A 554,270-nucleotide genomic window follows, 5' to 3' on the forward strand; every position below is an offset into this window, starting at 1 on the left:
CTATCATATGCCAGTTATTATTATTAGAATGGTTGGAGTTTGGCATAATCTCGAGTTTCCTCACTGTCCATACAATAATACAGTAGAACTTTATCTCTGGTCTCTTTGTCTTCTCAAACTATAACTCCACAGTGTCCCAGACAATTCCCAGCACCTTTCCAAAAATTAGATGTGTGCAAAAGTCTCATTCTTGTTCCATTCCAGCTGTACTGCCAGTTTTCAGAAAGCGACATCCTGGTTCCACAGAGACCTGTGCTATCCATATCGTCCTTTCTGAGAGGGAATTGGGTGGCTTAGCATGATCTGGGCCTGGTAATAGAAAAGGCTGCTGAAGTTTCCAGCCCATGGCCTGTGCATCTATCTGGATTTTAAGACCATTTACCATCTGACTACCTGTCTCCTTTTGGATCACCCCAGATGATGTATCTTCAGTTTTGGTTTTTTTTTTTTGGTTTTTTTTTTTTAATTTTATTTTTTATTTTTTTATTTTGTGTTTTAATAATGGAGTATAAAATCTTGAAGTGAGCAGCAGAAACATCCTATGGTAGAACTAAGGAAAGATGAAGTGTAAGCACTTGGGAAAAAATCCCTTACTGTGCTCACTGAAGATTTCTAGTCTAGTTTTCCAGAGTTTGCCTCTTTTAAGCATGAGCAAAACAGCAAACAACCTCTTTCTCCCATTTTGTCAGGTTATAACTACACTTCTTAAAAAGTAAAGGTTTCTTAGAGTCTTGCATTGTTGATGTGGACCTTGTAAGAATTTCAGGGTTTTTTTTAAACAAAAGAAATGATTTTTAGGGAAGTTTCTCCCCTTTCTCTGGAGAAATCTAGGGTACTTTCATTTGCTTTAAATTATGCAAAAGTGGTACTCCCAATTAGATAATTTCTCAACTAAGAAAAAAGTAGCTACCCAAATACTAACCAACTACTACCTACCAAGATTTCAATAGCAATTTAGCTTGTGATGATGATGATTTGATCCATAACTACACAGACAAATTAGTGTTACTGAAAACCTTCCCTGTTGTGGTGTTTTGTGAGTTACTTTTAGCTTTCTGTAATTTCTTTCAGATATATTTTTTCTATTATTGATTTAGTGGTCAGCAATTCAAGGATGTGTGGAAGGTCAGATCGTCTTCTACGCTAAGGTAATCCATACAAATACTTTCTTAATGCGAAAAGGGACTCTAAGTAAATAGGTGATTGTCTTGGGTTGAGCTGGCAAAATGCCAACTGCCGAATACAGAGTCAAAGTTTCCCTCCCCACCCCGGCCGAGAAAAGGGAGGAAAGGAAAAAAACTCCTCAAACTAGGTTTATGCTTAAACTAACTATATATATTTATACAGAAAAGAGAAAATTAAGATAAAATTACAATATAACACATACTTACACAAGTTAGATATAACAACAATTTTCTACCTCCCACCAAAAACAGATTCTGTCACTCTGGATGTATTAGCACCCTAAAAGACACCCAGCAAGAAACAGAAAGTATAACAACAAAATATTTCTACTTCCCTGAATTTAAACAAAATGCAAGTAGCAGCAGCAGCAGCAGCAGGGCCCACTCCAGCAAGACAGCAGCTGCATGTCTTGCCTTTACTTCAGCCATGATGGAACTGACTGAACACCTTCCACTTCTGCACTCATATCTCAGGTTTGCGTCATCTGGTATGAAATATCTCCCTGGTTACTTAGTCAGGCAATATGTGTCTCTCCTAATCCACACAGACTCCTTGAGTCTGCTAAATTGAGGCCTAGCTAAAACTACTACAGTGATGAACAAAAGCACACAGACACAAACCTGCTGAAGAAGGAATAATGGAGACAATGCAAAAGACCAAAAGCCTTCAGTAAATAATAGATGGCCCGTTAAGAAACTCCACACACAGCTTTGGATACCTGGAAGCCCACATGGACTTTATATGTGATAAGGGGGAAACAAGAGGAACTTGAGGACTTGGGATACCAGCAGCAGGACTGTGGGACTAAGAAAAAGTTATGAAGGAATGTATAAGGGAAGGGGGTTGGGGAGGAAACAAGAAGGGGAAAGCCAAGAGGAGCCAGTTGGGTATAACCAGGGGGTGGCCAGTACACTTGTCTGACCAAGCCATGCATCTAAACCCACAGTACCATCTTATTCTTAAATATTTTTTAACTATCTCTTTGTGTAATCGTACTCTCTGCTTGTGTGCAAGAGCTGTAAGGATCGTGTGTCAGCAGTTGGGGGAAGTGGGAGAAGATAGAACTAGCAACCGGAGTCAGACTGGGGGGTTTGGTGCCTCAAGGCATATGGTGCCAGCAACTGCAGTAAAAGAGGGTCTCAGTGCCTGTAGTCAGAGGGGTCACAGCTCCGAGGTGCATCTTTCTCTACAGCATTTGGACACATCAGTGTTTGCCTCTTCTCTGGGTCTGGGGGACACCAGTCTGTGCGTATGTAATTTCTTTGCAATTTTCAGATGGAGTAACTGAAGAGTAGAAAAGCCAGAGATAGCTCAGAGGCAGAGGGTCTGTGCTGATATTAGAGGGACCCAGCAGTGTGCAGGGTCTTTGAGATCAGTGTGTGAGTGCATGCATTTGTTTGCTAGTGAGGATTTAGCTGGACTAGTCAGCAAATAGGAAACCTGTACAGCACATAAAAGGCCCCAAGCACATAAAACCCATAGACCACACAAAAGCACACAGACAGGGGCACCAGATGGACAGAGGCCATACTGATACATGAGGGATCTCCAAATGTGCATCTACTTGTGAGTATAGACATCAGGGACATACATTCTTTCTCTACTGAACTTGAGTTCACCTCAAGAGGAGGAAGGGGACTTGACTGTAGTCCTGTCAGTGTCACATGTGGGTGCTGCAGAAGGTGTCATACATCCTATGTGGGTGCTGTGTCTGTGGTAGTCCATGTGGCCAGCCATGTCTGTTTCCTCGGTGTGTATGCACATGTCTCCAGAAGACATGCCCAGCCTACTGAAGTGTTGAGGGGTTTCTTTCAGAAAATGGGCATATGAGCAATCCAGTCTGCATCAACTCCAAGAGACTAGAGCAGATATCAGCTAAGAAGCAGCAAGGACACACCTGCTATTGATCATTAAGAGACAAATCACTACCTTGGAGTTCTCAACAACTCCCCAGAAGTTTCTCATGAGAATGCTTCGACTTTTACAGAATACTCCGGAGATGCACCTGAAAACATCTAGAATGAGTTCATATAAACACTGGACTTGTGAGATATGGATTTTAACCAATTAAAAGTTGTAGCCTGATGGTGTGAGGTTCAATTTAGCCAATAGAATGTAGCTTTAACCATATATAAACCGTGTGCTGTGTGTAATAAAATGTCTTCACCGTAAACCTCACAGGCTTGTCGAGTGAAGTCCTTTCTCTTCGCAGAAGATGGTTTGCTTTATTGAAACACCTGCAAATGGGAAAGAAGCAGCCATGTCCATCAGCTTGGGATAGGGACCCCTGTGTCTCTAGGCTTGGATCCACTGGCCAGGCAGAAGAATCCCTGGAGCTGGTGGAGGTGGTGTCTCTTTGTAATATCCATTAACAAGAGGCAGGTGTGAAGAGATATTTTTGTGTTGCTTTCTTTTGTGATGATTGCCTCTCATACAACATGCAGGATCTGAATGAAAATCTAAAAGCTAAACAAGTTTTGCTGCATTGAAGCTTAAGACCTTACCTTCTAAAGCTCACTAGTGCAACATGCAGAACCTCTCAGTCAGACATGGGCACATAATAAATACTTAATCACGAGTGATATTTCACATACACTTTCAGTTGTGTTAACTAGTGTGCTATTTATCTAGAACTTATGGATGCTTTCCTCCAACCTGGAATTATTTGGATTGTGCAAGCTAAAAGTCATTAAAGACATGGATGATGTGGCCTGCTTTAAGCAGCTACCAGAGAAATGCAAGAGGAAATACCAGATAAAAAAGAAACATAGAGTGGAACTACACAGCCTCGAGAAGCAGGTGGCGGAAAGCTAAGGAGGATGATTTAATTTACTCTTTATCTGATGTGATTTGGTTTTGAGGTATACCTTCATTATATCTCATTTAGTGTAAGCGGTACATATAAAGTCTGCTGATTCTAAATTTAAATTTCAGTGACATCTGCAGAGCAAACTGATTTTGAAGAAAATAAAGGTTAGTCAATAAATTCTAGTGTACATTGAGGTTAGTGGCTCATACAAATAGAAACTCTTCTTTTAGGCCAAAAGGACCCCCTAAGAAATCATAAGACTTGAGAATGTTCTTAATGCCACACCTCATCTAGGCTGCTTTATTAAGTAGCTTGAAGACTGTCAGTTCAGAATAGTTTTTAATAGTTTGGTAGTATTCTAACCAATTCTTCCTTTTACAAACATAAATTTATGGACTATTCCCAAGCTCCACGTCTACTGAAAGTTATGTAAAATTTAATTCTTGGCAGGTATTTGACACTGTTTTCCAGTCAGTGTTTTTGCTACCTAAATCTGAAGACAGGCTTTTAAAGTATAATACAATTTAATACAAATAAAATTACTTATACCATTTTTACTGATGAATATTACCTTTATTCAGGAACAAATATTTAAAGAAATGAGAGATACTTGGGACTGTATACAAAGCAATATGACAGATTTGTTTCAGTTGGACAGATCAGCACAATGGGAGAGAATAACAGCTACTGTGTCACTCATATTAATTCACTGAATATCTAGTAGTATATTTAAACACCATTTACAAAGCACAAAAAGAAAGTATAAAAAGAAGGCTGTAGGTAGAGTCTTGCAAATTTTTCTGATGATACATTTATTAGGCAAGCAGGGGATTTCCACTGCTGCAAAATGTGCAAAGTTGTGTTTCAACAGCTGTGTTGTTATCCATGTGCTCAGATTACAGATTGGAGTGCAATTCTGTCTTGGGGTAACTTTATTTCTATGTGGATTTTTTAGAATAGGTTGTTGCACCTAAATTTTGCTAGTGATAATAAAAGGAGGAGAAAGACAGACCAAATTCGACTGTTATGTGAATGTTGAAGTTTACATCCACAGTATAAACTTAATGGAAAGGCCATGTGCATTGATCAGCCTAAGTTCAGCTCTTAAATGCACTTCTCTCTGATTAGTGGTTGCCTAAATTACAGGTTGCACATGACCAGTGGTGGAAGATCCAGCAAAAAGAAGTGAACATTTCTTTGTACTAGGAATGTTTATCTCGCAAAGCAGGCACACAAGACTAAGTTGTTTAATCAAAGTAATTGTTACTGTATCAATTAGCATTATTATATTAAATAACATCAGATTACTGTCACTATCATAGCTAAGGACAAAGACTGAAAGCAGTCCTACAAAGGCTGAAAACATATTAAGCAGTATAACTGTACAACTTCTGTGATTCACTTATACAGTTAGGCAAAATGTTTTCACCAAATTACAAAATCATGTACAGAGTAGTATTCTGTTATATGCTTGGCTGTATCTGTCCATACTGGTTTCATTTTATCTTGCACGTTCAGTTGCTCTAGAATTCAGCTGTATTGTGATAGTGCAAAAGAATTCTAGTCATAGGTGAGGGTAGTGTTCAAACACAAAACGAAAATGTTACAAATTTAAATACAGACAACCAGGTTAGTCAGAATAGTTTGGGTTAGAAAAAGAGAGCTTATCTTATCACATCTGCTCTCTAACACTTATCAAGGCATTACTGACAGGATTCTAAAAGAAAAGACTTTACTGTAGAATGACAAGTTTCTTGGACTTTCCAAACGCTCTTCTGAAAGCCAAATTGTGTGATCTGAGTGATGACATCATCAATTGACTGAAGACAGGAATCAATATCCCTGTTCCACATACATTTTGAAGCAAGCTAACTTGGTATCTTAAAGCTCTCTCCAAAGTGAAATATTCTTTGACTGATTTCATGGTTGAGTCACTTCACATACAGTGAATGAAAGAACTGAATAAAATTCATGTTAATAAATTCCCCAGTCTATATGTAAGAGTGAGTATCACAGGTACCATGTGTATATTGTTACCACAACATATATGAACAGATTTTAATGCATGTGGTGTCACTCAAAGACTTACAATCATTGGAAAAGTTGGCCCACCCAAGTGTTAGAATGTGCTCTGAGTCTGTTGTTAGTAGATCCAAGTACTTATAACCTAGGTAACATAATTACATAATTGCAATGGATAATACTGCTTTATCTTTAAGAGCTTCCTGGACAAAGTGCTCCCAGCTAACAAACATCCCCACCCACACGGCAAGGTCTGGTCCAGCATGGCACTGTTATGTATCCCATTGTCTTATTTTAAAGCTTTTTCTAGGTGAGGTAGTTGTACAAAATTAGAATAATACATGACTTTCAGGTTTTTTTCCTCTCATATAAGAGGTTCCAGATAAACCTGCTTGTGATTCCAAGAAACTCCTACTAGATAGCTTTTTGTGAATGGAGTGTCAGCAAAAAGATTATGATCAGGAAGTGGCATTTAGTGGTTGCTATCAGGACCAGTGCAATTGCACAGCAGACAGCAATCAAATACTGCTTATATGCTTCAGATTCTGTTGAAAAATGAAGAAGACTAAAGCAGATGGCACAAAGATCTGAGGCCCAATATTAGCATCTGTAAGATCTGCATAGGACTTGCAGGGGGTGGGAGATGGCTGATTTCAAGAGCACATCTTACTCTGTTATCAAGCTGTGAAAACTCCATAAAAATTTTCATAAATAATGTGACCTAAAAAGAGTTATTCTGAATCATAGTCTGAATGCTAACAGGGTTTTCCACGTATTCACTGAACACTAAGCTTACACTGGAGAGATCTGTCTAAGTTATTTTTTCCAGGGCAGGCAGTCAATGGAGAAAGAAACGTTCCTTCAGTAAACTAATTCAAGGCACACGAAGTAGGCTCTGAACTGCCCTTCAAAAGAATCATTTGTCAATAGAGCCTTGAGAGAAAGGCCTGTGTTAGCTAAAATTAGCCTTTAAGACTACATTCCTTAATGCAATAAGGAAATTCTTCACAACAAAACACTAAGGAAAAAAGTGGTGCTAAATCTATCAAAGGTATCAAAAGAAAAGAACTTTTCTCACACTGGTTATACATACTTGATACCTTTTAAAACCTTCTGTGATAAGTTAATCCCATTTGTTTTCCATGTCTCTGTGCTTCTCAAGATGGCCATTTAAAGCTTTATCACATCCTGTGGATCCCAGTCTTTGCTCTACAGCTTCTCTTATTCCATATGTGTCTTTACACAAACACACTGACTTGCAAATTCCATAGCTATGTACTGAATCTATGGAGATGATCTAATGGTTCATACAACACATGTCACCTCAGACCCATACTAGCTTTTACACTAGTATGCCATAATCAAATTTAAAATAGCTTGCCTATACTTGACTTGCAGTTTTTAACTTTAAAATTAACCTACATATGTAAAATAACATGAAGCCCTAATTGTGTCAGGGATTACAGAAACATAACAGAGTGTATCTGCTTGCAATATCAGACAATTGAAACAGGTGAAACAGCAACAAGAAAATTTGCTGCAGCAAGTCCTTAAAAGAACCCAAGTGTAAACGTCTTGCCAGCTGTCTTCTGGACGACACAACTCCTGAAATTTGAGACAAATGAGGAGGCAAAACATCACCAGCTCCATTATTTTTATTAAACTGATTTATAGAGAAGTTTAAGTGAATGTGTAAAGAGGTTTCTGAATAATAAAATGAATTATTTTCAATACTCAATGAAGATGCAAGATCTTAATAAAAACATTATACCTCCTCTTAGCATATGATAAATATATCACCTTTGAATATTGTTATTCTGATAAATCATTAGTATGACTGTATTTCTTCCAAAAGAAATCAATGTTATCGATGCCACTACAATTAAAAAGACAGAAAAAAAAATCTTCGCCCAGAAGGGAAGGACTTTACATGTTACTTGCATGTATAAACTTAATTGTGTAATTTCATTGTATTTCACAGTTACCTTAGGAATATTTTCTTCTTTACAGTAAATATCATTCTTTGGGTGTTATCAATATTTAATAGAGGTGTTGTGTTTGTTTCTCTGTTTTCTCTCATGGGAAATAAAAATATTATATGTAGTAGGTCATTCTACATGACTAACATTTTTATGGTAGACACAAAAATGTTAATACACATTTTTGTTACATAAGAGAGAAGTCTCTGCATGTGAAATATTGCTTTATTCCTGTGTAAAGGCATGGGATCCTATGTAAACAATAAGGTCTTGTACTGAGACTATTCTCCACTTGCTCTTATTTCCAGATGGCATCTTAAAAATTTTCCTCCCCTTCCCATAGTACAGAAAGTCAGAAAGACTAAGATGGAAAATTGGAAATCTACACAGTTTTACCTTGAAGAATTTTATAGAAAGAGGGAAGAAGCATAGGAGGTGAATTGATTTTCCCAAGTGTCACAACCTGAGGGGTTACCTGGCTTTCTGAGGTGTAGGGTCCCAATCATGGGTTCATAGACTCCTGTGACACACAAGAATAGGAAGGTTTTATCCTCCAAATGTCTCTACTTCATTACCGATTACCACAAATACCACAAACTGCCACTAGCAAATAACATACACAATTAATAAATATGAATACATATATGTACACCAAGCTATTACAAATTACTGTCAGCAACTGATAATATATTATCAATCAATAGTATGTTATCAATAAATAACAGCATCAATCAGTATTGCAGTAACAGCAACAATTGAATAGTTACATACTACTACAGATTACTACAGCTTATCATTAGTGGAGCTAACATACAAGCAATATAACACCAGATATACTTAACAAAAGGTTACTTATATGAAGTATAAGTAAGAAGCAAGTTAGACAGATTTCAGCAGGGGGACACACTGTCCAAAAAGAGGGAGGAGGGATCCCAGGAGGATCTGGCCACCAGAAAAAGAGGGGAGGACAGACTGAATCAAAGAAGTCTCCCTTCAGAACTGATCCACATCATAAAGTCTGGAGTCAGACAGGTGTTCCCACTGAGAGGCCGAGAGCTGACAGATAGTTCACGTGGAATTCAACTGTGAAGTTCTCAGAGACCAAGAGTCTCCATTTTGAATAAAGATTGAGTTCTTCTTATAAAACACCTGAGATGGTGTAGGATATCCTACTCTGAGCAACCAATAGACATTGGTAATTTTGATTTTTTCCCTGTAACAGCCAATAGATGATGCTGTTTTCTGTTCTTTCAGAGAGCTGTTTTACCAGGTGTTTTCCCCTAGTCAGATTACAAATTGCCATTAAGGTCCCTTGTTTTTCTGTTTATCCATGGTATCTCTGGTTTCTAGGTACCTGGCTGCACTTGAAAGTGACCAGCTGCCCTTTTCAAAGATGTCAGTATTTTTCAGCAGACAACTTCCTTTGTTGAGTTTTTTATGCCTTCTTACCAGCCACCTTTATGGCTACTCACATGACCACAGCAATTCAAAGAGGAGTGCCAGACCCAAAAGGGAAATTCAAAAGTTGTTTTAAGTGTCCAATAGCCTTTCTCACAGAGTATCGTACTTTGTAATAATCAGCTCCTGCTTCCCACCTTAAAAAATGAAAATACTATCTGCACTTGGCTGATATGAGCACCATCTATTCTTTTGTGGTGAAAAATTACACTAATGCAAGGCAGAACGACCAGAGCATAAGTCAAATGTTACCAAGTGAACAGATGGTATAAAATACTGATTATACTGATTTGGGCAAGTGTAAAAACTGTCAGCACAACACAAATGGCCTTTAGACACTGCAGCTAAAACTGTCATGTTCCCTCTTCTTTGAATGCTTTGGTCTTTGTACATCCTGCCTGGACTTAACCTTCAGGTCTTGCTGCATGATACAGTTACTGCTTTGCTTTGTCTCCCTCTTAATATTGATTAATATCAATCATTTACAAGAGCTGACTATGATTCACTGACTATAAGGGCTCACAAAAGTGGCCAAGGTTCCTTTATTTGATACCTGTTACTCTGTGGAGCTGAAAATCAAAGGAAAAAAATCCAGAAAATAACAATTCACTTAACATATAAAAAGCAAGATATTAACATTAGAAATACTTACTAATTTTCAAAAATTGAAAATAATTGACTTCAAGGACTACTTCCTTTCACTCACTGCTTTTGCATCTGGCATTTTGTGACAGTGCTTCATGATGGATAAGTCTAATTTATCTCTAGGTTTTGTGGTAACGATTTTGGTTGTCTTTCCCACATAGTGAAAGAATATGGACAGAGCTAAGGTCCAACAAATAAGCCAAAGAGTTCTATGTAAGTAGAGCTGAAAACTTAAGTAATGCTAGCTATATGTTGCCTGAATTTGGTATCTGATTTGTGTTCTCAGTAAGCAAACCCTGGTTATCCTCAAATTATGCGAATGGTCAAAGATACACAAACTGGCATGGCCAAAAGAAAGTTGTTTATAGTGTTCATTTGAGCATCTTTTGGACATAGGACATTCATCATGTCCGGTATACACATCCATACTTTCTGAATCACTACAGCATAATACACTAAAAGTAACAAAACCATGTGGATTTTTAAGTATGCCTAGATTACAATAGATATGTATATATTTCTTTGCTTACTTATAATTGAAGAATAATTTTCTCATTGGCCTTTTATGTATGCAAAATAAAATAGGACACTGAAGGTCCCTTACCACATACAAAAGTGATAGATGGAGTCAAAGAGGGAGGCAACATCCCCAAAATAGTGGTAAGCACATGAACTAAGCCATGCTTCTCTGACATTCTCTTTTGCCTCAGTGGATGACATGATGAGGAATAATGCAGGAAGGCCTCTCATTCCAAGCAACATTCTATGAACCCCCTTTTAGGATCTTGGTTCATTCATCCAAAATCATTTTAGGTGTTTATCCTTGTTGTAACACTTCTTTTCCATCCATAAAATACATAACAGTCTAATTGTCTCAGTATTATAAACCTTGTACATGATCTTAAATATGATATAATTCAGTGAGAAATTATGACAGGATTCTACAGACAAAAGACCAGAAAGAGCATTTCTTTAGAATTTTAAAAAATATTTTTAATTAATTTTTTGGTTTGGATTTGTGACCAAAACAGTGTTGATAACTCAGGGATGTTTTTGCTACTGCAGAGTCAAGGGCTTTTCTTCTCCACCAGTGAACAGTCAGAAGGGGTGCACAAGGGGTGATGAGGGGACACAGCTGGGACAGCCGATCCCAACTGATCCAAGGGATATCCAATACCATATAACATCATGCTCAGCATATAAAGCTGGGGGAAAGAAGAAGGAAGAGGGGGGACATTTAAAGTGATGTCATTTGTCTTCTCAAATCACTGTTGTGCATGATGGAGCCCTGCTTTCCTGGGTATGGCTGAACACCTACCTGCCCATGAGATGTGATGAATTAATTCTTTGTTTTGCTTTGCTTGCACACAGAGCTTTTACTTTCCCTGCTAAGACTGGCTTTATCTCAACCCATGAGTTTTTTCACTTTCATCCTACTGATTTTCTTTCACCATTCCACTGGCAGGGTCTGAGCAAGTGACTGTGTGGGGCTTAGTAGCCAGTCAGGGTTAAAACAGAGCAATTGGCAATAGATTATACTAACATCCCCAAGTTGAGTCTGTTTTGTCCCTGATCATAATTACTGAGTGATCTTCCTGTCCTTATCTTGACTCCTCAGTCTTTTGTTCTACTTTCTCTCTCCTGTCTACTTGGGGAGGAGGAATGACAGAATGGCTTTGGTGGGACCCTGGCATCTAGTCAGGGTGAGCCCACCACAAACAGGAATGTCTAACTCCTGACTGCTGGAAATATTCACAAATGAGGGGATTAACTAGGGAAAGTGGAAGTCAGAACTAAATTGGATCTGTGACCTGACATCAGGATGGTCGGTGAGCTAAATTAAGAGCTAAACTGATCCTGTGCCTGCCAGAAACAGGATTGTAATGAACTCACAAAGCTTTGAATCAGACTTTATATTGGAAAATTAAACCTAAGGTATTCTCTAAAATACAGAGCTGCCAATGGATTCCTCTGAATATTCAGTGTTCTTTACCAAATGGAGATAGATTTTTCTAGGGTATAAAAGCATCATTCTTGTGAGATCCCCACCTTGAGTACTGCATCCAGCTCTGGGGTCCCCCTGGACATCGACCTGTTGGAGCAAGTCCACAGGAGGTCACCCAGATGTTTAGAGGGATAGAGCATCTCTCCTATGAGGAAAGACTGAGAGAATTTGGATTGCTCAGTCCAGAAAAAAGAAGGTTTTGAGGTGACCTAATTGAGGCCTTCAGTACCTAAAGGGATCCTACCAGAAAGATGGAGAATATTTACATGAGTAGGTAGTGACAGGACAAGAGGGAATGTCTTCAGACTCACAGTAGGTTTACATTAGACAACAGGAAGAAATTCTTTACTGTGAGGGTGGTGCAACAGGTTTTGCAGAGAAGTTGTGAATGCCCCATCCCTGGAAGTGTTCAAGGCCAGATTGTATTGTGCTCTGAGCAACCTGGTCTAGTGGAAGGTGTCCCTGCCCACTGTAGGAGATGTTGGAACTGGATAAAGGTCCCTTCCAACCCAGCCCCTTCTATGATTCTATGATTTAAATGGTATGCTGTGAAGTGCCTTGTGTTCCCTGTATGTGAGGCAGTAGGATATACGGTCAGATGAAAGTCATGCTCTTATGCTTTAGGACTTGTGGGTAGTAGGGCATGCAGCATTAGGCTGCAACAAAAGTGCATGTGTGTTAATGAAGACCTCTCTAAATTTGGGGTCCTAGTAGGAAAAGTCTCCTTGGTTTGTTCCAGTGTTGTAAGGAGCTGTAGCCTCTGATGTAACACATAAACCAACATCTAAGGTACAGTCATATAAAATATGCACTGAACAGCTGCTACTGGCACATGGCATCAGAGACATGAAGAAGAGAGCAGAACTTCAGTGCAGACGCATGAAATATGGCCTTGACTGTGGGGGAACGTGAGGATGGAATCACCTGTGAAAGCTGTGCAAGCGCTGTAAATCTGCAACCACCCACACTGTCAGTTCCATGCATTAAAAATTACCATTTGGATTTCCAAAAACTCCTTAAAGATGTCACATGCTTCTGACTTTTTAAATCTTTCCTCACACTGCCCAGCTTTGGCAGACCAGACCTCCGTTCCAGTGCTGTTGGAGTTTCTTACACACAGTAAGGAGGTGCCAGGGCCAGGAATGGCTGTGCCCCTACCCCACAGGAGGGGTTGCTGGCCAGCTGCCCTGCCTGCTCCTGTGCCTTGCCTGCTCCTGTGCCCTGTCAGCTCCTGTGCCCTGCCTGCTGCTCCTGGGCCCTGCCAGCTCCTGGGCCCTGTCTGCTCCTGTGCCCTGCCTGCTCCTGTGCCCTGTCAGCTCCTGTGCCCTGTCAGCTCCTGTGCCCTGCCAGCTCCTGTGCCCTGCCTGCTCCTGTGCCCTGCCTGCTCCTGCGCCCTGCCTGCTGCTCCTGGGCCCTGCCAGCTCCTGGGCCCTGTCTGCTCCTGTGCCCTGCCTGCTGCTCCTGGGCCCTGCCTGCTGCTCCTGGGCCCTGCCTGCTGCTCCTGGGCCCTGCAGCCTCTTTCCATGCCTCCGGCCTCCCTCACCCTCCACTCCAGAGCCATTCCGAGAGGGAGCAGAGTCTGGAGCTGAGATGTGAGTTTGGCATCTGCTTCTCACAGCCCTGCTCTGCTTTCTGCTGTGGATCTGCCCGAGGTGCAGCGGAGCACAAGGTGAGTTTACTGTTCAGCTGGGAAGGACGGGGAGCTGCAGGGAGAGATGCTTCCTACCAGAACGGTTCTCCCTTACTCTTACTAGCTCTGGGCTCTTTCTGTACAAACTCCAGCTCCTTCTTTCGCTGCCTGCTGACAGTGTCACAGCAGAGCCGCGGGTGGCAGCGGCCCTGTCCCGCTGCTGCCAGGCAGAGGGCACAGCGCTCGCCTGTGTTGCGGGACAAGCCCTGCATGGGAGCGGGCAGGCTGCTCAGTGCGCTGTGCGAACGGGGTTCTACATAACGCGGGATCGCCGGTTTGCTGCTGCTCCGGTGCCGCTGGAAGGTTCGGCTCTCGGAGCCGCCGGCCCTTTAAGGGAGGGCGCGGCCCTCGGCCCGGGCGGCGGGAGGAGAGAGGGCGAGGGAGCTCGAGGAGCGAGCTGGGTATTTTTCCACGGTGTTTTCAAACGTTTGAAGACTCGGGGAACGGAGAGAAGTAAAGGTGTGGGAGGATTTGTGGAGTCTGTAAAAAAGTGAGATAAACTCATAGCGGTCTAAGAGAAGTTCAGGCGGAAGGCGAGAGACCCTCCGAGTCGCTGTGACGGTGTTGCCTTAAACTCACAGAATTGCGAGGAGGGAAGGGCAGTACCTCGGGCAAAACCAGCATTTTGAGATTTTCACACTCAAAGACATAGTCTTTACTTAGAAGCAGCGTGGTTAATAGTCAACCTTTTGGTTGACTGTAGGATCCCAAAGATGGTCTTGAGAGATTTCTGTCAGCCGCCTTAATTTTGTTGCCTTTTATAAGTGAACCTGCTCTGAGAGGGGTGACCCCAAAGCCTGCTTAGTCTGGGGAAGCTGAATGTGAGGAGAAATCTATCTGGAGGTTTTAAGAGATTTAATTGTTAAAATGCTAATGGTTGTGGGGTTTTATGAGTTGTATAATTAAAGGTGCAGGGTGCTAAGAACAAGGCAACCCGGAAAGCATGTGGGGTGACAAGCCTTGTTGCCGACGGGCTGGTGGCTGGGAATAGGGACAGGCCAGACTGGGAAATGGATCAAACAGGAGATACTGTGCATGAAAATTGTCTAAATAACACCAATCAAGAGCTAGCAGAACCACCAATAAGAAACCAAGGAGCCATGTAGGGAAAAGAGAGGCTGAAGGGAAGGAGTTTGTGGCTTATAAAAGAAAGATCCCTCCCCGTGCTGGGTGTGCTCTGGTCTTGTCTGCAGGTAGAGGCAACCCAACACATGTTGTGTTAAAATTCTTTATTTCACTATAACGTAATTCTGTCTATTGAAATTGATTATAATCAGACATTTGTCTCACAGAAGGGCTGTGTTTACATGGGACTGTCTTGGAGTGGGATAAATTATTATTTTTCTTGGTCTGTCAAAGTGGCTAAAATCATACAAGAAACCTGAGCTTCTGATACAGGAAAGAGAGCAGGCAGGCAGCAGTTAGCAGAATGAGACTGAAGGAGACTGCATTCCTGTGATCAGTGAAGTAAGTTCATGGGCAAGTGCTCATCTGTCATTCTAAGGCATCATCTGCCTGTTCGTCCTTTTCCTTGGTGTCTTCACGTGGGGCAGTTGGTAGCACACAACCTATGAAGCCATTCTGTATGGCTTTTCAAACTGATTTAGATATTTTGTTCCTTAAGTTTTGCCTTTTCACAGGGTTTGAATAGGACTTCAAAACCTCATTATTTGTTCAGCTCCATCAGTGCAGTTAGCTTTTGAAAGTAATCATACTTGCTTTTTGGCCCCTTTAATTCAATTCCTGGTGGGCTGCTTTGGGATTCTTTGTTTTCTTTCTCTTTTTGTCAGGACAGGTGATTGTCTTCAGCTGCTGACTGACGTTTTCAACCCTCTTAGCCAGTGTATCTCAGGACTCTAAACATCAGGGGAACCCTGCTCATGCACAGGTCAGTTTCAACAGAGTTGGCTGGCTGGGACTCTCGGCTGGGAAAACGTGTTGGCAGCTCCTGGCCTGCTCCCACAGGCTCACAGGTTTCTCTTGTGCATGTAGGTAAGGAACACAGGGGTCTGTTTCTGCAGAGTCTTAGTAACTAACATTGCTTGGAGTTACATACATGATCATGGTCTTTTTCTTCTGCAAACTTCCAGCGGTGCTTGCCTTTAGATGGGAAAAGAAAAGAAAGAAATATGTTAGAGATTCTCATTTCTACAGAAACCCCAAAAGAAACCTAGTTCCTTACATCGAGAATCTTTTTTTCATTCTAGCTGAAAGTGGTAATGACTGGAAAAAAAGACAGTGCTTTAGTTCTTCTGCACACATGTGAGTATCCTAGAAGCAGTGATAATTATCCTCACAGCTATTATTCCTTAAGTACTCAGAAACCATAAGCTTAAAAGAAAACAAAAAAATTCCCACAGTGATTTAAGAGTTTTTTTATACTTAACTTTCTTTTATTTTCTCTCTCCCAGTTCCTAAAAACTTAACCTTCTAGTGAGCTGTAATGGCATTGCTGTTTTCCTTAATAGTCATGAGTTAAGGGAGGGGGAGTAAGTAAGGGATGGAGGACAGTTTCAGTGGGAGTTTTTTGGAAAGGCTTTCAAGAGCCCTTTAGGATGCAGTGAACTGCATGCAGAACTGGTGCTAGAGATTCTGATGCTCAACGACTGTATGAAAAAGAATTATTTTCAAAGTATTTCAATGGAAGATGAGTTTCTTCAAGCACATGAGACTTTTATTGTCTACTGCATCTAGCTTTTAAAGTATCAAGTATTGTGAGATTTTCAGTGTGATTAAAGCTGGAAAAACACATCACTGTTCTAGTTAACATAAGTGCATAAGCTACCTATACCAGTAGAATTGAACTCTACATTTAAAAGAAATGCATCTTGGCTTTTACTACAGTAGAACTCACATGTTCTCTTCTAAAGTTAAAATACTTTTTTTCACAGTTCCACTCCTTACCTTGGAATAAATTTTTAAAAGGCTGGAATAAAAAAAAAAAAGTTGATATTGTCAACTAAGAGATTCCACACACAAATTAAAATACACCTTAAACTATTTCCATAGAAAGACATTAAATTTGCTTTCAAAATGAGGATATAAAGAAGAAAACCCTACTGTTCTCAAATATGGATTTAATGTGCAATGCAGTTTATTTAAAAAAACTGCTTCTGATTTTAGTCCATATGAGTAAGTCGAAAGGGAGAGTGCCAAGTGCTGTATTTCATACCACAGTCTCTCCCTTTCAAGGGCATAGTATCGCATGCAGCTGGAACTGGCTGCTTTGGTGAGCCCAAAGGACATCGTGTAGAAAAAGGGAAGGCTCCACCTTGAAGGATGTGTCTTGTGGCTTCACTGATGCCTCTGTCTGCCACCTAATCTGCTGCAATGGTGCCTCAATATTGCATGACTGAAATATGTGTTTTTCCAAGCAAATCAGAAGAAAGCTGAATCCCACTAAAAAGTTACAGTATATTAAACTCCTATTAAGACACACAAAGCTGGAATTAGCATTCTTGTGGAAAATGTCAATTTTGCCTGCATTTGCAAAATATATCTGTAAACACATGGAACTTGTGAGAAGATAAATTTGCTTGTGGAAAATACAGCTATATTTGTGAAATGTATAGCTCTCACAAAGATGCGTTGGTTAAAATGTATGTATGTATATACGGCCAGAATTCACGAACAAAGATTTGGGCAGGGCTCTCCCCATGTGGGTGTGCCCTTCCAGCCTGTGCAGTGGATTTTTTAGGTGAGGCTCAGCCTGTGCAGAACTGGCCCCACCGTTTAAGTCCCAAGGTCCATTTGCCATGGCTGAGCGAGCTTGGACAGTGACAGTGAAGTCCTCAGGACTGTCACAGCACCCGGTACTAACTGGGGCTGACCCTGCTGAGCATCCGAGATGGGATGGGATGGCAGGGAGGCATTGAACTGCCAGGGGACGGTCCCCACTGAGACTGGAACTCAGGTTCTTGGGATTCAGAGTCCAGAGTGCTCTCCATTACACCACGGGACCCATATGTTGGTTAAAATACAACATACTTAAAGGGCTTAACAGGTGTTCATTGCATAGTCTTATTCCAAGATGACTACTGTCTTGTATGCTTCTATTGAAAATAAGTGTGTTCTGATAGGTTCAATCCATTCCAAAGTACTTCTGCAGAGTAAGAGAAAAATATTTCTGAGGTACCTCAGGCATAGGTTTGGCACCAAGGCTCTCCTCTGCAGTCATATCTGACATTTAAAAAACCCAAAAACTTTTTAAGCATGCTATTGGAGGGAAAGGGGTAATCTTTTGCACTCCCTCATTTCCCATATGTAAAGAATGTCCATGTTTGGCCTCTGTCAAAGTGCTACAATCACAGATAATATGGGTAAGACTTGCAACTCTCATGCTTGCTTCCTCCTTAAATGAAAACTACCACATGGCTGAATTTGTTATATAGCATACAAGCAAGTGTGTGAATGGGCAGAGTCAGAGACCAACTGGAAGGAAAGGAGCTGCTAGACTCTTACTCAGTGTGTGATACCAGTGAAGATCTCACTCTTGCATGCAGTACCCCTATTCAAGTATCTTACTGTTTTAAAAATAGGATCTTGTGGTTGGACCATTTCTGCATATTTATATTCCACAAATGAAGACATAATTTTTTAGTTTGAGACCAAACCAATACAGAAATGCATGTCTTTTATTTGCAGATTCATAATTAATTTGATACATCATATTCACCTTCTCTGTATGTCATTTACATTTCTTTTATGTGCCTCTCTTTTATTGGAATATGTTTTAAGTCCCTGACCTGCTCCTCTTTTGCATGCATATATAAAACAAAGGCAATGTATCTTTTAATTCAGGATTTATGTATAGAAAGATTTTCAGTGACATTCAGCAGTCAGTAAAGGTCTCGTAAAACATGAACTCTGCAACCTTACATTTGACAACATTTGAAGAAACCCCTACCAGGGAAACGGAGCACAGTAAACACATTCTGTGAGAAAATTCCAGTGGCTAGGAAGAATATTTCCCCTGTAGAGAAATTATTTTGTAAAAGACATGGCCTAAAATGACAAACATATCTCTGCTTAGTGTTGTAGCTATTTTGTAAAAAAGAACTGCTCCCAGTAAGGGTATTTCTAAGCAGCAAGTTCCAAACTGCAGTTAGAAGTGTTAAGCACAGTCCTGCAGATGATTAACACTATGTAGAGAAAGAATCCTGCTCCCATCATAAATCACGGAACACTTGAGATTGGAAGTAACCTCTCGAGGGCATCTGGTCCAACCACCCTGCTGAATCAGGGTCAGCTAGTGCCAGTTGCCCGGGACCCTGCCCAGATGGCTTTTGAGTATCTTCTAGGGAGGGAACTCTACAACCTCTTTGGGCAACCTCTCCCACTGCTGGATTACCCTGACAGTAAAGAAGTGTGTCTTGATGTTCACAGAGAGGCTCCCATGTGTCAGTTTGTTCCTCTCCTGATCCCATCACTGGGCACCACTGGGACGAATCTGGCTCTGTCCTCTTTTCACTTCAGGTATTTACATAGATTAATGAGATCCCCATGAGCCTTCTCTTCTTGAGGCTGACCACTCCCATCTTTCTTATCCGTTCCTCCTAGAAGAGGTGTTTCCACACCTTCATCATTGTTGCCCTTTGCTTCATCCTATCCAGTATGTCTATGTCCTCCTTGCACTGAGGAGTCCAGAACTGGACCTGGCACTCCAGGGGTAGCCTCACCAGTGCTGAGTAGAGGGGAAGGATTACAGGCTTCCACCTTGCTACCTGGAATACCATCTGCCTCCTTTGCCCCAACAGCACATTGCTGTCTCGTGTTCAACTTGGTGTTCTCCAGGAGCAGCCCCAATCCTTTGGTGTTTTCTGGGGTTTGTGTTTGTTTGTTTGTTTGTTTTTTAAGGTGAAAGCTGGCTTTTAAAAGTGCTAAGTTATGACCTGAGGATGAAGGATATTGTAAATGTAAACATACAGCCAAACCAGTCAGTTTCGTTTATTTATCCTCATTTTGAAAGTACACATGTATTTTCTGTCCTCCTTAGGGATAATGAAACAGGTGCAGCCATCCAAACGGCAGTTCATGCTTTTTGGTGAAACTGTTTCAGGAATTGACTTGGAATCTTTTCATTATTAGTGTTAGGAAACACAGAGAATAATAGAAATACTGGAGTATGAAGCCTGTCTGTTACACAACACTGACATAACCATTTTCTGATGATGCTTCCATGTAAGTTGTGCATTCCTGCTATGTGGTTAGATCCATATTTTCTAGTCTAAAATACCAAGATTATTCAGTTGTTAAGCATGGCGTGTTTTTACGTAGTGTTTTGCATGTGGAATCTAACCATCCAAATGTCTATTTTCTTGCCATATTGATTCACAAGATACCTAACCTTGTGACAGCCTCATGTCAGATTTTCATCTCACTGTTGATTTGGGAGCACGCTAAATTGGGAATCTTGGCTGTGAAGGCAAAACAAATGGGAAAATACGTTTTTTAAGGTTTCTAATAACATTATTCTTTCCACTTTTTTAAAATGTGAGGTAGTAGAATGAATTGCAAAGTTTTAACATCTTACTGTGAAATACCATGCCATTGCTGATAGCTCAGGACTACTAACCTCATGAGCAATGTAAATGCTGAACACACAACATGTTATTGGCTCAGTTGGTTAAAACCTGGTTGTAATAATGCCAAGGTCGTGGGTTCAATCCCCTGTATGGGCCAGTGACTTCAGAGTTGGACTCGGTGATTGTTGTGGCTCCCTTCCAAATCAGAATAGTCTGTGATTCTGTGAAAGCTGTGGGAAGGCACATCCACAGAAGGAAAGGAACTAGAAGGAAAAACAATATATGAGAGAAACTGGATGTGGGACTGAGTTGTGGAGATGAGATTTTTCTTATTCTGATGGGACTCTTTGAGTTGGTAGCTACTCTGGTACTGTTCTGCCTATCTCCACCCTTAAAGTAGGTATACACAAAAAGGACTTTAAAACCTATTTCTTATTCCGATGAAAACTTATTTTTAGAACAATGTAAGTAAAATACAGAGAAATTCATCAGCTGGGTGAAACAGAACACAGCACATCTTCCTCTCACCAACTGTGTCTTCACAGGTCAGTCTTTCAGTCTTGGGCTTTTCTCAGCAACTTTTAGAGGCTCCCTGGGTTGCAGCAAATTATAGATGATCCTGTCTGATCCCTGGGAAAGTATTTTCATCAGCTGTAAAGCCTGATTGGTTTTGTGCATCTGTTGTGGACACACTGGTCCTTGCCCCAGCTCTGCCAGAAGCTTATTTGTAAATAGTTTTTGTTTAGTAAACAGGTTTTGTTGGGGAAGGAGGTGTCCCTCATTCACTCAGACCATTCCATCTTCCAGGACAAAGTAAACATCTGTTTTTTTACTAAACTTCCCAGTTGCTGTCTTGGAGAGGAGCACATATATTCAGGATACTGCTAGCAGCCAAATGAAAGCAAGTATTTTCTTTTACAGCCCTACAATTGTCTGAGATATATGTAGGTAAATATTATATTGCATATCCTACTTCATGGCCCACATTAATGTCTTCCCAAAAAGTTTTTAAGAAATTATTTTCTACCCCATTCTCAGTTCTACTTCTTGAACTGGATTATATAGCACCTACCTAAATTATGTTAAAATGTAATTTTTGCCTTTATCTGTGCAAGACAGTAACTCATACAGTATGAAAGGATGTAGGACTTGAAATGCTGTAGGTCATTGTGAAAGAGAAACGAGCAACAGTAGAGTTAAAATGTGAGAGATTGAGATGGGAAGTGAGGAAGTATCATCAGGCCTGTGTGACAGGGTGTATTTTGGTCACTGATACTGCATGTGTGTTTTTACAGTTCTGCCACAAAACCGCCTGAATTTGTTCATGAAAATCATTTACACTGGCCAAGTTATAAATTGGATTGTGGTGTAATTATTTTGAGTTGGGATATTTCAGATGTTTATACAGTAGCAAATCAATCTGGGATGAGAATTATGTTTATGTTTTGTGCCCATTCCTCCAATTCTCCAAAGACAGTCTTTTGTAATATTGTTCTCTTTCTTTGTTTGTGTCCTCATTCAGATTGTACCCTGTACTGTCTATATTTGACTGAAATGAGGTTTCTTCTCTTTGTAAGAGACTTTGACTTGTCCTTCACTTCCACTCTTATCCCCAAATGAGCATTTAGTCATTGTAAAGAAGGAAAAATAGAAATAACAGAGAAAAATGAGTCAAAAGTTTTCTCTTTGAATATGCTGTTAGACTTCTGGACCCAATCTAGAAAAAGTAAGGAAAAGAAGGAGGGAATAAAGGTTCTGCAGCAAACTGCAGGAGAAAAAGGACTTTTGTTTTATACTGCTTTTCCCACTTGCCTTTGTTTTCCTCCCAGCCCCCTGTGAAATCACCCTACTTCACTGCTGTCATTTTTAATATAAACTATGTACATGAGAAAAGTTGCACTTTTATATTTGATTTCTGGTTTTCTTAAAAGAAAAAGGAGATACTACTTTAAATGGGTGAGGGGACTCTATATAGTTCATCACAGTCAACTGATTCTTGTGAATGAAATACTGACACAGACTTCAGGATAGCAGCAACGTGCTCATAGTTAAAAGGTTTTGTGTGTCTAGAACTTGGTGAGCTTTAAGAAACACCTGGACATTAATGGGAAAAGGAAAAGAGAAAAATGCCAGCAGCTAGAAAATGGAGGAGAAAATGAGAATAGCAGTTTCTATGAAGAAGCAAATACTGTGAGCTCTGAAGCACTGGAGGAAAGAGGGAAGAGCCATCGGGGGGTATGTGAGGAGGGCAGAGGAAAAGACGGAAAATTTAGAAGGGAATTTGAAAGGAGAAAAGTAGATGGGTAGTGGTTTTTTTCTGTGTCTTCTGTCATGGTGTTTTTTCTATGGTTTATTGTTTCTTCTGGTTTTTTTTCTATAGAGGGCTAGCTAGCATAAATTTTGTTTGTTTTCAGAACTGATTGTATACAAACTATTACTTGTATAGGCAATGAAGACCCTGTCTATGAATAGCTACTTAGTAAAAACCAGGAAAATTGAACACTGATCTTAAAGTACGTTCTCTGTAACAACAATGCCAACAATATAGTTAACAAAGCTAACAAAACAGTTTGGATTCTTTCATAGAATCATGGAATATTCTGAGTTGGAAGGGATCCACCGGGATCATCAAAGTCCATCTCCTTGTCCTGCACAGGACAGCCCCAAGAGTCACACCGTGTGCCTGGGAACATTTCCGGATGCTTCTTGAACCCTGGCAGGCTTGGTGCTGTGCCTGCTTCCCTGGGGAGCCTGTTCCTATGCCCACCCTCAGGGTGAAGAACCTTTTTCTAATATCTGACCTAAACCTCCACTGAGGCAACTTCAGGCCATTACCTCAGGTCCTGTCACCAGTCACTTTACGGCTATTTTATTTGTCTGCATTCTACTTGACCAATCAATTAGTTTTGTAATAGGTCTCTTAGGAAAAGAACAGTCTCATCCCATCCTGCTTCACATCCTTCTTATTTTCCTTGTGGCTGACTTCCCTCCCAATAACACTTCACCTTCTGTAACAATGAGAGATTTAATTCCTGTCAATAATTTTATTTTAGGCTGTGTCAGAGTTCAAGTGCCTGGAGTTACAAATAAGTTTTTTTATGTCAGACATTGCAACACATATTTCAAATACTGATTTACATTAGGATGATGTGTTTTAAATAGAAACCTCTTTCCTGATCTGTGTTTTCTCAGTATTAGGTATGCCATGCTTTAAAAACAGGCAGATTTCCAGGCTGTTTACTTTTGTTTTCCTCATGGATTGTTCTATATTGGATAAGTTGTATTTCACTTGGCTCTAAGATTTATTTTTTTTTAACTTGAATTTACTTAGTAGGGACTGTGGAAACTCAAGACTGAGTTATAGCAATTCCCCAAATATAATAAAATTTTTAAACTTTTCCTAACAAAAGCTCCAATCACCTTGCTATTGTCTACACATTTTTTTATGTCCAAGGCAAATGAACCACAAAACACATTATATCAATGGGATAAAGTATAGTATTTTTATACCTGGTTTGACTCTGTACTAAATAGGAAGTGACTTGGAGCTGCTGAGTAGTTCTTTGTTGACTGACATGTTTTCAATGTGCAGTGGGGTTGGCTCAGAGTGTGGCTGTGCAGAAGCCAATGGACAGTGCATATCATAGAATCATAGAATGGATTGGGTTGGAAAAGACCTCCGAGATCATCCAGTCCAACCCTTGGTCCAACTCCAGTACGTGTACCAGATCATGGCACTCAGTGCCACGTCCAATCTCAGTTTAAAAACCTCCAGGGATGGTGAATCTACCACCTCTCTGGGCAGACCATTCCAATGCCTGATTACTCTCTGTGTAAAGGAATTTTTTTTCTGATCTCTAACTGAAATTTCCCCTGGCAGGGCTTGAGCCCGTGCCCCCTTGTCCTATTGCTGAGTGCCTGGGAGATGAGAGCAACCCCCACCTGGCTAGAACTTCCCTTCAGGTGGTTATATATCTCTTATATATCTGTTCTTCCCTAACTAGGACACTGCCAAAACTAATAGGGGTGTGTATCTAATACCCATGAGCCTGACTGGTGTGTTCCCACCTGCGCGGTCAGCTGGAGACAAGATATGTAGAATACACTGAAGGTAAAAAAGAAATACAGGCTGGGTTTAACCATGAAAAAAAAATGAAATGTTTAGATGGAACAGCCTTGCTGCCACCCCACCCCCAGAAAGACAATGTCAGCTTAGTTGGAAGAGCTGTATATTTTTCCCTCCGTGTACTATTTTGTAAAAGTTATTTCTGTAAAGTGGATTTTCAAGAAAACAATAGAAATTATTTTGACTTTTTAAATATTATAATACTATTAATTTTCCAGAACTGAGACAACCAGCAAATGTTTGCTTGAATAGTTTGTACTTTGTCAGTCTAGTTCTGAAGTTTTATACCAGAACAGAAAATAACATAACATTGGAAATAGAACATCTCAACTACTTTAAAACTCCTTATGCATTTTAAAATGGTAACATTAAATTGCACTTGGAAGTTACTAAAAGAGAGAATCTGGAGTCTATGCATGATACTTTCTGTTCTAGAAATGTCTTTAAAGGGAGTTCTGGTTGAGAGTTTGCTTCAAAGTTTATTGTAGTTGTGTCTTTCTAACTCTACACTTTTAATTTGAACAGCATTTTTCTTGATGCTTCTGTGAAATTGCCATTGAATTGAAAAGAACTACTTCTTTAATATGAAACTATGTAAGTCTGTTTCCAAAACATGTATATTTTAAAACCAGATAAATAAACTCAGTTCACTCTGTAAATTCTCTTACAGCTTTAGCAAGTAATTTAATTTGCTGGTTTTTTATTTTCATGCTTTTTGTAAACACATGTATGATGCACAGGTGTTGGACAGGAGGTACCCAGAAAACAAAAGGCAGTTAAAAGCGAGGTAGAAGTATGATAATCTCTCCAGTGCTTTTGAAAAGTCATTCCTACTCCTGCAAGTGAGCTGAGAAAATGCTGAATTGTCATCTTGATTCATGGTGGGATTTCTGCTGATATGATTGCTTCTAATCATTGTATAACCTTTCTTTAGCAGAGAAATGAGAGCTCTTGTACAGATGGACTTTGCTAAAGATCAAGTGATAAGGAACATGAGAGGGGTTTTATTTCTAACTTGTTAGTGCATCTTCTGTTTGGGTTCCCTCTGAGTCCAGCTCTTTTATCTGTTTTTCAGTTAATTCAGAAAAGACTCCTTAATTAAAATATTCCTGTTTTGTTTAAGAAAAATCCTATTGACACTTGTAATTTCTTTCAAAGAATGCGTGCTGGTTTCAAGGTAAACCAGCAGGGGAAATGAACTCACCATAAGAGAGATTATAAGTCAGAGCTAAAGTTTAATAATAATATTACAATAAATACACTGCCACAAAGGGAAATTGCTTTCAACTCACAAAACCCAGCAGTATAACCCAATGTTCTGGGGCACAAACCCAAAGGGGTTTGTTGGCCCTTGTGCTGAGACCCGCATGGTTCCCCCAAGTCCAAAGCAAAAGGAAGTGAAAAACCTGTTGGTGCAGGTGATGGCTGTAGTCTGGCCGAGAGTGGCGGTTGTAGTCTAGTCAAGAGCGGTGCTCTCCTCCTGTCGAAGTCCTGCTGCTCCTCTGGATCTGACAAGAGGTTTTGAAGGTCTTCTTACCCGCCACTTATGTACCCTCAGGGAGCACCCAGTCCCTCCCCCTGTGCGGGGACTCACACAATGGGTGATTAACTCTGGGAGCCAGGGGGTATTGTTGAACCGTTGATGGCCCATTAGCAGCCACGCCCCTCCCCCCCCCCCCCAGGCTGGGTGTGAAGGTGCTAATGGCTCCCTGGGCAGCTGCTGCTAATGGTCCATTGTCCTTGGGGAATGAATAGAGGGGGTAGAATACACAGCTTTGATCACCCCCACACAGTGATAACTGGTTCCACCTGCTGAACTAGGACAGAATGTAATCTTCCTAATATATATGAGTAGGAGAGTAATAATTTTAGCATATTCTTCATTTTAATGAACAGATCTTTCTTTTCTATTAATGCACAGAACTTTAGTATGCTCGTGCATCCATCCCCTTTCCATGAGTTGTGTGTCCTTTCATTTCATGCTCCTCTTGTATCTGACCAACTTTCATCCATTTTCCTTTCTCCCTGTGCTCAGCAACATACATATGGAAGCTTTCCTTTCAGCCCAGTTGTGAGCCACATGCCGTGCACCTGGCTCAGAGAGAATGTGCCTCCTGAGCCTGTTTTGCTCAAGACAGGTGCGGGAATAGTAACCAATATATTTATATAATAAAAGGAATGCAATTTAACTATAAGGACATTACACAAGATACTCATATAGTAATATGTTTGCTTGACCTTATCCATTGCTGAACAAACACATCCACAGTAAACTCAAAATGGTATTTGTGACGTTAAGCTGCTTCTGCTTTTGTTCATCTGCATCTTCAGCTTCTTACAAACTTCTGACCTGGTGACAGTCTAGATTTTACTGGCTTCAAAGAAAACATGCCCTATTTTGAGCTGCAAATAACTGATAAATCTTTCCCTTAAGGATTCAAAAACATTAAGGAATTCAGAAATCCAGTTTGGATGTTAATTCATTTCTGTGTACTCCCAAAATCAAGAAGGGGGTATACCATGGTTTTCCTTTTGCAGTGGCAGTACAGTGGTAGATTGAGAACAGCTGTGACAACAAAAAGCACCATTTTTCTTAGCACCTCTGCCACTATTAATACTTGTTAGTTATCTGTGTCAACGATACTAGTAAAGAATTTTTATGTACCATTTTACAGATAGTCAATAATAAAGCAGAGCTTGGAAGTAACTCCTTATTCACAGGAATAAAAAGTTCTGGAAAGAGAGTTATAACCTGATCTGTTCACTTTAAATTTTTACCTAGTTCAAACCTGTACTTTAGAAAATTATGCTTGTCTTTCATTGGAAAATTTGCTATTTTAAATTTTTTTAGGGTTTTTGTTTCCCTACCTGTTCAACAAGTTACTGAAACTAAACCATTGTAGTTCCATTACACCACCTGAAAAATGGTGTAAACCTCTATTTATTATTTTTACCTTAATTTCTTTGAAGTGGGGAACAGTGCAGTGTGAAATAAGTTTAATTGCTTCAGCTTTGCCAAAAACACTCAAGTATTCTTCTGGTACGTCAAATTCATGATCAAATTAATGTGGGTTTTGTTTAATATATAATTATATAGCTATGCTTGATACTTGAGTTAATTACAGAAAATACATAAATTAAGAAATTGATGAAAATTGCAAATAGTGAAAATACTTCAGAAGCATAAGAAGGAGAAGAAGTGACAACGACTTGGTACAGATCATTTGCACAGCCTTAGGGTACAACTTAAGTAACAAATCTTTTTCCCAGAGCTGATAAAGTTAGTACTGCACTGACAGTCCAGCCAAGAACAGGACAGGAAAAGCTTTTACTCTTGGGCAAGAAAAGGAGAGACTTCTAATGTACAGAAGAACAAAGTTCAGTGAGTGGAGGAAGGAGTACAAAGCAGAAAGTGTGTCTTCTGAGCCTCTTTGTGGCATCATATTTTTAAAACCTCTGTAAAATAAGGCAAGATCTTCTGTTGGCACATATTGCCATAATTGTTGTAATTTAGAATATCTGCACTATTTTCACTTAAACTGGGGATTTAGCACATTTTGACAGTCTCAGTGACAGAATATGTTATATTTGCTTGACAGAATTTGTACAATTTAGAGTTGCCGTGCTTGATTAATTCTTTGTGCTTGTGCCTGCCCCCTCCACCGACCATGCTGAGGGCTCCTCCTGTAGCTTGGTTCAGAGCTGAGCAGTGTCTGCAGGAGGCTGGACAGCACATGTCCTGGGGCCAAACAAGTGCTCTTGAGCAGGATGTGCTCTGCAAAGCCAGAGGTGCTCAGGGAACTACGGAGAGTCGCATTAGTGACATAACACTGAGTGCCTGAGCCATGTTATGTAAATGCTCATTGTGATGAAGTGTGTGGTGGCTTTTCTCATCTGGCTGTGCTGTTGTATGTGTACAGTAGTTTCCCTGCTGTTCTCAATACACAATTTGCAGCTAATGCTATTGACAGTGTTATTGATGAAGTTTAAAAACCTGTTTGATGGCTGCTATTCTCTAGCCATCTTTTTCCTTTTTGGGGCAACTTTCCTAATATTCTCAATGCCACTGGAAAGGAGAATAGACAGAGCTGTTGGAGGTATACAGAATTAAGGGATGGGCAGGCATCCAGGGAATCTCAGAGGGAAATGTGGGCCCTGTGCCATGCACTGAACTTGCTACATATGCGCACATCTGATCTAGCACACGCACACTACGCAGATGGTTAGCTATTGCTATGCCACAAGGCATGTCCAGATTCCACTTATCCAGGGTGTCTGGAAATCCTGGTCATGTGGCCAGACTGTGATTTCTCTTCTCTTTCTTCTTCCCAATCCTGAAATTGTGTGTTGAGAGGGAGGAGGAGGAGACAGAGAAGAGGACACGCCGAGAAAGGAAGACAGACCAGATTCATGTTAACGTTGAACATGTTGAAAATGGTGAGGTTACCATGAAGTAACGAGCTTCAGGACCTCAGATGAGCCATAATCTACTGTGTGTGTATTTTTAGTTTGCTGTAGCAGTGCATTCACTTCATTTAAGCTATGTCTTAATAACTTACTGTGAATATTGAAATAAAATGCTAATTAGATACAGTTGGAAGAGAGCACATGGCAAATAACTGTAATATTGCTGATGGCTGGTAACTCATTTGCCTACAGTGACATGATCAGTTTTGATCAAATGCTCTTCCCTCTTAATGTACCTGCTCTTTAATAATGGGCTTTCTCTAACTGAAACCTGCAGCAGTTTAAAGTACAGTTAATCTAACTTTTGTAAGTTAGAATGTTTTTCTTAACCAATTAAACCATAATTAACTGCAATTAAAAGTAGAATATTTCTTAAATCTTTAAGGCCTCTTCATTAAATCAGAGAAAATTCTTCACAAAACTCTGGCTAATCTTAATTTCTCAAAATGAAAATACAGTTCATATTCACAAACAACTTCTGCCTAAATAATCTACTTGATACTGTTTTAAAGTATTGATCTAATTTTGGTAGGTAGGTATTGGTAGGTAGAATTTTATCTAATATTTTTCATTGAAAATTGTGATGGATCAAATCAGGACTTTGAACTGTGTGAATGCAATGATGTCACATGTATACATCACAAGATAAATTTAGGGGGTTTGTTGGGAGTTTTTTTGTGTGTGATGTATTTAAGAATTGATCTTTTTCCGTGATCTTAGGATTTCTGCAACAAGTTCAGTCTCACTGATACCTGTGACAATCTCGTCTTTTTGACAGTACAGGTTTATTAAGAGTTCTATCTGTGAATTATTTATGCACGTCATAATCCCAGGGTATTATGTACCCAGCTGTGATTGACTACCGAAATTCTCAGGCTCTACCTGTATAAACGGCAATCTACATGTTTAACTTCATTTCTGTAAAAAGTAAGACTTTTTTTAGCCACTGAAAGTTTTGATTTTATGAGTCCTAAAATACAACCAGAGCAACCAATTCTCTTATGGTGCTGTCAGTCTCTGTTAAATTATCATTCATACTTTTCAGAAAATAGAATGATAACATCCACAGGACAGAAACCAGTCTGATCCTCTGCACTGCACATTTGCCATTTATTTTATTAGAATCCTATTACTTTTTTTAGCCATTGGTCTTTGAACTAATTACCTAAAAGTCACCTATAGGTGTCTTTGTAGAATTTCTTTAGTCCCTTTTTGAGAAAGTTTGAAAAATAGTGAAAAATTATGTTTAGATGAGAGAAAAGCAGCTATTCCTCCTGGAATTGGGGCTTCCTGTACATAAGGGAAAATAACATCAGACTTGGCTTTCTCCCATAATATTATATTGCCAATAGAATATACTAAATTAATTCAAGAATTAGTGTATGAACATTCAGGGGCTTAGATCTTTCCTCCATTATGCTCTGTTTCTATTTAATTTCAGTGGTAAACCAGAGTTCATTGACATCATCACTACTCATGTTTGGGTCTAAATTGAATTTGTGTGTTGCGTAGATGTAACTGAAAAAAAAAATCACTTTCAGAGTTTGGAGCAAACAGCTGTTTTCTTCTCTCTTGTTTTTGCAAGGGAGTCAGTGAGGAATAAATGACCCTCCCATAGTGAAAGTGGGTTAAAAGAGGGAGTTCAGCCAGTAGAATTAATAATGCCTTACAGAAATGTGATACCCAATGTCATTTGCTTCAGTTTTTCAAATGCTGCCATTTCAACAACAGAAACAGTTTGAAAATATTTATCACTTTACCTAAAAGCTTATAGATTTGGATTGCTGCTTGTATCAGGATCCTTATCCCTACCCCAGAGCACAATGTTCATTATTTCTTCATAAATATTACCAATTTGTTTCACATTTGTCTTCTCACTTCCTTTAGGCTTCTCTTTTACTTTTGATGCTGCAGATCTCCTTTTACTTTAAAGTTCATGGATTTTATCCCTGATTCATTTCAGAGAATGTGCTTTCCTTTACAGATTTATGTTGCCTATGTCTTGATTACAAAAATTACTTTTCATTGTGTTTAATAATGTCATAATTTATAAATTGCATAAGCTATATATTCTCGTGCTAATTCAGTTTTTGTTAATGCATTATTATTTGGTGCAGACATGTAAGTTCAGATAGATGGTATAGAGTGGGGGTACATGTGTAAGGTTACAGCAGGCCCATGTCTCCTGTTTTCTGACTATGCTCAATATGCTTAGTTTGGGTGTGTGCAGTCAATGCTGCCTTTTTTTAATGTCTTATATGTTATTACTACTAGCTTGTAATCTAGCAAGTGCCTCATAGTGAAAAATGGTTGTACATCTTTCTGAAGCTTAACAGGAAGACTTTCTAATTGGAAATTGAACTTTAACTTTGGGAATGCCCTGGTACTTTAATTTTAAGTAAGTGATTAGAATCACCGAACAATTTAGGTTGGAAGGGATCTCAGGAGGCTCTCCAGTACCAGTCTCAGCTTAAAGTTGTCCCAGCTTCACAGAGTGCAGCACATGCTCAGGGTTTGCCCAGTCAAGTTTTGAGTACCATTCTGGAAACCTTTCGAGGACTGACTGATCTCATGAGGAAGAATGTTTTGTTTAGGAACTTCCCTTGTAGTAACTTTTGACTATTGCTTCTCATGCTGTTTTTCCATCTCTGAGAAGGATTTGTTTCAGTCTTCTGTATAACCACCTGTAATGCTGTTGAATACACCAGCTTCTGAAGGCAGCCTTCCCTCCTCTGGTCTGAACAGACACACACTTCTCTTAGCCTCTGCTCATATGGCATGTGCTCCAGCTCCGTAAGTTGGTGGCCCTACCTGAGACCTGCTCCAGTTTATTTATGTATTTCTTGCAGAGTGGAATGGTCTAGATCCAGTCTCAGACATTCCAATTAGAAGTGAATAGTAATTTCCCTCATCCTGCTGCTTATATTCTACCTCGTACAGCCCTGTGTACAGACAGCCCTTGTTGCCTGAAGGGCCTGCTGCTGACTCCTACTCACTTGCTGTCCACCAAGATCACAAATACTCTTCTGCTCAACTTCCGTCAGCTCCCAGTCTGTCCCGATGCATGGAGCTGTCCATTCTCAGGTGCAGGACCTTGCATTCATCTTCATTTGAGAGGTGTGGGAGAGTGGGAGGAAAGGAAGTTACAGTCAGCCAGCTACCCGCGTTTAGCAGAATGGCTGACAAAGTGATACCAAAGGAAGGAGCAGGAGCTGGGAACTGGTAAAGATGTGGATTAGAAAGTGTATCAAGTAACAGATTGATCACTGATGCCACCTGTATGCCTGCTTTCTATTTCAACCTCTTCATAATGCTTCTTGTGAAGTTAATAACTTATTTCAGGTTTGAAGTTTCTTTTTTTCATAGAATTAATTTAGAAACAATTAATTGCCTTTTTCCTGTTCTATAAGTTCCTTTGCAACACTTTTGCTATGACATCAGTTTTATGCCACATCCTACTTTAGTCTGCTATTGCTCCCTTATTTTTTTACATCCTGTTAGAAGACACACTTATTGCAGGAGGTCTGTTTTCCTAAGTCCTGTCATGGAAAAAAGTTAATACAAACATTTGTGGAAAGTATAGTAGAAACAATGAAATTCTAATCTCAGTGTTGAATCTATAAATTCTGTCACAGGCCTTTCTTTAGCTTTTATTTAATTGGTCATCTTCTTTAAAGTGTTTAAAACTTCAGATCACAATTTTTTGCCTGTGTGTCCATCAGGTCTTTGATTAAGCTCTGAACTGCTGCAGTAATGCAAATAAATAAAATATATATGAGTAGGCAGCAGGACTTCATATCAGTATATAATTATCCTTTAATAAAATATTGGTAGCAATTTAGGTCCAAATTCCGCAAAGAATTTAAGCATGTTTCTATGCTCAGGGCATCACTGGGAAAAGCAAAGCATGCAGGTCTGACAAGATTTTCAAATCAAAACTGCATGACTGTTTTGTAGTTGCTGTAGAATAGTCTCCCCTGTATGTAACACATGCCTTGGACTGTAGCCCTTTCAAGAACCATGAAAACCTTAAATGTATTAATTTTATAATGTAATAAAACTACTTTCTGCCAAGTTTATGTATTCACTTCTAAGTTGAAAGAAATAAACATTCTCTAAGAGGCTTTCTTCATATAATTTTTTCTCCATTTGTCATTTTTAATTCCCCTTATGGATTCTTATTTAGTCAAAAGTGTTTACAGTGGGGTTTATCACTTAAATAAGGATAGCAATAATAACTAGAAGTCATGAAAACTAGAAGCTGAAAACACCTCTTACATTGTTAAACCCCTCCCCTGACATTTTATGATTGTTCACTGTAGCTTAATTTCTAGTGCTTTGTTTGGTCCAGTTTTACTTCCTTACAGTGTGCTTCTAAGAATAAGAACACTGTCACAATATTCAATCCCTCCTTGTCATTCCCAGCCCTGAAATTCAACTATAGCAACTTTAACTTACCCTGACTTCTCATGTATATATATATATATGAGGTATCCCTTTTTTTATTTAACTTTCCTTTTTTTTTTTTTTGCAGTTTTGGACCTTCCATCATCCTTGAGGTGTCTGCTCTTCTTTCAGTTTGTGTTTGCATTCTATGAGTTTAACTTTCAATCTTTTCCCATAAGCTGTTCCCTCCATTTCCCTAATTATTTTAATTTTTTTTTTACTAAAATCTCTAGTTTTTTAATACCTCTGTGGACCTGCTCCTCCTTGCTGAAGTCAGTGGGAAAAATGAAGGCATGTTACTGTTCAGAACTCTTTCCTGCAATTTTTGTCCTATGTCCGTAGTAAGTTTTTCCTTCAGCTGACTCAAATGATTGAGTTTCTGTGTCCAATGGGACTAGGACTATGTCTATCCTGAGAGAACATAATCATCACTGAGCTCAAATGATGCTTCTACCTGGCAGACCTTTTATTAACTTGACTGTGTGACTGACTTCCAGACTAGCCAGTTTGCATTCTGCCAGCTGGAAGCATGAGCAGAATTTGCTTGCAACTTGACATGCCTTCATGGAAAGACTTTGAGGACATGATCAGTAATTCTGAGCATCTGAGGCCAGCGACACTGATGAAAATCCTACTTAGTCAGAGTCCTTTGCTAAATATCAGAAGTACTGCCTACATATACATGTGAAAGCTGCAGTGTGAATGTTCTGAAGTGTCATCCTTGAGATACCTGCTACTTCAGGTACTTTCCAAAATAATGCTAAGTGTTTGCATCACTCTAGACAGTAAAATGTGTTCCTTATGTATGGCTCCAAGTGAAGAATGCTCAGACAAAGTGTTTATATGGAGCCACCAACATTTCATATGGGACTCGGCATTTGATCCCTATGATTTCTGTAGCCATTTGTGATGCTTTTGACATTTTGGACCATGTATTTGAGGAAAAGAGGAGGCTAAAAGCAAGCAATTACTCAAAATTCTGTGGGATTCCTGTACATCATGCAGATACAGTCATATACATGTTTGGTATTTTTTTCACTTAGTGGTTCATGGGAACATAGACTAGACAATTTCAATATAAAATCTTTATAGGTGTAAGCACAAAGTAGTGCACACCCACTTTACATACTAAAGAATATTTATGCCCCACTTGGCTGTAAATTACTAGTTTGGGTACAGTGTGAGCAATATGTTGTGTAGAACCTCATAGCTAAGACAAGGTCTGCTTGAAATAAAATAATTTATTTTCCTCTGAGTCTTCCCTGTATTTGTTTTGTCTGCGTGAAGCCCACTTATGAGGTGTTGAGCAGTATTTGCAAGATACTCTGCTGAGTCTCATCAAAGTGATCTTTACACCTTACTGAAAGGGTTGTAGTCAGTGTCACAGGGTCTAGTTGGAGGCCTGCCACTAATGGTGTCCCTCAGAGTTTAATACTGGGCATAGTATTATGTGACTTACTAATCAATTACTTGGATGAAGGGGCAAAGCCTCCTCAGCAAGTTCACTGATGACACCAGGCTGGGAGAAATGGCTGATAGCCCTGAGTGCTGTGGAGCCCTTTAGAAGGACTTCAGCAGGTTGGCGAGATAGACAAGAACATTTGTCTGAAATTCAGCAAGGTCAAATGCAGAGTCCTGCATTTGGGAAGGAATAACCTCAGGCACCAGTACAGGCTGGGGGCTGACCTTCTGGAAAGCAGCTCTGCTGACCTGTGTGTCCTGGTGGACAACAAGCTGTCCATGAGACAGCTGTGTGCCCCTGAGGTATCCTAAGAAGGCCAGTGGTATCCTTGGGCGCTTTAGGAAGAGCACTGCCAGCAGGTTGAGGGAGGTGATCCTGCCCCTCTACTCAGCCCTAGTGAGGCCACATCTGGAGCTGTGTCCAGTTCTGGGCTCCCCAGTACAAGAGAGACATGGAACTCCTGAAGCAGGTCCAGTGGAGGGCTACAAAGGTGATTAAGGGACTGCAGCATCTCTTCTGAGGAAAAGCTGAGGGAGCTGGGCCTGTTCAACCTTGAGAAGAGACAATGGAACCTCATCAATGTGTACAAAGTATCTGAAGGGAGGGTGTCAAGAGGATGGATGGAGCCAGGCTCTTCTCAGTGGTACCAAGGAATAGGACAAGAGGCAACAGGCAGAAACTTGATACACAGAAAGTTCCACCTGAATATGAGGAAGAACTTTTTCTGTGCAGGTGACTGTGCACTGAAACAGACTGGCCAGAGAGGTTGTGGAGTCTCCCTCGCTGGAGATTTTCAAGAACTGTCTGGACACAATCCTGTGCAATGTGCTCAGGGATGACCCTGCCTGAGCAGGGAGGCTGGACCAGATTACCCACTGTGGTCCCTTCCAGCCTGACTCAGTCTATGACTCTGTGAATACTGACCTTCTGCTTTAGTGAGAGTCACTAAATTTGGAAAATATCAGAAATTTTCAGTAGATTAACAAGACCTTTACAGACTGGGAAGGAGTTTTTTTTCAGATACTCTCATGGACTTGCAGGTGAGGATTGAGCTACTGGAATAGCCAGTGTCTGCTTAACACTTGTTAGCACCAGCTTTCCTGGTTAATCCTTGGAAGGAACCTAGTTAGCTAACTATATGCCCCTTTCCAACTGGAGATTTTGCAGGAGCCAGACTTTAATTACCGGAGTGTTGCTCAACTAAAGATCGAAAAGTAGTTACCCAATGCACAGATACTCAGTAACTGCTCAGGCTTAGTGTCTAGCTTAATGGACTGGGCTGGTGTTTCTGAACATGGTAAATGCCAGTGTTAGGAGAAGATAGGAAAGCTTAAGGAATGTAAGGATTAGTGGCACTGAAAGAGCTTTCTATCTCTTGGCAGATGCCACTGTTCATTTTCACTGATGTTAATAAATACAGCATAAGCTAAGATGTAGTAGCCTAATAGCTTCATTATGTGGAAAACTGCTTTTTTTTCCCCTTAATTTCATATTCCAGGACAATAGTTAAATCTGTATGCTTTAACTTTTGCCTATGATGCTGTATTTATCAGCCTGGTAAACAGTGTGCTGCTAGGCTGGGCAAGATACCTGGTAGCTCTTGAAAGCATAGACATTTTAATGGACAGCAATTATACCACTTGCTCAGCTTGAGCTTTCTGTCCAGTATAAAAGGGGTTAAAACTTAATAAGTACTGGGCAGGACGAGGAAAAAACTCTCGGCAGAATGTCTCCACATGGAGAAACTGAGAACTGTTAATTTGTGCTCCAAACTGCCAAGGACAGCAGAAAAAAGCAACTAGTATAAATAATTAAAGCAGAGATTAGATAAATATTTGGGGAGGGGGTACTGTGGTTGTGTAATTGCTAATGTTGAGGAGAGGTGGACTTCTGTGCTTCCTGGCCTCTTTTGTTCCAAGGTCTCCTACCACCCATTACTTAGTAGCTTGCCACGTGCCAGCATTTTTACGGTTTAAACCACATTTTTTTAAAATCTTGCATAGGAAAGAACTGTGGAACACAGGCTGGGATGTGACTTTGTTGTGCAATGTGGCCTTATGATTCATTTATTTTCCCAGACTTTGTTTCTCCAGAGCAGGTCCTGAGTTGGCATCCTGAGCCCTGCAAAAGATCCACAGGGCTGAGTGGAAGGAATACAAATGCTTCACTGGAGCCAGACTCCGGCTGGGGCAGTTGCTGTCAATACACTGAAGTTGAAATACATTGACAGGGTGGTGGGGGAGGTGTTCTGCAGTGCTGCAGATCCCAGGAACACCTTATTTTGGAAGTAGAGAATTAGGATTTTCTAATATGTTCACCACCACAATTGTTTCTTATTTCAAAGATAAACAGCTACAATATCAGGAAACCAAAAGAGCCTAGGTTTTGTTTTTTAAAAGGGGAAAAACTCAAATATGTTTTAGCAACAAGGAGGAGCTTCACACACAAATATATCTACATATATATATATATAAAACCACTTGAAGACCATAAAAAATTAAATGATGCTAATATTCAACAAATTAAATATTTTTCTATTGAAGGGAGGGGAAGCAAGCAAACAACTTACATCAACATATTAAGTATTCAGTGAATAATTTCTAACAAAGCCCTTAAAAATAAAAATTTCATTAAAATTCTCTTCAGAGCTCAGAAATTCTTGCAAACACATCAAAGGGCACAGGAGCTCTATTAATCTTATCAATTAAACTGCTTTGATTTTTGTGTCTGTTTTTCTATGTTTGTATTCTTATCTTTCACAATGTGTGTGGGATGGGTAACCATAGAAGAACATCCTGTCTGTGTTGTGGGATTCTGTGGCCCTCTGTGGCAGTCTGGGGGTGTCCCCTGGCACCCTGCACGTACCCCGAGTGGAGCTCTCACTCACACTCTGCAGCCAGAGCCTGCGCGGCGAGCCCAGCCTAGTGCTCTTGGAGACAGAGAGATGCAAGGTACCATTTTTTTATTTTAGCAGACTGTAAATGATTCCTATTCTTTGCTCCACAGAACATCCGATGTGGTGCCCAATCGGCTGAGAAAGCTGCACAGACGTCAGTGTCTCTGTGTGTGTGTGGTGTTGTGTGTGTGTGTCTGCACAGCCAACTGCAGCTGGAACCTCCATTAGAGGAGCCCTATTGATTTCTGGTTCACACTGCAGTAACAGGGCTAGAGTGCAGGGCAGGGGGAGAAAAAGGCGGGGGGGGGGGGGGGGGGAGAATAATCCCAGCGGCTTAAAAACAGGACTTAACTGAAGGCACATCGGGGTGTATGTGCATATGTACAGCACATTCTCGCCAGTTTCCAGAGATACACCGCTGAGCTGTTTGCTTAAAAAAACCACCAGCAAAAATCCCCGGACAGACTAATTCCCACATCTCATGAAATGAGTCTGCCCAGGTTTCAGCTCCCGCGCCGGCATGGACTGATGTTTGATACGTTGTCGATGCTGGCTTTGCACACTGAAGCTGGCTACAAAATGTTTCCGTTTCGTTGAATGACTACAGGAGATGCACATTTTAAATGGCTCTTTATGCACACGCTTATTTGCTTGGGGATGGTGGGGGGGTTAGAAATACAGCTCGAGTGTGTCAAACACAGGGCACAGAGAGCTCCAGGAAGCTGCTCTGCATTACTGGCAGTCATTTTCTCGTGATGCATAATGCACAAGGTGCCATTGCAAGCTGAGGTGTAAAAAACTGGGTGGAAAAAATGGTGTTTCTGGTAGTGACTGAGCTTTCGTCTTAGTCTGAGGTTTTTCCAGCTAATATCTGGGAATAATTTATAGCTGCATGTTAATATATTGCCTTGGTATTTCAGCACATCTGTGAAGAAAATCCCTGCAAAGCAAGTGTGTCTTTTCACAATCACCGCATGTCAGTCTGGCAAACTCTAGCTGTGAGCAGTATACAGCAAAGGGGGGGGAAAGCCCCCAGCACCGTTATCTGTGTAGGGGATGGGGGAAGGGGCGACGGTAATACCTTTAAAAACCCGAACGGCGGTAAGCCATTATTAGCAAAAGCTATATTGAGCATGCTTGCCAGACAGGCAGCACAGCGCAGCTCAGCTCTAGTTCCGCCCAGACATGTGCCTTGCCATTTTCATTTTAATCAGTCTGCTCAGGATGGCTGCTGATTCATTTTGCAGGATGGCCCCCAGGGAGCCAAGGTGAAAGCCTGAGGCGAGCTGCTATTGCATCAATGCAGCACTCCACATCAGACACAGGGAGGGGAAGCAAGGCTTCGGCAGCAGATCGAGTTCAAAATACCAGCCTTGCTATTAAAAAACAAACCAGCACCCTCTCCAACAAATAAAACCTCTGTGGAAATTAAAAAAAAAAAGAAGAAAAAAGTAGAGTTTAAATCAAACAACCACCCTTCCCGAGTCATTAAATAAAACACAATTGCCGGAGAAAAATCTCCTCTGCTCCTTCCTTCCCCTTGTACCCTGGAAGCACTGGAGCTACCATTTCTTTTCACAGCGCCTTATTTAAAAAGAAAAAGGATGCTCTCTATTTCCCTATTTACCTGATGACTACTGGGGGGTGGGATACCTGATTTAGCTGGAGACTTTGATTTGTGGGATTGACAACCTTATTATGCAGTGAGCTTATTATTGATATTATTCTGCTCTTGGTTGCCATGACCACCTTGTGAGAGACATTCAATTTTCTCTCTTCCATCATCATTATCTATGAGGCCATCTGTTGTGGAAAATGAATTCAGCCTCATTTGCATGACTGATAAGCAAATTTTTTTTTATCTATTTAACAGAAGGTCATATGCCGGGGATTTGGAGCTGGTGAAAAAAAAAAAGTGGAGGAAAAAAAAGGCATCTCGAGAGGATGAGTGGGAGTGCGTGCATTAGAGGATGTATGTGGAAGTAAAACAGATCCCTCAGGCCTGCTAGCCTATCCTACTGCATTTGTCATTCCTGCCAGGGCGACATTTTTTTCCCCCTAAGCTTCTGCACACTAAAGAGAGTGAGAGCTTTTTCCCTGCAGTCTTCTTGAAGCCCCCCTGGTTTTTTTACTCAGTGTTGGTGGGTGTATTTTAATATATATTTTTTTAAATTCCCTGGAATATGGGGTATCTTTTCAGTGTTCAGTGAAGAAAAAAGCAGCCTTTTCTGGGTCTCTGTGGTATGCTTCTTACTCCTCATCCTTTCAAAGTTGTAGTAAGCCAGGGTGTTTCTTAGCCATGCTGAAATGTCTTGCTTATGTTTAACTTGTAAATGGTTAACAGTGCAGGTGTGGGCTGTGTTTTGTGCAGGGTGGGGGTGGATTCTTGTAGCTAACTGGAAAGATTATTGTGATTTTTGCAGTCGTTCTGTAGCTTGTACTTAAATGTCCATTGTTTGCTCTTTTCAAGTTCTTCTGGCAATACTGCTGTGCAGCTGAAATTGTTTTGGGCTGTAGAATAGCTCATAAAAATCCTAAAGTGTGTGTTTACTATATGAACGCATAATGTTGCATGCATTAAGCATGTTGTTGTTTATATAAACTTGCTGCATGTGGACAGTGCTTGTTTGATATGGAGAATCCAAGACAGAAACTTCACAGACTGGAATGCTCAATGACAACCAAATGCAGTTAAATAAAAGATTATAAGATACTATGTTTTACACTAAAATTACTTTTTAAAATAGTGGATTTGTACTTTAAAGGGGAACACTTGCATAAGGGTAGCATTTTTGAAAAAAACACTGTCTTAAATGTTTTATATCTATAATATCTTAAAGAGGAAAAGCTTTGTAAATAAGGGATTCAGTTAACTCTCTGAAAACATAGTATATGCTTCAATTTTAAAACAGTTCTGATAAGTATGACAGTAGTCCATGTTCATTTAGTGCATATTTCTTAATCCTATTAATTTAGTACTCAAAAGTAGCCAGAGTAGAAAAGAAAACTATTTCTATTAGTAAAAAAGAAACTACCTAGTGTCTTATAGAAGAGGCATTACACAGGTTTGCTTCTTTTATTTGTCACTAACAAAGATTAAACTCAATGGAACAGAGGCATGCCATTTTCTTCTGACTTCTGAACAACTGCATAGCCTTATCTAGACAGAGGAGGTTTTTTTAAACCTTTATTTGATCTCTGCAGAAGTGCATAAAAGTAGCCTTTTTACATGGTAAATGCTTTGCATGGTTGATGATACTCCTTTGAAAGATAGAAAAGGAGAAATGCAGTACTCTCTTTCTTGCAGTTAAATACCTTTGGATTTTATTTATAATTTATGGGGAAATCTCTTTTTATATTTTGCACTTGCAACAGAGAAATGGTCATGGGTGCTGGATTTCAGGTGAAGAGAAGTTTCACTTTTATTGAGGTCAGCTGGAGACCAGATCTCTGACTTGTCTACATTAAGTAGCTTATTCTAAATTACTTGATTAAAATTCCCCCTTTTTTTAAATGTTGTTTTGTTTTGTTTTGGTTCATTTTTTTTTTCAGTTTAGAAAACACTCTGCAACAGATGTAGCAGTAACTTGTAATGATAAGCTATTGCTGATAGTTGTTTAAAGGGTACTCTTTTCTCCTACCCCTCTGATTTCAGAAAGAATATCTTTCTTGCAGATTTTTAAAAAGGAGTAAGATCTAATGCTTCTTTGGCATCCGCCATTTTTATCCTGCCTTTTGGAATCTGCAGTGGAAGTTAGCTCACAGAACTAGTTTCACACTCTGAGCTCAGCACGGTGCAGCTCTGGTGGCTGTGGGGGGGGGGGGGGGTGTGTGTCTGAAACAGTGCTAGTTTCCTCAATGGACTTCAGCTGCAAGTAATGGGATACTGTGCATTAGCAGGCTGTCTTCTAGCACGCAAAGGTTGAGGTCTCCGTCTTATCCCCTCCTCCCCCCTCCACTTGAATTGTCAGCATCTTCCAAAGGCTGGTGAACAAAACCTGCTAAACTTCGGGAAAAGCCTAACAGATAATGCAGTCGATTCCCTTCCCCTGCCCCCCAAAAGTTAATTACCGAGCTTGGTTGGATTCCTCCCTGCCACTCTGACATTTGACTGCTGCTAATTCACTGATTAATCTCATTAATGTGATTATAGCAGGATTTGGAGTTGGCTGCCATTGTTCTGCAGACAGCGCTATTCAGCCCCAGCCCTCGCCGCCCCCCTTGGCGCGGCGGTGCGGTTCCTTCAGTACCGGGAGCTGTCCGCAGCTCATCAGGAGCTGTCCGGCTCCTCGGGAGCTGTCCCCGGCTCACTGGGAGCTGTCCGGCACCTCGTCAGCTGTCCGCTCTGGGAGCTGTCCGGCTCCTCGGGAGCTGTCCCCAGCTCATTGGGAGCTGTCCGGCTCCTCGGGAGCTGTCCCCAGCTCATTGGGAGCTGTCCCGGCTTATCGGGAGCAGTCTGTGCGCTCACCGGCCCCGCGCCCAGCCACTGCCCCCGGAGGTAAAGGCAGGAGAGGCTTCATGCCTTCTAATCAGCTGGCGGGAAAATGGCTGTGGTAAAACCCCAATCTGTTCTTTAAATGCATTTAAATTCTTCCTCCAAAACTTGTCTTCACCTGCGTTCTGTTTTCTGGGATCAATCTGTGGGGCAGTGTAGTTTAAACAGCACTTCCTTGCAGAAGTGCAGTTTAACTCTCAGCAGGTGAGGGACATTACAGGTGTTGCCATACTTAGCAAAACTTCTTCATCCTAGCAAAGAGTGCTTTGTTGAGCTGAATGCTTTCATTGACCTGTTTGGTTCTTTTTTCCTTTTTTCTTTTTTTTTTTTTTTTGTGCAAAACCCCAAATAATCGAGCTCACCACCTCAAAAATTATATTTCCCCTTACCAGTACTATTGTGCCTAGGGGTCTTTCCTGCATCTGCACTGCAAATCCCCATTTTCTGGAGTTTGACAATAGGAAGCATTTTATTGACTGAAAATTGATCTGAAAGATCTTTAAAAGGTGCTATTAGACATAAATTACTTCTGCAGTCTTCAGTTGCAACAGTATTTTATATTCATGTTTGTAGGTTAGGTAGTTTTAAATGAGACTAGGAGTAACTTCTTTAAAGTAAGGCAGTTTACACAGCACTAGGGACTCTGCCCAATTTGATATTTCGACTTGATTATCTAGAAGTTACAGTGTTATTTAATATCAGCCAATTGCCAATTGCACATGCGCAGTATTTTTTTTTAACTGTCTTCTCTTTCGTTTGTATTCCTTATGACCATGACCCTGTACTGGAAACTGAAGCCACACATTAAACTCTAGTGTGTGAAGGATTTGCCAGGAAGACCAGTGAGCTTCTGCAAATCATGGAATTCAAAATACTTTAAAAGACAAAGTGTTCTGCTGAGGAAAATGTAGAATCTGTTAAAGAACACAGTACATTTTAAAGGATTTGAGTACAGTAAATGTCAGTGAAACCTCTGCAACCATTGTAATATATGCATAAATAATAATTTACATTAAGAACTGACAAAGTGCAGTAAACCTAAAATAGTCTGTTGCTTTTTTTTGCCACGACTCTCCCATAGTTTCTTAGTCACTGATATCATATTCTTAATAGGGTTTCCTATTTTCTTTTTATTTCCTTTTCTTCTCCTTTCTACCCAAAATCAAAAGTCCAGTGAGTGAAGTATTGTCTTCTTAACTGCTTTAGAGAACTATATGTTTAAAGGATGTATAAAATAGGATTGTATAGGAACAGGTTTTAACAGTGACAGCCACAATATGCAAGCCAATTAAGGCTGCTCGTTAGCGGGTATATTCTTGTAATACTCCTGTCAAGCTGAAATTGTACTCCCTTACTGACAGTTGTGGGTTCATCTGATGCTTGAGTTCTGCTTTCTGTGTTTGTCTAATGTTTCAAGTCTTGTTAGAAACTGCTACCAGCCAGAAAGTAAAAGCAGTGGAAGGTTTTCAATCATACTTTACCTGAAATTTGCTAACCTGGCTTACTTAACCTGCAGGAAAAACACTGTGCTCTCATTAACGCTGCTTAAACATGACCTGCATCTCCTTTTCCCCATGGATAATGCGCATTGACGAGACACGGGCAGGGGGAGGGAGATTCCAACCCACAACATTAAACCCATACCCTTACATCTTATGGAGGATAATTAGGCCAATGAATTACCAGTCTCCCAAATTTTTTTCCACACTGGTCTTTTGTAAATGCTTCTAATTTATGCAGTTCTCCCCCCCCCCCCCATCCCCGCCCCCGGCCCCCGGCCCTTAACACTCACCAGTACCAAATTTATATACATTCTAACCCAATTAAAGCAAGTATTGTTTTTATCTTCAGCAGGAGAAGTACCAGGCCATTTCTTTGTGTCATTCCGAAGGCTGGACAAGATGAGCTTTTTTCTTTTCCCAGCTAAATTTCCTTCAAAAATTTGACAATACGTGTCTTCACTAACATACTGAGGATCTAACATAAGGAAGCTAGCTAGCTCTAGCAGAGGGAGAATTCAAGCCTTGAGTTTTCAAACGTGAATGCAGTTATCCAAAGGTTCTGCATGTAAACCTGACATTAGAAAACGCTGAGATTCATCTGTAGGGGTGTAGATACCCCTTCACACTTACAAGGGGGGCCCTTTCATCACCAGGTGTGCGTGTGTGCTTCTCAGGCTACGTTGAATTGTGTGGAAAAAACCCAAACAGACATGCCCTCGCTACGACACAAACACGGTAGCTCTCCTCCCCGCTCCGAGGAGGGTTTTCTCCCCGCGGAGCGCTCCCCCCGCCGCCCCCGCGCTCCCCGCCCGCACCTGCGGCCCCGCCGCTCCCGAGGGCTCCGCACCCTGGCCCGGGGGAGCCCCGCCAGTGCGGGAGATGTAATCAGAGCTGACAGAGAAAAATTAAGGGGGAAAAAAAATTTGCAAACAAAAACCCCAAACCATGAGCGAGGTGGGGGCGGGGGAAGACACGTAAGTCCTTTTTTTTTTTTTTTTTTTTTTTTTTTTCTGAGGGAAACACTGCGTTTTCCACCCAAAGTGTGGATGTCGTGAGGGCTGTGCTATTGTTAGTCTCTTCCCCAGCAGACTGGCTCTCCTCTGAAGCCCTGTGACAAACTTGCCTCCAAAAGCTCCTCTCCAGCCATCAGAGTGCGGCTGTGGAGCTGCTCTGACGGCTCGGGATGCGAAGGGCTGGTACGGGGAGAGTCGCCTTCCCTTCAGACCGCAGTGTGTTGCCTGGCAAGGCTGGGTGGGGAAGGAATGGTAACCTCTACAGGAACCGACATGTCTGGTCTCCACACGTCAGGCAGCGGGCTCGGGAGGGATTACCTTCCAGGGCTGGAGGAGGGTGTTCCTTGTGATTGTTGGGTCAGTCTCCCCCGCTTCTGTCGCGGCCAGCAGGGTCTGCCCGCGGGTGCCCAGCCGGCCGCGGGGGTGCCCGCACCAAGCAGCGCCGCGCAGGGCGAGCCGCGGCGGGGAGGGAGGGAGGGAGGGAGAGGAGGAGGGAGAGAAGCAGGGAGGGAGGGAAGGAGGGGTGCGGGGAGGAGGGGGCTGCTGCAGCATCACAATGGCAACGAGGAGGGCAACGAGAGCGGCAGGCGCGCGTGTGTGCAGGGACGGCGTGCAGGCTGTGCGTGCGCTGGCCAGGGTCCCTCCCGAGCCTCGGAGCAGCCTGCCCGCGGGCAGGGACGCGCAGGGCGGGCGGGACCCGGCGCTGCCCCGGGCAGGGGCCAGGGCACGGCAGGGCTGAGCCCGCGGGGGCGTGCGGAGCCGTGCCAAGGCAGGGGAGTGCCGCCGCCTCCGCGTAAAGATCACAGCCTGTCACGCTGCTGCCGAAATGACATTTCGGGGACGGGTTTAAACGAAGCGACTCCCCGCTGTGAAGCCGCTCCCGTCGCAGGGACATCCGGCAGCCGGGGGCGAGCCCCAAGGGGAGGGAGGCTGCCCGCGGGCAGGCGAGCGCCGCAGGGAAGGGAAGCCTCTGCACAGCCGTACGAGGCGCTGAGGTGCCTCTTCCCTGGCATTGTCTGAGTGACATGTTCAGTAACGCGGGCCCTGGCTAAGCGCAGGCAGCGAGAGCCACAAAATCCCCGTCATATTGCTGGGGAAACGCTGCTGAGGGTTTGCACATGCAAATCTGGCCCTTTCTCCGTGCGAGCGCTGGTCTCTGTTTGGGCTGTTGATCACATAAAGTTGAGCCGCGCAAGTTGCTAATGGTGTAAGGCTGCAAACCTTTCCCTCTGTAAATAGGTAATTTCTTTTGTTTCAAAGGGGAGAAGATGGTGTGAACAGGTAACATAAGCGGGGCTTCAGCAATCCAGCTGAATTAACTCTATAAACCCTGGAGTGGTGCCGCAACGGCAAAAAAGTGATGGTTTTCCATCATTATTTTCTTTTAAAGATTCATTTAAAGGCCTAATTTTTGCGGGGTTTTCTTTTTCTTTCTTTCCTTTTTTATTTCTTTTTTTTGTGTGTGTGTGTGTGTGGTGTTCTCTGTCGGAGACACCATTTTACGCCAGCACAGCGGCAGGGGAGTATTTTTAGCGGTGTGCCCTCCCGGGCGGCTGCGGCGCTTGGCGTTCCCCTCCGCTTGGGCGGAACACGGCGCCGGCGCGGCGCCCCCCGCCGCCGGGGAGCCCGGCCGGGAGCGCGGCCCCAGCCCTGTCCCAGTCCTACCCTGCCCAGCTCTGCCCCAGCCCATCCCAGCCCTGCGCCTGCCCTGCCTCAGCCCCAGCCCAGCCCAGCCCTGCCCCTGCCCAGCCCTGCCCCTGCCCTGCCCCAGCCCAGCCCAGCCCAGCCCTGCCCTGCCCCTGCCCTGCCCCGCCCCTGCCCTGCCCTGCCCCAGCTCTGCCTGGCCCCAGCCCCAGCCCTGCCCTGCCCCATCCCTGCCTGGCCCCAGCCCCAGCCCTGCCCTGCCCTGCCCCAGCTCTGCCTGGCCCCAGCCCCAGCCCTGCCCTGCCCCATCCCTGCCTGGCCCCAGCCCCAGCCCTCCCCAGCCCTGCCCCAGCCCAGCCCAGCCCTGCCCCAGCCCTGCCCTGCCCCAGCCCCAGCCCTCCCCAGCCCTGCCCGCCTCCCGCCGCGCCGCGGGGGCCGGGCCTGCGCGGCCGCGCCGGGCACTGCACCGCGCCGCGGGGCCGGCGGGATGGATGCGCGCCGCGCTGCTTAAAGGATGCGGGCTGAGGCGGGGTAAGTCAGAAATCTGCTACGGATGCTGTTCTGCTGCAGTAATGTGGTCTCTAGGGGAGCTCGGGCTTGATGCATGCTACGCTGCCTAAGCTTCCTCCAGCCCGTCGCCTCTGCTGCTCTTAAATGGAGGTTACAGCTGATCCATCAGCCACAGAGCTGCACGCATGCCCATCTTCTCAGCCTTCAGTGGTGGAAACTTACTAATTTCTGCCGTCGACTTCAGGCCCGTTGGCTTCCTGTCTGAAAGCATTATTACTTTTGTCCATGTGGCCAAATAATTAGCATACAGATAAGAAGGGATCCTGCCTCTGAGCCTCAGTCGCAGGAGAAGATGTGCGGTGGAAAGTTGATTGGATGAATGGAGAACAAATGGTGGGCGTTCAAAAGCATTAGGAGAGTTTTGTTGTCGTGGAGCAGGTTTGTCAGTTTTCTGGGTGAATCTCGTAAAATGGAAGGCAGGGTGGCTGGTGCCGAGACGACTGCTTGACAGACTGTGGCCTACTTGAAGGTGCACGTTTGGACTGCAGGCATAGATAATTCCTTTGGACTACTTTGTTTTGCACTTCTGCGGCTTTCCCTTTGCTATTCCCTCAAGGTAAATATGTCCTTTTATCACCGTTGTTGTTTGCAGGGCACTTTGCTATTGTTGACAAAGTGATGGAAAGTTCAACTCTTTGGGCAGTTAACAAAGGAATAGCTGGGGTTTGTTCTTCTCCCACCCCGGCTCCTCAACACATACTGCTGTGCACAGAGCTGGAGGAGGGTGAGCAGCTCAGGGGCCGATCCTGCTCTCCCTGAAGTCAGCGGGGAGTTTGACATTGCTTCCAGTGAGACCAGGATCGAGCTCTCAGTGATTGTTTTAATAACGACTGCTGGAAATGTCAGATTTCTGCTTCCTATTTTCTAGAACAATGTGGGCAGATCTGTAAAATTAGTGACTACTGTTTCAATGAAAGCCCAGCTGTGATTAGCTTTGATTGGTGTGGCATGCATTTTCTTGGCTGAAAGGAAAAAAATGCTTATTTAACACAAACTCATCAGTAATGCTAAAACCTAAGTTGTTGATTGACAAATTACTAGTGATTCTCTCAGCTCCAAATATCTCTGTTATATATGTGTCCTTACAAAGGATGCTTTTTCGAGAGGAGAAAACAAAAGAAAATAAACAAGCTATCTGTGAATTACATATTTTTTTACCAGATAATAACACTGAGTCAGACTGGAATCCCACTTCTTGAACAGAGCATCCATTGATAGGCATTTCTTATTATATAATTCTGATGCTCTGTATAAAATATGGAGGTCTTTAACAGTTACATTTTCTTGTTTTTGTGTAGTCATTTAGGAATATTTTATCCAATTTTAATGATTTCTATTCTCCTTAAAATGGTGATTTTCATTTTAACTGACCTAATTTTGAAACTGCAGTTAAGGTTGGGTTTAAGTAGAAATTGTTATTGGTTAATTGCCTTTACATAGTTCTTGTGACCATTGTAGAACAGTTTAATAAATTATTTCCTTTCATTTGAGTGGTGTGGGGGTTTTGTTGCCCTTAATTTTGTTGGTTTGTAGAACAACAACTCCAGTTCCAAATGATGTTTAGTTTTTACCTTTCTCTGCTTTGTTTTTTTAATTGCCATTTCAGTTTTCTGTGATAGTTTATTCTCAAGAATTGGCAAACAAATAAAAGTCTTTGTTATGTCACTCTGCAAACAAAAAAAATATTGGAAGAAACTGTTAACCCTTAGTGGGCAGTTAGCTAGTACTCCTGATGATTTATTAAGGTTGATCAAGTTTGGAATGATAAGGTTAAACTTGGTTGCTGTAGTGTTGACTAGTGAATATGTTTGCTATATGACACAGTTAAAAACAATTGAGATTGTAAGATAACACTTTGAACCTTAGAAATATAGAGTGATGCAAGACTGTATTTAATGAAACAGGATTTTTCACGAGGGGAAAAAAGTAATGATTATGTTTTTCTAAAAGCTACATCGATTTATCAAACGAAACAAAGAGAAGAGTAAATGATTACAATGAGTAAATGTAGAATTAGGTGCATTTTAAACTCATCTACGGTGGATTCAATTTTATATGTATTTTACAGCTTGAACTTTCTGGATAGTGAATGTTCTCCACCCCCTCTGCCCCCTTTATTTTCACTAACAAGGGCATTAGTTAAGTGCTAAACATTTGCAGTCATTTCTTAGTTTGAGATTCAAATACCCATATTTTCAAAAAGGGCATCAGTTTTATTGTAGTAGTTCTCAGTTCATAGTATGACTTTGTTGTTTTACTCTGTAGTCTTGGATCTTACATATTATAGAATTGAGCAACTGTGTGTTTGGAGACAAAGACAATTAAGAAAGAAGAGGAGCTACTTCGGTGTAATCAGAGGTGTATTATTTTTCCAGATTTGTTAAGGGCTATTTTGAGAGTCTCTTCTTTAACTGTTCTTTTCTATTTCGATGAATTTTTGTGTTGAGGAGATGAATAAGCTGTGCAAAGGAGTATTTTGGTGACATGCACATACATGCCTGCACATATGCGGCAGTTTATTAACTAGGCTTAGAAACTTTGCTGTATGAATGGCAGAAAAGGTACTGTTTTGAAAACTGTTCTGTGCTGGTCAGGCTTTAATGTGGACTCCAAAACAATGAAAATGTAATTCTCATCCATCAGCATTTCCATGGGAAATCATCATGGGCATTTCTTTCTAAGTGCATCACAGGAGCACATTTATGAAACAAAGTTGTCTGTGATAGAATTTATTTCTTGATCAACTGTGAGAACAGTCATTGTTTTGTGGAGAAATTCAATGGTGGAAAAGTACTAGATATTAAATAGTTATAAAGATTGAATATCCTCATGGAAATAGAGAATTTAATACCACTTTGTCTGAGCTTGATAAATGTTTGCCTCACGTTTATCAACTTTCAATAAAGATGTGAAGTTCTTGATACTATAGTACCAGAAAACTTTATGGCTGTGCATTACTTGCTGACCTTTTCTTTCTCATAATAGAAGTGATGAGAAATGCTAATAAGATTATTATAAGATGTTTTAAAAAGAAATGCAGCCACATTTCTGTTGAATGAAAATGGGTGCAAACCAAATAGCAACATCTTCTCCCCATATCATAGATGAAAAAGTCACAAGGAGAGCAAATCAAAGCTTTTGTAGGTTGTTGACAAAGATTGCCTCTTTAGACTCCTGCATTATATTTTGCTTTGATTAGAACTACTCTGCCTATTTTAGCCATAGAGGAAAAAGCAACAAAACATAATGAAACTGAAATGAAGGGGAAACATCCTGTGTTAGGAGGGGGCTAGGATGTGGAGACAGACAGACAGAAGTCACAATGGGATTTTGATTCCTTAAAAGGGATTATACCTCTGGTCATGAAAACAGTAAACATTATTATTAATCGGATTTAAAATCTGATCTCGGATCAGATTTGCAGTGTGTATATACTAGTTCAATATGTTTGCACTGAAGCTGCAGACATGGAACACAGTCACCAAGTGAGGAAACTGGCCAACTTGCTTGTGGAAATAACCAGGGCTGCAGGGAGCTCCGTAGACATCCATCAAATCAGGTCGGTATAGAACTGTCTGGGAGGTTGTAAACAATAAGAAATCAATGTTGTGTCTGCCAGCAGACCCTTTGGTTTGTTGAAACACCCACCTGCCTAATGCATCTGGGCAGTTGGTTTCAGAAAACAGTTTCCTTGAGGATAAATTTTACATTTCTAAAGGGTCTGTCATAACCAAACTGGTTACAGCTCTGCACCGGGCAAACTCATAACCATCTGTAAGGGCACAGATTTCCAAACAAACCAGCACTGGGATCTATTATTTTGTGAAGTATTAAAGGTCTGCATTGCTCATACCTTATGTCAGCATGGCATTTTTCATCATGAAGTTGATTAAAAAGGTCATGGTATACTACAGATAGATGTTCATTTGGCATGACTCCAGCTGGTTCAGTCTGAATCTGGCAAGTGCTGGCCATCGCTTGGTGCAGTGGTGAAGGGAATCAGTGCAAAGCAGCAATTAAAAAAAAATCATTTTCATGATAGGCTTTAAGAAGGCTGCTGTTTTGTTCCTACTCTGTGTGAGCCTGCTCCTGACTCCAAAGGAAGGAGAGCAAAGAGAGGAAAAAGAGCTTTGGAACAGGCTTGTAATACCATTTTATAAAGTGACAGGCCAAATATATCTCTCATGCAGCACCAGTAAAACCAAGAGAAAACATCTCACTCTCATGTTTTTGTAATTAATAAGATTGTTTACAGGCAGAATGTAATGGAGAGTATAGTAACCACAGCCTTTCAACTGCTCACTGAATGGCTAATTTTTTCCAGGCTCTCTGGTGTTGTCTCCCCCATGTCCTGTCCCCCCCTGATAGAAACAGTGGTACTTGGAAGATGCAATACTGCAATATTTATATTACATACCAGTAGTTTGCTTTATTTTTCCAAGGGAAATCCCCTTTTCTCCTCCTGTCTCCAGCCAATACTGGAGGATATTACCAAGGGAATAAAATTTTATGCCTAATTTTAGTGTTCCTCTGCCTAATGTAGTGTGAATAAGTACCATGTTACAGCATTTAACCTAGTCTGTCTTTGTCACATTCTGAACAGTTCCTTGGTTCAAATAAAATAGTCAAAATGCAGAAAGACAAGATCTCCAGGGTTTGTTGTGAGGACAAACTGTAGGGAGTAGAAGTTCTGGCATTCCTTCCATTGCTGCAGTAGGGCATTCTCTCACCTAAGGAATACCCTGGAAAGGGGTTTCCCAGGCCTCTTGTGATATTATGAATAGGTGGCTCATCCTTTTATTTCTTACCTGCTTTCCCAAAATTAGTTGTTAAATCCAGTGTATTGGTTTTCAGCCCTGGTGTTTTGTTTTAGTAACGCTTTTAGAGATTAGGAAAAGGACAATGTTTAAATATGAAACTGTGTTTATAACAACTTTGCATACCTTGTGGCTGTCATGTCCCATTCATAAATACTCATTATTGCTTTTTGGGTATGTGCATGTTTGTGAAGAAATAATACTGTTATGTCATAGAAAATGATAAGGTTGAGTGCAGGACTTTTTATTTTCTGTGTGTCTTTATAATGCTTTTGGTATGTCTGAGAAAAGGTGTTACGAATTCAGAATGATATTTCTGCAGTGTTTCGGTTATGCAGCATAGTTTGATTTAAAAATCCACAAAAACAAATTCCTTGGGCTTAGAGTTGACACTAAAAAGTACTGCTTGTGTTTTTTCAGCCCGTGCAAGCTCCTTGCTAGGAAACACCCAGAGTGTACGCAGGTCAAGTTAAGCTTCCTCACACACAGGAAAAGCTGTCTGTCTGTTCCAGCAGTGCTAAGATGTCTGCACAGCTGGTGTCTTACTTATTTAGTAAGAGAAACAAATTCACTGAGTTCGTCAAGGATTTTCCAATCCTCTCATCCTTTGGCTGTGAACAACCTGCACCCAATCTCAAACTCCAGTTTTCATCAAACTGCAGATCTCATCACTTCCAGTGATGAATAAACATTTTCCTCAACCTTTTAAAACACGCTGCGTGTTTGGATCTACTTGGCCTTAAGGGCTTTACTCTGTGTGGAGTTATCGGACCTCCATATTCCAGGAAAATAGCAAGCTTCAGTCCTCAGGGATAGTGGGCACAGGTCAGGCTGCAGCATTCTCACAAAACTGAGGTGATTTTTGGACATTGCAAGTATAAGATGGAGAGGTTGTGATGAGAGGAATGAGTAACAATGCCACAGCAGGGAAAAAGAATCAAACTTTCAGTTAAAAGGAAGCTGCTAGTGGCAAAACTGAGGTTCTGTTAACTGATATACAGAATTTGGATGCAAAGGAAAATTAGAACTCCATGACAATTGGACATAGGACCTCAGAATAGAGAAGAAGAACCTCAGAAGTGGATATGGACAACAAACTTGTTGAGAAGGATTACACAGAGGTGTCAGGAGGTCTGCTTGGATGGAAGTCAGGAGTACTTCATGAACACAAAGACCAGCTGGAAAAGCAAAGAAAGCTCAGGTAGGCTTATTTTTGTATACTACTTCTGATAGTTTTTTTTTATTTTTTCCAAACTTTGTTTCACAGGTCTAAGAATTCATTCTTTCTCTTCACTTTTCCCATCCCTCTCTTAGAATAGCTTCTAATTATAAGAGGAAAGGAAACAAAGAAAATGCTTTTCAAATAGCCAGTTTATTTTTGCACTTCTATATGCACTGTCAATTATAAGTAAAACCCCCAAAAGATAGAATAGGCCACACCCAGTATTCATAAATGTGTTTTAAATGTACATAAATGTATGTCAGCATGTGGAATTTCTGTCACTAAATATTCTTTGTGTGCAGGGGCAAAACCAATGGAAATGAAGCAGACACCTTAGTATGCCATTAAACCAGATGGGAAGCTGTTAAAAGCAGTCTTGTAACTGGTTGCTGAAACTGTGTTTTCTGTGAATAAAATGGAGACATGTTGTAGAACCTTCATACATACAGTCCTTTGCTTTCTGAGAGTAAACCAAATTCAAGACATTTTTTATTGTTCTTCAGGGAAACACATTTTGATGTTGGTTCAGAGAAGCTACTCACTGAATTAAACAATAGCAACTATCCATTTCCATTCATGGATTTTCAGGTTGTCTTTGCATGAACATCCCCCCTTTTGTATTCAGGACACTGTCAGCATTTTTCAGCAAGTATTCTTTAAAAGTTGAAAGTGAGGAAGGCCTCTTCTGATTTTGCAGTGTGTTACTGCCTCTCCTTTATCAGCCCTGGAGAAGTGCTCATTGTGGAAAGGCTGATAACATGTCTGGGTGAACTCCAGCTGCTCTGAAGAACTTTATCAGGGGTCTCTGCACTTTATGAACACATCCCTGGCCGTTCAGTCAGAGTTGCTGCCGTGTTTCTACAGTTGGTGTGTCTGATACTCTACACTCTCTGTGTGTCTGCTCCTGAAAACGTGCTAGACTTAAAGTAGCCATCATTGACAGACTTTCTGAACTGCACACTATGAGGCTGACTCATTTCATATTTTATGAGAAAAATACATGTGGGAAAAGGATGGAGATTTTTATCTATGACCTGTCCAATCTAACAGTGCCTTTTTTGTTTTGTTGTTGCTTATCAGTGACCTTGGCTGAGAAGAAGCAGATGATGATTAGAAGAAGGAAAAGAAAGAAAAGGGTAGATCTTTTCTATAGGTCTGTTTGACCTTTGTGACACGGCATACTGGAGAGAAGGCACACTTGAATAGTTGACTTTGAAGACTGAGCATCCTGATTTAGCAAATGCAGGCACTGCAAAGCAGTGTGGGACCAAACACCCAGTCATTTCACTGCAGCAGTCACTGTGCTTCATGGACAGCTCTGCAGTTGTTCTCATCCCATGTACCTTCTTTCTTTACCTCCTGCCTGCCCAAGAACCAGCATAGATTGCCACAGTGTTGGTTCCAGCCAACTCCAGTGGAAAAGAAGGGCATATGATAAGAGTGCACGTGTTAATGACTCATGCATGCTGCACATTTTATTTGTCATTTTATACGTTGTTTGTTGCATTAATAAATTTTTATTTTGTAAAAACTGTGATGTGTTTGTTCTGTTTGAAAAACTGACATGAAACATCCTTTTCCTGTACCTGTGTTTCTTGCCAAATTTAGTAAAATGTGGTTAACTTGAAATTCATTTTTTTAGCAATCATAAGTACAGCTTACTGAAAGAGCAGAACAAGCAGATTCAAAGCAGTCCTGCCAATAACACATATCAGAGTATGCTTCTGAGGCTTCCAGAAATTGTATTCAGATTGACTCCTATAATTGCTCTTTTGTATTCAGAATTACAAGTCTTTCTGCTCTCAGTGAAAGTATCTTCATTTTTGGTTTTAAAAGTGTTTTTAATTTACCAAATACACATCAGAAGCCACCGAGCAATACATGTAATCTTTGTTTCCAGGTGCCAGGTGAATCACTTCAGGAACTAGGATAGAGCAGCTTTTTGAAAACTGCAGTTAATGAAGTAGATATCTTTATAAATACTGTGGTCTAGAAAACTGTCTTTGCATAACTGTATTGCAGAATGATTCCTGAGAATGTGAGCTCTGCATGCATTTCATAGTTTCACAGAATTTAGGGAGTCACCCTCACTTCATGTAAATGCTCAAAAGTCTCGCTTGTATTTATGTACTGGGAAGTTAAGACCTTGCTAACTAACTTGTTTACTTTCCTATACTTCACAAGAGTTACAATTACACCTTTATAATAACATATATATGACATATATAGATAGATAGATAGATAGATATATGAGATATATGTATACTTCTACACCTTTTTATAATACATAAAATTTGTCAACACAAGTTGCTAACTGCTGCTTAATAACCACAGTTTATGGGTTGCCAGAACCAGTATGCCACTAATTCTCAGTGTCTAAATGCTTTGATTGAGAGGCATTTCCATGGAAAAGTTGATGTAAACTCAGCCCACAGTTAAGAACTGGAATTGCAATGTCCTGTGTCTAAAAGTTTTGCTTTTGTTTAAACCACTTTTGGAATGGTTCTACTTCATGGCAAGTTTTATTTTCTGCCTTCATCTTCTGCTTTTCCTCAGTTTTATTAATTTCTTGAAAAATCTCATGATAAAATTGAAACTCTGAATGTTCAGGAAAAGCAGGTATTAGAATATGGAAGAGACAGAAGAACTCCACTAATTTGTTCCATATATGTTTCTAGTGGTATTATAGACTGAGTATGAAAACATGGAAGTATTAAAAAGAGAAAATGAAGGAAGAAGCAGGGGCTCTCAAAAAAACCCTGCAGAGAAAACAGGAATTGGGGGAAAGATGAACTTTAACTCTTACAAGTCCTTAAACAGTTCTGGAGTTCCACAGTTCATTTCCAAGCATTTCCCCCCCAACTGTCTGCAAATTCCATAAACTATCCTGACTTCCAAAATGCTTCTGTCTAATAAGGCATTTATGGAGAAAACTTTATTTGTATGGACCTTCTTAAGTGCCTGTATGGAGTTCAAGGAACATATGGGTGACACTCTTAGGCCTGTGATTTAGTTCTAAGTGTAGTCCTGCAAGTAGCAGGGATTTGGACTCCATCCTTACGAGTTCCTCCCAACTTGAGATAATCGATGACTATGATTCAAGATTACATGATTCCTAGACAAATTGCATTCCCAAGAGTTGTTAAGTGGCACAACTGCTTGCTGGGAAAGGTTTCTACTGTAAACTGAACTTTAAAATTATTTGTTGTAGGAGAAATGTAGTATTTTGAAACAAAGATGCAAGTAAGTCAGGAGATTCCATCTGTTCCTCATTTTTACCAACTAAGGGATGAAGAGAAAACAAAAATTTAGGACTAGAAACTGAAAAAACAAAATTAGTAGCTTTCCTGACAGATGTTTTGTTGATAAATATTCTGAATTTTCATATATGAGAATTACAGATTTCAGATAATAGCTTAATGTTTTTAAAGAAGAAATTTTGACTTCACTGTTAACTGTAACCCTAAAATGGCTAAAAAATGTCTCAGTGTTCACTCATACCGTTATTTTTCTGCTGAAACATCAAAATGTTAGAGCCATGGTAACAGCAAAAGGAGTTTGCCAGACAGCTGTATTAGTACAAGGAGACAATACATTTGCATGGCTACATTTACAGAGCCAGTGGCCTAATCCTGTTTGACTGACATAATTGAGAATTTCTTCAGGGGAAGAAAGCATTTTATGTTAGTTTCTAGGTTTTTCAGCTCTTAACTTACTTTTCCAGTATGCCTTTCAAGGCAATTCCATTTAAGATATAATTATTAACCCACGCTTTATCAATTGAGTTCTTGATTGCTTTATCATTTTGCCCAAAGCCCGAATAGTAGATTTGAGTTTGGCTTCTCAGTGCTGCAGGTGGTTTCTTGATCAACCAGTACCTTAGCTGTGGTAAACTTAAAAACAACATTCCCCAAGAGGTATCACACTCATGACATAAGCCACGAAGTACTTTGCCACCCTCTCTGGAGACAGGTTGCTGCCCCTGTGTACCAGTAACCTGCAACACTAATGATCAAAACAGTATCAAATTGAAAGACACAGGATATCAGTACTAATCAGCCTTTCTCTTTGCTGAGCAGTGTCCAAGTGATGCATCCATAATCATTTGTGGTAAGATCCTGACTGCTTCTGAAAAATAATATTTTGAATACAACCTCTTAAATACAAAGCCTCCTTTCCTTCATCTTTCTTGTAACTGTTTTTCTCACCTTAAACTGTGCACAGAGATTTTACTCACATAATTAAACAAATATGAATGCAAATGAAGAACATACAATTTGCTTTAACTACATAAACTTTTCTATGCATCATAGAAGACAATAGGTAAGTTTGAATGCATTGCTGCAAATCTTGAGAACCAGATATCTGCCAGAATGACTGGGAGGAATCTTATGCTTTAGAAAGCAAAGTAACTGTTTATAGGCAGAGCACAGCAGAATAACATCCTGATTCTTGTGTGATTACCCGGCCTGGGTGATCATATTTCATGGGTGTATTTGTCTGTTGCTCATAACTTAAACATTTACAGAATTAAGGCCCAGGCGTTTGAAGTTCTGAGGCAAAATAAACTGCATATTCACTAAAACCAGCAAACTTTTTGAAGTTCTTACTATGAAGAACTGCAAGTAGGACAATAATGGAAAAACATCCTGATATGTCTCCTACCAAATGAAATAGTATGATTTTCCATTAGAAATGGCTCTTACAGTACTTACCTAATTTATGTTGCAAAATAAACCACAATTAAATTAAAAAGTCTGTTGTTTAAATCAAGTTATCTGGTTAAACTCATAGTATTGATCTGCCAAAGATCTCATTTTAAATTAATGATAATTAATAACTTAGTCTCATATGACAGTGATTTTCTAGACCTGAAATTGGAAAGACTTAACTTGGTACAGTCTCTGTTAAGTTTACTTAGTTCAGTGGTGCTGGGATCTGTGAATCCCTAAATCATGCCTAACAAGCAGGTAAGTGTTTTAACAAGCACTCAGGCAGTGCTTGAAAACTTCCTATCTGTGGCTAGAAGACATGAGAAGAAAGGGATTCTTTGGACATTAGACGTGCAGTTAGGCCTGCATGGTTAAAAAATTATTTTCAAAAAAATAGCTGTAATCACTTGAGGATCATTTGTGTATATATGTGTGGCCAAACTTCGTGAACGAAGATTTGCGAAGGGCTCTCCCCACGTGGGTGGGCCCTTCCAGCCTGTGCAGTGGATTTTTTAGGTGAGGCACAGCGTGTGCAGAACTGGCCCCACCATTTCAGTCCTGAGGTCCATCTGCCTCAGCTGATTGAGCGTGGACAGTGACAGTGAAGTCCTCAGTACTGTCATAGCACCCGGTACTAACCGGGGCTGACCCTGCTGAGCATCTGGGATCGGATGGCAGGGAGGCATTGAACTACCAGGGAATGGTCTCCACTGAGACTCAAACTCATGATCCAGAGTCCGGATTGCTCACCATTACACCATGGGACCTCCCCTCAGGGGATCATTTACAGTTGTAGAGATTCCTCCTTTGTCACTGTATGGCAGAGATACAGAAAATAGATTTTGATACACCTCATTGCTTGTGTAACATTGTGCAGCTTCTTCTGTCTTGTGATGTGCTTATCTGAACTGCAGTTAGCTTTGCATATAAACTGGCTGTACACTGCTTTGCAATACACTGGTATCCTGTGCTTGTGCCCTCTTTACCCATTTTTAGACATTCAGAGGATCATAAGAGTGTTTCAGGTTGGAAGGGACCTCAAAGACCATTTAGTTCCAACCTCCTTGCCGTGGTTAGACCAGGTTGCTCAAAGCCCCATCTGACCTGACCTTGAACACTTCCAGTGATGGGGCATCCACAACATCTTTGGGAAACCTGTTGCAGTTCCTCAGCACTCTCACTATAAAGAATTTCTTTATAGTATCTAACCTAAAACTGCTCTCAAGTTGAAGCCATTCCCCCTTGTCTTGTCATAACATGATCTTGTGCAGAGTCCCTCACTAGCTCCCTTGGGCTCCCTTCAGGTACTGGAAGGTGCTCTAAGGTCTCCCTAGAACCACCTTTTCTTGAGGCTGAATAACCCCAACTGTCTCAGCCCTTCATAAGAGGAGAACTGCTCTTACCCTCCAGTCATCTTCAAGACCCTCCTCTGGACTTGCTCCAACCATCCATGTTCATCCTATGTTGAGGGCCCCAGAGCTGGATGCAGAACTCCAGGTGGGGTCTCCTCAGAAGGACAGAATCATCTCCTTTGACCTGCTGGTCATGCTGCTTTTGATGTAGCCCAGGATGTGGTTGGTTTTCTGGGCTGCCACCATACACATTGCTGGGTCATGTCCTCAGGGCTGCTCTCAATTAATTTTCTGCCCAGCCTGTATTTGTGCTCAGGGTAGCCCCAACCCAGGTGCAGGACCTTGTACTTGGCCTTGCTGAACTTCGCTGGCCCACCTCAAGCCTGTCAAGGTCCCTTGGGATAACATCCCTTCCCTCCAGCATGTCAACAGCACTGCTCAGCTTGCTGTCATTGGGAAACTTACTGAGAGTGCACTCGATCCAAGTGTTTTTGTCACTGACAAAGAGGTTTGTTGATACCAATACCAAACCCCTGATGAACAACACTCATCCCTGGTCTCCACTTGGATATTGAGCTGTTCACCACAACTCTTGTGTATGACCATCCAGCCAGTTCCTTATCGCTGAGTGGTCCATCCAATCCAATTCATGTCTCTCCAGTTTAGAGACGTGGATGTTGTTGGGCAGGAGAGTTTCACAGGCTTTGCATGAGTCCAGGTAGATGACATGAGTCACTCTTGCCTCATCTACCTACGCTGTAACCCCATCATAGAAGGTCACCAAATTTTTCAGGCAGGATTTGCCTTTAGTGAAGCAGTGTTGTCTGTCACCAATCACCTCTGTATTTTTCATGTGCCTTGGCATAGTTTCCAGGAGGATCTTAGTGTTACTTGTCATTGCATCTCTTCTAATACAAAAGATACTTGCAAATTGACAGTGTGTATTGAGAACATCTGGAAGTGTTATCACTAGCATTTCTAACTTAGGCTACTCACTAATTTTAGGGACTTTTTAAAACAAAACATTTCTATGGGTCAACAAGGAAGAGAAAGTAAGGAGGGAAAATAAGAACAGGGTCTCCTTGATGGTGGTAAATAGTATTTAATGTTATTTTTCAAATCTGTGACAGACACTACTGCTTGAAGAGATTTCCATTTGATGGTACCACCCCAGAAGTAATCTGAAAAGTAATAAAAGGAGGAAATTATTAGATGAGTCTTTACTAGCCTTTGCATGTTGAGCTGCGTGGAGGGGTGTGGCTCCTTTCTTATTCCACTTAAGAGAGTTTTCTCTCTTTTCTGCCATCTCCTTATTTGCCACTAAGCCAGTAAAAGTATGTCCCCATCAAAATGGTCAATATGGGTGCAGGGTGTGCAAATATACCTGAGCTGGCTTTAGTCACTGACTTTGTGCTGGAATAACTGTAGAACGTGCAAGGTGGTTGAGATGGTCCTCAGCTAGTGTTGATTTTTTTTCTTAAAAAAACTGATAAATAGTCTGGATTGTGAAATTTTACAAGGCTGATAGACTTAACAAGATGAGCAGTCCTGTTGGTTGAATAAGCAGAATTCATGTTTCCCTCCTGTTGTGTGTTCTGCAAGTAAGCTTGAGAGCAGGTTGATTATTAAATGCCTGAGATAGCATGTTGTGATCAAGTGACATAAAACATTTGTATCTGATATGCCTTAATGAAATAATAAAACTGTGTATGCTTACCTAAGAATTAAAGAAGTGTAGAGGCAAGAGTGGTTTATTTGATGACAAAAATGAAATTATATTTGTGACAGCTAGGCCTTGTAGTTAATGCTCATCCAAGAGCTAATTTTGACCTAGAGACCATATTGTAGGTAATTTACAGATTTGTAGAAAAATGGGATTGAAAAGGATATCTGGAGATTCAGTCCAGTCTTCTTCTCAAAGGCATTCAAATCAGGATATAGCCATAATAAAGTCCAAAGTTCAGTTTACACAACAGCATGCAAGTATTGTGAGAGGCTGTGGGAAAAAAGTGTATTTAAAGTCAGATTCTTTAACTGTTTAAATGGGATGATAGAGTATGCTGCTGTAGCTATACTGACTTCACCTCATATTGCCATGTACAGGTAATTTTATTTCTGGCATCTCCACATGTCACTGGGAATAGAGACATCCCTAGAGTCAGGAGCTGAGTCTTCTGTTGGATCAAGCAGCAAAAAGGAACCACAGCATCTGCACAGGTCAGAAGGAAGGGAGGAGAATGCAAGCTGAAGGCCAGTGCATCTGAAAAAAATCTTAAAAAATCCTCTACCTACTTTCTCTGTTCTGAAAAACCATTTGGGAAAGGAAATTCTATTTTTAATTACAGAAATATTTTTGTTGCAAGTTAGAAAAAATACAGTAGGGATCAGTTCAATACCAATGGAGAGATACCATGATTGGCCAAATAGGCCCTTCCCATTTGAAGTTCTTTTACAGAATAACATAAATTAAACAGAAAATTGTGTAAAAATTACTTAAGAGGAGCGGGACAAAACAGATAGCCGTGCACTTCATTACACACAGCTCAGAAACAAAATGGGAGTAAGGCAGTTCAGATTATTAGCTTAAGAAATGTCTATTTTTTAATTAAGAAACACATTGCCTTTAACATGAGTGTTGACATGGCGGTAAAATGAAAGATAGTAATTTTTGTGTTGCCACAGCAAAACGTCATGCTGCTCTGTCTCTGGCCTGGCTTTATGTTAGTGTTGATCCTAAGCATTCCTGGATTTGTGGATCAGAGAACACTGAGCTACCTGATAACATAAAATGGAAAGCGTGCTGTGTGTAGGACACAGGTAGGTTCATTTCACTTTAGAAAGGCAAAAATCACTACTTGCTATGACATTAAGAGGCAAACTCTTCTCTTTGTAGCACTAATGTAGGTATAGTATGTCCAGTGATTTTAATGGCTCTTTTGAAAGTATCCAACTTCTGCTGCAAGAATAGCTTGAATAACTTGGAAAGGGCTGGACATGTAGTAGAATCTCAAGTGTGAACACAGACTAGAGCTACGCACTGCGATTAAAAATAAAACCCCCATAATTTATAGTTTAAATTAAAAATCAAAATTTGGGTGGTTCTTTTAAAGAGTCCAAGCTTCTTAAACTAAAAGCTCTACTTCTTAAGCAGGCCTTTAAGCACATTTTTAACTTCAGAATACTCTGAGGTTTGACGTGATTTGGCAGTTTATAGAATCTTCACTCACCTTTAAGGTTTTGATGTTTTTCTCATGATACCACACATGCTGTGTCATCTGTTTTGCATTCATAGTAAAAATGAGATTGTTCTCAACAATTTCAAGTAGACATAAACATGGAGTCATAGGGCATAGTTAAATGTAGAATCACTTGGTGTTTTCAGGCTTCATGACTGGCGAAGCAGATGTGTTTTTTTGTAGGGACCACCTTTTTCTTCAGTGTCTTTACAACACTTGGCACAAGGTGTTCAGTTACATGACTTGGGCTGCTGGCAAGGATAACATGTGTGTGTTAGACATCCTGTACAGACAAGACTGCTGTTTTACTGGGAGACAGGTCAGCTGTGGGTGAAGAACATGGTGTCCATTAACTTGGCTAACTTGTGGGAAAATCTACTTAAACCATCTCTCACCGTGGATTTGAGAGTGAAACAATTATGGGGCCATATTTTAAAAGAGCAAACAAAATACTTAAAGAGTTATTATGTTGTTGAAGAGTAGGAGTAATCTTGATATCAGTAACTACAAAGCCAAAACCAGCAGAGGTTGGTTTGTAGATAGTTTTGGATATTGTATAGTTGTCTTGTTTGTTGATGTTGGTGCCATCTCGCTGAACTCTCCATCATCAATTGTGGTTTATGTCAGTGTGTACAAGAGAAGGTCCAGCCCTCCTGCTGGTAAGGCAAAACACACTATTATAATTGTAGGTAATGCAAAATTCCTGTTTGCCTCAAATGCAGGTATATAAGTGATCCTTACAGGGGATTGCTCAAGATAAGCTATTCCAGGACATCTTTTTGATGCATACTGAAGACTCAGTGTACTTTCATCATTCTAGACAATTCCAGTGGTGATCATCTCTGATGTTTGTAATGTATGAGTGTGGATCTCTGTGGTAAGCTGAAAATTCAGCAGAAGTGTTAGTTAATTATAAAATTCCTGAATATATGATTTTTCTAAAAATATTTTTGAAAGGGAAGTGTAGCAATATCTCAGTCTCTAGTTACAAGCCATGGTTGTTATTCATTCTTGTTATGAGTGACACTTTGTTTCTTGTATCCTAGGAAGGACTATGTGGTTACTCAGTTTTGTAGATCAGTGTCAGGGGGAAAAAAGGTTTTATTTATAAAGCAGAAAAAATACTTCTAGTAATGAAGTAATACAATCTGACATATTGGTCTTATTTTGGGGTGAGCTGGGTGACCTTTTGAGGTCCTGTTTCCTGTGACTGGGTAGCTGCAAAAGAAAACCTGAGAAATAAAAAAAGAAAAATCAATCCAAGGAAGTGAAACTAAAGCATTTGGCTATTGAATGAGGCTGATCCTGCCTTTCTGTAGATGTGGAGCAGGTGGAGACTAGCTGGCTGTTGCAGATACTGGTAATGATCTAGTCACAGCCGTGACTTTGTGGCAAAGAATTTATCAAGTTGCAAAGTAAACAAAGCCTAAGGTCCTATTAATTTAAACTTTTGACTTGGGACAGTCCCTTAGGAAAGCAAACACTTTATAACAAAACTAAGGAGGTTTTGTAGGGCCAAATAATATTGTGAAGCTGCAAATCATACAAATTTGTACACATTTGGCAGGATTAGTTGCATCATAGTAGCTGTGATAGTCCAGGACTATCAGACAATTTTGTGGAGAAGGAGAACTACCCTTCATTATTTGGTTACTCTAGCTATTGTATTTGGAATAATAGATAGATCTTTGAAGCAGATGCTCTTATTCAGAATTGAAACATTCTCTTCTTTTGCAAATTAAAGGAAGCAGCTCTGTTAGGAGAGCATGAGAATTGTAAGCATGATGCAATGGTGCTTCTGAGTCCATCTCCACATAGTACTGGAGTTAATTGCAGTCACTAGGATCTATTGGTGGTTTAATATTTGCATTTTGGTAGGCAGCAGCCAATTTAGTGTTTAGGGGGAGATTCCTCAAATGTGGTGTGTGTCCTCTTTCCTGGTTTGCACTCAAGGGATGTGGCTGGAACTGTGAATCTTTGGGGACTGATCTTTAAGGCAGGTGAGTTCTTTCAGTTGCAGCAACAGATGACAACTTTATTATATCAAGTATCTGGAATGGGAATTTAGATATTCAGAAGGGAAACATTTCCCAGCACCCAGTCATGTTTGCATGAGTGGCATAGCTGGTTTCCTGTTAGCCTGTTTTGACTGATGATTGGGTCTCTGCTGTACATGTCCAAAGAGACTGGCAAACTCTACACATGATTGTCAGTATCTAAAGACTGATCCTTTAGTCAAATAGAGAAGGCAAGTAATTTCAGGTGGTGAGGGGAGACAGAAGAGAAGATGGTAGTTGACCCTGTTGAATATGTGAAAGAAAGAAGGATTTCTGCAGCAGGCAGAAAGAGCTTTAGAAAAGTGAAGTAATTGTTGCCTGAAGTAATGGATCCCATGCCCAAACTCTCATAGCAGATAAATGTGCCTGTTTGCATTGGTGATTTAGCAGAGCAGGCTGTTAGTGACAAGAACTTTCATGCACAGGGTTGTTGTGCTCTCTGTAAGCAACTCTGTGCCACAATTAGGCCAAAACTGAGTTGCTTCAGACAATCAAATTGCTGTCATCTGCATATGTAAATACCGTGTTAGTTTTTCTCCCTGGTTGTGCAATTTTTTGCATTTTGATTGGTTTCAGGAGGCTGCTTGTCTTTTTAAGATTGCAGCTGTTGCTGAGGAACAATGTGGGAATAGGAAATCCTTGCATTTTTATCCCAATCAGAATAACAGGTATTTACATGTTCATATTTAAAAATGCAGGCAATTTAATTAGAAATAAAGAAATCTGTGTATCTTACTGGTTGTTACAGACACTCTCCAGTGTGGTTCCCTTATTCAGACATCCAAAGCTGTGCCACCCACAAAGCTCACCTCTGCTTCTGATGCTCTTCAACTGCTTCTGGCTTCAGAAATGTGGAAGGCATGACCGAGGCATGTACTCTGGGTGAAACTGTGAAGTCACAGGGTATGGCCTTTAATTCCACCAGGATCTCATCACCAGAGTCCAGCATGTTTTAAACATTTTGCTGCTGCTCATTATTCTGGGAAGGTCATTCCTACCAGTTCACATTAGGTTCACCAGGCAAGTTCAGCTTCTGCAGCATCAGAATCAGACACAAAGAGTGTTGAACACAGTGGAAAGACTTCCACTGCCATCTGTAAATTTTGGTAAATAAAATATAGAGGCCTCCCAAAATCCTTAGGATTTAGAATGATACTTATTTAAAGGGCCTGAAATTCTTACAGAACTAAGTTAATTTTTCAACACTTTAATTAATGCTTGGAGAGAAAGAACAAAATTATTTGATAAAGCAGACAAAGTTGTAGACTTTGTTAGACATTACTCTTTGCGTATGTTCTGTTTCTTTCACATGCTTTCATATCCTCCCTTTCTCATATTTTCCTCTTGCTTTCTTTTTCTGATGGCATTGAATTTTTCCTTTGTATAGAGTATCTTAAAAATGCCTGTAATCCCATTTTTAGTTCTTTATGCCTGATCCTGTGGCCATTGGCTATTGAAAGACTTCTGAGACCTATAGATCAGGTCTTTCACTTGGAAATACATTATTATTTTCCATGTATCTATTTGCCTTTCTCAGAAGAGCTACTATTTGCAAAAATCAGTTCTGTTTCTGTTACACAATGATGTTTGTTGAAAAATGAAAAGATCTGAAGAAAAGACCACATGAAGCTATTAAAAAAATAGGCCTTCTTTCTGCCCTGTGTAGTGCAATAGCTGTTGCTGAGCTGACACAAGGATAGCGGGGCAAAATCTGGCCCTTCACACTTCTGTGACTGCCTTCCCATCAGCACTTTCTGCAGTGTGGGAGACAGACTGATCAGCAGGACAAGGGCTTCATCTTCTGAGCTGCACATTGTCCTTGAACCTCCTGGGGCTGGAATAGATTCCAGGACAGCAGTCAGGTCATACTGAGGCTGAGTGTGATGATCACTCTGTCCCAGCCCACGCAAAGAGTGTTTTGGCATCTGGTTCTGATGATGCCCTTCACCTTCTCCCCTGCTGTGAGCAGAGGTGTTGCTGTGACAGATGCCTGAGGTCAAGGGGCACATAAAATGTGAGAGAAAGGGCTTCAAGAGAGAAACCAGCTTTAAGCAGTGGATGACTTGTTTGACTTCCATGGGAAAAAAACCAAACATACAAGCAAGCCCAATGCTTTAGCACAACAATAAGGATAACAACTGTAATTGGAACAAATGTCTGCACTTTCATGATTAATTAATCATTAATTGCAGTGAACACTTTATAGGTCGCAAATTGTTTAAAGTTAAATCTCCCATTATGTGAAACAGGTATATCCAAGTCGCATATCCTATCAGTTTGCTGTATTGATTTTAACCATTAGTCAGTATTTTGAGAGGAAATGCACATTAGTAGATGTGTCTTGGAAATGATTAGTGTTGACTAGAACTAAGTATAGTGCAGGTGGGAGTGTGCAATCTCCCAACCAGTACTGCTCATGCGCTGTAGTTCTGGCAAGGCAGTTCCCCTAATATGCCACTGTTGAATATCAGCTATAATTTTGCTGCAAGATGAGTATTGCTCCTGTGACAGAGATAGAGCCAGGGACTATATATAACATCTTTACATGCAGCTAAGCCTTTTATTCTAAACTGGACAGGGACCAAATGCTTAAAGGTGGAATACCAATTCACTAAAACACTGCACCACTTAGTTTTCAGAGCCTGCAAGAACATGCTCTTGCACCTCAATGTAAAGTTTGCTGTCCTCAGACATGCTGAACTAAAGTTTGATGACAAAGAAGTGCTGAGGAGGGTGGTAACAGTCAGCTCCAGTAGCAAAGGGCAGCACTGAATGCAAAGCAATTTTGTATCAGAAAGCAGTGATGCTAGCAGGACCACTTTGGGAAGTCCAGATTGTAAAACTTTGTACAGACCTTTATTCAAACCAGAAATCTTCCTGTAAGTCTCAGATAGGGTGGTAGGAACACAGTCCAGAGAAGCCTTCTTGAATCGAGGGGGATTCTGGTTCTTGTGTGTTTTCCACCAAGGGCCCAGCAAAGGGTATTAGACTTGGAAGGAGGCCACAGTAGTCTCAATGAATATTTTATTCAGTAGAATCCTGCATTGAGTAGAATTTGGCAGTCTTGTAGTGAGAGGCTTCTGGCCTCAGTTGTCTCACAAAGTCTCTTCCTGTCTCAGTGGTTCCCTTCTTTCACTGTATGTAAAAGCTGTGTTTTTGTACTGTGTGATGGTGACGGAATTCCCATAATTATCTCCAAGACTGTCAGCCAAAGAGATTAATTCTTCATTTTTGTGGGATGCCTTGTTCACTGTTGCCCCCAGCAATGTCCATCTGATACAATAACTCTTAAAACAAATTTCCCCATTTTCAAGGGGAAGAGGAAGGCTTATGACTGATTTTCCAAAGGAGATGCTGACTCTGACCTTTGTTTCCAAAAGTGCTCAATTCAAAGTGCAGATCTCCACCTACATTCTTTACATGTGAAATAGCAATTAGCTGCATGTCTTCCACCATTTCCTGTGGTTAAGGGATTTTAAGGCAAGAAAGGGACTGTGAGGTCATAAGTCTGGGAGATCCTCACTTAATATTTTATGCTTTGAGCCTAGGAAGTTCCAGCTGTGTACTTTTAACTGGCTTTCCTGAGTTGTCATGTTATACTGAAGATTCAAGACACTATGAGGTTGATATTTAATGGGTATCTAATGGATAGCCACTGGATAAATAGTTTACTTTAATAACTCAGAATTCACAGAATCACAGAACCAATCAGGTTTGAAAATACCTCTTGAGTTTATGGAGCCCAGCCTGTGCCTGAACAACACCATGGCAACCAGACCATGGCACTAAGTACCACGTCTGTTCTTTCCTTAAACACCTCCAGCAACTCCATCACCTTCAAGGGCAGCCCATTTCAATATCTAATCACCCCTTCTCTGAAGAATGTCTTCCTAGTGTCCAATCTGGTGCAGTTTGAGGCTTTGTCCTCTTGTCCTGTTGTGAGTTGCCTGGGAGAAGAGACCAATCCGCACCTGACTACAGGCTCCTTTCAGGCAGCTGTAGAGCATGATATGGTCCCCTGAGGCTCTTTTCCCTCTGAACAAACACCTGCAGCTCCCTCAGCCGATCCTCACAGGACTTACTCTCTAGACCCTTCACCAGCTTCATTGCTCTGTTCTGGAACTGCTCCAGCACCAAAATGTTCTTCCTGATTTGAGAGCCCCAGAATTGACACAGGACTCGAACTGTTACCTCATCAGTGCCAAGTGCAGAGGGACAAGCACTTCCCTAGTCCTGCTGGCCACACTATTTCTGATACCATTGCAATTGGCCGGGATGCCATTGGCCTTCTTGGCCACCTGGGCACCCTGCTGGCTCACATTCAGCTGCTGTTGACCAGCACCCCCAGGTCCTTTTCCACTGGGCCACTTTCAGTTTGGGTTGTGCTTATTCTCTCACATGACTTATTCGTAGGTCCTGGAGCAGAATACCAGTCTCTATTTGCAGTGATTTTGTCACTTTGAGTGCTGTAGTGAGTGTTGTGAGTTTCTGTGGCCTCTTGTCAGTTGGGCACTGATCTTCTTCAGAGGGATCTGGGGCAATTTACCATTCTCAACTACCCAGCTGAACAGATCAAACTGTTTGTCTTCTTGGAAGAGGTGAAGATGCATTAGTAGTATGAGATAGCAACTACTGTATTACTCAAATATTAAGGTCTTTCAAGCTCTTTTTTTCCATATTTTTAAGTGATATTCTTTTTAAGTGAGTATGAATGGTAGTGCAATGCTATTGTATATGAGCAGGTGAGTGATGTTACCGTTTAGCTTGCATTGCATTACATGAGCAGGAGCACGTGCAGAACTCCAGAAAGTAGTGATTGGGAAATTACAGGCCACTTATTTCCCTGGTCTGTCCTTGTCCATTGGGTAAATCTGGACCTGGACCTGATAATATTAACACCAAAATAACTTTGCACTGGAAACAATATGCTACTTCTCTTCCACATTACTCAGTGTTTTCAAAGAAAGAGGCGTCCATTGAAGTGTCAATGAAGGAGCCATCAAAGGAAATTTTCAGTATTCTTTTCATAAAAAACGCACATTATTCATATGTTCTTAACTCCTCTGGCAATTATGAGGTTAATTGAGGTACCTTAGCTGCTTCACTGAGGACTCATCCTGTTCATAGGTAATGAATTATCTTAATTTACAATTGCCATAAAATAAAAATTCACATTCGTGCAATTGCAGTGGATCAACTTAACCTCTTATTTCAAAGCAACTTGTTCATGCATGTGCCTATTTAGATTTTAAATCCATAATGTTTCTCAATGTTATAATAGTTACCAAAGACTTTTTCAAGCCTCTTCTATAATCTTTGTGTATCTAAGACCTACACTAAAGATGGAGGTTTTTAGGTATAGTACTGATACAATTATCAGTTGATATCTGCCTACAGAAAGAAACAATATGTTTTTATGACAGGCAATTTGGAGGTCAATTTCTGGACATGACAGAAATTCTCAACGGTGTTTTTTAAATATTAGCAGATACTTTATATTAGATACCCTATAGCCAAAATGGTGCACCTCAGCCTTGGATCTCATTTAAGATACACTGGTCTGAAATTAGTAACTTTCTAAGTATTTCTGGTCAAGACCTGGTTACATTTCTTTCTTACATACTAAATGCAGCACCTAGAATGAAACTACAGAAAGGAAGAGAAGGCAAGTGATACATGCTTAATCTGGTATGTTTTAGTGTTTGTGCCACCTTCTTACATGGCTATAAATAACCATTATTATATGTAACCCATTTTCTTGATAGAAAGTTCAAAGCAGTTTATTAATTAGCGCAGAGTATGTGTTACTACTGTGAAAAAAACCAGAATCACCTGGTCTCATAGTGACCACAGAGCAAAATTAACTTGGACCTCTTCAAACGCATGTTAACACATCTGTACGAGCAGCTGAAAGAAGACTTTAGGTGATCATTCCAGAGTAGGTTCTCTGGCTTGTGTATATATACACACATATATACCATGACTTATGCAAAAGATAATAATGCACTAGTGTGTAGAATGGGGAACCTAAATGTTTTTGTTTGTGTTCTTGAATCAGACCTGGATGTCAGCATTATATCTGGCATGTTCAAGTTACTGTGACTGTGCAAGATTATGCCTCAGGACTCAATGCAGTTAGCCAGCCCTTCGTATGGACAGCACCCTCATGCCCATGGAGGGATTTTTGGGGTTTTGCTGTGCAGGGCCAGGAATTGAACTTTAGCAATCCTTGTGTGTCCTGCCTACTCCCAATCTGTGATTCTGTGATTTTGTTTTGTGTTTTTTGTAATTTGTTAACATAACCATTTTCTGAAATACCCCTCAGATATCCATGACTGGGTATGGTTAAACACAAGATGCTGAACAGGACAGAGCAATGTTCTAAAGCAAAACACAATTTTTCCTTTCTGAGAGCCCAGGCCATTGTATCTTACTCAAAGTGGAACCAATTATCAAGTAAGTGATCAGTGAGAAGTTTTCCCAATGTCGTTGAGAGAGTCTTCTGTGCTGGAAGTTTGGAGGATTTTTCTGGAGTGCGAGGCTTATTGCACTTGTGGAATCATCTTGGTGTGTTCTGGCTGAACCGTTTCTTTCCTTTTCTGAAGGCATTGCTTGTTTGTGGCAAAGGTGTACCCTTTGTGTTTTCCTGTGACACAAAGAAGGTCAGGAGGTGATAATTCCATTTTATATCTGATACCACAGTGATAAGCTTGAGGTTAGACTACATGATACAGTAGTTGTTTTGGGTTATAATATTATTGAAACCTTTTGGCAGCTTGAATGCTAATAATGAACAATGTCTTGCTTGGCCCAGTATTTTTGTTTTGGTTCATTGAGACTATTGGAAAGACCTTGTAATTAGCTCTTCTTTTCACAAAAACATTGAACTTCACATTCACACATACACATGCAGTCAATATAGGCCAAAATACCCCTGTAAATGTTGAAGAAGTTGCCTTTGATGAACAGAAAATTTGCTACTTATATTTCATAGTACTGTTATAATCAAGATTGCCATAAATAAAAGAGTTTATGTTGAATTTACTGAAGATCAGCAGTATTGATAGAAAACAGGAATCTGCTGTGACTGTAAACCTTTACATGCATTTGGCTGTCTGGCAGCTCTGGGATGATTGCCTCATGTTGGAGCCCACAGCGAGTACCAAGTCCTGAGGCACTGGGAGGAAGGAATAGTCTTGGAGTGTTTGTAGAGTACACCGAGGGAAAAGTATTTGACCTTTTGATACAGATGATAGGGCAGGCAGACAGTGGCCTCTAGAGGACATTTTTGGGTACAGACGGTCGTTCTCACTGGTCCTGAGAGGCCAGAGAGAGACTCCTGTGCTTTCATACCTTCTTATAAGTGACCTAGTTAGATTTGTCAGAGCAGCTGAGGATGACGAGAAAGTTTATAGACTGGCACACAGACAGTGGGTGACAAGGGAGCAGTGATTCTTTGGGAAGATAAGTGATCCGTACTCCTTGGTAGCCTGCAAAGAGAACAGTAACTAACTATGACTTTGGGGTTGGGCTGGTCTAGACCAGCAATGAGCTAATCTGCACTGTGTCAAATAACAAAGATGCCATTAAGTTAATTTTTATGACATCTACTCAAAGTTTAACTTGACAGCTGAAGTCTTCACAAGCATCTACATACACAGCATATCTACTATGTATGGAAATTAGATTTGTCAAGTAAGTACAAGAAGAAAAAAAAATCTTTACATATTGTTTGAAAGATAAGCTTGTTTGAAGGGCCAGATTTTTCCCTGTATTTACTGTGATTTTCTTTGTTAATTTGGGATTCAGCCTTTATATGTGTTTATTACTGCTTTTCTGTTTATCTTTTTTGACATTTGAAACATTTAACAATGTAGTTGCCAAAGAAACAAACATCCAATGTCCTGATATAGGATTTTAGCATGTCCTTAATCTGAAAAATATTAATAGTCCCATTGAACAGAGAGAGGGTATTAATGGTCTACCAAGCTGAGTATTTTGGTCTTTGAAAGATTTAACACTCACTGTCTTTTCCTTAATAGACTTAGACTGCCTGTCCAATAAATTCCATCATGTGCTCCAACTACGAAATCTGAAAAAAAAGTGAAAGAAATATTTTATTAGGGTTTTTTAAATAGTCACAGTAATTTTATGAGCTTCTTGTAATATCATGGTTATAGCATTTTCAAACAGAAATGTAATCTTTAAGCTGTTGGTACCCATTTAATGTGCAAAATGCTTATTCCTTCCTCTCGTAAGAAACTGAGCAACTAAGATTTAGTAGGTGATTTCTTTTCTCCTCCAGCCCTGTGCTGTTAATCCCAGGCAATGGTATTTGCTTCTGTTTCACCAAGGGCTATTTGATGCATTCTGTGGTGGTCCACAGGGCTCGTTTACCAGTTACACATGCACTTTGGTCTGCATGCTTGTGCCCTAACATGATTTTAACAATAAAGCTGGCTGGCCATGAAAAGAAGAGCAAGATTGGAACTGGTGAAACCAAATTATGTGTAAATGTCACTTCAAATTGAAAGCATTTGCTAATCATGTGTCCAGAATTAGCGAAGCCCTGTATTCTGGCTCTTGTCTTTGCAGCAATTCCAATCCCAGCAAGGTGAACAGCCTGCATGATCTGTCTTTGCTGACTTCTGTCCCTTGCTGCTCTCCTTGCAGACCCCCCTGCACTGTTGTTGTTTCTCCCCTTTGTAAAACATAAGCGTATCAGAACCGTATCAATACTAGGAAGAACTCGAGAGAAGGCTCTGTGCTTCTTTTAACATGTGTTACAGTGAGTTCATGTGAAGTTTGAACAGTACACCTGTTGGTTGGTCAGTAGTACTGCTTACTCCATGGACCAATGTCTCCAAGTGGAATTAATCCAATCCCGTCAGTTCTCGGAAGCTAAGCAGGGTCAGCCCCGGATTAGTACTTGGATGGGAGACCTCCTGGGAAATGCCGGGTGCTGTAGGTTCTAGTCCTGAGGACTTCACTGGCACTGTCCAGGCTCGCTCGGCCGTGGCAGATGAACCTCAGGACTGAAACGGTGGGGCCAGTTCTGCGCACGCTGAGCCTCACCTAAAATCCACTGCGCAGGCTGGAAGGGCACACCCATGTGGGGAGAGCCCTTCCCAAATCTTCGTTCGCGAAGTTTGGCCATACATATCCAACATAACTAGAATTTTCTTACCAAAATCTAAAGGGTGCCAGAGTGTCATTTTTGTAAGTATTCCTGCTCTCACCTTAGATTTACCCTGTGAGTGTGCACGTCGGTGCATATTTGCCTTCCCACATGTGATCTGTTTGTATTTGGTGTAGTCCCATTACTATGGTTCCCGTGGATTTGGCAGTCTTTAATGTGTTTGTCTTCATGACAGCCTTTCCAGACAGACATGTATTTTTATCTTGTGTTAGAGAGGAACCTATCTGCCTTTTTCCAAAGTCGTACAGGAAGACCGTGTGGCAGAGTTGGCATAGGTATTGACATGGCACTCATTTGCTTATCCTTCTTCCTTTTAGCAGCAATATTGTATGGATACCTTTGGTTTCTATGCCTTTGAATTTCAAATCCCTGTATCTGTCTGCAGAGGAAGGAGCCATTTTACTGGCGCTTGTGGCAATGTCACACACTAGAGGAGAAGAATTCTCTGAGCTTTTATTCTATGTTTAACAGTTCTGTGATTTCATTCCAAACTATCTCAAAGTAAAAAAGGACAACTAAAGTGTCAGTGGAAGAATGAGTTTTTCAGATGGAGGTGTGACCGTGCTTATAAGAAAACATGGCATGATAAAGTAAGGGATGACATTGGGTAAACCTGGCAAGAGGGTAGGAGTGCAAGGGAGATTTAAATGAGATAAGTAAGATAATGAGGACAGCTGGGATATCTATGCATAGCAAACAATTTGCTTGGCAAATTTGTCCTTGTTCCCTCTTTGTGAATTGTGTATGAACAGATTTTTCTCGATTTTTTAGCTATTCAAAACTGTTTGACAAATGTATCTTGTGAACAGATTTAACATATGCATTACTGGTGCACTTTCTTTGTACCATGTTCTCATTACTCCTGGCAGATGGCTGATGGCCATGGCTGTATAGTATTGGTTCTGTGCCTTCTCTAGTCAGGGCACTGAGCTGCTGCTGTGTGACCTGTGTGACCACTCTCAGCTGCTAATTCCTCACAGTGTACATTCCAAGAACAATCCAGGGATAAAATTGTTTTTAAGAATCTCTCTGATAAGATACAGGAATACTGAATACTGGCAGTAAGGTCAAGGTCAGTTTACATGGCAGAAAAAAAGGGCTATTTTTCCACACAGAGTATATTTGCAATGAATAACTTAGCCAACTGTAGACACTGTAAATCCACTCTGGCAGATGGTTAAGTCTATGCTGTGACCCTCTTTTCCACCCTAGGGATTTTTTTCTGAGTGTGGCCTCATCTGGGTTGGCATTTTAATCTGAGAATATTTGTTAGGATGTTACAAAGCTGTCTAGATGAAGTTACAAATTTCAGTGAATAAGAAATGTCATGATTACTGGAAACTTAACATAAACATCACTTATTTTAATTTTTCATACCTCTCCCAACTTGCATAACAGTGAGTATCATAGTAGTAAACACTGTCTATGTAGGGAACCTTAAATGTTTTGTAGGGAACTTAATAGTTTTATGTGATTATCCATCTAATCTATGGTTAAAAGACTAAGAAACAAGTGTGTGAACTAACAAATTCAACACATCTGTCTAATTCCAATAAAATGTTAAGTAAGAGTAAATTTTTTGGCAGAAATGTAGATCACTTCACATGTCACAGCAAGCTTGGGTTTTGTTATTTAAGAAATGCAAACAATGTGGTAGAAGCTTTTCTGAAGTACTACAAGCTTTGGAGATTCTAGCATTCTTTTTTTTGCTTACAGATTGTATTTTGTTAAGAAGGCCGGAATACAATGTTTAATCTTTCTTGCTCTTAGCTCACAGATGCTCCTGTAGGAGTACTGCAGAGGCTGACGTAGTTTTTAGCAGTTATGTTGGTGTAACTTTGTATAAAAGACATGGTGAGGAAGATCTGTTAAAAGACAACAAATAAGGAGAAAAGTACTGTATAGATTTCATCAGCTTTATTGTTAGCGAGGTCTTTGATATCAAGAAAGAAATAATTCTTTTAAGACCATAATGTTAATCAGCTAGGTTTTCCTGTGTTGGTGGTAGAGACTCCACCAAGTCTCACCAACTATGCCAAGTGTAAGTATGACAAGTCTTTCTTTCTAAACTGAAGGTAAGGCTTCATGGTGCAGTCATTGCCCAGTATCTCTCCCTTAAGCCTGTAAAGGAAAATCAATATCTTTAGCAACATGTATTTGGTGTAGGTGACCAGGTGTTGGGGGAAGCTGCAGAGGTGGCCTCTGTGAATGGTGTTCAGGGTCTGCTGTGCCATTTCCAGGTGGCTCCACCGCAGGACACAGCTGAGCCCATCAGCCAAGATAGTGGAATCTCTGTGATAACATAAGAAAGGGCAAAGTGCTTTCCAAAGGCAGAGGGGATTGAGGGGAAAAAGGTGTGAGAAACAACCTTGCAAACACTATGGGCAGAGAAAAAGGAGAGGGAGAAAATGCTTTCAAGCACCATGGCAGATACTCCTGTGCAGCCTGTGGAGGAGTTGAGGGTGGAGCAGGTGTTTTCCTGCAGCCCCGTGGAGATGACCATGGTGAAGCAGATATCAATCCTGAAGCCTGTGAAGGATCCCATGCCAGAGCTGGTGCCCATGGAGAAGCAGGTTTATCATGAAGAACTTCAGTCCCTGGAAGGACCTCCACTAGGACACGGGAAAAGCATGAGGAGGAGTGACAGAGAGGAGCTGTTACGGACTGACCTCATCCCTGCTTCCCAATCCTCCTGTGCTGCTTGGGATGGGGGAAGCAGGAGGTGGAGTAGGAAATGAAGAACTGAAGTTCAGCTTGGGAGGAATTGGGAGGTGAAGAGATTTTAGTTTTTGTTTCTTACCATCCAACTTAATTGGCAATAAATGTAATTAATTTTCCCAAAATTATGTCTGTTTTGCCCTTGATGGCAATTGTTAAGGGTTCTCAATGTCCTTATCTCAACTCCTGATCCTTTTGGTCTCATTCCCCCATTGTTTTGAGGAGGGGCAGTGTAAAAGCATCTGGATGGGTCTTGTCAAGCTACTAGATAAGTGTATTACCAAAGGTTGCCATTTCAGATTTCTAAAGTAATGTATCAGAAGGAGTGGATCCCTTATTTGTGCTGAAGAGCATTATTAACAGTATATACTTGTTAACAAACTAAAACTGGCATTGTGGGATGGTTGTAATGTTGCTGCAGGCAATTGGAAATGCAAGTTGAGTTTTCAGAGTTTGCACTCTGAAATGTTCAAGGATATATTCTGTGCTTTAACTTACACAATAATGTTCCCTTTGAGTTGAGAGAGGGTGAGGAAGAAGTGAGCTTTACTACAGAGACTTTGTAACAGCAAAGGAAAAGAAGCACAGCACAGAAAATATGATTAAAATGAGTTTTGTTTGTGGGTTAGTTTTGTCCTCATTCAGTTTGACACTATTGCAGTCTAGTTCTTACAGGTTGAATGAGGTTAAGAACTAACAGGTTCGGGTAACTGCTGTTAATTAGAGAAGCAACCTGTTTAACCCATAAATCAGTTTAGAGACCAACTGTTGAAACACAGTCACAAACATCTTAGACTTTTCTGAGGCTGGCTTCATAGACAGACAGACAGACAGACAGGCAGACAGATGGATGTTGCCCAGAGAAGTTGTAGATGCCCCATCTCTGTGAGCGTTCAAGGCCAGGTCAGACAGAGCACTGAACAATTTGATAGTGGGTGGGATCAACTAGATGATCTTTAAGGTTCCTTCAGACCTAAACTGTTCTGTGATTCTGTGACAGTCAGACAGACAGACATGCATGTCTATAAAAAAATATTTTTAAAAGTTCTATTTCCCTGCATTCATTTTTTAAAAAAAGAAATCAAATCTGAACACACATGTAAATGCACAGGGACTGCTTTCTCCTTGGTTCATCTCTTCCATCTACCTGAGGAAAAAAAAATTTGCATTGTGCAGTCTCTGGCATAATTTTGCTGACCAAGAGGCTTGACTATTTCATTCTCATGGAAAACTTCTATTTAAACCCATGAGGATAAGATTAATATCATGTTACAGGTACTGCTTAAAAATACATGATTGGTACAGGTTTATGTATTTTCTGTAACCTTTTATAACCATGGGGTTTTATTAGTGCATTTGACAAAACTGGGGCAGTCCCGTGGTGTAATGGTGAGCACTCTGGACTCTGGATCACAAGGTCATGAGTTCGAGTCTCAGTGAGGACCATCCCCTGACAGTTCAATGCCTCCCTGCCATCCCATCCCGTCACATCTCGGATGCTCAGCAGGGTCAGCCCCAGTTAGTACCCGGTGCTGTGACAGTCCTGAGGATTTCACTGTCACTGTCCAAGCTCGCTCGGCCGTGGCAGATGGACCTTAGGACTTAAACAGTGGGGCCAGTTCTGCACACTCTGTGACTCACCTAAAAAAAAATCCACTGCGCAGGCTCAAAGGGCACACCCACATGGGGAGAGCCCTGCCCAAATCTGCGTTCACGAAGTTTGGCCAAATAATAATAATGACAAAACTATGCTATGCAGCATTTCTTAGAGAACTCTTTTAAATCTTTGATTCTTTTAAGTAGAGGCAGGTATCTTGGTTAAATAATAACATTTCATAGGCTGAGACCAATCCACTGACCTTCTGAAGACGTCTGTCCATGCCCAAACCCAAGCCAGGCTTTTTCTGTATGAGTGCCACTAAGAGTTACCATTTGACAGCTGTTCCATGTTTTTTGTAAAACGAGTGGATGATGTCAGTCCAGTTTCTAGTAAAGGGTTCCATATTACAAAATCCACTACCTTAATTAGTGCTAATTGGCCTCCTTGTTGGAAGTATCAGTAGAAAGGCCAAGGACTGAATAAGCACGAAGAACAAATTAGTCTCCTGCTCCTGGGGGTGCACCCTCCAAAACACACATGAGGCACTCAGGCTTAATACAATGTGGGCTGAATATTGAGTTGAAAGTGCTGCCAGTCTTTTACTTTTCAAGGAAAGTACATTTATTTATGAAAACAAAATTATTGGAAGGATTCTAAAAAGATAACTGAAAACCTACAGTGTTTATCAGATTAACAAAATACTACTGTAATTCTTAAAAAAAATTAGAAAATAACATGAAAGTTTAATGTCCATGAAAGAACAGGAAAATGAAATAAAACTGTAGGATTAATGTGAATGAGTGAAACATGTCTACAAATAGCCACATGGATGAAGGACTTGTTTTTAAAAAAAGGATGATCAATGCCTATGCAGTTGTACACACATACCAAAAAAGGTGTGAAAACAAGTCAAAGTGTATTTTTTATATCTAAACTTTTTTCCTTATTACTTTTGCCGTTCATTCTATTAAAGGACCCTGTCAGGTTGTGTTACGGCACCAGTGTATGATAAAACATAGTAGTGGATATACCCTAAAGTGATGGGTATTGAGAAGATAAAATAAATCCACCAGCAATATATGCAGGAAGGTCAGTGCTGTGATTCCTGATACTGCACTACCCTCCAATATGTGTAAGACCTTCATGAGTTTATTATGTTTCAGACTTTTCGAGCTCTAAAGTTTCAAAAGCTTGGATTTGATCTTTTGTTGTTGCCAAGTTCAGTGGCCATGCTGGCTTTGAGGGAACTCACTGCTGTTTAGAAGATCCTTGAAAAATGAGATAACTGCATACATTGCAAAGTGGGTGAAAATACATTTCTTCTAACAACAGCTGACTTTAAAGTGTTGCCAAATGAACATTTGGGGGATTGCAGCTTTCTTGTGCATTTGATGGACTACATAATAATCCCCCTCATGAGATGTGTTCCATTCCTATAGTTGACTGAGTCTCATTAGAAAGGTTTATTTCTTGTTTTTAATTAAGAAACCTCCTTCCAGAGCTATGACTATGTAAATAGTGGCAGTAGAATGCCATTACAAATTGGAGGGAAAGTCTGCCTAGATCCTTCTTGAAATTTGGATCTCTCTCTCAATCTCCCATTCGTTCTTCCTTCACCCAAGAGAAAGTCAGGAGTAATAAAAGCATTTTGTGGTATGACTTAGAGGCTAATGAACTAAACTAGCAAAGCCATTCTAAATTAATGCCACCACCTCGTTCCAAGTGCCCTGCCTCCTACTATCTTATGTTGTGTATCAGAGAAACTGCTAACTTCAGTGTATCAGCTCCGAGGGAACAGATCCGCTTTCAGACATGGTCTCAGTAGGCTTGGTTTCTCACAAGCTCACTAGGCCCCTTACTGACAGGTTGAACTGGAAGAAAAATAATTGTCATGGTTCTGACATCCCTGTCTGGACCCTGCAAAGACCCATTTGCACGGCAGTTTCTGGGACCTGGCAGTGCACTTGCTTCAGTGAGTACAGGGGAATGTAGAGGCAAATGCGGCAGGGAGAAGAGCTATTTAAGCGAAAGGGCAGTACTAGCACAAGAATTAACTGGAAGTGAGATGAGAATTTCAGACCAGCAGATCTTTAAGTGACTGGATCAGCTTCCCAGAAGGAGTTTTATGGGCTACTTGTGGGTTAATTTGTATTTATAAGCTGTCTTCACAATAGGGAAGGCCTCTGATTTATATCTGCCATTAAAAGTAGCCAAAAAGGAGGAGTGCTGTTTCCCTGGGCCACAAGAACCTCACACTGAAGGAGAGCTAAAAGTTTCTACATTGAGCTCTGAGACAATGTATATCTTTTGATTACTTCTATCTGATTAAAAGCTTCATTATTAATTCAGCTGCCTACTTGAACACTGTCTAGGTTTTCAGACTGTTGTGGCAGGACTATTGTCTTGTTCCAGGAGACAGGACCGTATACCACATCCTGTCACCTTCACTGTCTGTTTCACCTGATCTCTCCCAAATCCAGCTCTGCCTCTGTTCTTTTTGAGCCTGTCTCTGTGTTTTCTGTTCTTCTCTGACCTTCTCTCCATCTTTTTTCCTGACAGGTTACTTGAGCCTTTTTTTGCTCTGGGGTATTGTCCCTGTCCTCTTCTAATGACAACTAGGGATAAGTCACAGGTGCTGTCTGTTTTATGCCTAAATATTTTCCCGGCTTCAGTTACACGTCTAATTTCTACATTAAACCTTCCCATTTATCACTTTACGTTGTGATGAACTTTAAAAGTTCTTCATTTAACTTCATCACTGGAGCTGTCTTGATCTCCCACAGTGAGTGCTCTACTGCTTTCTTATTTCAGCTTTTTTTTTCCTCCTAAGTCTTGCTACTATATTTTTACAATATATTTTTTAGCCTTCTAGGGTTATTAAATGTTTTTAACTATCTCTAAACGATTTGCCTTTTTTACCTTGTTTGAAGGAGCCTGCATAAGGCGCATGTGCACAAGAATTACATGTTTTATCATTCTTTGTGGAGATTAGAGAAACAGAAATTGGTATATGCAGCCATATACCTACACTTGGTCAACTGAAGTTTGGGGATGATTAATAATCTCGTTCATATTTGGACCCACATAAATGCTAATAGCATTAAATAAAATAATAAATATGGGAATTGCATAAGCAGCCTAATTTTTGTTCTTCAAATGAGGAAGTAGTCTGATTAAGGACTTGGTTACAGGAAGAAATAAGAACTGTTTCATGTTTATATCAGGAGATTTGGAAATGGTGCAGAGATTATGTAGTAGTTAAGCAGTAAGGAGGATGAAGTTTTGAGGCTTTGAGGAACAGCACAAATGCAGGTGCTCTCAGCATCTCTTCATAAGTCCTGATGCAGTTTTCTGTTCAATGCTCACACTGAGTCAGTTCCTGAGTGAGCAGCCTTAGACACAATAAGGAGTTGTGCACTCATAACTACACTGGCTTCAGATTAGTTGTTCCTCATTTCTGCTTTTGCTTGGAACAAACAGGAAATCTCATGTCACACAGATGTGTACAGAGAAATGGCAAGGAATGTGTATATGTAAGTATTTTTCATCCTGTTCACTTAAATGTGTGTTTGGTATCCAGGTGATACCACTATGAGTTGTTTCCTCACTCAGAGTTCTTAAGAACTACAGTTCAAACAGAGAGCTAAACCCAAAAGTCTGGGCACTCTCAGGCCTGTAAGCAGAGATTCCTGTTAGCCATTTTCTGTTCTCCCTCCCAGAAGATGAATTGCTCCCCGAAGGACACTGGAGCAATGTCTGACCTGTTTAGTTTAATGGGTTTTGTTCACAACTGCAATGGTCTGTTCTGAAGGGACTGTATAAGTGTAGTAATGAGGAAGGAAGACGTGGGGCATAGACACAACTCAGATGGCCATGCTCAGTTATCCCAATGTCTGCATTCAAATAACAAAACATTGTTTTGAAAACTGGAATATTTGAGTTCCTAATATATCACATGCAATTCTTTTTGTGGTTTAAGCTACTATGTATTGTATAAAAGCTTTTCATAAAAGCCACATATCATTGGTATAAAATGGTCATCAGTCACATTTGAATATTGTTTGGATCAGAAGTCCTACTGAGTTTTGAACTGAGAAAGAATTGTAATAAAGACAGGAGAGGAGAAAGAGTGCTGATCCTCATATGAAAACAGAGTAACTGGTTAATATTTAAATGATAAATAGAAGTAAGATGAAAAAACCAAGTTGAGAGAAGGAATTATTTAGCAGAGAGTAATTAAAACAGGAAAAATAAGAAAATTGCTGGTGGGTTGCAGTAGTTAACACCTTTTTCTACCCATTTTTTCCTCTAAGAAATTCCTCGTGTCTTTCCTACTAAGCTTTTATTTTCTCTAACGCCTGCCTTTTTTCTACCTGCATTGGAAAGAAAACAATTAATAGTTTCCCAGTTAATGCAATATAGAAAAGAAAACAACTTTCTGGAAGTACAGACTGATGTATTTGCTTGGGCACTATTAGGTCTGCTGGCTGTTACGACTGAAGTCAACCCAGAGAATAAAAATCTTGTTACATTCCCTAGCACCTTCATTCAAATCAAAGAGAAGTTATCTTGGCTAGAACTGATATAGGATGTATTACAATTACAGGACTGAAAGCAGTAACAATTTTATTCTTGGAAATTAATTTCCTAAACAGACATCTAAAGTTCCATAAGCCTGTCTTTAATAAAACTTTCAGAAAGATTCCTTTGGTCAAATGGCAATATATTTAACCCACATAATATACAGGAAAAATACTGTGTGCTCTAATCAAAAATAAAATACACAAAAAGAATGCAAAATGTTGGTTTGAACATTTGTATTGGCATTTAAAGGTGTAAAATTAGTTAGAATCAGAATGTTGCTTATATGTAGAAAACAGTTATTTGATAACTGAGTGCAGCTCAGTCTTTGTCTTTAATCTTTCAGGATTTATGTTCATAACTCCTTTGTACAGCTTTAAAAAGATGCCCTGTGTGCCACTGCAGTTTTAGTTTGGAGATCCTGCCACCTTTGCCTCAGCATAATCTCTCTGAAGAGCAGCACCTTTTATCTGGAACAACAGACTCTGCAAACTGGCTGTGAGACAGAGGCTAGAAATCACACCATAGCATGAGCAGGGTTTATGTGTTAATATGCTGATCCACTGTGTCAGACACCAGCTCAGAACTGAACCTTGCCAAAAAGCACAGGTGAAATGTGCTTGGTGAGCCGAGCACTGGCCTGGGTGGATGGAAATTCAGAGCTCAAAACCAGTTAATGCCAGCTGGGAAGAATAAGCAGGAGCAAATTTGGGTTGTAGAGGGGAAACACAGGAGCAAAAAAATTGTTACTTTTGCTTATGAAGAGTGCTGTGAGAACCTCACGTAGGCATGGAATTACGTAAGAGAGTTTGCTTTCATCTACCCACACAAAATTTTGCCTGTGGGTGCACATGAGGATTTAAGGCTCTCTGAAGTGTTCAGAACTCTTTACCTCTCCAAATTAAATGTTATACAAGTTTTGAACCAGGTCTCTGTAATGCTATAGCTCCATTTGAGAAACAGGACACAGTCTTAAGTCAGAGGCTTGTCTTTTTACTCTTCAGTTTCTGGTTCCATTTAAAAGCAAACCTTACATATGCATGTGAGAAAGAGTCAGTACAGGGACAAAGGGCTTGGAGTACCTAGCTGGATTCTTTGGAAGTTCAGATAATTCAGATGATTACTCACATAATGAGTAATTTGTTAGTTGATAACTAGATTTCATCTGTATTTTGATTGTGTTGAGGTTATTTTACAGATTCATTTGCATACAGCTTATGTCTGGTGAGGCTGGTCTGTATAAGGTACAGCTGTATTTGTATTTTCATATGTACGTATATATATATAATAATAGTCATTAAAGTTGCATAAGACCTCTATGATCACCAAGTCCGTCCATTAACCTCACACTCTCAGGTCCATCACTAAATCCTGTCCCTAAGCACCACATGTACAAGTTTTTTGAGCACTTTCAGTGGCAGTGATTCTACCAATTCCCTGGGCAGAGCCTGTTCCAATGCTTGATAACCCTTTCAAGTGAAGAAGGTTTTCCTAATAGCCTATCTAAACCTCCCCTACAACAACGTGAGGCCTTTTTCTCTTGCCTGGTTGCATGTTGGAGTAGAGACCTGACCCCACCTGGCTACAACCTCCTTTCAGGCAGTTGTAGGGAGTAATAAAGTCCCCCCTGAGCCTCCTCTTCTCCAGGCTGAACAACCCCAGCTCCCTCAGCCGCTCCTTGTAGGACTTGGGCTCCAGACCCTTCACCTGCTTCATTACCCTTCTTTGGACATATTCCAGCACCTCAATGTCTTTCCTATAGTGAGGGGCCCAAGCTGTGAGTACCTTGTGGTGTCCTGCTGAGGAAAGGACTGGCCTACGTGTTAACACGTCATAGCAATGACAATAATAAGCCTTGGATTCTCACCCTGTACCCCTGCTGCCCAAACTTGCTCATTAAGGCTACGTCCTGGCAGACAGGCAAGCTAGAAGGATAAAAACAGCATGACCATCTTGATTCTGCAAAGGAGGCCCCTCCTTGGCCTTCCAGGAGACGCTGCCCTGGCAGGTGGGAAGGTGCACCAAAAACCTCTGCTGATGTTCTAGGGTCAGGCACTGCCTGACAAGAGTGAGGAGAAATACCTCCCACTGCAGTGCCTGCATCTGCACAACTTCCTGCCACTGCCATTTCATTGCCAAGCCTGTCTCCAAGATCTTTGTTTTTCACTCAGGACCTACTCCAGGTCATTAACACTGCTCAGCACAATATGCTACTAGATGCATATCTTGTTATCCAGACACTTCTGTGGGTGAGATTTGGGTGGAGAGACCTGCCTTACCCCCCCCTTTCCCCTCACCTCTGGTGCCAGGGCTTCCAAAGATCACCTCTCATTGCATCCTAGGCATAGCTCTGAGCCTGGAGGCTTCTGTTCACCTTTCCACTGTACAGTGTGAGAAAACTCTGTATTTGTATATGTGTGTATGTACATACATTTTCTTCAACGTGCTATACCTGTTTAAGGTCTGAGCAACCCGTACAGTAGGAAGGTTCTGTAGGTGACTTTGCTGCTTGTTTTCCTTCCCCCTTGAAGGCACTCCAGCCCTGGTTTTGAAAGCTGATGACGTGTGCTGACAGACAGAAACTCTGACTAGATTAGGAACCCCTGAATTCACATGACTGGAAACATACTTCCCAAAGGCTTAGATTCCATATTACAGTGATTTCAATATATAGATACTGAATATTGAGACTGATAACTGAATTAAATTTTGGGGTTGTTTTTACTGCCACTTTTTTGTATAGCCATTTCTCAGATGTTAACTATGTTGCATGGTATCTTGATTGAATTATGAAATGGTAATAAAATTTTTGCTATTTCCTGCCATAAATTGATATTTTTTAATATTCATTTATTGAAAATTTGTTACTTATCTTGAAGCAGGATTGCTTAACTTCAAACAATTCTGAAATTTCTAATGAGGTTAACTTTAGAAAACTTGAATTCTGCTAAGAGTAACCCTGCAGGAAGTTTGACAGAGATGGAGTATAAGCCTGATGGAGTGGTTTTAAGGGAGGTGCCAGAGTAATAAGATTCCTGATGAGGTTTTGATGACAGTCTGGTGGTAGCTTTGTAATAGATATTTTAAACTAAACATGTGGGATTTTTTTAATGAAGTCTTTTTATGTCTATAGCTATTGGTATGTCTTAACTACGAGATCACAGCCACAATGTACATGATAGTAACAACATAATTTTTTTTAAAATAGCGTAAAATATTGTCGAACCAAGCAACAAAGTCGTGTAACCCAGACGTGTGTGTGCGGTTGGGAAGCATAAAATGGTGTATGGAAAGCTCACGTAACAGAAAACCTTATTAGTATGTGTGCGTGCACACTCAGTGTACACATCTCTCAAACTGGGAGAATTAAGCCCTGCATATTAGTTATTCAAACACTTTTTGCAAACCATTGGAGCTGTTCCACATTTCATGATTGCAATTGTTTCATGCACTTGTGGAATAAACAATGTGCCTTCTCAGGAGCACAGACAATAGGGGCTTCTGCCTACTCATGGTTTTACATCGCTTTAAGCTAACTCAGAGAGCTGGATATCTCGTATTGGGGGATTCTATAGATTTGTGACAATGGAGAATCTGTTAAAAGTGGATAGATTATGAACTCTTTATTTTTTACCTTTTTCCTTTTTTTCAAAATTCAATGCAGTATTAGAATGAATTAGATTGAGGTGATTCAAAGTGAGTTATCAATATAAGTTGCAGTTATTAGTCACTTCATATAACTGTCATGGAATATGCTTCTAGAGACCAAAATTGAACAAGAGCAACTTATTTGTGCCAGAGAATAATTTACACTAAATACTTTATCCAGTGAATTATTTCTTACTATGTTTGCGATCTGTCTGTGGGCCAGCTGATGGTTTGCCTTCAAAATTTTGTTGTTTGATGTTGGCAAACATTTCTTGGCCAGTAGCACTTCTGCAAGTAAGATTCATTGAATATCTGACTGCCTGTGGGTTTTTTCAGTATTAGCAGCTATGAACTGTTTATAAAATGAGTCTAAGAAAGATGAAATACATCCTGTGTTTGGGGAGTCCCTTGTAGAGGCATAATTCGCAGAGCGTGTATCTCTTAACAGAAGCAGCAAAGTATAGTTGTCCTAACTGGAATCACTCACATTTATTAATTCAGTGCAGTTTGTGTACTGACCTGTATTCATGGTAAGAAAGGTGTACTTGTGCACTCTGTTATAAGTTCTTGTGATAGACATGCCCAAAAGGAAAATGAACACATAAACAGAAAATAGATTCAGAAGTAGCAATGAAAAAGAGCATTCTTTTCCTATTTGATCCGCATTGTTGCTGAATAAAATCTGTGAGAGGAGTAAAATGTTACAATATTGGAAAATGACTGGTCATGTTGCCTTTTGAATTGTCTACTGAAGCATCATGCTTCCGAAGTAATCCATTTGCAGTATGAGTTCAATTTCATTCAGAATCAAAGCACACCCTAAAAATGTACTAAACTAGGATGCAAAGTTTAAAGTACATTGTGTTGCTCAGCCATGAGCAGTTTGTGGTGAGCAGAGTTCACAATTGCATGAGAAGAAATTATTTCAGTTTGAAGAGACTTTTGTGAAAGAATGTGGAACCTGCAGTGGCAGTCGCTGATTTCTTTCTTGTAAAGCAGTAATTTTAGTATATCATGCCAGGGGGAAAGAAAAGGTTGTGTATCTTTTGTCTGCCAGGCAAAATACAGAACACAGGTCAGATTTTTGAGTTTTTCAGTGCTTTTGTGAGACTTAGGAAATGCCTGTGATCACAAGAAAACACTTAGGGTCATATATCATGTCTGAATGGGATATCACAATGATCTTGTGTGATTTAGGGTGAGGAAAGGTGTTTCTGCATATAACTTTATGGACTACAGGCAGAGGAAGCCAAATAAAATCTGTACCATGACCCAGAGTTGTGCAAATTGCCAGATATTACTGCTCTCATCCTCTGTACCAACACATCCAGTTGCCATTTTCAGTGCTCCGTTTTCATGAATTGGTAGAAGTGCCTCTAAAGGCCCATTTTCCTCTGTATCAGGAGAAGTATGTCATTTACTGAGAATGTAAGGTGAACACTATTCTCTCAATCCCAGCAAATTCAAAAGCTTTCATGGGCTGTACCACATAGAATGTGTTGCTCTTTCATTATACCCAGTCATGACTGATAATGAGTTAAAGTGCTTCACAGATTGTATCAGGAAGGACTTGATCACAATAACTAAGATGAAATTATGTGCCCAGGAGTAAGTTAAATGCTAAATTAGGTAGGGTTAGAGATGCCAAAACACACAACTGTTTGTAATGACTGCTATACAATCAGAAAAACAAAACTCTTATTCCCCTAACTAAGTTTTTGTGTTAAGATATTTAGTAGAAGCCCAAGAACTGGGATTAGGTGTTCACCTCATCTAATAGACTATTAGCCTATTAACTGTATGTGTGTGTAAATGGCATTTAGGCACCTTTTCTCTCTCCCCTGCCCTCTGATTTTCTGTCCTCCCACCATTTTCCTACCTGGCTTACTTTTGAATTGAAGTCTGGTATCCCTCTCTTCTTCACTGACCTTTCCTTTCTCTTCTCTCCCAAGCAAATGTATAATTTAGAAGTTTTTTCTTCTCTACACCAGGTCTCATAGACCCACAATAACACCACAAAAGAAGAGAATTATTGGAAACAGCTTTGTCATTGTATTTAGGTAAATGTGCAGTGCCAGGATTTGGAGAAAATTGCTGCCAGCATGCCTTTTTGGGGTTGAGAAGTGTGAGGAGGCTGGAGAAGAGGTTTTTTTGCACTCTTGTCTTTAGAAGATTGTTGTGAACATACTACTGGGACAGAAAATTGGGGAAAACATCTGTAATCCTAGTTTTTGCTTTCTTCAGCCTTATGAAATTGCAAGTGAAGTGTGGATCCTTTTGTAAATTCCGGGAGGAACTCTGGTACCCTGATCCTTTTCCTTAACCTGCCCTATTTGGAACAGTGGTGTCAACCTTGTTTTCTTAGGAGAGCTAAGGGCTCCTCCCATTTGACACTACTAGCCCTATGTGTCTCTAAGTGTTACACAGTACAAAAAGTAGAAAAAAACGTTGAGTCTGGGAAAAAATCATCCAAACAAACCCGTGTTCTACCTTCATCATAATGCAGTTGCAATGTTGCCTTTGAATTTGAAGTGAACATAGAGGTAATTCCCTTTGTGTATTGACACTGGTTTTGTATAAGGACTGTGATTTTAAAGCTGTACGTAAGGAAATGTTGATTACAGTTTCTGCTTTCTAACATCCTTGGGGTCAAATTCTGCCCTAATTTAACCATCGCTTAACCCTTCTAATTCTCCTGGTATAACCCAGACTGAAAATGAGAGCAGAGTGTCTGTTCCCATTTCACTGCCTGCCCTACTTACCAAGTACCAACCATTTATTCAGTGTTATTCTCTGTCTTACACATATCAACAACTTCAGAAGATGCTGACATTCTGACAGAAATGACATGAACCACCACTTGGTTACTGTTCACATAAACACATTTGCTTTGTTTATAGCTTTGTTTTCCTTGTTGAATGAAAAAGTAGGGACATTGTTATGGGTAGAACAAACCAGAGTGGGAGAGATCAGCTGAATCTAAGAATCCAGCACATTGGATATATTGAATTTTTGTTGGCCAATAATTTATTTAGTTCTTATGGAGGAAAGTCAGGTTTGTCCATACTTGTTATATGACTCACAAGTAGCTGAATTCAGTTCTGACTACAGACTTTTCAGGAACACTAAAGGTCCAGTAAGAATTTCCTAAATCACTTATATCTGCCACTCATGCTGATTCTCTGAAGCACATCATTCATTCTGAACATTAAAGGTGAAATCTGTACTGAGAAGACAGAAAAATGTTCTTTTTCCTCTTTTTTTTTTTTAAAGATATCTTCAGTTTTCACAGTTTTATTTGTGAATGCTTTGCAAGTTTGGAAATTGAAAACTTCGGTGATCAAATAAAGTCTTGGGTATAAAAACTTAATTATTAGTTAGAAAACATGAATCATGCAGTATTGAATAGAAGTAATAAGGAGATAGGGATCTGTATCCCTAAGGTACTGAAACTGAGCATTTGCCTCCTTGCTTTTTCTCTAGAATTATTTCACCTTACTTACAAATACAGCTTCAACATAAAGGAGCAATGATATTTTGAAAACCTGGTATTTCAGTGAGAATGAGGTGGATTCTTTACTCCCCCTGTTTGAGAGGCATCATAGCTTTACACTTCAGCAAGAAAATGTAGAATCACACAGGTCCTGAATTTTACACATTGTTTACTTAAGTAATTCCTCTCAATGTTTTCAGCCTGTGCACAGTAGTAGGGTGTAATAGAAGCATTATGTATATCCTTCTGTTGTTGAAAAAGCTCATTGCTGTGAAAGCCTTGGGGGAATTTCATGGCAGCATGAGGCAGTTCTTGCTCTGCACTTGGCATATATGGCTTACTGTTCCACTGGGTTTCTCCAGGAATTTTTTGGCGCTGGTGTGATGTGGCATGGCACATATCACTGGCTGCAGAATGGAACAGTGCTCTATGGGAGTGAACAGTTAATTGCATTTACTGCCTTGTAAATAGAACCTTGTGTAAAAAGTGTGAAATAAGGCAAATTCTGTCTGTACTTTTTTGTACATTTATTTCCTGGCCTTAAATATTGTCCTTAGCAATGTTTATTCCGTTTGGACCATTGTTTTCTCCCCAGTGCTGCAACATACTGGAAGTGAAACTTACTTAAGCTGCATAATTACAATATCATACCAAATAATATTAATTTCCATAATCAGAACAGTGTTTAGTAATGAATTCAAGCCTTAGTTCAGGAAAAATCTATAACTGAGTAGCTCTCTGAAGGCCTTCATGAAAGAAAGTCTGTCCAAATGGGTAGAAACAAAAATGCTGTTTAATGCAGAGAAGTATTGAAGCACCACCACTCATTCATACAGAATGATAAATAAAATGACTTTTTTAGGATCCAAAACCCAACCTTTTTCTAGATTCAAGTGTCAAAGGAGAGGAGATGCTGGAGAAAAGGAAAGGTATGTGGACACATGCACACATACACACACCCACACACACACTTGTGCTCTAGAGAGGGGACAAGGAATTGTGTCTTTGTTACAAGAAAGTATCTGATCCAGTGATCTTTTCTGAACTGGAATAGTCTTTTGTTAGTTTAGTCAATATCACAATTTATCATCTGTGTAGAAAGAAATCTTCAATATACAAATGCCAGGGTGCAAGATTTATCTTTGAGCTCCCCTGTGAATCACCAGCCACCACATACCAGTTGAGGGAAATACCCTCAGAGCAGATCAACCAAAATGTCGACAAGGTTAAAGGTAGACTGGGAGATGCAGACAGAGATACATCTGGGCTATATGTGTACTGCAGTCACAGTGATGAAACACACGGTAGGGAAATATAGAGGTGTTTTCTCTTTAAAATATAGTTAGACTAGTTCAGGTACTGATAGAAATGAGCGGGATGTGGGTGCATGCCATGTTCCCCTGAAGTGTTCTGAACATACATTGGGTGACAGGCAAGCACACAGTATCAGCATCTATTTTTATTTATGTATTATTGCTTCCTTAGAAGCAACCCTGTGCAGGAAATTGCAAGAAAGTTTCAGTACAATACAGTAAATTAGAAAGGAGTCGGGTCCTGAGAATCATCATGTGGCAATGACCAACAGATACTAATAAAGGGATGTGTGTGTGTGTTTGAACTTGTGTGCGTACAGATTCATCCCACATTGCCTTTGTAGTGAAGCTGTATTATCATTTTATTCCCTAAGAAAATACAGATGATATGTAAAATATCTTAGATAAATTACATAATTAAAGACAAAAAGTGAAGTATTCAATGATGACCATCTTTTTGCATGTGCACATATATGGCTCTCAGATGTTTAGAAAAGCCTGGCTTTTGTTTTCCTAGAAGCATTAGCTGTAATCAAGTATCAGCTAAAACTAACCTATTGTGTTAAAGCTGAAAGTCTCTGTGCTCCTGTTGGTGAACTGTGCCTTTGGGTCATTATAGTTCTTCCCCAAGCAGGATCCTGAAGCCCTTAGGGCTATCTATACTGCAGATGTCTCTTCTCTTTGGTCCTTGTCTTAATGAGTCTCTCTGGACTTCATTTCCCCATTATTCAATCCCTATTCTTAAATGGGGGCCTGCCAGAACAGCATCTTACCCAGTCTATTTCCTAAGTCTTCCTTCATTGGACTTTTGCTTCTTTCATCTCCATCAGAATGGAGGCTCCCCATGGAAGCCTCTTATATGGTCTTTCTCTCCCAAATTTGAATTTGAAAATGACTCTTTTTAACTGTGTTACACTGCTTCTTCCTTGTACTTAATTCAATATTTTCCTCTAAGAAATGGAAATAAGAAGATTCAGATGAGCATCAAAACTTTCTCTGACCACTGCAGTTTCAGTTAATAGTCACCTGCCTTTTAGCTTTTGTCCTCTAGCCTCTTCTGTGCCACATCAACATGCCTCACTCTGCTTTCAAAGCCTTTCATAAGACACACTCTTCTCTGTCATCTCATGTTTATTAGTGAGCTGATTCTTTCCTCCAAACCCACTGTAGGTCTGCCTACATGGAAGCATATAGGCACTTTCTTCTGTGCTTTCTCTTCATTTTGAAAGGACTATCCTAATATTACCTTAGTTTTCTCTACTATTCCCCTTCAAATCCCTCTTTAAAACTCTCCTTTGCTGTGACACCTGCAGAATCTTCTCCCGTTTCAGCCTTCTGAGCTAGAGGAATGCTGTTCACTTTTTGTTTTCTTTGCTAGAGTACTTCAAAATCAATCTTAAGGTATTTCTGGAGAGCTTCTGATTCTTGTTTGGAAACTTGACATATCTTATAATTAAGTGTTTTATGCACTGAGGTGAAAATCAACCCCACACAGAGAGCAGGCTAAATGTGGATCATTTAGATCCAAGAAATACATTTGAATAGACTGAATGACCAGTGCTAGAACAAAAGTAAAAATTCCCTTGTTTTAAATGCATGTATGTGTAATAGGCTGCTTTGGCTACTGACCCAGGAGATTTTGGCTATGGACAGTTCATTTCAGAATTGTAGGAGAATTTTAGGAAACTCTCAGGTTTAGTTACTTTTAAATTATCAGCCCCTGTGAATACAAAAGCAATAATAGTTAGAAGATTCAAATTTGTTTTTAAGAATCTCTTCGTATCATGGATTTACATCCAATTGAGGTGCAGAGACCAAGAATTCATTCCACACTAAAGCAGCAGAAAGCTTCCTGGATGCAGTGAATGATACCTGGGCCCCACTCCTGGAGTTTCATAAACCATTGCTGTTATAAATCATAGAATCATAGAGTGGTTTGGGTTCAAAAGAGCCTTAAAGAGCATCCAGTTCCAACCCCCCTTCCATGGGCAGGGATACCTCCCACTAGACAGGTTGCTCAATGCCCCAGTGCCCTGGCCTTGAACACTTCAGGGTTGGGGCATCCATGATTTCTCTGGGAAACCTGTTCCAGTGCGTCACCACCCTCTATGGTAACAAATATGTAAGTACATGATAAAGGGGTTATTAATTGAGTTGTAAAAAAGCACTTCCATATTCTAGAAAAGTAGCAAATAGCCTCCAACTGCAAAACTCAGATGTACTGAAGCCGAACAGTTTGGTTTGAACCTACTCTTAAAAAGAATGGTTTTGAATTTTAAAAGAGATAAAACTTTGCTGGTGTAGTAGCTTACAGAGGCTGCATGTGTGAGCAAGACATTGGATTTTATTTACCTGGTAATTTCTTCTTTAAGGGTTTGATGTAACTTTTCTAGATACTAGCAGGCACAGCTTTATAAAGGTCTCATTTATTCAGTCACCAGGTTGCAGACTCTAAAATGGATCCCAGCCAAACTGGCAAGGTACAAAGCAGTGAATGCCCAGATTTCAAAAGTAAGATTGAGACCCAAGCTTGTAAAATAAACCACAAACATACACCCAAGCAGAAACAGAAAAAAAAGAGACACATTTTGCCTACCGTTGGCACTGTCAGGATTTGTGGCAGTTTGAAGATGAAGCTGGAAGATACAAGATAAAAAAATGTTCATATTTTAAATTGGCCATTTAAGTTTTCACAGCATCATCAAGGTTGGAAAAGAGCTTCAAGATGATTCAGTCCAACTGTCAACACAGCACCATCATAACCCCCTCAAACCATATTCCCAGGTGCCACATCCAGACACTTCTTGAACATTTCCAGAGACAGGGACTTCACCTCCTCCCTGGAAAACTTACTCCAATTCCTAACCCCTCTTTCAGTGAAAACTTTTTTTCCAATATCTAATCTGAACCTTCTGGGCTCAGCTTAAGGCCATTTCCTCGTATCCTGCCACTTGAGACATGACAGAAGAGACCAACACCCACTTCACTACAATTTCCTTTCAGGGAGTTGTAGAGAGCGGTAAGGTGTCCTTTGAGCTTTCTTTTCTCCAGGCTGAACAACCTGAGCTCCCTCAGACATTTCTCATAAGACTGTAGTTACAGACCCTTCACTGGATTCATTATCCATAGATTTGTAAGCCAAGGCAAAACACTTCACTTTTCAGGTTGCTCTGAAGAGAGAAAAAAAAATAAAATGTTTGGCCCTGTATATTTCAGAACAATGTGTTGTTTACAGACCAGTTATGAGAATTATCAAAGAAGTACTTTTAGAGGACAAGTCTAAATATATACACTGATGAAAATGTTCTGTCACTGGCTTTGATTTCCCACACAATGTGCACATATTCAGTGTGACTTGATTTCTACTAAACTAGCCATAACTTAAGTGACTTTTCTGTGCAGTGTGGCACTGTGCCTTTAGTCTTATTATGTGAATTGGCTCAAAGTGATGTTTTTTAGAAAGAATCTTATTTTGTAACTCTCAGGCTTTCACCTAATGTTAATTGTCTAAAGTTTTAGATCTGTGTTGTAATATAGCCCCATAATGGCAAGTATCTTTCTCCAGTCACTGTAAAGAAAACTTTTAGATGACTCCCCATGCTGAGTTCACCAGAGAGCTGACTTTGTGACATACATGGTCTGAGGATGCAGATAAGCCAAGCTTAGTATGAAGAGCTGTCTTCTGTTAGGCCAGATCTGTATAGGAATATTCAAGCCCTTCCATGCATCTGAAGTGTAGATACCAATCTATGTTATGCTTAAAGTACTTTAACCTGGATATTTGACTTTTATGCATCCATTACTTCATTAGGGATCATGAATAAGGGCTGCAAAGTCTATACTGAAAATGGCAAAGAAAAGAAATACTATCCTGGGAATTAAAATGTGTTAAGTGTCCCTGAAAACACGAAAAATCTTGAGCAGATTTAATCCAAGTGTATATTAGATTGGCTGGGGATAGGGTTTAATCTCTTGTTGTAGTTTTATTGAGTAGAAAATTAAATAGCTGCTGGATGCTGCAGACAGGTGTTTGCAGAGAGTCTGCTCTTGCACATTTTCACATACCAATTAATAGTCAGATGTGGTAGCACTTTCCACCCTCTCCATACTTCCTGGGTTTTAAGTGATCCCCTCATAATTCAGTTATGCAAGCAGGATGTGCCCTGCTCGGCCTGTTTAGAGGCATAGGTTGAAAGAAGTTGAAGGAGGTGACTGTATATAAGAAGACACTCCACAGACTGAATTAAAATGCAAGCAGGGTGGCCCCGATAAAAGAAAACGTTTGTGCAGAATAGAAATTCAGCCGCAGTTTAAGACACTTCTGGAACTATTTCTTTATGTCACCTTCTCACCTAGTCAGGAAAATATGTAGGAAAACCTGAGAGGTGTATTTTACATTTGGCAGAAGGGATAGGTAGTCTTGGTGGAAGAACAAAAAGGCCATTTATGCACAGAGGTATTTTCTGATGTAAGTCTGAACAGACTGGCTGCTCTTTTAAATTTCAGTCAACTCAAGTGAAATTAGGCTTCCTGTTGTTTTTGTTTGTCTTCTTTGAGCAGAATCCAGGACTAAAAATGAAATCCCTGCAAACAAATATGGGCAGACCCCAGGGTCAAGCTCCTGTCTTTTTCATTTATTAAAAATGAGTGTTTGTAGGATCTTGCAATAATAGTGTTTAGGGATTAGAGTTAATATTTAAATTTTAATTAATTGATCCTGAATATATTAATCAGCAACCAGGTTAATTAGTAAATATGGAAGAGTATAGGAATATAGATCTACATCTTCCAAAGCTCAGCATCCATATGTCCTGAATTTCTTTGCAGTTCACATTAGTGCATCTTCCTTTTGCCGTTTCCTTTGCCTTGCAATCTAACTTTGTGTGCAATGTATTTGAAAGCCTGTGGTCTTCAGGTTTGTAGCAGGTAGGTGTTTTGTATGTATACTTGTACTCCCAGTGCTTCTGTTTTCATTGCAATGCCTTTTCCCCTGGAGTGCTCTGTTGCCGGCAGCAGGATCAGCTGGTGATGCTGGGCAGTGCTGTTATGGCAGAGCTCTTGCCTGTGTAACTCCTGCACTGAGTCTCTGGTGCTGCCTGACAGACAGAATTTTTAAAGCTATATTAATACCTCCCCAAGTTCTACAAAGGCATTTGTAGAAGATGTGTGGGGTTGTATCTATGGCAAAGCTGACTAGTGAAGGAGGGAATCCAGCAGTTTTTTCTCGAAGGAGGCCTTGCATACAGCCTTTGTGATGGTGTGCTGCCAGACAGTGCTGTTTGCACCTGCTCTGTGTCCTTTGTGCAGAGCACCTCAGAGTGTTTCACAAGCATCCCTTAAAACTGAAGACAACAAATGTTTTTAGGAAGGGAGTTGACTCAGGGAGATAAGGGGGAAGAAAGGAATTACTGCTACAGAGAGCAGCAGAAAGGAAAGGGCAACTTCTAACTGCAAGGGAGGTTTTCATCTTTAGAGGGCCAGGGGAGGTCCCTGCTCAAGAGTACTACATAAATGGCTTTTAGGAATAGGGATTTACAGATGTCAAGGACTCTTACACCCTGCTGCTCATGTGCCATAACGTTTTGTACAGAGTATAGACACAAGTGCATGTTTCTGTTTATAAATATAATATAGAGTCATGTGTACAAAAACACAAGGCTCATAGTCATTAGACATCAGAAAACATAAAAAATGCCAATTTGTGAATTTATTTACTTAGAAAATAAGTCAGTCTCCTCTGACATCACCAGTCCATACATGCATCTCTCTTATCTTGAGCTTTCTGACAGTTACTGGCTACAACAAAAAAATGTCTAACGAATGGGGGTATGTGAAATAAGATCTCCCTAGCATGTTTATAGTAGCACTTTAGGATATGAAATGTATCTTCATATTTTGGCTTCTGCCTTCTGTGTAAATATGTGGAAGATGTTTCTCCTTCATGAGGACAGAAAAGCATTGAAAGATGAGAGTATGCATGCACACACAACGGCTTCCCAAAGATTCTAATCCATCATTGTTGCTGCTTTTCCTGTGCTCCTCTGGGGTGATAAGAGTTACCACATATCTTTCGTCATGCTAGCTCAGTGCATTCAGACACTCAAATGCATCATTCTTTTGTAAAATATTAGTAAGTAGAAGTACATCTCAGGTAATAGCACTGGAAACAGGGGTAGGAATTCTTCGCCTCCAATGCAGATTTGTTCCTGCATGCTGTGCTGTGTCTTTGGTGACAGTGAAATGTATTCCACTGTTTCATCATGCAAGGTTCTGAGCTTGCTTTTTACCTTTCTGTCTTTATCAAGTCTGTCTCTTCATCATACAGATCACACATAATTGTGGTTCTCTCCACCTCTGTCTGTGGCATCTTGGCAAATGTTGCCTTCTCTCTCTTGTAAATTCATTTTGGGGTTCTTTTGTAAATTAGAGATCACATGTGAATAAAAGCGAGACTGAAAAATAAGATAATTGATTTAATTAAATAATTGTCAATGTTTTGAGTAGTGTAAACGCATAAAGGAAAGGTAGTATTTTTAAACTATAGTATCTTTAAACTATCTGTGTTACAATCCTTAAGAAACCCACCAGTTTCAGAAGAAATTGCCAAGTGTCAGAACCTCCCACAACCAGAAGGGAAATACTTTAAGAATAAATACCTTTGTTAACCTTCTTGAAAATGTTGTTTTCAAGTGTCATCACTTCTGTGAAAGTTCCTGTATTGGCAGAGGCATAAATGAATGTTCTTTTGTTGTTATTTGGACAAATGCAAGAAAATAAACATTGTGAGCTAAGGGGGGAAGTTGTTTAGTTGTTTTCATTTTGTATGTCCAAACCCACCTGAATCTACAAAGAGTGCTACTTGACCAGGTTCGTAAATACCAGTATGTTTGTTCAATGTAAATAAAAGTAGAAGATGGCTTAGTGTAAATGTTCCTCTTGCAATGGTTAACGTGGAAAAGCAACCAGAGATCAGTAGTAGGTCTCCAAGATAAATGCTTCAGGTTCCTTCGCTTCACCATCCTAAAAGGGGTAGATCTTTCAAGGATGTGTGTGGAGTCGCTGTGTAACTTTGCAGAGATTATTCTGACTGCTGCAAAATCTTCCTGTGGTTCCCTGTGAACTGGAGCATCTGCATACAGTTGGCAACATAGAGTTACACTTAAAATATCAGCAAATCTGTGCACGTTTCTAGACTTGGTAGAAGAAATGCTAGGTTCTTTAGGTTCAATATTCAACCACAGCTGGGAGTTGTGTACTCTGGTTCCACACAGATCAAATATTTCCGTCATGTATTTTGAATGCAAGACACAGTTCAACTCTGGTGTCAGTTAGGACTTCAGTGAAATGGTGACCACTTCGGTCAGAATTTGATTTTATGGAGATGAAAATATTGTCAACCAAGAAGCTGGAATTTCTTTAAGAAATTGGGATACTGTTGTTGTGTATGGTGAATTTAGAGCTAACAGAAATGTTAATAAGGTTTCTTTGTGATGGAGGTTTTTAGCCATGTATGCGGCAGAAACCATTGAGTTATTTGCCTCTTTAGAAGCCCTTGAGTGTGCTGTTAGCATCAAATGCAAGCAACGTTTAGTCATTAGTGACCTGCTTGAATTGGTGACCTGAAGGAGGGAGACTCATTACCAATCCACTGAAATAGTGTCCTCACTTATCTTCAGCTCTGATGCATTAAGAAAAATCACTGCTTTATGACCATCAGACTCATCCTTCTGCTTATGTGATGGGCTGTGATTGTGTGTCTCAGCTTGCCAGATGAACTGTGGGTAAGCTCCCACCAGCTACGGAAAATTCATCAGCCTGCCTTGCCTGTTTGCGTAGGGGCACAGGCATCGGTGCCTGCCGCGAGACAGACCTGCTCAGATCTTAACCAATTCTGTCATTGCCTCACCCTCTAGTGGCTTGTCTGGGAAACAAGATGTAAATGATGGTTAAATTTGAGTGTTGGTACTTATATTCTGCAGTGCCTTTCCCTGTATTTTCAGCTGACAACCATGTGTGGATGTACTTGCAAACTACAGTGCAGTGACTAATTTCAGTCTGCCTAAAACTGAGATGCTGCCCACGACACTGAAGAGCTTGATTACAGGGGATGTCAGATAGAACAGGGTTTTCCGCTGTTTTCACCTCACCATTTATATAAGCTGGCCAGAGCAGTGTGGATGGCAGTCTGAAAGGGTGTTGCTTTCATACTATTCATACCGAATATAAAATCATTTTTAGTACATGCCAGAGACCCGTGTTGTTGCAATTAGGCCGTGAATCGTGTTCTCAGAGCAGCCTGCACGTTATGTGGGTAAGTGGCAGAGTGTCAGTGTGAAGCAGCGTGCTTAGTTTGTTAGACGCTTGCATAGAGTCTTTCTTTATTCTTAGCTCTGCCTCTTCATGCTAGTAGAAAAATACTCTCCTTACTTGCTTTTAAGGTCCTGTGTATTTAAGACCTATGTGGATATCTAAATAGTGATATCTGAACAAAAGAATTAATGAAAGCATGTGAGTAGGCAGGGTATTGACTCTTCACTTCTGTGGACTCTTTTGACATTCAAATTTATATGCCAGAGACTTTTGTACCTACAATGGATGGAGATGCAACTTTTAATGCCTGCTGACAGGTGAAAATCAAGTTGTTGATGGAGTTACAAAGGTTTGGAAGTATGGATTTATTTTATGCTGATTTTTGTTCACCGCAAATGTAGGTTGTGTTGTTGACAACTTTGCTGAACGTGTGGTGACCATGGCGCAAGCAAAATTGAGGTTAGTACAGTATAGTAATTAATTTATGATATATTACTTGTTTCAGCTTTATTCTAGTACTGCCCTTGGATTTTCTCTTTAGATAGAGTACACACATAGATCTCCAGGTTCAGAGACAAAATATGGCAAGGTTTAAAGCTGGGAACTCTTGCCAGGTAAAAATCACAAGTATTTCTGGCTTCTGTAATCTTTCCTCAACTTTCTTTCTCCTTTTAGATAATACTGAGATAGTTTTTGCACTAATCAGCATTTACAAACAGGTGTTTTAACTTTCTGCAGTTAACGGTTTGTGAAAGTCAGGGGGTTGTTCCTCTCATGCTGGGAATTACTGCAAGGAAGCAAAGAAGAAACAATAAAATGAGCAACTACCTGTAGCAACATAAAGCATAGGCAGGAGTTGCTTGTGTTGCAGGAGTGGTGTTTGCATTTGGCATTCAACACTTCTCTGTCCTGCTGTGTCAAAGGCCTGAGCCTTAGTTGTAAGGAGATCTAAAGCATATGAAGCAGCCAGTGTGGAATTATTTGCTGGATTTGTTCATTTGACTCAGAGGTCTCTCTTCTGAAAGGATTTTGTGTAGAACTAGCACTAATTAGGTTGTGAAATGAGTTGCCACGTGTTCTCTTGTTGCAGATCTTGGTAGTTATATATGAGATATGAATTTTCAAAACCAGTAAAGGATGCTAGAAGAGAAACAGGAGAGGAAATGGCTTCATCTGAGAGGGTTGCTCTGTAACAAAGAGTAACTGGCTTCTGCCTCTATCATGAGTTTATGAGTGCCCTGAACATGAGATACGTGTTGTTTGTTTATTTCTTAATAATAGGTGTATAGTAACCAGAGCTTCCCTGAGTGATTCAGGTGCTTTCCCAGGCTCTGATGATATACTGCGTCTATTTGCATCACAAATTCAAATGTAGTACAAATAGAGTAATTATTCTGTCTCTAAAGAACTTGATTAATCTTCCTGTATGCACATGGCAGGAGAACTGTTCCAGTTCATCTTTGTTCATATTACACCAGAAGATATGTACTGTATTTGGGCACAGGGAAGTTCCCATTATGGAAAATGTACAAGTCACTGGAATTGGTGGGCCATGAATTTTGGACGGAAATTTGTTATTCACAGGTAGAGCTCCTTGGAAAGTATGTGTTTTTTAGAGCAGGTTTTGGATAAGGATGTGTGAAAGGACTGACAGATTTCATTAGTTCCAGCCAGTCTGACTGGATCAGACAGGCAGGAGGAAAAGGAGAAAAAACCAACAAAGTAGCAAGTTGCCAGTAAGGGAAACTTGCTGTGGGAAGCAAAACTGCGGTGACAAAGCTGGTCCAGAGGTGACGTGAGAATTTGCAGGGATGGAGGAGCAAGAGAGAGTTTAAAAATCAGCTACAGCTACAGAGAAGAAGAAAGAATACATTTTGTCACCAGATTGGGAAAAAGGTTATTGCAGGGTAAAGAGAGAGGTCAAAAGGCACTTCATTTCATGATAGTAGATTTGATAGATTTATTTGAGATTTTATTCAAAGTTTGTTGACTTGAAAACACTGAAAAAACCATCATATACTTGCAAAACTTCTCAAGTATTTTTTATGATTGGCTTTTTAGCACTGATTTCAATGCTGTACCTTCAGACCCTGACACTTTGTGGTGAGAAGTTCTATTACATGATAAAGCTGTGGAATCTGTTGTATTTTGTATTTTTTTTCTCACTTATGTAAATTTTTATAGCTATAACTTGCTGTTCCCTAATCTTTAAGTGTAATAGTCTCATCATTGAGATGATGCCATGTTTTCTCTAGTGACACAAAAGAAGTAATAACACAAAAATAAGGCCAGGTTTCCAGAAAGGTTTATGTCTCAATGACTGTTATGCTCTTTTGAACATTTAGCAATGTATGCAAAATCAAACCTTAAGTCATTAGAAGCTGGAATCCTGTTCTCCTTAGTTTTCCAAGAAGAGCAGAGAAAATTTGCGTTGCTTAAAGGTGATTATAACCATCTTTTTAAACTTCATTCTAGTTTTGGAAGATGAGAAGTGCCACATCCTTGGGTAGCACCATTGTATTAGATTTTGTTACTGTTAATCTGAAGAGTTTCCAAAGAAGCTACTAAATTAATGAGACTGATTCAGTATTCAGGGAAATGAATTGCTGGTGAAAATGCTAATATATGCAGACACAAGAGCTTTACTTACCAAGCCAGATTCTGCTAAGACTTACAGGGGCCGCTGTAGCTTACAGCCTTTTTCTGCTTGATTTTTTTTATTTTTACACTAAAGGTTTGATTTTTGAAAGAGGCTCAGCAGTCTCCACAGTTCAGCATGTAACCTGTATTTACTTGCTTGCAAAGCTGGATTGGGATGCTACTAATGTAGTAAACTCAAAGTTTGGAATTTAACTTCAACCACATAGAAAATTCTGTTTGGAGTACTTAATACCACAAAATGAACACAAACATGACATGGCATCATCAATTGATATCACTTATTCTACTGATCCAAGCTTGTTCACATAATTTTGAATAGCTGCCTTTGTCCAAAGTAGACTTTTTGCTGAATCAGATTATTCTCACCTAAATTTGATCAGATTACATTCATTTCTCTGCAGCTGCTGGAAACTCAGAAAAACAAAACAGTCCATGAAGCCAATGCAAACAAAGTACCATGTGAGTTAATTAAACCGAAATGCAATTGCAATTTCATGTCTTACTTGGAAGCATTATATTGCTAAGAGATCCAGTATTAAGGCATGAATTTTGTTTTCTGAGCTAAACAGAGATGGATTATAAAATGAAATGTCACTTCTGAAAATTGCACTTGATATTTAACATGTGTTAGGAGTTGTAAAGTTTTAAGTTGTAAAGATACAGGAAGAGACTTTTACTCTCTTTACTAAGGGTGCCTATTTTACAGTAAAGTCTTGTGTAATAAACTTCATGAAACTTAAATACCGTGAGTGGTTGGGGGCGGGGTTAAACTTTTTTCCCCTAGCCTCAGTGCCATGTAGAAGTAGCATTCTGTTTGGCTGTGGGACACCAGAGAAAAAACAAAGAATGTTTACAGATTGCTGAACTTTCATGTGTGTTTGAAAAAACACAACACTAAACTATGCACAAAATTTTCAGTCACAGAAGTTTCAGCTGCAGTAAATGAAAATTTTCAGTTACACCTTATAACATGTAGTTAATGCAATCCTGAAGTGATTTTGCCAGGCACGGAGCAATTGTTGACTTAAGTATATTGGAGAAACCGAAGCAGGTTTGTCATTCTATAAAATGACTCCCAAATCATAATAAAATAAAAAGCCTCTCCAAAGATCTGACCCAATTTTTTTATTCTGGACAATTAATATTTAGTCCAAATAAGGAGGCAAGTCAATCACTGTTATGCCATGTCCCACACTGTGTGTAAAAGCATGAATTTTTACTATGAATGTGTGACCTTGCAGCATCCCCACCAAACTATTAAAATAGGCAAAGCTTATAGGGGCTCCAGGAACAACTGGCTCCTGCTTCCTTTGGATCAGACTCATGGGGTAGAAGATCTACAGCAGTGTCTGCAAATGCTGCAGTAGGTGTTAAATCCAGGTTTTGGCAGCTTGTATACAGTGAACTCTGCAATTCCCAGTCTGTATTCTGTCTTCCAGTAGAAATCTGTTTATTTACATACACAACAGGATTTATTCTGACACAAGTGAAGTTTATCATTATCTCTGTGGGGCTGGATACAGTGAATCACCCCAACATTTGCCTTGGAGTCATTAGAAGGGAAGCACTTTGTGGTTTGCAATTAGCCATCACCTTAGTTAGAGTTACGTTGTTTAGTTTTGTTAGGTCTGTCCTGGGGCCAACTTCAGTGCTGCTGAATAGGAGAATCTAGTGAAGTTCTCATTCTGAACCTGTTCTAGAGTTTATAATGGATCCTGTAATATTTTATAGAGCACAACGGTTCAGAAATCAAGACTAGAGTGCCCTGCTGGACTAGAGTGCCCTGTTACAGGGTCTTCAGGAGGGACAGGCAGGGCAGAAGAGGCAGAGGGGTAGCGCTGTGTGTAATAGGAGGGTTAAATGTATGGAGGTCACAGTTGGCAGTGGAACAGTTGAGAACCTCTGGGTAAGAATCAAGGGGCAAACAAATAACACAGGTGTTATCATGGGAGTCTAATAGACCTCCTGGCCAGGACGATGATGTTGGTCAATTATTCTGCGAGGAACTAGGGGACACTTCCAAATCAACTGCCCTTGTTCTTGTGGGGAACTTCAACTTGCCAGAAATTAAGTGGTAGTATCACACAACTGGTACAACACTGGACCAGATGATTCCTAAAAAATCCAAAAGACAGCTTTATGGAACAGATTCTAAGGGCCTCAGCTCAAAAAGATGCCCTGCTTGATCTGCTGCTTGTCAGCAGAGTGAGCAGTGTGGACATTGGTGGCCGTCTTGGCTCCAGTGACCATGAAGTGATCGGGTTTAAAATCTCGGTTGACAGGAGGAAGAGTGCCAGCAAAACCTCAACCCTTCACTTCAGATGCTCAGGGAATTAGTAAGTAAGGTCCCATAGGAAAATGTTTTTGTGGATGCTGGAATCCATCAGTGCTAGTGACTTTTCAAACAACACCTCCTAAGAGCACAGGACCAGGCAATTCCCAAATGTCCGAAGTGAAACAGGCAAGGCAGATGGATGCCTTGGATCAGCAGGGATCTTCTCTTGGAAATAAGGCCAAACAGGATGGTGTATGCCCAGTGGAAGCAAGGTCAAGTGGTGGAGGAAGAATTCAGAGATGCTGCTTGCTGCTGTAGGGAGAAAATTTGTGTGGCCAAAGCTCAGCTGGAGTTGAAGGTGGCCAGAAGTGTGTGGAACAATAAAAAGAGTATTCTCAAATACATTAATGGCAATAGACAATATAGAAATATCATTGGCCCATTACAGAATGAGGATGGTCACCTCACAAACAGGAACAGACACAAAGCAGTGGTGTTTGACACTTTCTTTGCCTCTGCCTTCAATGTGGATGACAAGCCAAGGGGGTCTCAGTGTCCTGAGCTCGAGGACCATGACTGTGAGAGTGATCAACTCCCTGTCAACCCTGAAATTGTGCAGGACCTGCTGCCCCAGCTGGACCCCTGCAAGTCTATGCAGGCTGGTGGGAATCCTCAAAGAGCTGGCTGATGTTATTGCAAAACCTCTCTCGGTGATTCTTGCATGGCCTTGGGAAATCAGAGGTCCCAACTGAGTGGAAGCTGTTGAACATTGCCCTGATTCAGGAGGGCAAGAAGGAGTACCCTGGAAACTGTGGGCCTGTCAGTCTCACTTCAGTGCCTGGTAAAGTGATGGGGAAGATTATTCTGGGAGGCATTGAAAAACACTTGAAAGACAATGCAAGTCATTGGTCACAGCCAGCACAGCTTCACAAGGGGAAAGACCTGCTTATCAAACATGATCTCTTTTTTTATGATGAGGTAACCCATCTAGTTGTTCAGGGGAAGACAGTTGATGTAACTTTTGGATTTCAGTAAAGCATTCCATACTGTCTCTCACAGGATCCTTCTGGACAAAGTGTCCAGCACAGCTGGACAAACACATCATGTGGTGGGTGACCAATTTGCTCACAGGTCGAGCACAGAGGACAATAGTGGATGGGGTGACATTAGACTGGTGACCTGTCACTAGTTGGGTTCTGCAGAGCTCCATCTTAGGCCTTGTGTTCTTCAACATCTTCATTAATGACTTGGATACAGGACTGGAAGGGATACTTAGTAAGTTTGCAGACAACAGAAAACTTGGAGGAGGTGTTGACTTGCTTAAAAACAGGGAAGGCCCCGCAGAGAGACCTCAACAAATTAGAGGGCTGGGCAATCACCAACCATATGAAGTTCAAGAAGGGGAAGTGCCAGATTCTGTACCTGTGTGCTGGTTTGAAGGTAAATTGATGGGAGAAATGAACCTAACTTGAGAGATTACACGTCAGAGTTAGAATTGACTGAAAGGATTGCAATAAATACAATGATCCAGACTAAAAATTGGTTTAAACCCAGAAAATCCAGATGTATAACCCAGCACCCTGGGTCACAAACGAAATGGTGTTTGTCAGCCCCTTTGCTGAGCCACATGTGGTCCCCCTGAGTTCAAAGGAAAAGGAAAGGAAGACATGTTGGCGAGGATGATGGTCACAGTCTGGTCAAGAGTGGCAGTCGCAGTCCCACTGAGGTTCTGGTCCTCCTCTGGATCTGATGAGTGGTACCAGACGTTCCCAAACCTCAAGATTATATACCCGCTGGTTCAGGTGGGAATGGCCAGTACCTACCCCAGGACAAAGAGTTCTATGGTGAGTGATCTAACTTTGTGAGTCATGGGATGTTTTTGGAATCTTTGATGGTCTGGGTCATTGCAGCTGCCTATTGTGCCAGTTGCATTAACAGACATGACCCCTCAGGCTTCGTTTGAAGGTGCTGATGCCTCCCTGGGGAGGGAGTTATCACAGCTGACTCATGGTGTGAAGACAGAGCCATTGCCATGCCTTGCAGGGTTCTCTAACACCCAGCTTGTAGCCTGAGGGATCAGGTGTGGCCTGAGAAGCTGCTGCAAACAATCCTTTATTAACAGTTCATGAGAAATTATGTAGAGGGTGTAGAATACACAGTTTTTGTTACACCCACACAGTAATAAACTGGTCCTGAGTTCTGTAACTAGGACAATCTGGTATGGAGCAACTCTGGATGTTTGTACAGACTGGGGAATGAGATGGTGGAAAGCAGTGCTGTGGAAAGGGACCTGCGGGTCCTGGTTGATGGCAAGTTGAATATGAGTCAGCAGTGCCCTGGCAGCCAGGAGGGCCAACCCTGTCCAGGGGGGCATCAGGCAAAGCATTGCCAGCTGGTCAAGGGAGGGGATTGTCCTGCTCCGCTCTGCACTGGGATGGCCTCACCTTGAATATTGTGTGCAGGTTTGGGCACTGCAATATAAGAAAGCTATTAAGTTCTCAGAGAATGTCCAAAGAAAGGCAATGAAGATGGTGAAAGGCCTTGAGGGGAAGCCATATGAGGAGTGGCTGAGGGCTCTTGGTCTGTTCAGCTTGAAAAAGAGGAGGCTGAGGGGAGACATCATTGCAGTTACAACTTCCTTGTGAGGGGAAGAGGAGAGGCAGGCACTGATCTCTGCTCTGTGGTGACCAGTGACAGGACTGAGGGAATGGCCTGAAGTTGTATCAGAGGATGTTTAAGTTGGGTATTAGAAAAAGGGTTCTTCCCCCAGAGGGTGGTCGGGCACTGCAACAGGCTCCCCAGGAAAGTGGTCACAGCACCAAGGCTGACAGAGTTCAAGAAGTATTTGGGTGATCCTCTCAGGAACATGGTGTGAGTCTTGGGGATGGTCCTGTGCAGGACCAGGAGCTGGACTCGATGATCCTTGTGGGTCCCTTCCAGCTTGTCATATTGTGTGATTCTGTGATTTTTTTTTTCAGAGTAATTTTCTGAGTGAGCTTTTGTGTTACATCTTCTGGCATTAAAAAATGAAAGGAAACTTCATAGTAAAAATGAATATAGAGCCTGATAACATTTGGAACTTTCAAGTAGGCATATTTAGGGATGAAGCAGAGGGTCACTGCTTTGTTGTCAAGAAATGCATTATAGTAGAAAAGACTTAGAGACAAGAAACTTTCAGGAAATAAAGTAGGGAGTCTCGAAACTACAAATATTGTTTTTCTTAAAGGTAGTAGAAGCTGCCCCCTACCTAGCAATGAATGCTTTATGGAGACTACATGAATTCTTAAGTGCTTGGCTTGTCAATCAATGCCCCTTGAACTTGATTCATCATCATTTGGTCTCTTCTATTTTTCCCCCAGTGTCTGTTCCTGCTGTGCTGGTTAGTTTGCAGCCCTTCTCATCCCCTCTTTCCAGCCTCCCAGAGTGCCACATCTCTGCCTGCTTGGGCTTTGGCTGTGCTGTAGACCTTTGCTAATGGATATGGTAATCAGGGCAGAAAGGAGTAAAGGCAGCCTTCTTAGGAGACAAACACATGAACACATTAATGTGGAGCTTGAAAGGTACCTGCAGTCCTACCATGTGTCATTTATAGGGCTGCTGTTGGATCTGTTGTGATTTCTCAGAGTATCGCACAGCTGTTTGTACTAACCCTGGGATGTGTTATATAAGAGGTAAGAGAGGTTATCTTGTGACAACATCACAAGTCATGCACATCAGGACTCTCTCCATGAGCTATCACCTCTTACTTTAAGACTGCAGAATCACAGAGGGCTCATAAGAGATTTCCAGAGGAACTTTTTCTTAGGCACATAATGATATGCAAATATCTCAGGATCAAAGGTAAGTCAAAGAAAAATGGCACTGAGTAGAATAAGGCAGCTCAGCTATCAGCCTAACTACATGACAGACCCACAGGCAACTGCAGAGCTGTCAGCTTCACTGCCTGTGGAGTCCACCCAGGGGCCAGATGCTGCTGCTGGATGCCTGTTTTCAGCAGCTTGGCATCTGGGCTCCGTGATGGCCTCTATGTCAGGTTGGAGTGGGAGCTCTCCCCGTGCTACAGGGGATGGACACAAAGGAAAACAGATTTTCTGAGGTTAATGGTAATTAAAAATAAATTGTTGTGGCTGGTTTTAAGCCAAGTTCTGCCTGCCAATTATTAAAGAGCCCATCCACCTCAAAAAAGAAACCTGAAGCTTTGCTTTATTTAAAAGCATACATTTAAAATAGGCAGAATTGCTGTTTATTTCTATATTCTGAGCAAAAGTAGGAAGCATATCCATATAGCTGTATACACATGTGAAAAGTGGCTTACCTGAAACTGAAGAGATACTTAAAAAGAAAGCAAAAAGTATTTGACTTACTTTGTTGGGCTTGAAGGTAAAAAAACAGGTAGCTTTCTCCTTTTTTATACTTTTTTTGACACAACACATCAGCTGTTGGAGTCAATTAAGAACAAACGAACCCCGTGTTTGTCTTGGGAGAGCTCTTGCCATCTGTGTTCCAGTGTGTCTTCCACAGAAGTTACTACAGTCCACAGTGCAGGGAAAGATGCCGAATTTTTATCCTTTATGAGTATGATCAGCTGCAGGTACAGGTAAGACCTGCACTGAGTGAGTGGGGTTTGCTTAGGGTTGAGGAAGTTTCTTATTTAGCAGTCAGTGGCACTGCTTTGACTGAACGGATGTTCCACAACTGGATAAGTTCAGCCTTGAGAAGGGGACTAACACATGAACAGTAAATCATTTGGATCCTGTTTAACTCTAAAAGTGGCACATGCACATGCCACTTGGATAAAAAAGTCTGTAATTTGGGCAAGAGAATTTGCTACCTGCAGTTGCAAATTACTATGTTGAGGTGTTTCCTCAAGCATAAGGGTCTTAATTTTCAATTTGATTCATCTAATCCATTTTTTTCTTTTTACCAAATCTGGCTTCATATTTTTTTTGCCTATGAAAATGAGAGAGAGTTATTTTGGTTGACTCATGAATGGTTTGAGAAGCACTTCACAACTTTTCAGAATGCATTCAGAAGCTACTTGAGATGCAGAAAAATCAAATGCTTATAAAAGCCTTTAAATTTGGGCCAGCTGTTTGCTGTAATCCTCCTCTCCAACCCAACAGCCCTGTGTGCCAGTGAATTAAAGCACATTCTAGACAGGAGATGTAATGGCCAAATCAGGAGTATAATGAATTTCCAGAATCTTTATGACTCCTCCACAGAAACCACTTTATATTTTCATACACATTAGTTTTTCTGGATTTACTAACAGCAGCTGAAAACTTAAACCTACCTGAGTTTTACCCATGGAGGGATTGTCTAGGGAAAAAAAGACATAAAAGCACACTAAAACATTTGATAGGGATTGAGGGGGAGTTAGTGCATTTGTTACAGTTATTTAGCAGACAATAAAAGAAACTAGCCAGAAAAAAATATTTTTTGGGAAATGCTGCTGTGATGGACTTCATTCAGTTTGCTGTCTGGAGTGAGGTATTTGTCCTACCTTAGTGTCTGCTGTAGTTTCTGAGTTGTCTTTCATGATACCTTTTCATTGGCTGTAAAAGAATCAGATTAATGAGTGGACCCTTTTATCATTTCTGAATCAATGATTCCATTGATAAATATATAACTGTCTTGGTTTGAGCTGGCAAAATGCGAACCCTCCAAGTACGGGGTCAGAGCCTCCCCCCTCAACACTGAGGGAGGAAAAGAGAGGGTAAGGAAAAAAAACTTCAAACCATGTTTATACTAAAACTACATATATTTTACAGACAGAAAGATACAACTAGGAGAAAGTACAAATACACAAATTAAGAGCAACAAGGAACAGTTCCTTACTTCCTAGTACACACACAAAGTCCACTATTCTAACCCCAAAGTATCTTAAAAGACTCAGTCCCCAGAAAACCAGACCTGAGCAGAGAGAGAAGAACCCACATCAAACATTTTACTTCCCAAAACAACTGCTGGGCCGGTGCTGGGCCTGGTCCTCCCCATCTCTCCTGGGACTGCACCGTGTGTGTGTCATCTCAGCAGGAATGCTGTGGGGTGACTGACCAAACCACTCCCACACCCTGATTCTACTTCCCTGGAAAATAATGTCATAATATGGTATGGACTAAAACACTATTGGCTAGGAGGAGCCAGCTGTCAGCTTAGCCCAGCCCAGATCAGCTGACAGCCCCAGGCCTAGGCTGAACTTCAAAAAACTCAAATTTAGGCCCACCTAGGTGAACCTATGACAATAATAGGATAGCTTTAACCCATTTTGATAGTGCAGGGAATAAAATAATATTGCACCCTGTCAGGACACGTTTTAGTATTCTAATAGTAATATTAATCAGGTAATTAGACCCAGTTCAGTGTTTTTCCAGTCCTAGTGTATGCTTTCCTTCTGTTAAATTAAGTCATAAGTAAACAAAAAAGTGTAATAAAAACTGGCATAAATAGGTTAGTTCATTCCCTTACTCTGGAATTTAGTGTTTACTGGTCCCAGAAGTTCCAGTTACATGTATTTCTCAGAATATCAGGGAATCAAAGAAAAGACCTCTCCCTACAAACAGAGGTAATATACAGTGACACTCGTATATCACAACTATGTTGTCTCTGTATTATCATGAAACTTTGATTTGGATAGAAAATTAGTGCTTCATATAATTTCTTAGGTATTAAAGAAACCCCAAACCTGAACATGAGTTGGTGAATCTGGTGCATGTCTCAGCTTTGTGTGTGCAGAATGTTAGAATAATGCAAGGGGAAAATCAGCACTTGTAGGGTTTGCCTGTACATGCTTTAGATGTTCATCCTTGAAAGTTTTCAACACTCAGCTGACAGAAATCCCTGAGCAACCTGGTCTAGATTCAATATTGACCCTGCATGGAGCAGGGAAGTCCCTTTCAGCTTGAATGGTGGATTTTCTGATTCTCTAAAAATGCAGACTTGTGAAACGAAGTAAATATTACAGGAAATGTTGGGATTAGAGAATTTCATAAAGATTAAATGACAGCCTAGCTTTGCTTAAAAATGAAAAAAAAATATTCCCTGTGCCCTGCAGGGAGTCACAGAGGGTTTGGAATTGTTCTGAGAGGTTTCACATTTTGAAGTTCCTGTAGGGAATATATTAGAATATTGAAGATGACTCTGACACATCATTCCCAGCAGGTAACCCCGTCCAAGGTTAGTAATGTGCTGAATGATGTCATATCACAGTAGGCAAAGAAGTACTAAGTTGTTACCTCTGATTTATACAAACTCTGAATTGATGAAATTATTGAATAGGTACTTTGGAAAGAATTAAGTGACCAAACACATTTTTTTTAACACAGTTTTTGTGTACAGCTGTGTTGACTGTGTAAACTCCTGACATAAGCTAAAATGCCTGGTGCATGGGTGATGTTTCTAGCTAAAACACCAACTGTTGTCATTTCAGAGGGTTCAAAACTGATTCAGTTTTCCTTGTTTTATTTTTAATCTCTACTGGTATCCTAGAAGACTTCCTGGACTAGTCCAAAAGGATTCATTTATCTCATTTTTGCATTGATGCTACTTAGTATCACCAAAATGGCTTACAAGTAGAACTTCTCTGGATATTTCTAAGGTTTATGATAGAAAAAAATACCATTTATGTTGACCAAGTCAAGTAAAAGTGATTTGTTAAATCATGCTTTCCTAGATTTGGTCAGAGGCTCATCTGCCTCAGCTAGCAAGCTATTCCATAGGCAGTTGTAGTTCAATAGTTTATGTCTTTGCTTTCCATCATATACCAGACTCCTATAACAGTCTTCTTGGCAAGAAAATGTGGTTTTGTATTTGGTGGCATCTCATCTGGCACAAGCTATCAGAATGCCTCCAGTTGTAGGAGACTTTCTCATTCGTTTGTCAGTTCTGATAGCAAGAGGTCAGCAATTGGATGAGAACAACAAATTTAAATGTACCATGATAAAGAGAGAATTCCCTTGTGCAGACAGATCTACTCATAATTCCTGTGTACTGAAGGCACTTGCTTCTTTTCCCTTAAAACAATCTAGCTGTATTCTATTTCCACAAAGTTTTGTTCTGTAAGTAACGAAAATGTGTTTCTCTGCTTCCTGCTAGTTAGAGAACATTCATCCTTTCACCATTTCTTTTTAGATAGGAATTAGAATTGTGTCTGTCATCCCAATAGTGGATTACCAAAATTTTCTGTCTTTGAGGATTACAGTGTGATAATTGAAGGACTGTACTGTAGGCAGGGAGCAGCCCCGTGCTGGTGAGGCCTGCTGGGCACACTTCAGGTGCCCCATTGCCTTCTGCTCTGTGACAGTCCACTCGTGCTGCCAGTTCCTGACTGTACTGCTGATGTGCAGTTTGATCTGGGTGTCGTCTCTCGTCTCCGGTCACATGCTGTCAAAACTGTCATTGTTTTGGAACAGTGCAACTTGACAAAGCCAGGGATCAAAAAGGAAGATCAAGAAAAAAGAAGCTTTCAAATATGAGGGGACCAGAAATTCCTGAGTCCATTGGATTTATCCCAAGTTTGAATCTTTTAAAAATAGACTGTGGGATTTTCCTATTCAAGAAAATAATGCCGTAATCATAATGATGTCAAAACCAACTATCTTTTTATTACTTTTTCCATGCAGATATTTTTGTACCTTGTAGAGGATGAAGAATAAAAGATGGACTCTGTTGTAAGAGGTAGCTTACACTGAAAATGCTTTTACAATTAGCAGCATGTCACTTTCTGTAGGAAAAAAAAATGGATGGGTATTCCTGAAATGAAACAATGGCAAAGGAATTTACCATTTTTCCAGAAGTACACACAGGTGAAAATGCAAATGGGTAGCTGGAGTTAATATGAAATTATGTGCATTGGATTAACATAACAGTGATTCTACCTCCAAATTGGAAGTCTGAGAATGACATTTGCTTCAGAAACAAAGCCTGAAACTTACCCATGTGTTGTTATTTGATAGTGTACGTAAATGTGCACCTCTGTGTTGCACTTTACGTGAACTCACATCCTTTTTGTTTCTGTGCAACTCTGTTTATGCAGATCTCTGAGTCAAGAGAATGATTTAATAAAGAAAGATATATGCAATGTCAGTAGATGATAGTAAAGTGTGAAGTAGCAGATTTGGAAAACTGGGAAGTTGGCCAATATTGATTTCAGACAACACGAGGGAAAATGCTTACTTTATGGCCGTATAAAGTTATGGATGAGTATTCAATTTGCATTATCTTGCACTGTTAAAGGTCACAAATAATGATCTTTGAGATTTTTTCAGCCTTTGCGGGTTTTCAGATTCTTGTTGTCTAGCTGAAAAATATGAAATAAGAGATGTCATGAGATGAGCGAAAAGACTGCAAGCAAAAGAGCTTGTGGATCTACATTCATATCTGGGTGTGTTCTCTGGGACTTTAGTTTTACTTAGTCCCACTGAACCTTTCAAAGTTTATCTAGTGCCTCCTGCTCAGAAGGAATATCACCATTGCTTATCTTGGTCTGTGGTTATTGTGTATTATTATTAGTTTTGAAATAACTGAGTATGTTAAATTACTGCACACTGTGTTGTGATACTCGAATCAGAGATAGACCTAAAATGCTGTCTTATTTTAAGATGTACTGGGTTATCCATCTTGAATTTGCACCATTTAAGAGCAGGAGTAGAGGAAAAGGTGCAGATGTATTTTGCTTTACCTATCATGCTTTTTATAAAGAGAAATCCAAGTCTTGTATGTACTGAAGCAAGTGTTAAAGCTACATCAGCTACTGCAAAATAAGAAATTGGTCAAGAAAAAAATGGGAAAAAATAACCTTGACAGTTCAAGACTTTCATACAAACCTCTGTATGATAGAGACCTTTCTGATCCATGCAATAATTACACAATGAAATTATGACCTTTGGAATCAGAACTCCTTTTGAGTTCTATCATGCAAAGATGTCATTTGGCCATAAAATCCTTATAAAAATGTATGAAAGAAATTTGAATAAATGAGTCTGGTGGATAATGTAGGAATTTGAGTACCTCAGTCACTTTGCTGAGTTTATACCTCAGCATTTCTCTGAAGTGAGAGCCCCATCTTTGTGATGCCTCTTAGTGAAGTGATGGCGTCAGGCTTTTTTCTAGAGGATGAATTTTTGCTGTTGCTTTGTTTAACAACAAGAGGGTACAAAATGACCAAGGGTTCCAAAGTGTTAGGTAATCTTTGCTGTCCACCATAAGAAATCATAAAAGGATCTGTCTTTTAAGTGGTAGCAGCCCATGGTCACGTCAGGAACTCAATAACATCCATGTCTGAATATGCGAAACAGGCACTCAGTCACAAGCTGGGTATAATAGTGACAAGCTTTTAGAATTACATCTGCGTTAAGGCCTTCAAACAACTGAAAGTAACACATTTATAGCTTTTTCCATTTTCTCCTTTCTTCAGGAGTCTATCTTTGTGAACTCCAAATACCTTGTAGACTCTTGAAAACTTTAGGAAACAAAAGTAAGTGTTAATCCTTTTTTGCGCGTGACTTTCTGTGTAAATTTAACAACTAAAAAATTTTCCTGTATTCTACATGTTAGATGACAAAACTCAAGTTTAGAATGTCAGTAGCTCAGTCGAGTTTATGCAGCCGTTCACTCATGAGAGATGTTGCCTTGCAGTTCCTCTGTGTTCAGTGTGATTTCCTGGCGCCTGCCAAGTGAGTACTGGTGCAGTCCTAGTGTAGGAATACACTGTTGCAATAATTATAAACAACACTTTCACGAACATTATTTTTAGAACAGCAACTTGTCCTTTTCAATGTAAACAAGGTTTTTTTTCCTGCCATCATGGCAATTTTTATGTGGGCAAGCAATAATCCATTTGATTTTTTGTAGGTGGTATCCTCAAATTACACATAGAAGATTTCCCTTTCTCTTCCCACCCCAAGTATGCCTGTTTGCTTCCAAGTTTAAAAATAAGTTGATTCATATGAAAGGTACTGCATTTTTTAAATAAGATTGGGTTTGTTTTGTTTGTTGTTTTTTCACTGTACTATGTATCTGGAGTACTGCTTCTGTTCATATACTTTCAAAGGCTGTTTTTACCAGGTAGTATGTAGGTAACGCTATTTGAAAGAATGTCTCGTATGTTGGGTGTCAGAGATCATAGAGTCATACAATGGATTGGGTTGGAAAAGACCTCCGAGATCATCGAGTCCAACCCTTGGTCCAACTCCAGTCCATTTACCAGATCATGGCACTCAGTGCCACGTCCAACCTCAGTTACGCGATTACAATAATTTTTTATGTTGGTCCTTTGTTTTCTTACTGTCCTCTCCTATTCAAAATGGGAATGTTTCTGAAATCACAGCAATTCAGTGCAAGGATGCATTCTACCCTGCTCATTGTAAGACCTTAACTTCATTTAAAGAAAACAAACTATGCTTCTAAATCATTTGTCTACATGTGAAAATTTTAGTTCCCTTTCTTAAAGGATTTACTTCAGAAAAATATTAACTTATTCTTGTAATTAATTGTATTATTAGAAGAATTGTTTGCTTTGAAAGGACTATGAGGGATGGGTTTCAAAGAAGGTGGCTGTGTCACCAATATCTGGTTTATTTTTCATTTTATTGTTAGAACCTGTTCAATTCTGTGGTAAGGTATCCGGATGTCTGAGTTTACAGAGCATATGATACAGCTCCCTTTCCAACAAATGCTGTTAATATCTTTTTGCCCTTACAAAACCAAGGATTCAAGTTCCTGCAGTTTAACCACATCAAGAACATCAAACTATGTCAGTAAACTTCTGATAAGCCATTACTACCAGTTCCATTTGTCTGTAGGCATTTCAGTGTTCTCCACATACCTACCAGTACTTCCTCTAACAATTGCCTGAATATTTTTCACTTGAGGTAAAGCAGCAGTGTTCTGATGTGAGGTTTTTTATCATTATGTTTGAATGAAATTTTTCAGCAATCTTTCTATTTATGTACATTTCATAATGTTTTCAGCATATTGTCTTATATACACAATCCGTGATCCTTCAGCTGTTCTCTGTGTTCAGGTTCACTCAACAACAATATAAAGGTTTCTTTTTTAATTGTTTTTTACACTGAGGAGCTAAAGCATTCTTCTGACAGCTGTTTCTAAGTAAGAGAAGACTTGTATGCACATTTGTGCTACTGTGATGTCTCTTATGTCTTAGAACCCTGCCTTGAGCTACAAAGAGGCAGAGACCTCTTCCTAAATGAAAGGGATGGTGCTTGATTGAAATGTCAGGTGGACTTTTAAAATTCCTTGGAAGAAAGGGGTTGCATAAGTAAAAATAATAAAACTAGTACTGAGCAAAGTTGAGAATAACACAGATTATAAGAGTTTTCTACACTGTCCCTATATGTAGAGCATTTTGAAGGCAAAATGGGAGTTACCTATTTAGTAATTTCTCTTTCAATAGAAAGGGGGAAAAAAGTTAAAAAATAGTTAGATGTCTAAACATGCAGAAGTAGATACAGTACAATTGTCTGAACTCTGATGAAACTACCTGAATATGTTTCAAATACATGTCTTGGAAGCCTGACTATTTTTTTCCTTCTTTAAACTAGAAATCTCCATCAGTTTTTAATCTGGATTTTTTTTTTTATTACTACTATTTCTTTCCCCCAGCCCTCATAAAATCTGTTGTACATTTTTCAATAGGTCTGTCTTTCTGTTATCTCCTAACATTTGAGTATTTAATTTTGTATCTGTTGTATATAATATCTATATATCTATATATCCCATGGAAATAAATCCAACTTCTAACTAATGAGAGTGAATGACAAAATAGAGATGTGTCTGTAACTGTCCTGTCCTCTCATCTTTTTCTATGCTAATGTTTACTTTCTCATGCCATTGATTTAAAATTCTTTAATATCCAGCTGAAGCATAAGACAGTGAAATTTTCAGGGTGTGAAATGCTGCAAGAGGAAAAATGTGTTTGTGTTGTGTGTCTACTGGATGGAACAATGGGTAAAGAAAAAGCTACAAACTGTCACCATTTTTGGTAAAATGCTTAAAATTGATGGTAAAATGTTCACTGACCTACATGGTTTTCTATCTGCTGTACGTGTGCCTATTCATCTTAAATACCTAAAAGGCAGACCAATGAGCACAAATTTCTCCAGTCACAAAAGAAAGACACACAGAGGCTAAGTCAGAATACGGGTTTGAAAAATGAGAAGGCAAAACAAGGTTTAACACTTACCATAACAGTAATATTGTCCCAACAGCCAGGTCCAAATCCAGGCCTTGTTCTAACAGTTCGTTCATTATTTGTCATGCTTAAAAGTCTTATTTAGGAAATGGTAAAAGAGAGGACATTTGACTGTAGTTATAATGTGGTACTTACTGATAATTCAATTGAATCAGCATAAATAAATCCTGTTGCTTACTAAATGATGAGTTCTCATCTGCTATTCAATGTGAAGACAACTAATCTAATGTGAGTGGATAATTGTTGAGCAAGGGCTTCGGAGTACATGTGAAATTCACTTAATATCTCTGTGTTCAGGGTAAAGACATGCAATTAGATATCAGAGGACAATGAGAACACTCACAGACACAGTCTGAAAAACAGAATGCATGACCTAAAGAGAGACTTTTTGCAGTGTCTTCTGTGGACACTACAATGGTCTCAACTAAAGAAGGTGTTCTTGGAATTATCAGACCACCCAGATTTGCTATCGGGATAGGAAATATGTTTACAGAAAGGTTTTAGGGGTGCTGCTCACTAATTCTTTTACTATCTAAAAATGTATTTTTAAATGTCCTTGTTTCTCCCTGTCAATCACATAATCAGTTATTCCCCATTTCTTTTCTTGTGGGGCTAAGCTGGCTTCCTCATTTTTGCAGTTCATCAATACAAAACTGATTTGAAGCTGAGCTGTATAATAATAAGCCTTTCAGCAGCCAGGCTTGACACTTGCCTTGTAATTAAGGCCTTGATGGTTGTGTTGATGGCAAATGAAAGAAAATGGCTTTGTTCTCAATTCCAGAGGCTTGATTGCTGGTTCTCGTTCTCACCTGAATTCGACCCATTCTGCATTGTGCACATGATTGCTGGAGTGTGAGTAATTGCAGTGCTGGCAGATGACATTTTCATGAAGCACACTCTGCACTGCTCCAGAGGGAATTTACAGAATTTATAGCTGGAGAAGCTCATCAAACATGGATTTAGGAAATGCCTATGTGAAAAGTGGGAGCCCACAACCAAATATCAGAGCTTTTCTTTTGACATTTGCTTTTACGTAAAGGACTGTCTGCAACCTGTCTTACCTTATGGTAGCAGCCTATTCATGACTAGATTTTCTGATTAAGTGCAGTCACTGAAGTTCATTAATGCAGTTTTTTCACGTTTTCCTGTAATTTTTTTGTTTGCTTGGGGAAGCAAATGGAAAAATTTTCTCATTTCCATTAATATTTTTACAATTCCCTAACCTTTAGCTATTTAAAAATTGTCAGCTGTTTCATACATTTATTGACAACAAGGTATGCTTGTTTTTTATTTAAAACCTCTTACTTTCTCAACTTCTTTGCATTACAGCGTATTTTGTTTATTTTAAATGAAAATGAATGTACATTTTGAACAGTGACAAAGGTTTCTACAATGATAATGTACTCCAGCATTTATAAATCGGTTCTTTAGGAAGAAAATACTAATGATTTTTATATTGGCAAGTTCACAGATTTCAATGCAGGGTGTTTTGTGTGCTGTAAATAAGAATTGCATACTGAAATCTTTCATTATAGGTAATATATGCCTATATATACCTATGGCATATAGGTAACAAATACATAATCTTTTCTCCCCTCTGCCTTAGAACTTCTGCTTTTTCCTCTCCATCTGACAGTCTTTGTGCCTGTGTCATACCCACCACGTTCGTGTCTGAGCCCCTGGTGCTTCTCCTCACACTGGGTCAAGTACCTGTAGGTTGCTGCTGTGCTTGTATCTTTTCCAGCACCTGAACCAACAGAAACAGTTACGGAATTCTGCTGATCTTTTTCGATCACAACTGCTTGGGCTGCTGCTGACTGTGCACGTGATGATTTGTAGCTGCTGTGACTCAGACATGCTGCTATACTCCTGTCTGTGGCAAACCAAACTATCTGCACTTGGGGTTTAATATTTCCTGAAGCTTCTCAATCATGGCAATAGAGAGCCTTCCCTCTGTGCCTCTGGTTTTACAGAAAGCCCTGAGCAAGTGAATGATTGAAGGTTGCAGGCTTTTTTAATTAGGCTTATTGATTAACCCCTAGGAAAAGTTAGGTGAGAAGTCCTTTGAGTTTCTGAAATAAATGTTTGATCCAGAGTGGTGCTGATTATTTAAAATGTACAGAAAAAGATCTGAGGTCTAAGCTGATGATGTTAAGCTGCCCATTGTTTTAGGGTCTAACTTATCCTCATTTCAGTAACAGAACTCTGTATTGGTACTAATAAATGGTAACAAGGAGAATCAATCTAATCTGCTGACAGTTGTTCCAATTTATTCTATAGTTCTCAAATAATTGGGTAGCACTTTCTAAGTGTCTTACCTCAACTCATGGCTGTTATGGTGCTGTCATTTACAAAAATCAGGTTTTTTGTAGCCTTGAGTTGGAACAAGATGGAATCTGTTTTAAATACATCTTGATTTTAGTCGTACCTAATAGAGCTCCTAATATACTTTGACTACCAGTGTTAAATTCTGCTCCTAATCTTAAGTGTTCCTTGGGGACTCACCACACTCAGGTTCAAAATCTCAAAAGTTCTTTGGCATTTAAATCTTAGGAGAATTTGGGTCTCAGAGAGTCACTTTTTCTTGTTGAAGCCATGAAAATAATCTCACTCAAGGTGTAAGGCTCTAGAATTGGAGACAGAGATCTGTGGTTCCTCATTGCACCTCATACAGTTATTACTGGAAAGCTGAGGTGCAGCTTCCCTGAGCGCTGGCTGATCCTCTGTTTTTCAGGAGCACTGGGGACCTGTGTCCAGCACTGCAGCCTTCGGAGGTGCAGTCCTGCTCTTGGTGTGTTCCTCTTGTAACAGTCCCTCTCTTACACTGTGATTTGAGCTGCAGCTCAGCCCCAAGAGGGGAACCTGTTACCTTTCACAATGCCTTCAACAAACCAACTCATACATGTCTGTGACTTTTAGTAGAAAAAGGGCAGGTTGTCAACTTTTGTGTCCTTAGTCAAAACCTGGACTTACAAAATCATTTTGTTTGTGGGAATCAGTCTTGGGTCAAAGAAGAACATGGTGAGAAAATCCTGAAGATTTTTAACTATTTTTCAAATCTGTCACAAAACGATAAACTATAAGGAAAGAAATGAAAACAATAGCAAGTGGACTAGAACAGTGAACTGTGGCAGTAAACAGAAGCTTTTGAAACTTGCTGAGATGACGAGAAAAAGCTGCCTGATATAATTACCTTAATTATGGTGATGGTTTGAGACACGCTGGGCATGGTGACAAAATATTACGTTATGCAGGCTGGTTTTGAACAGTACTAGCATCTAACACAGCAACTGTAATGTTAAGAATCACCTTATTGCTTTATTGTGGAAGTTAAAATATTGCAAGCCATGGAAGATGTTCAACTGATACTCCTATGACCTTCTTGCCACTACTTCTGGTACTTGGTTGAAAGCTTCAGCTGACTTTAATAATTCTAGTCTTACCCTATTTGTAACCTTTGCCTTTCACACACATATCTCATTATCTTTGTCAACCAGAATGTTAATAAGAGCTGCTTTAATTTTTCTCCAACACTCATTTGCACTTGCTTTTCTGCCTATTTTCCTCAAACTTCACCCTTTTGCCTCAGTGACCCAACCCTGAGACATCTTGTTCTCTCTCCCTCATCTCTCCTCTGTCTTGTGTCTCAGCTTTGCTCTATGTCTTTTGCTTGACAGTACAAATGTGGTCTTCAACATCTTAGCACTGGCTCTTCATTTCTCCTGTCTCTTATATTTTCTTCTGTCCTTCGCACATAGGGGAGAGAGGGTGCCTGTCTCGTCCTGTATTTTCAGATTCATCGTGAGATGACCTTTGGACGTGTGGCAGAGAGCTGACTGCGGCTCAGCCATGCCACAGACTATTGCATGAGACCACGGAGTATTTTAAAATATTTTTCTTTCTCACTCTCTCTTTTTTAAGTCTTTAACAATTTTACGGTAAAGGGAGGAGTTTCTTACCTGCCTCTGCCTCTTCTCTGCCTGTTAAAGACCTTTGCTTTCTCTGGCACCACACAGTATATTATGTTATCCTCTCATGTTTTATGATATTCCAGCCAGTGCAGTCATCAACAATTGCTTGTTTCCATGGAGAAGCCTGAAGTTCTTGGACAATACTATGAGTGTGAGAAGTTCTATAATTCAAGGGCAGAAGCTTCATTCTTCCATTTATAAATGTTAGCATTCCCGTGGTTTTTGTTATAGTTTCTTTTAAGGCAGCACCTCTATTTGTTATTGCTTTATAAATCTTTTTGAATTTAAGTAGAACTTACACTTGTCGCACGTTGCAGTATCTGTTAATCCATAAGTTATTTATTCAACACCTGGTCTACCTGCTAGTCAAGCATTTTTGCTTTATATTTTGGTACAAATTAAGCAAACCAGGAGTGAAACACGCTGTAGTGTATTAGATAATGGATTCTAAACATATCTCATCTCATTAATGATGTAGTTTTTGTACCTTTGGAGACAAGTTGTACACCTGTTGATGTATCTGCATCTGCAGATTATTCTTCCATTCATAAATGTTCTCCATTTTCTCTAGCAATATTCCAGTACAGCTGCTGGATATGCAGTTCCCACTGTAGCTGATGTATCAGCCCACCTTTGTTTTGCGTTCAACACTATCAGAAATCACTCTATTGTAGGAACTTGCTCTACAAATATCCCGGGACACATTTGAGGTCTCATACCAGCATCAGAGGACACCAAGGCTTTGTCCTCTTAGTGCCTACGTTCAGAGGCATATTTTGGTCTCCTCTCTATTTGCTGTTGGGGATTTTGTGTTGTGTTTGTGTTCTGTAACTGTTGTCTTATCCAACAGTTAGCTCCAAGTGAGCTGTGGGATAGCCCAGCTTGGCATCTGAGGCACTGCTTTAAGTATTATTGTTCTCTTAGCTGACAGTACTAGTGAAATACAAGGGAGAAAGACGAGTGAGTTTCTGAGATAATGTCACCTGAGAGATGGTCTAAAACCATTAATTGCTTTAACATAAGAGAGTAATAGCCATGGCTACATTTTTACTGTGAATGTGATTTGGGATTTAGTGCTCTAATCTGTTCACAAATAATTTTCAAAGAAATGTGATCAGTAGGACCATACTCATTTTTCTCAAGTATTTTCAATTGTTCATGCTGACAAATGTCAGCCTTGGAGGAGAGTTGCCCTCTCTGCTTACACTTACACAGTTATTCTTAGTGTGTAAATGATCATGTATTGTTTTAGATTTTGATTTGTCAGGCTTTTTAACAACAAAATAATTGAAGGGCAATGAATAACTAGTGTTAAATATTAATTTGAGTACTCTTAGTTTTCCTTCAAGGACCCATTTTCCTATAAATATAATCCAAAATACAGTTAAGTTTGTAAACATTATTTAGACTTTTTTGTTAAATACCGCTAAAAGATCAATTATTTGTATTTCAAATAAATATTTGTGAGTACTGTCCAAAGCAACAGTAAGTTTTGTTCACAGCAATACTTCCTGTTATGTAAATCATCACAAGTGAGTATATGTTGTGGTAATTTTCAGGTCCAGAGTAGTATTTTGCATTAGCTTGGATGATGTATGATAAACATAGTGAAAAGAACATTTCTTATAAATTTGCTACTAATACCAATGTTGCACTAACATAGACTTTAATTTGCATTTAATTCAGTTACAATTCAGTTTATCTATTAGTTCTGAGAATCTTAATGTTAAGTATCTTTATATAAATTACTGTCTTATAGAGGAATCAATTTTGGGATATATCAATTTGAATTGGTCAAAGCCCATAACAACTTGCAGCTTCCGAGAGGCAGCTCTTGGGGTGACAGGATATGACAATGAAAAGATCTCCCCATACATATCACTCTTCTGTTCTGACAGGAGTAAAGTAGATTTCAGCAATATATGAAAATATCACTGTTGCATCAAGCTTGTTTGGATATGGCAGAATAATAACGAGTCTTCTGTGTGCCCTTACTCCTTGCCTATTTGTAAGTAATTAGGTGGATAAAAGATAAAGATCAGTAGCTATATACCTGTCTGTCTCTCTCTAATACATCTGCATCTTTGCTCTCTAGGCTTTAAAAATGCTCCAAACTTTTTAAAACATGCTTCAGGTACAACATAGAACCTTTTAGGTCACCATCAAACTGAGACACGGAAAATGGATCTGATGGGCAAATACAGTGTGTTGCCTGGACTAGGCTCTGTGGCTTTTATTTTGGTGTACTGAAAAAGCTACTTCTATGCTTCCTTAAGTTACAGTATGCTAGGTACTGCACTTCTGCTTTCATTTTGTTCAGAAGATGGCCTTGCTGTTAAAACAATTTCAGTTAAGGATTAAAGGAGAGAGAAGAAAAATTTAATTTGTGACAACAGATGGCCAAACTGGGCCTTAGTCCACAGAGGAGTCAGTAGGGGCTCGGCACTCTTACCTGTAGTTGTTAGGTAGATCCAACCTTGGTGCACAGGGGACTGTGCAAACAGCCCTGCCCAAAATCTGGCATTGTAGGCCCATCAGTAACACATGATGCTTTCGCTACATTCACTTATAATAGAAGTCTTCTCCAATGTTGGAGGGTAAAACTAAATCTGCTAATAACTGTTACTGTGTATAGTTCATAGTCTGCAGTGTATAGGTCTGTAATCTCTAGGTTCATCATCACCATCATCATGGCTCGGCTTCACGAAGATTTGGGAAGGGCTCTCCCCACGTGGGTGTGCCCTTCAAGCCTGCGCAGTGGATTTTAGGTGAGGCTCAGCAGTGGCCCCACCGTTTAAGTCCTGAGGTTCATCTGCCATGGCTGAGCGAGCTTGGACAGTGACAGTGAAGTCCTCAGGACCAGAATGTACAGCCCCCGGTATTCCCAGGAGGATTCCCATCCAAGTACTAACCAGGGTTGACCTTGCATCCGATGTCAGGGTGGCATTTACCTGCCCAATCTGTAGGTTAATATTATTTATTTTACACTTCCTTTTTTCTACATGTTTGTGGTTTGTTTTTTTTCCTTAAGATGCCATCACTGCATCCAGTTTGCTTCAGAAAACAGCAGAAAAGATAGAGAAAGGAAAACAAGTTCTCTACCCTGCACTTAGTTTAGTCATTGGCAAGTTGCTTTGATTACTTGCCTACTGATTTGCTTCTGCTCTGGCTCTCTGGGTAACAATGTGTTGAGGAGATGAATCTGAGCACCAAATGGCATTTGCTGACCAAAAGGTATTTGTAATGCCTCCAGATCAACAGCTTTTAATGTAATGGCCTTTCTCCTAACATAATTTGCTGTGTAGTAGGGTTTTAAGATGCACAATAAAGGAAAAGATTTTTACTCATCCAGGGCTGTTGGAGTGCCATCCTCACTTGAGGCAGTTTTCAGGTTCCATACTGTTCTGGCAGTGGACACACTGCTCACTTTGGAAGAGCCAGCAGCCCTGCAAACACTGTGCCCTCTGTGGTCAGGAAAACCCCACAGTTTTTCCCTCACATGTCAGTGCACTGTTTCCCACTCTCTCCAGTGTGCCCCACAGTCAGGAGATAACTGTTTATCTGCTGTGTTAGGGATGCACGCAGCCTTTCCAAAAACTCCCCTGAGTGCCAGTTGTGTATTTTCCTCATTAGTTTTAAGCCCTCATTTGGCAGCAGCTGATTCTTTGAACCATTAATCCTACCTAAGCTACGCCTGACATAGGGAAACATGACACCCAGTATTATCAGCGATGCTCATACTCTGTCTGCTTTAAATGCTGATATTCATAAATTTTTGGAGAGCACTAAATGTCAACTTTGGATATCTTCTTCCTCTCATGAAGCGCATTAACTCTTCTATTTTTTATTATTTTGGGTCACTTTTTGTCAATCATCCTTTTTTATTTATACATAATAGAGTTTTATAAACATTTCAAAGCAAGGTTGGCACTAAGACTCTATTGTTGGATTTACATAAAAGTTAATGTAAATGCTCACTTAGTCTTAAATGTGTTGGTGATGAAAGAGGGTAATACACCAAACATAGGGAAAATATTTTTTCACTTTATTTCAAGTTCCTTGTTTTCACAGATGATTCAGAACTTCGTATTCTGAGTGAAAAAAATATTATTTGCTATTCACCTAATGTTTTAAACTTGACTTTTTGTCTTGATAATTTTTGAACTTTGACTTAATGTTTGTTCTACAGGTTGAGTTTATGGTATTTTTTCCAATGAAAAGTGTGACAGATATTTGCCTAGTGTCAGTAGAAGTGCAAGTAGTCTCTGTGTATGTTTGTTTATGCATTATTGTGAATAATCAGAAGCATGACTTTAGTGTCTGTAAATTTGTATAAACTTTCATCTGCCAAAATCTTTCCAGAATTGCAAATAATCTTCTAAATACTGATATGAGATCAAATATTTTAATGAAAATCCTATGAAAATATTGGAAATTGTAATTATTTCATCCTTCCTGGAAAAAAACCAAACCCCCAAACAGTCAATGATTGAAGTGCTACCAGAAACAACTCAAGTGGCCACTACTGTTGAAATACATTAGAGGAAATACACAACCTCTTGGAGGCAGGCAGCGTTTGCATGAGACTGAGCTAGACCTGGACATTTCCTTTTGCTTTTATTTTAGTGGTTCAGGTTTTGTTCCATACCTTTAGGGATAGTAAGAACTGGGGGCTCCTAATGACCTTTGAGGGAATTGCTGGTTCTCAACATCAGTCAGAATGTAACCTTTTGTGGGAATTTTCGTGTCTGCTACTACAATATCCACTGCTTACAAGGATAAAGTATACATTCCAGGTGATTTTGCCATTCTCCTGAGAAGTGCATCGCTTAGGGCATGTCAGAGACCATGACATTTAATCTGTCTTTTAAATGTGCTTTTCTTAGGTGCTAAGCAGTAGTGAGAGCCTGCTCTTTAGCCTCTTACAAGTGCCTTATATTTCTGCTTCTGCAAGGGTAACTGAATTTTTGTGTGCGTTCATGAAACAAAGCATTTTTATCATCAGTGGAATTTGGATGGAAAACTGGGGGACTTCATTTTTCTTCATTCTCTGTGGCAAGCAAGTTGCCTGTGGGTGCATGTGATCTGCCAAGCATTCGATATTGAGGCAGGTCTATGAATAGGTACTCCTGCACATGTGGAAATTTATATGTACAGAACAGTATTGCCCAAAAACTGTGGCTGTCCGATTTTTGAATTTGAAACGGAGGGTCAAGAGTGCATAGTAAAAGCCAGCATTGTCAGTCCCTTAACTCTGTCTTTACATGTTTCAACTACCAACTCATTTTCAGATGTGTTAATTCTTGTTTCTAATAATTAAAAGATGTAAGTCTACGTCAACACATTGGCATTGGGAGAAAAGTGGGGGGAAAAAAAGACCTACCAAAATTATTTTAATTTTTAAACATCCCTTAAACTGAGCTGCGAATTAGGCTCTGGAGAGCAGGTGTGTGTATTGTGGCTCCCTGTCCGTGGTGCTGCAGCCCAGCCCCGGTGCCGGGCCCTGCGCGGGGCATCGCCAAGCACTGGCCCAAAAGGTCTGGGGGAACAGGCTGCGAAGCCTTTCACAGTTTTGTTGGTATCTTTCTTCTTAGTAAACAATTTCTTACCTGCAGCCGTTTTTATAATTGAAGTTATGCAGTTGTGGGCGTTTTCTCCTGAACAATAAATCCATGTCCTTATGTAGGAAAAGTTTTGTTCTAAGATCAGAGGTGCTCTAAAAGGTCACTAAAAACATGCATGCAGAACCGTATAAGAGAGATTTCTTTTTAGGAGGTAAATTATTTTGTTTATGCATAATTTTATTTTAGCCAGTTGAACTGTGTATGTGAGAAACTATTACTGAAACCTGATCTATAAATTATAAAAAATTTTATGAAAGAAATGATGATAGTTTTGTTTAAAGGCTTTGTTCCTATGTACAACTTGAGAAATTTTCACATAAGTTCACACATTATTTTGAAGATTAAAAGACCTTCTCTTTGTTTGTTTATATAAAATTGGGAAAAAGTAACAGTAATTGCATGTAGATGCTTCTTTAATAGAAAATAGGTTTTAGTTTTATTTTTGTTTTCATTTTCTAATCTCACAGAATATTTCCTTGCCTGAAAAGTAGCAAATAAGGAATTGAGCACAGTATCTTTTAGAGGATTTATGGTAATGCTGCTGAATTTAGCTGAGCATAAACAGCATGGTGAGCCCCTCAGGGTCTCTTCATTTTCCTGACACACTCCACTGCTGCCCCATTAACACTTCGTCTGTTATTGCCATCTACTCAGTTTAATGAGTATCTTTGAATTTGAAGTTCTTCACAAAAAACAATAGCTAAAATATCTGATGCACCTACTTTAGCTTTCAGTATTGTATCTTATTCCCTTTGTAAGTTTTTAAAATAAAAACTGAGTGTGTGTTCTTCATCAGAGCAGTTGCATTGTGACATTTTCTTTAATTACGGTTGATGCTGATCACAAGCACTGAGTTAATGACTACAGATAGATACGATGCTGTGTCTGTCTGTGTTCAAGGTAAATGCATAGCTGCTAAAGGAGGCTTTTCCTTACTTTAAAATTCATCTGGTTAATACTGACTCTTTAGTGTGAAGTAGGAGTAGTTCTGCGGAAGACTTTGTGCCATCAAAGCAGAATATTCTATTTCTTCTAAGAAATCGTAAGGCAAAGGACTAGGTGCTCTTTTCTGATACCTGTATTAATCCAGCTAACTGATGTAAAGGGTCAACATGTGTCTCGTTAAATTGGATTCCTAAATCTGAATCAAATTCCTCTGAATACATGAATGAACCATTTTAAACAATTAGCTGTATTGTCATTTGAGGACTCAACCCTGAATAAAAGCCAGAATAATGTTGCAGTGGGACACATCATAGGATTTTTGAACAGTTCTGATTTTGCATTGGCTATTAACTGGTCAGCAAAAGGACTCTAAATCACCTTAGATATTTAACAGATCTGGCAAGTCTTTGCCAGGCCAAATAGCAAAATAATAAAATAAAAATAATAAATAATTGAACAAATTCCTATAATGGAAAACCGAGGCAGTCAGTTACACATTGGAATGAATATTTGTACTAAATGCATTCATTGAAGGGATATTTTTAAAAGGTAAAATAACATGTGAGTGATTTTCTGTGTTCCTGGTAAGCTTGCTATCCTCCATTAAACTTTTTTCTTTTTTTCTTTTTAGAAAATGAGTCTGGAAGAAAATTGGTGAATCCAATCCAGTGGACCTACAAGCACTCTGACAGGCTCAGAGAGCAGAGTCTGTACCAAAGAGCAATTACCCCACCAAACGATTTCAGGTACACTTGACCTAAATATAGCACTCTCTGGAGATTATTGACAAGAGTTCATTTCCTGTAGTGCTTTTCCCATTTGCTACCCCTGGTAACCACTGTGATCTTATCTTCCTGGTGCTGCATGACTTCTGGGATGCAGTTAAGAGTTCTGTTGTGCATTATCTTTAAACAGACAATTCATGCTAAAAGAGTCATTTGCAGTTAAATTAGAGGATGCATATATTATTCTTGCTGCTGAAGTTCGAAAGATCAGGAATAACTGCCTGAATAGTTTTGGACCTGGATGCACTGGAATTCTTTTTACTGTGAAGTCAGAAAGGTAGTACTAGTTAGATGTAAATAAATAGGAAATTTTATTTCATTAAACAGTAACAGTAGAGTCAGATGGATAGTTTGGAAAATGCTAATTATTTAATTGTATATATATTTATTCATAAAGTGTGGCTTCCCCTTGTGCCATCCTACTACCTCCAGGCAACCCCAGCAGTTATGATATGCTGGCATCAAAAGGAAATTAGTGTATAAATTGAGTGTGTAAGTGTACAAAATGTGGCTGAAGTGAATTCAGGGGCTGATATTGATAAAATCTGTTTGAGGTTTGAGGAGTGCATTGTTTTTCAGCATTGATGGCAAACTTATGCAAAATACTGGATACATTTGTGTTCCATGTGTGTGGAATATAGGGAAAATAGGTGGTGTTCCCTTGATGTTCATCACACAAATTTTTTCTTGCATCATTTTACTGAATTCTTTTTGGGAAAATCTATGTGTTGCCCCGAAATTCAGAAGGCTGGTATCAGATTCCATGCTGAGCAGCTGTTGGGGAGCCATTTTCCACAGACCTTTATTAGCCAATATCAAAGGACACAGTTGTGCTGTGATTTTCCTATATATCCCCTTTGTTTTCCCCAAAGAACATCAGAATACTTTTATTTTGTTCAGGGAGTAAACTCTGCTAATAATCACAGGGCCCACTCCTCAAAGGAAATTCAGGAAGTTCAATTGAAAGCTGAATAATTTATAAGATAGAGACACATATACAATATATTGGTCTGCCGACTGCATTCCTTTGATGATGATGGACAGCAGTTATAAATATTGTTAAACTCAGAAATTCTATACTAAAAAAGGATGAAACATGAATCAGTTAATTACAATAGACATTAATTAATTTATTATAGGGAAACTTTGGATTAAGTATAGGATAAAACTTACCTCTGATTTATTTTTTGCCTATCTGCTATAATGAGTTGAAACACAGCATATCACAGTGGAAAGCAATAGTAATTTGAAATGCAAGTGTAATAAGAAGAAAGCAGTAAAATAATACATGAAAGTGGAATGAGAATATACAAGGCATGATTAAATGGATTCTCAGCTGGATAGGCTGAGCTCGTAGAACTTCTTGTGCTGTGGTTTAGGATGATGACAAATTGTCTAGTCCTTTCTGGTGGGCTGCTAAAGAAAATAATTTTGCAATTTGAGATGTGAAGACATGTACATGAGGAAATTAAATAGGTTCATGGGAGGATCTTTCTGTTGCAGATGCTTCTATAGGACAACACAATTAAGGAACGTGGGTTTAGGAGTGAAAAAAAATCAATCCTTCCCCAAAACAAAGAGGGAAAGAAGACTTTTAAGAAGTTACCAGCAGATCCAGAGTCTAAATTGAAATGTTTACATTCTTTACATTTGATATTTTATAAACAGAACTTCTCATACTGACTCTTGCAGTGCTGCAAGGGCTTAACCTTGACCTGTGCTGTTGTGATTTTTCCCATTTTCTTTTTGCCTGCATAAAATGTATCTAAAGCTGGATTTTTTTGCCTGCAGATACACACATTTTGTTAATCATTATTGTTGCATTCCAGTACCTGATATGGCTGACATACAAACAGTTGCACATGCTATCGATGAGTAAATCAGTTTGAAACTTAGGAACTAACCCCAGTAAATCTCATGTAAACTCACTTGTCTGTGTGAATGGTCTTTATGAGAATTGCTCACTTCAGCTGGTAAAAGGCAGAAACATCATTCTGGGCCATATATTAAGCTTCATCTTGTAATATATTATGGAACCAGTGAAAGGTACAGCATCTTAAGCATTTTTATTATAGTTATTTTACATCTTTAAGGGATGTTCTGGTCCTTTCCAGGATGTAGACCCATAGAGGACAATATCACAGATTAGAGATGTTCTATTTGCTGCTGTATTCAGTTTGCCCTGCCATCGTAGTGAAAAGGCATAGTAAAGCAACCCTAATTAGGCAGTGTAGGAACCCCTGGTATGCAATATTTTTCTTAGCCAGCTTTGTATTATTTCTGCTTGTCCTACGGTGCCTCAGGGGATGAGAAAAGTCTGACCCATTAATTAGAGAATTAGCTTAGAGTTGGGAAAGATGAGTTCAGGTTTTGTCTATGCCACAAATTTCCTGCAAGACACTTAGCTAAGTATTGACCAAAATTCAGCAGACATAAGGACAAGGGAATTATGGCAATACTTCCTCTGCTTTTGAAGCAGAATCATGTGTCCTTCCATGTTTCTGGTATCTTAATTACCCCTCTTAAAATACTTGAGTAGTCAGAAATCCTCACTCCCCTCATTAGCTGAAAAGAATTCTGTATACTTCTCTGTCACACTGTTCTTCTGTAAGGATATTGATGGAATGGCAGGGATGCACAAAGCAAAGTAATGCCTTGTGTTAGTTCAGATAGGGTATTACAAAGATACTGTCATGGTGACAAGCTCGTGTTTGCTCTTGGCAGTGTAAGTTTTCCTAATACGACCTTCTGAAAAAGCAAAGTTCATCAATCAAAATGTCACATGTTGCTAAATTTGCAGTTTATAAATTGTCACTATAAATGTAAGTAGTAGAAATCATCACATAAAATTGTACTTCTTTTTCTTTGTCTCTCTCCAGACTTAAATGGTTTAAAAAATGAGGCAGTAGGCTCTAAATTGCAGTTTCCAGGCAGCATCCCTGCTCCTGAGAGCAGGCATGGCTGTTTATGTTGCATGGGCCAGCCAGCTGTGATTGATCACAGGATGCTGCTGTTGTTAGCACACTAAAGAGAACAGTTATGTTAAAGCTAAAAATGCCAGGGCTGGGGAATATCACCAGTAAGAATTAGGAAAAAAAAATTTCTTGTGTTTTATTGGCTGTATAGCTCAGCCTGCCAGAATATCTAATCCCTAAATCATTGTGAAAATTGTTTGGGTTATAAAATCAAATTAAACCTGCTGTGAAAGGTCATGGTCTCTCTTCAGTGCGCTACCAGCTATGTGTATAAATCTCAATCCCTGATCAAGAGGAATGTACCACATAAGTAAAAATGCTTTTTAAGAGAAATCTGCTAATAATAGAGCTGATCATTTTTGTAGCAATCATTTAGGAAGTGTTGGAGTAATTGGATTAGAAGAGGTAAAATAATTTTGCTAGATCAGTGTAGCTTCTCAATGCTTAATCCCTCCTTTTTCTCCTGCTCTAACATTTTCTGAAGAAGGGTTATCATGTTGCTTTATTTTGATCAGTTTCTGGTTTCTAGCTTTTTATGTGATCTTAAATTATTCTTTTGTCTTTATGAATATTGGGTACTAAATTTTGGTGGGCAGAAAGAAATCGTAGCACACATGGTCCCATTTCACCTTTTTCACTCCAGATGAATGACTGTGTATTGCTGTAACTTGAAGTATTCCTTCTGAAGCCAAGGAAGACACAGAAGACTAATTTGAAAGCCAAATGCAGTTCGGAGAAACACGTCATTGATGAAATAGGGTTTGGGTCAGAGTTGAGTTAGGTCAGAACAGTGCTTCTCATACTGTAGAAATAAAGCTTTTATTAACAAGTCTACATTAAAAAAACCGCTTTCATACACTGAGACAGAAGAGGTGCAGAAGTACATTTGTACAGCACTACATCCATCTTCAGTGCACTGAAGAATGCCAAGGAAAGGAATATGTTTGATGAAAACAATAAAGACTCTTATCCAGTAAGTAGATAAAGTCAGCAGAAGGTACATTTTTTCTAGTCAATCAAAACTAGAAAGAAATTGCTTTAAAAAGTGTTTTTAGAAGCACGGTGGGCAGACAAAGCTATGTGTAAATTCTTACAAGCTCAGCAGTCCTTTCTGTGTACAAATATAGATATAGTTTATGACTCTGTAGTATGTCCTTATTAATGTTATTGCAAACAAAATTTAAAGAACAAAGTGTAGTCTAAAAGTTTCCTTTCTGCTTCCAGATACATTTTTGGGAAGGTGCGGAGGGAGTAGACACTGCCATTTCATGGCCACCTTGCACATTTCACTAGGAGGCTGCTCCTCTGCTGTTTGGGACAGACCAGTCCACACTGCTCAGCAGCTCTCAGTAGTATTGTCCCCAAATGACCCTGTGGATTGATTTCTATTTCACAATCATACAGAAGTTAAATATTATTGAAAATAGGATTCACTCTTGTTTTGCTCCCTTTCATGGCTTCCAGGGTGAAATTTATCTGCCCTAATGTAATGTCTTTTATATCGAAATTGTCTTTGGCTAGGCTGCTGTATAATCAATGGAGAGAAACAGACACTTCTAGGGCATGATTCATCTCCTCGGAAGGTAGACATCTAAGTAGGTCAGATGAATCAGACAGTGGAATAGCACATTCCTTACTAGAGAGAATAAAGAAAACCTAGGGATCAGCTCAGCTGTTGATGCATATATTGCAGGTATCTAAAATTAAGTGAAATGAACTTTATAGGAACTAAGTCAGAGTTCAGAGTCAGAAGAAAATATCCTACTCTTCAGGAAGCACCTTTTTCTTCAGAGCTCCTGGTTTCACTGCACTGGGGTGCACGTTCATAGTCATAGTTATGAGGTGATAAATTAAAAAAAAGTATTATACTCCCTCCTTCTCCTACTTAAGGTGTGCCTATTGAGTAGACTGAGTTGAATATGTAGATAATTGGTATACATTTCTCATCAGTTATTCCACTGGTTCCACAGTGGCATCATTTGTTTACTAGTCTCTGGTAATAACCTGCAGGTACATGATCTCATCTGGGTTTGGTTAGTCCTTGTGAACCGTTTCACAACCAGGTACTTTTTTCTCAATTTGAAACCTCTACAAGGAGAAAGAGAGGTGAAGATACGCATTTAATTTAGGATAGTAGACTAATTTGAATTGTGTCTCCATCATAATCATTACTGTTAGTGCCAGAGTTTCACTAAATGCCCCAGTAGATGGGGTGGTTAGTACAAATATACCTGAAAGTCTCCACAATGTATATTTTCAAGCCTAAAAAATTAATGTTGCAAAAAGGATCTCTGCTTTATCTAGTTTTCATTTGCTTGAACTATCAACCATAATCAAAAAAATGGAACATCCAAGATTGAAAAATGGCATTTATTATATATTTGAAATACAAAATCAACAAATAAATACTCGCCTAAAACACCTGAACACCAATTCAGCTTTTTCATATGCTGCTCTTCTCCCATTGTTTGCAAAACTCCAGATCCCAGCAACCCTGCAAGACTTTTGTCAGATGCATACCCAGGAGTAGCACAAGGATAACAGCCTGGAGTAAGCAGATTGGTAGTGAGGCTAGCAGGTGCCAAAACATGCTGTTTCATGACCCAGTGTAAAGATGCCAAAAATAATCTCAAATGTACTTCAGTAAATAAATGCAAAAACCCCTCAGGCTTCAGAAATACAATATGTAGAACTGTCTGAGATTAAGCAAGAAACTTAAAAGTTAGAAGACCAGTGTTCTAATTTCTACTCTGCAACAGATTAGCTGTGTTCAGATAGTAATGTATTTTGCCACTTAAATGTATGGCATGGTTTTCAGAAGGAACTGGGAGCAGAACTACAATGGATTCCACAGTCAAAAACATGAAATTAAGTTGCATCACATTCAAATGTTGACTACATATCTCTATCTCATTTCCCCTGTCTTTCAGAGTCACAGTATGTAGCTGTCCACATTTATGGTAATTTCAAATGTGTAAACAGCAATAAAAATTGATTTGCAAGTGCAAGTGTTTTAAAATCACTCTCTCTTCAAGTGTTGTAAAATTGCTTTATGTAAAATCCCTTTATCACTTAACAGGTTGTCCAGAGAAGTTGTGGATGCTCCATCTCTGGGAGTGTTCAAGACCAGGTTGGATGGTGGCCCTGAGTAACCTGGTGTAGTGGGTGGCAAACCTGCCCAGGCCAGGGGGATTGGAAATGATCTTTGAGGTCCCTTCCAACCTAAGCCTTTCTATGATTCTATGACTTTATTATTAAAGGTAAAAGAAGACGCCTGTCTATGGAACGTTTGTTTGATTAGCCCGAAAACTGCTTGCTGTAGATGAAGTCATGTCCAAATGGCCAAGGTTAAGCAACTGCATTTAACTTAAAAGACAGCAAGGGCATGACTATGCTGAGTGAACTTGAACTTGAAAAATACACAGTGAAATTGTGAGAATCATTGAAACATTTGGTGCTATGTAAAATAAGACCAATGCAATAAAATGTATGCCTGATATTGAAATACAGATGCAGGGATGAAAAGGAGGTAAAAAAGGAGGTGAAAAATTTTATTTGGATTTTGAATATTGTATTTAAATTTGAAATCGTTCTGCTACTGTGGGCCTTTCTGTATCTGCTGCTGATTCTATACTGTGTAGTATATCTAAAAGTATTTAGCAAAATAAGGGATAGTAATTGTCATAGAATCATAAAATATCCTGATTTGAAAGGGACCCACAAGGATCATCAAAGTCTAACTTGGAGCCCTGCACAGGAGAGCTCCAAAGAATCACACCATGTGCCTGAGGGCATTGTCCAAACACTTCCTGAACTCTGCCAGGCTTGGTGCTGTGACCACTTCCCTGGGCAGCCTGTTCCAGTGCCCAACCACCCTCTGGGGGACAAACCTTTTGTGCATGTGTAACCTCAACCTTCCCAGACACAGCTCCCTATCATTCCCTTGGGTCCTGCCACTGGTCACCAGAGGGAAGAGATTGGTGCCTGCCCCTTCTCTTCCCCTTGGGACGAAGCAATGAGGTTTACACCCGAGACAGAGGAACTATGCTTGCTCTAGTCTGACAGTTATGACAGCAGAATGATGACTGCTGTAGTTTGTAGTCACCTAAAGAAGGGCCCATGTGCTAAAATTTTCAGGGTGAAAAAGTATTTCCTGGTAACAAGCGCTTTATCTTCTATGAATTACGAATGCAAAGCCAAGAAATCCCAAGTTTAAAAGGTAAGGTATAGTAAATGATGCAGAAGTGACAGAAACTTAACCTTCCGAAGTTTATGAACGTGTGGATACAGTGTATGTTCTGAAGTACCCAGTGATCTGTCTCTGTGTTCTTTAGTTAAGAGGTTAGAACAGCAAAATCTTCTACACAGTCTGTCTATTCATCAGCAAGGCATGTAATTGGTGCCTGGTAAGCCAGGCAGTGCGCACGGAAACAAAACCAGAAAGCAAAAAACCCCAGACAACTGAAGTTCTACCTTAAATATATAGTCATTTATTACAAGTGTGATGATTCACATCTTGGAGTGCAAGAGAAAGTAAGGAATGAACCCATACAACAAAATATAATCTCTTATTAAATATGCTGGTGTAAGAGACATAGTCATTCTTAAAGGACAGAATATTTCAAATGGAAGCCACTTACTTTATCAGATATACAGATACGTGCATCTGCACACAAATAGCCCATGATTTTCACTAACAGAAAGGCACATCTATATGAAAAAGAGGAGGCAAAAGTTTTATTTGGCTTAGTTTTGTATGTCTTTGAGCAGGACTGATAAAAATAGCTGTGCTTTGTCTCTACACCTCTTGAATTTAATGGAACTCGAATATACTCTTTACTTGTGAGAATCAATCTTAGATTTCTTCTTGAACTCATGTACTTTAATTACTTCAGGTGACAATGGTGGGCAGCAGGAACTACTGTGATGTAGCACATTACACAGAAGATGGTCTCTGTACTTCAACTTGCTTCTGTTTATGATGCTAAAGGAAATTTTTGCCTAAAATTCATACTTTCTGTAGAAAATAAGAATAATTGGTAATGAAATAGCCATTCCATATTCCAGTTGTTATAACTCATTACAGTAGTGCATTTCCAATAGTCAAAAGTAAATTCTGCTTTTAACTGGATGAATAAAATACAGATTCTTAATATATGTCCTTTAATCAGATCTCAGGAGGATCTTCAGTTATTTCATATTATGTGTGGAAAATCTACATTAGAGTCCAAACACTCTAAAGCTAATACGTGCCAGAATTAACTTTGTTAAGGCAAATTAATTTAATCTCCCCCATGCATATGCATTGTGAAGACTTCTTTAATTACGTGATAACATGTTGTTTTTCCTTACAAGATCTTTTCCTCACTCAGTTCACAGGATATATAATAGTCACTTAATGAACAGCTGTTTCTTATTTTGTTTTCATGACATTGTTTAGTGTGTGCCCCCATACCTTGTTTACTACAGAATATTTAAGCCCTACTCTGAAGACACAGTTATTAATTATTACTAATTTCCTTTTGGGATTTTCCTAGTGATCATCACTGTAGTGCCTAAGTGATGAAAAAACATTAAATTAGCTTACTGCAGGCCTCTGAGGTTGGAGGACAGTATGATTTCCATTTTATGGCTGGGGAACCATGATCCAGAAGACCGTGTCGAAAAGGTGCCACTAATCTACAGGACCATCCCGAGGTGCTGAGGTCCAAAAGCCATGACTCATTACTGTCACAGGAAGTTTTCCGAGTCGGGTGTTCCCATCTCCAGCTATGTCTCTGAACATTCATCACTTCTGCAAATGCAAATGCTTTGTCTCAGTGAGTTACATAGGAAATTGAGAATATACTTTTAGTGACCAGCTGCAAAAAAGCTGGTTTGAATTACTGCAATGGAAAGGATATGTCAAGAAAAGATAGAATCCTGCTTTATAGGCCATCATCCAATTAACTTGACCATTATTGCTCCTCTTGCAATTGTGTCCCATTTTTAGTACATTTCTTCAAAATTCTTCACCAAGTAAAACTTCAGTACTCAGTTCTGATTCATCCTTACAGCAAAGCCTTTCTTTTGCATTGTGTGAGGCAGGTGTGTTCTGGGAACAATGGTATATGAGTCATGCCTTAGTCTCCATCATGATACCCATTCACAAGATGGGGGAAAATTTGGTTATACAGGCAACTTGGCACTTTAGACATCTTTGTCCCTGATTTGGTCACATGAAAAAAGTTACTTTGAAAATGGGTCTGTGTGAGAAAGAGAGATAGAAATAGAGGGAAAGATAAAGAGTACACACTTAAAATTTTAAAAATAAAAACTCATATCTTAACCCCCATGTGAATCATGAGACACTTGGCACCTTGCAATCCCCCCCACCACGTTGTACCATTCTTGTATTGTAAAGAAGTTGCATAGTATAATATTCTGTGAAAAATAGTGCTGGAGAAATAAGATACAAGATAACTATTTTCATTACCAGCAGACTTCACCGATATTTACTGATGGTACAGGAATCATGAGAAACTGAAATTTAGTTCCCAGGAGTCCCCAAAGAGTTTTTTAGTCATTACTGATTCTCTGCTTAATTCTCAGTGACCTTTCCTACCTCTGTGCACTCTGTTAGAACTCTGAGTGTACCCCAGTCCTGTGTCCTTAGCAGAACAGTTCTATTTCTCAGTGCTCCACTGGCTTCTCGTCCTGTGTTCTTTTTTTTTTACCACAAGCGTATTCCAAGTTCTTTGCCTCCTGTCTTCAGTGCCTTCCTACAGGCAGTGTCTGCATGTCTTCATCCCTCATTCCTCCAGGGTGGGATCCCGGCTTCCCAGCCAGAACTTCATTGTCAAGCTCTCTTTTCAGTTCCTCTGCCTCCAATTATCCATTGCTTGTCTCTTTGCACTCCTGTTCCAAATACTGCCATGAATTGTTGGTTCTTCCTCTGTCTTTCCTGTCTGCTGCTTCTTTTTCCTTTGGACAGTAGGGAACTGATAGAACTCTATTCATGTAAATATCATTGTAAATTTGAGAGCAAAGCCTCTATTTACTCTCGGACAACATTGCATGAGTTTAATTTCTTTCCTCAAAATTTGGACTTTAATCTAAATATCGGAGACAGAAGAGATTGCACCCATGACATATACTCAATACCTGACCCTAGTCCAGGAAAACCTTTCTATTCCTGCTGGATACATACCACATCTGCTTCCACTTAGGCATTTCTGCTTTTTCTCTCCATTGCTGGTCACCCCTTATCTGATAGTCAGTCTTGAATCCAGATAGTTTCTGCTAGATGGAAGCAGACTTCTGGAATGTTGCATGAATACAACCCCAGAATTCAGCACTGACATGAAACCTACTGGTTACTTGAGTTACAGATGCACCTGACATTCCAGTAACAGCTGGGCAGGTTAATATCTTCACCACTGGACAGATCCTGTGTCGAAAAGTGCTGCAATATCAATCTATGGAAATTTTACAATGCCAGATACTGTTCGGTTTAAGTATTGCACACTCATATATGATTTGAATCTAGAAGGGATGACTGGTTTATTTGATATCATACCTTGCTTAACACAGGCTAGATAAATTTATCGGTGTACTCTTGAATTGTTCTATGACTGAAGAAAGCCTGCTCATTATTTGATCTTGAATTTACAATATCAGATAGTGGTGGATTTACTTCTGTCCTCCATAAGTTGTCAAGCTTTGCTGAACTTCTGAAATGCTTCTAGAAATTGTAGCCAGCTCAAAGAAGGACTGAGCTAATACCTTCTTGTGAAAATTATATTCTATGTGAAAGACAGGTAGGTAGCACTCTCAAATACTCACTTTACATTGACTAATTATTGTATTTAATTTCCATACTTTCAAAATGCACAGTGTCTTGAAAGCTTCACAATACTGCCTTCTTCTTCTTCCACGGATTCTGTCTCTTTCATTGCATTGCACTTTGCTTTGTCATCTTTGTCAGCCTTATTCTTTTCCTGGCAAGAAACTTGGAAGAGCACATGATCAGTAAAAGAGTTGACGAAAAAAAAATATCAGAGCAGCATAAACTTTATAGTGGAGTCTGTGGAAATATTTAAATGAGAGCACGGACATTGGATTTGGGGCAAGACAATAATGATGGTTAGATTTGTTAGAATAAGTATGGGAGATTTGTTCTCAGTTCCCTGCTTTGTTCACATCTCTTCACTCTTGTCTCTCTGTGTCACAGTTCTTTATCAATAAAATAGGAGTAACACTGTCTCACAGATATTAAAATTGTTGCTTCACAGATACCATAGAAAGAAGGAAAAATAATTATATTCAACCTAGTGTAGTATTGCATCTTTTATGAGTCCTACAATATATGAGTACTCTAATACTGATGGTATGTCTCATATGAGCATTATGATTAATGGATTGGGAAGTTTTAAACCTAGGACAGCCGAATTTTCCAAACCTTCCCTTATTTCCACAGTTCTGAGCATTGTTTTATTATTTCCCCCCACCCTCTAGTGGTGCTCATACTTTCATGGTTTGCATTACTTTTTAGCTTCTCATAGCTACTCACTTCTGCTTGTATTTCAACATTGCTCCTGTTCCTCCAGAATTCCCTCTGCCATGTCCTTTTACTTTAAATTTGCCTGTTAAGAACAGCAAATCCTTCTCCTTTGAACTGTATGCCCCAAGTCAGTGTAAAGGGAGTTTTGGGGTTCATGAAGGTAGTGAGGTGTTGAGAGTGCTTATACCAATTAGAAGATGAATAGAAATAACAGTCAAATATAGTACAAATATATAACTACTCTCTGGAGAAGAAAGCACATAGATCTGTTTGCACAGCAGGAGTCGCTGAGTTGGGTGAAGCAGCTCTTGATCTGAATGACATTTTCTTAACTCAGGAGGAATTATTTGTGGAGTTAGTAAGAGCTTAGTTGTAACAGGGAGGAACTGAGCTGTGCACTGACCATGCTGTACTCACTGTGCTTTGCACTGTCCTCTTTGTTTTCATAGTTGGAGTAGCCCAAGGTAAATGTGAGCTCTCTTGAACTGAATCACTGCTTTGATGCTCAGGTCTGTGTATTTAGGGACATATTCTATAGTCTGTGCTGAGATGTACTAAAATTATTTCCAAGTTAATTCTATTATGGGAAGACCTGTCTGTCTTCTGTGGACAAATTGTTCAAACAGCAGAATTCAACCACTGTGGAAGTGCATTGAGTTTCTTTTCTTGCTGCAGCAAGAAAAGCATGGCCACAACCCAACTCACACATAGGATGATGATGCAGGTTTATGTGCTGTCAAAGTTCACTGATTTTCCTATGGAGAGTTAAGACTAGAAGTGTGTAAAGCCCAGATCAGTTAGAGCCTTGTCAGCCACCACCACCTCACTCAGCCTTGAGCATAAAGAACAGTTCCCAGTTCACACTGGTCTTAAATACTGGCTAGCATGGCATGATGAATAGCTCAGACCATTTTGTAGAGCTAAGGGTCTGTCCATTCTAGGTCACAGTGGACAACAAGGAAAAAGCAGCACTGATCCCTTCCTTCTCCAGGAAGTTGGAATTTTGTAGATCTCAGCTGCTGTGAGCTGGTGGTCAAGAAAGTGAGTCCTCAGAAAACTAGAAGCAAAGACTAAACTCTTTTCTCCAAACAAATTAGATAGAACACATACAAATTCATATACAGTTTGTGAAGATGGGAGAAAGTCTCATGCTGGCTGTATTTCTTGCCGAATAATTGCTTAAAGTGTAGATGTGGACCAGGAATATGATCAGTGTAGAAATGTAATGAATTTTACTGGAGCTAGTAAATGTTGTCCTCCCACTAGATTACTAAAAACCTGCATGTTAAATGCAGACAAAAAGGGATCTTTATTGATTGCTGGATTTCACACATGACACAATGATGACATTCTTGAAATAGAGTCTAATTACTAAGGGAGAAGGATTTTATTGTATTTGAATTGAAATACTCTTTTACAGAACCTTTTTTGTCCTGACAAACGTATTCTAGTTCATACTTCTACATTTTTAATAAAAAAAACAGGCCAAATTTTCTTCTCATCTGGTCTTAATCTGGAAAGTGATTCTTTTAAATTAAGAATGATAAGTCTTATTCTACAACCTTAGTTATGTGAATAGTTCCTCAGTGACTATTCTGTTTATCAGTGCCAAGGATATCTAAGATCAGAAAGTGCTTTCCTTTCATTTCCTGAAAACTAAAAGAAATCTGTTTCCAGTTCTCAGAGAAGCTTTAGGATGCTTGGGGCTTTGTCCGCCGTAACAGTTTACACTCCCTAATGATGTGCAACATTCTTACCTGTTTTCTTTCTGAGTGCTGCATAATGAGTACTTGAACACAAACCAAGCTAAAATTGAGGAGGGTAAAATGTAATAACACATTGATACAAATAGAGTATTATCCTCAGTCAGAAGACTTGTGTTCCACTGAAAGCATTTTCATGCTCTACATGCCTTTCTCCTTTCCCTTAACTGGCTGCCCGGAGAAGTGGTCGAGTCACCACTCCTGGAGGTATTTAGAAGACCTGTAGATGAGGGATTTATGGATATGGTTTAGTGGTGGATTTGGCGTGCTGTGCTAATGCTGGACTCAATGATCTTAAAGGTGTTTTCTAACCTAAATGATTCTATGTACTTAGGTAAACCCTTCAAAAGCAAATGTCCTTTTTTTAGCATAGTTTGATGAGGAGTTCCTTGTACAACTGGAGTTATGCACTGACTCTTGAGCTGTTAAAGGCAGAAGATGGTAACATCAAGAAATCAGCCTTTTTGTTACCTAAATAAGCAATTTTGATTGTGTTTTGATGCAGAATGTCTAAGAGAGCATTTTGCTACACCTAATGCTTGCCAGTTTGATTAAGATCATGTGCTACTTAGTTTTCAGGTGTTATTATTACTTAGAGATCTTTCCATTTTATAAGATGCCTCTGAGAAATACGTGGTTTTGAATATTCAGTAGTAAAACTTGCTGTAAACTTTCAGTAAAATTCTGCTAGTGGTTCTTCAAGATTATAAATGGAGCTTTATTTATTGTTTTAGAGTTTTGAAAGAACAAGAGCACATTATATTCCAACCAGATATGTTTTGTAATGCACTCCTACATTTAGTGGTGTTAATTATTGGTAGGGAATATACTCATTGTATGACCAAGAAGGGATAGTCCTGTGTCAGCTCTGAACAGCTGGGAAAGATCAGAGCTAGAAAAGATTAGAGCCCCTAAACTGCTCTGAAAATTGCTGTAGGAAAGGTCCTACACTGAAGTTGTGATCTTTGCTCTCTTCTTCTGTATAGTTAGGAATCTGGGCCTCTGATTTTTACTTTTAGCATTTACACTGAAACTTCACATGTATTTTGGTTGGCAGCACAGATAGGTAAGGTATAATTTACCAACAAAAGTGCCTTTAGAAATTCAGGTCTTCTCCTGCATCTGTTCTTTCCTTGGAAGAAGACTAGTGTTAACTAACCTAGAAATCTAACATTCTGTTACAACACACTTCTGGCACTGCTGTCATGCTTCCTTTTTCATAATCTTTCAAAATCCTGGTAGTGTCTGGGATTTTGATCTACCCAAATGGCCCATTATAAATCTCTCTGATGTCAAATATTAAGTGAATCTAATTTTGATGAAAGATTTGCCCAGATCCCATATTGTTACCTATTTGCTCTTTTTCAGAGAGGCAAAAGGCTCTGAAATTTTGGTCAGGTCATTAACATGAGAATGTTTTATGTTCATAAAAAGAGGCTATTACACTTGAAAGATGAGAAACTTACAGAAATCCTTTGCTTTCAACTGTGGTAAAAGGATTCCGACATATTCATACTTATTGACCATTAAAGCATGAATAGAGAGAATTTTAATAGGAAATATGGCTATCAAATTTTTATTTATGTCTAGTTTTCCCTTCAGTTGCCTTTAGTTTCCAGTTTGGATCAATTTATCTTGTTATCAGATTTCAAAGATGATTCACATTCTTTAATACATGTATAGTATTGACTGGGCTTTTATAAAGGGCCAGACTTCTAAGCTGCTTATTGCCTCAGCTGCTGAGGCTTTTATATAACACCAGATACTTCACACACTTCCGGATGTGAATGTGCCTTCTAAGGGCCCATATTATGCATCAGGCTGACGAGCCGCTGACCAGGGGAAATAATGACCCAGCACACCCCGCACCGGATGAAACAAAGGCACCAAAGTGAATATTTATTAAGGAATAACATGGATATTTATGGGGTTCTTAGGAAAGGTTCTGGAGCTTGGACAGGATTGGGTAAGGGTAGTGACAGAGTGAGTAACTGGGCAACCGGATAGCCAGTGGGGAACAACTCCTCAAATGACGGGAGAACTAACCAACAGGAAACCAGGGGTTAGGGCAGAGGTGGAAAAGGATAGGGCAGGGAGATAACAAATAAAACTTTCCAAACCAAGAACCGTACAGTAAATTGCATAACTTTTAAACTTCAACAACAAAAGTGTCCCATGTATGTAGCTGGGCTGGGCTGGGCTGCTCCTCAGTGTTGGCCGCCTTGGAGGTCCATTTTAGCATTCTCCCACATCAAACTATGTTGAAATTGTGATGATTTCTTCACACACATCCAAACTGTTAAACTGGGAAATGATTATTCCATCTCTTCATTCTATCTCCCCCTCTTTTGTCCTTCTTACACAGAATTGCAGTAATTCATGTAGGAACAGATCTCTTACAGTCAACTAGTCCTCCCTCTTTCTCATAGCAAAGCCAGCTTCAAAGATAGATCAGGTTTCTTGGAGCTTTGCACTGCTTTCAGTGTCTCCAAGTATGGAGGTTCCAGATTCCACAAACTCTTTCTGTACCCTGTCCCACCAGCACTGTGATTTTTTGGTGTTGTTTTTATACAGGAATCTAGATATGCTACTATTCTACTGTTCTTTGGATGCAAATGTAGATGTTCTTCAAATCTTCTCTTTTTCCACAGTGATCCCTATTTACCCTGTTTCCTGACTGACCTCCTTTATACTTGCCATCATTGTCTTTTGTTTTTCTCTTGACCATGTCTCTATAGCTTCTTCCTTTCATAATTCAAGAGTATATTAGTGTTTATTATTCCAAATCCTTAGAAAACCACCCTGTTTGCCTCTCTGTTGCTTCCCACTGTTGCTCCAAGACGTGTTATTTGTGCATTCACATTGTGTTGTGTTCAAAGCATCTGATCTCCAGTGCTGTTGTAAACACCTTCTAATTGTCTTCTGACCTTGTTAGCTGAAACCACTCACCAAATTGTGTAATGATTCTCTCTTAGCCAGTTTCTCCTCCTCTCACACTGTCATTTTTGATCTCTTTAAATCTCATCGTAGTTTTTATCCTTGGCTTCATTCTTTGCTTGTTTTCCTCCTAATCCTTAATCATTCATTTCACTCATCTTTGGAACTTCCTGATCCGACTTCTGCCAAAATCCTAAGGATTTTTAGTTTTGATCCATCTCTCCTTTCCTTTTACACATCGCTTTTCCAGTCCTTTGACATGTCTGTGCTGCTGACACAGATTTATATCTGTACTCCAGATATTATAGTAAGAGCTCAAGACAGTCATGCTTCAAAAAACGGCTTCCGTCTTACTCCGTCTTACTCCCCCCTTACTGCTTGTTTTCTCAGTCCCCATCTTTTATGTCAGGCCCCTAATACAGGCCTTACTTTTGACTCAGGCCTCTTCAGATTCTCCTGTCAAGGTTATGTATAAATATTTCCGTTTCCTTTCGTCATAACACATTTAAGCTGTGGTTCTTAATCTCATGTCAGTAAATCTATTGAAGTTCTCTTATGATGTATCTACACCATGTATTGCAATATACCTTCTAAGGACTTGGCATAGTATCCATGCAGTTTTTATCTAGAAATCTTTGGGAGTATAACAATAAAACTAATTCATATATGTAAGTAACTGATAAGAGTGAGTCAATTGTGCATTGTTAAAGTATGCTTGAATATGGGGCCGTTTGTATGAGATTGAGGTGAAAGGGGGAAATGTTGCAGTAGGGAAACCCATCTCAGGAAATCTGCTTCATAAATTTCACCACCGAGTTTTATCTTTACTTCATCCTTGCCTTTCTGCTGCACTCAGAATGTAAAAATGTGTGTTAGTTTATCTCTGAATTTAGCTTGATGTTACTATACATAAATGCACAAAAGTGGAAAGTAGGGACGGATCCTTTGCTTTGCGTTGTTGTATTTTGACAATTACTCATCAGTGCTGTAAATTTGGATTCATTTTGTCATATTAAATCCTCACTAAAAATTCACTCTGCATAAGGCAAACAGGATCCTGAAAATGCACATACTGCTCACCTGGTGTGCTTGCTCTTTATCACAAGATTAAATATGCTTCTGAGGCTGAAAAATGATCTTACCGAAGTCAACATTTATGCCAGTAATGTGGTAGAAAAGGCAAAAAGTGTCCAAGCTCAGAAGTCAGTGAAGCTGCTGAAATACAAGCTCTCAGAACACATTTGTGTCATGGTGTAAGCATGTTGTATTGATTCCTGGGACAGACAGCTGGGTCTTGGAAAGACAGATGAGAGTAAGGGTAAACAGGAGGGCCTGAAGTCAGTCTACAAACTGTTTTTATTTTGAAAAGCTTTTAATTTCAAAAAGCATTTGAGAACTAAGATGAGAACACACTAAGAAGACAGAGTTTAATTCCCCTAATATAATGTTGAAGTCTTTTACTTTTTTTTTCTTAAAAATGCCCCAAAACATACAAATAATGAGAAGGGCACTATGACTTGAGTGATAAAACTATCACACAGCAAACCAATAGTGTTAAATAAATGGAAATTTATTTTGCTTTAAGTTTTACAAGCCTCCATATTCCTTTTTTTTTTTTTTTAATTTTTGTATTTGACTTTTATCCACTGACTTCTATGAGAACTCAACACAGGTATTTTATGGGACTTTCTCTTTTAGCTGTACTGTATGTGATCTTTAGTAGCCTTTTTTCTTTAAAAATGTTTCCTGAGTCTTCCTCTAATTTGAGTGTTGTTCCCTCATTTGACATTGAGGCTTTACAGCTGTTCTGTTTCAGAGGAAAGGTGATCAGATGTGGCTGTGCTGTTCTGCAGGTTGTCTGGTGTGGTACTGCAAAGCAGTAGAACTGAAATTCCATTGCAGTCTTAACAGAGACAGGAGTTGAAGCGTTCAATTAACAAGGTCTATTTTCGAGACCTTACATAGTCTTGAGAAAATATTTCAGATCTATGGTAGAATTTGTTATAATAATACCAGTGATATAAGGAAATGCCCTGGTTGTGTGTATATGCTTTTAAAATCACTTGCAGATACATTCAGTCCAAGCATAAAGTAGTCTGATGAAACTGTAGTGCTTGGAAGAGTGGTATGCTGAAAAGCCTTCCTTCAGTGTAGCATGGCGGTGGCACAGGATTGCAATTAAGTACAATCCATAGAGTTGATTTTGCCCTTCTGTCCTTTCTCATAAGCATGCTACCTATCTTTTTGAACAGGGAGTCACCTCTTTTCCCGTGCTCATAGCTCATACTGATTGCAGTCAAGGTCCACTGGTGCTATTGCAGTATAAATCAGTGGTAATAAATGTAAATGCCCTTAAAGCTTACAGTATTTACTGCTTGCATTGAAGGTAGACTAAGGTGCTATTCCCAGGGCTTTTTTTTTCCCCCTTTTTGTTGAAGTCTAAAGGGTCACCCTAAAAGACAGGACAAAGAGCTGTGATTTGACTGCCATTCCACAGGGTATGGGTAATAATCATTGCATTCATTTCTCGTGGGCCACTGAAAAGCTCTCAGACCTCAACAGCTTCAAACTGTTACTTCAGCTGGGTTGGATTTGAAGCAGTAACATAAAGGTGAACCACCCTATGGACCATTATCAGTCCCGAGTCACATAGACCTCTTTTGCCTGTCATCTTGAATTTGTGCTTCCTCAGCAAATGTGATTCTGGCACAAGGCATCCAGAACTTTTGATATGGACTGCACAGACATTGTAAAGCATCTGGGGACACAAAGGGAGTTTCTCTTAATAATTCAGCCTGGCTTTAATGCACCACATGAACTAGATTTTTTATATACTTAGTGCTTAAAAGTTCCATTAGTTCCCCTCTTTTTCTCCTACCTCTTTCTTTACTTTCCAGTAATATTTTTGTGCTGATGTAAAATTTTATGAGATCTGTAGAATTTTTCTGCTAATTAGTTTCACTATTGTTTTCCTAACAAAGAATAATAGGGTGAAAAACAATGGGAAGGAAAATGAAATTATATCCACTGTGCTTTAGTCATTCACATCCTCTCTGCTTGTGTATGCTTGTGTGTGCATGTCCACATCCTTATTTTCTCTTTCTGGGATACCTTTCTGGGGTGTATTACAAACTCCATAAGGCAGCACTGAAAGGAAGGACCAACCTAGCAGTAGTGTTATTTTTAGGTAACAAGTAGGACCACATACATTACTCAATATGTAGTTACTGATAGAGTTCTGTGTAGCCACACTGGTACTGTAATGTTGTAACTGTCAGAAAACCCAAATGACATCTTGTGAAATCTGCATATTACTTGCTAAGTGCTTATTTGATACAAATTGTGGAAAGCTAGTTAGTTATTTGTATCTTTCAAAGGACCAGAGAGTATTTGCTATTCAAAATCTCTGCAACAAAGAACACCCCAATGCAACCAACCAACCAATGAAAAAAACTGCCAATAAAAAAAAATCAAAATTATAAGTATTATTACTAAGAAGGTTTCAAGCTTACAGATCAATATCTATTTCTATTTCTTAGCTGAGAGGGTGTATTCTTTCCACATTTTGAGCACATTTAAGTGTTTAATCCAATTAAAGGACAGTTTGTACCTCTGCAGCATGGAAAGCCATGTAAAACCTTGGAAGCTGCGAAAATTGGCTCCACACCCGGTTAGCTCATGCCGCAAAGAATTAGCTGAAATGGGAGGGCAATTAGGAGCACAACTTTTGTGCAGCACTAAGCTGTAGATACTGAGCTAGCCAACCAGGAGCTGTGCAGGCTACACAAATGAATTCTTTCTCTACTGACACACAAGGAAACCTTGTAAATCTGTCTGCTGTTCCCACCTTACTACTTAGAAGTCCCATCTAACAGCCTCTTGCTGTCTCTGTACCTCTCCATAAGGATAAGAAAATGGGCCTGGAGTTCAAGTGGTTATGAGTCATTAGACTGTGGTGATCTATTGGCTGATTATTAACAAATACCCACCCTCAGAGCAGTATTCACATGTTGGATTCTAGGTTAGATCTGTCACTGTTGGCACTGGGTTTTCTTTTAACACCGCAGTTCTGTTTTTGAAATCTACATAATGAGTCTATCATTTCTACATAGTACTTAGATGGCGAGTCCATCTTGCACATCAAGCTCAAGTACCAGCCTGTGTGGTGAAGCTCTCTCAGCTTGCTGTCCAGACTGAGTGGATGTCAGCCAGGTCTGGCCCACCTATCTTAGGGCTTTTTTAGCCTGAGCTAATTAATCCCTCACCAAATCTTCTTTGTGTTTGGCCAGGTCCAAGCACGGGCAGAAGAGCTGGGGTCTGTTACAGTCCTGGATGCGCACAGACAAGCCCAGAAGGAGGGCTGGGTGGCCAAACAAATAATTTTTGTAAAAAGAGGTTGGCAGCTCTTATTCCATAGATGCAAAATTGCGTGAACTCCCACAGCTTCTGTTTTACTGACAGGGGTTTCTGTTTTCCACCTCATTGTGCAGGGTCTCATGCTGAGCGCCTCACTCCGCAGATTAATGCCCTCTTCAGTCTCTGTGTTAGATGTTCAGCTGGGGAGGGTCTCTAACTACTGCAGAGAGACTAGGATGTATCCCAAAAGGTTTATAACACCCTTTTGAATTCCTCAGATGAAATGTAGAATATGCGTGCAAGGTGTTGTTATTTCAGGGTTATTCAGGGGAAATATTGAGTGCCTGCAGGAGAATGAATTTAAGCTGCAATCCTGTTCATTGGATTCTGGCTCAACAGAATCAGGGTGCAGGATCTGGACCATAATCAGAATCTATATTTGAACAGGGAGTTTAAAATCAGCTTTTTAAGAGATCTGAAAATGTGTTTTTTCACTCCCCTGATCTGAATTTGGCAACAGCGTAATCCCTGGGGCTGCCATTTCAGTGATAGTTCCAGCAGAGGACTTGGCCTAATGACCTGTATCAAAGCAAGAAGAACAGTGCTGCAGCCAGACACACAAAAAGCTGCTGCTGCTAGGAGACACTGACAGCTGGGGATGGTTTCTAAAGCCACTCAGATGTGGGATTTGCCATCAGCTCCCAGTTTTATTCTGAGCAGGAGGTTTGTGTTATTTAAATACAGAAAGCAATGAAAAAAGCACAATGAAAGTTCTAGAACTTGCAGAGAGTTGTGAATAGTCTAGTGCTTCTTTATGTCTTTTGGCTGCAGCTTTTCTTTCCTTGATCTATCTTTTGATTTTCAGATTGCACATTGAAGCATGTTAGTTGTAGGTAATTTAAAAATAAATAGTTGTCAGAGACCTAGCCTTTGGTTGTTAAAAAATAAAGTGAGTTTCCTTTCTAAAGTAGAAGGGCAATATTTTCAATATCTCTCTAGGCTCTAAGTCATTTTGGATTTTCCTCTAAAAGTGCTTTCCTGGATGGCCAATGACATACATTTCTCTTAGCTGTAAGCCGTAGAGGAGAAAGGCAAATTCCTGTTACTTATACTAGTCTTGAATGAGATCAGAAGTAGAGAGGTCACTTAGGGAATTCCCTGTCTGTGACAGTCTGAGTTACACGTATCTGTTGTGCTAACCTGGAGTACATTTTCACTTAACGTGCTATACATAGTTCATAGTCTGATATGTCACCAGTTCTCTAATTGCTTTGATTATTCCCAAGCAAGGCATAGATGGCTATGGCCCTGTGATTACAACAGTGGTGAAGAGGAGGTGTTTATACCATTGTAATTTTTGTTAGAACATGTAATGTCTGTTGTTAAATGTCTTGTTATTTTTATAGAACATTTTTCATACCTATGTTACAGTGGATTCAGAAAGAGCAGAAACTTTTTTAGCTTTTTAGTTTCCTAAATACCGTTGTTGTAGTATATTACATTGTCTTGTACAACACAAATCTGGCAGATAATGTTATAACTTTATTCCAAATTACCAATAAGAATTGCCGCATAGCATTTAAACTATTTAAACACAAGTTTTTTCAGTAGTTTTCTTCATGCTTTGGTAGCTTGTCAGGTGTTTGTAGACAAACAAAAATTAATCTTTTTTAATTTCTTTAAATGCTGATAGCTGGTATACATGGAGAAACTGTACCAAACTTACAGAAAAATATGTTGTTTCCATTATTTCATTACTGGTTTGAGAACAGCTTGCAATCTGCAGTGCTGTAAGATGTGGACTGGAGCAGGTATCTGGAGCACACTGTGCTCTTCATGCAAAGGACTACTGCTAGGTTTTGCCCCAGTTCCCTCACAGCAATGTCTACAGGACAAAATCACAGCCTTTCATCCCTCCATGGGACGTGACATTCCAGGTGTGGTCCTGCTGCATAGCTCGTGCACACAGATCACTGCTATGTATTAGGAATTAAGTTTTCATGCTGTGGTCTAAAGGAAGAGATTCATCCAGTAGGCCAAGCAGTGTGTCATTTAATATTGATCAGGTTATTCTTAGTATTGTATTTCACTTTTCTTTCTTTAAGATTATGAGCCCCTTCCTTGGCTGTGGTTAAAAGCAGTAGAAATTGCTTAGTTGTCAGTTTGCTTCTGCATGCTTGTCTTCCCTGGTTCTAAATGCCTCCATCAGATCCACAGGATGGATTTCAGATAAGCAGCTTAAATGATGTATTGGCTGTGATGTGACAGAGGATGTTGCCAGGATTCCTTCCCACTACACTGTTTGCCACATGACCTAAGCCACTTAGCACAAAGGCTAATGGGTGTTCATAACTGGACTTGTAGCCATAGAGGGGCAGGTTGGTAACTGTTAGTTGAAAACCCTTTTATTGCTTTTTGCTCAGATTACTTCACTCCTCTGTTATATACAGATAAATGAAAGTACACCAGTGAAGAGAAAGGGGAATCACCAGCTGGGCTTGTTTGCTGTTTCACTGTTCAAATTACTTGCAATTTAAGTAGGCCTGTCTGCTGAGACTACTGTGAAGGAAACCAAAGTATCTTTCTTTGTGCTGGTGACTTAATATACTACCTGCAGGAACTCAGGATATTAGAGTTATTGAATGCAAATTCCCTTACTCTATGCATAAGCGGTTTGCTTAGAGTCTAATACTCTGATGAAAAAATTGTATTTTACTATATGCAGTGATCAAAGTACAGGAGGTGTACAGGAGGAAGACAAACAGAAAAGAACATTTAATTCCTCATATTGGAAGATGGAGATGGTATAGACTAAATCAAGCACTACCTTTAACATGTGCCAGGCACAGGGGTGGGCTTTGCTGGTTCTCTGGTCATTTGTAAAACTTTGACTTGCAAAACAACCAACTTACAGGGGTCATAAATGCCCAAATGAATGTGGAAACCACTCTAGCAACCACTCTTGGACACTGGCCTCTTACCAATCCTCTTTGGGAATAATGCATTTACATGCCTTAAAAAAGGCTGTATTTTTTTTTAGTGAATCAAAATATCTTCTTCACACTTTTGTCGTGCAATATTTTTACATTCTTTAAAAATAACACAGAGATAACTGTGGTAGTTACTATCACTTGACATTTTTCATTCTCACATTAAACTATAGTCCCTTTTGCCTCTAAATATCCGTTTGTCTCACTGCAGTAACCTGCAGGGGTTAACTGGTGGAGTTAAACCCTGTATAGGCTTTGCATGCAAAGTGGAAGGCAGAGATTGTTGTTGCGCGGTGTCACCTCTGTCCTGGCATTGCCTGTGTCCAGCAGCCTGCCCATGAGGCCATGTTACTGTGGGCTTACTTGGACCCAGCTGGTGCTCCCAAAACCAATGCTCTCCCTAAACTAGCCGTGGGGAGGGCTGAGAAGAGACAGCAGCAGAAGCAGCTGCTAAACAGCCAGAGCAGTGACCTTCATGTAGCTATTGCTGAGCATTCACTGCCTGGAGCTGAACAACTCGTGTGCCCATTCCTTCCTTCCCTCTTGCACAGACTCTTTGCATCAGCTTTGCTCCATGCCTGTGCTTGCTTATTTCTCTCTTCCATGCTCCTCCTTTTATCTCTTTCAGTGTCTGATCTTGCTACCCTTTTTCCTGTTTAGTTCATCTGTCCGTACCCAGCCACCCATAAATGGACCCAGATGGTAATCACACTTAGTCTGTGTGTGTGCTCACCCCCTCAGCTGCCTTTTGTCTGCTCTCCCTCTCCAGACTCTCAGCTTTTCTGGCAAGTGCTGTCTGATGCTCCCCACTTGTGCAGTGCGTGCACAATAATGCCACCATCCGGACTGCTCCACTGGTCTGTGCTAATTAATGAGACAATTAAGGGTGTATTATTTTCAAAGTTTCTATTAATTCATTGTGAAACTATTTCAATATTATGGAAAATACTCTTGTCCTTGAAGTGAGTGTGAAGATATACAAATGTTTTTTAATTTATTGCCATTATTCACTACTTTTAATAATGTACCAGTCACAGTCTGTCATTTCCATCTCCTTTCTGAATGAATGCACCTATTACTCCCACAGTCTAATAGGAATATTAACAGGCTTCTCATAATATATTGCCCTTTCTGGGGCTATACATTTCTTCACTGTACTATTCTTGAAATAAGAAGGGCAAAATTAAGCACACTGTTCAAGTATGCAGTCTTGATCAATTAGCATTGCATATTTGCAGTGTATTTTTATGTTGTTCAATATCCTGTTTGATTTTTTCTTTGCTTTACTGTGCAGAGGGCAGGTGTTTCTCTAAGAATATATCATTCTCATGATTTCCACTTAAGCTGGGGCAGGATGAATGTTTGAGCCTATAACTCATAAAATATGAAAGGAATTTGTAAAATACACCTGAGTACTGGGAAGGAGCACAGGAAACAGGGGAGAATCTAAAAAAGACTAACGAATTCTTAGCAGATTCTTGCCTGCAAGTGGGAATAGACAAGTTGGCTTAAGAAAGTAAGCAAATACTGCAGAATATGTAGAGAAGCATCTTTATGTCTAAAGAAAGAGAATACTGGGATGCATGCTGAAAATAAAATGACAGAATCAAGAGAAACCAGAAAACTCAGGTGCACTTGTCCTACTAGCCTTTTCTTCTCAGTAGAATTTCTAATGCTCTTATGTTCACAACTTCTGCAATTCCCATTGTCACAGCAACTCTGCTTCCAGGGAGGCTGGTCATCCCACAGCTTTAATGAGCACTGTACTGGGAGTGAAGGGCAGTCCTGTGGTGTAAAGGAGACCACTCTGGACTCTCAACCCAAGGACCTGAGTTCGAGTCTCAGTAGGGACTGTCCCGTGGCAGTTAAAGCCTCCCTGCCATCCAATCCCGTCAGATCTCGGATGCTCAGCAGGGTCAGCCCCAGTTAGTACCGGGTGCTGTGACAGTCCCAAGGACTTCACTGACACTGTCCAAGCTCGCTCGGCCGTGGCAAATGGACCTTAGGACTTAAATGGTGGGGCCAGTTCTGTGCAGGCTGAGCCTCACCTAAAAAATCCACTGTGCAAGCTGGAAGGGCACACCCACATGCGGGATAGCCTTTCCCAAATCTGCGTTCATGAAGTCTGGCCATACATATACTGGGGGTGACAGACAGTGCTGCAGCCAGCAAGCAAACCCTTGTTCCCTTTGCCCCTAAGACTGTGGGCCTGACTTCCATCATACACCTGGGTCCAGAGTTGCAAGACTGCCAATATCAACATGGTTGTTACAATGGCCTTTAAAATGTGTGACTGTCCAAGAAACTGAATGGAATAGGAAAGAAGAACGAATTGCAGAAGAGATGTTAGGCTGAGTGTTTTCTGGGTCTGAAGCTTATAAAAAATATACTCACTGCCTACCTCGCCTTTTCCATGCCATTTATTTATCATCATTATTAGAGAAATGGTGTGTGTGAAGCGGAAGTAAATCTATATCTGAAAAATATTTCTTTTATGCACCAAATACTTTCTTTATTCAATGTGCCAAACATTCCTTTTCTTCCTTAATTCTATTTTGCCTGACAGCCCTTTGAAGGCATTTTTTCCAAGGTATGTGTCTTTTTTTCCCCAAACATCTTATTTTCTCAGATTTTTAGTAGTTTGATACCCATTTATTTGGTTTTATACCTATGACCAAATGAATATTGCTGTAATTCTCACGTGATTTGCTTTTTCTTGGTTTCAGTTGACTGCATTTGTCAAACCTGTGAATGTTGAGTTCTTTGGAGCAGGTATTTTCTCACTGAATATATGACATATGCTTAAGAGTTATAGTAATCCATAGCATCATATGTGCTTAGAGCAGTGGGATTCTCATCCCTAATGAAATTTGTAGGAGTTGCAAGAACAGCAGCAATATAATAAATAAAACCCACAAATGGTAGTATTCAGTTCTTTGTTTTTCCTGTTCACAAAATACGGATGTGAAATCTGACAAACTTTGTCAGAGAATTCTCTCTTCTGAACTAAATGGCGTCTGGTTTCCTAGGGCAGGTCTTTGTATAGTTGCAGCAGTGAGAACATGCCTAACACATGCTGATTTTAGCTTTAATGATGTATTATTCTGTAATACTTACTTGGCATTAGCATGAGATATGATTGTCAGGAAGCAGTGTTTTCATTAGTTTGCAACCTAAACACCTGGAGTAAGGCTCACCCTTAGTGAAGAGGGAGTTTGGGAGCCCCTGCTGGACATACGTAAGTCCATGGGGCCTGGTGGGATGCACCCATGGGTGCTCAGGGAGGCAGCTGATGGCAGTTGGGAGCCACTCTCCATGCCTGGGTTGCAGTGACTCATGAAGACTGGTGGAAGGCCAGTGCCACTCCTAAGTACAAGAAAGGCAAGAGAGAAGATCCAGGCCACTGCAGTTCCTCCAGTTTTAAATGTCTTATTCGTTCATCTTTGTTTCTTGCTGCTCTAACACCTAAGCTTTTGCAGTAGCTAGGCAAGGTAAAATGTGGCATTAACTGCCTACCTGATGGAAAGGTGAGGCACAGAAGAGAAAGATTTAATTGCTTTTGGCTCATTAGTTTATAAACACAGATTTTTCACAGCACTTAGAACTGATTATGTCCAAAACATTGTTTCTGTTGCCATTAGTAGGAGTGTCTGATCCTGTTGTTTCTGCCAGTCACACTGTGTGGTGCCAGGCTTGGAACCAGAGGTGAGGAACACAGCTGGCATCATCTACTCGGTGTCTGGTTGCAGTGACCCGACTGCCATGACACGAGGGCTCTGTGGCAGAGACAGAGGCAGCTGCAGTGTCTTCAGGCAGGGTTCAGCTGCCTTAACCTTTCTGTTGTGCCTCATTCTGCTCTAGTTCTGATATACCTAGAGGATGATAACCTACTGTTGCCATCAGTTGCTTCATATGCTTGCCTGGTAGTAATTAGTGCAGTGGAACAAATGATTCCAGCTTGGCAGATAACCAGTCTTGGCAATGTGAGGCCATATGATCAAATTCTAGGGATTTTTGTTTGCTCAGAAAACCAGAAAATATTTTACTACAAAAAAAGCCTTTTAGAAGAATGATCTTAGCTCTGTCATTTTCCAGTCTTTGTGGATTTGAAATTTTAAACTTAATGAAAACTTGATTTTTCCATTCTGGACATGGAAAAATCAAACCTACTTCTTAAGAAAGTAGTAACAGTAATCAAAAAAATCTCAATTCTTTAGAAATAGTAACTTTTTTTTTCTTTTCATAGTCTTTGTAAACCTTATGTTAGTAGATTTGTACTTAGTACATTAGTGTATTACATTTACTTACATAGTACGTTAGAATTAAAGCATGCCAGCGTTGTCCCTATTCCTTTTTTAATAATTCCTCTTCATGCAAATGTGAGTTTCATCTATAATAAAACTTAGTTTTGTGATAAGTTATGACATATGGAGAAGGTCTCAAAATGACATACAAAAGCCAACTTGAAATCACAAATTGCCAGTAGGTTTCCCCTGGAAACTTATTTATATCAAAGAAATATCAGACCTTGTTCAAACCTTTTTTTCCTGAGATGAGAAAGTTTTACCATGTTTGTTATCAACTGCTTATGACTTAGTCTAATGCCCTTATACAGTCTTATACCATCGAAATTCTTCAGAGTTTTATATGTTGGTCATATTACTGACCAGAGTAAACCAATTGTGCAGAATTACAAAAGCAGATAAGTTACAGAGTATTTTGACTTCTGTTTGTTTAAGCAATACACTTCAAGCAGTGCTATGTCTAGATGTATATATATAACTCTCAGAAAGTAGGGAAAATTGTTTGGTGTGAATTGGTGCATTTTAGTTCTAAAGTCTGTTACTACTTTTTTTTTCTCTTTCCATGTCTGTCTCTTTCTCCTGACTATTTATTTAGCCAGTGTAAATGACTAGAAAGAAGCAAAGAGTGAATAGTACCCTTCTGTGAAAGGACTGGAGAAGAGGAGGCTCAGAGGTGACCTCATCACTGTCTATAACTACCTGAAAGGAAGTTCTAGCCAGGTAGGGGTTGATCTCTTCTCCCAGGCACTCAGCAATAGAACAAGGGGGCACGGGCTTAAGCTCTGCCAGGGGAAATTTCAGTTGGAGATCAGAAAAAACTTCTTTCCAGAGAGAGTAATCAGGCATTGGAATGGCCTGCCCAGAGAGGTGGTGGATTCACCATCCCTGGAGGTTTTTAAACTGAGATTGGACATGGCACTGAGTGGCATGATCTGGTCAATGGACTGGAGTTGGGCCAGGAGTTGGACTTGATGATCTTGGAGGTCTTTTCCAACTCAATTGATGCTGTGATTCTGTGATTCTATTCTATGATTCTATGACTGTCAAGTCTATCTGGGGAACAGAGAAGTGATGAAATAGGTGAGGTGGGTGGGAGCTTCTTCAGCCTTTAAGTACCTGCTGGGTTGAGAGCAGCACAGTGGACATGGTGACTCAAGATGGGATAGTCCTAGAGAGTCAGTGTAGCGCTCTATGAAGCCACGCTGTGCTCATGTGGGTTGTGGTGGGAAAAGCCAAGGCAGGCAGAGAGAGGGAGTGGTTAACCCCAGAGATTTCATATATATTTGTGTGTGTGTGTGTGTGTGTGTGTGTGTGTGTGTGTGTGTGTGTGTGTGTTTTAACAAAGGGACCCTTGTGAACACGTGGGGTCTGTGGAGTAGCACTGGAAGAAGGAAACACAAAGCACCCCAAAACACTGGATACTTGCTGGAATCAGCAAAGAGAAGCTTATAAGACAGAAGAATCTCTTTATGCTAGGAGAGACAAATAATTTAGTTTGCTGAGTTTATGTAAGAAGCCTTAATTGTGTGTAGTTGTGTGTATGTGCCTCTGAAAGGTCATTTTGGGGTGGGGTTTTGTATGATGAATAGAGTATGTAATTCACAGCTCTGTTATGTTTAGTGTATATTGTAAATTTGCTGTATCATGTTGGCAGCAGAGCTTCTGAATCTGAGAAGGAGCCAGGTAGTTCAAACAACAGGAATGGAAAGCCAAACAAACCATCATAGCACAAAAATGTACAAATCAGGCTGATAGCTTCACAGCTACATACCAATAACAACCAGAAGAAAATCTCAGGAAGCCTGAAAGAGCAACATGTAACTTGTGCATGTAAACAGAGGGTGAGATCCTTTACATTGAAAGTATTTTTTTAATGTGTCAATAACAATAAATGACAATATGTGACACACTAGCAACAGTAGAGCTGTAAGACTAATTCTCATTCCACTCTATCCCTTCAGTTTTGATTTTGTGTTAACATTACAGAAATTTATTTAAATTTTGATTTTTATTTTTCTTATCTTAGAGTGTAATTTGGATAACCAATGGAGCTACTCCTATGAGTTAGTATAATGCAGTGGGGAATTGTCCCTTGTGCTACAGGTTTTTTTCCAGAAAAGAAACATCAAAGATAGTCAAAAGTTCAGGTTCAGTGTAAGGCTACCAACTGTGCATCCTGGGGCTATGAGGTATTTGCTTTCTGATGTATTTGTGGGAATGCCAAACAAAGAGGAGCTGCTCTCTCTTACATGATTTGAGCAGACTATATGACAAGCAGCAAGTAAGGCAAGCAGGCTACTGGGTGCACATTCATCCATGAGAAGACTGTAATGCTGGATTGCACCATGCTTTTAATGACCAAAGCTAGTCTATATGAATGACATTCGTAGAAAAACAGATTTAAAAAGGAAGAGACAAAAAATCAGAATACAGCAAGCGCTGTTATTAGTGGACAAATGTGAAACAGGTCTAATTCCATTTGAAGTTACTTTTAAAGTAAGATGATTGTCACATCTTCCATATGCTTCCTCACTCCCCAAAATGCACACACAACAGGTAGGGTGATTTTCTAATTTATACACATTTGCTATAAATGTCTGGCTTCAGTAAAGTGAGTCATAGTGACGTCAGAAGAAAATTGTTTTTTTTTTAATGTCTATGTCTTTACAAAGTCAAATAAAAAGCATCCTGGCTCCCTGTCTGCCCCGAGGGCAAATGACAGAGCATGGCTTACATCCATGTGGCTAAAGTTTCTCTTCACTGAAACATGTCAGTGTTGCCTGTATTGCATATTGGAAATCATCCCAGGCTTGCCTTACCCTCCTAACTGTGCCCAGGTGTTGCCTGAAAGAATCCTAGTTCCCTGACACAAATCAGTGCCGAGGTGTGCACCAGCAATTAAGTACTGTGGACAGCTGCATGCCGTGGTGCCCTGGCCCTGTTTACCAGGCCATGTCTGCAAAGGAAGCTTCTGGCACAATTAAACTGTTAAACTGCTTGGATACCAATTGGCTGGATCTTTATAGGACTAACTGTACAGTGAAGGGAATTGAGGGTAATCCTTTCAGTCTGGATGTCATAATAATAATAGTAGTGTTCTGGAATAAATAAATACCTCAAAGACTGTAATGTTCAGCCATGCCATATCTCCATACTCTATTAGAAAAGTGCATATTCAGTGGCAGTTTCATGTCTTAATTATTTTCATTTCCTCACTTCCTGTGCCCAGTTCTCTTCCATAGAATTGCAACTATTGTTTATTAGCCAGCATTTCCTATAGATGTATGAAGTAAGTTTAACCAGTTTCTCTATAAAAAAAGCAGTGACTGCTACTTTTAATTTTTTTAGTCTTTTCTTGCTTCCAAGATAGACATCTCTGGGCTTACATTGCAAACATACATAAGAAGGACTTTTCAACTGCTTTCCTCCTTCTTCCAGGGGTAGGAGACACTTGGCAGCCCCAGCTAAGTCAAAACTTTCCTCTGCAGCAGTCTGTTCAATGTAAGAATGACCAAGTGGTTCAATAAATTCTTCATCAGAAAAAGAAGACAGTTGGACTATGGAACCTTATGGTACAGAAGAAAATTTCCCAGCCTGAATATTCAATAACTTTACTTTGCCCCTGAGAATGCATATATTTTAGCACAGCAAGGCATACTTATGTTCAGCCTACACTGCTGCAACAATCACACGTAGAGGATTTGCAGGTAAAAGATTAAATCAGCCTGTGGAACACCTGTATTGCTGTCAAACCTTATGCCAGGAACAAAGGTATGTCCAAGGCAGAACCTGGAATGCATGCTTTTTTGTTCTGATTTTCCTTTTGGAAGCTAAATGGAAATTACATTGAGATGTATTGAGATAGGAGAGGATGCAGTGTGATTGTTACATCTTCTCTTTTAGACTCTTAATAAGCAAGCTAATTACTTACTCTGATTCCACACACACTGTGGTGGGGGCAAATCTATTTGGATGCTGATGCCAATGAACATGTATTTGTGTGTTGTGGATCACAGTCACAGCCATGCTGAATTGAAGGCTTATCTGCCACTAGTGCTAAGACGGAGGCTTTATGTAGCACACAGGGCTTTTGCAAGCTACCTGGGAAGCTGAACACATAGTTTTAGACTTTGGGAAGAAAAAGATAATCTTTGGATATGATTTGTTAGAGTCTCTTGCCACTAATAGAAAGCTTATGGGAAAACTTAAAAGCAGGAGACTGACACCCCATAGATACAGAGTAAGAAAATTGAGTGTTAATATTCTTTTCACTATATATTTTATAATAATTAATCTTTGAAAATAATTTTTCTGTAAAAGAGTCATCCTGTAGGTTCTTAACTTGACTTGTGTGGAATCAAATCTCTATGACTCAGTAAGAGACAAATAAGATGAATTGCTTGTCCTAAATAATAAACAAAAGATCTTTAGGGCCTTCTCTTCCCTGTGGGTATCTATTCTGAGCATTCTTAGTAGAAATTAGTGACATTAGTGATTAATAACTGACAATGTACTTAGAACAATGCTTTAAAACCTGCCACATTAGTTTCAGATTTGAAATCCTTAAAATAGCAAGATTTCTGAAGTAATGGGTTCTCAGATCAAACACCTGCCTTTCATAGGACAAAAGGAGCTTTGCTGAATGTTGAAAGATGCAAGAAGGACTCGTAATCAATTATATAATATTTTTTGAGATAGTGAAAATCGTCCCTGAACATCTTTATAAGAGGAATAAGAAATAACTGGATAATTTTTTTAAAATAACTTTTATTAATGACAGTAGTGGATGTCTTTAATAAACTCTGTTTTAGTTCAAAATGCATTTTTGCTAATGTTTGTTTAGTATTACCTACAAAAGGGGTTTGTGCTGTTCTTCCTCTCCCTGAGAAAGTTACTTTAAATGGAAGTAATTGCACTGTTCATGTTTAGGTTTAATTTAAAAATCTGTTGTGTATTTGGCCATTTGAATGACTCCTTCAAGAAATTAGAGACTGGTCTTTGAGATTGCATTCACTGTATGAGGTGAGATCCATATTTTGTATAGAAAACAGGTAAGTTACCTTGATTATTAGTTGCCATACTTACAGCTTGCTAGCTTTATTGTGGTCTTCAGGCAGATTAGCTCCCTGTAAAAGCTGTGAGCTTTTTATTTGCATGGCCCAAAGATACTAAAACATTAAAAGCAAAGGAAAATTATTCTTTGAAACTTCCCACTGTCTGTCAGTCAAGATTTTTAAAGTTCCTCATTTTTAAGTGACAAGCAGAATGTATTTACCATTAAAACTATAAATCAGGTGTTTCCCAAGGTTGGATTATTCTTAATTTTTGCTGATCCTGTGATATGGTTACCGAGTGATCTGGAGGGAGTGAAGGAAACAAACGCTTTCATTACTGCTGCTTCCCAAGATGATGGGGAGATGCAGAATTCTTGCATGGAAGCACACCCTCTTAAGACATATCTGCCTGTGTGACTATTCATCAAAATATTTTAAAAATACCTTCTTTATCATATTTGATGGCAGAAGATGAGTGGGAAAGAGAGAGGCCACAAAATCTTACTTTTAAATAAGAAATGCAGATGAAAATGAGTGGAGAAAGATACTGCTTAACTCTCTTTTTTTAGTCCTTTCTTTTTCTGTACATTTTGATTAATTGCCTTTCTTTTTTCATAATTTCTTCTAGCTTTTTGTTGCTTATGATAGCCATTACCCTCTCTTGCTCTCCTAGTAGCAACTTACAGTAAGAACATACAATATATCATTTCCTTGGGTGTAGCCAGGAATACACCTGAATTGAGCAGCTGGAAAGCTCAACAGCAAACAATTATCATGGCCACTTTAAAAGTCTCTGCAATCCATTGTAACTTCAAGTCAGATGGAGAGAATTTATCCCCGTGGGAAAAAAAAAAACCCAACATTTTCCCCAGGCTCTTTCTCAGAAATTTTGGCCCATTTTTTACAAGACCTGAATTGCTGCAATGGTCATCATCTCAGATTGATGTATAAAAACCCAACAGCTGTAGCTGATAGCTTTGGAACTCTTCATTTACTTAGTAGATGGGAGTTAAGTTCTTTTGAAAATATGGCATCAAGATTATAACAACATTTTATAAAAAAATAGATCTGAGTTGCAATTGTGTAAGGATCTCTAGTTTCTGACTAGTTGTTAGTGTTTGTGACAGATCTGTGTTGGAGAACAGAAAGCTGGGAATGATTTTATATGAAGAGGAATCGCTGCTGAATAAATCAAAACTAATATCAATTGCTTTTCCAGTCACAAGAACACCATTTCCTCAAAAAGGCTTTTCTTTTAAACAGGACTTCACTTTACTGTTTCCCCACACCACAAGAAACATTTGAAATGTTTCCAGAAAAAGCAGGTGTACACTAAAGGCTTCGTACCATCAGCTTTCAGCATGTAAACTGTGTTCTCTCAGTAAAACTAATCACATGATACCAAGCATAATAGTGATACTGGGACCTACTTGGGCTGGCAAAACTGAATAGAAATCAGACTGATCACTTGTTTGGGACCTGTTCCAATTTTATTTGGATGAAAATCAGCTTTCTGAAAACCATTCCTCTTTGCTCTCTATCTATTCCCTCCAACCCTGTTCCCTCAAAAAAAAAAAAGATATTAAAATCACTTATTTAATCATGTATTTAGGCATTCAAAAGAGATTGTTTGTAACCTACTTTTTTTCTTTTTCTTTTGGACTGCCTCAGTGGAGGTACTTGTAATAGAAATGCTGCTTCATCTCTCTGTGGGACCGGTGTCTTTCATCTGCTTTTACAAATGAGACTAAGCTTGTAGGCTTTAGGACTTCCAATATCTTAAAATTAAGATATTCTGGTCTGTGTGAACTCAAGGATACTATGGTGATGGCTTGAGCCTTGGGGCTGTCCATACTGTCCTAAGCCCTAAAGGTCGTGTCTGGTCTGCTGTTGCCAACTTTATGCCTTCCACAGAGATGGCTGCAACTGGTTGTTTTGGTATCCCTGTAATTGGAGGAATTCAGCAATCTAGCAGCATGAAAGCCTCAATATAAATGTAATGATTGTCAATTACTGTAAATTGTTATTATTATTCAGCTTATTAGCCCAATATTAAAATACAGGATGTTGCATTTGCAAAATACAATATGGGAGAGAGACTTAAAAAATCTATTTGCAGTCCATGTAATTCATTAATGAGATTGTATGTTTTGACCTAATAGACAACTTTAGCAATTGCCTTAAAATATTGGTGCATGTGGGAAATATAAAATATGGGATAAAAGTGAGTTAGAGATACAAAGCCTAGAAAGCTTGGAAAAGAGGTGCCCATTGACTTACCTTCCCACCCCCAAACCCAGATCCTGCTTCTTTGACATGTCTTGAAAACAGTACAAGAATAAGAGCACAACGAAGGTTGAAAGAGGCTGATAACCCAAACCTACAGCAAAATCTGCAGTGGGAAACAGAGGTGCAAACTTTATCTGTTTGTATGACAAAGCTGTGGGCATCAAGGAGCAAAAGAGCAAAACACTTATTCTTGTGACAGCCTGAAGATGTTATTCATGGCAATTCTTGGATGCCATAATCCTGGTAACAGCAGTTTATGATGTGGAAAATACTTCCTCATCTTCATGCTTTCTGACTTCTCTGTAATAAATTGCTATTACCAGGTCCTAAATAGGGAGTAAACAAATTCAGCTGTCAACTAATACGGCTCTGATTGCCAGTGTCTTTGGGAGTTTCTGACCATTTGGAATTATCAGAGGAAAAGAAACTGCTTTATGAGCTGATAAAAACCTGTTTGACAAACCTTAGTCTTTGATGAAGGGTACTGTGAAGCTCTTGTGCAGGCCCTGAGTGCCCCAACAACCCTGGCAGCCCTGCCTGGTCTACCCCCAGCCTTCCTCACCTGCCATGGGCCCCGCACTGTGGAGCCTGACCTGGGCAGGGTAGTGCCTTGCTCCCATGGGGGTGCTATGGCACCTGCCCTTGCCGCAACCCCAGAACTTGTCCCAGGAGTCTTCAACTCCAAGTCCTGCAGGACACTACAGCCAACCCACAGAGCAGGGGTCATAGCCCTGCAAGCTTCTCTAACACACCTGTGCCCACAACCAACTCTGCACCCTGAACCCTTGAGGGGTGACTGAGTGGGGTATGGGAAGCTTTTAGTCAGATGTCCCTACCCTTTTCAGCTCTCAGTTCACGGTGCTAAACTGTGGACTGGTCACCCTGAAACAGGTGACCCTGGCCTCCTGAACATTGTCAGCACTGTGTTGAAGCATGGACTGTATCAGGACTAGAATCTAAGAAATTCTTAAATGAAGTAAAAAATTGCAAGTGGGAAACAGACATCATTCAGAAGCACTGCTGCAGGAATGGTGGCTGTACATACTGGCTTGTAACAACAATACGCTGATGGTGTGTTTAATTCACCAGACAGTCCGAGTCTGCTGAGAGTCAAGGATGAATGACAGAAAACTGTGTTCCAAGAAGATGCAAAGCCTCAAGAATAACTTGTGTCTTGTTGCACACCTCCATGCCTTAGCACTTTATGGTATTGGAGTTCCCATTCTAGGATTAAGAGGTGTGCATCATGTGTGAGGGGAACAGCCTCACTGTTGTTCATGAACTTCAACCTCTCATGGATATGGAGTGATAATGAACATGTTGCACTGTTCTGTTCAGGGTGTTCTGTGCAGATCCAGACGTGTAGCTAAGCCTGAATGTTGTTTAGCATGTCACAGAAGAAAGCATGCTTGATGGGGACTGATTCCCCACCCTTATCTGGTAACTGGTGTAGGAAGGATAAAACAATAGAATCAGAGAATCAATTGGGTTTGAAAAGACCTCCAAGATCATCAAGTCCAACCCTTGGTCCAACTCCAGTCCAGTGACCAGATCATGGCACTCAGTGCCATGTCCAATCTCACTTTAAAAGCCTCCAGGGATGGTGAATCCACCACCTCTCTGGGCAGCCCATTCCAATGCCTGATTACTTTCTCTGGAAACAATTTTTTTCTGATCTCCAACTTAAATTTCCCCTGGCAGACCTTATGCCCGTGCCCCCTTGTTCTATTGCTGAGTGCCTGGGAGAAGAGACAAACCCCTACCTGAGTAGAACTTCCCTTCAGGTAGTTATAGATAGTGTTGAGGTCACCTCTAAGCCTCCTCTTCTCCAGGCTAAACAACCCCATAACATGGGGTTGTTATAACCCCATAACCCATGGGGTTGTATAACCCCATAAGACAGTGAAGGGCCTTGAGGGGAAGCCATATGGGGAATGACTGAGGGCACTTGGTCTGTTCATCCTGGAGGAGACTCAAGGGAGACGTCATTGCAGTTACAACTTCCTTGTGAGGGAAAGAAGACAGATAGGCAGTGACTCTTCTCTGTGATGCCCAATGACAGAACCTGAGGGAATGCCCTGAAGTTGTGTCAGGGAAGGTTTTGGTTGGATATTAGAAAGAGGTTATTCCCCCAGCGGGTGGCTGGGCACTGGAACAGGCTCCTCAGGGAAGTGGTCACAGCACCAAGCCTGACAGAGTTCAGGAAGTGTTTGGATACTCTCAGATATATGGTGTGATTCTTGGGAATGGTCCTGTGCAGGGCTAAGGGTTGGACTTGATGATCCTTGTGGATCACTTCTAACTCGGCGTATTCTGTGATTCAGTGATTCTGTAATTGCCGGCTTCTCACTGTTCATGTAGGAGGGAAGAGGTGTCTTCTCTGTGTATGGTTGGGTTTACATGGGCAAATCAGTGTGTCCCACAGTAGGAAGACCCAAACTGGCCTGGAACTGCCAGGACCATGAGTCAACGTGTAAGCTTGTTTGAGCATGAGCAAGTACTAGATGTAGAAATTACGTGATTGGCACAACACTCCAGTGAGTAAGTCTTGCTAAATGGCCATCCCAGCACAACGATAAAGGTTCACCACCACTGCTGATATAGTTGGATGGTGCTGCACACCGTTTACTTACCAGTTTTAGGCAATGCTAGCAGAGTGTGTGCCAAGTTTGATGTACAAGGGAGTACCAAAAGGCATGCTGTACTGGTTTTGGCTGGAATGGGTTTAATTTTCTTCATAGCTACTTGTATGGAGCTATATATTGGATTGGTGACCGAAACAGTGCTGTTAACACACTGGTGTCTTATCTGTAGCTGAACTGTGCTTGCACAGCATCATATCTTCTCTGTTTGTCATGCTGCTTCACCAGAGAGTAGGCTGGGGGTGGACAAGGAGTTGGGATGGGACACAGCCAGTACTGCTAATTAAAAGGGTATCCCAGACCATATGGTGTCATGCTCAGCAATGAAATTTAGGAGGGAAGTTTGCCAGGGCTGCTGTTGCTTTGGGGACTGGCTGATCATTGCTCTGGTGGTGAGCAATTGGGTTTCTTTGCATCACCTGTTTTTCTTGGGTTTGTTTATATTTCTTTCTTTTTAATGTGTTTATTATACTCTCTTTATTTCAACCTACAAGTTCTCTAACTTTTGCACTTTCAGTTCTTCCCCCGTACCTCTGGGAGAAGTGAGCAAGGGCTGTTTGGCGCTTAGCTGCCTACCAGGGTTAACCCACAACAGATGCCCAGTGTAGTCTGTACAGCATTATATATTTAAACATCAAGAGATTACTACAGAAATTTCTAAAACATGTTTCTATATGTACTCTTCGTAAGAAGGAAAACTAATCTCTAAGGAGATAGCTAATGTTTACATATGTAACTGCAAACACTGTGCACTCAAAATACTGGGAGCTAAAGGGTCACTGTAGCCATGTATATTAATCTGTAATTAATCCATGCTGCCATGCTGTTAATTTTTCATGGCTGAGAAGAGACTTTTCTGAGCAGTATAGATTTATATTTGTGGACATTTGAATTTTGTCTTCCCTTATACCTCTTCCTTTTTCCTGTCACGGAAAGAAGAGGTAATAGTTCCCATCTGGTGAGAAAAATTTTTGTGCAATAGTAGTATTGTTTTTTTTAAAGAGTATAATAAGAACAGGTAGTAAGATAGAAATACAGCTATAACCACTTATAACTTTGTTGTGTGATTTCCTTTGAATCCTTTAGGAGCATAAGCACTTGTATTTCTCAGAATTAGGTGGAGGATTTCAGAATTTTAATTTCAGCTCATTACAAAAAAAAAAAATTAAACCTTGACTTTCTGTATTTACCTATGTACTCTGAAAACTCTGTTAGTAACTCTGAAGTGCTCCTGTGTTACAAAGGAACAAGCCTGATTTTTGGAATTAGAGACTGCAAAGTATCAGCTGATAGAAACCCAGTCAGGCCATCCAGCACATTCCTGAAGCTGCCAGGACAGGGAAAGGAAGGCTGAAGTTATGCTGCAGTTGATCAGGGGCTGCAACCAGCCTGATACAGTTTTGAATAGCTTTGAGGCTGTTTCAAGTGGCGTCTGAGACCAAACTATGATCCTATGTCAGAGAGACATGAATAACTTCCTGCTTTCTCAGCTGAATATTGAGGATTTTTATTAAAGGAAAGGGAAAAACTACAGCTTGATGGGAAAAGAAGTATAATTAGTACTCTTTAAAATATCAAGAATATGTGTTCAGCTCTGTTAGATGTACAGTATTAACTGATATTGGTGTCCTGTTTTTTTACATATGGCCACAGAGCTGAAAAATACCACCTGTATAAATATATTGCTATCTGAAGAAACAAGATAGGAGGAAAACCAGTATAAAGGAGGTATTATTACTCCCTTGCTACAAAGAAGATGAAACAAGGAGTCTGGTGACATGCTGAATGTTTGCATACAGCCTGGGCCTGGCACATGGTGTCACAGGTCTGCCTGCTGGGCACAGCACCACACAGCTCTGCCTCTACTGGGGGACAAGGAGTGGGGAATCCTGCTTCCCCCTGCTGTTACTCTTTCTTGGCACACCAGGCATGCCCTGTCACTTCACAGACATAGCAGTTTTGAACAGATGAAACACATGGTCATCAGTAGGAAAGAGTAAGGTTTTCTATGTCTCTCTTATATTGTATATATTTCTAGTACACTTATTACTGTAGCCTGGTGATCTGTGTTGAGCAGTAAAATTATTTTACGTTTTTGTTGTTCAATATGGTTAACTTTTCCTGGAGTGTGAGGTTGTTAAATGAAGATTGAGCTGGTGAGACAAGCACTGTGTATTTCCATCTATAAGATCCAACCATGGATGGCAGAAACTAAATTTTCTTTTCCAGAAGTGCTTACACAGCTAACTCTCAACTATTAACCAGGTGTGACTGAAGTAGCACTGACTGAATTTTGGGGAGCTTCCAACAGTAGTGCAGTAGGTGGATTCCATTGTATTCAGCTCTGTTCAAATAAGCATAATTTATATTTTAGTAGTATTAGCTATTTCAGAGCTAACTAATGTTCATCTGAAAAATGTGCCATGCTGTGAAGATCATGACAATCTGCTGTGAGAGACATTTACCTGTAAGGTCCAAGGAGGCAAGTTGTATCTAGTCCAAGAGCATTGTCAGAAGTTGGAGTGACATGGAGGAGGAGCCTGATGGTGCTGGACAGGGAAAACATGAATATCATTTAAGTATCTGCATAATTTTCTATGAATTTCACTCTTGTTGCCCCAAGATAGCCTTTTCTATGTCCCTGAGTGCACCCAATGTGTGGAGATAGTTGTATCCTCTCTACCCTCATTTTATATCAATGTATTTTGCATTAAAATATTAATCTACTGCATATCACAGTTACTGAAGAAACAGCACATTAATCACAAGCCAAGCAAGGGCTGCAGGGAATGGCTGCCTGTTTGGCACTGCCTGCCCTCAGCGTGCCAGCCCTCTGTTCCACTTAAGCCTGACAGCCCAATGTCAACCACATGTCCAAGTGGTGATCGGGGGACACATCCAAATCCACCAGAGCCATCTTGTGGTATTTTGAATAGAAACTGAGCTTACAGATGGAGTTGAGGTGTTCTGCTGCTCCTCTCTAAAATGATGTGTGTTCTATGATGTTTTTAGAAATGTAATTTTGAGACCTTCCTCCTCACTTTTTAAATGTTTTTATTATGCTTGGTGTTTTGTTTGTTTGTTTGTTTGTTTGTTTGTTTCTAGAAAACCAGTTCAGGTCCGGATCAGGTTTGGTCTTTTTTTTTTTTTTGGATAAGGAACTAAGAGACCACATATGCATCTCACATAATTTCTGTATTTGACTTCCCAAATATTGTTTTGCCTTTAACAGTGATCAAGGTATGTTGAAGCCGAATTACTTTCTCAAATCAATAGGACATTCTTCAAGAACTTAGGGCATTACTGACATAATTTTGGAAATACTTTGTTACATTGCCTGTGGAAATCTTTCTGAGCAAACCTGGATTCATTCTCTAGTGCTGTCACTCAATGCCTCAAAACCCATGTGTCCAAGGTAAGAGCTGGAAAACCTTTTTATTGCCATTTGTGTAAAAACAGATTTTACATTGATGTAAGAAGGTGACTAAGAACCTTCTGAGTTTGAGTCTGAAGATCATTTTGCCAAGGTGAAGGCACAAAGTACTGGAAACAAAATTGAATGGCAGATTTGTGTTGGTTCTGTACCAACAGTAATTTTGGCCATGGTAAGCAATCATTTGAACCAAAGGAATCCTGTCACTAGCAAAATGCCGAAGGCATAGGAACAGAACCAATTCATTGGTGTCCTTAGAACTTAGCCTTTGGCGTTGTATTAACGGGCCACATCTTAGCAGCAAACGGCTTCCTTCGTGGTGCTCACTTGTGCACTACTTGTCCAGCTGTACACGTAACTATTTCCAAGAAAATTTTAATGTGTCTGCAATATGTTCAGATCTGCTGGGATGTAAGATAAACCCCTGCATTTGTGATGTAAGAGCTCAATATAATAACACACCAAGTCAGTATGACCTACTGCAGTGTAAATGCTTCATTTTCTGTGTTCTATGGGGAAATAGAATGTACTCCGACTGAAGATTTTTTAAAATCAAAGCTATGTCAGCGGCATTTCTTGCCATGAGCTTGGTGTTCTGTATTACAGATACCTTCACTTAGTTGGTGAATTGTAGCAGTCTGCAAAAACTGAGAGGTGTAATATTTGGTGTAGTCGGTTGTTGAACGCTTGGCTTTATGTGTCAGCAATAGTTTATAAAACATTCTCTTCAACATTTTTAAAGGTACTGCTACATTTTTTTACTTAGAGGAACCATTTTTATGGAACATCAGTGGTTATAATGAACAGAGCTTTTGTCAATACCAGGAAGAAGAGAATTGAAAGCAGTGGCAATATAATTTAGAGGTTATGTGATTCAATGTTATATGAGAAAACATGTTTTTATATGGTCTGTGTTTCATCTGTGATGTGAACAGAGACCAGTGAATTGGTTACTTGCTACTTTAACATTTGTATGTATATTTGCACTCATTAAAAGGCTAAAAATCACAGCCATCTTTATTTCAGTGCTCTAATTACACAGATGCAGGTGTCCACACTACTGTCTCTCATGCACACACATAAATGTATAAGGAGTAGCTTTAATTACAACATGACAAAGAAAAGCTTTTTCTGGTGGCATGTCTAGTTCAATTAAAAAGCAAAAGCTTCTGCTTCTAATTGTTTCTATTAAGATCTGTTCATTTTTCTCATTTAGGGCACCAAGAAGAACTTGGGGATTGAAACGTGCCTTTTAAATAGTTTGTAAACTGCTTGTTCTTAAATTGACTTCTAACACTATTAGTTTATGAGGAAATGGGATTTAGTTTTTTTGATTGTTTTGGTTCTCAATGAACATTTAAAACTTGGATAGCATTTCTATAGTAACCAAATTATATTTTATGCCATGTAAACAAAGTTGTAAAGAGTCATACATTACACATGGCTCTGGTGGTAGCAACATAAAGCTAATATCAGTAAATGAGAGAATGGGAAACCAGTTGCCTACTTTTTCTAGTGTGCAATCAGTGAAAGCGTCTCTGTGATGGGCAATTACCTTAACTGCCTGCCTAAAGCAGCAGCGAGTTGCATGATCAGTCCAATGCACAAGATTATACCCTCCCCACTACTTGATAAAGAAATTCAGTCTGCACTGATCGCTATCATGTAATTCCAGTGTACTGCTTTTAAATTTGTTAAGAAGCAAAAAGAGAACTAACATAACCCGGTTAGAAAGCAATGGAAAAAAATAATATTTCAATCATCACAGACCAGCACAGGCTAGAAGGGACCTTTAAAAGATCATCCAGTCCAACCTTTAGAGGGAAAGGCAACCTCAATGAGATTATCTAGTGCCCTGTCGAATTGCATTTTGAAAACTAGTATCAAGAACTCAAACACAGAATTCCTGTTGCAGGTAGTGTACCACAGAGTGATATGGTGATTGCTTAGAATCAGACTGTAAAATCTTTCTCTTTCTGCTGAAAAATCTCAGATATTTTCATTCATTTGCAATAATTTTATTTAACTGATTTGACTTTGTTCCAGTTGCAATAGATAAAAATAAAGTGTCCTACTTAAAATAATTTATAATACAGGATATCTCCTTGTAGTTGTGTTATTTCTAGCAAAATGAATCAAGAGCATTCCTAATTCTTTGTTTCAGCCTGTGCTGTTTAGTAATCTGTGAGGGAAGAAAGCCAAATAAACAGCTGGCATGTTTTAGCGGTTACTACGAGCTTCTCTCTTGGCTGTCTCTGTCAAGTATGAGGGATTGCCTGGTGAATTTAAAGGCAGGGCTGAGTGCCACACATTCTCATCTTACACTTTGACTCTGCTGTTACACTGAACAGTTCTGGCACAAAGGAGCTCTGCAAGCAGCGTGACTGCTCGTTGGTGGGAGTGAACCGTCTCCAGGGCCAAACACACACATCTCATAAAGACTGTCACAAACCTTTGCCATTGTAGGACCTCTTTCTCTGGCCGAAGTCACTGAAGGAAATACATGTATTCATAAGAAGAAGAGAAGTAACATCCCTTTATACTTCAAAAAGGCAAAGGCATTGTGCACTTTTTGGGTGATGGTGAAGCAGGTGTAAAATGGGTATCAGTCATAATAAAGAACAACTGGTGGTGGGGGTGCGGTATGAGGTGTTGCAGTGAAGAAGTTTGTTTCATTACCAAGAATGACTTTTCCAACAAAATAAAAATTAGACTTAATTAATATTCATGAATTAGCATGCATTGTAATTGCAGACAATGGAACATTTACACAGTGTAGCAATCAATATGCAGAATGTTATTGATTATTTTCATTCTATCTTCCATAATTTCTATTTTAATGTTTTCAGTTTCAGTCTCTAGTAACTGAGAAGATCAATATTACTTTATTGCCTGAGTGTGGTTTTAAAAAACATCACCAATATTGAATTAATTAACACCAATGAATTGCACCGATTCACTTTCATAATCCTATTCCTATCTGAAAGTATTTTATCTCCCTTTATCCCTCTTCTTCTGTCATAGTATCTCAACTGGTTGCCTCTTCACTTCACTTGAGGAACTAGTCTTGAGTTGCACAATGCTGTGAAGTCAACTCTGCCATTTGAGAAGTGAGGCACTACTCTGAATTTGTAATGATTTATATTTTTTAGTGAATACAAATTTACACAAATTGCTTAATTGAATACAGTAAAAATTAGATTTATTCAGTGGTTGTTTAGAGGGTTGTATCATGGTTAGCATGAGGTGGTTCCGCATCTCCCTGTGGTGTGTAGTTGTTATTTGTAATCCTCATATTAAGCTATGAGGTTTAACAAAGCCTAAGTGTTACCTTTGGAGTACTGTTTGGCTGTGTGTCTTTTCATTTTTGTGGCAGATCTTTTCACACAGCATTTCATAGCTCTAGAAATTTCTGTTTAATTTAAGTTGCTGGTTGTAATGCAGTGCACAATATCCAGATCCCAGATCTCAACTTTGTTCTTCCTGGTCCTTATGTCATTAATGATCTCCTCTCTTTAGATAACTCTGTGCTTTTTGTAACGGTTTTATAGATCAACATAATAACTCAAGTCTTATGTCCAGCAGCTGTAAATTTTCAGCTCAGGCTTCCTGTCTTTACAATTTAAATTACATTTAAATGTGGGGGTTTCTGTGCTTCTTTGTCAGATTCTGAGTCTGGTGTAAATGTCCATACCTTTATATAGACCTTGTCTTCAGTTTGTGCTGAGTGAATCCTAGTTCAGGAAACTTGATAGTACATCAACTTAATTGCAGTTACACTTCAGAACATTATAAAGCAATGCATACATATAGTTGCATACAATACCTTCCTACATAAAGACTTTAAAGACACAGGTAATAATTTTTGAATGTGATAATTTAGTTATCTAAAACCTCTCAATTCTAAGTGTTATATTCTTATTCACATGTCTATGTACACAATCTTAATCTAAAAAGTTATAGATTCATTTAGACATGAAGTGTAAAAATAGTGGCAGCACTGCAGCCAGTGCTCAGAGTGTGGCTTATTTCAGAACTGCCTGCTCTTTGTACCCTAATCCACGCTGTTCTAAAGTCTTTTACCTGTAAATCTCCTTTTAGCCATCCCTCAGCCCCTAATGAACTCTGGTAAGTGTGATTAGTCATCTGCCTTTTATACTGTTGGTAATAAATTTATTTCCCAACTTAATTAAAATGTACATATACAATATCTTTCTGAGTGCTGGGATACAGGGCATCTAATACTAGAATTGTACATTTCTTTTTACCGTCTGATTCCTTTTTACTTATTCTGGTGTCACTCTTCATTTCATTAATTTTTCATTTTCTGCCTCCAGGAAAGTTCTCTCTGATTCTGGCATGTTTCCCTCTTTCTCCCTAGTGAGCATACTTGAGACAAAGAAATCTTTTAGCTTTGCAGCACTCTGTGCCTCATCTGTCAGCAACTCGCCTGCATCCATCACAGAAAGAGACTACAGTCTCCCTCAAAATCTCCTGATCCTTATCTATTTGTAAAACCTCTTGTCTGTCCTTCTACCATTGAGTAGAATTGTTTTAAAAAATCTGTTTTATTGTGGTGCTTTTTTTTTACTCTTTTAACAGATGTCTCAATTATAGCAAGAGTAGTATTTGACTACTACTTGGAAGCACAATCATGGGAGGAAAAAGAAAACATATAGTTAACAGCTGCAAAAGTCTTCAGGACTATATCCTCCTGTAGATTTTACACAAAACATTCTTTGACTTTTCTGCAGCAGCAGAAGGCTTGCCTTTTATTAAACAAAAAAGCTGAAGTACACATAGTGCACAGTTTACTGTAATGGCAGCTCAGCCCCTCTGAATTGCCTCAGATACACTGAAGATCACTGAAGAATGGTGTAAACAGCTTCTACTGGTTTGCATCAGGTGAGCTTATCATTTGCCACAATCTTTCATGCAACCAGTGAAACCAAAAATGTGTTAGTTGGCCAAAGAGTTGAGTGAGGCTTAGAATCCCAATTGTGAATGTTAGCTACTAATGATGACAAAGGGAAGAGATGGACTGAATGTACCCTGGCTGTGAACAGTGGCCAGTTATGTTAAATTGTCTGCCTCTGCAAGAGTGTGAACATGAACAATTTTTAGATTTCAGATGAAGAGACAAGATGCACCAATGGATTTCAGGCTTGTTCAAAAAATTCTTTCCTATCAGCAAGCTCAGTTTTGCTAGTGCAGTCTGAAGTAGTGTACCAAGCAGTGTTTGGGCAAGTGCTCATGTATTTTGCATAATGGATGAACAATTCAGGATTAATATGTAAATTGTCAGTATGAAACTAAAAAGAATAGCCTTTATTTTCAAAAGGTTCTCATGAGTCACATGAATGGACTTCAGCAGAGCCCTTATAAGAGTTGTCATTGTCTTCTCTGTAAAAAATTCCTGAGCGGAGCAGACCTAGAGGAGACAACCTTTAAGTGATATTAAATTAGTTACATTTGACTCTTTAATAAATATTGTCATTTTTGTTAGTTTTTCTGTCAAAGGCATTTGGTCTTATCTTGTGGACAAAGGTGTCAGTGCCTAGTGTAAGCTAGGGTAGACAAATACAGATAGGAATGCAGTCCTGGCTGTAAGGAACTAGGAGTGCAGGTACTGTATAGCAGGTAAAAGGCACATGAATGGGGAAGTGCAAGCAAGCTGGGAGACATTTAAGGTCAGTGTTGCAAGCAGTGATCACACAGATCACATATAGGGCTGCTTTTTAATATTTGTCAAGGTTTTGCTCGAGCATCACCACAAACGGAAGACTCAAGGATCAATCAGACATGCAATTATACAGCTTTGCAAATGTTAACAGGAAACAATAACGTACAAAAGACAACCCAGAGGAAATGTCAGTGTGTTAGAAAACTGAGCTGTTGCATGGTGGAGACTCACATTTTTACTTCAGAACTCTTTTTTCCAGGCAAGAAAAGCCTATGTGGCACTAGCCACAATTTCTTGTTGTCTCCTAGATCTTACATATCTAAATACTCATTATCACTGTTACATAATATGGTTTTGATTAACTGATGTCATCATCTTAGACTTGAATTTTCCAATTCTAATCTAAGATTTTTGCTCAGATCTCTTAGCTACCAACCCAGTTATATTCTCAGATAATGCAGTCTTTTATTTAAGAATATACTGAGGTACATTGGAATATATTTCTATTATATACCATTGCATGTTCTAATGAATAAGTATAATAAGTATAGTTAATCTTCACCCTCAAACCGTCCTGACAATTTCTAAGCCTAAAATCATGTTCAGAACATATCTAGTGTCTCCAAAGTGGACATTTTCCTAAAGACTTTCTATTTCCAGATTTTGAATTACAGAATCACAGGATAGTTATGTCTGGAAGGGACTTCTGGGGGTATGCTCCCATCTACCTCATCCGAGCAGGGTAAGCTCGAACAGGTTTCTCAGGGTTGACAAACAAACCTATGGCCCAGGTTTCTCCAGGTTCTCAAGGTTGTGTTTGGCTGGACTTTCAATGTCTCCATAGATGGAGACTCTACAACTCTCTTTCTATATTCTGCCCATTTATTTTCTTTTATGTGGTACTGGATATGACTGAAAAGAGTCTGTCTCTCTCTTCATTGCATGTCCCCATTAGGCACTTACACACACACTGATAACATGCCCCTGTGTTCTCTGTTTCCCAGGCTAAACAATCCCAGCTCTCAGCCTCTCCTTGTACAACAGATGCTCCCCTCTATTCATTGTCTTTGTGGGCTTCTGCAGGACTTTATGTCCACATCTTTCTTGTACTGAGGAGCCCAGAACTGGATACAGCACTCCAGGACTGGCCTCACCAGTGCTTTGTAGAGGAGAAGGATCACTTCCAACAAACTCCTGGCAATATTCTTTGCCTTTTTCCCCCCAAGTGTGCATTGCTGACTCCTGGTCAACTTGTCCAGCAGGAGCCTTGGATCTTTCTCTGCAAAGCAGGTTTCCACGCAGTCAGCTCCTTGGCTTTTCTAATGCCTGGCTGTAGGAATTTGCATTTCCCAGGTGATCAAGTCCTGCTTGGTCTCTTACTAGCCTCATTTCTGTAAAATCTCGTGCTTTCTTTTCCCGAGATTCCTGTTTCACATAGAACATTTCAAGTTCGTGATTTTAATTATGTACTTCATGAAGATTTGTCATGTGTGAATCGTATTCAGTGATGAGCTAACCCTAATTCTAGGAGTATTATGATACAGATTTGGTTTCTTACCTCAAATTATTTTGGTTTTGGATTGTATAATTAAACAATGGCAAAATTTTTTTCTGATTTATAGTTCCAGCCAAAGATTTTGCAACCCTTGCCCATATCTGTGTTTACAGAAGACTAAGGACAGAATAGAGTTGCATATAACCCTTCCTGACAGAGCATTCTTCAGTTCCTCACTGTCTAGCTATTTGTGTTTTCTGCTTACACTTTCTGACTGTATTATTCATTTTTCATAAAATATTGGGCACCAACTCTTCTGTACCCTTCTTTACCTTTCAATGGATGTAATTTAAAAGCCCTTCGAGGTTCCCAGCACAGGACCACTTGGCGTGACATGCATTACCATGTGATCATATGATTCTTGATGTTTTCATGCACAGTATCCTTCTTCAAAAATCCCATTGTCTGGCCAGAAAAAATCATGCATGTCCTTTACAGTAATGTCCTGGGTTTCCATCACCCACTTCCACTGTGGTCAGACCAGACACCAGACCACCTGCCCCTCCCAACCTGAGACCACCATCACTCATAGACACCCACCAGATCACAGCTAGGTTTTCAGCTGAACTTTTTCTCCAGCTGCCCTGGATGATATGAGTAAAGACACAGACTTCCTAGTATTTACTCCAAGGGCCTACTCCAGCACTACTGGGAAAGACTTATAGACAGTGATAAGCAGCGCAGCTTGGGCAATGAGAAGCAGCAGAACATTGCTAAGTCTTTTTGCATCTTTTCAGTTTCAGAAGCTTGGGGGCAAGGCTATACCAGGAAAAGAAATAAACAGAATACAGGTTTTAGGTGTTGATTGCACAAGACAAAATTGGGACAAAGATGGGATATACTCTCACAAGTAAGCCTTTCTGAAACTTCATTGTTGAAATTACCCAAGAGCCCTTTGATAAGAAATTGTATAAATTATGTGTTTTAAAATATTACTCCTTGTTAACAGTATCACTCTTTGTATCTTGAAGTAAGTAATGTTTGTTTTCTTAAAAACATTTTAAAAAAACCCCAGGAGGGCTATTTTCTCAGTGTAATGCCATTTTAACTTTAAATTTATCCTTTCCTTCTCTCAGCCCAGAAGACAAATGCCATCATAGTATACCCTTATTCTGGATCAAGCTCTTAGCTTCTGGTATGTAAAACAGCATCCTCAGATGACACTGAAAGAGTGATTGGACCAAGAGTATGTTTGCAAGATAAAGGAGAGGCATCTGGCATCAGAGCCACCAGGGAGCATGTGGAGGGAGAAGAAATGCTGGAGTGTGGCTGGGTGACATCCTCCAGTGAGGCACTCAGAGTTGGCGGGTTCTGGGGGCTACTGTCTCTTGCTCCATGCTAGGTGGTGAGCACAGCAGTGGTGCCTACTCAACTGCTTTCACAGGTTCAGAGCCATACTTTTAGCATGATACTGGAGGAAGGCCAAACCGGAACAGATGGGTAGGGAAAGATGTGTGTGAATATAGATGGTGGAGATGGCTCAAACTTCATGCAGAGGAGCCTGGGGTAAAGTTAAATTGTGTTTTATAAAACTTACATTTTTGGTTGCATGGGCTGAGAATCTGTCCATTTCCACTGTAAAATGTGTCCTAACCCTTGCAGACAGATAGGAGAGAGTACAGGAGCGGAGAACAGATTTAAGTGTTCAATGTTGCATCTTATTAATTTATGAGGAGGGAAATTCAGCATGGGTTGGATGATCTTGTCCTGCCTTTTGCGGTACAACCTAGAAGAGTTTAAATAGGCTTGAAGGACAGTTAGTGGGAAAAAGTGGGATATAATTGTTGGGAGAAGAGGAGGAAAGATTTAGAAGGAATGGTGAGAAAGATTTTCAGCTTTTAAGTAGGTAAGTTAACAGTCATGATACCAGCTGTGGATGTAAAGGAACATAGACCTCCCCAATGTACCTAGAGTTCTGGATTTTCATCCCTTTCGTTTCTGAGACTGTGCCCATCTAAGTTGTACTAAAATTTGTCAATAAATAGGTTAGTGCCTTTCAAAGACTACAGTGAGGCCAAGGGTAAGTGCACACATGGATTGTCAATTGCCCAGTAGGCCACTGTGAATTGGATGATTTCTGGTATTTAGAATCACAGAATCAGTTAGGATGAAAAACACTCTAAGATCATCAAGTTCAACCTGTGTCCCAACACCACCATGGCAACTAGACCGTGGCACTAGGTGCCGCATCCAGTCTTTCCTGAAACTCCTCCAGGGGCAGTGAGTCCACCATATCCCTGGTCAACCCATTCCAATATCTAATCACCCTTTATGTGAAGAATTTCCTCCTAATGTCAATCTGAACCTCCCCTGGTGCATCTTGACGTGTTTTCCTCTTGTTCTGCTGCTTGTTGCCTGTGAGAAGACACCAATCCCCACCTGGCCACCATCTTCTTTCAGGTAGTTATAGGGAGAAATAAGGTTCCCCTGAGCCTCCTCTTCTCCAGGCTGAACAGCCCCAGCTCCCTCAGCCACTCCTCATAGGACTTGCTCTTCAGACCCTTCACCAGCTCTGTTGCCCTTCTCTGGACTTACTCCAGCATGTCAATCTCCTTCCTAAATTGAGGGGCCCAGAAGTGGACACAGCACTCGAGGTGTGGCCTCACCAGTGCCAGGTACAGGGAAACAGTCACTTCCCTGGTCCTGCTGGCCACACATTTCCGATACAGGCTGGGATGCCATTGGCCTTCCTGGCCACCTGGTCACACAACTGGCTCACGTTCAGTTGCTGTCAACCAGCACCCCCAGGTCCTTTTCCACTGTGCCACTTTCCAGCCACTCTGCCCCCAGCCTGTAGTGCTGCACTGGGTTGTGACCAAAGTGCAGGACCTGGCACTTTGCCTTACTGAACCTCATACAATTGGCCTTGGCCCATCTATCCAGCCTGTCCAGGTCCCTCTGCAGAGCCCTCCTACCCTCCAGGAGATCAACACTCTGACTTAACTTGATGTTGCCCATGAACTTCCTAATGGTAGACTCAATCCCTTCATCCACATCATCAGTAAAGATAATAAACAGGACTGGTCCCAGCAATGATGCCTGAGGGACACCACTAGTGACTGGACACCAAGTGGATGCAGCACAGCTCCCCAGCACTCTCTGGGCCTGGCCATCCAGCCCTTATTAACCCAGCAGGGCATGCAGCTCTCCAAGCTGTGGGCTGCAACTTCTCCAAGTAGATGCTGTGGGAGACTGGCATTGAGGCAGTCTTGTGGGGAATGCTGACAGGCCTTGTCCTGTCACCACCACTGGGTTTCAGCCATCCAGTGCATTGGCTCCAAGTGCTCTGTGATGAGTGTGGTGATGGGTTTGTCAGTCTCCAGCTGCTTTGCCACAGACTGTCTTTGGGAGTTAAGACTCAATCCCTGCTGGGATGGGGTCTAGAGGAAGGTATGCCATTTCTTTAGTGTCACTGCTAAATTTGGTGTAGAGCCAGGATGTTGCTCTTTCATATTCTTGTTAGTGACTAATTTAAAGGACATTGTGAACTTGTAATGTTTATAGTGGATGACCAGTGCTGTTCAGCTACAGTGACCTAACTTTGGTGGTGGTAAGTCTGTGCCTGCCTAGGCTTCAGAGGGGCCTCTGCCTCTTCCCTTCACATAAAAAATAGCCAGTTGTCACACAGAAAAAGTCACAGGCAGCTGGAGGAGAGGAGCAGACAGGCCTCTGTGTAGAGTTCAGTAGGGATTCAGGGCTTTGGGACTGCAAAATCCGAAGAGGACATGCCCCAAGTGCTACAAAGGCCTTTCTAAAGGATACAAGAGAGCTTAGAGCATAGATACCACTGCTGGTTTTGCCTCATTGCTAGTCCTCAGGTGCCCTAAAAAACATGAAACACAGACACGTGGAATATTCCCATCTGGGAAGTTGTCTTCATGCGGGTGTAGCCAGGGAGGTCTCCCAGCTGAATATGAGTCAGAAACAAGAAAAGTTCTTTGTAAGGCAAAGTTATAAAAAAACTTTGTACCATGACAGAACTCTTAACTTTTAGATCTCAACTGAAACTTATAAAAAACTGTTCTACTATGAAAAAGAAAGCGTCGCCAAAACACCTAGTGCAAAAGGTAACTATCTAGTCTGCCTCCACACAAGCATTTCCGATTGCTCAAAGCTGAGTGAGAAGGGAAGCCAAAGAGTTGTAAAGCAGCAGGTGCATTCTTCACATGTGCTGATATACCCGGGCATCTCTTGTACCAGATCAGTTTTGCACACCAGTTAGGATGTTTGAGGAACACACATTGCTTTTTTTATTAGAAGCTTTAAAAGTTTCTGTGTAAAAGACCAATTTGTTTTTCACAGTAAAACTTGAGAGTTGAGATCTGCTTTTCTGTGAAGTACATTGATAAGTGCTATAAAATATCGTGGTTAACCAGCATTTTAAAGCTGCTCCTTGATGTATAGTAATGTTGAGAGGTTTTGTAATAGAGAAAAGTAAGAAAACACCCTTGGCCTGAACCTGGGATTAATTATATGTGGGTGTACTTTACTTCAGCATGAAAGCCCACTTACATACCTCTGTGTGATTCGAGATAAGATGGGGGCAGTCTGTATTGTTGCCTAAATTAAGATTTCTTTTTAAATTTAGCTTCATAGTTGTGTAACAATACATATGTTTGTTTCTGCAGACAGAACAAAGGAATGTGTTTTCGCAGTGACACCAAAACAATGTAGTAAGGGCAGTAACGCCTTCTGTTCTGCCGTGTGTGTCTCTGTGACACGTTGCTGCTTAAAACCTTAAGGAAGGACACTTATTCTTCAAAGCAAACAGAAAATATCAGCATCTTACTTTCACAAGGAAAACCTTAGATATATTTTCATTATTGCACTTAGCGTTAGTGGGCTACTAAAAATACACTGCAGGTATTTTGGTTCTTTTTCACTAAATGGTAATTGAAAGCTTTTCCTAAAATAAATGTGGAGCCTAGCAGCTTACTTAATTTCACATATTTTCTTCTTTTTTTGGTGCTGATCATCAGTGAAAGTTTGTGTAATTCATGTATTTATAACTGAAAGCACATGATAGGTTATGTGCAGTAAACTGGTCCACCGGGTAAAACTGCGCTAACTTTTGTCTTAGGGACACAATTTGCATCATCCTTCAGAACTATTGACAGATACACTGGGCTATTTGTATTTTTGTTTAGCACTCAATTTGTTATCGGCACCTTGGCAGTATTTAATAACAACAATACATATTGTGACACAGTTCACATTAATATTGCAAACAGCAAAAATGCAGGCTGTGGTTTTATTAGCAATAGTAATAAAGGAAATGGTGCACATGAAATGAGTACAAAGACCCCATATAATTTATTATACTGAACCAATTAAACAACCCTCATCTCCCTCAAAAAAAAAAAAACATCAGACACAGAGAGGCAGAACAAGAGCATTAGAATTTAACACTGTGATGGTCAGAGGTTTGCTCCCTGCAGAAGATGATTAGACTTTCAGAACACACCAAATTAAGCTCTGGAGTGATGCCAGTACTGCAGAGTCCTTAAGAGAGTTCAAAGATGTAGCCAAGCACCCTTTACCTTTGCTGTGCTGTGTCTCCTCTTTAGATCTTGCTCTGGTGTTGTTCATTGCTTATTTACCAGATGAAACACTGAGATCTAACCCACCCCCAATTTATGAAGCATATTATCTATCTGATATAGATTATTGATTTTACTGAATAGAACAGTTTCATCCTCTATCCTTGAATGCCATCTCTCTGTTCAAAATAATTTCGAAAAGTTCTGGTGTTAGCTTTAAAATAATTTGCCTCTGTACCTGGACCTGAGAGATGCTGGTCTCCTTAAGATACAAACAATTTTGTTAAAGAAGGGAAGTGGAATAAAATGAGAAAAAATAACAAACTGTTTTACAGTCATTCATACTTGAATGAATGTTTTCTACACACTGTTGTTTATTTATAAGAGATACTGAGCATCTGTGGCCGAAGTTATATGCCTGTTAATGTAAGCACACTATGCTAAAAAGTCATTGAAGCACATAATTTTAGGACAAGTTATAATGACAGATAATTTCTCCCACCCTGATCCTCCAAGGTTATTATGAGCAACTGATTTTTAAATGGAAAGTGGTACCAATTACCTCAGTACATACTGTATGCATCTCTTAGGCTTGAAATACTCATACACTTGTCTATTATGCTATTGGAAACTTGTGACTCTCTGTGTAGATTTTATCTTAGAGATCAGTTTTATGGCTACTTGGGATGTTTATCATTTGAAAGATCAGGTTAGAATGATTAATATTAGTTATGCACATCTCCTGCAAAATTATGCAAGTCTTGACCTATAATAGGGTTAGAGATGACAGGGGGATTGAGGAGATTAAGTTTCCTGGCAAGGACAGATATTCATGCAGAGCTGAATTCAGATACTCAGCAGCAAAGGTCTCATGGTCCAATGCTGGAACAGCTTGGCATGGCTAACTTCCACTGAAATCAGTAGGATTAATAGACACTCAATAAGGGCTATTGTCTTGTAATTGGTACAAGACTTGAAAACAGAAATATAAATCTTTGCAGATCAATTCCTTTTATTGTGTTTTGACCGTTATTACTATTTTTTTTCAAGTTTTGGCAAATGTGAATGTGGTTAATTTACAACCATAAGCATTTCCCTTTAGCAGTCACATTAAAGTTGATTTGTAGGTAATTGCAAATTGGAGCCTCACAGTGTATTTCATCTGTGTAAAATAGTCACAGGATTGAGTCCAGCATATTGTTGTACAAATTATCATGATAATTGCCATTTCTGGTACATGTCACAAGTAATGGATTAAATTTATGACATTTTCTTATCGTTGTCCTATTTTTTGTTACTGAAAACGGAGTGTATTATTAGAGACCAACAGAGATGCCAGCCATTAAAAAGTGGATGTCATTCCTTTTTTGTCACAAAATTTTATAAGACAAAACCCTGGCATATGGATAACCCCAATTATGGAATAAAATAATTAATTATTGCCTCAAAATAATTATGATTACTAAAAATACAATCACCCCCATTCATTTTTTGGTAACACACATTCTAATATTGCTCTATAATATGTTAAGGTAAATTGATGCCTTTTAAAAATATGTATTTGTAAACAATAAACATAGTGGTATTTTGGAATACATTTGGTATATGTGTGAGATAAAGTTTTGGGTTTTTTTTATTTATGTAAACTGTGTAACATTGCAGCTGGTAGGAAATTAGGCTCATTTTAAATTTAGTTTGCCTTTTATTGTTAGTCACATTTTTTAAAAAATGCTGTCTAATGATAGGCATTTTTATTGCCACCAGGGATTGAATTAGAGATTTAAAAAACCCGAAAACCGAGAGCATTTAGAATTTGAAACAGGACAAGGTATGACTGCAATCTAGCACCCTTTAAACATCAGTAGAAATGTTCCATCTGACTTTGGTGAGAACTGGATCAAGAGAGCAAGCTGGCATAGGCTGTGGCAAACTCATTGTTTTGGAGCAGCCACAAAGCATGAGGCAGCTCTGTGGTGCAATGGGGACTCCAGAAGTAATTACTAAATGGAAATTAGTGGTTAATCAGGTAAAGGAAGGAGAAATGTGAAGGCTTAGAAGAACAAGAAGTGTGCTTTTAAGGAAGCAAAGATGTACTGAGAAGGAAGAAGGAAAAGGAGTTAAAAGCTTACTGAGAGAAAACCTTGAATACAGAATGCAAAAGGGTAGGAGTGAAAGGGATGGTAACACGTGCTGTGCAGGATAAAGGAGGATACTGGGAAGGGGTAAAACAAGGCTCTGTAGCAAGTGGAAAGCCATCAATGGTGGTGTTCTTCCTGCCAGTAGCAGCAGCTCAGGAGCTTTGCTTTCCAGAACAGATGAGTGAAATCACGAGCTCTGGCAAGGGGTATACAAATCACCTCATGAAAGGTAGGAGAGGAAATCTGGGACATGTTGACTTGTGGGGTTAGGTAGGGAATTGAAAAGAGGATTTCATACCGTAAAAAAGACTGTTGCTGTTATGTTTAAATGTGAGAAATTTTAAGTGTTTTTTTTCTGACAAACCAGCAAAAATCATATACTCATTTGGAATCTCCACTAAGTTTGTTAAAAAACAAGAGAGAACATGGACCAGAAGCACTCTGTAGGCTAAATTCCCAAACTTCAACCTTATTTGTAACTCCACTAGCTCTTCCAGGCATTATATGTGACATCTCTGTGTACTTATGAACCAAAATGCAAACTGCCACTGACACAAATGCCAGAATTTATCCTTGGTGTGTCTACAATGAGTACTACCAGAGACGAATTTCCCCCTGCATTCTTAACTCAGGCATTCAGTGTGAAATTCAATTTTTCCTGACATTATTAGCTCTGCTGTTCTGCTAGAACTGGCTGATACTACAGACCCATAGGTCATATTCACAATTTATTTTATGACCATTGAAGTCTGTGTCAAGACTTGTGGATGAGGATTAGATCTAAACTTTCCAGTGCCTTATTTCAAGTTTCGTAACTAAAGAAATGTTAAAAAAAATAGGAAGGATTTTGGTAATCTCAATTAAGAGCAACTGGGAGATAAGACCACCCCCGCCCTCACACACTGGTAGAAATTAGTAGTGAATTAGGTAGTAAGAGTTCTGCTGGGCACTTACTCTTAGTTTTATCTCTGCTTGGGTCTGTCCCTCTTGAGTCATTTGTGGCCAGAGTGGTGGAATTTGTGTTCGGGTTTGGTGGGAAGTGAGCAGTTATTGTTTGTTTTTTCACCTTTGTATATATGTGTTATGTTGCATTCTGCTTTTAATTTTCCCTCTTCTGTGTAAATATATAAACCAATTCTGTTTTAAGTTTAAATTTCAGGGTTTTTTCCTTTTCCCTTGGGCCTGCATTGCTGTGGTGAATACTTGACATTTTCCCAAGGTTTCAAACCACAACACTAACCTATATTTGACATTGCCTGAGGGTCACAAGTCTCCTCCTGGCAACCTCAGGAAGTAAATTCGGGAGTTGGCAGACCCTCGTATTAATGTGGTTATTCTTTCTGCCTATATAAGTTGCTGCCCTTTTTGCAGTCTGTACACAGAGGTGCATTGTTGTGCTTCAGATGGGTATACAAAAATACACAGCTGGAAGAACCTGTTCAGACATTAGTTTCATATACTGCATCGAAATATGAATGAATGAAAACTTAATAATAAATGGATATAAACATATGCAGTGATGTTTATATATGTTAAGTGCACCTAAGAAGTAACAAATGTAAAGGGGATTTTCACTCCTCACACAAGGAGGAATCCTAGCACCTCAGCATGTAATTCTATCATCAGTATTTTCTTGTGTACAAGCAATTTTCTTCACCTCAAAAAAGAGGTAGCATTTTCAAATGCAAACATATGAAATGGAAAATATAATCAAATACAGTAAGATAGAATCTACTTAACATGTCTAACTGATGAGGCTCATGAAGGACTAAAGTGTCACTGTGAGATGAATTTGTGTAGTGAATTTAAGTCAAATATCCAGACTGTAGCAAAGATTGTATATGGAGACAGTGTTAGTGGTAAAAATACATTTGCTGAAGACCTAGATGTACTGTATTATAATAAATCATTATGTTTTTGTAGAGTATGGCTAAATGTTGGTTGGAAACTGTATTGCAAATTCTAAGAAATAAGATCTTACTATTTTCTGTTGATCTAGAATTTGTCCCAGAGGTTTGAAAACAGATAAGCACTCTCTTGCTCTTGAGGGCAGCAGACCAAGCCTAAATCTTGTTTTACTCTCTGCTCTGCTGTATTATACCCATGCTTTCATGGAACATAGGGCTCAATTCTACTGCACGTGGTTTGCCACTAAAACCACTGGAAAACCTTGATTGCTTCTGAGATGATGAAACATTTATAATGAAAATGTACCTCAATGGGATCCATTCCTATTCGGGACATTCCAAAAACTTACTGGAAACTATCTGTAGCATGTAGCATAGGGAGCCTCCTATTTCATGTCCCTCTGTTCAGAGTATCAGTAATGACTGCTTATACTAATTATGTTTTCTTGCCCTTATCCTGGACCTGTCAGTTCCGAGACCCATGCAGACCCTTCCTCAGAGGGATGGGATGGAGAAAGCATGCTCCCAGCTGTGCTTTGGATTGGACACTTCACAGCTCTGCTGGGTGCTTACAAAGGGCATGGAGGGAACAGCTGATGTCCTTGGTTCATAGTCAGAAACTCCAGACTGTAATTATACACCTCAGCAAGATAGATGAACTTGGCAGCAGGAACTACTGTTTGCCTTTTCACTAGGGCTAAGTAGTCTGGAAGAAACTGATGCAATTTTTCCCTCGATCTGTCTTACTATGATGTGACCTCTTTCCACAGTGGGGATGGTGGGAGAGCAACAGTGCAGCTGTGACAGGTCACTTTGGATAGTATTCACTGGGCCATCATGGTATTGTCAGGCCATCTCAAACGTATCTTCCTGGGAAGTACTGTTTACTTCCAGTAAGGCAAGTTCTGTTTGGTGAAAGAATGAAAGCTTTGGGCTTTTATTATAGTGAAGATGGATGTAAACTTGAACTTACAAAACAGGGAATTCATTCATCACTTCCCATGGGCACGGAGGTGTTCAGCCATCTCCAGGGAAGCAGGACTCCATCCATGCATAACTGGTACTTGGGAAGACAGACTCCATAACTCTGAATGTTCCCTCTTCCTCCATCTTCCACTTAGCTTTTATTGCTGAGAATGACATCCAGTGGTGTGGGATATCCCTTAGGTCAGCTGGAATCAGCTGTCCGGGCTGTGCTGTCTCAGCCTTTGCACACCCCCAGCGTCCTCACTGTCAGAAGCAGGAAAGGCTGTGATGCTGTGCACGCACTGCTCAGCAGTAACTAAATCATTCCTGTGTTACCAACTCTGTCTTGTTCACAAATCCACATCACAACCCCATAGGAACTGCTATGAAGAAAATTAATGTAATCTCAGCCAAAACCAGTAAAGCCAAGAAAACAGAGGTATAGATAGTACTTCTGTTTAGGTACTGATTCTTCTTCTTTCCTTTTCTGAATTAAAATATGTTTCTAGCTATTATTTTGAAACAACACGTGTCTAACTCTAATATAATGAAAACATAAAATACTTACTAATGGTCGTTTATACCTTTCTCAGATGACAAGTACAAGAGGACAGCCAGTGCATTTGAAAACTGATAATCCTAATTGACACACACATACACACACACGCACACACACACATGAAGGAACAGCAAAAAGCAAGAATAGAATTAATTTTCTTAAAACCTCTCCTTGGCAAGTCAGATATTCTGCTGGCAGATAGCAATTGGACTTTCCTCATCTGACCCCATTTTCCCTTATTGAAAAAAATAAAGTTGCTACCTCAGTTTGCAGTGCTGTTTGAATTGTTACAATGTGCCCTGCTTATACACAGACTTGATCTTACTGAAACAGATTTCAAGTTTGGGACTAAAACAGTTAAATTATCTGTATTGATCCTAATGGATCCAGTGGTCAAATTACGTCCTGCTTACCAACTCTTTGGTAGCTGGCTGACCCAAGTGAGCTGTATTTCATGCTGCATTTCTGAACCAACTTTGTCAAATAAGGAGGAAGAGTGGAGGAGAAGACAGAAATTAGAGGTTATACAGCCCAGGTAGCTGGCGTGTCATGCAGTTTAAGTAGGATGCAGTGTTCAACTCACCCTCTTCCCTGTCTCTGTTTAGCTCTTTGTTTCCAGAATTTAATATTTTAAGCTGGTTTCATAAGGAAATGAGGCCTATGAAATCTCACTTTTTCTTTCACTACCCTCCACAGCAATAACTCTCTTGAGACTTCACATCCATTAAACAGTAAAATAGAAGCCTTCAACTTAGAAACTAGTCAAACAAACTGTTCATGAAAACTGGTTAGTCGGTGAAGGAAAGAGACTCATTTAGGCAAAGCCATGCAGAACTCAGATCTTGTGTAGTCTGGCAGGCCAAAATTACACACATGCTTATTGGCCCATCAGTGTCCCAAAGAAGTAATAGATTTGGAAAGCTGGACTGCACCAACTTAGTTCCTGCTGTAATTCAGAGTGACTTTAGCAAAGCTACATTAGAGGAGAATTTTTCTCAGACTCGTTGGAAAGGTTTCAGTAGCTCTTTGAAGTAGTTGCAGTGGTAATAAGTGTAGTTTTGGGCTTGACAGTAGCAGGGGATTCCCAATGAGTAGCCAAATGGAACTAACAGGTCATGTCTCAACAGCAATAAACCTATCTGCAAAAGACAGGGAGTGAGCAATGAGACAGGCTGTGTCTAGAAAGGCACAGCAATGAACACAATAGACAAACAATCAGTTGCTGCACAAAGGTAACAGAGAAATAGAACTTGAAGCTAATGAAATTAGGACAGAAGGTAAACTATAGAAGTGGAATTTTATTTCAAATACCTTCTGGTAGCTAACACTGAAAACACAACCAAGACTGTGCAGACATCATCTGTAGAAACTGGGAAATACCCATCTAGGCAGATGTAAGGCTCCACAGCAATTTACTTGGATACTTTTGTTCCACATTATGTGGAGGGTTTTTTAATAATTAAACTTAGTCTTCTTTGAAGCTATTAGGTTAAGCTACAGAAAACAAACAAAACCCTGTCAAAAACCAGAATACCTATACTTGGCCATTTCCTTAGTTGTTATGGCTGAACCCCATTGGACAGATAAATACCACACCACGTGCTTACTCAGTTTTCCGCTGCTGCTCTCCAGTGGGATAGGGAAAGAGGGAGGAAGGAACAGAAGCCAGGAAACTTGGGATCAGGATGAAATAAAAAATTTTTAATAAGCAGAGGAGAAGTGAGAGAGAAAGGAAGCAAAAGTGATGCAAAGGCAGTCACTCACCACTCGCAAAGGCAAGCTGATGCCCAGCCAGTTCACAAGCAGAAGATTTTTAACTTCCCTGTATGATTTCTTTTCCCTGTTATTGCTAAGCATGATGTGATATGCTGTGGAATGTGTCTTTGGTTAGTTTGAGTCATCTGCCTGGTGGTGTCCCCTCCCAGTCTGCTGTGCCCTCCACAATCTATTCACTGCAGGGCACACTGAGAAAGCAAGGCAGTTTTGATTCTGTACAAACACTGTTCAGGGAGCAGTGTGTTATCAGTGTCATTTTGGTCAGAAATGTAAAACAAAGCACCCCACATGAACTACTATGAAGAAAATTAATTCTGTCCTATCCAGGCCCAGGAGACTTACATAGATCATTCTTAATACCAAGTAGGTGTGCTTTTAAATGTATACTCAGACTTTTCTCGATAAAGTGTTCTTTTAAAAGATACCTTATTGCCATTCTTAAAAAAAATAACTTTAAGGATTCTGTTAAAACTTTGGTGGATACAGAGACCTCAGATTCTTGTGGAAGGAAGGCTGGGATCTGTCAGTTCAAATACATATTTTAAGATAGCTTACATTTTGTTCCATCACTAAGTGCTCTTTCCTTCTTTCCCTACTGTTTTCCTACCAATACATCCATGCATGGGTACTGCTCATTTCTCAATTCTGACGCTGTCACTTTTCTTTCTAACCAGCCTTCTGTGCTGGTGGCTGCTGCTATAGCACTTCTGCTTTAGCTGGGCAGGCAAAGTGAATCCTGGTGGAGCAACTCCCACCAGAAATTTTAACATCAGCACCTGTGATTGATGAAGCCAGTCTTCCAATCAGTGTATGAAGGATTTTAACACATAATTTTCACAGTGTTAAAGTGAACTTTTTATGTAAATCCCCAACACAGTATATCTATGTGGAGAGCCTGGGTGAAAGAAAAGCTAGTGCATAATGCATATTTTATTTCCCATCTTTCAGGGTTTCTTTCCTTTGTCACTGCCCTGTCCTACACATATGTAATTTGCTGCCCTAATTTGGTCACAGATCTTCCTATTTCATATATACCCATGCACATTTACGTACATGTCAGTGTAATACATGCCTAAGCCATCTGGTATCTTTCCTTGCAAATGTTCACACAGAAAATTGACTGTGAGTAAGGTTCTGAACCTGCCTGTCCAAATGGTCCATATTTGTTTGATTTTTCTAGCAAATGCATAGATCCTATTAGTGAGACTGATCCAACATATTTCCATGTGTCAGCTGTACCTGCTGCAAGTGTCATTCTGTTCGGTGATAACAGGACTTGCATCCTAAAATAGAGAGAAAACAAGAACATCAGGTCCTTTTGAGGATCTGAATTGCTTTTTCTACCATCTGCTGACCAATGCTTTGAAAGAAAGAAAGTCTGTGTCTGGATTGACACCTTTCTTCTTTTTAAGCCAATAAAAGATTGGCCTGTGAAAGAGCCCAGACATGCCATGTTTTCAAGAGAAGCTTATTAGAACGTAAAATGTCAGTGGTATCGTATGTTTGCCACTCCTAACACTAAACAGGAGCTGACACAGGTATTACTTTAGTGTATTTGTTATATTTAATTATTCTTTGAAACAGCTTAATTTAACTGTGCAATAAAACTATTTTATTGTTACTCTACATATTGTGATACAGAAATTGCAAAACAAGCTACACAAATGTGAAACAGATGTGAAGAAAAGTGATGTTTGAATCCCTTGTTTTATTGTTATGTACACTTTGGAAAGATCTTTTAGATATTCCTGTATAAATAATCTTTTCATTTGTAGGTAAACAGCCAAAGTTACAAATTTTAGGAGTCAAAAGTGACAGTGCAGGATAATTTGATCATTATTAACAGGCATGGTTGCATGGTTGGAAGGACTGTTTGGGGCAAAGGAGTTCCTCTCTCTGAAGTATCTGATATTAGTTAAAGAATAGTACTATTTTAGATTATTATTATTATTATTATAGAATTATCTATTCTAGCACTGTGTAAAAAATAAGGAAAGTAAAGTTTCCCTGAGACTCAAATTTGGATATTCTGTATTTCAGATATGTAGCTATACATTGCCACTCCATCGTTTTTTCATGCAAAATTCATTTTATGTGAAATCAACCATTATTAAATTCCATTTTATATTATCCAGTAAGGCACAGTCAATCACCCAGGGAAAGGTAATCTTCTGTTTTAGTCCAATAATATATCTTTCTTGCATAACACATTAATTTTAATTGTAAACATTTATTAAAGCAATATTTACTCAGTGGTAATTCTCCCATATTCAGTATAACACTAACACAATGAGCTCCTTTCTTCTTGATTTCAAACTAGTGTGTAACTGCATGAGAATTCTGGTATATTCTAACCTTAAATACATTCAGCTGTATTGAATTACTGTGGAATTCTGCCTGGAGCCTGTAGTCATTGTAACCCTAACCTTGCAGACAAAGGTCTAGTGCTGAACCAGCTCACCTGTGGGTTCACAGTCCCAGTACACACTTGATACTGGGACATGCTGTGGCTCTTTTTCACTTCTGTTCGCTTACGAGACACTCCATTGCTTTGACTTGATCACAACCACAGCACTGTTGCTGTGTAAAATTTTGCCGTTCCTGTCGTACAGTCCAATTTTGGAGGCAGTTACACTGACACCACTGAAAATTCTCCTTCAAGGACTTTGTGGGCCCCTTACTGCCTAGACAGGTTGGAGCTCCAGCAGAAACTGTTTCACTGATACTCCGAGTGGCCACAGTAAGAGGGGAGCTAAGCAGCTGGCTCTGCCTCTGCAGTCTATGCCCTACATGTTTTCTTTGCCATTTGTCACACAAAATCCCTGATACTCAGAGTGCAAAAGGCAATCTTAGCTGCGCCACTATGTATTATCAATCACCAGGGGCAACTGTAGGAAAATCAGTGGAAGAGACTTGTCCTTATATCTCTTGTTGATAGGCTACTTGAATCCACTTCTGTTTCTTCTCTTATACCTTGGATATCTTCTGCACAGTATCTGCAGTTTAACTGTATTGTACACTAGAAAGAAATAGTCATGTGCATTTGCTGTTCTTGTAGGACAAACACTAGACCTGATGTGATGTGCCTGTGTGGCATAATGCTGTAATGCTGTGCAGTCTCATGACCCAGAAAAATCATAACTGAGCAAAGGCTAATTATCCCTTCCTTTGATTACTGTAAGTAGTATGACTGCCCTACAGAGCCTGCTATTAGTGTGCTGCCTTTGGTGCCAGAACTAGCTCATCTGGTGTTATCTAGGAGGAGAGAGCTGGGGGCTTCTTGCAGCAAGGTACTGCACAGTGTAGGCATATGCTTGAAGTCTTCACACACATTTTATTCTCTTGCACTAGCGGCAAAAATATCCCTAAAAATGTTTCAAACAGTTTTCCATAGTAATTCTTATTTCTAAGCTGTATCTATCTCCGTTTATCTGTCAGCCTCCTGTACTAGTGCTACTGTTGTTATCTGCCCAAGAGGCATTTCATCCCTGTTCTGTTTATACCTTCTTGCCAAATTTCTGAGCTGGTGCTTATGGCTTCTGGTATTGCCCCCCCTTCTCCAGCTGCAGCATTGGCTGTGCCTGGCTCTGCTTGTATGCCTCTGGAGCAAGGGGCCTCTAAGTATTTTAAGAGTCCATGTCTGTTATTTCCTGTCATATATCCATCAGCTTTACCCTCTCATCTGGATTACGTTTAATTTCTTTTGCTAAAAGCACAAAAGGAAGAGTGATAAGCAGTGGGGACATGAGGAGCAGAGTCACATAGCACTGACCTCCCACCTGTTCTACTGCCATGGGAGAGGTGAAAATGAAGAGAGAAATAAGTTTGGCATGATGGGCAACAAAAGCAGGTGACGCCAGCTGCACAACAAGGGAGACAGAGAGCAGGTCAGAAAGCCAGATCCTAAAGGTAAATGCTACAGTTTAGGCAGGCCTGCGTTCCAGTGAAACCTTCTTACATGGACACATCAAAACCCCAATCAAATTAACATAAAATGTGTATATCTTTTCATGCAATAAGAATCTTCTGCTGTGTAATTCCCCTCTGTGCAATAAGCCCTCTGCAGTTCCTCCATCCTTCCTGACCCCCAGTCTATTCTCACATGCCTCTTGCACCTTAAAGCTTTTCATCTGCAGTTTTACTGGCCTGTGTACTCTATGAGTACTTCCATTCTGTTCAGAAACTCACAGGAAATTAACTCAAAATTACTGTGTGACAGCAGAAGGAAATGTGACTTTTTAGCAAATTATAATAAAACCACTTAAAAGTAACAAGTATTGGAATGTGTGGACAACTATTCATTTAGCATATTCTGACTACAGGAAGTGATTTTTAATGTAGATTCTATAAAGAAATCTATAAAAGATGTTGAAGACAGTAATTAATATTTTAGACACTAATGTCCAAGTAATGTGTCATGATTGCTGTTGTCGTTGCCATTTGCTGTTTTTTATTGTCACCATTTATTGCATAGAAAGGTTATGGGCACATGACTGGTGAAGGCAGATACAGAAACTTATTAGTAATCATATTTTAAAAAATGGGAAAAACAAGGCATGTTTAGCTTTTCATGAAAACACAACTAGAACTGAAAGCATGTTTTGAGTATTTAAGGGAATTTTCAGAAGTATGTTTCCCAGGAAGCTGAAGATGCAATGAAAATAGTCTGCCTTCTGCATGGCTTATTGCTTTTTCTCCCAGAGAGATTCCACAGGTGCATCTTACAGCGAATAAATTTTGTCTGCTACTGCACTAAGGACAAATAGCAGAGACGCAGAAGACCAGAATAGTGACAGCAGTGATGTCACCTGCTACCACCAGAGAAATAGGGCATCACCCCTTCCACTCCTTCTACTTCCATCTCAGCTTGGAAGTGACTAAGTCTTATGCTACTTGTTTTAACTGCAGATGAAGTTAGTTTTCTTTTCTCTTATGTCCCTGTCTTTTTTATAAGCCCCCTTTAGGGACTGGAAGACCTCCCTAGAGCCTTCTCTTCTTCAGGCTGAACCACTGACTCACTCAGGCTGTCTTCATAGGAGAAAAATTCCTACCCTCTAATCAGCTTGAGAGAGGGTCAGACCATGCTTAGACCTTGATCCAGGTAATTAAGAGTGCTGAAGAGCTCTCAGTCTTGGGGAGTGGTTATGAATAAAGGAGCTCCAGAAAATGTGACAGAACAGCCAGTAGTACTTCTAGTGAACCTTAGGTGGGAATTGCAGATGGCCTTTTTTAGCATATAGCTACAATATTTTGTAGGTATTTTATAGGGCATCTACATGTCTGAGGGCTGAGACACTTCCTCAGGTTCATTTTGTCCTTTCCCAATGGCAACTTAGAGGTGAACCAGTTCTAATTCAGGAACTTTTTGTGTCAGCCTAAATGTATGGAAACAAATGTTCCCCACTTTTGAGTATACTTGTGCCTCTCAGGCTGTGATATGACCTTTTTTCAGCACTGAAGTAATTTTAGGGAATATCTGTCCATAGCTCTTTCTGGCTACTTATTTCTGCCCCGGTGCTCCAGGTTGCCTTAGTTATGGTAACACAGTTAAGGTGGGGCTTATCTGAAAACCAAAATCATCCACCAAAGGAGGGATAATTTCAATGATTGGGTTTACAGCCTAGCAACACAAATAGTTATTTGTCAAAATGCCTTAGAGGTGTAGAAAAGAGGGGTTAGATCAGAAATTGAGCATCTTACATCTGTTTCACTGCTAATTTACCTCATTCAGGAAAAGGTTCTGTCCTTCCTGTCCTGGTGTTCTCTCTCCTGTAGTTTCAGGGATGCTGTTTCCTAAGCTTGATCATACTCAATTGTCACATGCCCCAAAGGTAAATGAAGCTCAGCAGGGCTAAGGGCTGGATGAAGGGCTTGGCCAAGCCAACAGTGAATCATCCATCCAGGCAAAATGATACTAAGGTGCCACTCCTTGATCAGAAAATGCTCAAAGGTAAGTATGAGGTTCCTGACACACTGAATAATGTATTTCATACGAATGTGCAAATTGGTAACCACATTCCATACAGGCACAACTGAGATAACTTGTTACCTCTTGTTTCTTGCTAGAGAGAGGCTTAGCAGTAACTGAATCACTTTGAGAAGATAATATGGGATGATAATGTGAAGATAATATGCCTGTTGATTAAGTTTTTAGGAGTTACTGTTGACAATGGTTACTTGGAAATGTTCTTCCTCATATATTTTTCCTATGGTATGAGGTGAAAATGTACACCTGGGTGAAGGATGACTGCAAATGCAGTGATGATACTGAGAGACACTTCTGCTTTGTTCACCTGGGGAAGCTGCACCTCAAAATGCTTGGTGAGCCAGCTTACAGCTTGGGCTGTGGTTTGTTCATCTTTCAATAGAGAAGTCAGGTACTTGCCCAGGCCCTGAGGCCAATCACTATTGGCTTCCAATACTTCTGTGTTATACTCTTCCGCACAGAGAATGTCATGGAAGTGGCTTGTCCTTCTAACTGGCAATTCCGTAGTCAGTGTCTCTTTCTCTTCTCTGTCTGAAGGATCTTGTTTGCCTCATAATAAACTATTTCACTTGGTAGGGACCTACTCATGATTTGCTGTTTCCTGCCATGTGGCTGAAAAACAAAATAAGGAGCAGGAGATACCACTACAAGGTCTAGCAGGGTCTCCCTGCTGGGCTTAGCAGATTGTTCTGTAGGGTCCAAGACTCCCCACCAAAAAGCAGTCCAAATACGTTGAAAACACCTCAAACATTGTGCATATCTGATGAGAAAAAAGCAGAGTTCTAGGTCCAGCAGTGAGCCTGAAGCAATTCCAGTGAAATCAACAAATATAATATCACAAACTTGTTGCCAGGTAAGACAGACTTATTCAAACAAGCAAAACTTTTTTTCTGATTTATTTCTCTCATTTGAGGAAGTTTAAGGACTATGCTGTTTCTGGTTTTTGTTAGTTCATTAACAAAAAAAATAGTATTTGTGTGACCATACTGACAATTACATGAATCTGAGGTATGAACAGCAAATGGGGAGGAACCATGTGACCCTATATGTATGGCCAGACTTCATGAACGCAGATTTGGGAAGGGCTCTCCCCATTGTGGGTGTGCCCTTCCAGCCTGCGCAGTGGATTTTTTAGGTGAGGCTCAGCCTGAGCAGAACTGGCCCCACCGTTTAAGTCCTGAGGTCCATTTGCCACGGCCGAGTGAGCTTGGACAGTGACAGTGAAGTCCTTGGGACTGTCACAGCACCCGGTACTAACTGGGGCTGACCCTGCTGAGCATCCGAGATGTGACGGGATCGGATGGCAGGGAGGCATTGAACTGCCAGGGGATGGTCCCCACTGAGACTCGTACTCTGGTCCTTCGATACAGAGTCCAGAGTGCTCTCCTTTACACCACGGGACCGCCTTGGTGACCCTGTAATTGTCATGTAAAAAAGCAGAACTGGCATGAGTCCTCAACACCCAAACAGAGGCATTGTGTGGCTACACTGGGAGCTTTCTGTAAATGGTCTATCCGTTTGTGAAAGCAAGGCTTGGACAGCAATTGATGGGCCTTTGGGTTTTAGTATTAGTAGAATTTGAAAACCACACATAATTTTTTTTTTAATTCACCATCTGTGTAGTGAAGTCAATAGTAGGAAAATTAGGCTCTGTTTTAATTAGCTATGACTTGCTCAATTAATTAGTTTCAGAGCATCATGCAGTACCTGTATTTGTATCCTGGGTAGCTTCAGAATTGTGTAAAGCCTTATTCTTGCAGAGTTTTATGTATCTACTACAGAAGGAGTTTACATGTGTTCTTTTGAGGCACAGTCCTGGCTCTTTTCTTTGGCTCCGTCCTTATGTGTAGTATTGTATTATGTGTATTTTTGTTCTTGCAATGACTGCTTTATATCATCTGCTCAGACATCCAGCACCATGGTGTGAGTTGGATAGCCTGTTATTTATCCCTTGTGTTGGGATTCCCACTCATTTCCATGGAAACCTGCAAACCTGGAGCATAAAGCACAGAAGCTATTGCTGTATTACAGTGCTGTGCGGCTTGAAAAAGCAGATATCACCATGGTGCCTGTGAGTGCCCCTGTAGTTGTAGGTCTGTCTCGGTTTCCAGTCTAACACCAGGATTTCAAGGTGTTTAGGTTTTAGATTTATTTCTTATTTAAACCTAGTTTTATTTTCCTCATAAAGAGGAATGTGTTATAAACACACCTTCTTACACACATAATTTTTTTAATACTACTAGAAGGGACACGCATGCACATAAGTGTATACTCAAGTATGTATATATGTAGAGATGTACATACATTCATGCACATATATACAGAGACACACATGCACATCTCAGACAAAAACACATTAAGAAGTAAAACTGTTAAAGTCTGTAAGAAGCATATAACTTGTTCATGCAGTAATTTTAATGGCTGTCACTTTGAAGGTTTTTCTTAAAAGCAAACAAAACCCTGCAGCACTGTAGTGGGATCTTGGAATGACAATGAAAAATTACAATGAAAGATGACAATGAAAGACTAAATACACTTCTTAGTGAAATAACCTAAAATGTGTATACCTCCTCCCAGAAAAGTCAAAAATTCAGCCATTTAATTTTGCTCCCGAGCAGCTGGTGCACAACAAATGCTGGAAGGGAGTACAGAGACAACCATAAGAGATCACAAAATCAGAGGTGAAAAGAATTTACAAAATAAATGAACCTGAAAAAACAGATCAGGAAACAAAATTGATCAGGGCAGCCATTTTGAGTATTAATTTCTCTGTGCTTTCTCTGCGATACTTTCCAAATCCCACTAAAACACTAGGTAACATGACAATAATGCATTGATTCTTTGGCTTTTTGCAAACTCTTCTACCAATTTTTACTCCTTCCTTTTATGTTGTAGCAGGAATATCTGACAGAATTTTAAAGTCTTCTATCCTATGGTACCCCTTTATATTTTTTTAATCACGGAGACACAGAGACTGGAATACTCTGATTGAAGGAATGTGAAAATTTAATTTGGAGATTCCAAGTGTGATTAAAAGACATTTCCCCCTTCAGATTGGTTATGCTCTAATTCACAACAGGGTGGGATGCATGAAATCAAGAAAAGAACAGAGATGGTAGCCACAAAACTGCTATTATATAAACTATCTACAGATGTCCTCAGTGATTTCAAATAAGTGTGAGCAAAACTTCTGAGGAGCCTGGTCTACAACTACAATTCTGTGCCTTTGATTTCCTACTGCCTGGATTTCAGCTCTAGAAGCACCTCCCCTAGGACAAACACAGGATTCTAGGACTTCAGTGAAGTTTAAGATTTGTGACTGCGTGCTTTGGGTAGGCAATGGCAACTAATCCCCTAAACATGCTATTGTATCACAGAGTATGCTGAGTTGGAAGGGACCCTCAAGGATCATTGAGTCCAGCTCTTCAGTGAATGGCCGTACAGGGATCGAACCCATAAACCTTCGTGTTTTAACCATCTTTAACCATCTTTAACCATGCTTTAACCATCTGAGCTAATCCCAGGGTGGAGTTTAAGGTTTGTGACTGCATACTGTAGGTAGGCAATGCCAGTTAATCCCCTAAGCACAGTATTGTAGATCACCTTTGGAGAGTTTGGAAGAGGGGAATGGAGATATTACAGGAAGGATCTTCACTCTGACACACTGTATTGGGCAGTTGGCATTTCACCAGCTCAACCCAATACAGTGACCTAAGTATGAAAACAAGCCTGACAGAAAAATGGTAGTTAATAATATTAGAGGATTTTCTCAAAGATGCTATTTGTAGCATCAATTGCACAAAAATGTAACTTTCTGTTAATAATCTTTGTAGGTCTTTTGGTTGCAAAGAGAAGCTGAAGTACATCAATATAAAGTGCCAATAGCAAGAAAGCAAAACCAAGCAATAGGAACTTACAGATTTAAACTCTTGCAGTGCTAAAGCCAGTCCATTCATTGGAGGAGGCTGAAATGTGCTTTCTAAAGGTTTGGGAGGGCAATGCTGGTGGTGGAAATGAATGTAAGATTCTAAAGATACTTACTAGTAGATCTCAATCCTTTTTATGGTTTAGGAATCCTGATTGTGAGCGCCTCACAATCTTTTTTAGCTTCTCAAATATTATTGCATTGCACACAATGAGATGCCTACATGCACCATGGTGCTTGAATGAAGCATTTATAGTTGCCAAAAATTTTGGAGAATATCAACCTACTTAGACATACTGGTATTCCTAAGGTAGTACTTGGAAACTCTGGGTTAGAACTGGGGACAAAATCCTGGTCTCATAAGCCAGTGGGTTTTCATTTGACCTCAATGGAAATGCCTTTTAATTTCCAGGTCCCAGTCAGAAGTAGCAATGGAATTGTGCTCAACCTGATCTTTCTGAATGTTGGTCATTTACAGCACTATTTCATCATAACCATAACAGAAGAATAAATTAAAAACTGAGCAAAAGGGTAAGACATAATATAGAGCAAAGAGATAACTACAATGGCTCACCTGCATCTCAGTTTCTGGAATTGCTATGATACAACTTTATTTTTAAGTAAGACAGAGCAGGGAACTGCATGGATGCCTGCACATCATTCATACATATGAGCAAAGTTTGCAGCAGCCTAATCACTCGAAATGGGGGTCACCAAAAATGTCCATCACAACCGATCCAATGCTCTTAGTTGCCTGTCCTGTTGCTGGATTCCCCATCGAATGTGTTTATTTCACCTAGGCTTCAGTTATTCTTGTGTAACAGTTCTCTGATGTGAGAACTGAATTTTTAGCCTATAAAAACGTAAAGTGATAGGTTTTGCACAAGATAAATTTTAACCACATGCAGAAGTGCAATATTATGCTAAGGCTCTGATTTCACCTCCAGGATAACTACTGAATCTTGTGGCTGTCAAAAATTTGCAGTGTTTTTCTGATCTGTAGTTTCCACTCTGCTAAGAATGCACAATTACTAAGGATAAAAGAAACCTGACGTAATTCCATGACTTGCTATGAAGATGGAATTCCTGCCTCCGTTTGCTCTAATATTATGTTTTCCCCTCTGGTTAAATGGAAAGACTGTTTTTGAGAAACCTATTTGTACTACTGTGTCTTTTGCAACTTATTTTTTCTGTAGAGTTTTTAGTCTTATATGTCTTCAGATAGTTATCACAGAATCATGAAATGGTTTTGGTTGGAAGAGACTTTGAGGATCGTTTAGTTCCAGCTCCCCTGCTATGAGCAGGGACACCTTCCACTAGACCAGGTTGCTCAGAACCCCATCCAACCTGGCCTTGAACACCTCCGTGGATGGGGCAGCCATAACTTCTCTGAGCAACCTTTTACAGACCCTCACCGCCCTTATAGTGAAGAATTTCTTCCTAATATCTGTCTAAATCTACCCCTTTTCAGTTTAAAGCCATTCCCTCTTGTCATGTCAATACATGCCCTTGTAAAAAGTCCCCCTCCATCTTTCTTGTAGGCTCCCTTCAGTCACTGGAAGGTGCTTTACAGTCTCCCTGGAGTGTGTCTTCTCCAGGCTGAACAACTCCAACTCTCTCAGCTTCTCATAGAGGTGCTCCAGCCCTCCAGAACTCTTCATGGCCCTCCTCTGGACTTGCTCCAGCCAGTCCATGTACTTCTCTTGGCAGCCTCAGAGCTGAACATGCTTGAGCTCTAATAGTTGTATTTAGCCAATCTCCAGATAGATTTTTGCTTTGTTGTACCTTTCTTCTGTGTTTGCATGAAAACAGTGGGATGTTTTCATGTGAAGTGCTTCTGGGATATGCGTTGCCTACCTTTACTCATTGGTTTTAGGGAGCTGTTGGGCTAAATATCCCTGCTCAGCATTGAAAACAGGAGTGTACGTGCACATGCTTTTACTTGTATTGCTTGTAGTGCTGTGGTGCATATGGACTGTAATCACAATCCAGAACTTTATTTTGCCAAATGCTGTAGAAACATATGCCCTGCCCAGAAGACTTACAATGTAAACAAATAAATATGTTTCAGTTTTTAATCAGTGGGCCATGACATGAGCTCAAGGATATACATACTTCATTATAGGCCAGTGCCATCTAATATGGAGAGCAAGCATGCATGACTTTCAGCGTATTGATGTGGTCCATCTTTGCAATTTATTAGATACAGATATGCATTTTTAGATATTTTTAACTCTTTTGTTTGCAAATCCTCATCTATGTATACATATTTACACCATCATAGTTTGCATGCAAGTTTAATTTTCGTTTTCTGTGTATGTAATACTAGTATGTATCAACCATTAAGGATGCATAGCTCAGAGGAATAATTTTGCATTATACCTTTGTAATATGTGATGTTTGTTTAATTATTTTGATAAATCTTAGAACAAATTTTGACTTTTTTTTATTCTGAAGGTCTTCTGCAGACATGCCAGCCATTGGTTTATGCAAAACATTGTCACAACTTTATAAAATTACAAAAATTAGAAGTACTAGGCCTTTTTGCTGTTGCAAATCTTATAAAGGCAGATTCCTCTCCTGTTACTGGCACTGTTCCTTTCCCATAGGTGGTAAGAACAGACAGAACTTTGGACATCCTGTTTCAATGTCTTTGGAGCCAGAATACTTTTTCTGCATAAATGGCTTTCTTTGCATATGCCAAGAAAAGTTCCCTCACCCAGACAGCAAAATAATTGTAGTAAAAGTATATTGTCTCATCAGAAATGCTGCCTCAGATCCTAAATTTCATGTTAAAGATTTAACATGAAATATGGGAAGAAAAGAAGCCTGGAAAACAGGGAAGCACCGGCACTCTACAACCCTGTCTTTGTCCTCATCAGATCAAGTCTTTTAGAGTGTATGTAAAATAATGCACATACATCTATAAATCTTCTTAGGTTTATCTCTATTACTCAAGGATGAAAGGGACCTCTTTTTATGCAGAATTCACTTGAGTCTTTTCACCTAGTTGTCAAAACAAAACCTAATGATGCAGTTTCCTATCTTTACAACATGAATCAAGGAGATAAAATCTTTACACCATTGGTCCTGTGTGCCTGGTGTTATAATAGGAGAGAATGTCACAAAACTGACATTAAGGATGAAGTAACATAATTTTGAAAGTTTTAGTTTTTATTCTTTTATCATATCATACAAACAGAGTTAATCAGATTCTTTCTCACTGATATTTGAGTAACTATTAACTTCAGTCAAAAGGCAAAGCTTTAACTGAGGACAGTGTGGATGGTTCTTCAAATCTGGTCTTATTTGGCCGCTTTGAATTATTTAACAACAGTTTTTTCTAGATCTTGAAACTTCTACAGACAGCATAAGCTTCTGAAGCAGGAAATCTCTTTTGTTAAGAATAAATGTGCTTTTCAGTTTCTTTAAACAAAATCCGTATTTATAATAATAGAATTTACAGGTACTGTGTTGTCAGAGTGACAGCAAGAAATGAAAGAAAATTGAAAAATATAATAAATAGATATTAAAAAATTAAAATAAAATCAGTTCCTGGCTGTCCTTTCCTTCCAGAAGTTAACACAACACTGTTGATGCCAACTTAATTGCATTCCAAAGCTGATGGAAACACTGAATTTGTTAACTATGCTGGTAATAGCAAGCCTGCTTTAATGTAGCACTTGTTTGGGCCTTGTACAGGCCACTAGGTGACCATGCAATAATTATCACTACACTTGCTGTCATCTCTGCCCTAGGAAGATGTTTGGTCTTGCTGCACATACTAAGCTACAGAATCTTGTCTATTTGAGCTTTGTTTCTTTTATCCCCTTCCCCTTTTTTTAACCACAGAAGTTGCACTAAACAAGTTTTGAGCAAAAATTACCAATGAATATGCATTTCTTTTGTGGTCTCTTTTTAATCTTTTGAGCATTGTGTGGTATTGCTTTAGTGTTAAAAGTATGGAAGTTATTGAACAACTGAAGTAGGTGCTCTTGTTTTATGCAGCAACTGCAGTGATCTGTGATCCTGTGTAATTTATGCTAATTATGTTAGCAGTGCCATGATTGATATTTTACTTCTCTGTCTTATTAATTTATCAGCTAACTGTTGCATTTCTAATAGCTGTAAGCTATTTATAGCATACGCTTTGATAAGCATAATGGCCTGCACACTAATAGCAGCAAACACTTCTGGTGCCATGTAGTTCTGAAATAGTACCCTCACCATCACTGGCTTAGACAAAACCTGAAAACAAATGAGCTTTCATTGTTGTGTAGAAGTGAATGCAAAAGACAGGATGGTAGTGTGTTCCATTAATAGTGACAGCAATTAGCTAGTTTTAACAGACCAAGAGATTTTTTTCACTATCTTGCTCTGCTTTCAGAGTGAAGACTGATAGTTTACTTAACATCAGGGTCTACGCAGTTTTCTTTTAGAATTAAAAAAAAGATATATTTCTTTACCTGCAATGCTTGTCGTTTTGCATGGTACATGTCCACTCAAGTTAGCTGATGTTTAATCATGTTTAATCAGACCTTAAACACGAGTCCCATCTTTTTAGTAATGCTTATTTTGTGTGGTGCCTTGGTCTGTTTTGCTCTAAAATGCTTATAGTTGTCTTCGATAATTGTCAGTATGATTCAGTGCCTGTGAAGATACCACTGTGTTCTACAGTGAAAGCTATACTGGATCAACAAACCTTAGCATGTGATTTAGTTGTATAGTTTTGAGTTTGGTGTTCCAGAAATGAGGTTTTAAAAACTGGTATCCTAGTTTTTGTAAGAACACCAATTGCATATGTGTTATGTTATGATATACTTACACTCACTAATATCAATTTGTGGATGTGATGACTTGGCTTATTCTAAAGCTCATTGTGGACATTTTAGATCATACATGTCTGTGTACCCTTCTTGGTGCAAAATAGAATGCATGACAGTACTAAACATGTTTTAATTGATTGTTTTCTTTTCTCCTTGGATTCAGAAAGGTACCTATTTTACACATTTCTTATTTAAAAAGGTAAAAAGTCCAAGATAGACTAACAGTCTCCACAATTCATTACAGACTTAGATAATGTAGTAAGTTCTGAGGGGTAAATCCTAACCCAGTGTATAAAATATGCAAACAGACATCATATTTTTACCTCATAAATCCTATTCTTCATTGAGGCAGGGCAGGGTGAGCCACTTGCTGTGGCAGAGTTGGAAGTGAAATTTGCCAAGCAAAGTGGGACAGTTGAAGTCTTTTTTCCCCCCCCTTCTCATTTTCCATAATGATCTTTTGCTTTACAGCTCTTAAGAGCTGTAACTCCTATCACTCTGCTTCTGGCTGAACTGTGAGAACAAGTCAGTGACTTTATGCTTCTGCAGAGCTGTGTGCTCTTTTCCAAGCAGTTTGCCAGACACAGCTCTGGGAGGTTGTTCCCCATCAAAGAGCCTCCAGGCCTGACTTGAATGTGGGTGATTCAAGGTAACAAAGAGGTTGAAGCACAGCGTGATTGTGATTACAGTCATTAGGATGTTCAAAGATAAAGCTAAAACTCTAAAGTTATGACCACTTTGACCTGAATTTTCATGAATGTGCTTTGGCTTTTTATTGTGTGCTCTTATTTCTGCATATGATGATAGATAGTACACTGCATGCTCCTCATTATTGATGCAGGTTATTAAAGTGTCCCCTATTTGTCTTGTTCTTTATTCTCCAAGGATTTTAGTGATAATTCAAAGATGTGTAGTGCCAATAAGTTACAGAAAAAACTTGGTTGCAGCCTAATGTAGTTAGATTTTGGCTAATAAAATACATGCTTGTAGGAACATACACTCAAAATATTAGACAAATAGAAATATGGAAACTTTCTTTAGGTTGCTGTGCCCAAAAGACCACAGAATATACTTCTAAGATGCATATTAAGTGAAGGTGTTTTTAGGTGTCAGTGCTTGTTCAGAACATAGACTTCCAAGAAATTAGTCTTTGATATTAAATCCTGTGGGTTAAACGGAAACTGACTTTTGGAGCATATTGCACCTCAGGACTTGCACATAGGTGGCTGATATCAGGACAAGATACAGATGTGCCAAGGGTGGAACTGGGCTGTCTTTATAGAGACTGTACACCTGCCTTGCATGCCTTCTCTAAGCTAGAGGATTTTAAACCTAACAATGAAAGTGTAGAATGTTTGTGTTACTTGTGAGCCCTTTGTCTGTGAAATTTAACTCTTTGAATTTCAGTTAGTCTTAGTGGCTTCTTAAATTTCTAAAACTTAAATATCCTGATGCAATTTTTCTTTTAATGCACTCTTCTCTCCAATTTTCTTCCATTATATTATAAGAAATCTAGGTCTGATTTGACCTAATTATTTTTCTGCCTTTGTTCCTGTACAAAATATAACAAATTGCCACACTTCAACTTTAGAGTTAGAAAAAGAACCTTTCTGAATGCTTGATATGTGTCATTTTCCAACATGTTGTATTTGGGAATGGGATTTTTAGAGGAAAATAAACTATGCTGGATCCGACAACTCAAAGAGAGGCAAGGCTGCTGCTGCTCCCTGTCCCTGAGTTCAGCCAGCAGCAAGGTTGAAGAGTCATTAACAGCAGGCACATGTGCACAAAGCACATGTATACAATATATGCATAGATGCATAAATACGTGCATACATCACTGCTCACACAGATTCTGGACAGGCACTTAGAGAACTTGCATGAACACAGACATCACAACAGCCTCATCCTGTTCTCTCTGGCTGAGCAGGCTGGAGGGCCACTAGAGAGAATAAGTATGTATCTCCCATATTTGCACGGTGGATCCCTCCAGCAGCTGGTCTGAGACACTCACTCTTTCCAGTTACCAGTTACCAGTTTGCCCAGTGTCTGTACATACAACCCCAGCCCCTCAGGCCCTGCCCCGGCTGGTGGTGCAAACTTAAACACACACACAACCAGACACCCATCCAGATAGAGGGACTAAGAAGCCACATTTTTCATATCATTCTGAGTGCAACTAATAGCTGCCAGACCACTGGGCTAAAAGATGTATTATAATGTTTTTATTTTTATGAATGTAACCCGATGCTAACAGAATTTCTAGAATAAAGTCACTGAATTTGGTGCGAATTTGATTGAGAATCACCAACCTTAAAGAAAATAATCTTCAAGAAATTGCATTTCTTGAATTTCCTAAAGGTTTAATTTGCTTATCCCCACACTTCAAATAGCATGATATGCTTCTATTTGTGGCAAGGCAATTACAGTTCTCCTAAGGCCAAAATATTTCTCTGTATTTTCAGATTCTTAGGCTAAATTTTACATTCAGCTTTAATCTGTGCAGCTTTTGACTGCTTTGCTGACTGGTATAGAGAAACATATAGACCTACTGTCTCTTCTGTTTTATTTAATGTCTCATTAGAAGGGCTTTGAATCAGAGATTGCCTTCTTTCAATGTCTGCATCTAATGCAGGGAATTGTAAGCCTGCATGACCAAAATATGAGCAGTAACAGGAACTGCAAAACTTTTTAAACATTTTTTTTGTTCTCATATGTTCTTTATTTCTCCTGTGAGGAATACATACCTCTGCAGTCAGTAATGCTTGTAAACAGGGGAGGGGGAGAATCAACAGGACTACTTTCAAGTTCCTGAGACTTCAGCATTGCGTGGTCCTGGCAGCATGCACTGGCACTTGCCACCCTGATCACTCACAGATGAAGTGGCCTGGTGCAAGACCACCCTCAAAGACTGGTTGAAGGAGGGTGTAATTTGAGTTACTCAGCTGTGTGGAAGTATTCTGGGTGGAAATCCTAGTTCCACGACAGCTCATGTCCCAGAGCATATTCACTGAGCATATCCAAAACATCTCTGTGGAGCCACAGGCGGATATCTTCTCTCCTAAGAAAGAAATGCTATATATCCAGTGCTATTTCTTCTCACCTCTAATTTCCACACTACTTTCTCATTCCTCCTATCTAAGAATATAACAAAAGGTAATAAGAGAAAGATGCTTAAAGGACTTGTGTGCGCTTTGGGTATTTTCCACTCTAACTAATTTGAAGCCATTGAGAAATACTTGAAAGTGTTTCCTGCCTTCCCTCCACATTACTTTATTGAATCCCAAGTGTATTTCCCCACAAAAGGAATAAATGGTGAACTTGTAAGTTTAACCAAAATTTGGCTTATTCTGGCTCGCATTTACAGATTTGTCTGCAGCCTTCACTGCTCATCTGAAAATGGAAGGATTGGATTCCCTCTGTGCATTACAGCAGGAGAATGACTCTCACTCAAAGTTTCAGAACAAGTCCTGAGGATAGATTCTCCTATTGTTCTGCAAGAGGAACTCTCCTTGATACTAATAAAAGCTTTGTGTGTTCATCACAAGTGGAAGAGGGCAAAGGAGTAATTTATATTCTAGTCATTGATTTGCCCATGTGCCTATTCGGTTGCTTTGTATTATGTACCCTCAGCTTGTAACTTTTATCTTTGTAAAGTTCCTTCTCCAACTCTGCTCTAAGAGGGCCTGGTTGCATGCTGGTGTTTTCCTGAGGGGAAGATTCATAACAGTAATTCTTTTATTAAGTTTGCCTTTTGCTGGAAAGGGTGCTCTAAAATATTTGAACTGAATTTCAGATGTCTGTGCCAAGAAGGCACCTGGGTTTGTGGGAGAAAGGGTGTGAAAGAACAGTGAATTTACTTTACTTTCTGCCTGACTTTTCCTTAAGCACTCCATTAGCTTGTTAGAGTAACTTTGTATACTGCAGTTTTGTGTCTCTTCTGTCTCGTAGATCTTACAATGAGAAACAAGTGCATTAAATACATTTGGGAGAGTCATACAGGTTTTCTGTCAAAATCAAGAACCTGATTTTTACTGTGCTCTGTTAAGAGAAGTAATAGGCCACATTTAATTAAGAGGATTGAAGTACTGAGAGCTAATTTTAAAGAACTGACTATGCAAATACAGTCATAACAAGATACAAGAATACTATATCAAAAGCCTCGTTAAAGTTGTTAAATGACATCAACTACTGTCCCTTCATCCACAAACACTCCCTTTCTCCTAAAATGCAATTAATTTACAAGACTGTGTTTAGGAAGGCATAAATCAAGGCTCAGATATTGTTATTGATTCAGGTTTGGCCAGGTTTGATGTCCCTGCGTGTGGCAGGGGGAGTTGGGTCTAAGTGATCTCTATGGTCCGTTCCAACCCCTTGACATTCTGTGATTCCGTACTTGGGGGAGAGGCATGTTGGCTGAAGTACAGTGTTATGCAAGTTGCATCAGCAAGTCCCACTGACACCTCAGTGGGATGAATAGGGAGTTCTACAGAGACTTCAGGGATCAGGTCTACTGAAGTTAAGCTCTGATGTAATATGGAAAGGCAAGGCTTTGTTATATACACATTGGGAGTCAGTTCCCAGAATCACTAAATCACAGAATGCCAAGTTGGAAGTTATACACAAGGATCATCAAGTCCTGCACAGGACCATCCCTAGGAACCACACCATGTCCCTGAGAGTATCATCCAAACACTTCCTGAACTCTGCCAGGCTTGGTGCTGTGACCACTTCCCTGAGGAGCCTTTTCCAGAGCACAACCACCCTCTGGGTGAAGAACCTCTTTCTAATATCCAACCTAAACCTTCCCTGACACAACTTCAGGCCATTCCCTCGGGTTCTGTCACTGGTCACCACGAAGATCAGTGCCTGCCCCTCCATTTAGATTAACTTGGTCTGCATATTTTAATTCTCCAGAATCCTCACCTTATTTTCCTCTGTTCTTTGATTGTAGCATTTCCAGGTGAAATTATACATCTGTGACCATGGTTTGATAAAATAATTTAAAATATAAACTTACTAAAGGTGTAAAACCATAGTACCTCAGTCCTGGGTTATTGTCGGTCGAAAAAGCATTGAGGAGCAATGTAAGGACACATAAAGTATTATCTTAATGTACCTCTGGAATAGTGCCATGAATCTGTAATTTAAGTACTGTGGTAGAGATCACATGCTAAGTGTTGATATTTTTAGTTGTCTAAAATAAATTTACATTCATTTAATCCAGATTTCAGTTAACTTGAATTAATCTGTTGGCAGCACCTTCTTTCTTCTTAAGTCTTTAGAATTGCCTTTTCTGTCTTCTGGGTCATTTTGCATGAATTCAGATTAACACACAGAACTTCTTCCAAATTGCACAAACCAGAAGAACAGCTCCTTAAAGTAAATTAATACATATATTGTAAGAAATTTTGCCCTGTATTTTCAGTTTAAATCTAGAACAGTATTCTCTTACTCATTTTACACCGGTGTGTTTCCAATTGTGATTTTTTTTATTTATTATTTGAAAGCAGACGTCAGAATGTCAAAAGAGTATAGTTACTGAGTTTCATGTAGTGAAAAGTATGTTCAAAGATATTTGAGAACCCAATGAAATAATTTGTAAATGTCCCATTTACCAAATAGGTTAAACAGTGTCTCCCAAAACATATCCAGCTTCTAAAAACTTACTCAGATTATCAGGAGTCATGCTTGACAATTACCATTATTAGAAAGTTAATTGCTTTTGGAATTCACAGACATGCTGAAAAAAAGGGTATGTAACAATTTGGATTTGCCTGTTATTTTCTGAGGAGAGTGGTAGAAGGTCAGTTTACAATTTTTTTAGGAAGACTGCACAAAGTACTAAAATAATGAGGGATAAACTGCTTGCGTAAACTATTCATAATTTTCCAGGTCATGCTCCTTTGATTATGAATATAGGAGCATTTTAAAGAATTTTAACTATGGGAAATATTTTTGGCATATTTTGTTTCATTCTTCAAGATACTAGATTAAAAGAAATCTTTAAATACTTTCATTTTGTCTTCCACACAGAAGAAACAACATTTTTTAATGTTACAAAAACAAATGCTGAGCAAACCTTGGCTATAAAAAGAGTAGAGAAATCTTACCTGCAGAAATTTGAATCTTGCACCATGGAGGCTGAAAATCTGCCTTTACTGAGTAACTTGAGTCACATGGAGATTTATTTATCTCCAGTTGTTTTAAATTGTAACCTCTTACTGTAGTAAACTGATTACATTTTCAGGAAATTGTAATATTTGTCTCTGAACATTGTACTTTTATCCCATTGTGAGTACGTCTAATATTACTGATTAGGGAAAATAAATATTTCTAATAATTGTATCAACATTCATGATTGACTATAACAATTATGCAGTAATTCTAGTATTTAACTGTACTTTCCATAGAGTTTTGAGGTCATAAATGGTCATCATCTACAGAAGGCACCACAGTGGGTCATCTGGTCCAACCTCTCTGCTTGTTCTTGAATATCTCCAGTGAGGGAGGCTCCACAACTTCTCTGGCCAATCTGTTCCAGTGCACAGTCACCTGCACAGTAACAAATTTCTTTCTCCTCTTCGGGTTGAACTTCAATTTCTGCCTGTTGCCTCTTGTCCTATTGCTTGGCACCACCGAGAAGAACCTGGCTCCATCCTCTTGACACCCTCCCTTCAGATACTTGTACACATTGATGAGATCCCGTTGTCTCTTCTCAAGGCTGAACAGGCCCAACTCCCTCAGCCTTTCCTCAGAAGAGATGCTCCAGCCCCTTAATCATCTTTGTAGCCCTCTGCTGGACCTGCTCCAGGAGCTCCATGTCTCTCTTGTACTGAGAGCACAGAACACTGTGTAGTGTAGAACAGTGGATGCTCTGCCTCAGTAAACAGTGGATGGTTTTTGAGAGTGTTTGAGAATCCAGTTCTTGGATTTGAAGAATGACCGGTAAAAAAATTGGGACAGAATAATTTTGGAAGTCCAAACGTAAGGTCTTTTGTTCATTTGTGGCTTTCTAGATTTCTGGTACATCATGGCTATAAGGAAACCATAATTCACTCAGAAAGTGTTGACTGACCTGGAAGTTTAGGGACTTGGGACTGAAACTTGCAGTCTCCATGACTCTAGCTAGAAACTGGGGTGCACTGAGAATTTTAATGGAAGTAAACATTTTCAGGACTACCTGCCTGCGAGGGAAGAAAATGCTGCATTACTTCCCTGTAAGCGAGCAACAGTCACCATTTGTCCTGGAAAGGAGCCTAAAACTCTGGATTGTTCACAGCCGGCAGCCCTGAGGAAGTCCATATGGTAGATATGTGAGTGTATCTAGAGACAGCAAGAGCAGTGCTAGTTGTGAAACTTTTGATAGCTCAGATAAGTCTATGGTGGGACTCAAAGTCTTAAATATATATACTTTAAAAACCTGAAGACTTCAACAGGGTATCTGGAAAGCTAACAGAAAAATATGTCCTGATGCAAACTTGCCCTCTGTTGTTGGAAGTTACTGACTGTATCTGAATATCTTGATTTTTTTCTGGAAAATTAATGCAGCCTTAAAGGTTGTTCAGCTGCAGGTCACATTCTGCCCTTCAGCTGCAGCAGTGCAGAAATTGCAGCATGCTCATCTGGTTGTCCAGATACTCCTCATTGTTACTGCCTTGCAAGTTGTGTTTGGTCTTTCAGGCGTGGCCCACATGATTGTTCATATATGCAGAAGCTTGAAATCGGCATGTTCTGCAGATGAATCAGATCTGCCAAGTGATACAGGCCAGTACATGTAACTGGCCTGTCTCCAGCACAGTTTATCACTCCATTAATTTATGTGTTATCTGCATATTTCAGTATAATCTTCCAGAGTACTGGTGAAGATACTCAATATTGTAGGACTAAAACTTACAGCTGTGGATTATGTACCTTTTTTATTTTTAACATTTAATGAAATATTTAAGTTGCTACTAATCATAGTAATTTTATATTAAAAGATGTTCTTCATCTCAGTTTGTTTCATTATTATTTCCAGCTTTCCTATATTGACATTTCTGAACACCTTGTGTGTGTGTGTTTGTGTGTAGTAGTAGTTACTGGGATAAGATTCTATACACTAAAATGTAACAGGTCTTAATTGTCTGCATGCAGGTGACCACACAGAGCTTTTTTTCCATTTTAGCCAGAAAATTTGTATTTAGTATAGCATTTTCATCCTTTGGTTATGTGACAATTGTATCAGATATAATTTTTAGAAACTTCAAGGATACTTCTGTGGTTATAGCACTCATCCACAACCCCCATAAGAATCTTCATCTCAACACAGATTTTTTTACTGGTTTGTTTTTTCTTTTATTTGTTTGTTTCAAATGCTAAAGAAACTACTCAACATATTTGGTTGTCTTCAGCATATCTATCAATATGACAGATCTCTTCTTGTACCTTGTGTTTTGTTAGTTAGGGCACTGATATATAACTATTTGGGGTCTCATTTCTCTAAGTCTTCAATAACAAAAACACACAAAATGATGGTACATAGTTGCTAGTTCTACCTCTCTGCCTATTACTGTAAGTAAGGCATATCCAATAATTTGGTTCTTTTAAATTCTAACTTAAAATTTAATTCCTACCAAGACCTTTTTTCTCTTTTCCTTCTCAGAATTAAGAGTCATACAATCATGGAATGGCCTGGGTTGAAGGTGACCTTAAAGATCATCTAGTTCCAATCCCCTCTGCCATGGGAAGGGAACCTTCCATCAGACCAGATTGTCTTGAACACTCCCAGGGATGGGGCATTCACAACTGCTCTTTGCAACCTGCTCCAGTGCCTCACCCCACCCACAGCAAAGAATTTCTTCTAAGACCTTGTCTAAACCTCCTCTCAGTCTGAAGCCATTCCCCCTTCTCCTGTCACTACATGCTCTTCTCTTCATCTTTCTCATAGGCTCCCTTCAGGTACTGAAAGGCCACAATTAGGTCACCCCAAAGCCTTCGCTTCTTCAGGCTGAACAAACTCCATTGTCTTGGCCTTTTCTCATAGGAGAGGTGCGCCATCCCTCTGATCAGCTTAGACCTTTCCATTTTCATTTCTAGAGCATCTCCTTGAAGCCAGGTTAAAAATTTCTTCTCTTCCTACTCCTGATGCCTTTCTCTTTGCTTTGATACTTAAACTTAGATGCCAGGCTAAAACTAGCTCTAGCCAGCCTGTCCTCTATGCCCACACATTGTTTTCTGGAACAATGACTAAGTATTCTGCAGATTTGTATGAAGAGGTCAGGAATAAAGTGGAACTACTGCGGTGAACTCCTTGTGAGACTAAGGTCTGCATTTCCTTTTTCTGCATGTGGAGATGATGAAGAAGAGTGTGTTTGTGTGAGATTAATGGTGTCAGGAGTACAATTCTGTTCCTGGCCGTGAAAGTGCCAGGTGTGCCTCCAAGGACTGCTGTGGTACACTGCCAGGTGACTGTCCTTTTGTGGAACCAATGTACCTCTCACTAGAATTTCAGGAAATTGCCTGCTCCCAGCATCCAGCATGTAATATATGGAGGGGTGAAGGCTGAAGTTTTGAAATGACAAGGTCTTAAAGATCTATGGCTGAGCATAAAGTCAAAACAAGATTCCATTGACTAAACACAGGCACCTCCCACCACCATTTGTTGTGTCCTGGAGCATCCAAGACACATGGTGACATATACGAGCGGGCATCCAGGTCAGAGACAACAGCAGGATAGATCTGTGCCTTTCTAGAGAAGCAGCAGGCTAGGTAGGTACACAACAAAATTTAAAATAACACTGCATTGCATGTCTGCCACTTTAATGATCTTTTTCACTTCTTTGACCTGCTTCTGGATCTGGATTGTGCAGATCCTGTAAGGGCTTTTCCAGATTAGTGACTTCTTCTTTGATGGTATAGTTAAAAGTGTGTCTTCAGCATTCTTTAATTGAAGTGCTTACTCTGGTTTAGAAAGACAGGCAAATCTGTTTGTAGCTTGCCCCTTCTAAATTTACACAGACTATCAATACAACTGGGGCAACATTTCCAGGTTAAGATCATATAATTCTTTCAGCAGATTTTTCAGTGGTGACAAATGAGGCTAGATAATGTTTTTCAAGCATTGTAAAAAAACATACTACTCTAAAGATCAAGCAACTTCACTTCTGGTCTCCTGTCAAGTCCTTACACATTGCAAGAGTTACAGAATAACACAATGTACTGTTTTCTTATTAGTAAAAGGAAAAGAATGTCATCATCTAGTGGGTAGATTTTATATTCCAGAGATGCTGTTTTGCACTTGGATATGGCAACTTGAAAAACTTCAAATTCCTATGAAGTCATTGGAGCTAAGAAACCATCCAGGGTGTGAACTCAAGGTATAGGATAGAACTGGGGATGAATTAATGTTTAAGATTCAGTTTAAGTACCTATAATAGGTATGCCAAGTGGCAATAGTCACAGGAGAGCTAGATAGTATGGGCAAAGGTGCCTAGAGACTGATTCTGTCCAGCCTGAAGTAACACCTAGTAGGTGATGAGGGAGTTGTTCCTCAAGCTCTTGTAGCTCTCTTAACATAGGGTAAGTTCACTTGCCTAAGCATAGGCAGTTGGTGTCATTTCTGATGCCAGAGGATTCCTGAATCTTCTGCAGAGGGTTGGTACATACAACAGAGGATTTCCCTGTACACGTCTCTGCCTTTCTGGGCTGGCAACTGAAGGCTTGATGGGACACCTTACAGGATCTCAGCATAATTGGCTGATAAAGACAGAAGCTTATGCTCCAAGTGTGTACACAGAGCTATATGTAGGTGTCTAATTTAAAAATGAAACCCACTCAAATTTACTCAAAGACCTCCATGAGAAGACTGACCTGAAGCCCCCTAATAGAGACTGATGCTTTATTAGCCTCCATAATAGCTATTTGTTTTAGAGTGTCATCCCTTTAGCATGGAATAAATCACAGTACCAGGAATCAGATGATGACTACCAAGAAGCAAAACTACACCAGTAGCACAGAGCCTTGTGAAAGTGACACTTTTCTTTTCACCAAATCCCTGTCACCCACAAGTTTTGAGTCTCCTCCTCATGTAATATGTTGAGGGAGTTCTGTAAAAGCACCCCTTGGTTTCTTCCTTCCTGGTTACTTCCCATATCCGTTTGTGTTAAGGCACTGACCAAAGGAAGCTTGGTGATTGAAGGGTTAGCTGTGAGTAACTTGGACACATTTCCATGTTTTTGCAGGAGATATATGACATGCTTACAAGATATCAATTCAAGGGTATTGCTATGAAGGGGGCGATTGATGTTTTTTCCCCTGGGGCAACTAGAGCTCCATGGTCTATTTCTGTGCTTTGGTGTATCATCTCTATGTATGAAGCACTTTAGATCCATCTTGCCATCCTGTTCTACATCCAAAGGAGCTGGTGATACAGATACTTGATATATTTTCCCTGACACAGCCTCTTAACATAGCTCAGTGTAACAAAATCCTAAACTCTCACTATCCTATGTAGTTTACCTTTGAAAGTCTGTTGACTGTGTACATGAAAAATCAGAAGAAATGTTTGGCCCTATGTTAACTCTTATAGATCTGTGTTTATGATATTTTCCAATGTCTAATCTGCAGCCTTGCCCCTGTATGGCAAATATTTAAGATTGCTATATATTTATTATTGCATAGAAAGTTACAGTAGAGGGGCGAGCTGTTTATAAAATGAAGGTAAAGATTTAGCCATGAAGCAAGTGAGCACTTTCCTGAAACTTGAAAAATGTAACTAAACAATTAAACATGTTGGCAAAGATCGTAATGCTGTGTTAAATAACATGAAATATTTGAGGGTTTAGTGATGACTCTTTATCTCCTTTTCAGTCATTGTTCTTTCCTCTCTTTCCCATTGAAAAGGTTTTGGTAGAAAATGACCTGTGGTGTGAGACCCTTTAATTTTAAATTGTATAGAAATCTATTGAATCCTTGTTTCAAAATATATCAGAGCAATCAGGGATTTGTATTAGAAATAATCTTTCAAAAAGAGCAGTTAGTTGCACATAATTTGCTATGAAAGCAGGGCACGGAAAACGACTGTTAAAAGCAGAAATTACTGCATTTTCTGTTTTTAAATAAACATGAGGATCCTAAAAATCCCCTGTAAGTAGAACTTTCCCTTACAGGATAAAATGGAATTAAAATAGTGTCAATAAATTGTGTGAGAGACTGTATCAGTGTGTGCATTGATAGTCTGTGCATGCAGGATAAGAACATTGACTGCCTGCTAATCTATTCCCAGATGGAGGTGGATGCAGACGAGAAGCGCCATCGCACACGCTCCAAAGGTGTTCGAGGTACGTCTCTTGCTTCAGTAAATCACTCAAGGCCCCTGCTCAGGGTGACCTTCATCCTCCAGAATCTCTTTGCACAATTCATTCTGACCCTTGCTTTTACACAACCTTTCTGGTAATTTTCTGTAGAAGAGGGGTACTTGTAATAGATGATAAATTTTTATATATTTTCCATCTCTCTGCAGTTCCCGTGGAACCAGCCATACAAGAGCTGTTCAGGTTAGTGCTCTGAGTGTAAAATGTATCCCCATTAGCAATTTAGAAAATTCATGCCTTTTAATGGGTATAATGCACTTTCAAGTTCATTGGTGGTTTGCTCATGCCCTGCTGCACTGATGAAATTAATTCCCTTGAGATTTGCTAATAAAAAGCATCCCCTCTTTTTTTTTTCCCCTTCAGTTATTTGATTTCTCTTTCTGTCTTGGTTGCCCTCCATCTTTGTAGTACCTCCTGCCTGCCTGCTTTTAGTATAATCTTTCTGCAGCACACCAGCATCTATATGATTAATTCTCTCTTTTGCAGCTGTCCCACACCTGGCTGTGATGGCAGTGGTCATGTTAGTGGCAAATATGCAAGACATAGAAGGTAATATCTGCAATTTTCATAATTTGGTGAAGAGATTTGGTAAACAAGTTACTGGCATGACCTTGATAAACCAAACAATGATAAAAAATAGCAATTAGGCATTCTAGAATCCGTTCAGATTCAGAGGGGTTTTTTTCTTTCTGAATGTCACACAAAATTTAACTCACATTTTAGCTGAGTCTTGTTCCATTTTCAGTTTTTTCTCAATTTTTGCATACAGTTCCCTTGCTCATGTGTTGCAAATGAAAATTTGGCCCTACTTAGATGTTGGCACTCATGTTCTGTTATTTAATGTATTTCATAACTAAAAGAAAACAAGCTTCTGAGCATTTTAAGTTCAATGATCAGATTAGATTCAAGGGTCAAAGCTTAAGACAAATCAGGGTTAATAAGACTTCATTGTTCAAATGTTACACTGAAGTTATAAAATACCTTGACTTCAGTTTCTAAGCCATGATAAATGGAGAATCTCCCTTAAAAAGGTTTTCTTATCTGTTCACTGTTAATTGTGTACAAGGCAGCTTATGTCGCACATACTACATGGGCTTCAAATTAATTCAGACCTCAGTCTTTACATTTCTGTGTCTGGAAGGTCAGTTTTCAATAGTGTTGCTCGTTTGTATAAAACCATCCCTTTCCTGAATCATTTGCCCGTGAATTTCTTGTGCAATATTTTGGAATTTTAACAGCTCTATAATACATGTATTTTTCTTTCATGCTGTGCTTTTCATTTGACATATTTTGTACAGCAGCCCATTGGAGGAGATAAAATGGCTGATGTTTGGGCCATCTCTTTTCTGAATAGAGGGAGGTGTTCAAACCAGTGTTAAATTCTCCTGAATCTGTCAAGATTTTTTTCATTCTTGTTTTTCTTTCAGGTTTTAAAGCACTTGTGGTGTTTATAAGAGCACATATTTCACAAAAAATATGATTACTGCTTTATAATGAGGGCATATGGGGTTTATGAATGAAATTGAAATGATACATTTTTACTTTAGGTATTTATTTGAAACGGGAAAAGGTACTGAACAGTGCCCCTCAGCCATTCATGTGCCTTTTTTCTTATCAGTGAATGAAGCTTAGGGACAAGTCCAGAAAACACTTTCAAAATTAGAGCAAGAAAAGTGATACTCCTGATATTGAAATTAGTTGGAATTGCATTTAAACAGTATAAATGATAAAATAATTGTTCACATTTGTTTTCCTAATCTTTTTTCAGTCATAAGAATAGTAACATTTTTGTAGTTATTTGAAGGCTTGGTTATACTGGAACACTGATTTAGGAAAAGAAACCCAAATAATTACTTTTAAATTCACTTATGACTTCTCATATCAAACCATGGGTTTCTTTTGTCCATTTTCTTTATGTAAATACAGGCCTCACAAGTAATTAATGAATGGCACTAAATCCTTCTTTTCCCTCAGAAATTTCATAAACAGTCAACAGTTAAATGATATGATTATAATGTCCTTTCTAGTTACAAGATTGTAGCTACACACATTTCTTTACACTTCATGGATTTTTTGTGCAGATTTAAAAAATAAAAGTCTTGAAACAGAGAGAGAAACTCTTTAGCTTAAAAAAATCTGACTTTTCTTTTGAATTGCTCTGTTTGTGTTAGAGTTAGTGTCTGTGTTTGTGTAAAATCACCCTTTTGGGGGAAGAGGAAGGATATGAGGTTTGGAAAGATTACATGCAGTTTTGAGACCTAAATTCCATATTTTGCTTTCTTGACATGATTCTGGTGTGTCAGAACACAAACAGGCTGAATCTCAGAGTGGTTAATTAAACGAAATTTTGGGCAGATGCGCAAAGAATAAAAATTGGAAATACATCAAAAATTCCTTTTTTCCTACTAAAGAATTTGTGGGACTCTTATGTTTTCTTGTCACCCTGATTGCCAATCCACTAATCAAAATATATTTAACCAATACATGTCTTATTTATTGTAAAAACAAAGTTCTTTGGGGAGGTTTACAATGTACATATCTATTTTCTAAAAAAGCAGTAATATTTATATCTCAAGCAACACCTACAAAATTTACTGTTTTGAGAGCATCTGAGGGATTTTTTTTCTTTTTTTTCCTATTTTGCTGTTTGAGTAGGAAATACCCAAACATTTCTTCCAAGGAAATCAGACTGTCTTAAAAATTTTATGTGTTCAGGGAATTGCATATCTCAGCTGATGCCTGACTCAATTCCGTTTAGACTTACAGAGCATTTTAATGAGGTTAAGACCTTTTCATTCACAGTATCAGACCAGCTTGTTATTAGGAATGAAATGTATTTGCTTCCACTAGATGTAGTCAGAGTTCTCCAGAATTCTATTTCTTCTATAATGTCTTGAAGTTTCTGCTAAGGGTCTTTTTTTTCATTGTAATTTTATCCTTTTAGTAGCAATGTGACAGTGGGAACCATGTTCAGGTAGTATATTAAATGTGAACTGAAATAAGCAGATCCATTCAAATTTTCAGACAGATTCAGGGGATCAAAACTTGTTCTGCTCATAAAATATTATATAGATGTTAATACAGAGTTTTATCACATGCTTTATACTTCAGTTGTCTTTTTAATTGTTAAAGAGCTGCAATGTGGGGTTAACTAGGGGAACTAGCAAACCTTTTCTGTCACTGATGTTTCCTTTGGGGTGTGTGAAAACACAAGACTGGTGCTAGATAGGGTAACAGTGGCTGTGTCATTTCCATCTCTTTTTTGGGGGGAGGGTCAAATTTCAATTGGAAGGGAAGTAAAACGTTGCATGACTTGGTACTTTGCTCTTGGCTCTTAAGTTTAGTGCTTGATGTCAGCGTGTTAGTTGAGCATGCTAATACACGGCTTGGATGGAGAAGTTTCTCTGAAGGGCACTTTAGGGCAGGATGGTGGGATCTCTAACTTGGTAAAATCACCTCTCTCCAGTGACTACATAGAAAGTCACAAGGATTAGCATCTCCATTTGGGCACTGAGGGGAAGTGCCCAAAGTTAGGTGGTGTGCCTTCTTCAGAGCAGACTCATTTCTTTTTTGTATTTTAGTAATATATGGAGAACTGAAGACCCTGTAGTACTGTCTGTGATACACAGCGTGGGGCAATGCCTCAACATTAGAATTGACAGAGGTAGGACTTCAGTACCTGTTGTTTATGTTTCCAGGTGCCTGAAGCCAACTGAACACAAAATTAAAAGAATAAAAAGAAAACAAAGATTGTGAAAGATCTGAAAGCAAGAACAAAACAAAACAAAACAAAGTCATAGACATGTTCAGATAGTGGTGGAGTCAAGAGAAGAATTCAGATCTTAGGAGTGAAAACCAGAGCCTCTCCTGGGCCGTGCTCCGGATAGTGTTGGTTTTATTCCCTTGGTAGCTCTTCAGGTCCATCGTAGCAGCGTAAGAATAAACACTACTCTTATACCTTCAGACCTGTAAATTAATTTTGAACAGTAAGCTTGGTCCACATCCTCGTTTGCATATTTTTAGCTGTGAACAATCCATCTGGGTATGTAGCAGTGACTCGGACCACACCAGGAGACTGTTCCCAGAACTGTGTTTTCAGGGTGCCTTTTGGCTAAGCATCTGACGAAAAGCATAGATTCAACTGTTCTTCCATTGCAATTAGTAGGAAATTTGACAGTTTCATTAATCAGCTTTATAGACAGCAGGATTTACATTCTGTGTATACAAATATAAATGTGAAAGTGAGTCCAGTTTCTGTTCTGTTCTGCAGGTGCAAATTCCATAGTTAACTTTAGAGTAGCTGAGCACAAACTGGCCCATGGTATTTACTGAGTAGATGTGAGTGATGGTTTTGGAAATATTGCACTTTGAGGCTTGGCATTTAGTATCCTTTTAAAACACATCACATACCAAATAGGTGCCAGTGATTTGCAATGTAAATGGGCATGTAGACATGTCATAAAAACCCTAACTAGATTCCATTAAAAAATACTGATTACATACAATGGCCTATTTTAAAGGCTTCTAAACATAATAGTTTGGATTTTTATTTCTCAAGTAACAAAAGCAGTTAAATTCTGTAATGGATTAATCATTTGCCAATTGTCACATGTTTCAAAATGAAACCTATTCTAACAAATAAGAGACCTAAAAAAATCTTAAACTTGTTCCATGGTATTATGTATATTAATTTAGGATTCTTCTAGGGCATACATCAATGTATATTTGAAAGCAGATAAAGCCATTGTCTAGAAATTAAAACACAATCATAGTCTGAAACAATTTGCATAAAATTTTGGAGAAGTAGAACTATTAAGGCCAAATGATAAACCCTTCAGATTTAAAATGGAGATGCTAATAGAGCTTTCACTATATCATGAATTTCAATTTGATTGCTGAAAATAAGAATTCAAATGAAATAAACCAACTTAAACATTTCATCTGCCAAGGAATTTTTCATGCCTTTTCTTTCATTCGATTTTATTTGTAAGGGATTTTTTTTGATACAATGTGTTGCAAAAAAAGACAAGTCTCAGAAATGAAGAGGATTTATAAAATGTGTGTATGTGTAATGTATGAATTGCCCCTAACTTTTTAAAATACATTACATTCTAATTTTCCACCAAATTTCTTGATATCACCACTTTGTTGCTTTACTAGGACGTCTCTGTTTTATTAATTATATGGATAGAATTATTTTGATCAACTTTTAATTTTTAAGCATAAGATTTCTAACTTCATACAGCAATTTGAATTTATAAATACGTTAGGGTTTAGCACTGCTGTTTTGATTAGAGAAAGCCTCACATACCATTGTATTGTCTTGGCGTTACATATAGTTTAGTTATATTTTCTAACAGAGAGAGTGAAATAACTAAGGCTCCCAAACTTCAAAATTAAAAGACTCAAATGTCTCTCTGTTCTTAGAAAATTATTGAATTTCTGTGTCTTGTTGTACCATACTTCTTATTCAAATTTTTTCATTTCATATACCTTTTCACCCACCAGTTTGATTGCCATGGCTGCAGCCGTGGGTGAATAATTGCCTGTCTTCACAGGAGCATGTTCTGGAGCTAAAGTCGAGTGCTTGCTTCCTGATGTATGCCTCATTTGGATTCTGCCGACAGCCTAGGGGCTGTATTATTCATGCCTTGACAGATAGCACTCACTAAAAGCATTGGAACAGGGCCAGGTACTGGCAGAGAGATAGTGGAGCATTGCAACTTGCAACCGAGAGGAGCATCTATAATACAAAAAAGAGAAATCCTCATACCTTCCTTTCACTGGTCTCACTTTGATGGAGAATTCATTTGCATCAAAATAAAATACCCTAAAAATAAATACATTTTTTTCTAAATGATGCTTTAAAATTTAACACAATTTTCCACATTTAATTGCAAAGCTGATTTTAATTAGTGAGGCCCTGCATGTGAAAAATGAAGATTCACTTGGGTGAGTGTAACACATTGCAGTGTCTGCTGAATGCTCTAATTAATGTATGGCTGCTGTACAACAGGGTGCACTGTGGGATATTTATGAAAAATTCTGTGCACGCACCCAGTCTAGCTGTATTTTAGTTCTTGAATCACGAGAATAAATAACTTTCCCCCCTTTATTCTTTATGAGACATCATTGTGCATGCCATCACTCCATCCATAAACTTTATGGCGTGCCTGTCCTTTTTACTGTTTGTCAAAGATATTATAAATCAGAAGGCAGGACATACATATTTTAACATTAATTTGATAGTGTAGCATGGTTTCATGCTGTGCAGAACCGGAGGTCCACTGATGCATTTATAGTAAAGCCTAACCACAGAACAGGGAGGTCCTTATTGTTACTTGCTGTCATGATACTGTGAAAAATCCCACTGGATGCTGGAAGTATAGACAAATGTATATTCCTTTATCTCTAAGCTGATAGTCAACCTTTATTATAGTGTTAAATGATGATAAAATGATTCACTGGATATTTACCTGGGAAAATGCTTTGATACTGCTTGTGCAATTTAATTCTATTTCATTTAAAGATGTATTTGCTAAAGACTTTGGTAAATTGTGGTAAATACCAAGATTATAAATACATTTTATATGAAGTAATCCGCCATTTAGGTTTTGTGAAAAATGGTAATAAATGAAGCTTTGTTAAATTCAGCTAAAGAGAAATAAGTAAGCAAGTAAATAAATAAAATAAGTGGTAGAGCATAGGGATTTTCAAACAGAACACTGCGAACAATAAATAAATGTGCTGACAGAGAATCCATAATGTATTAGAGGTCTGTATTGGCTGCTGTCTGGATTCAGCAATATATCCTTTGTCTGATTGTTGATTAATTGTTGGAAAGGTGCAAAGCTGGATCTGAAACATCAAGCAGATATACACCAGCAGTTGGTGTGTGGCTCTGCATGCCAGTGGCCATTGTCTAGAGGTGACTGCACAAAGGAGCCACAGTTGAGCTGCTCCTGCCACCATCTGGGTTGGGAATAGCTATTTCAGCGGCAGAAAGTTGCAGGACCTGCACGTACCAGGAACACCAGCCTTATAAAGGCAGGGGAAATACAATAAATCAGAAGCAGGAGCATGAAGAGTGCTGACCTAAGTGTGCAGCAGTAGCAAACAGGATTTAGGATGTGCTTTCTGGCTTGTATGTTGCTCTAAATGCTATGCTCATTTTCTTTCAAATGGAAGATGCTGGGCATGTTTCTTGTGCAGCAGTGCACTTACAGCCACAGTGTTTTCTGTGGAAGGATCTGTCTGGAGGTGTTCTGCCAGCCACTAAATAAATGAAGACCATGCAGAAAGTATGGGAAAGAAAATTTTAAAAAAGAGAGAACAAAACATCCAGTAATACTGGGGAGATAATTTCCCCAACAAGATCCTGCAAGTAGCTATACAGTTTTCCCTTGCCTATGGGAAATTTATTTGGTTGGCCTGGTAGGTTTGCTAAGAACATTGTGTTCTCTTAGGAGAGAAATAAATTGTCTGAGCTTGAATAATTTGTGCTTTTCATAATGGAAAAGAGGATCTACAGAGTTGATTCACACCTGATGGACAAAACATTTCATCTCATTGTGCCTCTGTTTCCCCATTTGTAAACAGCAAGCAAATTTCAGGCATTTTAAGGTGTAAAGACAGAAGCCTATATGGGGATTATAACAAACACAGGGCCCAAAACTCTGGCTCTGGTATTTATCTGCTGTTTAAATAAAGACCTGTTAAATGCTCATTGATGTCATAAAGATCTGTTAAATGCTCATTGATGTCAGAGGAAGTCTAATCTGACAATCCAGTGCTTTTTGGATCAAAACATTTTCTGGATCATGGAGCAAAATTAACTAAATTGTAATGATAAGACAATTTTACATTTAGAGTCTAGTCTAGTTTCCCTATTTCATAGTTTAGGAATTATTTCTAAATAGTTCTGTAAAAATACTGATTCTGAGGCTAAAAAGCTGGAGGTATTTAAAAAAAAAATCTATTTCTTAATGTGTATTTTAGTGAAAATGCAGTTGTGGTTATTAGCCTTAGACTAAACCAGAAAAGCTACAAGCAATGTTAGGCATCGAGTTTAGGGTACTATGGAGCTGCCTGCACTCTCCTTCTGACAGTTCTCCTTTGCAGAACCATCGCTACTGCATGTTGAGAAATGGCCTGTGGATTGGACCATATCAAGTCAGGGCTCTGGAGACAGGAGAATTTACTGGTGAATGCTGGCAGCTGAATGGACAGGGAATCCCACCTTATTCCTTGTGCCTGTGTCCAACACAAATAAAATAAATGACTTTGAAGAAGTTTATCTGTAGGTGGTACCCACACTATCAGAATAGCATTGCCCCTCTTTTTTCTCCACCTTGGTGAAAATTATCTGAACTCTGCTAGAGTCATCAAAAAAGGAAGCAGGAGAAATTATATATGTAAAATATAAGAAAAACTATAGTTATCTTTTCTTTCAAATACTTGTATTTTATGAGATTGAGCACCCTAGGTATTATCTGGGCTAGCAAAAGAATATGAAGAAAATAAGAAATGAAGTAAAACAGGAAAGAGCCCTAAAAATACACTATGATTTGTCTTCAAAGACTTCTATTGAGGTTTTTCAATAAGTTGAGACAGGTCTTTCAAAGATGTCACTTCTGATTAGTGGTTGATTTGAAGTACTGCTTCTAGTGGTGTCAGCTCAGGACAGGGAAAGAAGAGGTAGTCCTGCACCATCTTTGATGTCAGTAATAAATCTAAATAAATACATCCACTGTGTAGAATCAAGTGCCCAGGGGACAGATGGCACCTGAAAACATCCTCAGCAATATACAGGTTTGGACACTGTAAACAGTGGTACCTTTAACCAGCTGAGTGGACCTACCAAGTTAGTTTTCTGGCTACTCACCTGAATCCCCTTCCCAAGAAAATCTTGACATTTACAATGACACGAAAAGGGATTCCAGAACCTTTCATTGTTTTCACCATGCCATAAGTATCCATGGAGGAATGGAGAAGGGATATAATGCCAAAGAGAAAATTTTCATACAATTGAAGTTTTGCCTGTGTCTTAAATCCATAACTTATTGTAAAATTTGTAATACTGTAAAGTATAGTGAGACAGTACAGGATATGATTGCCTTTAAATGCCAATAATGGTAATTTAAAAGAAAGGGTTTTTATTGTCAATTCCCTGGGACTGGGACAGACTTTACCATCAAATCTTATATTTAAAGTAGTGAGCAGGCCACTAAATTGGATGCAAAGTAGTAGATGACTGCTTTCTTTACGGCTGATCCTTGTGAAAGAAATTCACCAAAGATACACGCCTGCTACTGTTTTTCACCCTCATAATGTCTTCAGGAGAAAATCTGACCTGTACTTTGTAAACAGGGAATAGGTGTTCACAGTGAAGACTAGAGCTAAAAACTGACATGCATTCGACTCCTGCTTTAAGGCCAAAAACACTCTTCAACTCTCCCTTATTTTGTACCTAAGTCTGAAGTCACAGTAGAACTGTACTTTTGACATTAAGCTTGCCCGAATCTGGAGTCATAGAACTGTTAAGGTTGGAAAAAGATCCTTAAGATCATTCAATCCAAGCATTAACCCAGCACTGCCAAGTCCACCACTAAACCATGTACCCAAGGGCTGTATCTACACCCCTTTTAAATACCTGCAAGATGATGACTCAAACACTTCCTTGGGCAGCCTGCTCCAGTGTTTGATAATCCCTTCAGTGAAGAAATTTTTCTTAATACCCAACCTAAAACTCCCCTGACAACTTAAAGCTGTTTCCTCTCATCCTATGACTTGTTACTTGGGAGAAGAAACCAACCCCCACCTCAACACAACTTCCTTTCAGGTAGTTGTAGAGAGTAATAAGGTTTCCCCTCAGTCTCCTTTTCTCCAACCACCAGCTCAGTCACCAGACTTGTGAAAACATTTATTTGGGCACCTTGATGCCACACGAAGTACGTAGCGTAGATAGTACATTTCTAATCTTTCATCTGCTTTTTTCAGTGTAGCAAGTGTTTAAATTTTCAAGTCGTCCAATTTGTGATCTACACAAACATGACACTCAGACACTTTTATTCTTTGCCAGTAGGTATTGGGACACATTTCTCCCATCATCTGGGAATTTGCATTGACTATAAAGAGGTTAAGATGTCAGGATGATTGTATTCTTTTTTCTTCATCTGTTCTTTCATGGACAATAATACATTCCAAAGGAAGAGAGAAGGATATAGTTTTGTAACTTTGAGCACTCACTTGGAGACAGAAGAACCCTGTTTCAGTCCCAGCATTAGCACTTTGTATGGGAGACAGACAGTCATTTTAGAGAGGAATTCAATTAATTCTTCCCTGGTAGTAAAGAACATGTAAATATTTTGTTTTGCATGAAGTATTAGAGAAGTGGACACTCTCCACCTAAATTATTATAAAAGCTCATGAGCAAGCAGTCTTCTGAGAGGTGTAAAATGAAGCTGCAGTTACCCCTGACAAAAGAGGATATTAAACACAAGTTGTTCAGACATTGCTATATGTTCTAGGTTGGATAATGGATAAGGCTGGGACTGTGATTCCTACTCTGACCATCTCCAAGTCAAAAGACTGAGTTAATCTCTGTGAGAAAAAAAAAAACCAGAAGGCTTGAAGTGATATGGGTCCCTTCCAACTCAGCATATTCTGTGATTCCAGAAGTGAAAATTCCCCACTACAGAAAATACCTTCCACCAGTCCAGAGTGTCTGAATTCTGGTGTGTGTTAAGTGCCTACATGTCCCTAGGTATTAGAAGGGAAGCAAACATTCCTCACTTGGATGTTAGAATTTTACTGTGCAGCTGTGCATAGAAACTGAGAGCTGTAATGCTTTTGCTCCCCTGGTAAACATGCAGTTTGTGACTCTGCTGCCACACAAGACATTTGCATCACAGCCAGAAGTTGAGTCATGCCTCTCCAGTGCCTTTTGCTTTGGACCATCCTTCTTATATTAAAAGCTTATTTTTATGAAGATTAGCAAATGATTTCTTGCTGTTTAGCATTTGCAATAATTCTAGAAAAATGTACTAGAATTACTGATATTTAATGTAGATCTTGCTTGGGCATGATTTCTTCTAGAATGATCAATGAGAATTAATGGTTTGTTGGTTCTAGTAAACAGGTTTACCACTTTAGGAAAAAGGGACAAGCAAACTTATCTCAAACAAGAGGATATGTCACAAATCATGATTTATGTGATTAATACTCTCTGACATGAATCTTATCAATACTTGCATGTTGGTAGCCTCCAAACAAAAAAAAAAGCTAAACTGGTTTTGAAACTTATTTCTCTGGATATCCCATACTTTGTGAAAGGAGGTAGAACACACAAAGTCCCAACTAGATGGATGGCTGCTTTGCAGTGAATTTACAGTGGTAACTCTATTTTGTGCTCATAGAACATTTTCAGCTGTTAATTTTAAAAATTCGATAATTGTAACTCAGTAGCCTCAACAGGTTTTGTGATGTTAAGTGTTTGATTTCAATTGACACCAAAGATCATTTTGCTTATGATAGGGGTTTATATTCATAATACACATTGACTCACAATACTGGTTGTAGCAACTTTTTCCCAGCACACATTTATAGTGCTAAGGAGTTTGGGATGGCAAGAAAAAAAATAATAGATTGTTTTTCCATTTGAAAATGTAGGTTTAATCCTTACAGAATATAATCCCATGACTTTATTTTTGAGAAGGGCTTTGGTATTAGCATTTCTAGTTCTTAAAACACAGACACTTGGCTCTTCTTTTTTAATTCCATGTGACATAAGGAATTACCAGCTTTACAGTCTTCTGTCCCCTCCACAGTGATGAATTTGTTTCAGTGCTTCTGGCAAGTCACAGTGCTGTCTCTACAGCACCTAGGTGTTCCTTGGAAACACTGACATTCTCAGAACTGACATGGCCTGGCTTTGCTTAGCTTGTGAGACCTAAGGAGATCACAGAGGAGAACTGACTCAGAAACTGAGTCAGAGTTATAAAACAAATACCATTCTAGAAAGAATGGAAATAAATTCTGACTACTGTGTTAACTTCAAGCCTTACCAGTCAAGCTTGCTGCTTCCAGTTATGTTATTAAAAGGATGTAGGAGGAAGGACTAAACAGTTAAAATAGCTTTGATTAAAAGTGGAAACACTTATTTAAATTGTCAGCATTTCATCAAAACTATGAAACAGAGAAAACATTTAGCTTTTTCTGTCTACTACAATGTTGAGTTTTCATTAAAAATTAGAACAGTCAGTCAGATTTAGAAATCACAGTCTAGTGGGCAGCTCAGGTAGAACCACAAGAGAACTGTCATGGTTAGTTTAGAATTGTTAGAAGCAATTTTTTTTGGTACTTTTCATGTATTCTAGGGGTTAAACTGATCTCTTGTGTAAACAGGAATAGAATTTCATTCCTCTTACACTGGGGCACTTTGTAATTATGTTGCTCTAGAACTCTCTAAAACCCCAGAAACTCACAGGAAGATAGAAGTGTATTGGCTGGTCTGAAAAGTAAGGATAATGAGATGATACCAACATCCCTGTTTTTTAAACAGTAAGGAAATTTTGGATCATCTAGTAAAGAGTCAGGACCGATTTACTTACAGGCTACGATACAGTATAGCTTTGCATGATATCACATACCCCTGATACCCTTTTCATCCCTACCTTCAAAACCTTCCAGGTATTTTTTACACTAAAATGTCATCCTGCACATGGCCCAACTTCTGTTTAGTGCGTTTGCCAGTTAATTAGAGATTAATAAAAGTTTTCCACTATTTAATTTCTACCTCTGTGATTTTCACAAGAAGCATTTCACAACATGTAAATTAGAATGTGAGGACAAATTTCTAGAGCACAATGTGAGTTCACTTTCGGTATGGAAAGTGAAGACAAGGATCCACAAAATTCCCAAGTCTGTAGTTGACCAAACTTGAAATAGAAAACCTATTTGTATATTCCCAGAGGCACTGCCAGCTTAGTTAGGCTGTGCTGCTCAGGGCTTCCTACAGGCCAGAAGTGTGAGATCTGCAGGCTGTGGGTAATGCCAGTAGCCTCCTCTGATCCAGAAGGCACAGCAGGCATTCTCTGCTCACACCAACATGCAGACACTGCATTTCTATAGACCCCATAGCAGCCACATGCCCTTTCATTGAAATATTTCATGATAGTGGTGCATCCTGGACCAGCAGTGGCTCTTCAGGGAGAAAATACTGATTTGGTTCCTCCATGTGGCTGAGTTGGCACAAGCATCCTGTTAATTCCCAAGCCAGAGCCATACCAAAGTGATAACAGGTGAAGACTGGCTAGGATGAGGCAGCCTTCTGTCCTGGCTGTTGAAGCCAGGCTTTTGAACAGAAAGGAGTGTGAGGTTTTCTGCAGAGAACAAAGAAAGAGAGAAGTTAGTCTGATGATTAAAGAACCCTCTCTAAAGGAACCAGCTTTGGAGCCGTAACAGGTTGATTGGGTAAAAAAAAAACCAAACCAAAACAAAAAAAAAACAGATGCTCCATTTGCTTGGACAGTTTTTTCAACCTTGTTAAAATTGTTAAATGACTATTAAAAAGAAAAAATGGCAGATAACAGCACTACACCACCTGTATCCAAACAGAGAGCAATTAAGTAGCCATCTATGCTCCACATAGGATTTTTGTACCTGCACCAGAGAGTGGTTTTTTTTGGATGATGAGTTATGTTTTGGAAACATTTTTTTCATGATACTTTATGTTGGTGTAGCTACAGCACATGCTTCCTCTAGTCAGTCCCAGGCTTACATACCTACATATTACCAGTGGGGAATTTACTATCTAAGGAACTTAGTCAGCTAAATTAAGTCCTTCACATTTATGTGTGATGACATGGGAAGTTGCCCCAACTATTCTCATGATAAACCCCCCAAAATAAAGGCATCACTTTTAAAAGTAACTAACACATTGCTAACCAGCTTTGCTAACCAGCTTTCAGTGAGACCTAAGTGTTAAGCATCAAATGCCTCAAACTATTGAAAATAAAGTAGCCTTTGAAGTGGCATGCAATTTCATGAAAGTTGCCTTTCATCTTTTAAAACTGAAGAATCTTTTCCTCTTCTTGCCATTTTCCTGTTACACTTTTCTACTTCCTGCCATTGCCCAATTTTACTTTTCGATCCTTGGACAGAACATAATTCTGGACTTTTTGCCCTTCAGTCGTTGACCCTTGCTACATTTCCTGTCTATGTATCTTTAAAACTGAGCAGCTGAAATTCAGGGAGGGATAACTGCCACATTTCCCATAGAAATCTAGCCATGGGAGGTATAAAGGCAGCAGATTTGCAATGGAAACGGCCTTTTCCACCCACAGCCCAGCTGCCACATTTAAACATGCTGTGTGGGGCTTCCACTCCCTTGCGAGGCTATTTTCATTTTCCTTCAGAGACTCTTCTAACAGTCTAATGGAACTTGCTCTCAGCTATAAAAAAAGAACACTATATGCCATAGTATTTTTTTTAATTGTGATATGACTCAAGTTGAAGCCGCCTTTTTCTGGACTAGAATGTGATGGGATTCACTTCGACTTTTTTGTTGGTTTGTTTTTGTTTTTTTTTACCTGGACAGCCATTCCTTCCTTTCATCAGATACAACAAAAAAAGGCCAGATTAAGGCAAAGCCATTTAGGCATCTGGCTTTTGGAATCATGTGATTGAGCTAGAAGGTAAGATTTCATTTGTAGACTAGAGTATTTCTAGTTCTCCTAATCATGAAAAAAAACCAAAGGTAAAAAAATATAACTGACCATGAGATACAGATTTGTCCTTTGAGTCTGCCAACAGCTTAATCAATTTCTTTATGTTAGGTTAGCTTGTAATTTGCTGGAAATACTACCTTCAAGGCTCCCTAATATTAGAGCAAAACATCTTCTGTGTGCTGCCGAAGGAGACTAGTTTGGTAGATTATTATCACAAGCATATGCCTTTCAGGATGTAAGTCATGGCAGGGGGCAGAGGTTCTCAATCCTTTAACAACCAGAATTTAGAATATTTCACACTTGAGTAACTCCTAACCAACCATGCAAGACAAAGAGCCGTATCCTGTAGCTTATGCTGGAGGTGAGACTCCAGTACATGAGCACTAAACTGATTGCATCTCGTATCAGTTTGCTTTTCTTGCTTTTTTCCTGTAGTTTCAGTAGTTTACTGAGTACAATCTTGTGTTAGAAGGCTGTTCCACAGTATTATTCCTTTCCATTGGTTATATTCTGTAGCCATTAGCTTTTTTGATCAAATAAGTAGCTTATTACTATAGTTAGAGGAAAGTTGTTTTATCATATTTCTTAATTCTGAGCCATATATCTTTCTTTGGTAAAATTAAGTTGGGAATCAGTGCTATTGTGTATCCGTGTAGAGGGGATGAGAAGAGTATTAATGATAGGAGTCAGTACCTGATAATCTCACCATAATATCCCTGTGTTACAGATGTGATAAAAGGACAGTGTTACTCAATACTAAAGTACATGCTAGAATGATAGTTTGACCCACTGTGTTGTTGGTAAATATGATCTATCAAGTCTATGTCTAAGGGTCTGGATTCTACTAATAGGTATGTAACCATGTTATTAACTGATTGACTGTGTAAGTACATGAACCAACTTTGCTTTCCAGCAGTTTATTTCACTTGGTTTTTCAATGCTGGAACTTAGTATACTGAATTGTTTTAAAGCAATCACATTTAAAATACTGAGATAGATTTCATATGCTCAAGGCTCAAACATTGTGACTGCAAAGATTTTTTGTAACTGATGGATGCACTCTTGTAGCATATTCTAACCCTTTCAAATTGGTGAGTGATTGATTGTGAACTTTTCCATTTTATGATATAAAGTTATAATGCAAAACAAATAAACTGGAGCTTGCCCTGCCCTCTACCTGTAAACAGAATTGTCATTACCACTGAGGCTGAAAAAACCTATGATATAAACAAATCTGAACATCTCTACAGCTCTAGATGATGCTTTTAATTAACATGGTGTAGCCAACCATATTTTTGTATGTATGTACAAAAATAGAGGATTTTCTTTCCCAAAGTTTTTCTTCCAGATTTTTTTTTTTAAATGGGGACCTCAAGATTTTGACTTAGTGAAGAAGTCAGTGTTCTTTGAGCTAGTGAAGAAATGGCCACTGGCTTTGCACGTTTCCATTTTTTTTTGTGTCTGGGTTACATCTAAATCAACATCAAAGTGCGCAGAATCAATAGCCACTTAGCAAAACTTGATTATATGCATTTCATCTAATGAATCAATATGAGTCATTAAACCTGTGCTCTTTGCACTGTCCTACACCCTTTGATCAGCCTCTGTATTCAAGGGTCTGGCAGCAAGACAATCAATTGTGGCTTCCGGCTGTTGAACACACAGTTAAATTGGGTATTTGGCATCCTAAGATTAGAGTGAAGCTACAGCATTTGGCTGACACTGGATCATACAGGTAGTCTTGAAAAGATAGCAAAACTGTAGGGAAGAGAATTATTCATGTTTTGTGATAGAGGTGCCATGGAAAGGAAATAAACAGGTTTTGGGGGTTCTCATTATGAAAGTGTTGCAGTGCGTGGTTTCAAATTCTGTTAGGTACTGTCTTTATTGGGGCTGGACAGGCAATTGGAAAGAAAAAAAGAGAGGAAAACCTCTTGGACTTGTTTTGCTTTCAGCAGATTCTTAAGTGGCAGAAATATAAGATAGGTACCATCACCTCCCTTTATTGTCATTAAGCAAAGTCTGTAAGAAGGGTGAGATGAATAGCCTCCCAGGAGGTTCCTGTTTCTCTGCATTGACTTATGAAGGGAGCTTAACATGACAGTATAGACTTAGCTTTTAGAAGCCTAGGGGAAGGTGAGAGATGAACCCATCAATAACATCATAATTCATGGAGCAATCAGATATATTGATTTATTTATATGAATACTTTTGAATAATCTACAACTGCAAGGCATGTACTCTGCTAACCTGTGCTGATACATAAGTTTTTAGTCTCATGATTTGTTACATTTATTTTTTATATCTTGCTTTAGATGAGCTTTCCATAGCTGAGAGTTTTCCTGTGTGTTTGTGTAACACATAGAACTATATTGCTGTGCCTCATTTTTCCTCACTGATCAGCTATTGCATTCAACCAATTAAATAAATTAGTTGTTTGAATGGGTTAGTTATTACAAAATTGAGAGTTCCCTCTTAGTTATCATATCCCAAGAGCAGAGACTTTGGTGATGGGTGAAATGATCTTGCTCGCCAGAGGGCTGGTTAGCCACTTAAGTTTGTCAGTGTTCATCACAGGGTTCAGTTACACCAGTTTGGAGTCTCAGTGAATTGATGTGGGGAGGTTCTTCACACTGGAAATGTGTAGGATCCAATAAAATAAAAGACTCTCACTTTGACTTAAGTTACTGTGACTATTTTAAAGCTATTCTGCTTCATTCTGTAAGTGGCATTAGATGCTACAGTGCTCAGCAATGGGTACAAGAAGCATGACTGCTTCTGGAACAGTATTCAAGGCTCTAGCTCAGTTGCCAGCAGGCTCCTGGAAAGCAGATTTCAGTAAGTTAGTCTTTTGGATTGGGATTCATAGCACATAGGATGCTAGCACATAGCACAGAGAATTTTAATCCAACTGGCTGGAAGCACCAAACCAGTGTGTCCCAGCTCCATCTTGTAGGCTGCAATGAGCCATCTCTGTAACATAAAAGACGCCAAAATTCCATGTCTTGCGTGAACTTTGACTTGTTGCTTTTCCCGTGTTTTCCTCTATAGTTTAGTGATTGGAATACTCACAAAAGTTCTTTAACTTTCACAGCCTGGGAAGGTTTGACTCAATACCTCCCTTATGCCAGAACAGTACACAAGCATTAGGTAGGACTTTTGTAGGGTAGAAAAGACTCCTGACTAGTGTGACTTAGAGAGCAAAAATAATTTCCCGCTAGAAGTTTGACACCACCACCCTACAGTTAGCACTGTCCACTGGGTTTCCTGTAGCAATTTGGCATTCTTGAAGCAGTGTTTAAGTATGAATGGAAAATCATCCTCAACTAAAAGAGTTTATTCTTGCAACTGAGGAGGCAAACCACTAAGATAGAGATAATCTCTTCTTGTGAATTTATTATCATTGCTTCATTCCTATCAATTCATCGATTCAGCTTCACCAAGAGTGTTACCAGCCCTTCCTTACAATAGTGCATGGTCTGCTGGGAAGGGCAGCCTTCTGGAATGTGGGGAGCTCCAGCTGCAGGGCTTGCTGGAATCTGAGTATTTTTTGTCTGGTCAACTTCTATCAATTGATAGTATCAGCCTTTTAAAGCTAATAGTATCTGCTTTGAGAGTGATTTAAGAGAATGCAGTGTTATGCAAATTAGATTTGCACATTCTTAATTAAAAAATTGGATTTATTAGAGGTCATATCTGCTAAACACCTATTTTCTCAATACCCTGGAAGTCTTCATCTGCAGATAGGGTCTTTGAAGTTACCCTAGTCCACCAAAAGGGATACTTAGGGCTATCCAGTGGGACAAGCTTAAGTGCCTTGGGAACTTTCTGCCTGAAGCCATAAGCAGAAGTTTGCTTCCAAGCAGATTTTTCCTAATTTGCTATCCTCAACTGTACATGATCAAATTCCACCTTAGTGCCACTTCAGATACTTAAATGCTTCATTTAAAGTTTTTGATAACCTCATTAGTTGTTTATTTAGCAAATTTTTAGATTCTATAACCTACCAAATGTTTTGGTTTCTATTAAATTTAATTCTCACCTGAAAAAAAGAAAGAATGAGGACACTTTTGTTGAGACACTTTTTAAATTGAAAAAACCTTTTGTAAGATTTTTCAATGGACTACTAAGGAAGAAAAAAAAAAGAAAAATGTAATAATTCTCTAAGAAAAATATTAGTCAGATTTAGAGTATAATATTGGCATCATCTTATTTTTCTTCATTTTGATCGTAGGAGACTCAAATAATAGACTCAATAGAAAAGAGATAGAAATGAAAAAAGAATGCTGGTAAATGTGGCACATAGGAATCATTTTATCCAAACTAAAGGTATTTAAGGTTGACCAGATCTTTATTAGTCATATAATCTCCCCTTCTCATTTTCCCATTTTTCTCTAAGAGGAAAACATCCTCCAAACATAGGTGTCATGGCCCAACTTTGGTGTGTGAGTTGGTTTGTCATGGAGGGAAAAATACTATCAGTAATCTGATTTAGGAAATCCCTTGTATTTCTTTGGTCCTGTGCTATATATATAATTAAATAGCTATGTTAATTCTTATAGATTGGAAGTAGTAAACATAATAATTATGCTGAAAATTATATTAGTAATAAAGTGTATTAAGAATCAAGAAGTTCAGTCCTGGGTAAGACATGCATTTCCTGAACAACAGTCCTACTGAAGGTATCAGTAGGTAGCATCATAAGGTTTTCAATGGAGGAAAACTGCATGAGAGTTAAAAAAAACCCACAAATCATCTTCTAACTAAGGAGCATAAAATCATATATTATTTCTTCCATTTCTTCAATTATTAATTTCTGTATGTCCTCTTGGAGCTTATTGCTATGAAATTCAGTAACATTATTTCCACAAGAATTATTCATGACAGATTCCAAAAACCAGGAATGACTGAGGCACACAGCAAAGCAGTGTAGAATATTCAAAAGTGTGTTTCAGGAAGCCCAAATACATGCTCTGCTGAAGGCCAAGAGAGCTGAAGCGTGAGAGGAAAATAAGACAAACACAGCTGACCAGGGAAATACAGGGAGCAATGAAAGAACAGATAAAGGAACACAAGACACATCAATCAGTGGGGTCATTGCTCTGAGCAGGGATAAACAAGGCTAAAAATAACCGAGTGAGGGGATGATCACAAACACCAAAATTGAAAATGTAGAGAAAATTGCAGGAGCTATAAGGACAAACAATAACAGATTTCACAAATATATGAGGAACAAGAGGTCAGTGGCAGAGACTGTCAGCTCGGTATGTGGTCAGGAGGGGAAGTTGGTGGCAGAGGCTGCTGGGAAACCAGCGCTGCCTTCCCCTTGGTGTGCTCTCAGGAGAGACCATGGGGAACATGCCAGAAACAGAGAGAAGTGTCCTGGAGGCAGAATCTGAAAAATTAATGAAACAAAGGATAAGAACAGAGCAGGTTAAGAAAGAAAAAAATAGGGCAGCTTAACAGTAGGCTTCAGGTCTGGTGGCCTGTTTCCCAGGTTTCTGAGAGAGATGGATTTTTTTTAACTCTCTCAGTCTATGAAGTCTACAGTACATGGGGTATATGTAAGATACATGAGTTGAAAGGCAGAAAGAAGCCAGTCCCAGACAGTATTTTAAAGGTTTTTATAAGAAAAACCATTGCAATGGTAGCTTTATTAAGTATAAATCCAAGAATGGACAAAACCAAATTCAGGCTTATGGAATAGCCAATTCAGATTAATCAGGAGTTTACGTAAGCTGAGTCAAATTTAACCATTTATAGCACAAGGAGTAATGGGTACAAATTGAAAGAGGGAAAATTTAGGTTGGATTTGAGGAAGAAATTCTTCACTGTGAGGGTGGCGAGGCACTAGAACAGGCTGCCCATAGGAGTTGTGGATGCTCCAAGCCTGGCAGTGTTCAAGGCCAGGTTTGACAAGGCCTTGAGCAATATGGTCTAGTAGGAGGTGTCCCTGTCGACAGCACAGGGGTTGGTACTAGATGGTTAAGGTTGCCTTCAACCCAAACCATTCTGTGGTTCTGGGAACTAGCATAAATGATTTCCTTGGAAAAATTACATGTTACCAAGCCTTAATGTTGAACCCAACCATTGAAATATACAAATATTTGGTTTTTTAGTTGCTGGTGTGTCCTCAATTTTAACTCTATGAGCAAAGGTGCTGATAATAGATTAATAAAGTTATAAACTAAAGTCAAGTTCACAAGCTGATTTTCAAATAGTTAGTTAAGGAGATTTAAAAAAGCATCAAAGTCTTCAGGCAGCTAACAGGAATTGATTTCCATTGCCAGTTATGCACTTTCCAGGGGGCCTTGAATCCCAAATAATGCCTTAGATTCTCACAAACTTTTAAGACCACAGAGCTATGAAAAAGTATTAAGATGGCAAACTGGCCAAGATTCGATGGGGCTTTGAGCAACCTGATCTAATGGAAGGTGTCCCTGCCCATGGCAGGATCTTTAAGGCTCCTTCCAAACCAAACTGTTCTATGATTCTACTAAAAATTCAAGTTTACTTGAATGCCAGTGGCCAAAAATTTTCACAGATACTCATCTACAGGTGCCCTTTTTACTCAGACTGCCTGAAGTGTCATCTTTACCTCTTACAATGTTCTAAGAGGAAGAAGTAAAATCCTGGAGATTTCTGGGGCTGTCTATTCACATCTTTGAAAATAAAGATCGAGATTTTTAGAAAATGTAATTTAATGATAATGGCATTGAAGAAGGTATAGTGAGGGTAATATGCATCACAAAGAGAAGGAAAAAGGAAAGAAAGAAAGAAAGAAAGAAAGAAAGAAAGAAAGAAAGAAAGAAAGAAAGAAAGAAAGAAAGAAAGAAAGAAAGAAAGAAAGAAAGAAAGAAAGAAAGAAAGAAAGAAAGAAAGAAAGAAAGAAAGAAAGAAAGAAGAAAGAAAGAAAGAAAGAAAGAAAGAAAGAAAGAAAGAAAGAAAGAAAGAAAGAAAGAAAGAAAGAAAGAAAGAAAGAAAGAAAGAAAGAAAGAAAGAAAGAAAGAAAGAAAGAAAGAAAGAAAGAAAGAAAGAAAGAAAGAAAGAAAGAAAGACACATCCATTCAGTAAATGTTAACATGTCTGCTTAAACCATATTGAACTGGTATGAAAGTTTCTAAAATCTGCATCAGCCCCAGGATGTGACCCACTCTTGTTTTCCAGAATACAACCTCAGTTAGACACCTAAACGGAACAGGTTCTTCCCTGCTTTTCCAGCCATTTCCCCGGGCTCTACATACAGTCTGAAAATCCATTTCTGAGGGAAAATTCTTCTGCCTTCTCTCAGAGCACCCTATAGAGAGTTTTAATAGGCAGTTACTGAAACCCCATAGTACCAGGGTAAGCACCAAAATAAACCTGGAGTGGTCAGAACTATAACAGAGAGTGCTTCCATTTCGCCCCAGTTTTTATGCACTGTCCAGACTGATGGAGATTGCATTCCTGTTTCTGGCTCGACTGTGATGTTGTGGGATATTTTCCATGGAAATATGTCCTACATTTCCTCCTGATTCTGGGCAGCTGGGGCCTGACCAAGAAGAGGACTCACAGGTCAAGGGGCAGGACAGTCATTTGGCAAAGAGCAGTAGGGGGTGATCTAGGGGCAAGGATTTCTGGTACATTTATAGGTTTTGCATTGAAGCATCTTTGAATAGGAACAAATACAGTCCAAAGGGAAAACACCAGAAGCTTAAGGTTTCCCTTTTTTCCAGATTTATGGCTTTTAAAGTTGGTGAAGGTTTGGGCTTTTGCTTGGCTGTGGTGTATCAGTGTTTCTTGCATGCAGCTGCACCAGGGTTCGTCTTCTATAAGAGGAAGCTTTTCCCCAGAATATGCTGCATGATGCGCTGGATGAAGCATGGTTCTAGAGTCTGGAGGATGTGGATTTATTCCCTTCCTCACCTGCACCAGTGCAGACCTCAACTTTGATGTTGTTGTCTGGAAGCCATTTCCCATTAGAACTACCACCCCACTCCCAAGTGAGGTGCATTGCAATCTGGCTAGATGGGCATACTTAAAACTTATTCAGTATTTCTCTGTAGTGTTAATGGAGGGAGGTGTTTTTAGGCGTGATGGATTAGACTTTAAAGAAGACCCTGTGGTCTCTGCACAGGGAGCGAGCTGCCTGTGTTGCATGGAGAAGGTCTCCCCTAACAGGTTTTCCACGATGAATACCATCTCTTGTGACTGTATGTTCCTTAGATATGTGTTTGCCAGGCAGACTGTGAACAATTGATTTAAAATTTAGGTAAAACCATACCTAAGTTAGGCACTTAAATAAAATGATTGGGTGCTTAAATGAAATTGTTTTTACCTAAGTAGCAGTTTAAGTAATGGGGATGAGTAGCTGCTGGGATGCAATTAAGTTAGACCAAGAGCAAGAGCATGAAGGCACCCCACAGAGCACATCTGTAGTACTAAATGTGGTGGAAACTCCTATTTCTCAGTGGTCTGTCAACAGAATAAGAAGCATCATTTGAGTGGAAGAAAGTGATAAGAGATCCTCATTGTTTTGTCATTGGGATAAAGGGGTCAGGAATATAATGTAAAATGGGAAAGTTATAAGTATATATGGAGAAAAGGCTATAAAGAACAGTTTAAATATCCCAGAACTAGTTCATCACAGGAAGAATGCTAAAAAACTATATAGCTTGAGTAGTGTTTATAATATCATAATAAAATAGTCCAAAGAGGAAATTCTTTGAACAAAAAGTAATGTGTATGTGCACAGGGTATAGAGGTTACACAAGGCAGATCAGATTCAACAAACAAGGATTATATGGCCTTTGAGAAACAAGTGGCTACTCTAATAGAAGACCAGTACTCTGAAATACTGTTTATGTTACAATCCATTAGAATTATTGATGAGGAAGTGGTACTCAATTTTGAAAAGTCTGACTGCCTTCATTGAGAAAGGATTTTGTTTATTGTTTGATTTTATTTTTTAATGTGAGAATACTTGCAACACTGGCCATGAAAACTGTTGGTTTTGATTGTGTTGTGGAGCTTGTTTTCGCATTTATCCAGCCTTGTAGCATATAAAAGAGCAAAACAGTGCAGAATTCAATTGCAGCAAACAACAGCATTAAGAATGTGGTCATATTTTTATTACTTTAACAGCATTGAAACATATCTTAACTGCACACAATCAAAACTTTGCTGAATAGTACAAAATTATGAAGCATTGCTTTATTCTTTATTGTTGTACTGATAGCTAACAGGTAGAAAAAAATTGCTGGTTTTGAAACTGTATTTGTCTGCCTTAGAGAAGAGTGTAACATGTAGAAGAGAAAAAAGAATGAGAAGGAAAAACACACATTTGTATCAGTTCTGAAACTGTTATGCTGTCATGTTCATACGACATTTTCAGGAAAATAATAGTCATTTGCAATTTCACAGGTTTTGTAAGTGTCCTGTCCCTTGGTCATGATTGTCTAAGAGGCATTTTGCTTTCAAAACATGCATTCTGAGAACAGCAACTAATCATGGTGTAGAAATAGAACATATGACTACATGAAATCTGGAGGATAGTGTAATAATTTGCATCTTTTATTTTTGTGCAGTGTTTATGGCTGTCCTTTGGCAAAAAAAAGAAAAACACAAGATAAACAACCCCAAGAACCAGCCCCCAAAAGAAAACCCTTTGTGGTTAAAGCAGACAACTCTTCGGTAGATGAGTGCTATGAAACTGATGGAACAGAGGAAATGGATGAAAAGGAAGAGGAAGAAGAGGAAGAGGATGAAGAAGAGGAGGAATATTCTGATGATAATGAGGAACAAGGTGATGAGGAGGAGGAGGATGAGGAGATAGATCGAGAAGAAGAAGAGGAGATTGAGGAGGAAGAAGAGGAGGATGAAGAGGAAGGTGAAGATGTGGAGGATGAAGAGGAGGAGGAAGAAGAGGAGGAGGAAGAAGAGGAGGAGGAGGAAGAACGTGGTAATAATCAGAGTATTAGTAAAAAGTAAACAATACGTGTTTTCTGGGTTAATCTTCTAGTGTGGTGTGTGAGGATTTAGCTGTGCAGTTCTCATTAAAGCTAATGGAAGTCATGCAGTTAAATCTCTCTGCTCCACACTGAAAATATACCCCACTGTGTTCTCCTAACATTTATTTTAATAAGTCTGTCTTCCAAATATTTTTTAGTACACCAGCACTCACATTTCAAACAAGGAGGGTGGAGGTGTGTTTGTGCTAAAAATGCTTGCATAAAATGTAATCCTAGTAGTGGATTAATGCATGCAGTTACCAGGAGAATATTCACGAAGGTACAAGCAAAGCAGCAGCTACAGCTGGGTGCCTGTACTGAGCATTTGCAAGTGTATTTGCTAGATCTGCTTATAGAATGTCAACGATTGCCCACATAAATTCTGTCACAACTTTGCAGATAGTTTTTGTGAGTAAAAATGGACCTCTTCACTTCAAAAATTTTGCCCCATACTACCCTACCCCAAGAAACTATTCAGGATTAACTATAATAATATGCTTTGATTCCTTGAGCCTTAAATGCTGTGTGCTTTAGTTGATTCTATTAAAAATATAGCGAATGACAGGTTTGCATCAGTAATGTCCTTCTAAAGTTTATATATTTTAGTTATCATGCCATGGCATAAATGCCATTTAGACACACAGGTGACTAAATTAATGCAATAGCAATGTGATTTACCTATTCAACTTTCTCCTTTTTGGGGATATTGGGCTTTATATAACCAGTACTTTCAAAATATGTAATCAGTGTCCATTTACTCAAGAGTCCATATGCTGATGACAGACATCATAATGCACTGGGGTGAAATGAAGGAATCATGCAAAAATTAATGAGCTATCTAAAAAGTATTTTGTTCCCATTTCCAGGGAACACGTTTTTGGTTGGGTAGATTCACCTTTCTAACCAATAAAAATATAAGAAAAGCTTTCAGCACTCCTCAGTTGGATTCCTCTTAGGAACCAGGTATGAAAGTTGTATGACTTTTGTTTCAGCATTCTGTAAGGTCAGATCTTAAAAGAAAGACTTTGAAAGTGTTCTTTCCATTTGGGCAAGATGGTGGCCAGATGGGTGGCTATAAGCATTTTCTCAGGTACTGCATCTGTGGAATTTCCTCAGTTGCCTGAATTTGCCACAAAATTGGTAGAGAATAAAAGGTCAGTCTAAAAGTTACGTGAGTTTGATGCGATAGGGAAGCCATTTCCTTTTGCAGGGAATTCTGCTGTTTCAGAACCTGGAAGAGAAGCTGTATTAAATCAGGCTGATGTGCAACTGTTGTTGCTCTCCTGTTGGGCAAGTGCAGGATGTCCAGTAGCTTCTTTAACAGCTAATGGTGACTGAGTTTGTTGGTGCTTAGGTTATGATGCAACTCCTGCTGTGATTTCAGCTAACATTAAAAATTTTGAATCTACACCATCAAAAATGATTAAAGGAAAAAAAAACCCTAAGCAAAACTCAAGAGCTCAAGAAAATGGCTTCTGCCAAGCCAGCAGGCTTGACACGCAGTTTATTTTTCTATAATGAAACACAGTGGTTTACTTGTTCCAACACAGTTACACATGTAGTTAGTGGTCCTAATCAATGTGAAGAGGCTGACATTGCTTTTGACTGCTTTCCTTCCATATATAGTAGGCTGTGGTTAAGAACTGCAAAAAATTTACAAACGTAGCTCTGTTAGCTGCTCTGCATATTACTTGGAATTAAAACTTATGGGTTAAGTTCTTCTTTGGATCCCATGCTATTCTAGCAATGAATGGACATTAATAAATACATATATTCTATATAAAAGATTAGTCATTAAGAAAAATCCCTCATAAAATCAGACAGATGATAATAGTATTTTATCAGAAAAGTATTTAATGATCCTTCTGAGTATCAACACAGTGCAACAGTCCCACTTACAGCACAGATGATTTACAAGAAAGAATTGCTAGCAATTAATGAGGAAGGTAGTATGGAGTTCCTTATGTCTATTCCAAGGAGCAAAGAATGGAGCACTTTGGGTTTGGTGATGTGTAGAAACTAATCAGAAAATTGGATTTTTTAAGGTAGTTTATTTCCTATTGATTCCAGTAGGGGTCCTGATGTTGTGCTTTATTCTGCTTGTAGCATAAGACACATGGGAGAAATTTAGACTGTTGATTTTCCAAGGGGAAACAAAGTGCAAAGTTAGGAGTTCTTAAACTTTATGGTCTAAATATGACTCTTTATCTGTTGACTGTATGGAGAATTACGTCTCTCAGCTATGAATTTAGTTAGTACAATCACTTGCTGCCCACTGCAATGTAGATATTGTAGCAAACCACCTTATAAGTCACCTTTGCAGGAGGCCTGAATGTGTCTTAGTATTCCTGTCCCTAGAAACAGCATGAAGAATTATCCACTGGTCACCAGGATGCCTGCACAGTTCTCAAAAAAGTTTCTGACGGGTGCTGTAGATGACAGCAGTTCAGAAAATTTCTGTAGGTAACTATAGCCTAGGTGGACAAAACAGTTAAAATCTTAAGTATTGGTGACAGAGGAATTCCTCAGCAAATATAGCATAGAGCTGTAGTGGAAGGAACAGGGGAGGGCAGGGAAGGAGAGGGGAGGAGCATATGGGTAAGGTATGTTACCGTTTCTTAGACCAAATCAAAGCTGTTAGAAAAGGGTAAATCCTGGGAAACTCAAGTACGTCACTGGCATGTCATTGCACATACATATTTTGTTTAAAAGAAAGTGAATTTTAGATCGGATTCTCAGAGGATATAGATAATGTAAAGGTAATGTAGGTAGACAGCTCTTATGGAAAATACTTGGGCATTCACTGAAACCATCACAGCCATTTTGAAAATCACATCTTTGTAGTCTTGTCACTGATAAGCTAAAGGACTTGGAGAACACAGCTGTATCCTAAAGAAATAGTCTCGGAAATCTCAAAATAACAATTTAAAATTTAAAGGGAAAAAAACCCCAAATTTTTTAGATGGGTCCCAAATTTTGTGCTTGTATTTCTGTACACAGTCCTTTGAACCAAAATTAATGCTTCAAACTGTCCATCAATGGCTAGTATATCCTCTTCAAATTTCCATTAAATCTGAATCTCTTTGAAGAACAGATATCTATCCATGCATGAAGAGACTCGAGAAGCCCTTATGTTCAACATGTCCACTAAAGGAAAGAGAAATCTTTATTATTTCCCTTATATCCCAGGAAAAAAGGACCGATAGATGACCTGTGTTATGATAACATAACTTGTAAATTGCAATACAAATGGGAAGGATTAAGAGTAAAGGATTCTTTGGAGCACGCCTTCCCTGTGATGACAATTGCTGAGAACCTTTGGAATTCAAAGGAGACACAGTACAGATTTTTCAGTAATAAAAACTAGCATATGTACATGATGATGGCTCGGCTTCACAAATGAAGATTTGGGCAGGACTCTCCCCACGTGGGTGTGTCCTTTGAGCCTGCACAGTGGATTTTTTAGGTGAGGCTCAGCGTGCGCAGAACTGACCCCACCCTTTGTTCCTGAGGTTCATTTGCCACGGCTGAGCGAGCTTGGACAGTGACAGTGAAGTCCTTGGGACCAGAACCTACAGCCCCCGATATTCCCAGGAGTCCTCCCATCCAAGTACTAACCGGGCCTGACCCTACTTAGCTTCTGAGATCTGATGGGATTGGGCATCAGAGTGGCATTTAACTGCCTACATATGTACATAGAATTACATGTTTCATCTGTTTGCATCTTTCACAGAATCATAGAACTGTTTAGGTTGGAAAGGACCTCTAAGATCATCAAATCAAACCATCTCTCTTTAAATTTTAGGATTATTTTGAAAAATCTCATAGTATGTTTGTGTTTTTTCTTTCACTTGCATGAACTCCACAGACAGATAGACCTTCAAAATAAGAAATCCAGCTATACCCTCTAATAAGATTGTTAGGACCCCCCAGAATCTTCCTGATCCTCTCAGCAGATTGCTTCCAAAGCACTTACGTCCTCTGAGCTAGAGGAGATGCAAACATCAGTCTAAAAGATGAAAGAAGCACAGGCACTGAGGAAAGCATGGGGGCATGCATCTTTCCTGCTGTGCATGCTGCTGAAAACACTCTTGATAAAGTGAACACCTTGATAAAATGAAGACAACATATCTATATTAGCAAGGTCGTCTGTCAGCCTGCTGACCACTAATCATACTCATTTATTTAAACTGTTAACAGGAAAGTGGTCATCTGTGTGGTGAACACAGTAGGTGTTTGGTATTAATCAGAGCAGGGAGCTAGGCTCATGTGCAGCTCACAGGAAAAACACCTAATAGAAGTAAATTACAGCTTTAAATTAATAAGCCAGAAAGCATAATTTCCCTGCTTAGGACAATGTATATGGAAAAAAGTGCATTTTCCAGAGCCAAAGAAGGCTAAATAAATACCTGAAGTTTCACAAGGCAAAGCAGATTTAAACTCTTTGCTATTAAAGTCTATTGCTGTATTGTACCTTAATAAAAGAAGATACCCTGTGTTTAGAGTGTCTCACTAATAATAATCTGAAGAACAGGAAAAGCCTAGAGTTGCTGCAGAAGACATTTATCCTGGCCATTGCTTTGGTTTCCTCTGGATAAGAAGTTAAAATTGTCTTTCTGGTCAAGGTACAAAATGCTCCAGCCTGGGAGTCATTAGGTCGAACAACTTCATAAGAACTTTTATCAACACCTTTTTGCATTGAAGATGCAATCGTGGATTACAACATGTTCTGCTGTTTAGCTGTTCATATTTCATATAGAGACACTCAGGCTAAGCATTTTTGCTGAAAACTTCTGTTGGAAATAATGCAGTTAAAAGATTTGGAATAGGTAGTTTAGAGCTGGAAACCTCAGGGTTGTTGGAGTAGGGTGGGGAAACAGCTAGCTGGTAAATACCCTCTGGATACTTCTAGTTCTTGTGGGAAAAGTTCAGATCATTTTATTACTGTTAGTACATGTTTATATTTGGTTGGCTGATTGCTTAAATATAACTAGGTGTTAGTTTAGTAAACGTTTCCTTACTGCTGTGTTCCATACTCAAGGCCTTTACTGTTTGCTGCTCATAGACAATATAATTTAAACTTATTAAACAGCATTATTTAAACATTATTTTTTAATTCTATGAAGTGAGGTTGTGTCGGATACTGAGCTTGTTTGCATCAAGAGAAATCAAGAGTAGCCTTATGCCAGCAGAGTTACGTGATGTGATGTGATGTGTTGCACGTCATCCCTAACTGTTCCTTCCCTTGAAGAACTGTTTTAGGAAACTTCATTCTATGTGAACATTTAACTCAGTAGCTCAGTAAACCTTCTGGGCTGCGTCTAGAAACTTTCCGTAGCCCTCTTCATCTTAACCTTCATGTTTAAAGTTAGGAATGTACTTAAAGTATAATTCTCATGTAGAAGATTGCATCTTTATCTCCTTTCCTACGAATAAAAGGCCATAAAGGATAATATGAAATATCTGATCCTTCAAGAGCAAATGATTCAATTACAGTTTTATGCAGTGTAAAGAAATTACTCACCTTTGACGAGGCAGATTATAGATCTCTGCCATACACAAATTCTGTTAATGTAAGCAGGAATTCTGTATAGGACATTGGGATACTTAAGGAGTTCTGGGTCTGAACTAAAGGCCTTAGTAAAAGCACCATAGAACAAATTCAGCACCAGATCTGATTTTAATGCTGCTTCATTCTGAAACTGTTTTATATGGCATGAGATTGCATGTTTGTAATTTTAATAAACAAAGCCTTTCCTTCAGTGTTAGCTGAACATGAGATGTTGGACCCATTGTAATGTCAAATTGTTTCAGGGCTAATCTGTTACCAAGCCTTTCTTGAGTCTTTCCAGAGCAGCAGGTCTGGAAAGGACGCATGTCTCAGCAGTGCTGCTTTGGATTCTTGCAGATTACAGTCCTCTATAAGACACTGTAGACATTGCCTTCTCTGCATTTCCATTGCATCCTTCTGTCTGCAGAGAAATGCTGAGTGGATCCTTTATTTTGCCTATTTCATTTTTTGTCTGGCAGGATCATCCAGGAAAATTAATTCTTTTTGGAATAAAATGGATTGAAGAAGAAGTTGAAGTGATGTAGTCTTAGAGCAGTATTCCTATTCTCAATTAGACTCTCTATTGTTGTCAGTGATCTCCTGGTTTTGGCACAACTGTGCCAAAAAGCAGGTTGCTTATGTGTTGTTGTGCTTTAAAGAACCAATAGTGAACTCGATTATATAGCAACTCTTTGCATCCATATTTGTAAACATAATGACCTGGTGTTCTTGTAGAAGGTCTCACATCTGGGATATGTCACTTTTAGAAACCTATTCACGGGTTGTGCAGAACCAAACTCTTCATGCTCTCTCTTTGAATTCCTTTGCCTTTCTCAGTGCTGCTTCACAGACTGCACTGCTCACACTGTACTGCAGCTTACACAGTGACTACAGACTCCATATGAATCCTTCTTGACACTACAGATGTAATGATACTTTAAAATAACTTTTGTTCGGTCAGTATTAGAGGTTCCTATTTTTCCTCTTGGGTTTACAGAGTAGCTCTAAGAGCAAATTTTGGTCACCCTATTAATTCACAATTCCCACAGGGCTTACAGTGTTTGTGCTAACAGAGTGAACACAAATAGTAGCTTTTTACCCTGAAAAGTGGAGAACTTTATTTGGTAGCTGTAGAATTAATTTTGCCCTACTAGAGTACCTCCAGGAGATAATAAAACAAAATAAATATACAGACTGGATTGATAATTTCTTCTGATCCATATCTCTTCTCATGAATCAAATTTGCAGTCCTAGCAAATGCCTCAAGTCACAGAAATTTTGTTTAACTGAAATATATAAACCTAACAAAGCATTATTTTGAAACAAAAGCTTTGATGTGTAATGAACATATGTATGTAATCCTGAATACTTTTTTATTATAGAACCATTTGTTCCATATTTTACAGATTTCAGAACAATTCAGTTTTGTTCTTTTGTCACCTATATCACATATGACACAGTCCTTTTGTACCATAAGAGGTATTTTCCCTTCTGTAAATTAATGTATTCTGGAGATTTTTTGGTTTTTTGAGAGTAGACTATGGGAGCTACAGTTAGTGAGTCAGATGGCAAGGAAGGCCAAATCGTTTAGCATAAGACAAAGAGAACTAATGATAGGAAAGAAGCCACCTATAGGAGGCTGGCTTTGGTCACTGTTGAAATCCTCAGAATTATTCAGCACATTAAGGCTTCATGCAGAAAGTACTGAAGAGTCACTAACGTTAAGTGTGCCAAGTACCCGCAATACCACGTGGAAACCTGGAAGATATTATATGCTTTGTGCAGGAAATATTACTGCTTTAGCAAAAATTTGTGATGGCTCTGTCAGGGAAAGTTAACAGGATTGACAGCTCAAGGCTTAACGGGGGTTTATTGGGTGAACTCATCATCTAATAGTTCTGTCATGCCAAAAGCTTAACTTTGCAGGCTATACTATTGGTAGGAAGAGCAAGTAATAATATTGCTGTGACACTAAAGGAGGAAGAAGCCACAGAAAAGCTGAATTTACAATCACAAAAGCAAGCAAATCAAGCAGGAATTTTCTTCCCTGCACTCCACATACATGGATTACTGACAGAACAGGGGAAAGGTCTGTGTGGCATAAACACTTCCAGTCACCTTACACGGGAGGGTTTGTAAAGCTGCCCAAGCCCACCTCAGGTTATCTTTCTGTCCTTACATTTTCCAAAGCATGTGTGATGATATCCCTTACTTGTCATATATGCTTTCAAGGCATGCTGTGCAACTGCTTTTCTTCTGGTTTCTATTGTATCAAATCTATTGTTTCACCAACTGCCTTCACTTATTATAGAAATTCTCTATAAATAAGAGGCATCTGCTAAACAGTTTCTTGGACACCCTGTAAAGAACTGGGCTGAAGTTTTTACAGAAGGCTGTCATTCTGTCATCTTCAATAATTAAAACATTTTCTTTATGTTCAATTTTAAAAGCTGGCATCCAGTGGAACGTTAGAAATTGTTTATTCTTTTATTTTAATATGTTGAAAAAAACTTTGCCCTCAGATCAGTAGGAGCAAAATATATTTTAAAAAGTAATAGTGGAAATAGAGAATAACAGATCATTCTTTCTAGACTGTTAGGAATAGGACTAGAGTTGAACTTACAAAAGCTGTACTAAAGTTCATAGTAGTGTTTGTTTTTTATCTAATGAGCACAGTCTATGAATGTCCTTCTCTGAAAATACAGTCAGAAAGGACAACTTTTAGGTGAATAGAAACAGCAATCCTTTCTTTGGAATCCTTTCTTAGGATCCAAGGATCCTGCTACATTTGTGAAGTGAAGTGAATGTTTCACTATGGAACAGAGCAGAAATCCTGTCCCAATCTGTAACACGGTCACCTGACTTAATTGTGAGGTGATGCAGAAGGTCAATGCCACATATCCTTCTTGGCTAAGACAGATGGTTGGAGACTAGGCCAGAGACTGTTTTGCATAAGCAAAGCTCTTACACATTCTGATAAAGCTCTATCACACCCTAGAAAAAATATTCAAGAACTGCCATAGACCAAAGGCCATTCTTCTGGGAAAGCAGGATGTGCTAGGTTCTGTCTTTTCTCCAAGGACACTCTAACCATCTTATGGCTTGACTTGCTCTTTGTTTTCTGCATCCCAATGGAGCTTGAATCCAGTTTAGCCTTTTTTTTTTGTTGTGACTAGCAAACTTTTATGGGAGATGTGGTGTTGAATCCACATAAACCGTGACTTACACTCTTTGTTGTCTAGTTCTTTAACAAGTGACCCACTAAACAATGTATTTCACCTGGGCAATGGGCAGGAAGGAGTAAGCAGAGGAAATGAAGGAAACAGGCTGTTTTCCCCTTGGCTACAAATCAAGCAAGGCAGTCAAAGCAACAGTTTATGGGAAGCCTTTTTCTTTCAGGTGTGTGTTAGAGCATACCTGTTGGATTTGGTTTCTCTAGGAATTTATGTATGAAAAGACCTAATGTCTAGAATCCTTTGGGGCTTAAATGGCAGATAGGTGGAGAGCTTCTTAAGGCTGGAGCTGTTTCTGTGCATGTAGAAGCAGAGTCTTGAACAGCTGATCAGTGTTAAGGTGTCTCCAGGTTTGAGCCACAGACAATCATAGATGTATCGCCAAGAAAATTAGAAATATGACTGTTTCTTTCTATACAACATGCCACGTGAGAAGTCTAATCTGAAAGTGTTGAAATTACTGCTGCTATTTGTAAGATTTTTTGTAAGTCATTCATGTTGAAATCCCAATTAAAGATATGGTATGACTTTAAGAATAAATTTGATTTAGTAGCTGGCATGTCTTCTGACAGAAATGGAAGCAATGAGTTCCAAGTGTAAAAGAGAGGACAGGACTTATGCACAGAAAAGATTGCAGGAAAACGTGGAGGTCAGCATGGGAGTACTGCAGAGACCGAGTGAAATATGTTGTTAGGATTCCTTTCCAGACAGCAGGAAATGACAGACGTGAAAGCTGCAGTCTAGAATCTGCATTATGCAGAATCTTTAAATTAACAATTAAAAAGCTTTAAGGTGGAAGAGGGCTAGACAAAATACCCACACCCACCAGCAAGGCAGCACAGTCTTTTCTGTTGTATTTTCCCCTCCCTAGTATTATGTGAGCATTTTCCTATAGTTCATGATGTGATATAACTTACTGTGTCTTTATACTTTAATGATGGAATTTTATATCATTGTCATTAGTAGAATCAGCACTAGAAACAGGCAGAGCACTTTTAAAGTCCCATCCAAAAGGTATAGACTCTCTCAGACTTTTTATAATATTGAAAACAAGGATTATTAAACTACACTTGATCTATGGATAGGATACAAACAGGAATGAGCCACTATTACTCACTGTTTAGAAATGTATAACTAAAACTAATAGCAATGTGTTCATTAAAGAAAGAATAACTGTCCTTTGGCAAGTATGTGTTTTGCTTGAAATCTGCAAATTTTGTGTCACTGAGAATATAGGCAGCGTGTAAATAACATACACGGTTTATCCAAGTTTTAGGAATGGATTTGATGCAGTTCCATTCAATAAATTCATTTTGAAGCCATAGAGCATAATACGGTACCAGATACAAAGGTACAGAGGGGAGAAGTTCATGTTGGATAGATTAATTCCATTGACTCCTAAGTAGCTCAGATACTTCAGTGCACAGAAAATTAAGTTAATGAGATTAGAGCCTAAAAATAATCACACAGAGGGCAATTGAACGTGAAAATATGTTAGGGTGAAAAAAATAAAAACAAAATTAATTTCAGGCAGAAGTAAAGATATTGATTTTTTTCTCATGTACATTACTTTCACCAATGAACTCAAGCCAAATAACTTCCGAGCTGGAGCATCCTGGGACCAGATTCAGGTTTTAGTTTTGTACAGAGTAAGATTCTCTCTGTATCTACATGTGTGTACTTTGGAAAACTGGTTATTGTTGTTACTTGCTTGATTAATCCGCTTCATTGCCTGTTGTTTCTGTGAGGATAGAGTTTCAGCATAGATGCCATGCACCAGGCTGTGCTGCTCTAGTCAATTTAGGCACTGTGAGAGTGGCAACAAAGCCGCTGCCATCATAGCTGGCAGGTATATATTCAGTTGAAAATTTATAGAAAGCTGTGTAAATATGTAGGCGTTTACATTTGTCAAGCAAATACTCTCTTTTTCAGAGACACAAGCTTTCATCATCAGAACAGATACTGCAGTGCACGTCTGAACAGCAGTGGGAAATCCCTCATAGAAAGGAGAAGCTGACAATTTCTAAAATGGGGGCACTGTGTGGTCTTTTGGTGAACAGGCAGTTGGAACAACGTCACTGGAAATACCTTTGCAGATGCTGTGGTGACACAAAAAGGTGGCTTATATCTGTTACCATAGTATATATTTCCTGCATTTGACAGGTGTCTGGTGCTCTAATCTCCTTCTTAGACACTTCCAGTCACATAGGCCCCCTGTACACATAATATAGATAGCAAATAAACAATAGAAACTAAGACTCTTTGTAGCTAGCTGAGAGCTGGCTGCACCACTGAAATGTAATTTTCTCTTTTTTGATGTCCACAGGTCTTGATTGATTGCAGTAGCATGATGTAGGGGTGTTGGCCCTGGCCAGATGCCAGGTGCTCACCAAAGCCACTATTGCCGCTCCACTCCTAAGCTGAGATAAAGACAGGGAGAGATCGCTCACCAGTTACGGTCGCAGGCAAAACAGTTGACTTGGGGAAATCATTTAATTTATTTCTAATTAAAATCAGAGTATGATAATGAGAGGTAAAACAAAGCCTCTTTCCCAGTCTCTGCCTCCTCCCTGCTAGCAGTGCATGGAGATGGGGAATGAGGGTTATAGTCGGTTCATCACATGCGGTTTCTGCCACTGCGTCCTCCTTAGAGAAGGAATCCTTCCTCTGCTCCATTGTGGGGTCCCTGTTGTGGAAGACAGTCCTCTGTAAACTTCTCCAAGATAAGCCTTTCCCACGGGCCTCAGTTCTTCATAAACTGCTCAGCATGGGTCCCTTTCATGGGGTGAAGTCCATCAGGAACAGTGTCACCCTCCATAGGGTCACAAGTCCTACCAGCAAACTTGCTGTAGTGTGGGCTCCTCTCTGACAGGGCCACAGATCCTGCCAGGAGGCTGCCCCACTGCAGGCTTCCCACAGGTCAAAGACTCCTTCAGGCATCCACTTGCTCCTATCTGGGATCCTCCATGGGCTGCAGGTGCATCTCAGCTCCACCATGGAGCTCCATGGGTGGCTGCAGGGGCATAGCTGCCTCACTGTGATCTGCACCACGGACTGCAGGACAACCTGTTAAAGCACCTGGGGCACCTCCTCCCCCTCCTTCTGCACTGACCTTGGTGTCTGCAGGGTTGTTCCTCTAATGTATTTTCACTCTGCTCTTCTCTAGCCACACTGTCTTCTACTCAATAACCTTTTTTTTATTTCTTAAATGTGTTATCCCAGAGACATTACCACCATCACTGGGGGTCTTGGCCTTGCAGCATGTCCATCCTGGAGCCAGCTGGCATTGGCTCTGTTGGACATGAGGGAAGCTTCTGGCAGCCTTTCACAGAAGTCACCCCTGTAGCCACCCTGCTACCAGAACCTTGCCATGCAAATTTAATCCGTGTAGTTAAAAGAATATGTTCACATTTGCCTACTCATTCTTTCCCAAGCTACAGTTAACAGTGTGCTTCCCCAGCTTACAGATTCTCCTGCTTTTGTGTCTTCAATCACAGCAATTAGACTGTATCTATGTAAATAAATAAAACAGACCATAGTCCACTCATTTAATGCTGAGTTCAACTGTTACATGACATCAGTGCATACAGCTAAACTTTTACCTTCCAAAACAGGATTACCAAATTCCAACTCCTTGGGGTGGTCCCTAACCAGCTCCTCTTCACTATGTCTGGACATTTTTGGAAAGGTGCTAAGTCACTGAAGTAAAAATCTTGCCAGGCCTTCACTAACCGTGAAGCAGCATGAAAAATCATATGCCACTGCTTGGTCTAGTGTTCTGTCCCTAATTAGTTTATACTAGAATGGTTATAACTGAAGAGGCAAAGAATTCTTTGTATTTACTTTCTCCTTATTCTGTGAAGCCTTCTCTGTTATGAAAAGATGGGGAATGAGGCAGATGTAGATGAAAAATCTGGATAAGGATATGAGAAGTAAAAGTAAAACCACTGTAATTAAAAGTTTAACTTTCAGATGAAGTAAAGTCCTGCACTTGTGCACATAGATGTCTTTGTCTTTCCAGATTCCTTTGCACTGAACTCATTGAGTTTAGGGAGAAAAATTTTAACAATTTTGAGTAGTTCTCTCATCCTGTGGAATGATAGTGATGTGTGTCTCTGTCCCTTCTGTCAGTCAGCTCAGATTATATGAAAGCACAAACAAGCTTCCTTTGATAATCAAACACAACTATTAAAAAGTAATTAAACTTACAATGGAGTTCAAACACATCCATCAAGACATATTTCTCTCCATGTAAATCATGCAATCATAATTATCTATCCCATCCAAAGCATCCATACTATCCCATCCACACCAGCATTTCCTGTCACAACTTCATCCACAACCTAAAGATAGTTCCTTTTGGGTAGCTTTTTCTTTCCTTCCTCTCTGCATTGTAATTCAGCAAGGATCAATTTGAAAGTTTTAAGTAAAAGCACTATGGATAGGATTCATCCCATCAATTTAGTTGATAAACAATCAAGAGAAATAGTCACTTTTAGGGAATAATCCAGCCAATCTACTTTAGGTACCCAGCTTAGAATGAAAAATCATATCCCAGGATGCATGTTTTTGTCAATTTCCTGTAAATGGAGTCTAGATCTTTGATTCATATGGAGACTTGTTCAGTATGGACATCTAACACTGAGTTCAGAGATCTGAACTGAAACAAAACCAGTAAAGAGAGATGATATATGCCTATACTAAAAGTTCCCAACCTGTCTTTCACAGAGATTTGAGTGTGGGAAAGAAAATGTTGCTGTATGGACTGAAAATGTGTTCTTCAGGCTGCATCCTGTGTAAAGCAATAATCGTGGAGGGGGTATAGGCACAGGTCACTGTCTCCTGAGCAGTCTTAGTATTAGCCCAATGAGAAGCTTTGTACCAAGAGCTCTCTGAGTGGGTGCTCTGCTGTCAGTGCAGCTGGTCCTCTACTCCCCTGCTGTCTCCCTGCTGTCTCTCAGTATCTGGAGAATAGCTTTGGCTTCCTCACTGCCTGCTGCCCTGCTGAGCTGTGGAAACCTGAGAGAAAGCAAGAAACTGCCAAACTCCACTGAATCGTCATAAGGCTAGGAGACAGAAGATCTCCCCTCCCTCATATACATTTCCTGGGGAGAAAAAGTAGGATGAAATGAATACCAGCCATCAGCTAAAGCCATCTGACAGAAGTCAGGTTAAAACAAGGGCTGCCTGAACCTGATTCTCAAAGAAGTGTGGACCAGATGGGCTATATTGTATTGCCCTTGCAAACACAGCATATCTACTTTTGTTCACAGATAATCCCAGCAAGTTTGTTCTAAAACCTAAACATATGCCTTCATACCAAATATTGCCAATAACTGCAAACCAAATAAGCAGGCTTCAGACCAATAGGGGACCTTTTCTACTTAAAGCGATGCCTGTACATAACCCAAAAGTATTTTCTGCTGTCTCTGTGATGGGGAGGAAAAAAAAGGCTCTCCAGCAAATTCATTGCTTTTTGACTTTTTAGAAATAATGTTTAGCTGTCAGGATAAAAAAGACTGAAGATAGTAACCAGAAGTCTGCAGGAAGTGATTATTCCCCTTTATGCAACACTTAGACTTTTCTATGTGGAGCAATAAATCCAGTTCTGGGCTCATCAGCACAAGAAAGTCTTGAAATACTGAAGTCCAATGGTGAACAACCAAGATGGAGCACATGATGTACAGAGACACTGAGAAAAAACAATTTGTTCACTTGAGGAAGAGAAGGGTAAAGGGAGAACTTACGCTTGTCTTGAGCTACTTATAGGGGTGGTGGAGAGGAGATGTAAGTGTGCAGTGTAAGAATAAGATGCAAGAGACAGAAGTTGTAACAAAAGAAAATCTGTTTAGAAATAAGAATGATTTTTTCACCATGACCGGGGTCAAATTGGAATATATTTCCCAGAGGTGCTGTGGTATCTCCATCCTGGAACACATTCAGAGCTGGACTGACAGAACAGGGCTCTGATAATCTGCTCTAAACTGGCACTTCTTTAGAGCAAGGGTTGGACCAGATAGCCTCCCTATGTCCCTTTTAGCCTCAGCTGCTGAATGATTCCGTGGCACCAGTGCAATGTGGCATGTGACATCTCTTAAGGTCAGAGACAGGCCAGAAGCACCTTGTGGTGAAATGACAAAATCTGAAATATACTGGCTTGAGTCAGAACCTAGATAATTTTTAAGAAGCTGTTGCAGTCTGACACTTGAAGCAAAATTACCTCAGCCATGGTCTTGTCAGAGGAGCTGTCATAAATCCTCAGATCCTTTTCCAAAATTATACTGATACAGGTAGCTTATAGGGATTTAGAGTGGGAAAACATGGATGAATAATAGATGACCCAAATTTTATAAGTAGGACTCATCCATAATTTGCCAATACTTTACGTGAATATTTGTAGATTGTGATGCCAATCATGCAGGTTTGACATAGACAGAGGCATAATAATAGGTCATATGGGTGTCAGAAGCCAAAAAAAAAAGGAGCATTTCAGGACATTGATTATACTATAACTTGAGACAAAGATACAGCAATTTATACAGAAAACTAAATCTTATCATTTATTCTATGTCAAAATAATTTATTCATATTCTGTTTAAAATACATTTTAATAGCAAAAAGCAGGGGTAAAAAGGAATGCTTTTATATGTCAATAATCACTCCACAACAGGAAAGAAGTTGAGATCTATGAAGATCTCATTTGGTCCTTAGGGGAAAGTAAAAAAAAATAAAAAGTAGTACTTTATTTTCCAGTGAGCAAAACCAGATAAAAAGTGGAACCTATAGAAAATGAAAAGATCAAAGTATAATACAAAAATAAGAAAGAAAAGGCATGGTAAGCCAGCAAATTAAGTATATTTAAAAGTCTCTATGGGTTTGCTGTACTGTTGTCCTCACTATTAGTTTATAATACTGACTCCTACTGTGATGTGCTTTGTTCTTCAGCTCAGAACTTCTTTGTCATGCTTAATGACTTCTACTCTTCATTTCTTTTTCTTTGAGCATTGGTTATTAGTTGAATACTATCATTATGGTAAGAGAGTCTAAACAGTAAATCCTATTATTATAACTATTGTATGTAACTCTAGCAGGCTGAGAGGGAGAAGTGGAAAAAAATGAGATATTATGTAAGAGTTAGAGTGAATCAAGTAACTGAGTGCATAGTTATCTTTTGACTTTCATAGGTATAGAAGATCCATAAAGGAACCAACTACTACAGAAACAAATTTCTTGGGTCTTTACCTGTAGCACTTAGAGTGTAAAAGAATGTCACAAACTTTTGTAGAGATGAAGAAAGGATTCTCCATGCACAGGTCATTTTCAGTGTTCAGTGTGTCCCTGGAATAGGCATATTCAAAGACTTGGGCTCTGATCCAAACCCCATGTCAGTAGAAGAGTTTAGACTTGTAGGAGACCTTGCTTAGGTCCTTGGAGAGTCACGTCAGTGCTCTGTTTCTTCTGTATGGAGTGGAGAAGTTGAAAGCTCACTGCATTTTTCATCTCTTGGTTTTCCTTTCTCATAAGATTTTCCCAGAGGAGAAGGCAATGTGCAAACAACCCCCCACCCCATATGATACTGTAACTTTCAAAGGTTTGGGATTCATTTGTGCCAACGTTGTCTTGCTAAATGTTTCTCATAGGCCAGTTACCACAGACTGTACTGCGGAGACATGTGCTTGCACACCTCAACTTACAGCTTACAGGGAGAAAAATGGTGGTGCAGTAGTGTTGGATGCTGATTTGGGAACTGACAAGTAGCAGTGGCAAGAGCAGTGAAGTGTTTTAAAGCAGGCAATGCTGCCTGGATAATGAAACCATCTATCTGGGCAGGAAACCTGCATGGCCACATACAGGTGCAGCTTCTTAGCCATCATGTTTTTCTGTACTTGGGAGAAAGTGAGTAATTTGATACACGAACCACAGATCTGGAAAATTTCGTTTCTGAAGTTTTTGTCCTTTGGTAGGAATGTAGCTGCTATTACTGAAGTATCATTGCCTCTCTCTGCAGAATCTCTCAATCTAAATGCTGTATATGTTTCTTTTCAAAAGGAAGGTGCTGTTTTGCATGACTCCCTACACTAAAACCAGCAGGCCATTTCTTCTACCAAAAAAGTTATTAAATATGGGTGTGATAGGAACAGAGGGAGGAAACAATCAAGGATGTAGAGGCTGTTGTGCTTTTTCTGCAGTGACTCCATGTATGGAATGGAAAGAGTCACTCAACTTCTTTGTGTTTCAATTTCCCATTTGTAAAATGGGGTTAAAATACCTACCTCACAGGGGTGTTGTGAGGCTTTTTAAAATAATGTTTGTAAAGTGCTTTGAGATCCTTGGATGAAAGGTGCAATAAGAAACCAAATTATTCACTTTTTTCAGCGTAATAAGAGTGCACTTCTGTTGAGATGGCTAAAGGCTTCCAGCTCTTTATAGTTATTCTACACTATTCTTCACTATAATTTCTTCCTGTCATTTGTTATATCCTCTGGGAGCTAAAAAGTACAAATTTTGCAATCAAGAATACCTAAATTTTCATGGTATTGTGTGGATGAGGCCTAAAATAATCCAATATTCTTTTTAAACTGTGTTGTGTATTCCGTGTCCATGCAACCCTAAAGCTGACAGAAAATATTGACTTCGTGCATTCTTCACCTAAATTGGCTAACTTGTGTCTTTGTGAGACAGACTCAGCCTCTTCACCAAATACATCAGTTTGCATCACTGGTTCTAAAATTTATGCAAGAAGTAGAGTAAATGTTCTAGTTCTATGTGTTTTGAAGTAATTTAACAGCCAGCCATTAAACAGCACAGTGTAAAGGTAGTTACTGAGTTAAGGCTAGATCTTAATCACAGAAATGAGAAATTAAAGAGAGATTAGATTTTACAGAGCTGAATCAAAGAAAAGACTTATAGATTCACATAGAGCTGCTGGTCTAACATACTTTCCAGAAGACCCTTTGCTAATACACAAACTGACTGAGTATTTAAAATTTCATTTTAATAAACAGGAGATACAGGTGTCTTACGAGAGTAAGCTTAGAATCCAGCTGTTTTTGAGGAGATGACATGGCATACATAAAATCCTTTTCATTAAAATTAACTGCTGCATGGAAATAAGAAACATGAGCAAAACAGTTGTTAAAGAAAGGAGATGCAAGAAAAGGCCAAAAATTAAAATAGGAGAAATGAAACTCAGTTTAAATATTTTACTTTCCCACTTCTCTCATCTGGTATTAATGCTTTACACTTTCTTCTCCACCACATTTTTTCTTCCCCATTTTATAGCTGAATGGACAGGAGAACTGAAAAGGATATAACTAAACAAACCGCATAAAAAGTACTATAGTTATAGGTTTCACCCAGCTTCCCTACTCAAAAGGAATTTAGATGTCTTCTCTCATACAGTACAGGATTCATATTTTACTTCTCACTTGTGGAGGCAAAGTATAACATATTCCTCCCATTGGTGATCATTTCTATGACTCTCATTCATGTAAAAACAAACACAAACCCCCCTTTTAAAAAGCAATCACAGAAATGTCACAATTCAAAGATGGCCAAGAACAGTCACTGTGTACCTGAGCAGTTCTCAGGATGGCTTGAGAAAATAAGGGGGTTTGTCTACTCTGTATGTCAGCATCCTGTTAGAGCTAGATTTGCACTGCTTTCACCAGTGTTTGCAGATACCTCATCCTAAAGTTGAAGGCATTGGCAATTTTGGAGCTAAGGCTCACTGCTTCTTTAATTACTTTTATGTTCCTTTTGCTATATTTGACTGCCCATCAGGTGTAGTTACAAGAAGCACCCTACAAAAGCAGCATTTACTACTGAACAGTCTTCTTGGCATCGGGTTTTATCTATAATATTTAAATTAATGGGGGATTTGTTTGTACATTTCACTTTAGAAAATTATTATTAGAGTATTAGAACTTTGCTTTTCAAATAGCACAAATTAATTATCCAGTAAACCTTCTTTGCTGCCTTCTTTGCAGTTATTCCAAATGGACACTTTTCAAGTAGGAAGTGTAAGTGGCAATCCTTGTACACTGAAAGTCTGATACTCTGCTATACTTAATTTTTGTGTCTCCGAAACATAAATGTGAATCATCATGATCTTGAGAAACATAGAAACTAAAATAAAACCATCTTTTATTATAAATAAATAACCCACTATTGACTTGGAATATCTTAGAATGTAAAAATACCATACAATCTTCCCTATTAATTATCCTTCCTCTGTATTCAGCTAAATACTGTATATGGTATAATGTTTTACCATTAGAGCATTTTTTTCTACTACACATAGCCCAGTCATCAGCCAGTTCTGCTGCTTAACTACAGCCTACTATCATCCCAGGATCCCTAACCACTGTGTAGAAGGAATACTATCTTGTGGCTGCAATATTAATTATTGTGCTGTTGAGCTTTGTATTGAAAACTCTGATTTATTATCTTGTGCACTGGCATAAAAATTATTTTTATCAAACATTCTTTCCTATTATCAAAATGTTAGTGTACAAGCCACCTACTACCTGAAATTTCCCACATTGGTTTGTTTAACCTAAAACATAAGAATCACTCTTCAGAAAATGCTACATCTCTAGGTGTGCCAGTGTTGAAAATACATCTAGGCTGAAAAGTTGCTATCAGAAGTTGATGGACTTAGCTCTTGAGCAGGTGTTAATTGTCCTAGCTCTACTGGTTTCTTTCAGTTTGCACCAGCTGAAAAACTGGCCTAACATGTCACTGTAACAACAGATTCAGGACCTTTCTTTTCCAGTTGACATGCAAAATGTTACAATATTGCTTGGGTAGCCGATAATAAAAATATAACTTAAGGGACGTTCACTAGTAAGTAATGATGCATGTATATATGTTTCAAGAATGGGTCTGAGAATGACATCACTTCTGAGTGAACATGAGATACCCAAAAAAGCTCTCTGGATGATATTCATCTGACCAAATACAGATATCTTTAAGGTAGGCATCTGGTCTGAGTCCCTTTGTTGTCAATGAAGAGAAGCAGGCACTTCTTGTGGTTATTAGTTTTGTTCTCAAGAAGACATTCTTAACCAGATCATGTGGACTCTGTCCTTAAAGTGTCTGCTTCTCTTACTGACTAAGGATGGGAACGTGGAATAGCTTACTCAGATAGAGATGCCTGTCTTGCTCAAGTCTAAAGTTAGGTGAGATGAATCTCACCCTCACATTGGCTTTATCTTATTAAGTTCTCCCTCAGGTATTTAACAGTTACTAAAACAAAGCTGAGTAAAATGTGATAACTCTGCACCATTTTGTTACAGTATACAGGACAGTAGATAACAGACCTATCATATATGGCCATATAATTTGGGCTAGCATATTTACTTCAAATTATATTGTGCATATAATTGCTTCTATCTTCCTTTCATGTAACAGCTCTTTTAAAATTCTTACTTCTCCACAGTTGAACTGAGAGATTTTGATTTCTACTGATGGATCCACTAATTAAAATGCCATTGTAATCTTTGTGTGTAGTTACTGGTCATCTAGGGTTAATGGTGTGTATGGTGCTAAAAAAGTTACATTTTCCTGCTTGGTGTATGCTCTTTTGGTGAATGGTGTTCATCAGTAAGAGAATAAATCCAGTAATACTTCTTTGCCATCTACCATATTTACAGGAAATACAGGAGTGAGAAAAGTTGGAAACATAGGCAATTATGTCATATGAATAATGTGATTGTCATAAACCCCATAAAACTGTAAATATAAAAGTGAAAGGAGAAACATAAGTATTTATGCCATAATATTTAGCAGTAGTAGTAATTAGCATTTTGATTGCCTTTTTCTTATCAGTTCTGTGAAATAAATTCATGTGAATAGCAAATAAACAAAAATAGCCTTATGGAAGATAGAGAAATTCAGTTCACATGGGCCAGCCATAGTGTTACAGAATTGCTGTTTGATTAACAATATTTGACATGCAGTTTGTTTTCTGTCCGTGCGATTGCAACAACAGTTCCAATTGTAGCCACTTTTTTCTTTTCTTTTCCTTTTTCTTTCTTTCTTTGTTTCTTTCTTTGTTTCTATTTTTTATGCAGAAGACCATCAAATGAATTGTCACAATACTCGAATAATGCAAGACACAGAAAAAGACGATAACAATAATGATGAGTATGATAATTACGATGAACTGGTGGCCAAGTCATTGTTAAATCTTGGCAAAATTGCAGAGGATGCAGCATACAGAGCCAGGACAGAATCAGAAATGAACAGCAATACCTCTAATAGTCTGGAAGATGATAGTGACAAAAATGAAAATATCGGTCGGAAAAGTGAGCTGAGTTTAGATTTAGACAGTGATGTTGTTAGGGAAACAGTGGACTCCCTTAAATTGTTAGCACAAGGACATGGTGTAGTGCTTTCAGAAAACATTAATGACAGAAATTATGCAGACAATACTTCACAGCAAGATAATAGGAATATGAACTTTGTAATGCTAGGGAAGCCTGTGAACAATGGACTTACAGAAAAAGTAGTGGAGGAGAGTGATGAAGAGGTGTGTCTCAGCAGTTTGGAGTGCTTAAGGAACCAGTGTTTTGATCTGGCTAGGAAACTCAGTGAGACAAACCCACAGGAAAGAAACCAACAGCAAAACATGAACACTCGTCAGCATGTCAGGCAAGAAGATGACTTCCAAGGAAGAACACCAGACCGGAATTACTCTGACATGATGAACCTAATGAGGCTTGAAGAACAGTTGAGCCCCAGATCTAGGACTTTTTCTAGCTGTGCCAAGGAGGATGGTTGTCATGAAAGAGACGATGATACCACCTCTATTACTTCAGATAGGTCTGAAGAAGTGTTTGATATGACAAAAGGTAACTTAACCCTGCTTGAGAAAGCAATTGCTTTGGAAACTGAGAGAGCAAAAGCCATGAGAGAAAAAATGGCAGTGGAAGCTGGAAGGAGGGATAATATGAGATCATTTGAGGAACAGTCTCCAAGACACCTTTCTGGAGATGACAGGAAGCCTAAACCCAGTGACGGCCATGTCAAAAAGCCATATTATGGTAAAGGTAATATTTCTATATACCGTATGTTCTGTCATGAGAAAGTGTAAGCTAACATGTTAAGTTTTTGCATAGAATTCTGAAATGGAGTTATTAATTCCACATAATGGGAGCTTTATTAATATTGTAGTATGGCACAATTGTAAAATAACATCATGCTACAATTATAAAATGAAAGAACTCATTCTACGGTGTTAGAAACACGTCCAGTATATCAGTAGCTAAATTAAAAAATAACTTCTCAGGGAAACAAAACAAACAAGAGATCATGTTGAAAGAGGCAAAGATTTTTCTCAAGTTTTTAATATATTTTTTAGTAATAATTAAAAAGCAAGAGGATTGCATTTTAAACTATGTTGGAGAGGGGGGTTATGTAGCAGGTAGTCAATCAGCTATGAAGTGCATATATTACAGATTGGATTGGGTAGGTGGCATCATGACTTATAAAATTATCACCAAATGACAGTTATTGATGAAGCCTCTCCCATCTAAAATGTAGAATTGCCTGATAGAAATTGAACAGTAACAAAATGACCGATAACATAAGATAGGGGCAGTGACTGCACATTAATTATTGTAAGATAGTAAGGTAATGGAAACCATTTGCTATGCAAGGCATGGTGTGGCCTGGGCTGAGATCAATAGCAATTTCTTTCTTATGTACATTCCACTTCACTGGTTTCATTCCATTGTGGAAACAGTTAAGGTGCTGCCTTGACCATAATTCAATACATTAGAAACAAAAAGAACAAAAAAAGAACAGACTAAAGGTTACCTTTAGAATGCCTTTTAATTTGCAGGATGATCATGGTGATGGTGTGTTTATATTATGACACCCCTCTTTAATGTGTCTGCATCTGTACATGTAGGGCTGTGTTGTATTAAGTGTTCAATACCTCCTGAGATCCATTGAACACCCTTGATTCCCATTGACTTTAGTGGAAGTTGAGGATGTGGTATTTCTTGGGAGATGCTAAGCAGAACTGGGTTCATCTTATATTGTAAAAATATTTGGTTTCTTTTTTACAATTGAGTTGGTGGGCATTTTTCTCCTTTTTATAAATCCCTGTCTTGAAAAAGTGATCTGCTTGTGACATTCATGTAGGCAGACAACATCTTGATCTGAGAAAGGTTTTGATCATTTTTTCCAAGCCTTAAAGAAAAGTAATGATCAGTCTTTCTGAAAAGCCTGGAAATCTCCAATGTTAAACACTACTGCAATGTATTTCACTCAAGTTTTGTTTGTTCTAACCACAAATATATGATCCAGTGTATGCTGTAGTAACTTTGGGTATTTGGGGGAGACAACTTTATTTAGTTAGTGTATTACTGTATAGCCATGTGGATGTTGTGCTAAATGTTGTTCACATATGACCAATTAAAGATGCATTTCCCTTTGATTATATGTTCCTAATAAAACCACAGAAAACATGGCAAATCAATGTTAAATTCTGAAGAGCTTTTAAACTCTAGTATTGTCCAGCCCTTCCAATCTATATATGCCTGGGAAAACATGTGTTCATATAGACCTGCTGTCTCCAAAAAGCCTATATACTTTCTGATAGTGAAAAAATGTATGGACTTCTTACTTTAGTAAATTCTAGACCTTCCTTGAGCCACCCTGTTCCTTGGGAGCTGCAGGCTGAAGTGATAATAGGGGACTAAAAACTTTAGCAGTTTGGACAAAGAAACTTTGTGGAGTGCATCATTCTTCACCTTTTTAATAAAGGAAGAAATAAAAAATATTCCCTTACATTAAAAAACCAAGGAAACATTCGGTAGTTACTGAGAGAGGAAAAGCTTTAAGACACTTGCTTATATCATTTGTTCTCCACTCACACATTATCTTCCAAATACTTCTGGAAGAGATACCTACAGAGATGTATGATATGGTTAAGGGGAAATTTTTGGGGTGCACAGGTTTGCAGTGAGAATTTCCTCTTGGCTTCAGGAGTTCTGTTTTCAAAGGTCACTGAAACAATTGTTAAGGGACAGCTAACCATTTCCCCCCTGCCATTTAAAGCTTTCTGAACAGGCTTTCTTCTGAAATTTATGAATTTTAAAACCTTTTAAAGTCCTCTGGCAACGTTCACTCAGGGAGTACTTCCACTGTGGCAATGAGTGAGGAAAGGTTACAGAGTTAAGTAACTGCAATATTTCTCCCAAATAGCAGAAGAGGATTTACAGAACAGTATCCAGTATTTTGCATAAAGTTCTGAAAATTTTACTCAAATGTCTTCCATTAAAAGCAATGGGAAATTGTGCAAATGCAATTTTATTCAAGTTTTGAAATCATTAAGAGTAGTGTACAGCATCTTTTCTGACTCATTAGACCATAAAGGCTCGTAAGGATCTGATATGTGCTATAACTTTCTAGTGTAGACTTGAATACAGAGGAGGATTTTCTTGACACTGTAGGATGTAAGTGTCCAGATCCTCAGCTGCTCTAAATTACAGTACCTTTGTTGACTTTGGTGGAGTTCTGACAATGTGGAGTAGCTAAAACTTGCCTAAAGTCTCTGAAAAGCCATTATGGTCTATTAATCATCTACATTTTTGCAGTCCTTGAATATTGTTATATTTATGTATTTATATTTCATTTGCATTACCTGTTCACTTACCTAATACTTTATACATCCCAAAGTACTTGACTTGATGAGTTGCTTAGAATTGTGTGTGTATGTAGCCATGGGCTTGCTGTTCTAGTGGTCTCAGCACAGGCCTCTCTGGTAGGAATTCAAATCCCTCCTCTGACATTTGCTCCTTCTGTGGCCTTGGGTTTAACTTCTTGATCTCTTTGCTTCAATTTCCTGACATAAAAGATTATGGTCCTTTCAAGAGTGTTGTGATAATTGTATTGCACATTGGAGATGGATCCGTATGTGCATTTTTCATTAAAAAGCATGAAACAAAGAAGTGTGTTCTACAGTCAATATGCAAGTTAAGTAAAATAAAACTTTGATAATTAGGGACTCCCTTTGTAAAAGACAAGGTTTAACTATCATATTAAAGTTTAAGAATTGATTAAGACATGAGGAGTCATTACAGTATGCTAAAGAATTTCTCCAAAATGAAGGTATTTTAGAAGAACTTGAAAAGTAAAAGTATATATAAAAGCTACCAGAGAGAAATCAGGGAAAGATAAGTCTACAGCAGAATGTGTTGAACTCTGGATTGTACTGATTCATGCTGAAAAGAATGGGTTGTATGTGAAGTTCTGCAGGTGCTGAAGTTTCCACTAATTGTACTGAGGGTTCTGTTTGTTGATGCTGGGATGGAATTTAATGTAAGAAAGGCTTACTGGAAAACAAGTAGCAAAATCTTATTTTCCGGAGATGAACGTATAAACACTGAAGCAGAGAAATGACAAGAGCAGCATAAAATAATTAAATGAGGATAGCTCAGATTGGGTATGAAATGGAAGCATGGACTAAAAAAGATGTTGGTTGATCTTGATTCAAAATAGTAGCAGTATGAGGATCCTGAATTTTATTCCTTTAATAATAATACAAAAATCAGCAATCATCTCCCAAATCTGGCAAATGTGGTCAAGATGATAACATGTAATTTGTATCATATGGTTGGCTGGAAGGGTAGGGATGTTATTTTACAGATGTTCTGTTAGAGGAAATAAGATGATGAAGTTACATGAGAAAGTTCTAGTTCAGGATTAATCTCACCAGCATTATACTACATTATTGGCAGAAAACTTTATTTTGTTGAAAAAATGTCTAGTTAGACTTTTCATTGATTTGTAGTCAGAAGATCCAAAAACATTTTAAAAATCATTAACCTTTTAAGCATATGAATATTCAAATGTTACATTTGCAAATTTGTAATGTCCCAGATTTACACAGCAAGTGATACTTTCAGTAATTCTGACTACAGTGTTTACTGCACCATAATTTATTGAAGAGGAAGGAGTATTTATCTAATTTTACCACTTCATAGGGAATTTAAAGAAAACAAGAGTCGTTTCCTCATTGAGCCTTGGAAAAGGGGTTTGTTTGTGCTGAATTGTGGGATTGTTATGCTGAAGAGCTGGGTTTGCTACTCTCAGGACACTGAAGTGCTATGACAGTATATTTGCAGACCCTAGTACATGAGACAAGTAGGAATGTAAACAAGGCAAACTCCAACTAAACAGTTTCCAAATGACCATACACCTTGAGCTGATGCTTGGCAGCAGAACATTGATTGATGTGGTATGGCTTTGCTATGAAAAGGTCATTTTTCAATCACTGTGAATGGATATTGCTGTGATCATAGGAACCTGCAGTCTGAAAAGAAGATAACAGGTTAAAAGTGACAGAACTGTGATAAGAAGTAGAGGGTTTTTTTCTTTTAGTTTTCATAATAGCATTTACCAATGAGTAAAAGACATGATTAAATGAACCTTCTTACAGAAATGTGAAAAGCCTCATTCACTTGACACATTTGTTGTAAATTATAGATCCCTCAAGAACAGAAAAGAAAGAAAGCAAATGTCCTACCCCTGGGTGTGATGGAACTGGCCATGTAACGGGGCTTTACCCCCATCACCGCAGTTTGTCAGGATGCCCACACAAAGATAGGGTCCCTCCAGAAAGTAAGTTCACATTCTTTCATGGAAAGTGGGAATAAAGCTACAAAAACTTTTTTAGCATGCTTTTTAAACTTTTTATTTAAAAAATTAATTTCATTTTTCAATATGGTTTGTCTCAACTTAGTCAACTGTTCTGTGTTATACTTTTCCTTTCATCATTTCCATTCTCTACTAACTTTACACTAAAAGAACAACTTTTAAAGCTGTATTCTTTGATTTTAAGAACCCTAGGTTATTTTTAAATAGATGTATTCAGTCAACAGAGAAAAAGGTTTCCAGAAGATGTGCACTGCTTTTACTTCTGCTTGCTGATGTCACATCCTGTCCTTATTGTCTTGTACAGGAATAATTGTTCCTGAAAAACTTGCAACCCCTTTCCTTTGTTATTGTTGTGTCTGAAACATAATTTACATTAAACAGCTGCATAAAAAAATAGTAATTTGGATGTTTACATAGTTACATAACTCAGGATTTTGAGCAAACATCCCCTGTCAGTCACATGGGTGGAGCTTCCTGCCATGTCAGAAAATTCTGGGTGTAGGAGGTTCACCCATATGAGCTCAGGGGTGTCTGCCTGAAGGCAGAGGGGCTCTGTTTCTGTAAATCACCTCCTTGGCTGGTGGAATCAGCAATCAGCAATTATTCCAGCTAATTACTCTGTACTGGTTTACATCAAGCCTCTAACTAATATCAGTGTTCTTTCACACCAGTTTTAAAATGGAGTTATTCCATTGAAACGTATGGACCTAAAATTCTCACTGTCCATCAGCACTTACAGACTTAATCTCAATGAATTTGCAACAGCCTTAAAGAAGTGTTATAAAGACAGTCAGGACTAAAATGGCCCCCAGTTTCCAAAGGAAAGTAGATTCTCATGGACAGGAACACAGAAGTAGATTAAGACTGCAAGAGAGGCAGACGTAACAAGTCTCCTCTTTCATGGTACAGTGGCTTCTTCCAAAACTAAAGGGATGAGGAAGTGCTTTAGGAAACTCTGCTGTAGTTTGGTTGGTCTCTGAATACAGTATAATTATTAATTTATCTGCTTTCCAAGACCCTGTATTTTTCTGAAACACAAACATTTATTCAGTTACTCAAAGTTCTATCATTTTTACAAATGATAAATAAAAAACCCTTTAGAAGACTTTGTAAATCAAAGAAGAATATAGCTTTAAACTGTTTGCATGCTCTTGTACCTACTAAAATGAAAAAGGTGAGCTCATCTATTTTTTTTTCCTGTGATGTTGGCCTTGTGAAGCATGTTTCAAGAACAGCTTTGAATAGTAGGAATTTCAGAGTAAAGCCTTTGAATCTATTACACATTTTAGCACACTGATGCTGGGGTGATGATGATGATGGTTATCTTTTAATGAGTATACATGGTTTAATTCTCAAGTCTCTGAACAGCTTTTATTCAGTTCTTAACTCAGTCAAGGTATCTACTGATTTTATTATATCTTTTTTGAGTGAGAACTAAATACAGGCTTCCAGACTAACTTGTATGAGAAAACCAGAACTTTGCAAGGGCTGGATGGCCTTTTTCCGTTCAGTGATGTACTGCAATCCAGCTTGAAGACATGGATTCAGATATGTCTCATGTCATGAAAAACCCTTCAGTGTTCCCAAAAAGTTCTTGGTAATTTGGCACTTCATAGCATGAGCTTTATGATTGAGAGGAGTACTGCTCTGAGGAAACTCGGAGTACATTTTCCATCCAGCTTGCAGTGGATGCAGATGTAAATCAGTTTACTTGCTTAAGCTTGTACCACTTATTTCTTTTTCATATATTTTTTTTCTGCCATCCCTCAATTTTTAAGTGCTTATTTTTGGTTCTTAGCATTTTAAAAGAAAAATCTGTCCATTACAATTTTCACATTTGTAGAAAATACTGGTAAAAAATTAAAGGACCCATTCTGCTCATCATATAGATATGAGTGATGTATCTATGTGAAAGTGGGCAGAACTGGCCCCTAGCTCAATTGGGCTGCCTTATAGTTAGGGTTAAATCCTGTTCAGGGTTATACTGAGGTGTGTTTCAAAAAATTCAGTGTTCTACCAGTATAATTTGAGAGCAGATTTTCAGCTCTTGAGTTTGATACTGTGTTTATAAAGCTATGTATTATGAATACATGCATTTCCTGAAATAACTTTTCTAGTCTGTAATTTTGTATTGTACAGTTGCTAGCTCACCCTTTACTGTTGAGCTGATCTTTTCTCAGTAGTTTTGTACAAAGAAGATGTTGGGCGTCTTCTGCTTCACTGCTGCACCAGAGATGTGTTTGTTTATAGGTTCTGTAACCTCCATAACTTTCACTGTTGCCCTGTGCTAATAAGCATGGGGTCACAATTCTTACTTCCCTCATCAGGCTTTATTGGCTATGTGTGTCACATGTATTTTGAGGAATGCTGGTTGTTAATGAATCCTGCTTTGTTTTAAAATGGTTTCATATATACTGGGATTTGATTTTTTTTCTTGTTTTCATACTCTGCTGTTTTCTCTTACTCTCCTTGTCAAGTTCTTGCCATGCATGAAAATGTTCTTAAGTGTCCTACACCAGGCTGCACAGGCCGGGGCCACGTAAATAGCAACAGGAATTCCCACCGAAGGTAAGGATGCCATCGCTGGACACCAGGCTGGAGGGAACGGTGCCTCCGAACTGCAGCCCTTCTGGCAGTCCATTGGTGGGGGGGAGTGAGTGTGTGTGTCCTTGTTTTGTTCTGAAGGCTGACAGATGGTGCTTCGTGTGTTTTATCCATTTTAAATAGTAACATTTATTCATGTATTTTCTGAGGAGGACAAGTGTGCAGATCCACAGAAGACGTTATAACCATCCTTAGCTTTTGGAGTGGATTTTTTTTCTTTTTGTTTTGATATTTGCTGAACAGCAGTGGTACAAAACAAATGATGTGACTCCTCATGGGCGTGTTGCGGGGAGAAGGAAGAGTTTGTCAGCCTCATCAGGACTAGGGAAGAGCTCTTGTTCTTACACTTCACTCTCTTTGGGGATTATTTTATAGTACATGAAAAAAATCCACTCTAATTGTAAAAATGTTTTATTAATACATGAGAAGCGACATTTTAAGTACTCATACATCGTAAGGGTTAGCGTTCTTACTGACCACAGTCTCAACCCCAAAGGCCTTAATCAGTCAAAACTGAATGAGAATTTTGTCTAAGAAACATCAGGAAAATGTAACAAGAAGCCAGAATTATTAGAAGTAGGTATTCTAGAAAAGGAAAAAGAAAAAGAAAAAAAGCAACTTTCCTGTAGTTTCCTAAGGTTAGTATTAGATTTTTAGGGAAGGGATGCTAGTGCCTATTAAATTCTGTCAAACAAATTAGAAATTATCAAAATGTTACTGTAATTCTTCACCTGGCATAATTTTCCCACAGAACGATAATAAAATCTTGCTTATATCTATAAAATTGAAAAAATCCAGGAAATGTGGGTAAGAGGGTAAAAGGAATTATACAAGGTTCCTGTTACTGAATTCCTTTTTACTGTTAATTGTGGCATGAGGGCTTAAGGGACCACACAGGTACTGGACATTCAGTCTTATCAAGCTCTGGGTTGCTACAGCTGCTCTTATTAGCTGCATGTCTCCCAGAAGACTCTTGTGGGTACCAGTCTGTCTGCAATAAGCTCGGTACCTCTTTCTTCTCTGCAGTGATACTGCCAGTAGATGCAGCAAAAACCTCTGAGAAGGCTTTATGGGAATTACTGCTGCTTGAAGTAGCATTCCCTTCTGGTTGAATATGTGCTAGAATATTTGAGGTGTCTGAAGAAGAGCATTTCAGTGGAGTGCAGCTGCCCTCTGGCACGACTCCGAAAGTGCACAGAGCCCCCTCACCCCTCTGCAGAACCAGGGCAGTGAGGGCAATCTGCAGTCTGTGCACACCTCTTTCTGCAGCTTTTGGGGCATTTTTCTCAACTTCACTGTTTTTCTTCCTTTTTTTTTCTTTTTTTTTTTCCACTTATTTCATGTAAAGAAGGGAACATCTGGAGATGCACTGATTTGCTTTTCATTTTAATTTCTTTTCCTGTGGAGAGCACAGAGAGCTGCGGTCACATAAGCACGCAATAGACTATGACAAGAAAAGAACCCCCTCCATTTTCAGGTCACAAGGTTTTACAGCTTCACTAAGAGCACCATCTGCTGGCATCATTATATTTATTTTTCCTTACTCTAAATCTTTTTCAGAAGAATCAGGCTTATTATTGCCACTTCAAGAATAGTTTAGCATTTGCAAATTTAATTGTATTTTCAGTGCAGAAGTGCTTTTCATGTTACATCATCTACTCTTAGAAAGCATACTTTAGTGGCTGAAATTCATGAAGAAACACTAAGTATAACATCGTTGACATGTAGATTTAGAGACCCAAGCCCAAATTTATATGCCTAGCAAAATGACTGGAGTTAGTGGAACTGAATGAGGTGTGAAGCAGCACAAGATTTGGCCTATATGGTGGTGTCATTTAATCGTGTTCAGGAGCCATTTCATGGGCAACATTTGGCAATGCATAAAGGTCACAAGTCTGCTAGCAGAGCTGCACAGTAGATTCCAGTTTATATCCTCCTCTCCTACTGGTATGTTCACTGGCTGACATCCATGAATAATCTACCCATGTACAGTCAGAGAAGAAGAGCAGATGTAAGGTCTACCATGCAACTTTGAAAGCAGAAGGAAGGAATTCTATTCTAGAGAAAATACACATGACCAAAACACTTTTGGAAATCCTTTTCCTTCAGATTCTTCCTGATGCTGGCTAAGGAGGAGAAGGAATAATTGGATCAGTGCTATAATGTGAAACTGTGCAGGACAAGACAATTAAATTTCCTTTCTGTAATTGCAGCCTCTCTGGATGTCCTATTGCTGCAGCAGAGAAACTGGCTAAAGCTCAAGAGAAGCATCAGAACTGTGATGTGTCAAAATCAAACCAGGCATCAGATCGGGTTTTAAGGTATTAGAAATCACTATAATACTTATTATTATGCAGAATTCATCACACATTCACCTAATCTGAGAATTTATATTTATATATGTTGTATATACATATATATCTCCTTTAAAGAAGAGTTAGAATTAGGGCTTCTGGATCCAATTCTCACAGTGTATTTTTCCCACTCAATTTTCATGGGGGAGGGTTGGTAATTATTTTGGCAAATACATGTAAAGCTGAAAAGCTCATTTTTGTCTTAGGCATTGTTTGGTGTAAGATGACTGCTGGAGTGCAAAGTCTAAGAACAGTGTGAAAAAAGTTGGTATCTTTTGGGAATAAACTAATATTTACCGGTAAGTCTTGGTTTTTTCAGCAGGCTTTTACTAGTAAATATCAGTTTAAATTAAACCAGAAGCCCTATGTGCATTACCAAACTGGTAGTACACCTTTTGGCAGGACACTTGGAAAAATGCCAAGTGTAGAGTAGATTCCAGAAAAACATCAGGCTTAGTTCTTTGTCTCTGTTCCCACTCTCTGCAAGGACAGACAGAAAGAGAGAAAAATTGTCCTAAATTTTTATATGAGGAGGACCTTGAACCAATTTTATATGATTATACTCCTTTTCTTCATCCATACATGACTCCTCATTTACCCAAAGCTGTATCCAGCTTTGTGCTATTGTCTCCTCTTCTGAGATACGTGGGTGGAAAAAATATTATTCCTAAGGAGCTGAAGTGTGAAGGATACATGTAAAGGAACTAAACTTTTGCATGATTGTACCAGCCTTATGCTGATGATGCCCCAAGAGCTGCAGAATTTCTCCATGGATACTGCAATATCTGTGGGCTGGGATAGGTACATCCCTCTCAGCTGCCTCAAAGAGCGTGGAGGAAGTGCTGCAGCTTTAGTTCCCAAAATTTCCTATTTATTCCATAGGTTTCTTAATATTTAGCTGTCTTCTAGATTTAAAGACTGATAGGGCTGCTTAAAAAGAAAGTTTTCTATTGTATTATCAACATAATTCTTTGAGTGTTGTCTTAAAAGTTCATCTAATCTTGATGATCTTTTCATAAACCAGTCTTCACAGAGCTGAGAACATGGAATTATGGTTCACCAGAGAATGTAGAGTTATAGTTCACATCTTCAAAAGACTTTTCTTCATTCCTATTTACTTTGCTTTCTTTCCTAAGATTGTTTTTGATGGGCTTTATCTTTAATGCCCCTAATTCAGTTTGTACAACTTGGCATTCAACATCCCAGACACATTTCTTGGAGAAAGTTCTTCAAATCCCATTAATTAAAAAAACCCCCAACAAACTACTCTTTGAGGGAATAGAACAGTTTCTCACTTGATGGAAAAAGACAGATCAAAAATGCAGTGGCTTTTACCACTGCTCATTGCAGGGAAGCCACTGAAGTCAGTTGCCATAGAAAGCAGGCAGGTGCTCATAAGCAGCATCCAGTTTGCCAGTAGCTCCCCAGGAAGTTGTCCTGCAATCTCAACTTTGCTTGTGAGCTGCCTTGTGTTTCAGGTTTTATAGGCAACTCAAATAAAGCTTTCATCATGCCTCCTGCTTCCCTTTTACCTTGAAGTCATTGAAGTGTTAAAGATGAAGAACTTGGCAGCTATTTATAACATTTGCATGCAGGCAATTGATGGGCAGACAGAAATGTTTTAAGAGTAAATCTTGAATATTTGTCTTCATCCCAGTTTCCATCCCACCCGATATGGAAAGTTCTTACTTGAAAAGAAATCACGTTAGTAGGACTTCTGTTCCACTGAAATTTTGGATTTGCATTGAATATACAGGGTTTGAAATGCAGGGCTTTTAGCTAAATGTAGATTATCTTGAGACAGGAGCAAACTATTATTCATATCAACTCATTGTATAAATAAGCCCACTGTATTTTGTGAGGAAGAAGTGTCTAAAGGAATGAGCATCCATAAATCAAAGGGAGTAGTATGACTAATATGATTTACTGAGTGATCTTTACATAAATATCCTGACTAAATTCTATGAAAATGAATTCATTCACAAAAAAACCCCCATGATATCATATTCAAAACCTATTTCTTACTATTTATCACATTTCATTTTGTCAGTCAGCATGATGATACTTCTGGTCTCAACTGAATTTATGTTCCTGTGACTGTTATAAATGCAGTAAAGAAGAAAAAAAAAGTCTTTATTATATGATTCTTGATATCAGCAGAAGCACCTCAGGTGTGCTGTTCATCATCCTCACCTCCTGCTAAATGCAGTAGGTAGACATGCAGCACTGTGTGGCAGTCGCTTCCTATGACCCAGTCAGATAACATTTTCTTATCTAGGTAGGGTTTGCAGGATCTGACCTTCGTTTGCCTGCTCTGAGAGCTGATGAATTCTGTGTCCACATGCAGAAGAAGTGTGACAGTGGAGTTCACTACAGCATTCTTTCACCGAGTTTCTCCAATGGTTGAATGACATCTGTCAGAGCTTTTCCTGGCTGTCCTCCCTCATCCTAAATGAAAGAGATACTAAACTGAAAGAGTTTTATTCTGTATTCATTCTCAGGACCTTCCTTGAGGTGTGCATCTGTGTGTCAGGGATCGCAGCTCCTGCCAGGACCTTGTGTTTAAGCATGAGCAGGACCTGCAAGGCAGCAGCTCAGAGTCAACAGAGCTTCTGAGACTCTCCTGTGTATTTCTCAAGATGAGCATGGATTGTATATTGAGGGATGAAACAGGACTAGTTCCTTTTGAAAGCAAAGAGGAAAGCATACAATTCTGTTGAAAGAAATTCAAAGGAAACCCCATTAATTAAGTGGAGCTTCTAGTTCTATTTTCTCTTCTTGACATTTAAAGGAATTTGTCCAAACTTCTTCTGTCAGTCTGCTTGCCCCTCTTAAATTCATGTCCCAAAAGAAAAAATGGTTCTTGTGTGATGCAATTACATGGAGAACAGGAAACCCTGAAGTATTTTAAAACAGAATTTTAAAATACATTTAGCTGCAGGATACATTTAGTGATATTGGAATTAATTTTGTTTAGGCTTTGTTCAAGAAAATATATATTGTTTGTCTGCTGAAAATAACCAAACTAAGGAAATGCAATAATATATTGCTGTCTCTTGAGTACAAGAAATAACTAAGATTTTCTAATCTGAACTATAAATTATGCACAGACATAGTAAACTGAACTGCATCTAACAAACTGTACATATCTTTAATTTCTAGGCCCATGTGCTTTGTTAAGCAGTTGGAGATCCCTCAGTATGGCTACAGAAACAATGTCCCCACCACCACACCCCGCTCCAACTTGGCCAAGGAACTAGAGAAATACTCTAAGACTTCGTTTGAATATAACAGTTATGACAACCATGCCTATGGCAAGAGAGCCATAGCTCCCAAGGTGCAATCCAGGGATATATCCCCCAAAGGATATGATGGTAGGAGGTGCACACTCTTATACATGAGAGACAAGTTTGCAGTTAATCATGTTGTTGTATATGTAAACATCATACAAATAAGACATGTTTTCATGTTCATACAGTATTATGAGAAATGCTGTCGTGTGTAAGTGATTTTAAAGGCCTTTTAAAAAAAGTGTTGTTTTAAACGGTACTTGCCTCAGGATTGTTGCACTGGCAAAAGAACATCTCCAGCTATTAAGCTCCTGGGATGTAATGAGATGGCAATAAAAGCTAACTAATAGAGATAGTCCTTATGTTGCTGTCTGGGAGACCTGGCCTCAAGGGTCACATCAGGATTCTTGCCTCCCTACAGTAGTTCAGTTAACCCAAAAAGATAACATACTTGCTCAGTGGGGATATGGAAGTAGAAAACCTGGGTCTCATTGCACTTCAGAAATTACTGCTACCTACTTAATGAGGCATTTCTGCTTATTTTGTCCTCATAAATACACTGGCTGAATCCACTGGAAAACCTAACATAAGTAACATGTTTAGGAGTAGGCTGAAATTGGCTTCAGTTCAGGAGAAAACAATGGATGGGGTCAGTCAGGCAAGAAGATTTTTATTAGGGGAATAAAATGAACAGCAGGATAAAGAAGGAGTATTTGGATTGCAGCTTTTGACAACATCAGGAATTTTTCAAGCAATGCATTTATATATGCATATATATTACATATGTTTATGTATATATAAAACTAAACTATATCTTTTTTTTTGAATGCTAACAGTTTATTTTTTTGGTTACAGTATTTGATACTTCTTACTTACTACCATAAGAAATTTCAGGCAGGTGTCAGATTTTTGTTTAGGAACACATAAAGCAATATACTATACATAACAATTTATGTTGTTGCCTGAACACAGATTCTGACATTCAAAAGTAGTTAAGTGGAGAAAGGGAATTGCTATATCTATTGCCTTCATATCTCTGGTATCTTGGTATTTTGCTTTCTCATAGAATCAACAGGCATGTTCTTGCCCTATAGCAGAAAGGAGAAGGCTTGTGAAAGGCCACTGATTTTTTAGTAAAAGTGCCTATTTTTTCTCTCATGTCTTCATCTTACCTGTCTGTGTCATAAGGGCTTGAATGGGATTAAAGGTAACTCTGACTGTGGTTAGGAAGGTAATGATGTACATTATTATAAAGTAAATGAGATATTAAATGTGTATATACTCTGTCTACTCTTGTAGAAGGGAAAGAATCAGTATTGCTGGGAATCCTGTGAAAAAGCTTGTTTTCAGATCAAATTACTGATGTTTAAGCAAATGATACATGTTTTTCTCATGTAAGGCCTCTTTTTCAGCAAATAATAACAGACTCCACTTTTTTTCTGAAATCGCCAGAATTTGACAATACATGTAACATTAAGCAAAAGTTTAACAGTGGCCTTAAATAATAAAAGCTTTCAGGGATAAAGGTCACTCTATGCACACTCATCTTTGATATAAATAGGAATTTTATGTGGATATCAGACTGGGACTAAGTTGCTTCACTGCTCAGTAGTGTGAGCTGGAAGGGACTGCAGGACACTGCATGTGCTTCATGCTGCGATAGCAAGTATAAGGGGCTCTTGAGTACTCAGAACAACTGAGGCCCATTAAAGCTGGAGCAGGTTGCTTGCTAAGCAAAGGCCAGTTCCATATGGATTTGTTCCATACTCCTGGCTCTACAGGAGGCAGCACACACTGTACCTGGTTCCAAGCAGTGTGTGTGCTGTTTGGTCAGACAGACCTTCCAACATGGTCCCAGAGATGAAGCCTAATTTGAGTTTTCTTTGTATGCTAACAAACCTTTTGGACTCAAGCGTCTCTGAAATTTCTTAAGCACTCTGTTGTATTTGGCTTAAATTGCCTCAGGAAAATCAGTTGAATCCTTAGAATGATGAGGTGAAATCCTGGGCACATGGAAGTTGGTCAAAGTTTTGTCCTTGACTTTCAATGGAACAAATGGAACAAATGTCTCTTTTGCTGACACTTAGCTGAATATGAAGATTTCAGGAAGACTCTCTTCGCTTAAGAGAGACACTTTTCCTTGAGAAACTTTACAGTATTTTTAGGTGATTTTATATTTGTGTATAAAAAATTAGTTATTGCTACTATAACCATTATGGAGGTACAGAGCACTCACCTATTATGTATGTCAGCAAAACATATTGCTATAAAAGCAGATTTAGTTTTGAAAAGTCATCCTGAAAAACTGAAAGTAAGTCTAAGGTTTTGGGGTGACTGTGCAGGTAAACAGTGCTTTAGTTCTGACTCTATGAGACAAATAGTCCAAAGATATGAAAAATCAATGCCTTCATGTCTCAATCCTTTTTTAATTGTCAGCTAGTACTGTATTTTAATCATGAGAGAAAGGAATTATATGTTCAATAAGTGTTTGGATGTGACACAAACATAAATACTTCCTTTGAATGTTTTTTTGTTATTTTTTTTCCTGTAAGCTTTACTAAAGAATAACATATACTTTTTATTGTTGGGTTGAGTGATCTGGTAACTCTTGCAAAATCATGTGTGTTTGTGAGCTTGTTTTTTCTTTAAACCAGTTTCATAGTGTATTAGTTGGGCTTATGGAATACAGCAGTAAAGATAAGAACAGCTGGACACAGCAGGCAGAGGTGACTCCAATGCTTTCAGTTGCTCAGGTGATGGCAGGAGTTCCTTTCATACCGCCTGTAGGCCTGGGTTTTTCTATCAAAACACTGAGAAGATGTCAGGAGTGGAATTCATCTGGCCATATCTAGACTTTCAAAATGTCAGCACCTATGTCTAAGCTTGGCACCCCTTTCAGATTCAAGAAGGGTAGATGCTTCTCTGATTCATCCCCTGAAGGGCTTGTTTACAACTGGTCAGGTGAATCATTGCCTGAAAGTTCCTGTTTTTTCCCACTGCCTGTGTAGGAGCTCTATAATGACTAGGTCAGATATATGAAGGTAGGTGAGATGAATCTTTTCTTGTGCAAGTCAGAAAAAGTGTTGAAACTACAATTAATTTGCATATGGCATTCAGTATTTAGACAATATTGGGGATGAAGGTGCCTGGGCAAAATTGAATTCCACTCCAAATACCTTCCTTTGGTCTTTTGTGTGTTTGGGATCTCCCAAACTCCTCCATTGTTAATCAGTAAAATAAAGAAGCCTGTAGATTTTGGGAGGTTCTTTGTAGTCAGCCCCCAGGCGTGTCTGCTGGAGTACTGGTTTGGGAATGCAGCTGGTTAGACACAGGTCTGTTAATTAATGGGAAAGATGTTATCCACGTTTGGTTTCACTCCAGATCACAAAGCATAGATGGACTGCAGAGCTTCCAAAACCTGGTGCCACAGGGATGGACAACATATCAAGCAGAATTATTTTTTACTGAAACAATGCAGCTTTCCCTTCATTAGTAACAGCATGATTTAGTGAATTACAAATTGATGGTATTTGTTTCTTCTGAAAATCTAATGTGAACTGAACAGTCTGGTTTATGTGACTGATCTTCAAACGTACAGTTACAGTAATGGTAAAATAACTATGGCCACTTCTCTCTAAGTTTTGCTTAAATTATTTGTGGTTTGAAAGCTGATAATTGTGTAGTATGCTTATAGCATTTTACATCTTCAAAGTGTTTTGCAAGTGAATCACAACACAACTAAATTTTAGAAGCAACTTTCTATTTATAGGGAAAATGATTTCGAGGGATAATATAGTTTGACCAAGGCCACAGAGGAGTCCATATCAGAGCCTGCATGAATTTTTGATGGTTAGTTCTATGTATAAAGCTGCCTCTTTCCCTCCTTTTCTTTAGCACACATTCTCATATATATATATAATTTCCCATTTAGTATGTGTCTTATGTCTGTATAAATGTGACCTACAAGACTAATATTTTTTTCAAATGACAAAAGTCTTATTTGTTCATATGTATTTTGAAAGATACTTCTAATTTGACAAGTCCAGTGGTACAGGGTGCTTGCTTTGTTAACAGTGTAGAAACTGAGTTACTCAATTATTTCCTTCTTCAGTATAGGAAAATTCTCACATGTCTTGGATACCATAACAAAGTAACAATGGATAAATGCTGATTTTTTAATGACCACCACTGACTACTACATTAATAATGAAACTCTTGGGAAACAGTTCACAAATTTATTATTAGTGGATACCCTGCTAGAGTAGTGATACTATGTGTTCAAAACAAAGAAATGTGATGACTGTTTAGCATTCACTTTATTAAAAAAAAAATCACACCCTGTGTATTATGTGGCTTTGCTGAGAAAACTCCATCTGTTATGATTTAAGTGAAATATTTTTTCCTTTGCAGTAAAAATAACGTCATGATTTTTTTCAGTTTTTTAGAGAAAGGAGGATGACATAAGCTCTAGCAGAGATATCTTGCTTTCAGATTCTTCTTTTGAACACTGCCTGCCTACCAAAGCAGCCCGTGGTTCACAAATGTGCTGTGCTCATGGGAGCAGATTATTATATGTATGTCTGCTCCGACAAATACAACTGAAGAGCCTGGCATTTAAATGGAGCCCATCACGGAAGAGCTCTAGCTAAGGCCTGACCTTTTTTGTATAGCTCTCTAATCAGCATGCTAGTTGGTTATTGTTACACTGTGCTATAAGGTGTGATCTCTGCAGTATGCATTTACATCTTAAGGGAAAATAGTTGCTGTAATATACATGTATGTATCCTCTGACTTTGACTTTTTTATGAAAATACATAAAGTTTTAGATTTTGGAGGTGAGTTTGTACTTTCTTGCATTTTTTGTAAACACTTTTAAAACAGTTCATTTGGGAAGGGGGTTGGAGAAGTAAGTGGGCTAATAGGGCTGGTTTCCATTATTGCTATAATACCTTTGGCTGCAAGGAGTGTTACTTAAAGCAGCAATAGTGCTGCTTTGTATTTGGATAGGCTGGACATGAGCACTGTTAGTGGCTTGGCTGTCCTGTGACCACCTCTAGCTTCTGCTGGTCAGAGTACAGCCAAGCATCACTGTCCTTGATGTGAGCAGCAAGGGGTGTCTTGACCCTTACTGCTTTTATGAAGGATGGTAGGTGCTTGGCTTGTTTAAAGGGAGGGACATTTCACTTGTACCTGTTGCCATTTAAACAACCACTGCTTCTTTCTTTGTGCAAGCCATGGTAAAACTCACGTGTGACAACCACCTTTTCCCTTTTATCGTGCTCCTTTCCTTTGTGATGAGCAGTGCCATAATACTTGCCTGTGGTGTAGGAGGAAGAAAGGTTTTAGGAAGCATGGGGTGTTTGAGGACATTTGGGTGGCACTGTGGCCCAGAGGCCAAGCCTGTCAGCCTTATGGTGGGCTTGATCTCCGGCAGCTCTGGGGAGTCTAGGCCTTAAATTAACAGTTTGCTCATGTAAATAGGAAGAGGTCCCATAGTGTTACATTGCCTGTCATTAATGAAAATGAACGAGCCAAGCAGATCGTACCTTCTGTCTGACTATATATGTGGGGTAAAAGCAGTGTTTCTGTGTTTTTATTTTTTTCTAAATCCAGCCTGTTTGTCAGAACGATTCATGATCACATCATGCAGATTTTTATTGGAGGTTATTTCATACAAATTCACACATGTAGCATATAAAACTCTCAGAACAAAATCAAGAAATACAGCCATCATTCTTATTGCGGGCTTTCTTTTTTGTTTTGGCATTGGTTACTGTTCCTCATTATAAATTTCACCTCCAGCAGTTTGTTTTTCTCTTCACTTATGCAGAATGCTCCTTCTTTTGAGTCATCCTTGTCATATTTCTTCCCACAGCTAAACGCTACTGTAAGAATTCGAGTCCAACCAGCAGCACAACAAGCAGTTATGCCCCTAGCAGCAGCAGCAATATGAGTTGTGGTGGAGGCAGCAGTGCCAGCAGTACCTGCAGCAAGAGCAGCTTTGACTATACTCATGACATGGAGGCAGCGCACATGGCTGCTACTGCTATTCTGAATCTCTCCACTCGCTGCAGGGAGATGCCTCAGAACCTCTCCACTAAGCCTCAGGATCTCTGTGCGAGGGTAAAAATTAGTAATTCTGTTTGTTGATGAAGATTTCTCTTAACTGTACTTGCTCTGTGACCCTGATAGAGAGAAGAATAGCTTTAGTACATCTTGTCTTTTTTTTTCCCTCAAAATTAACAATTTGGTGGCTCTGCTAAAGCAAAGAGGAAAAAAAAAAGAAGGAAGATACAAATTGCTCACAAGTATCCCAGGAAATCTCAAGGGTTTTATAAATGGGTGATACTGATAGCATGTATTCCCTTTTTCATTTGTCTCTAATTATAAAAGATATTTGGATTGCTCAAGTGGTATTAATTGTACTACTGATTTTTTTTGTTTAACACTGTTTGATTCATTCATTTTATGAAAGGATTAAGATTTAACTGTGTATCTTCATTTAAAAGTCACAAATGAAACCTAAGCTTACAAGATTCAGTAAAAAGAAACCTATGGTCCTGTGTGTTACAATTTCTTGCCTGTCTGTGATATCACAGTTCTTAAGCCATTGCATAATACATTTGGAATGAAAAAATCATCTGGTACAGGTGACTTTAAATGTGCTTAACAGTATTGCAGGGGTCACTAATGTTCTGTATGTTCATAAAGCCTTAGTATATTATAAAATGGTTATACAGATACAAACAAAAGCTTTTACAACTAAACTTTCTGTATTAGGAAAAAAACAGTGTTCTATTAACATTCATTAAAGATTTAGAAGACTTTTTTCATTATAAACTTGTAAGTTTTGACTGATAGCTGTGCAGAAATGAGTATTTAACATACACAAGCAAACAGTACAGTGCTGCCTAGAGGAGACCACTAGATGGCTGAGCAGACAGATGCAGTGCAGAGGAAACATTTTTTATTGTGCTTATAGGGAGCTTTTGAGCTGGCAGACATGTTCTGTTGTTCCACATATAGTAAAGGTTTTCCCCTTATTGTGTAAAGCGCCTTGATCATTCATAACAAACTAAACCCGTAGCAGTAGGTATTAGTAATAATCATGATTTAAGCCAGAGTGGGTGGCTACTTTGTTTTCAAATGCTGATTTTTATATTAATTTATTTAATACAGTTCAAGAGGGAAATATCTTTCTGGCATGTAAATAAATGCAATTGTTCTCTATATCAACATGATGGGAGAAGCTGAAATAAAATGGTAAAAGTCTTCTGTGTCTAAACCAGAAAGGGCCTCTTTCCTAATGTGCCACTTTATATTGAGACAGAAGGAATTAATCTGAGAAGATAAACAAGTATTTTCTAAATTAAATTAGCAGAGTAGGAGCAATTAGATATAAGTTCTGACAAAAAGAAGTAATTCAGAAGGAGAGATTTGCATTCACAGTGCTTTCCTGCATCTCTGTTATTACTCAAGATGAGGAAAAGTCACCAGACATATGAGGAGTCAGTCACATTAATGTTAGTTTTGAAATCAAATTTCTCATAAAACATTTAAGTTCTGGAAAGATGAGGGATTCATTGTTGGCATTTTTATTTTATCTGTCCTTAGGTTTTTTCATTGTGTTCATTTTAAGATATCTTCTTTCTCCTCATCTAATATAGTAGATACCCCTTGTTTGTTTCTGCAAAAGAAAAAGTCAGAGCCCATGCTTGCCCCATTTTTACAGTGATTCAGTTGTCACAGAAACTGACACATATTATTATAAAGATAGATACATGAAATGTTAGTATGTGTTCATCTGCAGGGAAGGAGCTGTGAAATTTGAATGCATGTACTCATTGGCAAATGGTGTCCACAAGGACTTCTTTTGGTATCCTACCTGCCTGTTTTATTTTATGACTATCAAATCAAGCATTGACTGGTAATGTTAAATAAACAAAGAAGCAAAGATTATTTGATGCTAGCTAGTTTTTGTTACTCCAATCTCCCAGACAAGTGTCAAGACTGAAAACAAGAACTATGCAGATGTTGCCTCACAGGTACTCACCTGTCGCAGAATAAATCAGGAACATAAAGAGAACAGCAAGAAAATACCTTTAGATATTTCTCCTTTGTATACCAGATTTTGCACCTATGTGCTGGATGGCAGGAGGGTTGCTGAAGACTCTCCCCTTTTCCCCCAGACATCACATTAACCATTCAGGAAGAAATCTACTTTAACAGCATTAATGTTGTGTAACAGCATCATGCTATGTGTAGGAGGGGGCTCAATGCTCACAATCTATACAGGAATGGAAAAGCATTTTATCACTGCTAGGCAATCAGATTGAAGGAGAGGTAGCAGTTTGCTGGTGTGAAGCCGAATTAACAATATTTTTCTTATTTTGACAGAATCCTGATATGGAAGTCGATGAAAATGGGACGTTGGATCTGAGCATGAACAAACAGAGGCAGCGAGATGGTTGCTGTACCATTTTGACACCACTGGAGCCCATGTCCCCACAACGGCAAGCTGTGATGAATAACCGGTGTTACCAACTGAACGAGGGTGACTGCTGGGACTTGCCAGTGGACTACACTAAAATGAAGCCAAGTAGGATAGATGAAGATGATTCCAAAGAGATTAATGTATGTCTTTTTCATCTATTGGTTCTTGTTGCAGTCTAATTTTGGTAATTAATTAATTTTATAACATTTGGAGGAAAATAGGAAATAAAATTAGTAAGTGATAAAACTGGTGGATTTTGACAAAAAGGACTTTCTGCTGGTTAATCTTTAGGACTGTATCATGCTGGCACACATCTGATCTGTGACTAAGTTCTATAAGACAACATTGGGACCATGAATGTGAATCATGTTTTCTAACAGGATCATCTTGTTAACAAATATTTGCTGCAGTAAAGATGCTTTGCTATATCCAGATTATGTTACTCTATCTAAGCAAGTTGACATAACTGAGCAGTACTGGGATAATCAGCTCTGAAGACAAGACACTCTTCTGAATTTGAAAACCATAAATGATGTGCTCAGTATTTGAAAGCATATATTACTTAGAAATCAATTTAAACAAAAGCAGCAGAATATAATGTAAATTTTCAACCATTTCAACTAATCTTCTAGGTTACTTACACACTCTTGATAGCTCTGTGTGTAAGGGCCTGTAGTAATGAAATACATTCTTTCCAGAATGTGGTGAAGGTATATTAGAAGTCAGTGTTACTTTTTCTATTCATAATACCAAGACAACAGCAAAAAAAAAAGTTAATGAATGAGTATTACTTTTCAAAATGTAGAATAAACAGGGCACTGAAGAGGTCTGCTGGCAAGGTTCAATGCCACAGCTTTCCTCCGTCAGGTTTTAACCCTTATCCATTGTTCACCTTAAAATCCTGCACTCAGTTCAACTTAGCTGTTTGCAGACTTCTAGAGATTGGTTTTTCTTGGCTTATAACAAAAAATTAGGGTAATCATTTGCATGTTGCACATCTCTTGCTAATTTTAATCAAAACATAAAACTATTTTCAGTATCTTTGAAATACATAACAAAGTGGCGTTTTCACTAGATACCCTGAATGCAGTGTAGCTTTGGTGGTATCTACAGTTTTCCTATTAATTTCAGTGAAGCTGGCAGGAAATCTGTCACTGTCAAGGAAATGTGAGGTAAAGCTGTGGATTCTTTCAGAGCAAGCAGAACTCCCTACCTCTGCTGTAATGTTTATAGCACCATCTTCAGGAATTGTTGAATGCCTGCATTCAGTCACTACATTCCTGAAATAGATGGGTTTGAATTTCTGAATACATCAGTAAAGTTAATTACCACGTATATCAATCTGTTTTGCCAGACAGATCGATTGAGGTTTGTCCCAGATTGAGATTGTGTGTAAATGTTAAGATTGTTCATCTTTCATCTTTGAGATTATAGAAATCCTTAAAAATGTCATTTAAGGTGGCTTTTTGATGCTTAAGATACTGTATTTAGTAATCTTTTCTGCCTTTTCACTGTTTTGTGATGACTTTAGGGAAAAAAACAGTCTTTTAGAGCAAAATAATATGACAGCTATAGAAAAAAAGCTGGGGTTTGGCCTCACTTTTTCTTTTCTAGATAAGTAAACTATGTATTTCGCATATTATGAAGTCTTCATTAAAATATTCAAAAAGTTAATATTAATAAAAATATTAAAAATTTTAACTGGTGAAATAATATAATTTCATAAATTTCCTCTGTCAGAATAGCATAAGGAGATAGCATCTGATGACTCTGTTTTGCATTATGTGAGTTGTAACCTCCTCCAGCTGAAATTAATGTGTATATATTTGCCTGTAGCCGGAAGATTTGGATCCTTTCCAAGAGGCACTTGAAGAAAGAAGGTATCCTGGTGAAGTTACAATCCCAAGTCCTAAACCCAAATACCCTCAATGCAAAGAGAGCAAAAAGGATTTAATAACGTAAGCATAATGTGAGGTGAAATTATTTTTCTCCTTTTAACCTTTTCTCTCTTTGTCTTTTTTTAAACCAACGAATACATATACGCCTTGCAGTATGAGCATGCAACATTTGCAGCATATAAATGTTTCAAACTGCCAGTTAAGTAAAGTGATAAGCTAATGTGTATTTGCTTGTTCTTAATGATGCTATATTGTATTGAGACGCCATTTTCATTTAAACCGGTTCATTTTGCAGCTTTTCGATTAGGATGCTTAAAACCCCTTGCAGTCATTGCAGCTAAACTGGAAACAATGAAACTTTTAAAAGTTTTTTTTTTAAACATACTTACTATTTTGGCTGTTTTTGTTTTTGTTTGGTGGCAGATGTCCAACACCAGGGTGTGATGGGAGTGGTCATGTGACTGGTAATTACGCCTCACATAGAAGGTGTGACTTCATTTTTTTCATGGTGGATTCTGTCTTTTCAATTTATTGTTTTCAGCTTACCTCAACAATGCTGTCAAAGTAAAACGTTGAACTATGTGTTAACCCTTTGAGTAATATATGTTGATCTTAAAAGCATGCTAATTTGTGTGTTGTATGAACGTCTTTTATTTTTAAATAGATTACTAAAATTTCCAAAGTATTCTTAGAGCATTTAAGTAGTTAACCCAGGAATCTCAAATATTTTTGTCATATCTTTCTAGTTCATAAAGAAACAAACGAACAAACAAGAACATTTACACTATGTAATTTTGGAAGTAATGTTGATAACTGAATATATTCAGAGGGTTAACTATATTACAGAATTCAATATTACAGCACTTGCCCCATCGCTTTTCTGCATTACAAACTTTTACTTTTTAATTTTTATGTTGTGTTTGTTTGGGAGTGTTCAGTTAATGAGAAGATTAACATACTTGTATGTCCTGCCATGTTTTACAGTTTATCTGGCTGTCCCTTGGCTGACAAAAGCATTCGAAGTATGCTGGCCACAAGCTCACAGGAACTCAAGTAAGATATAAAGAACAAATATTTTCTTTATAAATATTTGACTGAAAATTGTGGATAGTTGTATCAGAAATTAGAAATGCTGTCTGGAGAGCTGCTTCAGACAAGGCTGATCCTGCTTGGACATGCATTGGAATCTCTAGAGAAATTCCATACAGGAGGCTCTATACATAAGTCTGTTGACGTAGCATTTCCTTTTGTCTATTCTTCACGTATAGGGATGCAGAAAAGTCAGAACTTCTGGAATTTCATCTAAATGTTCGAATTTCTATTCCATTTTTTTCTGAAATTTAATTTGCTAATTAGAACAGAAAATTCTCATACAATTAGACTGATGAAAGCCTTCTGATTACACAAGCAGTAAAGTGCTGTAGTTTCTCAGACATAGATTGGAGGGAAGAGAAAACAATTTGTTTTTCCCAAACGCTTGCATGATTTTCCCCAGGTTTGTATCATTGTTACCAGTCTAATGCATTTTCTCATTAGATTTTTTAGTATTTACTTAGATATTCCCCCACTTAAAATTAATTCTTTACAATTCCTTTCAGTTATTTTGGAATAACAGTTGTGAACAATGAATGTTAGGGAATCGTGAGACTTAGCTTTGCTCTGTCTTACTGCACTGTGTGCTCTACTGCAACTGTCTGTGTGGAAGAACTATAGCATTTGTTAGTGCTATGAGATTGTGGTACTCCTGAGTTGCTACTTTGGTTAACCTGGAAAGATTTTCACAAGAAATGAGGAAAATTGGGTAGGGAAAGTATGAAAGGATAGCTCATGATGCCATGCTAAGCAGTATTCTATCTTTATAGTATGCGAATGCCTTAACATTTCTTGAGTTCAGTGCATACCCTGATTTAAAAAAAACAAATCTTGATGTAAACCATGAGAAGAATAAGAAAGCAAGTTTGAGAAAACTACTGGAGTAAGATTGCTCTCTAGTCTTAGCTACTCTAGTTGCTAGACATAAACAATAGGTGTGAAATTTAGTTTATTTCCCAGACAGCCAAAAATAATGTTTGAAACGATTAGCTTAGGTCATGCTGGTATATGCTGCCAGAAGGCTATGCAAAAGGGGATGTAAATTAGATCAAGGAAAACATTTAAATATAAGCAGAGAAAGATATGCACACCCCAGAGAAACTTTGAATTGGACCTGGATTTTGGGTTGTGATGGGTCAAGTGGTAGAAGTTCGAGGAAATGTAAATGCACAAGCAAAACACAAATAAGGCTCTTGAGGCAGCATGAATATTTTAAACACATACTTTGCTGCTTTGACGCTTTACAAAGTTTCTACTTGCCTTAGAAAGGTGTTTCTGAATTATCTCATCTCCTCTGCCTTTCTCAAATATCTACATTCACGCCTACCTAGTAGAGACCTGGAAGAAAAATAAAACACTTAAATTTGAGACCTCACTTTTGTCTCATGCCATTCTCTCTACTTATTTCAAGTTTTGGCTAAGCAAAGAGAAAAAATTAATTTAAAGTTTTATTTTTATGTTTAGAATCTATTCTTTATTAGCATTTAGCATTATCAATTTAGCAGTTATCATTATACCTGTTGAACACATAAAACTCAGTTGAGTTTGAAAATGCCAGAATTTTAAACAGGCTTACTTAACTCAGTTCTCTTTTGCATTTGCATTATATGGCAAGCCTTCATTTTCTGATCTTATGTTTTTCCACGGGATAGCAGAGTAAAGCATTGCACAGGACAGACAGTAATCACTGCATAAGCAACTAATGAATTTCTTCTCTCTTCCTCATTATTATCCCATGTGAGGCCCTGTCTGTTATTCACTACAGTTTCCTCAAACAGCACTCTGAGGATGTAGCTACTAATTCACTCCCATATTTATCACTACCATTGCATCTGAGTGCTTCCTAATTAATTTATCTCAGTTATAAAAAGAATTTATATTCATCATCAGTTATACTCTGAAGTAAGTCAGTGTTGGTATTATCCCCATTTTAAAGCCAGAAAAATTAGGCATATGATTTCGTTTGCTCAGTTGACTACTTTTTGGGCTCAATTTGTCAGAGTTCTTCACATTACAGAGAACTATATAGGGTCAAAGACTACCCTTGAATTTGCTTGGAGCTGTGGGAATTCAGCAGTTCTGTAAGATGAGTGATTGACCCTTTGTGAAAAGGGATGAACTCTACAGAAAAAGTGGGGCAGAGTCCAGTGTTTCAAAACTGCCAGACTGTTCTTTCTCCTACCCCAAAACTGATCAGTCCCAGCTTTCACTTGGCCCATTTGCTCTGTCCTGTTTTTCTTCTTCATTTTTTCTGAATTGTTCCCTGTCTCAAGCTCCTTGTCTGGTCAGCCCATCTCTGGCCTCCATCACATTTATATTTTGATTGTCCTCTGTCTCTACATCCTGTGAAACTAGTACAGAGACAGAAATAAAGCATCTTAGCATTTCTCACATATATTTGAAAGCAGCGAAGTAGGAGTCCTATGGAAGGCAGCGTCCTTTATACAACTCTCATTTATGCTCTTGTTCTCTGCTTAAGATGGAAGAAGATGTGATCATGTAAATGTACTGTGTATGCACAAAGCAGCTAAACCAAAGCTACATAAGCGAATTCAATTTTGAAATTTTTGAACTGTGAAGTACTTCATTTACATCTGTTATATTTTTGTGTGTGAGGTCTGGGAGTATAATTTCCTTGTTTCTAAAAAGAGCAAGATGAAAAGAAGTCATTCCATAATAAGGGGTACCACTGGCTCTCTGTCAGGCCAGCAGCCACCATGAGAACTTTTGGTATCTGCTGTACAGGTCACCTGGACTGCTGTCATAGCAAACAGCAGCAGAAGGGTTAGTGGTCTGCAGGGACTGGCAGCAGGAGGAGCTGGGGAGCATTGCTGGGATGTTTCATGCATATTTGCTGACAGCACAAGAGTAGTGGGAATCAGTAACCTTGGCTCCTGCCCCAGGCTGTAGAGGGAAATGTATACACATTTTTTGCCTATATCCCAGGCTGAGATCCCTTCTGTCCTGTCCTCACCAATCTATACTGTTCTCATCTCTTCATCTTTTATTCCTTGTTCAGGTTTTCAGTGTAGTTTTTTCCAGTCCTCCATGAAGACTTCAACCTCAGTAAAATTTCTGGCAAATACTTGCTTAATGTGTGGGGTACAGAGAACAAGTGAGAGTGCAGTAGAAGAAGTGATAGTGAAGCATAGGGATCATGTTTCTAGACTGAATAGTTTGGAAGGATTTAATACTTCTATGGCTTTGCCATGTAGAAAATATCACATATGTGCTGTTAAAGCCTTTATATCACATTTTACCAATACACAATCTCCTTATGAGTATTGTACAACACACACAAGTAATGTGTAATGCAGCCTCCTCACGGGAATTTTGCTAAGACGCTGATTCTTGTGGTACCCCAGCTGAAATATAAAATAGCATATGTTTCAAAAAACATTCATGAGTAATACATCAGATAATATTCATAATCAAAATAATACAGAGAATCTGGAGAGGCTAGAGAGAAGTTTATTTCTCTTAGCAGTTATGCTCTCCATCTTGCCTTTTGGTAGTTGTGGCTCCAGGATTCCATTACCCACATTCCTGTTTCCCAGAATAATAATGTTGGAGCTTTCAATTAAACTGTTCCAGGGTCAGGATAATTATTCCTTGCCATACTTGCTTCTCACCTGTAAGAGTTCTGGCTCAGGTTTACCATGCAGACTGTCTGGTTTTCCACTTTCACCCAAAGCTCAAGCAGAAACAAAAGAGTCTCTGTTCTTAGTTTATCAGCAGGCCAAAGCAGTTACATATCCTGGTCAGTGACCTCCAAATAACAGAAAAATTTCTTCTGCTTTAATTTTCAGTTACTGCGCTGACAAAAAATCAGGGGAAAAAAAAAGAGGTCAACAGCTTTAAGGCTCTCTGAAGAAATGAGTATCTTGCAAGGATCCAGTATTAAGATTCTGGTTTATAGTACTTCTGACAAGCAACTAATCTTTAAAGGGACAATATATTGATGAGTAAACTTAACTATGATGGAAAAGCAATTAACAGCCCACCCAGTGACAGCTACCAGTATTAAAATATTCATAAGTTAAATCCAGTTTAATCTTACCCAGGGACTTTTTCTTATCAGTTTTCCTTATCTATTCCTTATCACTCACATGTTTCTCTAATAGTTACAATTACTTCAAAACTGTAATCCCATTATGGAATTATAAATGCTATTAAAACCTAACATTTTGAAGCACTTTAAATCTTATTCAAAACCAAATTTAAAAAAACCCAAACAACCAAACAACAACCCAAAGCTAAAATTAATTATTGTTTTTAAAAGGACACATTTTGATCATCAGTAAATCGATCCCAGCCAAAATGCAGTATAGTGGCTGAGAACATTCCTACTCAGTGTCCTGCCAGTGAGGGAACCAGAGAACTCGGGTACCAGAGACTCACAGAAATGTAGTTCTATTTAGTTCTGCTTAGTGCTACTTTGATGTAAAAATAATCATGGTTTTTCAAATGCCATAGATAACTACGTATTAGCTTGATTTTACCATGGAAGTAAATATCACACTGTCAACATTTACCCTTATTTCTTTGGGTCAAATTTCTGCCAGAAAATCCCATTAGTGCTTATATTAAAAGTTAATCTGAACCTCAGAAATATTCATGGTTCAGGCAGGTGCCTGCAAGTTTGGATACTTCTCTGGTACTGCTGTAATAGGCCCAGTCCTTCAGTTCCAAAGCACCTGGGTGTATTTTGTTTTCTGTGGTGGGTGTCTTTTGATATTTCCCTGTGTCACTTACAGGTAGGAGTACAGTCTCCTTTCCCTCACAACAATGAAACCTGAAAGCTTTTGTGTTCCACATCTCTTCTTAACTCTAAGTGAGGAGTTCAGTATATTTTTGCATGTTGTCCACAACGAAGTGAGTTGGAATTTCTTTGCCTCCATCTCTTTTCCGCATTACTCTGCCTTAATTTCCATATTCTTGGTGATCATCTTCTACTCTTTCTCTTAATTTCCTTTCATCCTTGTGTCCCTGCTCCTAGATGTGCCATCCTAGCAGTGTTCAGATGGAAGAGTGAACTTCTCTGAAGCTCTACCTGTTAGGCACAACTCTCCTAGGAAAATCTACTCCATGCAATACCGATTTTTTTTTCTGGACAGAAAGGATATCCTTACTTCATACTTCTAGGGAAACTCTTTTATATTACTAATATCTCTATTATTTATTCTTATTGGTGTGATTTTTCTGCAATCTGCTTGGCAAGAACAGGGAAAAAGGGATACCCTCCCAGGAATGGAGAAGCTTCTGTTGTTTTTATTCTGATAAATACATAAAATAATACTGGGAAAAAATAGTATTTTCCCCCTTGCTTTAGTCATCTGGAAAAAAATAGCCCTTCTCCAAAACCAAATTTAAATGCAGAAACAAAAATTCATAGGCTATATTAGTAAAACACCATAGAAACATTTCCCTTGTTAGGTAACCACAGCATTCTTGGACATTGATCAGTATCTATACTCTTAAAACTTGATAGCTCTCCCAGTATAAAGTTTATGTACTTTATGTACTCAAACCAGTTTTTTCTGCAAAAATCTCTTTAGCTGCTGAAGTGATTTCATCTGCATCCTGTGTTTCCACTTGAGATGTTTCTGGGTGTACATTTGTTGCTTCATCTGCACCGAAGTCTTATCCCTTGCCTAGTCTTGCCTTGCCTTCTGTTTCCTACTCTTTCCTTCACTTTTCCTGCTGAGATTACATTTGTCCTCCTGTAAGAATGTAGCAAGACTGAGACCCATTATATAGTTTTCACTCACTTTTATCTTGGAAAATTACTCTTTGTTGCAAGAGAAATAACCATTTCCATTCTTATTATCACTTTTTTACCCCCGTTGTTTATGTCTTTTTTTCTACATGAGAAACTTAGAAGTTGTCATTACAGTTTTTCTTGAATACTGAGGTTGTTGAGCCTATTAAGTAACCTTGTGTTTTGTTGAAATACTCCTTTGATGCTAAGTATGTATCATTTGAATCTGCAGATGCTTTTTGAAATTCCTTGATGCTTTAGCTAACTTGTGTACAGAAAATGTGATTGCAAAGACCAGATGTGATGTATTTGCAGAAATGTTAAAAATTGCTAGAGTGAGCCATTTGTAAATGATAGTGTTTTATTAATTTATCTGCAGTGTTGTGGTAAAACAAACTGAACAAACTGTAGTTTTTAATGTGTTCTTAAATTGCAAGTTAGTGTGCAAGTCTAATTTAAATTATTAAAAACGAAACCAAGGAACATAGATCCCCAATTATTAGTTCACTTATAATCTTTCCCACTTTGTTCAACTAGATCCTTGGGCCAAGTGAAATTAGGAATCTCATGTGGTTTCAGTGGGTTTTTTTTGCATTTTTGTTTCCTGTATTTATTGCAGATTTCCACTTGGATACCTTATCTTTGATGGCAGCATGCATGCCTGGCCAGAACAGAACACCTTGGGCTCTGTTCCTGCACTTCTCAATACTCAAATGGGCACTGTAGGTTATACCTAGCATTTCCAACCTCATGTTGTGTGGTGTTATGATAATGTCCTTTGTATAGAAACCCATCATCTGCAGCAACCTCATCTCTGTAGTCACAATAAGTTTTACATATGGAAGTGGCTGGGCTTTTCTCTGTTAGAATAACTCATTCAGGCTCTGGTAAGGTTGAGTCATTCCATTTTTCTCACTTAAGTTTGTCAACTTTTGTCTTTAAAATAGAAAACACTTGAATTTTGTTTACATAAGATCCTTCATTGTTGTTTTTGTTATTTAGAGGTAGTCTTAAAAGTATGTACTCTCTAAAAATCTACTATATTCTACATATTGCTACCTCTGATGCTGTGAAATGTTCCATGCAGGCACAAAATTGTTTGCATGAAGCATATTGCAGAGTCAGAGCCTCAGTAAGTTGTCAGTACTATGAAATGCTCTGAAATGAGAGGCTTTGTTTGCATAGTGGTATCTACAATAGCCTAGTAGTTTATGGCCTCCTTACTGAATTATTTAAAACAAAAGATAACAATAGCTGTACTTTTTTACTGTTTGGATTTTAATAAGTATTTAAAACCATTTTCAGTTATTACCCAAAATAGTCTTAATTCAGATGAACCTTAGACTTAATAGTCTATAAAGTTTGTGTTTAGAAGGAATGTAAGTACTGGGTATCCACATCCCTGCAATTGCTGTATGCCTAATTTTGAAAGTAGAATTCAGTGTCTGCAGTAACAACTTAGGCAGTTTTGAAGATACAATCCTTAGTTCCTAGCTCTTCACTAATCACTGAGTATTTCTGTGTGAATGTTTATTTGACAGTTTATTTTAATTTTTGAAACGTTTCTCTTGTCAGTCATTCCAGTGCCATTCTGTGCAGTTTCTAAGCAACTATTCTGAGAGGAGCACTTACTTATGTTTAATTATCAATGAATATGTTTAGCTATGTTAATATACTCAATGAATCTCTCGAAGGTCTTCTTGTCTTGGAGTTTTTCCATGTGTATGGTTTTCTCTGTCTTCCTTAGGTTTGGTCATAGTTCTCTGTCATTGAACATGTCCAACATAATTAATTTCATTCAGGCTGGCATTTGCTTGTAATCAATTCAAGGGTCTTTTCTTTGGCACAGTTTGGTTATTGTGCAAACTCCCATTGTGATGTCTATCATTTTTGCTTCAAATCAACAGATCATATCCAATTGCTCATTCCATCCAGATCTGCAAAGATCTGCAACATGATGCTGTGGTATATCCCAAGTGCTGAGGCGAACCCCACGGGAAGTTGCATAAACTATACAGATGCTAAAAGAGGAATTAAAAATGTGGTGTTTTGCACTTGTGTTTGGTCAGACTTGCCAAAAATCTTTAATATATATGCCAAAATGAAAGTAATTTTGTCACTTGAAGTCCTGAACATGATTGTCTGGATCCTCAGTTGGTGTAAATTAGCATAGCTCTGTTGCCTTCAGTGGAGTTACGCTAAGATACAACAGTGATGATCTGGGCAGATACCCTCAGCTGCTCTCTTGGGTTAGCATTCATGTTTGATTGCCTTATTTAAATCTTTTGAAATTAAAAAATCCCTTGCATTGTTTGTTTCCTTAAAATGACCAGTTGCTAACTCAATTATGTGGTGTCTGTATCTGCACAGTAACATCTGATTTTGCCATGCAGTTAAGTTTATCCCTTTACTTTTATCTCAGTGCAATTGGGACTTTATGTGGCACACATTTTTTGCAGCACTGTAGTATCTATATCAATGTTTTATATCTCTAAAATATCCCATATCCCTCATAAACACCTCCTCATAATCTTCCTTTACAATAGTTTTGTATTCCCAGTGAGTGGAATTTACATTTGCTCATCTGCATGTAAAAACTACCCTTCTACCCCAACACACAGAGAATTTCCACTGCTTCAAAGTCTACTGATTTCTCTCCTCCCACAGATAATGACACTGTGCTCTTTCAGCATGGGCTCATTTGGTCTACACTGTGTGAAACAACCTTAGATTTTGAGAAGTACTTTAACACTGGCCATCATTAATTATTTTTGAATGCTTGACTGTGCTTCCACTGCACTCAGCTTCAGCAGTATATGTTTTGTGTAAGGAGGCAGACTGAGGTACAAGCACATTACTCGTGTTAGGTATTGTTTTTTGGACTGCGGTAAAAAAGGAAAAAGACACATTCTCCAAAAAATTAAATCTGAATAAATTATATTTAAGGTTCAGTTTCTAGAACTACACTATTTACATAGTTTCGTTCAAATGATGAGCTGTAGAGTAGTCACTCAAAGTGCTATTTAAAATGTCGTCTTCAGGCTTCAGAGTTAACAGTACATTGAGATGAACTGGACCTAGTTTCCAAAGTTTCAGACTGCAGATTAATGGGGACATCATTATGAAAGCCTCTGATCAGTTAAAAGACCTATAAATATCATTTATTCAAAAGAGACTAGATACTGAAGCACTTGTCTTCTATATTAAATAGGAATCAAAACATAGAGATGCAGGTTATAAGAGAACCAAGTCATAGACTTTTCTTTTTTTACAGGTAGAGAACTATTTTTTCCAGGCCAGTCAGTCTGGCACTTTTCTTGAACACATCATGCGCACAAAAACTATTCCAAAGAAGACTTAGAAAATCACAGCTTACTCATTTGTAAAACTATAAGCTTAGGGATTTTTTTGTTCTTTTGTATAAACTGATGATAGCTAAAAGAAATAAAATGACCTGGCATTAAATGCAGTCAACTGAATGCTGAATTCAGAGTTTAATAGATAAAAAACATTTGCTTTCGACTATGACCTTAATTGCTATTTCTGCCATAAATCAGACATTATGTCAGACCATAGGTATAAAAATATCTCTGTTATTGCTCACAAATATTTGTATATTTTTCGTTTAGTTATTCTAAAAAGTTATTCATAAAAGCGGAGTGAATTCAGTAATTGCTGGTCATTTGACAAATAAGTTTTAATTTAAAATCTGTAATTGTTGGTTATGCTGGACACTGCAGAGATAAATCACTGGTTTTGTTCCTCATGAATAAGATTTGTAAACAAATTACAGAATAAAACCCCAGAGAAATCATAACAATTTATCTGAAAATAACTTAATCATTTTTCAAAATGATAGATTATGGGTTTCTCCTCAAGGCTTCTCCAGGAACCATTGTAGGTGGTGATTTGTTTGATGCTCTAATCAAGAAACATCTGTCAGGAGAGCGTAAGTATTTCCATAAGTGTAGGTATAATGAAGGAGGGGCAAGGGCCTTGCTTTGGAATAACACCCAATACAATTTTTGTGACTTCTGTGTGAAGAATCTGAAAGAATGGAAGTATTGAGGTTTTTTTCCTTTTTTTTAAGCCTTCTAAGGCTTAATCTTCAACACTCCCATTCACAGAAAAAGTCATTCAATGGTTGTAATTCTTTACTGAGACTTGATCCAAACTCATTTTGAGTCATAGAATCACAGAAGGGTTTAGGTTGAAAGGGACCTTAAAGATCATCCAGTTCCAACCCCCCTGCCATGGACAGGGACACATTCCAGAAGATCAAGTTGGTCAGGGTCCCATCCAACCTGGCCTTAAACACCGCCAAGGATGGAGCCCCCACAACTTCTCTGGGCAATCATGTCAGTGGAAAACCTCCCACTGTCTTTAGCTGGCTTTGGATACCAGATTATGTTCTGTAGCTGTGAAAAAGTTTACCTGAGCAGCATATTTTTAATGGATTGAGAATAATATTACAAGCCCAAATTCCATGCAGAGTTTGCACTTCTTACAATTGCCAAAACCAGTTTCAGGTTGATAAATGTCATAGACAAAGTCCTATCATAACTTGTTTTAGAAGAAAACAGTATTTCTAAAGTTTAATTAGTCAAGTATTGATAAGGAAATTCAACTTTTGTTTGAATTCTATTTGATACAACAAACATCTATAAATTAAAATTATTATTATTGAATGCATATGAGAGGTAGTTTTCTAGTTTGTATGCAAAATTTGCATCCAGGATACCGTGTTTAATTCTATTTTAACAAATTTTGGTATTAACTCTACTGAATCCAGAGTAAAGGGTGCTGATTGACAAATGGTAATAAGAAAAAAAGTCAGGACCACATAGCTCTGATTTTTGTGTAAGTCTTGTCAATGTTAATGTACCACAGACCAGGTGTGTTTTATATCTTCATATAAAGTCTTATATAATCAAGCACAAATTCAAAAGTAATTTTATTCCATATTGAAGTTTAAAAGCCATTGCTTCAAGCTAGTGGGATTGTCCTTAAGCCTAAAACAAACATTTTTTGGTCCGTTCATGTCAATGAAGATAATTCCTGTTCAAAGGTAAAGTAAATGTAATGAATAAGATATTTATCCAAAGGGTACTTTTTCTTATATATTTCCCTCACCATAAAGAGGGGAACTTGGCAGTTTCTAAAGGTACTGCCAATGGATTACATTATGTGCAAGAGATGCACTTGACAACAATAAGTACTGGGAAGTGGCAACCTATCTGTATGATGTGGTTTGCTGGGTAATGCATTCCACAGTCATTCAGTTGGCCTTCCTGTGGTGCCATACTCGTCTTGAAATTAATGGGTTTCCTATGGCTGAAAGGGTGCAGAGTAGAATTGCACCTATCCCTACTTCATGCCAGAAGGTTAATAAGATGCTCCTCTTCCATGTCATGTGTAGCAGAGGATCCCAAACTCTGGGCTAATCAAAACAGAGAAATTGTGTTCCTGCCTCATGTAATATTCTTCCAAATCCTTGTCAGAGGGCTTTTGATTAGCAGGAATGTTTGTAAGGATAGTGATTTTTTAAATAATATTTTGACAGAGTTTAAATAGAAGATGTAAAGATTCATTCTGAAAACAGAAAGTTGTGGTTCTCCTTCACCACCCTGCAAAAAGGAAAGTGTTAATCAAAGTTTAGACAAGTTTTGTATTAGAGATCAGAATTAAAAGCAGTAAGTAGATGCTCAGGGTTATTTGGCTATAAGCACACTAAAACAGGAAGTGGTTTTGGAAAACTAGTATATTGCTTAAAAAAATCAGGCAGAAATCTTCCTCTTGTAAAAATCATGTATGGCAGGGTTAGCCTCTCACTCAGAGCTGCTTTTCTAATTCTACAGTGCATGGGAGCTCTGAGCCCTAAGGTACAAGAGAGCATGAGCCATTGTGCTGCAGTTATTTATCCCTGGCTGTATCCAACCTCCCTGGCACTCTGTGCAGCTGTTTAGGAAAATATTCCTGCAACTATCAGACTGTGAACTTAAAATAGCTCTTTCGTGAGATGTTCACAGCATAAACCAAACTTGCACTGCCTTACCGTATGGGAGTTGCAGAAGGGGAAATTGTACAAAAGCTCGGGCTTTTTGCCTTTGGTAACTTCAAGAACAAAGTAAGGAGGGCCAAAGTAAAAGACACCAGGGCGCATCCCATGACAATAAAAAGCACAATTCATATGCTATACTTAATGATACCGTGGAACATTCTTATGAAGCTGGAATTATTACTAAAAGTGCTGTTGAATAGTCACAGATTCCAATGGAAAAAATAAGTTTGTCTTGCAAGAGTTTTAATGGTCTTATCAGTGCTTCCTGCCCTCACTAAAGGAATGCCTCCTTTGTTCACATAATGTACAAACTGCCTCATTCAGGCTGACAGGTTAGGGTGAAATGACACCAATTTCAGGTTATTGAATACTGTGCTAAAAGTTCTGTTACTACTTCTTTTACTGCTACCCAGACAGCTGCAACATCCTTCCAGGGCAGACAGAAAACTCCAAAGCAGAGGCCAGTGGATGCACAGAGCAGAAACTGGGAGTATTATCTCAGGTAGACAGTCCCTCTCACTGGTCAGGATGTTCGGTGTGGTCTACTTCATCTACCTCACTGAGAATTTCTGAGCATTCATTAACTTTGCAAGCTGGACTTCAAAATCATCATTTTCAGTTGTTGAAAAGAACATATACAGAGAAATACACAAGTATTTTCAATATATACAACTATACAGATAAATTGGCTAATGGTTGAGCATGAACTATCCAGAAGGGACTAAAACCAAGTACAATGACAGTGCATGATCTTTCTGGAACAGTCTGTAAGGAAAGGCTGCATCTGTACTGCCACTAGGAGGCCGAACAGCTAATACAGCTTTTGAGATGCATTACAGAATTATAAAATCATGTAGCCACTGTTATCTAAATGTTTACCTAGTACAGCCTACTCCAAACAAGTCCAGTTGGAACAGGTTGCTCAGGACATTGTACATTCAAATTGTTACTATTGTCAAGGTTAGAATTCCCACAGCTATTCCAGTCTTTGACCAGACTGAAGGTAATTTTTTTCATTTATATTAAATTTGCTTTCCCATGATCAACGTTGTCCCCTTATTGCCTCTCCTTCAGCTGTGCAGCACTGAGAACACTTTTGTTATGCCTTCTCCACACCATCCTGCTAGGTATTTGTAGACAGCCGTGAGATTTCCTTATACTTTTCTTTATAGTAATGAGCAAGCTGTCCTTCCCATCCTTGGATATCGAGTGCCTCAGGCCCAGGACCATCCAGCAACATCTTGCAGCAAAGCTAACTTGCAGCTTAATGTTTGTGGTTCTCAAAGCACTGGGAAGAATACAAAAAATATTCTACCCTCCTAATTGTTCCTTCATTATGTCTGATTTGGCTGCCCAGTGTCTACCTCTGGAGACTACCTGGAGGCAGGAGGATGAAGTACTTGGGGTGAGCATAGGTGTGGTAGTGCCAAGCCTGTTCTCCTTGTAGATAGGTTCAAAACCAGACTCTCAATAAGGATTTTTCCCTTCACTATTAATTGTCATGCTTAAGATTGCATACCTGAGGTAAATTAGGGCTCAACAGTGAGGTTATACTTAAAAGTCACTGTAAGTGGAGCATGAGTCTTAAGTCAATCACCTGAAAAATTAAAGCAAGTCTGAGGTTTCAAAAATTAGTATAAAGTCACACAGAAAAATCAGTAACAAAACTGGATTTGCCTTAGCTGCACTGTTCATTAGCCTTCTTACTAGACCAGACTGCCTCTCACAGTCTGATATAATTCACACTCGGTATTTTCACATTTCCCCACTTAGGCTTCTGACAAATGTTTTCAGGCCTAGAGGGAAAAAGATGCTTGTTTTCATAAAATGAAAACATAAAATGAAAACTGGAGGATTTTAATCTTTTGCTGTAAACTTTTCACCCCAAACCAGAAAGTAACATCTCTGCTTTATCTGTCTGGGAAAGTAAAGCCCTTGAGAATTTGCTTCCTTTATCCAAATGTGAACCTCTCTCTGTTATTGGGTGATGTATTTTCAAATAGAAACACGTACATGCAGAAGACATGTAAAAGTCCATCCAGTATAAGGAACTTTTACGATAGCAGTTTCTCAGGGTTAATAATGAGCACAGTGCTCTGACTGCAAGTGGAACAAAACATACCTCTCAGCCTTAAGATGCAACTAGTCACCTGAACACATTTTTACACCAAACTATTATGCTTACCTTATCTTACTTTTCTGAATGTGCACTGAAAATCATCCTTTTAATTGCTCTTTTGAAATTGCAGCAGAGTAAGAAACAAGTTGTTAACAGTGAAGAAAATTCTGGCCCATTACATTTTCTGTCTCTTGGATTATTTTAATAGGCTTGGGTTTTAGGTGTTTTTTTTGCAAACTTCTTGGCCATCATGCTGCCCATGATATATTTTCCAGATAACTCATAAAAGTATACAATCCTGTTCATTTATGGCTTTGCCATAATGCTAGGCTAAGGGAACTCTAATTAGAGGCAGGACTTCTGCTTCTTTCTTAATGATAGAGGCCTAGAAATATTTTGTAGGCTTGGTCTTTCATACCAATATTAGATACACTATTTTGAAGAAGGACATATAAATTGGACTTTCTTCATGCTTTTGTTCTTTCCATCCTTTTCACTCAGCTTTTTTCTTTCCTCCATAGATTGGATCCAACTGTCTCCTTTCCCGTGATCTTCTAGAATCCTTCTCTTGATTAGATGTTTGTGCCTGCACAAGTTGAACAGTTCTGTTCAAACAAGAAGTAGATGAACAGAGTAGCTAAGGAATGGCTAATGTTGCCTAACGCCCAATCTTTTACCAACTTTAGTGGATGGTTATGGTCACAGACAACATGAAAGCTGTTAATCTTTTTTTCCTCTGCTCTTAGCAATACTGATCTGATAGCTTTTCTCTGCATTTCTTGGGGAAATGCTGACCTTTTTGAGTATTCCAGATTCACAGATTTTGAAGTCATTCCAAACCTCTAGGAAACTCTCAGGAAGTGACAGATTCAAGATCATACTGCTGTGCACACCAAACCCTTTGGTAATTGCTTCACCTAGGAAAAGATATACAAACTACAAAAGAGCAGAGCATGGGAGAAGCAGCAGCATAGACATGACAATTCAAGGGTTACACTATTGATAATTTCATGGTGTTCAAGGTAACCAGTAGGCTACACATCATAATGTAACTGTACATTTCTTGTCAGGGGAAAAATCACCTAGTTCAAACTGTTCATTTTCAAAGGACTCAGCATTCAGCCTATATTTAATTCAATTTTGAGCAAAAACTTCCATTTACGTCCTAAACAGAAAAGATAGGCCGGTTGTATGAGCTTTTGAAGATACCTTTTAAAGTTAAGAATACAGAAGTGCTATACCCGTGTTACTGCCTTCAAGTGCTTCTCTTGGACCCATTGTCGCATACAGGGAGCTGGAGAAGTCATGTCACTGGCTGTTCTGCAAACCTGCACTAATCCTGCTGTGCAGTGATGGAGTGGCAGATATTCCCAAGAGGCTTCGCAGTTCCCATATTAATAGACTAATTAGGAATAGGACATTCTTCTTCAGAAACAAATGTGTGTACACAATTTACTGAAAAAAAGCCTATGTGGGGTTGGTTTGGGGTTTTATTCTGAGCACAGGCTTACAGCACTGCTATTAGGAGACAGGGAATTTGCATGGCTTTGTTCCTAGTTGGAGGGCATGTTCTCTTAAGGCTGTTTTCTCCTGAATTTTTCTCTGTGCCTCAATCATTTTATGTTACTCCTTCACATAAAAATGAACCTTTTTTTTTCCAAAGGCTGAGCTGTTTGGAAATGAACATTTGAATTTGCATATGTTGGAACTGATTCATGCCTGGTGCCAGGAAGTGCTCTGTGCTGCAGGGAGGGGATCTGCAGCTGGCCGGTGCTGCCTCCAAGGCAGGCGATGCTGGCAGGAGAGAGAGCGTGGGCAAGGTGCCCAGGGAGAGAACTGATTCACAGCTTCCCCCGGCAGTCTCTGAGCACGGAGCACCCCCTGGGTGGTGCACAGAAGCTATTTCACATTAGGCACATACCCTGCCTTTGGCAACTGGCATGTTGGGCGGTATATGCTGGTGCTAGATGTGAGAACAGCGGGCAGCACGTCATGGCACTTGCTGCTGGGGAGCTGGGAAGTCCTGACTGCTAGCAGAACAGGCAGCATGCAGAGGTGGTAATGGAAGGCATAGGAATATTTTTTCTAAAGCAATATAATTAATTTAAACTCATCGTGTGTATCTGTGCATTTGAGTGCACAGCAATATTCAAAATGCCAGCATGATGCATTTTACACTGCTTACAGGAAAATGGATTTCAATGTAATTAAAAAACATATCATGTTATTTCTCACCCACACACAGTTCAAAAAATGCAGGAATGCAATACAGACAATAGCAGCAGCTAAGGAGAGGAAAATTGTACATGCAGAAAGTCAGGGAATTAATTAAATTTTACCTGAGGAGAAGAATATGCAGTCAGTCCTCCCCAGTTCAGAACCATTCAGTTGCTGGGGATTTCTATAAGCAAAGGGAGAGAGACAGAGCAATCTCTCTGCAGAGATGGAAGAGACTGAAGTTACCCCATGAAACCTCTGAGCCAAAATTATTTTAGTCTCATGCCTGGACTAGCTCCATAGGCCTGGCATCATTCCCTCATGGATAGAAAGACTATATAGTGAAAGTGGCAACAACCAATCTTTCCATTCTACTCTTCTTTCCAATCTTCAATCTGCCCTTCTCCCAGTGTCTTCTGAGAGGGCTCAATAATGCTCCACCAGGAAGGATCCTTGTCTGGATCCCCCGATCTCCTGCCCATTCCTACTAGAATTGCATTGTATCCAATGTCAAAAAGCAACTGACAAGAGAGAAAAGATTTTCCTAAGTTCACCGATTTGCCCTTCCACCTCAAATTTTTGGTTTTGCTGGCTTTTGTTATTTCCTGAAATCCACTTCCTTTTTATCTGCTGTGGGTTTCAGTTTTAAATTTGCCTTTACCTTCAATGAGGCCTGTCCTGTCAGGAGCATACTGCTAAGTAAGAAATGTTGGCAGTATTTTACATCTGAAAAAGTGACATTTAACACCTTTGCTAAAACTAAATTTGCATGATTAAGTACTTTTTCTAGCTGGAATAATTAATAATTAACATATAAATCTAAGTTTAGCTTTTTTATTTTTTTTATTTTCAGCTTACAGTGCATCTTTATGAACCTTTGCTATTTGTAAGGGTCTGATTTCTCATGATTTTGTAGGTGAGGATTAGAACATAAGTTTAGCCTTGAACATGAAACCATAGACATAAGATCACCTGAAATATTCATTGTCTGCATGTCTGTCCCACAGAGTTTATGTTGCCTCTCGAACCAATTCAAATGAGCTCAAATGAGCTCTGAATGCAATTTTCAGAAGTGCCCAATTCGAGACTGGTTCTGCTCCTTTTGAAGCCAGTGATTAAGCTTACAAGGACTTCAATGAAAATAATAGAGTGCAAGTTATTTAAAATTATTCACTGAGCCTTGGCAGCCAATAAATTCTGTGTTAAGGTTTCACAACACACAGCACTTCCTCCCCTGACACAAGGGCACAATGTGTCCCCAGTCATCTCAGCAATGTGAGAGGACCACAAGCAATGCAATCTGCAGCAATGATAAAATCAGCTGGGAGAAACGAGCGGGAGGACAACAAGGGTGATGAAAAAAAAAGATAATGGAAAAAAACAACAAAGAGGAGGAAAGAAGAAAGAAGTGTCAACTTCAAGGTTATTAGAAATCATGAAAGGAGAAAGGTATGAAGGAGGAACATCATCCATAAGGGGACAGAGAAAAAAAGGAGGAAAAGGGAGAGAGAAAAAATTCTGAAGTGGTAAGAAAAGACAACGAGGAAGAAAAGGGATTTGGAAAAGAAAAGAGTAGAATGTGGAAGAGAAGTGCTGAAGAAGAATTTGGATGGAAAGCAGTCCATGGGGCAAAAGCAAATGGAGGTTCTTATTTCACTGCAGAAAAAGGCAAAAAGTTTGAAAATAGGGTGAAAGAGGCACCAGGAAAGAAAAGGGAAGGAGTAAAATGAAGAGTGAAGAAATATGTAATGTGGAGCTTCACTGAGGGAATTCAGGGGAAAATAAATCTGTCTTAATAAAGCAGTCTTTCATTGCAAATTTGTAGACAGGTTGTGTAGGTAGAGGGTTTTTGTCTAGGCATCAAAATAAAGTATCACAGGAATTCAGAAATCAAATGGTATGGTAAAAAATAGACAATAAAAGACAACAGAATCAAAGTGGAAAATCATCTGTGTTCCTGCTGGAATTGGAGCAGAAAACGACTTTTCTGTGTTTTCATGAGGAAAAGAATCAGCAATGTTCCCACTTCACATACTTAATTAGAGCTTGACAATCTACCAAAATACCTGGGACTGAAAATGAAATTTGAGAGATGTACACATCCAGATTGCTTTCACGGAGCTGACGAAAACAGTAATGGCTGGGAGGCATTGCTCTGACTACTTAGAAACATGAGGACAAAATGAGTTGCTGATTTCTGTCCAGTTCCTGCTAAATAGGTGTTTTCACAACCACAACACTGCCTCTTAGTGATGCACCTGGGGCCAAAACTCTGCCGTGGACCACAGAGCTCTACTCATGATCCTGTTTCTCGCCCTGGTGTGCTCCCTGCAGCTTTGTGGTGAGCGGCAGAGGAAGGAACTGGAGGAAAACTTGTTCTCTCCTTTGACCTATTAACTAGTTGGAAGGAGGACTGGTTTGTGAAGAGCTGCAAGACTGTTGTTTTTCAGAAGCCCTCAAGTCATAGAGGGATAGACAAACTTAACTTACTGTACCTTACAGGAAATTCCAATTTTCAGTTTGACAAAGCTTCTTCTCATCCTTTTCCTTTCTTGCCCTCTCTCATTTTTTCCTCCTTTCTCATGTATTCAATTCAGAGAACTGCAAACACAATACCTTTACAATTTTACTTTTTTTTTTACTTCAGGACTACCTCACTAGGAAAAAAAAAGAAACCCACAATATTTGGTTTATGAATCTGTATGTAGTTTCAGAAAACATATGACTTTATAGCTGCAAACAGAGCGGTGAATAAGAATCTGTACTTTTAGCCTCTTTTCTTCTTCTGTGTAAAGTCATTTAGCCTCTTTATGCCCAAATTTTTCTCTGCCAAATTCTTCCCTTTTTCAAAACAGTACTGTGAGACTTTATCCCATAATATTTGTAAAATACCCTCAGATCTTCAGATGAAAGATAGAAATGCAAGTATTATTGTGTCTGTCTTCCAGCCTCCCAACTTACGAATTCCATTCTTGATGATTCAGTCAAATAAAACAGAATCTCAAATAGATGGAAACCACCAGACAATAAAAAATTCTGTATTCTGCTATGAAAAAATCCCACAGGAAACAATTATATTTTTCTAGCCTCTCTGATCCTTCAGCAGAAAATCACCTCTACTACAGAGATTGACACCATGGTGAAAATAAAACTGTGGGAAAGATATAATTTTCTATTAAATTCCATTTCTTTTGCAGTGTGGAACATTCTGAAGAAGCATTCCAAATTTTTGCACAACTTCCTGATTTATTCCCCTGTTCAATTCAGCATGATATTTCTATTGAGTTGCTAGCTACATCTGCTTTAAATATTTAATTACTAATTTATAGGATATTCTCTCTGGTAGACTATATTATTGATACGTGTTTTCACTTCTCAAGGGAAGATAGGATGCACAATGTAGTAGGTGCCAAGTGCTGTAAACAAAGCAGTGAAGGTAACATCAGTCTTTCATGCTGAAACACCATCTTACTGATGACAGGTCAAGAGAGGTATTTTGTAGGAACTCATTAAAATTGACCAGTGTGATAGAAATGATTGGATTTGTTCTTTTCCATGGGAACAGATATCCTCAGCACAAAAAAATGAAATGTTGAAGCAGTTTCTATATCTTTATCAGTATGTTTTAGAGGTAATTTATGTTTTTAAATAATTTGCAAAGTAAGTCAACTGAAGTGATACACAATAATAAGGACAAAACTACCACATGATTCTGTCTTTGCACCTATGTGTAAAATCATGTTTGCTCTCATGCTAGTTGAGCTATAAATCTAAATATGTAAGCTACATGAAGCTTATCACACTCCAGTAGACCTAGGTAAGAGCCTAGGAATATAAGTTCCAATATGAGTCATATTTGTAGCACACTATGCTGATGAAGCTGAGGGGTTTTGCGTGAGCTGAGGTTTCAAGAAGACTTTTAGCCATTGATGTTTGGGAAAACCTCCCCTGAGCCCATTAGGGCATTGCATCCTTTTCCTCCCCAGTCACAGGAATCTCGCTAAAGTTCTTCAAGCTGCCACAAGTCTTTTTTAATTGATGCACACCTTCAGTACTTTCTGAGGTGAACAATCAGTATCAGGGCTTAAGTGTATTTTTCTCTGTTTGACTCTCACCTTTTTTTTAATTCCTGCTACTGAATCTAAGCCCAATACTGCATCCAGCTGCCACACATGTTGATGTTCTGCTGCCTGCCCTGCTTTCTGCTTCTGCCTCTGTTCCCAAAAATGTTTCTCTGGGATGGTCTTGTGAAATGAATGGGACCTCAAGGCAGTCCTAACTGCATTCCCCTTCACTGACAAGCTCTTTCTTTTACTGGATGCCCTGAATTTGTGGTCAAGTGCTAGCATTTTATGTCCCAAACTTTACTTTTTCCAGGGTCAGTTCCTCTTGTCACCTCCCTTGCTACAGTACTATTTCTTTTGCTGCAATAAGCCATTATGTGGAGTCTACAAATTATATTCACTTTGAGTAAGTGAGGAAAACTGTGTATCTCTTTCTCCACATATTCTGATGCTCATTTTCAAAGGATTTCATATCACCTGCCTCTTACAAGCACCCATGCATTGTTGCACGTACATGATTGATTGAATCAACACGTGTAGGTAGTAGTTGATACTGAAGTAGCAAGGTATACAAGTAGCAAGTCCTACATTCTGAAAATACAGACTCCCAATTCCAATAGCACAAGGACTTGCAGTTGTCTCCTTATCTAATCTACTTAGGCTAGCAAATAAATACTGTAATAACCTCATAGTTGAAACAAACTGCCACATATCTGCATCCTGTGTTTCACAGTGTTAGAAGCACTTCCCATAGAATGGAAACAGCAAGAATTATAAATGTACCAGGGTTTTAAAATGTTCCTACCAACTGCATTAAACTGTCATTTCCCTGTTACATTTAGGTAAATATAAGCCTATGAGATTTGAAAACAAATATTATAGTGTCAAAATCAAAATCTGAAAGGTCTTTTTGAAATCCTTGTCTTAATAAAGATCTCTTTTGGTTTAATCAAAAGTATGATTTTAAACTAATGTGAACTGTGCAGAGCCTTTTGTGAAGATACTCAATTCAACTTACAGCTGGATGATTTTTTCTTTAGCTTCAGTTGCTTAATTTTTTTTAATGACACAAAAATAAGCTAGTTTTTAAATAGTTTAAGACTGTCCAAATGAGGTGTAATGGCCTTATTTTAAGACTTGTTGATGGGAAATACTGGTGCATCTTATAAATCCTGTTTGTTAAGACGCTATTAACCATACTGTCTGAAACAAAAATCTTGATGATAAAAAACCATTGTTCAGTTTTGCTAATAGGTTATTCTCAAAAGAATTGAAAAGTCTGCAGAGGAAAATGGTGGCTTCAGATCATGGGTTCATAAAAAAGGACTCCTTGTAGTGCCCCAGACAGACTGCAGAGAAACAGTCCCATGGCTCCTGATTCTCCTTTATTCATTTAAATGCCATGGACATTTAGAGGCAAAATTTAGTCAATTCTTTTAATTAATTCCTATTACCATATCTTTTGATTCAACATCTTAGAGACTTCGCTCAGGCTTTTCAGTGATGCAGCTAGTCTTGATGGAAGTAGGAAATAGGCATTGCAGATCACTGAAGCTACCTAGCACCAAAACCACATGAAGCAAGAGATTGTCTCTCTGTAGATCTTGAAACAGTTGCCTAAAAATGAAAATAATGAGAACATCTAAATACTTAGATATTGAGTATTTAAATTATAAGACCCTTCATATAAGATTCCTGAGCACTTATTTTTGAATTTAAAGAAAGAACCAAAATTTATGCAGCCATGTGCAACCACAGCAAAGAATGAAGGGTAAGAGCCATATGGACTGAGCTATGACTCCTTTATCAAGGGTCATGTTTTTACCTAATTTTTATCAGAAGAATCTATGCAAAAATTATGGGGTTTATCTTACTATAAGCATAAGATTGATGTGTGATGGCAACTTGCATATCGGTGTTTAAGATATTAAGAGCCACAGTGATACACTTTCTAGTCGAGATCATGGTCACATATTTGGTCCTGTGCAAAGACATAAAACAGGAAAGAATAAGAATTGTCTCTAAGGATGTTGTGTAGACTTGTCCAAAGTGCACAGACTTTGTTCTAGAGAAGAGAAACTTCAGCGATGTAGTGAATCACAGAAGTTTTACCAGATCACATCCTGGAGCTGCTCTATTTTAGTGTTTTCTGTAGTTGAAGATCATATGAGAGCTCCATTTAATATGTTCCAGTTCAGTTTATGTCTTTCAGGGTAGCATTAATCATGGTTGAAATTTGGCCCTGCTGAGCTCCTCAAAGTAGGTAATATTTGCTAGCTTGAAAGAGCTAAAATTCAGCATAATGGAATGTGACAACCCCCTTGCACAGAATTCTGGGCCACTTAATTCCCAATTTTAAGAAATGTTCAAGTGCCTGCGGAAACCTTTGAGAAACAGAAGTTGACCATTATGGAGCAACTTTGAGGAAAGCATGCGAAAAAAGGGGGAAAGCCAAAGTCTGCATGAACTCTGAATTCAAATAGTCGAAAAATTTAATGTTATAGTAATCAGATGTTTCAGAATGCAACATCTGAATTTGTGTACAAGCTTTTTTGAATGTCAATGCTTTCTTCAAACGAAGCTTTAAAAAGTATGGCTAAAATTCAAAACTCAGGCTCAAGAAAAGTGACTTTTTGGAATTCATGTAACATTTATTCAGTAAAATGAATATAAATTAATTCTTTCTTTGTCTTTTCTGTGATTTAGTGTAGCAGTTCAAATACCAGCTAATGATTTTACTTAGCATTATAATGTAGCTTTTTCTGTGATGATCGCAATCATCTTTGCAATGTAGGAAAAAACATCCATTTTCCTTGATGACTCTAACATTGTTCTAATATTAGAAATTCCACTGAAGGCTGTACCATCAGTGACTTCTTATCTGGTTAGTGTTTGGAAGGGTTATTATTTCTCTGCAAGAAGCCAGTGTTACTTCCCTACATACACATTTCCTTTTCCTTAGGCATTTCCTTCGCTTCATGGAGAGGTGAAGGGGTCTCTCCATGGTGCGACCCCATGGCACAGTGCAGTGGGATTGGAGCAATAGCTCCAGTAGGAAACGACTTGCTGTAATGTTAACCATTACCTAAGCACACACCATGGGAATATTCCATTTGCTGTCGATCCTACTCATTCCTGGTGGTGTAGGGATGTTGGACCGCTGCTGGAAATCTCACTAATCTGCCAGTACTTGAGATATCCAGAAAGCATTTGAGTGGGAAGCTGAGGAGTAGAAAACAAAAACATTTTATGAATAAAAAAGTATGTCTGTCACTTGTATGGAATTAAGCTTAGGTTTACCAATGGTTAGAGGTTCCCAGGGCTGGCACCTGAGGAAACAAGGACCGAGCCAATGGATATTTTTTAATGGGCAGCTGTCTTTCCTGTCAGTAACTGCTCCATATCTCTTTCATTATTATTCCAGGTGTCCCACCCCTGGGTGTGATGGCTCTGGGCATATTACTGGAAATTATGCTTCCCATCGAAGGTAAGTAAAGAGAAGGTTCTGTTATTTAAATCAAATAACTGAAGGGCTAGAAGGGACCTCAACTGACCTCACTTTCCTTTCCATACTGAGGTAGGGCTGAGTGCTGCACGTAGACATGGGCTGGTCTAATTTGTTCTATTTATCACCAATTAATAACATTTTTCAGGTTCAGCATGGCTCACTGCCCAGATAGGTAGGAAGATTTTTGCTCATATCCAGCAAAATCTTCATACAAAATAAATTCAGTTCTTCTACCTTCTCTGTTAGCCCAAGGAAGCAATTTAACGTTTGTAAATTTCTTTTTATTCTGAATGACTTAACTCTTCTCTTCACAGTCTGGACTCAAATCCTACTCCTGCACCTTTTTTCCCACAAATTATATTTCCTGAGTATTCCTGTCAGTCTCTTCCAGATTCCCTCCATATTCCTGGAAATGCAAACTTGGACCCTGTTCTTTATCTTCTCTCTCAGCTGAAGCCTCACCAGCTTTAATCAGAGGGAAAAAGTATCTCTTTCATCTAATATGCACAAGTCTTGTTAGTACATTTCAGAATAAAGTTTGGCTGATGCTTAAATTGCAACATGTTGTCAAGCCAGAATAATGGAAAAAGAATTCATGGATGAAAGCTGTTACCTTAACTGCCTAAACTATAACTGTGATCCTTACCAAGGGCAAAAGAAAGCTTCCCATTTACTGATTATAGAGGTAATGGTACAAATACTGTGTAATTAGCAAGTCCCTGTGGCTGTTCGAGAATTGTAAAGCAGTAGAGAAGAGCTGCACCATATTTTGTAAATATCTATTCACTGTTTAATCAAAGAATCATAGTGTAGTCCACCTCTCTTTTGTTAGTATGGGCTCTTTATTTCCATGCAGACTACTCTGGTTGAGTCTGGATATTTGCTTGCTTCACTAAGTCCCTGTAGTTTTACAACTGGCTATAACTAGTCAATACCCAATACACAATTCTCAGTTTAAATGTATTCCCACTAAAAGCAGCAAACAGCTCAAAGTCAAAACATAAATGACATAGAAATTGGGACTGTGCCATATTTTTACATACTATAAAAATGAATGATCACAATATCAATTTCTGTAATGCAGTGTTAAACATCAAAAGTACAAATAACATTATAAAGGAGAAAATACAAACATCTTAAAAGCATTTACATGATGTAGGAGATTAAATCACAATTTCAAAGGGATTTAAGGTCAAATTTAGAACTTTGTTTAACTATATGTGGATTTATCAACTCACACTCTACCAGTATTATGCTTGGTGCAGCTCTATCCCAACTTTGCTCTTTCAGGAAGTTAAATGTTTGATCATCTATCTAACCAGAAACAAACAGGAGAGTGAAGACACAGAAGGAAAGTGTTATTAACAAGACACCTAAGAGCTGGCACTGTTGGCAAGGGAGAATCACTGAATGTTGACTCATTTTTTAAACCTCTTTCCTGAGCAGTGTCTCCTGGCCACTGTAGGACAGGATGGTCAGCTGGATGGTGTTATCTACTTCTGTCTGTAATTCTTACATTCTTGTATTTTTGCAGATGAGTGCTGGACCAAGTTTTAATTTGATTCTGCAGCATACTAAAGTACACATAAAGATATAAAAAGTAATTCTGCAAAAACTAAGGGGTCTGGAATTTGTCCAGTCCAGTGAGATTTAACATATTCAACCTTCTGAAATGCCACCATATCTATAATGACCACATAACTCCTTAATTTCTCTTTCCTAAATGCCTCTGGCAGTCCCGAGTCTTTGGCCGACTGTGGGCACAGGAGCACTGACACTGACAAAGTAATGTCTTCCTTGCTTAAAGCCATCAATATCCCCAGGAGACCTGTCCCACTGGCACAGAGACAGCCTGACATTGTTCAGGTTGTGACACCTGTCGAGGCCATTTCTGAAGTGGTGGGACTGGCAAAAGGAATGCTCTTTTAAAGCACTCAAACCAGTAGCGTAAATCTGATGCTGATGAGTGTGAAGGACCCCTCAGCACATTCTCAGTTGAGCTTTCTAATTGCCACACTGAAAATTTAGCTCTGCTTGCATAAGTTAACATTTTTGTTTGTGTTTGACACCATCAGTTAAAACAGTCTCAGTTTCAGAAGGAAAGGAATGATAGACTTCTCTCCTAAATGGCTGCTGAGGTGCCTGGGTATCATCTGTATTTAAAATGGCTGCTCAACAGCAAGCACACATGGAGACACATTTAACTCTCCCATAACTCTGCAGCCATTCAATCCAAGCCAGAAGTTATATCAGCATGTGCCAGTGTCAAATTTCCCTCATTTTCTTTTATCTTCATATATGAGAAGTTAAAGTGATACAAAAATTAAGTAATATGCTTACCTTGTTATAGCTTTTGGTTATTATAAAAATTAAAGTAAAGGCTCCTCCTAGACATATATTTTCTCAGTGAATCCACTGTCAGAGAAAAAATGAATTAATCATAACCTCAGAAGCTGTCTCTTGGATATGTCTATTTAGAGACCCTAAAAGATCTTAGAATTTTCTAATAAATCATAGTGCTAGAATAGAAGGATCTATTACAGAAAGATGATGCACCAAAATACCAATAATTGGGTGATAATTAAATTGATTTAACATGTTAAAAGCTTTAAATCATTAGTCAAGGCAGAAATTCTTTGTTCAGATTTTGTTAAAAAATGTCATCCTCTATGAGCGTACCCATCTGTACACCTACTAAAAAAAGTCTTGCTTTCTAAGAAATTTCTATTAACTATTTAGTTTTCAGATGCAAATCCTGATGATTCTCACACAGTGGATATGACTAGTCTCAGAGATAAACTAGGGGTATCTTTAACCCCTGTTCCTTTCCCTTCTCTCTCTTCAGTCCAAGTTGTATGGGGGCAGTGAACCAGCCTGTTCCTGAACTGGTCCCTTGCCCCAGAGCCAGCATCTTCTTATTCTAAATCCCTCAGACTCTCTTCCTCCTGCTTCTGTCTTTGTACAGATAATATTATAATTTTTGAAGAAGACTATTATTAATTGGCACGGGTTTTCTGAGGTTTAGTTTGTACACAGGGAACTATGGTACTTTGGTGTCCACTATGCAAGTTGGAATAAAGAGAAGTTTTCTTTGGAAAGGAAAATGGTCAGAAAAACGGGATGAGAGCAAAGGTGCAGGCATCAGAGCACAGATACATACACTATGAAATTGCTAACATAACCCCTGGCATGGTACTGACCCTGGGCCACTGAAACTCTCCAAGGCAATTCTAAGATATGATTTGCAGCTCAGCATGGGTCCAGATCCTTCTCTCCAAGCAATATGAGTGTAGCTGTCCTGCTTTACAGAGATAGAGAGCTTAGCTGTACAAATATGAGCTTGCTGGTCTTGTGTCAAAGCAAAATTCTACATCCCTTCTGTTTGCCACTGCAGATGTAGCCATGCCATCTCACTGAAAGTTTCTAAGTAATACACTAAGTCCAGTATCTTGTGTCAGCATTCCTGTATTTCTTTAATTAACTTATTTATGACTTTGCAGCATGTAAACTCTGCTTTTCTCTGTTTTCCATTTACTAACACAATATTCTGTCTGTGATCGCATCAGTCTTTTCTCTGCTTCTTCTTCTCAGCCCTCACTGGTTTTTGACAAGGCAAAATAACTGAAAATTTTGCTACCACTGTTTATGTCTCTTCTTCCTGAAGACAGGACCTGTTGCACAACACTGAAGTGCCTTTCGTCATGCTGAAAACAAGAATTTAATCTTCTATTTTGTATCTTTCTTTATGGAAATTTTTCTTTGGTGACACTTCTTTGTCTCTCATGTCAACACTTTTGAAGGTGTTCTGCGGATGGATTTCTTTTTTTAATGTTGATGGTTAAGATGGCAATAACATTAATATAGAGGACAAAGTTTGGGATTTTTGGTAGACATTTTGTATCCTCAGATATCAGCTACTTTAAAAATTTAAAATATCTGTTAAAAGTTGTTATCAAGCCTACTAGGTGGTTTCTGTAGGGAATTCTTTGTATGCAAAGGAAAACTGAGTTTGTGAAGTTGAAAACTACATTCTCAGTGTGTAGTTAAATGTAGCATTGGTTAGCCTGACATATAACTTTGTCTCTACCAAATCTTTTCACCTGGCTGAGTTCTGAGCACTCAAACTCCTTCTCTGGAGGGCACTGAAAGCTCTGAGCTCTGCCATGTTTTTATTCAGCCATTCTATAGGATTGTTATGTGATGTCTGAGAAGGTTTGATAGTGTTTCTAATGTGATCCCAAGAGAAATCTTTAGTCCTACAAAGAGATACTCTTGCTTTTTCTGTTCTTCCATCCCTCTCAGACAGAAAGAACATAAAGTCTCTCAGCCCTGAATCACTGGCCTCTGTTCCTTTTAAAGATGCCACTGCTGCTGCTGAGTCAGCTGGAGGGATTGTTAGGCAGAGGATTTGAGAGCTGCTTTCCCTGCCTCCTCGGGGGCTGCCTGTGCGTGTGGTCTGCACAGCGCTGGCAGTGCTGTCCAGCATCACAAACCCGATGCACGGATTCCCCCTCGTGGTGGCTGCTGCAGCTCTCCTCCTTTAACCCACTTCAGCTTTGATTTTGGAAACTGAACAGGATTGCTATTCTACCAGTTTCTGAGACAGAAAATGTGTGCCTGGTAAAGTGTACCCAGCAATGAGAAATTGCATTCTAAAATGCTTTCTTTCACACAGTCTTTCAGGCTGTCCACGAGCAAAGAAAAGTGGGATCAGGATAGCACAAAGCAAGGAAGACAAAGAAGACCAGGAGCCAATTAGGTGAGAAAAAATACTGTCAAAAGGCCTTTGTGTGTTTCATAAGGTCATAAATATCTTCAGGGTTTTTATTAGGCAAAAATGTTACTTTGTGATAGTTACCCAAGAGCAGATGACCACATAGATTTCTATGAGCAAATTTAGGATCTGTGCTGATTTATTCAGCAAAAAATACAATATTAGCCAAGGATACAATCTTCTATTATTTAGAAACAGTTCAGAATTCTTCCTTTTCACATGAAATTAAAAAAAAATAGATCTTTATCTCCTAAAATCCCCTTAAAAGTGTTTGCATACTAGGCAAAACATACATGCTAAATAAAGTAGTTACGGGAATAGAGAATTGAGTGTTTATATGAGACTGCTGCAACAAATCTGACTGTCCATGCAGTTTGCAAGAGAAACAAATGCCTACCTATGGGTCTTGGTTTCTTCTTGCAAGGTGCTCTAATATCAGTGACCACTGAACTTGATGAATTTAATGACTTCTTAGAACATTTCGGACCAATCCTCAGTGAAGAGTTGCAGCAATATTTTAGTGTAGGACAAAGAGTGAAATAACTGGCCTTGTTTAGATGTTTATGTAGCAACATACTGAAAAAACATCACATAATTTTCTTTAACCTTTTTACTTTGAAGCTTCTAACCTGTTCCTTCTAACCCTGGTTACTTGGTTTTTAGCTGTATACAGAGCAAGTGTGTTGGGGTGATTCCCAAGTAAGGAGAGCCATCAGATGAATTCAGAGCTGCCTCCAGTGATCTCTCTAGGCTGTAGCACATGGTGTGATATAATCAGCCCTATTCAGAGAGTGGTTAAAGGTGCTCAGCATTTCTAATGAGGTGTTCTGATCACCTCATAACTGACTGTGTATACTTGACATTTTCATGACTTCAGACAAGTTTTCTTTGAGTTCCATACATATAAATAAAATGTACCAAGGATTATACTAAGTAGGATTTTATGCTTATAGAGTTTTTATGTGCAATTTCTCTGATGAGCAGAGCTCAGTAGCCAACATTTCAATTCCAGTTATATTTACTGTAATGAACACCTGCAATTCAAAATGTATCTCAGTCCTTTCATTGCAATTGCATAATACCAGCAGCTGCATCTACCACTCCTTAGAATTTATCAAGGAATATTTTTTTCAAATTAGTAAAGTTCTACTTGTAATTTTACCCACTACAGGGTGTCTTGGCTAATTTTGAGATCACAGTGCAGGATTATTCTTTTCATGTCAGGTTTATTTTGACTGTGTTGTAGAGGCTGCCAGGTCTATGATGGCAAGGCAGTAAAGTTTATCTCATCTATCTGCTCTCCAGATGTCCTGTTCCTGGTTGTGATGGTCAGGGTCATATAACCGGCAAATACGCATCCCATCGCAGTGCATCAGGGTGTCCTCTAGCTGCCAAAAGGCAAAAGGATGGGTACCTAAATGGCTCACAGTTCTCTTGGAAGTCAGTGAAAACGGAAGGAATGTCATGTCCAACGCCAGGGTGTGATGGCTCAGGACATGTCAGTGGTAGTTTTCTTACTCATCGTAGGTAAGTAACTATGGCTTACGTTTTTCACTTAAGCTTATTATTTAAATCAGATTAGCAAGATTTGAAATACAGCTTTTTGTCATGGCATTTCTCTATTCCTTTTGAATTTCATTATTACTTTGAAAAATAATCTGCTTACATATATTTGTAGGTAACTGGAAATACAGACATAATTATTTTATGCAAGTGCTTGCAGTTAGAGACATGAATTTCAATGTATAATACACGGAAAATTTTAGGGGAAAAAACATGCATGGCAGTAAGTGTAAATCTCCTATTGCTTTATTGAATAATTCTGAACAAATTACCTTAACACAGACTTTGTAATACCTATCTGAGTCCCCCTCATTTTCAGAGATGACAAACACATTCTTGATTCTCAAACATCAGAGTATGGAACTGAAGAATTTAAGGAACAAATTTCATAAAAACAAGCACTTTTACTAATTTGCCAATGAAAATGTTTGTTTAAAGCAATAATGAAGAATACTGACCATTGTTTAAAACCAATGCAATACAAATATTTGATGAAAGAAATAAGAAATCCCAATTTTTCATAAACTTAGCAAAAATAAGAGAAATTCAATGATGACATTTTGTATAGCTTTTAAAAGGAAGAGAAAGCAGCCAGTCTTATTAGGGATAAAATGCTGCCATTTTAGATATTAGATTATGAAGAAGCAAATGTGTTCTTGGAGCTCTGGGTGAGAATCTCAACATGAACATGACTATAATGTCAAAGCAAATTTCTTATTATATAATCAACAATATAAAACTCTGTAACTTCAAATATGTCAAGCCAATGTCCCTAATTTGTCAGTCTTTGCAGGCAGACCTCAGTTGAACTTCTGGCTTCTTTTAGTTATCTAAGCCAACTTGCTCTTGTTCTGTAGTCAGTTCTAGATACGGAGGTGAAAAGTGTACTACTTCTTCCTTCTCTTGCCTATTTCCTTTGATTCTTTCTTTGACAATGCTTTATAACTTACTCAGAAGCCTTCCCTACCTTAACTTCAACCCTCCAGACTTTGTGCACGTAGTTCCTATTTATTGTTTAGGCTCAGAGCTGGTTTTCTGCTCTGTGTTTGTGTGGTACCTACCATGAAGGGCTCCTGGTCCATGACCTGAGGTGCTGACTGAGTGGTCCAACGTATTATACAGCCTGAGCCTCCCATAGGCTTCAGGAAGTAGCAGATGCAAAAACCCCAACCATTTGTGCAGATACCACATGTGGATTTAAATCTCTGATTTTCAGTAAAGTATCAGTGTTCATATTTCAGTTTAGCTTTCTTCATAATGATGTAACATTTATTTAACTCAAAGATCTGTCATTAAAACTTCAAAATGATTTTATCTTCAGTTGAAAGGTGCAATATAGTTCCTGGGAGATTGCTTGCAAGGAATATACACATAGTATTACATAGTATTTACGTTTTTCAGAAGAAAAATCTTGCAACAAGAAGAAAAATTAACTTCTAAAAGAAACTAAATGTAACAATTTACAGGGCAAATTTGCAATTGAGAAACCTGATGATGACATTTAGCTACACAGCAGCCATGTGTGTTCTTTAGTCCCACCTTAAGTAGAAACTGAGACAGGTAAAAGTCTTATCTTATAAGATCAATTTTTGAGCAAAAATATCCATTGTTAGAAGAGAGCACCGAAAGATGAAAGGTTGCTTATAAAGACTGAAGTAGACTGATCCTACTTCATGTTACGTGTCTTGATGTAACAAAAGGCCAATATTCTAAACTGTGAGTGAATTTAACAACTTCTTGAAGCTTCTGTACGCAATGCCAATATTAATAACAAGCCACATTATTTTAATAGTATTGTTAATTCTTGTAGAATTGTTAAGATGCTGTTAAAAATGCTTGGTTCATGTTAACACACAAAGAAAAGAGCATGGAGCCATTTTAGATGCTTTAGGATGGCTTACATGGCCTCCAGCTGCTGCTCAGAAAGGTAGATCCAGTGGAATATTTATCAGCCTTAGTGATATATCTTCTCAAATGGCATTTCATGCCTGTATATGGACAACTGAATCAAACTCTGCATGTAGGATTGATATTCAGAGCAATTAATTTACCTAAGGAATCTGCCTATAGTGATGTAGTATGCATTTACACCTCTTCCCCAGTTAATGGAATCAGTGGATCCTGGAGAGCTGTTCACTTCGCTCAGTGAGATGTAGACATCTGCCTTTAATCAGAGTCGTACCCTAAATGTCACGGAGTGCATCAGCAGGGAGTGAGTTTCCCCTGCCTACAAATAGACACTTTATGCCATTTCAGGTGTACTTAGGGCATGCAATATGTCCGTAGTGGGTTGGCCAAAATGCCTGAAGATTTAGACTGTTCTTTGATTATGACAGCTGAGAGAGGATAGTGGCTCACAGGGAATCTGCAAGGGTGCTAGTCTTGTTAAATGAATGGGCCTCAGAGCTCCCATGGCAGCATGTTCCCATGCAGACATTTCAGCCTGGGTGCCGTAATGTGGAGCTCAATCCCATGTAAATTACAGACTATGGATTTTCTTGCATAAGGATGAAGTCTCTTCTCACTTTTAGTGTGTCCATTTTAACAGGATGTGATCTTGTCTTCTACTTCTAACAACATTTTGCTCTACAGCTGTGGCTGTAAATCTCAAATTCTCATCTTCTGAACAGAAACAATGCTATGCCAGTTACACAGTGAGCCAAAATACCACACACAGTGAGACCAAGGTTATGGACAAGTCTTTTTCAGGTAGAGCTGTGTTCAGCATGTGTGGAGAGAAGACAGGGTTATGGGCACCAACTGGGTCACTAACAGCTCCTTGGGCAGGAGCAGTTAGGGTCTTCATTCTTGCCAGTACAGCTTGCTGCTCTCCTAATTGGTAATTTTTTTGTTCCCAGTGTACATATTTTTCTATCAGCAGACTTCTCTAAGCATATATATATTAATTGCATATATAGTTGTCCTTTGTGTGTTCTTTGCAATTTTTATATTCTGCCATTTGTATACAGCTGTTAATATGCTATTATTCAAACAGCTGTAGTAGTCTGGAAATGAACTGCAGAATGGCTTGTGAAAAGGATACCAACTGTTGAATTAATTAAATATATATTAGGAGAGATGGTTTTGAGGTAAAGATTTCTTAGAGCTGCTGTTGAAATTGAAACATATGATGTCATTCCACTTGTATCAATGGACCCTGGAGATGATCCATAAGGGTTACTAAATCAGTAAAAACCTGCTCCAGCTGGTATCATATAGTCTGGAATTTAAATATATGTATATTCTTACATTCATGCTTCTGAAGCAGAAGTAAGTAGCCATTGGAGGTAGTCATAAATTTCAGTAAATTTTGAATCCTACCCTATGAACACAGCCACTAACAAAGGTTTCTGGTTTTTTAATGTTACTTGCCTGTTCTGTAGAAATTCCTGTGAATTATTTTGTAAAGGAGTTTGCATTAGGAAAGAATGGCAGCAGAGGGTTATCAGTAGGATTATGAGTGCTATGCTTCAAAAAGCAGCCTCTGCTAGCAAGAGAGGCCAGTGTGAAATTAGGTGACCTATCAGCAATACAAAAATGAATTGGAAGGCATGTAAGCATGGAGTTAGTAGATAGGTAAATTAAATAGGTTATAATGCAATATAAATTGCTTATTATGCTGTAGCTTGGTTCTTGAACAAGCCCTTACATCCTCATATTTGATTTAAGAAGATTTTTCTGGATGGCATAATTTCTAGTACTGTGATCAGTGGGGGACTTTGTCAAAATATACCTGGATTTAGCAACCCTGCTCCTTTGCACAGAAGAGGAAATGTGCTTGTCCTGACTTCAGTGGAAATTACATGCAGAAATGCCTTTTCAGATATAAAACAATGTTCTTTCTCTCATCTCCTGCCCACTTTTATTTGCATCAGTGTTCACCCTTTTCAAACACAGTAATGTAGCTTTTAGATTCCCTTTACTGTGGAAAACTGTTGTGGTTTAGCCCCAGTAGGGATCTCAGCCCCACATAGTTGCTTACTCACTTTCAGCAGGATGGGGGGAGAGAATCTGAAAGGTGAAAGTGAGAAAATTCATGGGTTGAGATTAATAGATAAAGCAAAAGCCACACTCACAAGCAAAGCAAAACAGGGATTAATTCACCACTTCTCATGGGCAGATAGGTGTTCAGCCATCCCCAGTAATGCAGGGCTCCATAACGCATAACAGGAATTTGGGAAGACAAATGCCATCGCTCCAAATGTCACCCTGTTCCTTCTTCTTCCCCCAATTTTATAGGCTGAGCAGGACACTGGATGGTCTGGAATATCCCATGGGTCAGCTGGGATCAGCTGTCCTGGCTGTGTCCCTTCCCAACTCCAAACTTGTGCACCCCCAGCCTACTCACTGGTGGAGAGGAGTGAGAAGCAGAAAAGGCCTTGACTGTGTGAACACTCCTCAGCAATAAGGAAAACATCCCTGAATTATCCATGATGTTTCCAGCACAAATCCAAAACACAGCCTCATACCAGCTACTCTGAAGAAAATTACTCTTTCCCAGAACAAAAACATATGCTAAAAGAACTGTAATACACAAAGGGTAGTCAGATTATATTTCCCCATTTGCAAGCTAGTGCTAAATTGAGATCAAAGTGTGGAGAAGGGTAATTTTTGTTTAGTGGATCTTTACTGTTCTCACTGAGGACAGTAGAACTCCAAGAACCATAAACAAGTTTGTAGAAATGGATTTGTATTTAAGCAGCAAGCACATGCCACTGTGTTTGCAAAAATGTCTGGGAGGGACCAAGGGACATCATTCAGTGCTCTTTCCCTTCTGAAAGAAGGCATGTATAAATTGTGAGGTGATTATAGGAAATGTTTACATATACATGTTTACATATGTATGTTTACATACATATGACTCTTGTTACAGGCTATCCACTTTATTCCTAGGACAGTTTAGTTAATGATAAGGCTGTCAGAAAGCCCACAGGAAACAGTTCACTCAATTCAGTCATCACCACATATACACATCCTGAGGTTTGCTGCCAGTGTTGTTTCCTCCAAAAATTCTAGGTTGGTCACAGCTCTGAGTTGCACAGCTGCATTGCTAAGCCTGGGAACAGACAGATGAGGAAAAAAGATTAAAAAAACCAACCAAAAAACGCCACCAAAAACCCCCCTCAAGACAGAAGCTGTCCTCTGCAGCTGCTTGCTGGAAGCTGGCCGATACCAACGCTCACACGGATCCTCAGAGGACCTCTAAGTTCCAAAACACTCGAAGCATTCAGGAGATGACAAATGTGAGGGAAGAAGGGTGGAGATGTAGTTTTTCATACGCAGATTCTTTTTCTCATGAAATATGCTTTGCTAGAAATAGTTACTGTATAAAAAACCTCTGTGATCAACCTCAGCTCTTGAAGGGAAGTTTTGTGAATACCACCTACAGTCAAACCTCCTGGTGCTCAGAGCTGCAGCTTGAAACTGTGTCCATGGAACAGCATCTCACTCCAGGTTTATCTGGGGTGGGTATCAACACTCTGTGGTAGGTTGACCTTGGCTGGACACCAGTTGCCCGTGAAGCTTCTCTATCCCTCCCCTTCCCAGACAGACAGGGGAGAGAGGATAAGAAGGAAAATGACTTGTAGGTTGAGATAAAGCAGTTTACTGAAGCAAAAGCCAAAGTTTGCACACACATAGGTGAAGAGGAAAATAACAAGGTTTGTTCCCTATTTCCCATGAGTAAGTGGTGTCCAGACACTTACCAGGAAGCAGTGCTTCAGCACGTTGTAGTGGTTGTTCAGAAGGCAAACACTGTAAATAAAGAATACCTCTCTTCCTCATCCTTCCCTCAGCATTATATCAGAGCTGACATCATATTGTATGGAATAACCCTTTGGTTAGTTTGGGTCAGCTGGCCCGGTTGTGTCCCCTCCCAGGATCTTGCCCTGGACTGGGGAGGGGTGGAATGCTGAGAGGCAGCACTGATGCTGTGCTATCACTGCTCAGCAGCAGCCAAAGCACTGCTGTTATCAACACCTTTCTAGCTACCAATGCAAAGAACAGCACTGTGAGTGCTGATACAGGGGAATGACCTCCTTCTCTGCCAGACCCCATATACATGCGTAGTGCCAAAGGGACAGTAGCTGTATAATTCAGATGCATCTGCAAACATGGGCTAGTGGCTGCAAATTTGCTCCTAAATTGTTGTAGAGCTTTCAGTATTTGCCTGAAGTCACATCCTCTTAAGAGCAGCCTTTCTCCTCTTCAGCATTTAAAAACATAAAAATACTTACCATTAGGTCAGTGATGGCTCTCCAGCCTGCCAACATACTTTTTGCATAGTGCAAACCTCAATTGAACACAGTTTTCCAGGTAAGGCCTGACAAGCACAGAGTAGAGTAGGACCATGACTTCTGTGTCTCTGTTGGTGATGCTGTTGTTGTTGCAACCCAGCATCGTGTTGGCATACTTCGCCTCAGCAGCAGCACGCCACTCACTCATATTGAGCTTGTTGTCCACCAGGACCCCCAGGCACCTTTCCACAGAGATGCTCCACAGCTGGGTAGATCCAAGCCTGTGTTGCGCTCCTGGATTATGTTTTCCCAGGTGCAAGACCTTACACTTGTCTTTGTTGAACTTCATAAGGTTCTTGTCAGCCCACTCTTCCAACCTACACAGGTTTTCTGCAGGGTGGCTTTCCCTTCCAAAGTGTTCACTTCTCCACTCAGTTTGGTATCATTGGCAGACTATCAGGGTACACTTGGTCCCATCGTCCAGATCACTTACAAAGATGTTAAAGAGCATTGGGCCCAGTATTGATCTCTGGGAGACCCCATTTGTGGCAGGTTGCTGATGTGAAAAGAAGCTGTTCACCACCACCTTCTGTGTGCAGCCCCTCAGCCAGTTCCCCACCCACTACACAGACCACTTGTCTGGACCATAACACATTGTTTCTCTAGGAGAAGGCCATGGGAAACAATATAGAAAGCCTTGGAAAAATCCACATAGACAATGTCCACTGTTCGCCTGCATCAACTGAGCAGGTTAATTTGTTGCAAAAAACCATCGGGTTTGTCAGCCATTGTTGGCCCTTGGTGAATTTCTGCTGGTTTTTCCCAATCACGTGCCACATCTGAGTAGTAACAGCCCCCAGGAGGATTTGTTCCATAACTTTTCCAGGGACCAAAATAAGGCTGATAGGGCTATAATTTCCTAGATCTTTCTTTAAGCCCTTGTTGTAAGTGGGTTATCATTATCTTTCTTCCAGTCTTGTGGGATATCCCCTGATCTCCACAACTTCTCAGAGATTATGGAGAGCCTCACAACGACATCAGCCAGTGCTCCTACACCCTTGGATAGGCAGTGTCAGAGCCCATCCATTTGTAGGGCTCCTGTAACACTTCACAATCCAACTCTTCCATCACTGACTGTTGGTCTGTGTTTGCATCAACCTTGAATTTTGTTCCCAAGGCTTGGGCCCAACAGTGCTGGTGAAGGTGAAGGAAGGTGAAGGAAGTGTCCACAACCTCTGCCTTTCCTGTATTGTTGATGACTAATTCACCTCTCCCATTTAACAGTGGGACAATATTTTCCATCTGTTTTCACTTGCTTTCTACGTACCTTAAGAACCATTTTCTGCAATTTTTTACATCTCTTGACAGTTTCAATTTGAGGTGAGCTTTTGCTTTTCTAACTGCATCTCTGCACAGCCTGGCAATGGCCTTGTAGTTCCCAATGGGTATTTGCCCACTTTTCCATCTCTGGGACGCTTCCCTTTTGGTTTTGAGCAGACTCAGAAGCTCGCAGTTTAGCCAATTGCAAGTGTCTTTTAAAACACAAAGCATCCAAACTGTCAGATGAATTCTCAGGATCCTCTAAACTTCCTATTTGTGAGGAGTTTGTGTCCAGCAATTGTATCTTTTGAAAGGCATTCCTATGCTGTGTTAAAGATAACACTGAAAATAGGAAAAACTTTGCAGAAAGGACATTTTTTTTCTATTTATGAAACTTAAATATTGTCAAACTTCAAATTTCTAAGAAGTTTTCAATATGCAACATCTTAAACTATTTGATTGTATCTACTTCTATCCAAGTCTCTTGTCAATTCAACTCCTGTCTGTTGTTATTTGTTGTTGCAATAAGTTGACACAAGTGCCAGATTTGTATCAGACTTAATTTATTTGTAGTTCTCATTGTTTCACTTTTCCTCTGTAGGTTTTTTAGGTTGTTTAGGGTGTTTGTTGGTTTCGTTTTAATCTGCCTGTCTCCTCCCTGCCATTGATTTATTTTGCTGTTTACTATCTTATTTTTTCCTACAAGCTGTACATTGCAATTCAGCAGGAGAACTAACCCAACTCAGTGCATTTATCAGTAACTGTAACTGACAATAATAATAATCATCATTATGACACTGTAAAAAGAGGACAGACATGCAAATGTATTGACATTTCCAAGAAGGCAAGGAAAAAAAATGTGGCAATTAAATGTAGTAATAATATACGTAAAGAAGAAAAATATTAAACTAAAATCTGTAAAGTGGATTCTGCAGTACAGAGGATTTTTTTTTACTTAGAAATTTTTTGTTGATCCATAAGCTTGAAGGAAAAGGGTCTTCCTAAATTGCTTTTCAACACTTTTTTCTTCACATCGTCCTCCTCTCCTACTGTACTGTACTGGCCCTCTTTCCTTCTCTGTCCCTGTGGCTCTTGTTCAGGCTTTCTTCTGTGCTTCTCAGTCCCTAGCATTGGAAGTCGCTGGCCCTCAAATAGCTCTCCTGAGCACTGGCAGTACAGGACAGTCAGTCTCTTCCAGCAGGCAACCTTCTGCTCCCAGTCCGGCACAACGGGCTGGTGGCAAGGAGGGCTCTCCCGGTTCTCAGGCACACAGAGTACACTGATGGTCTGGCAGCCAAGCACTAACTCACATCCACTGAGCATGTCCAAGTGACAGTCTGTCAGAGGCTTACAGCTCTGCCAAATCTACATTTGTGTTCATGAGGACAGCAGAATGCATCTCCAAACTCAGAGCAACATCCCATGAAATGTCATTCCTTGCTCCAGTTCCCGGACAATTACAATGATTCACTGCTTTACGTGGACATTTTTGTTCCCCTCAGTGGGGATAAAACAAGGTATATGGACTGAAAAAGGGGTATAGAAGTATATTCTGACAAATAGAATTTTCTTCCTATGAATTTGGAAAAAGTGGCCTGCCCGAACAGTTACTATAGAAGATTTCAGTCAGATCAGTTAAAATTTGGCAAAAACCAGAAGTGACTAAATGGAACCTGGTTGTTGTAAGAGTTAGGCCCTTTGACTGTGAGTAGTTCTGCCAACTCTTCATTATGAGCTGGAAGAAGATGGAATAGTATTTTAATCAGATGTCTGTTAAACTGGAAGGCTCCCAATAGTGAGCTAATCAAAAAGGACTTAAGAGGTTTACTTACCTTGGGAAAGTCACGGAAAAAATAGTAGGAAGTTCATATTAGAAAAAGCAGACTGCACAATATAAACAAGAAAAATCATTTTGCTGAGCAGACTTGACAAATTACACCAGACAGCCATTGCACAGGTGCTTGCAGTGTGACATCTCTTTGATTTCAGGCACTTAGCAGGAGGAGGCTTGTCCTCATTCCAGACATAGCCCATAAAGAAGCAGAGAATAGGGGATGGCTTTTTAGATTTTAAGAGGGATAAATTTTCCTCTTGAATTACCTTTTCCTCTTTGGTGTCTAGAGAAATTGTACTTCATTTTAAGTGCCTAAGTCAGCTGGATTTGGTCACTCAATAGATCACTCGAAATTTTGAGCTGCCTAAGACCACCAATCAGAGGTATGTAGCTAAACGTAGATCTTACCTATTTATACACAGGAAAGCCTCAGCCTGTTTTCTCCTTCACAATACATGCCCTATTCAAAGGACCAGTAAATCCACTGGTCTTCAGGTCATCTGTCCTGTTGTGTGCAGTCACTGGACAGAAGAGGCTGTTAAACTTTGCAATAGCCAACCCCCAGCTCCTGGGGCACTCAGTGGTGCCCCATTAAGTGCAGACTTTTTTCCAATAGTGTAGTGCCAGGGCCACCTGCAAACCATGTGATGTGCTGTTGTGCTTCCTCACTCACGAAAGAATAAAGGAGAGAGTTTTTTGAGCAGTTGTTGCATCACTGGAAAGAGCTAAACCTCTTTTCCTGTTCAGGGATGATACAGGTCAAAGCTCATTAGCACATGTGAGAAGCCCACCCACAGAGCCTCTTTGCTGACTAAGCAGCTTCACTTAGCTAAATATGATGTAAATTTGCCACTGGACTACTGTGTGGAGCTGAAGGGGAACTTTGGCAGTGCTCTTACAGTTCCAGCATTTCGAGATTCATTAATCCCTTTTCTGATGTATATTTATGCCCCAGGGGGATTCCTTTCATATTGAGTCTGCTCTCAGAGCCTTTTCTCTCAGCTTGGCTGTGTTAAAAATTCTGCATAATTTATATATATTTTTTTTTACCTGATGACTCCTTTGTTCTTTTGTTGTGAGGGATACACATAATTAAGCTATAACACTATCTTACCTTTTAAATCTCCACTAAAAAACCAAATACCTTTCTTCTGGGTATCATGGCCATTCACTCTATATTATTGACCATTTGGTGCTTGACTGACCAGATTTTAATGCTAATTCAACCTTTTTCCTCAAAATAAGAAAGTAGTCCTTTCCAGAAAATCTTCCTAAAACAATGTGCAGATATGATTAATTTTGAAAAGCTTGCATTTTGTTTTAATTACAATGGCTCTATTTTTTCATGGCCACTTGGGTAGTAGTTTAATTTTCTTTTAGTTCTGAAACCAATGCAAAGATTTATTTAAACACAGCCAAATCTCAGCTACTTTCTGGAGAAGCTTTGGAAAGCAACTTGGATTAGGAGCTGCCACTTTCCATCGAGCTTTACACATTACACCAAGCTTTTATTTTAAACTTAGATTTTCCTTCTCATTGAAAATTTAAGTTGACGTTCTTCATCACAAGCATTCAGGTGTCAGTTGCAAATGCAGAAAAAAGAAAAAGAAAGCTATAGCCAGGAAATAAGACCTAAAAAGGGCCACTTTATTCAGAATCATTCTTTTCCACTGAAGAATTCAGAAATTGAGCTGAACAGATGTTTTTTTTTTTCCAACACCACACAAAGGCAGTTGGGGTTGTGTGGCCAGTGAGGAGGAGAAGAGATTCCTCTGTAAGTCATAGAAATCTCCATGCAAACAAAACTAACTTGTTTGCAAAACCTCTCTCCTAGACTCCCCTTACTTCATAGCTCAGTAAGAAGCTGGGGAAAAAGCCAGTCACCCTTGAATGTAAATAAAAATGAGTGCTGGGTTAGGCAGGGTTCCTTTTATCTCTGCTGGAGCTGTGCATGGAGTATTTCATCCTTTAAGGTGTGTAGCAGAATTTACTCACAGGAATAAGGAAATCACTAAAGCTGATACCCTTCAACATAAAGAAAAAAAGGAGTGGTTCGTGGATTTAATATTAAACCAAGCAAAGGGCTACTTTGATCACCGAGTTTGATCTTGTAACTTGAACTTCAAACATTATCAAATAGTTCAGGAGCTTAGTCCTAAAAATAAGGCTTCAGCCATTAACAAAATAAAACAGTAGTTCTCACTGTGATCTGTGTTTTCCTGAATTTCAAAAGGATTTACATCTGGGGCTTGTTTCGAATGTATCTTTAGTTAAAAGAGGTGCCTTGAAAGTGACTTGTTCCTTCCTCTAGTCGACAGACAATGTTTTTTTTTAATAAACAGGAAAAATGTTTCATTTTCTTTTTGAGAAATCACTGTGGTAGTGAATCTATAAAATCTTACTTATGAAGTGAGTCCTCAGGATGCTTTTTGGGTGCTCCGGGTTGAGGCCCTGGTTTCTTTACACCCTGTTACTTCTTTCTTTTCAAACTTCAGTACCTGACATACCAAATACAAAAGTTGCATTTTATTTGACCTTTATCTCCTCCTTTCCCACATCCCTACTTCTCTGTTTGGAAAGTGTTTTCTTCACTTGACAAGCCAAGTGCAATTCCTTTAGCTTCAACAGAGACCAAACTGCATCTGTCTGCTGAGGCAAAAAATTTATTTTACAGAGCACAGCTGGAACCCAGATAACTAAAATTAGTCACCCAGACAATTACTCCACTTGATCAATGATCCTCCACTCTGGTGGCCTCTCTTGTTTGCATCCCTGAAGACAGTGCCATTACATTCTTGAAACAGTTCAGGATTTTAGCCCACATTTATTTCTTTTAATGCTAAATTTCTTGATAAACACTAAACACTACCTAGATACACTTTTCAAATGTTTTTCACTGTTGATTTTCCTTTTATTTTGGAACCCCTTTCATCCTATTTTCTAAATACACTGAATATATGGCAAGGCATTGGCTGCAGTAATGTAACCACAATGCTAAAGCAGAAAGAAAATTCATTCTTCACATTATGTTTAACTCTAAGAGATACAATCACAGTATAGTTTCCTAATTCATGCATACATAGTCTTGCTGCACACCTTCTGGCTGATTGGCTTTCCACCAATCACTGCTCTTCAGGGCAGGTAGGGTAAGATGTGGGTGTCAGCAAGGACGGGCCTTATTTTGTAGACTTTATGCAGCTACTAGCACCGTGCCTCTGCAAGCCTCCATTTATAAAATCTTCCTGTAAAAACAAGGCTGATTAATGCATGTTGAAATTGGATGGTGTAAAACCCAGTCACCCCTTCTGCCTGTCAGTCCTAAAGGTGTAGAGCATGTAAAGATGTGTGTTGCGTGGGCAGTGCCATGCCCTGCAGAGCAAGGCTGCATGCCAGGTCCCAGCCATGCAATGCTCCATTTAGCACCCATCCCCATGCCCAGCCTGTCCCCAGTATAAATGATGTGTTATGGTGTCAGACATCTCCAGCCAGCCAGCAAAAATTGAGACCGTCTCAAATTTTAGCACATGCCTAACAGGAATTTTGCAGGACCTGACCCCAGGTCACTTTAATCTAACAGTTCAGTTAATTTTTCAGAGTATTTTCTAAGCTGTGGTAGAGGGTGGCTTTCAAGGATGATGTACAGAAAAGGATGATGTACAGAAAAGACCTGACCTTGTCCTCTTTAACAGGTATCTATTAGGAAGCTGGCAGTTGACTGGAATTTTAGTAACAAATAATATCTGTTAAAGTTTTTTAAAAAATACCACACAAAAACACCTCAGTATCATTTTTAATATCAACATGAAGAACATACTTCTAGTATGTTAGTTTGTAACTTTTTCAGAGGTGCCAGAATTAAAAGGACGCAGTCACCAATTCTCCATTTTAAGCTTTCTTTTTCACCCTTCCTAATGCTTTTCTGCCCTTTCTCTCCAAGGCACAGAGTTTTTAGGTTTTAGATTAAAAAACTCAGGACATTAAAAAGTTCTTGAGTGGTTCCTAATTCCATTTCTATTTTTGAGTCATGGCGTTTGTTTTAATTGACTGTTAGAATTTTGTGTTACTAAAAACTATGGAGGAAGGTGAACCCCAGTGGCACAAAAGCCTGAGGGTTCCTCCTCTGTGTGTGCCCTGGGGCCTGGAGCAGTCAGTGGTTGAGACTCAGAGCAGAGCTGAGTTGCTTCTCACAGAGGGTTCAAGGAACCTCCAAGGACCAAGTGAGCAAGGGCTCAGTCAGTGACTTAGGGGGTCATTGGTTATCTTGGAAGTAAGGACATGCTTGTAAAGGAGCATGTGGGAACACAATCCTTTCTCTTCTAGCTGCTCTGAGCCTTTCCTGCTTGAAAAATAAAGCTCCTACTTTTGTTCAAAACCTGTTTTTTTCTGTATTTAAAATATTTTTGGTCTTCTTTGGGAGGAGAACACCTAGGCAGATCCATGTGAAAGTCAGCTTAGGGCCTTGCCACACTCACATTTTGCAGTCATGCTTATTAAGGTCTTAGTTTCTCTTGATTGCAGTGAGATTTGGAGGGAGTGCACTTGGAACATTTAGAACAGGTGACTTAATAGTACTTCTTCCCAAATTAGAGATTAAGCCCAACAACAGAAATTCAGTGAGAGCCAAGTCCAACCAGATAAGGTGCTGGTGATCATCTGGTTGTTGATACCCTGTCTCTGTGGCAGCAGCAGCTTACAGCTCCTGTTGAATCAGAAACTCAGAGCAAGCCAGAGTTGGGTGTCTGTGCTTCTCTCAGCCCCACCAAAATGCTGTAGCTTCAAGTCCTGTGCCATCCACAATTCCACAGAGATAAATGATGGCTTAGTACATTTATACTGTGTTTATTGGAGCAGTACCCCCAGCAAAGTTGTTAGAAAGCCTTGCTCATTTTTATTATGGCAAGAATACTCAACTGTGTTTATATTTCCTTTGCATGATTTTTCGTGTGTATGAGAATCATGGCAGAAGCAAGAGAGATAACTGCGATTAATCTTACTAGTTCTTTGCTGGAATGAACAAGCTGTAGAATTCCCTGTTTGTGTAAAAGTCAGTGTAAAGTTTGAAAACCTATGTGAGGCATCAACTGTAAAGGTTTCAACCTTAATCATAGAACTGTAGAATATCTTGAGTTGGAAGGGACCCACAAGGGTCATCAAAATGTAGCTCCTGGCCCTGCACAGGACAATCCCAAGAATCACACCATGTGCCTGACAGCGTTGTCCAAATGCTTCTTGAACTCTGTCAGGCTTGGTGCTGTGACCCTGGGGAGCCTGTTCCAGTGGCCAGCAGTCCTCTGGGTGAAGAACCTTTTCCTAATTTCTAGCCTAAACCTCAGCTTCATACCATCCTTAATGTAGGGATAAGTGTTACCCTTGACAGAACTGGTAGCTAGATGTTTTTCATAGTCATTTTTAATTTTTGAGATATTTAAAGAATGTTTTTCTTAAAGCACTGAAACAGCTTTCACTTGTACTCTTTTGTTTGCCAGCCACAGGAAGACAAAATCATATCTACTCCTTTCTGTCTTTTGTCTCCTTCTACCCCCTAGTCTTCTAGAAATCTCAAGCAACTCTCAAGTCGCACTGGGTTCTCAATTCCAGCATTTTTTTTTTAATTTTACACCTCTGTGGGCTTCAGCCTCTATAAAACAGCACACTTCTAGTGCAATATTGACTTGGGCTTGTTTTTTATCTTACCTTCCCACATACCTTGGCTTCTCCTGGTCACTCTCAATTTAGAGAAAGAGCAGTTGCCCTCAGTAGAAGTAAACATAGTCACTAAGATAGAATGAAAGAGGCAAAATTTCTTTGCAGAGTAGAAGCTTATCTAAAAGTCCTAATTTACTTTTTTACTTATTTAAAGCATTTTCAGGTAACTTAATTAAGAACAGAGATGAGAAAAGAGGATGCATATTGCTATCTTTGCCTAACTCATTTCTGAAGAATTTAGCCAAGTTAAATAAACTGTAGTAAAACTCAATACTCAAAACTCAATACAATTTAGGTTACTAACCTGGTATCTGCTTCATTGAAACTGAAAGTGCCTGGCTCAGTAAAATAAGCTAATGTGCTTACAGTACAATATATGATTAATGAAGAGACAGATTTGCCAGTAAAGATCTGCAGAGGAAGTTGATGGCACAGTCTGGCTTTGGCATCTTCCTCTGTGGGAGTTTTGAATGCTTTCTTTAATTGCAAAAAGCCACTGGAAATGTTAGGTTAGGACCTTCTGTTCATTCATGGCCTCTTCTAAGGTCAGACACATTAACAAGCAGTCATAGAGGTACATGATGCCTGTGTTAAAGGTTCATGTGAAGATTTAGGAAAACAAAAAGAGGAAGCTTGTGTTTTGGGCATGCAGTTGCATGAAAGAAAACCATTTAGGTTGAAGCCCTCCTCTGTCTGTGCATATTTTATTAGATCATCAGTGGGTAAGAACAAAACTAATCTGGCTACAGGATGTGGAAGCTTTCTGTGTCCTCCCTAGTGTGCCCAAAAAACAGGCAGCCCTCTGCCTTTCCCCTCACTTAACTCATGACTCATCTGAGTGCCTCCAGAAGGTAGACAATCCACGCAGAACAACACTAACAGTTCCTGCAGAAAGGATAGAGCAGAGGACCCAGATACCTGTGTTTCAGTTTAGGCAGAGGGAATCTGGGGCCAGGGTGCCTGAACTACAGCAGAGCTACAGGTGCTACATATGCACCTACCCTGGCAACAGACCGCTCTCCAATGGAGATAGCACAGACCAGGAACAGTTGCTATTTGGCAGCTAGAATGTGATCACCCTATTTTGTGGAGTAGGAAAGCTAAGTATTGCAATGTGGGATATTGCACCTGGGGACTCAGGGTGAGAGCGTGACTTGGAGAACGCTGGGTGTACCAGCAGAGACATCCTTCCAGACAAGCTGAGAATATATCTACAGGATTAGGCAGTCCTGAAAACTAGGTGTACATAACCATGGCCTGGGAATAAGATGGGTCTTCAGCACCACAGTTTGGATTTAGTCACACAATTCATTTCTAATACATACCTTTTTTTGTTTGAGTATTCTTCTGCGCTTTCAGGTGCACTGTTCTAGCATCCAGGTTTCGTGTTGGTCTGTTTGGGGTTTGAATGCTGTCCTTATGGACTGTTTGAGGGCTGATTTTATTTTGCAGGATTCCCAAGGTTGTCATCAGTCAAGAGGTAGGGAGGAAAAGGCTACAGACCACAATGACAGTAAACTAATGCTGTTCTTCTAATGCCTAGAGATGGTAACTTCTGAAAAAGAATGAGGACAAAATATAAGGAAAGCCATTAAATCAATTGAATTGATACAAAAATGAAATCAGTTAAATGATGCAGAAACTTTGCATATATGGCTATCTCATTTCTTTCTCTGTGCCAACGTTTTTTTCCCCAAGCAGCAAATCCTCTCCTCCTTATCGTCTTCAAGGTTCCCTTTGACACTTCAAGAGGACAAGGACAGTTGTTTACAGTCACACAGCAAGTCCATAGTAGAGCTTGGAACAGTAATTTGGCATCCTGCCACCTAGGCTACAGTCAAAAACTGCTAGGTCATGCTATTTCTTGATGCTACTAATACTTCTTCATTACATGACTTCTCAGTCACAAAGCTGTATAAAATGTTGAACACTGATTTTTTGCTGAGAAAGTAAATTTTTTGGTATGTTTTTCTGAGAAAAAACCCTTTTTTTTTGTATGGCTGCATTTGATAATAGTAGCCCAGGCTCTTCAGAGAAACATTTAAAATAATCAAACACCATACTTAAATCACAGGATTTTATGTAGTAGAAAGTTATGTCTTTAGTTAAATAAATGCTTTTCATCAAAGATACAACATTCCTCAGAAAATCGTTCCACATTAGAGAGTAATTATTTGAGTATTAGCCTTGAATCTGATTTACACAATTATAAATTGTAAAAAAAAAAAAGGTTTACTTTGTATCTGAAGAGGAAATATAAACATGCCTGTGTGCAATGAGAAGTACATGCCACTACTCAATGGCTATGAAACACAAAATGTTGAGGCAACAGGGAATTTTTCAGCAAGCTTCCAAATTTCCTTCATTGCTAAAACCTCCTCAGAACAAGACTATAGTTTCCCATCATTAAATTAGATTGAATATTTATTTTCTTTTTCCTGTAATAGTGCAACTATGTATTAAAGATGTGCTTTTGAAAAAAGGGGATAGTTTGGTGTATAGTATTATTTGTGAAATAGTGAGCACTGTCTGATCATTATTTTTATTTTTGCAATAAAACCTGCTAAGACTTCATGTACTATTAAACTCTTTTGTACAATGTAATTAAAAAGTTTAGTATTGTGGCAACATGAGAGAGAAGACATAACTTGAGTGTACATCCATAAATGTAACAAATATGCATTATAAGACATATATATCCCGCATCAAGACAAGCACATTTTTATGGGAAGTACTTTCCTTGGCCTCCAGCAAAAAAACAACATGTAGTTACTGCCATTTAGGAAACAATTTAGAAAAGGGCAATTTACCCAGCTCACTAGGTGGTAACCACAAAAAAGGCACTGTTTATAAGAGCTACTCATTTGGATGTGAGAGGTAGCTCATGTTCCATGTTTGAACATTTGAATCAAAAAGGGTGGAAGTTCAGAGCAGGGACATGTAAATTCAAATGGGAGTATTTACACAGTAACTGCTTTTAAAATAAAACATTTATTAAAAGTACTGTGTGTTCAGAAAATTGGACTGTATATCTGACTTTTAGATTAGCTGTCTATACAAAAAAAATTTGGAAGAAAGAACAAAACCACTGCTGGTAAGTCCCTTTTTTCAAACTAGCACACTCTTTCAGTGCTAGGCAGTGAAGATAAACTATGTCTCTGATACTGTTTTTATTACAGGTTTGGAATACAGATTTATTTTCAATGACCTATCCAAATTAACAGGCTCCTTACTGTTCACAGTTTATCAGGATGCCCCAGAGCTACTTCAGCAATGAAGAAAGCAAAGCTGTCTGGAGAACAAATGCTAACAATAAAGCAGCGGGCCAGTAATGGTAAATTTTTAATCATTACCTTCTTAAATACTAATTCTCTGTAAACTAAAGTTATCATTACTCTATTGGCTTTTTTTCCTACATGTATAAATCCACTTTGTATAAACTGTGATTTCACTATCAGTAGAAGTGCTGTGGAAACCTGAGCCAGGAGTGGAGCAGTCAGACCGGCCTTAGTTATGTGTACATAAATCTGAAACTCTAAAATATTTCAAAGTAGAATATACCATTATAATTTTCTGGTTCACATTTCACTTATCAAATGTGGGTAGTTGGTCTTATACTGTTGCAGGATTCAGAAGAGAAAAAGAGTTTATTTCCAAGGTGTCAATTCCTCATGAGCTCTCCTGTATTCATTTGGAGCTGTGGCTCTGTAACCTCTGGAAGGTCTTGTGCTATTTCAGCACCTATAATCTTCAGAGGAAAGTGACATCCGGTTGGGGGTATTTGAATTTTGGAGCTGACAAAAAGACAATGATGTCCTCAGAAGAAATTGTGCATGGGCCATCCCTGGAAGTATTCCAGAGCTTGTTGGATGGGGCTCTGAGCAACCTAGTCTTGTGACAGCTGTCCCTGCCAATGTCACAGGGTTTGGAATTAGATAATCTGTAAGGTCCCCTGCAACCCCGGCCATTCTATGATTGTATGGCATCTGTCCTATTAGAGTTAGGCACTGTGGACAAGTGTGCAAGATTCATACTGGCGTAAGAACAAGAGAGTGAGAACACCAGTTTCTCTGTGTGTTTAGACTTTGACTTGAGAAAGAAAAGATCTATCTCTTCCCAACACTATTGTATACTTTGTTATAGTAATTGAAAGGATGAATAAATTAAACCATAATAGTTTATTCCTGTCTGAATTCTTCAAAATGCAGATTCCTTTAAAATTCTGTTATTTTAATGTTTATGCCACAAAACCAGAGAAATCCCTTCCATCTTGCAAATTACTCTATATATCATTATCTAATAACACCCTTCTGAACCATTCTGAGCCTTCATCAACCGTTAAAAACAACTGCAGAATAACACAGTGTATCCCAATTCATCAACAAAATTTCACTTCTGAATTAGTTACAGATTCTTTTGACAGTGCTGTAGTATGAAGAGATTAGCATAAGTTAAGATTTTTTGACTTCCTTCAGAAGATCTCTGAGTGGCCACAGTCTTTAAATAAGTTACATATGACAGTGGAGTGTAATTTGTTGCTGCAGGTGCACTTCTTATACTATAAAGTTAAATCAATGCATATAAAGTTAAGGGTCTTATTGATCCTCTAGGCATTTCCAACACTTTCACTGGAGAATTACTGCAATTTTAAAAGGAAAAGTAGTGGAAAATACTTTGTTTTAACTTCAGAATAAAAGTTTGAAGAATGCTTCATTCTTCTGTTTTACTTGAAATAAATTTATTTACAAATATGGAAGTAGTTAATTCACTGAACTCTGATTTAAACCTTAATTATTTTAACACCGCTTTTATTTTTGTGCCACACAGGTATAGAAAACGATGAAGAAATTAAACAATTAGATGAAGAAATCAAAGAACTAAATGAATCCAACTCCCAGATGGAAGCTGATATGATTAAACTCAGAACTCAGGTAACAGTTTTATGAAGCCCTAAATTCAGCTCCTTTTTTCTACATTACTGATTAAAAGAAATACAGGAAATATATTGTTCTTTTCCTGTTTCTTACATATTAAGATACCTATCTGTGATTTGCTATTTATAAAATCAGGAAAAAATGTTCATTATGCAATTTCCACATCAGTTACCAACAGTAAAAGTAAAACAAGAAAGGACTTGGCAAAATGCATTCTATAAATTTATGGCAAAAGCATGACCTGTCCTGGTAAGCTTTGTATTTCCCCTTGACAAGGCTGTGCCTTTCTAACAGCAGTTAAAATATTGTGTGACATCGTGGTCATAAACATAATTTACAACATGAAGGAGTCCGGATGAACAACATGGCTTTTGCCAGGTCTTACGGAGGAAACTTGGGTAGGGAAGTGAACACCTGTTACACTTCATATCATCACGTGATACACTAAGTGCAGCCCTTGGCAGCAGTAGTGGTTCCAGAGATCCAGTTTAATTCATTTAATGTTCCCCATGAATTTGTTGGGAAAAACACCAAAGGAAAACCTAACATTAGACTACTATTTAAAATCCCATTATTTAGCAGTCCTAAAACTAGATGGAAAAAGCAAAGGAAGGAAATTAGTCAAATTATTTCCCTGGCATCTTCCAGTGTCCAACATAGCTTCCAGTGCTTTTATCTTCACGTGATTTGAGCACGGACACCAACAGTGAATTCATCACAGTCTTTATTGGTCTTTAGTCCTGTGATCATAGTCATCCAATTGATACTGATGGAAACAGAGTAAACCATTCCTTGTTACTTGTCTGCTGCTTGTGGAGAAGAACTCCATGTCCATTCTTCTCCTCCTCCTTCTTCTCTTGTATAAATAGAAGCAGGATCTACCTCTGCAACTTGGTTTTTCTTTGACTTCTAAAGTTTGCCAAATTGATACTGAAGCTCACTTCTACTTCATGCCTGTATTCAGAGTTCTGTTGTCCTTATGCAGCCTTTGTAGGATTTGACTTACAGTTTTATGACACTGTTCTGATTTGACCAAATACAACTGTAGGGCAAAATCTGCAAGAATGCAAAGCAAAAAGAATAATGACTAGCAGGAAATTGCATATATTTACTCTGGAGAAATTTGGTCATAAGTTTTGAACCTGGCAGCTTCCAATTGCCTTATGGTTTCTTGTGCTAATACACTCTAGATGCTATTCACATACAGACTGATATAGCTGAGATTTTAAAAAATGTGAAGCGGTTTGGCAGTTACATGTACATTAAGTAAATGCTCCAGCCGTCAATAACTTACCTGATTTTTAATTTTATATTTGGCTAGATGAACTGAAAAATAAAACACAGTCACAACAACACTATCATAGGCCTAAACATGTATTGACTTTCAGCAATTTAGCTAGGAATTTCACATCCAGCTTTGATCTGAAGTGAATACAGAAGCCATACTTGAGTGGTCTCAGTTCCAGCTTTCACATTTCAGACTAGTGTCATGGCATATTCTTAGTAATCAGGTTAGGCATTACATGGGAACACTGCATGTTCTTTGTAAAAAAAATACCTCAGCTGGTGATTTTAGCATCAAGCTGAAAAGATGGCTTTCACAACTTGGTGCAGCAGATTTAGGAAAAGAGCAGAATGACTGGCAGTGACACCAACTGTCATTAAAATAATTAGTAGGATTCTGAAAAAGAGACCATGAAAACATTATTTTGTCCACCAGTCATCTTCCTTCCTACTTCCCAGATCTCCCTAAGCCAATCCTGACAGGTTCTTGTCTAAACTATTGTTTGCTTCCTACACTGAAAATTCCGAAGGCACTGGGTAATCTGGTCTAATACTCACCTGTTCTTACCCCACTAGCTACTAATGCCTAGTAGGGAATCCCAGCTGACTCAAACATCACAAAAAAAAAAATCAGAGGCCTTAGTTTTAGATTCATACACTCTCCTGAAGATAAGAAATCTACATTTCCAACATATTGAGAGTTACATCATAGTCATTATGAAACTATTAAGAGGATCAAAGTCTACAGTCCCCATTATTTGCAACAGTAAAATTATATTGAACATAGCAAAATGTTTGTGGATAAACTTTTAGAAAATCATTGTGCAACTCAGATTTCAATAAGACTTGACAAACAAGGGGTATGAAATGGGAAAATAGTGAAAGTTCTGTGAACACTACAAATAACAACAGTCTTGTTTGATACAGATTTTCAACCCATATGGTTGTAAGCACCAGTGACTTTTTTTTCCTATGACAGGAACAGAAAATTCTTCCATGTAGAATTTTTCTATTTAATAAAGCGAGAAGTCATGCTGCAATCTTCTTCTTAGTTGAGTATTTGTAAGACCTTCCTTTACTCAGCTGCCTATTTGCTTAAGAATTTGGAGAAAGTATTTTTAATCTAACATCTAGTAAATTTGTTCAAATTTAACATGCCAGACCAAAAGTATGAGAGGAACAGAAACACATAAAGGGGAGAAAGGGAAAAAGAATCTGCAAATAATTGTGCATCTCATACACGTAATAGATCATCCTGTTTTCAGATACAAGTAAACTTTCCTTAGTTTAAAGGTAAAATGTGGGGAGGGAAATCTCAGCCTTTAAGCAAATCAATACAATAATTAAGTATGCCAGTTATCTTAAGATACTTACAAATGAGTACTAAATGAAATGGTGAGATACACTGATCAGCTGCCACTGTATTTGCAGATACTCAGCATCTCATGAAAAAAACAAAAAAGATCTACTCAAATTGTAGTGCTCAGCTAACTAGAAAGTCTGTAGGAAGTCAGCTCCTGCTGAACTGGGCCTTCATTGGCATAAGACTCTTCACTTTGGTCTGTAATACGAAAAACAGCTTTTATGTAAATATTCAAGAATGACTGACTCTAACAAGCACCTGTGAAAGATGCTTTGTATTTGCATACAGCATTGCCCTCCAGTATAAACAGTCTGAAAGCAAAACTAGACAGGAGGATGTGTCTGAAGAAAATATTTTCCCTATTATTATATTTTGTGGAAATAGCTCAGAATCAATTAATTGTGACAAAACCAAGACCCTGCAATACTGACAGCTTGGATTAACTGCAGTACAAACACACCTGTGAAGACTTCTTTTATGTAGCCACATCACTTTTCAAAGTTACTTTTTCAACTTATGAGCTGTGTTTCCATAAGCAGACCGAAACTTTAGGTCCAGAATAAAACTTTAGACATCTAACTACCTGATTGTGGCAACAAGTTTCTAACATTTACTCACCCATGATCAAGTTAATATGCACTTAAGAACGTGTTCCCCCTCTGCCTGCTACATTTGCACAAACATCTGACTTTCCCATCACAATTTTAATTGTATCAATTCCCACAGTTCACTCTCTATGCCAGTGTAGAAATGGTAAAGCTCCTTTTGAGAATTCAAAATCATGTATTCTTCAGCTTTTTTTTCCATTTCACTGGCATCTTTTTTCACCCTCTTGTAAATGCACATTTTAACCTACACACATACAGAGCACACTGTACACTCTGCAGTAGTTGTTAAGAGTTGTCATGCCACGTGGAAAGTAAGGACAGGGCTACAGAGGAAAGTACAGACAGACATGAGTGAGCTCTGCATGTGCTCTTGATGAGCTGGACATAAGCCAGTGCTCATCTGAAATCCTTACAGCCCCATTAGCACAGTACTCTGCACAGGCTCTGGAAAGCTGCCTCTCAGCAATGCTTTCAGCTGAAGCAGGGCACCATGCAAGGTCAGAGCTAATGTGTCTGGTCACTTGGGACCACAGCAGAGCACTCTTGGTTGTCTTCATCTGTACATGCAGTCATGCCACAGGACTATGTGCAAATATTCTTCAGTTTCTTCAGTTTTACAGGTTATTGTATGTACCGGAAACCTTTTTGAATTTGCACGTATGTTGCAATAGCATGCAGCTGTTCAGCTTTCCAAAGCAGTCCTGTGACTTTGCACAGCATCAGATTGTACTTACAAAGAACTAAGCACTGGTAGCAAGGAGCTGTGCATGCCTAATTAATTGTATATCTATATAGAGAGATACATAGAGATACATAATTACTGCAGAATGTCCCTAAGATTTACTGTTAGGAGTTTAACCACATGGGTGAACTTGCAGAACTAAGGTCCTTCTTAAAGCTTTTCAACTGTATAAGAAAAGCTCTAAAGGAGTGGAATCAAATCCAAGTTCAATCACTCACTATTACCAGTACTAAAAAGACAGGCTGTTACACAGCGTACAGTCGGAATAAGAAAGCATTAACAGCGATAAGAATTGCAGACTTGGCAAAACCTTTCTAAGTGTCCATGAACAGACCTTTTCTCCTTTCCCTGGTATTTTTGTTATCTCTCCCTTCAGACAGCGCATGCTTTATACCCGCTTGCCTTATATTACATTGTACACAAATTTGTCCATTTTAGATTACCACAATGGAGAGCAACCTGAAGACGATAGAAGAGGAGAACAAAGTAATTGAACAGCAAAATGAGTCTCTTCTTCATGAATTGGCCAATTTAAGCCAGTCTTTAATTCATAGTCTAGCTAATATCCAGCTGCCACATATGGTAAGTGATTGAGAGCACAAGTTAAGGAATTTGGCGATCTTCAGTTCACTTCATACAATAGATACCTTTTTTATGTTTATGATTCATCAACCAGTTGGATATTTGTGGTAACAGCACTGAAACCATAGAGATACATTTAACTGCTAAGAGACATGGAGGGCCTGTTCCAGTGTATCCTGTAAAATTAAGTAAGAGCTAAGTAGGCATTTTAAATATTATAAAAAATGGTGGCAATATGCCTTGCTAATATGTTATGCTTAAATGAATATACGATTAAGAAAATAAAAGTTGTATATGAACTACTATTTAATATCTCGTAGGAACCAATCAATGAACAAAATTTTGATGCTTACGTGACCACTTTGACGGACATGTATACAAATCAAGATCGTTATCAGAGTCCAGAAAATAAAGCCCTACTGGAAAATATAAAGCAGGCTGTGAGAGGAATTCAGGTCTGAACAGCTGCTATAGTGATGAAAATCTTGCTTAAAAAAAAGGATGCCTCTTGTTTTTTGCTGCTGTAATTTACCAGAAAGTGTTATATATTTATTTCTGTTTGAAACAGTGTTATGCTTACAAGACTTCATAATGATTTTATGTCTTGCTTTAAAGATAGTAACTGCAGAATAGTTTTTTGAATACATTCACATTTTGTACGTTTTCATATAAGCTGACATAGTGTGATATGCCATGTAATGTTTATAGCTGCTAATGTATGCACATTTTTGGGGTATATATATTTCTGAAGAGGTAAGCTGATCAAAATAAATAGAGTGTAAATTCTTTTTAATGCTTTAGTGATTAAATGTTTTAGTATTTTGAACTGAAATGGACAAAAAAAACAGCTTTGAATGACAATGTTGCGGTCTGCAGCCACTTTTTAAACACTATCATTTTGCCTCATGTTGGAGGATTTTATGGGATTTAAGAAATACATTTTGTGTGCATATTGTTTCATAGCAAGAATTGGTTGCAAAAATGCTTTATTTTTGAACAATGCTTGAAAATATTATGTGACTTTTGTTTTTGAAGGATGGTGTGTGGTGGGGGCAATAAAATGAGGTTTTTTGAATTCCAAGAAAATGGCATGGATTAGATGTAAGATACAAAATGGGTAATTTATTGTAAGACAACATCAAGCCATGGAAACTTGACAGAAGATTCAAAGCAGCTTAAACAGCACTTTTTAATTAACTTCTAAGCATTACATGGTATGAATATGGGAACTTCCATTATGAAAAGAACTATATCAGAGGTGGACAACGTGAAGATTTCAGCTTTTGTTTTCAAATAAGCTTTGGAGCCAACATTCTCTTATCTCTACTGGACTGCTAGTGCCCCTCTGAACTATCTGTTAGAGCAATGTAGTTCATCATTCAGAAATTCTGTGTTTTCAATTCAAGATGGAGGACAATATTTAAAAGTTAATTTTGCCTTTTCACATCTTTAATTTTGGGATAAACACAAGTGATCTGTGTCTACTGGAGTTACTGAACTGCATTCATTGCTGTCTGTAGTAGGAATGCCGTTCAGTAAAGATTTTTCCTTTTGCTTTGCCAAGCATTCGATCCCATTTTTAACATTCTAACATTTATGTTTTGCTTTTTGTTGGAGAACAATCATTACTGCAGCATTCACATATGCTTTGTATTTGTTCTACTATTACCTATTGCAAAAATGAATGCAATCAAATTTTTAATGTAACTAAATATACTTCAGCACTTTTTTTGCTTTAAACTGGATCATTTTAAGGTAAAACTTATTTGTACCTTCAAGATTTGATTGTTTTCTTCAAAATGACTGCACTATATGTATGCATAAGACCACTTTTTATTACTACATTTTTCTTTTTTAAGTAGTAAATTTGGTGATGTGTTGTGTTTTACAGATGTTGAATTTATTTAAATTTGATAGCATATCTTTTCCTTCCATGTCTTGATGTTATGCAGAAAGTACAAAAGTACTTTAAAATTTTGTTATGAAAAAGATGGGTTTTGTAAAAAATAAAATATTTTTAGCAGAACAGGACTTACAGGGTCATTGTCCCCACAATGTGCCAGTTGACTATTTGCACTTACCTTGCCCTATATATCCATACGGAGGTGTGCAATTTCTTGTGTCATTAGCCTTGTGACACTAAACCTGAACAAATTATAGTGGAAGCCATTATGGCTCATCCAGTAATATTGCTAAGGGAGACTACAGGGATCTCACAACAAATATTCTGATACAATACTCAACCTCGGTATATATATATATGTATAAATATATGTATATCCCAGCGGCACTTTATACTATTCACTGTACAAAAGCTTACAGTTTTCCACGAGGACTTTAATAACTAGCTGGGAAAAGATTATGTAATTACTTTGGGGCTCTGCAGTATCTTATCTGTACAGTGCCCTTTTTCTGTTGTGCTATTAGTTGTAGCTGCCATGCTCAGAATTGCCTTTTTGAGAGCTGAAGCAAGGTGCTTGTTGTTCACCTTCTGCCATATATATTGTACTTTTGCCCTAGCCTCCTTTTAGGGCTTTCATTGTTCATAATGGCATATGCATTTTTCCACTGCATTGTGTCTGCAGCTTCTTTGCCAATATAGTAATGCTTTCAGTAGAGTAATAGATAGTATCAGTTTTGGATTCTTATTGTTATCACCTATGTACAATGGAAAGGGATTTTAAGCACAAATCTGCTGCTCATCTAATGTTGGTACATAATATCAAATCAAAAGTTATCTGTGACTATTATATAGGGATCACAAAGTGTCACATATTAGAATGCTGACCTTTCATATGAAATTATTGTGAGTCATCAGAGTTTATTTATTATAACTTATTGTTCATATTCATTTCTAAGTTGATTTAAGTAATCATTTATTAAGACAGAATTTTGTATAAACTATTTATTGTGCTCTCTGTGGAACTGAAGTTTGATTTATTTTTGTACTACACGGCATGGATTTGTTGACATTTTAATTTTGCTATAAATGTGTGGAATCACAAGTTGCTGTGATACTTCATTTTTAAATTGTGAACTTTGTACAAATTTTGTCATGCTGGATGTTAACACATCTTACTCTAAATAAATAAAAAAATGTGTTGCCACATTTGTAGTACAGTGCTTTTATGATCACTTTCAGCATTTTCACTTTATTTCATACATGATATTACAACAAAGTAATCCTCAGAGACCTTTGTTAACAAGAAGCCTTAGCTGTTGAGTCCTCAAATTCTCCCCTCAAGATGCACGGCTGCCTCTACAAATGATGCACTTCCCACGCTACATGAACGCCTAAGCACGAGAAATTTGTCCTAACATTTTGGAACTTCCTAGTAAGAAATGGAATAGTGGCTCCTTGGCCCAAATAGTGCAACTGAAGTACTGTGTGCTATATATTTTAATACACTGGTAATCAGGTTCCTATAACTTGTAAATGATGAAAAAGCCAGGGAAAAGCTTTTCCCTTTCCTCCGATCAGCACGAAGGCCTTATGCTGCTTTTAGTACCAATGAGCTGAAAGAGGGGAATGACAACAGTCAGCTAACACTTCGGGTCCTCACTGCCTGTGACAGGAACAGTGACCAGCAACACATGTGCAATATTCTACACAACGTAACCCATGTTACCCCTGCAAAGACTTAATAACTGCTTCAGATTCCATTATCAGTGTTAAACCACCTAATTAAAAACATCTTCCTCAAAAACTAACAAGAGCAATTACACAGAGAATTGGCAATTAATTGATTTATAGGCATAATTATGACTTTACCATATGCTTGGGTTCCTGTATTGAGTATATATTAAGTCCAGCATTATGCAGTGGTATCAATAATTAATACTGTACATTTTCCCTGCATGCCATTCCTCTTAATTGCATTCCTTAGAGATCATCCTAAATGACCAAGACAGGAGCACCAGTAGAAATTCTAGACTATGTCTCTGCCCCTAGCAAAGGCTGGTCGTCTGCTGGGGGAATAGGGAACATAGAGAGGGTCCAAGACACTTTGCACAACAGAATGCAAAACAGAAAGGCAGGAAAAGCTGTGCAGTCCACTGTGGACATCACAAAAAGAAAGAGGAAGATAATCTGTATAACCTCATGTATACACAGTCTGATCCATATGTTTTTGCAGGTAAGATGGGGAACATTTCAGAAAATCTGATCTCCTCCTCCAGCATCACATGTAAAATCTTAATCATTCATATATGATACACCCTGATCCGTTCCATTTCTTGTTAGCCTTCTGGCACTATGATCATGTACAGCTATAGAAAGTTTTTCATATTAGAACTTGATTCTTCCTACTATTAGACTTTTTCTGAAAAAAAAATGCATAACAAAATACCAAAGCTTCAAAAACAAAATAAGAAACTACAAGAGATGAGCAGATGAAAAAACCTTAACATTTTAGAGGATAGCTAAATTTCTAATCTCAGTACACCAGTGGGCTAGCATGATGCAGAGTGCATAAGAGCATCATGTTCTCTATGTTAGTAGCCAGCTGGGCAGCAGTAGCTGAAGTAGTTAATGCCCACTCCCTGCTTTTTTCCCCTGCCAAGGTCAGTATTTCTTCTGAGAAAGTCTTTTGCCAAAGGATATGAGCCAAGCAAAGTCCTCTGGTCTCGTAAGACCATTTTTCCATTGTTGTGATCAACAGGCCCTTCTCTGTGCCTGTAGACTTAATCCGTCTTGAACTTTATTGACTTAATCCCCCTTGAGCCTATTGTGCCCAGTATCCCAAGCAATGTCTTCATAAATAACACTGGATATCTCTGTTCTATTGCCCAGAAATACTTTGCATGTCATTACATTCTCATATGACATTTTACTTTTTGTTGCTCATTCACTGATGGCTCTCAGACCTGTGACCAACTGCTACATTTTGGAATAGATCAATATCTGTTATCTCTAAGCAATCTCTAACCCTGTTTTTCTGTTTAATCCCTCACATCATCAAATTCTTTATGTACAATTTATCTTTTCCGTGCTGATCAATCTTCCCATCTTCGGGAATTTCTGGTTTTGTTATGTAAAATTAGTAATGGGATTATGTGCCTCTGTGGTACCAAACAGAGAAAAATGATGGCAGAAACTGTATGCTCAAATAATGTTTTGCTCTGTCTTGTCACTACTATTTATTATAAAGAGTTTTACTTCCATCATAAAGGGTGGGATGATGTCAATTATTCATTCAACACTTTTTGTGGAGAAAACCAGATTAAGTCTAGAGCAAGAGTTTTCATTACAGACACATTTTTCAGTGGAGGCATTGGTCTCTAAACAAAGTATTTAACCCTGCCAACAGTAGACTTGATTTTCTTAACTACCTCTCAGGGATGATTAGAAATAATTTGTGGATTCTCCAGGGTTCATTGACTGTACACTGAAAATCACTCCTCTTGTAAGTGCTTCCAAAAAGCACCATCAACCAAACTTTCTGTGGAAGGATCAAAACACAAGAATAAAAAGGTGCAGAACAAGTAAACAGGGTCAATAAAAAGCAAAATAAGCAGGACAAAGACCATCAAAAAGCTTTAACCTGAAACTAGCTTTAGCCACATCCTGCTTCTGTAATCTGAAAATAAGAAATTCTTAACATTGAGAAGTCAAACTACTTAACTTGGCCTTAGAAAAGGCCAATATTCTGTCTCGTACAGCACACCAAACGTTAGTGTTGCACACACTGACATTGAGCACATGCCTGGGGAGCAACCAGCTGGACTGTGGGGATGACTGATGAAGTTTCTTTCTCCAGCCCTGAAACACTCTGTTTGTTGCATGGCTTATATTTGTGGGTACCAGTAATTCTGCCCAAGCACCCACTTCCCATTTGACACTTAAAGAATTATTATCCCCCTGAGGAGCAGAACCTTGGGGCAGGTTATCTTCTTTGTCAGATCTTACAGCCTCACATGAAGATGTCCCTTGCTTGTGGCTCCTCTGGTGATGCTTGTCCTGCTTGTCCACCAGCAACTGAGGCTGCAGGCACTGATGGTCCCAGGGGCAGCGATACCTGCAGGAGCTTTGGGAAGTCCAGCAGCTGCAGCAGAGACATCACTGGGGTGACAGGAGCTTCAAATTACCCATTAGAGAACACTTCTAGTTTAGGTCCTTTCTGTGGTAATTTGTCCTGAAAATGAGGCAACAATTGATATGCAGCAATTATTTACAATGGAAACAATACAAGTAGCTGCATGGTTTTTTTCCATTTTTGTGGTGATCATAAACTGGACATGGTTATTTTTATATGGGTTTGTTACTTCAATTAATATAAGTAAATGTGTGAAATTCAATTGTATCTGAGTAGTGTGCTATAAAATAATTCAGTTTATAAAGAATGAGCTATTCAGTGACCCTCCTAACATATGGAATTGCTTTTAATCCATTCTTCACTGACCATGGCTTTTATAATGAGAGAACGGAAGTGTGCAAGTCATTACTGGATTTACACATTGAGGAGATGTTAACAAAATGAAAACAGATTTTCACACATTGAAATCTTTTCCTGTACTGACCACATTGTCCTTGCCTGAGACATTGTTCCTAAAGAGATTTATTCTCTACATGCATGAAACTGAAGATTTCATTTTTTTCTTGTAACACTAACACAAAAGTCTAGTGTGTGTACATGAGCATATAGTCTTAAATTGTGAAGTGTTGCTTCTCAAAATCCACAATCATGCCCCGGAGCCCTCGGACTCTGCCCAGATGGCTGCCCAAGATGTGTGAGCCACTTTCTTATTTAATCAGATCAGTGTTAACACCTCCACAGACACGTTTAGGCCTAGATAGAAGTCAAGTCTCTGCTCCAGTGTGAGTAATATGTAACCTTTATTGCTAAAATGGATAGTTCTGACTACACATGACATGATACCTATTTACCTGTCATGTCTATGTATCCAGACCCATTTTTAGAATTAATCTCTGAATAAAAATGCTGATACCCCAAAACTGTATTTCCTAAGAAAAGGTGGAGAGCCTTTCTATGGTATACCTCTTGGATCAAGAAAGAACTTTATTAGCTCACATTTCACTATCACTTTCAGTAAACTGCAAAAAGAAAGGTTCACAATAAAACCTAGTTTTGCTGCTCCACCCAGGAAAATAGCACGGCAACAGTAACAGCAGCAAATTTAACCAATTCAAGCCTATTCAGGAGAAACTTTTTTCTGTCAAACGCCAATTTCTCTTATCTGCTTTGTTATATGCTCCTTTCCCCACCCCCCACCCCCCCCAAAAAAAAAATATTCTGAAATTCCCTTCTACTTATTCCACTCTTTCTCATTTGCACCATCTATGGCTGTTAAGGACAATTTCTGAAATTATTCAAGCTGAATTTCCATCCCAAGAGGCAGGTCTGGAATACACTGTCTGGAAGAATAATTCATTCCAAGAAAGAGAAGGGAGTGATCTTTTTAAGCAATTGCATTTACTGCAGGACAGCTGATTAACTTTAGATCAAAATGTGATATGTCTAAAAACAGATATTGCATTATCAGCTGAAGTGCTATGTTTTTGTAGTCAGAACTTACATGACTATAATTTTAAGCCATTTTAAATGGACTGGCATAAAAAAGAATCTTTCAGGGTAGGTGGGTAAATAAGCATGAAGCAATAGCAATATTCATGGCAAAGGTTGCATCTCACATTGCACATGCTGATTCAGGTGAGGCATTGCATGAGAGGTGATCTCATCTGTAGATAGGGATCATGAAAACCATCCCATGGTGCATCTTGTCTACACATGATCAGCAGCTGTCTGAACAGGGGTGCTCAACATCTTGGAAAATCATTGTTCTTACATGCATCACTTGGAAAACCCTGGATAAACCTTGATTTTTCAAATTCCACTTTAAATTCACCCAATATTTCCTACAAAATCTGATACACAGTTAAATGCTGATTACAAATAAATCCATAGATAAAAGGTAAAATAAAAATGGTAAATTTAAATAAAACATAGATAAAAGGTAAAATTAAAAAGGTAAAATAAAATACTAATATATAGAAGCATATATATTTTATAGATATGCTACCTATCGTATTATAATACTCATCTATTAAATGATTTGTTCTAAATGTTCCAAGTGCACTTCCTCCAAATCTCACTGCAGTCAAGAGAAACTATGACCTTAATAAGCATAACTGCAAAATGTGAGTGTGGCAAGGCCCTAAGCTGACTTTCACATGGATCTGCCTAGGTGTTCTCCTCCCAAAGAAGACCAAAAATATTTTAAATACAGAAAAAAACAGGTTTTGAACAAAAGCAGGAGCTTTATTTTTCAAGCAGGAAAGGCTCAGAGCAGCTAGAAGAGAAAGGATTGTGTTCCCACATGCTCCTTTACAAGCATGTCCTTACTTCCAAGATAACCAAAGACCCCCTGAGTCACTGACTGAGCCCTTGCTCACTTGGTCCTTAGAGGTTCCTTGAACCCTCTGTGAGAAGTAACTCAGCTCTGCTCTGAGTCTCAACCACTGACTGCTTCAGGCCCCAGGGCACACACAGAGGAGCAACCCTCAGGCTTCTGTGCCACTGGGGTTCACCTTCCTCCATAGTTTTTAGTAACACAAAATTCTAACAGTCAATTAAAACAAACGCCATGACTCAAAAATAGAAATGGAATTAGGAAACCTTTTAATGTCCTGAGTTTTTTAATCTAAGACCTAAAAATTTTGTGCCTTGGAGAGAAAGGGCAGAAAAGCATTAGGAAGCGTAAAAAAGGAAGCTTAAAATGGAGAATTAATGACCATGTCCTTTTAATTCTGATGCCTCTGAAAAAGTTACAAATGAAAATACTGGAAATATGGTCTTCATGTTAATGTTACAAATGATACTGAGGTTTTGGTGTTTTGGTTTTTTGTTTGTTGTTTTTTGGTTTGGTTTTTGTTTTGTTTTGTTTTACTTTTAAGGGCTAGTGTTTGTACTAAAATCCCAGTCAACTGCCAGCTTCCTAATAGATACTTGTTAAAGTGGACAAGGTCTGTCCTTTTCTGTTTCCTCACAAAACAGGACATCTTAATTGCACTGGGTTTTGCAAATACGTGCTTTTTTGATAAAACAAAAAAATAACAAAAAAAAATTCTCTTTTACCCCCAGTATTCCAGTATTTAGTCTCTTTTTGTTCTGCTAGAAAAATGTGACAGTGAGGAGAATAGAATGAGAACTACCAATGAAAGAAAACCAAAGCCAGAAAAATCAGCAGAAAAAAATACAAATTTGCTCATTTTCTAAAATTCTTCCCCCTAACTAAGTGTCAAATTACATGGTGAGGATAAATAACAGAGTCTTAATTCATGTAACCCAGCCATATTTTAAAGATATCATCACTTTCAGTCAGAATTGGATGGGAATAAATGATGCTTTCCCCAGGCTATGGAAAAAGAAGGGAAGGAGACCAACCAGCCAAATGCCCATTTTGTGGATGAGCATAGGACAGACTGATGAGTCGAGGGCAGTGGAGCATTTACAGAATTATACATCACATTGATTTGCATGTTAAAGGTACCCATACCTCTACAGGTTTTAGTAGTAGGGGCTTTTCTCCCTTTGTTCCTTAACCAGGCTGTTTTGCTTTGCCTTATTTAAGCCTTGCATCTGGAATGGCTGTTTTGCTCTCTGATAAGTCATTCTAAAATTCAAGGGCCAACAGGAAAAAAGCACAGACTGCAAACAACTTTTGGTCATGATACAATAACCTGAGTTAGAAATTAAGACCCCTAATTTCACTGCTATTGGAACTCAGCCCCCTGGAGCAAGAACATATTTTTGTTTTGTTCTCTTCTAGTACTTATTTGTTCTCCCCTTCGCCGGGATGTCTTACTGTCTAAAATGACTTAATTCTAACTAGAGACTTTGTAACAAACAACAGAACATCAAAGGTGACTAAAGGAGGAAGATCAAACAGGAATTAGTCAAGCCAGGGAGCAATTAGAGGACACCAAAAGTGCCCTGAGGGAGAGAACAGGACTGAGCTGGCCCACCCTAGTTGAACAGTCCTATAAACTTTGATCAGCCTGGAAAACATGGATGAGTTGAGAAAGGTCCGTTGACAGCCTCAATCACAGCACCCTAGCTGAACACACCCTCTTGTCTTGTACTTCGATATTTGACCTGAAAGTTTGAGGAGCTCGTTTATCTTTCTGATTTATGGTTTTTATGGTTTTTAAACACAAGCATCTATATGGGGAAAAAAAATCTTCGAAATGTCCTGTTAAAGTATCACATTACTTCTGGTTTTTCAAAGACCTTTGTGAAACTATTGTCATCTGCCACTCCAATCAAGCTATAGTACAGAAAAACTGTTGCATTTTACTGGGAGCTGAGGCCATGGAGATGAGAGCAGACCATTCCTGCCTCAGATTGTGTCACAGTGGTAAAGGTGCTAATGACTCACCTTTAGGCTTGTGAGGCATCTTGCCCAAGGGTCACCCAGGCTCCTGCTATTGTCAGTGGGCAAGGTGTCACTGCCAAAGGGCAAGTCAGGCAATGACAAACCACTGAGGTGTTTGCTTGAGGGATATCTGGGGGCCTCTTGGCCAGCCTCCTGTTCAGACAAGGATATTGGCAGCATTGTCTCACAGCAGGGATGGCTTCATCTAATCAAATTCTGGGAATCACTGAGAAAGACAATTCCCAGCATTTCTGTGTAACCCATGCCAGTGCCATACTGCCATCCTAGTAAAAAAGAAATTTACACAATATTCAATCTAAATTTCTCAAACAACAATTTACAACCATTCCACCTGTATCATTACTGTTATATCATCTTCCACTCAAAGAATTGCTTTGCTTTATCATTTTTTGTAGTTTCTCTTCAAAGTGTCACAGGTTGCAGTTGGATCACAACCTTAACCCAAATTCACCAGGTGAAACAAGCCCAGATCCCTCGTTTATGCACGCTAGTCATGTAATGAAGGCCCTTGGTCATTTTGGTGTTCCTACTTCTAGCTTATTCATTCCCTTCAATCTGGTGACCCCAGAATAGGAGGTGCCCTTCCAGGCAGGACCTCATGTGCCCCAGCTGTGGAGTAAAGCAGCTTCCCTTGATCTACTGACTATGTTTCTTCAAATTATGTTCATTCTTTTAAAATTAAGAACAGAAAACATCTATGTTGTTCTGGAGAGTTCAACACCACCTCTAGAACCCTTCCTAGGACTTGGTATGTCCATGGCAAGGGTAACAGGGCAGCTCTGGGTGGCTGGGGCTGTCCTACCTCCCAGCCAGGAGCAGGGCAGCTGAAGAGCACCATGGCCATCCCACCCCTGGGCATCAGGCAACTCCCTGGGGACTGGGGGAGCCAAGGCTGGGGCAGGATTTTGACCTGTGGACTGGGCTTGGAATCAGGCCCACTGGGGAAACCAGTGTCTGACACAGCCCTGGGATGGCTGGGAAGTGGGCACGGTCTCACTGTGATCAGCCGTCTTCAGAGAGGGCATTGGTTTTTATTTATGTCTGCAAAACATGTGGCTGGTGGCTCTGATCCTGTCTGAGGCCTCTAGGCACAGCTGTAGTACAAATCATAGCCTGGAATCTCTTCTGGGTGAGGTATTTCCTCAGTGTAGTCAAGGGATTAAACTAATAACACCCAATTTCCCGTTATACTGATATTAAAGAAAATTACTCTGTGGGAAACCAGGAGCTCATTGGTTCAAGTACATTTTCCTTTGGGAAAGTCTCTTCAGAGGAGTTTTCTTATATTCCTTTATCATTACAGGCAAACTCTTCTATTGTACATTGTCTGACTATGTTTTCCCACATTTTAAGGGGCTTGCCAAATCAGAGCTTAATCTTTCTTTTTGATTTTTATTCAGTATTTTTCTTTGCATATCATTTAAAAAGCCAGAATGATAAAAACAAGTTATCCTCTTGTGCTATCCACTTTTCAAGCCTGACTTCACTAGTCAGTGCAGCTTGATTTGTTTTATCCCCACTATGTTACCTGTGAGAGTTTTGTGGAATCAAAAAGACAGCAATTAGGACTAATGGATCCACAGTCACAGTTAGCAAAAAACCCCAAGCTTATGGCCTATTTTCCCAAATATCAGATAAGGGGTTATCAGGGTCCATTTCCTATAGCTATCCCTTAGAAACTCTCCCTTTGAAAGGGAAGACACATTAAAATGCATTGTCTGAAAGAACAGAAATATCTGGCCAGTGGAAGTTATACTGCTGATTTAAAATATAGTAAGCATCTTTCCTTGGACATATATGCAAGCACCAGGTAGCCTGATTGAAGTGAAGATTCAAAGATAATTTGGAAGGCAACGTTTTTCTTTTTTTTTTTCTTTTGCTGGTCCCAGGAATCTATTATAAAGAAATTAATAACACATGTTCAGGTGTCTGCAAGTCACCCGGCAAATAAAGATACCCAGCACATTCCAGTACGCTCTTGTTCAAACTTGAAAGGAACTTTTTTATAAAGCCAACAGTGAAGGAATAATTTCCCCCAGAAGCTCATAATATATTCAGAAAAAAGAATGACAGCTTTTAGGATATCAACAACATTTTCCCAACTGAGAGGAAGAAGGATTTGTGACTCTGACTTCTGTGGAGACAATACCCTCAATCTTCTTTGCTTGACCAGCAGATATCACAAACCCAGAAATGTCCATGGTCAGAGAAGTTATATTCCCTCTGACTGATCTGGCTATGAAGATGCATGAGGTATTTCAGAAAGTATGTATCTGAGTATAGCCTAAAGTTTCCTGGATAGTTGGGGAAATCTTCTGAACAAGCATTCATGAATTTTAATAATTTGAGTTTAACATACTTGCTGGCATGCCATCCAGCTACACCATGACATTCACTTTACATACATAATAGAAATAAAAGGCAAGATTATATGCTTTTAAAACCAGTCTGAGGTTTTTCTCTGCCTTTAAAAAAAAGAAAAATTGAATGTGTTTAATCTTTACATCCCTGTGCTGCTATACTATAAGGAAAACACTTTAAATATAATTTTTATGGTAATTTTTTTCATTAGGTTTTTTGAAAATCTGTTCCTCTTGTTACTGTTATTGTTGACCGAAATGATTCTAAATCACAGAATCACAGAATCATAGAATCGATTGGGTTGGAAAAGACCTCCGAGATCATCAAGTCCAACCCTGGGTCCAACTCCAGTCCGTTTACCAGATCATGGCACTCAGTGCCACGTCCAATTTTGGTTTAAAAACCTCCAGGGATGGTGAATCCACCAACTCTCTGGGCAGGCCATTCCAATGCCTGATTACTCTCTCTGGAAAGAATTTTTTTTTTTTTAGAGTTAGGTAATAATAAACTAGGTCATGATTCAGTGTCTGCCAAAGTCAATGCAAAGCATTTCCATTATCAGGTATCTGAAGAGATACTGAAATGTTTTGAATGCATGATTTTATATCCAAAGATAGAATGTTAACATGGAGACATAACTTAAACTGAAGAGAATTTGAGCATATATTGCTTAAACACTAATTTTTAGAAAAATGAAACAAAAATATTAGCTATTTAAACATTTAGAAAGTTTTTTTAGTACTTCAGCAAAGCAAAAGCTGTAAAACTAAATTACTGGTATGGAATAAAACCAGCAAGTGGCAGTATTTGACAAAAATTTGAGAGGTAAGTAGGAAATTTAAAAGTAAGCAGAGATTTACACTATATCTAACTATAAGGAAAGCAGTTCTACTAACATTCAGAAGGAAAGAGATCTCATTTTGAGAGTATTTTTTGCTTTTTGTTAGGTCAACTTTTCAAGTAGAGAAATTGGAAACAGAAGACAAATTTCCCATGGATATTTATATGCAGGGTCAACAAAAATGGCCCTGCACATTTTATAAAAATTCTTCTATGAAAACTGGCTAAGAATAGAAAGATATATCAAAACCATTTGGAAGTCTGATTTATCAGAAACCTTCCCTACCACCAATTTAGAATAGTATGCAATGAGTATTACAATCATACAATCATAGAATTGTTTAGGTTGGAAAAGACTGATAAGATCATTTAGTCTAACCATAAACCTAACACCTCATTCTTCTGGATTCCACAGGGCATGAGAAAAAAGTCTAACTTAAACCACTTAGGAGACATCAATAATGTATTAACCAAGAGCCTAGAAGTTGCATGTTACAAAGTAAATGGCAAGAGCATGTTAAGGCTAAATTGCATAACTACAGTGGGAACATCTATGCACTTTTAATCTCACTCTTGGAATTACATATGCATGGCACAGATACTTCTGATGCATAGCACAGTAGTCTAACAAGATCCTAAATGCTGAAAACTTTTCAGAAAAATTTTCATTTTCTATAGAAAACAATCAATTTTAACTATATACTTTATTTCTGAAAAAATCATAATGCACTAAAATGATACAAAGTAAACTGCTATCATATTTTTCTAAATGCTACAAATATCTCAGTTTGTCTCTATATTTTTCCTTTATTACTGTGTTTAATTATCTAACCTCAGATGTTCTGCTGCTTTCTGTACAGGTGCTCCAGGATGACAGATTTATGGCCGCCAAGGTGCTTAATCTGAGTGGCATTTCTGCAACAAAAACTCACTTATACCAACACTTGCACTTTGTAGGGCAGGAGTGCCTGAGGTTTTCCTGGACTAGGAAACAAATTTAATTTTCAGATTAAGACATGCACATATCCCAACACTGATTACAAATGCAGAGGGGGCAATACACATAGCAGCTGCTTGGTAAATTGAGGTGATGAACTTTTTAACCTGCTTACTCTCTGTAAACTCCCTGCTCCTTCAGACTGGTATCCTCTACTGTAAAACAACTGATGTGCATGTATATGAGATTCTGAGCAACTTAGAATGTTGAAATAACAGACTAAGCCCAGTCCTGCAACAGTATTTAGAAATGTACCCAATTTAGAAGTATATCTAAATGGTAAGAGTCTTCTAGGAGTCTCTGTCTACCCTAGAAATTCAATAAACACACTGATAGCATGTCAGTAGGTCTCCCCTAATCTCCAGACACAGACTGAGCCCCCAGGCTCCCAGTGGGCCAGCCTCCAGCTCACTGGGATGCTGAAGGATGTTTTAAAGGGTCCAGGACTCCTTAGAACATGAAAACCATTTCTATATTTCCACTAGCTAACTCCTTTTTTTAAGATATAAGCAGTCATGTCTCACTTTAGAGAAGGAGACATAGTGACTAATGAAAAACAAAGTCAAAGATAACGAGCATATTTTGATTCTTGGCCCATCAGTGATTTCCAGAACTTGTAGCACACTTCTAGGCTCTGATTTTCTACATGAGGTGTTTCACTTGATGTCAAAAAAGAAAAAAATAAGTTTCCAGGAGTCATTCACAATTCATGGGCCAAAAGCAAGTGAGATTCAGAATCACAAAATGGGGCAGGTGGGAAGGGATCACAGTGGTTCATCTGGTCTGACCTCTCTGCTCAAGCAGGGTCATCCTAGAGCACATTGCACAGGATTGCATCCAGATGTCTCTTGAATTACTATAGTTAAATTTTAGACAAGAATGGCCTCTACAATGTTCCTTGAAGAAAAAGAAATTCAGGCAATCCTGGAGAAGTGTCATGGCTTATTTCTGGCTGGAACTGGGATTGCTGACACATACCATCTATAAGAGAATATGTTACTGTTAGACCTAACAGGTTAGTTATGATCACTGTTATTGTCATCACAGAAATAACATGCCAGTGCTCACCTGGGATAGTCAAAGTGTGGAGAAGGTTGGAGAAAGGGTATCAATCTACTTAGATGTTAGAAATCTCAAAGGCAATAGTTTTTTGTTCTAGTGAAAGTTTTTTTTTTGAGAAAGTGTTTAGGTCATGTGACCCGTGGCTGTAGCCATTATTCTTCTAAGTGACATTCTAGTGGTCCTCTTATACCTCCTTACCCACCTACCCAAGCCCACCAAAATAATATAATTCAGGGCATGTGATTGTCGTAGTTCAGCAGTCAAAGTTGCAGCACTCAGAGGGGACAGTCCAAGGGTTGTGTACGTGGTTCTTACAGAGCAGGGCAGAAATGGAAGTAGGCTTGTTGGCCTTGCTTCTTCCCATAAGGATTTCCCTTTCCTTGATCTATTTTCCCCTCGACTTTTCTGTTTGCTTTCTGGTCTCCTTTCTCCTCCCTTCCCTTTCTTTCCCTCTCTCCATTCCCCTCACTTCCTCCAGTTTCGCCTTCTTTCTCTCTCTCTTGAGGTGCAAGCTCCCGTCCCTCTCAGGGGTTGCCTTCACCCTCTCCCCTTCCCCGGGAGGCGGCGAGGACCAGGGGGCAGCATCCCGGCGGCTGCGGGACGGGCGACGCTGCGGGCGCGGGGCGTGCGCAGGGAGGTGCGGAGCCCCCTCGGCGGGGCGGCCCCAGCCCGGGGCGGGCCCAGCGCCGTCCCCTCCTCCCACCCGCGCCGGGCCGGGATCGCCCCTCCGCCGACCACAGCGGCAGCCGCGGCCGGGAGCGGAGCGGGAGCGACGCGGTCCTGCCGGAGCCCCTCTCCTCCTCCTCCTCCTCGCCCTCCTGCCCCGCAGCATGGCCCGGCGCGAAGTGGCGGCCGCCCCCGGGCTCTGCCTCCTGGTGCTGCTGCTGCTCCGCAGCGCGGGGCTGTTCCCCTCCGCGGCCGCGCAGCCCCCGCCGCAGCGCGGGAGCGTGTGGTGCCCCAGCCGCTGCCTCTGCTTCCGCACCACGGTGCGCTGCATGCATCTTATGCTGGAGAGCGTCCCCGCCGTGTCCCCCCAGACCACCATCCTGTGAGTACCCGGCGGGGGCAGCCGCGGCGACCCGCGGGGAGGGAGAGGGGCGGAGGAGTGGATGGATACCTGAGGGAAAGGCACTGGGGTGGGTGGCGGCGGAGCCTCAGCCCTTTGTCTGCAGTCGGAGGAGGGGGCTGGACCCGCGGCAGCGGCTGTGCCCGAGGGGCCCGGGCGCCCCCGTGCTGCCCCGGGGCTCCGCAGTACCGGGCTGGGCTGGGCTGGGCTGGCACTGCACGGCACGGCACGGCACCCCCGGCCCCGGCGCGCCCCTGTCCGCATCTGGCGGCGCGGGGTCGGGCGGGTCTGAGCGGTGCCCCCGGTCTGGCGGCGGCTGCTGCAGCTGGATGTTCTGGTTAGCCTGCCGGCGTTGGGTCCCAGCTTCGTCGTCCCTAGAAAGATTTCGCTGCTTCCTTACTATCCTGCTTAAGAGCATAGTCAGGCGGCAGGGGCATCGACATGGATATAGGTGGCACTTTCTGCACAATTCTGAGGCATAGTGGGGATGTTCCAACAAACCGAGACCCAGACCCTGGGCTTACTGAAAACTAACCCGATTCAAGTTCCTGCAGAGATTTGTGAACATTATTTAATGTTCAGTTTTTAAATTCAGATACAAACCTGTCAGTTGAAGTGTCTGGCTGTCTCTGTGTTGGGTCTTGTCGCTGTTTTGGTGGGATTGTATTGGTAATAAAATTCAGTATTGATGATTGATATTTAGTTCACATTGATTTTTACTGAAATAGTTACCTTTTCAGCCATATTTTCCTATAATAAAGGCAAAGTTCCAAATGAAGATCACACGCTATTTTGTTTCGTGGCTTACTAAGAGGAACAGATTTGTTCTACTGACCTGCTTATATGTTACTTGGGCTCAGAAATCTCTTGGCACCAGCCCTGCCCTTTCCTTACGCACACACAGCCATGGAAGCTGAGCAGAGCTTGGCCCTGGGAATTTTCTGCAGGGCCTCCTGCAATAAATTAACTTGTGACTTTGTCAGATATTTTCAAAAGAGATCTATAAAGCCTTTCTGTGTTTCAGCTTCCAAGTATTATTTAATGTGAAGAGTAGAGTCATTTACCATTAACCGAGTCCCTCTTTGGCAAGAAGCACAGGCTTTTGGCAAAATGGAATTAGTCCTGCAGTACTTGTAAACCTTTCAGGGAACAGTACAGGAAGTGGGTGGTTAATGTTTCTTACATTTGAAACAAAGTACATTTACAGAACACCTTTTGCCTTGAGATTACAGGAAATCGTGTAAAGCTAGTTTGTGAATCATCTTAAATGTGAAAAAATATCAGATTGTGGAGTCAAGTCTTAATGGCTTGGTTTCATGTTAAAGGTAGAATGGTCTGCAACAGCAGAAACTTTAGATTAAAACTCGCCAGGGTGGAGCTTGCCTTATGGTGGGTGTTTATAATCTTCAAGTGAGTCAGAGGAGAATGTGTGAACAATGCATTCAATAATATATCAAATTGTCTAGTATTCCAAATCTGAATTATCATTCCGTTACAATGCAAGCTGCAGAAGTAATTCAGAAGTCAAAAACATGTTTTGAGCTTCACAAAGAATGATAATTCTCAAAATATGCAGATGTGGATGACTAGTATTCTTCAAAACTTAATGGTGGCCTTACTTGTCATCTAGTAATGGGCATTAACCTTTCTTGACAACTGACTAGGGAACTGTTATAAATAAAATAGGTGGTATTACATCTGTAAGTACTCAGATACTCCTTCTGCTGGTTAAATGGGAAGGAGATGGATCAGAAGATAGGCAATATGAGTCCCTGGGACAAAGAGCAATGGTGCAATTTATTTTGTAATCAGTAGTTTGGTACCAATTATACATAAATACCTTACCTGTAGTATATGATTTGCCTACATTTAGCTGTAGGATGTATTCTCAGAATAATTACTACATGTTGGAGGTATTAATTGAATTACCAAACAATTTACCACTAATTTTTTTTAAACTTACCTGCTTGCTATGTTGAACTGCAGCTCTACACAGTGATGTTTTGCTTCACAGAGGTAGCCCATAACCCACAAAGGGCTTTTTACACTCAAGAATAGCTACTTTTGTAAGCATGAAAGTAAAAGGCTGTTTCATTTTTCATTTCTGGTTTGACTTTCACAGTTTGTCTTTCATGTAGAGCCTGTATATTAAATGTATTTTCTTTAGTAGTGGTGCTGATAGCCAGATAATTAAAAATGATGAATTAATTTCAATTAAATGCTTTCCCCTTTAAAGCACAAACTTAAGAAATCCTGCAAAGTGATGCTGATGCGTTAAGTCCATTTTTACTGGCATTGATAAATTCCACACTCTCATCTGTTTTATTTCTTCCTTACGACATAGATTGACTGTGCAGAGCAATTTTGCAAAAATAAGTCACCATAAGTTTTTCCTCATTTTTAAGTGTTTTTCTGAGTACTGGTTCTGAAAAATGCCCCACTTTGGAAGCTGACTTGACTTTGCTCTACTTCACATATAATTTGTTACATGGATTAAAACAGCATGGGGCCCAGACCAATGGTACAGCCAAATGTTTTTCCCCACATGTAAAAAATGTCTACTCCTAATATCAGGCTCTCTTTTGAAAACTGTTCATAACATTACTAGTTGCTGACCTTGCCAGTGCTACTTCTGGCTGTACATTCTCTCACTCTCTCCTGCTTCCTCCACTTTCTGGCACTTCCCCTTCCCTGCTAGAGACTGGGTTCCATGGTTTAGATTGCTTCCTCAGAGTGGATTCTGCCAGCCTTCAAAGAGCCCACGGAGCCTTGCATGAGCGTGTGGTTTCACCCAAGATGAGATTGTTACCTGCACTCCTTGTAGGACTGTGGCCAGCATCCCAGCCAGTAGGTCCTGTGCTGACTTCCCTTAAGAATGGAGACCCACCTCCAAAGTGGTTTGAAAAACCACTTCATGCCATAAGTACGATTGTGGAAATTTCCTTTCATCTCTAAATATAGAGTGCTCATGTATTTGCAGAAATAGCTGAAACATGTTTATATTAGACCTTTTAAACAGTTGAGAATGTAAAATCCTGGGTATGGTACTATTGCTGTCTCTTGTTCCCATAATTGTATTCTGTCTCACATGGGGGATTTCTGTGTTCTACAACAATTTTTAGTATATGGTGTTGGCAATTCTGACAGGAGCCCTTTGAATATTTATGAAATATGTTACTATTTGTATCTTGCCTAAACATGACCTGAATCCAAACCCATCTACAGGACTAGTTACACATACTCAGGCAAATACTGAAATTTGTTCACAATTTTTCTTGGCAACACCTCATTGCTCTCTTAATTTTTGCTAGCTGTACAAGCAGAATTGTATCCACTGCATTTGGAGCTGTACAAGCATGGTTGCATTCACTATATTTGGGTCTAATAGACTGAACAAGAAAAGAAACTACTATTCTGTTATTAGCAGAAAAGGTAAAAATTGACGAAAATAGTTGTCACTAAAGAAAGTGGACTTGATTTGCACTAAGAATGCCATGCAAATTATAGAGGAGAAAATTTTATTTTGAAATAAGTTCCTCGGTATTATCTATGGGTAATTATTACTTTGGCTGTTTTATATGTCTGTTAGGAATAAAACAGCTTTTCAATACATAAGGATAATTTTAAGCGATCAAAACTTAATAGGACTTTTTAAGTTGCAATTATTCCAGGTGAGTAGCTTTTGAAGGTAGTCACTGAAATGAAATTGAAGGCAACAGTCTGTGTGGTTTGTTACTGCTTTTGTTGCATGATTCCATCATATTCTAAACATTGGATAGTTTGAGTGTACAACTGTTTATTTATTTATTTGTCTATCTTTTAATTTCTGATTTGTAGAGTAAATGTCAAAGGGAAAGAATTAACTTTTTAGTTCTATGGTGACTTTCTAGGTATCTGAGTAAGAAATATATTTTTTCTGTATCTCCATGAGAATTCTTTTTGGAATCTAATCTACCTTCATAATGCCAGTGAAAAGGATTATTGATGCTTCTCGAGAGTATTTGTTTTAATACAATTTAAAAACCCCCCAACACTGAATTACACAAATCACACATCTGTTTGGAGAATACATGAATTACTAAAGAGGTAGAAGTAATGGAAATGTAATGACATTTCCCATTTCAGTGTTGATTTGTGAATAACGTTATGCCTCTTAATAGAGACACTAAGGGAAATGAAATGGTTGATATGTATGGAGTGTGTCAGTGCAGGAGTCTCTGGGTTATCATAGTAGAAATCTTACTGCATGCTGTTTGCAGATCTGCTGATTGAAACTATGCATTATCAGTCAGCAACCAACCATCCCATTTTCATAAAAAATACAGGATCCTTGCTTTCAGTCAGATCTTTGAAACACTTTTAGTAAAATTAAGACAGTAAATAAACACACCTCAGCACTGTGAAGGACAAAGGATTGCAGTCTCAAATCTGGAGTGAGTAAGCTTGATCCCTTCACTGCTGAACACCAATTTGCATATAGGAGTTAGTCAAGAGATATGACACTGGTGTAAGATTTTATTGAAGACAAAGAGATTTGTACATACTTAGTGTTGAAAAAAGAACAACCGATACTGAAGATTTATTTGAAGGCTTTGAAAATAACTGAGTAATGACACAGATATTGACAGACTCTTGGCTGGGCAACAAACTGCAATAGGTATCATTTGCTAGTGATGATTTGCTTGTATGACAGAACAGGGGGGAAAGTACAAGATAACTTTTATTGAAATGATCTTAGGTCTTCCTTCATAGAAACTTCATGAACAAGTGCAGAATTCATTTTTAGATTAAAACACCTACATTTAGGTCTCTATACATAAGAGTCTACAGCCATATTTTGTTTCTGAACTTCCCTTCTAATGAGTAGCAACTTATCCAGTATAGTTTGTAGTGCCTGGAGCAGATTCAGCTCACACAAAAGGGGACACCTTCATTTGAGATAATAATTTTGGCTACCTTCCCCAAAAGGACCCAGGTCCCCCCTGCACCTGTCCCATATCTGCTTGCTCTCAACAAATGGTTCAGATAGGCTGAGATACTGGTTGAACAGCTGAATTAAGATGCGACTGGTTTGGGCAGCTTAATTATTTATTTGTGCCTTCTCCAGCATGAGTATGTTAACTGCTGTTCTGTTGACAATTAAAAAGTTTAAACATCAATATGTAGATGTGAATATTTAGGGTTGAAGTATTTTCAGAAGAGAATGTTTTCCTAGAATTTTCAAGACAAAGAAACTACTTGTAAAAAGCAGACTAAGGAATCATAAACAATAACAAAAAAACAACTTTTGAAGTATGTAAGTTGCTAAGCCCCATTCTCTGAGTCCCAGCAAATCAAGTGGATACTGCAAAAGGCACCAATACTCCCCAGCAAAGCAGCAGTGTAGGGTATGTAGGATGTGAACCCTGTTAAAGCCAGTCTCAGGCAGTCTCATTATATTGCTGATGTCATAAGCCAGGACCAAGGCATGAGTGTGTTAAGGAGACATTTGCAGAGCTTGCAGAATGTGCTTGGTCGTTAGCAGGGCGCAGAAGGGCACAGCACTGATAGTGTTTGACATTTACTGGGAGACATTAGGCAAAGTTGCTGAGTGAGGGCTGCAGCAGAAGGCCCAAATGAGTCTTCATGTCGTGGGATCCACTAGTGAGAAAATAATCTTGTCATTTTGGCAGTATGTTAGCCCTCATCAAATTCCTTGTTGGAGAATGGGAAACATATGGAAGAAAATCATACCCAACATTTCTTGCAAGTATCTTACTGTATATTCAGCAAACTGTCATCAGAGAAATACATTGTCATATGTTAGTTAATAAATATAATTTCTGGTTTTCATGTTTTTTTACTATAATGTACTTTTCACCAGTAAATACTTAATATTTGAGTGTTAAAATGCTAAATATGTGCCTATTTACAGAAAGATATCCATAATGAATAAAATCAAAGATCCATTTGACCCAATATCTGTTCTTTGAGGGTGACTGAAAGTGTATCTTATAAACAAGTAGACAATACAGATCAACATATAGTTGTTTATCCCTATAATAACTTTCAGATAGGGATTTTGTGAGCTAAAGGTATTTCCATATTATATGCAAATCTTGATGGATCACTCCTCCACCAATTGTTTAACCTCTTCTTTTCCAACTAACTTAGCTCTTAACTTGCACTCATAACTTTTAGTGACAAGGAGTACTACACAAACTACATAGGGTAAATTACCCTCTTCTGTTTGAAGCCTGCACATTGCTCCCTTCACTTAGTGTCCCCTATTTCTTCTGTTGGAAGAGACAGGGAATACTTGATCCCTCTCTATCATCTCAGTACCAGCCATGATTTTACGATCTTTGATCCTAAGCTTCTCCATTCATTTCTTTTTAAAATTGGAGCCTTCACAGTGAAAGGTTGGTGTTCTTAACCTCTCATCTGGACTGCTGCTTCCTCACTCTGCTGTGTTTTGAGGTGAGGAAATTATAACTTTCCCGAGTATTTGCATGGACAGGTCTGGCATGTGGGTTAACTGGGGATTTATAGAGCAGCATTAGGGTGGTCTCTCTTTTTGTTTTCTGTTCCTTTTCTAATAATCCCCAACAAGGTATTTCTTTCTCTTGAACTGGTTAATTTATTGTGGGTTTTTTTGTTTGGTTGGTTTTTTGTTTTGTTTTTTTGTTTTGTTTTGGTTTGGTTTTTTGTGGGTTTTTGTTTTGGTTTGGTTTTTTTTAGGGCCTAATCAAGGGTAGCTTAAGATCTTGTGTGTAAGTAGTAATGATCTGTTCCAGGCCTGCACTTTTATTTGTAAAGTTTAGATTTCTCCATATATGTTACTTGGTGTTTATATATGCATTAGGTCTGCATTTAGGTAGCCATTCATGAACTGTTGACAAGTTCTTCTGCTGTTCTTCCTAGTCAGACTTCATTAAAATAGATGAGTATCATAACCAAAACTTTTTCTGTTGTTCATCATCCTTCCAATTATGAATAAATTGAACTATGCAGAACTCAGCACAGCTCTCTGTGGAACTCCCTACTGGTGACCTTCACCAACTAGGAAAATTTGCCATTTACTACCAACATCTTTTCATAGCTCATCTGGACTGTGTGGGGTATTTCCTTTACAGCTGTTTCAAAAGATTGTCTTCAATTCCCAAAGCTTTGGAAGTTTGGACTGTCATAAGCACAGGATTTTTTCATTTTTCTACTGAAATACTTTAGAAAGCTGTAGAGATTATACAGCTCAGTGAAGTGCTTGGTATTGTTGTCTACATTCCCAGTTCAAAATCACAGTTTTAAACATTTTTCTGACTTCCTGACTGTTGACAGGAAGCTTCAGTGCCTTTGCTGTTACTCAGTTTTTGCAAACAACATCATAATTAAAAAAATGACAAGTTAAATGAGTTTTCATCATTACTTTGGGGAATTTAGGGGCATGAGGGACACTGAATAAGAAGTTTTAGTGTAGCAGAGACAAACATGGGATTACTCACTGGAAAGAGTAAGAAATAGATGCTTGAACTTGAGTAAATATACTCCTTCTCTCTTAATTCCCAAAGGTAGCTGGTGGAAAAATAAGAGGGAGATGCCTATCCCTTGCATCATCAGAAGGGTCTGAGACAAAAGGAGAGGAGTGTCCCACCTAAAATTTTGGTAAAAACATGCCAAAGAGAAAAATATGCTTAATAAATATTCCAACCTCCTCCATTTCCTGAGTAACCCTTATTGAGTTCTCTCCCAGGTGAGGTCAGTGCTCATTGAGACACAACATGGGCATGTCATTAGCCAGCAGAAAACTTGGTTATTTAGATATTAAATGTTAGGCTGCTCACATGTGCTTATGGTTTGGCTTGTAAGTAAACTAGGTTTAAATTAAAAGGTTGAAAGTCTAGCAAAAAAAAAAGAAGAATAGGAAGTACAGCCAGTAAAGAAGAGAGCTTGGCATAAAAATGGAAGAAAACTGTAGAAAGAGATCAACATAATATAATAGAAGAAATTGGTATTGCTATTATTACATGAAAAAATAGCAGACAAAACTATTCAGAAAATAACAAAAGAAGGGAAATAGTGTGTTGTGTAAAATTGCATAATATTTTATTTTTTAAATTACAGAATGGCCTTTTATAGGAAAATTTTACTGTGCATAATGGGGAAAACGAAAATGCTAGATTGTTTTGAGTCTCCACTTCTATTCTGAACAATTGAAAAACAAACTAAATTTTCATCCATCTTGATTCATCTCTCAAAATTGTGCTTTTTCAATTATTTCTTTTTCGATTCAGATTTCTGAGACTTTCAAAGTTTATTGTAGTTTGTTTACAGAATTATTCTTCATATATTATTTTGTAATTAAATACTTTGTACACTCTAGATCTCATCTTGTAAATGTGAACTTATGCATAACTTTGTATACATGAATAATCCCCAGGCTTCTGATTCTTCCTGGACTTGGACATTTGCTGAGTCTCTTTCCAGCAAGCCAAAGTGTTTACAGCTTTATAGAATAAGACTCCACTTATAAAAAGGTTTCATTTATAAAGGTGACATTTAAAATCTACATCACACAATCTAAATATTTATAGTTACTTGTCTTTTTGGAGAAGTTGATATATAAAAAGAAGTTAGTATTTTAAATATTTATGTGTATGTTTGTGCCTACATACTTACATATACATATGCAATATATATTGTGTGTATATATATACAATAGAAGGGAAACAAATTGTCTTTATCATTTGTTCCATTTAGATTTGATGAAAAACAAAACAAAACAAACCAAAAATAGCTTTAAATGCTTTATTATTACAAATGTGGGCAGGGTTTCAAGACCGTCCATAGAGATGGTGCAATGAGAGCTGACTGAGCTGGAACAGAATGACTCAAATATTTCCTTTTCCTTCCCTTTCTTATCAGGCTGCCAAACTTGACTTCTTTTTGGTATGGCATTATTAGTGCTGCTAATGAGAGTCAAGCAATTATTTTAAACAGAAAGTGTGTATTGCAAACAAGAAAGATTTTCAAACTCTTGAGAAAGACACATGAAGGAAAGACTGATGTGGGCTCTCAGCTTCATGTCTTTTTGTTTAATCTGTACTTAAGGCAAGGAAAGATAGGACATTATAGAGTTTGCACAGTGCCTGGCACAGCTTCTTGAACCATGTAAAGTGCATAGAATGAGAGTGTGAAGTCTTGTGCAATGCAATGTTCTCGCTTGCTTTTTTTTTCCGAGTTGTTTTTTTAAGTTTTACTAAGCAAAACAATGAGCAAATGTATTTAACTCCAAATTAGTTTTAATGCCTGTGACATTGCTCCCTTTTTTGTTATGACTTTCAGATTTTTTTATTCTCTTTCCAATTGCCACTCCCCGGATTTTTCGGAAACATTTTCTTCCAGCATTCTTTCCCCTTAAATCACTTATTACAACAGACTATTCATTGCCTGGCTGGTCTAAAAAAGGGAAAATATTACTTGGTACACAGCTTTACCTAAACTACTGACTGTTTTTGGTAAGCAGGATGATGTCAAGGTCTTTGCAATGTGTCAGCCAGACTGACAGATTTAATGTCATTTTATTAGCCTTATTGCTGCTGCTTTCCTTTGCTGGAGAAAAATTGTAGAATAAATGAGTCCATGCATGCTTGACTTATCTCTAGGCAGTGTGAGCATCGTGACTGCTCACAGCATCCTGGAATTCAGTGCAGACCTCTCAAAAGAGTTAATTTCAGAGGTTTATAGCCTCTGTCCTAGGTCCACCATGCTCTATAGAAGATAAATATTTCACTTTTACAAGACTTTATTTCACCACTTTGATATAAAATTTATGATTTGATATCTGATGATGGTTTCTATTTAATGGTTGACTATCATGATAATCAGATTAAATCAGTCACCAATATTCAAATCTTTGATGTGTGTGAATGTCTTGTAGTGTTTTAATGGAAAGAAAACTTTTCCTTGCAACGTTTCAAAAATATTTTGAAAAAGACATAGGTCATTGTGAGTTCTGGTGCACAGATCAGTCTAGTGAGCCATTCAAAACTCATAATAAATACAAATAAATGCCACATTGCATTGTGTCCTAAGATAACATAAAAAGCTGGAGCAGCAGTATGATGGTGTGGTGTATGTATAGAAAAAATTATGCAGCAATTGATTTGCTGCTGTCAAGCTGCCTATAAAATGAGGGTGCCTTTTAAGACATATTTTGTCACTCTTTCATGTAATAACTAATTTGGGTTCAAGAAAAACATTTTAGTTTGATGGTATTTTGATAAATTCTACAAAAAATTTAAGAAGTGGGAATATTCAAGTTATTTTTATAGACATAAACTGGATAAAAAAAATCAGATCTTTGACTTAGGCAGCATTCTCAGTCTCCAATAAAAAAGGGCCCAGGCATTTGACTTAAACTGCCAGTAAAAGGAGATAATTCCATCAGGCAAAAAGAACTGCAGTGTTGCAACAGGGCTGCAAGAGCAGTGAGGGCAGTTTGATGTGAGTAGGTGGTTTGCTCTGGCCAGATTCAAGTAATTAGCTTTCTGAGATAATTTTATAGCCCTGGAAAAAGGTTAAGTAAATGGAATAGTATCCATGTAGGGGGTAGAATCAATTAAAATGTTTGCTAGTTAGACTTTTATGTATAGCTAAAGCATGTTTTATTTGTAGATTGAAGACATAGTTGTCAAGAGTGTAAATAATTGCTACCAGACAATTATTAAAGATCAGTAAATACCTTCCTTAATATAGAAACAACTTTATTAAAACCAATTTTTAAAACACAGGATATTATTTTTTTCCTCAGTACTCTATCAATAAGCTTAAATCACTTAAATTTTTTAGATTTTGATACATGTTAAAACACCTTTCTTGATCAGTAAGCAACAGTTTTGAAAACTAAGCCAGAAAATCCTCTAATCCTCCCACTTTGATATGAGAATATTTTGAGATGTTTTATATTGTGTAAACTTTGTGTTCTTTCTGGAGTAAATACTTTCTTTTTGACATCCTATCCTGTATTTTACTTAACCATTTTGGATACATCTTGCATGTGAATAATTGATAAAAAATTTCGAAAGGAAGAATCTGTAAAAACAGTCTGAGACAAAGTATTCATTAGAGATTTCCAAGTGAACAGTTTGGCAAAGTCATTAAGTGCCAGAATGCAAGGTTTATACACAAAAAAATGTAAAACACCAAAACCCCAGCTTTCTGGGTCAATCTTTACACTGATCATATCTGTATATAAGATATATATCCATCAAAAGGCACAAGGTAGAACTATCTTTTGAAAATACTGTGGGATTGCCAAAAACCTCAAGATAGTACAGGGGAAATTTTCTGGTTTTGATGAACTTGCAACGTGAACAAGACTTAGAGAACAGATATAAGAGGTAGGCAAACAATGTGTGTGTAGCCCCCACACTCAGGTGTATTATGTAGGCCAGTTTTACAGCTTTGTGGCAGGTGTTTATGATCCCTTATTCATCAAAGAAAGAAATAAGAACTGGTTGTGGTTTAGCAATCACCATTCAACAATATCAAGTTGAATTCAAACTAGTTTTGTCCCTTCAATATTGGTAAAATTTTGAATTCCCACAATACAAAGGACACAATAAATATCTGTGCAACCCAGATTCTTTAGGTGAGAGTTTTTCATTACCTTTCATTTACTTTTTTTTCCCTGTGGATATCCACAAGGAATTGTTTTGTAATAGTGCAAGTACTTGTCTTGCATGTCAGACATTGTCTATGACAGAATTTGTATCCTATTTGTTTGATTGGTTTGTTTTTAAAATATCTTTTATTTATTTACTGGCTTTTGCAGGCTGGCTTCCCTCTGAAAATATCCTTATTTCTCTGAAAGGATATTTCATTTTTTCAGGAGTCAGTCTGGACTGTGAAAACCAGAACCTGTTTTTAAAAGAAACATGATTAGAGTGGAAGCACTATATTTTATTTTTTAACTTTGAACATTGGAGATAATTGGACATGGTGATAGTTGCCCATAAAACATATTGGTTTTAAGATCTGGACCCACATATAAGAAATTTGTGATAGCATCAGGATTTGGAAAGCTTGTTGAATACCTTTGTTAATTTTTTTTGTTTGTTTGTTTTTGTTTTCTTGCTTGGTGCCTCTTTCATTCAGTAAATCTGTTGCTTTACTTTGTAGTGATAAAGTTTCACTGGATGGGAAATACAATGTCCATTCAGCTCAGCCTCATCTTTAGCCATATGGTTTGGACATGGGAAGGACTTGTCCCTCCAGGGCAAGAGCAAGTGTATTATCTCTCAGGAGAGATTTCAGCCACCACACTACTGTAGTAGCACAACATGTGATACTTGAGGAAACTTTGCCAATAGAAATTTTTGCACTTAAGGGGCTAAGTGCTGGAGTTGTGTCTCACTCTTCAGCCTCTTAAATTCTTCTTAAAGTATTTATGGAAATCTCAGCCATAAATTGACATTTTTCTGTCTTTGGATCAGGGGGTATATTTGTACGTCTGACCAGTCTTACAGCAATGATAGTTCAGCTGTAGGTCCAGAGGATTCTTTTTCAGTTGAACTTAAAATTTGGTGATTAGTATTTGTGGGAAAGGACTTTTCCACTGGATTTTGAGCCATATATATGGCAGTGCTCTTAGTCAAATGAAATACTACTAATTTATACATTTCCAAAACATGTAGGTATGTATTTTTGAGTAGTAGAAACATTCTAAGAATCTTTTATTCAAAGCTGAAAAGTAGTTAGTAGATATATCTACTTAGTAAAACTAAGATTTTTAAAAAAATGTGGCTGAAGATAATACTCAATTTTTTAAATTTATTTGACTTTTTAAACTGTATATTAAAAGAAAATAGTAAGTCTAATGTATTTAAGTAGCTTGTCTAGTTAGTATATTAATGGGCGTATATACCTACTTGTTTGGTTTCAATTTTCTTTCTTAATTTACAAAACAGAGTTTGTATCCCTTTGCACTTAAACAACTCAGAAACACCCTGTGAGTGGCACTTGGCTCTCTTTTGGCTGCTGGGTGCCAACAGTAGTTGCTCCTTCCTGCCCTTGCTCTTCTCAATGAGTTCTCAGAGTTAGCTCAAAAATAAACAAGGGAAAAACATTTGGTTTCACTCTGAACCATTTCCCTGACTTCATAGCCAATGATGTCTGTGGCCACTCGAGTTAGTTCTGGTGACAGAGGGTGGTCTGGCAGGTGGCAGAAGGAGAGGAACTGCCTCCTGAGGGAACCTGCTAACCTGCTCCTGGGGCCAACCGAGACCTGCCCTCAGAGGAGACCATCAAAATAAGCTGAGTCTGTGACACAGCTTGAAGGGGCAGGTGTGGGCACACAGAGGACTGAAAGTGACTCTGCTGAGACCTCCTTCCAGAAGAAGGTCCCTTCTGCTTTCATTCCTTACCAGGAATGTGAGTGCCGCCAACCCCTGCTCTGTGCTTCCCTGGCTTGCTTCTCCACCTGCCCACCAGAGCAAGCTGGAAAAATGTTTGCAGTTTTAGTTTGCACAAATTCATTTTTAACTAATGCCCCCTCTGTTGAGTTGTCTTTGTTGTCTTATTTTGTGGATACTTTAGACCATCTGATAGCAGGTTTGTATTTAATTTTTTAGAGATAATTTTACTATTTTCATTCTACTTTGATGAGAGTAATCAAGTGTTTGAACTTTTCCCCTTTTTTTGCATATGCACCTGGTTGAAAGCATTGTTTTGTCTGTTTGAGCACTAGGACAGACCCCTTGGGAGTCCCCATGAGCTATGAGCTGTTACTGGGCAGCATATGAAGTTGCTCTCCACGTGGCCCAAATGGTTTGTATATGGCCTGGGTGATAGCTAGTTTGAATGGGGTGATGAAAGCAAGGATGTAAGTTGAAATTTGATCAAAGTGAAAAAATCAGATTGAATTATAACTTTAAAAATGGCATTAAACTGTGAAGACTGAAGTAATACAGAATTGTTTTTGCTTTTATTCAAAAAATGAACTTTTTTGCCTTAAGAACCATATGTAAGTGTGTGGAAACATTTTTCCGTCTACAAGTGTTTCATACTTTTTTCTGGTATCTTTAGTATTTTGTCAATATGATGAAATAATTACAGAGATAAGTAATAAGTAAAATGTGTGCTTTCTAAGTCATTGTTGACTTAATGCTGCCAATATTAGAACAGCTAGGAAGACTGTCTGACTTAGAGCAAAATATATGTGTTCCCCTGAGTCCAGGAATTTAAAATAACTAACAAACACAAGACTAGTAACACTTAACTTAGAAATTTCAGACACATCCATAATTTGCAGTAATCTAGTTTTGCAAGCCTTTTTTTAAACTGATCAATCAATTTAATTTAGGGTAGAGCATGAAGAAAAGAAACAGGCAGGGAGAGAAGATGTAGGCATATTCCTTAGGTCAGTTCTACTTCTGCAATGTGAGGTAAAAGGAGATGGGTGTTGATTGGCTCAAGTTACAGAATATAATAAAAAAATATAAAGTGTGTTTATTATTATTCTTTTATTATTCTCTTGATGCATTCTGTAAGGTAGCTTGTGCATTCTGTAAGGTAACTTGTTCCCTAATGAGTAGTAGCTCCAAAATTAATTTTTGTTGATAATTTTGATATTTGATATTTACATCCTAGGAAAAGAGAAGGAATTAATCTCTATTCCCAGAGATTCCCTTCCCTGAATGTCATTCAGATGGGTGCTTTAAGGTGGAATGTTTCCTAGTAGCCACTTCCATTGCTCTTCATGGGGAGAAAACAACTTCTCCCAAGAGACAGGAACGCCCAGTGGTGTGCCCTGAGGCTGTCTGCGCTCCTTAGGAATGAGGAGAGAAATGTCGGAGGGCTCCAACAGCCCTGTCCCTCCCTGCTCTGCTGAGCTCCAGGAGCAGGAGGAGCTGGAGGCAGAGTAAGAAATTAGTTAATTTATCTGCTCTTGCAGCCTGCCATTAACCTCAGGAAGCAGAAAATACAATTCCAAGAGCTGCAGTTTTTTTTCAGTGGGATGACCTGGGATTTTCCTGTGAAGTGGAAGGAAGAGCTGTGTCTTTGTCTGAAACCAGAAAGCCAGTCTGCAGCCAAGTGATTGAGTACCTGAACTTTTGTTGTTAGTCTTTGTGCAAGCCAATAGTGCTTCCCCTATTAACCACAAAACGTCCTGAGCATTCTAGAAGAACAGCTATCCAGATAAATTCTAACACACCTCTAATCTATTTGAATCTAATATGGCTATCACTGTATTGGAAATAACTGAGAATTACATAACGGTTGGAAATACATTCCAGCAAAATCTGCCTAGCGTGGGGGGAAGAGTGATGCATAGATTTACAGTGAATAAAGGCTTTTGAGTCAAATTTAGATGTTATTTTTGGATGCAGTAATTCTTTCAATTTTCCACATCCTTTGGCTTGATGTTGATCCTGTATTGCAAGACTTATTTTTGAATAGAAGGAGACAAAACAGGCATTCTTTAGTAAGGTCATTAACATTGTAGTTGCTGGGTGCTGTTGCTTCATGTAGTAAATATACTGCAAGCTCACATGCACTGCGTCAGTGAGGCTGCCTGCCCTGAGGAAAGAAAAGTCCCTAAAACTGCTCTGACGGGGAAACCACAGTTATATACTAGGATATCAGTTTACTGCACAGTTTGTTACTCTTTCCCAGCCCTCCCTCTCATCCCTGTTTTCAGCTGTAGGATCTTCTGTTGATGAGAGCTGATTGCCCTCAGCTCTCCACTGACACTTGCCCAGCATAGAGGGTACCCAGCTGGGTACCCCTGTGTGAGAGAGGCTATGTCAGAGCTGGAAGGAAGCTTAAGGCTAAAGCACAGGTGATTCTTCTGTATCAGTGTGTATTTTCTATTGTGAATATTGCACACTCATTTCCTTGCATTGCTCCTGCATCCATTTCCCTGACACTAAAGAAAGTACTAATTGCTATAGAACCAAATCAGAGTAATACCAGAGTTCTGAGTATACTTTCCTGCACACCCATGTTTGAAATTTTATGATTGATTGATTGATTTTTACATCTTTTAAGAGCTACTGCTGCAAAACAAAAATGTATGAACTTTAGTGTCTGGACTTGTTTTAATAAAAATGGTCAGTGCTATTCCTCACTTAAAGCTGTTTATTTCTAATGAGCAGAACTGAAGACAACCATGCTCAAGCTGGAAGCAGTGTGAGACTATCTGTTTTTAAACAGTGAATATAGTTAACTACTAGAATGACTAGCAAGCCATTAAGTTTTGCTTGTTTAATGGTCTTTTGAATCACAGTTTTATATTTTTCTCAAAGGGATAGTCCAGCTCTGACAGCAATAATTGCCTTAAGACAGGAATTTCTCTATTGTTGTGTCACTTGACTTGTGTGAGAGGTCAGGGATGATAAAGTTTCTTTCTGGCTTTCAGTTCTTTCCTCTGAGAATAGCAGCATTTCATGGATATGGAGTTTAGACTTAAGCATCCCTGTGAGACAGAGAAATGCAGAAACAATATTTATTTTACAGAGTGATAGATGTGAGGAAAAAAAGACTAGATTTTGACTGTAGCATAAAAGCAGAAGTTCTGTGGGATTTTTCACAGTAGTAATTCACAGGTCTGTTAACTTCAAACCCAAACAAAACTGTTAGTGCATTTGTTTCAGTGGTTGATGGTATGCCATAAACTCATCAGCTTCCCTTTTTGGTGTCTTCTTTAGCCTTCTATGGAGGAGAAACTAATTTTTTTTGTGTAAAAATGCAGTTGAAAAAGTAAATATTAAGAAGGAAACCCATAAAAGGTTGGACTTCCAGTTGTCACTAATCCTCTAAAAATATTTAATATTGTGTATTTTATACCTCTACAATACAGACTGTGCCAACCATTAGTTCAGGCTTTGCTTGACCCAAGACTTTGACCATCACGTATTTGTGTTAGGACAGCACTTGGGCTCAGCTGTTGTGCTCTATTTTATTGGGCATTGCACAAACACAGAACAGAAAACAGCTCTTTCCCAAGGATATTTCTGTGAAAAATAATCGGTAACGAAATATATGGCTGTGCTGTCAACAACTTTATAATTGTTTGGTTTTAGCAATAGACCCCCCTGAGAGGAATAAAGATTTTGCCTTTTCTTGTTTTCTCAGACTGCACAAACAGAATTGTATTTCTTTGAATTCTGTTTATGCTGTTAAAAGGAGGAGGTTTGGTTGTGTGTTTTGGGTTTTGTTTTGTTGTTTGATGGTTTGTTTTTTTTTAAATAGCATGGGAATTAGAAAAGATTATAAAATATAATTTCTAATTTCAAAATACAGTATTTCTGTATGGATTCTGGAAGATTATGGATTTTCATGGCTTTTTGGAAGACTGAAGGTGGATGGGACAGAGCCATGATCATGCCAGGGTAAAATTTCCATGTATAATTCTTGACGAGTAGCCCTACAGGCCTAAAACTTGAAACAAGGAAATCCCACTTGAGTCCTATTAATGGCACTGCATACCTGGCTGGAAAAATTGGCAACAGCAGAGGGATCTACTGACTTAGTAAGGCAATACTGTATTGCATTTAATTGAGTTCACATTTAAATGTTTTCCTTTCAACTCTAATGACAAAATAATTGTTAATTGAAACAAATAATTAGATCTTGGACGACAATATATCATAAGCTCTCCATTCACCAAAGCTGTACCGATAAAATACAGCTTTTAAGTCTGGTGAACAAAAAGTTCCTTTCAACAAATCTTACATATTTGTGCAAATCAGGTATTATTTTAATTAGAAAATTGATAGATTCTCCAGACTTTATATTTTCTTAATTTTCTCATCATAACCATTTTCATGGGTTTGTGATCAAGCTGAGTACTACAGAACATTCTGATCCTGTTCTACAGATTTCAATATTTTTTACCATTTCCTTTTGTTACTGAAATTGCAGTGTACTAAGTATTATTGACTATGAAACATCCTTACCATGTAAGAATAATGTTTTAGTTTCTCATCTAAAAATGTAGTGGCTTTATTTTATGTACTCCTTGATGATGTAGAGATAATAAAAATAATCTCAATGTAAATTCGAGAAAATCACATATTGTATCTAGTAATTAGACTGGAGAAAAAATTAATCCAGAAAATGAATTGCTAAGAAAAGGGAGAATGATATCATTTTGTTTGTACAGGAAACATTAGGGTTAAATCTTAAAACCTGGCAAAAAAAAAAAATCTTGGTTACTTTGGTATTCTAACACGTTTCACTGCTAGCAGTGAGGATTACTATAAGTAGTGCTATAGCTGCAAATGGGGTTTGGTTGTCATTTTGAAGTGGTGGCTCTGTCTTTGTTTGTTCAACAGTGACACATTTTTTTACAGGGCAGTAGTTAAAGCAGCATTAAAGTGCCATTGACATCGTCCAGTTACTCCACTGACTTGATTATATAACCTCTTTTGTGCAATTTTCATGCTCTGCTCTGTTTGAATGTTTTTACTATGCTGATGTCTGTTTTTCATTTCCTGCTGGGATGACCTTGAATAAAAAAAGAATAAGAGTAAAGTAGACATAAGCAATGTAGTCTTGCTGGCATTTGCACATCTTTTGTTCCATGTTGAGAAACATAGCAGTTTGGTGTTTGTGGTATAGATTATTTCTGCTGGGTAGTAAATAATCTTCAATGGTTAGAAAAAAAGGTGAGTCTTATTTTGTTCTTTTGAATTTATCTGAAGAGACAAATGATGGCCATTATTTAACTTAAATATTTATGTATTTAGTTGCTCCATTCTTCCTTTTTAAAGGAAAATGGATTTAGCTAGTTTGCACTTCCCCCTGCTCCTCAGATTCAGCATGTATCACACAGCTGAAGGAATAGCTATTTTTCCATTTTGTCACTTCTTGTTGCCACTGAGCATTCCATAATTAGCCTTACAGATGAATATGGTAAATAGAGTGCATTGTCTTTCACGTAAACATATTTTTCAAACTGTTTAGATCTCTCAATATCACAAAGTTTTGACATTGAGAAATCCATAATTTCAAAGTTGTTTGTTATGTTTGCCACTACCTACTTTTAATTTGTCAAATTAATGAATATTATATTACCGTATGCTTTCCAGTCACATGTACAAAAGAGGTTTAGCTTTCTTTAAATAGTTTTCACTGAACCTTTTAAAAGTGCCTACTTTTGAGGCAGGGATTGGACATTTGAGAACCTGTCAGTTTTTTAGATACTCAAGACAGCATTGTCCTATCAGATATTTCCATTTTGCTGCAGTGGTGATTTTGCTTAGCTGACAAAATATCTCTGAATTTAAGTTTGCTCATGCCCTAAGTCAATGCTGAAGTACTGGTTAGCCCTTGAAACAAGGCAATGAGATACTTACCTTCACTGCTAATAAAAATTGTGGTTTGATTTAATTGTTAAATTCTTTAGCATTTTGCTTTTAAATCAAGTTTCACAAGTGAAGTCATTAGTGGATTAACATCATGTTTAAAACATCAGAGGATTACATGACTAAGCCGATTTCATCCACTTTGCCTTTTTCTTATCCAAAGCTTACAGATACATAAATATTTTCAATTTAAAATATAAATTAGATGTTTTCAATATAATAGGCTAATACGAATGCAGATCTAAACTTGAGTCTAAATGCATTGTTCTAGTTTACCAATGGTAAATCTCATGCCTTGACTTTATTCTATATTGACAGATAGTTGTTTTGAAGACCCTTGGAAGTCCTAGGGGTTTAAAAAAGTTACTTTTGTTTCACTTACTCTCCTTTTCCCGAAGTATTTCTTAGTATGAATGTGCAATGTGATTTTTAATTTATGATACCTGACAGCAATATTGTGGTAAATAGTCCCCAGAGCAAATATATTTGCTCTGGGGACAACAATTACAATTGTACAGTTTAACAATTGTAAGTGTAACTTGGTGTTTAGGCTCTGTTGTTTGCATCTATTAAGCAGAGTAAGAGAATATTTTCATTTTTGGACAAGAACAGCTTATGGCAGATGCTAGAAGATTAATGAATGATTAAAGGAATCTTCTTGAGTTAGGAAGTACAGGTGATATGGAATAGTGAGTCTAACCAAAAAGTACTAAGTAAGGCAGTTTTATGTCATCGGATTGTTTGAAGTTAGTGTAAGTAATGAATGCTTGGCTAGACTAGCTGTGTGTGTCCTTGTGGGCCTTGAGAGTGAAAACAGTAATGAAAGTATTACAAAAAAATTACTCTTTCATGTGAGAAGGAAATAGGATCTATAGTCTATTTTTACATTGATCTTTATCAATATCAGGAGGGCTATAAACAGAAAATGAAAATAGAAATTGTGCCTAAAATTTTCCTTTTACATATAGAGTTCTCCTCTCAATAAAAGAAAAAAAGTGTCCAAAACAAACCAAGTTCTCTCTCTTACTTTATCTAAGATTTTGGAGGTGTGTTGATGATTCTGGCTGCTAAAGTTGGAAACTCTTACCTCACATTACATTTTGTAAATATTATTGTTACACCCTAGCAAATGAGCCCTAAATGAACTATATTTTTGCTTTCATTTCCATCCTGTAGCCAGGAAGATGGAAATGGATAACCAAAATTCTGAGTGCTTCAGTTGTCTTTGCTCTTATCAAATACTTTATTTAATGTTCTGAAAGCTTTTGCAATTGGATTTAAGTGCAATAGAATTAATTCACAGAAGACCAAATAAAAAAAACCCAAAAACTTGTATAGCCTTTAAAATGTCAGGACTAATTGTAGTTGTGGTACTAGATTTTAAATCTCTCTGTCTGCAGTATTTCTGTCAGATGTGAGTGTGACATGTAGAGAGAGTTTTTTGTGAATGCCCTGCCAGTAGCTTTGTGCACTGTCTCCCAAGAGAAATGTTTTTAGTGTTTCTACATCCATGTTACAATTGGCTAATTATAGGTTTATATTGAGAGAGACATGACTATGGAATAAGCAGTAGTTTAATAAGCTGTGTTCTGTTTTTACTTTTTTTTTTTTATTCGAGATCTTAATATATTGGGTTTGTGTCATGATGATTTTTTTCCTGACACAAATTGAAGTTGAAAAAATGAAAGCTCTTTTTTATATACTCTCTTTGGCAATGAAAGGATCTCAGGGACATCTTCTGAGTGGCAGGGTGCTCGGTCTGCAGAGAGAGAGATGAGGACACGTCTGGAGTGGAGCAAGCAGAGAAGAAGTGCTGGTGTTTTTCCTGTTGCTGCTGCAGCAGTTCTTCATAAGGAATTTTCCCATTTGCCCTGCTTAGGACAAGACCTTTTGTAGTCGCCGCTTACTAAGGAGTGCTCATTACTTGGCATCAAACAGGTCATCATCAGTGGGGTGATGCCTGGGTGTGACCAGTTTGGGTGTTAAGTATCCAGGATGTGATGTAAAGGCAGCCTCTTGAGGTGCATGACAAGGGCACACAATATTGTCTTGGTAGCTCCACTTTAAATCCATTTGGTTTAGGACAGTTTATGATTTTTCTGAGTTTGAGGGAGCAACAGAATCTTTCCTAGTCAAATATATGCAAAAAGGAATCTGAATTAAGATTATAAAAGCACACGAAGTCTAATATTTTATAAAAGCAATGAAATGAAAAGCCTTACCTTTCTACCCTGTATGTTGTTTTGCAATAATTAGAAAACAAAAGAATAAAGGAAAACTTCACTTCAAGGCTTTTTATAATAAAAAGTTATAGTTTTAATTTCAGTGCATGTTTTGATCCAAGAAAAAACAATGCCCTCTCTCAAAGGGCTTTCTGTATTTCAAACAGAGTGATATGAAACCTGTTTCATTGACTTTTCTTCTAAGTTGCTTGATGTTTAAGGTCAATGTATTTGAAAGTTGTGTTCTTTGGTGTGTACTTTGTGTGATTGTCATATTCTGGATATTTATTATGGCCTGCAGTTTTTATAAAGTACTATTTTGTAAACTTGCAATGCATTCATATGCCCTAATATTTACACTCACGGACTATTCTAAATTGGAAGGGACCCACAAGGATCATCGAGTCCAACTCTTAAGTCAAGGGCCCTCACAGGGGATTGAACCCATGACCTTGGCATTATTACAGCCAAGTTTTAACCAACTGAGCTGTTGCCTTCCCCCATCAGGACGTATTAGCAGAGAAACTACATATTTCATTACCCCATGCATTTTAAAATGCAAGCTATAAACAGGGTGTCCTGGAGTTCCAGGAGCAGCCATGGGAACATTGGATCTTATGGGACAGTAATATCTGCATAAAGACTTTTTAATATCTATAAATTTAGAAGTTTTCACTGTCTTATTTTGTATAATAATTGTTAAAAGTAAATTTTTGATGCTAAATTGAAAATAGTTAAGAATGGACATTCTAAGGAGAGGAGGCAAATGGATGCAGTTAGTTCAAATACAAATACCAAAAGTGTCTGCAGCACATTTCTCATTTGCCTTGTGACAGAAAATATACAAATATTGTATTTATTTATATGCCAAACATCAACATCTTACAGGTTTTCATACGGTCGTGTTCACAGAGTGGCGTATAGGAAGGCTGCAGAGCAGCTGTGTGTGCACACCCTGTTTGCTGTGTTTGCTTGGCACGTGTCCTGGCCCATGGCTGTTCGCAGTGCGGTGGGACCCCGGCCATTCCCAGGCGCCGGAATGTGAATCTCAGGGGCATCCAGTTGCTGAATTGACCGCATGCTCCCTGGCACGTTCTTGGCCCACTCAGCCTCGTGCTCTGCCGAACATTTCCTGGTCATGCTCCATGGATTAGCACAGAGGAGCTGCTGTGAAGCCAGAAAAATAATCCTGAGAATGTTCAGTTTACTAGTTATCATGGGCATGTTATATTTGTGTTATTCAGGGAAGACATAGTACTACAAAGTGATGGGCTTAGCTTCTGTGGGAGTCTGTATGGCTGAAGTGTATTTTTCAACTTGAAATATGTTATCTAGCTGTAACTCTAAGGTGTAAATATTTTCACTTTGAAACACATAATAAAGGAGACAATCTGAATGAGGAGTTAGGTGTATTAGATTTTTGAGAAACTAGATACATGACATTTAGCTTTGGGTTGTTCTGAAAAAGTTGTTACATACCCTAAAGCCCCATGTTATCATCACAGGTTTAATTCCTTTAATTGCTTATTTCATTTACTGTTTAGAGCTTAGGAAGGGGAAAAAATGACAGTCAGCAACTGGGGTGGACTCCCTCAGTCTGCTGTTTTAACCTCTTGTGCACTCTAACTGGTCAGTGGGAGTCAGGCTCGCTGAGTTCCAAAGCACAGATACAGCCAGGATACAGTCAGTTTGTAAGAATGAAATGGGGAACAACGAAAAGGGTGAAAGAGAAATGAATGGGCAGGGAACAGGCTTTTATGAGGGAGTCCTGTGGCACTATGGTTGGGCAGGAACTAGTCGGAAAAAAAGAGGCAAGAAACCTCATTATACTGATTGACCGCACATGATTTCAGCAACACAAAGTGCCTTTGAAGATCTGTACCATAATGGCCTTCTTGAGCTACCTGTACTCATTTTTCAGTCTAACACAGTCCTCATTCTTGCCATTCACTCTCTAAGGAGATGTTTCCAGTGTCTGTTGGGCTTTTGCTCTGAGCTCTGTTCCCTGAAACGCATACTGTTATCATGAGTAGATATGTGTCTGTCCCATGGAAGAATAGCATTCCAAGCCTGAGAAATGGTATTCCTACTTAGTAAGGAATGTGTTGGGGTTTATTCTGTGGTATGGCAATGGTGACTGAGGTTTTCTGAGGATTTTTGCCTTTTTTTTTTTTCCCCCCAGGTCTTCTCATGAAAGTTTATTGGCTTTGAAAGAATTGGTGGCTCTGTCTTCCCTGTCTTATTGCTGTACTGTTAATTATTCACACTTCTCAAGGATTTATAACTTCAAGCTTGTTTCTAATCTCAAACATTGAGGATATCTGCAGACATACTAAATTAATAAGCTTATTTTTTCTTCTACCAACCTTGTCTTAAAAGATTTAATAAACTTAAGACAGATTTCTGCCCAATTCTATTTGATGCAACCTTTCACTTCAATAACTAGTCTTTGCCTATCTTTCCCCCTATAAGTTAAACACTTAGTTTACAGAGATTTCCTCTAAACTATATTTTTCTGGTTTGTTTATGTGAATATCATGCATTAAACTCTTTAAACTAATGTATGCAATGTAAACTCGATTTCCTTTATCCACTTATCTTATTATCTTATTGTATAAGAAAATTATGACAGACAGAATTTCTACTTAAGAAATCCACAGTGGCTATGTCCTAACAATTTTTACGTTCTGTGTGCAACAAATACTTCATGAAGTATAATTATATTCATTTAAAGAACAAAAGAGATTGTGCATTCTTGATTTCTGAGCTGCCTCACTCTTTATTTTGGGGGATTTTATACTGAAAATTAATGAAAATACTTTGAATGAATACTTAGAAATCTTACTTCCTTTGAAGAAGAATCTCCTTTTTGAGAAAAGGTACCAGAATCATAATTTTACATTTTAGTAAGATTAACATTGTTTTTTTCTCCAATTTTAACTTAATTGTAATACTATCTTTAAACAAGTAATTTAATTCATCTTTATAATTATAGTTACAGATACCAAGTGTGCTGTGATCTGGGGAAAATTTGTATGCTGTGTTTTATTATAACTCCTTTTTTTGATACCTTTATGGAAAATGAGACTAAATGGGTAGAGTTTCAAACATGATGCATTTTTAGTTTTAACAATTTCCTATGAAAAAGACAGAAGTGCCAGGAATTGAAACAAATAGCACAATATGCAGCAATAGTAAAATAATATAAATTACTTTGATTGCTGTTGCTAGTCCCTAGTTATCCTAGTGAGTTACTGTAGAGTAGATTGGTGTGAGACACTGGATTATTGTATTAATTATTGGCTTGGACCAACTCAACTGTGGGGGCTGGGGGAAGGAACAGGTCAAATTCCACAAAGGTGGAGGGAGTAGTGCCCTGTTCCATGGCCCAGATCCCTGGAGCCTCCTTGGCCAGTCCCAGATCAGCTGTCAGTCACTGGCACACTGGGAGCACTCCCTCCTATCACAGACCTGGAGCCCCTAACCCAGCTCGAGATTGCCTGGCACACCAGGAGCCCCACCTGGAAGTGGCCACAGAGGTTCGTAGGAGATAAAACCAATACCACGCAGCCATTGCGTAATTGCGACCCTGCCATTTTCTGGACTCTTTGTAGGTGGAGCTATGTTGAATCTGGGGTGATAGCTATTATTCTCTCTTTTTCTTTCTCTCTTTCTTTTCTTCTTCTCCCAGTCTTCTTTCTTTACATTTGGGTAACAACAAAAAAGCTGGATGGCTTGGATTTAGCTTAGCTGTATGGGTTAGGGTGTGCTAAGTCAGTGCTTTTTATGATGCTTTATTTTGTTCGAATGTTGGCCTTTAAACCTTTTCCAAGTTCTCTTATTTTCTTAAGTTTGCCAGTAAAAGAGTGTTATTTGGCTTCCTGAGAAACATGTGTAGCATCTTTTCCTGTGCACTTTCTCGAGGTATTAAAAGAACTTAAGGCCTTTTTAATAGATCTGGAGAGTGGACTCTTGGAGTCTTGTGTATTTTTAAAGTTAAACCCCTTGGATGAGCTTGGAGTGTGAGCCTGGGGTCTTACAATTGGACACATCAAAAGAGTGTTTATTTTGATGCTGACCCAGAGGACTGGCTCCTTCATTGCATTCGTGACAGTTACGTTCTTATTTATCGCTTTTATTTCACTGTAGGGAATAGGCTTGCTTTTCATATGCATGAATGTGTATCATTTTATATCTAAAAAGACATTTTGCATTCAGACTTTGCATTCACATTATTTTTAATTGGGGAACTTGAAAAAAAATCAATTTGAGAAGTCCTGTGTTGTTTAGGAGCTAGTTGTAACAGTAGTGGGAGGTTTTTGAAAATACTCAGTCTGCAGTACTCCATTCTTGCATGTTGAATTTTTGCACTTTTGACTATTCTAATGAAAACTAAAATGCTGCCTTTGAACACAATAGACCATCAGATAATTTAGAAAAAGCTTTCAATAAAGTAGAATGTCATGTCCAATGATTCTTACAGAGAGATCTGCTGTATCTTCTTTCAGGGCAGGATATGACATTCCATGCTTGTTTAGAATACCTTGGCACCTGAGACTGACTCAGACAGCATCTCTTTCTCATCAGGGACATGTCTGTTTCATGTGTGAGACATATTTCTTGAGTGAGTGATGAACCAAACATAGCACTTAGCAGTAACTAAAGAAGGTGCTTTTGTGGAGAATAAATTTGAGATAGAAAAATTTGTGTTTCTAAATCTGGAAATCTCAGGTCAACTGAGTATTGAGTAAGGGGGCTATTTGGCATGCATACAGGCAAATAAGGGATAGCAGTTGGCATCCCTTATTCTAGTTATTTTGATGGAGTGTAATGTAAACAGAACCACATGTATAATCCTTTCCTTACAATGAACAGTAGGCCACATCCTAAACCATTTATGTAGAAATAGTTCTTCTCAGGCTATTATTCCAGAGCTGAATAAACCCTGATGGATGGATTCATGAGGAATGATGCTTAAGTTTGCTCTTTGCAAAAGTCTACAGGCAGCTATCCCTCCCATTATATACAACCTCAGCCAGTGTGATTACGTGGGATTAGTATGTAGCTGACATTTTGTCTGCTTTTCTGTATTTCCTTTGACTAACTACCAAATTTCAGACAGACTTCTTGTTAGCATATTATCTGTTAAAATGCAGCTCATATTTAACTTTTAATTGAGACCTGGTTTGGTGCAAAGATTGGAGTTATGATGTGTTTATTATCTTACTTTTTGAAAGCAGTTGATAAAATTATGTTCTGGGAAGGACAATGTGATTGCAGTCTTTCAAATTTTTACTTACTTTCCATTTGCTTTCCTTCTATTTGCTTACCAGAGACTATAAGGTCCTGGTGTCTTTGACCTGCTGTAGGGAAAAGAACAGACCTGTTGCCCTGTTTCCTTTCCCATGGTCCTGTAGTCCCTCTCTCATGTGGGTGCTTACCCAGAAAACCTGTTCATTTTGCTTAATAAGCAGAAAATTGTCTTCTGGGATTTTTGCATGGGTTTGTTGCTGGTCCTGACATGTTGGTTAAATCAGTTTCTGAGCTGCTGGTAGTACAACAGCCAGACTTGGAGTCATGGGAGAACAGGAGGTGGGCAGAGGTGAAAAGTGCTGCTGTCTGCTCTCAGCAAAAGACAGGAGTGAGACTGCACAGCTGTGGTGCTTCCCCACATCCCTGCACTGCTGCCACCTCGCTCCCTGTCCCTGCTCATGCTGCAGCACCTTATTGAGAAATCAGTTTCCTTCTTAGAGAAGCTGTCATTAAGTTGTTGGTCTAATGGGAAATTGAAGATGGAAAAACATTTGAAAAACTAACAGAAAGTAAAACTTAATAAAGAAATAGCTAGTTTCAGGCAGCTGGATTTACAGGTTTTAGAAGCAGGACAACATAAGGCACTAAAGCCTCCTTATTCAAAACTAAAGAATGCAAACAGCTTTTAAAGTATGGAGACAATTCAGTTTAGTGAAATACAATTCAACAAGTTGTTTCACTGTGGAGGAGAACATACTTTATGACCACAGGTTTAACTTTGACACAACTTTCAGCATTGACTGCTGAAGGTGGATTTGGTCAATCCTCTGCTTAAACTTGTCAAACATCGTTTGGATTTGTTTTGCTTTGGTCAAAAGCTGTGGTTTATTGATAGAGGGGGTTACTACCATGGCAAAAGACTGGTGCTTAGTTCAGTTTTTCCTATGAATAAGTACATAGTTCTTTTTAATAAAATGATTCTTCATTTTTTCCCCCCCTACAGAGACCTAAGATTTAATAGGATTAAAGAAATCCAGCCTGGAGAGTTTAGACGACTTAAAAACCTGAACACACTGTAAGTTCTTTTTCAACCCTAAGACCCTTTCCCCTTTTGATTTAATATGATTAATATACTAATGTGTCATATTTTCTCACTTATCACAGGTAAGTAGTCTCATAAATTTGAGCTCTAGTATTTACACAGGTGAGAGAGTGGGGCATAGGACCATGTGGTGGGTTGACCCTGGCTGGCTGCCATGTACCCACCAAAACCTCTCTATCACTCCCCTCTGCAACAGGACAGAGAGAGAATATAATGAAGGGCTCATGGGTTGAGGTAAGGACTAGGAGAGATCCCTCACTGATTCCTGTCTCAGGCAAAAGCAGACTCAAAACGGGGATATTAACTAAATTTATTACTAACAGGATCAGAGCAGGATAATGAGAAGTTAAATAAATCTTAAAAAAGACCGTCCCTCCCCTCCTTCTCAAGTTCTCCCTCCTCCCCCGCCAGCAGTGCAGGATGATGGGAAATGGGGATTACACTCAGTTCATCACAGATTGTCTTCTGATGCTGTTCAGGGAGAGGAGTCCTTCTCCTGCTCTCTGTAGGGTCCCTCCTATGGGACACAGTCCTTCCTGAACTTCTCCAGCATGAGTCCTTCCCATGGGCAACAGTTCCTCACAAACTGCTGCAATGTACATTGCTTTTCCACAAGGTACTCTTCTTCAGGCACAGGCTCCTCCACTATAGGTCTCCCACAGGGCCACAAGTCCTGCCAGGAAAACCTGCTCCAGTGTGGGCTCCTCTCTCCATGGGCTGCAGGTCCCTGTCAAGACCCTGCTCCAGCAATGGCCATCCACCTGTCCCAGTGTGGGTCTCTTCCACAGTCTCTTCACTCCTGTGGTCCTCCATGGGCTGCAGGGGTGCAGCTGTTCCACCACAGTCTGCACCACGGGATGCAGGGGAACCTCAGCTCCGGTGCCTGGAGCACCTCCTGACCCTCCTTCTGCACTGACGTTGGTGTCTGCAGAGTTGTCCATGTGTTCTCACTCTTCTTTTCTCTGGCTACAATTTTCATCTGCCCAACAACCTTTTTTCTGTCAGATATCCAGCCTCAAGTTTTAACTGTCCAAGTCACTGATCTGAGATCCACAAGTCCCAAATAGAGAATACATTGTTTGAATTCCCTTCTCTTTATAAAACCACTGCATGAGGGATGAATGAAAATCTGTGCATAAAGGCAGTTGTATTCCTGTATGATGTAAAGGGCCAAGTACACAAGATATTGATAAGAAACATCTATGAAAAGTCACTTTAATGTGCCTGATAATGATAAATCTTAGTCAATGTAATTTTTATCCATTTCAAGCTGATGTAGAGACCAAATTTTTTCCTCCTTCATCTACATCTCAGATACCCACAGGAAGGCACATTATTTCAGTTATGAACGATTTGTTTTCTTTTGTTAGTTTTGTTGTTTTTTTCTTTTTGCTTGTTGGGGTGGTTTTGTTGATTTTTGTTTTTTAATATTTTTATGTTGTTATGGAATTTGTTTGGTTTTACTTTTTTCTAAGTTCTCTCTAATTTTTTCAGTTTTTACCTGCAAGATTATGGCTGAGCAGCTCTAAGCAAATAACCCTATTATCTCTAATAGTTACTGTTGCGGGGAGTGGGGCACATTTTCCATTTAATACTACATTTCACCTGCATTTACACTTTTTTTCCATGGTGTTTCTGTAGGGTAAAATAAATGTCTGTTTATTTCTTTTTGTAGGCTTCTAAACAACAATCAAATCAAAAGAATACCTAGTGGGGCATTTGAAGACCTTGAAAATCTGAAATATCTGTAAGTTAAATAAATGTTACTTTCTGCATCAATATGTAACTGAGCTTCTTCAGTGGGAAAGTTTTTTGATCTGAGATCGTGATTTTTATCTGACTCACTAAATTGAGTAATAACACTGAAAATATCTGTGAAATTAATTTATGGGGTGGGGACAACTGTTTCAATAAGTTGTTGCTGTTTACCATATGCAACTTAAAAGATAATTTTAAAAGAGATATGTTGAAACACTTAGGAAACCACTGTTAAAAGTTCACTGAAATCTTTACTCAGGTACTTTTAAGTTTGTGTTTTGAAAAGTAGTTTTAAAGCGGCTGGTCCAAGATTTGTGTCTGCAGAGGTTGTAACTTACATAAGCTTTATAACTATTCCTAAATTGTTCACTGAATGCAGTAAAAATTCATAAGTGAAAAATTCAGTCAAATTCAAAATACAAGAGTACTACATGATTTGCTCTAAGTTCTATGTCTTCTTTCACACTATATATTTTAAGACTTTCTCCCATTTTTAAACAAACATACCAAATGTATTGATTATCTGAACAAGTAAAAAGCATCCAAAATGTTATTTTGATCTGTATAATAGGCTAAAGCTACATAGTAAGTTGTCATTGATCCTCAGCTCTGGGCTCTGGAGTCCACCTTATGTAGTGTCATTTAGAAAAGTTTCACTCCATTGTTTTGGAGTACTGATTGATTGTTACGTGAATGATGAAAAATGGTCACATGGAGATTTTATTGCTTTGGAAATAATTCAGAAGCTTAATTTTTCCATATAGTTTTCAAGAATGCAGCCTAAACAGCATTAAGGAGGCAGGAGAAAGGAGAAAATCACATATATTTTTGCAGATGCATTACCTGTTTTTCCAACCTCTGTTTGATTACATTTCCTGGTCTCATTTTTATGTGTATTGTCTTTCACTAGTAAAATTGTTTAATCTATACACAGAAGGAGATAAAAGAATATTGAACAGACTGTCACCAATGAATAAGTAAAGTCCATGGTGATTGTATTTGTGACAAGATGTGTTTGTATAGTGGATCTTGTAGTGTAGTATGTAAGGTTTACTAATTGAGGATGGCTAAGCATCTCTCCATAGTCACCAGTTGTACAAAGGTTCTTGGTTCATACTAGTTCTTTGTTTTCATGTGCTTGCCTTTTCCTAGCTGTAGTAAACCTGAAATAAAACTCAACTATGCAGTGTGTTCAGTTCAATGAATGAGTGAAAAGAGATAACTGAACTCTGATCTGTTTTCATATACATGTAGCAATGGTTACCAGCATCTGTATTTTTAAGAGGGAGATCATTTTGTTTTCCTGTTCTTCCCTGGAAAATTTGAACATAGAATTGAATGTGGTAGTTTATTCAGCTTCAGAGACCTCTTTACAGCCATCCCTCCTTTTGCAAAAATAAACTAAGATTTTTTTGCCAGTTTCAATGGCTGTGATATAAATGGTTAAACTGTACAACCTCAAAGTTATAAAACTGCTGACACTGGTCAAATTATCAGTACAGAAGGCTTAAATGTAGCAAATCAATACCGTTCAGCACTGAAAGTTTCAGCTGAGTAAGTACATGCTAACTGTGTTCTCTGGAGTGAAGGGAACAAAATAGGATTTCTTCCCAATAGGATTGTTCAAGAGTTGGGAATGCTGCTCAGGATGTATTTATTCTAAAGTCTAATCATCTGGAATAATTGAGGTTTAGTATGGTCTGACCTTATGGATGTTTGCAAACCTAACTTGTACTGTAATATTTCATGGAATGAGGTCATTGGTCCATCCTGTTACTTGTGTTCTCATGAGAATTCATGTACTTGATTGCCTATGGTTCTGAAAATGTGTAATTCACAGACTAATTTTAAAAAGCCTGTTATTTCTCAGAGGCCCTGATTTAGTAAAATGTAAGTATATATAAAATCTAAAACAACTAGTAAACATGAATATATAACTATGTATAAAATATTTGCATCTCTAGATATATATGAAATATATAAATGTAAAATGTAATGCAGTGTGTGTATATATATATATATATATATATATATATATATATATACATATATATAGCCAGTTTCTGAGAGAGAATTGTGCAGACCCATTCCTATATGTCTGCTGGAGATGTTTTTTTGCATTCTGACAAAATTTTTTTCATCAGTGCCCCAGAATTTTCAAAGACTTGTTCATACTGTTTCTTTTGGAAACTGAGCTTAGAATTTTATGAGCAATATATGTTTTCAGAATTTCCTGTCTGAAGGACACATTTTGACAAAGAGTAATGATATTTTCTCAATTTTCTGTGCATTAAAAATAATTGTCACTGTAAAACTTCATCTTTACATTATAAAAATAGGATTATGCACACACGATTTTTGAACCTTATTTTTTAGGATTTTTTTGTTATCTTGTTCCTTATGTAATTGAAATTTTGACAATTATGAAAGCAAGTTTGTGTGATTTTACTGTGCTGTTTGTGGTAATAATTTGGTGTTAGATACTAAAAGTTGAAAAAAAATGTAATTATTATTGTTTTGCTGTGAAACCAAGAGGGTACTTTTTTTTTCTGCTCTTCTGTCTTTCTGTCCACCTGTCTTATTTTCATATACTTTAGTCTATTATTTAGTAAGCTTCCCAACCTTATAATATAGATGCAGGTAGATTTGTGAAAACTTGGTAGCATAGTCCTTCCTGACCCTGAAAGTCAACAGTTTACTCTTCAAGCGAGAAGATAATTGGGAATTAAAGGTAGACAGATACTACTTTTTTAGTTTGTAGAATACTAGAAAATTTGGAATCAGAAGTGGAAAAAAGTGAACTTAAGTTAATAAAGAAAGAATTCGGGGAGAGATATGGAAAAATATATAATACAGAATAGCAACTAAAGGAACCTTTCCAAATAGAGAGAGTACTTGGTTTTTACAGAGCAGTGAACTAGAAGATAGTGTGGAGTAAGTGAAAGAAATAGAAATGGAGAGTGAAATTAACTTTGTGAACAACACTGACACCTGTTCACTTAATATGAAATGTAGGGATGAGGAATCAGACATGGAAGTGCTGCCATAAGCATATGATAAATGGTAATAAAGACTGTATGAAAAGTATCACTTCTGGAAATACTAAAAGGGAGCTTGCAAGTTCTGTTTTGTGTCTGATGAATGAAGTAATAGTGGCAGAAGAAATGATAGGTTTGCTAAAGTGCTGAGTTGCTGAGCTTGTTTCTCCAGGATGAGAACAGCTTCAGTGATTCCAGATTTCTTTGCAATTCGTGTTGCTTGTTCCACCGCCTCCTTCATGTTTCTATATAAGTATCTCTTTGCTGTGTTTATTTACTTGTCATATTTAACTCTGCAGCGCCTCATACTGCTGTTACTTTTTACCTTTTTGCCCTTCCAGTTCCAAACAAATATATTTTCCTTGAACTCCGATTTTTAATATGGTACATAAAAAAAAATCCTCATAGGAGATCTAGCAAACTTTTTAATTACCACTCCCCTTTTCCCCCCTAATTTTCTGATAACTAGTTTTGTATTTGTTAATTTCCAAAGTATATGACTAGTGTCTCTTATCTCTATCAGCCTTGCTTGCATTTCTGGGAAAAAATGCTCTTCCTTTTTATTTTTTTAAATACTTCTGAAAATAATTGTAAACAATTGCCATAAAACAATTTAATGCCCTAATAGACTATATTCCTTTATCATCTTAATCCATTGTTTACTGATCCTTTCTAAAATTGTAATGATTCAGTTCCATGATAGAGCTTTTAGGCAAATTAAATGATAAATTACTTTCCCCCTAATCATATTCTAAATTTGTTTGCTGATAATGTAACTGGGATAAGTTTTTGTGTTCAAGGTTAGCACAGAGTTTACAAAGTTATTTGTATAACACAGTATGTACACAGTAGCATTGTAGAGAGACATAAATGTTTTTTTGTGACTGATACTTTTACTTTGTATTCTGTCATCTCTGTCTATTAGGAAAATATTTATATTTTTTCTTTTCATTAATATCCTCAGAGAAATAGGTACACAGTTAAATGGAAGTCTGGTTAAGACATCTGGCATAGGACATATGTTGTGGTAGCCCTGGGGTTGCCAGGGTTTCTCTGAAGGGAGGACATGATGGACTGAGGTCAGTTGGGTGTCTTGCAGTTGAGGATTTTCTGACCAGAATGGAAAAAGCTGTAGTTTTAAGCTGAATCCCAGATGAATTCCCCTCACAGTGGCATGGTAAGAGCTCCAAAAAGTGACATGAAAGGCTTCTCCTTTCCCTGCAGTATGGTGGTAAAATCTGCAATACTACAAAATCATTATCCCAGTCTTCCTCTAACTCACTTATAATTGTCACTCTCTGCCTTCTTTTGTCTACAGAAAGTAAATAAAAGCTACACAAGTGAGTCTGGTAAAGGTTTTTTAAAAATTGAACTCATTCAGGTTTCTTAAAATTATTGGAAGGCCCACAAGAGATACTGATCTGAGTCATCAAAACTAAGCCCACTTTAGTTCCTTGGTCTGGTCAGAAATTTAGTACTCAGAAATAAGAGAATTTCATACTGCTAAGTGGAGCACACTAAGATAAATAACCCCTTAGATGCTCAATTAAAAATTTCGAAGCAGGAGGAAGAAATGGTGCATTCAAAATTCTCAAAGGAAAATAAGATAGGAATTTAGTATCATACAAAGAGGAAAATTAAGGAAAGACAAAATTGTAATGACTATGTTGCATCCCAGATGTTTGCAATCTTTCCTGTAAGTTACTGAGAACTGTAATAACAGAAAAGTCAGAACCACTACTAATAAGATGCCTGCTAATAAATTCATTTGTGGTGCAAAGTCTCTTCATGCCCTTTTCATAGAAACCCATGCCTGATTAACTGAATTTCAGATAATTTGTCAAATAATTGTGCAAAGGTTTTTAACCGCGTACTTGTTTGTAACCTAACACAGAGTGACTGACACTGAACCCCCTGAGTATTTTCATTTGCTGCCTCCATGCAGAAACTGCAGTCCTCAGCTAAACTGTGATTTTTCTCCAATACACCCTCACTAAACCATCCTTGCTGTTAAGAGCATGATGAACATGAGCATATACACTGATCCATCCTAATTTATTTTAATTCTGTAAAAAGGTATAGACAACACATGTGATCATAATGGTACTCTGCATGTGTTTATGTATCAATGGGGACCTAATGTCCATCTTCTACATAGTGATAAAACAAATATACATTACTGCTTTATGGATGCAATACCAGTATTCTAATTTATATTTTTGTTAAATATTCAAAAGGTGATGCAGACAGAATTACAGAAATTCTCACTGTTTGTTCTCCAAGTCTAGTAAAAATACATATTCCATCATAATTTGAATATTTGTACTAGTATTCAGATGAGGTATTGTAAAGAAAACAAGAGGCTAGTGGCAACCCCAGTGTGTTCTGGTAAAGACACTTCTGATGCAATTCTGTCCCATTGAGTTGAATTTATTTTGACTTTTGGCAAACAAATCAAGAAAACAAGGGACAAACCCCCAGTAAATAATACTGTAAGCACTGGAAAGCCCAAGACCATCCAGGCGACAGCCTCAGAGCCTTCAAGGCTCCAGACTTTTTTTTTCCTGGCAGACATTTGGGATGAAATCTCAAGGACTGAGTATTTTAATGTTTTTAATTTTTTGTTTTGTATTTTTTACCTAATATGCAGTTGAAAAACTGTCTTCATGTGTCAACTTAATTCTTCTTTTCCACCTTCATGTAGCTCTTGTTTGTGTACTAATATTACTGATTGTTTCTTGTTTCAGCTATTTGTACAAGAATGAAATCCAGTCAATTGACAGGCAAGCATTTAAAGGACTTGCCTCTCTAGAACAACTGTAAGTGCCTTTTCTCTTCTGTGCTGTCATCTCCATGGTTCCCCTGCAGAGGAAAAGTGCACGCCTTGACCATACATCCTACCCGCATGCTCTGCATGTCGCACTCCCCGGGTTGTTGGGCAGAGAGCCCCACAATCATTTGCATGTAAAAACCCACAATTGATCTCTGTGTCAAATTCCTCATTTCTATGTTTGTCTTTCATTTGTGATTTGCATTCCTGGTGTCCCTATAGATGATTACATAGTTTTGACAAAGGGGAAGCATTGTGAAAAATGTTGTACACTAATGTGTATTGCTTAGAGAGAAATGCTGTTTTCATTTCTATAGGTTTTATATTGCAATTACTTTGACTTCAGCAGTTACTTTGTTTTATGCAGCATAACTAAAGCTGAATTAGGTTCTTGAAGTTTAACCTAGTTTTGTTATATTTTAAAACAAGAATAGATTTTTATACTATTGATTATGTGTGTTAGTCATTGCCATATACAGATGTTTAAAAAGTAAGAAAGTTAATAATTTGTAATGTGGATGTTTCCTCTAGAAAGATTGATTAAAATCATACTTCTTTTCCTGAAGAAATGAAAAGGAATGAAAAATGCAGTCCTTAGCATGACAAAGCCTGATTGTATTGATTCCATTATAAGTTCAACTATCACTACAAGAAAGACATTGAGGTGATGGAGCGAGTCCAGTGAAGGGCAATGAAGCTGGTGAAGGGTTTGCAGCACAAGTCTTGTGAAGAGCAACAGGGTTTCTTTAGTTTGAAGAAAATGGGGCTCAGTTGAGACCTCATTGCTCTGTATAACTACCTGAAAGATGGTTGTAGCAAGTTAGGGATTGATCTCTTCTCCCAGGTAACAAGTGACAGAACAAAAGAAAATGGCCTCAAGTTGCACCAAGGAAGGTTTAGATTGGGTATTAGGAAAAAAAACTTTTACAGAAAGGGTTCTAAGGCATTGGAACAGGCTGCCCAGGGAAGCAGTGGAGTCACCGTCCCTGGAAGTGTTCAAGAAATATCTGGATATGGCACTTTGAGGACATGGTTTAGTGGTGAACATGGTGGTGGTGCTAAGTTGATGGTTGGACGTAGTCTGATCCAGTCTTCACAATTCTATGATCAAAAAGCATTGCTATACTTTCAGAGAGCTACAAATGCATATCTGTTTCACACTGTGACTATCAAATAACAGTAGTAGACCAATGAATTTTCAAGTGTATAAATTTGGTAGGCTGAATATAAATTTTTAAACTCCTGAAAGGTATCAGTGTATTGCAAGTTTTCTATGAGTACTAGTTTCCTAATGGATATTAGTGGACACAGAGTGTATTTGAAAAAAATACATGCTGATTTTAGAGGGCAATATATGCCTTTTGAAGGAAGAGCTTCAGATAAAACAAAACTTTTAATTATAAAACCTATAAAAATATGTATTTTGTTTACTTAGTTCCTTTCTTTTCCTCCTTATTTTACTATAGAAATGATTACTGCAGCATATTGACAGCAACTGGTAGGGCTTATTTGCATGCTAACAGCAATTCTTAATTTCTATATAGAATTTGAAATACTGACACCCATTTACTGAATTACTACTGTTTCGAAAATATGTTCTTCCTCATGCCTCAAGCCTGATATGCTGCAAGTGGCAACATTGTCATTTTTTTCTCTTCTCTATTTCTGTTGATCTATGGTATGACTGAGAAACATAAATCACTTTGAAATAGTAACACCTTCTGAATGTATTTTTCTGATGCGTTGCTGTTAAGTCTCTTTGCCTGCAATGATATCATACTGTATCAGCTTAAGCTCAAACTTTTGAGACATTAGTATTATTCTGTATGAAATTAAATTTTAAAAAGGGTTTGAGTCTCACCTCTAGCTGTAAAATATGAAAATGGAGCCTGGCACGGTCACTTGTGTCATAGCAGCACCTGCAGCTGGTCTGGTGAGCTGCCAGAGAGGGCAGGCACGTCCCCACTGGCTATATATCAGAGATCTCACTGCTTTTTGAGCCCTTCTCCTGGCCAGATCCTAAACGGAAGGCTTGCCAGGTGGGAAAATGAGTACACATAAAGCCAGTGGCAAGTGTGGAAATAAATTTAATTGAGAATACTGATTCAGATTTTGAGTTTATGAGGGATTTGTCATTTATGCATCTTTAGCATAAAAATAGCTTCTGGCTCTACAGGGTGTGTTTTATCACATTATCTTTGGAGAAAGATTGTTGACAAGACAAGAGTTACTCTTGATAAAAAAGTTGCCAAGTGCCCTAACTTCAGTTTCAGATTGTATTGACTACTCCATGTTTCTGCATTTGAGGCCTCTCTGGCCTCAAATTATCAAACACATTTTGCTACTGGTTGTGTTGACTCAGCCAAATGCTTTACTCAGTGCTCAGTGGATTTCTCAGAAGCAGATACTGTGGTCCCCATTTCAGGGAAAGACTTATTTCATAACAGTATCTTCTACTCCAGTGAAGCAGAATGAAGCTGACAGTTGCTTTTTAAAATATGTCCTAACAACAAAGCAAACACATTTCTGGTAATTGTTTTTCTTTGACAGAAACTAAATATAGTTAGATTTAGGAGCCCTGTTGCATGTATAAGGGAACCCCCCCAGTATTTACTGCAGCCAGCAAGTTCCTCCTTAAACCTCTGTGGTGGAATTCTTAGCTGCTGATGTAGTCAAAATAGCTTTTCCTTTGGAAATTTCTGCCAAGGGAGTAAAGTCTTTGAATCAGATCTTGAAACTCGTTTGTGCTAGAGTAAATTCTGAAAAAAATAGCTGTTTTATATCCTTGAACACACTGAGCCATACATATTTTGTCACCTAACTTTTCAGGCATGCCTGGGCACGAAGGGAGAAAGCCAGCTGATGAAAAGTAGCCGCTTAGTACCAGTTTAGACACTGTTAAATCTGCAAGACATATGTTTGGGTCTGGCAAACGCAGCACAAAGTTGCAGGAAACTTCCATAATTTTGTAGCAGCAGCTGGAAGGCACAGAGCACCCAGGAGGCAACGAAGCCTGCCTCTATACGCTGGTGCTTAGATGACTGTATGCCTCTGTATGCCTGGGCTTTGACAACTGAATCCCACCTGAAATGTCACAAAGCCCTGGGTTGCGAGGTCACACATTTGGATCCCAAGATCTGGCTCTAAATGCAGTCCCATTCCAGATGTGTATACACTGCTTTCCTTCCAAATATCTCTTGTACTTTTTGAGATCTCAGCTTAAGAGTTGTATGTATCAGGGACAAAAAGTGTACTGTGCAAACCTTAACTAGTGGGATTCCCAAATACTAATGGAATTATTTAAATCTATTTACAGAATCTTACTGGAATACTAGTTAGGCATTTTCTTTTAACTTTTATATTAACATACTAATTTTGCTCTTTATAAGCTGCTCTTAGAATTATGCTGCAGTTTGTGTGCACATTAACATATTTTGGGGGAAAATTAATAACAAAAACATTAACTCTCATATAATGATGTAACTTGTTATATTAATTTTTCCCTCAATTTAGTTTTCAGCTTTGAAATGTTATTTATTTTTTTTTAAATTTTTACTATGAAGAGTTTCTGATTTTTGCATAACAATGTCAGTAGTTATGCACATTTAACACAGTGGAGCCTGTGTAAAGTTCCTGCTAAAAATATGTATGGTAAAGAATAATGAAAGAGAATTAATTAATAAACAAACAAAGCCAAAAGGTATGAGAGGAGCCTTGAGAAGTACCTCTTTATTATTCTGACATGAGATCATCTATGGACAACAAACTGGAAACAGATATTTGAAGACTTTTAAAATAAAGCTAGACAAAGACAGGATTCATAATCTTCTTACATATCTATTCCAATATTTTTTATCATTACCATAACATACATTTAAATATCTTTCCTTGTGGTTTAAGGCTGCTGCTTTTTGTCCTTGGGCATGGAATGTGGCAAATAGGTGTTTGTTCGTTCTCTTTCAAATAATCAAAAAGGCAAATGTGCTGTTTAAATATTCAGAACATAGATTATACTTTACTAATGGATTGGTAAGTACTTCCCCAAAGATGTGGCAGTACTATTAGCAATTAACTATTGGCATATATGATAAAAGTACTCCCTCACAAAAAAGTACAAAGCTACAGAAGATATAATCCTAAATTTAGTGCTGTGAAAAATGTCACTGGGACTGAATTTTACTGTAAACGTTCATTCTCTAAGATTAATAATAAGAAAGAGAAAATCTATACCATGTTTTTTTGATAAAATCTTTATGTTGGTCTGTTGGTTTTGGACTTCTTTTTCCTGTAAGTATTTCCTTTCCTCTGTTTCATTCATGGTAGTGAATTTAGAATGGAAAAAGAAAGACATCGGTGTATTTAAAAATCACTTGCATGCTGTTTCTTTAAATTTTAATTCTGATAGTCTTTATAATATCAAATTCATCGCATGATACAACGATTTTTAGAGCATTTTGTAATCTAAACATAAAAGATATGTTAGTGTGAGGTTATTTCCAAAATATGATTACCTTTAAAGGGAATTTCAAATGAAAAAAGATCATATGAATTAAAATATTAACATATTCTTTTAAAAACATTAATGTGGTGTATAGAAGAAAATAATAAAAGTAATAAATTTAAGTAATAAAATATTACTAAAGTGTAAGTTATAATGCCAAGAATTTTTAAAATTATTTTTGTTGTAGACTTAAAATGCAATTAGAGATGGTTTCTGCATCTCTTTATTTTGAATTAGTTGTTAATTATTTTGTACAGATATTTAACACCTTGTTCTGTTCATAAGTTGCATGACAAGTTGCTTAGGACTTCTTGAGATCATATTCAAAGACCTACAAAACCCAACTAACTTGTATAGCCCAATTAACATGAAACAGGTAAAAGTATTGTCCAGTTGGACTTCCTGATTTGATTTTTTTAAGCTACTTTAGGCAGTGTAATACCTGATGAGGTAAACTTATAATGTGCTTCAGCACCTGAATTATGGTATTGGGATCTGATGATTTGAGGTTGTAAATAAAGCAAGGTTTATAAGAGAAATATTTTTTTTAATTTGGTTGGATAAACAAGGTGAGTTTTCAGGCACATGAATTATTAATTACATTTGTAATTATGGTAGTCTTGAGTACTAAACAGTTGTTATGAGCTGTTGCACTGAGTTTAGTGATGTATGTGTCACTTAAACCATCTGATAGGGATGTTCTTTCTTTTCTCTCTCTTTGCTAGTTTCAACTCTGATTCATGGCCCTGAAGAAGGGTTTGTGTGCCTCCATGTGTCTGCTTTTACCAGTGTTATTTGTTGTTCTAAGAGGTGTTACTTGCACCTACAAAGCTTGCCTTGTCAATGCCAAAGTACAAGAGATTAAGTTATTTGGAAATAAAGAGATAAGTTTGCAAGGTGCTCACAAAGCATAAAAATGCAAGTAGAGTTAGCAAAGTTTAAAAGGAAAAAATCTCTGCTGCCTGCACAGGAAATGGTATATGTAATTCATTTCCAAAATCAAAGCTGCATCAGGAATAGCAAACACTATAGTTGTGATTGGTTTTTCCCTTTGTCCTCTTTCATTGCAGCGATCCCTGCCTTGCCTTGCCCCCTCCCAAATGCTGCAGATGCTGGGGAGGTGGATGAGGAGAGCCCTGACTCCTGGCAGGCTGTGTCTGCCTACATCATGGCCCTGCCAGTGGGGCGGTTACTGGCCTCATCCTGCTGGTCCCTCCTCAGGGCTGGACCTGACTGAGTTTTCTTTTCTCTCTTCTGGCAATTTAATTGAACCTCACAGGAAATATCTCCCTTTGAAATACAACTTTTTAATTTAGGAAAAATTGCCTTTATTTTCAAAAGGGAGATGAAAACCGGCAGTCACAGCATGGTAATGGACTTCTTGTGTCCTTATGCAAACAAGATCATACTTTATGCTTAATGCACTATGTGGCCACGCGTTGCACTGGCAGTAAGCAGACTTGACACTGAAGTGCCTGATCACGCCCGTGCTGATTTATTGGCTTTTTCTGTGGTCCCCACTCAGTGCTCCCTGGCACTGCTCGCTGGCTGCGCTTGGCCGTGCTGCTGCTGGCGGGGTCTGGGAGGCTGCCAGGCACGAGCCTGGCTGCCCCACTGCACACGCCTCCCAGAGAGAGCTCCTGCAAGGACTGCCGGAATCATCGCTCCTTGCCGCTTCCCTCTGTGCAGCGGCCGCTTGGCTCGGACCGGGGAGGAGAGCACATGCAGTGTTCAGCACAAGCTAATTCTCCTGTCCTTGACCTTTTCATGCTGGAGGATTGATTTTTTTCAATGATGGGCTTTTTCATTCTTCATACCACAGTGATTTCTCATCTCTCACATTCTCCAGATGTTCCTGAGTTTGTTTGATGTCAAATAGGAAACTTTAGGAGTTTTGAATACATTTGGATATCATCAGGATCCAAAGTCTATAAGTCATTTTCACATTTTCTTGTGCCAGTCTTATATGTTGTTGCATCTTGTTTTCTTATCTGCAACTTTATGGAGTACTTCCACAACATGGTCAATGCTGGAATGATCCTGCATTTGCAGTCCATTTTCGCAATAGTTACAGACTGATAGTGTGGTTAATTGTCTTGTTAACTTTCAGTTTTACAGGATTAACCTCTGTATAATTGTTACTGTGTAATATTAATAGCTTGCACATAAGCATCAACAGACTATCAATCACAGCACAGCTGTGGTAGTTAATTGTACACCAATTGCTGAGAAGCCCTTTGTCTTAAGTCAAATTAGTCTAATTTAGGTTTATATTACAGATTTGGCTTTTAAGAATATTCTAGTGTTCATGGACTAGAGCAGGTTACTTCTCAGCATCTTGAAATTTTCACACTCTGAAATGAAAAGAGGTGTCCACTAAATGTTATTCTGTTGGAAACTAAATGTTTTCTAACAATCTACAACATTTTTCCTGTAAAAAAAAATCTCTTTTCAATGCATTTTTTCAAGTATGCATATTAATGAAAATCCCACTTGACAGAAGAGTTTTCAAAATATTATTTCCAAAATTTCTTAAGCAATGGTTGTCAAACAATTCTTTATTTGCTTATATATGTGTGTACACACACACATTATATATTGGTCTGCAAACCCTTTTTAATTTATCACATCTTGTATTGCTCAGATTCAAGTATGAGATTCAGATGGTAACATAAAAAAAGTTAAGCCACTACATCACTACAGTCATGTAAATAAACAGTGTGTAAACAATAACAAATTCTTTAACATATGTCATCTCCATTAAGAAAACTGTTACAGTATATTTCTTTTTGTTTAACGTATTTTCAGGTATCTGCACTTTAATCAAATAGAAACGCTGGAACCTGAATCCTTTACTCATCTTCCAAAACTTGAAAGGCTGTAAGTTTGTTTTCTTGGGGTAAGATTGACAAGTCAGCTTGTTCCTTTGTTTGAATTAAATCAAGTGTCTGAAACTGGACAATAGTATTTATATCATTGCCATGGATTATTTTTTATCTAAACTTTATACTATAACTACTGTGTAGTCTTTGCCTAGAACACTTTGGTGAGGCTGACCTTAGAGGTATGCATAAGTGATCATTGCATGTGGTATATTTTTCTGTTGCAAAACTATTTCCCAAAGAGCTGTGACCAGTGTTTGGCCTAAAATAAATGTTACTAGTGAAGAACTAGAAGATAAGCCTAAGCCTCTTTATTTTTTTTTCCTCACTTGAGTGCTTATGGACTCACCTCCTTTTGGTTATTTATGCCTTCTTTTTCCCCATATGGACACAAGAACACCTTGGAAGCCACTTAGAAAAACAGCAACCAATGAGTTGCTGAGAAAGTTGTAAGGATTTTTTGGTTTGTTTGTTTGTTTGTTCCAATTTTCTAGGATTACTTTCTCCGAAAAACTTCTAGAAGAACGCAAATGAAAGGAGCACATCTCAAAATCTGAATTATTACATTCATATTTCTGTGTTTTTAACAGATTTTTGCATAACAACAGAATAGCTCATTTGATTCCTGGAACATTTAGTCACTTAGAATCTATGAAGAGACTGTAAGTAAACTGAATTATTATTGAACTAAATTAAAGTTTAAATAACCCAATTAAACTGTATCTCCTCTTGGAATATTTATCTTCCTTGTAAATGCCGCTCATGGTTTAATTGTTTTAAATTTTAAATAATTTTTTCCTAGCTGTGCTCCAGTTGTTTACATGCATAGATTGAGACCATTGCTTCATATCTTATTGTCTTTAGTGACTGACTAAAGTTTATTTCCTGTATTGGGATTATTTGTAATTATGTGGTCTTGTTTTATACACTAATTAATATATGGATTGTTCTTTGGGGTTTGTTTCTTTTTCCCTTCTCTTGACTGTGTCTTACTGGGTAATCCTTCTGTGGTGCCTTTCAATATTTGATTATTTTAGTATTTTATTTTGGTTTACTTGTACTTATCTGATGCTAAAAGCATGGTTATAAAAGCATGCTCAATGATTTAAGAATATAACTATTACTTTCAATACTTATAGCTTATATACTTCAAGCAACTTTAGAAGCCAGTTCTTGAAACTATATTATCTTCAAAAATTAGTGAATTTTTAATCCCTGAGTAACATTTGAAAACTTGAACTGAATAAGAATACCATTGTACTTACTGTGGCTTTCAGAGGGTTTTCTGTCCTTCACTTTGGATCTCCACTGATGTCAGATAAACATTCTTTAAGTTATCCAAGACTGCCCTTTTGTGAAAGGCAGTCCTGCATTCCTACCCACCCTTCCATGACAACTGCTGAGGCTGTGCTGTGCAGAGAGTTGGAGCACAAGCTCTACCGGGAAAAGAGATAGCAAGGGAAGTAACATGAAGGTGGTTCTGTTGGTTTAGTACAGTTTTGAAATCACACCACCAACTGTGAAAAACAGAGTAGAGTAAATCTTGATGATGTATGCACCTTCCAGTAGTAGCTGCTCCACTTGTACCTCCCTTAGATTCTGCTTCAAGTGAAGCAGAAAGGGAGGGGTCTTCACATAATTCCTACAATAAGAGGAAATTTAATAGTGGACATCCTGACTTTTCTGTTCCAGATTAAATTCTACCAGTAACATCTGATATATTGGGAGACATTTGTACAGTGACTTTTAAAATAGTTTTGCTTGTTGTGTGATTTTTATAAAACAGAGAAGAAATTATATGTAGGTATTTGTGCAAGTGGTTAAGAGAAATACTAAAAGACAGAATAATCAAAAAGTTTGCTTCCCCCAAAGATAAGCCAAACAGGTTGTTTTGCCATGCAATTTTATTTCCAATATAGATATAGATATATTTAGATTAGTACAGATTTCTGTACTTAATGTTTTCTCCTACAGGGCCCTCTACCAGAAAGTGCAGTGCCCAACACAGTAACAGGACACTTCACTACTGGAAAGAAAGTCAATGGAATTTATGGGTTCTGGTTATCTGCAGTAGGCAAATGTTTTACAAAGTTACTGACCCATTGAACTCAGTGAGAGCTTAATGCTTTGTTTTGTTTGCCTGATCAGCAAAATGAGAAGTTGTAAAAATGTTAGGGTAGCTATGAGGTTGCTGCAATAATAAGTATGGAACAGAAAAACTGTGAAGAGAATGGTATAAGTTCTTTATTTGAGCAAAGTTTGTATAACATCTAAATAAAACCTGATTTATTCCCTAAATGCTGGAGCTAAAAAAGTAGCATTGTTTAGATGCTTGCTGTGATGTTTAGATGCATTCTGTGATTTTTACTGCCTGTGCAATAAAAATAATAGACATTTTTGTAATAGAGGCTACCAGAATGCCTATAAGCAAGTAACCATCACCTGTATTGCATTTTGCCCATTATCTGTGTTCACAGATAAAATCCTAACTCCATTTGCAAACCATGTTGATCCTAGCAGAGTAGTTGAAGCTTGATAACACAGTTGTGGCTGCTTCTTGTTTTGTGCAGCCGTTTGGATTCAAATGCTCTTCACTGTGACTGTGAAATCCTGTGGCTTGCGGAGCTGCTGAAGACGTACGCAGAGTCAGGTAACGCTCAAGCAGCAGCTACCTGTGAGTATCCACGAAGGATCCAGGGAAGATCAGTGGCCACGATAACACCAGAAGAACTGAACTGTGGTGAGTTTGCCATGGACTTCTTCAATGTGTTACAAGTATCTAAACTGGCTTTTTTTTTTTTCCATTCTATTCGATAAGCTGACCACCTCTGGTTAATACTGGTTATTTCCAGAAATCTTGTGTTCCTTCTCCACTTTTGTGTGTTTCAGACATTGATTGCTTTTACCTTTCAGTCTGTCTTTAGTAAAAAAAATACAGCCATATTTGAAAATTCTCTTTGAGGAACTAAGTGTGATTATCCAGAATGATTTTATTTTTCCTTTTTATATTTCAGTTTTCATCATAACAGGACTGTCAAACAGTCTTTGACGTTGCATTAATATTGATTATTATCCTTTACGGTCTTCTATACAAGGGAAAAGAAATAAAGCTTTACTGAACTGGTCCTTATGGCACAGTTCTTGCTGTTAAAATTTTGTTTAGATATTGTTGGAATCAGGGTTTGGTTACTGATTTTCTTTTACTGAGCTGTAGTTACAAGGGATGTCACACACAGGCCCCGAAATCCTCTGTCACTGAGGATTAATAGATAAGCACCTTTGTAATCCTGTTGCTTGTCTGTATCCCTTCATCCTAGGGGTGCAAAATCTTGGCCCCATGGGCACCCTGGGTCTCAGCCCAGAACCTCTTCTGTTCTGAAACTAAAATGAAGATTTGTATTCCTGTAAAGCTTTTTATATGGTCTCTCACAGGATTCTTCTAGTCAAAGTGTCCAGCACGCAGCTGGATAAACACATCATGTGGTGGGTGAGCAATTGGCTCAAGGGTCGAGCACAGAGGGTAATAGTGAATGGGGCGACATCAGCGTGGTGACCTGTCCCTAGTGGAGTTCGGCAGGGCTCCATCTCAAGCCCTGTGCTCTTCAACTTCTTCATAAATGACTTGGATGCAGGACTGGAAAGGATAGTAAGCAAGTTTGCGGATGACACAAAACTGGGAGGAGCTGTTGACTCCCTCAAAGGCAGGGAGGCCCTGCAGAGACCTTGACAAATTAGAAGACTGGGCAATCATCAACCATATGAAGTTCAACAAGGGAAGGGCCAGGTTCTGCACGTGGGATGGGCAAACCTGGGTGTTCGTACAGACTGGGGAATGAGATGCTGGAAAGCACTGCCGTGGAAAGGGACCTGGGAGTCCTGGTTGATGGCAAGTTGAATCTGAGTCAGCAGTGCCCAGGCAGCCAGGAGGGCCAACCATGTCCTGGGGGGCATCAGGCAAAGCATCTCCAGCCAGTCGAGAGGGTGGATTATCCTGCTCTGCTCTTGCACTGGAGTGGCCTCACCTTGAACATTGTGTGCAGTTTGGGGCACGGCAATTTTAGAAAGATATGAAGCTCTTAGAGAGCATCCAAAGGAGGACAGCAGAGATGGTGAAGAGCCTTGAGGGAAAGCTGTATGAGGAGCAGCTGAGGGCACTTGGTCTGTTCAGCCTGGAGAAGAGGAGACTGAAGGGAGACTTCATTGCAGTTACCAAGTTCCTTGTGAGGGGAAGAGGAGGGGCAGGCACTGATCTCTGCTCTGTGTTGACCAGTGACAGAACCCAAGGGAATGGCCTGAAGTTATGTCAGGGGTGGTTTAGGTTGTATACTGGAAAAAAGATTCTTCCCCTAGAGGGTGGTTGGGCACTGGAACAGGCTCCCCAGGGAAGTGGTCACAGCAGTAAGCCTGACAGAGTTCAAGAAGTGTTTGGATACTCTCAGGCACATGATGTGATTCTTGGGGTTATCCTGTGCAGGGAAGAGTTGGACTCAATGATCCTTGTGGGTCTCTCCCCACTCAGCAGATTCTGTGATTTCTCCCCAAGCTATGGGCATTTGCCTGCCCTACCACCTAATGAAGCCAAGGTATAAAATAAATGAATTGTCCTTTTGATTATGTGTTACATATCATTCTGATCATGAGAATTACTACCATAAGCATCTCAAGGCTCCTGAAATAGATAGTACAAGGGTGATTTGGTGCAAGAATAATTCACATGGCATCCTGCCAGCTCTCTGCACATCTAAGGAGCCTGAATATGGAAATTGCAGGAAGCAAGCTGTACAACATACTCTGTTGGAGGCAGGTTAGGCACTGATACTTATCTAAAGGAAGTTATTTTAAATGGCACTTGTGCTTGCTGCTTTTAAGTTTTTCCTTCATAGGCAAATTAAGTCTTTGTTAAAATAAATAAAACAGCCACTTTAGAACCTGATACAAATTTGCACAATCTATTTCCAGTCTGCTAAAAAGTTCTGAGGAACAATGGAGGAGGTCAGAAATCCTACAGTCACTTTTACACCCAGAAAAGTGCATTTAATCCTGATTAAGCATATACATATTTTAAGCTAAAACATTTGTTAAAAATGTTTTTGTCAAGATGTGTGGAAATCTTTTTATTTACTGGTTTTTATAGTTTTGAAACGAGTAAGAGTTCCTTGTATGTTTTATTGTTGATACAGAGAGGCCAAGAATTACATCAGAGCCTCAGGATGTGGACGTTACCTCAGGGAATACTGTGTACTTCACTTGCAGGGCTGAAGGCAATCCTAAACCAGAAATTATCTGGCTTCGAAACAAGTAAGTTTGAAAGAGGAAGAGAGAAACCTGATGTAAGTATGTTTGCCTCTGTGTGTGCATGTATCTTGCTGGCTGCATGGCTACATGCTGAAGGAATGGTTACAGCAGAAACATCCTATAATTAAAATAAGCATATGAAGTAATAATGTCCTGTATCTTTCTTATTAGTAGATCTAAACACTTAAGAGCTGATAGCTTTAGGAAATATTGTTTAATTACTCTAATGCTGTTTGTAGGGTGTTCAGTTGTAGGCATACCTGCAAAGCTGCTCACACCTGTAATAATAAATCATTTATTTTTAAGTACCAGACAATCCAATGTGTACATGTTGCATGTGCAGTCTGGAGATTACTTATTATTTCCATACATTCTAAGGCAAGGCAAAAGGTACTTTTTTAAAGGACTCCAGCTGGATAAGAGTTGGGTTTCAGAGATCCTCCTTGAGCCCCAGCTCCTCAGAGGTAGGTTTTGTCCAAGATGTAGCTCCATTTCAGGAGAGGAGAGAGAGATCAACTTCCAGCCTCCTCAGACTGGTACATGGAAGGTAGACAAGTACTTACTTATAGCATAGGATTGTAGGGTTATTCAGATTGGAGGAAGCCTCCAGTGCAGCCTTCTGCTGAAAGCAGCATTATACCAGGTTGCTTTATCCAGATGGGTCTTAAAAGCCTCTAAGGATGGAAGTGACACAAGCTGCCTGGGCAACCTGCTCCATTGCTTCTCCTCACTGCTTGGGGAATGGAAGAATGCCCTATAAAGGATGACTGTCTTTCAGCAGTGCAAGGGCCAGCTTGCTGCAGAGTGGCTGCTCAAGCTGTGCCCAGAGCCTGGCTCCCTCCAGCAGCACTGGGCACAGCACAGCTGAACGAGCCATGTGGTGCCACTTCATTCCCCTTAAACTGGTGTGAATTTGTAATGGACACATAAATTGCGAGTTCACCACCAACTCATCAGACTTTGGCTTAGTAATACTCTTATGCAAATGGAGAACTTGATCTGAAACATAAATTCCCTCACATTTTATATAAACCATTTTAGTTTGTTAGTTGCTGATAAAATGCAATAATGTGGAGTCCTAGTTCTGTAGCTTTTTGCTGATGTCAGTGAGAACCCCACGTGCAGCAAGGATTGAGGATTTATGGAGTGTGTTAAGAACAGAGACTTGAACTTGCATAGTATAATTATTTCATTAAAATTTTCTTTGGCTTATGTACTTTTTATAATAAACAAAGAAAACTTGTATTCAGAATACACATATGAAAGAGTTTTAAGAAGAAATTTGAGCTTGGGGTGTGGGATTATTGACTCTGGCTTGTTTCCTGGCTGCATGAATGAGAGCAAAGCTCTTTGTAAAGTAGCTGAATATATCAATATTTCGGTCAAAAGCCATTGACCTGTTGAGCAGTATGTTGAATATATCAGTAGACTGGATTTTGTACATAGGAGGTGAGATCTTTTCCCTCCTCTGTGCTTTATTCATCATGTAGTGAGCAGTGAACTGAGAAACAGTTCCTTTAATAGTTAATGTCACAGAAATGCATCTGTGACATAACCCGAAGTCCTCATCTTAACTTGTGTTTTAAATCAGTACAAATCGTAATCAAGTTCATTGGTGCTCCTTGAACTATGCAGGCAGAAGTTGGCACAAAGATAGTTTTATAGCAACTCACCTCTCTCCTACTGGAAAGTATATTGAGTGTTGAACTTACACAATATATTTCCAGTGGAAACAGTTTAAATTGTTTTGCCAGCTATAGAACAGCCTTTAAAAAAATGAGACCAGATATGTTTACTTTTTTTCCCAGTAAGCTTTTACTCATAAAAGTATTTTTGCTTTTAATTTTGAAGACATAATACTTGCATAAGCAAAATTGTTTCATTTTTTGTTTTTTCTCTTCTTCTCCTTAGGAGAAAATTTAAATTTCCATTATTTTACTTAACAAATTAAATTTTTACCCCCAAGTTATTTTGGGTAAATTATCTGTTGGGTTTTATGATTTGGCAGCTTCCTGTGCTTGTAATTTAAAGTTTTAACTCCAGCAGATTCTTTTCTTTGCAGCAATGAGCTCAGTATGAAAGAAGATTCCCGTCTAAACTTGCTAGACGATGGCACACTGATGATTCAGAATACTCAAGAAACAGACCAAGGCATTTACCAATGCATGGCAAAAAATGTAGCTGGAGAAGTGAAAACTCAGGAAGTTACTCTTCGATACTTTGAATCACCAGGTAAAGAGCATCAAGTCTGAGTTTTTAATTCAAGTAGAGAATTGTTTTGATAATAAGATTGTTAAAACATAACGTGCCTTGGCTCTTGGATGTTCTTGACATACAGATTTGTTGTGCTTGGGCATCTTAAGAAAGAGATCCTGAAGCTATAATATCCCTAGAACAAAAATGCAAATCAGCTGGTTAATTAATAAATTTTTTGTATAATGCAACTTTGATGATGGTCTTGTAGGTTGTAGAAGGGTTGGGAAAAGAGTCTGTGGCATTGCAACATTGGTCAGTGCAATAATGTTCTCTCTGGATACCTGAAAACCACAATCTTCTGAACAGGCCACTCATGGAAGCTTCAGCACACCCTGTGCAGCCATTCTTGCTCAAGAGCTTTTTACCTCTGTCTAGCCAAGACTTCATGTTTGCAAGCACGAAATTCCTGTCCAGAACTGTAATGTTTTTAAAACCCAAACTTTGCCATGAGAACATTTTGTTTTGATACACAGCATCAGGTAAACTGAAAATATCACTGCAATGACAAGTACTCATGTACTTGGGAGAAGTTACTAAAATGTTGCTTAATCTGTTTTGTTTTATGGCGATTTTTAGCCAGTTGATTTTCTGGGTCTAAGTGTCTACGCCTCTGAAGAGACCTTTATAAGGATCAGCAAAAGAGAACAAAATGTTTGAAAATGTTTTAATGGGAGTTAAGGAAAAACATCTATTGATGTTTTTAAATGTCAGATTAGACTAGACTTAAAGCAAGGCAGCCTTTGAGCCAATATTAGAAGTGTGTTGGAACAGAGCTATTAAAACTCCCCCTAGATGTCCCAAACTATTGCAATATTTGGTAAATTAGTGCTATGTGATCTAAAAGTCATATTTAGGCTTTGCTTTTTTCTCACAGCCCGGCCAAGTTTTGTAATTCACCCACAAAATACTGAAGTGCTGGTTGGAGAGAGTGTTACCTTGGAGTGCAGTGCGACCGGGCACCCTCAGCCACGAATTACCTGGACCAAAGGCGACAGAACCCCTTTGCCAAACGACCCTCGCATCACAATAACTCCATCAGGAGGACTTTATATACAAAATGTAAAGCAGGAGGACAGTGGCGAGTATACCTGTTTTGCAACTAACAGCATAGATAATATCCATGCGACTGCCTACATCATAGTCCAAGGTCAGTAACATTAAGCTAGGAGTGAGGTATGACTTGAAATTTTGTGGGTTTGTGTTTTTTCCTGTATTGACAGAGCTAAACTAAAAACATATGAGCTTTTACTTTTAATTTCACTATCATAGTCCATAGGAAAGTTGCTATATATTTCACATAGAGTAAGATATTATATACTATTTCATTGATTATTATCAGAAGTTTGATATTTTGAAATGTTTATTTCTTGTTATGTTTTGTTTTCATGGAGGAACAAACAAGCAGTGCCGATTTTTTTGAGGATTAAGTTTTTTCTGAAACACAGCAAACACTACTAAAAATGGAGTTCTGAATAAACATCTGTGCTGATTTTCTTTGTAGACACTTCAGTGAATATGGGAACATTTTCTACTGAGTTTCATAGAAACTGTCATTCTGCCACCTGAGGCATTAGCAAAGCTTTTTTGCAGAGCAAAAGTCAAAGTACTCTAAGTTATTGTGATTGCAATAATTTTGGTATTGTATGTCATTACTGTGATTATAAAGCATTTGAGAACAATCTATCAAAAGTCTCCTGTGTACATAGATAATATTTTTTGCAAATACCTTCGTGTTGGAAGTTTTATTCACAAAATACTTTGAGTAACCTTTACATTTAAGTTTGCTTCTGTTCTCATGTTAAAATCTCTTGGCAAACAGTTTAGATTACAAATGCCATCTTAATGAGTTCAAAAGCTATACAAAGCAACTTATCTGAGTGGTTTGTTCATTTATTATGCAGCGATAGATACTTGTGTTTTGAAAGCTGAACAAATCATTTTTCTCACTGGTAGTGCACAGTGTAACTCCACAAACTGGCCCACACACCAGTCACTGCTTTCCTTAAGTGTATAGAGGAAAGCAAGCAGCTCAGGATGGTTTTGATTACATTGCATTTTCTTCACAATTTAGCTGAGGAGTTTTGAGAGAAAGAGAAGGTATTTTTAATCCAGGGAACACTCTGTGTTTGAGTCTACAAGTCTTACTGTACCTCTTATTTTGGATTTATGACAGTAGATCCCACACAACTTCACTGACACCAGGGAGATGTTCCTTTTGCACAAGTGGCTGCCCTAATTCTCCATTTTATAGTGGTCACAATGTAACAGTCCCATTAGCTTCTCTCTTCCCACCAACAGGAGCTAGTCAATTCACACAGGAAATGGTACATAATTTCAGGCAGTAGTTTGTTTGTTTGTTTTGTTTTTAAACTGGCTTTATTTTCTCTTCTGTAGCTCTACCTCAGTTTACAGTCACTCCTCAAGACAAAACAGTGATTGAGGGACAAACCGTTGACTTTCCTTGTGAAGCACAAGGGTATCCCCAGCCTGTTATTGCCTGGACTAAAGGAGGTAAAAGTGTTCTGTTCTTACTTTCAAATTACTAGAATAGTTCAGCTGTTATATTTGAATCAGTCATGTATTCAAAGGAATTGCATGTGTTTGTTTAGATGCTTCAGTCTCTGAAGGAAGCAGAGCTCATCTCTTTCTCATTTAGTTAGAAAAGACAAAGTGTCCCACAGAAGATAGCTGCCCAAGCAGAGTTCATTCTTCAGTAGAGTCACTAAAATATATGTATACATAATAGATTCCTAGTAATAAATGTTTAAGAAATGTGGGGCAAATCACATGTGGCAATACCTATTGCTGCTGCTGTGCTGCCGAAGGAATAGATATGGCTGTCACTGGAGATCTGACATTAGGTGGGATGTTCTCACTTCAGAAACCAGAACAGTCAGGCCTGTATATGAACACCTCTGTTCACAGGAACACTGGAGTGAATTCTGCTGACTGTTATATCATGTTGAGGCTCTAAAGGCATAAAGCCAAATGCAGCAGAAAGAAATATTGTAGAGGATGTTTTATCAGTAAGGAAATATACTAGTTGATTGAAATTAATTAGCTCTAGCAGGTAAAACAACTCTTAGGAAATTCTTAATTATGGTAGATAAAACAGATAGTTCACAAACTGTTGATCATTTTGATGGTGATAATGTCTCTGTTTCTCCCTCTACTGAGACTTCTCCAATCAAATGAAATGTCCAGAAAGGAAGGATAGGGTACAGACACTGATGTGTGTTCATTTTGGTTATATTCAATTTTTTCAGGTCTGTATATATTTTTCTGCGGATTCCCTACATGACTTGGGCTCATGAGATGAATCGTGTCTTACACACATGGCAATAATATGAAATGAGCAGTAACACATGTTGGTGTTCTTATGCCTTCTCATTTGGATGCTTTATCATGCTCCTTAAATGAAAATATTTACTTCTACCACAGAGAAAAGATCAGGATTATGATTGTGTGCACATGTATAATTTGTTTGTGTTTCATGTTTATCTTCTGAGAAGTAAAGATTTTAAACGGTTTTGGTTTTTTTTTTTTAAAAAAAACACATTGATTTTTTTTCTAGTGTTTTAACAAATTTAAAGTCTTCTGAGTTTCTCTTTTTCTAACACAAAGGGACTTTGTTGCTATAAACAGCAAACGCTGTTGTTGTGTGTTCCAGGAGGCCAGTTGTCTGTTGACAGAAGACACTTAGTTCTATCCTCTGGAACCCTAAGGATTTCCAGGGTTGCTCTGCATGACCAGGGACAGTATGAATGCCAAGCTGTCAACATTATTGGATCCCAACGAATTGTTGTGTACCTGACTGTACAGCCTAGAGGTATGCTCTCCATGTACAGCTGCTGAGGAAAAAAGAAAAAAAACCTGAAAGAAATACTTAAGCTTACACTAAAACACACAGTGTGATTGTTTCTGAGTATACCTATTTTTAGATCCCAGGTGGTTTTTAGTAAACAACATGTATGGATACTTACCAATATTTGTACATTTGTTGCTTAAGATCAGTCTGTCTTCTGGGAAAGAGGTTTATCTGATTTATTTTTGGTAATGAGTGGAGGTTTGCTTTGAGGATGCCACTATTCCTGTGCTTGGGAAAATGTTTTGTGAAAAGTCTAGTTTCTGTTAAGACTCTATGTTGTTAATTAAATAGTGTTCACATAATGTTTTGTCTCCAGGAACAGAGCACTTTATTTTACAGAAACAGAATGACCTTCATAAAGAAAAGTCATTCCTTATACTTAAAATAAACTGACACAAAAAACCCCTGAAAAGACCAACCCCAAACTCCCTTTTTTTAAATGCTTCTCTTGAAGTAAATTCTAAGTAAGCTACTTCTAGGATAAATTTTAATCATATTAACATTCATAATTTATTTACGTACTTTAATGTTTATCAACTTTTGAGATTAATTATTTTATTAAAAACATTACTTTTTAGTGACCTAATTTCAAACTGTATTTCAGCCAAAGGGGCTCAAATGTCTTCCTGAGCCTAGACTCTTTCAGGAAAAAATTCCATTGGTTTTTCTTAGTTAGCATTAGTACTAGGAGATGGATTTGTCCAAATCAAGATAATTGGTTTTGCCTATATAAAATTGTGATTAAAACATATAACGCAATTTCAGTTTTAAAAAGTTTTATAGCTTTCCATCTCTGTTAAACTTCACTAAATTTGAGTAAAGTTTAATAGAACTCTTTTTGTGCAATTGAGATTGCAAAATTCAGTCACTAGGTGATAGTAAATACAAGATTGAAGGCTGAATATACAGCCTGAAACTGAAACTCTCCATAGATTATTGTGTTACTGTTTCTAATTGTGCAAAAAGAGAAAATTTTTAATTCTGGGTTTCTAACAGAAGGACTGTTCATCTGAGCAATGTCTAGTCAGTGGTCACTGTGGCAAAGTCTGTGCTAATGAATGCAGATTAATAGTCCAGGCGTGTTTGCTGAGATGATATGGATCACATTTGTAAAGCCAGACTCTCTTGCCTCACAGTGCTGGACACTTCCCTCTGGATGCCTTATTTTAAATGGTTTCTGGTCCATTTGCTTACAAACAGTTTAACAGTGGGCCCAGATTTGGCTCGTAGTATAAATGTATGCTGTGCGGCCAAATACTTCTCTGTAAGAGCACAACCCTGTGCCCTCTCCCACTCCCCCCAAAAGACTGATACATTGCAGCAGAAATACAATTCTTAATGTCTTGATAATCTTATGTGTGCTTCTCACTATGGTATCTGAGTGCCAGATGTCAATCTGGAAATTAAGAAAATCAGAACTAAAAAATAAATTAATTTTCTTCCCACTGGATTTAGGTAACAGTGTACTCTGTCTTTGGAACTGGAGGTGATTTTTCAGTGGTTTAAAGCCTAAGGCTTATTGGTGTCAGGGAGGCAGGAACTCTGTCAAGACTTAGTGCCTCAGCAAGTCAGACTGGGAGACTCACAGCTGAATGAGTTGTGGAAGATTTTGCTTTTATCATCTAAAAAACTGTTGTTGCTGCCCCTTACAAAATTAAAACTTTAAAGTAGATGTCAAAAATTAATGGAATATTCATTCTGATGACTTTGTACAGATTCTGTTATTAACAGAAACATTTTTAGAGCTCCAAATTAATGAAACTTGGATGATTTTGACAAGTTCTAGCCTGTTACATTAGAAGTTAAGAATGCTTTAAAATCATCCTGAAGCAGACATCAGGAAAATAGTCATAGAATCATTAAGGCTGTAAAAGACCTTTAAGGTCATCAAGTCCAGCTGTCAATGTATCACCACCAGTATGTTTGCTGTTAAACCATGTCATTAAGTGCCATATCCACATGTTTTTTGAACTCTTCCAGGGGTGGTGATTCTACCACTTCCCTAGACAGTCTGTTCGAGTGCTTGGCAACTTCTTACGCAAATTTTTTTCATAACAGCTAAACTAAACCTCCCCTGGTGTAACTTAAGGGCATTTCCTCTTGTCCTGTCACTTATTAATCCCTTCTGTGGACATTCTCCAGCACATTCGTCCATGTCCTTTTTCTAGTGAGGGATGCAAAACTAAATAGGATTTGAGGTGTGGCCTCACCAGTGCTGAGTACAAGGGGACAATCACTTCCCTGGTCCTGTTGGCTGCACTATTTCTGATACAAGGCAAGATGCCCTTGGCTTTGGCCACCTGGGCATACAGCTGGGTCATGTTCAGCTGGCTGTCAACCAGCACCCCAAAGTCTTTTTTCCACTGTGCAGCTTTCCAGCCACTCTGTTACTAGCTTCTAATGCTGCATGGAGCTGTTGTGACCCTTGGAGTGTTGTGTCACTTTGCCTTATTGATCCTCGTACAGTTGGCTTTGATCCATCAATCTAGCCTGTCCAGATCCCTCTCCTGAGCCTTCCTACCCTCCAGCAGATCAACACTCCCACCTGACTTGGTGTTGTCTGGGATCTTGCTTAGTACCATCAATTCCCTCATCCAGGTTATCCATGAAGGTATGAAGCAGGGCTGGCCCCAATATACTGGACCCTGGGCAACACCACTTGTGATCGGCTGGCAAGTAGATGCTACTCCCTTTGCCACCATTCTCTGGGCCTGGCCATACAGCCGGTTTTTGACTCAGCAAAGAATATACTTATCCACACGATGGGAAGCCAGTTTCTGCAGGAGAAAGGAATTTAACCTCTAAGACAAAGTTATAAGTACCTAAGAACTTGCAGATAGAAGAGTGTTATCGATTAAGAAATGTTCAGTAACTGATAAAAATAAGAGTACTGACCTTCTTTTTGGATCATCTTTTGCACAAGTTTTATTTCATACCTTATTAATGTATCATTTGGTTTTTTAGTGACTCCCGTATTTGCCAGCGTTCCCAGTGACATGACAGTGGAGGTTGGCACAAATGTGCAGATCCCATGCAGTGCTCAAGGAGAGCCAGAGCCAGTCATTACATGGAATAAGGTATTAGATACTCAGCTATTGCAGAAAGGCAGTAACCTTTCTCTCTCTTCAGATTAGCTCTCTAAAGTGCACATTGTCAAATTGTTGCTTGCTCTGGTGTCTGAAAACGTTACCTGAAGTTCAATCAGTAAATCTTTAATATCTAGCATGTATATAGGTACTAAACCTCAATTTTATATGGATAAATATACATATATAGTTATGCATATTATTATACAAACCAGCTAAAATTCATAATATGCACCTTAAGAGGTATTTAGTGACAGTTCCATGCAAATGTCCTATTAATATTCATACTTTCAATGATATTATAGATATAAAACAATATAAAATACTGTATTGCTAAGCCCTTCAACACTGTTAGGTTGACTCTTCAACCAGGACAGGCTTTGGAAACCAGTAACCTTACTGTGGCTTTGATTTCCATTGATGTAATAATTGATGTATCAAACTATAGAGTTATTAGCAGAGTTACCAGGGAATTAATGAGTTGCTATATTGACCTTCACTTTTTCTGATAGTCTTCTCTTGAATTAGTGAGCACTAGAAAATATATTTTATCAGCCTTAAATAGCTTTTAAATGCGTAGTAGATGAAGAACTGATGCACATAAAGCACTTGAGCTCTATTTCAGTTGGCTAATTTTGAGAAAAATTAAATATATATGGTCTCAAGAGGTGCTATCTTATTTTTGGGTCATAGATTTTATTTGATGAGAGCCTATAACTATTAAAATACTTTGATTTATAATAATGAGTACTTTTCAAAGTAAAGAAATACACTGTACAATTTAGAATTACATATGATTTTTCTATAGAAACTTATCTGAATCTGTCTGACTACGATCTTGAGATATAAAATAGAAATATAAAATAAGAACTAAGAATAGCAGAGAAAAAGATGACAAATATTCATGTATGAAAATAAGTGTATTTAGAATTACTAAACTTTTGGGCTTTCCTGCAGGATGGAGTACAAGTAACTGAGAGTGGAAAATTTCATGTTAGTCCAGAGGGATTTCTTACCATTCGTGATGTTGGAACAGCTGATGAAGGTCGATATGAATGTGTTGCTCGGAATACCATAGGATACTCCTCTGTTAGTATGGTGCTTAGTGTAAATGGTAAGATATCTGATTAAGAGGTATGAGTTAGATTATCAATTGCTTAATGTGTAAGATGAAAAAAGAAAGTATTAAATTCAGGGGGTTTATTCTTTTTTTTCTCCAACAATTTCTTTTTGGGGGAGGGAGAGTTTGTTTTGGTTTTGGTTTGGGTTTTTTATTGTTTGTTTGGGGGTTTTTGTTTGGTTTTTTTCATCATTAATCTTACTAGTATGAGTAAAATATGTCCTATTTGATCAACCTATTAGAATTTGCTAGTAAAATGCACAGTCTAATCTTTAGGGATAACTTGACAAAAAGTCTTCTGGAGTCTTCAAAGGGGCACATATAGCACTTGGTTAAAAATTAGGCTGCAATCATTGTGAAAGAATTGCAGAAAGTCATACAGACCTTAAGAAGCTAAAAGAGAAAACAGAAAGAAAGTCTTGCAAGGAGCTTTAACTTTTAATGTTTCTCAGTCTAAAAAGAGAACTGCTAGTAATAAATAGTCTAAACAAAAATCAATGTGGTATAGTTAACTTCTGACCAAGGTTTATAATTCAGCCCACGTGTACCATTAATCAGAAAAAACAGCTCTGCATGTGAACACCGAGTTTGCATTTAATGTAGACAGTGCTAGGGAAGGTAACCAGCCATTTTATATTTACAGTCTCCAACGTTGCACTGTCTGGGTGGTTTGTGGAACACAAACATTCTCTGGAAAAACTAAAATGAGAGTAGCAAACCTGTAAACTCTGTTATCTGATGTTTCTGTATGGTTACTATGAAAATGAAGCTGTCAAACAAGGAGAACAGTTGGCAATTAGGACAGATCAGAGACTACTTGGCCTCAGGCACTGTGAAAAGGGTCAGCTCATTTTGGATGCTGGGAGTAGATTGTCAGAAGCCTGAGACTGGCCTCAGGGCACAGAAAGGGACTTCATCTACAGCTATAAAGTGCCAGGGACTGTTTTATTTAATGGTATCGATGGTTAAGTTTGATTGCCTGGGTCTAGACTATGAAACTCATATAGACACAGTTTGACCTGCCATTTATGGAGGAAAAATAAAAAGCTGTCTATAAAAGAAAAAAAAGGCATGAAAAGCTTGCAAACAACAGTTCTTATGTCAGCTGATTTTGTACATTTGCTGATTTTATTACAGTATAGTTGCTTTGGACTTTTTCCCTACTTTACCCTTCTTCCTGTGTGACTTCTCCAATCTAAACACCCTCTGGAAGTTGTTAGCTGCTGCCTTTGGATCTGGTAGTTCTTCATTCAGATTGAAAGGAAGGCTATTAGCCCTAGATGGGTTGTACAAACATCCAGCTTCAACTGAGCATGCATAAAATGGCAGATGTCTAGCCATTAGTGAGTTTCCAGTATTATGTAGACTTGTTAAGCAGCTTTTAAGCATGGGATTTTTAACCTAGTATTTAAAAACTAAAGTAGAAAATGAAGTAGTGACAAAAATAAATAATTTACTGCCCTATAAAATTACTGAGTGTTGCTTATTATACCATGCTTGAGAGAAGAGCAATATTAATTTATGGTACTGAGTAGGTAAATTATATTTGTTATGTGACACTTCTAACATGTTTCTGAAAGTCCTTTAAATTCTTACATTGAATTCAATAAGAATTTAGTACTAGTTGAAATCAAAGGGAGAATCTGTATTGATTTTAGTGGATATAGGTTAGACCCTTTCATAATAATTCATTTTTTCTTTGATTATCTGTATTTGAAATTGTAGGTTTAATTAATGGAAAGTTAAACACTATATGCGTTTATTTTGATTTGGAATTACAGGCAAGATAACTTTTGAACTTACATTAACTTCTGTTTTTAAGTGAATTTTGTTCTACTGTAATATGCTTTGATAGAATTCCAAAATGGTTGAGAATTTTATATTTGGATGAACTAATGCTTAATGAACAAGGGTTTATTTTGTACAACTGAAATGATGTCGTGTCTAGACTCTGTTTTATAGAAGTGTCTTTTTGTGTGTGGCCATTTTTGCAATAACATGTGAATTCCTCTTTCTGTAGTTCCTAATGTCAGCCGAAATGGAGATCCTTTTGTACAAACATCAATTGTGGAAGCAATTGCGACTGTTGACAGAGCAATTAATTCAACACGTACACATCTCTTTGACAGGTATCTCCTTTGGGGTTCTTTTTGTATTGACAAGTCAAAATTGGTTTTCCATATACTGGAAATAATGGAAGATTTATTAAACAAGAAACTATTTTATTATTTAAAAGACATTGTTAACATCTGGTTAGTTCTGAGAACACTAACAGTTTAACATGTTTCCTATTGTTTATAGGCTGTTGAGATCTCTATTCACTGAGATCTCACTGTTTATTAAAGTGCTACTAAATAGTTAATTGCCACTAAATATTTCCTGGTTTATTATTTTATTAAATTTTTTTTTTCTTTTTGATTTGCCTTCCATTTTGAGATGAATAACCAAGGTATGTATTAATCATGTTGCTGAACATTGACATGCTGTAAGTAGTATTGTTGTTTTGTAACTCTTGTGTATACTTACTATTTTTCTCCAAATTATCTATCAGTCGTCCTCGTTCTCCAAATGATTTGCTAGCCTTATTTCGATACCCAAGGGACCCATACACTGTTGAGCAAGCAAGAGCTGGGGAAATATTTGAAAGGACATTACAGCTTATTCAAGATCATGTACAAGATGGTCTAATGGTTGACCTGAATGGAACAAGTCAGTACTCTTTCCTTATTTTTATGTGTTGAAGTGTATTTGCCTTCTTAAGTCATTATACTTCAGGAGACATTTATCTTGTGAGTTTTGGTCCCAGTTACAGAACCATTACATTGAAATAAGTGAAGTATTTGACTTTGCAAAACTTTACCAAATTTAGTCCTTGGCTTGCCAGTTGTTTATTATGATGTAACTCTCTTTGAGTTCTCCAAGTAGAATGTTTTTATTTTTTCTCACATTGACATATTAAGCAAAAGTTCAAATTCAGATTCTTCTACTGGTCAAAATTAGTATAATGGACAGGCATAATGCATCCTGTTTGTCAACTCTCTGTGTGTTAATTTATTAGGACCATTGTCTCATAGTAGAACAGACTTTTCTGTTGTGTGTTAAAAATAACCAGTATTTTGTTCCTGCATTTTTTTAAGAAAATCCATTTAGTATCACCATGCCTTGTCAGGGAGAAAATATGGTATAACAAGAAGGATTTGTATGGTTTATAAACCAAAGTTTCTGCATGTATCACAATAGCATTCACAGAATTATTTTCTACTAATTCTATAAATGCATGTCATACTGAGCAAATTGTTTTGTTTAACCTGATGTATTGAAAAATGCAGTTCTTGTTGTGTTTTATAAATAGCAAAAAAAAGTGGGGTTTAATTTCTGCCTTTTAGGTATTGGAGTACAAGTTCAAGTTCATGAAGTCCAGCTGGAGCATATACAGCTAATATGTGTAGATGTGTATGTGGATAGGCTTGAAACATAGGACTGAAGAATTTGGAAATAATGATAGAGTTTTAGGAGAGCTTTTGAGACTCAAGACATAGCCAAAAACTACATTGAAAATCTAGAGGAAATACTTTTACTTATGATATTCTTTTTGATGTTTATAATTGAGTATTTATTGTAACTTCTGAAAACTTTAACTCTGACCATGAACTAGGCAAGTATTTATGGGGCCAAAGACTGCAAGCTTTGTGGAGTGCTGTAACATTTGCTAGTAAAAGAAGCTTGTTACTCATTATTAGAGGCTGAGTTAATAATTTGTGATGAATTGTTTACCACAAAAACTTTTTCAAAATTCTTTGAAGGCTGATGTTTTATAAGAGCAAATCAATTTGATTTGGTTCTGTGATTAGATGTGTATGCTAGCATATCATATACAATACTAGCTATTGTATCATTTCATCTATATGAAATGTGATCTATATTTCATCTATATGAAATGTGATGTATGAGAACTGGTTGACTACTTTTTGCTCGGATGTCTAATATTGAACACCTAAAGTTTACCACAGTTGGCATGAAAGCCACAGAGAGAAATTAATGAACACAAAATCAGTCAACTTTCTGTGATACTGGAAATCCTGTTCAAAATCAGAGCATGCTTTTTGGCCCTACAGAATCCCCAGAAAACTAGGTTTTAGGGAAACTTGAATAGTAAAATAAATCTGTTTTCATTTGAATAGCATAACACTCAGATTCTTAGTAGTAATTTTTGTTCTTATGTAATTTTATTTCAAAATGGAAAGCTCAATTAAAGGTGTTATTTAGCACTTTTGCATTGGGAACAGTTGAGAAACTTGACAATTTCCACTTCAGAGACCTTATTTCTTTTTCTTTTTTTTTTTTTTTTTTTTAATGCAAAGCCTTGGAATTTTCCAAGGAAAGACTTTGGATCCAAATTCTCCTCTGCAGTGCCAGACGAAGGGAATGGCCACAAATTACTGCTTTGGAGGTTCAGATTGGATGTTAGGAAACAGTTTATCACCAGAAGGCCAGTGCAGCACTGGAACAACTTATCTAGAATGGCTGAGTCTCAGCCTTTGAAGGTTTTCAGGCCTGCTAGACAGGTATCCAGCTGTGCTGATCTAATGCTGAAGATAAACTTGCTTTAAGAAGGAGCTTGATCTGGACAGGAGGTCCCTTCTAATTGATATTTCTATGCCTCTATGAAACATCTTCATTGCATTTCAAAAAAAAAATCTTATTATGTGAATTAAGCTAGTCAGCTTCTAAGGACTGGAAATGCTCAGCACACAGCCTTTTAAAAAGCAGAGATGAAGTTAGCGCCTACAATGTGAAGGCTAATTAAGGATTACAGACTGGCATCAGAAAGCCATCAAATCTAATCCATAATGAGGCATTGCATCCCACTTGAACTTGTAAAAGGAGAAGTTGAGCCTTTTATTTTAAATGGGTACTGAAGGTCATTCCACTGAAAAGATTCACGGTCAAATTTCGCTCACAGCTTCATTTCAAAAATGGGGGTGTCCACCAGGATAACCACAGCAGACAAATGTTTATTTGGATGAATAATGTTCATAAGGAAAGAACTCCATGATGAATGAAAATGGTTTAAATAGGAGTGTTATTATAATGAAGATATGTTTTCTAGGTGTGGTTATAGAATTAAACTGTCCTTGTAGCCAGCATATGCTATCAATAATATCTTCAAAGAATGTGTTTTGCTGCATTAGCCAATGGCACTTACTGGTTTTGCCCTGTGATTTGTTTTTCTTTTTCCTACTCTGGAATATTCCATAAAATAATTTCTGTATGTCTGCATGAGCATGTTAGTTTTGCCTAATGCAAGGACTAGGTGTCTGATATCTTTGCTTTGACTTGTAAACCATGTAGAGTACTCATAGCCTGAGGCTGAGAAAACATAACTTCCCTGGCTGAACACAGGTCTCGTCCCAGCTGGGCAGCTATGAGCAATCCAGTCCCTTTTGAGGCTAAAACAAAGAGAGGCTTTAGGTGGTTTGTTTGCAATTGCCCTGCATTGATGAAATGGGCAGAGAGCCAGTGTGCCTAACACACATTTATGTGTTGAATTTAGATGAAGACCAGTGTCTTTGCAGGCACACTGGGACTGAGTTTAGGACTAAAAGTAACATTTCCCGACTGTGTGCAATTAGCCCTCACCAACTTCTTGCAAAACTGCATTCAGTTCATATTCTTGAGTGATTGCCATCATGCTAGGAAACCCTTGAGCCTGTAAGAACACAGTACCACTATACACTCACTCATTTCCTTTTTTTCCTTTAACCTATATACCGCTTGTTCAGTTTTATTCCTGACTGCAGGCTTTCCAGATTAAGATCCATGGTGGTGTCTGATGGGGTTTAGTTAGTTAGACATGCACCCACACTGCCAAATATTCCACCCTCAAGACTCCCTGGATCCTGGAACCTGATTCATCCACACTGTATATCCCTCAAGGTGTGCCTTTTGCTTTGGATCAACAGCTCCCTTTTGAAGTGAATCTCCCAGTTGTCCCCGCTGATTGTGCGTTTGTGAAATTTGTGATATGGTCTTGAAGAGTGTGAATTCTTTTCAACTTAAATGAAAAATCAGATCCAGTGCCACATTCAGCCCAGGAGAACAAAGCAGAGATTTTCTGAATGAAACCTATTTCTATTCCACAGTGGATACAGTAGGCATGTCTTTCTCAGCTGCAAAAGTCTCACTTTACAGGCACATTTCCGTTGACCTACTCCAAAGCTGATAATGTAGATGTAGCCTGAATAGCCATAATTAATGACTTTCGTTTCTCCTGAAATTAAATCCAGATTTTACTAGGTAAAAATGACTTTTTGAATGATTCCTTATATGCAGCAAGGACAAGGCAGAGCCTGACTTCTACTATTTGCAGTCACACAATACTGTACTAGAAGGCCTTTAGTTCTTACAATGCTGTAATACCACAACAGAGATAGTGCAACAAAGCCCCAATTTGAGGTTCTAAATACATAATTCTAATGAATTACAGTATATATTTTGTATATATTATTTTTCTATAAACTGAGAAAAAATGCAGGACAACGGTACGTGTGTTTTAGTCACAGAGGTTAATGGTGTGGAGTGCAGAGGAAACCTATGCCAAGTGCTACACAAACACCAGTTTTATTTAGAAACTAGTCCTTGGTAGTGTGAATATGAGTTACTCCACACACTTGTTCTAGAGATCACTCCATGTTTAACTGTATTGATGTTGGTTATTTTCTTTTGTAGTTTTTACTGATTTTTTTCTTAAAATTCTGCAACTCTCACTGTAATAAACCAAAGCAAAGTAGTAATGTTTAGTGAGTAGTCAAGGATCAAAAGATAAAGTCCACGTAAGTGTTAGTGACAGTTTTCAAAATGCTTTTATTAACATGCAGGAAATGTTCCATTTGTCTCAATATGATGCTTTTATTTCTGAAAATATCTCTGCTCTCTTAAGTGACCAATTAAGTAATGAGCTCCTTTTGTGATCATTTTGTAAAAGTTGTCCTTTAATTAGGATTTTAGAAAGTTTTCTCCTGACCTAATATTGGTCAAATTGTTGCTCAAATGACCTCATACTCAAATATACATGCTTGATTATTACTGTTCTTTTTTAAAAGTAGGGATGTTTATTCTGGTGGGAAATAAAATAAAATAAAATAAAATATGATTTAAGATAAATTTGTGACCTGTGGGGATGGTGCATCTATAAAGTCTTTAATTTTTCTCTCTTTTCTGGTTTCAGGTTATCACTATAACGACCTTGTATCTCCACAGTACTTGAATCTGATAGCAAATCTCTCAGGTTGTACAGCCCATCGACGAGTGAACAACTGCTCAGATATGTGTTTCCATCAGAAGTACAGGACACATGATGGAACATGCAACAACCTTCAGCATCCCATGTGGGGTGCCTCTCTGACAGCTTTTGAACGTCTGTTAAAGTCAGTCTATGAAAATGGATTTAATTTGCCTCGGGGCATTGAACCCAGGAGGCTCTCTAATGGTTATGCACTTCCAATGCCTCGCTTGGTTTCAACTACTCTCATTGGGACAGAAACAGTAACTCCTGATGACCAGTACACTCACATGCTCATGCAGTGGGGTCAGTTTCTTGACCATGACCTCGACCTCACTGTGGCTGCCCTAAGTGAGGCCAGGTTTTCAGATGGTCAGCATTGCAGTTCTGTTTGTACAAATGATCCTCCATGCTTTTCAATCATGATACCACCAAATGATCCCAGAGTTCGAAACGGTGCACGCTGCATGTTTTTTGTACGCTCCAGTCCAGTTTGTGGAAGTGGCATGACATCTCTCCTGATGAATTCCGTGTACCCACGAGAGCAGATCAACCAGCTGACCTCCTACATCGATGCATCCAATGTATATGGCAGTTCGGACCATGAAGCACTAGAAATCAGAGACTTGGCAAGTCAAAGGGGTCTTCTGAGGCAGGGCATCGTACAGAGATCTGGCAAGCCCCTTCTTCCGTTTGCCACTGGCCCACCAACAGAATGTATGAGAGATGAAAATGAGAGCCCAATACCCTGCTTTTTAGCTGGTGATCAGCGCTCTAATGAACAGTTGGGTCTTACCAGCATCCACACATTGTGGTTTAGAGAACACAACAGAATTGCCACAGAGCTACTGAAACTCAATCCACACTGGGATGGTGACACAATATATCATGAAACACGCAAAATTGTTGGTGCAGAAATGCAACACATAACATTTAGCCACTGGCTCCCTAAGATCTTTGGAGAGGTAGGCATGAAGATGCTTGGCGAATATAAGGGTTATGATCCCAGTGTTAATTCTGGCATAACTAATGAGTTTGCAACTGCCGCTTTTAGGTTTGGTCACACACTCATTAATCCTTTTCTGTATCGACTGGATGAAAACTTTGAACCTATTCCACAAGGCCATCTACCTCTTCATAAGGCATTCTTCTCTCCATTTCGGATTGTAAATGAAGGAGGCATTGATCCACTTCTAAGGGGATTTTTTGGTGTTGCTGGTAAGATGCGTGTCCCGTCACAATTACTCAATACAGAATTAACAGAGAGACTCTTCTCCATGGCACGTACTGTGGCTTTAGATCTGGCAGCTATGAATATTCAGAGAGGCAGAGATCATGGAATTCCTCCCTACCATGATTTTAGAGTTTACTGTAATCTTTCTTCAGCTCAGACTTTTGAAGATCTGAAAAATGAAATTAAGAATCCTGAAATCAGGGAGAAACTTAGCAGGTGAGCCTGAGGTGAAGAAAAACAGTCAATTACCTAAATGTGCATGCAAAATTAGTAGCTAAATGTCTTTTCTGGAAAAGGTATTTATTAAGAAGGACTTAAGGGGCATTTTAAGAAACTTTTATCAGTAGCAGGAAATAGATGATAAAAATTTCCACATGCAGATAATTTCTCTGCTTCTACATCTCTGTGAACAATAAGAAGTTAATAGATACAGTATACATTCATGAGATTATTAATTTGAAAGGCCTGGTTTTGTAAATGCTGTTAAATATGGCACTATTTCTGTTTAATGCCAGTGTCATGCAAGTATTTATATTTTGGTTCTATTCATTTGGTACAGTCAAACAAAGTACAGTATCATTCACTGTAGTGGCATGTGGACATCCTTCACTAGCCATAATCTGTTCTTTAGAGCTTCAGTGTTTGAAAATAAGTCTTCAGCTACCTGCCACCCTAGCTTATCTGCACAAAATCAAAGACAGAAAATTAGTCTTAGCTACAGTAAAAGAAAAAATGTGTACAGGGGCAGGAAATAAAAGCTATTAAAAAGAAACAATTCCAAGAAATCAGGGGAAAGCTACTAGGAGAAAGGAAATTGTGGGGTAGACTTGCAGACCCCTATGGTGTTAGGCACATATACAACCTACATTGCAGGATTTCTTGCATATACACCCACAGGTTGTTCACAAAGGATGCAACACTATCACTGGCATTTTTACTGTGATTTATTTGTATCTCTTGCCTTTAACTTCATCACATACTGATTATTTTGTAAATGTAAAATATTTGTTATTCAATATTTGTGTTTTTCACATTATAGGTTATATGGTTCCCCACTGAACATAGACCTGTTTCCTGCTCTAATGGTAGAAGACTTAGTTCCAGGCAGCCGACTGGGGCCAACTTTGATGTGTCTGTTAAGCACACAGTTTAGACGTATTCGGGATGGAGACAGGTAAATTGAAAAACCATGTAAACCAAAATTAATTTTAAATCAGGAATGCTTAATAACAGTTTTGTTCTCATTTTTTTCCAAGTTAAACTCCATTTTATTTTCATTTATGATTTTAAAATATAGTTGAAAATATGAAGAATACAGGTTTAAAACATTGTTAGAAGCCATGATTATTTTTTAAATCTGTGACTTTTTATGAATATTTCATACTTAGCCCCAAAAAGCAAAACAGCCAACACATGCTGAGTTTTCTTTTATCAGATATTCATGTAATTTATCTTTTTGAAAAACGGATGATACTTGTCTCCTTTCATTGTTATTTAGTTATTTTAATGGCAAAGAAGTTGTGGTTGTTGAGGTGTTTTCACCATCTCTGTTACTTAAATGTAGGTTGGAAAAGTATCACTCTATATAATCCCTATTCATCGTTCAATACTGTGCTGGTTTAAGGGTAAACCAGTGGGAGAAATGAATTAGACCCGAGAGATTACAAGTCAGAGTTAAAATTTACTAAACAGATTACAGTAAATACAATGATACAGAGAAAAATTAGTTTTAACCCATAAAAACTACATGTATAACCCAGCACCCTGGGGCACAAACAGAATGGTTTTCACTGGCCCCTATGCTGAGCCCCATGTGGTCCCCCTAAGTAAAAAGTAAAAGGAAAGGAAAATCTGTTGGTGAGGACGATGGTCACAGCCTTGTTGAGAGTGACAGTTGCAGTCCTGTTGAGGTTCTGGTCCTCCTCTGGATCCAACGAGTGGTACTAGAAGTCCCCAAACCCCAAGATTATATACCCTCTGTTTCAGGTGGGAATGCCCAGGGTCTCCCCCAGGGTGGAGAGTTCCACAATGGGAGATTTAACTCTTTGAGTCATGGGATATTTTTGGAATCTTTGATGATTTAGGTCATTACAACTGCCTATTGTGACAGTCCTTAATGACCCATTAGCAGACATGACTCCTCAGGCTGGGTGTGAAGGTGGTTATGCCTCCCTAGAGGGGAGTTATCATGACTGTCATTGGTGTGAAGACAGGAACACTGCTCTATCTCCCAGGGTTCCTTCACACCCAGCTTGTAGCCTGAGGGGTCAGGTGTGCCCTGGGCAGCTGCTGCAAATGATCTATTATTAACAGTTCATGAGAAAATACCTAGAGGACGTAGAACACATAGTGATAAACTGGTCCTAGCTGCTGTAACTAGGAGAAATACAAGCAGTCTGTGCACCAAAAGTGTTAAAAACAGACAGGTTAACCCAAAGAACACATTTTGTTAATAATTTTTTATTACTCTATGTGCACATTATAAGAGTACCTGAAATAAGACAATATTAATTGCTGTTGTCACAGGAGTCAGATTGGCTTTACACACTTTTAGCACACTTGTTCAGTATTTGAAAATCAATATTTCCCTTATTTTAATGTAATTTGTGACCTAGGATCCTGTTTTTTTTCATGGCATGAGAGTAGAAAGACTTAGCCTGATTATTCCCATCCTAATGAAAGGGAAATAGAAGAAGAATTAGGACATTAGATTTGATTCACTTTATTTAATGTTGTTTTATTTATTTGAGGTATCAAATTGCTACTTAGGATATTATAAATGCTTTTTTATTTCTGTAGTCAATAACCCAAACCTTTTTGAGTGTTTTTTTAAAAGAAACCCCAAACTTTCTTACATAAAATCTGTTTAAAAATTAAGCTGTGAAGTGTAGCATTCTCAAGCTTGAAGGCAGAGAGAGTATAAAGGGACATATTTACTGTATGAGCTTCAGATTGCTGGTGACAAGTACCTATCTGTGTCACAACAGGATATTGATACTGCTTTTGGGGGAGAGGGGGATGTGTATCTGTTTGTATTTTTTTCAGCAAAAGCACTTTTTCCTGGTTAGGTTGAGGGTGTTTTTTTGTTTGGTTTTTTTGCTTGTTTTTTTGTTTGACTTGTTTTTGTTTGGTTTGGTTTTTTTTTCTGAAACAACATTTAGAAACTATGGAAAAACATTGAATATTTAGGAAATGGGATTCCACTGTTCAAGGAATGCAAATGTTTTGAAGCAACATGTCAGCAAATACTAAAGTGTTATTGGGCATAATGAAAGCGACTCTCACTTCTTTGAAAAGCCTTTACATTGGGCAGAGGACCAAAGGTGACAACACCATGCAAAGAAAATGTGCCTGTGCATGGGAAAGGAGTGAGGTCTGAAGGGAGTGTAATTTCATGTCAAGATGGAAATTTTAGAATCTGATCCTAGTACTTGGAAATGCCTTATGAAAATGGTACACTAAGTAGCTAAAATGAAATTTGTTTACTATTCTTCTAGGTTTACTATGAAATTGGTTTTGATTTTTCCTAAAGTTTAAAGCACCTCTTTTTTTTTATGTTTGAAATAGGTGGGGAAAAAAATATCAATATTGAATTCTCTACAGTTTTGTGAGGCAGAAACCATATCACAGTGAGCAGTTCTTATATGTTAGAATAGTGTAAAATGTTTTCAAATCTTGGATAGTAACTTAGGACATTTTCTTTTCCATGTATTATTTATATTTGCTTTAGATAACAGGCCTTTATCCCTTTGTGAGTGAAAAGTAAATTATTGAAAACACAGTGTTTCCTCCTTGAATATGATGAATTAACGGAGCATATATTAGAAAGTCCCTGAATCAATATAGTCATGAAAATAGTTTTAACAGAAAAAAAATTCATTAGTAAATTGGATCGTCTCACTTAACTTGATAATAAACTAGATATAGATTAGCCATTCTTCTAATCTTAGCGATTCCATCAAAATATTTGCATATCCATGAGTAAGTTGCCCAAAAAAAAGAAATTATGGCCATTTAAGTCTCTACCTTAGAAGAACCCTGAACTTGATAGTCTAGTATCATTTTAGATATCAAAAAATACCCAAGACATTCGAGTTAGACTAGATGAGATATCAAAGAATTTGTTGAGGGTTTCAGCCCTTTCAGACTGTGAGCATGACACTAAGTAGGGGTAGAGTGATACCAGGCACTCTTATTTTGACATCTGGATCACTCCCTTGATACAATGTAAAGTTGAGAACAGGATTTATGAAATAATTAATTTGTTCTGAACACAGTATTTAAGTATCTTTGGAAAACTGCCTGTTTTGGGTTTTTTTTCACTACCAAACTTGTCGTTTCTTTGAGATTACAGGCTATGGTATGAGAACCCAGGTGTGTTCACACCTGCTCAGCTCACTCAGATCAAGCAGACATCTCTTGCCAGAGTTTTGTGTGATAATGGTGACAACATCACCAGGGTACAACATGATGTCTTTAAGGTGGCTGAATTCCCACATGGATATAGTAGCTGTGAAGAAATTCCTAAACTGGACCTCAGAATGTGGCAAGATTGCTGTGAAGGTCTGTATACAGGTGGATTTGGTGGCCTTAATGTATGTGCAGTTTGTTAAGTGACCATTTTATTTTAAGAATATATTTTACTGTTGTTTGGGTTTTGTTAAGACATTACAAATTCAAATCTGGAGCACAGCCCCTGTTAAGTGGGCAGTCATCCCATATTTTATATTAAGTAGGCACAGTATAAAAAAAGCACAGATTTGAGCATTGCATGGTGTAGATAACTGTTTTTCTTGTTTTCTTTCTTTTTGTGGATATATATTCTTGTTCATTGCCATCTCCTTCAAAACTTAGGAGTGTGGGGTGACTTGTTCTTCAAAAATAAGCTTTTTCTCTTCTGAAATAGCGTTTACTTAGCTACATGAAGCACTGGACACTGCTTTGTGGTTTGTATGTTCGCTTCTGTCTCACAGATTTTCTGCATTCATTAGCCAGCGTCACATCAGACTTCACTGCATATATAATGCAGTTAAAATCCCTTCCCAAGAGAATCTTCTGGATCATGCAGAATGATTTTCAGTAGCATCATCAACAAAATACTTCGGAGGACAATGACGTCTCTTTATTGAGATCTCCTTGATGATGTTGTTATGATTTTCTTTTGACACAATTTGAATGGCATGCCCAGGCTGTGAAAGCATATTCAGGAATTTTGGGAGCTTAGCTATTGAACTGTGACTATATAAAAATTGCTGTTAGCAAAATACTAACTGGAACAAAACTTGCTCTTTTTGAGAAGATAATGGTACTATTATGATCATTAGAATCTTATAATTAGAATATATGTATATGAATATTCTAACTTTCAGTACCAGTATCTTGTAGATTTGCTGATGAAAGGTATCCAGGTCTGTGTTCTTTGTCTTTTCTACTGCTGATTCTCTTTAGTGTGGTACTGCTGAATAGGCTATTCAATATTCTCTTAAAGTATATGCATGAATAAAGAATCAGTGGATTGCATTTTTGAGAGAAGTCACAATCCTCCACTAGTGTCTATTTAACTCTTTTGGTAATATATAATTGTCTCCAATGACAAAGAGTTCATTTGAGATACAGCTCAGAATTTAAGGCAAAAGGTAAAAGTTCAACTGATGGAGGATATCCCTGCAATCTCTTACAGGTACAATAAATACTGAGGAAGGATTCTAAGTGATGTGACCGTACCATGAGAACAAACTCAGACATCATAAAAAAAAAAAAAATAGGTAGAGATTTACTATTCAAAGTTATGACACATCTTCACTTTTAAACTGACTACTGTATTGTCTTGTAAGATAAACAAGTCTTTAAAAAATAAATCAGTCTTGTTTCCTGTTAAAGACAATATTGCCAGGGAAGCAGAACCTTAGATGGCATAGAAAGCCCCTTTTTCTCAAATTTAATGTAAATTTGAAAATCAATTCAGACTCACAAGGGAGAGAGTAGAAACAAAAGTAACAATTTTTACTAAACAAAAAAGAAAGGAAAACTGTTCACTTCTGTGTTGTTGAGCTGGTAACTGGCTTTCCTTCAGTGCAGTTACAGCCATGGCCAGAATATGATGCTGGAGGGCTTTCCTGATGGCGGTAGGTGCTCTGGCATCTGTGGGAGCTGGTGCATAATGGCAGTCAATGCTCTGAGTGACTCCAGCTCTGGCAACTGCCATGGATGCAGGCAGGTGAACAGGGGCAGTGCCTCTAGAGGGTCAGTGTGGGTCCTGTGAGTGTGGGAAACCAGCAGGTCAGGGTGATGAGGTAGTGCCATGCAAGGAAGATGACTACAGCAACTAGGAAGCCATATAGCCGTGCCAGAGCTGCCAAAGTCGTCACTGCTGTGGGAGGTTCAGTGCGGCGTCAAGCACAGCCGGATCTGTAGCAGCACACCAACATCAGGGCTGCAGAAGCAAGGCAGAGGTTTCCTGAATCCCTGCAAGCAGCTCCTTCTCAGAAAGCCAGGCAGAAGAACTAACAGCCGCTGCGGCAGTTGACATGTGGCAGTTCCAGGTAGCAGGGAGCTGGAGAAACTTTGGCAATGGGTCCATGGCAGAGAGTGAGAGAGCTATGGCGGACACAGCTCTCCCTTTCAATCCTTCCTATTGTATCAGTTCACATGGGATCTGATCTCCCCCTGCCACCTCTGGTCCTGCAGTGGCGTATATCTTAAACCCCCAGGGGAGGTGGTGGGGAGGGAGGATGTGCTGGGTGCTCTGTGCTTTTTTCTCATTGTGGTGAGTTCCCTTGCATAGTGGCAATGGGAAAATTCAGGCAGGGACTTTAAATATACAACATTATCCACTCCAGATTTTTCCATACCAACACGCTATATCAGATTTCAACTTTTCAACTATATACATACATGCATTACTTCAACTATATGCACATTACAAATATATACTTACAGATGAAGTGTTAACAGTTTACCCAAAAATTCGGTCCCCCTGAGGTATACAACCTGTTTCTCCATTTTTCTGCATGATCCACCAAGTGCACCCTGGTCCTTCAGCTAGAGCAACCCCATGAAAGGGTTTGTCTTTGCTCGAGGCAGGACTGATCCAGACTGTTTTCCCTACCATACCTCTCAGGTACACAACGGGGACTTTATCTTCATCTGCGGTATTAAGTGACCCTGACTGGGCAGGGCCAGCTTGATTAACAGAGCATCCAGTATTGACTAACCAAGTAGCCCTTGCTAGGTGCTGATCCCTGTGTTTGAAAGTCCCTCCTCCCTATGCCTTCAAAGTAGTTTTCAACAGTCCATTACACCATTCCACCTTCCGAGTGGCTGGTGCGGGTATAGGACATGATGCACCCACTCAATACCATCTCTCTAGACCAGGAGGTAACCAGGCTATTTTTGAAAGGAGTCCCATTGTCTGACTCAATTTGCTCTGGGGTGCCATGTCACCACAGGACTTGGGTTTTTTTTCAACCCAAGACACCCTGTCACCCCAACAACTGAAATAGATTCTGTCCCCACACATTCTGGTGGCATTACAGTCTAAAGGGCAGTTAAATGCCTCCCTGACATCCGATCCCGTCAGATCTCGGAAGCTAAGCAGGGTCAGCCCCGGATTAGTACTTGGATGGGAGACCTCCTGGGAAATGCCGGGTGCTGTAGGTTCTAGTCCTGAGGACTTCACTGTCACTGTCCAAGCTCGCTCAGCCATGGCAGATGAACCTCAGGACTTAAACGGTGGGGCCAGTTCTGCGCACGCTGAGCCTCACCTAAAATCCACTGCTCAGGCTGGAAGGGCACACCCACGTGGGGGGACAGCCCTTCCCAAATCTTCGTTCGCAAAGCCGAGCCACACACACACACAGTGCATTGTGCACCAGTATCAACTAAAGCCTTGTATTGTGGATCTGATGTGCCAGGCCATTGAATCCACACTGTTCAATAGACACAGTTGTCCTGTCCCTCTACTTGGCTAAAGGCAGGGACCGTCTCATATTGGTCTTGGCAATCATGGCTTTCTTCCTGTGAATACATACAGGAGGTCCCTTCCAGTGGAGCAGACATGTTGTTGCCCCTCTAGTTCTGTCTAGGGACTCGCCCACAAGAGACTGGAGCTACATCTATGCTAGTGGAATTGCCTCTAGTAATTTTTACTTTTACCTCTTGTACCCATGCTAATTAAATGTACCTGGGTTTTCCATCCCATTTCTTCCTGTCTTCCTGATGGTCATGTAGGAAGAACCACAGGTTGATCCATATGGTACACTCCCTCTCCCTCGCTAGTTACGCCTTTTGCAGATGGTAGAGACTCTAGCTTGCACTGGAAAGTTATGGATAATTCTCTCTTTAATATCCTCTCTGAGTTTTTTTGTTTCTCTTTATCTCTAGTCAGTGCCTTGAGTCTCTTAACCAAAGCCTTTATGGTAGAGATAAGGGCCATGGACATTTGGGCACCAGAGCACGGACAGTGTTTTTGTATGTCCTCAGTTGACTCATTATATAGCCCACTGTCTCTTGGTTTTCCTTAAAATGCATTGATGCCAGGAAACTGGAGTATATGGATGGCCCCTGGTATCCAAGACTCCACCACATCTGCAATGTGCACCTGACCTGGCTGGGTTTGCTATTGGATTGCCTGTCCCTTCTGAAAAGTACCTCCAACAGTGCCATTTCTCTCAGGCCTTGAACCTTGTCCTGGGTTGAGCTGGCAAAACACCAACTGTCCAGGACAGAGAGAAAAGGGTTCCTCCTCCCCCAAACCAGCTAAGGGAAAAAAGAAGAGGGAGAGGAAAAAAACCCCTCAAACCAGGTTTATGCTGAAACTAACTAGACGTATTTATACAGAACAGAGAAAATTAAGAGAAAACCACAACATAACACACACTTACACAAGTTATGTATAACAAGAAATAATTTCCCACTTCCCAGTAAACACAAATTCTACCATTTTAACTACAAATTATTTTAGAGAAGTCAATTCTTCAGAGACAGACTTAAGCAGAGAGAAAAGCTAAGAACAAACATTTTACTTCCCTAAGATAACATGATGGTAAGCCGGTGCTCCAGGCTTGGGCCTCCCCATCCCTCCTGGGATGGCAGAGTGTCTTGCTGGGACCACAGCTGTGAAGCAACTGACTAAGCCACACCATGATGGATATGGTATGGAATACAATATTATTGGCTAGAAGAAGTCAGCTGTTAGCTAGCTCAGCCCAGCTCAAGTCAGCTGACAATTTCAGGCCTAATCTGAACTTTAAAGCCTAACTTCTTGGCCTACTTGGTTACACCCATAACAAATCTCTTCCTCCATGGTCTCCCAGGCCTGTTTATGATGATGCTCCTGTAAGCCATTCCTGTAAACAAACCTCTCTCTTGCACTTGTTGTAAGCCATGCTGTCTTGGTTTGAAATAAGCAACTGCCAACCCCCCAAGCACAGAGAGAAAAGCCTCCCTCCTAACACCAGGGAAAGGGAGGAAAAGAGAGGGGAAAGAAGAAAAAAAACCACTTCAAACTGCATTTATACTAAATATACATATATTTTTCACAGAAAGAAAGAGACAATTAGAAGAGAGTACAAATATACACTCACACAAGTCTGCAACAACAAGTTCCCCACCTCAACTTCTTAACGAACACACAAATTCTACTGTCTTAACTACACATTACTTAAGAAGAAGCTTATTCCCCAGGGAGACAAACCCAAGCAGAAAGGAGAGACCCAGAACAACACATTGTACTTTCCTGAGGTACCCTGTGAGCCAGTGGTGGGCCTGGTCCTCTCCATCCCCCCTGGGACAGCATCGTGCGTCCTCCCAAGAGGAGGGCTGAGAAGCGACTGACTTAACCACTCCCACACTGGTTCCTACTTCCCTGGAGATGATGTCATAATGTGGTATGGAATACAAAATTACTGGCTAGCAGAGGTCAGCTGTTAGCTCAGCCCAGCTCAAGTCAGCTGACAGCTTCGGCCTAGTCCAAACTCCAGAGCCCAAATTTAGGCCCACCTAGGTGAACCCATAACACATGCCCAGAGATAAAGGGGTTGTGACCCCCTCATGAATGCCTGCTTGATACCTGCATACTGAAAATCTTGCTTTGGTACCATCAAGTTGCACTCCTTCACCCATAATATCCCAAACCCAAATCAACCAGGTCAAAATGGGCTCGCTCGGCCCTCAGGTAATGTCCTCCCGCCAATGGCGGAGATTATAAAATGATAGGGATTCAGTGATTATCTCTGGGTCTGCCATCTCTGAGGGTGCTGCCTCCCCATCGCTGTCCACCAGATGAACTGATTTGGTCTTATGATTCTTCTTTTGGATCGGGGCAACTTCTATTGACTTGGACTGTTTTTCTGGGTTAGCTGCACCCTGAGTCACCATGATGTCAGGTGTTTTACTCTCTTCCTTTTTCTCCTGGAGGTGCTGCACCATACTGAGCAGTTTTCAATAGGCAGTGGACAAAGCACCGTGTGCAACGACAAGCTGCCCCTCCATAGATCTACCATTGCATCTCTCCCTCACAGATTTCATTACTTCATGAAGTCTTGGAATTGTTCAAGTATGAACTTCCATGCCATTTGAGAAGAATAATATTCCAAGAACTTACCCATGTCCTCCACCAGCCCATGCCACTTGAAGCTTTCTACCCCTGGACCAGGCTTCTGGACATGTTCTTGAAGGATCCTGGATCTAGCCTCATACATAAGATAGGCTATAATGACGCAAACTTACAGATTTAGCACAAAGAGCAAGATATCTCTGGCATTTAGAGAGAATTTGAACTTCCCAAAAGCTGTTGTAGCAGACTTGAAGGGAAAAGGGGTGAAGGTTTGGAAAAAACCACTCTCCTGCATTTCCCCCACCAGGCTGGATGCCATTATCACTGAATTCCTAGAGGTAAAAGCTTAGGCTAGGGCAGAAAGAAAATCTTGAAAACATATTCCAAATGAGACCAATAGGCATTGAATTCACAGCTTTATGAATCCAGATTATGAACTCCACAATAGCCACAGCTATCCTGGTTTGAGGACCCAGGTCAAGAAAATTCCTTAGGAACAGCATACACTTCTGCATGAATATGTACCAAAAGAACATGAATAAATTGAATACCATGATGCCTATTGGGTTCTATGTCCAATATACAAATAAATTGCTCAGAACTGTTATTCTGTCTCTACTTTTCCTTTTGAGCCACACATTGGGCGCCAATTGTTGTCTTCCATTAAAGACAGTATTTCCAGGGAAGCCAGACCTTAGATGGCATAAAGAGCCCCTTTTTCCTGGACATAATGTGAATTTGAAAATCAATTTAGACTCACAAGGGAGGAAGTAGAAACAAAAGCAACAATTTTTGCTAAAAGCAAAAGAAACAAAAGGCAAAACCAAAAATGAAACACCAAATACGCAATAACAAAGAAAGAATATCACCCAGAAAAAACCACTTTGTCCAAATCTGTGTTGTTGAGCTGGTAACTGGCTTTCCTTCAGTGCTGTTACAGCCACAGACAGAATATGGCACTGGTGGGGTTTCCCAGCAGTGGCAGGTGCTCCGGCATCTGTGGGAGCTGGTGCATGGTGGCTGTGGGTAAGTGCTGTGCAGAGGGTCCTGTGAGTGTAGGAAACCATCAGGTCAGAACAGTGAGGCAGTGCTGAGCAAGGCAGATGGCTACAGCAAGTAGGAAGTGGCAGAGCCATGCCAGAGCTGCAGAAATCATGGCATGCCAGATCTGTGGCAGCACAATGACATCGGGGCTGCAGAAAGTTGGGCAGAGGTTTTCTGAATCCCTGCAGTCAGCTCCTTGTCAGAATGCCAGGCAGGAGAACAAAAAGCTGCCACAGTGTTCAACACGTGGTGGTTCCAGGCAGCAGGGAGCTGGAGAAACTTCTGCAATGGGCCCGTGCCAGAGAGCGAGAGCTATGGTGGACACAGCTCTCCCTTTTAATCCTTCCTGTTCTTGTATCCATTCTTGTGAGATCTGGTCTGCCCTGCCATCCCTGGTCCCACGGTGGCACATCCCAGGGGGACATGGTGAGGGGAGCATGTACTGAGTGCTCTCTGCTTTTTTCTTGTTGGTGAGTGCCCTCACATAGGGGCAGTGGGAAAATTCAAGCAGGGACTTCAAATGCATAATAACTCTGAAAAAATTCTTCCTTGGAAGACTCAGTTCAAAATGTAAGTTATCTGCATGAGACTAGCAGAAATAAAATTTTTAAATTTCAATGAAATCTTGTATAATATCCCCCAGATGTAATTTCTTTCAGGCCTTACTCTAATTTTTACAGTTTGGGTTTTTTAAAGTTTTCAGATTCCTTTAGACAATATTTGCCAGGTTTGCCATCCCCAAATTAATGATAACAATATATAAAAATCTAGATAAGATGGCACCTTGCAATTTTAATACAAAGTCTTCCAGAATTTCTTCAAAATATCTCTGACATATGTGAGAATTGAGAGAAAATTGATTATCACTCTTCAAATGCTTTAAATAAAACATATTCTGGCAGTTCAGGATAAGTTCACTTTGGCATGGCTCATGAAACTTGACAGACAGTTTCACAAATGCATTATTTATATCAATGTGGAAAAATAGTAAAGCTGTCCTGAAAAATTATGTGTTGATTCTCTAAATGTTATGTTATCACTAAGCCTTTTAGAGCAGATGTTATCTTTGGAAAGTCTTTAGAGAATTCATCTGTTCAACAACCTAGCTTGTATTTTCATTCAAGAATGTTGCTGCCAGAGAGTACTACTGGATGCAGTACATTCAGACAACTGCCAAGCCAAAGAAAGTGTAAATAATAATGTTCTATAAAAAATTGCCTGTATATGTCCTCTGCTTCTGAACTCTTGAAGCCTTGCAGAGGTTAATGAAGAAAAAGTAAAGTATGAATAGCTTGAACTGTTTTCTTGCATGGATGAATGACATTTTCTGTGGGAATCTGGTTCAAACAACTAATTTAAAAATTTTATTTCCCTCCATGGCACTAGTGACTTGCCACTCCTCTGAGGTGGGGAGCATACACTCAGCAATGGCACTACTTTGAGTTGAATACATTGTGGGGATTTGTTTATTTGAATTTGTTATTATTTAGTATTTAAAAGAAAAAAGTTAAACCATTCACCATGTTTAAAATACTCCTAGGAGGTTTTATAATTAAAATTATCCTAAGTTAAAATTTTGAGTAGAGAATACTGTTCATTGCACTTTACATATGTTTCATAAGTGACCCATATGTTCAGCTGTTCCAGCCTGGTTTGAAACACATCTGGTTTTGTTATCCTTCCTGTTTCGTTAAAGTCAAAATAGTTTTCCATATGAAGAATAGAAAAAACTTTTTAGTTACTAAAAGCTACCTTGTGGAATTCTTAAGTAAAGGTAGTATATATTTCTTATAAAGGAAAACATTGTTTTTCTTTAAAATAACAAAACCAGATTACCTTTAGATTTCAGTTAACAAATCCTACAACAGAATTACTAGTTTATGATGGCAAAATAAAAGGAGTTCCACTGAAGTACAGAAGTTTTTTTCTTTTTTCCTTCACTCTCTACAATTCTTTGTCTTGTCAGAGATGATAAGTAATTCCTGGATTTGCTGTAGCTCTTTATTTTAGCAAAGAGTGTTCAAGCTTCAGATTTTCCAAACAAGAAACTTTTGGTCCTTTTTTTCAGGCTCTCACGCAAAAAGTATATTTTGATTTTATTTTTTTTTAGTAGTCAGTGTTCATTTTCATGATTACTCAATTTAGAGTCTTTAAAAGTTTCACACTTTTTGTGGTGTTCTTAAAAAGTTGAATTGAAAAATTTCTTTATCCTTTTGTTTTATGTCAAAACCCATGAGGTTTGACACAGACCCAGAAGGACAAGAGAAAATGATCCCAGAGGAGGTGATTCCCATAAGATGCAGGTGATCCTCATCAGTGTGAACTGTTTTAGGAAGATGATTTTCTTTCACATTTTCTCAGTTATCAAACAATATATCTCCTCTATCAGTCATTGTTCTCTCTTTTTTTTTAATTAGTTCAGGAATACAACCTTATACAAATCCTGATTAAACATATTTAAATCCCATTGAATTTCATTAGAAGAGTTAAGATACATTCTTAATCTGAATGCATTTATACATGATCTTTTAGTAGATTAGGCCTATATTTATGAACTCCTGTATTTAAAAATGAGACCAACACTTATGCTATCTATTGCTTCTCTACTGACCACAGTAACCACTTATTATGCACTTTTCATTATGCTCTTTCATCCTCTGTGAAAATACTAAACAACACTGGGCTAAACACTAAATTCTGTGAAATATAGTGGAAATAACTTTTTTAAATGTTAGCAGCACTCTCAGTGTGAGACTCATAGTCCTTTTGACAATGGAAATTGTTCACTAAGAACTCCTCAAAATACCAAAAGGATTCAATTTATGCCTGAAAACATTTTCTCTTTACAGAGCTCTTGTTTGCTTTAGTCAGGTCATGTGTATCTTTGTTTCCTACATTCAAATGTGTCTTTTTACATTTAAATTTACTTTTAGAGACACTGTCTGTTAACTTAATGACGATTCAGTCTATGCCAGGCTACTAAAATAAAGTTCCAGGATCTGTAATATTAAGGATTACATCCTTTTTATATTTTAATGAAAGTACATGTTATACAGCTCACCATTTCTGTATGATTACAATTTTTGTTGAGAGATCAGTATTTTGATTAATATTTCATACAAACCAAGAATTTTCAGGTTTCTGTGATTCCAAAATACAGTTCTAATTCATTAACACATAATAAGGAGACAATGTATGATATTGCTTTTTCTTTGCTACCACGAGTTTCATGCCAGTAGATGCCATCCCTGGTACAAAGCAACAAGGAAACAATAGGCTTCAATCATTTTAAATTCAAACTCCTGAATGAGCCCCAGATCTAACATTGAAGTCCTGCTGCAGGCAATACAGAGATGTCTCTAGAGGTCAGTCCAGACTGCAATCTCTTAGCGTTCATTGACTGTAAAATCAACATGGGTAGGAAAGCATCCTAATTGAAGTGTCTCAGTGACTTCAGTAAATCCAGGCAGTTGGAGGATTTCCTTCTTCCCTGTGGACTGTTGCTGCAGAAAGACACTGTTGTCTTCACAGTCTAGTGGACAGGACAGTCCTAGGGTACTTGTTTTAATAATTTCTGTAGATTTTTGATCTGTCTAAAATGACTTTTTCTTACTGATTTTTGATATTTATATGGCTTGTTTTTATTTGCATAACTAGTCCTGTTTAAGAGGTTGGATTTGCTTTGGTTTAGTGTCAAGAACCTAATGTTTTTCCTTTATCTTCCTGCAGTCCATTCAAAATATATCCAGATCACAAAAGCACAATATGTTTTTAAATGTCTTTAGTCTGTCATTAGCCATATATTATCAATTTATATTTTCATATTCTGTAAATTCTCTGGGCATCTGCTTTCCCAACAACATCTGAACCGTCTAGTTCTGGTAGCAGCTTTGAGGTCAGCTACAGGGAACATCTTTGTTATTAGAATTCTCCAGTATATCAGCTGGCTGATGACAGTCTGGGTTGTTAGTTTATCTTTTACCTTCAGTACTGGTTGGTTTTTTTTTCCTGAGAAATGTTTATACAAAATACATCTGTTCCAATCTAAGCAGATTACTGTTGGATATTAGATCACCATATTAACATTTTTTGCTGCTGTTTATCATTTGTTAGAAAGGCTTATTCAACAGAAGAAATTAAGAGATGCAGGACAGTGTGAAGGGATGTAGCCTGTTTAGCAATAACAAAACTGGCTTTTTTGAGTTAGGGCTTCATTTTGTGTGAAAAGTAATTTTCCTAGATTCTGCAGTTTTTCAGTAGCTGCTTTATGAAAACATCTGCTTAAAAATAATTTTATTTCAGCCATTTCCAGCGTTTCTGCTCTCTTTTACTGCTCCCACTGGCCTGACTGCAAGATTTTAGATAAATACAAATGCTTACAGTAACAGAAACTTAATTCCTTATGATAAATCTCAGAGAATCAAACTATTTTTGAATAGATATTTATATGTGCTTTTCTTTCACATTGCCTTAGTCTCTCAAGTTGCTTTAATTAGACCCTGTTAGATTAGTTCTCCATGATCCAGATTTTGGGAAGTGATTAGCTGGGAATTTAAGAGTGTTCAGTAATTCTGAATGTTGGAGTTTTTATTATCCAATTTGCATTATAGGTGCATTTTTAAAACCTTATGGGAAACAGGGGATTTTCTGAAGATGTAGATATGGCTTCTGTATACAAATGGAAATGCCAGTTTCTGTGCAGAAAAGGTTGTTAAACACTGGAATGGACTACTGAGGGAGGTGGTGGAGTCACCATCCCTGGAGGTGTTCAAGAAACAACTGGACGTGGTACTTAGTGCCATGGTCTAGGTGGAGTTCAGTCAAAGGTTGGACCCAATGTTTTCAGAGTTCTTTTCCAACCTAAATGATCATGTGATTGTCTGATTCTGTAAATGGATCAACCTGACACTTGCAGTGTAACAATGCCTAGCTTCTGGAGGAAAGAAATGTCCATAGAGAAAAAAATTCTTCCATCACTTTTAAACATTCACTTTTTCTGCAGAAAATAAATTGGAATGGGTATTGCTAATTTGGGGACATTTTAGTTAGGTTGGGAAAAAAGGAGAATTTTAAATTTCTTTTTCTTATTTACTGTTATTGCTAAGGTATTCTTCATTAAAAATAAATAAAAAAGTGTAAGAGATAAATTTCTAAATTTAAGCATTCTGAAAGCTAAAGCATTCTGTTCTGCACCTCTCAGCAGTAAGAACCACAGAAACCAAGACCAAGAGTCTTTAATTTGGCAAGTTGACATATATAAGTATTTAAAAACACAGAAAGCCAGGTCGTGTACTTAAAGCTGTCACTGAACATATGGTTCTCATATTTACTGGCCTAAGGTGATTAAACCTTCCCAGGATTTCAGACCTTTGTTTTTAAAAATGACCCAGGAATAAAAAAAACAATGGACCATTGTGTTATTGCACAAAAAAATGTTACCTATATTGTGCAAGATGACCTTGGCAGTTATTAAACAAAGGAGGATAGCAGAAACCTTTCACATATTGCTTCCAAGAGAAACTAAAGTTTTTATGACACTCAGGAAAACTTTAAGCAACACATTACTTTAAGAAAAAATTTCTCTGACCAAAACTAGTTCTTTCTCCCTTCAGAGTGTGACGTTTTTTCTCATCATACTAAATATAGGAGTGCCTAAACGTGTTCAAAACTGCCTTCATGTGAAGCATCTTACAGACATATGTCTGTTCCTGTCTAAAAGAGCTTACTTACTGAGTGGGCAATGAGATTATGTGAGAAACAGCAGAACACAGAGAAAGAATGAACAATATGCAGATGACACTAAATTGGGGGGGAGTTTTGATCAGCTGGAAGGCAGGAGGGCTCTGCAGAGGGACCTGGACAGACTGGAGAGATGGGCGGATTCCAATGGGATGTTCAATAAGGCCAAGTGTCGGGTCCTGCACTTTGGCCACAACAACCCCATGCAGTGCTACAGGCTGGGCACAGAGTGGCTGTAAAGCAGCCAGGCAGAAAGGGACCTGGGAGTCTGGATTGACAGGAAGCTCAACATGAGCCAGCAGTGTGCTCAGGTGGCCAAGAAGGTCAATGGCATCCTGGCCAGTATCGGGAACAGTGTAGCCAACAGGTCCAGGGAAGTGATTCTTCCCCTGTACTTGGCACGAGTGAGGCCACACCTCAAGAACTTTGTCAAGTTCTGGGCCCCTCAGTTCAGGAAGCCTGTTGAACTGCTGGAGCAAGTCCAGAGAAGAGTGATGAGAGTGGTGAAGGAACTTGAACACAAGCTTTATGAGGAGAGGCTAAGGGAAATGGGGTTGCTCAGCCTGGAGAAAAGGAGGCTCAGGGGAGACCTCATCACTCTACAACTACCTGAAAGGAGGTTGTAGGTGGGGGTTAGTCTCTTCTCCGAGCCAACTATCAGTATGACAAGAGGGCATGGGCTTAAGATCTGCCAGGGAGGCTTAGGTTGGATGTTATGAGAAAATCTTTACAGAGAGGGTGATCAGGCATTGGAATGGGCTGGAGGAATGGGCTGGAATGGGGTGGAGGATTCTCCATCACTGGTGGGCTTTAAGACAAGGCTAGATGATCTAGTAACCATGGTGCTAGTGGATCAAGGGTTGGACTTGGTGATCTCAGAGGTCTTTTCCAACCCAGCTGATTTTATAATTCTATGATTCTCTATATTGACAGCAAATACCATCAAGTTCTTTGGTGGTGCTGTTATTATAGCAGAAAGGTAATGCATTTTTTAAAGATTGGGAAAAAATTTAAGGAAAGAAAAGGGAAGGAGAATTGGGGATAACTTGTGTTCAAGAATTACCTGTAGGTATTGGTTTTTGAAGTGAAAAACAATCAGTACTTTTTTTTTCCTTTTTTTTTAGTATTCATCCTTTTTGTTTTTGGTTTTTTCCTTGTCCTAAGTGATATTAAGCCATGGGCAAGCTTAAGTTTTTCCTAACAGGGAAATTGTAATGATCCAGTACAGTTAAAAGTAGTCCAAGATACATATTTTTGTATAATCAGCAACTTCACATTTGTTTCTCAAGTTTTTCACTTCAGCGGTGTTTAGAAGCTTGTTTATTGACTTGAAATTTTGTAATAATTGTCCAATAATTTGTGTTAAAACTTTAATCATTCAATCCGAAATTCAGAAAAGTTGTTTTTAAATATAGTTATTGACTTACTGAATTAAGTTTTTAGTGCAAATTAAGAGAAACATTATGGAAAACTACTCCTTCCCATGTTCAGTTGTTTTCATGCCTCATTCTGCTGATACCACTTAGCTGGGATATGTCCATGGCATCCTGTATTTCAGCTCTCCCTTCTGTTTTAGCAGTTGATCATGCTGTTGATTCCTGCTTCAGCTTGGCCCATTATGACTTTAGCTTTAAAGCTTCTGTGAACAGAAATGAAAACTTCTATTTTCTCATTGTCTCCTCTCCAAAGGGCTGTTGCTCTTTTGCTTTGTTTTCTTTTTTAAATGGGACTCTTTCCAAATACTCACAGTGGTTGGAAGGCTACATAAAGTGAACTGAAGGAAAGACATACTTACTTCATCCTGTCAAAATGTCCTTTTAGGATATTAGGAGAAGATTTCTGTCACAGATTATTCTCAGGATTGAGATCTTCACTCTGCGGTGGAAAGAGTTTTAGGGACTAGTGATGCCTTCCAGTTCCTCAACTTTGACAGTAGGGTTGGTCAACTTATAAAGTGTGTCTGCAAATATTCTCCAGGATTTAATTAAAATTCCCTTTCAGAGGCCAAAACAGCAAATAATAATGCCTGGGATAGATGAGGAAGCCAAAGGGTGGTTTAGCTGTAATTTTTTTATTTCACATGCAACCACCCCCTTGGAAAAACAGAAAATAATTTAAAGCGAAGAGCATGGAAATTTCAGAAGTGAAAATAATAGTTAAAGTAGCACTAGATAGGTTGGTGAAAATAGTGTTTTTCTTCCTTTGTTTCACATTAAGAAACTGGTCTATGAATAATCAATTAGTCTTCATCCAGCTGGCTTAGATGTTGTAACACTGAGACATATTCATTTGCCATCAACTGATTGCAGAGGGATCAGACTGAATGTATGACTTGCCTTTACCATTTCAGAAGACACTGTAAAACCATTTTAATATTATAACCACTGAAATATACTGTAGTATATAATGTGTAATTTCTTGTTTAATTTCAGACTGTAGAACTAGAGGACAGTTTAATGCATTTTCATATCATTTTCGTGGAAGACGTTCTCTTGACTACAGCTTTCAGGAGGACAAGCCCCTGAAGAAAATGAAAATGTCCAAAACAGTGAGGTGAGATTTTTTTTAAGAAGTGTAAAACCCCAACTGTTTTCAAGATGGAAAGAAACTGAATGATTTCTTTCTAAGTGCATACCGTATTTTTCCAGTGCCTGCTTTCTCAACTTTATGATTGATGTATTTAATCCTGCCACTTCTGCATATCTGCTAACAATAATCCGCTTTTTTTCAAGCTCAAATTTGTGTAAGTTTCTTGGTGAAAGACATTGTGTAGTGCTTTTGTTATTCCTGTGCTTTTCATGAAAGAACTCAGTAATGAAGCATAATTTGGGGATTTGAAATCCCTCATTCCTTCTGTGCCAGCAGTAACCAAACTAAGTTATTTCCTTTTTTAAGCTGCTAGTTCCTCCTATGTAAATAGGAGGAAACCAAGCCTTGATTACACTGGCATAAAAATTTGTGATAATGGTAAGGATGGCTTCTGGTACTAAAATACTCAGAGCAGGAATGGAGAACAGTAGTACTACAAACAATATTGTTTATAACTCCCAAATCCTCAAAATACTGTAGCAAGGAAGTAAATCACAGTGTCAGGCACAAATTGTCAGCTGCACAGAGACCCTGCCCTTTCCAGGGAATCAAAGCTTGCCTGTGAATTAGTGACATGAAATGAGTTCTGCTCAGACCATTTCAAGCATTTCTTGTGAAGATCCTTCATGATGAGCAAATTTCCGACTCTTGAATTACAGCTTTTTCTATTAGCATGCTTCCTTTTAGCAAATAAAATTATGTATTTGACTGATGATGATGATGACCAGGTAGAGTCTACCTACTCTGGCAAGTAATGCATCTAGACAGCTGCACAGGCATTATATTGCAGTAATTTCAAATACTTATGCAGGTGTTATAGCACTTGAAGAAAGATCACCATTACATTTCACTTAACTGATAGGAGTCTGTCCTGAAATAACAGAGTCTTTAGACAAGAGAAGACAGCAGCTAGGTATAAGCTGGCCTAAAGATTATATGAAAAGAAAGGTTCCTTTGAAGTAATCCTTGAAGAAGGATGTTTGTCTACTTTTTAATTATGCTAGTTCCATAGTTCTAAAACTCTAAAGGGGTTAAATTGAATAAAAATGAAACAAAAAACCAAACACATATCTGGGCAGCTGCTTGTTTTCATTAGCGTGCTGTTTGACCGTGCTTCAGAAATCTACAACAGTCGAATTACTAACTAGGAATACAAAATAGTAATTTTACAATACTTTATTTGTAGCATAAGAGCAGTCCTGCGGTGTAAAGGAGAGCACTCTGGACTCTGAATTCCAAGGTCATGAGTTCAAGTCTCAGTGGGGACCGTCCTGTGGCAGTTCAATGCCTCCCTGCCATCCCATCCCATCAGATCTCGGATGCCAAGCAGGGTCAGCCCTGGTTAGTACCGGGTGCTGTGACAGTCCCAAGGACTTCACTGTCACTGTCCAAGCTCACTCGGCAGTGGCAAATGGACCCTTAGGACTTAAACGGTGGGGCCAGTTCTGTGCACGCTGTGCCTCACCTAAAACATCCACTGCGCAGGCTTGAAGGACACATCCACGTTGGGAGAGCCCTTCCCAAATCTTCATTTGCGAAGTTTGGCCAAACATACATACATTTGTAGCATAAGTAAAGCTAAAGCAACCTCAGTCGTTTAACATTCTCGTCAATTCTCATGCTCACTGTATTTAAATTGTATGTGTGGTGAGAAGATTTTTTCTCCTTTCTTTTTTTCCTTAGCATTTTCACTAACTTGAGCAGGTGGGGAAGATTAAATATTTTGTTATACAATAGCAGCTGGTTTAGTTGAATTTTGGCATATGTTGTTTTGAGTTCTTTTTCTTTAATTTAGATTAAAAACTATGGGAAACTAAGTGACTTGAACCCCTGCCAGTAAGTGCTGTTTTAATTTATGCAGAGAGATTATAAATCATGAGCCTTGTTATATGAGAAATTTCTTTGCCAGTTCATTCTTTGGGATATCCATTTGCACCAGCGATGACATGCTAACAAAGTAGGAATGCTTGTAGGATTCAAGGATCTTACTATGATAAGTGACTTGAAAATTACTGTTATCCTTGATTTTGAATGCATGTTTTGGTAAGTGGTACTAGATGATATATTACTAGTCATAGACAGTTCCTTTGTTTACTCTTTCTCATCAACAGATAGAATTGATTAACACAATTTTGTATTGTACATCTGTTACGAGATTTCAGCTGGAAAGTTTTACAGATAAAAGATTTTGTATTTTATATACTATAATTAGTATTGATTATTAAAATGAGACACAGGAATATGTTCATATCTAGAAATACTTCTCACTTATTTATGAAAACCAACTTTTTCCTTTTTAAAGTCATGTCTTTAAATACATGTTTTCCTAATGACCATATGGAGGAAGAAATTATGGTTCAGAATGTGAATTGTGAATTTCATATTTGGACACTTTTTAAGACTCTTTCACTTTTGTCTACTTTTTATTGGAGGCTCAAGAGTAAATTTACGGTGATGCTCTACAGTATCACTGATGACAACTTTGTGTGAACCCCTATGTTAAATAAATAATTTTTTTTAAGTAGAAGAAATTCCCTGTTGCTAATATTAACAATAATCCAGAGCTCACCTGTCCCGAGTCTGTCTTCAGCACCAGTGGTCTTGCATGCTGTTGTGGTTCATACCGTTACGACATTTGTAGTCCTCTTCTTTTCCTTTTTGCTAAGTGTCCTAAAATATCTAGCCTAATAAAAATGAGTTAGATGAATATCCTGATTTGGCATTCATTTTTTGCAGTTCTGTGAAACAGGGTAAATATTTTCGTAATGCCACATCAGCATCTAATGAAAATAGGAATGCACCTGCAGTGAATGACTTCAAAGAATTTGTTTTGGAAATGCAAAAAACTATTTCAAGCCTCAGAAATCAGGTAAGATGCTATAATGAACAGTATCTAATTGTAGATTTAATTCATAATGTTTTCCTAATATCACTCGTATTATGTTTTTAATATTTAGACATCCCCTGCAGCCAAAACTCACCACATAATATCTCAAACAAAAACCAACACAGAACATGGTGTGTCATTATTTCTTTGTTCTTTTGAAATCATACTGAAATACTCTACAACTAGACCCTTTTGACTTTTGAACCTGAAGCCTTATGGAACCATTGATTAGTAAACATGGTCTTTCTCTAAAAATTAGTGTGTAGTGTTAATAAAATAGTTTTCCTCTTAGAGATTTCTAGAATCTAGTAAAGCTATGATTAAAATGTAGCCTTCATAAGAAGTAATATGCCAGACTACAGCTGTAAACATAGTTAAGATCTTACTCACTTAGAGAAGACTTGTACAATGTTTGCAAGTAAATTCACAGTCACAGTGGAATTCCATTTTTAAAATGTACACCATACAGGAGAGAGTCAAAAATCCAAGCAAACATTTTTACTTAAGGTTTTATTTTTTTAAAAATTCACCTTCTTTTGAAAACAATTTGACTGTTTAAATTTTCCATATATGACACTTGTAGTTTGCTTCTCTTTGTATACTCTATGTGAAGTATTCCAATGGTAGGAAAGATATATTTTCTGTTACCTTTCTTTTGAAAGATTGACTCCACAGGTATTACTTATGTCTAATCTTTTAGCATTATGAAAACAAAGTAGTGAGAAGAAAAACCCAGACATATTTAACATGGATTGTGTAGCATAAAAGAAAATACAGGAAACCTTTCACAAATAAAAACTCTTCTTTGATTCAGTTATTAACTCTTTTTTATGTTTTCAGATAAAAAAACTTGAATCACGCCTCAGTAATTCTGATTGCACTGATGAAGAGGGTAAATCATATTCCAGCAATGAAACCTGGAAAAGGGATCCCTGTACTGTGTGTGAATGCAAAGTAAGTATGTGGAAGGGCATTTCGAAATAGAAATTACATTAACTTTTGTTTTTAAAACAGCAGTCCTGGTTTTGCACTTGATAAGTTCTGGGTAATACTTGCTAATAGTTTTTTAATGGATCTTCAGTTATTTTGTGCAGAAAATTATATTGTTCAAATATCCCTGCCCTTGACACTGTTTCCAATCCAGCCTTTATCTATCTTCATTACATTTCTTTTTTTATTAAGGTATAGTTATATGTGTAAAATTAACTGCAAAGTGAGACATTTCCTGAAAAATCTACTATAATGCATAGAAATCAGTAAAAGTTCGTCTGACTTAGTGCTATGTTTTATTTTTCTGTTATCATAATGAAATTTTTTTAAAGGGAATAAAAGCCCTACAGTAGTTCTTGGTACCTGAATGTGAGATAAAAGGGTATATACTGCTTCATTAAAAAGATGTGGTAGGACAGAGAGCACCTCCAACTCCTCAGTAGAAGTTTATACTGGAACAAATTATGTGGAGTCAATCATAATAGTCAGGATCTTAAGAGAGAATGAATAATACAAAAAATTTATTTCCTGTTTGAAAGATGTAGCTAAGTGTGTTTTGGTTTTGTTATTTTTTTCCTGATGCAGGTTGGTCAGGTTACCTGTTTTGTAGAATCATGCCCACCAGCTGACTGCGAAGCACCTGTGAAGGTTAAAGGAGACTGCTGTCCAGTCTGCTTACAACAGAACATTAATAAAAAGAAGCCATAACTCTCTATTTTTTAAGAATTTAGGGGACATACTCCTCAATTCATATAGGTGCCTGCTGATGGCAAAACCAGGTAACTACAGTCTTAACAACAGCAAGAAATGAAGATTTACAATATTCTAATGGTGCTGTAACAGTATAACGTAATGTATCTTTTTATTTTCTGCCCATGAAGGTAAATCACAATGCAAAAAATAATGAAAGGGAAATTAGCAAACAGGTCAAAGTTAATTGTGTGTTATACTTCTCAGGTTAGACAAACTGGTGCTACTTTAAAAGAACACTGTCAGGTAGTTTTAGGTACCCAAAAGGACTGGGCTTTGGACTTACTCTAAAATGAACAGTTTGTTTCCTATCTTTAATTAGCAACATTAAAAGTTTACTGTCCCTTCCTAGTCTGACTTAATATTTAGCTCTTGGTTGTTATTAGGTGCAAGGAAAAGGTAAACATGAGATCACTGTGCCCGAGGCAATGTTGTATTGGGCCAGTTTCTGCAAACATCAATGCATGGAAATTCTGTTGAATCACACCATCATTTCTGCATCTGGACCAGCAAGGAAAAAAAAAAACTACATGACACTTTTCAAATCCTTTCCTTAATTCAGGGAGCAAAATTAATTGAAAATTTTAGAGTAAAAAAGCTAGTAATAGGAAGGAAGTACAAATAAATGTAATTGGAAGATACCAAAAACAACTAAATGTATATTACAGATGTAATCGACAGTGTTCCTCATTCTAGGGAAACATATATGACAGAGTAGCATTTGATCTTAAAACTAAATATAATCCTTTTTTGTCTAAACATATGTAATTGCTTGGCAACTTTTTTTGTTTCATCTATTTTAAATCATTTCAACAAAACCATCCAGTCCAGCATGCTTCTTTTGATCTTGGATCAGCTCATGTAGCTGTGTGGCCCTGTTTGGAAAATGTGAAAAGATGTCGCATGCCATTTTCTGTACAAAGATTCCTACTGATTCATTGTGCGTATTATCAATAGACATATATTACTGATTATATTGTGGCACTGTTTGTTGAAAAAAACAAAAATCAAAAGTAAGGAGCATGATTAATTGTGGATTGACTACTTTTTCTAACAATTTATTTGATTTTTATTTTTTTTCCGGTTTCATCTAACGCATATATATTTTTACCTCAATATTTTTATCTTTCATGTTAAAAGTCGTCTGCCAATGGACTTTATTTCCCATTTAGTAAATGTTTAACATTATAGAGTATATGTCTACACTATCATTTCAAAGTTGTGTACTTTTTAGAGGGCAAACTTCATATTTTTGACCAGGAATTATGTTGAGTGAAGGACAACTATCATACCTCATTTTACAGCTTTTTTTTTGTTTGTGTTTATTCAGAATTGATTCTTTCCCTGAATTTTTATTATGTTAGAGTTTATGGCTCTGTCATTTAGTCCTAAATCAGGACTAGCTAGAAGCAGAGCTGCTCTGTAGTTATATAGTTCACTGATTTCTGAGTTTAGTGTTCAAATTTAGAAGAGAGATTTGAGTATCAAAGAAATCTGGACAAAATTAAACATTCATATGGTTAACATTTCAAATTATGCAAACAGATTGAATACTTAACTATTACATGGTAGAACATGTCTAATAACTAACCTTGGACAAGCAATATGAAATCCACTATCATATTTTGGCACATAATTTCTCAGATTACTAACATTAGTAATGTCTAATTTGATAAACTGTTACCATGACACACATTCAAACTTTGGTGTATCTTTAAAGCTTACTACAGAAACTTGTTTCATGCTATGGTAGAAGCAATATGTACATGTGAGTGCTGTGTTAAAGGTGTGTGGTACACATGGAACTACAATTTATATTTTTAAGAATATTTTAATTGATTTTATATACAGTATTTTGATTTATGTAATTTTCTACATCCAGAAGTTGTATGTGGCGAGCATGCTTGAGTGTCATATGGTTCCTAGAGGTTGTCATTCCTGTATTTCTTTGACACTCTGGTATTTTGTTGACTTTTGTTGAGAGTCCAAACCACATGTCTCGTCCTGTAATTCCAACTCAGATGGAACTCCTGTTGACCTATAGCAGAAATTCCTCAAAAGGGAAGGATTGCAGAGCTAACCCAAATATAATTTAGCTGTCTAAACAGTTAAGTAAGTCAGTAATACATCCAGCTGGTTACTACTTGCATTCTTTTATTCCAATTTTTTATTAAATAAACTTTTTCAAGATTTCCGCTAATAGAGAAGAGAGTTTCCATTTATCCATTATAAAATAGGACCTTATATCTGATTGTTTCTTTTCTCCAGCCTCCAGAGTAAAGTGGGGGGTTTTCTTTGTGTTCACTGTTTATTCATATGGTATATAAAATGGGCTTAAGAGCCTGGATATGCTTAAACAAGTGTAACAAGTGTAATATTGAGTTATTTTCTGCCATCCATCTGTTTATAAACCAGGAAACCCAGGTCTTTCTCCACAGTTTAAAATTTAATCAGTCATGGATTGTGCTAGTTCTGTTTTATTGCAGTGTCTGTAGAATCAGCATGGATTTTAACATTTCTGAAACAGTGGCCAATGGCTAGATGACCATTTCCTCAGTATCCACTGTGAGAATATTGCTGTAATATGTTGCAAATTTTACATATTTATTTTCTTTTTTAAATGTTACCTAAAACAAAGTCAGTGTTGTTGTTATCTTGATCAGTAAATTTACCAAAGAACTGTTTGCACTGTATAATGAATGCTTTTCATTTAAAATAAAATGGGCCACATTTCCAAGTAAATTTCAACTGATTTTGTCTCATACATATTTTGTTTAGGTTATTTGCTGAAGGTTCTGGTGTATAGGCTTTTATCAAAGATCCATATTACTTATCTTAAGCAGAATTGTCATGATCAAGACTCTGCTTTTGAGAACTAAGCAATGTGCTAATGGGTCATGTAGATTCAGTAGGTTCTGTAATTATGACACATCAAATTGAAGTGTCTATTCACTGTTTTCTTCTAGGTGATGGGAAAAAGATACCATAAGATCATATTTAAAAATGCACTTAGCAAAATTGTGTATTTGAAAACTATTAGTGCTGAACATTTTTTTCCCATTTTTTTTAATGGGAATATCATAGTAGTTACAAAGACATACATTCTTAACCCTGTTCTTACACAATTTCTTCACTTCCTCATGTCTTGGAATAGCTCCAATCATTACTGGCCTTTTCAAGCACTTGATTCTACATTCATTCTTTATTCACACTATTTCACAGAATTCATGTTCACACAGTCTCATTTCACAATGAGCCTTCTGTGCAAAAGAGGTCTTATTTACCTCATTTTTTTCTCCATCACAGGATACGAATTACTGCTGGACACACAATAAGTTACTTTCATCTTTCAGTGAGGTGTTAGGATCTCTAGGGCACTGGGTCAGTTCCTTTGCCAGATCCTCCTGGAATTCATGTGTTTCTTCATAACTTTATACAGTAAAGAATTTTGTGATACAAAAGCATTGAAATTAGTACAATTCTAAGTTACCTTACAGTGAAATGGGAGAAGATAAAGATGGACTACAAGAGATGAAGTTAAGAATAATTTTCAGGCTGCAGTTAACTGTGCTTCACTGTAGTTTGAGTATTACATAAGGTGAATCTTGAAAAGCAGAATAGGTTCATTTGTGTATTTGCCAGCAAGGTGATGAAATATACTGTTCCACATCCACAATATTGATGAGGAGTACTCAGTCACTATCCATTAAAAATATTTTTTTCTCCAAATTCAGATAAAATTAGTTTGGCAAAGTACTGCTATATATTTTTCTAGTAACTTAGATGGGTAATGCTTCTTTTAGCAGGCACAGTCAATTCCTAAATTCCTAAGCCTAATATGATAATGATGCCTTGAGAGACCCCCAAAAAATGGACTCAAGCCAAGTTAGTGTGGGATAAGATAAAAAGATAGATTCTTTAATGTCTGGGCTTAGGGCTTTCAGGAAGACATGATGACAAACCTCTCCTGAACACTGATTTCCATGGGTTTTATAATATTGTCCACCCAATCCCCAGTTCACACATCTCTCGGTCCAGCCCCACCTGCCCCTGGTCACACCCTGTCAGGATTTGAGTCTGGGGGACAGTGGGACCCTCTCTTCATCATTTTTGTCTTCCTCAGCATATGTAGGGCCCTTGGAGTTTTCCAGTGTTCTTAGACCCAAGGATGTTGGCTCATGTTTATGGCTCATGGTGCAGGCCTCTTGATATTCTTCAGCCTTCTACCTTGAACAGACATCTAAATAAAAGAATTTGAGCTATTGATATGGGATAGGGGTTAAGGTACACAAACATTGAATTTAAGCTTCTAGAAATATTAACATGCTAAATCTGCATTTTACTACAGTTACAAGTACTTCTAAAATCTATAAAAATGAAAAAATCAAAAACCCCTGAGGCATCGTAATGATTAAGTATTTACATTTCAGAATATTTTTAATTTTTTTTTTCCATGAGACTAAAACAGGCAGAGACTTGAAGAGGTTTTCTTTCAGTAAATAATTTCAGTAAACAACTTTGTGTTAGCCCAAACGAGACAATAGCCAGGGTTAGTTGCCAAGAAGATTGCTAGCAGTTATAAAAACACCCCCAAACCACAAAGTGTAGACACTTAGAAAAATCTCTTGGACTGATACTGATACATTTTGAGGAATACTCAGTTATATTTGAAATAAATCAACTAATTTGATTTTGTTCCTTTTGGTTGATGACAGCTCAAAATCATTTGGCTGTGCTATGGCTAAAATTATCTTTATAGAGAATGACCTCCCACATTCAGTAACTTTGTTTTGAAAAATAATATTTTCCTGCCATAGCATATGACATTTTGTGATCTAAAAGATTTCTCCTTATATTTTCTTTTGAATCCCCTACTAGTTTCATATTTTTTGCCCATAGTATGCACTAAATCAGTAATCTTTGCTGTGAGATTTTTAAACATGTTGGAACTTCAGTTTGAAAACTAGAGTAAGGTATCAAAAGCTAGAATATTTGACTAATTTTCTCAAAACTTCTGCATTACTCTATTGTTGTAATATTAAAATAGATTAAGTTAAGCATATACAGGGTAATACAATTATAAAATTACCAGTAGAAAGAAACACTGCTTACTGTCCTCTTATGGTCTCTCATCTACAATAGGGGGTTCAGTGAAGTATATTTCAGAATTCATTTATTTTTGTTATTTATAAGAGAAAATGAGACCTGATAAGTGGAAAAAAAAAGCTTGTTAGGTAGAATATGTCAACAAAAAATACCAATATAAGCATATGCACCTATCTCATTCATGCTGAAAGTTTATTGAACTCACAGTGAAATAAAACATTATTCTTATTAAAACTAATATGAACCAATTAATTGCTAAATATTAAAAAAATTACTAGATACTAATTACTGTCACAGCCAGCTTTTGCATTATGATGTACCTTATAGAAATATTGTACTGAATCATGAAAAGGCAGAATTGTCACTTAATAGCTTATTTTAAAGCAGACATCCTAACAATATCAGACTGCTGGTTTGCAGTTGTTCTGGCTGCTTAGTTTCATGCAATAGTTCCTTTTCTTTCCTTTTTTCACACTTAGCCTGATATGACATGGCAAGGAAGCCTCTGCACCTCCAACATACTTCCCATTTGCTTTTGTGCCTGATGTATTTGCTCTGCAGCTGACAGTGTTATGAATGGTCCTTTCACTGTGCTTTAGAATTCCAGCCTGGTCACAGACAGGGCAGAGCACAGATCAAATATGTCTAAGTTACAAGAAGATCTGACCAACTATGTTTAACTGAAAAGCTTTGAAGTTAATATATCTTTTTAGTTTCCAAAATGTAACAGAACAGCAATTGCTTCAATAAAGGAACCTAATTGTTGCATTCAATATAGACGGTTGTGTCTATTTGATGCCTCCTCCAGTGATATAACTTTACATTCCCACAACTCACATGCTTTAAAAACATTGCTGAGTTGCCAAAACAAATCTCACTACCTACTTACATCTTCATGAGTTGCTGTCAGTTCTCAAGCTGGCTCGCAGCCATTCCAAGGATTAGAATGATTAATGCTTCATGTTTCTTTTCATAGAGATTAGCAGGAAAAATAGTCCCCAGAGGGACAAAAAAAAGTAATCACGAATTTTCCTGAGAAAGGAAAATAAGCTATTGCTTTGTTTCAATGTGGAATAGGAAGGAAATATTTCATCAAGGACTCTGAATTTTTTCAGTCAGGTACAACAATTCATTAGAAATATAGGAATGGGTTAAATATACCAAAGAGACACATATACTAGACTGCAATAGAGCCCCTGCTCACTGGGAAGCATTTTCATTAGAATTGAACCAGCTACTAGAGTGGTAGTAAGGCAGGGGTTTAGTTCTCTATCTGCATTCTGAGGCATTGCCTCTCTTAGTGAAGATCACCATTTCTTTTCTCATCCTCTGTGCTTTCACAGCCAGCAGTCTTAACTACAAACTCAAGACTGTAGGCCAAGATGTTTATTGGGGCAAATCACCAGCCTGACCCGTGAGAATGGCAGGTCCTGGCTGGTGAATGAGGATAAGAGAGGTCTGAATGGGATGCTTCAGAGGATGGCTCAGTCAGCCAGTTACAAACATTGCCCAAAGGGGCATATTGGGGCTCCTCCCCTTTTCTTGTACTTGGGTGACAGACTTGACACTGTCAATTATGGATTTCAATAACACAGTTTTCACACTTCCAAGGAACTCTGCTAGAAGGCACCAAGCTGAGGGCTTGCTCTTTCCTAAGTTACTCTTTCTGTAGAAAGTTATCTTCTTGCTACACCTTAGAGGCAACTCTGACAGCTTTCACATATAGAGGGCAATCCCAGTTGCTGAAGGAATGCTCAAGCTGTTTTTAAAAATTACTTTATCTCCCTGTGGGTGAAAGTGAGTTATTTTACAACCTACATTTTTATTTAAAAACTCAAATGCTGTCACAGAAAAGGATGATTTTTTTTTTTAAGTAGGCTTTGTAGAAACAGCCTTCTTGAATGCAGTGCAGCAGACAGTGCAGCAGACTGGAGACCTTGTAGGAGTGGAATAAATGCTTTCTTAACTGAAATTGCTTGGCATGATTACATACGGCCTTACAAGTTGCTGGGCTATTCTCTTATAGTGAGAGTATATAACGATTGCTGTGGGATTATTTGGATCTTCGTTTCTATCAACAATCAATCCAGGCAATAACAATCAGTAGATGCCTTGCAGTCAGAAAAGGACAACTTGTTTCTGCTGCAGGCAAATGTTAGTGTGGATTTTAAAACCTTCATCTTATGTTCCTTCTTTTTTTCCTGTGGTGGAATGCTATTGTTACCCCAAATCTTACCTCCCAAGCAGCTAATATTTTCTATTTATCTGCAGGTATATTCAGAAAACATCACCTTACTTTTTTGAGTTCAAGTTACTGCTTTAGATTAACAGACTTTTAAAGCTCAGAGAAGTCACTGTACCCTTGTCTAGTAAAGTAAATTCATCCAGTGTTTCTTATATTAAAATATGTCTTGTGTTGAATAACGTCTTAAAAATGTATGCAGTCTTGATGGATAACTTTAAAATGTCACTTCTGCATCACCATAGTGTAAATTCTGGTAAGGACTTTTATACAGTCACAAAAGTTTCAACCTGCAAGTTTATGTGTGCATGTGCATGTATTCAGGTACTGATTTGCTCGTCCTAAGCCTTAGTTTCTGTTTTAAACTTGATCAGACTTCTTTTTTTCAATATTTAAAAACTGCAAGGTTTAGATGAGTGCACACTCAAAGTTTTAAGCTGACTTTTATTCGCTAAGTCATACCAAGAACTCACATGCAGCTAGATCTTAAAGCTGCATTTAGCTATTTTATAGGTCCAAATTTTGTTAGGAGTCACATCCTTTATTCCCCCATGAATGATTTTACTTTAACTGTGTTACACTAGTCAGATAAACTCAGCCTAGAAAGTAAGTCACATTTATAAGTAATTCTTTTAATTTCCATTAGAGAAAGCAATTTACTGAAGGTTCCAAATAATTTAATCTGGTATAGATGTTCTAATGCAGCTACAGGTAAATCCTTCTCTGAGATTCCTTGTAGCAAAAGTCAGCCAAGTGTGACTGACCACATTTGAGAGAATAAAAAGTAAAGGAAAAATAAATGAAGGCTGAGCTGCTGTTTCCCTTCTGTGATGAGAACATGTTTGTAACTGAAAAAAAATTGTTGACTGTCTCTGGCTTTCCCCCCTGCCATCTGCTGCTGTTTGTTTCACTTTTTTGTGCACTGTTTAAAAGAGTGAGAGCTTTGAGAGAAGGCTGCAATAGGAAAGTCCAAATTTACACTGAAGTAACACACTTTGTAGGCTGTGTATTCCTAGTGATAATCTTGTCTTTCCCTTTCAGCCTGTCTGTATTGCAGCCTGTAGTTCTGTCTTTAATTTAAATTAGATTACAACAAGAGCAGCCCACACTTATGAAAGAGCAGAAAAATATGGCTGGGAGAACTGTTTATACTAGAAGTTTAAAGAGTTTGGGCTACATTAAGCTATAGCTGTGGTCAGGAATTTTGCATAATTTAGTGTTGGATTTGCACTACTGGAAAATAAAATGCCTTTTTGGCCTCTGGAGCAGCCATGGTTAGCAGATGTGAAAACCTCCTAGTGTCCATGAAATCCACCACAACTCTGGAATATTATTCAGACACAGATGAAGACCTGAGTTCATTCAAACCTTGCTGTCTTTCTTGAGACTAACACTACAAGAAAGTACTAGTCTTAGTAGGTTTTGTGATATTACTTGTTTACAAGCTGGTAGAAAGTATCTCTGTTCTATGCAGAGTTACTGATAATGGTTTTGCTTCTCCATTAGAAACACTGCAAACCATCTTGCCTGTTTACTAGAAGCATTTGGATTAGCAGTAATATTTAGCTATGGCTACCTTAAAATCCATAACATTTATTATTTGGACTACTAAAATACTTGTTCATGGAAAGGTTGCTTGCATGGTATTTTTTCTTATTAATTGCACTTTAAATAATAAAAATAGAAGGGAGGGAATAGAAGAAGAAAATGCGAATGCCACAACAATCACACATTTAATTTGTAAACCAAACCTTGAGTAGTTGGCTGCTTAATACTAGATATAAACTAAAGTGTTAAACCCAGACAGTCACTGAAAATGTTATAGTTTCAGATTCACGGGTTCTTACAAAGTAGACAAGATAGTAGTACTAAGTCTGGTCTAAAGAAAGCTGACGACAAGGACTGTGCCACATAAAATCAGCTGTTTTAAAATCATGTTCTTTAATTTTCCTATGGGATTACAGGAAATTTAAGCACTTACAATTTAAGTTCTTCATAAGGTATGATCTTTCAAAAGTACTGTAGGAACTGCTTCCCTAAATGAACCATTATTTTTCTGTTTCACCTATCCAGGCAGGTGACCTTTTTTTCATTCTGAAAGCCTGTAAAAATCTGTTAACAGGAGATAAAAGACATGGCTGTAATCTTGTCTCTGCTAAGACAATGTGCAATGTCATTGACACTTCATGGAGAGTCCTAGAAAAGACCCTTGTTGGGCCAGGGTTCCCCCCCAGATAATCGAATAATATTGCTGTAGTTCTGGATTGTGTGTATTAAGAGGGAGAAGGAATTTGATAAGAGACAAGATCAGGAGATCAGTTTGAGTATCATCAGCCTACTACAGTTCAGTACAACAGCACTGAAGAATCTGTTTTTATTAAGAAGAAATCCTATTCTGTCTAATATCCCAGACTGTCCTTATTTTGTTTCTTTACATGTGTGCCCTGTACAACAAAACTGAATAAACAGAGAAGTTAAAGTTGCAGCTCCTGAAAACAGAAGTAATTCCAAGGAACACTCACAACCACTTTACTTACAAATCTTGCTTAATAAGATTGCTAGGCATAACATGTGACTGCAATTTAAGGACAGGATTTCACTAAGGATATTCCTTTTACAGGACACCATCAATAAAAACCTTGGTGATATTACCCTAGAAAATAGTTTTAGATAGAAATTTAGATAGATAGAAATTTTTTTCTATCTGGTTTTTATTGCACACTCTATCCCTGTGAGTGCCTAGCCACAAATTAAATTGGAATCCATGTAAAAACTAACTTTTGTGGTTTGGGCCAGATATCAGGAAATCCTTCACTCTTTAGAGATGTGTAACTCTCCCAGCAGACCCAGCGAATTCTCCCAGGCAGCTTGCCAGACTGTCAGGATGATGGCTGCCATCTCAGATCTCAGTAAGCACATTTTGGTCTTCAGTGAAGATTCCCAGAGTTTGTTACATCAGTCTTGGACAGCACACCAAGGAAGCATGCACAAGATCATGACTTACATAAATACATTTCTCTCTTGGGCCCTGAATAAAATCTCTGGCAATCAGGCAGAAAAAACATACTTCCCTTTTGTCTTGTAAACTTGAGAGCCAATTAGAGTATCTCTATGGAATACATGAATTTCCTTCTGTAGCCAAGAAGGAAACTTCCACTGAAAATGGGATTCCTTTATTACATGTATTTTCTTTTAATTATGAAATATCTTGGTATGAGTTAAAATCATGTGTGATGGTAGTGATTACATGTACTCTATTCTACAATGCAGATGATACTCCTTATGCCTATCCAGTAAGCTCTATAGTTCACTTGCCTCTTTGTTACATGTCAGTGGTGACGCAAAGAAAAAGTCCTGCCCAAAATATTCTATCAAAGGGGATGGATCTGAGAGAAAAACAACATTTGTGGTACCACAGGGACTGGTTTTTTAAGGGAGTCAAAAGAGCTTTTGCCCAACAACCATCATGAAGTGTCTGAATTAGACAACAATTCACAGTTATTTTGAAGGAAATGTGTGGAAAAATGGAAGGAAAGGGTTGTTTGAGGTGGTTCAAATAGAATGCAATTTTGGAGAAGAATGGTTATTGAGCATTGAGCGACTATTCCAGTCCTCAAAGTGTGGAATAATCCCTCAAGTAAACTAAGGACATTCATCTGCTAAGTCCATGGCAAAATTTGCACAAAACTAAGTGCCAAATGCACAAAAATAATTATGTAGTAAATTGTTTCTTTTCAAGAATTGCAGCCTATCTAAACACATCGTACCTGCTTTTATTTTTATGCTGATTTATTCATCATCATCTAAAAAGTTCCATTCTTTGTGAAAGGAACACAGTGTAAGAACTACCTGCAGTATTTGAAAAGGTCATAAGTTGCTATTACTCTTTTAGTAAACTAAATATTCCTTTGCTAATGACGTTAACATGACAGTGTATGGTGGTTTAACCCTATCCAGCAGCCAAACCCCACACAGCTACTCACTCACTCCCACACCAGCAGGACTGGGGAGAGAATTGGAAGGGTAAAAGTCAGAAAACGTGTGGGTTGAGGTAAAGACAGTTCAATAGGGAAAACAAAAGCTGCACACACAAGCAAAACACAACAAGAAAATAATTTCACTGCTTCCCATGGGCAGACAGGTGTTCAGCCATCTCCAGGAGAGCAGGGACCCATCATATGTAACAGTTACTTGGCAAGACAAACACCAACACTCCAAATGTCCCCCCTTTCTCCTTCTTTCCTCCCCTTTATATACTGAGCATGATGTCATATGGTCTGCAATATCCATTTGATCAGTTTGAATCATGTGTTCCAGCTGCGTGTTGTGCCAACCTCAAAAGCACCCCCAACTTCCTTGCCAGTGTGGCAGTATGAAAAGCAGAGAAGGCCTTGGCTCTGTATAAGCCCTGCTCAGCAAGAATAAAAACATCACTATAATATCAACCCTGCAACATGTTTGTAGTGATTGTTTATCAGAAGACCTCTAACGAAACCATCTGGGTGGTTAGGAAGGACATGTGGCTAATGGAGCCGCTCACCCTCCTGTCTCCAGAGTTGTTGGATTCTACATTGATACTATTTGACATCTTGATCATAAAAAATATTCTAGACCAAGGCAGAAAGAGGGGAAAACATCTTTTAACCATTGTCTGGCTAGAATTGGAACAATTAATTGAAGGCAGGGTGGCCTTGAAGATAAGAAACAGGATGGTTTTGCTCTTGAATGAGGTTTTGTCATGCTCAGGTAACTAATTTAAACTCTATGTTTAAGTCTCCCATCTGTAAAAAAGACATAATAATGCAGGCCCCTGTAAAGTCTTAAAATCTTCTCAACTTACTGGTGACCTTTTGTGTCTCAGAGAAAGCTTACTGTTGTTCTTTGTTATGTGTTATTTTCTTTCCCTGTTCATTTTTAATTTTCACAAATTTGCCTTTATTTTGAAGAGGAATTTGATTGACCAAAGGAAGACAAATCTGCCATGTAAAACCTCTGTGAACTTTAACCTAAGGGGAAGTTGAGTCTTAGGTGATCTGATAACCATAGAAGTTTTTCAGGTCTGAGAGTGGCTGATAATGGCCTTGCAGTGCCTGTCATTTCCTACCAGCTGTTCTGAAGTGGAGATTTAGGGTTAGAAGTGACATTCTCTGTCCTTCCTTCCTTTCATGTAGATGGAATTAGGCATGTGAAGAATTAGTAACAGTGAGACCACACTTAAGCATATCTAATTCCTGTCAGATAGCCTATGCCCTTAAAAATGAATCCTCAAATCACATGAACCTCAGATTACCCATCTGAAATTAAAATGAAGAAAAAATGTCAGTTGACATAGTTTGAAAACAATCACAGAACATCCCAGAATTTCGCTGAGCCCGAGTGAACTCCAGCATGCTGGCACTGCTAGCAGATAGGTAAGTTTCCATCAGTTTAATTTTCCAAGATGTTGGATGAGTCTTTAATCTAACCTTTCATCAGAATTTCTGGATTTTTTTTCATAGTCTTCAGCCTGAATTCATCTGGAAAATGCCGACTTCATAGCCTGTTAGTATCTTTCCCTTCCTTAAACTTTCCCAGGCAGACATGGATTTAGACAAGACAGATTCCCACTTTCTTCAACACACTAGAGCTTCTGCAACCGTGCAATGTCCAATCATCCTTGGGAACAAGTTTATTTCTTCCATGTTCTGCATCACAGACTTCTTGATAAAGTTGTAGAGATGTCCTCTTTCACAAATGAACCTGATGAAGGTTGAGAGAAAATCTAATTCCATATTCTCCTGACTGACAGGTGTATCTTTATAGGCATGGATTATATTTTCATTCCCTTCCTCCCAAAGTAATTAGCAGCATTAATTCCATTTAGTAAGTTCAAATAGAGATTTCCCTGTGAAAAACTGAGCAGAGGTAGAATTAAGCAAAGCATTTCCTAGATAGACTTACTCTCTGTCAGTCTTCAAATTCTTTATCAAGTTTGCCTGGATGTTTTTACTAAAAGATTAATATGATAATCACCAGTGAACTGTGATCACTCTGGCAAATTTTCTGACTGACCATTAGCTGCTTGATGTTGGAAGACTTCACAGAATGTTCTGAGTTGGAAGGATCCCACAATGATCATCAAGCCCAACTCTTTAGTGAATGGCCCATACGGGGATCCAACCCACAACCTTGGTGTTATTGGCACCATGCTCTTAACCAAATGAGCTAATCTCAGGGTGTTGTAACATCAAAAATAATTTTATATATATTTATAGTAGGAAGAACAACCTTGTAGTCATCTAGATGGTGTTGATAGAAAATACTGTGTACAGTAGTAGATACAGAATAAATATAGCATTTTGCCAATCAGTAGAAATCTGTCTGAAGATAGCTTTATCAGAAATATCACTAAATTATGGACAGAGAAACTCATGAGATAAAACTCTCTTGCCATGAAAGGTGAAATAGCAAATTTTCCTTTTTTTTTTTTTCAACGCTGGACCTTCACAGTTTGCTTTTTTTCACATTTCCATAAAATAATCCAAGTTTTCAAGGATGTTTTCAGGGTCCACAAGAAAGAGTTGCCGAAGTAGTGGATCAGAACAATTCTGATTCTGCTGGAAGGACAACTATTCATGACTAATAACTCTTGTGTCTGTGTGTTTACTATTTATTTTTAAAATTGACAGCACAAGAGTTTTCTTACAGTTTAGTAAAAACACTAATATTATTATTACTGTGATATAAAAAGTAGCAATATCAAAAATCTTTCAATGACATCACTTTGGCCATTTCAGGAATTTGTTGTTATATAGGGATTACTCACTGCTCTCTTGTAGTTTCAGAATTTTCAGGCTTTGAATACAAAGATAATTTTTCTAGCAACATCAAGCCAGAACTGAAGAGTCTTTCTGTTGACAGCACTGACTGTCTTTGTCAGGCTGTGCCGAAGCCAAGAAAGAGGAGTTTACAGTTGTAGAAGACCAGGTGAAGGTGTGTTTTTTTCTGGTAGCGGTGTTTTTGTTCTACTGAGGTCACATTCAAGAGTCTAGGAGTGATATTGCAGTTTTGCTCAGTGGACATTTCACATTTAAGTACCTGATGGTGGAATAAGCATGCCATTGTTATAATAGAATGCATGAGGTAGAAGCAGTCCAACTTTTTAATCTTTTTGAAAACTCCTTGAATTCTCACTGTGTTTGTTTTCTTTTCTGATAATGAAAGACACTGCATGAGTAGGTTTCTCCAGTTCCCATTTGCATGTTACAAAACAATGGTTTTTAAGACATCCCCAAATGAAAAACAATGGTAGTGTTAGGTTGGTTGGATGGTGTTCTGAACAACCTGGTGTAGTGGAAGTATCCCCTGCCCATTGCAGGGGTGTTAGAACTAGATGATCTTTAAGGTCCCTTCCAACCAAGACCATTCTATGATTCTATGATTAGCTGTTAAATGTAAAAATCATACTATTATTTGATTTTATATGATAGTGTGAGAATCCAGCCTTTGAAGAATTCTCTAACATCACTTGATGCTGAACTCTGAGAAGCACTTGCAAGCACTAGGTGCTATAGACAGACAGTATCACATTAAAGGTAGTAGAGAAATTTCCTTTCCTGTGAGTAGATCAGGCAAACACAACTAAAGAAATGTCAAACTGATTTACTCACATCTGTAGAAATCTTGAACCTAGGCTGACTTTGCATTCTGTCAAAGTAAAAGAAAAGCTGAAAATATGCTGCTGATGCTACTGTGTAAACCATATTTATTGTACCAGGTGTTTGGTCGAAGAATCACAGAGTGATTGAGAAGTAATAGAGCTCTACTCCAGTGCAGCTCAAGCAGGGCTACCTCAAGCCAGGTGTCCAAGACCATGTTGAAATGCCTTTTGAATATCTCTAAGGAGAGAGGCATACATATTCTCTGGGTAACCGCTTCTAGTACTCAGTCACCCCACAGTAAAAAAGTGGGTTTTGGTATTCAGAGGGAACCTCCTGTGTTTTAGTTTGTGCCCACTGCCTCTGGTCCTGTCACTGCACACCACTTAAAAGTGTCTGGGTCCATCCTCTTTGCACTCTCCCTTCATGTGTTTATAGAGGTGGTGGAGTCACTATTCCTGGAGGTGTTTATGGAAAGACTGGATGTGGCACTAAGTGCCATGGTCTAGTTGACAGGGTGATGTTCGGTCATAGGTTGGACTCCATGATCTTTCCAACTTAAATGATTCTGTGATATATTGATAAGATACCTCATGAGCCTTCTCTTCTTCAGGCTGAACAGTCCTGGTTCCCCTAGCCTTTCCTCACAGGAGAGATGCACCAGTCCCTTAGCGCTGGGTCATGGTCAACTTGATGTCTACTAGGGCCACCAGGTCCTCTTCTGCAGTGCTTACTAGCTGGGTCGCCCCAGCCTGTACTGGTACCTGGGATTGTTCTTTCCAGATGCAGGACTTCTCAATTCTCCTTGTTAAACTACAGGAGGTTCCTGATGGTCCATTTCTTCATCCTGTTGAGGTTTCTCTGGGTGACAGCATAACCCTCTTGTGTATCAGCCACTTCTCACATTTTCAAGTCATCTGCAAACTTGCTGATGGTAGACTCTGCCCTGTCATCCAAATCACTAATCACATTAAACAGGACCCATCTATGGTCTCATCTATGTTCATTTATGCCCAACGTGACTGCTCACAGGATACTGTGATTTTTTGTCCTGTGGGTAAATAAGTGGTCCTAATTACAAGTGTAGAGGTCCTAGGAATCTAAAGAAGTTAGCACAACCAGCTGGCTAATAATTTGAAAATATTCAAAAGTCCCTATCTTAAAATGGAAGAACTTCCTTTTTGGTACTCAGGTTGTGCAAAAACATCTGAAATCTAAGTGTTGGATATTAAACTTGATATAATGTACAAGGAAAGTTAGATACTAAATTGGGATATATAATGAAAGAATATGCTGAACAGTGAGCAGCCTACACTAACCTGAAGATACACACTGAGACTACGGCTGTGTATTAAATATCACCCTGTCTGGACTTTATAGTCCATTTGCCATGGGGGCCAAATCACCATTCCTTCTTCAAGAACATCACTGAGCATATACTTTAGCCAATTTTTAAAAGACAATCACTCTGAAATCACATTTTCCTTCATATATAACTGAGAAAAGGCATGCTACTGCTAATTTTCAGCTACTTGCTAACACTTAATTTAAAACTCTACTGAGACTTTATTTTTTTTAGCACTTTGGCAGTAATTTGATGGCTTGTAAAGTGTCAGAAGAGTACTTGAAAGGCTGAGAACTAGGTGGTGTCTAATATTAAACATTCATGGAATGAAGACAGAGAAAACTGACAGACTTGAGAACAACTTTATCCAAAGGCTTGGCTGCTCTGTGTGTGAGAACAGCTGATTGCAGTCCAGGGCAGTGATGCTGACATGCACTTAACTCCAAGGGATTCAGGATGATGAAACGCTGTATGACAGTAAATGAAACAATGCCAGGCCTCATACCTGCAAATTTGAATGTTTTTGTTGGAAAGAGCCTGTACATTTTCATCCACATTCCAACTAGCACCTTCCAAAAAGTTAGCACAAACAGGCCAATCAGTTTTAAAGAGCAGTAATTTTTAGATAACTACAAACCAGTGGACTAGATGATGCCTGGGATGACTGACAATTACATGAGCTGCTTGAAGACTACAGCTTTAGGTAATTTCTACATTGGCTGACAATCTCTGTTCAGACCTAGCCCTGCTGTCACGTCTCTTATTCACTCTTCAGCTTGACTGCTCCACTGCCACCTTGGTTGTTTGCTCTTGTCCCCCTCCTTGTATCCTTAACTCTTCATCTTAATCCTTCTACTCTCATTAGCTTTTTATCCAAATATGCATGTCTTACTGCCTCTTTGGCTCCAGATTGAGCTTAGTTGGAAGAATCAAGCATTTCATCAAGTCCCAACAGAGCAATTTTGAGTCTAACATAGCATACATTTCCTGTAAATCTGATACCTGGATTATAACCATGATGTAAGGATGAGAAATGGCTCATTAAATAATAGACTTCATAATGCATTATCATTTCATTGAAATGTTCCATAGTATTTCTGAAAAGGCAATAAGAAGTGAACTGCAGTGCAATTCTCTGCTGAGCTTCATAGCCAGACCTAGTTCTAGGTCCATGTAAGATGTTGAAAAAATGAGCTGGCACATGATAACATCACCAGATGTTATAAACATCCCCACAGATATAACTTGATGTATTTCTTGCAGCTAGTGGGCTGAAGAGCTGATCAAACTGTTATTCCCCTTTCTGTAAGGCAGTGATACATCTGTTAGGAATTGTATTAGACATTTGGGATTTTCAAATGCAGCAGTGCTGTTTGGCAGATATAGCTCATTATACACTGCTAGATAAAGAAGATTTGGATTTTGGGGGGTGAAGGGAGAGGAATGTATTTCATATTTTGTTTTCTTAGTATTATAATGAAATATCTTTGTATTCTAGCTCACTTAGTGAAGGAGAGGCTTGAAAAAGAAACTTTTTATTTGGTTTACTTTCTTTGAGAAATGCAACTACTTCTCTCACACTGATCCTTTAGATAGGTCTTGTCATGTAAATGTCCCAATATTTTGAAGATGAGATTAACTTACTGTGGTGGAGTTGGTCTTACATGATGGCCAGCACACAAGGACAATGCAGGAATTTTGTTCGTGATGCAAAAATACTTGTTACCAATCATATTTTAATAATTGCCATTCAATGTCTGAAATGCAGAGACAAAAGATAACCAGCTAAACTTGATCTTCTCTTGACAATAGGTGCAGAATTTTCTCTTTGAAATTTTATAATTTCAAAGAATTGCAAAAATTTTATAATTTCAAAGAAATGCAAAAAATTAATTTCAATGGAATATATAGGTCTTAAACCTAGTTCTTTGGAAATCCCAGTGTATATGTTTTGAAGCTGATCTGTAGCATGTGAAGAAGAGTTACATTCACAGTTGTAAAGCCTGCAAACAGCTGACCATAGAGTTCTCTCTGTTAGAACATTGCCTATCCAAACATATTACTTTTAGGCCAGCAATTTAGGATGATTGGTGAAGCAACTGGTCTTTACATTTGCTGCTGAAATGTGTGTATCTTGGACAAAATCTCATGTCTCTGACAAATGTTTTTTGCTGTATGTACTATGTCCTTCCTATTCCCAGTAGTAGTTAAGAAACTCTTTACCTCATTCACCTAATGGTGATGACATTTCAGGTCAAGTTGAGAAAACAATTCAGACAAAACCTTGTATATCTTAATGTGGGAAAATTCTAGTCAGCCTGTGAAGACATTTTAAAACACTTTTAAAGTAAAAAGTTTTTCCTTGACTGCCTGAGAAATTCTGGACATCGAAGCACCACTATTAGGATGCCAATATCCAGGTTCTGTAGGCTGGTCTGTAACAGCCTATGGCCTCTGCATGTAGGAAGATTCATTATGTATCATCTTTAAGAAACAGTGGCTACATAAAAGAAACTCCATTCGCACATCCTTAATGCACCCCTGAAACAAGACACTAGAAGAGCTACCATGTGTTGATTTTAAGCCTTGCAAGTCTCATGGCATTTTTATTTCCTTGACAGAAGGCAGCACTTATAGATTTAGCTATTTGTTTTGTAAAAAATCAGAAATATTTTCTTTCTTATTAACCAGACCAGTTTGTGGACACCAGGGAGTCCTTATAAACAAGTTTTTTACAATATTTTACTTTCTTCCAGGTGGCTGAGGAAAATAATGCATCTGTTCCAAATCTCAGTAGACCCACACATTACAGATGTCACTGGAGCCTTAAAACAAATATGTTATGTAAAGCTGGAAACGTTTCAAGAGTTCCCACAATTATGAATTCATCTGATGTTTACTTGAGAAACGTAACAGCTTGGAACAAAATATCTTTTCTAAACTAGCAAACTGCAACTAGATTTTCTTTGTGTGTCTGTGTGTGCAAAGGGGTAAGGAGGCAGCGGGGTAGACAGATGGGTTGAATGCTGTTCTATACTGAGCCAAAAGAGGCAGAGAAGGTACCCAACAGCTCAAGATCTCTGACTGGGAATAGGGTAATAAGGCTACCAGTCCCAGACTTTATTCTTCTCTGGTGGTGTGAACTGTAGTATCCATTGATTTAAATTGTCAGTGATACATAAGGAGAAAGCAACTTCTCAATAACTCAAAGCAAGGTCCCTTTTGCCAGACTTAACTCCCTTGCTTACTTTATTGGAGGTATATATACAAGGTTTCATTAGGAAAATCCACTGTGTGACACACTTCAAATTCCTAGAGTTTCTAGGAAATCATTATAATCTCATGAGGGATATTTTACCTTGTTTCTAACTGGGATATAGCCAGCATAATTTATGTGCTCATTGACAGGGCATTTTATAAAAGTTTTTTTTCCAAGAATTTTCAACAACATTTTATCCCCATTTAAACAACAGAAAATGTCCCCCCTTAAAGAGTCTGGACTGCTTTCTTATGGTAATCTCATTTGCATGTTAGTTTTTCTTATTTGGTCATCTTTATAGATGGTGAAGTTTAAGCTTTCTTAGCTCATCAGAAGTTTCTATACTTTTAACTGCCTTGTTGTTATTTTGAGCAAAAATACAGAAAAAATGATTAAGTAAATATTAAGTTGTATTAACTTTATATTACCTAAAAATGTCACCCCTTTTCAAAGACCCAGAACATTATCATGGCTTCTTAGTATAATTACAAAAACTCTGGTTTTAAGTAGTCTAAATAATAATTTATCTGCAAGGGATAGGACCTGAGAGAAATGACAAGATGCATGAAAACAAGAAAACAGAAAAAGTGGGGGGGAAAGAGAAACTGAGGTTTCACTTTGTAAAAGGGCTTAAGTTGTTGATACAACCAGGCATTTTTATGATTTCTTTTTAAAGGTGACTGTCTTAAAATGTTTCAAGTCCCATAGCTTGTTTATGCCAGCCTGTCTCTATTTAGACTGTTTCTTGTTTTTAATATATGCATGTTTCCAATTTCTGTTTTGTTGTAACCTCTTTTTGTCTTTTGTATTTGTTTGCCCTTATTTATAGTGTTCATTAGTTGTCCTCTCATTTTTGACCAAGAAGTATGTGGCAGGGGAAAGCAGTGATCTTCAGTCTGTCTTTGTACAAATTAAGGCTCTCCCTCAGCACATGCAGGAGTTAAAAACAGCCCTTCACTTGGATGCCTGAATTGAATGTCCAGCCCAGGCCGTTATCCTCACATTTTCAGTCCTCACATTGATTAACAGTGAGCTCTAATCAGTCAAAGACCTTGCTCCTTCTCTTCCTTTGCCATGAACTAACAAGAGTTTGTTGGAAATGATAAAATCCAGCACAACTGGAGAAAGAGTACAACTTTGTAAGCCCAGCATTTTTAAACTGACTGGTTAATGATGCATTCCTGTGAGTGAAGTGACACTATTCTTTTCCCCAGGACTCTGCAAACCTACAGACTTTCACTGATTTTATAAGGTCTACTGACAGACCTCCTGCTGGCAGGGATGCCTGTAGCATTCTCCTAAGAGCAGCAAGAGATGAATTTTGATAAAGGGGAAAGGAGATAAGAGGGTGACCAGTACATATGTTCTTGCTCTGAAGCTTTGTCAAAACTGGATCTACTGTCCATCTTCTTCCTGCTGCTGCTAACAGCATTCTTTCATGGCCATTACTTTTCTAAGACTTGTGCTCTCCAGTGAGAGACAAGGGGTGTTGGAAAGTAAATAAAAGCAGCAAAATTAAGCTTGAGGGATTTGGGTTTCCTGCACCAAAATAAGATGGACAACAATAATAATGACAAAAATTTCTGCCTCATGAGATATAAGAAATAAAAAAATATTTTCTGGATGTGGAAAGTAAATTAGTACATGCTGTTAATCTCTGAAAGTAGACATGTATGAAATTCAAGGTTTACAGAGACAATTCTCATTACAGCTACTACAGTGGAATGATATATATTGAATGATATATATTGAAATTACAGTATTAACTGTATTAAGCATATGGTTCACTGATAGATCATATTTTGGATGGACCAGATCTGTTGCAAATGTACACGTCTGCTCTTAGAGGTCAATCTGTGCATCACATGCACGTATTCTGGATTTCTGACCAGATCATTCCATTTGTGTTGTGGAACACATTGACACACATTTCTGCCTAGGAATTGCCACTCAAAAAATGCCTAGAAAAATGTTTATCTTATCTAGGGCAGGAAGAAGGGAATTTGCAACCCCTCTGGTCTCAGAAGCTTTGGTAGTTCAGTAGCATCTGTTGCTGAAATTCTGGAAGTGATAATCAGGAAAGAAAATATATTTTCTCTATGTAACACACTGTATATGTTGATTGTTTTCCTCCTTTCCTTTTCTGTCTTTACAAATAATGAGGGAGAGAGATTTCAAAAGGCAATGGCTCCTGAGCATGATGGGGCAAAGAATTTCTAAAATAGTATTTTAAAGCCAGTATTTTCTAGATCAGAGGCATAACACAAAGGGTCCCTTTTAGTGGAAGTCATTGCTCAGGTGAGCAGCAGGAAAGAACTCTTCAGCTCTCAGAGTGAAATGGAAGAAAACAATTTTAAGCAATGATGTATTTGGTAGAAAAGACTACTTTGCTAGTTTGAGCATTGTGGGATGATCAATTAGTTATTTAGACAATGATTAATATCAGGTATAATATTTATCTTGACATGAACGGTTCATTATTACAGTTATTAATATATATATGTATAGTAGTGACATTTTTATGTATTTTGGAGCATAGATATATGTTTTTAGAAATTGTGTTTAACACACACAGTATTAAGTGTTTGGTACAGATTTGTTCAAATGTAAAATCATGTAATGATCTTCTATTACTCTACCAGGTGTTCATCTTCCCCAGCTAGTTCCTCCAATTCTCTGCTGTAATTTCATGTTCCAGATCCTCTTCCTCTCCCCTGTGTTCCTCAGGAACATTTCCTTCCTGCTCTCTTAGATCTCTACAGCAGAAACAACAGGGTGCTTATCTTTAATATACCAAGCCGATCTTTTATACATTCAAGTATAAACAGTTCATATTTTTCACTTGTGAGAATTCACATAAGATAGTGCTGTGACAAGAAACTCAGCTTAGTGAGCTCTGACAGGAATGCTACAGAGACAGTATGCTGATGGTAATAGGTATGTCTGCTCTGGACTCAGAAAACCCCACTCAGGCCTGCGGTGGCCTGGATGCACCTCTAAAGATGATTGTTGTTGGGTGTTGAGCAAAATGAGTCATGGGACTTTGTTCAGAGGATATTCAATTAGGAACCCTGAGAGAGAAGAGGTTAGTCTAAGGAAGCCTTGGCAGGAGCAGGGAAATATTAATTACAGGCTGAAAATTACCTCCGTATCTCAAGTCCTATCCTAAAACCACAGTCTTGTGCCAGCTCTTTATTTTTCATTCCCTTTGTGATACTTGGATCTTTGTTTGCATACTTAAAGGTCTAATGACAGTGTACATTATTGCTAGGAGGCTGCAGAGGTCATGCCTTTTCTTTGCTCCAGTCAGAAAGGGCCTGTTTTTCTCATAGCACTTTTTTCCCACTTGTCCTCAGAGCAACTGATTGCTCCTGTGGTTACCACAGGGAATAGAAAGATATTCAGCATATTCTTACACAGTGTTTTTGCAGGATGCGTGAGCCTGCACAATTCCAGTAGCATGACAACATGTTATCTTTATTTATTTAAGACTTTATCTCCTCCTATTTTAAGAAAACATGTATTAGAAATTCTGGACAAGTTCACAAGAAGCAAAAAGTATCACAACCCATCTCATTAGCACACCCCCCCCCCTCCTCACTTTCTGGCATTTAAAAAGAAACTTAAAAATAAAAAAGGGGCGGGAGGGGGAGGTCAATTCAGCCCTTTTTAAAATCTCTGGATCCAAAAGCAGAGACTGCCCTTAAGGCAACAAAATTGTAATTACTTTTGTCTTACTGTCTTAGACCTACAAGACATACATGTGTAATCAATATGAGAGAACAAGAGTCCTTCTCTGTTATTATTCATTAGATCAAAGCTGCATTATGCAGGAATGTTGTATTTATGTTCTAAACTTGAGTTTTACTTAGCAAATGGCTTTAGGCCTAAGCTCTGGTGATTAAATTACATACTGAACATCTGATTAAGCCCTTTAATGAAAAAAATTGTAAAAAATACTTGACCCACATTTCCCATTTATTTCTGCCCTATTTTCCTGCAGAAAAATTTAGGTTTTTTCAGAAGTATCCTGGTGGATTATTGTCTTGTTTATTTTTCCAGTGCACCTAATCATTTACATGTCAAGTGATTTTGGATGTTTCGGTGGTAAAGCAGATAAGCAAAGCACTTTAAACTGTCCTCTGGTAAGCCTTCAAAATTTCAGGGATCTAAAACCACTCAGCAGATTCTTACCCTATCTTTAAAGCAGTGCCCTTTTTAAGTGAAAGCGTGTTGCAAAATTGTTCTGTGACTCAACCAGTGAAGCCTCTATCTCTAGCACTGAGTTATTTTCTTAAATGTTTTCCTTACATTTGCTGGGCTTTGTCATTGTAATAATTGGTATTCTTATCCCTTTTGGAAATAAAGGGAAATTGAAAAAACTCCAGAAAGTTCTAGTCCAAACTTGCCCTTTCTCTTCTTATATGAATAACTGTATATCTCAAACCAGAAATTCTCTGAAGCTGACCTTCCTGGGGCTTCCTTTGTAAAGCTGACCCTGCTTTTCCTCTACTGCGAAGGGACTTAAAGGCGGCTTGTCAGATGGTCCAGCCAAGAGAGAAGAAATAAGGCTTCACTTCTGGACATGGGTCAGAAAACTACAGTAGACCCAGCAGAAATCTCCTGTTTACAGAAAATTTCCCCCAAGAAAGAAACATTTTCTAAAGCCACTTATAAAGGCATGTGTCTGCCTAAAATATACTGAACACTGAGATCTCCCCATGCTGTCTCCAGGTTAATGAACTTTAGCTCTGCCCTGAAGAACTATGCTATACCCCAGCTACCATAGCCTTCCCTGCTTCTCTTCTCCATTTAAATTTTACAGCATATTTTGCCCTGGATGGGAATATGCAGCATGTGTTTGTCTGGAGAACACTCAGCAGGAACCAAGTTGTGTGCTTAATCTGATAAACCCTCACATCCCTGCCTCCATGAGCTGTTCACACTATGAGGTTACGTGAGAATTCATGCATACTTGGATGCGATGGGCTTCTAAAAATACGCACTCCAATGTACATGCACACTGACAGCAGAAATGCCACACATTCCTCACCGCTCCAGGCTTTTCTACTGAATGTGTGTGCATACGAAAAAGAAACCAGTCTGAGGAATGAAACCACCTCCCATCAGGCAGCACTGTAAGAGTTGATTTAGCAGTTTCTTTGCTAATTGTTCATAGATCCTTTGTTTCAAATAATTGGCAGCCATAGCCCCAAGTATTGCAGGTCTTGTCCTGCCCTTGACTATTCTGTCAATTTGACTAACTGTGAAAAAAATCAAAGGGAGGACTGTAGTCAAGGGAAATTTGTTATTGAATCAAAAGTGGATCTGCTTCCCTGCCAGACTTTCCATGGACAAAAGGGTATTTGTTTTCCCTTTGGTACCCACTGTGGCATGGCTTTCATTAGAAAGTTAGTGGGCCAAGGTTACAGCTGTACAGGATTGCCAGCCAGCTTTTGAAGCCAAATGGTCTCAAGCAATCCATGAGAGCACAGCTGTTTCATACTACAATGAGGTGAGGAGCACATGATGAATAGCTAAGTCTGTGTCTGTGGGGGAAGTGGGGAAGGAGAACAGATCACTGAGGCTATTGCAGAATGCTAATTATTTGGAGCATTTGATGTCAGTGGAATGAGCTATGTATCTGATAGTGCCTGAAAGAACAGATGGATTGAACCACTGTGTCACATTCGGTTCATCTAATCTGTAGCCAAGAAGGGTGGGGAAACATTTGAATTCCCAGCTTCAACACCATTCCTTTGCTTATAGTTTCCAGTAAGATCCCAAAGCTGGAAGAGCCTGTTTCCCATTTGACATGCATCCAAGATTCTCAAAAAACAACAATTCTCAGGAGATTTCATGAGATTTTTTCCAAAAACCAGATAACTATTAAAAACAATTTTGGCACAGTTGATACTACCACCAACCCACACTGTAAACTTAAACCAGGTCTAAAAATGTTTCCTTCAGCCCATATTTACTAGAAAATATATCTTGTGTTTTGCTATTGGTAGAAATGTCTATTTGAATTCAATTGTAGTGAACAAATCACGGCATCATAGAATAACAGAATCACAGAATAACAGAATCACAGAATATGTTGAGTTGGAAGGGACCCACAAGGATCATGAAGTCCAACTCGTGGCCCTGCACAGGACCATCCCAAGAGTCACACCATGTGCCTGAGAGTGTCATCCAAATGCTTCTTGAAATCTGTCAGACTTGGTCTAAATAATTGTATTTATTAAATTTTATCTGTCTTCTTTAGGACTTCAAAGTGCTGTGTAGTATCAATTATTGTTAAATACGGCTATCCTTAAAATCAGTCACATGTGTGTTAAATCAGGAGTATGTCACTTTGGTTCCTTTGAAACTTTACAGAGCCCTGAGAGAACTGACAGACCTAGCTGGCCCTGCCTGGATTTCCCTACCCCTGCCTGCCAGGCCAGGACACAATTTCAGCTCAGCCACAGGCTCTCTGTCCCTGCACAAACTGTTTTGAAAATGTGTCTGTTTGCAGCTGTTTCCCAGCTTGATCTTCTTTTGCCCCGATGTGATCCCCAGCACTGATTGTGCACCTGGCTGTTGATGGACCTTGTTACCCGCCCACACTTCTGCCCACCATGCTCAGCCCCATAGAACTGTGCCTGCTTGGGGACGGCAAGGCTTGTCTTGGCTCACTTAATCTTCCATGCCCTTAGGCAGCAGCTGGCCCTTGACAACAGATTTCAATCAATGGATTTCTTTCTTCTTTTTTTTTCTCCCTTTTAAACAGAAGTACATTTTGTGTACAATTCCACAGCACCATTTAAATCTCATCTGATAGTTACACTTGGATTCTGCCTTCAAAGAAATGGAGACATGGTCAAACTTTGATATGAAATGATTTGTGTATCTTGCCTCCGTTTCTGGCTTGGTCAGCTCTTTATGTGATGTAAACACTCTTTCTACAAATAAAAGCTGATGCACAGTATAGTGGAGAAAAGGTTTCAACATTGGACAGTCCTCAGTGTTTGGCAGGAGCTCCACATTTCCTCAGAGCTTTCTGGTGCCAAAAGCCTAACTCATAAGGGTGAGCTAAGCAGTAGTGATGGACAAACTGGCTGCATGGACCCTGCTCCTGATATACACGCATGGAAGAAATAAATCATAGAGGCCAAATGTCTTTAATATGGATTAGCACCAGAAATGGCCTTGTATATTTCTCTCCTCCTTTTTTCTCTTTGTTACTCTTAAAGGCAGAAAAGATTAAGTCATGCCAAGTTTTCTTCCCTCAGCCTTATCTGGATTACCCAGTCCTAATTCCTACAACATTTATGGGCCATGTTTTTAAGACCTCCAGTCACCCTTTTGCTTGTCTGGAGTGACCCACATTCTTCTTGATCTGCGCTGCCCAAAAATGGGCACAGTGCTCCTCCTGAGGTCATGCTACTGACAAGTAGAATGAAAGAGTTACTTCATGTGTTTTGCAGACAAAACTTTTGTTTATCTATCTTAGTATGGTATGTTCTGGGATTTTTTGTAGCAGCCTAGCATTGAATTGTTTTCAACTTGTGACTCACCATGGTTCATAGACCCTTTTCTGTAGTACCAGAGATCATAATTATCCTGTCATCATACAGCTGATTGCTCTTATGTGCAGAACTTGACATTCATTCCTGCCGAATGCATTCATTGTATTCTTCCCCAGATGATTTCTCTAAAATTGCTTAGTGATTCTGTTGTAAGCCTATTTTTAGAACCACTCTTGTTAGCAGAAGGTGGCTAAAGCCACTGTCACTGATGCCTCATTGCCACAGGTAGTATTTGCAGTGCCACTTCTGTCACTCTGCATTAGAGCAGGCCAGACACTGATGGTACAGAAGACACCTCCACTGAGATGTTTGGAGTTAGATAACTACAGGCATTTTAAGCACCTAAACTTCCTCTGCAGGCAATGAAAATATAGTTCATTGTGATTTATGAATATTTGAGGATTGTTTGCTTAACCAGCCCTCAAAATAGTGGTTCCTGAGTGCCATCTGAGATGCCCCAGCCTGGCTCAGAGATCCACAGCAGAATGACAGACATGGTATGGGGACTTGGGAACATGTGGACCCTACTGGATGGCAGGAAGACATCAAAAAGGACATCCTAGGATTTTTCAAATGGCACTGGATCCCTCTGATAGATTAAATCAACCCCTATACAATTAATAGCGTGTTGATCTCCAGAGGTCCCTTCCCACCCTAACTATTCTGTGATGGTCCATGAAAAGAGATAACAGCCACAAGTTGTAGCAAGAGTAATTCCAGAAGGATGTAAGGATAAGATCTTTCTTGTGACAATGGTTAAGCACTGGAGGAGGTTGCCTAGAAAGTCTGTGGGGTCTTCATGCTTGAAACAGTCAAAACTCAACTTGACAAGGCCCTGAACAGCCTGCCTGGCTCGGCACCTGAGGCAGCGGTTGGACTAGGCAGACTCCAGAGATACTTACCACCAAAATTTTTTTTTGTTCTAAACCTCATGTAATGTTATTTTGCAATTTCTTTACTATTGAATTCATATCATGTTTAATTAGGCAACAGTGGGAGAGAAGAAATGAGAAAAGAGTAGGAAGCAATTGAAGTAATTTTTTTTCTTTAATTCAGAAAAAACCAAAATTCCATGACAACAACAGTCCATGGCATTTTAGTTAACTCAACACCCTTAAGTAAAATTAATAGCATTTTTTTATCAACCCTCTTTATCAAGTTTATGGTATATTTATTTCTTACATGACACTTCATTACTGTCAATTATGACCTGAGAAATTTGGCAGATGGAAAAAGAATAGCAGTTCACTGGAAGAACTGGGAACAAAATCCGTTCTTCCCAGTGTTCAAAGCTTTAGACAATTTTGCCTGTTTCCTATTGGGAGAACTCTTGTTTAAACTGCTTTTTAATGGATGTTCAGAACTAAGTGAATGTTGTGCATGTTCACACTTGGACAAAACATGGTCAGCTTGCTAGGTCATGTCAGAGAGCACTTCACCAGCAAGGATTGTGCTGATATAACTTCTAATTTATTTGTCTTAAATGACATTCAATCTGCGTCCCCATGTTCCAGTTAATTCCTAAACAAAATAAAGGGATGTCATACATGGAGTCTGTTTTTTCTCCCAAGATCCCAGGATAAAATAGAAACGTGAAGAAATAGCCACCATAGGAAAAGGCTCTTCTGTTCCAGCTGTTCTATTATGACAGCTTGAGGCCTTGAATGTTCTGTCTCCCCATGAATTGCTCCTTTTCCTGTCTCGTTTTCTCCAGTATGACAGCTAATTTACTGGCTCCCTTTTCACTTCTGCCTTGTTTAAGACTTTTTTTCACAGCCTTCACAGTTCTGTAACTTTGCTATTCTTTCTGCACTCATTTTTGGATCATGGTGATGTGGACTCCTGGCAGGTCACAGTAATTAATCATGTGCATGAGTCCAATCTGCTTTGCTGTGAGACCTTTCTGCAGAAAACATATAGTGGGATTACCGTTTTCCTGGAAATTTTTACTGTTTGAGCTTCAGTGTATTCTTGTGTAAGTTTTGACAGGACAGGATATCTTACTATTTGACCCTAGTTTTCAATTGGCTGTCATACAGAGAAACATGAAATTCAGGCACTGTTGCTTTACTTGCAAAGTTTGTATGATTTATCTGGATTTACCTTTTCCCCTACTGGCTGAATGGATTTCTTGTAACTGAGTTTCTGACTCAGATACATACACCAACTTGTTTCTCACCTCTTTTTATACATGATGAAAGGTTATAGTTAACAATGGGCATGACACTGGCAAATTCACTATGTTAGAACTGTGAGTAATCATTGGAAATATTTGTGAAGAATGGCTACTAATGGTGAAAGCAAGAAAAGATGTTAATTATTGTCAGAGAACTATATGTGTATTTCCATCCAGCAGTGGCTGGAAGGGATGTTTCAGCTTGGTGTAATAGGTTTCTGGGGCAGATACCACTCCTGAGGAAGTTCTTTCTCCTTCAGCAGCTGGAAGCTGGTTCATAGTTAAAACCTGAGGAATTATATATCAAAGAAAAATTCTGTGAATATTTTCTGTCCTCTGAATAATTTCACTATTCACACAAAGGTTCAATGCTTTTTAGAAAAGAGCTAAGCTACTTGGCTTCTGTAATGTCACGTTTGAATCTTGTCAAAATGTGTTCACTCTTCACAGTCCATAAAACATATGGGAATATCTTAGCAGACAGTAAGCGAACAGCATTGGGGCAAATGTGATGACTCAATGTTGTTAAACAGAAGTATCAAGATCAGTCCCCAAGGGAAATAGCTTGTTTTAATAGCCATATCCAACTCCCACTTATAGCAATAATAGCTGCAAATGAAGGTCCAGGGTCATAGAAGGTTGTAGATGTTAAGATGACTGCTTCTTGGAAAACTTGAAAAAACATATGCTGTGGAAAATGTAAATCTTTCTTATAATAACAGATCATATAATCACAGAACCAGTTAAGGAGTGTGGACTCCACTAACCAAACATAAAAAAAGTTATGCATTTGTGGAAGAAAATGGAAAAGAAAAACAGCTGATAAAATACAGTACTTTGCTGAAGCTTATTTCTGATATGGAACTGGGCTAATTTTGGATGAGATCCATTTCACCTAAAATATCTATAGCAATAAATTAAATCCAGTCCACAGTTTGAATGAAGCCATCCTGCTTTAGAAGGGTAATACATGGTCTTACCAAGGAAAAGCCAAGAATAGACTGTGTCCTTGTTCTGTGTACTTTTAAAGACAAATGTAGACTTCTAAATCACCCAGAACCTGGAGATGAAGGTGGGCTTGATGTATGCCACTGGAGCTGCAGAAGGTAGTTCTTCTGGGCTGAATTCCTGTCTCTTTTCTCGTTTAGGGAGGTGATTCCATCCTCTAAACAGGGAACTCAAGCACTGATTTTAGACAGGCAGACTTCACATTCACAAATATTGTACTTCAAATATTATTCAGTTAGACTGCCATGAGATCATTAAATGCTCATTACATACGAGTAGTACTATTATTAAATGTGAGCCTTCATCTGGTAAAAGTTCTGGCTACACCATTCTAAGCTTAAAAGACAACATAGACAAGGAGTTTCAAGGGTTTTTTTTCATACTATACTTTAGAAAGCTGCTAGATTTGTTTTGCAGTTATAAGAGCTAACAAAGACAGGTGAAAAATAAAAGGCAGGTTAAAAAGACTGAGAAACATTCAAGACCCACTAAGAACTTTTTTACAAGGGAAAAGGGCATGCTATGCCTGATAAACTGTCTACAGTAAAGTTTTACTATCTGGATCATAATATGAAAAATGGGCAGAAAACTGGGGCTTTTAGTAGCAAGTTAATTAAGCCCAAAATACAGCTTGAAAATAGGCAAATAAAGTGACTTTGCTTTGGGAAGAGTTAAAACTAATGGCCAAAAATGTGATAGGACATTGGTTCAGAATCTCAGACATTGATTTTGAGTCTATTTTTATTTGACCTGACACAAGAGACTACATATTTACAAGGCAACTGTGCACCTGAGACTATCCTCTGGCTTTGAGGCCAACAGGCATAGAAGAGATTCCATTATCATATTAGGCAACAAAGCAGGTTATACATCTTTTGAGATCAGTCCCTGGACTTCATTAACTCTCAGGCCATACCTCAAAATTGTTTGATAGAGCAATTGCTAGCCCAGGAAAAAAGGTGCTGGGGAATGTTCTAAGAGTTTAACATGTTCAAGTTTCAGTGCTCAGGAATGTTCTCTGGCAGTGCTTGATTTGTTAACACAGAAGTAGCCAAAAGCCTTTTGTTTTAGGTGCTTAAAATGACACTGGAGACACCAGTAGCAAAAGTTGATCTCTATAGAAAATTATTCACAGAACATAAAAACTATGAAGGGATTGAGAAAGTTGTGGATAAAGGGAAATATGAAAGTTGCAGTTAAAAAAGTTGGTTTTTTTTAATTGGCTGAATCACTGAAAAAAATCAATACTCTTGAATCTTATTTGACTTTTAAATTCCAAGACAAAGAATGGCACTATGTTTTTATAACTACCATTCTGATGACATTATGCCTGTCCACTCTGAAGCATTATTGTGATTCCTTTCACATTCAATCAATACTGACCACTCTTTTTTGCATTTTATTGATCATTTTATGGATGTACATTTCTATAGAATGATAGATCTATGCAACTTTAATCTTTATGTACAGAAAGTGTTCTTTCTCATTGTCATTCTTTTTGGGGTTTAATGTTATATATTATTTTCTTTCCCATTTTCCAACTTCTAAGTTATAATTTCTAGTATTAGTTTCTGAATATTCTAGACATCACCCTGATTTTATAGCTGTCTTCTTATTTTGTTTGACAGTTTTGCATTTGTTTGTTTGTTTGTTTTTAAAGTTAGATTATTTTCTTATTTATAGGATTATTACTTTTTGGACATTCATAATTGATTTCCAATTTAAATATGATTTTTCTGCTTAAATTCTGTGATCTGACTTGGCTCATAATTCTTTTCAATTCTGGGAAATACCTCCTTTCAAAGCACTACCTATGTGTATGACTACTTTGGACTATGTTGTGCTTAATGTAGCAAGAGTGAACAAACTAATTATTTGTATTTGCGCTGCCATTAATTTTTGTTTATAGAACAAATTCAGCTTTATCTCTCACAATGGGATTTCACTTCCTTGGATATACATTCCCATTGAATAAGAGAACAACTGTTGAATACAAACTAAAATTTCAAGGACGTTTAAGTACTGTCAGTATCATATTGTATTTCATTTTTATGGAAATCACCATATAATAGATTCCTTTTCCTGATTCATTGGGCTGATATTCACACAGCTGCTCATCCTGTTCTATAGAGTGAATGAAAAGTTTTCAAAACTCAAGAAGCAATACTCTGTACTCTGTCCTCTACAGCACTGATCCTTAAAACTTTAAGATCATTTTCTGGTTAAAGAAATAAATAATCTCCCAGACAGTGATTTCCAATGATTTTATATAATACTGAGTTTAAGATTCTAAAAATTTATTAGATTAATTTCATTGAATGAATGATTTAATTTTATATCCAAGATATTTATTCCAGCTCCAGGTAAGGAAGAAAACAGGATCTAGATTGCATTTGATGTTCCACTGATACTTGCCATGAGAATGAGTTTGGAAAGAGAATTTATCCTGTTTCCAGTTTGCATATTTAAACAAGCTAAATTGGTTGAATTATTTGGATTTCCTTAATATATGGTGTAGAGCTCAGCTGTGTTCTCATTAAGTTACCTCTGTGATGAATTCGTGGCCATTGTGTTGCACCTACAATTTTACATTTGGCTTTATAATTTTGATTTTCCTACTTCCTCGTCTTTTATTTATGAGCACTCTTGTTAAGTTCTATTGATATGAAAATATTTATATGTATTTTTTTCTCTGTTCTTTCATCTATATTCTAAAATATGTCTGAAAACAGTGATGAAAGGAGTTACTTTTCACCTGTAAGTGATGGCCGACAACACAGAGAGGAATCTGAATGAAAGCTCATGCACAAACAGATATTTGCTCTTTTAGGGGCAGCATGTTGCAAGAGGCAGTAGGAGGATGAGTGTTAACACATGCACTGTCCATCACCATAGCTATTACCTCAGTTCAGAGAATATGGATGTTCTCCAATCTAGGGCAGTGATCACAGGCTATATGACATTTGAAACTGCTTCTAAGGAAGAAATTAAAACGTTATTTGGAGTATTTCTCTGCCAAATGAGGGCAAGTAGAATTACTTTTCTGAAAGCTCCATCACTCAAGCTGAAAAAGAAGCTTCTTATTCCTTATGTGGGGAAACAAGGGTTGTGTAGGAAAAAAAGAAAGGTTCTATTGTTCCTTTTAGCTCTGTGGAGCAATCCTCAAGATTTTTTTCTATTTTAATTGCATTCTTATCTTGATTAAAAATGGTACTGTCCAGTTCTGGTTACATTTTTTTTATTCTTTTCCTATGAGCAGGATTGCTGCTTGTACTCTGCAAACATCAGATCCTAATCTGTGCATATCAAGATGCTGCAAGAATTTAAAAATCACAGGTATTTCTGATGGAATATAGCTTGCAGGAAGAGATTATCATAAGCAATCCAATTTGGAAGTGTTCCATATACAGGAACAGGAATTGTGTGTGCCAGAAAACCCTGCTGAAGGAATTTTATTTAGATAATTAGAAAAATCAGAACAACCACCCAAAAGAAACTGTAAACTAATTGTGAGCTAAATTGATAGCCAAAGGAGGAGAAATTAAGCTAATAAATTTGTTCTTTTAGTATATGAAATTGACCGCGTCCTGGAAAGCCTCAGACTGCAGTCTATAATTCTCTCCATACTGGCTGCTGCATTGCAAGCTCCCATTCACATATTAATTCTTTACAAATGTTTTTTAGTGCAAAGACTTGTGATGTTCAGTCCTGAGAAAAAGCCCAGGCTTCAAAGCACAGTTTTTCTTTCCCTCTCACACATATTCCAATGAGATTTTTTTTCTAACTAAACAATGGGAAATGCCTTTCTCCTTGTGAGATTTACTGCTCCTTACAAATATCTGACAGTTAACCTTGGCAGTCATTTTATTGCAAGGGGATGCAAGAAAAATTTCTGAAAGTTCTGGGACTCTGCTCATCTGGCAGCTAAAGGATTCCAGCGAAGCCTGACTTGGCCTTGAGCTGAGAGTATGGAAGCTTTAATTGTTCATGTAAATACCTTAAACCAAAAAGGAGCTAGAATGTTGAGGGGCTTTTCCCGTTATATCTGCCTGAGAGAACATATATGAGAGTGTGCCTCTTCCTCTGACTATTTCACATTCTTTTAGTTGTGAAAAATCTATTGTACTCATTTCCATTCATTGAATAATTATGGTGCATGGCTATTACTGCAAATCAGGCAATTTTCTCCATTCACTGTTTTTCTCAAATTTCTATATCCTATAATACAACCATATGATTTCCTTATGATTCTTGGCATAATTTTTAATGATTTGCATCAAATTTGCAAAGTGACACTGTGAATCACACACATACTGGTAAATATAAAATTTTCAAGAAACCTCTTTATAATGTTTTTAAGAACGTAAAAACCAGTCTCAATGCTGGGAAATTACAATGCATGGCAATAAGCTTTTTAATATCAGGAAGATACAAAAGGAGTCATCTGATGATAATTCTAGGAAGTCGATGTGTAATGACTTTTAAAGTTTTTTTTTTTGGTAGAAATTTTAATGTCCTAATTTTTTTTTTTTTTATTTTGAAAGTCACTTTCCGCCATTTCCTTAAGAACTTTGTACAAACTTACTATGGTGCTGTTATAATGCAGTTCAGCCATGAATGCCCTTCCACAGACATTTGTGACCAAGAAAACAGTACTCAAGGAGATAGTCCACTGCAACTTGTGTGGGTGAACTATTCTGTGAAGAGTAGTAGCTGTGTGCATGGTAGCAATGCAAGTATGAATAACATTTGGAGAATCACCAGATAAAGCTCCGTAATTCCATCTAATGTGAACCTCAGCATAGCCCTCATTGGGTGCCATGTGGTTTTGCTTGTGCAAACAGCTGCATTCAGGAACGTGCCACTTGTGTGAAGTGATGGCTTTCCCATTTCTGCGATGTATCAGATCCAGTGAGAGGAGGATAAGCTGAAGAATCCACTTCTGTGTTCTTGGACATGAGAACCGTAGAGCCAAAGAATATTGCAAATGAAATATTTTGTCAATATTTGTAGTGAGGTAAAGTTTGCACCAGCTGGATATTCAGACCATATATTTTAAATACTGGGTTTCTGATACTTTTTGTGACTTTAGGTTTTAAAACACATTCTCTATATGCAGATCTAGCAGAGCGTGACATTATGGAAAGCTGAAGGATAAGAGGCTACATTAATCGAAAGAATTGCTTCCCATGACAGAATTTTAATCTTGGCAGAGAATCACAGGTTTGGTTCAGGAGGAAAGCAAAAATCAGCCTGACAGTGGGCCCAAACTAACTGGACAATTTTGACTACTCCTACCCATGGGATCTTTACATACTTGCATTTCTGTTACCTTGGCTATAAATCAATGTGTGAACACAGTAAGTAGTCAATTAGAAGAAGAACTGTGATCTGTGAAAAGAGTAGTTTTGGGGTTTTCCCCCACATATTGAAGAAATAGCATTTAAGAATAGTTAAAGTCAGGGAGGAGAATCAACATAAAAATAATTTATGGGGATAGTGTATAAAGTCAAATTAAAAATTGGGGATACTGAAAAAGTAGCAACAGAGATTTTCTGATAATGTAATGGATTAAAGAACTGTGAAACAAAGATAACTGCATTTTGCTATTTTAAGTCTTATCTTACCCATTCAATTTTGGAAATTTTTACTTGCATTACTGCAATCGGTATTTTAATACTAGTGAATTCTAGAGCCACAGGGCACACAGTATTTACATTAACAAAATTACACACATGTTATTTGCAATACCAAGATGTTTCTTCTTCAGTGGGAAGATGGCAAGGCCTGAGAAGTATCAGAAGAGTAACTGTGTGAAGAAAATACTCCCTCTGGCATTATACACTACTGTTATGATGGATGAAAAACTATAATATTTTGGGATCAGCTTTAGATGTCTTAAAATCAAATCAGAAATAATCTCACTGAAGTGATACATAGATGTAATCACTTGAATTTACAGTAATGCTAGTCTGGAAAGACTTTTTATGTCTAATTGTTAAAATAGAGTTTACACCTAATGAAAAGTGTGTGCATCTCTTCTGATCTACAGAGTAAAATTTTTGTCAACTCTTTTCAATAAAAGTTTTCCATGGAGAATACCTTTCAAATCTATTCCAAATATTTTCTTCCAGAATGATTTGATTCTAAAAGTTTTGGAAAATGGATGCTTTTGAATGTTTCCAGAATTAATTCTGAAGTCTTCTGCTAGTAATATAAATTTAGTGCAGAAAAAAATTATCAAAACTTTTAGCACATTACCTCTTGTATACCTTAGTTTATTAGAGGATGGTATACTGCTAGATCCTCAGTCAGCATAAATCAATCTAGTAGAACCATGAGGATTTTTGCCAGCTCTGATCTAGCATCTAGTCAATCCTTGGCCTGTTCACTAAAACAACAGATAAGTTTGCCAAGTTGGACATACTATCTTAATTTGAATCCTGCTGCTTTGATATGGGGAAATTTAGCCTATAGTATCCATCAAAATGTGCTGTTTGATGTCTCAGGTAAAGAATCTACCCTAACCTGATATTTATTTCATTTCCCCTTCTCCCCTTCTCCACCTGATGGGGCTTTTTTTTATGAAGTTCTTACAAATCTGAATAGAAATCTGTTGCTGTTTGTTCTGGATCTTGACTCAGCTTCTGCAGAAGTCACGGACAAAATCCCACCAGCTGCTGAGACAGATCAGTCATCAAAGGCAAAAAAGTCCCTGGAGTACTAGTTCTTCACTGGGATATGCAGGAGGAGGTGATCACACAGCAACAGTAGTCATGTAGAAGGGAATTTTTCTAGGGATGAATCATTCAGGAAGTTTATTAGAGCTTTTGTCATGTTATGATCTGAAATTATCTTGCTTTTCTATTGCAGAAATCCTTTTCTTATCTGGCTTTTTGCCAGGTAGGATTTTTGTTTCCATACTACCTTGAAAATTTTCCTGGAAACATTTTTTGCTCCAGATTGTGCCTAAATATCTGTTTTTCCAGTACATGGAAATTTGGACAAATTTGTTCATGGTTACTAAAATGCAAAAAACCCAACTAACAGAAATAAACCAGAAAGCATTAAGGATTTTGGGTCTGACCTCAGAAAGCTTTTCCCCACCAACTTTGACAGTATTCCTCAGGAGAATTAAGTATGCTGAAGTATGTATCAGCATTGGCCTTGTGAGTTGAAATGAAGTTTGGGTCCTGATAGACAGACTCTTTGCATAAGCTTTAGAATTTAGATCTCAAAAGCTGGGTGTCACACAACTTATGTGTCTCAAAGTATGAAACTATTCTGATTTTCAGAACAATTTACCTATTGGATAGAAACTGGGTCAAGAAATTAAGGGAATTTCTTGAAGAGTGTCCCAGACACCTTTTCAAAGGCTAAAGACGGGGAGAGGGAAAGTTTAAGGGGAAGAGGTGATTCCACAATTCCTGCTTAAGTAGAAGTACTAAGATCTTTACTCACCTTTTCCAACTTGTCTTCCATGATCTCATATTTACACTTAATTGTTGTCATCTTTTATTTCTTCTCTGAGACTGTTGTGGACAGCATCAGCATCGCTGTTCCTGACAGTACGCTGGCACAGAAGAATATTTGTATTAGCAGTGTTGCTAAAGGATTTGAAAAGATTTACCCTGTAATACCAGCACTGGATACTCAGGCATCCAGACAGTGTAAACTGGTGGTCAGTCCCACCAGTATAAAAATCCCATCATAACTGATGAGTGAGTGTTGGCTGCCAGTGTTATGGTTGGAAGCTGTGCCACATAGGATGCTCTGCTTTTAGTTTAGGGTACATGAGACTTTAAAATATGACTGGCGCACTATGAAAAGATACCAGACATCCTATTGTCAAGAATACATTAAAGATGGGGTTTTTTGATTGTTTATTATTCTAGCTGGCAACACTTGGGTTTCTGTTTTTCTCTTCCTTAGTTGTATGAGCTATTCAGCTTTGTGGAATGCATGTTTTTTGTAGACATATTCTTACAGCCATGCACTTCTAGTCAGTGTAGGGACTTCACACTTTTATCATACACTTATTACGTATTCTTTGTGGACAGATGGTTGTTTCTAGAATAGAGTTCAACCACTTTAGTAATTTTTTTCCTTCTTTCACTCTGGCTATCAAATAAAGGGAATTCCTGTATTTTCTGCTGTGGAACTATTCTCTATTAGAGAGCGTATTGTTAAAAAAATTGCTTGCAATCTTTCAATAATTGATGACTCAATTTGCTTCAGTAGATTTAGCTGGCTAAAAGGTGTTGTAGTAAGATCTTTCTTGAAACTAGATCTGATCTTTTCATAGCCAGTCAGAAACTGGTAACAGATATACTACAAATCTTCATTTGGACCTTGCTGGTTTAGGATTATACAATAGATAATGATGTTGTTATTATAATTTAGGGCTGTTTTGGCTGTTTTAGTTTGCACATTTATCCTTACATTAATTTTGTTTCAGTCAAAACACTTTCATTTTTTTCAAAGTTTACCCTAGGAAGACATTATGACATAGAATCCTGAAGGAAAATGTTGATATTTGTCTGAGACATAAAAGATTTGCTTACAATCACTTTGCAATCATTCTGGACCACAAGCTTTAAAAAATAGCCAATCCATTATTTCTATTCAGAGTAACATAGACAAAATGGGATGTGATCCTATTTAGATGCTCTTTTCTTGAAACCAGTAGTTCTCATTAACGTGGGAGAATAGTTGTGGCTTGATTCGTGTGTATTTTTTCAGAAACAGTCCTGTGGTTTGAGGGATAATCTCATTTCACACGGCTCGGGGGAGGGTAATTTTTAAGTGCAGTCAGTAAAATGACATTAACTACAGTGAATACACATATGCAAACAAACACAAAGTCCTGTGTGAACTGATCCTCAGCTTCCTATGGGAATGACATCTTCAATGGATTATATTTGAGCTCACTGAAAATCAGCCGGGATGACAGCTGAGCTGGAAGCTATGTCAGAACACGGGCTGCCAGCTGGTTTTGTATATGTTTGTGGTGCCTATACTTAGCCTGCTGTCTGGGGTAGAGACAGTAAAATTGGAATGAACTACGACTGTAAAAGGAGCCTAATGTGTGATTCTTCTGAGTAGCTGTAATATTAATAGAATAGAATAGAATAGAATAGAATAGAATAGAATAGAATAGAATAGAATAGAATAGAATCATCAAGTTTGGAAAAAAAACCCAAGATCATTGAGTCCAACCTTTGACTGAACATCACCATGTCAAGTAAGCCATAGCACTAAGTGCCACATTCTTGAACTCTCACTGGGATGGTGACTCAGGGATGGTGACAGCCTGTCCCAATGCTTAACCACTGTTTCAGTGAAGAAATTCTTTCCAGAGTTCAACCTGAACCTCCCATGGTGCATCTTGAGTCCATTTCCTCTTGTCATGGTCACTAGTTGCCTGGAAGAAGAGGCTGATCCCCACCTGGCTACAACCTCCTTTCAAGTGGTTGTAGGGAGCATTGAAGTCACCCCCCAGCTCCCGTTTCTCCAGACTAAAAAACCCCAGGTCTCTCAGTTGCTCCTCATATGACTTGTGCTCCAGACCCCTCATCAGCTTTGTTGTGTTTCTCTGGGCGCACTCCAGCACCTCATGTCTTTCCACTTGTGAAGGGCCCAGAACTGAACAAGTCATTGATAGTGATATTAAACAGGACTAGCCCCAACAGTGAACACTGGGGAATCCCACTAGTGACCAGCCACCAGCTGGATGCAGCAACACTCACCACAACTCTCTGAGCTTGGCCATCTAGTCAGTTTTTAACTACAAAAAGAGATCATCAGTCCAAGCTATGGGCTGCCAGCTTCTCCAAGAGAACACCGTGGGAGACAGTTACAAGGGCTTTACTGAAGAGCAGGTAGGCAATATCCACAGCCTTTTCCTCATCCACTAAAGGAGTCACCCTGTCAAAAAAGGAGGTTCAGGTGTGACAGGTGAGACGCAGGAGACATATAAGTGTATTGTTTATTAACGGTCAAACATATGCTTATAAACCCTGGGGAAGGGGTGGTTACATGGGTGTGGACACGTGGTATCCTAGCCAATAGGTTTAAAGTCTGTCTCCTTGGCATACACGGTTGGGTTATGCTTTTCCAGAGCTTTTGCATAAACTACAACTCCCATCGAGCCCCACAGGGTCCACCTTGCAAGGCTTTACCCCATCCCTACAATCAGGTTGGTGAAATAGGACCCGTCTTTCCTAAACCCGTGCTGGCTGTGCCTGATCCTCTGATTGTCCTGTATGTGCTGTGTGATTGCACTTTGTTAAAACTGTTCCATAACCATATGTCAAAGATGTTTCCTGAAATATATTTTCTATTTATAATCTCTTTTATGGCTCTAGGACTTTTTATTCAGTTTTTAGTACTAGTTATTTTAATGCGTTATGCTTGGTGCACTTCTTGATAGCAAGGTAACTTCCAAAAAGTAAAAACTCATTAAGGGTAGGAATTACATGCACAGAATGAAATTAGCAAGTTGTGTATATGGGCAACATAACTTGAAGCCCAGAAGAGAGATCTGGCTTTAACTTGCTGGCCTTTCTGTCCGTGAATGTATACTTAGAACTGCATTACCGTATTTCATCAGAAATTGCTTTGTGTGTAGGGGTGGTATGTGAACAGATTAAAATACTCACAGCCTCTGCCCAAAAGCATGATGGTGATGTGTAAATCAGATACACTTAGTTCCTTCAAAGTAGGTGCCTCTATGTAGTGCTATTAGAGTCTCCTAGAAGTTATTTTTTTGGTGTGAAAACTATGGTGGTGATATAACCTACATTTCAAGAAGCGAAGAAAACATTTCAAATAGGAATAAGAAGGCTTTTGCATACATTTATAAGGTTCTCCTGAGCCTTCTATAGGCTGAACAGTCCCAGTTTCCTCAGCCTTTCATCAAATGCCTTATGCTTATCATCTTCATAGCCCTTGGCTGAATTTGCTCCAGTATGTCCACGTCTCTTTGATTATGAGCGGCTCAGAGCTGTACCCAACAGTCCAGATGGGTCCCACCAGTGCTGAAAAGAGGGGAATGATGACCCTCCTGCTGGTAACTCTCTGCCTATTGAAACCTAGGAGGCTATTGGTCTTTGCTGTGATGGCCCTTTGCTAGATCATGGTTAGCTTTACATCAGCAGGATCACCATGACCTTCTCTGCTTTCCAGCTGATTGTCCCCAGCTTGTGCTGGTCGAGCCAGAGAGCACGTGAAGTAGTCTTGGTCTGTCTCCCTCAAAGGAACTGGTTTCATACGCAGCTCAAGGTATAATGTCTTTTTCAACTCAGTCAGACTCTCTGGGTGTATAAAACTGACTATTGTGAATATCCTTCCTATCACCCTGTGGAGTGTTTTTAACTATCCTGTTCTACTCTTAGAATAGGAACAAGAAGTTACGAGTGGCAGCCTTTGTCTGAATAGTTAGAAATTAACCAGTAAAGGAATCTAAGGAGCAGAGACATGATAGAAGTTCTAAAGTAGATCAGCTTTATAGAAGCTGCAATGTGCATCATCACCCCCATGCTTTCACTGAAGTTACATAGTTTTGAAATTATTATTACTGCTTTTAACATGTCAAAGTGACACTTATCAAGTAATTAAAAATAAATAACTTAATAAATTCTTGTTTTTAAAGTTAATGCCTAGGAACTATCTTCTTTCAATTTATTTCTAGCTGAGGCTTAATGGTGGGACAAACTTTTGCCGACTTAGAGTGTCATCTATCTTTGAATCTGCAATCCTCTTTCCAGACTGCTAGTCTGTCAGTGCTAAACAACTCCTTCAGGCCTGAACTGGAAGGAGTGTTTGTCTTGCAACTGCAACAATTCCATGGTTGCTCTGCAATCTTAGGGTTGTTTGACCTTAGCATGTGATTTGTAGATGTAGTGAAGAATATGTTCACAATGTCCTGCCTTTATAAGGAATCATCAGAAGTTACTTCTAATGAATAGCTTGCTGATTGGGGAATGCTTTCATATAATTCAGTCTCAAATGAAGTTCATTAAATTGGACTGAACAGTATGAATGCTAACAGCTGTCAGTTGTAAATAATTTATGCTTGAATCTCTAGGATGTAAAATAAAACAGAGTAGCTTGGCAATATAAAATGTTGTGTGTGAAGTAAGTTTTCCCTCTAATATTATTTTTGGCTTTTTATGCTTTGTACATTGAATCAGTGACACTTCATTCTAGGTGTATTTTCCTTGAATAACTTGAGAAAGTGAGGGCCAAATGGAAAACTTTTTAAAGGTCTTGTTGATTTAGTTTAGGAATAAGTTCTGTGATATACTTCATATACTACTCAAACTCAAGTTGTTTGTCATAATTTAGCAATATTTTACAATGTGCACTTCATTCAATGCCCTTCTAATCTTGACTGAGCCTATATTTTATATATAATACATGTACAGTACATGTAGATGTAAGCTCTTTTTCTAATTAAATAAATTCTATTGTTCCTTTTGAAGGCTTGGAGAGGTGGGACCAGACCAGTATCTACCTTTAAAACACAAAAATATAAAACCTCTGTTATAAAAAGAGCTCTGCTCAATGCAGCAAAACAATCTGTCTTTAGCTGGAACAATAACTTGGATTGGGCTCAAGAGCAGCCACTTTTCTTGCCGTGAAAGGAAGAAGCTTGAGATGAGCAGCACTGTAAAACTTCTGTGTGACACATTTGAAAAAAAATTATTAAGGGTGTTATGTAAACACTGTGATTTAGTGCTCTGCAGAGGGAGGAGCTCTCTGCTCCCATCTTTTGGTGATCAGCAGGAAATCTGCTGGGTTTATCCACATATTTTGTTTTATCCTGGGCAGAGACTCCATGTCTCCTGAGGTGGTAGAACATGCACATGAAGAGATCCAAGTAACCATGACCTATTATGTCAGTCATAGACTAAGACCTGGATGTTGCCTCCAAAATCTTTGCAACATGTAATTTTAAAAGTCACTGGTAAGTGGAACTGAAAGAGTGTAAAGAGGAGTTCCTTATTCAAGTACAGATCCTTCTCAGTGAAAAGAAGCCTCCACTTGTACATGTTATTTGTGCCAACTTTCATACACATAAAATGCAATAGTTTTTTTTTACATTGTATGTGTGCAGTTAGAAATTCATTATTAGAAGTGCTAGACTGGTAGACCTAAGAATGTTCCAAACACTAATCCATTCTCCTTCTTGTAGATGATTTAGGATATCATTCATTCAAAACAGAAAGAAAATTTATTAAATGTGCTCCAGTGAACCACAGACACAATGTCAATTTTTTGTGTTGAAATTACTGTAATTCACTTTCCTTCTACCTGCAACATTCACGTATCAATAAACACTATTTTTGACATGATGTTTCATCCATAGCCAGTGCACAACTGGAAAAAAGCTTCTGTATAAGACGCTTTGGTCTTTGCACAAGGAACTAGACAAGATGTTTCTCCATAGTTTAGCTACTTGACATGTGTGAATAAATAGTCTTTGTTCTACTTTTTTTCTCAGAGCTTCATTCCCAAATCCTATGTCACCCTTGTAAGTTCTATCTTCATGTGCCTGGTATAACATTGCTGTTACCTGAAGCAGAGAAACAAAACAAACTCTAACCCCAACAGACTGCAGTGAAACAGGGGCAAGGGAAAAGGAAACCAGGCCCAGATTATTTAAAGTGCAGCTGTGGTGGAAATGAGGAAGGAAAGAGAAATGTGGGAGGATGAGTAACAAAACCAGAGAAGTGTATGGAAACTACTGAATTTTCTCAGGGGCATTCTCCACCCTGTAACACAACATGTTTGTAAACTTTTTCAATCTCCAACACAATTATAGAAAATCTTTCTCTATCTCTCCCACTGCACCCAGTATGTCTTTCATGTGTTTGTCATTGACCTCTTTGCAAGAATCTTAGTGTATCATTTGAGCTAGCAAATGCAGATATCTGAAATACATGACAGAATGGCTTTAACCCATAGCTAAGATATCTGGCAGTCGATTTGATTCTTCTAGTGAGTTAAACCTCGGGCAAACTGCGATTTTTCCTGGGCTAAACTTTCTTTCAGGAAAAGACACTTTTGCAATTGGCCTAATCCTTTGAGCTCTCAAGCAGAGAACTTACTGTTGCTTTGTTCTCACAGGATGTTTCTCAGCAAGCAAGTGTATTTATAGTAAATATGGGAAGATACAAAATTAGATTTAATTTGCCTCATTGATAAGTGGGATAAAATATATAAACATTTTTCAAGTCAAGTCCCAAATACTAAAAACAAAAAGATTCTCAGTATTTAGATCTGAAATATGGCTGAAAAATTTAAAAGGAGCTAGTTATAGCATCAAACAAAGCCACAAACAAAGCTCCTCAATTTTATCCATATTCAACTCATTTACATATTTGTAGTCATATCTCAAAGGAATTTTAATGGAAATTCTAGTTTAGGACATGTAGTGACTGGCAAATAAAAAAAGACAGTGTAAGAGAAATAAACAAACTCAGAAGTTTCCCTGGACATGGAACTGTTTTGTAAAGAAATTGATTTCAGTTTATATTTAGTTACAAAACTCTTTTTCACAGGCGAGCATCCTGAGAACAAGTGTAGGCAGTGGGTCTAGAAACTTTGTTTGGACAATATTGTGTCCAGATGTGCCTTCTGCAAATAAATTGAGTCCCAAAACTGAGATTTTGAATTATGATCTCATTTAAGATGAGACAGAAAGGCTTAAGACCTGATGCGGAAACCTCAGTTCTTCAAGGGGCAAAATGCTAAATGAAGATTTGCTGAGGGCTGATATTTGTTCTTCAAACCTTCCTTGCAGTGTGAAATACTGTGTAGAAGCACTGCATGAACATAAATGAGAAGCCTGGAGACAGTAACACAATGCAGAAATGTGAACAGGAGTGTTTCTCCATGATACACCAAAGTTCTGCCTGCAAGGGTGAGGACAGAGCCTGCAGTGACGTGCCATAGGGACTAACCAGGTTCTGGTGAGAGTCTGGAGTCCCTGTGGGTAGTGGCCACACGCCACTGCAAAGGCCTTCCTTTATATCTCAGCTTAACTGGGTATCAAACCTCATAGTCCACTGGCAGCCAAAATCTATACAGGCATGTTTGCATTTGTAAATGGACGTGTACTGAGTTTGAAGACACTGCAATTAGCACTGCCAGTTCTTACCTTTTCCTCTTAGCTCTTTGAAACCTAACACTCCTGAACCTCTCCTATTTTACCCCATCAAACAGGAATTGGAAAATATAATGCGTTTATAAAAATTGACATTGTGCTTAATCTTTCCAAATGACAAAAGGGGAATGGCAGACAGAAATATGTTTTCCAGGGAGTCTCAAACCAGTGAATATTACATTCCAATTTTTAATTGAAAATTATATTCCTTCCAAAGAAAGAGTTGATTTATTCAGTTATCTGTACTTGCCTTCCTTTAAGATCCCAATTTGAAGTCTAGAGATCCTTAGAAATGCTGCAATAATCTTAGTGTGATTAGAGTGATAATGTAGGCAAAGAGAAGCTTTCAATTATTTATAAATAGCTGCTCTCCCACATTTTCTCCTTACAGTCTGCTGGAGAAACAGGGAGTGACAGCTAATCACCCTGCAGGGAAGTTACTGCATTGTGGTCCTTTAGCCCTGTGCAATCCTTAAGGTGTGAGCTCTGAACTACTGGAAGGTACTCCCATATAGGCTGTTAATAATTGTCAGCTGAGCTGTCTCAACATGACCTGAGTTTTTCAGCATAAAATACCACTAAGAAATGCAGAATAACTTAACTGGTGAATTAATTGCCCAGTGAATGATACATTTCTCTAGCACTGCATATTTTTAAATCTGGCTGCTTATAGCAGATATAGCAACTTTGCAAATCTGGCACTGACATGGTCTTCATTAAGGTATTTATGTAATGCACATATCTAAATTTACTCAGTCCTTGTATCTTGTTCTGTGACAGGAATCTGTGATTTAGCCTGTGTGATTGTGCCAGCACAGGAATACATGTCAAGCTTTAGTCAATTTACATATTTGACTTCAATGCACTTAATGTGATACACAAAGAAAATATGAAGTAGTCTTGATATTGTTACATGAAAGTGGTGTTTTGGAAAGCTGCCATACCCAAACAAAATTCATACACAGGAAAGAAGAGGGCTCAAATTTTCAGTTAAATCCGAAAGAAAGGGAGAAAGATCCACAAAGAGAAGGCCCTTCACTGGGCACAGTTACATGATGAAATCATATATATTACCTTAGGCTGGATGCTAGCTCATCAGTGCTCAGGCCAGCCCCTGGAAAGTTTTGCCCTTATGAACAAGATGGACTCTGAGGAATAGAAAACTAATTAGTGATTAGAAAATAGACATTGCTAGGACTCTACTGAGACACCTCTTGGGCCAATTTGTTAAGGGAACATTTTTCATTCCTCAGAGCAGTGTGTACACACAACACTGATCATGGGAAATAGAGGAACTTTGTTAAACTTCTCTGAGGAAATGTTCTTGAGAACATTGTCTTTATACACAGATATATTTCCTTGGAAAATGCAAAGTGTCAGAGAGAAATGAAAAAAGATTACAATGTTTGGAAAAGGAAGGGAAATAATCAGTCTTTCATAATATAAGAAATTTGAAGAAATTGGATTTTAAGGACAAAAAAAGATTAATTGAAAAAGAGTCCTGAGTTTGACATACATTTTAGAGCATGAAATCTTTATTGTACCTGACTAGACACAAATATCAATACTGAGCATTTCTGGTCTATATAGTAACTACATCATCATGGCTCGGCTTCACGAACGAAGATTTGGGCAGGGCTCTCCCCACGTGGGTGTGCCCTTCCAGCCTGCGCAGTGGATTTTTCAGGTGAGGCTCAGCGTGCGCAGAACTGGCCCCACCGTTTAAGTCCTGAGGTTCATCTGCCATGGCTGAGTGAGCTTAGACAGTGACAGTGAAGTCCTCAGGACTAGAAGTTATCCAAAGCTAAATGAAATTACTCTTCCCAAGATTGTGCTTGTGTTTTGTGAGCAGATAAGTAATACATGTTTTGTGCCATTTTGTTTTGCAGTGTCCAAGTGAAGGGTTAGGAATTAAAGGGCATTTCAAAATGTCTGCTTCAAAATGCCTTCCATGGTAGCAAAGAAAGAGGATATGTGATAGCAGACACAGTACCTACAGTTGAGTGCCAACTCTTTGCTTTCCCATGAATGGTTAGTTAAGTCAGTACAGCATTTCTTTAAACTAACAAGAACCTTATGAATATCCCTACAAATAACACAAGCTCAGATTTTAGCAGGAATAACGCTCTTAATTGAGTGCAGATGGTTTAGGTTGCTGATCAGCTAAATAATCAAATAAGTAAGAGTGACCTGATGCAAAGGAAATTACGTCAGCATACAGAATATTGTTGTTGTTCCTATGTAAATTAATCCCCTTTAATTCACTCTGCTGGTATATGTGTTTAGTCATAGCTGGCTAAAGGACATAGTCATTTCAGAGCATTCAGCTCAGGTACAATTTCTAACTGCTGTGCGTCTGGCAATGCCAGACCTATAAAATCCACACAGTTTCTGTTCTGCAGAAGTTTGTTTCTTTCTTTCACTTCACAGAATGTCATCTGCAAGCTACTTTATCTAACATTTCAACAATTTATTGAATATAACTGCAATTGATAGCTGGAATATTCATAGTTTATAATAAATACTAAAGAACAAACAGATATTAGTGTGGTCACTCAGTTGTGAGAGAGAGAAACTCAGAGGAAAAAGGTGGTAGTATACCAGCAGTAGTACACTGGCAGTTGATCCCACAAGAATAATTAAAATATTTCACTTGTTCCCAAGTCCTTGAACTCAACAATTACACTGAATTATTTGGTTATAGACAAAATATAAAAGGCTCCAGAATAAAACCATATGTGATTTAAATTATGACAACTTCATTTTCACTGCTGTTCCTGGTCTGAGCAAACTGAGGTGTCCTGGGATCATCCTACTCATTACAAGACAAATGCCAAACTTAGAGGCAGGCTGGCCAATCCTCCCAGGTTCCTCTGAGCTCACATGTCAGTAGGCTTCTCCACTAAAAATAATTAGTGGATTAATTTTCTCCAGTCTGGGGAGATATTTCTGGCCTAGTTTTTAGGAACTCCCTGCTACCTTTCTATACGACAAAAGCTGAGAAGAAATAATTTCTCATCTCATTTCACCCTTTAGTCTTCTTTAGAATTTTCCTTACTGTGTCACATTAAGGAAGAAGGCTGCTCAGGCTTATTCTTTGACAGGTAGTTGCATACATAGCCTACATGGGGAAATGCCTGCTGCTTAGGCTGTCTGGTTCTCTGAAGTTGGACCTAAGCTGATCAGTGAACCCTGGAGACCCTTCTCTCAGTTCCACTTTGCTTCTGAAAAAATATAACTCTGTGGGTTGGAGTCACTGGCCATAATGAGGATATCTACAAGGTCAGTGTTCATACTAGTCATCAAGGTGCCTTTTGTCCTTGGGTGTAATTCAACTCATCCTGGAATAGAAAACCATAAGTCAGGAATGTGCCTCTATATGCTTCTTTCTCTCCACTGACATTCTCTTCAGACCGTAAGGAGAGACTGGGCAGCGTATCTGTCTATTTTTAAAGACTAATGACATGAGCATAGCATTTTAACACCCTTCATATCTTCCCTGACCAAAATCAAGATGAATCTGTCCAATGCTTCTCTATGGGCCCAGAAGAAAGATCTGGATGTCTATTGTACCATGAAGGTTTTTAACTTCATGTTTCTATGACTATGTGATAGAACTTTTGGTGGTTTCCAGAAATACTTGAATTGTTTTAAACTGTCCTTTCTTGTAGCAATGGGCAACATATTTTGTAGAGATTACTAAGGAATGACTGAGAATGGATAAAAAATAATTTAAAAAGTTCATAATTCTATAGAAAAATAAATGTTGACCACTGCCTAATAACATGAATATATAGGTTGTTATTTGTTTTCCTCCTTCATACATAGTATTATTTCCACATTTTCCTGTGACTGGTATGTTCCAAGATTTTAATCTAAGTTTTATCTTGAATGCAGTTGAAATAGCCTCTCCAGATGTTATTAAATAACCAAAGCATGCTGTAATCAAACAGTATAATTCCCTGGAAAGGAAAATAATTTCCTGTACCTTATTTACATATCTGTAATTTCTTATAAAGCTTACAAAAGAGACTTATGACAATGATAGTTGGTGCTGTTTCCCCACTTAACAACAAATAGTTCAAACTCTCTGCTGGTATTAACCCCATTCAGTCCCACCAACTAGACTCCAGGGAATGCTACAGGAACAAATTTGACTGCAAGTGAGTTTGCCATTTTGAGCTATAAGGATTTAGCTATCCCACCAGAGGAGTATAAGCAGCTAGGTGGAAAATAGACCTAACTCTTGCATCTTCAAAACTGAGAGCATGGGGAAAATTAAATGCATCTCTTCTAAGAGAATAAGTTGTGTGTTTGCTCTCTTAAAAACTAGCAGTATGCACATGCCTAATATATGTTTGCATATTCTACATTACCATTTTAAGGATAGCTTCCTGTATGTAATTCCGAAGATGTAACTTGTAGCAATGAAAAACAATTTAACATTTGAAACAAGTTGTCTCAAAAGATTTGCAGACTTAGACACTTCAAAATCATGTACTAAAATTAAGTTCAGTTTCAAACAGATAAAATTTAAAAGAGATATTTCATTTCCCTAGTCCTCCTCCACTGTATGTTTTTGTCCCCATCACAGAATAGTACAAAGCTAAGAAGAATATAAATCAGACCATAAAATAAAGCACTTATGAATCTCTATCTAGCTGACGTAACAACTTAGCCTGAAACCTATAATTTGTAGCTGGATACTAAGAGGCACAATCTAGTTTAGAGCACACCAGGGGCAGTGACATTAAAATATTTTTATTCCTTATAGCTGTGAATGTACATATCCAGCTTAAAGATTTCTTTCATTGTCCTATGCATGAACATGTAACCTCAAATCTTGACCTCCAAAATAACACAGAAGAAAAGAGAAGAAAACAAAATAAAAAAGTCCTGCAAAAAGTCCTTCTTTATTTCTCAAGGGGACAGAGGGCAGTTGCTGTAGCCTAACACTGGAATATGAAATGTGAGAAGTTCCTCTCCTCTTTTTCCCTATGCATCATTAAAGGGCAAATCTAGTTAGCCTTTTCTCAACATTTATTCCCTTGAGCCCCTCGCAAGTTAGTTCTGTGATATCCTATTTCAAGAACTTCCCATTTGTTCAAATGAGGCCTCATTAATGCTTGATGAAGTCCTGCAATAACTTCATAACCCAGTAGACATATCCTGGGACTTAGTTTATCCTGTTTCATTGCTGCAAAATAACATGCAGATGGTTTATCATGAGCAATCACTCCCAGTATGCTTCCATGACCTATGTCCTGTGACATTAACATTAGACATTATAAAACCTCAAGTGTATTAACATTTGAGAGCTTTCATCTTAGCAGTCATACAGTCTCAGTGAAAGACATTCATTAAAACCAGCTCACACTCCCAATGTGTAAACATTCTCATTAATGTTTCTTAAAGGTCAGGAAGACAATGAAGGAAAAATTCTGTAGTGATAATAATAATGGGTTAAATTTGTAAAACACTTGTATTCTCAGTGTTCCAAAGTATATTAAAAACATGCTGAATAAAAGTGCTTGCACTTGATGTTGCAGAAAAACATAAATATCACCAAAATGGAATTTTGAATAATTGCCAGACTACACAGTGTATCATCATTTTAACTAATACTTTTAAAAATTCCTCTAAAAATATTATTATGACTGGTTCTCCTAAACATGAACTTAAAAGTCCAGGCACCAAGTCAGGCCTAAGTTCATATAATGCTACTCAATATGAGGAGGCAGAAATGTCATGATTTTTAGACATAAGCATGGTGCAAGTTATTATGAAGCCATTTTCATTTTTCTTTACTTGTGTTTCCAGGATGCCTTCACTAGAAGTGCTCCATTTTCCCTCAAGAATAAAGGAGTCTTCTCACTCATCTCTTAATATTGCTAATACAGCTAATAAGTAGGGTTTCTCAAGGAAAAGCTGCCTTACACAATTTACCATGCTCTTATGGGGAAACTGGATCCTTTTAAGGAGAATTTTCCACAAGAGATAGAGCATACACTTTTCATTGCTCTGCAAAGACCAGTAGCATAAATGCCACAGCAGCAAAAGCAACAACCTTTGACGTGTAACATCCAGCATCAGGTACACAGCCAGACAGTGTGAAAAGAGCCTAAGACCTAATGACTACATAAGCTAATCACCACAGACAGGTCTAACCTGAAAAATATTTATCCTGGGAATTCATTTCTTGCTGAACAGATCCACTTTTCCGTCCTACTGTACAACTGAGAATTGCCACTGCCTTCAGCAGACTCCGAAAAGGGTGCAATTTGTATTTAGGACTATATGTTTATGCAAGTGACAACACTGAATTCCTGGTGAATGTTGTTCCTTTACTACTGCAGACCCATCAAAGGGGTCTTCATGAGGAGTTAGATATGAGATAGCTTATGCTTCATCAGCAGATCTGTCTCTTCCCTTCTGATTGCAGTTTCCTTGTAGCTGATGACTACGAGCCAGGAAAAAATCACAGCTGTTCTTCCAAAAAGCCCTTTTAGAACAGGGTAAATACAATCTTCTATCACTGGCAAGTCAACTAACATGAAATGATCTGATGCAGATTTTGCATGTTCTTGTTTTAATGGCTATCAAATATGAAGTCAAAAAATAAGGATCTACATTACAGACAGTCCATTCACATCCTCTGCTTCAGGAGCAGAAAGAAGAGATTCCAGATGTCCTTATACTTGTTTTAATTTGTTCAGTTTTTAGAAATGTTGACAAGGATCCAAAATACTCCCTGGCTGAAAGCATGGAAATAAGAGGGATTGGTCTGATATGCACAGTCTCCATTCACAAATGAGACCCCAAATCTGCAAATTTATTTTTTCTTATATAACGTTATACAAAATTATTTATAATATATTGTTATACAATATAAAATTAGATTTTAGGGACATAGAAATGGCAGAAGGAGTTTTGTTTATTTTAGGGGGAAAGGGGGACGGCCTTGTAAGATAACAAAGAAGATCGGGAAGCAAAGGCTATTGCAATGCTGCCACTTACTGTCTGAAGAGGGAAGAGGTGCTTTGAGCTATTATGTGTTTTCTGCTTTCCAATGTGTGATAATTGCTCAGAGCAGAAGCACCAAGTTGTATTACAGATAGGAGATCTGTAATGTCAGGAAAACAGTATTTTTTGTAACTTGTACTTATTGAGAGCCTAAGGTCTTCAGAGCAGGGATTGAGTGCTGCAGCGAGGTTTTATATAATAAGCCTGAGACTCCTGAATACCATCCTAATCCTCATAATAAAGTAGTTAAAGATTATGAAGAAGCTGAGGGTCACAGTCACAGAGTTACACTTGGCTGTGCAGCCTTAAGCCATTTATGACAATTGATAGTTTAGTAATGGAGGTAGAATTAGACAGTAAAAAAGAAGAGTTGTATGTAGAAAAGTTAAATGACCATTCTGACAGAAGGTGGCTTGTCCTGTGGAAGGACAGTGAGCTCCAAAGGTCAATGTTTTTTGCTTTAAAGTCTTGTGATAATCAGAGAGCTGTTCTGCAAATGAAGTTAGGACAACTTGGACTAACTGCAGAATATAAACTACTTCACATCTGTGTCTGCATACACCTGATTTTGTTTGCCCTTTTGGATGTGAAAATTTATTGTTAAAAATGACATTTGAACAGCTGGTGATTGGAAATTTCATCTTTTAAAATTTGAAACTGAAAAACAAGAAAACCAAGTACTGCATTGACAGAGCGCCCAGCTTTCATTGAAATCGATTTAACTGATTTCAGTGTCTAAGTACATTTGAAAATTAGTAATGTAAAGACATCTGACTGTAGGAAAATGCTGAAATGAATCCCAAGGAGACCTGCGCTGGAGAAGCACCTTGAACCTAAGAAGATACATACTGAGAGATTTGTCACTGAAGTTTTAAAATTATGTCCTTACTTGCTATGGGTTTTTTAGTTGCAAAGTTTGTGTCACCTCTCTCAGTTTGTCACAGCTCCCCTGCGGGGCTGTTACACCACACCCCACCTTGTATTGTATCTACCCCTCCCAGTCTCCTTTGTGTCTCCCGGAGGCTTTTTGTTCCGCTATAGAGTCATCGAACCTGATCTTGAGCAGTCTCCCCCAACGGGAAACCCCGGGGTTCCTAGGGCTCTCAGGTCCCACTACCCTCTCTGCCCTGCTATTCCAGGGTGGGAAGTCACGTGTATGAGATCCCTATGCCTCGTAGCTGGGGGAGCAGGGCCAGGGCTGTGGCCAGCCCTGCCCTTGACTCAATTCCACTGGTTAATGGACCTTAGACCCTGCCCCTTCCTAAGTTTTCACCCAATCCAGCCCCAGCTCTGGTATCTTCCCCCTGAGATCTTATAAAACTTGATGGATTGTCCCAATAAACTCTTTCTTGTCTGGACTGCCTGGACTCCTGGTCTCTGTCTCCCTTCTCTGCACCCCCTCGGACAGGGGGAAAGCAGAGACCCGTCTCCCTTCCCTGCAACGCTGCTCATCTGACTAAATCTCAAGCAAAACGGATCAGAGGAGAATGATCTGAACTTTAGCTTATGGAGTTCAAGGTTGTTATCAAAATTGTTTGATCTTTGAATCAAGAATATTTCTTTAAATGTTGGAAGTCACATCGTATTACCCAAGAATTGAATTCAGCTATTTATTCTTGATTATGGGCCATTAAATTCTAATATTTGGTGGCTTTTAAAAGAATTTAGATTAATTAAATAAATATGTCTATCACATAAGCTACCAAGACAGACTTTATGAGCAGTTAAAGTCTTAAGGAAATATATGGAGATAATAATATAATAAACCTTAGGTTCTATGTTTGCCATCAGCAAGTATTTTTAAGCTTAACTGGTATTTTTTATTTCAGTGTCAGAAAAAAATTGTCATACAAGCAACCTGTTAAATATGCTGAAATAACAATACCTACCTGACTTCTGGCAGATATATGAAAAGTCTGAATTTGCACTTATTTTACCCTGGAGCCAAATACCTAAATGCATGTGTTTTCAGTTGCTATTTGTTTTGTGACTAGTTCTGTCTATTTATTGCTTTTCAATCATGGTCAGGTGAGGAACATCTTGTCTGATGGAGCGATTTTCTGCATTATGTATTCAGTGTAAAAGCTGCATTTTTTTCTGAACACATCAGTTTAATGATGTTTTAGATAATTTTTTTCTCCTATTTCTCCATGCTGTGGCTCCAATGTAATAGAGAGAAGTGAGAAAATGAGAAAGATAGAGCATCTTCAGATCTGCTAGATGCTTGTTGCAACTTTCTTACTTATTGGTCAGACTTTTGCTTGTTTTGACTTGATCACTTGCAGAGTTTCATGCCTTTTGAGCTCTGTTAAGTCTCTGGTTGATGATTGATTGCTATTCTGAGCTTCAGCAATGCCCAACTAAGTCTCACATCTGGCAGCCTTTGCAGTAGTGGGCATCCCACACTCAATGCGACAACCTACCCGAGCCTCTGATGTGTCACTCGAGCATGTCCCCAGTCAGGTATGATCTGAGCGTGCAGACTGGATTTCTAATTGCACTGTAAAGGACAGAATAGTAAAGTATTTGCTGAGTTTTGAGAGAAATCACTGATCTAGTCTTTGGGACTCAAAATGCATGACTTCAGCATAAGAAGTAGCTAGAAGCTGTGGCTATTCTTATTTTAGCAATGTGATGTATTGTGTGACATATTAGGAACAGCTTTGAAGGGAGGGAATTGATGCTAGGCATTTAGTGTCCATGCTTTATGTTTTGGGCACATTTTAGATTACCAGTAGCAAGTAAACAGCAGATCCTGTGGAGGCAGGGTATTGTTTTTACTGTGCCCATCTTCCTGTGCAGCAAGACACCACTGAGCAACTGAATACCATGGACTTTCAGACTATAGACAGATTCTCTTTTGAAACCTTTCCAGATCTTTCCAAGATAAAACCACATGTGTCCCACCAGGACTCCTCCTGAAGGAGCTACTAGGACATTTCTTGAGAAAGAAAAATACCTCCTCCCACTTTTGTGTTGTCGCAAACTTGCTCATTATCCCTTCCAGTCCTGTGTCCAAGTCATTTATGAAGATGTTGAAGAGCACAGGGCCTAAGATGGAGCTCTGTGGAACCTCACTGGTGACAGGTCACCAGTCTGATGTCACCCCATTCACTGTTACCCTCTGTGCTCAATCCCTGAGCCAATTGCTCACCCACCACATGATGTGTTTAAGCAGCTGTGATGGACACTTTGTCCAGAAGGATCCTGTGAAAGACAGCATTGAAAGCTGTACTGAAATCCAGAAAGATGACATCAACTGTCATCAACTGATCAACTTCCCTTGATCAGCCAGGTGGGTTACCTTGTGTCCTAGTTCAGCAGGTGGGACCAGTTATCACTGTGTGGGACTGATCAAAGCTGTGTATTCTACCCCCTCTATTCATTTCCCAAGGACAATGGACCATTAGCAGCAGCTGCCCAGGGAGCCATTAGCAGCCTCACACCCAGCCTGGGGGGGGCGTGGCTGTTAATGGGCCATCAACAGTTCAGAGATACCCCATGACTCCCAGAGTTAATCACCTATTGTGTGAGTCCCCGCCCTGGGGGAGGGACTGGGTGCTCCCTGAGGGTACATAAGGGGTGGGTAAGAAGACCTCCAGACCCCATCTGTTGGATCCAGAGGAGCAGCAGGACCTCAACAGGAGGAGAGCACCGCTCTTGACTAGACTATGACCGCCACTCTCGACCAGACTACAGCCATCATCTGCACCAACAGGTTTCTCACTTCCTTTTGCTTTGGACTTGGGGGGAACCACGCGGGTCTCAGCACAAGGGCCACCAAACCCCTTTGGGTTTGTGCCCCAGGACACTGGGTTGTACTGCTAGGTTTTGTGAGTTGAAAGCAATTTCTCTTTGTGTCAGTGTATTTATGGTAACATCTTTCATTAAATTGTAACTCTGACTTATAATCTCTCTTGTGGTGGGTCCATTTCTCCTGCTGGGTTACCTTTAAACCAGCACACCTTGTCATAAAAGAAAATCAGGTTTGATAAGCAGGACTTTCCTCTCATGAAGCTGTGCTGGCTGTGACCAATACTACGTTGTCTTTCAGGTGTTTTTCAATGCTTCCCAAAATAATCTTCCCCATCACTTTACCAGGCACTGAAGTGAGACTGACAGGCCTGTAGTTTCCAGGGTCCTCCTTCTCACTCTTCTTGAAGATCAGATAACATTCCCCAGCTTCCAGTCATTTGGAACCTCTCTGGGTTCCCAAGACCACGCAAGAATCATCAAGAGAGGTTTTGTGATGACATCAGCAAGATCTTTCAGGATTCTAGGATGAATCCCATCAGCCCACATAGACTTGTAGGGATGCAGCTGGGGCAGCAGGTCCTGTACAATTTCAGGGTCAGCTGGGAGTTGGTCATTCTCACAGTCATGGTCCTCGAGCTCAGGACACTGAGACCCCCTTGGTCCGTCATCCATGTTGAAGGCAGAGGCAAAGAAAGCATCAAACACCTCTGCTTTGTGTCTGTTCCTGTTTGTGAGGTGACTATCCTCATTCTGTAATGGGTCAATGATATTTCTATACTGCCTATTACCATTAATATTTTTGAGAATACTCTTTTTATTGTCTCCCACGTTTCTGGCCACCTTCAACTCCAGTTGAGCTTTGGCCACACAAAGTTTCTTCCTACAGCATCAAGCAACATCTCTGAATTCTTCCCAATTCTCTTGACGTTGCTTTCACTGGGCATACACCTTCCTCTTTTGCATTATTTCTCTAAGAAAGTCCCTGTTCAACCAAGGCAACCATTTGCCTCACTTGCTTGACTTCTGACATTTGGAAATTGCCTGCTCCTGGGCCCTTAGGAGTGATCAACATGGATGGACCCCAGAATCTGCAAAAAACATTGTCCCAGGAAACCTTACTTACTAGTTCCCTGAGCAACTGAAGTCTGCTCTTCTCATGTCCAGGGTTGAGGTTTTGCTGGCACTTTTCCTCCTGTCAACAGAGATTTTAAACTCAATCACTTCATGTTCTCTGTGGCCAAGACAGCCACCAATGTCCAATTGGCTCACGAGATCCACTCTGTTGACAAACAGCAGATCAAGGAGGGCATATTTCTGAGTCGGCTCCCTTAGGACGTTTTCCATAAAGGTGTCATCCAGGTTTCATAGGAATCTTCTGGCCTGGTTTGTAGCAGCTTCAACTTAATTTCTGACAAGTTGAAGTCCGCCATAAGGACAAGGGCAGTTGATTTAGAAGTGTTCTTTAGTTCCTGAAAGAATAATATGTCGGCATCATCCTGGCCAGGAGGTCTATATCAGACTCCCATAATAACATCTGCATTATTTGTGTGCCCCTTGACTCTTACCCAGAGGCCCTCAACTGTGCCACTGCCAGCTCTGAGCTCCATATATTTTAACCCTTCTATTACATACAGTGCTACCCCTCCTCCTCTTCTGCCCTGTATTTCTCTATCTTCTTATCTTTCTATCTTTCCTCTCTTAGGGTAATCTTAAATCCCAGAATGGCTATTTTCCCGGTTGCACTTTTTTCAGTTATGCTTTTTCCAGTTACTATTCTAGAGATGTTTAAAAGGAAAGAAACCCCCACCAAAATTAAAAACTATTATCTTATTATGGTTATAATTGGTTATCTAGTGTCATTTCATTTTAATCCACTCCAAGGGATCCTTAGTAAAGAACTTAGTTACCCTGCCTCAGAGGTGGGTTGTGATGGGGTCGGTTGTCCACTCCATGTCACTGCCCACCCCAACTTCTTCTTGCACTCCCAGTCTCCTCACTGGTGAGGTAGGGTGAGGAGCAGAAAAGACCTTGACATTACACAAGTGCTGCTCTATCCTAGCCAAAACCACTACAAAACCTTTTCATCCAGTTATTTTCTTATTTTGGCATTTCCCAAAAGCTTTTTCCATGTGTGTTTTTAGACTGTCATTCTGCTGCTCTGCATGTAATTTAAGCCTCTAGAAGCACAATTCTAATACAAGCTAAATATACTTAACTACTCTTCAAGATCACATTTTCCCTTTGTTTTTAGCAGCTGTACTTCATACTCTCCCTGTCATACCCTACTGCCAGTGTGTTGGCTGCCAAAGCCAGCAGAAGGAGGAAGCAGCACCAGAAGCTGTCCCAGGGTGAGGATGCTGATCTTAAGAGTTTAAGGTCAATGAAGTTCTAATTCATGCACTGATGATGTATGACCTCTCAGGTTCTTATCCACTCTTATGCACAGTCTTCTACTTTTCTTTTTCCACTTGACTTTTTCCAATAACCTCAGTGCCCTGACTGTTTTCCTTACCTCTGCACATCTGGCCAGGCACCACTCTTGTTATTGCTTCTAAGAGGCAGATAGATTTGTGACTATCTATATATTCCTTTCTTTGGCTAGAGGGGGGAAAAAAAAAGGCAGACTGTTTCCTTACTGATTAAAAATGTCATAGAGAGGGCTGTGTTTTATGAAACAGAAGAGAAGGCATGATGGACACCATGGGCACTTGGAAGAAATTGTTGTCACTTGCAGTAAGGTATTACCTCAAAGACAGAGAATACACCAAGTCGTGAGCAATAATCTAGATGGAGATTGCCTCCTGAGGCTTCTGTTTTGGAATTTGGTGTCCCCCAAATCAAGAGTCTCATATAGAATAAAAAGGAAGGATTGAGACCTTTAGGTGAAGAATTATGTATGTATATACATATAAGCATGTAAAGAGATTGTTTGCAGAGGTAACTAAGGTGAGTGAATGGATGAAGATGGCTAGGAAGCAGCTTTACTCATTAGATTCATTGGATTGAACTTCAAAGTTTTGGAGGAAGTGGTGCTTTACTGGAATCTGTAGTTTTGAAGTATGAAGGAAAATATTTATAGAACATATGTGTCTCTGCAGGCAGTATTCTATTGCATTTATGCATAAGAGTATAATTACACATATCACGCAGGTACCATAGAAGATGGTGTATGATGAAGGGTGTGGGGGGGACTGAATAGGGAAATACCCACTAAAACACATGGAAAATGTCACTGAGCAAATGCATAATGCTTTTTTGTGGCTCTTTTGCAGCGAAAATGCTATATGAACTCCAGAGTATAACTACAGGGGGTATATTATAGACCTGAGTTTGCACTGAAACCTCGTCCTGTTTTGAAGATCATCTGGTTTCAAACTACAAACATCAGATTGCATTAGTATGTTTCTGTAATTTTGTTCCATTAAAAACAGCAATAAAATGTCTCTAAGATCTCACGCAAATATGGACCAAAAACTCAGTTTAGAAATTATCAACAGTTCCAATAGAAAATGGACCATGATTTCATTGAGTAATTTTCAGAAGGTATTGATGTGATTGCGATACACTACAGGTAGCGTCTTCTCTTTCTAATAAAACAGTGAATTAATTTCTTGAAATAAAAATTTCACAGTTGATTTAGCTAAGTACTACCAAAAGGAGCAAACTTGTAAAATACTTGGTGCTAATAGAAATGGCACAGTAAACCACACTGTGCACCTGAATTGAGTGAAACTTCATGACATTTTCTGAAGGGAATTGAAAACAGTATAAATAGGGACACCTCAAGACCCAGAGCCTGAACTTTGTGTCTCATGACATTTTAAAAAATTCAATGGCTAAAGAAAATTCCTATTTTTGTAAGACATCATTCCACAAGATTGAAATTCTGCATCTCCTGAAATTTTGACATGTTGATATAGTTTTATTAACATACTTTTAACCTCTTTGTGTAATAATGTATTTTTCTTTTATACATGGAAACTAACATATGCTTATGTATACTAAAATTTTTTCTGAGATTTTACTATAACTATTCTTTTGAATTTATGTCTAAAATAGGTTATCAAGAAATAAATGTCCTTAGAGGCACATGAAAGATAATAAAAGAAAGTTTCACTCTTTTCAGATACTCCTTGTGACAAACATTCACAAACATTTTCTCTTTTTTTCACATTATTTGCAAACATATAACCTTAAATGATGAATAAGTCCATTTGTGCAATATACCATGAATCAACAGTTGCACTTGATAATGAAAAATATTGCTTGTGATTGATAATTGATATTTGGATTAGATAGACTAGGAGATTGTATGTAACAGAATATCAGAAAACAATAGAAAGGGAACTTGAAAACAGAATCAAATGTAAAGCAAATGCATAATTTATGATATACAATTCAAAGTTATGTTTTATAATACAGACCAACTGTTTAATAAGCTGTGTTCTTTAGAGATGTTAATTTCAATTTACTCCCACTTGTCTAGGTTTGACAAGCTCAAAATCCCACTTACCATACAACAAAAGTCCTGCTTTGCTATTAACATCATGGGAAATGTGTTTATAGGCACTTTGTCAGGCCCTGTAGTTAGTAGAGTCAGCAAAACTTACTCATTCATGTTTCTCATGAGCCTTTCCCCTCTTTTCCTCCCTCGTCTCCAACTGTCTCAAACAAAAAACTGGGTCTGTGTTTGTAGTATGCTGTGAACTGTTTCATTGCCGGCAATTACAAACACAGCAAGTCAAACCTTTGTGGGAATTTATGAAGTGGCAACAAATCCAGTACATGCCATCCACATTCTTTTCAAAACTCTTCATGTAATCTCTGCTTTTTTGTTCTGGGATAAAGAGCATGGACTCTGCTAAATATAATAGCTTGAAAGAAGGAAAATCCCTATGTCATGTATTGTTTACCCCCCTCCCTGTCCCCTCCACATCCCAACTTTATAACAGGAGATTAGGAAGTGGGAGGGTAGTTCACCAAAGCAACCTAAACACTATAGAAGCTGGAGACTATAGATGACACAAGGCTATCCTCTTTATTGTCAGACATAACAATAAGCTAAGGAAAGGCCTGATTAAGAGGAACTAAGGCAAAGCATAGTTGCACAAAATAGTACAGAAGAAGTAGGAATTTACGCCATTATAAATACAGTGTCATAGTACTTTACACTATTGTACCACTGAAATAAAATAGAATTACTGCAACTGACAGCAGTGTTTGGCCCAAAGTCTGACTTAATCAGAACAGAAGACAAAGGAGTGAAGTTTGCAGTTTGATGTACTTGTGAATATCTTGGGGAAAATGTAAAACTCCATTCTGTTTTAAGATTCTCCTTTAGCATTGTAGGGAGAACTAAAAGTGACTACTGCCTTACCAGCTGAGGACTTCCCACTTACAGAGAGTTATAACATGCATACTTGGAGGACCACTTGGACTTGGTAGGGGGGAGAGGGAGAGAGTAAGCCCAACCTGTGCAGTACTCCAGCAGCCATCAGCTGGCCCTTCCTCAGGGATGTTCTGTCAGCTCCTACAGCCCAGGCTGAGGGGACTGAGAGTTCATGCATATCCTGGAGACTAAAAAAGGAAAAAGAAACTCTGGCTTACTAGCTATTGATTATATATAACATTTGGTAAAGCATTTAGTAAACTATTGTCTGTATACTTATCATTTGTCTTGTATTCATGATTCAGTAACAGAACTAGTGTCATAATTACTAGAAGCAGAGAGAGTGCTAGCTAAAGACATCAGCCCCTCCAGTTTGAGAATTTTGATAGAAGGCTCAAGTACTGAAGTTGGACACTTTTCATGGAGAGCACAGCTGAGCTGAGAAGGCAGCAGCAAATAGTCCTTGTTTCAGCCCTCCAAACCAGACACTAGGGAGAGGGAAATGTGAACTTCATGCCCTGACTGACAGACTTGATGGCCAGCACAGCACGAGGAATTGGTGACAGCATATGATCTGTATAGTACTGCATCTTTTCAGGAGCTGTCATTTCCCTGAATCCTTGTCTTATCCATTGTATGACTTTTCTGCTCTGAAAGACATAAGGCAGAAGACCTACTGATAGCAAAACTATGAAATTCTCTTTGTGAACTTTTTTCCAAAGCCTTGAAGCACTTTTTCGGTTTTGGTTTTTTTTTTCACTTTGAGTAAAGAAAGAAAATTAGTCTTTCCATAGAGCCCTTCTGGCCTGTGCACATTCACTCACCAGTTCTACAACATGGCTTTCACTCTTATTTCCTCTTCAAGCCCCACTTCAAATCAGAGACTAATTGATAGCAGTAATAATTTGCTGTAATCTCCGTAATAGCTGTGAGAGGGAATTGAGACTGCTTACCAATAGGGTTCGGCAGTGCTATTTTGGAAGGTGTGACATGTCAGAACACTAACACTGGACAGCACAGATAGCTGCTGGGCAGAACCATTACAATACATGCTGGTTTTGATCATTCCAGCATAAAGTTAACTCTGGCTTTTGCAGTTATGTGCTGCCACCTGAAACACAGGTGCTCAGAAATGACAATCTGTGTTTCACTTTTAAGGGAGACTGTGCTTTACTGGATGCTGACATGTCAGGCCATCTCTTTTCCTGAAGGGAAGCCTTGTTGATGTCTCTACCACCATGCTTGTGTAAAGCTGCTCTGCTCTCCCAGCTCCTTGGTCAGGTGTTCCCCTCACATGTCCTATTTTCAGATTTTTGCTCAGTCAATCCACATTTTTTTACCTAAGCCTTTTATCCAATCTTATTTCTTCCCACTCTAGCTCTCAGCTCCAGTTTCCCCAGCCCCTGTGATTCTTGCCGACTCCCACCACACTCTTCTGGTCCATTCAACATTCCTTGACTATTTGTCCTAAAAGAGCTCTTTGATTCTTTACCACACTGCCCAACTTAGTTTCCTTTCCAGACACAGATCTGCCTTGTAAATATCTCCTCACTTACAAGCTTTATCCTCTATGCTTCCTTTTGGACTTTCCTTTCCTGTCCTGTTTTTCCACTCAGACTTTTTCAGAAGTCTTTGTGCTTTCAGAGCTGCCTCTTCCCCTTTCCTTTGCAACTAGCTCAGACAAGCTTTAATTTTCCCATCTGCTTTTCCCCCTTTGTTTTCCCAGCACCAGTCTCTCCTCCCACCTCATTTCCTCTACTTGGACCCTCATCACCAGCCCCTACAATACTGCTTCTCCAGGAACTGGAGTTACTCACAACTAAGGCCTGTTTCTGCAGCTCACACAAAGTACTGTTTAGAAAACTTCGTGTGTATTCCCATTTTTGTTGCCAGTGAGAGCAGTGTCTGGAAGTCTCAGCTGGAGTAGAAACAGAGTGGTGGTGCTGAGGAGCTTAGGAGATTTGGACTGGCTTCAAACTTCCTTCAATGAAGCATAGGGAGGCAATTAATGGGGAAACCTGGCACAGTGCCCAGATGCAGAGTCTGCCTGTGCTATACAGCTGGCCTTACTCATTTGAACATTTTCTTTGGTTCAATTCACCACATGGCTTTACTTCACTGGGATTTGCTCTTCAGTTGTTTTAAGCTTACACAGCCTTTTTGAAAGTATTGTAGAGATGCTGGTTTACAGCAAATAAGAATACAGTCCTCCCCCTTTTTTTCTTTGACTTTGAATAAAACTAAAAATTAAAAAAGAATTTCCCTTGGTGTCATGTAAAACCCCCAAGTTAAACATAATTTCAGCATAAAACCTCAGAGTGCTCTGGGTAAATATGAAAAGGCTCATGAAGTTTAGGCAATCTTTAAACAGGCTTGACTTCAGCTCTGTACATGCAATTACCTGATTTAGTTCCCAGTGCCAGGTTCTGCAGCAAAAAAATTGTATTAATTAATTAATATCCAGCTGGAAGAAGTGTAAAAATGTGCACAGTACATTCAGGCTCAAGTATCTGTTCACCCTTATCCTGAGCCCTAAATTTTCAGTAGACAATCTGAAATGTTCAGTTTTACAGACTTCCTAAACAGTGAAGAGATCTTCAATGGGAAGCTAGGTTAGAGCCCAAAGGAGATTTTGAAAACAGGCAGTGTAGCAGCTATATTTTTAAGCACTTTTCCTTGGTATTCAATCCAGAATCAAGAGTTACACTCCTCAGGTCATGGGAAGGGTTGCATAACTCAAAGTGGTAGTCTCAAACCTCTTTGTACTGACAGGAGAAGGCTAGCCAGCAGAAATTGCCAAAGATGGATTATGACAGAAATTTTTCTGCTCCCTCAAGTTTCAGTGCAGACAGCATATTGACTAATGAAAACATGTTTTAGAGATACATTATTATTTAAGAATAATTAAGACCTCTTTATAAGTCATGTTATGAAATCAGAATTCTCATGATTCTCAAGCACTGATGTCAAAAATTGTAGCTGCTTCTCTGAAAACTTCAGGCATTAGAATGTTTAGGAATTTGCGCCAGACCCAAGTGATTGTAAGTTCTGTGCTTATGCTTGACTGTTGACAGAAGTATACTGCTTTTAGAGAAAGACCCTGGAACTGGATTATATAGGTAGAGTAAAATGCCCATCTTTTGTATAACTGTCTTGTTCATTAAAACACTTGCCTGGGAAAGGATTATTTTGGGGTCACTTAGCTTTATTTGCTGCTTAAGCTAAAGGAGGGATATAAGCCTCAAATTCTTTCCTTGTCAAAGTGCAGCTCAGCTGGGAGACTGAAATAGGATGAGAAGTATTGCCATTGCTTCAGTGGGGGTAGCTAGATGTAGAAAATTGTGAGAATCAACCAGAAAGGGGCAGTCTGGCTCAATAGCAGAGGGGTTTAAAATCCGCAGGGAAAGGGAAGAGCCCTGACTTCCAGCAGGTGAATTCCTGCACCATGATATCCAACACTGCACATAGAGAATAAAAAATAAGTTATACAAGTAATTCTTGGTGTGCAACTCTTCATACTACTTATGGCCAAAGAGGTACCCGAGAAAATCCTCAGGCAGCTGACAGAAACTGTGAAGCTGATATTTGCAGGTCATCATCATCTTAACGTGAAAGCGCACTTGGCATGAGTGCATGTCAGGCAATGTGAGTAACCCCCTTTCATAGGTTATTATATAAAAAGAAAAACAAATAAGGAAAGATCAATCATATGATTCACAGATTCAGAGGCCAAGTAATCAGTACAACTTACTGTACTTATTTTGATCTTCCAAACACAAAACCAAAGGTCATTAAAATAGCTGTTTTAGTTACTATTTAGACAAATTACTCTTCACATTTACTTTTCATTCACCTGTGAATATGATCACATATTGATTGTAGTAGAATGGAGCAATGTTCCATGGCAAAATTAATTATCTTGTTTTTTCAGTAGGAAATTTCTTATTCTTTCAATGAAACATGTCTCCCACCCCTGACCCCAGCCAATTTACAAAATAAAATCTCTTAACTGGACTGTATATTCAAAAAATGAAAAAAAAAACCAACATAAAAACGTCAGGGAAAGTTCTCTACAAAGTAATTATGCAGTGATCTCAAAGACCTTCAGTAAAATGTACTATGAGCATGTAATTATTTTCTAATCTAACTTTTCCTTTAATGTGGTTCAAGGGAAAAGGAAAACAAATTTGGTTGCTAAGGATTTTAATAGAAAGCATCCTATTTGCAAAGAATATCTCCATTTATCACTTCTTAGATTAAGGCAAACCCCTCAGTTTTGATGGGAGTGTCCTTTTAGCTGCCTGCAGTCAAGTTATTGCTGACTTTTTTGTTGATTTTCTACATTTGTAAGTTGTTTTCTGAAGCAATGCGACTCAGAGCAGGCCACTCCTCACATTAGAAAATTTTATTTTAGAAATATTAGTATATGATCAGTCTATTTCATAGCTTGGAGTAAAAATATCTCATCTGAGCTGAGTTTAAGTGGATTTCTCTCACATAATTGCAGATCCATCAGTATGAAGAAAGCTCTCAATGCCAAAGTCTGCTTCCATTTATGTGAATGTTAAATTCTGCTATTATATGTGCCAGTGGCTAAAGAAGTAGGTTGTAAAAGTGTAACTAAGAACATCATTTCCCCAGTGTGAATTATGTGTGTGTTTTTGAAGACGGATTTTGGCTGGTTTACCCTTGGCTTTTCAAAACTTTATTTCCCATGAAGTTGCACTTAGTTACTGTTTATTAGAACTGGTTTGGGCTGTGTCAAGGATCTTAAAAGGAATTTTACTATAGATAGTCTAATATAATTTATTCCCGTATTTTCACTGAAGAGAAAATCTTAAAATCTGATACTTTTGATATTGTTCTGATTAAAGAATAAATATGATACCTCAGAACAATCAGACATTTCAAAGAATTTTTAGCAGGTTTAGCAGGTTCTAGCAGGTTTAATTATTTCAAGAAATAGAGGAGAGGTCTAAAGCTGTCACTCTTTACATCTATATAATACCTTTCCCTTAGTAAGAAGTTGTTTGTATTAGTAACAATGCCTTGAGTGCTGAAACAACCTCCTCAGGGATGTGGCAGAGTCCTCACCACTGGAGGTTTTAAAGATGGGCTAGAACAGGGTGCCAGATAAATGCATCATGGTTCCCTTTCCCATAAAATGTTGAATCAGGTTGAATAAGGACAAAATTACTCTCTAGGCAAATCTAGGTAAAGACATCCACAAAAAGACATTTTAATATTAAAAGTTGAAGAGAGTGGAGTCATTTAACCTTTTAACTAGACAAACATGAGCTTAAATTGTACTGCTCACTGTATGAAATAACATGACATTTTATTCATTTTGGAAATAAAAGTGCTTCAGTTCTTTCTGAAGAGAAGATACTATACAGCATAGTAATACTACCACCTAGTGGGGAAGCAGTGTGTCCCAACATGTACAAATATTCCTATGACTTAACAGGCAGAGCCAAACCCAATACATAGCTAATGTTGCTGAAATTAAAAATGAAACAATTATTCTAGTAGAAGGTAATTAGCATTAAAAATAGCAAGGTATTGCAATGGATACATTTATCTTCTGATTTCAGCTTAACAGCATAGCCCTGTAAACTTGTGTAGTTTGTACAGGTAATGACAAACATATGACTTATGACCTTGATTTGTCTATTTAAAATTTATAAATGTTTAATGGGTTTATAAATGCAATGCATTTATATATAAAAAACTAATGGCTGAATATATTTAAGTACCACTTTGCACAGAGTTTCCTTCGATTCTACTTTCTCCAACACTCATTTTCACAGAAAACATAGAAATCCTGAGGACATCTGTCAGAGGCTGAAATATACCCAACCTATACTCATCCACTGATGAACAAGACCATCCTTTCTCCTACTAAAGTCCCACTTTTTTATTTCTAAATAAGTTCCAAACTCTATCAAATACAAAGCAGAGTTTGTACAGACAGTGGTTTCATTCACTACAGGCCTAATAGTCTGCCCTGTGCACTGAATGATGTTGTATCCTGTGGAAAAAATAGTATATGTTTATGTTTTTAAAGGCTGTAGTATAAAAATGATAATTCTGATTTAGCATGAGCATCAGAAACTTAACTCTAGAATTTCCTAATACTTTTGGATAATTTTCAATGTTAGTTATAGCCAGTATAAAAGTTTTCATGTTTATTTCCACAGATACTGTTTTACAGAGAAAGGTGAAAATATATTCTCTTATCTATTACTATAACACCACTGAAGTACTCCAGGTCTTAAAAAAAGTATAAGGAAGCTCTCTTTATTGGAAAGTATGAAACACCTTCTGAAGAATATACCAGAGAAGGTGTTTTGTAGTGTTGAATAAGGAAATTCTGTTTTACTTCTAGAAGTGATGTTTTTTCCCCCCATCCAGGTATCCAAGTAATAATAATGGAGTCCATGTATAGCAGAATGCTATCAGGGTGAAATGCATTCAAAACACACTCTAGCAGAACTAAACTTGATCTTTTAAAAAGGACATTATTATTTTACATTTATGTAGGTGAAATAAATTATTTTTCTTGTCCTGCACTGGAACAAAACATTGCAGAAACCCTACATTGCTGAAAGATAAAAGAAAGCTGTCATTTATACTGCCCACTTGACACATTTAGCTTGGATCCTTCAGTGCTTAAAAAGCAGTCTGCCGACTTTCATAAACTGATTCAGGCAACTTAACCTGGTCCTAGGCTTCCTGCCTGACCATTGAGGTGTCTAGACTGCAATTTCAGAGATCCTTACATAGAAAGCCACCTCTCCACTACCTGAAAGTCCCAGCTGGGTTAATGCTCTTTTGAGAGCAGGCACTTAATGTAGAAGGAGATACGAGTCTTACTTCACACAGTAGTAGTGCAATTGCCAAGAAATCAGGGAAAGGCTCTACATTTACATTAGCTTGAGAATGTTTGCTCTACAATTACTACTACTCCTTAGTAAAAAAACTGGTGGAAAAGTCATGGCTAATGCTCTTGTCAGCTTTTTTCTGTTGAACTGGGACCTTTTACAGCACTATAACTGCAAACAAAGCAAAAAAATATTCTGAACTCCTATGAGAAGGGGATTTTACTAAGGGAGGTTCCTAGTTTTTCTGCGCCTGGTTTTGGTCATTGCCAATTACTTTTGAATACTCAAACATCCTCTGATTCTGGTTCCTATCGATACATTTTCTCAAGACAGTTTGCTGCTTAGGCAACAGATTTTTTTTTTCTGACTATGTAGACCTTCTGAGAGCCTGGATGTGACCAACAGATTTTTTTTTCTCATCTAATAGGCATAAGTCTAAATTTCAGACACAGAGTTCTTTCAAAAAACCCTATCAGCTTCAGATCCACAGTCAAGAAGAGCAACTTGTAAGACCTAAACTCTAGAACATATTTGTAATTTGTGTCTACATTTGACATTGCAAAGTTTCCCAGGCACACAAATGTGCAAAGAGGTCTTTTTAGTTCCTGCTTCACCTATGTTGTGATGCAGAGCTGTGACAAAGAGCTGACTAAAACCATGGGGAAAGCAGGGTCTATTACATGTAATCTTTTTGCACCACTTGCCACTCAGTAAGCACAGAGTTCAGCAGAAAACAAAGCAATCACAGATTGTATCTGTCATCTGAAAAAAGGGAATAGCAAACCGCTTTTGCTGAGCAGACTGAAAGCTGGAACATTCTTCAGGAGAGGTGCCTGGGGGTCCTTAGGTAGGATGTTTGCTCTCCAGATTGTCCAGTAAAGTTCTGAAAATATCCAACGACAGAGATACTACAGTCCCTCTAGCAACCTTTGCTCAACTGGGCTCATGGGGAATTTCTGTATGTAAATAAAAATTTGAAGATTCCCCTGATGAAATTTACAACTGTTGAGTCTCAACCCTTTGTTGAGCACCTCTGAGAAGAGTCTGGCTCTGTCTTGCCTATTAGCTTGTATTAGGAACCAATCAGATATCCCCTTATCTCTCTTCCTTTCTAAGATGTCCTTGCTAACAGGTTTTGTTGAGGTATCTCATTTCAGGAATATAAAAATTAAGTACCTGGTTTCAAATCCCTTTTCAAACTTTTCATTACGACTTGCAACCATTCCATTCAATCTCTTAAAATATCCAAACAGATGAAATCATTAGTTGGTGAATGATGAAAAAAAAATCAACTCAAAACCAAACCCCAACACCCTAAAGCCTACAAGTGCTTGAACAGACTGGTACTGCTGGGAGGAAGATAACCACCAGCCAGATTAAAGAGCAACCAGGTGTTTGCCTGGTGACTTTTAAATAATAAAAAGTGTCAGCTTAAGAAGAAGTTTAAAAGACTCCTTTAACTTCTTTTACCCAGGAGCCAGAGGTATAAGAAAAGCTTGTGAAGCAAAGCCTAATGTAGCACTACCAGGAACTGCCCTGCATCATCTCAACCTTCCCACAGGCCACCACAAGCTGTCTGTGTCCTGCCTGAGGAGAGGAACACAAATGGGGACTCACACCTTGGTGTGCCTCTGAGACTTTGAGGGACATTATGCACCAGTCATAGTCCTAGCAGGCTGTGTGGAAGTGCAGAGGCACATGCAGAGCTGGGACATCCATATCTCCAGTATGGGATGAAAAACCTATAGCTTGCAAAACGGGGATGCCTCATTGTCAGGATACATCACAGGGCCACAAGGAGGGCACAAATGGGCACATCAGTGTGTATGTGAGTGTCTTGGGGTAGGATTGGAACGCTTTGGTATTTTTCATGGACTACTGTTCAGAAATTCATGTGTCTATTTACCCTTTGTATGTGTCTAGTATTGTGTGGGTTTTGTTGTGCTGCTGATAATGCTCCCAAATTACTGATAGTCAGCAATTTCTGTAACATTAACAAAACAAGAAACTGCTTTGATCTTGATTTGATTCAATCCATGATAATGTAGCAATTTTCCCTGCAATACTCTATGACTACATGCCTTTCACCTTCTGTGCCCAGAGGGGTAGTGAGTGTCCCAGATGCAGTTTCAGGATCAAGCTTCCCAGCACTGAAGTGCTGTGCTGGATAGCAGTTTCCCCATGAAAACATCTCACTAAACCCGCACATTCTTTTGCAGAGCTTCAGTTTGAGTGAATCAGCATTTTCTAATGAAAAAGTTCAGCCAAAAGTCTCATAATCTGCTTGACATTTTGTTTAGTTCAGCCAGATATCAACTGCAATATCACTGCTTTAAAAAAAAGTAACTGGATATGTTTTTTAACAAGCCAGTATTATATAAAATATTTTAGACTGCAGGCCTTTTCTATGTAGGTGGAATGAATCAGGCAGTGACTTAGATCTACATGGCATTAATAGTAAGCTGGTTGTATTGAAGTATTTTTCCAAGACTATGCTTTTAGTTATGCTCTGTGTGGCATCATTGAAGGCTCCCTAGGGATTTGTTCTCATTGCAGACCTCATACCTAGGTCACAAACTTGTTTTTCTCACATTTTCTTACAGAAATAGAATAAGAAGTGCAAAACATGGAAATTAAGTGATCCAAAAGATGCAAAGAAAAAAAGAGTAGCTGTGACCTGAGGGTTTTATCAACTCTTTGCACTTATCAGGAATGATACTGAATTTACACCTGTGGGGATATTGACCACAAAGTGTTGTGCTATGGCAGCAAGCAACGAAATATGGCCTTATGAAACATTTTGCTATGACCAGTAATTAAATGCAAAATTTGCTCAAGTTTTCGTATGCATTCTTTATAGAACTTCTTCATATAACTCAATTTCAGGACTAATCCCTGGAAGATCTTGCTAACAGGAGCATAACTTAGTTGAGAGATATCTCACTTTCTCAATAAAGTAATCCAGCTTTCTAATAGACATTGAATAAAAATAATGGAATGACTTTGAAAGTTTGTCTAACAAGTGCCTTGAAACACTGCAGCACTGCCTTTCTCTGATGCTTGGATTTAAATGGTCTTGTCTTCAGAGGACACAAATGTCTCATACATTATGGGCCAATGTCAGCATTGATATGTTACTCGTTCAATATCAATAATTGAAAATATTTCTTTTCTCACCCACAAATACCATTTTTCTTTCCATTCTGGCATGAGAGACCTCTAGTAGTGTAACAGAGCAGGGACAAAATGTCCAAGTCTTTTGCCTGCAAGTAAGAGTTGGGGTCCATCTTGAGTGGCTCCATTATCACCACTTTCCATTCCTGCACTTTTGGCTCCATAACCATAAAAAGAGAGAAAACAACCCCAAAAGCTGGCAGTTAGGGCATTTCTCTGGAAGAGTGGGCTGAGACCCTGAAAGAAAAGAGATCCACCTGCAGTAGTCCTGTGCTGTCTACTTTGCTATATCCTTTAAAACAGACCATCCATTTGGGTTGCCGGTGGCTGGAGGCATTTTAAATTAAGACAATAGGGGATGTAAGCAAATAGTGTAATTTTATTTTACAAGATCCTTCAAAGAAATAATTATAGCTATTTCTATACTGACTGCAGAAGGAATTTAAGCATGTTCCGTTGGAAGACTGTTTCCCCACTGGTGCTTTTCATCTGATATTTAGATCCATTTGCACCAAAATTAGGTGTCTCAGTTAGTCACATTGACTCCATGATATGTTTTCTACCTTTGTATCAATATTCCATTAACATCTGTTTTCTGTGAAAATGAAAAGGTGACTTTTCTGTCCACTCAGGATGGGGAGCCTGGTGATTTGCTGATGCAATTAGGGCTGCTCTCTTGAATTGACAGATCATGACTTCCATGATCTTTTCTTTTGTCCAGGATCATTGGAGTGTATTGTATCACAACTGCCTCCTGGGAATTTGCAAGCTAAATCTTCTGGTAATGTTTTTATACAACTCCTGCCCCCAAAGGAATACTAAGGTCATATGGCTGACAGCAAGAAGTCAAAAGTTCTGCTTAAATTTTCTGCCTAGAAGTAGGTTGTGGGTGTGTTATGGACAGAACATCAAAACGTCAAACATATCCAGAAAAGCATAAGACATACTCTACATGTGTTGTACCATTTTTTTAATCTGCAGTAGTTTCAATACGTCCAGATATTTTGATGTGAAAGACGTTCAGTAGATCGGGATCAGGTCTGTAAGACTGGACAGTTTATCCAGTGATGATAGTGTGAAGTTTCACAGTGACCATATCTGATCTACAGACATTAGATCCAGAGCTCCTGCTGTTCTGAGAGATGTCTAGAAATCCCAGACAAATATTGAGCAAACATTTTGCTCTGGGAAGATTTTCACCACTCTCATTGCAAAGCTGAGGTTCACGTTGACTTGGTCAGACTGGATCATCCCAGCTACATCAAATCTTCATCGCATAATTACAGATTTGACTTACAAAAAGGGTTTGATGTTTAAACTACCAGAAGTCAGTTGATGTAGCATAGTATTTTGATAAAAAGTTTAACACTATAGTTCCAAGTCTGCACTAAGATAATTATATTATAGATTCTTTAAAGTTAAGTTAATGGTTAATCATTATCAATCTGATACATTTCAATGTGGATTCAAGACGAATATGTTATTGGTCTCTTACAATCCTGAAGAAAACTGTTGGCAATATAAAACAGGCTCTCACAGTTGTATACAATATTTTTCAAAAAGTTAGAGTTAAAAATAATAGTAAAGGAAAGAGGCATTTCCAGAAAAAATCCAAAATTTCTTTGGCAGTCATCTGAGCTTATTTGTATAATAAGTATTTTAATGCAGCAAATTTGTGAATATATTCTAGAGACTAACAATGCTGCTTACACATTGGGGAATATGTTCTGGATATCACTGACTCAGAAAGAGAATTACCCTGATTGTGGCAGATAACAAACTGGACATGAACTTGCAATGTGCTGCAATGCTAACACTGCTGATATCCATAGCTAATCTAAGTCTAGGAAGAAATTAAATCAAGGTCTGTAAGTACCTACATGGGAAAGTGATTTCTTAAAGTATATGGGCCATCATTTTTGTAAACAAAGACATAAAAATGTCCACGGATTATCAGCTAAACCTAGACAATTTCAGAATACAATGTAGTATAAACCCTATACTGGGAAGGCAATCAGTTTACATGTCTTGCAAGATAAAGTGAGCCCTCATCTGACTGCCCTTAAGTATGGAAGTCACACAAAGCTTAGCAGTCTATCCAACTCTGTTGCTCAGCAGAAGTTAGGATCAATGCAGGAGAGACTAAACTGTGAAAATATGGCTTAATCAGATAAAGTATTATGTCAGAAATACTATATCTTCAAATATATCCGAGCAATACTTTATTATGAAGATGAGCTAAGCAAAGAAAGAATATATCTTTGCCATGTGTTGGGAGATTGTGTTCAAAGTCTGGAAACAATTGCCTTTTGAAATTTCCAGGACAGGTTAAGGGTGCATGTATTTATGGCTGGTAATTTTTAGTCCTTACAAAAATGACCATTGAGGAAAATGAGTGGCAAGTACTTTCAAATATGGTAAATTCAGTTTATTTTGCTGCAAGTGCCAAGTCATTATCTCAAACCCTTGGAAGTCAAGGCCTAGACTCCAGAAAATCACTTATCTAAAGGAATGTGCTGATTTTGCAGCAGCATGAGGACCAAAAGCCTATGGAGCTGATATGAAAACTGGCATGCAGGTAGAGTTTGAATGGCGTGAAATCATCTGGGACAGGACCAGGATCCAGAAGGTGTTGAAAGAGATGGTTGAAAGAGGTGTCGAGAGATGGTTGAAAGAGGTGTCGAAAGATGGTTATGACTTTCAGCTACCAGTTTCCTCTGAGTTTCACATTCAATACAAGCCACAAGTCCCATGTATCTCTGCAGGTATTATGAGCCCAGACTTTTTATAGCTGGTGAAACAGAAGGTATGATGTATTAAAATTAAACTTTGTGTAATGATTTCTTTTTTTTGGTAAAAATTTTGACTTGAGTTTAAAGCTAAAAGCTCCCAATATGCAGTCCATTCTTAATGACGTAAGCATTCTGTTCTGGAAAACAACAACAGAGATGTCCTGAAGAGAAGTAATTCAACAGAAGCTTCCAAGATACTACTTTTTCAAAAATAGCTGGTGTGATGGGTAAAAACATAATAAAAGAACAGTGAGCATCAGAAGTGAAATTGCAATCTATATTAGGCATAATTCAGTACTTTAAAAAAAACTTTGAAGAAATTTCAGAGGTGCAAAACAAGTCACAAAAAATAAATTGAGGACTAAAGAAAATTCTTTTTGAGTATTAAAAAACTCAGTTTATTTAATTTTTAAAAAAAGTCCAAAGCATGATTTTTTTAACAGAACCTTAATATCCCTATATGAGGAAAATGTACAACTGAGAAAGGCAACAAAAAATAGCAAATGAAACCTGAAGCCAGAGATTTTGTGTTCAAAACAAGGCACAACTCCATTTAAATCTAAAGATGACAACCCACAAAGTTGGCTGCTTCTGGTCCCACTATCATAGAATCATGACTAGTCCCTAAGCAGGGGGGCACAATCATGTTACAAATGAGGTCTCAAATGTAATTAAAGTGACATCTCATCCCCATTTTCAGACAGAGGGAGAACGAGAGGTACAATATGTAAGAACGTGGTGCAACCCTAGAGCATAGAAAGGGCAGTATGACTCTGAGATTAGGACAGACAAGGGTCTTTTTCAGTCATGTCTGCGGTGCTCACTGTTTTCTTATGTGATGTTCAGCAATGAAAATATCAGAAAACTTTGCTCAAACTTTTTAAAGCATAAATTGTGGGGTTTGTCATAAATCATAAGGTCTAATGCAAAGGTAACTGTACAAAAATAAAGTCTGTCAGACATGGGACATCAGACCAGACAGTCTAACACTTTTTAATTGTCTCAAACCTTATGTCTTTAAGTGACTCGGCTGTGTATAATGAAATCCTTTCACTCTTTAAGAGTGATCTGGAAAAGATATAAAGATGAAATAATACTCTTGGGAAGACTTTATGATCAAGAAAAGTATTGAAGCTGACTCAGCACTTGTTAAAAAAAATAAAAAATGTGAAATAAAAGTCACATCCAGTCACTTGAAGCCATAAATTATAGACAATTTGGGAATTTTTAGCTGTCTGTCTTGCCCTGCCTAGTTCACAGGAAGTGTTAGCTGGCTTCTCAATTCGTGAGCCCTGTGCTAAGATTATTACAAAAAAGGAGCACATTGTGGAGCAACTGCTTTATCATTTCAGATGTGTGTAACATTACACATACCTTCAGGAATTATTCTACTTATGAATCCATATTAGGCCACTGGTACAGCTCTTACAGCTTCTTGTGTGCTCTGCCAATACTCTTCTGACACTCAGAAAGTAAAGTTATTAACTGTCAAGACTGCTTGCAAGGAGCTGTAATTCCAATTTACAACAGAGCCTTTCCATACTTAAAGCTCCTCTCAAATTAAATAAGGTTGTTATGCTAGTTCCACCTGTTTCTTAGCTCAAACTCTGCTGCTACAGGAGAAAATATGAGGTGAATCACCTAAAGCTATGCAAAATTGTCATAATAATAACAATTTGCTGGAGGTGTTCAGAATTTGGTGCAGGTGTTTTACTGTGGGACACTAGGGAGAAGTTTATAAAGTTCTGCCCTGGGATTTTTAAAATCTCCTACCCTGACTTGTCCTTCATTATTTTTTTCACCTGCAAAAATTTTTTCTTTGTGGAGCAGAATTAAAGTGTTAATAAAAGTACACAAAATAAAAAAAAAAATAAGGACTTATTTCATACACTTCCATGTCTGGTCTGATCTGTCAGCTTTTCTACCTCTTAGATGGCAAGCAGTGCAGAATTGCAGGTTTAGAATAAGTTTCTTTTGTTCACCTAATAAAATTTTGCAGTTTGAGGCATTTTGGAGTGAAAAGCAGGTTCCCTGGATCCCACAGTGCAAATTGGTATAGGTCAGTAAAAAAAAAATTCCAATATTTAGGAAAATTATTTTTTATATTTAGGTCCACTCCAGACAAATCCAGCAGAACTTGCACAATTAGCAAAAATTATAAATTTAAATATATATAATGAGGTATGCAGTGATTCTGTGAAGCATTTGGGGGCTGGAGGAATAAATAGGGTCAACCAGACTGAAAGGTATTTTCATATGATAGTGCCCTCTAGAGCTCAGATATATCCAGAAACTGGAATAGTATGGAAGAAACACATTATTTTTTTCTGTTCTCCTCATCAGAACAAGGAACAAGCAAAAGTGCTCCTATGAAGCTGATCACTTTGAGTGAGAACTTAGGAGCTGGCTAACATATACTCGGATGATTAGTGGACCAGGATACTGGCCCAGTGGGATAGATAATTTTACTGACAGCAAATACCTACCAGTCTTGACAAAAGAAAAAAGCAGAGATCTTGCATGAAACACAACATGTGGCGTAACTCAGGATTTAAGTTGTAGATTTCTGTCTTATTTGTAACATCTGATATAAACAAAATACTTCCTGTTTTATAGAACTAGAAAAAGTTATCACAGACTACAGTACGATAAAATTACAAAGTATACAAGTTAGCATACAAAATATAAAGAAGTGAGGCAGACTAAGAACAGGAACAGATGAGGAAGAAAATTTTATTATTAATTAATCAGAAAATGAGTAGTTTTGCTATTGCAATTGGGAATAACATGACAAATCCACAGAAAAATGTAAATTCAAGCCCACTGTGAAATTTAAAATCTGATAAAATAGAAACTTTATTACACGATATCTCGTACCTTACTGTAGATGGCACTATAGCATAAAACATGCATTTCACTCTGGCTGCTTATTTTAAACTGTCCAGCTATGAGTGACACACAAGTTACTCTATGCACAGGACTGAGCCACAAGTTGTTGTAATGGGTCATGTAAACATACTGCAATTTATGTGGTTTTATGTGGGCAAATGATTGTTCAAAAAAAAAGAAATTATGAAATGTATATGGAATTTTTTTCTGTAATCCTAATATTCTGGTGTATTTTGCCATATTGGTAAAAAACAAAAAACTTCATCAAAAGGGTTGCCAACACTGGAACAGGCTGCACAGGGAAGTATTTGTGTCAGCATCCCTGGAGGTAATAAAAAAGGCTCGTAGATGTGGCATTTAGGGAAAGAGCTCAGTGATGGCAGTACTGGGTTAACGATCGGACTTGATGATCTTGGAGGTCTTTACCAAACTGAATGATTCTTTGAATCTATAATATGCTAGGCCATATCCAAGTTTAGAAAGATCTTTGGGATATATCTTCCGAGAAGGTTAAATCTCTCTTTTTGCTTTGTTTTATACAGATTTCTTCCTTCATTGGGAACCAATGTGACTTAATTTTCTCTATGCAGGGCAAATGTAGAGCAATTGTAAAAGTCAAGTTCAATGCACATGTCAGAAGCGATTCTTATTCCAGAGCAGTCTCAAAAGGCACCCAATCATGATGCAAACTGGGGCTGACCTCATGGGCAGGAGGCACCTCAGGAGAATGGTCAGTGAGGAGGAGAGCAGGTGGTGTTCTGTCCCTGCCTGTTCCCTGGTGGCATCAGCTCCCTCATCTCTCAGCACCTGAGGAGATCATGTTTTTATTCCATATTATCTGTGCTACCTATTTTGAAGTTAAAATGCTTTTCTCATTTCTTTTCAGCTGGCAAATAATGACACTTATGGTGCACTACAGGACAACTCCCACAGCCTCCACCAGCCTTCTCCTCTCCTTTGTCTCACTAGTAACTTAAATGGTTGGGTAAGCACCAACCTGGACACAAGCTGCCAGATAGCCACCTTCAACTCCCTCTCCCAACTATAGCAGAAGCCACCCTATATATCCTTAAAGTGTGAGAGAGGCTCCCCACATCACTGTGCAGTACCAGCAGTCAAAATGACTCCCACAAATGGCCTTGGACACAAGCCCATTTTTGAACCCTGCAGCTAGTTCTCCAGTTGCCGCAGGTCATCCAGTCTCACCAGGGAAACTGCTGGCCTGTGGCAGCAAGCTCCTCAAGTTCTCAGAGGTGATGCATCACCTTGCACAAATGCAAAATGAGCAGAATGAGATTTGTGTGCCAATCCACTGCTTAGCTTTTCTGCTGAGAGTGCTGACAAAACCTCACATATCTGCCTTGTATACAAATATTTATCTCATGGAAAAAAAAACCTGCTCTTCTTGAAAATAAGTGGACAGTTGCAGGAGAATGACCCATTTTGCCTTCATGGACACAGGGAACCAGAAGCAAAGTAACTGCGTCTATGTCCTACTTTGATAAAGATACTCATGCATGTGCCTGCTGTGGCTCCAATCTTTCATATGTGGACAGAAGAGGTTAAAAGCAAAGATATGATGGCCTATTGTCTAAATAGTAGTTTGGTAGTGTGACCGATAAGCAGTGAGAGGCTAACTCTGATATAACGATACCCTGACAAATCAAATGACACAAGACTGTCAAGCTGAGTCCTATGGCTGGGCAATGCAGGGGAATCTGATCTGAAAAATATGCAGGACTGAAAGAAGAAACTGTAGTAGTGAGCTGAGGTCAGCCTGTCAGTGCATTCACTGAAGAGGGCAGGGTTTGGCTTTGGTGCCTGGACAGCCAGCTGCCCCTGGAGCACCCTCTCTGCTGGGGGATAGGCAGGCTGGGGGCCAAGAACAGGGACTAACCCTGCAGGAACCTGCCAGGCACTTTTATCTAAGCCTCTAATTTAAAAGCTGAGAGGTCAGCTGTGTTTTCTGCCCTCAGCAGACCTAGCTGCTGTCTCCCACAGCCCACTTCTGCCCTGCAGTATTTTCGAGGACAGAGCAGAGCAGCAGACCTATAATATGCCACTTCCAGTCAGATGCTGGAATTGTAGTGGCCTACATTATCAAAAAGTTCATTAAGATGCAAATTTTGGTGGCAAAAATCGTTCGTTCTGAATCTCCTTGAAGTTATTTGAGAAAACTGTTTGGCATTGATGACGTGTTTGTGTCAGAAAAAAAATGATCATGGTAAACACAGGCTAGTCACAACTTATTTCTAATAAATAATTGATTTGTTTTTCTGTGCCTGAATTTACAGTCATATTTCTGTTAATTGCCTTAGATCTATGTACAATAGCCAAGCACATCAAGAATAATAATGTATTTAAAAAAATCAAGCCCAACACCCTGAAAAAAAGCTACTACTTTGAGTGACTACTGAAAAAAAAAGAAAATTCCCATCATTTTCTAAGGGAATACTTTTTCCAATTGTGTAACTGCTGTGGTGTGATTGTTATACCAGTGAGTATGTCTGCTTTAGCTTTACTATAATTTTTTTCCCTGTACTTGTTTACAGTTGCTTGACCATTCCAATATCCATCTAAAAGTTCAATATATTGATATAAGCAAATGGTTCCATTTATCTCAATAATCAAACCTAAATAAGGAAATAGATCAAGCTATGAATGGGCTCCTAGCAAATAGTTTTGAACACTGAATTCTTGGATATTGATGATTTTAAAATCCCACTGAGTACACTTCAGCATTATTAAGTTTCAAATGCTTGTACACATCTAGCTTGTTGTTTAAATTTCTTATATTTCTACTCACCCTAAAGATTTTTACTTTTCTAACAGATTTTGTCTTTCAAAAGTGAATTTGAGTTCCACTTATAACCTTGAGTAGATGGAGGTCCCTTGGAATATTCTGCCTTCTGAACTGTGGGCCAGATCCATAGTTTAGGTAGGTCAACCCAGCTACAGTGTGTCTGTGTTCAGTGCCAACGTACTGCATTTAGGTATCTGACCTTTTGATGGTCACCTATTTCATGCAATTAATAAATCAAGTTTAATGTAATTGACAGCAGACCACATATGGTCCTGAGAAATATGGCTATGTCATTTCTCCCATATGTTCAGATAAAGTCACACTGTTTTCATTTGTGTGCTTTCCTACAACTTGAATATAAATTAGCATCATTAACATAAAAGAATTCTATAGTATTTTTAGCAGATCATTAATTAAGACAAAAAATTAATAGCACAGATAAAAGCTAGTAAATTTAAATAGTTCCTACCTCTGATAAAGTACCTTATCTAGTTTATAATATAGGATTGATCTGTTCTCTATATTTTTAGCCATAATAAAAGTATGAGTGTTGTAATTGAACTGAAGGATAGGCAATTAGCCTAAATATATCTGTCCTGAATAACACTACATTAGGATTTTAATGCAAAAATGAAATTCTTTTGAATTTTCCCAGTTTGAATTTCCATTAATTAATTCCACTATTGTTTGTATATTACTGTGGATTTTCTCCACTTAATGCGTATTTATATGATGTGTATTTTTATCTGAATCATATTTAAAACAGTAGTGCTTGAATTAAGAGGGCTCCTAGACTCATAACTTACAATATGAGAAAAAAATAATAGTCTTTTGAAAAGTGTAACTAATGAGGTTGGATACAAGTGAACTTCAACAGTAAATGTGGAAATCCTGTATTCTCAAGGACGAAGATTCACCAACTCAAAATCATTTTTATTTTTAATGGATTAGAAGGAGTAGTGACAAGTCCTCAACAATTGTTTCTGCAACTTTGAAAAGCTGAGGAAGCCTGAATGAATAAACGAGCACTGCAGAGGATTTCAAATTAAATTCAAAGGCAGTAGACAATTCATAATGATGTCCCTTAACTCAGTAATACAGTTTAAATTTTGATTTTTAAGACTTAGTTCCTCCACAGATGAAGCTTAATTTTCATCAAAATGTACCATTTTTCTTCCTACATGCCAAAGTCCTTAGGACAGAGCCATATTGAAATAGTTTGCTTTGAAATACATATTCACATTTTATATGAAATACCACATAACTAAGTTTTGATCCTAAAAATTACTTGAGAAAACACGAAATACACTAACTCAAAATAATGTCATAAATTCAACAACTCGACAGTCTCTCATTTTGGTGAATATTAACTTAATATGCAAGGGAAAGGGGAAAACAAAACAAGTTTTCCTCAATTTTTTTTCCAAGATTGAAATTGGGAGACAAGCCAATAGGATTGTTTTGCTATATTTTGTGCTTTTCTACTTAAACAAGGAAATCTAAATGGTAAATAAAAGGAGGAATGCAAAATATTTTAAGTGCTAAACTCTTAGCCAGCCTACAATAGCTTATGTACCTATCAGAAGAGGGAGATTTGATATATATTTAAACCATTTCTGTCTTTAGGGTGTTCATCCTCCCATAAACTCTACAGATCAGCAGTGTAATATACGTTTTGATTCAGACACCTCTAAAAATATCTAGTGAAGGCAATTTGAGGCAGGAGTCTAAGACAGAGTATATAATACCAGAGCCTTTTTTTTTCTTCACTTCTTTCATTTACAGTGAGGTAGTGAAATTTCAGCTGTAATGGCAAAGGTTTGAAGGAAGCAAACATCTGCATTGGCTTCAGGGGCCTTCTTTCAGCTCCACTTGACAGATGCAGTTGTATTTTTGGGCAGAGCTCAGCAGCAGAGCATCTTAATTGCATGCAGTAACATTTCCCCTAAAAGCCTGTTCATTTAGAGTGGCTCCCACGATGTGCAATGCCATCCATGGTAGATTCACTTAGTTTTCAAATGTAACAGAACTTGCAATAACATTTACATTAATTTGCATTTCAATGTTGACATGAAAAATACTGGAACTATTTGTAAAACAACAGATATATTTGTCCATTTGCCATTTTATGACTAAGAAGCCCCATAGCGCGACTGCGATAACTGACAGCTTCCAATAGTTACTTAGAAATATTAAAGTGCTCGGTTTAGGCCAATTTATGGTCTTCTGCAGTCAATCAAAACTTCCATGAAATCATCTGGACCAGTGAAAAGGTTAATTTTGCTCTCATTTGCCTCAAATCCCATAACTCCCAGTTGTGTCTTTGCACTTTCCACAGACTGTTCTGAGCAAAAGGAGCATCTCTCCTTGCTTGTCAGGTGCTCTCTGATGGGCACATTAAACATCAATTCTCATGGCTGCAACTCAAGCAGTAAAAGACATATCACTGTCTAGACTGGGACACCACCAGGTGGGTGAGAAACTGTCTGAGCTGTTGAGCCCATGTAGTAATGGTCAATGCATTGTGCTCCATCTAAATGCCTGAAGCAGGCGAAGCACCATTGAGCATGATCTGAGGTGATAAACTGCTCTGTATAGTATCGTTATTAGTCTTCAAGAGGAGAAGGCAGAATAAACCCTCATGAAGTTTGTGAGCAGTGATCTGACCTTGAACCAGCAGTGAGCCCTGGCACCAGCAACAGCCAGCAGCATCCTGAACTGTGCTAACAGGGAAAGGATTGTTCTCCTTCACTCAGCAGTTCTTAAACAGCTTCTGGTCTACTCCATCCAGAATTACAGGATGAGTTCATTCAAGGGAACCAACATGCTTAGGGGGCAGGAACACCTGCCCTGAGAGGAGAGGCTAAGGGAGCTGGGCTTGTAGCCTGAGGCAGAGATGGCCTTGGAGGAACCTAGTTTCTGAACTTGGTGTAGACTCTGTTTAGAGCAGAAGGTTGCAATAGGGCCATGTGAGTTCTTTTCAAACCTGAATGATTTTATGACTCTGTGATGCTACAAGACTGCATAAATTATTACAGTGGTAAGTAGGCTTTGCTTTGAAAATTAAGCAGAAATGGTCTACAGCTTATCATCCCTGACTCAACTTATTTCCAACAATGCTAGCAATAAATTACAAAATAACTTGCATAAATTACTTTTCTTCATTTCCCACTTCATGTGCTTTTCATTTAGGTGAAAGAATCCGCTTCTGCTTTTTATTCCAATATTGATACAACTTGTGATAATATAAATTTCTTTTATAACATCCTTCCTTCACTCTATCTCAGGTACTACTCCCTCTTTTCTCCTCTCTTTTTATCTTCATCATTTTCAGCTGCTGTAACATTCATAGCTCATTCATAGCAACATCTGGACTCTAAATCACTGTCTATCTTTCATTGTTCAGGGCATGTGTTAGAAATCACTGGAAGTAGCTGAAAGCCTCTTCATTCTTTCTACTTTTTAGCTTGTCTTTAGCTTTCATGGTTCCTCAAAGATCCTCTCACAACTCTTGTAAGATGAAGGAACAGTTGTCTCTGTGCCGAGGAGAATGGTATAAAATGGTGGTGGTGGTTGTTTTTCCTGAACATTTACGAAAATATTTATAAATGTCTTCCATGTAAACCACTCCAGGATTGTGCCCAAATCCATGGCATTTGCATAAAATATGCTACTAATAAGGTAATCATACCAAGAGGTTTCTTATACATTACAAAACTTCGTGCTGATAGTGCAGATTTGCTGCAAAATGAAAACAACTCACATAACTGACACAAATATTTGTAGCACTCATCTTAACAATCCCTCTTTATTCTTGACCCCCAATACTGTTGCCTGAAACCATGCAGAACAACCATCATTGCAAAATCTCTGCAACAAATCGCAAGCACATCTATGCAGTTAAATAGAGCACAATACAGGGATTCCCAGGCTATTAGATTAGAAATTCACACAGCATAGTCAGGATCAATATAGACAAATTATTACGGAGCCCCACACATACCAATTCATCTGCCAAAAGTCACAAACTAGTGATGTCTCACTCAAGCTGACTTCAGTCAGGAAGTTTGATTTCCAACAGTGGGCCCTACTCCAATGAAGTGTGGCTATAAGCCAGGCCAGTCTAAATCTGTATGTCTCTGCTGATTAAATATGTGCAGGCAAGGCCAAAGATGGTTCATAACAGAAACCTGTTTTATGTGACTTATGGCAATCTAGACTAAGTTTCTGCCAAGGAAATGCTTTGCAAATATCAATGCTAGAATATTTTGGCTTAATAAACAATTATTAAAGCACTGTTACACTATCAGTGTAGTAGACTTTCTGTTTGCAGTGCCCATGTCATAGAGTGAACTGGAAATTTGGTGACCACTTAAGCTATCTTTTAGAAAACTACGATGGTTTAATTATGAAAAGGTGTATTAGAATCAACAGGCCAGCCTGCATTGCATAATTCAGCAGGACATCTCAGTCTCACAGAGAACAAGAGCAGAACTTCCAGTGGCTGTAAAGTTTATTAAACATTAAATTTACTCTTTTGCTAATTATAATATACCAGGGACACGCACTGCAATGTTGATATTGTCAAAGCTAGAGGGGTTGGTAAAGAAGTAGGGACAGGAGGTAGTTGTGAACTTGAGATGGATTTCAGCATTGACAATGTGGGACATCTTGATTCATATAGAAATGCAGAAGGAAGGGAAGGCATTGCTTACATAGAAAATAGAAAAAATGAATGGAACTGACTCAGTCCAAGTCAGCAATGCAATGAAAATGTGATTTCGGACTCTTCTCCTTGTTTCTATCACTAAGAAAACTTCACAGTGCTGGATAGTCTAACTATTGAAAGCTAATTTCCTGCTTCTGTGGGAATTTTATATCCTCTTATCCTGAAGATCTGCAGCAGGAAGGTAGAGGAAATCAGGCCAGAATAAGAAAAAAGAATAGATTTGCTACATAAAACCAGAAGAAAAACAACAAAAAACCAATTTACTAAGACTGCAGATTCTAGCAGGGATGACAGTTTGAAGATTGTCTGAGACTTTTGTCCCTTGTGTTTATGCTTCGCTTCCTTGGCTGTATGCTTGTATATTTTCCTTTTTTCCCACAAAACCAGCACGGTATAGCTATGGTCTTCAGTGTTTTCTTGTCTTGTTCAATATATGGCCCCATGCCATAATGACAGTATACCTTTTAAATTCAGCCCTCAATCAGAATGATTCATTTATTTGTAGATTTCATGCTAAGGTCTTTATCTCAGAAGCCTTGGAGCAATCTTGGAGGAAATCACACTGAGTACTGGAAATGGTGCTTAGAGCCCCAGTATTATACAGGAGAATTTTGTGATATGGGTCAAACCCCCACGTGAATGATTGTGAGGAAAAGATCAACCACAAACCCAGGACTTATTTGCTAATGTAGACATAGCCTTCATAAATAGTTAAAATGTCAAATTATACTGAACAGCCTTGTCTGCAGCACTCCCGGAGCTTCAACTGCTTGTTAGCTTCCTACAGGTTTGACAGTGTTTATTCTGTTGCAGATAATACCACTCGATCTTGTGTCATTCCTAATTTGACATCATCTGCACATTTGCTGAATGTGTAGTTTGTGTGATCCATGTTGCTGATAATGAACAATGTCAGCCCCGCTATTGCTTGTTGCCTTTGGGGGTAATGTGAATTAGATGTCAATTTTCAGTCTTTTAGTAAGCTCACCAACCCTAGAAGCTTATAGATATATCTGTAACATCCTATACACATTTTGGCAGGAAAGAACTCCAAAGTTGGCTCCTCTGTCATATATCCAGGAGTGCTAGTCACTGTCTCTATGTTGTGCTGTGTAAGAACTACCTACGCTCCATTTGGAATTAAACTGGGTATTTCTTTGTGGTTCTACCTTTAAACTGTAGACCCTACAGAACATGTAAGTGATTCTTTTTAACATAAGAGCCAAGAGTTCAAGACCAATTGAATTTTCCTTCCCCCCTTCCCCCCAGTATTACACCTAGTTTAGTATTTTCTCTCCCTGTATATTGTAGGTGAATTTTTAACTTCAGAGTGATAAATGGAGAACATTAGAAGTTCCCTGTTATCTTATAATGCCTAAAAGTAAATCCATTGTATCACAGTACATTGCCATTCTGCCTTACAATGCAGAAACAGGGCACCCTTCAACCATCCCTTTGAAAACACAGTGTGAATTTGAAGACAGAAAACAAGGAAAAATTCTGAAAGCACAGGTGGGAAATCCTCAGTGCTACTACTTTAAACATGTGTTTGATATCCACTGGCAGTGATACAACTCAAATATTTTGTCAATCTTTATGACTAAATCCTTGCTATATCCCTGGTCTAGGTAGCATTAGAGTAATATTTTTTTTCTGCTTTATGCACAATTTCATGTTTTCAACCATTCATAAGCCTTAGGAAAAGTACTTTACATTCACTCTGTTTTGTTTGTTTAGTTTGGGTTTCTTTTTTTTTAATTTCTACATTCAACAGACAAAGCTATATATATATATTTAAAATGCATTTACAGATTTGTTGACTGTTTGCTACAGTTACTGAATACAAAAGCTTTTAAAATATTATTTTTTTCTCGTGGCCTCTCTCAAATAAGTAATTAATGCATGTAAGTACATATTCTATTGGTGCCTGGAAATCCAAAGAGAAGCTCAGAAAGGAGAAACAGCCAAAGCAGACAAGGCAAGGCTTTCAACACTGTCTCTCACAACATTCTCATAAGCAAAGTCAGGAAGCGTGAACTGTATGAATGGACAGAGAGTTGAAGTGAGAACTGGCTGGAAAGCAGATCCTGGAGGCTTGTAATCAGTGACAAAGGCTTGTAATCAGTGACAGAAATTGGGGCCTGCCAATAGTGGTGTCCCGCAGGGTTCAATAATGGACACAGTATCGTTTAACTTATTCATCAATGGCTTTGTATGTATGGCCAGACTTCGCGAATGAAGTTTTGGGAAGGATTCTCCCCATGTGGGTCTGCCCTTCGAGCCTGTGCAGTGGATTTTTTAGGTGAGGCACAGCATGCGCAGAACTGGCCCCACCGTTTAAGTCATAAGGGTCCACTTGCCACAGCCCAGCGAGCTTGGATGTGACAGTGAAGTCCTTGGGACTGTCTACAGCACCCGGTACTAACCGGGGCTGACCCTGCTTAGCATCTGACGTCTGATGGGATTGGATGGCAGGGAGGCATTTAACTGCTAGGGGACGGTCCCTACTGAGACTCGAACTCAGGACCTTGGGATTCAGAGTCCAGAGTGCTCTTCTTTATGCCACAGGACCACCCTTCAATGTCTTTGATGAAGGGGCAAAAGCTTCCTGAGCAACTTCATTGATGACACAAAGGTGAAAGGATTGGCCAATACCCCAGAGTGCTGTGCAGCCCATCAGAGGGACCTCGACAGGCTGAAGAGATGGGCAGAGAACAACTGAAATTCAACAAGAGCAAATGCAGGGTCCTGCGCTTGGGGAGGAACAACCCTAGGCACCAGTACAGAAGCTGATCTGCTGGAAAGCTGCTGTGGAGAAGCAGCTGGGGGCCCTGGTGGACAGCAAACTGTGAGCCTGCTGTGTGCCCTTGTGGCCAAGAAGGCTGATGGTATCCTTGTGTACATTGGGAAGAGCATTGCCAACAAGTTGATGGAGGTGAACGTGCCCCTCTATGCAGCCCTAGTGAGACCACATCTCAAGTGCCGTGTCCAGTTCTAGACTCTTCAGTGGAGATAGTGGAGCAGGTCCAGCAGAGAGCAACAAAGATGATTAAGAGAATGGAGCATTTCTCTTATGGGGAAAGGCTGAGGGAGTTGGGCCTGTTCAGACTGTCTTCTGAGAGGGGATCTCATCAATGTCTGTAAGTATCTGAAGGGAGGGTGCCAAAAGGATGGAGCCAGGCCCTTCTCGGTGGTGCCAAAGAATAGGACAAGAGGCAACAGGCAGAGACTAATGCACAGGAAGTTCCACCTGAATATGAGGAAGAGCTTTTTCTGTGCAGGTGACTGTGCACTGGAACAGACTGGCCAGAGAGGTTGTGGAGCCTCCCTCGCTGGAGATATTCAAGAACCATCTAGACACAGTCCTGTGCAATGTGCTCTAGGATGACCCTGCTTGAGCAGGGAGGTTGGACCAGATGACTCCCTGTGGTCCCTTCCAGCCTTACCCAATGTGGCAAGATAGCCCACTCTGATAAGACCTAGAGTCTGATCATTGGAGAATGCACACAATGCAAACCACCGTGTAAGCTGTCATGCAAATTTAACTGCTGGTGCCAGGGTGCTGTTCTGGTGTTGCATTATGCTAAAACCAGTCTGGTTCACCAGACTTTGAATAAACATCCTGATTTTTAAGGCAGAATTTGACAGATAAGCTAGTTTGCTGGCCTGTAAATCTGTGACTACCAGTTCATCACTTTATAACTATAAAAGCCCAGTCCAACTTTCATATGGCAAACTCTTCTACATACTTCTTGAAGAGTGGAGCTTTCCCCATGAAGCAGGGACACCTGTTCATGGTTAGTCTCCATGTTAAGGGAGTTAAGAGAAAGAGAAATATCTGCCTTCTGTCTCACATGGTAAGTTATATCAATCATTACTTAATGATTGTTTTGTTTGCTAACCTTGATACAATTCCTTTAATATAATTGATTTGTTACAGTGCACTGTATTACTTTGTTATATTATACCCTACTAGCAGATCTCTTCCTTTTACACTCTGTAGTAAATAATTCGGATTAAGATCTTTCATCTGTTCACTTGCTTGTTCATTTATCATGATAAATAATTAATTTTATATACATATATCCATATTGTCATCATTAAAACCTGTGGGACAAAGTGATTTAATCACATCTCTATAATTCCTTAAATTTAAACCGTGGACACAGCCTGAGGCTAAGATAGGACTCAGACACACCTAAACCCTTCTCTGAGAAGTAGTTTAGAAAGCAAGGGAGTTAATTCTGCACCTCATGACTCAATGGCAGGGTTTTTTAATAACTTTGTCTAAGCCTTCCACTCTCCCATGACATCTAATCTATGATTCTGTGCAAGTTTTATTAGAAGGCAGTAGGACCATATTTAAAATTAGCTCAACCAACAGCAGTAAAAATAAAATTACTTTTCTGAAAATACAGTAAAATTTATCAAAAAAAATCATAGGTAATTTTATAGGTAGCTGTGCACATGAGAAAGCTAAAAAATTCCATTGAAACCTGCATAAAAATATAGTTAAAATCAAGACACCGTGTGCTAACCATGAGTCATGTGCAGAGATCACTGAGGATATAAATATTGGCTAAAATGACAATATGGAATATTGCCATAAACTGGTATAAATGCAATTGTCTTTTTTTATTGTGGATTTCTTAACATTTGAATCTGTCTTGTTTAAATGTTTCTAATTTGGTTTTAGGACAAAGATTATCAAACCCAAGAATCTAAAGATTCTAAATTGCTGGTGTGTAAAAGTGGCAATGAGGCTGAATAGAGAGCAAGAAAGCTCTATTTCAGGTGGATATGCTAGTGCCTGAGAATAAAGTATTTATGTGACTGAAATTCAAATATCTGACATTGAAGGAATATTGTGGGAGTGTTTGATTGGTTGGCTGGGTTTTATTTTTATTTTATTTTTACTTATTATTTATTTTATTAATTTGGATCTAGGTACGAATAGAGTTGTTTGCCTTTGTTTACGAAGAAACTAAAAAGCCATCTCGGATTTCCCAGAGTAAATACTATACTGGTCTGTAATTACTTCAAAACACTGGAAAAGCACACAGATTAAAATTTAACATACTTTGAATTATGATATTAATCACAATAAAGGACATGAAAAGTCACACATGTATATAGTATGGAAATATTAACTATACAAGCCCTTTGTTAAAAGAAGTTCACAAGTGTCGGAACACTTAATGCTCTCAAAGTAATTATTTTTTTCTGAATTTTTCCATTGTCTTCCAAGATTTTTACAAGACAGGTAAATTATGATGATCCTAAAGACAAGAAAAAGAATACTTAAATTTTGCATCTGAAGCTTTGCCTGAATTCTACGCACATATAGAAAATATTCTGCTGATTTGGATCCCAAGTATCTAATTTTAGACAGCTGAAGCTGATGAATGGCTGCACCAACAAAATTGTTTTATGACTCACAGCTCAGAAAATGGTTTTTATACTCCACAGTCTCATCAAACAATGATGATGCCTGGTGCTAATTTGCTGTGTGCGTGCACAGTGTTGCAGAATGTTTTGGATGACTTAGCCTTTTTCCTACTGCCTCCCTGCCTCCTGTTTGCAGGTGTGCAACCTGCCTTCCCTCAGCAGTGGTGTCCATCACCCCAGCCACTTGGACAGGGTCTCCCAGGGTCCTGGGGCTGGATTTTCCTTTCCATGATCTGTTCTAGTGGCCTTGTGCCAGCTAAGCTGGTAATGTGGCTGTGGTGGGTTCTCAAAGGAAGCAGCTGTGTCAAACAGGAGAAACACTCAATCTTGACTTCTTTTCCCCTTGTTTGGGTCTTTGGGGTACATTACACACATTATTCATACATCCAACAATATGCCTTCACTGAGTGTAGCAGTGAGGGGGCAGCAACAACCCCACCCAGCATGTGCCAGTCAGAGATAGGAGCTCATAATCAGAACCACCACCGAGAGTTTGAGCAAGTCCTGATGAAACTTTTGTCTCCACTGCAGGAGAGTGTTATGAGGGAGCCCTGCTGAACTGGAGGGGAGCCTTAGGGTGGCTGCCTACCTGGGCACCCCCATCACTTCTCTGTCCACCGGCCATGGAGAAGAGTTTTCTCTTCTTTTTAGTCCCTGCCTTTTGCCTTTTGATTTTAATTTTTCCCAAATGTTATGGGTTTAGCCAAGTAGGCCAAAAATTTAGGCTTTAAAGTTCAAATTAGGCCTGGAATTGTCAGCTGACTTGAGCTGGGCTGGGCTAGCTAACAGCTGACTTCTAGCCAGTAATGTTGTATTCCATACAATCTTATGACATCTTCTCAGAGGGGGTAAGAGCCGGTGTGTGGGTGTGGCTTGTTCAGTTCCACCATGGCTGCACTAGAAGAAGAATGTGCAACAGCTCTTCTACAATGCTAGGCACTTGCTCCTGCTGCTGCTACTTCCATTTTGTTTGAGTTCAGGGAAGTAGAAATATTTTGTTGTTATATATATATATAACTTGTGTAAGTGTGTGTTATATTGTAGTTTTCTCTTAATTTTCTCTTTTCTGTATAAATACATGTAGTTAGTTTCAGCATAAACCTGGTTTAGGAGTTTTTTTCCCCTTTCTCCCTTTTCTCAGCTGGAGGCTAACTCTGTTCTTTGGGCAGTTGGCATTTTGCCAGCTCAACCCAAGACACCAAAGTAACTTTCACTGTTAGCATCGATATATCCCATGAGCTATGAGATCCACTTGGAATTTTTGTGTACCCATCTCAGTATCCAATGCATAACAATGACTCTTTCTGCAACTTGCTGACAGATTCCTGCACCCACTCATCTTTTCTCACCTTGCCTTTTAAAAGATCATTTTCTGCACCTCAAAGTCCATTTTCCTTAATTTATGGAGAGCATAGTTGTCATCTGCTCTTTCCCGTGTGTGCTGAAACCCACAGTGTCATCAGCTACATCCACTCTCATACAGTTTCACTAGCTCACTGCTGATTTTGGGATTCAACTCAGAGAAAAGTCTGTACAGACTTGTACCCCAATCTGCATGCAGTGTTCTGGTGATACCTAGACTCCAAAGATTATCTATAATCCTCCTTTCTGCAGTACCTCATGTGAAAGGAAAGAATTCACTTGATGTCAAGTTCCTGGGCAAGGTCAAATTTTGTTTTATTGGCATGTGCCACGTTGCCTCTGACAGCAATTCAAATCTTTTACTTCTTTCCAAAGGTATAGTGAAACCAAACCCCACTATTTGCTCAAAACTACCAAACAAAACAGTAAAACATGTTAAGAAAGCTTCAGGGCATCAGCAGGGCTTTATATCACCACTTCCAAACTTTCTACTGCCTCCATTTTCTGCACCCTTACCCTGGATATGGAAACTGGGTCATTCTGTGTGTATACACCAGTCAGTGAAACCTCCCACACGTCCGTTAAACTATTGCTGAAGTTCCAGTTAATACCTGTAAGGAAAACTTGGCTTAGATGTAGGATTTCACTTCAGAAATATTTCCTATGATATTTTTATTTTAGGGGACATTAGACCTTTAGACCTTAGTGGCTGGATCAGGCAATATGGTGGATAGAGACATCTTCATCTTCGTGACATTTTTTTGGTAGCTTCTAGTTATTGAATAGATAAATTCCATCCATTTGATATGTTCAATGGACCTGTTGTGGTAACAGAATATGCCCTGTTTGCAACAAAAGAACAAAACATACTGAACCTCTCAGATGGCCAATAAAATGAGCAATTCAGCATGAATCAAAACATATCTTCTGGGTCATGTTAAGTAAAGCCTTTAAAATTATTGAGCAAAATGTGAAAATAAAAGAAATATGTTATTTAGATCAGCTTTCAAACCTTAAAAGATAAGGAAAAATCACACAGAGCAACTGAAATACTTCTGTGAAACTTCTGAGAGCTGAATGTCAGTGCTGGTGGCTGTCTACAGTTCAGGTTTCTTGAAAATGATTTCTAACTCTTTCATATTAGTTAAGTGGGGCAGAGGAAAGGCTTTCAAAATACTTTTCTTATATTCTGAGAATTTTTCTGTTTTTCATCTCTCTCCAGCTGATTGACAAGTGTTTTGCCAAAGAGCACGTGCACACACAGGCAAACACACACATGTGCACAGACAAGGAACCACAGATCAACTTTAGCATTTTGAAGTAATTCTCCTTTCCAGAGAAATTTACGGTAAAACAAGCAATAAAGGACCTATAAAACTAGTAAACATGGCTCTCCCTATTATGGATGTTTGAGTAGTTCAGAGAGACTCCTTAGATCATAATGAGTCCTTAGTAGCAATTTGGGGAAAGAAAAAGCAGAAAGCAAAAAAAAAAGCTTTAAATCCCATTCACATGTGTGTACCTACAGTCACAGAATAATTATTAAGTATAAAAAAGATGGTGGCAGTGGTATTTCTCTCCATACAGTGTAAATTTAGGGCAGGGATTCAACACAATGTTAGCAGAGAATGCTGACAGGGCATTTTTAATTTGTTGTCTGTATAATTCTCCACCAGCAGGTTGCCTGTTATACACTGGGATCATAGAGGTGGGTTAAACATGCAATTTAAATCAGTACAGATGTTACACTGATTCTTTCCTTTGACTTGCCTAATGGAGACGCAGTCTGTACTTTCATGCATAGTCACCAATAGATTTAATTCTATAAAGAGGCCATTTCCCACCACATTCTTTTTTTTTTTTTTGAAAGGGAGGATAATGCAACAAAGCCTATCAGACTTAGCATGCTTATGGGAAAACAATAAAAAGACAGTTTTCAAATGGGTGCCACATAAGCAATTAATTTCATATATTAATAAGAACAGGAAAAAAGTCATACACATGATCTAGGCGTCCTTCTACTGCTAACTCTGGATATCAGTGCACCATGACACACTCTAACAGCATTAGGCCTGGTCTCCTGATTGGTGCAATCTCCTGGGATGAGTTGGAAGTAGCTGTGAGTCCCTTTAAAGTCTTGTTTTCTCCATCTTGTAAGCTGTTACGGGGCCAGGGTATATTTGCAAAGGAAAAGGCAGATCCCAGATCTTTGTTCAGAAAAACTCATGTCAGGGGCAGAATTTAAGGTTTAGATGCTGGGTGTAAAAATGTCTTTTCCTTCAGCCGGGAAGTGAGGTTTCAGGATTGCCTAAGCTTAGCTGCTTGTTTGCTATACTTGATGTAGCCCTTAGGCTGCTATGTACTTTTATAAACATAGTCTGAAGAAAAAAACCATTTCTGTGAAAATGATCAGTAGTAAGTGTAGCTTCACTTGAGAATAAGCAGAGGAAATGCCAAAAGTTTGCATAAATTCCTGTTTTGTATAAAAGGCAAATTAGCAGACCAAAATTATTCAAAAAATGACTGACCCAAAAATGCCCTAGAACTTTGAAATACATCAGTTTTTAAACAAGAGTTTTTCTCTGTTGGACAGTACTCAAAGGAATGCTGCAGACAGCATACTCGGGAAAACGAGGGCAGGGAAGTGAAACAGAGATAACAGATTCAGGATAGGTGAGGAAAGGTAAATCCAGCCTTGCAGTTAGCATTAACTTTCCCAGTACTCTTCCTATTTTTAATAATACTACTAAATTTTTAGGTATTATTAAAAGAAATTGAGTTGCTGTGGAAACCAGATAGCTCTTTAAAAATATATATGGGTATCTCTAATTTGTTTTGTTTTTCTCGTGGATACCAGAATAGCATCCTCATGAATAATACGTGATCTTGCAAACTAGAATTAGGATGAGCACAAGAATGTAAGAATACAGTTCAATCATGGTGGCATAAGGGTAGATCTGATACTGATGGAAGCAGGAAAGCAGTTTGAGTGTCTAAAGCAGGGGACCAGAGCCAGTTTTTCACATGTTCAACAATCTCATGTACACGAGCAAACTGGATAGTGTAAAAGGATTATATTTCATATATTTAACAATCTTTCAGCTTCCTCATCACAAATTCTTATTAAAAATGTAAGTCTGCCTCAGTATTAAGTCCATTGATGCTCCTAATTTTCCAATGTACTGAAAATCTAATTCCTCTCTGCTGTTAAAACTGAAAAGGTTGTGTTTTATCATTTTTCTAAAAAAGTTTCCAGAGCCTGCAGAACAAGAAATACTTGTTAAATAAATTTCAGTCCTGTTTGCCAGATTTTTGTAGCGACAGGTTAATTAAATAAAACATTCCCTTAAACAAAAATTTCTACCTATTTAAGATGAATCAGAAATTAGTTTTAGCTGCAAACAACTTTCAGAGGAAGTGTCTCAGCTGTTAAATGTCAAGCAGTCTTTAGCAGAGAAAAACCTCAGATTGAAAAGATAAAGGAGGTTCCATAAAGTAACAAAAAACTCCACAGTTTTTCCAGAAAAATTAGAATTTTAATACAGGTCTAGCATTTGCATGCATTTTGAAATTCATTTTGCTTGCGATCTGCTTTTAAGCTGTGACCCGCCCTGCTTGTTGCCCTCCTGCTCTCTTCTAAAGAGGCTGCACAGCAATGCCCATGGCAGACCAGGTCCTCTGTTGATGAGAAATATGAACCCCAGTCAGGGGCTCATTTCCTAATCCATCTGTGTCCCATCCTCAGTCACCAGCAAGATGCCCAATGCCTGGGCTGAGGCTGCTCCAGTACTCTGGCTGCCCTGCTCCTAGTCAGGAGGTGGGACGTGCCCTGGCTGCCCGGCCCTGCCCTGCCACCACAGGGAGCCCCCAGCACCTCCAGCAACCACCCAAAAGCAGCCTCCAGCCCCCACCATGACCTGAAGTAATTCATTAAGCTTGAATTACTGCTTAAATTATAATGCTGTGAGCTTATGGGGTATTAACTTCATCCTCATGCAGACAACAGAAGTCAATAGTGTAGTCAGAGGAGTTGTACCCCAAAAGAGGCCATTTCACTCAAAACTCCATAAAGGGAGTGATTTCAGCAACCTGCTGAAATCTATACTTAAGTGGTGTAAATCCCATTCTCCACCTTTAACTGGTATGTGGAATAGCAACATGTGTCAGACTATATAGCTACACAGCATGCAAGATTATATTGACAGAATGCAATACCTGCTTATTAAGAAAACCAACAGAGCAGAATCACAAAACGACAACTGTCTAATTTACTCACTTTTTGGATTCTTGAAGGTTCCATCTATATGTATATACACATATATATGGAAGTTTTGATTCTAGTACTGTGTTATGGGTTCACCTAGGTGGGCCTAGATTTGGGCTCTGAAGTCTGGACTAGGCCGAAGCTGTCAGCTGACTTGAGCTGGGCTGAGCTTACAGCTGACCTCTTCTAGCCAGTACTTTTGTATTCCATACCACATTATGACATCATCTCCAGGGAAGTAGGAACCAGTGTGGGAGTGGTTAAGTCAGTGGCTTCTCAGCCTTCCTCTTGGGAGGACGCACAATGCTGTCCCAGGGGGGATGGAGAGGACCAGGCCCACCACTGGCTCACAGGGTACCTCAGGAAAGTAAAATGTGTTGTTCTGGGTCTCTCCTTTCTGCTTGGGTTTGTCTCCCTGGGGAATAAGCTTCTTCTTAAGTAATGTGTAATTAAGATAGTAGAATTTGTGTGTTCGTTAAGAAGTTGAGGTGGGGAACTTGTTGTTGTAGACTTGTGTGAGTGTATATTTGTACTCTCTTCTAATTGTCTCTTTCTTTTTGTGAAAAATATATGTAGATTTAGTATAAATGCAGTTTGAAGTGTTTATTTTCTTTCCCCTCTCTTTTCCTCCCTTTCCCTGGTGTTAGGAGGGAGGCTTTTCTCTCTGTGCTTGGGGGGGTTGGCAGTTGCTTATCTCAAACCAAGACATACTGTAATAAAAATTTGGAAGAGTAGATATTATGACATTTGTGAAAAACATTGGACCATTATTATAAGCATGAGTGACTTCCTCATTTATCTTAAGGCAAATTACTTTATGATTTTGGTTTTATGCAGTGTGGCTCCAACTGCAAGAAATCAAGGGCCACGCCTGCTGCAGGAGAATGTCTATTTTCTGTGAAGAGCGGGACATAACTTATATGAGCTGCTTAAATTTCTTCCCATTGTTGCCAGGTTTCTTTTACTGAAGGGTATATATAATCATTTGGGATGATGTTTAGCATGAGGAGACTTTACACATGAGTTTGCAATAACTTAAGAACAAGTCCAAAAATACCACGAAACAGAAGATCACTATAATATACTCACTTAAATACTGCCATGGACTTAACTAAAGAGCCAGGTGCTCTTTATCATAAAAATGTAATACACACCAATAGAAAGCAAATATTACCAGCTCAGGAACAGGTAAAAGAGAATGTACCACTTTACTTGGGAACAACCCCAAGGTAGAATTTCTGTCCCATGGAAGAAAATGGCAGAATTTTGTAGTGTGAGGACTTATTCTCATTCCATGAGAAATAAAGTCATTTAATGAATTTATTTGAACAATATGTCAGAGGCATATAATGATAAAATTCATGAAGAAACAGTAAAAATTGGGTCAGAGCTGATTTTAGAATGATAGCATCAATATAAATCATAACAATTATTTTAATTTCTTCTGACAAGATCTGTCATTGTCACTTTGACATATTTTAGTTGAAATGAAGTTTCATATGCAAATATTTAGGGTGTAAGTAAGCATTAACAATTTTTCAGAGATATGGTCAGGAGGCTTTTTGTAGCCAGCAACAATTTGACTATCTTATCATGAACTCTCCCTTCGGAGCTGACAAATTTTTGGGGTGGTCAACAGTCTACCTACTTGGTATTCAGAGGCTGTTTCCCACATATCAGAGTCCCCAGTATAAGTTTTGACATGACAGAATTAAAAAACTAAGTGTATTGTTAGAGCTAAGTAATGTAAGTACCCTAAAGCAGCTGAGAGCTTTATATTTTTCCTAAAATTAATAATAGAAGGCAGGAAAATCCTGCAAATTTTCTCACAGAGTGCAAAATGGTAAAAGAAAAAAAAATATATGAATGCCGATATATTTTGGTTTTGTCAAAGAAATCAGTGTTCTTTAAATGCTTTCCAGCTAACATCTTGGTTACTTGCCATCTTAGTAAAAAATGTCAGAAAATCCCTGAAGCATTGTGAAATACCTAAACTTTGATCCATAACTCTTAGTATCTCCATTCACACAAAGGATCATCGGATTTTAGTGACTGAAATGGGTCAGTACCTTTGATTTATAGCTCATCTAGTGGGGTACTAACCTCAATCCATGCTTCTTCACTGTTATTTGGTTATACAGAGCATGGCAACAACCATTACTCTTCATTTTAGAAGCTCAAAAAGAAAAGAAAATACAGGACTCTTATTTCAGTCACATCAACAATTATCAAGGAAGTGAAACTGAGCACTTGTAATGTGTATGCTCAGCAAACCTGGATGGCAGATAAATGCTTGGAAGAAATAACTGGGAAAACTGCAATTCATTTTGAGTATTGGCTGAAGTCTCTCTTCACCCTCATGGGACTTATCCAATATTAACATTTCCTGTGTTCTTCAAAAGGTAATGTTCGTCTTTTTCCTTGTGGACAATTCTAACTGAGGAATCAAATCAGCAAAGTGATAATTATTTACAATTAATATAGAAACCCCAAGTAACCATGAGTGGAAATAAAGGATAAGCACTGTACAGTTTTATGATAAAAGTCAGAGAAAGAGCACGCATGCCATGTATTGGATAAGCAAGCAGGTGCATAAAACACCCAAAAGGAGAATGGGAAGAGCATGATAATCCTAATGGAGGATGGGTTGCTTACCCCTTTCCAAGCACTGTGCAGGCAGCTTGTCAATAGCGCTCTACAACCCAGTGTCTAAAATCACAGCTCTTAGGCTGCACTATGTAACAAAACACCCACTGGGGAAATGGTCAGTACAGAAACCTTTGGCTTTTCACAGGCCTTCCAGCATGACTTCAGTCCTGCAGGTTGGACAAGGCTGTGGTTCAGTCTGGTGGTTTGGTTTCTTTTGAAGCATTTGCCTCTGAGTTAATCCTGGGCTTACAGGGTCTGCCTGGAGGTTGGTTGTCTATGCTCTATGCAGGAACTAGGGATTCATACTTACATAGGCTCTAGCATGTGGCCCATCACAACAAATCCATTCTGCTGCAAGTGCCACAGTATCTTTTACCTTTGCACTCTACTATTCTGTCTTTCTGATGCAAAGAGAAGTATGATCAAGTAGAAACTGGCACACGGTGATAGAGTGGCAAAACTTTCCTGGAGGGTGGAATATGTGCCCCTGCAGTGATGGGTATGCAATGCATCTTCAGCTGCCATCTGTATCCTAACAAAATTGTTTTGCTGTTTTGGGAGTGGGCAGGCATCCATCAGCTTGGCAGATGTGTATGCTTCCAGTGCCATGCAGCACCACACAAAATAGAAATGACCTTCCAAGCTGGGAAGTCTGATTGCCAGTTTATCTTGAATTTCAATATCCAAAGAATGTAGTCATGTGACTGACAGCTTTCTGAAGAGAGGTACATCAAATTAATTTGCAGCTTGTGAGACAGGATGGGAAGAATAATAGTAAAATGAGAATGTTAATTCCTTCATAACTTTCCACCAAAAGTCATAGAGATTTAAAAAATGGATTACACTGGTAATTTCGCTTTGTAATTATCAATGCTTTGAATTTATTATAAATCTACAAAACTTTTCTTATGTGTGCTGAAATGTGAAAAGCACTTGCTATGAAAACTCTCAGAAATCATAATATGGTTTTAATGTTTTTTATTGAAACAATCTAATAGAAGGGGACATGTCAGAAAAGAACATCATAACTGCAAAGCAATGCTGCTAAAAACCTTCTCCCATTCTTTTATTCAAGTATTTAGTTTTGCTTACACATCTCAGTCATTAGTGGAATAAAACCGTGTTTTGAGTTTAGCACACACTTAGTTTGAAGTGCTGAACTCTTTTGCTTCAATCTATTCTCTTTACATACCCCTGAATAGAGCTCACTGTTTATCTAAATTTCTTACTTAAATCTTTACAAGGAAATGAATCCATTCACTGGAAAATACAAAATTGTGAATATCCAAAGATCAGTTTTTTTAAGTACCTGAGTAGCACAGATATAGGGCTCAATTTTCTCAAAACGAAGGTTGTATTTTTCATGCTGTTTTGACAAAAGTGTCAAAAGTCTTGGATTTTGTTGTGTCAAATCAGCTGGTTTTCTCAACCCTGCAGGGTGCAGTGCTGAGAGTACCAAGTAACTTTGCAGACTAAAGCACCTGCTGTGATGAGTCACGACTTACAGCATTCTGCATTCTGTAGAACAGCAAAGAAAGTTGGTCCAATATTATGTATAATTCAATCAAAGTTTAAGTGTCATTTTCAGGATTTATATTCCTTTGACATGGCAGTAAAAGCATGCAAAAAGGTAAGAACATTTATCCAAAGGTTACAATCTGTCACTGTCATAAAATTCAAAACAAAAATTAAAGTTTAACAAAATGAAGAGGTTAATGACAGTATTTTGGGTTGAATAACTGTGAGGAATGTTGAAATTAAATTCTTTTGTGCTGAGGCAAAATGCACTTTAAAAGATACATTTTTGTAATAATATACAAAGAGAACTACATACTGAAAAATGGAATTAATGTTGTAAAGCTCCATACTCAGCTGAACTTTATTTAATACTAACTTTTTCACAAAATTTAAATTCTGACATACTTTCACCTTCCCTGACTATAGAGATTCACTTTGAAAAGCAGAGTTTACAGTTCATATGGGGAAAACAAACAAAAATTTCAAAAGGTCTTAGAAAAGTTAATTAGATGGTGGTGTCCAGAGTTGTAAGGATAGCTGCTACCTCGTCAAAGAGATGAGTCAGTGCCACAAATGGTTATGCCTTCTGATCTGTGATTTGCATCCCCTGCTCCATGCCTTGCTCCCCTGGTCCTGACCCCTGGTAATACAATTAGTGTAAATAACAACATTTTATAAAGCAAATGGCCATTCTATGTGACTGAGCTGGTCATGCATCAGTCCCCTTCACCCCATCAGACCCTGAAGGTCCTGTGCGCCAGACAGGTTTCTTCTCCTTCTCCCTGTCAAATTCACTTGAATCATAGAATCATGGAATGATTTGGGTTGGCACATACCTTAAAGACCACTCAGCTCCAAACCCTTTGCCAAGTAAAGGGACACTTTCCACTAGACCACGTTTATCAGAGCCCCATCTGTAGGACTCTAAGCTCCAAGGCTCCAAGCTACGAGTTCATCTAAGGGGTTTTGCTTTCAAAATATATACAGCTCCAAAAATTCACCTGCTGAATTTATTAAAAGCGTCTTCAGCTCTTTTATACCTTGAGAGGGTACACGGGAGAAGACACTGCACACATTTCTCAGGAGGCCAAACAACACACTTTTCCTGGCAAATTTTAGAAAATAAGAGAATTTGGCAAAGGTTTAAAGGGCAACAATCAACTAAAATAAAGCATTCCACGAAGTATTTACTTAGTATGCTAACCCATACAACTTAGCAAAACCCAAGCCATATGGCTTTAAGTTACCCAGATATCAAGAAAGCAGATTAGGAAAAGTAGTAAAGAAAGAGAGAATTATAGCTACCACCTCTAGATCCTGTGTAGATCCAGCTACCAGGAATCTAGGAGATGGCTGGGTTGTGATCACCATCCAGTCACTTGAACAACTGAGCACTCAAACACAAACAGGTTAAAATGGTTGTGGAAAAAATTTATGTTGAAAGAGACAGGTGATGGTTAGCACTGTAAGAAATAGAAAGGTAAGTGGAATGGGTTACTTCCCAGTTGGAATCACATTTGCTGCAGCTGGAGATGATATTAACCTGCAAATAAAGACCAGAGAAATGAAGACAAGTCTTCCTTTATTTTTAAAACTATTCACCTGTTCATGTTAGTTCGTTCAGATTACATTGCAAGACCTTTAATGATAGAACTAAATCTTCCAGGTAAGAGTTCAATATTGTTCATTTTTTGACTACAATGTAGACATGAGGAAGACTAAGGGTACTCACACAATGGGCTCTTATCCTTTTAGCGTGTAATATATTCTTATTGTAGTGGCACTGAAAGGTCCCATTAATGTTTCAGAAGTTTAAAATGCTTGATAGATTTTTTCAGGAATTTATAATCTAATTTAAAATGTAAACTCCAAACTGTATTACTCATTGAATGAGAAATTTCCCATGAATACTTTAGAAAATCCTCATCCACTAATCATGTAAACACACGCTAGTTTAATTGTTGAAAATATTTTAATACAGTTTTTTCAAGTTTTTGAAAATATTTGTCATATTTTTAAAAAAGTGTGACTACATACATCAAGATTCCTTTTTAATTTGAGATCACATAAAATAATTTAGGATTTATTTAAAAAAAATCAAGTTTGTTTCAGTTGATTGCGATGGTAGGAATACATAATTATGTATATGACATACTTCAACCTAAAACATTCCTGCCCTTTGACTAAGTCTTCATAAATGGTTAACTTTAGCTGACTTCATTTGGGAGGCAAAATACACATATTTTAAATATATTCACTGTTGGTCAACAGTGAAGATATCTAAAACATGACAGTTTTTTTCTCATGTCTAGAGTATGCATCGATGAAAAACTGTGACTTCTATGGAGGTTTTTTTGTTTGTGTGTTTTTTGGTTTTTATTTTTACTACCAAAAAATTTACAAACCATGGGCCAGAGTGGAAAGGCAGAGCAACTTTGATTTGAGGCAATTCAATAAATACACATCCTGAATGAAGTTACCCTATACAAGTTTCCATATGAGTCAGAAAAATTATGCAATCTTACCAAAGAAATCCTTCAGACTAATGATTCATTCCATCAATAAAAGCAGGATTGAAGGTTTTGTAGTATGGAATAGTTAGCATTATTAGAGCTGTTCAAAACTTTGAAAGCATTTTAATTTTGAAGATTGAAATTCTCACTGTAATGTGAATTGCTCTCATAATTTTCAATCACTCTATACTACAGATTCCCAAATTCTTATTACTGCCAGATTTCAGATACTCATCTATTATGATCAATGTGTTGCTTTAGAAAAGTGTTGCACTGCCTTTTTTTACCAAGTCTCAAAACCTCACTCTAACTGTATGGTGAAGTTAGCTAGGCCTTATGAATGTGGTCCTTAAAAATGCAACCACAGTAGACCAACACTCCAAGCCACTCAATGACCATGATAAAAACATATTATATTAGCTGAAGTAAAAACACAG

The 554,270-nt window shown here is 38.6% G+C and overlaps 2 protein-coding genes and 1 long non-coding RNA gene across 19 annotated transcripts; 2 read left to right on the plus strand and 1 right to left on the minus strand.

Annotated features, from left to right (window-relative positions):
• Nucleotides 1-47,068: 47,068 nt before the first annotated feature.
• MYT1L (myelin transcription factor 1 like) lies at nt 47,069-345,856 on the plus strand. 16 transcript variants are annotated; one of them, XM_071548396.1, is made up of 24 exons: nt 47,069-47,494; nt 128,514-128,628; nt 157,130-157,254; nt 217,079-217,133; nt 217,316-217,349; nt 217,653-217,715; nt 241,462-241,835; nt 262,746-263,723; nt 268,171-268,305; nt 270,819-270,909; nt 273,159-273,266; nt 276,462-276,673; nt 282,465-282,712; nt 284,987-285,223; nt 286,920-287,041; nt 287,405-287,467; nt 287,966-288,034; nt 311,720-311,782; nt 316,479-316,562; nt 317,883-318,104; nt 336,479-336,570; nt 338,064-338,173; nt 342,606-342,749; nt 343,070-345,856. In XM_071548396.1, exons 4-24 carry the CDS (start codon nt 217,079-217,081, stop codon nt 343,208-343,210), a joined length of 3,645 nt encoding a protein of 1,214 aa, XP_071404497.1. In that variant the 5' UTR covers nt 47,069-47,494; nt 128,514-128,628; nt 157,130-157,254; the 3' UTR covers nt 343,211-345,856. The 16 variants fall into 16 exon arrangements, with proteins under 16 accessions (XP_071404497.1, XP_071404495.1, XP_071404499.1 ...); XM_071548394.1 differs by lacking the exon at nt 157,130-157,254; XM_071548398.1 differs by lacking the exon at nt 157,130-157,254 and having other exon boundaries at nt 338,064-338,167.
• Nucleotides 282,258-304,421, minus strand: LOC139668663 (uncharacterized). The gene is made up of 4 exons (XR_011697106.1): nt 304,354-304,421; nt 291,706-291,885; nt 289,334-289,411; nt 282,258-282,774 (listed from the first exon to the last, which is right to left on the minus strand). It is a non-coding gene; the product is annotated as an uncharacterized lncRNA (long non-coding RNA).
• A 13,288-nt stretch (nt 345,857-359,144) lies between the features above and the next one.
• PXDN (peroxidasin) lies at nt 359,145-453,857 on the plus strand. Of its 2 annotated transcripts, XM_071548412.1 has the most exons (23): nt 359,145-359,473; nt 387,319-387,390; nt 389,093-389,164; nt 394,961-395,032; nt 402,353-402,424; nt 403,017-403,088; nt 404,997-405,166; nt 407,607-407,724; nt 409,784-409,953; nt 410,852-411,124; nt 412,372-412,488; nt 413,648-413,806; nt 416,810-416,922; nt 417,889-418,045; nt 420,072-420,180; nt 420,603-420,760; nt 425,280-426,783; nt 427,607-427,741; nt 430,922-431,130; nt 446,338-446,458; nt 449,231-449,363; nt 450,222-450,335; nt 450,957-453,857. In XM_071548412.1, the coding sequence occupies exons 1-23, from the start codon at nt 359,256-359,258 to the stop codon at nt 451,077-451,079; spliced, it is 4,461 nt and encodes a 1,486-aa protein (XP_071404513.1). In that variant the 5' UTR covers nt 359,145-359,255; the 3' UTR covers nt 451,080-453,857. The 2 variants fall into 2 exon arrangements, with proteins under 2 accessions (XP_071404513.1, XP_071404514.1); XM_071548413.1 differs by lacking the exon at nt 394,961-395,032.
• Nucleotides 453,858-554,270: the final 100,413 nt, after the last annotated feature.

Source organism: Pithys albifrons, chromosome 2 (assembly GCF_047495875.1).
Source record: "Pithys albifrons albifrons isolate INPA30051 chromosome 2, PitAlb_v1, whole genome shotgun sequence".
In the NCBI taxonomy this organism is placed as follows: Eukaryota; Metazoa; Chordata; class Aves; order Passeriformes; family Thamnophilidae; genus Pithys; species Pithys albifrons.

Bases quoted from the DNA above. Each gene is read 5' to 3' on its own strand.
- PXDN (XM_071548412.1), top strand. From the start codon at position 359,256: ATGGCCCGGCGCGAAGTGGCGGCCGCCCCCGGGCTCTGCCTCCTGGTG. The intron at 359,474-387,318 runs GTGAGTACCCGG...CCCCCCCTACAG, and splicing joins TCCCCCCAGACCACCATCCT to AGACCTAAGATTTAATAGGA. The intron at 427,742-430,921 runs GTAAATTGAAAA...TTGAGATTACAG, and splicing joins CGTATTCGGGATGGAGACAG to GCTATGGTATGAGAACCCAG.
- MYT1L (XM_071548396.1), top strand. From the start codon at position 217,079: ATGGAGGTGGATGCAGACGAGAAGCGCCATCGCACACGCTCCAAAGGT. The intron at 288,035-311,719 runs GTAAGATATAAA...TTATTATTCCAG, and splicing joins ACAAGCTCACAGGAACTCAA to GTGTCCCACCCCTGGGTGTG. The intron at 316,563-317,882 runs GTGAGAAAAAAT...TCTGCTCTCCAG, and splicing joins GAAGACCAGGAGCCAATTAG to ATGTCCTGTTCCTGGTTGTG.